The 473,207-nt window shown below is 38.0% G+C and overlaps 2 protein-coding genes, 1 non-coding gene and 1 pseudogene across 12 annotated transcripts; 1 reads left to right on the top strand and 3 right to left on the bottom strand.

Moving 5' to 3' along the window:
* Positions 1-44,576: 44,576 nt before the first annotated feature.
* LOC133066300 (ubiquitin-conjugating enzyme E2 variant 1-like) lies at positions 44,577-45,244 on the bottom strand. The gene has a single exon (XM_061157242.1). The coding sequence runs from the start codon at positions 45,225-45,227 to the stop codon at positions 44,784-44,786; it is 444 nt and encodes a 147-aa protein (XP_061013225.1). The 5' UTR covers positions 45,228-45,244; the 3' UTR covers positions 44,577-44,783.
* A 16,189-nt stretch (positions 45,245-61,433) lies between these two features.
* Positions 61,434-452,396, bottom strand: TCF12 (transcription factor 12). 10 transcript variants are annotated; one of them, XM_061157234.1, is made up of 21 exons: positions 452,069-452,396; positions 450,986-451,082; positions 450,009-450,081; positions 299,725-299,798; positions 256,146-256,248; positions 179,548-179,612; positions 148,990-149,125; positions 144,752-144,804; positions 113,037-113,142; positions 111,852-111,991; positions 111,432-111,576; positions 110,699-110,763; positions 102,173-102,251; positions 94,470-94,543; positions 93,397-93,468; positions 92,433-92,639; positions 83,805-83,919; positions 82,589-82,751; positions 75,469-75,698; positions 68,459-68,612; positions 61,434-65,341 (listed from the first exon to the last, which is right to left on the bottom strand). In XM_061157234.1, exons 2-20 carry the CDS (start codon positions 451,058-451,060, stop codon positions 68,470-68,472), a joined length of 2,118 nt encoding a protein of 705 aa, XP_061013217.1. In that variant the 5' UTR covers positions 451,061-451,082; positions 452,069-452,396; the 3' UTR covers positions 61,434-65,341; positions 68,459-68,469. The 10 variants fall into 10 exon arrangements, with proteins under 10 accessions (XP_061013217.1, XP_061013215.1, XP_061013216.1 ...); XM_061157232.1 differs by having other exon boundaries at positions 75,469-75,701; positions 452,069-452,394; XM_061157233.1 differs by having other exon boundaries at positions 75,469-75,701; positions 92,433-92,636; positions 452,069-452,394.
* On the top strand, positions 96,844-96,951 carry LOC133067497 (U6 spliceosomal RNA). The gene has a single exon (XR_009695289.1). It is a non-coding gene; the product is annotated as a U6 spliceosomal RNA (small nuclear RNA).
* LOC133067516 (U6 spliceosomal RNA) lies at positions 387,510-387,604 on the bottom strand (annotated as a pseudogene).
* Positions 452,397-473,207: the final 20,811 nt, after the last annotated feature.

Raw genomic sequence — 473,207 nt, 5'->3', positions numbered from 1 at the left:
CAGTGATAAACCTGGCTCTCATTATCTATAATGTATTTACTTATCTGTTCAAGGCTTCCCAGGTGGCCTTGTGGTAAAGAATCTGCTTGCCAATGGAGGAGACGCAAATTAGATCCCTGGGTCAGGAAGCTCCTCTGGAGGAGGAAATGGCAACCCACTCCAGTATTCTTGCCAGGAGAATCCCTTGGACAAAGGAGCCTGGTGGGCTACAGTCTGTGTGGTTGCAAAAGAGTTGGACACAACTTACTGAATTAGCACACACAGTCTACACCTAAGGTAGTTTCAGAATTGCTAACTCCTGTGAAAAATAAATCCCAGGTGGCACTAGTGGTAAAGAACCCACTTACCGATGGAGGAGACGTAAGAGACACAGGTGTGATCCCTGGGTGGAGGGATCCCTGGAGGAGGGCCGGCCAACCCACTCCAGTAGTCTTTCCTGGAGAATCCCATGGACAGAGGAGCCTAGCAGGCTACAGTCCATAGAGTCGCAAAGAGTCAGACACGATTGAAACAACTCAGCACATGCGCACAAGGTACAAATACTAGAAATACAGTATTTGCGTGCATTCTTTTTATCTTTAGAGACTTATCTGATGGTAGTAAGTCAAAACCCCTGTTTTCCCAAGGCACTTAGGTTGATCCTTTTCTTCCCTACCCCCTTCAGTGTGGTCACATTATACATCCGTATCATGATCCGGTTCATTTGCAGCAACCTACCTCCTATTCAGGAAAACACACATCATCCCAGTTATTTATTTATTTTTTTAATTTACACACAGTAAAATTCACTCTTTGAGGTTTGCAGTTCTGTGGGTTTTCACAAACATATAGCCTCATATGTCTACCATCACCGCCATGAAACAGTATCATCACCCTCCAAAATTCCCTCATGCTGTCCTTTCATGATCAACCCCTATTCCTGGCAAACACTGATCTGTTTTCCATCCCTATGATTTTGCCTTTTCTATGATGTCATGTAAGTGGATTCATGCACTATGTAGTTTTGGGGAATCTGGCTTCTTTCACTTAGCAAAATACACTCATTTGACTCTAGGGGTCATGATCCACTGTTACCCTTATTTACTTTGTTGCTCAGATTTTGCAGTTCTGGCTGTTGAGAGTCCTTTCAAGTTGGCTCCTGTGATCTTTGGATATGTCATTATGTTCCCAGCACTTCTCTATCTTCTGGCACCACAAGCTAGTCCTGGCTTATCTGTTCTTTCCCTTTCTCAATCCTGAAATCCCAGCCTGTTTCTCTAAGAAGCCTGTGTGCCTGGAGAATCCACACCAGGGGTCAAGACAACCTGTTCTCAGAGAAGAAGGTCTGGGGAGAATCTTAACTCACCCACCGCAGTGCCCAAGAGAGGGCAGAGGAGAGGGCTGTCCTCATGAGAAGGCACTGATGTGGCTGAATCAAGCGGCTAAGCGCAGACGTGGGTTTACTGAATCATGCAGGCTGGTGGAGGGCTCACCCCAATGCTGTCATCATCGTGCGCCTATGGCTTCTCTGATTCCTGGCATCATTTCCAAACAGCACTGTGCACAGAAGGCCATCCAAGGATTTCAAACATGATGCTAAGTCTCAGAGGTTCCCTTCATCACAGGATGCAGTCTTGGTGCATCCTTTACACCGACTGCCCTACTTCTCCCAGCCACTGAAAATCACACCAGAGTGGTTGTTTTCATTGACTGAGCCAACCAGCGGCCTTTTCATCAAATTACTTGAGGTAAGGAACCCCTTGATGTCTACCTAAAAACTGGGTTTAAAACTCATGTCTAAAATATTTGATTCTTTCAAAACCCCTTGCTAAAGCCATCTGTATCAAGGGCAGGCTGTGAGGGTGCCCTGGGGTGGCTATGGGAACTGGTGTCTAGGGATTTCAAGTGACACCTAGTTAGCAGCTGGCTCTTAGTGGCTCTTTGGAAGAAGGGATGTTTCTCTACTCTGAGAATGGAACGTTTCTCTCTTCAGACTGTGAACAGCTAGCTGTGGGGGATTTTACTGAGGAGAGACAGGCCGTTGTGTGACGGGATTCCTGCTCACTGAAGGAGTGAGGGGCACCAGCAGGAACTGGCTCCCACGTGCTCCCTGAGGAGCACACACCAGCAGCTGAGCTTGCATCTCTGCCTGAGGCGGGGAAGCCTCTTAGAGCCTGCCGTGAATGACTGTCACGGGGGTTGGGGGGGCGCTGTGGGTAGCAGTAACCACCTCAGTGCCGCAGCACCCGCTGGGGTCCCCTTCCTGCCCAGGCGCCAGCACTGACCCTTCCCCCTTACACCCTGGGCTGCAGTCCCACCGCCTGTCTCCCCAGCACCCTTTCAGCCATCAACAGTCACTTCAGATGAGTCGCATTTGTTGGCTGACAAGTCAGCCCATTCCCAAGATCCAGGTGTGACCCAGAAGCCCTTGCTCCCAAGAACCTGCCCCTCGAGGGCCTCGCGGGTCCAGGTGAGACCGGTAACCATCAGGCCTCCCGCTCCCGACACACCAGGGATCAGGGCAGGACGTGGACGTCTTGGGGCCACTCTTCTGCCCACCACGCTCCCCAGGAGTTCTGTGACAAACCGCTTGTGGTGGGAGATGGGCGGGGGCTCTGAAAGCTCAGGAACTGAACTAGGTGTCAGCAGAAGAAAACTGCACCCACAGTTCTCCCAGGATGAAGCTTTAGTAGGATCGACGCAGAGAAGGAAGGTTTGAGACTCAGAGGATTTGTGTGCACCTCTCACCTGATCATGCATAGGCTGCATTTCCCAGAAAGTGGAAATGTTATGCAGGGTCAGAGAGGGTAAGTTCTCTCCCAGGGCCTGAGGCACAGTGTCTGGAACGAGCCAGAAGTTTAAAGGCTAACCTGTTACGAAGTCAGCCAAGAGCAGAGAAGGGCAAAGCCTCCCGGCCCTGCCCCCATGGCACACAGGCTTATGTACTCTTCTGAGCTGTGGTGGAGAGGCTCTGCAGATTAGCCGGCAGGTGGGCCTCAGAAAAACGTCAACTTGACAGGACAGATTTGGAATAGGAATAGTCTCCCAGCCAGTCTCCCTGTCTTCCACTATCCCTCCACCTTTCTGCTGCCCTAGGGCTCAGCAGCTCAGTTGTGTCCAACTCTTTTGTGATCCCACAGACTGTAGTCCTTCAGGCTCCTCTGTCTGTGGAATTTTCCAGGCAAGAGTACTAGGGTGAGTTGCCATTTCCTCCTCCAGGGGATCTTCCCGAACCAGGGATCGAACCCGCATCTCTTGCGTCTCCTGCATTGGCAGGTGTGTTCTTTACTAGTGCCAGCTAGGAAGCCCCCTGCTGCCCCAGAGACATTTCCAAAAGCAAACCCGGACACAGGAGTTCAGTTCAAGCCCTCCAGTGGCTTCATGTATCTTTCATAACCCATGTCTGCCCTTCCCTACAAGCAGCTCTCTTTCCTGAAAACGCGACCATCTTTACAGCTTCAAGATCTCAGGGATAAACCCCCCTCCCTCCTCTTTCTGTAAAACTCTAACTTGAGACCAAATATCACTCCCCCCAGAAATTCCCATAGGAGCTTAGTGGCATCTCCCCTCCCTGTTCTCAGCCTGATTCTCCCACTGGGCTGAGCACCTGGGGTACAGAGCATGGTCATTTCCCTGCATTTCCCCAGGACCTACTGAGCAAGGGGCTGGGCATGGTGGGTGCTCTGGAAATGTTTGTCACTTGAAGAAGGGTTACAGAAGGCTGGTGTATTCTGCTTTCCCGGTTCCCTAGGAATTAGGAATTTGGAAGTAGAATCTGAATGTTTCATTAATGTATGAAGTTGGACTAAGTCCACAACTAAAAGAAAAATCATGTTGGCAGTTCTGACAGATTTCTGGCATTCATGGGCACAGTTAATGACCCCCCTGTAGCAATCCCCCTGCCTACTGACTTCATGACTCCTCCCATTAAGAGGCAGAGTGTGCTCTCTCCCCACTGGAATCGGAGCTGACCTTGTGACTTGCTTTGGCCAACAGAATGGAGCAGAAGTGTGATGTGCCATTTCAAGTCCAGGACTCTGGTGATCTTGAATGCTTCTGCTCTTCTCTTAGGACCCTTTGCCTCAGCCATGGGAGCAAGACTGCTACAGGAAGAGAGAATAAGCCCAGCCCGAGTCTGCAGAGGAGAACCGATTCATCCCATCTGAGGCCATGCTGGATCCACCAGCCACCAGCTGCCCCTAGAGTATGCCCAGCTGAGTTCAGACAAGACTGGCATAAGTCATCAGAATCCCCCATTTAACCTACAGACACATGAGCAATAAGAAATGGTTGTTGTTGGAAGCTACTAAAACTGGGAGATTTACACAGCATTACTGTTGCAATAGATAACTGATATGAACAGTCGATTGCTGAGAAACAAATGAGAGATGAGTTCCTAGATGCTATGGGAGTGGAAAGGAGGGAGTCAAGAGAGTCTATCCTCCTTATAAAAGTTTCATGTGAGGGAAAATAAGGACCTTTCCTCCTTTGATTTACACGCACAAAAACTGCTTTTCATTTGTTTCTTACTGGAGTTCACTTGGGGACTAGAAGCAGGAATGGATGGACTCCAGCATAATATTTTCCTGAGTGGAAATAATTAATCCAATGCTTCCTGAAATAAGGAAGCCATCTGAGACCTATTTTTTGAACCTGCTTGATGGATCTGATATTTGTGTTCTGGATGCTAGTTTCAGGAAGAAGTTATGGGCCTGGTGGAAAAGATCACTTGAGGAAGGCTGTATTTGGGACATCATAACAAAAACAAAGATAAGAGCCAATATGACCCTGCAGTTTTGACAGAAGTGGAAGTGAGAGACCAGATCAGGAACTGCAGACTTGAATCGGATGGAGGAGGAGCGTGGGGCCACGATGATCAGCTGGAGGCACCCTGAAGGCGTGGAGGCAGCGCTGTCATTCAGCACATCCTGAGCACATTTCTGTCTGCCTCCGATGGATCTGGCCTCAGTCCTAGCACTTCCTCGTAATCAGGCTTCATCCCTGGGCCTGATTCAGGCTAATACGGGAATTGCCCCAAAGCACACTTCAGAATCATCCTTAACAAAGATGAGGAAGGCAGCTTCCCTGGCCAGTAGTTAAGAATTAACCTTCCAGTGTTGGGGACATTGGTTTGATCCCTGGTCCGGGAAGATTCCATGTGCTGCAGGCCAACTAAACCCATGTGCTACAACTACTGAGCCCACATGCCCTAGAGCCTGTTCTCCACAACTAGAGAAAGCCCCTTGTGCAGCAACGAAGACCCAGCACAACCAAAAATAAATAAATAAATAAATTAATTAAAATAATATGAGGAAGGAGGTCAGAGGGATTGCTCCGCCCCTGAAACGAATCCACCACTCTAAGCCCACCTCAAATCTCACTGCTACCCTGGCTTCCTAACTGGAACGACCCTCTCCCTCCTCTGAATCTCACTCACAGTCCCCGAGGGCTACCGGGCACACATCTTTGCTAGCCTGACATGTAACACAGGCATTCTCTAACTTCCCAAAGCTTGAAAATTGTCTTTGTTACTTCAGGTACAAATGCTCAGCATTTAAACTGGCTGTATAAACTTTCTTTTTTATTTGAAGTCAATTTTCTTCAATAAGGAAAAAATTAATTTTCCTTCAGTTGATAAGATGATTTCATTGAAGTTTCACAAATAACACTCAGATGGAACTCAATAATTGTAACTTCTTTTTGTTAAATAATTGAATGGTTTTTCCTTACAAACTTGCATTCAACATGTGGTAAAGAGGTAACATAAATCCATTTTTCAAGGATAAGTGTTTAGTCTTTCAGATTTCTTGTAATTTTTTAAATTGAAGTATAGTTGATCTAGTGGGGCTTCCCAGGTAGTGCAAGTGCCAAAGAACCTGCCTCCCAATGCAGGAGATATAAGAGACACAGATTTGATCCCTGAGTCAGGAAGACCCCCTGGAGAAGAAAATGGCAACCCACTCCAATATTCTTACCTGGGAAATCCCACGAAGAGAGGGGCCTGTATGGCTGCAGTCCATAGCGTGGCAAAGAATCAGACACAACTGATGCAGCTTAGCATATGCACAGACACACATGCACATGAAGCCATTGTGGTAAGTGCCACAGTGAACGTCAAATTTGCAGTATAGCACCAGGGACACACCCGAGAGTCAGTGGTGTCTTTCAGCTAGATAAGTGTCTAGTCTTTCAGATTTCTTGTCTTTTTCTTATTGAGGTATAATTGATTTATAATAGTATATAAATTTCAGGTGTACAATACAGTGATTCACAATTTCTGGGGGGGACCACACCTTGAGGCATGCAGGATCCCAGTTCCTTGACCAGGGATCGAACCTGTGCCCCCTGCAATGGAAGCACCGAGCCTCAACCACTGGACTGCCAAGAAAGTCCCTAGGGATTCACAATTTTCAAAGATTATATACAATTCTAAAGATTGATGGAGAGCTTAGAAACCCAATATCACAAGCATCATTGCTTCTGTGGGAAATGTGTTCTTCATCCTGAAACAGCCAGCCTGCCACTGATCTTCCACTGAGCCTCCAGCCATTTCTAAAGTGCATATTCGAGCAAAGAAGAAGCATGTCTGCCTGTAGGACTTTTTAATTTTCATAAAGAAATGCACTCAAAGATGGTTTGCATGATTTATCTGTCACTTTAGTTCAATTCATTCCTTAGACCAGAATTTGCCCCAACCTTTGACCCAAAAAGCACTTCTGCCTTCCCTAAACTGCAGTAGGTTCCTGGTCAAGAAGTTTCCTCCCTTTTCTCCTCACACATCTCAACTCTTTGCTTTTGAAAGTGCTCTGATTATGGGAGGGCCACACTGTAAAATCATCGTTCCATAACAGTGGTAGCCTCACGTGGTCGCATGTGCTCATCCTACCTTGGTCCATGGAAGTCCACAGGTCCAGATGGGCATGGCCACTGAGAGAGTTCCCTCCTGGAAAAGGGCCCATGGGGGCAGTGAGGGAGGGAGGGTGGAGACAGACACTTGGGTGCAGTCAGAGACCAGACAAAGCAAGTCTGGCAGTCAGCGGTTGACAAAGGTCTGCCCTGGCACCCCACCTCAACAACTACTTTGTCACAACTTTTCTCTTTCAACTCTTCTTCTTTTCTTCTAAATAATAAACTAACATGGAAATATGGAAAATTTCAAAAAATTTCAAATTTTTTTGAAAAAAATTTCAAAAAGTAGGAACATATAATGAGCACCCATATACTTGTCACCCAGTTTCAATAATTGTCTACTTATGGCCAATCCTATTTTATCAATACCTCCACTTATTTCCCTCCCTCTTAACTATTTGGTAATAAATTCCAAATATCATATCATTTTTAATAAATATCTCAGTAATTCTAAAAGAAAAGGATTCTTTAAAGAAATAAGAACTGACCACACACACAAAACCTAAAATGCTATTGACAAATCTGAAAAGATTTGCTGCAATCTATATCAAAATTCAAATGGCATTTTTTCATAAAAATGTTTAAAAATCCTAAAATTGCATAGAATTATAAAAAACAGAATATCCAAACACTTCTGATCAAGAAGAACAAAGCTAGAAGTACCAAACCTCCTGATTTCAAACTATACTACAAAGCTATATTAATCAGAGCAGTGTGATACTGACATAAAAATAGACACGTAGACCAATGTAACAGAATCAGGAGCCTGGAAATAAACTCACGCACATACAGTCAACTAACATTTGACAAGGCAGCCAGGAATACTCAATGGGGACATGAGAATTTCTTCAATTACAATAGGCTACAGACTTAAATGTAAGACCTGAAACTGTGAAACTTCTAGAAGAAAATGGAGGGAGAAAGCTTCTTGACATGTCTCTTAGCAGCAATTTTTTGTATATAACATCAAAAGTACAAACAGCAAAAACCAACGTCAACATGTGGGATTCCATCAAACTAAAAAGTTCTAACCAGCAAAAGAAACTATCAACAAAATGAAAGGCAGCCTATAGAATGGGAGAAAGTGTTTATAAATCATATATGAGATAATGGATTAATATCCAAAATATACAAAGAACTCACACAACTCAATACCCAAAGAACAATATGATTTTTAAAATTGCAGAGGACTTAAATAGAAATTTTTCCAAAGAAGACATGTAAATACCAACAGGTACATGAAAAGATGCTCAACACTTCTAATTTTTAGAGAAATGCAAATCAAAACCACAGTAAGATATCATCTCATGCTGGTCAGATTGGCTTTTATCAAAAAGACAAGAGCTTAAGTGTTAGAGAAGGTGTGGAAAAAAGATCTTGTGCACTGTTGGTGAGAATGTAAATTGGTGTAGCCACTATGGAAGACAGTATGGAGGATGCTCAAAAGATTAAAAATAGAACCACCATATGATGCAGCAGTCCCACCTCCGGCTTAATGTGCAAAGGGAATGAAAATCTCAGAGATATCTACACTTCCATGTTTGGTATTACTCAGAATTGCTAAGACATGGAAACAACCTAAGTATCTGTTGATGAATGAATAAAGATGTGTTACATTCATACAATGGAATATCGTCTAGCCAAAAGAAGAAGGAAATCTTGCCATTTGGGACAAAAGGGATGAAACGTAAAGCCTTATGCTAAGTGAAGTAAGTCAGACAGAGAAAGAGAAATACTATAGGATTTCTTTTATATGTGGACTCTGAAAAGGCCAAACTTGTAGAAACAGAGTAGAATGGTGGTTACTACGGGATGGAGGAAGTGGGGATGGGGAGGTACTGGTCAAAGAGTAAAAACTTCCAGTTAGAAGGTAAGTTCTGGGGATCTAATGCACCATGTTGTAACTACAGATAACAATACTGTCCTATATACTTGAAAGTTGCTAAGAGAGTAGATCTCGAGAAGAAAAAGAAATGGCAGTCATATGACATGATGGAGGTGTTAGCTAAAAAACTATGGCGGTAATCATAGAGCAACACAATGTTACATGCCAAGGTAAAAACTTATACAATGCTATATGCTAATTATATATCAATAAAGCTGGGGGGGGGAATCTGAAAATAATTAACAATGTTGCATCAATACTATCAAATATCTAGTCAGTCTTCACATTTCCAAAGTGTCAAATGCCCTAATTTTTAAAAATAGGTAATTTGACTCAGAATCAGGTAACTTTCACATACAGCAATTGGTTGTTCTGTCTCTTTTAATCTGTGGGTTCTTTCACATTCTCTTTTTCTTTTTTCCCTTGGAATTTGTTTGTTGAAGTAACTGAGTCATTTTTCCAGTTCAGTTTCCTGAAGTCTGGACTACTTCCCCATGATGTCATTTTACATGTTTCTCTGCCTCTCTATTTTCTGTAAATCTGTGTTGGAGGTATGGGCTTGCCTGGACTCAGGTTCACCTTTTTTTTCCTTTGGCAAAGCTCCTTCATAGGTGATGGAATCTCTTTCTTTCAAAGGAAGCTCATAATAGCTGGTTGTCTCTCTTTTTACCATATTAGACATCATCGCTGCTTAGTGTTTAGATATTTAATCATTAGGGGTGCCTGTTTTTTTTAATTGAGATATAATTCACACACTATAAAATTCACCATTTTAAAGTGTGCAATTCAGTGGGTTTCTAGTATATTCACAAGAGTAAGCAAACATCATCACTATCTAATTTCAGAACATTTTCATCACCTTCCCAAAAAAGTCTATTCCTATTAGCAGTCACTTGCTGTTCTCCCTTCTGCCCAGGTCCTGTCAATCACTCATATATTTTCTATATATCTCTATGGATTTTCCTATTCTGGACATTTGCTATAAATGGACTCATGTGTGGTCTTCCATGACTGCACATTCACTTAGCTCAGGGTTTTCAAGGTCCACCCATGTTATAGTATGTATCAGTACTTCATCTCTTTTTATTCTCAAGTAATAAACTATTGTATGGACAAACCACATTTTGTTTATTCATTCGTCAGCTGATGGGGATATTTGGGTTGTTTCCTGCTTTTTGGCTATTATGAATAATGGTCCTCTGGCATCCATGCACAAGTTTTTGGGTGGATGTGTGTTTTTATTTTTCTTGGGTACAGACCTAGGAGTGGAATTGCTGGATCATACAGTGACTCTATGTCTAACCTTTTGAGGACCTGCCAGACTGTTTCCCACAGCAGCTGCACCATCTTACACTTCCACCAGCAGCATATGAGGGTTCTGCTTTCTCCACATCCTTGAGAATGCTCCTTCCTGTCATCTTTTCGATTATGGCCCTCCTGGTGGGTGTGCAGTACCCGTGGTTCGGAATCACTCCCTACCCAGGTTTGGGTTGCACGCACTCAGCATTAAAGCGCAAACATTCTGTGTTTCTGAGGCAGGCGGGTGGCGCTGGCTCCCGCACGCGCACTCTGACACGCTCCTGTGGTGTGTGCTTCAGGGGGTAAAAACTGAGTGAGCGAAGGCCTGCCCTGAGGCGCTCAAGGTTCAGTCCAGGGCACGTGAGCTAGCTTCTCTGTGGGCAGGAGCAGAGGCCCCTGCAAGTGGACTCCGGTAAGGGGCAGGTTGCTACAAGACCTCCCCGAGGGTCTCACAAAGGAGGACAAGAACTGGTGTCTCTCTCTCTAGTCACCCCCATCCACCCATCCTCCTCTCTCTCCTGCCTCTGCTGACTACCTGTCTCCGTTTGCCCACAGCCTGCACCCCCACCTCCCAATTTTGATTGACGAGTGGCTCCTGACTCCATGCGGCCCCTCCGTGTGGCACCAGCCACGGTCACCTAACGGCTCAGTCTCCATCCTCCAGCTCACATGCTCCGGTGGGCGTGGGTTTCTGCGCCAGGCCACAGAAGGCCATGACGGGTCCCCTGGTCCATCCAGCTGTAGCCAGAGAGAGGAACAGGGGCCTGCAGAGTGAGAGAAAGCCTTCCAGGCCCAGTGGTCAGGGCACACACAGCCACATCAGGGCAGGTAGGCCTTCAATAACTGGGAATTGGAGTCCAGCGGTTAAGACTTCACCTTACAATGCACAGGATGTGGGTTCAATCCCTGGTGGGAGAGCTAAGATCTCATATACCATGCTGCCAAAAAATTTAAAAAACAAACAAACATAAAACAAAAACAATATTGTAACAATTCAATAAAGGCTTTAAAAATGGTCTACATTTAAAAAATCTAAAAAAAAAAAAAAAAAAAAACCTGGGAATTAGAAAGACAGAGAAGAGGGGCCTTTTATTCCAGGCAAAAAGGTGGGAAATGATAAGATGCTCTCAAGCCCCATGGGGTGAATGGGTTGAAGAGAGTGAGGAATGAAGGAAAACAGAGAAGCGCCTTTGTTGCCTGGTTCTGGATCATGACTGTGAAGCTGGAGGGCGTGGGCCTATTGCACAGATGAGTGGTTTCTAACTTATTTTTACCAACAGACACCTTTTGTTGCCACATCAAATATTACCCAGAAGCTTCATGCATGAATTCAAGGAGAAATCCGGGCCGCTCTGGTCAGAGCAGAGGTAGGGAAAACAAAGTGACTTGTCCAGGTCCCCTCTGTCCCCTCATTCTTACCTCAATGTCCCCCCATCAATTTCTGGAGCTCTGCAGAGCAAGGAAAATTCTCAGTGAGAGCTGGGGGGCTATGGGAGGGTTGTCACAGAAGAATGAGAGGGTCATTTGAAAAGGGAATGGATTGAGCAGGCTAAGAAGAAGGGCAGGGAGCCGAGGACCGTGGATGGGGGCAACCAGAGGCAGACAGGCTTTGAGAAGGAAGATGGCTGGCTTCCCTGGTGGTCCAGTGGTTAAGAAACTGCCCTGCAATGCAGGAGACACAGGTTCAATTCCTGGTCTGGGAAGATCTCACATGCCCCGGGGCAACTAAGCCCGTGGACCACAACTAATAAGCCTGCACTCTAGAGGCTGTGCTCTACAACGAAAGAAGCCACCACATCAAGAGGCCCAAGCCCCACAAGGAAGAGTAGCCCCTGCTCACCACTACTAGAGAAAGCCCACGTGCAGCAACCAAGACCCGGTGTAGCCAATAAGTAACTAATAAACAAAATTTTTTTAAAAAAGGAAGCTAGTGCAGGATTTGGTACAGTGTGAGGGAAAAGGAAAAGCCTTGTTAAGGGTGGTTCCAAGTCTGGGATCCTGTGGATGGACGATGTGTGGCAGGGACCCAGGGCAAAAAGAAGGTGACAAGCCTTCAAACATGTTGAGTTGGCAGTAACGGCAAATTAAAAAAAGAAAAACAGGTTACTCCATAAGCTGCTGAGCAAAAGTGGGGTCCCCACTGCTGGCCTGATGGGCAGAACAAGACCAGCCTTCTGAGAGGCCCCACTGTTGTGTGAAACACCTACCCCGAGCCATTTTCCAAGGACTTTCCTGGTTTTAAGGAGGTTTAAGGCCTGACACGAAGTTAATTAAATCATACCAAATTACAGTAAAACCCGATTTCAGTGTTGGTTAATTAAAAATAGTGACTATTTCAAAGCCACTGCTAGTCCCCAACCCCAACCAGACGCCTTTTATTACTGTTTAATGAAAGTGCTGAGATAAGCTGAACCTGGTAAATGCAAAATCCAGTAGGGGATGGAGAATTTTTCTTTTTGTTGTTTGGATTTCAAATTAATATGGTGTTATTGTAGAAAAAGTTCAGGTACCTGTATGCAGCGATGCCAGCGGGACACCGACTGCCAAGCAATAAAGCTCTATAATAATTAATTTTTCTCCTTGGCCTGTCAACCTCATACACCGAGAGCTATCCATTCTGGAGATTTTTCCCCCAGAAAATTTCCTTTGCATGTTAGGAAAATCCAGCCCATCCACACAAAACCAAATTTTGAAAGGCACTATTCAATCCGTCAACTAATTATTTTAAAAACAACCAGCCAGTAGTTAGCTACTGCCTGCAAAACAGAGACTGGCCAGGTGCGGCCACCTGGGCTGGGTTGCCGGCTCCCAGTCCAGTTCTGAGCGGGAGACCTTGGCTGGGACCCAGCACTCCTACCTGGCCAGTGCTTCCTGGCCAGCTTTGGTGGCCGTTCAGGGGTCTCCTGCCCTGCCCCGCTCAGGGGCCTCGCCAAGCTTCCTGCAGCTGGTCTCGGGGCCTGGGAGTCACTCCACCGTCTGGTTGGCCCTGCCGAAGTCCTAGGGATCCCCGTGCCAGCTCCTGACACCTAGCTTAGAGCTCCACAGGGACCTGAGGAATCCGTTCAGTTTTCTTCCCAAACAGGAGCCAGAGCCTCGACCCAGCTCAAGCCTAACTCCTTAGAAGACAGGGGACTTGCTCACGAGGGTGATGTCACTGTCAAACCACATACAGTTACATAGATAAAAATGAACATGTTTGATATTTGAAAATGCGTGGTTTTCTCTTTGGTGAAAATAGCTACTTTAAGAAGACATGTACAGATCACTCTGTGAATAGGACTTTATCACTGAAAGAAGCAGCCTTAGTTTCCTCTACGTTACTGCTCTTCCCTGTTAGTCTGTGTAACTCAGTGTTTTCATTTGCTAGGGCTGTCACAACAAAGGACAACAGACTGGGTGGCTTAAACAACGGAAAGTTATCTTCTCACTGTTCTGGAGACTAGAAGCCCAAGATCAAGGTGTCAGCAGAGCTGGTTTCTCCTGAGGCCTCTTCCCTGGGTTTGCAGATGGCTGTGTTCTCCCTGAGACTTCACATGGTCTTCCCTCTGCGTATTTGTTCAGACTCCCTCGTCTTATAAGGACACCAGTCATATGAGATTGGGGTCTGAGCTACTGACCTCATTTTATCCTACTTACCTCTGGTAAAGAACCCAGAATGGATAAAGAAAATGTGGTATGTGTATATATATATATACACACATATATATATAAGTAGCTCAGATGGTGAAGCATCCGACTGCAATGCAAGAGACCCAGGTTCGATCCCTGGGTCGGGAAGATCCCCTGGAGATGGAAATGGCAACCCACTCCAGTATCCTTGCCTGGAAAATCCCATGGACAGAAGAGCCTAGCAGGCTGCACAGTCCATGGGGTCACAAAGAGTCAGACACGACTGAGCAACTAACACACACACACACACACACACACATGTACACAATGGAATATTACTCAACCATAAAAAGGAACAATATTAGGTCATTTGTAGAGACATGGATGGACATAGCGTCTGTCATACATAGTGAATTAAGTCAGAAAAAACAAAAACCAGATATTAATGCATATGTGTGGAATCTAGAAAAATGGTACAGATGAACCTATCTGTAGGGCAGGAATAGGATGCAGACATAGGGAACAGGCATGTGAATGTGGGGGAGGAGGTGAGATTGGGGTTGACATATGTGTACTGCCATGTATAAAATAGATAGCTAGTGAGAACCCGTTTGGAGAAGGCAGTGGCACCCCACTCCAGTATCCTGCCTGGAGAACCCCATGGACAGAGGAGCCTGGTGGGCTGCAGTCCATGGGGTGGCAAAGAGTCGGGAATGACTGAGCGACTTCACTTTCACTTTTCACTTTCATGCACTGGAGAAGGAAATGGCAACCCACTCCAGTATTCCCGCCTGGAGAATCCCAGGGACAGAGGAGCCTGGTGGGCTGCAGTCCGTGGGGTCGCAGAGTCGGGAATGACTGAGCGACTTCACTTTCACTTTTCACTTTCATGCACTGGAGAAGGAAATGGCAACCCACTCCAGTATTCCCACCTGGAGAATCCCAGGGACAGAGGAGCCTGGTGGGCTGCAGTCCGTGGGGTCGCAGAGTCGGGAATGACTGAGCGACTTCACTTTCACTTTTCACTTTCATGCACTGGAGAAGGAAATGGCAACCCACTCCAGTATTCCCGCCTGGAGAATCCCAGGGACAGAGGAGCCTGGTGGGCTGCAGTCTACGGGGTCGCACAGAGTCGGACACGACTGACTCGACTTAGCAGCAGCAGCAGTAGTGGTGAGAACCTGCTATATAGCACAGGGAGCTCAGTGCGCCTTGATGGCCTAGGGGAGTGGGATGGGGGGTGTGGGACAGAGGTTCAAAAGGGAGGGGAGATATATATATATATACACACATGACTGATTCACCTTTTTTGTACAATAGAAACTAGCACAACAGTGTAAAACAACTATACCCCAATTTAAAAAAAAGTTGGGAAGAAAAAAGAACATATCTCCAAATACAGGCACATTCCAGGGTGCTAGGCACTGAGATTTCAACATATGAATTTTGCGGGGGTGGGGTGGGGGGAAGAACAATTCAACCCTTAATACTTGGAAGATGGCATCACCTCTACACAGACTAGAATTTAGATTTAACAGCCTGAAGGTACTTTGAGTTAGCAATGATATACAAGATACATAAAAATATTTAAAGTTCTTTAAATCCCAATTATTAAGTAAAAACAAGTATTTCTACAGTGCATAGAGGTTATGCTGTATTTCTTAATCTTATTTGTTGATAATTTACTTTTATGTTTTCTTACAGAACAATTGTTTATGACATTTTATGCTTCCACATAAGAGAGGGTACACAGAAGGAAAAATTATCTGAGTTACACAATAAAGATACTTGAATGTAAATTCTGTTATGAACTTCCTTTGTAACTATATTTAAATAAGTGACAGCAATTATTTTTCTATGACATTTTAAAATACTAATTTTCATTCTTCATAGATTTTGTGTAGTAGTTTTACAAATAATTGGACAGAAATGTAAATTGAGGGGGTTTCCCTGATGGTCTAATGTCTAAGACTCTGTGCTCCCAATGCAGGGCCCTGGGTTCCATCCCTGGGCAGGGAACTAGATCCCATATGTTGTAAGATCCCAAAAGTCACAATAAAGATCAAAGATTCCAAGTGTCACAGCTAAGACCCAGCACAGCCACATAAAAAAATACATAATCGTAAAAAAAAAAGGAAAACGCAAATTGATACAACCACTATGCAGAACAAAAAGGAGGTTTCTAAAAAAATTCAAAATAGACCTACTATATGGCCCAACAATCCCACACCTGGGCATATACCTGGAGAAAACCATCATTCAAAAAGATACACACACCCCAATGTTCATCACAGCACTATTTACAATAGCCAGGACATGGAAGCAACTTAAATTTCCATTGACAGAGGAATGGATAAAGATGTGGTACATATAGACAATGGAATATTGTCTTAAAAAGGAACAAAATTGTGCCATTTGCAAAAGACTGTCATTCAAAGTGAAGTCAGAAAGAGAAAAACAAATACCGTATATTGTTGCTTATATGTGAGATCTAAAAAAAATGGTATGTGTGTGTGCTCAGTCGCTCAGTCCTGCCGACTCTTTGCAACTCCATGACTGTAGCCCACCAGGCTCCTCTGTCCATGGAATTTTCCAGGCAGGAACACTGGAGTGAGTTGCCATTTCCTCCTCCAGGAGATCTTCCCGACCCAGGGATCAAACCCACCGCCCCCCCCCCCCCCACCGCCCCCGGCCCCCCCCGCCTCCTGCATTTTAGGTGGATTCTTTACTGCTGAGTCACCTGGGAACCCAAGATGAACTTATTTGCAAGTCAGAAATAGAGATACAGGCATAGAGAACAAACGAATGGGAGGAGGTTGGATGAACCGGGAGTTTGGGATGGACATATACATACTACTATGTATAAAACAGATAATTAATGAGAATCTATGATATAGCATAAGGAACTCCACTCAGGGCTCTGTGGTGATCTAAATGGGAAGGAAATCCTCTCTTTTTTCTCCACAAGAGAAACCACTACAATGAGAAGCCCGTGCACCGCAACTAGAGAGTAGCCCCTGCTTGCCACAACTAGAGAAAGCCCATGCACAGCAAGGAAGATGCAGTGCAGCTAAAGATAAATAAATAAATTTTTTAAAATGCCTGGAGCCTTGGTTTGAGTTCCTGTTTCTCCCTAGTGTCAGGGTCCTGACACTGCCCGTATTTGCAGAGTGTGTGACAGACACTCTTGAAGCCAGGGTGGAGCCAACCTGGAGACTTCCCTGGGCTCCTGCCCACCACACTCTCCTTAGGAATGTCCAAAATCCAAGAACCAGCTTAGCAATGGAGACGATTCTGCCCGTCAACAATGTGAGAAGTTGTTTATTACCCACTTCACCCCGTTCCTCTCTCTCCAATGCCAAAGCTTTCCAAGTCCCTGACCCTTTACAGAGGCCTTGGGTACTGTGCAAAGCTGCCTGCCTGGCCCTCAATCTGGTCAAACCCGGCCTCTGCCCTTGCATGACCTCTGACCCCTTCACCTTCAACCCAGATCCAATACTTCTCCCTACCATCTTCTCAGGCCAAAGGGGAACCTCATTAAAGTTGCTCCCTGGACCTCCAGCCAAAGAAGCATAACCTTTTCAGAAACAGATCAGGTTATGTTAAAGATCTAACACAGTCAGGATATTGCAAATAGCTAAAAGGTACAAAGCATATGTTTGCTAAATAGATGGGTTGGACAGGAGCTGACTGAGTTCCTTATTCGCAGAGCAGCTCTGGACGTCAGGGCAGCATGAGCTATGACGGGCCATGGGCACCGCCTCATTAGACTTCCAGGTCATTCCAGTGACCTTCAATGAAAAGCAGGCCACTGCCCTGGGCTGCATCTTCCGGTTTTGGTGTGTTGAGCCTCTGGGTATGCAGCTGTTGTACAATGGTGCCACCAAGTGGTCCTTTGTGGAATAGCTGCTGTAGGGGCTGCTTTCCCATCATGGAGTTCCTGACAGACAGAAATGTCTGATTGCCTTCCCTGTGGTCTAGGGTTGGCTGGTGTGTCACCACAAACGAAAGGAGCAAACACTGGCATTGCCCTCTTCACTTTTGTCTCTCTGAAAAATGAAATCGCCCAGTTATCTTGACTGATAAATTATGGGAAGAACATGGGACTAAAATTAGGAAATTCACGGACTTCCCTGGTGGTCTAGGGGTTAAGAATCCGCCTGCCAATGCAGTGGACATGTGTTCAATCCCTGATTCAGGAAGATCTTACATGCCTCGGGACAACGAAGCCCATGTGCCACAACTCCTGAACCCGAGTGCTGCAACTACTGAAGCCCGTCTACCTAGAGTCCTTGCTCCGCAACAAGAGAAGCCACTGCAATGAGAAATGCACGCTCTGCAACTAGAGAGTAGCCCCTGCTCGCCACAAGTGGAGAAAGCCCTCATACAGCAATGAAGTCCCAGTGGCCATAAATAAATAAGTAATATATTAAATGGTTTCTTTTTTTTTTTTTAAGTTAGGAGATTCACTCTCACTATCTACTCTGTCAACCTTCTTTCTAACTACAGGACTTGGGAAAGTTACTTAGCATTCTTAGCAAACTTTTCCTCATCGGGAGAAGGAAAGTAATAGTTGGATTCTTGTGGGGGATGATGTGAGATAGCACACATACAACTGAGAGCATGGTGCGTGGTCCAAGAGAGGTGATCGGAATCAAGCACTCCTAAGCTATAGAGTCCTAAGTGGTGATGCGTTCCTGAAGAACACTTAACCTCTGTCTTCAGTGGCTGGAATGTAATCGTCTCTTGGTCATATCCTACCTGCTCACTGGCTGTGGCTAAGGTTGTGACAGAACGTGCATCTCAGCAGTGGGTAATTGCTTGGAGCTCTGCGGTCACAGGTCAGAGCAGTGCCCGCCACCTGACACTGGCCCCACTGACTAGTAAATGGTGGGGCCAGTGTCTCTGCAAACTCTGATGTGAGGCCAAATGGCAGCTGAAGTAACTAACCCCTCTAAGCCTTGGTTTTCTCATCCGTAAAATGAGCTTAATGTAACAAGGTGAGCAATTTAGTAAAACAAACAAAAAAATTGGTCTTTGGGATTTGGTTTTGTTTCAGGGGTGTGGGCAGAGGATGGGACTGTTGTTTGCTAAAGCTTTTGTTCTGAATTCTCAAAGGAAGAATCAAGTGTCTTTCCCTTGCCCCGTCTCCATTCTGGGAAGAAGAGGCCATTTTTGTGTTTACGAAAGGCTGAGCTCTCTCATCTACTCATCCCAGCTCTGCAAGTTAAGAACTATTGTATTAAAAAAAAAAAAAAAAAAGGAACTGTTGTATTTTAGGTCCATGGAGAGAAGGGAGAGAGAGGAATCTGTGTGGTCCCCGAGGGAAGAGGGATGAGATTGGACTCGAGCTGAAGAGGGGAGTCAAGCGTGCCAGAATGATGGGGGAACAGAGGTGGTGGTCTCAGCAAATGGAGAGGAGTTTGGTAGGAGCAGGGTGGCCACGGTTGTTCATAGGGACGGGGCCTGAGGACCCCGGGGCTGAGCCAGGGACAAAATGTCTGAAGAGACAGACTCTTCTGAGCCGTGCCATGGAGACCTGAGTCCCAGGGTTCCACTTTCTTGGACCTGAGGAGCAGAAAATCTCCCCACACACAACAGAAAGGGTTTCCTTCCAAGCCCGGGGGCTAGAAGATGAAAGGAAACCGCTCACTTTCGCACCTGAAGGTCACAGAGCGGATCCATAGCCACTGCCGCCGGGAGGGCCCGGTGCCCCGCAACACGGCCCAGTGACCACGGCTCCTTTCCTGGCCACGACTGGTTCGTGTTACAGACTCTGAACGTGGAGGCCCCACACACAAGAAGACGTGCGCTCAGAGAAGAATTTTTACGATCCACTTAATGAGGCACTGCCAGCAGAAGGCACTTTTTTCAGAATCAAGAAATTCTGGCCCCAGGGCCCACATTTTTGGTGAGAATGTGGCCCGTCAACATGGATCATCTGGACTGCTCTGGACCAGGAGGATTCTCTTTTACAGGGGAGAAAAATGTCCTCTGAGTCAGGGAGAGGAGCTGGAGCCATGTTTGGGGGCTCAGCTCACAACAGGGGTGTCTGTCACTCCACAGGGAAGCCGCCTCCCCCTGACATCAGTCAGAAGGGTCAGTGACACCCGCCCCTCCAGGACTCCAGGGAACCGTGGAGATGGGCCCTGGCTGGCGGGGCTTCGGGGCTTGGCCAGCCCTCCTGCCCTTTTACTCTCAGAGCCTCAGCTACACCCTCCACCCCAGCCCAGAGCTTTCTGAGCCCCTCCACTCTGGAGGAAGTGTGCTGTGGTGTGGGGAGGGGCAATGGCCTCCGCCAGCTCCCCAGCCCCTAATGTCCCCCCCAAGGCCCCAGTGCACCCCACAGTGTCCCAGAAGAAAAGTGAACTCTCTCTCAGAAACACTGAAAAACCACTCAAGAATGTGAACTCACCTTTGTAAGCTGGGAAACAAGCATAGCTCTGTTTCTGCTGCAACACATGTTTCACCACCAGGACCTGAGAACAAAGGATAGTTGTGAGAATCAAGTTAGGAGAAGATCCCTGCTCTCTCCACTTATCTCAGGCAGCCTGGCTTCTTGTCTGTGAACCCCCACGGCCAGGCCAGCCCTTCTTGGGGCTGCTGAACTTGCAGGACCAGACATGGCCTCTCTCCTTGCTCCAGGCCTGACCCTGGAGATCCACAGGCCTCAGTCCCGTGGGGTCCTACAGGCCCTGTGGGGGCTGAGCACCACAAGGAAGGCGTGGACCTGGCAGGGCTCCCCTGGGTCCCTCCCAAACACCATCCCCACCCCACAGGCTGCAGGGTGGGAGGACAGGGGCCAGCCACGCCATTTGCTGGGCCTGTTCTCCCTCCAGTCTGATGCCGGGAGGGTCAGGATCCCAAGCCCTATCCCACAGTGGCCCTACCTGAGGGCTTCTAGCATCGTCCCAGTATCCCATGACTCAGATCACTCTACGTGTGAGACAGACTCTGAAAGAGAGCTCCCTTTTGACAAATGAAGAAACTGAAGAACAGAGAGGTTATGGGATTTGCCTCAAACCACACAGCAAGTTAGTGGCAGAACTGGGGTGGTTCCTCTGCCCCCGGGACGCAGGCCCCGGCACAGGGATTCTCAGCCCCTGCAGCCTGTTAGAATCACCTGCGGGCGCTAAACTTCCCCTGTCTCTGCAAGGCCCTGCCCATGAAATCGGACCATCTGGGGACAGCTGCTGGCGAGTTGGTAGCTGTAAAATTTCCCCTAGAGGTTTCCTGTGCATCCGAATAAGAGACCCCTCTAGATTCAGGCATGGGGCTTCCATCCTGGCTCCAGGTTGTGTAGCTGTGTGATCCTAAGAAAGTAATTTACCTTTCTGAGTCCCATGTGCAAACTACTATAGAATGATGCCCATCTTCCTGATGAAGGGCAAACAGATGGCTCGGGACCCTGGAGCTCCCCTGGAGACCAAAAAACAGGCACTATGAAATGTGATAGAACATGGAAAGATTTTTTACAAGCTTGGTGGACCGTGGTTATTAGATTCAAAAGAATGGTTTTCTGGGACTTCCCTGGTTAAGAATTTGCCTGCCGAAGAGGGGACATGGGTTCAACCCCCTGCTCTAGGAAAATTCCACATGCTGCAGGGCAACTAAGCCTGTGCGCCACAACTACTGAGCCTGTGCTCTAGAGCCTGCAAGCCGCAACCACTGAAGCACATACACCTAGAGCCCGCGTTCCACAACAAGAGAAGCCACTGCAATGAGCAGTCTGCACACCAGAACAGAGAGTAGCCCCCACTTGCTGCAACTAGAGAGAAGTCCACACAGCTATAAAGACCCAGTGGAGCCAAACTTAAATTGAAAAGAATGGCTTTTGTTTGTACAAGGAATCATTTGAAGCAGGGCGGGGGGGGGGGGGGGGGGATGCGGATGGGGAGGGAGGCCGGTGGTCTTTGAACACACCCTGTTAACAGCCATCAGGCCTCCCGTGGAGGGCCACTGAGTACAGGCCAGGTTGGTGAGCACAGCTATGCTCACGGAACTGCAGTCTCTCGGGCCTGCTGCTCCCCGTGGGACAGGGAAGCGTCTCCACGTGCCGGGACGGCCAAGGCAGCACTGACTTTGTGGCTCAGAGAAGGTCAGAGGATCATTTTCTTGGGGAAAAATTATTCATTAAAGCAGGTCTTTCCCTCTTAGCAAAAAATAAACAAGTAATTTCCTCCAGCAGTCTTAGCCAACATTTTTTGGCAAATCGTCCCTGGACAGGGAGACCTGAGGGGCATGAGTGATCACTGCAGCACAGGGTCAGCTGAAGAGCAAAGCAGCGGGCAGTACGGAGTCACTGTGGGCTCCTGAGTAAGGGAGGGGCCTGGTAAACCAGGCAAGAGGGTGGATAGGAGAGCCTGGGAAAGCAGGACCTCAGTAAGCCACTAGGGCCTTGGCTCCCTGATTGTAGGAAATCGCCGAGCCTGTCATCACGTGGGCCTCCGGCCCCTCTGACAGCTCCAAACTTCAACCCCAAGACCCCACCACCCCATTCCCAGTGCCTTGCCTCATGGTTTCTCTTATAGTCAAGTTGCTGAGCATAAGACAATGTGTGCCTACCCAGCCATGGGCTATTTCTCGTGCATCAAGCCTTGGGGCCACCTCCAAGATGAGGCACCTCCCCATCTTCGAAGACCCTGTGAATAGTGGCAATTGTCATCTTCCTAGGAAACCTGTGCTCCCCTCTAGTACTCTACCAGTACTAGAACACTGGTAATAATACAGAAAACCATCGCCCACATGACTCCGAGTCCATCCAGGTCCTCACCCTGACCTCACCTAGGTCACTCTCCCCTTGCTACTCTTTCCTAGTGCACTGGCCTGATGCCGTCCTTGAAATTGAGAGGCAGGTTCCTACCTCAGGACATTTGCACATGCTATTCCAACTCCCTGGGACTCTCCTCCCCTCGGTGTCCTCAGGGCTCCCTCCCTGATTTCATTCAGGTTGCTGATGAAACAGCACCTAGCTCCCACCTGCCCTCTCTTCCTCTTGATTTGTTCACCTGCCACTCCTGACATAGATGTTTCTTTGTCTTTTGTTTATCTCCAGCCACCCCTCTCTCCGCCTTGTTTATGAGCTTGTGGGAGCAGGGACTTGGTTTTGTCACCATTTCCTCTCCAGAGCTTATTGTTAGCTGGACCATCACAGGCATGCAGAGGACCTTCTGTGGAGTGAACACCACCAGAGCAGGCACCAGAGAGTCACCCAGCCCTACATGAGGACCTTGGTATACACTGACCCTCTAAAACCCAGAGGCGGAGGTGGTGACCTTGAGGGTCCTTGCAGGTCCAGGCCTCATGGCTCAGTGGGGAGTCTGTCCAGCCCCCTGGATCTTTGCACGGTAACTCCTTTCTTTAGGACACAGGCCTTGGTACCTCCGCAGTGTGGGAAACGGCTTATTCTCATGGTTATAAGGGCCTTCTGCCTCTCCTTATCTGCTGCTCATGACCCGAGGTTCTGGTCGCCTGGGTCTACCTGCCGGCCCCTCTCAGCACACCACTTGCGTTATTTCTTCTCCAGCACTTTCCTCTCCCCTCAACCACCCCTCTTCTATATTTGTTTACTTGCTGAGAGTCTTTCTATCCATAGCAGAGCTGCTCCTCAGAAACATAATACAAGCCACACACATGAGCCACATAATTGATTTTACATGTTCCAACAGTTACATTAAAAAAAGAAAAAACAGGAAACACTATTTTTGAAAAACATTTTTTCTTTAATCTACTATATCCCCAAAATACATAATCTCAACATGCGATCCATATAAAGTATAGGATATTTTACATTCTTTCTTTCTAAGTCTTGGAAATTCTGTGTGTATTTTACACTCACGGCACATCTCTACTCGGATTAGGCACGCTTCCGGTGCTCAGTGGCACACCAGGGGGCAGGGACTGAGCTCTCCGGCTTGCACTGGGCCCCCAGGCCTAGGGAGGAGCTCACAGGATTCAGAGCAGGTGCTCAGAACATTTCTACAGATGAGGGAAAGTAAACCTCAGTGTGCGGGTCAGTCACTGGGTGTCCCCAGAGCAGGGGCCAGTGGAACAGATGCATCTGTGCGTGTGTGCGTGTGTGTGCGTGTGTGTGACCTGGCTGTGTGAGCCTGTGCCAGAGAGACTCTGCGGCTCTGGGATCAGACCTACCTCAGGTCAATCCCTCCTCCGGCACTTCCTCTGGGCTTTGGCTTTCTTTTCTGTGACAGCGAGAACAGAGGTGTCCTCTTACCACACAGTAGAGTTGGAAGGATTAAACGGATAAAAACGACCTCCCTGGAGGCTCAGTAGTAAAGAATCTGCCTGCCAAGCAGGAGATGCAGGTTCAAGCCCTGATCTGGGGAGATCCCACATGGCGCAGAGCAACCAAGCCCCATGCGCCACAACTATTGAGGCTGCGCTCTAGAACCTGGGAGCCGCAACTACTGAGCCCATGTGCCCTAGCGCTTGTGCTCCGCCACAATAGAAGCCACTGCAATGAGAAGCCCACACAGTTCAGCTAGAGAGTAGCCCCTGATCACCGCAACAAGAGAAAACCTGCACAAAGCAACGAATACCCAGCACAGTCAAAAATAAATAAAAGTATATAAAAAAAGATCAGTAGTGCATGTAAAAGCATAGGCCACTGACCCATCACTTCATGGAAAACAGGTGGGAAAAAATGGAAATAGTGGCAGGTTTTATTTTCTTGGGCTCCAAAATCACTGAGGATGGTGACTGCAGTCATGAAATTAAAAGATGCTTGCTCCTCGAAAAAAAAGCTATGACAAACCTAGGCAGCATATTAAAAGGTAGAGACATCACTTTGCCCACAAAGGTTCATATAGTCAAAGCTATGGTTTTTCTAGTAGTCATGTATGGATGTGACATGAGAGTTGGACTGTAAAGAAGGCTGAGCACCGAAGAACTGACGCTTTCAAACTGTGATGCTGGAGAAGACTCTTGAGAGTCCCTTGGACTGCAAGATCAAGCCAGTCAATCCTAAAGGAAATCAACCTTGAATATTCACTGATGCTAAAGCTGAAGCTCCAATAGTTTGGCCACCTGATATGAAGAACTGACTCATCGGAAACGATCCTGATGCTGGGCAAGATAGAAGGCAGGAGAAGAAGGGGATGGCAGAGGCTGAGATGACTGGATGACATCACCGACTCAATGGACATGAGTTTGATAAAACTCTGGGAGATGGTGAAGGACAGGGAAGCCTGGAGTGCTACAGTCCATGGAGTTGCAAAGAGTCAGACACCACTTAGCAACTGAACAACAACTGACCCGGTAAATAGAAACTTCCTTTTCTTCCTTTCTTTTCCTTCCTTCTTTCCCAGTTCACAGGGCTGTTGTAAAAATCAAATGAGATAATACCCTGATGAAGCACAGAGAACTCCAGTGATGTTTTCTGTGTGATCATCACTCCAGTGATGCCCGCATCACTCAGTCATTGAGTGGTTGCCTCACAGACGTGGGGCCTTAGCACACATTCCCTGCTAAATTGCAGCCCCTAGCATGCCACCTATACTGACTTAACAGGTGCTCAGTGTAAATATTTCATATGAGAATGGATGTATGCTGGGGCGGTTGCAACTTCTGCAGCTTCCAGAAGCCACAGGAAGGCTCCACAGGGAGACCCTGGGCCGTGAGGCTCCACCATCCTGGGGCCCCGGTCTGTGAGCTCCATCCCACCTGTGTCCCCAGACCTGGGCAGTGGTTTGGGGGAGTACAATTGCCAGGGAAGCTCACCCTCCCTGCTTGAAGGGAGGCAGAGCCTGTACTCCATTCTTGGAACATTTCTGAGGGGAGAGAGGCCTTGGGCGTTGGCTGTTTGTCTTTGGAAATGAGTAAAAGGCATCACCCAGATTTGTTTCTAAAATGGGCCTGGAAAATCTTCAGGGGAAGATTTATTTTTGCAAGTGGGTTTCTGCCAGACAGAGATTGTATCTTCTGGGAAAATGTCCTGACTGATGAGAGAAGAGTTGAGAAGCAAGGCTGGGTGTTGAGGTCCAGGCCATGGCTGGACGGGGTTGGGGACCCAGCCTATGGTGGTGGTTTGGGCTGTAAAGGGCTTGGCCTGAGCACTTCCTTCCCGTGGAGGAGCCCCCTCTCACTGCAGGGAATGGGGCCACCCCTGCGGCACCCATAGCTGCCCCCACAGCTCTTCTGCGAAGTCCAGTGGAGCCCAGATCGCAGGGCGCCTGGTCTCAAAACGTCCTAGGAGAGTCTCTGTCAAGAGCCTGTGATCCCTGGTGTCTGAGGCTGAGCTCCGCAATGCCCACAGTCTCCCAGAGGAGCTGGAGGGGGACCGCTAGGCCAGGATGAACCCCTTGGGTAGAGGTTCTTCCTTTTGTGTTAGAGGGGAGCCAGCTACAGAATGGAAGGTGGTACCTAGGGGTTTCAAGTCTCCAAGGGCTCCATCAATACCCACGGGGGTGACCGAATTGAGTTCAGGCACCTCCTAGTAGCCTCAGACAAAAACTACCCGGTGTCAGGCCAGCCCGGGGAGAGGAGCCTGGTAGAGCAGCCAGCAGCCAGCAGCTCCGCCAAATACTCCTTTCCCCTGCCCCACCTCCCTGGGCCTGCCATCTTCCACAGCTCTTCTGGATATTGGGGTGTAGGGGGTGCATGGAGGGGAGAGGCTTTACCCAGGTTCTTGCCCACATCTGGGGAGCCTGATGTGTGTGCCTTTGGCCACGGGCTTCTCATCTGTTCATCAGGATCTGGACCCCATAGTCCATGGACCCTCGGGCTTCACAGAGGCTGCAGAGGCTCCCCAAGCCCCACGCTGCGGTCCTCACTGCCCATGGGCAAACCCTATAACCTCCGCTTCCCTCCCTTCCTCCCAACCATGTGTCCTCCTTGGCTTTACACACGCAGTCCTGCTTCCCACCCACCCTTTGCTCTGGGAAGGCAAGGAGGGGGTCTGTAAGCTATTTTCAAGATTTCAAAAAAGCCCAAAGGAAATCATACATTTACCTCAATGAGGTTCCCAGACTAAATAAAACATTAAGTTTATTTGCTTTGGGCTGGAGTCATATCAACTCAGTGTGGTAACAGTGGTTATCTTGACTGATCAGAAGCACTAATTGGCAGTTATATGTCTTTGATGAATAAAACTCAAAGGAACAAATTATTATTCAATAAATGTAGTTTGTTGGGTAGATAAAAGCTTTCAAAGCACGGAATCCCTTGAGGAAAGAACTAAAAAGGATCTTTCTGGTGAAAGGGGTGAGGACCTCTGATCTACACAAATGTCATATTTTCATTAAAGCAGAGCACACACATTTTTCCACAGGCCTTTGATGCCAGAGTTCTCATTAGTGAAGTTTGACTTCACAGCATTTCTACAAATAATACATTGTTCATGCCAGCTTTTCCCAAAGCATAGTTCCCTAGACCCTGCTAATAGGTATTCCTTGGGAGTTCATAGGAAAGGGTCCATGATCAAAAAGGTTTTGGGAAAAACTAACTAAGCAATGTTAAGCTATTTATTATGGAATTTTTCAGAGTTCTCAATAGGTAGTATGAACTGATAATCTCTGAGAGGGACACAGAGTATGGTGCATTCCTGGTCATTGGCCAGGAATCTGATTTTTTTTAAGATTTCTTTTTTTTATAATTTTAAAAATTTATTGTAATTGGAGGATAATTACTTTACAATATTGTGTTTGCCTCTACCATACATCAACATGAATCAGCCACAAGGCATACATGTGTCCCCTCCCTCCTGAACCCTCCTCCCCACCCCTTCCATCCAGGATGTCACAGAGCACCAACTTTGGGTTCCCTGCGTCATATTTCACCTATGGCAATGTACATGTCTCAACGCTATTCTCTCAAATCATCCCATCTTCTCTTTCCCCCAATGTGTCCAAAATTTTGTTCTTTATGTCTCTGTCTCCTTTGTTGCCCTGCACATAGGATCGTGGGTACCATCTTTCTGGATTCCATATACATGCATTAATAAATGGTATTTTTCTTTTTCTTTCTGACTTCCCTCTTTCTGTATAACAGGCTCTAGGTAGGATCTGCTTTTCTGAGGTATATTCTCAAGTAAGTGTTCCACAGAGCACACTTTGGAACCTATGAGTTTATGATGACAAAGGTGACCAAAGAGCCCCCTGACAGCCATGGGGACAGACAAAAATAAAGAGAAACATGGATGGAGAGACAGTGGAGGTGAACTTGCTTGGTGGTCTAGTGGTTAAGAATCTGCCTTCCAATGCAGGGAACGTGGGTTCAAGCCCTGGTCGAGGAGCTAAGATGCCACATGCCTTATGGCCAAAAAAACCAAAACATAAAACAGAAGCAACACTGTAACAAATTCAATCAAGACTTAAAAAAAAAAAGAGAGAGAGAGAGAGAGACCTCAGGGAAAATAACCGTAAACTAGAGAAAATATCTGGTTTTACCAGTTTATCAAAATAATGCAAATTCTTCGTAGTAAAACAGGGAAGATGCACAGAATTATGAAAGTTTATTTAAAATTTAATTCCTCATACTTCCACCATTGAAAGATGCTCATTACCTTAATATTTTGTTAATTTTCTTTGTAACTTTTTCTTGATATACATGTGTGTATATTATACATTGTGAAGTAGAAGTGAAAGTGTTAGTCACTCAGTCGTGTCCAACTCTTTGCAACCCCGTGGAATGTAGCCCACCAGGCTCCTCTGTCCATGTAATTCTCCAGGCAAGAATACTGGAGTGGGTTGCCATTCCCTTCTACAGGGGATCTTCCTGACCCAGGGACAGAACCCAGGTCTCCTGCATTGCAGGCAGATTCTTGTGTATACATAGAGTGAACATTCTATCTTATAGACACAGCAATAAAAAGAAAAAAAGAGAGAGAGAGGGAGAGTGGAGGGCAGGAGATGGGGAACGGACATCATGGTGGGTGGGATGCAGATGTCAATGGCAGCACTTCTGTGATCATCCCTCTGCTCTCCTCCTGCTCCCTCTGCAGAATGGAGATGGGCGACAAGGACAAAACAGGGGTGGCTGACGGGCCGTGCTACCCCAGGGCCCTGGATTCAAAGGAAGAGCAAAAGTGCCTTGGGAAACCTTTGCTTAGCTTGATTCCCAGCCCCCACCATCTTTCCTCCTGTGAAAGCAGCAGGAAGTGGAGAGTTTACGAGAAGTATGTCAACAGCCTTCAGTGAATGATCCTATCTGACGCCTCATCTCTGCAGGCGCTCAGAGTTCCCTCTTGCTTCCTCTGGACCCACCCCAGCAGCTCCCAGCATAGAACACAAAGCCACCTCTAGGCTTTGGCAGCACACATGATGTGATGCTTAGTGGGCAGTTATAGTGTGGCTGGGTGACACATTCAGACGCAACTGGAAAATTAGGGGCCACATCCAGATATTCCCCCCACCCCACAACTCCAAATGTGAAGATTCTAGAATCACACCGAGAAGGCCAGGGTGGATGGGGAGACTTAGCCTTGTGAAGGCTTCTCCAGGAAAATGCACAGACAGGTGGCTAAATCTGCTTTTTTGCACCTCCTTTGCAAAGACAGTAAACAGAGCACATAATCAGGAGAAAGGAGACAGTGACTTGCAGGCAGCTGAGTGGGGAAGGAATGCGGAAAGAAGGAAAAAGGAAAATAATGCATTTTCAGCTTCTACAATTTGCCAAGTCTGAACTTCCCTGGTGGTCCAGTGAAGTTGGTCACCTGCCAATGCAGGGGACATGGGTTCAATCCCTCGTTCGGGAAGATTCCACATGCCTTGGGGCAACCAGGCCCATGTGCCACAACTACTGAGCCCATGTACCCTCAAGCCTGGAACAAGAGAAGCCACCGCAATGAGAAGCCTGCACACCACAAATAGAGTAACCTCCGCTCGCCACAACTAGAGAAAGCCCACACACAGCCATGAAGACAACACAGCCAAAAATAAATTAAATGCCATGTTCTTTCACCTATGTTCTTTTATTTCATCCTCATGGATTCCTGGTAAAGTAGATTTATTACCTCCATTTTACAAATAAGAAAGCCAAAGCTCAGTAAGGTTGCTGGATAATTAATAAATGATCTGTAGCCCAAAGTCCCACAAGCTGTCCCAGGCTTGGCTGCCTCTAGGAATTCTGGAGACTTGACTTGGTTTAAGGAAAGTGGTTGCCCAGCCAAGAATTCAAAAAGAAGACTCTGGATAACACACTGAGAAACTGTGAGGAAGACAGTTTTAGGAGGAAGTCAAGAGGTTCATCTCTGTTTCTTGCTTCCCCAGTGTCAGGAGCAGAGAGTGTGAGGCAGTGATGAACCAGCAAGAAGGCCAGACCGACCCCCAAGGAGCTGGCCAGAGAAGAGACCATTGGTCATTGGGTTGTAACGTTTGAACCGATACAGGCTCAACAGCAAGAATGTGCTGGATGAATTACTAAATCTGTGGTTGGAAATGACTGAAAAGTTTCATCAGAATATAGAAATGATCTCCATCTGTGCTTTCTGTTTGTGTCGAACTTTGAATTTTTCATGGAAATTTCAAATCTATGTTCTCTTTTTACTCATGTTAACAAGGTAAAAAAGAGTACACTGGAAGGTAAGCAAGTAATTAGTATTTCCATCTGACAGATAAGGAAAGGAGGACTCAGAGAAGTGGAGGGGGGGAAGGCACCCTTTATGCCTGACAACTGGTGAATGCAAACTCCTTACTTTTCTACACCTCTAGATGCAGAACAATGTCTAACCAAGAAACACCTCTAAGATGAGCCATTCAGCGATTTGAACTGCAGTTATTAATAACATCTGCTGTTATTAATGAGCACAAGAACCAGACTTTGAGCCTCCTGGCACCAAGAGTCACATGCGCCCTTCCTTCCATCCCATTTCTAGATTTAACATAAGGAATCACCTTCCACAGATTTCCAAGGTTTTACACACCAAAATGGCACCCTGCCTCTGCAAATACTTTCTGGTGTACTGTGAGGTGGTCACCAAAAGTCACACTGGCCAGGGTGCAGTGACTTCATGGCCAAGCTATCTGCAGCCCAGGCAGTGTCTGGAAATTACCCAGCGGTCTTCTGGAACCAGAAGCAGATAACTATTTAGTAAATGAGCCCCCAGCATTAACGGGAAATTTAACGCCACTCCTTCTTCCCAGTGACCTCATTTGTTGAGTCAGACTTAATTCTATCACAATCCTCTGAGCTTGAGGATCCAAGTCACTGCATGGCGTGCCTCAGAGGCATTCTCAGGCTGGGTACTGCACTTCATCATCTTAAGGGATGGGAAAAAATTCTGTCAGTCAACACCTGCAGGGTTTCAATGATATATCTGTTTGGCTGTGCCTCTCGCCCTTGTTTTTTACACAGCAAATTTAGCCAGGTACTTTGGAATGCAGGCATTAATTCATCATTAATTTTTAGATAATGGAGTCATCAAATGTTGGTAGGGTTGAGTGAAACTGAAATATTCTTCTTAGAAGACCATTCTAAAATCTCTGCTAGGGACAGGAAGCCAATTTTGGGCTGCTGAATTCAGGGGCTCAGTGCTTTCTGCTTGTTATAGACATGGTTTCCATGCCATGGGAACAGAGATGGGCTGATTATAAAGTTCATTATTATGTTCCCTTGGTGACAGAGACAATGGACATTTTGAGACAGGAATAGAGAGTTATAGAGTTATCAAGTCATGGGTTAAGATAAGGAAAAAAAAAAACAAGAGGAGTGTTAAAATAAATATGCCCAGTGGAGCCACATCAGGTAAACAATTCTTTGTAATTAAGGAAGAAATTTAAAGCACGAGAGAAGAGAAAAGGGGCTTAGAGACAATTTCTGTCAGTGTGAGGTATTTTCAGGAAAGAATTAGGACAACCAGGGATTATTATTTTCTTAAGCATTTGATTGAAATCTCGGGACTTTTATCCATCCTGCAGTTAGAAAATCAAGAGACAGGAGGCTCAACCTCCAGAGGGGGAAACCAAACAAAGGCCAAAAATAAGCTGGAGGGACTGAAATTCCAGGGCAAAGTCAATGGGAAGGAGGGGGGCTATTCAGCCTACACAGTGAATGATCCTACTTTCTCCTTCTTAGCTTCATGTCTTGACCACGGGGCACATCAGATATATATATATATTTTTGGCTGCACCTGGTGGCTTGTAGGATCTTAGTTGTCAGACCAGGGATTGACCTCCGGCCCTGGCAGTGAAAGTGCTGAGTGCTAACCCCTGGACTACCAGGCAATATCTGACTTGGTAATTTCTGACATCAGATGATTTCTGGCTCTGCACTTTCCTTCTAGATTGCCCTCTCACAGGGGCCTAAGGCGAGCCTTGGCTCCTGCAGGCATGAGTTTCAGGGACCACTGTCTAAGGACAGGGCACCATCTCTGCATCATAACAGAGTGAATGCCTCAGAGCAAAGCCCATTCTTTGTCTTTACCAACAAATCCATACACAGCGGGTGCCGGTCTAGGCTCTTGAACCATACAGGCAGTTTAGCTCCCTGCCAGGTAAACAGACCTCACTAGAGTCTCCAGCACTGAAAAAACAAACAAACCTCTTTCTATTTTATTGTTGGGAAGAAAAATATCTTGTCTATGTAGGAGTGTTCTCTTATACTCCCATACCACGGAGTATAACATACCATTAAAAAGAAAAAGGTCTTTATTTGCTCATGCAGAGGGAGTTTCATGATGTATTTACTGCTCAGGGAGCCAGACAAGTGGCAGAGAGCTGTATACAGTGTGATGCAACTTTTGTAAAACAAACAGTGACAGAAAAGCAGGCAGCCTTTGTGTGAATATGTTTGAATGTGGCTTCCTAAGTGGCGCTAGTGGTAAAGAACCCGCCTGCCAATGCAGGAGACGTAAGAGACACAGGTTCAATCCCTAGGTCAGGAAGATCCCCTGGAGGAGGGCAGGGAAACCCACTCCAGTATTCTTGCCTGGAGAATCCCATGGACAGAGGAGCCTGCAGGCTACAGTCCATGGGGTCACAGAGAGTCAGAGACAATTGAAGCAATTTAGCACACAGGTACACATGTTTGAATGCACACGGAGAAAAGGGCAGGTTTTCAGACTGTAACCTAGAGTTACAGGTATAGTATAGATAAAGGGACTGAGGGACATAATAAAACATGTTTTGGGGAAAGCGCTAATCAACAAACACACAAAAAGTGTATGTATCAGAGTAGTCATTATGGGTGTTCATACAGGAAGTAAAATGACAAATGAAAACAACTGGAAGTTCAACCTTGGGGTTTCATTTTAGCAGACACACCTACTGTATACAAGATAAACAATAAGGTCTTACTGTATAGCACAGGGAACCATATTAAATATCCTGTGATAAACCATAATGGAAAAGAATATGTATATAGATGTAGAACTGAATCGCTTTGCTGTATACCAAGAACTAACACAATACTGTAAATCAACTATGCTTCAATTAAAAAAAAAAAAAAAGACAAAAAATAGTCATTGTGGTACAAACACACTACAATTCCTCCTGCCCATAGATGCAGTGTGGGGTGGGGATGGGGGGAGACAGGCTTTCTCCTCCCCGCTCTCTTCCTGCCCTCCCCCACCTCTCCCTCTCTCTCCTTTCCCTCCAGGAAACCTGGCCAGGTAGCTCTTTGCCCAGAGTCTGTCGCACTGCTAGAGAGCCGGGGAGCCCTCAGAGAGGGCCGGTCTGAGTCTTCCTCCTGCATCCAGCCCTCCCAGGATCTCATGATCTAAGTGACTTCCCCAAACTCACAAAATCTGTCACCATCTCCCCCCACCCCCAAACAAGCCTCCCACCCAGTTCCCTCAACTCCGACTGCATTAAGTAGCTGGAGGAAATGAATGTGGACAGGTTTTTCAACTGCTCTGCCATCTGTGCAGAGGGAACCTGAGTGAACTGATGGCCATGTCTGTCTGTCTGTCTGATATGAGGGAAGGCGCCTGCCAGCTCCCATCACCCCGTGGACCTGGTTACAGGGAACTCACTGCCTCTTCACTTTCCTGCCTGAAGGTGCCCCCAATCCGGAGGCAGCTAAAGCCTCGCTGACACCCACTCCCAGACTGGGGATCACTTAGTACTATTATTCTTTCCAAATGTGCTGGAACACTGGGCTCTGCCTGGGCTCTGCTAGCCTGAGTGCTACTGGCCTCTAGGCCTCCCTCTTTTCTCCACCCCGCAAGCCTCTCTGACCCACCCCGACTTCTGAGGGCAAGTGCTCCTAGGGGCTGCAGGGGGGCCCAGCTAGGCACAGCCTCCAGCCCTGTGCAGGCGCAGAGTGTGGGGAGATGCCAGCCAGGTTGGGATAGGAGGCTGGTATCAGCAATTCAGTCCCTTGCCCCCCCCACACCCCATCGTTGCCCATGTTCTCATCTCAAAATGCCACCCTTTCCATCTGCTTGCACATGCCAGGAACTCAGGGCTCAATCTTGACACCTCCTCCTTCATCTCCAGGGGAGTCAATGGCCAAACCCTGTCCATTCCACCCCCTGTCCATTCCATCCCCTGTTCACTCCATCCCCTGTCCATTCCATCCCCTGTTCACTCCATCCCCTGTCCATTCCATCCCCTGCCCAAGGTGCCTTCGTCTCCTGGCTGCACCACTGCAGGGTCTCCTACTGGGCGCCTTCTTCCCTTTTGCCTCCTTCCAGAATAACTCAATGGGGATGTCAGGAGGGGAGGCCATGGTGTGGGTCTTTCTCAAGGTTCTCTGTGCTTCCAACACATCTGGGGCTACAAAGCACCACTCCAGGCCACCTTGCGCAGACGCCAAGATAACTGTTCTGAAACACATTTTTGATCTGTCACTCCCCTCTTTAAACCCCTCCTAGGCTTCCCAGATGGTTCCCCTGATCAAGGGGATCACTTAGTACCATTACTTAGTACCATTACTAAGTGATCCCCTTGATCACTTGGATCACTACGGGCTCCCCTTGGCAGCCCTCTAACAGCCAACCCCTGTCCCCTCATGCTCCCCACCCCCACCCCCCCACCCCTGACGTCTCTGGAAGTCCTCCCCTCACCCTGGCCTTCTTCCAGCCCCCTCATCCTTTACACTCCCTTCAGCCAGAATCAGCATGTGGTCTTCCCTCCAGAGAACATCTCCTTCTGCCTCCCACCCTCTCCTCCTCCCAGACATCAGACAAGCTCTCAGGGAACTCTTTCTTCTTCCTCTTCACACCTTTCTGTTTGTGGTTATACACGCCTCAGCTCGATTCTTTGATTAATGTCTCCCTTCCCGCACCATGAAGGCAGAACTATGTCCAAATCTGTCACTGTCAGAGCACATGCTAATCATTCAGGAATATTTGATGGACTGAATGACTAAATAATTACAATATGCACTCAGGTGAAGGCAGTAATGGTGGATACAGACTTGGAAAGATTACGAGGCCAAGCTCAGAATTTTAGGAGAGGTGCCCAAAGAACGAGGCGTCTTAACTGAGAGCTAAAGTACTAGGTGGACTTTTTCCGGCCAGGGTACTGGGGCAGGCGGAGGCGAGCTCTGCATAGAGGGTGCAGACAGGCTGTGAAACAGGTAATCCATAGGAAGTAGCAAGTGGGAGGCCAGACTGGGAAGATGAGCTATGACAGATCACTCAGAGCCTTGAGCTCCAGGCTAAGGGGTGTGGGCTTGATGCTGTGGGCCACGAGTAATCTCTGAACAGAAAGTTTAGTGTGGAGAGGCCCTCACTCGTATTTCCAGCACGGGGGCAGTATACAAGCATGTCATCATGGGAAGGGATCCGAGCTCATTCAAGCTCAGCCCTTTTATTTAGCAGGTGAGAGAGTTGAAGCCCTGGGCTTCCCTGATGGCTCAGATCGTAAAGAATCTGCCTATAATGCAGAGACCTGGGTTCGATCCTTGGGTTGGGAAGATCCCCTGGAGAAGGGAATGGTTACCCACTCCAGTATCCTGGCCTGGAGATCCCATGGGCAGAGGAGCCTGGGGGGCTGCCGTCTGTGGGGTCACAAAGGAGTTGCACACAGCTGAGCAGCTAACAAAGCTGAAACCCAGAAAGGGAAAGCAACCTCCTCAAGATCACACAGCTGACTCCCAGTGGAATGCTTTTTCAAAAAGAAAAGAAGGATTGTCTCCATCACATGTCAGTCTAATTTCAGTTCAGTCACTCAGTCGTATCCGACTCTGTGACCTGATGAACTGCAGCACGCCAGGCCTCCCTGTCCATCACCAACTCCCAGAGCTTACTCAAACTCATGTCCATTGAGTTGGTGATGCTATCCAACCATCTCATCCTCTGTCGTCCCTTTCTCCTCCCGCCTTCAATCTTTCCTAGCACCAAGGTCTTCTTAGACGAGTTAGTTCTTCACATCAGGTGGCCAAAGTATTGGAGTTTCAGCTTTAGCAACAGTCCTTCCAAAGAATATTCAGGACTGATTTCCTTCAGGATGGACTGGTTGGATCTCCTTGCAGTCCAAGGAATTCTCAAGAGTCTTCTCCAACACCACAGTTCAAAAGCATCAATTCTTCAGCACTCAGCTCTCTTTATGGTCCAGCTCTCTCGACTACTGGAAAAGACTGGAAAAGAAAAGACTGAAAAACATCTAATTTCAGCCCCTTATTATTTATTTACATTGCTTCCACCAATCAACCTCCCTTCCTTTGGCAATTATTAGACAATGTGTGTGTTCATAAAAGCATTCCTCCCAGTTCCTGCTCTGCTGGCCACAGCTTAGAAAGCCTGGCTTCCGGGACTAGCTCTGCCACTTACACAGTGGGGCCTTGGGTCATTCCCTCCCCTCTTGTGGACACTTAGTTTCCAGTTTGTGCTGTTAATGGCAGACTTTTCAGAGAGTCAGTACAGGAAAGGTCCTCTGCTGGGCCAGTTAGATGGGGATGAAAGTTCAAAGGCCCTCAAGCTAATAACTTTGCCCAGCCAGCAAGGCCCAAAAATGGCCATGAAGACACTTTCTGAGACCCTGATGGTAACTCCCTGGTGAGCCTAGCTGGGTATTTCTAACATTCTTTTTTAAAATCTGCACTTAGATGTTTCCAAGAGGCAAATGCGGGTGTGGGGCACCAGCTAGAACTCTGTGCAGAATGAGGTTCTCTGAGGGAGTGGCTGGCAGGCCCCGAGCCTGCACAAGTATCCGAGAGGAAAGAGAAAAAGTACACAAACTGAAGCCAGTCATCATTCCTCTTCTAAACCCTGTTACATCATACCTCCCCAAGGACCAACTCTGTTCCTCCTCAAAGAACTTGTGAATCATCCTTTTTTTTCCTGAAAACAGTTCCTCTACAAATGCAGGAATCCCCATAGCAACCATTTTATGTCCTTGGAGCCCTAGGAAGGAAGTAGAGACGAAGCCCTCTGCCTAGGATTTGAGGCCTCTCGTCTATATAAGCCTGAGAGACCAAGAAATTGGCCTAATCTTCAGCCTTCAGCTGAGGTGAAGGCTGAGCAGAGCCTCTGAGAGGAAACAATAATCAGGGCTGTCCAAGTGCAAGCCAGACCCACAGGCATCTGAGGAAATGTGGGAAGCCTGGAGTGGGGCGGGCTGCTATGAGGTCTGCAGGCGGGGGAGCCCAGGCCATCTGCTGTCCTTGGCAGTTGGGCCTTGGCTGCCGCCCAGGCCTTTTCCCCAAACTACGCTGGGGGGACCACCTTCCCTTCTCGTCCCTCCTCCCCACCCTTTCCCCTGTGTCAGAAAGCATCTCCTTTCCTCTGGACAAGATGGGAAAAGAAAGAGAAGAGCCATCTCTGGTCAGACTTGGCCTCTAACACTCCGTTGACACAGGAGAAGCGGGACCAGGCATCCTGGTCCGGTGGGCAGGGATGTGTGGGCACTGGCCCAGGGGGAGTGGAGGGCAAGTGAGGGACCCTGACACGGTGGCGACTGCCTGGAGCTTCCAGCTCTCTGGAGAGCGCTCCCTCCCTTTCTCATACCCCTGTGGCTGTCCCCCTCATCCTTCCTGTCCACAGGGCATTCTGCTGGAATGACCTGGACCCATTTATAGCTGCAGGGACTCCTAAGGCAAGTAGCTGAAGTGGGTGCATCTGACTGGAGACCATCAGCACCTCTCCCCAGGCCCTCCCTGGACCCGCCGCAGAGAGAGACAGGAAAGGCTTGGGGAGTGCAAGGGCTAGGTCTCAACCAGCCAGAGACCCATGGAGCTTCTCCAAGGCTGGGGAGCTCTCTCGCCTTCTGAATCCTGGGACGCTTCTGTCTCTGTCTGTCTGTCTGTCTGTCTGTCTGTCTGTCTCTCTCCTGTTTGGCTCAGAGCCTTCACCTCCATACCACCCACCTCAGCGTCCCATTCGGCCCGCCCTACTCACCATGTCCAGGACTCCAGAACCTTCTCTCTCCTCACTGAGAAGCTCTTTGCTTTAGAGCTTCACGTCAGGCACGCAGTGAAGCAAAACGACCTGGTGACGGGCGGTGTGGACGTGGGCCTCCCCGGCCTCCTCCGCTGGGCTTCCCCGTCGCAGCACGAGGGGCCACCGCCAGGCCGCTTCCCTGTCCGAGAGGCTCACCACAGCCAGGTGGTCTACCCGGGGCGCTGGGTTTGCCCACCCCGGGGGCTCGGGGGAGCAGAGGGGGGAAAAGGCGACCACCCCCAGTTTAGGGATACAGCCAGCGGCTCCCTCGACCTCCTTCCGGCCGGACACCAAGTCTGGGCTGCTGGCCACGCCCAGGCACGCCGGGCGCAGGCCAGGTGGGTTCCGCTAAACGCCAATCAGGTGCCCTTGGGCTTCGGCGTTAGTGTCTCGTGGCACACAGAATTCACTACTCACCGCCCGGAAGAAAAAGGAAAACGAGACACCCTCACTCACCTTTGCCTCCACTTCAAACTCTTGAGATTGCCGCCCTTCCTCCCGATATCTGGATAACTGACGTCTGGAGCCTCGCAGGTGGCTCCGCAGGAGATGCGGGCTCCACCCTGGGGTGGGAAGACCCTTTGGAGGAGGGCATGGCATGCTACTCCAGTATATTTGCCTGAAGAATCCAATGGACAGAAGAGCCTGGTGGGCTACAGTCCATAGGGTCGCGAAAAGTCAGACATGACTGAAGCGACTTAGCAGGCACGCGTGCTATAAATAGTTGTATGTCACCCCAAATTCCACGGAAACGGGGCCCTTCCCTCAGGCTGTGCACAGCTCTCCGGTGGTAGAGTGCCCCCCCCCCCCCACTAAAAGTCACTTGAAAGCACCCTCCCCAGCCCCACCCTTCAGAGCACCTTAGGAGCCCCGGCAAGCCTCCGTGCCTGGCAGGAGGGGGTTCAGGATAGAACCGAGCTGATGGGCCCAGGCAGCTCAGGGGTGGGGGGCAGGGCTGGCCCTGGCAGCACTAGTGGGGGCAATCCCGGCCCTGCCGCTTCCCACCGGGGTCAGCTCTTCCCACCTGGGTCCTGAACTTCCTCACCTGCAGGCCAGGTACTGCCTGCCTCCTGTGATTGCTCTGAGGATCATAGTCTGTGTATATAAAATTAGAACAACAAATGACAGGAGAACAAATCCTTCTCACAAAGTTTTTTCTAGAGAAGGTCTTAGGTATGGAGTTGAATTGTCCAAGGAAGAGATTCTTCAGTCCATGAACATTTTTTTGAGCACCTCTGTGCTAGGTGCTGGGTCACCAATGAGTGCTTGGTGGGGAGGGAACAGGGAACAGTGATGGAGGGGCAGAGACGGAGGTGAACAGAAATGGGTGGGCACAAGCTGGACAGACAGGATCCAGAGGGGTCAGACGAGCATCCAGGGCTGCGGCTACCCAGCCAGCATCTTCCCTGGGCCTGGGCACAAGAGAATCATGGGGAGCAGCATCTTCTCTGCCCTCAGGTGGAGATGGTTGGGGCAGAAGGGCCAAGTGGAGAGTCACCAATGGGCTGAGCCTGGGAGGACGTGAGTTCGGCCCCCATGTCTGCCAGAATGGTGGTTCTGACTTCAAGCCAAGGAGGGTGACTCTGACACTTGAAGGGAAAAGACTTTCTGTCAGCCTTGGGAGATGGAAAGGGGGCCTGAGCCCAGGGCTGGGGCTGGTTCCCTGGAGGAGAGGGGAGTGAGAGCAAGCAGCATGCCCAGAACTGGCTCAGCATGGCCTGAACAATGTAAGACTGGGTTGAGATCACCCTGGCATGGCAGGAGACTGGGGGACACATGTGAAGTGGTGCTGTCAGGCCTAGCAAGGCCAGCAGGCACTGGACTCGCTATGGAGCAGAAACCTCTCCTTGGATGTAAATTCATACTATGTCCCTTCCACACAGCAAGTCCGGGGGGCTTTTTCTGCTTCCAAATGAAATGAGGTCATATCTTTGACAATCAAGAACTTCCACACTGATCCTCAGCTCCCTATATAAAAGATGCTACAATTCAAACATCCACCAGTGGCTGAATGGGTAAATGAAATATGGTATATCCATACAATGGAGTATTATTTGGCCATTAAAAGGAATTTAAAGTACTGACACATGCTGTGACATGGATAAATCTTGAAAATCTTATTCCAAGTAATATAAGTCTGACACAAAAGTTCACATATGATTCCATTTATATGAAATGTCCAGGATAGGTAAAACCATAGGGACAGAAAGCAGATTGGTGCTTGCCCAGGGCTGGTGGCGGGGGAGCTGGTGGGGGGTGGGGGAGGAGGGCAAGGTAATGACTGCTGAATGGGTAGGGGGTTTCATTTGTGGTAACGAAAGTACTTTGGAAAAGACTCTGATGTTGGGGAAGATTGAGGGCAGGAGAAGAAGGGGGTGATAGAAGATGAGATGTTTGGATGGCATCACCGATTTAATGGACATGAATTTGAGCAAACTCCAGGAGATGGTGAAGGACAGGGAAGCCTGGCATGCTGCAGTCCATGGGTCACAGTCAGACATGACTAAGTGACTGAACAACAAGTACTTTGAAACTTGATATAGGTGGTAGTTGTACAACACTGTGAATGTAATAAGTGCCACTGGATTGTACATTTTAAAATGATTCATTTTATGTTTTTGTGGGATGTGAAATTTGCCTCCGTTAAAAAAAAATTGCAGAAGAAAGAAGAGAAATGAAATGCTTCCACGGGTGCTCTGACACAGGCAGGGCCCACTTCAGGAAGCGACATTGACTTACCTCCCCTTCCTGCCTCCTGGGATGCTGTCCATACACAGGCCTGGGTTGTCAGCCCCTCACAGGGCATCCCCACAACACCCCTGCTTCCAGGGGCCACTCTAATGCCAGACTGGCCTGGGGTGTCAAGTTCTGACCCCCTCGGGCCCTGTGGTGCTCTAAGGGGTCACCCAGCTTCAGAGCACCCGAAGGTCTAATGAGATGCACCCCAGCTCGATTCCTCTCTCCACCCACACCTACCCCCTCCTAGATGACATCCCAAGAATCCTCCCTAACACCCCCAGTCATTCCCCTCCAGCACCCACCTCCTTCCTGGGCTGGCTCCCTGGGGACCCATGGTGGTAGACTCCTGTGTGCAAAAGCATTGTGTACCCACGCAAAGCAACCAGGTGACAGTCTAGACCACCTGGGGACCTGGAGCCAGAGTGTCCTCTTTGTGGTCACGTAAGACAGACCGTGGTGGTCTGGGAGCCTCTGGCGTTTTTGTTTTTATCATGAGGAACAGGACTGCAGAGCCAGCCTGTCTTGGCATTTTGGTTTCACAGTTGTGTTGGGACCCCTGCCAGGACAGTGAGAACTTTGGAAAGACATTCACCCAACCACCCTGATCTCCCAGGTGACTTGTTCCCAAGGCTTTTAAAAATAGAAGTGTGAAAATCATGTCATCGCCAGGAAGCTGTGGGGTTCCGCGCTTCTGTGGCCACGGCCGTGTTGGCACACAGCCTCGGGATGCAGGAGGAAAACAAGTGACTCAGACAGCGCAGGCACACGTGGTCGGGTGCCAGGCCACGAGGCTGCACAGGCAGCGGTCACGGCCAAGCCAAGCTTGTGGTGTGATCACACAGGGCGGTGGAGGTGTCGGGCAGCTTCCCGCCGCCCAGGCCTCTCCCTCAAACCCAGGACTGTGAACAGAGGGCATTCTTGCTCAGTAAATGAGGAGATGAACGATGGGGTGTCTGGGAACTCAGGCAGGTCATGAAGTCTCAGCCTTCACATTTCTGCCACTTTTATCTTCAAAAAGAAACATATCAGAACCACCTATTTCCACAGATACAAGCAGTTTTCTTTAAAAAGCATGTTAAGAGCCTGGAATAAGGCAGGATAACATATCAAGAATTTACTTAAATGCAGCAATTTGAAATGTGTGATGTTTTGCAGAATCGGGGCTGATGTTTACTTTGGTGGAAATGGTGAGGGTGGAGTGGGCTGAGCGAACGATGGTGTAAACAAGATATCACTGCAGGCTTTTCCAGAATGAAGAAATCTTCCATTTCCATGCACTAACTGATAAGCTAGCGATAAACCATTTTCCAGTCTTCATTAATGATCCCAATGGAATCTTCCCCCCTGAGATTTAACTTGCCTAAGCTTCTGCATGCTCTTGGAGCAATAAAGCTGTTTAGTTTTAAACTAGATGGAATTCAGTCATTCACTAAGTTGCTGAGACCTCCTCCACTCAAGTGGGGTAGTAAGTAGTTGGTAAAACACTTATTTAAAATATTAAACAATTATTTAAAATATTTATACACTGGTGATTTTGAAAATGATGTAAAATAACATGTGATGCTAATTTAGATAAGGGGTTGGGTCAGTTTTGTGGATGAAATGCAATCCCAACACTAAGGCTCTGTGCCCGTGGTCATTGATTTGGAGGGCCACACTGTGTGATGAGTTACCACTTGCACACACATATATTGTGCCCAGCTCCTTGTCAAGGATAAATTGTAGTGTCTCCCAGGAGGATGGTAGAGACCAAACATGCGGGCTGCCTCCCTGACACCACCTCTCTGGGGTTTTGGACCTGATTTTCTTCTGGGGTTTCAGGAACTATATGTATTTTTGCTCCTTTTTGGAAGCCACTGGGGATATATTTTCTGCACTTGTGACTTAGAAATAACCTTTTTCTTCTTCTCTCCATGGTTCCTACCGGAAGCATCCAGGTCATGCCGACATTTTCACACCTTGATAATGACTTTCCCATTGCCCTATTGTTCTCATTAGGGAAGCAGACTGAGGCTTCTCCTTGGCTTTGAAAAGATGCTTTAAAAGAAAATCCGAAAGCCTCTGATTTGAGGAAACATTGAGAAGTTTTCTTGGCGTGTTCTGGAAAAATAGCCTCTTCCTGGAGAGGAGTGTCAGGACCTGTGACCTGTGCAGCCACGGGGGGCCCAGTGCCCAGAAGGCCCCACACTTGGTGAATACTCAGCTTCACATTGACAAGGCTTGGGGACATTAAGTTCAGTGGAAGAAGGACAAGTACTGCATGATGCCACTTATCCGAGGCATGTAGAAGAGTCAATTCTTTGACAGAAAATAGAATGGTGGCTGCCAGGGGCCGGGAGGACCGGTAATGAGGAGCTATTGTTTAAGGAAAATAGTTTCCATTTGGGAAGATGGAAAAGTTCTGAAGATCTTGGTGGTGGTTTCACGACAGTGTGGATGTACTTTTTTTTTTTTTTTTTAATTAACGCACACTTCTTTTTATTATATTAAAATCAGGCAATGGTCTGACAATAAAAAGGCTGCTTACAGAATACTGTTATGTTAAACTTTACTTACAGGATGTTAAACCCTTAGAACTAAGGTTTCCCCCAGAAAAAAGATTAATGGAAACATCAATTGCTTTTCAGACTTGATAGTTGCTGCTTCAAAAGGTGGTTTTACACAGACACTAAAAAAAAAAAAAAAAAAAAAAACCCTTGGAACACAATGAATTGATTTTATTTCGGTATGCATCCACATCTCAGCATTTAGTGGTCCTGAACAGAAAAGTGGAAAAACGCAGCGATTCGCCAGGAATTTCGGGGATCTGCCGTGCACACCGAGTTCTTTCGTAATCCCTGCTGAGGACCGGGAGAAGCAGCAGCACCAAAACCAAAGTATGCACCGAATTCAAGGTTCTTTTTGTTCCAGTTGTCAGCTTCCAAACTAGACCCGAGTGGACTGAAAGGATGACCCAGTGAGAGCCCTGTTTAAAACTTCTTCGATTTTAAAAAGCCAAAGCCTTTGCAGGAAAAGAGAACAATTCATTCAGAGGGATCGTGTGTGCGCACAAGTGTCTTCTGTGGCCTTTCTCCAAGTTTAACCACCACGGAGGTCGTGAGCTGGCAGGTCTGAGTAACCCCGGTGACTGTTCTTTTCACCTTATTGAAACCTGAGCTAAAGAAACGCATCAGCTGATGGTGACAACAGAGGGTGGCAAGGCTGAGAACCCAATATTCATTTCCCAGGCTGGTGGAGAGTAAATAAACTGTGGTTCCAAGACTAAATGAGGGGAGGTCAGAGACTTTTCAACCTTACCTGATGGCTTCTGGCCAAAGCAAGGAAGCGTCATGGAAGTGCTGGGTGGCGGTGCAGAAAGGGACTTGAGGAGGAGGAAGGAAAAGGCAGCACCCCTCGATTACGGTGGGGGGAGAAGATACGGGGAAGCCCTGAAGTCCTCACCAAAGGCCGATCTCAAAGGGGAGCAGAGGGCTACAATCTATGCCTCGGCCACGGGCGGCAGTGGAGGGTGGGGGGAGGAGGGTTGATGGCTTGGAAGGGGGGCGTCACTTAAGACTCAGAGAGAGAGACCAGGGATGCAGACAGAGCACCCCGCTCACCATCAGTGCCCCCCAGGCTGTGACCTGAAACCTTCACGTCTACTCTAAGAAGCCACCCCTAGCTGGAGGGCTGTTGCAGGGAGGGGGAGGGGAGGGGAGGGGAGGGGGGAGAAGGCAGAGACCCCAGGCCATGGAATCAGCAGCAAGGTGATTGTGTGATGTGTCTTTTCACAGTTGAGTTAGATGTGCCCCACCGGTTAGGATGGGAATCAATTTAAATATAACTTTCTTGATCCCAGAAGTTCAACTATGTGGACAGTGGTTACACTTGACAGGATGATTTGTTATAGCACAACTTATATATTTCAAATGGACAAAAAAATTAGTATCATTTACAGTATCTTAAGATAAACTGCCTTTGAATGGGAGCTTTCTTTCCAGTACTTTGAGGTCTACAAGACGAATCTAGAAAATTTACTACTGTGGAAAATGAAGACTGCTTAAATCGAATCGGGGGCAGGGGAGGGCCTGTGGTTTTTCTTTTTGATTAATTGCTGTAACACTGTCCTTCAGGTGGCTGAGGGAGTTTCATATTTTGTTTAGACATCATTAGGCGCCGAAGCTCTTGCAGGACAACTTTGATGCTATACGAATTCTGCCATTTTGCTAGCACTGATATGGCTCTTGGGTCCACCACTCCATTAGAACTATTAACTCCATTCATATTAATTTTTGTTACAAATCTTACAAAGAGGGGTGCTTCTGGGTATTTAGGTCCACATTCTATTTTAAGGCTGTATATTCGGTTTTCATAAATTGTTCTTGGAGGCCCAATTACCATCCCTGTCCATCTGGTAAGTGTCATGTCTTCGTCATCTTCTAGACCCCAGCTAACTGTGCCATCTCCTACTCCTTTCTGGCCTTCTTCGAGTTCTTCCAACAGTCGGAAATCGCGAGGGACTTTTACTCCCGAGCCCGTGGTGGCTGCCATCTTGCGTCGCTGTCGCTCAAAGTGTGTGTGGATGTACTTAATACCACCAAACTGTACATTCTGAAAGAGCTCACATGGCAACTATTACAGAGATGTTACCACAATAAAAACAGAATTCTGCTGCTGCTGCTGTCTTGAAATGGTTAGTTTTTTAACAAGTCCCCTATTTTTGTTTTGTGTTGGGCCTCAGGAATTATGTAGCCAGAACTGAGCAGTGTTTCTGGACCTGAATGGATACAGGTGTCCTAGGATCAGAAGATACAGGTTCTGAATCACTCTCTGGGGCAAGGCCCAGGAGTCTACATTTCTAACAAGCTCCCAGGTGCTGCCGATGCTGTGGTTCATGGACCACACTTTGTAGCCAAGACATAGACTGGTGAGATCTAGTGCAGGTCTGAGAGAAGTTCCAGGTGTAGTTCCTAAGGAACTGAGTTATTTTGAGGAGGGCATGACTTTCTTGGTCCTCTGGGCAGCTACAGGGTACAAGGAAGTTTGAGCAAAACCTTCTGCCACACACCCCCCACGCCACACACACACACACACACACACACACACACACACACACACACACACGTTAAGCAGCAAACTCACCAAGTCTGCTTGCCCTCTGGGGCTCCCTCTCTAGCTGCGTTAATGGCATCCCCATTGCACTTCCAGCTCAAATCCAGTTCTTTTGTTGCCTCTGGTGAAACAGAACACTGGTCCCAGAGATAAGTCTCAAGGCAGGTTTGCCTAGGCAAACCTGCAGCTCCCTGCATCTTCCGCAGGCCCCCAGCCCTCATAAGCCAGGCCTTCCAAAGCATCCAGAACCCGGAGCTTGGCTGGGACTAGGTGTCTCTTGTCCTGCTCTATGCCCTGCTCCAGCTCTCGGGACATCGAAGCCACTTTCTGGTGTTTTGTTTCCCTAGACCCCTGATTAGCATAGTCCATTGTCTGTGCCCCTCAAACGCTGGGTCAGAGTTGGACTGGCAACTTCGGAGTTTCTTCCTCCTTCGAGATTTCATGACTCATTTGACGTGTATGACTGAGTCCCTTTGCTATGCACCTGAAACTATCACAACATTGTTAATCAGCTAGACTTCAACACGGGCTTCCCCCGTGGCTCAGCGGTAAAGAATCCACCTGCAATGCAGGAGACTAGGTTTGATCCCTGGGTCAGGAAAATTCCCCTGGAGGAGGAAATGGCAACCCACTCCAGTATTCTTGCCTGGAGAATCCCACGGACTGAGGAGCTTGGAGGACTATAGTCCACAGGATCACAAAGAATCAGACATTGCTGAAGCAACTGAGCATGCACTCCAATATAAAATAAAAAGTTAAAAAAAAATGATTTCAAGACTCATTGAAATTGAAAGCATTTGCATGCTAATATAATGGAGGGCACTGGCGGGGGAAGGGCTCAGGGCACTCCATAAGTGATCCCTGCCTCACTCCTGCTGTTGAGACCACAAAGAACCCAGGCCGAGGTTAACTTACCAGTAGGCACGATGGTGAGATCCCTGGACAGAGGGACTTCCAGAGATGGAAGGGTCTCTGGCAGAACTAACTGGGGGGAGCCCCAGATGAGCCTAACCTGGGTTCCAGCATAAGTACGTCTGATGAATCTGTGCAGCCCCTGGGACTCATGCCATTTACCATTTGTGTGAGGAAGGAAGCAAGAAGTATGTTTGGATGAAGGTGCCTGGGAGCAGAGATGGGAGAAGCAGGGAGTAAAAGAACAGTGTGCGAGCTGCTCTGGAACTTAGTCTGAGGTTTTCATGGGGGTCTCTGTGGGGCCCAGAGCACAGTTAGAGGGAAGCTGCCTCTGGGTTCAAACTCCATGTGCAGAGTAGTTTGGGGGATGTTGTTATTCTGCACAAGGGACTCTGGGCTGAGTGGCAATCAGGATGGGATTTAGTGTTCCTCCAAGGCCTGGTCAGCATCTGGAGACGTAAGCAGAGGGCTTTGCTTTGAAGGCGATGACACAGCTGCAACAACTTTCCCCTCCCCCGTCTCCCTGTCTCCCACCGCCAGGAAAAATGTGGTCTGGTGAAGGGAGGCCAGAGAGGATTGCTGCCAAAGTGGGTAAAATTAAAAAGTGATCCTCCAGCTCATTCTTATTTTACTAGCAGGAGAATTGATGGGCTCAGAACAGAGACCGGGAACTGTAATAATTAAGAGGAGCACCAGGCTAGAATACACTGAGCAGCATTTTATCTCAGAAAATAGCAGTTTAATTTGCATTTGGCTTTGGAATACAGGGAATTACCCTCTTTGGAAAAGATTAATCTTCCCCACTGTGCTCCTCTGTGGATGAACTGGACTCCTTGAGCATGCACCAATCAGATGGGTGGGGTCAGAAGTTGTGGGGTGGGGGGATGGGGGGGGGGGTGGGTGCATGATGGGGGAAGCTGGTTGGAAGTTAGCATCTTTCCAGGAATGTTCTACCCAAGTACAGGATAGGTGCAGACTGGGTTCATGCCAAGTTCCCCTAGAAAAAAGAATCCTCTAGGAGGTTCTTCATAAACTCAATTCATGAATTTGGAGATATCACTGTTGAATTACTGGACCAGAAATTCAGACAGTATCAGACTTTTTGGTTAAAAAGACAGATAATGTCTGGACCGAGGCACCATGGACTAGGAAGGCCTAGGGGAGGGGGTACTATTGGTCTTTATGATAAGCCTGGAATAAAGAATACCCACACATTTAGACTAAGAAGCACTAAATCCTTCCCATTTTAATTATTATTGTACGACCATTGAGAGGCAGTCTTCTCCAGGGTTGGCCAAGTGAACACCCTCTTCCCACCGTGGAAAGCCTGCTTCACCCTGATGCACGGTGTTCCCTCTTGGCTCTGATGCTGGCAGGCCTCGGCAGCACTTGGCCTGTTGGCAACCATGCTTCCCATCATCGTGGCCCACAGCCCTCAAAACCGTCTTTCCTGTGACTTCTCAGACTGTCACCCTTCAGTCTGAGACTTCTCAGACTGTCACCCTTCACACACGCATGTTCTGTAGCTCTGGCCACCATTTCTGTGTGTGGACGGAGAGGTGGTGGTGGGTGTCGCAGGCTGAACTGTGGCCCCATAAATCCCCATGTTGAGGTCCAGTCCCTCAGAACGTGACTGTTTGGAGACTGGGCCTTTCAAGAGACAATGAAGCTAAAATGAGGTCATTAGGGCCAGTCCTAATCCAAAGACTGGGCTCCCTCTAAGGAGAGATGAGGTCATAAGGAGAGATGGAAGACCAGGTGAAAACACAGGGGCAGCTTGGCCATCTCCAGGCAGGGAGCAGCGCCTCAGAAGAAATCACCCGCCGGTACCGGTCTGTCAGACTTTGAGCTTCAAGAGCTGCAGAAGAAGGGATTGCTGTGGGTTAGCCGCACGGCCTATGTGCTTTGTTCTGGCAGCCTGGGAGAAATAATGTAATAGATACGGAAGAGGTTTCCAGAACCCCTGAGAGGACACGTAGGAGGGGTGGCCCGTAGGAAGAAGAAAGGCCACTTGGGCGTGGAACTGGGAATCATCGGATGCCCAAGGGCAGATGTGGGAACTGGAGGAGGGCCAGCCTGGAAGACAAAGCCGGGATTCCTGGGCCATCAGTCGAGGGGAGGGGCTGACAGGGGGACCTGCCTGCCCTCTGCCCCCATTGCTGGGGGTTACAAGTGCCTATCCTAAAGGCTTTACACTATGGGGAATAGCTCTACTAAAGAGGACTTCTGGATACATGTTTTATTATTGGGGGGGAGGGGATTGTTATATTTTTAAATGGCCTTTTGATTTTATTTATTTTTATGTCTTGACATTTTATGTCTTGACAGTACCTCACCAGCATCCTGAGGTACTGTCCCTTCGTTCCAAAGGGGCTGGATTATAACTCCCAGGAACATGAGGGAACAGCCAAAAGTACATGAGACCCATTTCCTAAGACATGAAACACAAGCCAAGGTTCTGTTTGTTCTGCGACAATGTAAACATCACACATTTTTATTAAGAGAGAAAATAAAAAGCCAAGAATCCACATGAGGCCCTTTAAAGAGAATCCTGTCACTGCCACGTCCGAGGAATCTGGCCTTCCCCGGCATCAGAACTTGGGATGGGGCCTTTTCATTCTCAAAATAGTATTTGGAGTTATATTTTACGATTGAGTTGGTATAAAGATGAAAATGTTAATATTGTATACCAAAATGTTTTCTTCAACCTAAAAGTTTATTTTTGCCATCTGATTTTACAAGACATGGAAACACTCCCACAGGCTCTTAAGGTATGGAGGGCCTCTTGGGGGTTTCGTGGGTGAGTGGGCCCTGGTCCTGGTGTGAGTAGCCCTGTGTGGCCTTGAGGTCACACAGGCTGGGGACAGGGTTCTGGTCCCTGGAAGGTGGGAAATCTGACTCAGTTCTGAAGCGGGGAAGGGAGCAGGACCAGAATGGGGGGGGTCATCACTGGCCCCTGCTTGGCTGGCCCCTAGGGAAGGAGCGTCTGGGAGGCGGGAGGGCGGGGTCTGCTAGGATGGGACCCTGATGCTGTCTCACTGGCCCTCCTCACTCAGGGGTCTCAGATCTCTCCTCTGCAGTGGCCAGGCTGGTGCAGAGCCTGGGGTCTTGCTGAAAGCTGAGTCAGGTGGCCTGGGGTGGGCCTTCCAGGCAGGAGGTGGGCAGGGTGCAGGCGACACCCCTGGTTGGAGTCCGGCATCCATGGCCCCCGTCTTACCCTGCTTCCTCCACAATCCCCAGCAGCGTGTAGGCCTGCTGATGACCCAGGTTCTTTTCGGCTAACTGTTGGCCACTGCTTGCTGCCCCGTGGGGTGAACCCAAGCAGCCCCTAAATGAACCCTCTGCCCAGTGGTCACAATAATTTGTAGCAGCAGGGGGAGCCCCAGTGCTGGAAGTTAAAGGCTGGCTGGGCCAGGTGTGCGAGCCCCAGGCTGGGCTTGGGTGACCAGGGGAGGGCAGGGACTCCAGGGAAACTGGTCGGGGAGGAAAAGCCTGAGGGCGGGGCAGCTGGACTACACCCCGGCACTAAGGCAGCCCCGACAGAGGCGGCTTAGGGCTAGAAAGAGCCCCGTCTGGGAAGGAGAATCCGGTTCGAAAAGTAAATCAAACACGAAGAATAAGTCCTCAAACGCACCCCAACTCCACCTCTGAAAAGTCCTTTTTTTGTCTCATGATCTTCCTCCCTTGAGGGCAAAGAGATCATCTATGCTTTGGTCTAGGAATACACACGTTCAGGTTATGAGTGACAAACTCCCCTCAGGGCCAAGAGCCCCTTCGATCGCATCTTTGTCTAAAAATAAACACGGAGGAAGTGGGAGGACACGATCGCCGATCGCTGTTCAGAGAGCCTGTGGGGACCCTTTGAGAGTGGGACAGGTCCGCCCCCACCTCAAGGATCTTATTGTAATTAAAACAAACATGGCCCTTTCAGCAGCTGAGGACAAACAGGAGACTAGACCAGTCAGGGCGGATGAAGAGAAACCTAGGAAGCACGTGTGGGACGCGCGGAGCAAAAACAGGCAGAACAGGGACAACAGCCTTTACCGTCCTGCACATGCTGGCAAGCTTCCAACAGTGCCCTGGGTCTTCCACACGTGCCAAGATTTCCACCTCTGCTTTGAAAGCACAGTAAGGAGTCCCACAATTAGGCGGGATCACAGAAAGTGGGCTGACAGAGGAAGAAGAGGGGCTGAGTGCTTTGCTTCTAGCCGGGCCTAGTCCCCATGTCTCCACAATGTCCTCACAATTCACACAGACGGAATATGAAGCCCAGACAAGTTAGGTAACTCACTCAGGGTCACACAGCAAATTGGCAAAAAAAAAAAAAAAAACACAAGCCAAAAAACCTGGACTGAAAGACTCAAGTAACAGGAATCCCAGTCCAGTGTTCTTTGTTTCGTTCCCACTGAGCCATTCAACCGATGACTAATTACTGAGAGCTCACTATGTGTTAGGCTCTACTCTGGTCTCAGTCTCCTGAGTGGTTTCCCAGTTGTTTGGTTCTTACCATATTTTTGACTTCCCTGGTGGCTTAGACAATAAAGTATCCACCTATAATGCAGGAGACCCAGGTTCGATTCCAGGGTCGGGGAGATCCCCTGGAGAAGGGCATGGCAACCCACTCCAGTATTCTTGCCTGGAGAATCCCCTGCACAGAAGAACCAAGGTCGCAAAGAGTCGGACACGACTGAGTGACTAACATTTTCACTTTGACTTACCACATGTTTATCATCTTTCACCAACATCTAATCCACACACCGACCACATCTCTGGTTCTCTCTGACCAGCACCCTCTTGGCCAACAGGGCTGTACCTTCAGTGGCTCTGGGCATCCTGTCTCTGGACCTCCCCTCTCATTTGAGGGGCTCGAAGGAGGAGTAGAAGGCAGCCCAACACCATCCTGGCCCCAACTTGCCCCTTGGAGGGGCCTTCACTGCCCATGTCTGGAGACCAATACTGACAGCTGCACAATGGGCCAAGTTAAATGACTCCTGCAAATAGTTTGATGTGTCTTTGGATCACTCCTGATCATAATATTTACCCTTAATGTGGGAGACCTGGGTTCAATCCCTGGGTTGGGAAGATCCCCTGGAGAAGGGAAAGGCTACCCATGCCAGTATTCTGGCCTGGAGAATTCCATGGACTGTGTAGTCCATGGGGTCACAAGGAGTTGGACGGGACGGAGCGGCTTTCACTTTCACGTTCAGTGCTTACCTTGTAGCTCAGTGGTAAAGAATCCACCTGCCAATGCAGGAGACTATAGGGTTCAATCCATGGATTGGGAAGATCCCCTGGAGTAGGAAATGGCAACCCTCTCCAGTATTCTTGCCTGGGAAATCCTATGGACAAGAGAAGCCTGGTGGGCTACAGTCCATGGGGTGGCAAAAGAGCTGAACATGACTTAGCAACTAAACCCCACATTCCTCCCTGGTGGTCCAGTGATTAAAAATCCACCTTCCGATGCAGGGGACACTGGTTCAATCACTGGTCTGGGAAGATCCCACAGGCCGTGAGGCAACTAAGCCCCTGCGCCACAATTACTGAAGTCTGAGAGCCCTAGAGCTTGTCCTCTACCATGGAGAGGCCATTACAATGAGAAGCCCACACACCACAACTAGAGAGTAGCCCCTACTCACTGCAACTAGAGAAAGTCCACACACAGCAACAAAGACCCAGCACAACCAAAAAATAAATTAAAAAATAACTTTTTTTTTTTTTTAAGTCTAAGGCCGGGATTCGCTCTCTCAGCAGGAAAAGAGAGAGGATGCCTGCGATCTGGAATAGAGAGCTGTCTGTGGACCCCAGATATTTCTGGAGGACTCCCCACTGAAACAATAAATAAAACACTCCTCCCCTGTTCCAGGCCCTCCATTGTTTTCAGCTCCCTCATTTTATCTGACCCACTCAAGTATTCTTGCCTAGAGAATCCCGTGGACAGAGGAGCCTCGTGGGCTGTTGTCCATGGGGTCACACAGAATCGGACACGACTAAAGTACCTTAGCATGCATGCATGCATTGGAGAAGGAAATGGCAACTCACTCCAGTATTCTTGGCTAGAGAATCCCAGGGACAGAGGAGCCTGGTGGGCTGCCATCTATGGGGTCCCACAGAGTCCGACACGACTGAAGCGACTTAGCAGCAGCAGTAGCATTTTATCTGACTTTGCTCACCCTCAATGGAGGAGCACTCACCTTCTCTAGACCCTGGGTTGGCAGTTCTCAGTGACCATGCTCCTTTTCTCAGGGAATCAGCCAGCCAGTGGTTTTCACTAGGCACATTCAAAGATCCTCTCCAACACCTTTCTTGCTTTCTATAGGCCTTTCAGTCTCTGGATAAAGTTGAGACATTAAACATTTTGAAAAATGAATCTATGTGGTAAAAATAGTGTAACATATTTAATTAGTCTAAATAACTAAATCCTTTATTCAATGATTGAGAAAATTTTCTGGCCCCAATCCACATCCCCACCTACCTGAAGCTCTGCCACCAAACTCCAGACAAGGGACTGAGGCACGCATCCTTGTTGCTCTAAAAAGGAGCATGTGAGGGGCTGGTGGGGGGGAGATGGAATTTTTCCCTCCAGGATAGGTAGGATCAGGTTGCCAGGCAGCAAATAGGAGCTGAGAGCCAGGCAAGGAAGCAGCCCAGTTGAAAACCCCACGGGGCCACCAAGTAAAGCCCACCACAGAGGGTTACCTGGTTGTAGGTTCCCTGTGGTTCCTTCCACTGAGATATCCCCAAACTAGCTTAGAGAGACCAGCCTGTCCCAGATGGCTGCCCGGCATTAAGGGAAGACCCGAGAGTGTCTGCTGGGGTCCGGGAACCCCTCCTCTGCCCAGGCCTGGAGAGAGAGGGTGGGACAAGAATTCCTGAGCCACAGAATCACGAGAAACACAATTTCACTTTTAACTGTGGAGTCGCCTGCGGCCTGAGTCACCTGATCCCCAAAGGACTGCCTTCCCTCCTCTCCCCTGAGTCTCACTGAGTTCCTTGGGCTGCCCCCAGTTTTTATAACCAGTGGAGGGGCTGGGGTGTGAACTCCAGACATCCCCATCTCCCCTCAAATAGTCTTTCCTGTCCAGGCACACCCCAAAGCTAGGACAGCGCAGGGGCCTCTAGTTACGCTGTGAAGTCTTGGCTCCTGATCACACCACGGAGATGCACTGTGGGAGGCTTGACTTGGCCGTCTCCCAGACACCTGCCTCCAGGATGTGATGGCCCTTCCCCTCTGTCCACCCACAATGGTCCTGGATGATTGGCCCAGCTCTGGTCGGATACAAGGAGGAGGACACAGGGGAAGAAGAGGAGGCAGGGAAGAGAGTCAGGAAGGAGAAGGGGCAGGGTGCCTGCAACTAGGCTAGCTGCGGAATCATGGAGTCAGCCCCGTAGGTGGAGGTCCCAGGACTCCCAGCATCGCATAGGCAGAGTAGGAGGCAGGGTTACCTCCACACACACCTCGGCCTGCCCTGTGCCATCTGCATGTTGGAGAGGATGTGACTTGAACTAGGAGTAAAGTACTGCACTGTACATTCTCCAGACTCCGTGTGTACTTGGCTGGCTAACACAGTAATATTGTTTAACCTGCAATCCTCTCATCCACTAGAAAGAACTCCTACCCATGAAGATGGAAGGTGTGAACATTCCTCGAACTTGGTGTTAACCTATCTGACACCTCAACTAGACTGGAACCCCCCACCCCCCAAGGATATGGTGACCCCAGCCAGTGCCATGTGGAACAAAGGAACTGCCCAACTGACCCCTGCCTGATTCCCTGACCCACAGTTATAAGAAATTTAAAAAAAAATTATTTGTAACTGAAAAATTATATGAATGGGGGAATGGGAATGAGGTTTGCCCAGGAAACCTGATTTATTTCCAAGAGGACCCAAGGTCAGTGGCTGGACTGAGCTTTTAACTTCCTGCCCGCTTAATGGCACATCTGACTCCTCAATCATGGGTCGATCTGAATGTAGAATTCAGCTCAGGTTAGCAAGTTTAAGAAACGCCACAATATAGTGAATGGGCCTATGCTCTAAACCCCCGTCATGTGAGGCCCATGGCCCCCTAGCAGCCAACATTTGCTGCTGGGGCTGCTATTAGTTTGTCACTGTGGTCCGTCCTCCCTGACATGCTCTCTTGTCTGAGTTAACTTCTCAGATTCCAGAGCCCTGGGTCCACACCCTGGGAGCCCTTACTATCTTATTATTTCTCATTAATGTCTCTGCCTCTCCTGCGGGTCTTCATCATGGTTATCTCTGTGCTTCCCTCAGCATCAAGGGCAGGGCCTGCCGCTTCAGGAGAACCTGAATTTTGTGGGGAGAAAGGGAGGGAGGAGCAGGGAGTCCCATCAACTCAGCTTCAGTCCCAATCGGCACGGAACTAGAGCTACAAGAACCTGAAATGTACTTTTGAAACTTTAACTTTTTCTTATGAAGACTGTCAAATGTATACAAAAGTAGGGGAGAATAAAATAAGAAGCCTTCATCTGGTTTCAAAATTATCAATATTCTGACATTCTTATTTGATCTACTCTGTACTTTTTTTCTGGTTGTTGTTAAATTATCTTAAAACCCAGATATCATTTCACCCAAAAACACTTCAAATGTGAGCTCAAGATGTAGCATCACAGGGGACTTGCCTAGTGGTCCAGTGGTTAAGAATCTGCCTTCCAATGCTGGGATGTGGGTTTGATCTCTGGTCAGGGAACTAAGATCCCACATGCCGCTGGGCAACTATGCTCACTCACTACAAAAGCCCTCACAGCACAAGAAGATCCAGCAAAGCAAAAATTTAAAAAAAAACCTAAAAAGTAGCATCACTGAATTTGGGGCTTAAATGAACCTCAAAAGTCATCCTGTGTTCTAACAAGCCAGCCAGAGCTGGCAGGCTGTGCAGTAGGTACCTGGCCCCTACTGGGTACCCAGGAGGGGCCCAGGAGGATGTAGGGTACTTAGTGGAGACTATAATCAGCTCTCTTCTAGAGTTCTGGTGAAGGTCCCCTGGGGTGACAGCTTTAGTTCTTCTTGTGCTCATCAGAGTTCATCCAAAGGAGCCTTTTCCCTTTCTCCAGCTTCCTTCCTCAACACTGTGCCCTTGTGACTTAAGGGTTACTGTTCCATCTTACAGGCAGTTAATGCTTAGAGAGGCCGAATGGCTTGCCCAGGTTACCCAGTCAGTGGAGGCAGAGGCAGGATTCACCCAGTTCAGCTGAATCCCAGAGCTCCACCAGCTGGGCAGGCCCCCGTCCTTAGTTTATCTTCAAGAAAGAACCGTTTGTGAGCACCCTTTGGTAAACAGCGGAGGTCAGGCTCCTGTGTTTCTCCTCGTTGGTGGTAAACACTGCTTTTGAAAAGGTAGTTTTGGGGGAGGTTTTAGGAAGTGTGTTAACTGAGTGGGAGAAAGCCTTAGTGGTGAGGAGGCTTCAAAGTGATCCTCAAACACACACTATATAGAGCTCTCCTCCTCTACACCCAAGTCTCTGCTCCCAAGTCTCTGCTCTGCCCTGCCCACGCTGCCCATGGGCCTCATTCCCCATTGTGTCTCCCATCCTTTGATGTCGGATAAACCCAATTCATCTCTTTCATATCACTACAAAGGAGCATCCTAATTGCTTTGTTTAGACAGTCTCTTTTCCAAATATTAAACATTTGGTCTTCTCAGGCCGCTCCCACCCAAGCTTTTAACATCATCGAGCTTGTTGCAAAATTCACTTTTCGTCAATTGGCAGAAACATCTCTCCGCATTACCAGCCTCCCCGAGCAGATCTGGACATGTTACCCCGACACATTCTTTCCCCCATGCCAGCTGCTCCGGGACACAGCCCTTCCTTGAGGAAGGGTCATTGCAGTATGCGTCTCAGTCCTGTGGGGACCTCAGGGAAATGGGGATGCTTCGGTCCCCTGAGGGCTCGGGGCGCCTATCTTCCCCAGGCAGGCATGTGGGGGACTCTGCCCCCAATGGTGGCAGGCCCAACACCTAGAACCAGCGCCATCTGTCAGTTGGTGGGAGCGTGGAGGGGTTGGGGTGGGTGGGGGGTGCAGACATCTCCAATTTCCAGACCACGAACTGTTTTGAGTGGCCTGTGTCTCTCCAGATACATCCGCCTGGGGTACAGTTGCCTCTCTTCCTCCTTCAGGACCACTTTAATCCTGGAGCACCCCACCCCAACCTTGCCTGCCCCCGCCCCGCCTTTCTTGAGGCAGGACGTGGACGCCATGGCCTCCTTCTCCACAGCTGTTCGTGTTCTCCCCACTAGTGCGCCTCTTCTGATCCCGTGACCCTTAAGCCCTCAATGTCATGGGCACCACCTGTGCTAGGCTCCACTGTCCACTGTCACCCGGTCCTACTGTCTCCAAGGTCCCCGGAGGGACTTTGCAGCTTGGGGCTGCTCCCTGGATGTCCCTTCTGTCTTCTCAGGGACCTCATTACTCCGGATGAGCAGAAAACACACTCCGTCCCTGCCAGTGTGGGGATCAGGGAAGCTTTTGGAAGGGATACTCGGGCAGGATCTTCTTTCCTCTCCCACTCCCTTCTCCCCTCTTCCTCCCTTTCTCCTCTCTTTCAACTTAAGAGAAATGTCAAACATCTCTACAAAACAAAGAGCATAAAGAACCCCTGTGTTATCTGTCACCCAATTTTAACAGTTACAACGCACAGCCAATCTTTCATCTAAACCCTCTCATCCCATCCCACCCCCCCTGCCTACCTTATAGTTAAGCTAATTCCAGACACCTCATCATTCCCTCTGTAAACATTGCAGTATATGCATCTCTGATGACTCATTAGAAAAGACCCTGATGCTGGGAAAGACTGAAGGCAGGAGGAGAAGGGGACGACAGAGGATGAGATGGTTGGATGGCATCACCGACTCAAAGAACATGAGTTTGAGCGAGCTCCAGGAGACAGTAAAGGACAGGGAAGCCTGGTGTGCTGCAGCCCATGGGGTCACAAAGAATTGGACACGACTTAGTGACTGAAAAACATATGCGTCTCTAAAAGACAAGGACTTTTAGAAAAACAATCACATCTAAAAATATAAACAACTATTTTCTTAACAGTTACATCATTTTCTGATTTGCTGCTCCCTTGGTTTGCTTTTGTTAGGTGGGTTAGAAGTGCCTACTTGCGCCAGGCACATGCACCTCTGAATCCCTCAGTTAATTCTCCTAAAAACATCACATGAGCTGGGATTATAAATTACCCTCATTTTATAGGAGAGGAAACTGAAGCTCTGAGGGGTGAAGTTTCGATAGGCCAAATCCCACAGCTATTCAGTGAAGTCCCTCCTTCTTCCCATTACCCTCCCTACTCTCATTAGTCCTGGCTGGAAAGTTCTAGAAAATGCTAGGTGGGCTTTCCCTGGTGGTCCAGTGGTCAGGGCTTCCCTCATGGCTCATACGGTAAAGAATCTGCCTGCAATGTGGGAGACCTAGGTTTGATTCCTGGGCTGGGAGGATCCCCTGGAGGAAGATATGGTGACCCACTCCAGTATTCTAGCCTGGAGAACTTCCATGGACAGAGGAGCCTGGCCGGCTACAGTCCATGGGGTTGTAGAGTCAGACAGAACTGAGCAACTAAGTACTTCTCAACTAAGTATTGATATACCAGTGGTTAGGACTCTGAGCTTACCCTCCTGCTCTCTGCCCTGGTGCCCCTTCCCCATATGGTCTCTCGCTTTGTCAGCACGTGTGTCTTCTCAGACAATTCACTTCTGAGTGTTAGAGCCCACTTTTGGGCCGGGAAGGGGTCCCCCTTCCTGTAACAACAGAACAAGATGGCTCCTGCTTCACTGCTGCGGAAAATGGTTCCTTTCACTATTTCTACCTGGGTCTCAGGGTGATTTCCATCTCCCTAGTCAACCTTTCTCTCCCAGCCCAATGGAGCTGTTCTCCCCTGCAGCATCCTCAGCTCCTGAAGGCTGAGCAAGCCTAGAGCAGTTATTTCAAAGCGTCTCGTTTGATCGCGCCTTCCTGTGTGTGGTTAGGCAGGGAGCAAAGCAAAGAAGCTAAACACACATTTTCATATGCGATCCTTGCAGGAAGACACCCCCTCCTTAGCACTGTTTGCGCTCTTCTTCGGCTGGGAGTGGGCAGGAGGCACAGGGGTGCTGGGACATGTTTACCTGTTTCTTCCTTGGCTTCCTGCTCCTCCCCCTCCAGCTCTGGACAGAAGAATAGTTCCTTTGTGCTTTCTTTCCTTTCTTCTTGTGCCTAATTAGGGATTATGCTAGGGAATCAGGCTAATTAATCTCTGCCAGTCTGGGGTGAGATCAAGCTCCTCGCACTATCAGGGTTGATCAATACCTCCCTGCCCGAGAAAAGAGTCTGAAAAACAACCCGGCTCCTTTCAGCACAGGCTTTAATGAGGGTGAGGCGGGATGGCCTGGGGGCGCCCTGGAGTGAGTGGGTCTAGTGGTTTAGCCCCACAGGACAGAGGTGTCAGGAGAGGCTCCAGGGGCTGTAGCTTGAGTGTGTGGGGGCCCCACGGGAGGACCTCCCAGTGCCCACAGTCCTGCAAGGGAGGGGCCAGAGCTTCATCACTGTGCTGCTTTGGAACACCATCCAGATTCCCTAGCTCCAAGGGTGGCCACTGGGAATACTCAGACGGAGACTGTATTTCAGGACAAGGTGATACCTCCAGCTTGCAGACCAGACATCCTGTCCTGGACCAGCTCCCAACCCGGGCTACCACCTCAGTCCAACGAGGAAAGCTGAGGCTTGTAGGACAGGGCTGAAGATCAGAGCAATGGGGCGAAGCAAAGAATCTCAAAGGGCTGCATGGGACAGAGGAAGAAAGGCCTCACCGTGGGAGGAAGGGAAGAGTGGTCTGTTTAGAGCTTCTAAAGAACTCAGTGCGCTCTGGGGGTCCTCATGGCCTAGGCATGTTAGATCTTCAGAGGTACACTGGTGGCCCTTGCATCCAGAGGGGAAGACATGGTTGTATGTCTTCCCGAGACTTAAGAAGCCAAAGACAAAAGTATTAAATGAGAGAGACTGGAATTGAAGGAACTGAGGATGTCAGGTCTTCGGAAGGTCTTGAAGTCCTTTCCATCATATTCTTTGCTCAGCCGCTCAGTTTGTGTCTGAGTCTTTGCAACCCTGCAACCCTGAGGACTGTAGCCTGCCAGGCTCCTCTGTACATGGGATTTTACAGGCAAGAATACCAAATATATTAAATGAGCTCAAATCCAACATTAAATAGTTTGCTATAAAAATTTGAAATGATTTTGTAATTGTTTTAAAAAATTTCATTTTTGCAGTTTTTTAAACTTTCAGCTTATTTTTAATCTTTCAGCACTTTATTTTTCAGGTTGCATTTTCGCAGGCTTTAACAGGCTCGGAGACCTTGGTCATTGTGCCTGCAATGCCCAAGGATAAAAACGGTCCAGAGCCTGAAAGAGCACACAGCCAGGCACCCTGTCTAGGGGGGCACCCACTGTCAGGAGTGAGAAAGGAGAAACTGGGAGCATATAGCAGTGCGCCACATCAGTTCTAGGATATTAGCAGTCTAGACCAAAGGGAACAGAAAAGCCTTTTAAGGATGTCTTCTTGAATAACTGGTTAAAGAAGGAAAGAAAAAGAAGACAAGAAATTTCCACTTACACAAACATGCCCCAAGTACAGAGCAGAGATAAGAGTTCCAGGGGCTAGAGGCAGAGTAGGCAAACACCTTAGAACAATGAGGACATTATGGCCTTCCAAACTCAGGTGGTCACAAAGACCCCGTGGACCATCCACTGACCCAGAAGGCAGAAACCATCACAATGTCCAATGAAGAACAGCAGATTAACACAGCAGCTTCAGGGACTCAGACCCAGATTACACCAGTCCACATCATGGCCCATGAAGATAAGAGGAGTGGGATTATCCTTCTTGATGACATGTGTTGGTTTCTTTGACTGCATAATACCAGGGGAGAAAGAACTGCAGTTTTGGAAATTCTGATCAGCTTGTTGAGGTCAGCTGTGGTCCCAACGACTGCAGAAGACCCTCTGGTTTTATTCTGCCATTTCTGTAGGAAGTAGTAATGAAGTCCTGTGGAGACTATGGAGGTTCACCTCTGAGATCTCCTTTTAAGGGATGACCTGTCAGGGGAGGGCAGTTAGCCATCAGCCTCCAGGTGCAGCACCTTTGGAGTGTTCAAACTGAGGCCTGTCTCCCCAGGTTACTCCCAGATGACTGCTCAAATCAGGGACCGTGGAACCATATCACTTCTGTCCAACACAAAACTCGATGGGAAATCTTGCTGGCCCTCAGGACTGCCCAGGACTTTCTCCAGAGCTACAGGCAATCATGGTTCTCCCTACCTAATCTTCCTTCCTCTCTTCTTTCACAGAAGTCAGACCCGCATTATGGTCTGAAGGCCATCCTTAATTACTCCTGATTCTCTCCCCACAGGTCCTACTTCCAATAAATCCCCTGCACTGCTAATTCCATCTTGGTATCTTCTTCCTGAAGACCCAAAGTGACATAGCTGTCAGCCCATGAAGTGTGACCAAGCAAAGCCTACTGGCTCATTCTTTCAAATTGTGAAGTTGTTTTTTTTTAAAGTCCTCATAAAATGTACCCATTGGAGGGCATGGAATATAAATGTTTCATTGAATTGCCCCCAAAGAATGCAGACTCTTGCAAAGATGGGCTGACATCACCTTGCAGTTGATTTTACCATTTACCTTTCTTCACAAGATGGTTGGAGAAGAATCTTCCTGGGAGCTGGTTACAAGGAAAGCTACTATTTATTTTAAAAATATTTATCATTTATTGAGTACTTATGTGACAGGAACCATGGTAAGAGCTTTCCATACATTGTTTCATTCAATACTTACACAATTCTAACAGGCTCTCCGTTTTTCAGATAAGGAAATGGAGCTAATTAGATGTTGAGCTCAGACTGAATTGAAGACTGATGACAAAGCTAATACTCTATAACCTTCAACACACACACACATGCACGCACGCACACACGCACACAATGTGATGTACATTTAAATTTTTTGAGTTTCCATGGAAGGAAAAAGTAAATGAACAAGAAGAGAGAAAAAGAAAGAAAAAATGCAGTAGAGGAAAGACAGTGAAGCTACTGAATAGAACTGGCCTAAAGATCTATAAAGACAAAGAACAGAAAGGCAAGGAGATTTTACAGGACACATTTTAAGTATCTTGGTCTCTTACTAGCTATGTGCTCTTGGAGACATAACACCACCTCTGGGCCTCAGTTTTTAAAAATCTATTAACGAGGAACTGACGAGACAGTTTCAAAATTTAATTTCAGCTCTGACATTCTATATTTTATTCTGAGATGGAGCTTTTTATACTATCAATTTGTATAAAGAGAAATCAGACTAAAACGTTTCTTTTCATTAACTCCCACAGGTGAAATGATCCATTGGGCCTACAATGTGAAGAGCAGATTTTGTAATTCACCAAGAAAAGCAATTTGCCAGGATTCCAAGAAGGTGTGAGGGTGACCCAGGTGTCTCACATACAGACCCCACAAATGTTTGTCCAAAAAAGTTTATCCATTGTTTCTTTTAGGCTCTTGCTTGCCATGAGGTCCTTGTGGATAATCATTATGCATATTTTTGGTGGGGGAGTGTTAGTGGGGGTTTATGTGGAAACTGGAATAAACGCAGAGCTTTTAATCTGAAAGCAGTAAAATACCATCCCCTAATACACAGGCTTTTTGTGAGGAAGGAGATATAAAACCTGAAAGTGCTTCAAAGAATGTTAATTTGAAAAGCTTCATCTGCGTCTTCTTCTATCTTCATTTTTGCTCTAAATCTGTAAATAAGTACATTTTAACTACTAATCACTGTTTGGTCAGCCTTCAGGAAAAGGCTAAATGGCCACTATCAGTAGAGAGAGTAAGAGGAGAAATAAAAATCCCAGAGAAGCTGTAGACTACATTATCAGCTTAGTTCTACAAGCCTGATTCTGTCTTGATGGGTTTTCCAGATAAGGTCACAGACAATGCACACAAGAAAAGCAGCATGGTCCTTAAAAATATTCTTGCCACACACATACACACACAAAAGAACTACATTAAGGTGATGCATATGTTAACTAAACTTACTGTGGTAATTGTTTTGCAATATATACATATAGCAATCATGAAGTTGTACACCTTAAACATTCACAATATCATATGTCAATTATATCTCAAGAAAGGTAGGAGAAAAGAAAAAAAAGCAGTATGAGCATTCCTGGGAACAATGAGATGGTGGGGGAAAAAAAAACCAGAATGCATTACTGTTTGAGAGGAATGTAAAAAACTCACTAGTTTACTATGTTAAAAAAAAGATGGCACATTTATTGCTACATAAATGTTATATACATATTGTGTTTTCTGTTACAGTGACAGAAAAAATTTTGAACTTCTTGCTGCTGGTTGAAAAGTTTTATCAATAATACCTTGAATTTGACACAGGATACAAATCTGCAATAAACCAACAATGGAAACTGGAGAACAAGATGAGAAGCAATTCATCTCGAACAATTAGCTCTTACAATACTCCATAGGTACTACACGGTATGCTAGAATCCTACTATGGTCTTAAAATGCTATTGTAAATTTCTGATATTAATGAACAGGTTATGGTAAATAACCCTACATTTTTACTACCTAATATAATAAAATAAAGTAAGAAACTTTTTACTGAAAACTTTTCGATTTCAAAAATCTAGAAAGAGTAATATTTAGAATTCAAGAAATTTTCTTACAAGATTATTATATAAAAGACTAGCTACAGTGAAAAATAAGCCAAATGTTTTTTTCTTTCTATTTTATGAAGGAAAGCTTCTGGGCATACTGCAGAGTCTAATATAGCGAAAAAGACAACAAGCTCTGAAGAAAAAGGCCAGGCAGTGGCATATGTTCACTCACACATCATAAGCAACAACTTCTGTTTAGCTGATTAACACTGAAATGAAGAACAAGGCCACAGATAGAGTCTGATGTAATCGGAGAATATAGGCAAATTAAAGTAACCAAAATGTCCACTACGTTTACAAAAGAGTGATTTGTTAGGAACCATCCTGATCGGAGGATCTGAAGTTCTGTCTTAATTGTTTTTGTTCTTTCAAATTAACAGAAATCTTTACGTTACATAGTGATTTGGGTCCTTTCTTCCGTGTGCTGATTGCCACTGTCGATATTGGCTATGAGGAATTATTAAGCCAAGACAACCTTGTTCAGCATGTTTTTCTCTCCCAGGGTTGTTGTGGTGGAAGACAGGTTTCATGGAAGTTCATAGTGATTATTATGTCTTAAAAAACAACTCTTAAGGATTAGAGACAGAGGGGTGCCTTAATGCACAGTATAAGATGGACTGACTAGGACTGGTTTGATGCTAATCTGGCTCATCTTCTTGGGACGGGGCAGACGGTTTGCAGTTGATTACATCACCCATCCAATTCCTCCCCACTGACCAGCCATCCAAATGACAGAGAAGTAAGGGTGAGAAGGAGGACACACGCGTGACCATCGCTCTTATATTCCATTAGGTAATTAGCCTCAGAGTGGTGTGTTCATTTATCACACTACCTGCCTTATTGACTACTGGGTTGTTATATTCAACATAATCACAGCCTGAAAAATCTTCTTTGTATTTTAAATCCATTTTGTGCTTTCTTACAGCTAACACTTTACAAGTACTATATGTAGTACTTACTGCTTGGAAAACAAAGCAATTTCTAAAAAGTAAATTCTTCCCTTGTAATTTACACTTCTTGCTATTACAAGCTTTACTATGAAAACCTAGAAGCTTGAAAAGTCTTGGTTATTATTAGAAATAAAGCAAATATTTATTTTGGGGAAAATCTAGGGGACAAAATTTCCCCTTTTAAAATCTTAGCTAGGCTATGGTCACAGATGGTCTCTGCTTATCTTTGTAAGGTAAATATGCAAAGCACATAGAGCTACGTGGAGGACTCTGGACTGTGACCATAATCTATTCAGATTCAGAGACCAAATACAACAGCCACAACAAAAAAATAAAAACGAATGAAAAAATGAACACGAGAGAAATGCTATACCAAGTAATATTTTCCTATTTCATGGAAAACACTATTCATATGGCAAAAGGACAGGAGAGGGCAACAAAAGACTTTTCCCTTCCTTTTTAAGACACTAATAGGTATGCCGGGAATGCTAAGGGCCAATGGTTGTCACTGCTTTGTTCTCTGCACGTGAACAGCTTTAACTAATGCTGGCATCAGCTGAGTGGAGATCAGCTTTCCACATTAACTTTTTCCCTTTATATGTAGACCTTACAGTTCCATAACAATAAATAAAATTTGTAGTTACAATGCATTTGTCAATTCAGTTTAGGCACAAGGCAACTTCCACGGTGAGTGGAGAGATCGAGACAGTCTCTGATTGTGCAGAAGCGACACACTGCTTGCAACAAAATGATCTGTTGCAAACATCTCATGGGGTGACGTTCTATCTGATGAGCTTCCTATCTTCACTTCTGATGGAAGTGTTGACCAGTTGCTTTGATCGTAGGATTACATTTGCATTTCTTGCTTCAAGTGTTTTTTTTCTTCTCCCTCCTATCAGGTTTGTGTCTTCAGATAATCTGAGTTGTCCAAGTCCTTATGAGGAGAGGTCACCTTCTATCTAGCCTATTGATAACTCTGGAACTGCAGCAGGGAGAGCCAAGGGAGAGAAGAGAACCAATTAGGACATCACTGGTAAAAATAAACACCTTCCCAGAAACAAAACAACTTGGTATTCCTCATTTATGCCCAGGTTGACAAAAAATTCACAGTTACATAACTTATAAATGTTCTTCCTTTAAAGGTATAACCAAAATGGTTTTTCTTGATGTATGTGGTAAGATTTCTAAAGGAGCTCATGTAAGTATAGAATCCCAAAATATGGGATGCTATAACAGCTGTGGTAATTATGCAAACCTTAGTTTTGGCAACATGCAGGTTGGCAATACCTGAGCTCTGAGGTTCTGCTAGTCCAGTTCTCAGTGGGGAGACACCGTTAAAACATATATTTATTGCTACATCTAGTACACTGTACTGTGTTAACTGTTTACATCTCTTTCTTCTAAACTGAAAGTTTCTGAGGGTGGGGACGTCAGAAAACGAAAGTTTTGAATAAAAAAACTTTCACTTAGAACTCATTTTCACATTGGTTTCAGTTCCTGGTCCATAGTAGGTCCTCAAATAAATGTTTGTTCAACAAATTTATTAAGAGAATTTTACTCTATTAGTACAAATTTTATGTTTATATTCTTAATATACATAGTAGTAGCTCTGAAATTTCCCATTTCAGCCATTTTGGATGGAAACAGTTTTAGGAAGAATCATACCTTTCACTTTCTTATTAAACAAGGACCACAGAATGGTTTTATATTAGAGTGATGCTCTTAGGGATGGATAACCGCAACAGTCAAAGCTACTTCGCCTTATATTACGTGGTGGCAAATTCTTGCACTTTTTAGCCAGTCATTCTGTGGTCATCCATTTTTATCAACTATTTTGATTCTAGTAGTTGATTATCTTTTGCTGGTTTTAATCTGCTACCCAGTTCTATAAATAACTGAAGGTTATCAGGTGAAACCAGATAAATGATTTCATGAAATTCGCTAACTTTAAAACGTATTTTAATTTCATCAACACTAGGCTTTTGAAATCTTATGGAACAAAATGCATTTACTACATTTCTTATAACCTTGAACAACTCCCACCCACCTCCCTCATACTTTTTAAAAAAGGATTCTTTTTGATAGGTGACAATGCTCAAGACTTACTTTTAACCTAAAGTTGGGGAGTTTCCACATAAAAGAGATAAAAATAGAACTATGAAAGCAGCAGGAGATACAGAAGCAATCAAAGAACAGGAAGTAAACAGTAGGAAAGAAGAGAGATGTGAGGTAGGGAAAGCTGACTGAGAAAGAGCTAGAGAGAGACTAGGAAGAGAATAAGAGGAAATGTGTGCAACAAATGAGAGAGAGACAAGAAAAGAAGACAAAGCCTCTGAGGCAGGCAATGTGACAGCTGAATGGGAAGTGCTCTTCTCACAAGAAGCAGGTTACCTGATAACAGGTAACTGGCTTGTTTTTATTTTAAAGATCTTTAAACATATTTTTGAATAAAAATACTTTTCATGATATTCTATAGTCTCCACAGAATATGAAGCAATCAATGGCTTGGGTTTCAGAGGATCTGTAATTCAACTAGCTCTTCTCTTTGACAAGCATAGTCTGTTATATTGCTGATTTTCTTTTTTTTTTTTGGTGGGAAAGGTGATTGAGAGCTTTTTCCAGGGTGCTAATGTTAGAATTATAGTTGACACCTAAATAATTACATCAAGACTTCCCTTCTTTGTCCCCAAATGAAATCATCCATTTCTGTCTAGTTTGATCCTAAGAAGGATATATGAAGAGGTGGTAGGAAATCAATTTCTTCAAGTAAAATTGGGTTATTAACTAACATTTGTAGTTTACAAAATATTCTATCAAATTCCAAATGAAATGAAATTCAAAATGAGATAGCCACAAAGTTAACAAAATGAAATTGCACTGAATATATTTTTCCTGCTCCAAATCTCACATCCATTTACTTTTACTTATTGCTTTTACTCTGCGGATTAAACTAGGAAAATAACTACACATTGGTGAAGGCAGGTTATAAAAATGAAGTTCCCATTTCTATACCTAATCCATGCTTGCAAGCTGTATTTTGTTATTGATCCAAATATTTAATTATGTTCTATATTAATTTCTGTCACAGCAAACATTAACCTTACAACTTATAGATAAAATGAATGTATATAGTTTAAGAAAAAGACGGTTCACATTATCTAACTACTTGGACAACAACCTGCTACTACTGTTGTCACTTTGTTTAAAAAAAAAAAAAAAAACCCACAAAGAAGCAAACTGTACTTAATTAATAAAGAGGAAGATAAAAAAAAAAAACAGTCTTTTAACAAGTAAATTCCCAAGAGAAGGATGTTCTGGTTCTGTCATACACAACACCTTTACATTCCTGAACAGATTCCAGAAGGTGTAACTGATATTCTTACAGGAGAAGGAATATGAGTATTACAGACTTGCATTAATGATTCAAGTGGAAGAAAGCACTGTTTTATGTATGAAGATCTCATGATAAAGAAGAGGCAGATGGCTAACAAAAAAACTGGTTGATGATGTCACCAAGTACTTCTAGGTAGGGGAATGAGGACCACCAGTGGTAGCAAAAGTATTATTTGACAGATAAATCATAGTATTGGTTTTTTCTTGGATCAGAATAATATTCACGTGAGGGAGTATACATGATGATCTAGAACATAACAGTCCCAAAGTCTTTATAAATCAAAGTATACTTCCCTGGTGGCTCAGATGGTAAGGAATCCGCCTGCAACGCAGGAGACCCCAGTTTGATCCCTGGGTTGGGAAGATCACCTGGAGAAGGGAATGACAACCTACTCCAGTCTTCTTGTCTGGAAAATTCCATGGACAGAGGAGCCTGGCAGGTTACAGCCCATGGGGTTGCAAAGAGTTAGACATGACTGAGCCACTAACACACATACACATAGTATCACATTTTGAAGAGAACAGTAATTTGGTACAAAATGGCATGGGTTCTCTAACTATATAGCAGAAAAATAATCTGTTGGATTCCAAATTATTTATCATGATCAGTGCCACCAGAAAATACAAAGGTCAGAACTCAAAGGTTCTAACTCGACTTTGAGCTGAACCGGGGGACTGCCATGCACTTTCTCACACACACACTTACCTGGCTGCTGTTTACATATGACCCATAGGGTTGGTAGTTTCACTGAGCCCAGGATGGGTTCCTGGCAGTGTAGCTGGTGGCTCTGCCGATACGGCAGAAACTTTTTCTTCTTCCCTTCGCTTAAGGCAGGCTGCTTTGGGGTTAAGGTTCCTCTCTGAAATAAGGAAAAATAATTTTCTCATTAGAGTCACAAGTTATGAATCATGGACTCTTGGGTCTTAAACTGAACAGACTGCTGCTATTTTTTCTTTCTGTGGGGATTACCAATCTCTCTGTAATTTCATTCCCATAATGAATAACACTGCAGAGGCAACAATGATATGCTCACAAAACACCTCAGTGTTAAATGAGCCTTGAAACTTATAATTCTTACTGACCATTTTGTGTGTTCTTATGACTTGGTTTTCCAGGATTTGACTTGATCTACATCAGTATCTAAAAGTCGTTCTTCTACTGTTTCATCCAAACACCTTAGCAAGTGCTGTGATTAGACTACTCAGTCTCCTCAATGTCCTGCAAAGGTGATACTCTGAACTGCTATGAATGCTGACACTCTCTATGTACTGGAGAGGGACATCTGTGCTTTATCCAGAATTCTGCCAGTTCAGAAAATGATAAACTAAGAGACACCCTCAGCCATTCCTCTATAGGAAAGTGTGCCAATTCCTCCAGGAAGAGAGGTAGCCTGAGTATATCTGTTTTTCTTCTTTGATTTATACATAGGATGAGATGACTGAGATGTTCTTTCTACGGTTGGGGTTGTGACTGAGAGGGTTATAAAAACCTTTACCGCTTTGTATATAAATTAGATAGCAGAGAAGACCAAATGGAGCTTCTGATGTGGGCATTTTCAAAGATGCTTAAAGTATGGGATATTACCATATAAAATAAAAGTAAAGAAAATCCACTGAACTAAAGACCCACTGGATGAAAACCTACTTAGGAACAATAGTTCCTTGATAATTTCTTTAAATGAGTTGTAAGTACAAGATATTAAAAAAAAAAAAAAAAAAGATATTTAACTCATGATGCCTCCTGGTGGTTTTTTGTTTCAGTTTATAACATACAGTATAAAAGTTGCTGCATTTATTCTTATAAACTGATTAAAATGTCTTAACAAATATAATATAAAAAGATCACTTAAATTAGTCTGTAATGAAAACAATACTTTGTATAATTTGATTTTTTTTACATATTAGATTTTCTTAAAATGATGGCCTAGCTGAATGCAACATAGCAGAGCTTTTTTTTTTTAAATGCATCTCCTCTTTCAGAGAAAGTGAAAACATATTTGAAAGTGCATGTATCAAGGTACATTTATAGTTCACTTCTGAGTTTAAAAAAGTAGATAAAAGACTTTACTATATGGTAAACTTACTGACTCTATTAACTGTTACTCATACATGATAACACTTCATCATCTAGGCCCCTGCATTTAGGAAAAGACATGAAGCCTATAAAACTCTGGGGAGGCAATGAAAGAAGGAAGGTATACTTTTACCTAATTTATCAGGATAACTTATAGTAGAAATTGGCATGTCCATCATTATGTAAAAATACTAGGAGCTGCTTTCTTAACAAGTGATTGTGCACCTCTGACTAATAAGAAGCTTGTCTTTCATGAGGTGTCACATCCCCTTTACTTTGTAGGCAAGAGTCTCATACGATGACTAGAGACTGAAGAGAGGGCACAAATTAACATGTAAAATCCAAAGAGGATTTGAACATTTCCTAATCGAAACATTCTCATGTTTCTCTTACCATGGAACATCACTCTTAGCTAACTATGACTCTGTGTCACACTTGATCTAGGAGGTATGATTAAGATAGCTGGAAAGGACAAGAACCAAAAACTCAAGTTAGACAAGATATTGTAGACTCCTACAATGAGTGAGACAACACTTAGGACTAGACAACCAAGAGAATATGCTACAGTAAGCTCTACTAGTAGCTCAGACAGTAAAGCATCTGCCTGCAATGCAGGAGACCTGGGTTCAATCCCTGGGTCAGGAAGATCCCCTGGAGAAGGAAATGGCAACCCTCTCCAGTATCCTTGCCTGGAAAATCCCATGGACAGAGCAAAGGGTCGGACATGACTGAGTAACTATACACACAAGATCTACTAAATGTGAAGTAAAGTGAGCTTTGATTCAAAAAAGCAAAAGCTAGTGCTGTTGCTTCATACTTCCTGGTCTGTGTGAGCAGCCCATGGCAAACATGTTATGTAGTCAAGAAGGCCTGATGTAAAGCTAAGAAGACTTTGTGACCCCATGGACTATAGCCTGCCAGACTCCTCTGTCCATGGAATTTTCAGAAGTCAGACATCCCCTGTGGGGCTTGAGAAGTGATTGTTATTCCCACATTTCTATCAGGTGTCTATCTCTTACCCTCTGGTAGATGATTGAGAATTTGCCTCTTTTATAATACCATCTTCTTCTTAATATGTTTATAGCACAGTTTCTGGCTAATTCAATAGTTACTTCTTATAATATCATGATTAGATAAATATGTGTCATTATTTCTATGTGGACATACATATAAGTCAATAATTTTAAGTTGATTGTTTCCTTGTTCGTATGATTGTTTTTCCTGTACTTATAGTTGCTTTGCTTTTCATTTGTTAATAATGCTAATTTTCCCCCTTAAAATGATCTAAATAGATCTAACAAATGCCTCAACATTTCTTCCTAAAATCTCAAACACATCATCATATTATTTATTAATTCTATCTTATTTTCAGGGAAACCTTTCTTCTGACAGTCTTCTATTTTCAGTATGGACTAGTTCTTTTCTAGGCCTAGCAGTTCTTGTTACAGGATTTTCTTCTGCTACTCCTATGTGGTAGATCCTTTCTTTCCCAGGTGCTATGCCCTTGACTTTGCTGATTATGTCCTTACTTGGTTTAAGCATATGTTCCAGATGCTCTCTCAGAAAGTGGCAGAGGCACTTTTAAGGAGGCAAAATTTTAAAGCCTTTGTGTATCTGAAATATATTTATCTTCACATTTTAATAAATGGTTTGGGTAGGTACAGAATACTAGGTTGAATATGATTTTTCCTCAGAATTTTGGAGGTATTGTTCCACTATCTCCTGGAATCCAACACTACTTCAGAACTCTGATGACATTTTGACTCTTGTTCCTTTTTCTGTGAGCTATTTAAATGTTGTCTCTAAAAGCTTTAGGATATTCTTTTGTAACTCTGATGCTCTGAAATTTCGTAATGATATACTTTAGCTTGAGGTAATTTTAAAAGTCATTATTCTTAATAGAAGATTAGATTTTATGAATCTTGAGACATGTAATCTTCAGTACTTATAAATTTCCTGTATTATTACCATGATAATCCCCTTCATTCCTTTCTGCTCTTATACTATAAATCCTATTGGTTAGATGCTAGACTTCTAGATTAATCCTCTCTAATTTTACTAGTTCTTCTCTTCTATCTTTCATCTCTTTCTAGGAGATTTTTTCAGCTTTATCAGCTAACTTGTCTACTATATTTTTTCTGCTATCATATTACCTGAATATTTCTTTTTCATGGCTTCTCTTTTATGCATACCTTTTCTCTTAGAAGATATTTAGTTTTCAAAAAAGTTTCCTAATGCCTTTTGCATGTTTTTGTTTTCTTCTGAGTTTCTCTTTTGTTTGGTTTGATCTCAATTTCTCTTTTTCATGCTGGTTTTTCTTAAATCTTTAGTTGTCTTTTAACATTAGTGTAAGACATCAACTGGTGGGCTCTACTCTATGGTAATCTAAAAGTGAGGCATTATTACTCAGGAATTCCTAAACCTGGAAGTCTTTTCTCTAGAGTATTTTATTTTCTCTGGAAAAGAATTAGCCCATTTCCTTGAGGATAGCATTAATATACTCTGCTGCCAGCATTAGGGAAGCAAGGCAGAATACAGGGCTAGGGGTCCCACTGTTCAGCTTCATGCTTCACCCATTCTCTGTTCTTCATGTTCCAGATTTGCAGTCTTTCAGATTTCACTTTTTACAGAAAATAACTCCCCTGACTTCTATGGTAGAAGGGAAGAGAGGGCAGAAGTAATATGTAGTACAGAGGAGACTTAGGGATCCAGCTTTACACAGCAAGCTCCAATGAATCTTTCTGTTTTGGGGTCTGATGCCTGACTTCTGCTTTTTCCCAATAATTAGTACCTCCAAAGTCCAGTGGCTTTCAGGGGATGGGCTTCTTGTTGGTATTCCTCTCTGCTACACTTAATTTCTTCTAAGTCAGTCAGTTACCACTTCTCTATCTACTATCTTACACATATTTTTTACTCTCTCATCTGCTATTATATCCCCTTTATCCTTTATGCCATTTTTATTCATTTCAGTGGTGTATTATCAATGAATATTTTTGACCATTTATTACTATGTTTGACCATCTCATTGCAACTGAATTAAATCTACTGAGGGTAGGAAATTTGTCTGGGAAAAGGAAAAGCTTCAGGTAATTCTGAGACCAGCGAGATTTGAGAATCACTGTCCCAGTTTATTCATCTTCAGATTCACCAAGAGACTGGGGAGCTAAAATCCTAATAGTTCTACTGTCCTTAAATTATCACAAGAAGAGAAATGAGTTTATCAAGCTGACCTATGAAAGAGTTTGAGGAGGAAGCGTTTGACCACTACTTTAATCTTTAGTAAAACTGAGAGGACAAACTTGAAGGTAATATGTGAAATCTGCTGAGGATTAGTAAAACAGTAATGATAAAATTATAGTCATGATAATGAAGAGGTTTAAACTGCCAACGATAGACCAGATGGGATTCTTATATATATGGGGCACCAAGGCACAAAAAGTGCTCTGGGAAAATCTGAGGCTTGGAAGCCACTTCCTGCTTTTCTTAAGGATGCACTTAGACCCAAGTCTGGCTGCCCTCCTGGTGTTACCACTTGTCTAAGGATGCCAGGATGTGGATAGCTAGATGTGGTCTTGGAACACCACCCCATACCAAAGCAGGTATTCAGAATGCCTAGAGGATTTCCAAAGTAGGTCATGTACATTTTTACAGAAATTGCTGGGTCCAGGAGCCACTGGGTGGGGTCCCTGCAGCGATGAAGAGACTTTAAAAAGTGAACATGTTACCAAAAGAAGTCAAAACTGCTGCAGATAAAGTTCAGGGAAAGAAAGTAATTACACCAAACTCTAAAGTGCTTCTGTAGACAAGGAACAGGGATTATGGGCTACATGAAGGGTTCAAAACACTGTGAGATAGTTAGAAGAGTGTTTTCCAAGGAGTCTTACATGGATCTCATGGTTTTTACATAAACTTGTAAAATAGGGGCTCTGGGTTTTGAAGTCCAGAGTTTAAGGGTAGGAGGAAGATAGGCTTTTATAAATATTAAAGCAGTCCCTAATGAAGTTACAGTTCAGTGTACTTAAGTTTTATTCATTCTAATCGGTCAACGGCTCCTTATATAGAGTTTTCCAGAATAGTGTGAAAAAGTCAGTACCCATAACAAGGACCAGGAAGTTAGCAGGCAGCTGGATTAGTCAAGATATTAGATAGCCTTTGAGACTAAGGTTTTCTACTGTAGGGGCTTGCATGGAATCAAGACAAGGTCAGATCTTACAAATGATTGCATAAAATCAGGTTTCACCAACATCTACACTCTATAGATACTTCAAAAGTCTTAAGACAACAGGAGCAAGCATCTGGTTTTAGTGGTAGGTATGTTACTTATTGATCTTTCTTATTTATTAAAAACACTGGAGGAAAAAAATAGATGAATTAATTACTAGTGTATGTCTTTCTGAAAATGTGTTCAAATTCTCTAACTCTGGTTTCCTTAGAAAGAATATTCCTTCTATGATCAGTGCTGAGGGTTCCTGTTGTAGTTATCAAGCATCTGTCCATTCCTACTCTTTTTTCTTTTCCAACTTCTTTAAATAAAGTATCATATAAATAGCAAATAAATAAGGAAGAAAAGTTGCTTTCAATGAGAGAGGCTAGCGATGGAGTCTGGAACCAAATGCCAAAATCTATAAATTTTTTGCAAAGGAGCCTAGGATGAGGCATTCGTAGCTTCGAATAAGAACATATATAGTTATATGCAAAAAAGCAAGCTTGATGATAGAACTGCTCAAGGGCTGGAAGCTTGTATTAATTGATAACCCATGGTCTAGAACATAGCTGCCTGGGACAGAGGAGATGCGCAATAAACACTTCGTTAAAAAAAAAAGTTTCAAAGCTTCTTTAAGAGTCCATTAAGGGAGTTCCCTGGTGGGTTAGTGGTTAGGGTTCTGGACGTTTCACTGTCATGGCCTGGGCTCAATTTCTGGTTGGGGAACTAAGAACTTAAAAGGCACGCCGTGTGCTGTGGCCGCCCCCGCCCCCCCGCCAAAGATTCCATCAAAATAACAGTTGGGAGAGTTGCCTGAGTCAACAGTGGATAAATCTGTGTAAAGCACACTTTTGTCCTTAGGGACACACAAGCATGCCAGTACACATTCATCCAAGAAGTACATGGCATTCCTGATGAGGGATCAATGAAGCAACTCTTGACACCTTACTGACAAGCATACAAAGTACAGTCATAGGAGGCAAAGCGAAGAGAGGCCATGACCAAACATCCTATTAACCAGCGGGGCCTCACAGATGCCCCAGGGGAAAGCAGGCAAGAAACTGGCTACAGAAAAGTAGGGAAGACAGGAAGGAGCAGGAAGGACACGTGCAGGCAGGTAAATTCAGGAGCATGGGATCCCAGAGTCAATGAGAACAAAGAGGCACGAGACACCAATGCTGAGTGGCAGGCTGGCTGCTCACTGCACTGTTTGATAGCGTTGCTCTCTGCTGGACTGTGGGAAGCACTGAAGCTACAGATATTGACCAACACAGTGAGACATAGGTGAGAGAACCAGGGAAAACCTGATCTAGATGATGCGGTGGCAGGAGGACTAGGAGAACACATAAACAACTTGCCCAAGTGAAGAGCGAGTGGACACACTAATGTCTGCCCATTAGAAGCAGAACAGTTACATGTCTCTGTTGAACCTACTTACCTCTGACTTGCTGTTCTAGACTAAGGATGACTGCCACGGCCTGATGAAGAATAAGGAGTTTTGTTTGGGGTTTTTCACTCTTTAAATGAAGCTGACACATTCGACCAAGCTCCTTGAATGCCTCATTAATATCTCGTACACGTAAGCGTTCTCTGGCATTGTTAGCCATCCGCCTTTCTTTCTCCCTTTCTATCTTCTGTTCTGGGTTCAAATCCTCATCTTCATTAGTACTGCTGGAAAAGAAAGTAATAACAATGTCCATTAGGTTCCCTATAAAGTAAGATATGCTAATTGCACAAAATTATAAAGTATAAAAATTAAAACGACCTATACATTTTATCAAATGATAACAGCTACATTTAAATATTGTGTATTAATTTTCAATCTTTCCTTGATGTAAATATATAACTATATAGTTGAAATTATACCACACACTTAAATGTATTTTCACTGTACATTACTGCATAAAGACTTCTTCAAATTAGCGAAACACTTCATAAATATAATTTGAATGACCACATATTATAGCACCCTGCTTTTCCAAATATGATTAGCAGCATCAGTATTGTTGTTTAAAAACTTTACTTTTTACATACTGTAATAACAGTGTTGCATTACTGTTAAAAATATAGCATCTCAGACTCTACTGAAAACCTACTGAATCAGAAGCTTCATTTTAACAAGATTCATAGGTACATTAACGTCTGAGAAACACTGTCCTATTATAGTAATGTATTATAGTTTATGTTCTTATGTTCTTTTCCCCAGTCCACTGAGGAGGAGGAAGAAAAGCTTAAGATACGGAATGAAAGAAGTATCTCAGAAAAATACTACTTTCTTTTCCAGAAAGAAATATTACCATCAGCGGTGATGATTTTAAAACATGGTTGAACTGGAACATTTTTTTTTGAAGGACAAATTTGCAAAAAAATCCAAAGCCTTGTCTGAGGAGGCCTTACAAATAGCTGTGAAAAGAAGGGAAGCAAAAAGCAAAGGAGAAAAGGAACGATACACACATCTGAATGCAGAGTTCCAAAGAACAGCAAGGAGAGATAAGAAAGCCTTCCTCATCGATCAATTCAAAGAAATAGAGGAAAACAACAGAATGGGAAAGACTAGAGATCTCTTCAAGAAAATCAGAGATACCAAGGGAGCATTTCATGCAAAGATGTACTCAATAAAGGACAGAAAAGGTATGGGCCTAATAGAAGCAGAAGATATTAAGAAGAGGTGGTAAGAATACACAGAAGAACTGTACAAAAAAGATCTTCATGACCCAGATAATCACGATGATGTGATCACTCACCTAGAGCCAGACCTCCTGGAATGTGAAGTCAAGTAGGCCTTAGGAAGCATCACTATGAACAAAGCTAGTGCAGGTGATGGAATTCCAGTTGAGCTATTTCAACTCCTAAAAGATGATGCTGTGAAAGTGCTGCACTCAGTGTGCCAGCAAATATGGAAAACTCAGCAGTGGCCACAGGACTGGAAAAGGTCAGTTTTCATTCCAATCCCAAAGAAAGGCAATGCCAGAGAATGTTCAAACTACCAAACAATTGCACTCATCTCACACGCTAGTAGAGTAATGCTCAAAACTCTCCAAGCCAGGCTTCAGCAATATGTGAACGGTGAACTTCCAAACGTTCAAGCTGGTTTTAGAAAAGGCAGAGGAACCAGAGATCAAGTTGCCAACATCTGCTGGATCATCGAAAAAGCAAGAGAGTTCCAGAAAAACGTCTATTTCTGCTTTACTGACTATGCCAAAGCCTTTGACTGTGTGGATCACAATAAACTGTAGAAAATTCTGAAAGAGATGGGAACACCAGACCACCTGACTTGCCTCTTGAGAAAACTGTATGCAGGTCAGGAAGCAACAGTTAGAACTGGACATGGAGGAAACCAGATCTGAAAGAGACACATGTACCCCAATGTTCATCGCAGCACTGTTTATAATAGGTAGGACATGGAAGCAACCTAGATGCCCATCAGCAGACGAATGGATAAGAAAGCTGTGGTACATATACACAATGGAATATTACCCAGCCATTAAAAAGAATACATCTGAATCAATTCTAATGAGATGGATAAAACTGGAGCCCATTATACAGAGTGAAGTAAGCCAGAAAGATAAATACCAATACAGTATACTAACGCATGTATATGGAATTTAGAAAGATGGTAATGATAACCCTATATGCAAGACAGAAAAAGAGACACAGATGTATAGAACAGACTTTTGGACTCTATGGGAGAAGGCGAGGGTGGGATGAGCTGAGAGAACAGCATCGAAACATGTATATTATCAAGTGTGAAACAGATCGCCAGTTCAGGTTGGATGCATGAGACAAGTGCTTGGGGCTGGTGCACTGGGGTGACCCAGAGGGATGGGATGGGGAGGGAGGTGGGAGAGGGGTTCAGAATGGGGAACACATGTAAATCCATGGCTGATTCATGTCAATGTATGGAAAAACCACTACAATATTATAAAGTAATTAGCCTCCAACTAATAAAAATAAATGGAAAAAAAAAAAAAAGAACTGGACATGGCACAACAGACTGGTTCCAAATAGGAAAAGGAGTACATCAAGGCTATATGTTGTCACCCTGCTTATTTAACTTATAAGTAGAGTACATCATGAGAAACGCTGGGCTGGAAGAAGCACAAGCTGGAATCAAGATTGCCGGGAGAAATATCACTAACCTCAGATATGCAGATAACACCACCCTTATGGCAGAAAGTGAAGAAGAACTAAACGGTCTCTTGATGAAAGTGAAAAAGGAGAGTGAAAAACTTGGCTTAAAGCTCAACATTCAGAAAACTAAGATCAGGGCATCTGGTCCCATCACCTCATGGGAAATAGATGGAGAAACAGTGGAAACAGTGGCTGACTTTAATTTTTTGGGCTCCAAAATCACTGCAGATGGTGATTGCAGCCATGAAACTAAAAGGTGCTTACTCCTTGGAAGGAAAGATATCACCAACCTGGACATCATATTAAGAAGTAGAGACATTACTTTGTCAACAAAGGTCCCTCGAGTCAAGGCTATGATTTTTCCAGTAGTCATGTATGGATATGAGAGTTGGACTGTAAAGAAAGCTGAGCACAGAAGAATTGATCCTTTTGAACTGTGTTGTTGGAGAAGACTCTTGGCAGTCCCTTGGACTGCAAGGAGATCCAGCCAGTTCATCCTAAAGGAGATCAGTCCTGGGTGTTCATTGGAAGGACTGATGTTGAAGCTGAAACTCCAATATTTTGGCCACCTGATGCAAAGAGATGACTCATTTGAAAAGACCCTGACGCTGGGAAGGATTGAGGGCAGGAGGAGAAGGGGACGACAGAGGATGAAATGGTTAGATGGCATCACTGACTCAATGGACATGAGTTCTGGCAAACTCTGGGAGTTGGTGATGGACAGGGGGGCCTGGCGTGCTGTGGATCATGGGGTCACAAAGAGTCAGATAAGACTGAGCGACTGAACTGAACTGAACCGATACAGCCTCTAAAAACCAAGCTGCAGATTTTGCAGCAAAAGACTACATGTACTGTATGATTCCATTTACAGGAGCTTCTAGAAAAGACCTAACGTAAGGGAAAGCAGATCAATGTCTGCCAGAGGATGACAGAAGATGACTGATTATAAATGGGTATGAGGAAACTTTCTGGGCTGGCAGAAATATTCTACATTATTAATATCTAGATATATATTAATATCTATGGTATTTATGTATAACCATATACATTTACCAAAGGACAAAAATTGTATACTTAAAATTGATGTATTTTACTATATTTTGAATTAAACCTCAATAAAGCTACCTAAAAGCAAAAAAAAAAACAAAAAGAAAAAAAGATGTTGCAGAAAATACTCATGGATAGATGAAAAGGTTAAAAATACATTATTAAATTTAAAAAGCTGAAATTATAAAACTTATATCCAGTTTATTTCCTATTTAAACTGTATTTATGGAAAAAAGATATTTCTTGAAAAGTAAACAGCAGTTAATTTGAGTGGTTTTTTTTGTGTTTTCTTGGTGTGCTTTTCTATAATTTTCAAATTTCTGTAATGAAAATGGACTAATTAGTTGGAAAAATATTGAGAAAAATGCTCTGGAATAACTTCTAGAAAATTCTATTTATATTCAACATTTCAGGAATAAATGACTGGGTAGAGTCTCTTAGAATCTGGAAAATCTGTGCACAAAGAATTGATGTTCCACCTCCTCTCTAATACCTTGAGTACTTTAATAAAGAACAAGTAGACAACAGATTTTTACTCCTAATTGTCAAGAAATAGGTAAAAGTATTCTTTTGATAATAGAGAATCACTAGCTCGCTGACTTCAAAGGAACCTTTCCAGATTATCTAACCCAAAGGTTTCCAAACGTGGCCACTCATCAGCATCTTTAGGAGTTCTTCTACAGTCTTCAAAGGTCCCACTGCTGGGGATGCTTGGGCAGTGAGCTTGGGTCAGAAATGCACCTGCATTTCTAAAATGTTACACAAGTCTGCGGTCCAGGGTTGAGAACCACTGCAACATCAGTGACCTCCCTAGTGACTGCTAATTAGTTGTAGAGTGGAGAAAAGAACCCAGGTAGTGCTTCATAAGAAAACCAAGAACACGTATATAAAATTATCATCATCATAAATTATTATAGTATCTTTAGTGATGCTTACAGCATGGGAGATAGTATGAAAAGAGCTTTATATGTATAATTTTCAGTTTATTCCCACAAGAATCCTAAATAGAAAACTTCTTTTAAGATGGAACCAAACCTCAGGAAGTTTTACTAACCTGCCATGGTCATTTGACAAAATGTAGTGAAGCCATGATTCAAATCCAGGTTAGCCTTATTTTGTCCAAAGCCATGTTTTAAATTTACTATATAAACTATCAAGTATAGTTCTTGCTAACCCATTATACTGCATTCTCAATTTCTGATGACCTATAACAGAGCTCAGCAAACTGGCCCGAGAGTCAGCTACCTGTTTTTGTAAATAAAATTTTATTGGAAGAGCCATGCCCATCTGTTATGTATTTGGCTGCTTTCATGCAACAATGGTAATGTTCAATAGTTGCAACAGAGATTGCATGACCCATAAAGACTAAAATATTTACTATCTGGCCCTTCATACAGGAAGTTTGCTGACCTGTATGATGAAAGGATGAATGATGAGGAGAGGTATAAATTATTCCCCTAAAGTTCTATTTGAATCATGAAACTGAAAGAATTGAGATGCCTCAAAGGAGTGGCCTCAGGATTCCCTGACCCAGTTTTGTCTTCTTCATGCCCTTGCACAACTGAATACAATGCATATTAAAAGGATAGAATTATTTTAAAAAATAGGTAGTATTAGGTTGTAAGATTTAATTTTCCCCAAGAGAAACGTTAAAGTATTGAAAATAGTGAGACTGTCAAATATAAAAGGACAACTTTTAAATATATGAATGACAGAAAGGACCATGCTGGTTTTTTGTTTTTTAATTTATTTTTTAATTTTTTTGGCTGTGCTGGGTCTTTGTTGCTGGGCAGGCTTTTCTACAGCTGTGGCAATAAAGGTTACTCTAGTTGCAGTACACGGGCTTCTCATTGCAGTGGCTTTTCTTGGCACATGGGCTTAGTTGTTCCACAGCATGTGGGATCTTCCCAGGTCAGGGATCAAACCCCTGTTTCCGGCATTGAAAGGTGGATTCTTTATGGCTGAGCTACTAGGGAAGCCCTATGCTGGTTCTTTTAGTTAACCTAGCATACTTACTGAAATTTCCTTTGTACCATACTTTAACACAAAGAACAATTAAATTTTTTTACTTCTTTGGCTGTGTCAGGCCTTAGTTGCAGCATGTGGGCTTAGCTGCTTTGCAGCATATGGGATCTTAGTTTCCCAACCAGAGATCAAACCCACATCCCCTGTACTGGAAGGCAGATTCTTAAGCACTGAACCAAGAGGAAAGTCCCAAAGAACAATGTTTTAAATATAAATAGACGTGATATATACCTATTACTGATAAATAGATATATACCACGAAATAGAATGTACCACGTGCATGAGTGCTCAGCTGTGTCTGATTCTTTTGTGACCCCATAGACTGCAGCCCACTAGGTTCTTCTGTCCATGGGATTTCCCAGGCAAGAATACTGGAGTGGGTAGCCATTTCCTCCTCCAGGGAATCTTCTGACCCAGGAACTGAACCTTTGTCTCCTGCATTGGCAGGCGGATTCTTTACCCCTGAGCCACCAGAGGAAAAAAAAAAAAGACTAGGAGGAGGATGTATCACAAATAAATTATCTCTTTTCATGTGGAACTAAAAGAGAAATCTGATAGAAGAATTTAGAAATCATTCAAAACTAATCTCATTATGTGTCAATATCCATATTTCAAAGCAGTCAAGTCCAGTTTCTAGAACTTCTTGCCCAACAACAATGCATGTGGAGTACTTCCTTTTCCATACTCTTTTCAAATTATTGTTTAAAACATGAGTTCACAAGTTTCTTTTATAAAGAGCCTGGCAGTAAATATTTTCAACTTTGTGGGCCATCTCTCAGATCTACTCAAATCTGCCACTACACTATGAGAACAGCCACAGACAATATGTAAATAAATGGTGCATGGCAGTGTTCTAACAAAACTTTATTTATAAAAACAGGCAATAAACTAGATTTGGCCCAGGGGCCACAGTTTGCCAATTGCAGGTTTAAATTCATAGACGAGGTCTTAACTTAAAATAATATACTTACTTAATAATATATAACATAATTTATTATATATTAATAATATACTTAATATACTTAAAATTAATATATTCACATAATTATTGACAGATTGCATCTACCTACACTTGTACAATTTAACTTGTTTTAGCTATTTCGTTCTCTAGTGGTCATACAGACTGTAAGCACTGAGGGGAGAAAAGTAATTCTTTTTTACAGGCAGACCCTAAAATATTGTTGGAAACATGGAAAGCAAACTTAGAATCAAGCTTCACATGTCTCTTGTTTAGGGATGCTGTGAGGATTAAATGAGATGACAGACATAAAAGGCCCAACACAGTTTCTAGAACACAGCTGACACTTTTCACCCATGGCAAGTGAGTGAAATATGACCTGGATGGTAACAAATACCTTGTTCTGCCTCTAGATGAAACTTTGATATCTTTTTGGGAGGATTCATCATCTGATTTCATGTCATCTGATGAAGGAGGTTCATGAAGGTTTTCATCTTTCTCTTTATTTTCAGTCTTGATTTCTGTTGGAACAACAGTTCCAGATTGACTTTGCAAGCCACCTAACAAAGAGGCAAAGAACAAAATAAACATCTAGACTCATCTGTGAATTAGAATTAACACAGTAAAAAGCTTTCTTGATGGCAAATATCCTTAGTTGTTTTAGAGCAATGATGGATATCTGAAGATGTAAAAGAGTAAGCTACTCAGAGTTGCAAAGAGCATGTCCACAAACTTTAGAAAAAAATGCTTTCTAAAGCATCTGTATTAAAACAAACAAACAAACAAGGTTGACTCTGATGGTGAGTCCAATGCTCACTTTCAGGTACCATTTAAAAATTAAACAAGGTATGAGAAACATTATGCATTTTAGAAACTAACTTGTAAGATGCTGCCAAGGTAAAGGAAACAAGCTTTAACATTTTCCTGGACAAACACAATAAAACAGGTATCATGGTTAAATATAATTGGGAAAACTTTACTTTGATCGTCTTTTATTACCTATATATTTGTACTTATTTATAAGGTCTACTATAACATTGGCCGCAGTTTGCTTTTTACAAGAATTATTGGTCTCTCCAACTAAATTATAATCTAAACAACAGCTACTATCATTCAGAACTCTAAATATACCCAGAAATATCTTTCTCACTGCCTCTAGGGACCATGAAGACTCAGCCACGAGGGGAAGTGATTTAAAAAGAGACAGAACAGGGTCTTCCCTGTTGGTGCAGAGGTTAAGACTCTGTGCCTCCACTGCAGGGGGTGTGGGTTCAATCCCTGGTTGGAGAACTAAGATCCCGCACGCCTTGCAGTGCGGCCAAAAAAGGGGACAAAAAAAAAGAACAGAAGCTAAGAGGATGACCAGTAAACACTGAACAACAGTTTGCACAGGGTTCCATCCACCAATAAACATTTATAATTGGATCAGCTAAACCGATCAAAGTACTGAACCCTAAATATCTACCCTGCACATTCATGCAGTAGTACCATTGTTTGGAATTCTCCTAAGATGACTTTTGATTAACAGATGTCAATTTGACCGTGAAAAAGGCGACAGAGCTCCAAATGATACCTCTGTCTGCACTACTGCTGAAAACCAACAATACGGTTACCTCTATAATTTTCCTGTGTTTTATGGTTCAAGTCTGTGCTTGAAGCAGTGACCGTACTAGACAGGACTGAATGATTGCCATTGAGACTGACAGAGTCTTCTCGATGAGTTCCAACCTAAAGTAAACAAACAAACAAAAAAGTTCATGGGGCAGTAACTGTTCAAATTCTTTCACTGGGTTTAAATTTAGCAATTGTTTTTGGATGCTACTTTTCTGGTTTTTGAACTGTAAAAGACAGTAGCAGTATTGTTTCTGAGCAAAAATATTTTTTAAAAAATACTTTAAAAAATTTTAACTTTCAAAGTTTATATTCCACAGAGGGTTGCTATGAGAAGCAAATGAGCTAACAGAGATAAAGCACTCTATACGCTATGTGCTACGCTTAGTCACTCAGTCATGCCCGACTCTTTGAGAGAGCACAGCATATTATAAGCTCTATTCTGTATCAGTCAATCTGAAAACCTATTCTACATATTACTTAAATATGTTAAGCTATCCATGAATTTGTATTTCTTCTCAAAAAAAATTAAAAGAGCAGCAAAAGCAATATAAAATTAAAGTAATTTAGTAAGTTGTACATTTCCAGGAACCAAAATTGCCATTTATTTTTATTCTCAGTTTTAATCAGATTTAGACAAGTCAGAGTTAACTTAAACTGAGAAGGTATGGCATACAATTTTAGCTAATACAGTATTTTTAGAAAAACTGTTACAAATGAAGCTTTTTATTAGAACAATAGCAGATGAGTCAACTAGAAGATTAAGCCTTTACTTAAATAGATTTATTGCCTGGAGTTATACATGAGAACCACTGTTTTTTTCAACAAATCCTTCAATCCCAGTAAAACACCATGCTTTGAATCCCTCTTGAGTAATTAATATAGCTTTTATCTTTCATGACTTTGTATGGATTTTACCCTAATATAAATACCCCTAAGCAAGTTTATCCTCTGGTTTCCTGTGAGCCAAACAAAAGAAACAAAAGTTTCAGGCAATGCAGGCTATTGGTAGTGGATCTGATCAGAACATACCAGGTCTTCCACTTTACTTTTGAAGAAATGTCTGTCCTCTGCCTTTATTCTTGCCTTTAATGTAGTTAAACAACAACAATAATAACAAAAACCATTTAATGTATTCCACAGCTACTTTTAAAATTATTTGAAGATTAGGTGTGTCACTACTCCCCTGGATGATCAAGCATTGACTATATCCTTTTTCTAAACCACACAAATTCATCACTCATTAGAATCATAAAATCTTAAAGCTGGGAAGGGACCACAGAAAACAAAGTAGCCTTCTACACCCTTACCATTTAGGAAATCTTCCCTTATCCCTTAACCTTTACTTCTACACTGAACTTCAACATACCGCCAATAAAAAATCTTGGGAAAAATCTGAAGAACTAAACCTAACAACAAGTGAAGTAGACTGTGAAAATTACTTTCAAGAGAGGAAATTATTTTTTAAAAAGTTTATGATATCCTATATCTAGGGAATCCTAGTCATGTTTATTCTTAACACATAGGTTGCTTTCTTGCATGATTTGAGGGAAATGTTGGTTCAAAATTCCTTTTTATAAAAATAGGCATGATATAAATACAACACATAGCTAAAAATTCTTTGGGAACTTAGGAGCCTCAGCCTATTTTAAAGATAATGTATTACTAGAGTAATTTTTTACTGGCTGAGAAAGTCATTGCAGGATAAAGCAAAAGCTAAAAGACTCTATGTTTGTATTTATAATGTGGACTTAAAACTTCCTATGATCTTTGGTAATATGTGCTAATTTTGCTCTTCTATAGTATTTTGAGCTATTATACCAAGTATTTAAAAAAATAGGCTTTTAAAATTTAAACTTAAGTATATTTACTATGTATTTTATCTGTGAAACCTATTTTAGAGCTTCAGAAGACAATACCACTGAACAAACTGAATTTCACTGAGTGGTAAGTGATGATACATCTGTGAAATTCTTATTTTTTTTACTTTATTAGTATGAATAATTCTTTGATTTTCTGACTCTCAACTAATAAAAATGTTCTATCACCTCCTTTCTGATGAAAGGTTTGGCAGACAAAGGATCATTATCTAAACAATAAACCTTAGGGATTTTGCTTTTCCCTGAAGGAAAATCAGAAAGGTTACTCAATTTGTTTTGGGATATAAAATGCCAGTGAATATCTTTGTCTCTGTGGAATACTACAAACTATTCTCTCACACCAACCTTGAAAAAATTGAACCTTTAAAAAATGGTCTCAGACTAGCAAAAACTTTAAGTCTGGAGTTTTTCATATTAATGAAGTTAGCAGGAACTTTTTGTTTGTTACTTGATCCCCCTTACAAATGGGCCTCATATATTTTCTGGAGAACTTGACTTGCACAGTTCTTACAGTTTTCTTTAACCAATGCTCATCCTGGCTCCCATGTCCTCCCTTTAATCTGCAGCTACGCATTCAAATGGATCTGTCCACACACGCAACAGGTGTATAAACAGTTCTTTGTCTGAGCTCAGAATCTGTGGGGCCAGCCAGAAAGGACCTTGTTTAATTGTTCATCTCGTTAGCATACAGCTGACAGGCTGCTTCTCTTGGGGAACTAGCAGGGGAAGGAAAACTTCTAGGCCTGCTATGCTCTAAATCTCGATTATTATGAAGAGCTCCATTTCAGAATAAAAGGCCCATTCCATTAAATGACATCATCTTACATTCTGAACCTTTACAATTTATGTATGGCCTTATTTTTGTGGGAGCATCCGACAAAGGACTTGTTTTCATTTAATTTGGCCAATGGCTTCAACACCCACAATGGAAAGATGTTAAATCTCATTAGTTGATGAATAAGAGGTCTTGTGAATTAAGGGACAGACTGAAAAATATTCAGCAGGAACTCCTCTCTGATTCTGAATTCTATCCTAATAATTTGTTCAATTTGTACTATTCACTGAATACTAGTGATTTAACTTAAATCACTATCAATCTACGGACTAATTAAAGGATCTCTAAGTACTGTATGTATTTTGTTTTACCTGAAGAGGGTTTTATGCTAAAACTTGGAAGAATTCTTTTTGTTATGGTTCCTTTTGAATAATATTTCCGTAAATATATAAGCTGTCTGATTTTCAAGCTTAAAAGTTGACATTTAAACAATTCTGAGTTTAAAAAAATGGCATCAAAATGCTTTAAAAGCACTATAATGTGTTCTTAATGAAAATAAAAAAAAAATTTAAGTTGCCCATTTAGTAAAGAATTGGTTAGAAAAAGTACAGTTAAAAACCAAACTCTTTTAGTTTAGCTGAAACCTACACAATTTCTACTGTATATAAACCTTTACTACTTAAATTACTGTTCAAACATATGGCTAAAATAGTTTCAAATTTACTCTGATACGTGACAAAAAGTGCTTAAAATCGTGAATAAAAATATTACTCTATTTGTTAGTCTTTAATAACAATCTTAAATCTTTTAAAACTAGGAAAAATATAGTTTAATTGCTTTAGGATTTAGAAATCAGATATGATTTATATTTTAAAATAATTATGTAAGGTAGCTGTAAGTTCTACAGTTGAACATTATTTGCTTTCATACAAGACACACATTTCTAACTACAGCTTAAGCAACAAAAAACTCAAGCAATACAAAAAAAAAAAGACATGCCAGAGTTAAATTTCCTTAGGACTTATAACAAAATCAAAAGACCTCATGGGTGTAATTTCATCTGGTATCATAAATAAGGAACTTTTAAAGATTTGCATCAAGCTTCCATTAATATAAAGCTTCTAATCCAACTTAGTTTGAAGTTGAAATCATGGTCTGAACAATAACTGGGTACTTTGTCTTAAAGATAAAAGAGCTATTACAGAGCTATCTCATTGGGCCTTGGTATTTTAGATATTACAGCCATAAACAGATGTGATGTACAATAACTTTATATTGTTGAAACCTCTTTGCAATGCCTAAATGAAATCAATGAGTCTCATTCCTTTTCAGTTTTCCACTTATTAACATTATTTCTTCCAGTCAGCAGTTTATTCCAAGAGTTCATTCTTACACTAAGTAAATGAGAGCAAAACTATAGTCTGTCCAGTGGTCACATTTCAGTAGTTCTAAAAATCCTGATTTTGTGTTTTAAATGATTCAATCACATTCTAATAACAGTGTCTGATAAAGCCTTAATTTTATATTTGGATTAAGAGGATATGGAGAAACTGTCAAAAATACTGAAAGGGAATAAGAAATTAAGTAAATGAAAATATGAAAATGTTAACCCTATTCAAAAGTAAGAGGAAATGTTAAAAATAGGGCAGACTGGCTATACTAATTATATAAGGAGGAATAGGAATTATCCACTTACTAGTTTTTTTTTTTCTGATATAATAATCTTCAGGAAATTTAATTTTTGTGTATATTGATACTTAAAATATGTTATTTCTGTGGTTGGAATCTCTTTTAATCCTAACCTTTTGTGCTAGTCAAGTTTGTTCATTTAAAAGAAACAAACGATCAGGGGGCTTCTCTGGTGGCTCAGCGGTAAAGAATCCACCTGCCAATGCAGGACACAAGTTTGATCCCTGATCCAGGAAGAACCCACATGCCGTGGAGCAACTAAGGCTGTGTGTCACAAGTACTGCGCTTTGGAGCCTGAGAGCTGCAACTACTAAAGCCCACACACCCTGGAGCCCATACTCTACAAGAGAAGCCACCACAATGGGAAGCCCCTGCACCGCAACTAGTGAGTAGCCCCCACTTCTGGCAACTAATGAAAAAGCCCGAACAGACTTGCTGCAACTAAAGAAAAAGCCCGCACAGCAACGAAGACCCAGTACAGCCATAAATAAATGAACAAATAAATAAACAACAAAGTTAGCTCTTCTGATATTGACTCCTATTAATATTTTTGGCAGGTGGTAGTCTTATCTTTGTGTGAAATAAAAAATAGTAATAAAAATAGTAATTATTTCATCTATGAAAGACAGATGTATTTACAAATCATTACTAAAAGCTGCAGATGATCTTACTGGCATACTTTTGTTATAACTGAAAATAATGTCAGGAAAGGTTCTCAGCAACAAAGCTACTTCTTTGATCAAGGAGACTGTTTGGTTAACCTGCCCATGTAGAATTCATACCACTAGTAATCTTGGAAGCACCTGAAGGTTGAGAGCAGGACTTTCTGTATTACTTTTATCCTGCCACTGAGTCCTCTTCTTCCACTCTCAGTGAATTCTGGCTCACCTCAAATATTCCAACTACTTCACAAAACTCCCAAACTACTGATTGAAATGAAATATAAAAAAAGCTATAGGTGCCAAGAAAAAGAAAAAAACAAACAAAAACCTGCTAATTCTCACTTCCTACATTGGGAAGCTAATTTATGTTCTAAACTAGAGATTGGCAAAGTATGTCTGTGGTCCAAATCTGGTCCTGTTTTTTTTTTTTTTTTAAACTAATAAAGGAGGCCCTTTCTATAAATAAAGCTTTATTAAAGCACAGACAAACCCATTTGTTTCTGTAACACTTATGGATGCTTTCATGTTATTGAATCAGAGTTAAGTAACTGTGATACAGAGCATATATCCTGCAAAGCTGAAAATATTTACTATCTGACCTTTTACAGAAAAAGTTTCTGGCTCTTCTTGTTTATAATGCTAGGCGAGAAAGTAACATATTCAAAACCTGGAATTAAAATGGTGACCTCTAGTAAATGCCTATGAGAACAAAAATCCATTTCATCAGAAATTTTACTTGCATGTTCTATGGAGTTCCTAGAAAGGTTTAGCAGACTAGTTCTACTCTCTACAGAAAAATAAATGGAATGATGAAAATTAAATATTGAGGGAAGTTGACTTTACAGATTCTAAATGGTGATACAGAATTGCTGATAAACTGCTATTTCTGCAGTTACTTTGTAATTGTGGCCATGTAAACCTCCATTTTTAGGGATCTAAGAAATATTAATTTAGGTTAATACAGAGGAAAAGTACCTTTGCGACCCCATGGACTACAGCCCACCAGGCTCCTCTGTCCATGGAATTCTCCAGGCAAGAACACTGGAGTGGGTAGCCATGCCCTTCTTCAGGTAATCTTCCTGACCCAGGGATCGAATCCAGGTCTCTTGCACTACAGGCAGATTCTTAACCGTCTGAGTCACCAGGGAAGCCCCCAAAATACTAATTTATGTTAATACAGAGGAAAAATACATGAACTACCAGAAAGTTAAGCAAGATAAAAAAAGAAGTGTTTCCAGAATGTAAAATTGTGTCATTTCTTAGTCATGAACAGTTAGAATACTTGAAGGTGAGATACATACAGGCAGGAGATTAACTCTTGGAGATGGCTGGGAATAGTTACAACAATATGTCCTCCAAATCACACACTCTCTCAGAACACGAAAAAAGCTGTCAGGCATGTAAACAAGGCTCCTGGTAGTACTGATGGAAGCCCTCAGACATGAATAACAGCCACCAGGATAAATTTTCCTCAACAATATGCCTAACACTTAGCTGGGACAGTCTGACTGACTGTGATTTTAATTTCATTCTATCCTTTGGTCTTTTGCTGAAACTGAGAAATGAGTATTCACAGCTAAAAAGTTCATTTCAGAAGGATGGGAATTTAATACTGACTCACTTGACACTGTCAGATTTTATCAGTTAATAATATTTGAGGGTAAGCCTGGCAGAAACATCTGCATCTCCCTCTCATTAGTGATTACATCTGGATGGGGTGGATATAGCAGATCCTGGCAGATTTTCCCCAGCTCTGTGTCCTCTAAGAAGGTTATAAAAACTGAAAGAAGACCTTGATAGATAAACTAAGCGATAGCTTGGGCTTAGTTGCTGCAGCACTGGTGCTACTTCTCAGACTACGTTAGACTCACCTCATGTTTCAGAACTCTTTTTTTTCTAGATTACCTTAAGTTTTTTTTCCTTTGTAAAGAATATCTCTGGCAACTCTGAAACAGGCAGCATATTCCTAGTGGATATAATGGAAGCTACTTTCTTAATTACAAGTTTCAGGGCAATATATAATGAAACAATTTTTCCCTCTATAAGTCCTTTTAAAGTGTGCTAGGTTTTTATATGGCTTTGGAAGACTGGATTTTGAAAAATTTCTTTTCCAACTTATATCCAAAGTTGATAAAAACAATCTCCCAAAGACAGAAGTTCCATTTCATACAAACTCTACATTCATTTAAGAGGATCCAGAGACATAGCAAATATTGTAGCAGATAAACTGAAGTAGGAGCAGTGAGCTATTAACAATGAAGAATTAAAAATGATTAAGAGGTGAGGACTAAGAATTGCACATATTGCAATTGAGACAAACTTAGGATTCCAAGACACTGATTTGTAAGTCCTTCTTCCAAATAAGGATAGATGGTATTTCAGCGAAGTAATAATTTATATTTACAACAAATGCTATCTTATTATAATATTAAAATTATTTTGCTACTATCACTAGTGGTGATAAAAATACTGCTTAAATTTCTATGAATTCAGTAATTTATAAATGTTTTTGCAATTATTAGTTTATTAACAGCAACAAAAGTTAATTTTAAAAAAGCCTAAATTTTAAGATCTTCTGATATTAGAAAACAAAAACACAGTTGTTAAGACATGCAGGCATCTAATGTCACCCATATTGCTGAAAACATTGTTCTTAGGAAACCAGGCAGCCTTGTTTGATGTTTACTTCAGCAGCTCCAGAATGAATATGAATGGCTCCCTGACATGTGAATGTAAAAATCTGGAACCAATCCTATTTTACAGAACACAAGACTTCAGCATTTGGGGCATCTAATTATTTCAATGATAGCTGAGTTTTAGCCTTGATCACATGGCTTATAGTCAGAAATCTGTTTCATAGAATATTTCACAGCATGCAATGAATCTTAAGAACCATGACATAAACATGCAAACACATGGTTTCAATTAAATAGCAGGTTCAAAAAAAGCTTCATTACTTTAAAACATAATTTATATAAAAAATAATGTAAGACATTCAACACACAATTTTCGATGTGCACGGCTGCAGAATGTTACTTTTCCCTACTTTAAAGAATTACCATGCTTTAAAAAAGATGGGTTGAATGATTTTAGTCTCTTCAGGAGTTAATCTAAAATTGTTTCCTTTCATTGTCACTTAAATTACAGCCATTCTCAAAACTACCTCACATTCTTTTCTTCATTTGGGAATAAAACTTAAATTTGGACCTGTACAAATACTGTTGTGTTCGTTCCATTGAAGGCTAGTTTCAATGATAATAAACAGTTTTTCTGGACCAGAACCCCTGAAAATCAGTCTTGTTTTCTTGCTTTTGCTATTAAGACTTTCTACACATTGTTTCAAGGCAAAAAAATGTTCCATCAATTATTATACATCTGGAAAAAAAATTCAAGTTTAAGCTAATATGATCTCTGTATAAAGTTTCTGCTTTTTGCACATGATCATAGCAGGATTTTAAGGTCAAATGCTCAGCCAATGACCCTGTCCAAAACAGTAAAAGAAATTCTTAAAAACCACTCTACCTTGTTTATAAGAAGACGGGCCCTCTCCCTAAAGATTTCACGAAACACATTTAGGAAAATAGGCTTCAGGGGTTATTTCAAAAAGCATGAGCACTATTTTACCATTGAAGCAGATCGACTGCTTGTAACAAGGCTTGATCCACCGTAGTTTGAATTGAGGCTTCCAATTGGTGCATTATGTGATGGTCCCAATAAACTGTGTATATCACTGTGACCAGCAGGCAAACTGGTAGAAGGTCCCACGGCATGGTTCCTCAGCACATGGATAGCATCATCCAGTCTGTCCAGACGATCCTCCATCCGAGACTGCTGCAGGGATTGAAAGAAGACATGGAGGTTACTGCTTTTACCTGCTGCACGCATTAAACTGCTATGATTTCTACTTTGGGATGTATAGAAGACAGCAAGTGAATATGCAACTTCAAGTAGCTTCAAAAGAAACTACCTGTACTATAAATAAACAATCAAAGAAAGGATATTTGTAAACTATGCTAAATTACCAAAGCTTCAGAAGCAAACCACTGCTTCATAAAAATCTATTTATCAATCTAGCATGAGGTTATTTCTTTTAGTGTCTACAAAAGCTGAAGGCTACTCTACAGTATCTGGCATTCAATTATCACTGATAAAAAAGATAACCTGTCTTTTAACATCAAAAAGAGGGCAACTTGGGGAAGGGTCCTCAAATCCATCATATTTAAGTTGTAATTTTGTTTTAAGTGAATATTTAATACCTATCTGAAATGGTGACCACATCCAAATGTGCTCTTTTCACAAAACTGATGAAATGATATCTGTCTGTGGATATACACATGCCCCATACACAAACATATTAGAATTTAAAAAACCAAAAGCACATGCCAGTAGAGCTCTTTTTAAAAAGAATCATACTCAACAATATATGAGAACAAAGGCCTATTCTTACATATTGTTACAAAAACAAAAATAGTCATTGTTTGGTTTTAAAAGACTCTGGAGTCTGCACAGGCTTGAAGATTTTAAATGGATAATAGGAAGTATAATTAATTGAAACACAAAAAAAGGCACCATCTAAAAGAAATAGTACCTCACAGACATCCTTTAAGAAGGACATTGCATCTTGCAAATGCTCGTGAAGTTGCTGCTCAACTCGATTTTTCTGGCAAAGTCAAGACAGAACAGGAGGCAAAGCACAGGTTAAGATTAACTCCAAAAGAGATGAGGAAATAGCTGATGTGCATGTCAGCATAACATGTTAGTAAAGTTAACGCGGAGACCTGCAAGATCTACTTTGTATTAAGGTATGAGAAGGCTGGGATTTAACAGCAAAGTTATAATGTTAGCATCTAAATAGCACACATTGCTTATATTTGCTTAAATGTGAGAAGAAAACTTTCCTTTAATTTAAAATGTTCTGTTAGTCACAGAAAAAGAACTTTTCTATTTGCAACCTGGAATTATTGAATAGCATGACTTAGCATTCCATCAAGTCATCCTTAGTTTGTTTTTATAATGCTTCGTAATTCTGTGGTAAGCATAGAAAGGCAACAGTAGTTAACATCCTACCACAAATTCTTCATGCTCAATACCTAGACAGGCTCCTTTATTCTACTGCCTTGTTTATCTATGTTTTTGCATATATCAATACAATTTACACATTTTTTTAATAAAAAGAGAACATGGAAAACAATACTCTTCATGACAAAAATAACTGATGTTGCATTTGAAACTTTTAATAGAAATGTAACCAAATATACACAGTATCATATGAGAAAGAGTAAAATACAACCATTTTGCATTGCTGAACTAATTTTCTCTTACTTGGTCTCTGGGTTTTTTCCCCTTTAAATTTTCTTTACATATAAACATAAAATTACAGTAAAATTAAATCCTAGATCTGTCAAAGAAACAAGAATCCCATAACACTATTTTAAAACCAGCTGTCCTAAAACCAATGTCCCAAAGAACAGATGGCAAAAGGCACACCCAATGTGTCTCATATTGTTCAGCTAAACCAGGCCATTTGTCAGCAAAGAATTCGTGTGTAATGCTATCCTACTGTTTTTTCATTGTTACTCAAGATTTTCTGGGGGAAAAAAAACAAAACAACTCCATACTATTAAATGAAATAGATCTTGTATGTTTCTCAGAGGCTCTTACCAGGGAGTGGAGTGAGTTTTCATAGCTTGGGGATGAAGGAGCTTGACCTCCAGGTCTGGGCCACTGACTGGTACCTGTTGAAACAAAACCCCAAAGCACCCACACACCTTGGTTAACTCAGTGATCTTGATAATGTTCTGAAGGAAAGGGCAAAGATACACTATTGCCAGGTGTGTACAAATTTATGTGAAAATTTTTGTTTAGTCTTCAGCATGGTATTGGCTACTGATAAGCCCAACACATTAAAATTTTTTTCGTTATTAAAATAATTGAGGGAGTTGAGGGAAAAAACTACAACATGTAACTACTTTTAAACTTACATGTTCTTCACACTTTGTCTGCATGTACATGAATCTTGAGAAAATATACTTAAAATATATATAATTTAAATTCTGCCCTTCCATCATATTTTATAGTCTTTATGATAATGCTATTAATGACTTACATTAATATTCATCTGATTCTCTACATCATAATTTGCTTAGACATCATTACCTCATTGCTGGACACTTTGGTTACTTTCATTTGGCTATTATGAATAGTAACTGAGTAACACTATATTATGAATGATAAAAAAATACTGTGTTTTCCTTCTGGGGAACATGTCTAAGGATAAATAGCATTTCTAAGTTAAAAGGTATGAACATATTTATGATCCTTAATTTGTAAGGTCAAAACTACTTTCTAAAGGGTTATACTAACTTGTGCCTTTAGTAATGCACAAATGTACCAATTTCAAATGACCGCAAATACATTTAGGTTTATTTGCTAAAAATTTTCCCAACATAAGTTACACCAAAACATATCATTTAAGTTGGAAAATATTATCATGAAAATTTTGTTAAACATTTACTCTTTAACTTTAGAAAAGCAGCAATAGTATTAAAAAAGGATACAAAAAGAAAGGATACAAGTTCAGAACAGAAAGAATAAAAAGAAAAAAACACAAGAAAAAAAAAAAGACTAATTTATGTACTGGGGAGAATGCAGTGCTTTAAAATAGCCTTAAAAAGAAAAAGACAAAACAACTGATCGAAAATCTTTACTATTTCATAACTGCATTTGAAAATAAGTTATTTACAGAAAATAATGAAGACCATTCAATTAAATACATAGTATTGTTTTTAACCAAAGCTTCAGTGACAAACTGAATTATATTAGAAATCTAAAGTTAGAAAAGTTGAATGTTTACTTAATTTGTCTCATTTATAGCTAAATGAAATTTTAAACTATGTTCCACCACAGCTTGTTGTTTTAGGTTAATTTGCCACATTTAGGAAACTAAAAACTTAAGGTAAATTAGAACTATTATAGTTCACTTTAGCTGAACAACCTAGTATTTGTATTTCTATTAATCATTTATATTAAGTTGAAAAGCTGGATACATAAGATTCCTAATAACTTGATTATATTTTATAATTATATGGATATTACTGATTATACAAAAATTTTTAAATACTAAAATTATAAGAAAAATATATGCTATATATACTTCATCGACTAACAATTTTTTTTACTTGGAAGCAAATTACAAATTATTCTGTCCATTAAAGGTGACCTGCTAGACATACAAATATAATCATAATTTAACTACACAAATTATGGAAAATCTAAAATTGCTCATTGAAACAGAAAGCATGTGGGCTAATTTTACACTTAGCAAGTAGAATTTAGCGATCAGAAAAATCCAGTAACTGACTACATGAAGAATTCATATAAAAAGAACCAGGAACTTTCTTGGTGGTCCAGTGGTTAAGAATCCACCTTTTCAGGCTGGGGATGCAGGCTCGATCCCTGGTCAGGGAACTAAGAGCCCACATGCGGCGGGGCAGCTCAGGCCCAACTGCCCCAAGTAGAGAAGGCAGTGCACCCCAACCACTAAGCCTGTATGCTTTAGAGCCTGTGCTCCACAGCAAGAGAAGCCGGAGGGAGCACTACAACTAGAGAAAGTCCTCTTGCCACATCAAAGAGCCAGCGGAGCCAAAGAAAAAGATTTTTTAAATAAAATAACACTTTACCACTGATTTCAGTATATCAGCTCAGTTCAGTTCAGTTACTCAGTTGTGTATGACTGTGACCCCATGGACTGCAGCACGCCAGGCCTCCCTGTCCATTACCAACTTCCAAAGCTTGCTCAAACTCATGTCCATTGAGTTGGTGACGCTTTCCAAAACTAATGTAGGATTGTGAATTTTTACATGGATAAGAGGTTAATCATAATCTATTTTTAAAAAGAACTGAAATTATTTTTAAAAGTTTCCCTTAATGATTACTATATATATATATGTGTGTGTGTGTGTATATATATATATATATATATATATGTATATTTAAGAAGTGACCTCAAGACCTTTTTTTAAAAAAAGATTTATCTGTGCTCGCTTCGGCAGCACATATACTAAAAATTGGAACGATACAGAGAAGATTAGCATGGCCCCTGCGCAAGGATGACACGCAAATTCGTGAAGTGTTCCATATTAAAAAAAAAAAAAAAAAAAGATTTATCTGTTTATTTTTGACTGCACTGGGTCTCTGTTGCTGTGTGCAGGCTTTCTCTAGTTATGGTGAGCAGGAGCTACTCTACATTGTGGTGCACAGGCTTCTCAACATGTGGTTTCTCCTGTTATGGAGCATGGGCTCTGTAGTTGTGACACACGGGCTTACAGCATGTGGGATCTCCCCAGACCAGGGATCAAAACTGTGTCTGCTGCTTTAGCAGGTGGATTCTTAACCACTAGACCACCAGGAAAGCCCTATAATATTTTATTTTCAATCATTTTGCTCCATTTTGCCCAACATCCTTGGGTGATCAGCCTGTGATAGGATATTTAATCTGTGTGGATCATTAATGCAAGTTTTATGTTTAAATACTCAAAACACATTTGCTTTGCAAAACAGGCAATTTTTGTGGTTCTTTGGTACCTTAGTATTGAGGAATGAGATGTGTGCACAGAGTTACTCAGGTAAGAAATCACCTATATTCACTATTTTTTGATAGTGACATGAAGTATCTATGCTATGATCTACTTCAAAATGTAATTTATTAAACTGGAAAAACATACACATACTCAAACCTTTTTTTTAAAATTATTATAGATTAGGCTGCCCCACTTGAGACGAACCTGATTAAAGTAGAATACTAACATGGTTAAATCATCTGTATCTGTTTGAATTTTATACAAATGCTAAGCTGTATTTCATGAACTGAGCTCTTTAAAGCTCAGTCATTTCAAAAATTCATGCTATTGGTCACAAAGGGGATGGCTGGATAGTTAAGATAGGCTGCGTTAGTTCAACAAAGGCCATCCTATGTCTGGTAAAGCAGAGCATGGAAGTTTAATGGATACTGAGAATCAGTGGACCTGCATTCTGGTTGATCTGTACTATCAATTAATTTAGAATACTCACCATAAAATAGGTACTCAGTTTTTTTAAGTTTTTGTTTTTAATCTGCCTTTACAAGACCAATGAGGTCAAAGATACGAACACACAGGCTTTGTGAGTCTAAAAGATCTTTCTGACAATGAAATATTATTACTATTTCTTCCTGATGAAGAAACCAATCATGTAACCAATGATGAAAAAAGACACACAGTCTTTTGTAATTCTGGCCCACTGATGGCTTATTAGTTACAGATAAGAACTGTGGGGTTGTGAAAGGAATTCAAGTTCTAGACAGAGACCATAATGCTACAGAATACTTTTGATACTAGACAGATCTGGATCACTGTCTTTTTTAAAAACTACTGAATGAATAAAATATACAGATCCATTTAGAATATTTTGATATCATTATCTTTAGTTTATAATCACCAGCTATACCACTGTTATACAAATAATGGTAAAACAAATGTGCAAAGGGCAAAAACCTATGGGGTTTCCCAGAGAATAGGTTATTTCCTCCCTTCCTTCCCTGTCACATGATACCTGGTTGTAAACATATGTAGAGATTTTGGGCTTATACATTCTTCTATTAGATAAGGGCAGCTTTCAACTGTTTATATAGTTAACAGATTTTGTAACTGTCCCGGGCTTTGCCCTGAGCTTTATATTAATGACCACCCCCAAAAGTTAGCTGTTATCCAAGGATTATAATAAACTTATTACTTAGCATTGAAATTTACTATTTCCAGAAAACAAGTTAGCTGACAAGGATAAGAGAATCGAATTATCTGGCTAGAAAATCTGGAAAGGTTTTCTTTCTGTGATCACTAAATCTAAAATTCACCTAGTATTCCTGATCTGTTTTTGCTCTAACTGGGATTTAGTAATACACCACCCTAATAGAACTGGTTAATAAATTTAGAGAATAGATAACATCATTTTGTGTGGCTGAGAGAAATTCTTAGGACTATTTACCATGCATTTTCTTATTTTGTTAGTTGTTTCTCTTTGTACTCTCACCCTAAACTCAAACTTTCATGATACACTCCAACCTTAGAAAAGGTTGAATACTCCTCAGTGTAGCACTGAATGTTCTGCTTTCTGCAATCTGGCCCCAGCCAACCTTCCCATTCGAGGGGAAGCTCTTCACATGTGAAGAGCTCATGATCAGTCATCTCAATGACTCTGAATGAACAGGTCATACACTTTCCACATCTTGACCTCTGTCATACTCTTCTTTTAAACTCAGAAAGTTCTTTCTCCTTTACACTCTCTTCATGAAATGTATCTGGAGAACTGTAGTTTAGAGTGAATTCTGATAGTTCAAGAGTAAATTCTGATGGTTCTATTTTCATGTGTTTATCTCTTATTTTCTCAACTAAACTGAAAACTTGAAGTCAGATTAACTGCTTTAACAACAGGCACAATGACAGATGACAAAAATAAACATCTCATTGATGAAATGAGTCCAAACTGAGGAATCTTCCCTATCTCCCCCACATCCTCTTTGCTTTTATTGCGGATGTTCCAAAGACTGCTACTGAGTGCTGCAGTTATTAGACTTTTATTCACTGATATTCCAGAATTAGGTAAAGAACGGTTTTGTCTGCTTTCCAAGTTTCTTTAGTAAACACATTCTCTTAACTGAAATACTCATATCTTTTTTCAAATGACAACTGTATTAGACACAGCCATACTTCTCTTCTACCTTGCTGCTAGAGCAGATTTTGTTCAGAAGGTGGCGGGGTGTCTATCCTTTCCTACTGTGAACCTGCAAAGAGTAATTAATTCTATTCTTAGTTCTTGGGATAAATCCTAACAACTAAGACAAATATGGTGGTCTCATTTCTGTTAAGTAACTGTTAGGCCCAGTCCTGATCAATGAATCATGAGGAAAAACCTGTTGAAGAGGCTTTCAGAAAAAGATTCTGAAAAGACATTTAATAGATGGTCCTTTCTCTTATAGGAGACATGGTTATGTCTACATGTGGTACCTTTAACTGCTGTCTTGCCACCAGCTTGAGAAAGAATTTCAAAGAAATAGAGCAGGAGTCCAGACTGGTCCAGGAACTTGCCCTGCTATGGGCTTTATACAAGATATCCCAAATCTCCTTACTGTGTAATCCACTCCAGACAAGAGTTTGTCTTTCTTTCAGCCTGAAGTATCTTAACTAAAATATTATAATAATCTTAGATGTTTTTTCCTCATAAGCATTTTCTATTATTACTACTACTGAACATGAGGAAGATTTAAACAAGAATGATGAATGCCTTAGAAACTGCCTGTGCTGTAACTATTCTTACATGGTCTGTGTTGAGTTGGACTGATGAACAAGCGTAAGAAACAAGCCTAGTGTAGAGAGCACACGGGGTGGGATGTTTTACTCTCAACAATGGGCCACTGCGACACAAGGTACAGAATAATTTGCACATATTATACAGGAGCTCGGGTTTGCTCTATCTTACTCATTTTTCCTTCAACTGTGAAAACTTTATTACACAGTGCTTTCCCTTTTTCCTCCTCCCTTTCCACATCTGTCCCATCAATCCGGGATATGTGTGTATACGTGGTTATAAGAAGAAAACACTAGATACAGGAGATGAGACAAAGATGCACCTGTATAAAATCAGTCTTTGATTTGCCACTTCAACAGGAATATATAAAAATATTTTTCTCTGAGTATGACAACTGAGTTGAAAAAGAAATCTATTATTACCTTCACTACATAATCCAACAGTTCACAGATTTTCATTTATCAGCTGAATTAAAGGCAGAAAAAGGATACCATTTATTAAACATCAAATAAAAATGAAGGAGGAAATGTGAGATTTTACTTTGGACCATTATTTTTTGAAAAATGTCTAAGTCTCTGATTCCTCATTTTTCTGATATTCCTTCACAGATGCTGAGCATCTCTGCTGCCTGTCTTCCCAACCAATGTTCATGAAAACTAAAGGACATTTCTATAGCTATCTTACTGGGCAGAGGAGAAGAGGCAGTAGGAGCATACAGTAAGGGCCAACATAGCTACCCGAGATGAAAAAGTGGAATGGGCTGTGGCAAAAATGACACTTGATAACTTCAGTAAAACTCTGCCAAGATGGTGAATATGGTTAAAGTTACATCATTGTTCCTGTAATTTCATCCCTCTGTTAAACAACAACTCTAAGTCAATGGGTCTTTCATAGTCCTGTCTATACGGGGAACAGCTGTTCTACTTTTACTAGACAGCTGAAGCCACGGTGTCTGAGAAAGTGGCAGAACCACTAATAGCTGAAAGCAGCTGCCAGCAGTTCATCATTTCCACACTGGAATGCTTCTTAGCAGAGTCACAAGGCTAAATCACAGCGCACAGGTGATAGCCAGAGCCCTGATATATCAATGAGTCCTGAATTTCAGAAATCCTGAACAATGAAAAAAGGCTTGACAGCAACAACAATGTCACATGGCCTGAACTAGTGACCTGATCAGGAATACAGAATTGTTTCTGAGGTCAACTGTTGGAGGAAAATGGCAATTTTTACCCAGTTGTCTAATGTCTTTTCCTTAGAATGAATACATTTCTTCTTCAGCATGGTTTTTCTCCAAACAATGCTCAGGAAAATATATTTCAAGTTTTATAGCTTAATAAATGCAAGCATTTCCCTGTAATTTTATTTCTAATAAATTGAAAAATTCCTATTTACATGAATAACAATTGTATCTCAACAAATTTATACTGTAGGTTACTATCTGGAACTTGTTAAAGCTGCTGTTAAAAAAAAAAGGAAAACACAACACAAGACTGAACATTTATTTAACTCTACTAACAATATTCACCCACATTCACAACGAGTTGTTTCCTTCAGCAAAAAAAAAACAACAAAGAAAAACACTTCCAATATTCCCAAGAATTTATATACATATATAGGAAATACTAACTCAGTGGACTTAAAAATAAGGAAGAAAGAAGTCATATGTACATCTAAATAGATTATTTTATTTTCTATGCTAGCTTATCAAATTTTTAAATTTATCTCCTTCTCTATATTTTACTTTCATCTCAATTGCCTAGCCTTATTTTTAATCCTGTTGCAATAATTTAATTATTGCAAATTATTTTAAGAACCAAAGGAGATACGAACAAATAATTCAAATAGCAAATATTTCAACATTCTCCAAAATGAACTCAGGAGAAGACTCTATTTACATGCTGTCTCAAAACAAATGATTTTTTTTGTGTGTGAGTCTTTACCATATTTTATTGAAAAATAAACTTCAAATATTTTCAAGTAGCCTCACATATGTTATCAAGTAGTTAGATAAAACAAAAGCTTACCTGTGAGAGGTGAGGGTGATCCAACTGGTGTTGATGGATTTGATGGAAAACTACTGCTGGTGTGGTCAGGAGAATAAATCTAACCAGAAAACAAAGACAAACACCTCAATATGTGACAAAAGCAAAAATATAAATCCACTGGCATGGAGATATTTTTGTAGTCTAAGCTGCCACCCTTAAGACTCATGAGTGAGAAACTATTTAATAAATTTTAGGACTACTCCATTACATAGAAACTATAGAAGTCTCAGTTTTAAAACTAGGATTAAAGAGTATCATAAATATTCTAATACAAGAGGCATAAATAGATCATAGCAACTTCTTTATTATCCTAGTTGAAAATAATTTAAATTTCTAACTGCTAGAACAAAAAAGAAGTGACTAGAAATATAAAATCAACAAGTTTGATAAACAATCTTTCTAGAATATACTATCTAAATAAATTTTATGTATTAGAAATAATCTTTGTTGTTGCTGTTTAGTCAGTAAGTAGTATCTGACTCTTTCATGAACCCATGGATTGTAGCCCTCCGGGCTCCTTTGTCCATTGGATTCTCTAGGCAAGAACACTGGAGTGGGTTGCCATTTCCTTCTCCAGGGGATCTTCCCGACCCAGGGATCAAACCTGTGTCTCCTGCACTGACAGGCGAATATTTTACTACTGAGCCACCAGGGAAGCCCCCAAAATAATCTTAGGAAACTTATTTTTTTTGAAGAGAATAGTCCTTGAAAATAGTTTCAAAGGCCAAAGAAAATGATTTTTTAGAAGTTACCCCTTATTTCTCTTAAAAAGTTCTGTTTGGTTAACATTTTTGCTAAATTTAGCTCCTAATGATGTGTATTGTAAAAAAAAAAAAAAAAAAAAAAAATTAAGCTTGCTTTTAAAGGATATTTTGTCACCTTTGATGAAAGTGAAAAAACGCTGGAAGTTCTTCAAAAAATGTTCCCTAAGTAATTTATAGACTTTACCACCTAAGAGTTTAACATATAGGGATGCATAAATTTTTGTACTTTGGCTAAAGGTTTTGTTGCAATACTTTATTTCACATTGCTGAAAAAAAAAAAAATAGTAACAGAAATTCATTCAAGCTACATAACTAGCCATAAACATTTAAAATGCCTCCCTAATCCACACACCAACAATTCCCAAGAGCTCTTCTCTAGGACAGTCCCATTACTATAACAGGTATCATAAATCATCTTCATATCTCAGCACTTAGGGGAGATAAATCAACTTCTTTCTTTGGAGAATTTGTGGTCAAATATTTTAAAAAGGAAAACTACTTGTGGGTGCAAAGTGTCATCCAATAGAAATAATCTTGCTCTGAATAAGTTGAGAGCTCTAATAAATTTAAAGATGCCCAAATTACAGCATATAAGAGGTCTCAGCATTGGTTTTAAAGACAGTGTAATATGTTGAAAAAGCCAGATACTGTGAAAGGCTCATGTAAAACAAAATTCCACGGGTCACAATCATTGAACAGTAACAGCTTTCATTTATTTTTTTTTTTAAAGGTGGCACTAATTAAATTGTTAAGCAGTGATTAGAAATGAATATTTCTCTATCAATTTGCTTGATGTTATTAAATTGTAATTGGAAATCTCTTTACACACCAACTCTTTCTGAAGACCCAGATCTAGAAGTCATATATACAGGTTGGAAAGTAGTTTTATTTTTTGGCCACACCATGCAGCTTGCAGGATCTCAGTTCCCTGACCAGGGGTTGAACCCAAGCCCCCAGCAGTGGAAGTGCCGAGTTCTAACAACTGGACTGCCAGGGAATTCTCAGGTTGCAAAGTCATTTTAGAAAAACACAGTTATCAAGAAGATGTCAAAAGACTTTGTAGGAAGACTTAGTAGTAAGGAAGTGGTATGCTATAAGATCAGTGTTGTTGGTTTTAAGCTGTCAAAGTGGTCACCTTTTAAAAGTTGTTACTTTTCACACATGTGAAAATTAACTAAAAGGTTATACTTTGGTTCCTAATACATACAGTGATTTATTTCAACCGTAAGTAAATTAGGTGAGGTTACCAAACTCCAACAAAAACATCTCAACATATCCCTTTATTTTTGTAAATCATTATTTCCCGTGTTTAAGATGCATATAATTATAACTTTTATGAACAACTGATGCTGACTACTATGAAATATGTCTTGACTATAATATTGGTAAGGGAGGGAAGGATTGATAGCACTAATGGTAGGTGGTTGAGGAGTGAGAGAAGTTCCAGTTCCATGCAAAACTCTGACTATCATAAACTAGACCTACTTGCTGACTTTCAATTTCCTTGTCTATATGAATTAATTGCATGAAAGCACTGGAGAAATAGCATTCCCTCTGTGTCATACCTCCCTGCTTTGTTTTCTTCACACTGCTTACATTAATCCCTAATTGTCTAAACTTGTTTTCTTGTTTATCATCTGTCTCTTTTACACTTTTCCCTAATAAAATGTATGTTCCAGAGAGTAAGGACTTCTCTATCTTATTCAGACAAATGTGAATTACACAGCCTTCTGCATTAGCTTCCGATTCTACAATGGTGCTGGTAAACAAACACTTGCTAAAAGAATGAATGAACTTAAGAAGTTGCCAATTGAGTACCTCTTTTAAACCCCTGGATGTATTTACCTAGGGTCCTTCTTTCTTTTACTCTTGCAGTTCACTTAATGCATGTTTTCTGAGCACTCCAGGCTATTTCCTTTTCTATTTACCTGTGTTTTATCTCTTGGTAATACCATTCTTTTTTTTAATACCATTCTTTATAAAGCATCAACTACGACATCTCTGTGAATGCCTCCAAAGTGAACACCTCTATTCTAGCTGCTATACACCTCCATCTGGGAATATCTTTCTTTCAGCTCAAGCTCAGTATGTCCAAATGCAAACTTTGCATCACTGACGCAAGCTTCCCCAACTTTCCATCTCTACTCTTGTGTTTTCTCTATCTCAGTCAGCACCAGCATTCTCACGGTCACCAAAACCACTCTCACGACCCTCTCCTTTCTCCTGCCCCTCTGCGCTTCACACCACAGACACCGATGCCCACAACTCTCTGTAATGTTTTTGGGATAGGCATAAACATTCTCATCACTGTGACACTAGTTTAAACTTTTACTAGAACTTGTAGCTCTAGTAAAAGAAGTGGCTGAACTATTTAAGTCTTTATATTCTCTTTCCAACCCATACATAATTCACTGAGCTATTGTCCTCAACCAGTTTTGAACAAGTCCCATATAGCAATTCCTGTTGCCAACCACATAAAACAGAATGACATTCATCGTATTCCATAATCTGGTTACAAAAAAGCCTTTCTACCTTATAATTTACATAAAGCATTATATACAAAGTATTTTTTTCATTTTTTGAACACAGTTTTTCCTTTCAAAAGGCCTGTTTCTTAACTTTTCTCTGATGGATTCTAAAACATGTCAAGGGCCCAACTGAACTATAATGTTCCCATTTACACTCACTTTTACCTCCCTCATAATCTTAGAGTAACTTCTTGTTCTTGTTTTAGTCACTAAGTCCTATACAACTCTTTGGCAATCCCATGGACTGCAGCCCACTAGGTTCCTCTGTCCATTGGATTTCCCAGGTCAGAATGCTGGAGTGGATTGCCATTTCCTTCTCCAGGGGATCTTCCTGACCCAGGGATCGAACTGGTGTCTCCTGAATTGCAGGTAGATTCTTCACCACTGAGCTACCAGGGAAGCAATCTGTTACCTCTCTTTGGTCTTTTGCTTCACAATATGCTTTATATTATCATTTTTGTATCTCTCTCCTCAACTACAAGGTCTTTGAAGGCAGGGACCTTACACTGTTCAACACTGAATCCATCACTGTCTGTCACTATCTTGCACAAGTAGGTGCTCAACATTAAAAAAAAAAAAAAAAAACCCAAAAACTTGAGTGATTAAATCGCACTTGAAATTTGTTACAATATTTTTTGATAAAAAGCAGGATTCAGTAAACAGTAGTATTTATCTCAGCATTTATATAGTGGGGTTCAGTAACAGGAATATCTAAGAAGAGAAACAAGTACTATTACAAAGATGAATTCGCTTACATACCAGTTTTATGGTATAAGTTTTGAGAACAACAATACAGTAAGGTTCCAATATTTTGGAGAACTAGTGTTGATGTACTAAGCTGTCCATACCACATCATTAGGCAGGTATGGGCTTTTGAGGGTATAAACAGACTATTAAGCCTTATTTTCCCTGATAACTCTGCTATTACAGCTAAATAATCCCTAAGCATGTGAAGAACTGGTTTCTTCAAAGAAGGAAGTTTATATTTTAGAGTCATTTATCACCATCTTGCAATGACTAAACAAAATGATATTACATATAAAATGGGTGTGAGCTTTTACAAAAATCACTGTGAAAACAGGAGAAGTGGGACCAAAAACATTATCAACATATAATTTCTGGTATTTTTATTAAAAACACCTTCTCCATTTGTATAATAAAAGCCATTTTCTCCACTCACTCATCACACTCCCTGGTTCTACTTTGCCCTAAATTAAAGTGATGACAGACAATTATTATTAATACTTTTCCTGAACTGACGGAGAGCCTGGAAAATTACAGGACTTTTTCTTATCCCTTTTACTTTCATAAAAGGAATGTGTACATGGAAGGGGGAGCAACAATATTAAAATAGCAGAATAACACAAACTTATAGATCAGAGATGATTTCATTAAATTTCACCTCTGTATATTTATTCTATTACCATATCACATACAGACTATACAGATTCCATAGAAACTGTCGTGCTACTTTAAGACATTCTAAACATAGGCTTTACTTGATGAAGAGCATTCTAAATCAGGAATATATTACTTTTTGTACTTTCTGACCTTGAAGAACTCCTACATAGATGTTTCAAAGGAAAAAAAAAGAAAGAAGAAAAAAGTCAGTTCACTTAAAAAAATGGGGATGGGAGTGATTTAGAATCTGGAGCATAAACACAAATAAGAACTCATTCCGCATGCAGTCCATGGTCCTCATACTGTTAAATGACCAATGATGAATAACTCCCAATACCTTCTGCCAGGCTTAAACGGTAATATGCCTCATTTTACTGCAACAAATGAGGCTCCTCCTCCTATCAGTCATGGTCTATTCCAATCAGCAGGGTGCCAATAAGCCAGAGGCTAATGAAAAGGGCCCCAGACAAAAAAGAAACAATGGAGTGCTCCCAAGGCCAACCCTGGAACTGTGAGCCCAATTTTTTAAACACTACAGTGCACATTTCAGTTAATCTTTATTATGCTAATGTTATTGAGTCTAAGGAACAAAGAAACTTATTTCATGAATAACTTTTAAACGTCAACTTCCCTGAATTTTCTTTTCTTTTGTTAGAGACTACTGACCATTTAACTATCCAGATTAAAATACACCCACACATACATACACACACTCTATCTTGTTTCTCTCTCTCTCTCTTTCCTTTGCTCTGAGGTAGAAATCAAAACATAAATTATCACAGAGAAGTCTGATATAATCAACAAAGTTAAACAGTCCTCTTGTTTGATCTCCTCTAAATTAAAGACCAAGTGTTTTGATATGGTATTAGGCACTGAAATAAACCAGATGTTTCTTCCTCTATATAACTCTCCATGGGCACAATCTTAAAGGGTTATTGTCTGGCAAACGTTCAGGGAAACACTGAAATGGCACGAATATCCAGATTTTCCTTCCCTTCTATCTACCCTAGTTTATTATCTAAACTAATGCATAATCCATAGGGCTTTGGGAACTTTGTGTAAATACTTTCATGTACAATTCTCTTTCTAGCTATCCTGAGATTAAGACCACAATTATCCAGGCTTAAACCTAAAATAAAGGAATCTTTGCAAATGTATTATCTGGCCTTCCATGTTTAATCACACAGTATTCTGTGTGCTCTTTAATACCTAAACTGAAGAACAAAGGTTGTACCCTCTGATGTTTCACACATGAAAGACCATCTAAGACATATATCAGACATTCAGGGAGCTAGAAATAACTATTAATGACAATAGCACAGCATTTCTCCATCTAAACCTGGATGCTGTATTTAAAACATCACATTCTAAAGAACTGGAAATTTCAAATACTCATGGTCACCATTTCCAAAGATCTGTAATACCTAACATCAAAAATTCTGATATGAATGTCAGACTCTCAACTGTAATTCTCATAAAATTCCTTCTCCTCATCTCTTTTAATCCTTCCTATCCCTAATGTAATGCTTTTGTTTTTCAGGACATTTTGACAGCACTAAAGTGAATATGAGTTTGCAATGGAAGTTAGGGAAAGAATATGTTGGGGGGAGGTGTCTGGTGTGGAGCAGGGCAGGAGATGGATTGAAGGAAAGGATTTGAAGTGTGCAGACTATGGCATGCAGTGATGGAGCAGATGGAATGCATCACCATCAGCTATGACAGAAATGATTTATGGAATGACCTGGCTGCTCCTGCCTAGTAACAACACAGGATGACAGAGCTGAGTTTCCATGACAACCAAAGCCCACCCACTAACTAGATTAAACATTCTTCCCTAGCTTCCACTTACACTGAATTTAGATTTTCTTTTCCAAATGCCAACTGGTTCAGCTAGTATATTGGTTATAATATGGGAGAATAGTCAAGGACTTCAAGGGTAACTGAAAAGGAGCTTGAAGGACCACTGAGAACATCACAAATTCCTGCCTGCCTATCTGCCAAGGATCCTTTAAAGAAGTTTTCCTTGAATAAAGTGAACAAAAGAATTTTGAGAAAAAAGCCCCTGAAATAAAGCTTATATTTTTTTAAAAGTTGCCTAATATTAAAAGTTCAGATGTCATTTGTCTTTCTACACGTGAAATATTTGCTACTGAATTCATACAAATCAGAGGAAGAAATCAGCAAGTAAATAAAATACCTGAGAGGCACTCATTTAATATTACAGAATAATTTTCTTTCAAAGTAGGTAGTTTTCACCATGTGGGATAAGTTCAGAAAAAGTGAGACAACTTCCTTTAACCTTCATCAACACCTTATAAAATAACAGCCACTGTAGCACTGATCTTTCTGGAAGTACAGAGTAAGTGAAGCTAGTCAGAGCAGATCTAATCTAATACTAGGCCTTACCCGTCCTAGCTTGGTGATCCCCAGAGCAAGTTATTTAATCTTTCTGAGCCAAAGTTACTTAACCTTTTAAACCTTAGTTCCTCATCTGTAACATGGGAATAGTAATGGCAACCTCACAGGGCTTTCTTGAGGATTAAATGAAATGAAGCATGAAAATGCTTAGTATAGTGCTGAGCACCTAGTAAACAAACAAATTACAGATGATATTTTTGTGGGTTTTGTTATTAACATCGTTTTTGTCATATGATGCAAGACTGAATTCAGTGAACATTTACTGAGCTCTATTTTACGTGGGCCACCACTACGTGGGAGATGAATCTGACCTGGCTTCATTTCTCAAGAAAAACCTGTAGTGCTGTGGACAGAGAATATTTACATAAAACCATATACAAAGAGGTTTATCTCCTTAAATGTTCAACAGCTGCTTCCTACTATCCACACATTAGGTTCCCTATGAACAGCAGCAAATATGTTTGACAGAGTTAACTGCATTTCATAGCAGAACATAAGTAAGACAACTCTGAGAAATCTGAGAGCCATATCACTCAGGAGGAAAAACGAAAGAAAACGCCTAAGGAGAAACTTTAGAAAATACAAAGCAGAAATGTCTCTTAAAAACTTAAGATTTGGAATCTTTATGGATTACTATTAAACATTCTCCCAAAAGAATAGATTTCAGTTTAATGTTTTAAGGATCAGACATTAAAACCAATCACTGCCTTTATTAAAGCAAATCACTGCTTTGTTATTAACATTCTGGTTGTGATGTAAACTAGTCACTGAGGAAAATATTATGGGGTTCCTTCAAATCAGTTTTACTCATTTAAGCATGGGCTCCTCAGTCAATCTGTTTTTTTGCTTTTAGGAAAAGCGCGCATCTCCTATGCCTTGAATGAATCAGCAGAAGATTATTTTTTCCTTTTAAAAAATATTAAAATACCTTCCATCTTAGGAAAAAATCCTTATAAAAGCACTTCCTTCTCTGGATCAGAAGAATAACAGCTACGTTTCTTGGCTCCACTTGGCTTATTTTAACGTGCAACTCACAAAGTATATGTTTAAAACTAATAAACAGATTTAACAATTAATCTCAGTAATCCGTCCTTTAGGCTTTAAAATGACTGAGTTTTTAAAATTTTCCCTACATCTGTTCCATTAAGACAAAACAGATATTTAAATTGAAATTAGAAGGACAGTTCTTGTGGGAATCAGGTGGGAGGTGTTCCCATCAGTTATTATAAGGGCAGTACAAATCGATACAAACTGAGAATAGCTCTAAATGAGTAATGAAATGGTCCTGTTATAACTATCCCCTTTAACTATGCCACACACTGCCCACAAAATCAAATCACTGCAATTCAGCAGTGTAGAAATCATTCAGCAAAATACGTAAAATCAATACTTACAGATGCCAAAGCTTTTCCAAGTGCATCACCTGTCTGTGAGCTTCCAGCAGCATTTCCTCTGGTTCCTGAGTATTTCAAATAGGAAAACAAATCAAGAAGTTTAGCAAGTGAGCAGGCATGCTTTTTAGCACTTTGCCATTTTTTCAATGGTGTTCTCCACTGCACATCTGTCACAATAAACCAGCAAATAGTAAACTAAAGGAAAGATGGATTCCTTACCAGTTTCTGCATTAATGAAAATCAGAAACGTTCTTTTCTTCCTTTCTTTCACACTTAAGCTCAATACTAAAAAACATGTTGAGTGAAAAAGGTACAAATTTCCAGTTTTAAGTAAGTACTGGGGATGTAATACACAATGTGATGACTATAACTAACACCGTTGTTTGTTATATAGGAAAGATGTTGAGAGTAAATCCTGAATTATCATCACAAAGAAAAAAAAATTTTTTTAATGGCTTTTATTTTATATCTATGTAAGACGATGAATGCTCACTAAACTTATTGTGATAATCATTTCAAGATGTTTGTAAGTCAAATCATTACACTGTACACCTTAAACTTACACAGTGTTATATGTCAATGATGTATCTTGATAAAGTTGGGAAAAAACATGAAAAGAACAAGTGTGTGTATATATATATATACACACACACACAGATATAAAAAAAAATGGGATTCACTAAAAATGCCCAAGTTCAGTTTTAAGGAGTTTTGCCAACCCAAAAGAGCTCACCTAGAATGCTATCTGATCCATTGATGGGAGGAGTGTGTGAGGCAGCAACGTAAGGTGAACTGCTGGTACTGGCGCGGTGGAAGCTGGACATTGGTGGAAGACTTGTGTTTATGTCTGTTGGTGAAACTGAGTGTGGAGGATAACTCTAAAGAAAGAGGAAAAGAGATATGATCTATTAAATACATTTTCTCAATAATAAGCACATATAACTGGGCAACTACTATAATAGCTTATAAAGAACAACATAAATTAGCAACTGAAGAACTCATTTATTTACTTCTTTCAAAAGGCATGAAGTAAGCCTAGAAGTATTTCAACATTCAGAAGTCTTGGCAGAATCAGATCTTACACTTGTAATCCAAAAAGAAAGACAAGTAAGGACAAAGTGTTGCTGCACCCTAGTCATGTGTTACGGCCTACCAAGCGGTCATGTGAATGAAGGCTGCCATAACTACTGGATTGAGACATGTGGGAAGTGGAGGTCCCCAGAATTCCACCAAAACCAGGCTGGCTCATCCCATTTGATGAACTCCAAAGGTCAGAAGAATTGTGGGTCCCATCTAAGACAAAAAAGAGAAATACAGAACTTTCCTTAGCCAAAATTTTTTTCTTTTATTTTGATGATACAAAAAAATTCAAAGGGTACTCTCTACATATGTCTTTCCTCCTCTTTTCAATCTAGTCTTCCATATAGTTTTCTTTCCTCCAAACTGTACAGCTACTATTTTAAATGAAGGAATAAAGCTTTATAGTTGGGGAGTGGGGGAGAAATCTAAACTGTAGTAGGCAGGTCATTATAAAAATCCTCACAAGATCTGACTTCATATCAGGGAGGGTAATACAAGTCCAAAATCTGGGGAGAAGCTAGATTAAACATTTGCTTAAATGGTATATCCATAAATATACCAAAATGTTCTTCATCTATAACAAGCAACGTATATTTTATCAAACATTCTCAAACTAGAATAAAGAAGTTTCTCTTATAGAGAACCTAAGTGATTGATAATGACTATTATAGTCAGCCTTCAAATGAAGTGTGCTGGCAATGACTTCACTCACCAATATAAAGTCAAGGAACCATTTATGTAGCAATTTATTGCTCTCTATAGTCTAAAATCACAGAAGATCTAATAAAAATGATTTGCTAGACATGAACTAAAAGACGTACAATACTTTTTCTCTCTTAAAAGTCTTAATTCTGTTCTATGATATTCACCTTTTTATTTGCACTGATAATTCTATGAGTGTTATGAATCTGTCATTTAAACAAGAAACTAAAATTGTTAATAGCTTTTATACATTTAAAAATCCTAAAATGAGAAAGAGCAGCTCTACTCACTTTTTTCAACTGAAGTCCTTTTTAAATTCAATTAATACTAGATAAGCATGCCAATGCTTTGCTGAATAATTCAACTACATTGCACTCATCAATAATTAGCAATAGAAAACTTGAAAATTAAATTTTAACTTGCTTCAGCCAAACATATCTATATAAAAATGTCTGAACTTCTATATAGATATTCTCTTTCTTCACAACTTAAAAATATTAGCTAATATATATTAGATAGCCGTTGTAGTATTTGACAACTAGTTGGTAGTACTTACCTTGCATAAAGAAAGTGCTAGCAAACATACTGGTTGGTGGCTTGGGAGATGGATAACTAGGAGATTCACGGTTGAAGTCATCTGAATTTGGGGATGGTGCATATACCTTAAAATTAAACAGGAAATTTAATTAAAATGTAAATTACTCTCACACCACTTATGTAAAATGAGTGCTACACTTCCTGAAGGGCCTAAAAAGGCCTACCTAATATCTAAAAAGACCTACGACAAATCCAAAGAAACTGCTTGAATCCTCATAAATAATCTCTAACTTGGATACTATCTACATGTTTGTTTTTAGCTGGTCACTAGAGGAAAAAGCCATTCTAAATATCCCTGGAATGAATCTTTGTGTAACAATTATACCAAGTGACTGAATAAAGTTTCAAATATTGACTCTGCTTACAAAACATAAATTCATATAGGCTCATGATTCAAACCTAGTGAAACAAAAGTCTTTTGAATATAGCATGAAATAAAATTTGGGTTCATAAAATTCATTCTTTCCACTGCTACAAGATTTATCAAAATCAAAACAAGCTGGATTAAATGTTGTTATTCTTTACTATTATTAAAAGTTAACTGTGAAAAGCACAACATAATTGTTCAGAAACTTCCTGAACTTAGTAGGGTTGGCTGAAGTCTGAGCAGTTTTAATTCTTTAATTTCTAGTAAATTTTCAACTCTGGCACAGCTTTCAGAAAAATCTCATTTAATCTGTCAGAGCAGTATTAATTTCCTTTAGTAAACCTCTGCTTCAGATAAGCAAAGTATAAACATTTTGAATTGGCAAATGGCCAACACTGTCATTTCTCTGAAAAACTAAATGGGCAACCAAATAACTATAATGATCAAAACATGATCAAACCATTCTTATGATGACTACTGAAACCAAGAAGAACAAATATGTAACACTTAAGGTGATGATGATCTGTAAAAGTGAACCAGGAATCCAGAATGGAAAGGAGTCCTATTTTGAGCAGTGGATGAAACATTTCTTTTGTTTAGTCTGATAAGGGTACATCTATTTAATTTTTACTCCCAAATAAAAATTCAAAGTGTTCACTTAATGTGGAAAAAGCAATTAGCTCAGTAAAATTACGGGAGCATGTGTGAAAAAAGCATACACATTTATTTCATTTGTATTCATTTATTCTTTCTCTGAGACATTAACTAACTGCAAAGATTTCTGGCAAATTATCTAACCATCTGAAACTCCATTTCCTCATTTGTAAGACAGTGCTAACAGTACCTGCATTGAGGGTTGGGTTGATGGGAAGATCAGATGAGATAACACATACAAAACGTTTAGTGAATCCCTGGCAGTCCAGTGGTTAGGACTCTGCATACTCACTGCTGAAGGCCCAGGACTGATCTCTGGTCAGGGAATTAAACTCCCGTAAGCCACACAGTATGGCCAAAAAACAAACAAACAAACAAAAAACCCTGCCTGGATTCCTCAAGATAGCTAAGGGACTCAGAAAGCTCTAAAATGTTTAGCAGGTAAGCACTTGCTGAGTATTAGCTAATAATATCATCTTTCTAATTCTTAGAGGCGTAGTTATACTGCTACATATTGTCCCTGTTCAGTACTAAACTATTATTTCTTACAGTTTTTGTCCAATATCACCCTTACATGTACAGTTCACCCTAAATAAAAGGTTGAAAAGTTCATTGTTAGTCTTCTTGCTAGCCATGCTATTACTAGCGCAGGTGTGTCTTTTTAATGAACTGGCATTCAGGTTAGTTTCCTTCTTCTTATATCCCAGAGGGAAAAACACACATCTGTGGTACCTGAGAAGTTGGGGATAAGATATATTCCTAAGAATTACCCATAAAGGATTCTAGATAGGAGATTATACATTACACATATTAAACATTTTTCTATGCTTGATGTGCTACTACATAAAGAGCTATTATGTAAAGACAGAGTTAGGAAGAAAGAATTGGGTATATACAAATGTATTTGCAACGTATGAGGTATGCTGACAGGCATGTTATCAGGAAAGGAATTTTGTACTTTTTTCTTTTAATCCAGTTTCAGCATCTAAATTTAGCTTTAGCTAGATGTCCTCTGTCTCCTTTACATATGGATTTTCCCAAACTAGGCTGAAACCACAAATAACAAAAATAAGAGTATATCCACAGATATAGAAAGAAAATACAAATGAGAGTAAAATTTAGAAGATAGAGTTAGAACATGCATTTTCATAAATGCTTATCTACTATGTATATCATCACTGACATGAAAGTATAAAATATAAAATTTTCTAATTTTATCTAGGCTATAGGTTAAAACAGTATGTAAATCTCATAATGATAACCATGAAAAACTCCAGTTTTGATGTGTCATTTCACAAAAAAAATCTATTCAGTTTGTCAGTTTAAATTTACATATAATCTCTCAATATATATTTATCTTTATTCTTATTTAATTCACTGTATTCATAAAGGTAAACTTACACTTCAAAAAATCTTAAATGTATGCAATTATAAAAGCAAAGAAAGGGATAAACCTGACTTTACTGATTTACAAATCGCTGTAAATAAAGGAGAATATGCTGATGAGATAATAGTTATTGGTAACTATCATGGAAAGCAAAAAAACCAAGAAAAACCACACAATGCAGAAGAGGCTTGCCTACTCACACACAAAACTTTTGAAGCTGTATTGGGAACACAGGGCTCATTTTGGAGTCAAAGTTTTTTTTAATATTGTTATTGTTGCTCAGTTGCTAAGTTTTTAATGTTCGTTTTTATAGACTTCCAAAAAGTAAACAGGCTTTTAAAGAATAGATCTTATAAGTGAAAATGGTAAAGACTCTAAAAATACTATAAGCTTATCATTTATTTACTAACATAAATTCAAAGTTTTTATCATAATAAAGATGTTTTGAAAATCATGGTTCTAAAAGAGGCCCATCTAACAGCATTTCTAACACAGGCCAAAAAACTTTACTTTTGGTATCCTAACTGTGGCTTGCAGAAACATAGATGCAATGTTATGAAGCAGCAGTTGTGCCAGTTTCGATTTTTCAGATCAAAGAGTTCTTGCGGCAAAGCACAACTGATGTGGTCTTAAAGACTTTATTAACTCCAGATGTAGGGAAATAGTCAGCCAATTCCACAAAAAGAGCAAGTCTCTTTCAGTTACAATCAGTACTGGCCGCAAATGAAAACCAGACTGCTTATGTCATCTGATCACCTGCACACAGATGCCAGTTTTTTTCTAGTTAATGATCTAATCATACATTTAAATCTTAAGTATGATTTTGTATCACAACAGACAATCTTAAAATTAAGAAAAAGAAATGTGTGCTTAAGCTGATTAAAAAATCTACCAGGAGTCACACTATTTTAAAGAGAAATAGGAAAAGCATAATTAAGTAATTTTAGATGTTCTATTGAAATGTGGTCATTGGAAATTTTCTTTAAAATTCTAGTCTCCATTGCAGAATGTCAGGCTCAAAGGTGCTACCATGGGAATGTCTTTCTTTCTCAGGTACTTACATATTTTATCCCCTAGGAATGGCAATGAGAGAAATTTTTGAGTCTTGAGTGAATAGAACCGTTAACATTTATCCGGAATTGAATGTAACTGAAAATCTAACAAGATACCTCCCTTTCATTGTTAAGACTGGTTGAAAAGAATAAATTCACGGTAATATCTTTACTGTCCTCATTCCATCAACCCAAATTTACTTTTTAAGAGTGACAGAGTACTTCAAGCATGAATATTTACATTACCGTATACAATGATTACACAATTATCCTTGGAATGTCTTAGCTCAAACAACCAATTGGAGTCAAGTTAGCAAAAACATTCCTTTTTTCCTATTTGGATGATTCAGTTTAGTCATATGGATCATCCCAATTCAGGGCAGTCCACTCTCTATTTAGCTTTAGAGGCTGGAGTTGTGTACTGTGTTCTTACTTCAGAGCATTCTTCTTGTAATTAATATTAGAAACATCACTGCAAGGCAGAAAGGCATCATTTTCTTATAGTTACTCAGAAAAGATGCAAAAGAGTAGAAGTTTTTGCTAAAAAGACAGTTTTTCTTTTTATCTTGTCACATCCAGTGATGAGTTAAAAGATGATGCCATTTCCTATACGTTTAAAAACAGATCCAAAACCTATGTGGTAGCTGGTATCTTCAAATGTTTTAAGTGATGAGGAGACGAATTGGGAATTTTCTTTAGAATGTGAGAATAGCTAGCTATATATGTTAATGAAGATACCCTTCCACAGAAAATGAGAGAAAACCTTTAGACAAGCACTGTTCAGTAAGTTTCAGTGATGATGGAAATGTTCCACATCTGAAAAGATGGTAATGTATCTATGTCTGTACAATACAGTAGCTACTCGTTACATCTGAACATTGAACACTTGAGATGTGGATAGTACAACTGAGGAACTGAATTTTAAATTTTAGTTTAAATAGTCATTGTGGCTACTGGTTACTACTGAACAACACAGGATGAAATCACTTTTCCTTATCCAGCAGTTTAAAATTACATAAACTATTTTGAAAGAAATATTCTAGAAGCCTCATAAACTCCAAAGCCTATGAAAACTCAAATTCTCAAACATTTTGGAAATACCTTTATTTAATTTGGAAAGAAGACAGAGAAGCTTATCAATATTTCTGAACATGCTCTAACACAGAAATTATTACCAATATTTCATTATGTTTAGGCTTCCATTAGCACTTTTGTCAAGATTGTTTTACTAGCAGTTCTCTTTAAGTTTTAATATGTTAAATACCATTAAACACTTTAATGTTAAGATTCAACCTCCAATGTTTTAAAAGTTTATGCTAATAGCAGAAATCATCTCCAGTAAACTCTTTTATCAACTTACCAAAATAGCAAAGCAAAACAAAATTATTTGGCTAACTTACCCTATCATCATAATTTTAAAATTAAAATGTGATATTATATTTAGGAAAACTACACTTAATTTATCTTATGTTTTAATAACTATATTTTGTATTAAGCAATAAAAATTTTACAAGATCTAGCTGAATATCTAAAATCTGAAAACAAACAAAAAAACCAAAACAGTCTAGGTCACTGGGAAAAAAGAAAACCTCAACCCAACTCAAATTCTAGCTTTAAAAACTGTAATTAAACCACTGGGCCATTAATTTAAAAAACTGGGCACATTTAAGGGTCAACACTCAAAAACTAAGAAAGAAAAACTAGGTAAATATTTTAAGAAGTTTTTAGTTATTGTTGATCAACCTATGAAGTCCCACACCCAGTAATACACCCGAAGTTTCCTTCTACTTCTGTATTTTGAGGGGTTTGAATTTAGTAAAAAGAGGTTGTTTTAAAACAAGTAAAATTTTTGCTTTAATAATTGGACTCAATGATAAGTGTGGTAGAAGTTAAGAAAGAAATTTTTTAAAAATGATTTACTATTGATTTTTCTGATCATTTTGGATCCATTGTTTTCTATGCATACTGACCTTATTGTATAAACTCAGACAAAGAGCATATCTTTAACATAAATTTCAAAATCTTAAAGTTCCTGAAATTCAGGTCTTCCCACTTTCTTGGTTCTTTCTTTAATCTAAATTAAAACAAGTATAACCTCAAAGAAAAAGACATTAAAAAAAGTAAGTACAGCAATTTAAGAATTTCCTAAAATCCAAGAATATTTAAACAAATGACAAATCTGATAAATATCTCAATATTTTTAGTATTTTAATATTACATAAAAGTATCAAATTTTGCCATAAAGTCAATCTACTACTTAAGTTTTTATGGTAATAATTCCAAACCTAAGGTGTGGGGAATATATATATATATATATATATATATATATATATATATATATAGTTCCAGTACTAAATACTGTAAGAACTGAAACCAAAAAGCATCATAAAGCAAAATAAAGTAGAAGGACCAACTCAGGGACACATAAGCTATCTATGGAAGATTCTTTTCATCTAATTAGTTAGCCTAATAAAATAACATGAAATTTCTGTAAAAAGCATACATGTTTATATTTTCAAAGTATCATCAATAAAAGGATCAATATCTTTCCAAGAATCAAATTCTTTCCAAGAATTTCCAGAGGATGTTTAGGGGTGAAATACTGTAAAACTTCCTTTCTAACAATAAGAAAAAAAATTCTAGCTTTCAGTACAAACTAGCTTAAAATCAATTACTACTTCCACTGTCTAAAAAGTATAGTTGAGTAACAGTGGTTTTCAAATGTGAGAATTTCTTCTTAGGTAAGTCAAACATATTTTAATTAATCTTAAGTTAACATCACTAGGTTTGTCTCATCAGTTCTTTATTGTAACCAGTATCATTTTTACAACAGGTACAATTTTTTTCCCTAAGAGATAAACCATGAAATTTTTAAGGGACTGGGTTTGAAATTCACATGCTAGGATGATATACTGAACACATCAATGAGTGTGACTTCTTAGCTATCTACATTTAAAAAATATTTATACCTAACAATAAAGCACCTGATCCCTTTCTTTAACATGTTCATGAGCTAGTGGAAAAGGACATAAATTTCTTTAAAACATTAATAAACCTGACCAGTGACAACATACTCTCCTGGCAGGGGTTTTAGTTTTAACTTCCTGTTATTTGTGCTCACTTGAATAAAAAAAAAAAAAAAGACCTTCTTGGATTCATACCTAGAATACAGTCTCAGTTAATCTTGGTAAAGGAAAAAAAAAATCAAAGCAGATGGAAGCTAAACTTGTCATTTAATGTCTCTAAGCATTGTAACTTTAGAGAATTCTTAAATGACTTCATGTTTTCCTCATAAAAATGTAGATTTAACTCTACTGAGTCCACAGATAGCCTGGAAATTTGAATTAATTTAATTAAACTTTCCTCTCTCATGTTAATTAGCAATAAATCCCCAAAAGAACAGAACTGTAGCTCTATATGGTCTCATACTGGTTTCTGTGCTTTTATCAACCAAAAATGTTTATTTGAAAAATAAGTCTTAGAAGTATTCATAAGGCAATTTTAGCTCCATGCTACTCTAATTCTTATGAAAATACAAATTATGTGGAGAGGCAGGTGCCAAAACCATGGCTAAACCAATTTTCAATACTATGAGTTCTATTAGAAGAAACCTGCTAATTTCCTGCATTTAAAATCATATCTAGGATAGTTTTAAGTTCTTCAGTTTAAAAAGAAACCAGTAAAAAGCTGCTTGACAGACTATATCAATTAGCATTCATAAAACTGTAAATCTGATGAAATATGTAAAACAGATTTATTTGTAAGAATAGCCTAGTACTTTTCTCACTGACATTTTCTTTCCAATGTAGTACTTTGATACGACCAATAGTAAGGATTACTGAGATCTGGCTCTCTGCTATGGAGACCAGTTTACTTGTCCTTGGATAATAGAAGAGGAAAAGTTGCTCCTGGGAGAGAGACCTGGGTTCAGGTCTAGCCTCAAAGCTTACTAATGGGGTGGCAGGCGGGTGGGGGAAGAAAGGGGAGGTTATACAAGTTACTTAACTACTCAGCACCTCATTTTCCTTACTTATAAAAGGAGGTTAGTAACAGCTAAATGACAGAGTGGTTGGGAGAATTAAATGAGGTAAACATAAAGTCCCCACAGCAGAGTTCCTAAAACAGAGGAGCCCTTAAGATCATGTTAGTTCCTGTCTCTTCTTCCCCAGATTACATACAAAGAAGCTGAATGTTCAAAATGTGTTTCTAAGCTTTGGTTTTAAAACTTGGATTTCTGTGTTGTCTCTAAAAGATTAAAATAATTCCCTGATATAATGAAAAGAGCATCATGTCTGTACTTGCTGCAATTTTTGTACCTGGAACACTTTGTAGCATCTTCAGTTCAAGGTCTAGAAAATGGAGGCTGATGAGATCAAAGGAAGGCTAAAACTCCAGAATACCAAGGTGAAGAGAGCAGGAATCCTCTCCTCCCCAAACTTTCCTTGCTTTACCTCTACCATTCTCTATCTTTCTGCATAAAGGACACAATTTAGTCATATCTATGAGAAAACTGAGTGCAGGCCAAGTTCTTTGTAAGTAAGGAATCTCAGAAACCCATTATTTTTTCTTGCTATTTTTCAAAGTTCAGAAAACAGATAATATTCAAAGTGATTTTAAGTCCCCTATTTATCATGAACACATATTAATATCTTACAGCATGGTATATAATACTTCTACACAAAAATTATGTATGATACAGAACATTAACCCTTTCTCTTTTCAGTGAGGAAAATAGGGTTAACATTTTTGCCTTTTCTGCACAAAGATGCCCAAGCCTCTTATATTTCCAGCAATACAATATGACCACATAATCTTAAATATACCAAAATATGAAAAGGCTTTTCTCTGATTAATCTAGAATTTTTCCTAGAGTCTGTTCAGTCTATTTATTAAATTATCCCAAGCATCCTTAAATATACGGAATCAGTTTGAAAATGTAAAAATAAAAATCAGAAAAAGAGGAAAATATTTTCCTGAAGCCCAGTATCACTCAGGATTTTTCACTCTATCATCGCAATATCCATAAAAGGATTTTAAAAATGAAATCAATGTGAGTTTACTGGCATTTCAAAATACTAATGTCCTATCATTTTAAAATAAATTGATAAAATGGAGTTATTAAAAGTGGGCTTAAACTTAACTGGCTCATAATGAGAATTATACAAAAAAATTTCATAACTCAAGTGAAGAAATATTATTTCAGACTCCGGCAATATTAATTTAAAGTGCTAGCTTTTATTATAAAGCATTAACGGGTAGACATTTCCCAATATATAAAAAGACGAGATTTTTAACAGTCTTTGGATAATAAATTGTATACTATATGATTTTATTGAAGAATAATAATAGTAATAATAATAATAGATAAATAAATTAGATGTGGTAAAAATAAAATACAGAGAGGAAAACACATAAAAAAGAGTAAGGCCTTATGATAGAGAGGACTAAGAAAATATACCATTCTTTATGCATTTTTTAAGAACATAGAAGTCACCTTTGACCCATATCAAGCACAGGCTATCAACTTTCAGGCTACACTTCTCTAACATACCAGCCATGTCATCCACAGTAAGCCTGGAAATACTTAATACGATCAAAGCTGTTACCCACCCCCGCAATGTAGAACAAAGAGAAATGCTGTAATAGAGTGATCTGTGCTAGCAAAAGAATAAAATCTAAACTCAATTTGAGTTATAGTCTATCTGCTTCAGGGGTCTTGTATAATTAATTTTACTAAACTCACACACACACCATTTTCAAACAGACTATTTTACTTAAAATTGGACACAGAAGAAAAATATTTTCACATTTGAAAGACAGTTGGCAAGGAAATTATATAGACATCAAATTATTTCACCTATACTATGCATCTAAATCTACCTCTTACATTCTTCAAAGCTCTGTTTATATGGGTAGTGTGAACACACACTTTTTAACGAGTTTATGAAATTTTGGCTTGACTGTCATCTGTTAAGAAAGCTTACTCAAAAGTTAAGAACCAAATGCTAACGAAGTCCAAAGAGGCCTTACCAAGCAGTCAGAGAATGAAAAAGTACTTTCTTTAGTTCTCATGTACCATGGTTAAAGCCATATGATACTTTACAACATTTTCAAGTGGTAAAAAGGGAAGGGACAAACATGAATGTGATTAATTTCTTGGTAACTTCAAAGATTAACACCAAAAATGTCTACATTAATGACCAAAAAAAAAAAATCACTAGTCATTTATGTATTTAATAAAACACCTGAGATCAAACATTGTTTTGGAATGACGAAGGAGGAAAAAAACCGAATTCCTGACATAAACTCAAGATTGTTATTCACCAATAACATTTTTATGTTTATCAACTATCTTATAAAGATAACTTCTACTGAATATTTCAGAGAAGTTTACTTTCTTTTTAGGATATACAAAATCCTCTGACTTAAAGATACTGCCTGTGGAAACAGTATACTATGTAATTAATACTGAGAAATTAAAAAGTAGAAAAGTTTTACTTAGCAACACAAAAAGGTATTATTTTAAAACACTGAAGCATGTGCTATAAATTGGCTAGAAATAAATTCTTTGGAAGATGTATAAATGCATTCTTTGAAAAATAGTGATTTATTTTATGAATCTGTACAGGGTCAAAATTCTAGTCTGATTGGAAACAGATGGTATCCGAGTAAAGTCAGGCTCTGGACCCGAAACTCCAAACAGGAAATACGGCCCTCACTAGCTGACTGCTTCCCTAATCATTCCCAGAGCTTCATACTTGTTATTTTTATGAATATCCAAGATGACTTTCATCTTTCCCTTCTATCTACAAAGCATCAAGCAATCTTCCCTCTTTCTCTTTCTCTCTGTTAAATGTGTATTTTACATACAAATTACATGTTTACAACATAAGAAAACGTTGAAACTAATGTAGTTTGAAGCTCACTGCTAGTAGACATCAGGCATTAACAATAAAATAAAAAATAAACTTGAATTTGTCAGATATTATTTTAAAAGTAAAAGTAAGAAACTATTGTAACTGTGTCAAAGACAACTTTCCAACCTTACTTACAAAGAAACACACATTCTTAATGTAGTGTAGAAAATGACAAAACAAAACCTCACAGGTTTTAGTAAAAAGTAATTAATCTACCCTGCTTTCCCTTAAACAAGCCACTAAGAAGCTATCTGAACAAAGAAAAAGACTTACCGTTTTCCCATTGTAGTAATACATCAAAGAACTGCTGCCCATTCCAGGGACAGGATAGGCACAATACATGTTGATTTTGAAAATGTTATTATTTGTAGCTAATACACACAGCTTCTCTCTAACACATACATCCACACAGCCCAACAGAGTTAAGTCTTCAGCACTATGCATCCACACATGGATCTACTCAAAAGGAACTTATGCAAAATAGGACTGAACCAACTCACAGAGCAGAGAGGGAGGGTTTATGCTGTAAGTAACCTCTTTCAATCTCTATCAAGTTCTTGCAAGGGTGGTGGACACTGATAAAACAAATTTTGGAATTTTAAAAAATACAAGTCACAAGTGCTAAATAATAAAAAGCAATATAGTGTCCTGGAGGCATATAGCCCAAGGAATTATTAATATTGTCATATTATGGTATATAAGTCTCTCTCAAAGAAAGGCAAACTGACAGATATGCTAATCTGTTTTTAGTTTTAATTAAATTAGAGCACTTCTAGCAGGGAAACCTAGCTTGCTACACTTCTAAAGATATTACCATCTGGCATGGCCTAAAGTTGCTTCCAACTTTGATAAACTATGATCAAGCAATCAGGATTTGGAAACACTGAATCATGTGTAACAAGGATCTAAACAGTTAAGCCATGTACAAAGTCACTTCCTGGAGAAAGCAGACCTGTCATGTAAGTACCTCTCAACTAGCTAGAACCATGATTTTTTATGTTATAAAAATTGTATGGAAAAAATTTGAGAGAAACACATTTCATGAAAAACTCATTCCAACAATTCAAAAAATTATCTTGAAAATAAATGATCTGTTTTTAAAACATAAATATTTAATACAGGTTTTCAGTTCTAAAGCTCCTTAAATTCCTCACTCATAATACCAAATGAAAGTTTATAATGGATTTCACTGTTCTAGGATATGTACGAAGCAACTGAATAATTAAAAAGAAAAAACAAACAAGGTTTTGTTTTTCCTTACATAAAAAGATGAAAGGCTGGTATGTATAGACAAAATGTTCACTGTTGCTAATAAACTAAAACGGATTTCTCAGAAGTCTTTCCTTCAAGTTTACTATCATTCTTAACTAATATTTAATATATTCAAACTTTTATGCTAATGCTCAAATTTCTCAAAAAGGAAAAATAATCAGTGTGAGAATGTCTCATAGATTTAAAAAATTCATTATACTTAGAAGTCAAAAGGTCTTAGACTTCTTTTTGGTAAATACTTTATTTCTTACACACAAACCTATCTTGTTACTTAAAAAGTTTTCAATTTGTCTTTTGGTGTGCACTCTAACCCAGAAAAACAGAGTAACAACTTTTCTTCCCTCTCATCCCTGCATTGCTGCCCCCAATCCTCTCCATCAAAACCTCTTTGTATTATCTCTTCTCCCTGTGCCTCGGAGGTTCTCCCAGAACTGTGATAATCAGAGGAGGGCTCACAAGCTGCAAAAAGGGGACACATCACTTTTTTTAAAGGCACCTTTCATGAAGCAGAATTCCTCTAAAGGAATATTCCAGAAATATTCTGTGAGGAACTGCCAAACTCTCCATTCTTATGAAAAATATTGATTAAAATATAACAATAAAACCGAGTAAGACAATAAGGCCAGCTAAGTTCATAATGTTTTAAAAGCTGATGGTGTCGGAATAACAATAAAACCTCCCTACACTCTCCAGATATAGAAAAGGCTAAGCAGCAGCTGCAAAAGAACATCACTGTACAACAGACCATTAAAATGCCAGTCTGCAGAGTGGTCTGTAACTTCCTCCCTCCTGAGAGACCACAAAGACTCATTTCAATCCTCAGAGAGCTGTGTAAAAAGCGTTGACTTACAATTAACAATGTCATGCCTTAAAACCATTCAAGTAAATTTTAGTCTTTTATAGACATAGTCTCTCTCTGACGGAGCTTAAAAAAAAAAAAAAAAGGACAATCAACCATCCAAAATAAAATTTCCTTTTTCCCCCTGAATCATTAAAAATGTAAAAAAACCTATTCTTAGCTATAAATGTAGAGAACTGGGGCAAAGGGGGAGCCACAAGGCACTTCAACAGTCTTTTCCTACAACTAGTGCTCCAAACAGAAAACTTATACTGATTTAAAAAAAAAGAAATCCACCTATAGTAGTTAGGCTCACTTCTTTGGGGCTTGCCAGAAAAGAGACAGTACTATGATGTTTGTTAAACAAACAGCATAATAATAAATCCAACTGTGCAATCTTTGCTATTAAAGCACATTGAAAATTTGAGTATTTTATTAACAATTCCTTTATTTTAGAGGCAACTATACGGTATTCTGAAAGCAGAAACAAATATCTAAGTTAAAAAAGATCAGAGTAAAGGCCAGACAGTATCATACTCTTTTGCTGGTCTGAAGCAGTTTATTAAGAACTGGCTAAGATCTGTTGTTAAATCTGAAACCTGAAGGTTGAAACGTAATAGTTTCTAAGCAGAGCTCAGTAATTAATTAAGTTTTTGCTTCCAACTTTTCATTCTTCCTCTCAAAAACACAGATCCAAAATTCATACATATGTTAAATTAACCCCCCCACAACACAATCACTCTTATACACTACTGTCTAAATTGAGAGTGGATGTAGAAACTTGAGAGAAGAGACAAGGTGGGAGTTTACATATACATGGCATTAAATTTATTCCTCAAAAACAGCAAGTCATCAAGAAAACTGGCAGAATTTAAATAAAATGTTCCTGTATTTTACTTGTATGCTATGATAAGGTCTTCTAACTTTGTTACTCCAAAATACTATCTTTTTGAAGTCTGCCTCACCCAAAGGAAACTTAAAACGGGTTGATGGAGACAGTCATTTTTCTTATCACAGTTACAAATTATCTTCCATGATAAAGTCCTTTGTTGCTTCCTTAAAAATATTTCTTGAAAAAAATCTAATTTAATCTATGTAACAGCTGCAGCACAATTTTTTTTCCTAAGCAGAATCATATTACAGGAAAAAATGCATATAGATGGATCAAGTGCTGCTCTAGTCAATGCAGTTGTTTAATCTTTGCCTGTTTTTTTTTGAAGGAACATGTCAAGGGTTAATCCTATGACTCAGTCTGACAAAACGAGTCAGCTGGAGACAGGGCCACTTTTTAAACCTGATTTCAGACAGACGTGCAGTCTGCACAGGAGCTCTGAACTGTCGTGCACTTTTTATCCTGAATTGTTTCCACCCACAATTCTATGTAATCACTTATGTGTTCTTCTAAGATTATGTGATCTAATTCAACATTCATACTACCAAGGCCAACAATCTAAAAAAAAAAAAAAAAAAAATTACCAACTTTCATAGCAAAACAGGCATTACTGTACACACTGGCAACATGATTAATGAAAATGTCAGAGAACCCTGAAAAAATATGACTTGGAGCCATACATCTTTTATTGGCAAACTGATGATTCCTGGTTTGAGGATTACTGCATTTCACTGACTTTTAAATACCCTTCCCCACCCTCTGTAGTTCAGGATGTGATGTTTATTTACCATTCCAACAATCATTAAGCACAGACCTAAACTAGATAAGAAAATGCTATTATGTGTTTTGCCTATGCAATTTACTTCTTTCCTGAAGATTTAGGGAAAAATGTTTCCAAAAAACCTACTAGGTAGAGACTTTCTGATTAAATTCCAGGCCTCCATTTCCTTCTTATTTTTATGTTGACTGGGAAATAAATCTTCCTTGGAGAGCTATGCAAAATCTCCTTGGATTACACATGCAATATTTTAATTTATTAGCTCTTCTTTATCCCTGATATTCCCAATCACTGTAACTCTCAAACCTGTTTGTTAAACTATCCACAACAAGAATGTTTCCAGAGTGACCTAAAATTCTAAAAAGTTTTTAAACAAAAATTTCAATTTAATTTTATTACATATCTTGAATTAACTAATTAATAAGGCTAGTTGGTGGTCAATCTTACTGTACATTTTTCTAATACAAGCAGGCAACATTCCAGTGTAACCAAAGGCCAGAAGATCTGGTGAGAAATATAAATCTAAAACCCACTCACAGAATTCCTCATGAAAAGTCTCAACATTATTTCTAAGGGAATTAATTCCTGGAAAACAAGACTTCCAGAGCAAAAAACAAAGCCAAACAAAGTTTATAAGTGAATAATCCCACAGATGAACTCAATATCTTCCTGCTTTATGAATACTCAGTAAAATACTAATACATTATTGGCTGTAAGGAAGGTGGTGGGGGGGTGAAGACAGGTTTAAAAGGACAATAAATAAGAGAATCTACAAGTGGGCAGATACAAAAGCAAAATACCCTTCCCTAGTGTCTCCTCTTCCTTATTTAGCATGTAGAAAGATGACTGGTGAATGAATGCTCTCTCCTAAATGTGCAGTATTTCAGATGGCCTGCTTAACTAAATCGGATGCCAAATCAGATACCAAAAGAGTCCAGGCTTTTATATCTGAACATTATATTGCAAATTTTTCTAGTATATCCTGTTTTGTAAATAAAATGATTCCCAAGGGTCAGGAAATTGGTCTTCTGTTTTTTTCTAATATCCTCACAATATAGAAAATTTACTTTTGCAAAAAACAAAGAACATAAAACTCTAGCGAAATAATGCATCTCTTTCAGACCAATCCATTGACAATCAGTACCTATTGTTTAAATATAATAATGCTATTTATCTGGAATCATATAATGCCTCTTCTAATTCAATAATATTACTCTCATCTTGCTGGTGCTAATCAATCAGTAAAAAGGCTCCTAAATACTGTCTTTCCACTGTATGAAAAGATTAAACATGAAAGACCTGATTTTGTGATCTTTCCTCAGATGATATTTTCAAACATTTGTTTCAATTATGACTTAATTTTGAGTCAAATCTCAGTCAAACCAATCATCAGAGTTATAGTTACACTACAGATTGGTCTGAATACTGGTACACAGTTTACTTGGATATTGGTTGGATGTGAGGAGCAACTCACACACACACACATACACCAACTTCTCAGAGCAGAGTAAAATTCATGCTACAGTTCACAAATCACATCATCTGTCTCAGACATAGAACATCAGATTTCTGATCATCTCTTTACAAAGATCTCTAACATGAGTATTAGAAATGCGTGATGATTAACAAAATAGAAAACACTTATATGTATAGCCAATGTAAACAGTCAGCTATATAAACTGTGCTTATAGGGCAAAAGAACACTTGTTTAATTCCCCTTTTGACAACCATATGACCAAAATGAGGATCTGTAAAAAGAGCTATACCTCCTGGAAGAGAATATTAAATACAGGTCTTTTTGAGCTAAATAAATAGTATCCCTCTGTCATTAACATGAACAGAACTAACAGATCATACAAAGCTTCTAAAGGCAATCACTAAATACCTTTCAACAAAACAGAACTACAACTAGTGAGAATATGTAAAACCTGAAGCAAACTGCATGTTTCTTTTGATCATGAACTCACTATGACAAAGCAGTTTTCTTTGAAAAATTAAAGTGGGGAGTCCCCCTACCTAGTAATTCCTGCATCTCTTGGCTGTCCATTTCTTTCCCCACAGGAACTGCAGTTTGTCACTTCTCATTTACCAATTGAAATAACATGGTAAGAGAATCATTAACCATGTTGCAACTTGGTAATTTTCCTGCAGATGGCTCTATAATCACAGCACTACCTAATGACGTTTGTGAGGGTTAAAAAAAAAAAAAAAAAAAAAAAATTGAGGAGAGCACCCTGGTTTTAAAATTCTTTAATAAACCAGCACTTCTGAAGCACTTTAAAGACTGGGACAGGGTACTGCAGCACTACTGACTTGTCAGGTAACAACAAAATAAAACTAGGAGCAAATAAAACTATTGTTTTAAACCATAAACAATTTGATCTTGGGTCCAGTTAGCTCTCCATTAAGCAGAGCTACCTCTTTTTTTTTTTTTTTTTTGGTTTCTTCTTCGACCTGTGTAATTTTTTCTTCTGAGCAGGGACGCACCAGTTCCTTTCAATTTATGAGAAATGGAACAGTCCCATGATAGTCTAGTCTATTTTAAATTTATTTTTAAAGAGACCAGAAGTAACATCTGCATCTTAGCCCAGAGCCATTTCAAGAATCTGCAACTGGAAACTTTAAGTAACTTATACATTAAGTTATTTCTGGCTCCTAATCTCTGTTTTGTTCCAATAAAAATTCTTGCTAGTGGTAGTAATTTTTTAATACTTCATACCTCTAATTAGTTAAGTACTGATCACTCTGCCTTATATATTGAATGATTAAGTACAGTTCATTTTGGCTATACTCACTGGAAGAAATCATGCAGACTGTGAATTTATGAAAAGATCTATCCTAAAAATAACAATTTCTTACCACTAAATTCTGGTGACCATTCTCAACAAAAACCAAACAATACTTTAGTTTGAAAATACATCTGAGGAGGGTATAATCAACAGGGGGGGAGATGGGAGATGGTGTCAGTTCAAAGCAAAATGAATTAAAAGTTTCAGTAATGCTTAGTATGCTTCACTGGTAAAGGCAATACACCACCCCAACAAGTGGCCCTTACCAGAAAGATTGAGAACCAGTCACAAAACTGAAAGAAAAAAATGCATTAAGCTACTTGTTCTATGTATCTTTATCACAAGTACTTACAGAAGGGCAGAATAATTCTCCCTATCGTTTATTAGTCCTCTGTAACATGAGACAGGTTGCTCAGGTTTCAGACACTGAGTCATACCATATGATGAAAAAGAGCACTGGACTGGGAGTCAGAAGACAGGGACTTAGGTTTTAGCTCTGCCTCTGAGGAGGCATGAGAGCATAGGCGAGGTCACTGAATGTCTCTAAGTTTCCATTTCTGGAAAACACAGGCATTAAACTAGGCCAAAGATCTCCTAGCCATTTCACCACCAATAAAACCTTTTATTATCTACTCCACCCCAAAGCACTGAATTCTTATTTTGAAAGATTTTTTTCTCCCAAACTTTTTTATTGAGTTATAATATTTTTCCCTGTTAAAAAAACCAAAAAAACAAACATGCAACTTCCATTCAGAACTTCTGATTAAAACGAAGCATTGCCATGCTGGGCTGAAAGAATTTTAGTGAAAGAAATCTGATGTTTTCAACAGCATGGATAATTTATTTCAGTAAGTTACACAATTCGTTAGGTTTCTGAAAGATTTACATCTTCTATTATTAACTTTGAAAACTCAGATTAAGACTCACTGGCATAGATGATACCTAATGTTAACACACCAATTTTATATTGTATTTTTATAATCATACCTTTGAGTGGCACAGTTAAAAGCCTACAGTCTCACATAAAATGAAAGACTGATCAGGAAGGGAATCAAAAAACATAATTATAACTTCTCAATTCTAATCTAAGAATCAAAATGCTTTTTGTCTTCTAACAACATTTATATACTTGCAAATAAATTATCTTTACAAGGGGTTTATATATTTCCATTGTCTAATAATATTTTCATTTAAAACTAACATCTTTTTAAACAGCTCTATAGTGTCTAGGAAAAACTGTAAAAACAAAACAATTAAGAAGAGCTGACATCTTACCAACAGGTAACAACTCCTACCTAACTCTGTCATCTAATCAGCTCAATACAATTTTGATTTCTTAATAATGTGCAGTTTAACCTACAGGTCAGACATTTTATGTTTACTATAGCATCACCATGAAAATTAAAGATTTTTTGGCCATATTCTTCAAATAAACATGTAAGCCTCTACAGAGATGGCTTTGTTATAATTTCATCAGGCAACAAAGAGTTAAGGAGTCAATCTTTAACTCAAGAGAGCCCATCTTAACTAAGCAGGCTGTGGCCTCTGCACTCTTCTGTAATGAAGAACTTGGGCCTGTTGTTTGCTTCTTTGTGCCTTTTGGCTGGAGAACATTGTAGATCATAACAGAGACTGTTCTGTGGGTTATAAACAAAGGTGGCTGTAATGAATATGCAAGGTGGACAGTTTACAGGGTATAACAGGAGAATAGAGAGTGAAAAGCAGGTAGAGGGACCGCAGTGCCTTTACAGCTGTGTGATCTTGAGGAATACTGGACTGCTCTAACACTGATTATTTCAGACTGAAATGACTGATCGATAAAAAAAATTTCAACTGTGTTACTACTACTAAAATTGGAATAAAGGTAATATAAATACAGGATCACAAGTATTAAATGCTAAATGCTTAGACCACACATGAACAACCAAATGCAGGTCTTCCTAGCTATGATGTATCTAACTGAGAGAAAGACTAGGTCTATGTAAATGGGAAGAATTTCAGTGATCTTTGCCACAGAAAAGACTTCCACCTTTCTGATGAAAAACTGGAGCTTATTCTTCCACTACTCCCTGAAAAGCTTTTACAAAGTCTAAGTATGTTAAACATTTTATAGTATATAGCTAAAATATATCTAGTTCTTCTGAAGGATATGTTAATTTCAGATTTTCCAGTATGTTGTTTATACCTCCTAAGTCAAATGAGTATGATCCAGGAAGAAAGAACTATGGCTGTCATCTGAGTTTGTTTATTTATTCAACAAATACTCACTGAGCATCTAGTATGTACCTAGCAGTTGCTGATAAAGCAATAAACAACATAAGTATTCTGATAAAGCAATAAACAATGAAAGTACCAAGATTCTCCTGGGTGAAACAGATAAAGAATAAACAAACTATAGTACATCTCATGGACAGAGGAGCCTGGTGGGCTGCAGTACATGAGGTTGCAAAGAGTCGAGCACGACTGAGCGACTAACACTTAGTACATCAGATGGCAGTAAATGTTTCAGAGAAAAACATAGCAGGAAAGGAAAGAGGGGAATATGGGGCATGTTGCCATTTTATACAAGATGGTCAGGAAAGATTCTCCACTGATAAACTGACAGGTGATCAAAGAGAAAAATATTAAGGAAACTAGCTATATAGGTACTAAGGGTGGGAAGGCTAGAGGGATAAATTAGTTGAAGATGAAGTCTGGGGGGTAGCAGGGAACAGATAACAAGGATCTTGAAAACCATTTTAAGGACTTTGGTTTTACAGTGATAAGAGATGCTACTGGAGAATTTTGAGCAGAAGGGTATCATCTGACTTAAATGTTAAAAGGATTGGCCTATGTTAAAAAAAATGATTTAAGGAAAACTGGGAGGTCAATTGGGAAGTGCGTGTGTGCTTGCTCAGTTGCGTCTGACTCTTTGCGACCCCATGGACTGTAGCCTCCCAGGCTCCTCTGTCCATGGAATTTTCTTTTGCCTCTCTCCAGGTAAGAATACTGGAGTGGGTTTCCATTTCCTCCTCCAGGGGATCTTCCCGACCCAAGGATCAAACACAGGTCTCCTGCATCTCCTACACTCACCACTGAGCTACCTGGGAAGCCCCAGTTGGGAAGATGCTTCCTTAATTCAGCAGAGAGATAAAAGTGATTTGGATAATGAAGATAGCAACAGGTGGTAAGAAATGATCATTCTTGAAGATAATTTTAGTATGGGAAAATAACAACTGTTTTACTTTTATATCAATGAAACTGTAACTTTTTTCCCTTTAAAGAAAGGTTTCCTGTATTACAGTTTTCCATAGTGATCTGCCCTATGAAGATCATGATCATGCATTGTTAATTACATCAGTCCTTGCACACTGCAGAGTTAATAGCTGCATTACTGGTAATTTACCATTTGGAGCACAAATCTATTCCTATTATTGTGTGTAACTAGGAGTACTGCACAACTGAGGGAAAGTAAAAGTGAAAGTCGCTCACTCTGACTCTTTGCGACCCCGTGGACTATACAGTCCATGAAATTCTCCAGACCAGAATACTGGAGTGGGTAGCCTTTCCCTTCTCCAGGGGATCTTCCCAACCCAGGGATCAAGCCCAGGTCTCCTGCATTGCAGGCAGATCCTTTACCAGCTGAGCCACAAGGGAAGCCCAAGAATACTGGAGTGGGTAGCCTATCCCTTCTCCAGGGGATCTTCCCAACTCAGGAACTGAACCGGGGTCTCCGGCTTTGCAGGCGGATTCTTTACCAACTGAGCGATGGGGAAGCCCTAACTGAGGGGGAAAAAATAGGACAAATAGTTCAGTATTTTGTACCAAAAAAGCAAGTTAACTTATTTTTGATGATCTGAACAGTCAGAGTAGGAGGAAGCTGAAAGGTACAGCTTGGAGCAGAAAGTCATTAACAGATGATGTTCCCTGTTATAGATAACATAAAATAATTGCTTCACAGTATTTATTTTTATCCTCTTAATTTAATTCAAAAAGCATGTCCTGGATACTCCACTACATTCCCAGAGGGTAGTAATTTCTCAAATGAAATAAATTTTAAACTTAGCTTATTTCCAAAGATCAAAGTGATCTTTGACTATAAGCATCTTGAAGACAGAGTATGAGGTCCATGGTTTATTGTTACTTAAACATCTAAAGCCTAGAAGAATTTTTAATTCACAATAAGCACTCTATAGTCACTAACTTTAATAGAATGAATTTACCTGAATGAATGAATTTGAATTTGCATGAATTAAACCTCAGTGGAGATTTACTAAACACATTCCACGCTAATAGCAATGAATTTCTAATTCTCATTCAAATGACTGATTTTTAAAATTTACAAGTATCTTTTGATGATGTTGAAAAGATATTGATAGCTTGACTTCAAATAATGTCAATATAATGACATTTAAAAAATTATCAAGTTCAAGTCAGAAAAACTTGAGCTTTATTCAGTTCACTACAGTTGCTCAGTTGTGTCCGACTCTTTGCTACCCCATGGACTGCAGCACACCAGGCTTCCCTGTCCATCACCAACTTCCGGAGATTGCTCAAACTCATGTCCATCAAAAGTCAGTGATGCCACCCAACCATCTCATCCTCTGTGGTCCCCTTCTCCTCCTGCCTTAAGTTTTATTACTTATTAAGTATTATTTCTTATTAACACTAGCCATCAAAAAACTAACAAAATAAGAACCATAAATATTCACTTAAATTTATAGATGTTAACAACAAAAAAGTTAGTTTTCTAGTCATCTGAGTAAAGATTCTCAAGTTCTGAATGTAGCTTTTATGTTTAGAGAGAGACATGTTATGTTTGAATGCAATCTGTTTCACAAGCACACGTGGGTTCAAACTGATTCTCAAGCTACCAGGAACTACCTTTTTAGCTTTGGGTTCTATGAGGAAGTTGAACCAGGGTAGAAAATATGGTGACTGGGGACATGTATATGTTAAGTTCAAGGAAAAAATTATAGTAGAGTTGTTTATATCAAACTTAAATTACTTTTTGAACTCAACTGTTTCAAATAAACATTTAATAATATATCTCTACATGGACTTAGTTTTGATGCCATAAACTATTCTGTATATTATCACCTAAAATGACATTTAAGTTCTAGAAAAATTATGACATCATAGCACCTACTTTATATATGAAGTTCCTTCAACTATCCTAGTCAGGTACATTTTAGGGCAAATAACTGTCCTGGAAAGTCTGTATGTGCCCAGGAACTTAAGCAAATGATGAAGGGACTAATGAGTATCAAGTAATGGATCTAAAAGCAAACAAACAAAAAACATGGTACATGTCTAAAAAAATACTTAATTTTATTTATTTTGTTTCTCTTTGGGTCTGCTTTTCATAGGAAGTAGATTTATGAAGGTAAGAATATATCTACTCTAGGCATATACTTAACTTATGTTCTTTAAGTCTAACGCAGGGGTTCACAAATCATTCAGTTCAGTTCAGTCACTCAGTCGTGTCTGACTCTTTGCGACCCCATGAACTGCAGCACGCCAGGCCTCCCTTGTCCATCACCAACTCCCAGAGTTTACTCAAACTCATGCCCATCGACAGTTGTGGCCAAATATGGTTCACCACCTGATTTTACAAGTTAAGTTTTACTTTCTAAATTTTGGTTGTGCAAATTTCCCAGAAACAACTTCTAGAACCAAATTATTTTTGAAAATTAATAAAATATTGCCATATTACAGATATATTGGGTCATTCAGTTCAGTTCAGTCACTCAGTCATGTCCGATTCTTTGTGACCCCATGGGCTGCAGCACGCCAGGCTTCCCTGTCCAACACCAACTCCTGGAGCTTGCTCAAACTCATGTCCATAGAGTCAGTGATGCCATCCAACCATCTCATCCTCTGTCATCCCCTTCTCCTATATTGGTTTATATATTAAATTAAATGCAGGTAATTAAAAAATTTAAAAAAACCCAAAACTTTGAAGGGCTAACCCTTTAAAATTTGTTTAGGGACTTTCCTGAAGTCCAGTGGTTAAGAATTTGCCTTCCAGTGGGCGGAATGTGGATTCAATCCCTGACTGGGGAACTAAGATCCCACATGTCTTGAGGTAACTAAGCCTGGACTCTGCAATTAAAGAGGTGCCCACATTTAAAAAAAAAAAAAAAGAGGTGCCCACATTGTCCAAGTAAAGACTCAGCACAGTCAAAATTTTAAAAAATATTATTCCATTTAAAATTTGTTCAATGAATACAAACACAGGGCGGCGTGGGTCGGGGGTGGAGAATAAGAAACCATCCTGGAGCTAGAAGTGTTTTTAAAATTCTTAGAGGTCTAACTATGAACTTATCTATACAGTATACATTACATTCCTTGAAATTATTTAAAAAAATTTTTATTCACTTATTCTGCTGTGTTGGGTCTTCGATGCTTTGTGTGGGCTTTACCGGGGGTGGCTTCTCTTATTGCAGAGCACAGGCTCTAAACATGCAAGCGTCAGTTGTTGTGGCACACAGGCTCAGTAGTTGTGGTTCTTGGGTTCTAGTCGTGTGGGTGTCAATAGTTATGGTGCAGGGGCCAGCTGCTCCTCAACATGTGGAATCTTCCCAGACCAGGCGTCAAACCCGTATCCTCTGCATGGGCAGGTAGATCCCTGTCAACTGCACCACCAGGGACGTCCTACAGTCCTTGAAATTATTATAGGAGTGCAGTAAATGACTTTTCAAACTAAAATCATCACTAGTTAAACAAAAGGAATATTAGTGATGGCAAATTTCATGTCATCAAATTACTTAGGATGTAAATATCTTCCCTAACTTGGAATAAAATCTAGAGCCCTAAACATCCCCAGTGGTAAAATTCGGAGCTTCTTAATTTATACCTTCTTTCCTATACTTGAAGAAATAATCCTCTATTTTATTAGATAAAAAACAAAACCAAAAAAACTTTATGGTTTTACTGATGTTGAATGACACATCAGTGGGCTTAAAAATCTAAAAGCATTTATAGAATTCAACCACATATCCTTTATGGGCTTCCCTGGTGGCTCAGACGGTAAAGAAGCTGCCTGCAATACAGGAAACCCAGGTTCGAACACTGGGTCAGGAAGATCCCTTGGAGAAGGAAATGGCAATTCACTACAGTATTCTTGCCTGGAAAATCCCATGGACAGAGGAGCCTGGAGGATTCCAGTTCACAGGGTCACAAAGAGTCAGACACGACTGAGCAACTAATACTTTACACTTTAAAAGCCATACAAATCTCTTTCTCTCTCACACACACACACTGGGTCCTATCTTACATCTGGTTTGTAAAGTCTCAAAGATCTAAAATACAGCAGCTGAGGAGTTCAATAAATTGCAAAAGCTGGTGAAATTCAGCATGTTCTTTCTTCTTTACAAAGAAAGGTCAGAAAATAACCATCACATCAGTACAAACATCAAATATGGGCTGGCTTGTCACAAAAACGAACATCTTAGAAATATGGATTAAAAGCCCGTTATCTACACTGATACAAGTCTGACACTGTTCTGAACAGTAGTTACTGTCAGTATAAACAGTGGCTATTTCTTCTCACTAATGTATGAAGAAAATCTTTCATTCAATAACTAAACTGAGTATAAGTTTGGAATGGACTATGGAACCATTCCTTTTAGATACTAAGATTTTTCTGCTAGAAGGACCTATGAGGTCAGAGAATCAGCCACTTGAAAAATTTTATATAGAGGTAGCCTTCAAATAGAGACAGATTATCTAACAGTCTGAAATAACACTCTTAAGTACCTAGTTGTATATCCTACAGGATTGTCAGCTAAAGGAGCTAAGCAAACAGCTATTCCAACTCGTGTTCAGAAACTGGAGTGTTCACTTTATGAAGTTCAGCTGAAGCTGGTGCTGCCTGTAAATACTATTTATTCTAGAATCACTAGGATTCTTGCTAGTTGGGACTCAATCAACTGTCTATAAAAAGTTACTCTAGCTTCCTAGTGACTTCCAGAGAACATTCTCTTTGAAATTATAGTACTTGCTGCTCATCTCACTATTCTTGTGGATAAACTGGAGGTAAACAATGTCTCTAGAGTTCTCTAATCCTTGATTTTTTCTTACTGGTTCAGATAACCACCAATCTTTTAAGTGGTGATTTTCTAAGTTATTAATTTCTATCAGCTCCAGAGAGTTGTATTTGTTCTCTTTCCTATTAAAAAATCCTCACTTAAAAAAAAAAAAAAAAATCCTCACTTTAGCCACTCTCAGAATTTAATATCCTGACTTTATCTATTTAATGTTTTTACTAATTATATTTAGTATGTACATGAGAATGCTAGATCTTTAGACATGTTTAGTGGTCTCTGTGATTTAGAAACAACTCAAAACATCTCCAGTTCATCTCAAGGGGTGTCCCTAAAATAGGAAATTCAGTATTAAAAATGACAAAATAACCACATTAATTAAAAAAAGCCATTCCTAACAAAATTAATTCCCACAAAAGTTTGGGAGAAAGGAAGCAATCATTTCCTAAACTACATTCAATGACCAATCCAAAAGTTATAGATCTCTATAACTGTCCACAGCAAAGCAAGAAAAAGTGGTGTGTAAGTTACTTTGATTTATCTAAGAAACAATAAAGTTTCTTATGGGCAAAATATCAGAAAAATTTTTTTTCATAATGGCAGGGGAGATAAAATACACTTTGGAGTTTAACTCTCAAAAAAATCAAAGCAAAGCAATTATTTGATAAACTGTTATACCTTTTGTTAAATAATATATACATACTTACAGACAGAGGACAAAGACTAGCCTATTTGACCAAGAAACAAATAGTCATCAGTCTATGCATGGGACTCTAAACCAGGAAGAAATGCAGTATTTCCCGCCAAATCAGTAAACAAGGATGTCACAGACATTGAAGTCCTAAAAATCTCTACCAAATAAAAAATAATTCTTAAATTTTAGGTTTTGACTACTTTTTAAGTCAACATCAGTTACACTGAAAATGAATTAAGATTTGTCATTTTGATGCAGGGCATGACAAGTTGTTCAAAAGATGTTTTCAAATGCTATTGAACAAGATCACAATTTGGGTCTAAAGGCATTCTGAAATTTGACTAGGTGTTTACTTTCTGGTGATAAAAATCTGCAAAGTGTATCATGTCTTTCTTATTTCAGGATTCTGCATTTTCTTTTTTTTTTTTGATTCTGCATTTTCTGCAGCATATTAAAAAAAAAAAAAGGATCTTTGTTTGGAAATACTAACATCAAGTCAAGAAATAAAGAACAAATAAACTTCCCTCTATCTGAAAAATGCTTCAGAGGACCATAAAGATGTTCAACCAATGATAGAATAAAGGGAAGAAGAAAGTACAGACTCTTGATACTTCAGAAAACAAAAAATAATTAGCATGAATTCTAAGCAGGAATTGATTCAACAAATTTCCCCTCCTTTTATGGGTTTCTTTTCTGAAAATAAATGCTTTCTTAACAACAGCAGCTACAATTTACTACTTACAATGTTCCAAGTACATATATTACGTTTTTTAAAATAATCATAATATTTACGTTTTCAAACTTTTCCTTGCTTTTCAACAAAGTATGGTATGGGAATGCCCTGGATGTCCAGTGGTTAGGACTCTCACTTCCGAAGGTTCAATCCCTGGTTGGGGAACTAAAATCCCATGACTCGGTAAAAAGAAAAGGGGGGGAGGGTAACATGAAATGGTAAAAATTCCTTTAAACTTCAGGCTGTAGTGATAGGAACTAGAAAAAAAAAAGGAACATTTACTGAGTATCTATTATATACCAGGCACATGTTAGGCACAAAATGCCCATGTACTAACATTTGAGATAAGCATTACTATCTCCTTTCACAAACAGAAACTTGGTGTTCAGGGAACTTAAAAGCATTCTCTAAGACTACAAAACAAAAAGCAGCTGAGGCCAGACAAAACCCATCTGCTTGACGAGGAAGTATGTGCTAGTTTTCTATATCATCCTTTCAGATGGTGGTAGGTCTTTATATAAGAAAGCAATGAATAAGTTTGATCAAGAAAAACATAACTGACAGAATAAACTGTTTTAAATTTAATATACCAAGGCATATTATGAGTATGCCAAAATTCACAATATGCTTTAACATTCAAATTAAAAAGAAAATGGTCTTTGATATTAAGTTAGGTTGTAATTTTTGGCTGTATGTGTAATCCTGGACAAGTTAATATCTGAGTCTCAATTTCCTCATTTGTAAGAAGAGGGTATTTGTTGTATATTTGCGTGACGAAGTTAAAGATTAAGATGATACAGATAATGGTTAGCACAGAACCCCACACATGTAAGATATGTGTTATTCTAACAAAGTGACATTGAGACTGTAAAGGAAGGTAACAAATACAATGCAAATGTTTCAACTTTGCCCACAAATTACTAGGAAACAAACCACAATTGCCTTCAATCCCTATCCAGTGTTTCAAAATTTCCTCAAATGTTTTATTTCAGTAAAGATCTGATACAGATGAAAAACAGCTTGTGTACATACAAAGAACAAAGACTAAAGTTAGTGGTGAGCGGAGGAGGGGGAGGTTCAGGAGCCCTAAAAAGGAAGGATGACATCCTGCAAAGTCCAAGCACACTCATGCCTCAGGAAGACTCCCAGATGATCCTAACAACTACAAATGCCTCCTATCAGCTATCGGCCAGGAAGCTTCAGGCTTTTATCCAAGCTAGACTCCCGTAACAATTCACCCCTTTTCATATCTGAGTTGGTCTTATGTATTCCTCAATCGTCTCTAGATGGGAGAGTGGGCCTGCCTTATAGGAAATGCATGAAGGCTGTATTGGGTATAGAACTCAGTTAAGGCTGTACTTCTAGATGTGGCTTTTGAATGTGTTTATTTTTTTTCACATGTCTATGCTTTTTATTTGTATCAACTGCTGCTAATCTTGTCAGAGTTCAAACATCAACTCCTGATGCCATTAGTACTTCCCAAGGCAGGGTTAACACTTACTGTTTCCAGAGTACTTGGTACACACTTTTACTTGCCTCACTGAAATATATACAATTAATTCACTAAATGCTTGTTTGTCACACTAGTTCCCTGCAGGCAATGATGGTGTGTGTATGATCAAATTCAATTTCCAGGTATCTATCGCTCTATAGTTGCTGCTACAAAAGTTCACTTTGTTCAATATTTCAACCTGTCTAGAGAAACAAGTGGAAAACTTAACATGTTTAATTTAAGAACACCATTTTTTCACTGGTAATGTTAGGGGAAGCACACTGATTGAAACCGCCCACCCTGGCCAGGCACCATAGTAACCATTTGCATGAGTTGTTTTATGGCAGGAGATCCTGATAAGGAATACAGAACTAATAAGCCACCACCAACCGGAAGAGTTCGGGAAAGGTCAAAAGGAAACACCGCGTGTCTGTCCACTTCCCAGAATCCCTCTTGCTAGCATCCATCTTGGCTGAGTGATGCGTGCGCCACCAGGAAAGACTGAATTAGAATGATTGGCCAAAGACTACCTGGAAATGAATCCCATCACCATAAAACCCAAGACTGCGAGCCATGCGGCAGAGCAGTTCTCCTGGGTTCCCTTACCTACTGCTCTCCACCCAGGTGCCCTTTCCCAATAAAATCTCTTGCTTTGTCAGCATGTGTCTCCTCGGACAATTCATTTCCGAGTGTTAGACAAGAGCCCAGTTTCGGGCCCTGGAAGGGGTCCCCCTAACTGCAACAGTAAGAAGAAAACTATGCCCATTATGCCTTTTGGTTATGTACTGAGCATATTAATTTTAAAATCCTAAGAATGTAACATTTTAGACCTGAAAGGAACTTAGTCCAAACTTCTCAAGGGCTGACAAGTCCAGGGTCATACAACCAATCAATAACTCAGACAGCAGATCTGAACATGCTGTTTTCTTAACCTCACTGACCATACTGCTTTAATAAGGTCAATACACTGCTACCAGACCTTTATCCACAGACAGAAATTATCATTCAGTTGTTCTGCAGAGAGGAACAGAAGAGCTAAGGTTTGTAACTATGACACTTAAATATGTAGCATGGCTTCCAAAAAGAAAAGGCCTCTAGCCAACAATCTGTGGTCAAATTATGTAGTTATCCAAGTTTGGCATGTTAAGTAACCCTGCCTGTTTTTTCCAGAGCTGTGTAAGCGATGCAGTACTAACCTAGCTCTTCTACTTTCTTTGGTAAAAGTAACATGCATTTTATAGATGACTAAAGACTGACTGAACCAGCAGCAAACTGTGATATCTGAAATATTACGGTGAAGTTTCTAGTTTGGGAAGTAAGATCTACAAATGACCATGAAATAAAATATACATAGTCCGTTTTCATTTTTATACCCATTTTTAAACAATACACATTGTAAAAGCCTATGAATTAAATATATTCAGTAAAAGCATCCAAATAGAAAACTGGTATTTTTAATTCCCTTTGTTTTAGACAATGAAAAGGTAAGTAGTGTAGCCATAAGTGTTCTCAGTTTGTTATTTTAGAATCATTTATCAAAGTACTAGTTTTTAGTTTAAAAAAATTATTTTTTTAAAACTTGAGATTTCAACATAGCATTTAATCTAAAATATATTTTCAATTAAAATGCATTTATTATTTATATATTCTTAATAACTTTTAGTATGTTTGAAAAACTATTTTCAGCATGGTTTCAAAGCAGTATGATCATGTTCAATGCTGATGTTAAGTATAGAATTGAAAATAATAATTTCTAATCTTTTTTATAGAAACATATCTAATAAATTCTAAATAAAGCAGCTAGTAATACAATATATATAAGTAGGCTTGACTTGTGAAATTGCCTAGTGGTTCTCAAAGAAATCAAAATTTCATCAAAATTCATTCACTTTCTCTCTCATCTTTAAGACCTGAGACAATATAGAGAACTACCTCTAGGTAATGAATACAGTTATTATTAGGACATAAAGAACACTGGTGACCTCCACTATTCTCTTTCCAGGCTACTCTGTCCTTTTTGCCCTTTCGTTTTCAAAATGAAAGAACTATGAAACAGCAAAAAGATATTGTTTCTTAAAATATTATAAGGCAAAAAAATGAGATGAATTTTTCATCTACTAATTTGTTATTTTTTAAAACCTGTATAGTTTTACCAATATTAATATGTAATTTAACTTGTTACTCTTATAGAATTAATAGTAACAAATCACCAGAAAGATTGCACACTTCCACGTTTTAGCAGTTCTGTCAGATTTAAATATGACTTCTGTTAATCTAGCAGAAATCATGTTCTACTGTGGAACCACCTACCCCTGCAAAGCACACAACTGTTAAAATGTAAATTGCCCAACTATTTTTAGCTGTTGCTGAAAAAAAAATCCTGTCTTGGGGAATAATGATTTGAGGCATTGTGTTCATTTTGTTTATCAAGCAGCTATTCAGCCTCTAGTGGGTCCAAGTGCTTATGCAAGCAAAAGCTTTTAAGAATGCTTGCAGCTGCAATCCAACCTTCCAGGTAGGCTGCAGGTTCCGAGCACAGCTGCCCTAGGCTGCATAAAACTCAGATCCATCTGGAAGTGAATTTCAAAGAGGATTTCAAATTTGAGTTTTCATGTATCATACAGAAGAGAAGGCAGGGGAAGAACACAGGAAAGAAGGAAGGCAAACAACCAAAAAGATGATATCTCTACTTCAGCCTTAATAAAAAATAAAAAGCTCAGACCCATGCTGCTCCTTCTAGATTACTACTTGCCAAGCCGGATATTCCATTCAGTGTATACTTGGATGAGCTGTGACTCACCCAGCAGCACCTGCGCCCATGTGTTAAGTACTGCCAAATAAAAGGCCAACATCTATTTACACAACAAAGAGATGTACCCTACAAGGCATGCGGCCTCAATCCAAAAGCCCCACTCCCCATTTGTTCTATGCAAAGGGAGAGGAAGAAACTCTCCCCTTCTCACACCAGGGACTTTTAAATTGTAGGTGGATTTATGATGTAGGTTCATTTACAAATACTTTTACTCTTTAAGAGAATAAAGTATATTTAACAGCACAAACACCCCTACAGCATCAGATTATCATGGCCATTAATGATTGTTCACCAAACCTTTCCAACCTCTTTATTCTCATGAAGCTCTTTATTCTCAAAGGATACATTTTTGAGCAAAGAGGGATCAACAAACTAGTTGCTCGAAAGCTTTCCTGATGCTAGTCTGAAGTTAGGAAAGGCTTAATGAAGGCTTTAAAATCCACAAGAGATTCACAATGAACATATGACTTGGTGATTTATGCATATTAATAACCTCAGTCCTACTGAGGCAAGCTGAGCCGAACATGTCCGTCGAATCCTAATGTCTTTAGCTCCATTGGGATTATTACAAATGTAAATTTCTAAGATTCTCAGCTATTAATCTCTGTCTGTCTTCCTGTTCAGCAACATAATGACTAATTAAACATCAAAAGACCTGTACAGGAGATCTTCTTTGACAGCTACTGGCCTAGTCCTCTTCCCAAGAGGGGAATTCAAATGACAGGGACACCGAGTAAAAGCGTATGAGTAAGCTACAAATCATTGCAGAGAAATCTAAAAACCTAACACTGAATTCAGATTTAACTCAGTCAATGATTCTGTGAAGCAGAGAACAATTACTATGTGAAGTATGCCTACTGACACCAACTGAATGTATCCTGACCGTCTGCAGATACTGAATACCTGAAATTAATTTGCTTACCACAAAGTAAAAAAAAAAAGAAAAAAAAAAAAAAGAAGTGGTACTTACAGAAGAAGGCAAACCAGGAGGCACCTTTCTGACTTTCTTTGCTTGCAAAGGATCTGTACATGGGAAACAGTATATTTCATCAGTATTTATTTTAGAAAAGTTCAGACTTCAAATGAGCGAGAAAGAATTTCCCTCCTAGTACCTTCCTCGTTTTCCAGGATTTAGGAATAAGGAAGGGAATACAGGGACAGGGGCTCCATTCTTCCTAACCAGTTCTAGTGTAAAACACGTACTCCTAATGAAGTGATGTACTCTGAAAATACATATCCTGTAAGTCTGGGAAGATGACAGTAAACAAAGTAAAACAAGAGAGAAAATAACAAACCAATAAGCATGTTTAAGAAAAGGGAATAATATTTCTTAAGTACCTATTATGTACAGGCTTCATACTAGGCACTTTACATCATTTATCTCAGTTTCATCTGCAGATGGGCATTTGGTGTAACAGGTCAGTTTAATAATATGATTCCTTAAGAGAGACACAAATCTAGTGTTCATATCACACTGAGAATTAGGTTTAAAAGCATATTAAATAGACTAAAAGCTAATGCTATGCTACAAATTATTATGTTAAAAATTTGAAATATATAATAACTGAAAAGTTAAGGTTATACTAATATCTGAGATATGTTACATAAACTATTAAACACAAGCATTGTCATATATGATACATCCTGTAAGTATTCTACTAGAATATTTCCTGTAACAATATGTGGTTAAAACAGAAACTTCAGCACTAATTTCTATACAATTTATTCTTGGATGTTTATATTTATTTCCAAGAAACAAAGTATATTTCTTTCTAAGATACAGATTATTTACTAAAGGATAACATGAATATTTTCATATGCCTACCCAGTCTCATTGGAAAAGACCCTGATGCTGGGAGGGATTGGGGGCAGGAGGAAAAGGGGACGACAGAGGATGAGATGGCTGGACGGCATCTCTGACTTGATGGACATGGGTTTGCATAAACTCTGTGAGTTGGTGATGGACTGGGAGGACTGGCATGCTGCAACTGATGGGGTTGCAAAGAGTCGGACACGACTGAGTGACTGAACTGACTGACCCAGTCTCACTTGGTATTTTAATTTTACTTATTTGTAAAATTTAAAATTTAATACTTGTTTGTTTTATTGTAAAAAATGGTGTTAAATGCAGCCTTCCAATTATACACAAATAATGGATCAAATTCAGGATCTCTCAGATGGGTTCGCTATTAAGAAGAGAAAATACATAAGAAGGCTAACATTAATTACAATGTTTTTGAAAACTATAAAAGTTAGAATGGCAAAAATGCTATTTTCCTGGGTCATAAATAATATGACAGTAAAACATGCAATTGTTCAAGAAAGAGTGAAATTCATTTAAATTTGGGCTGGGATTCTTTATAGTAAATATACCAGGAGGCTGCAAAGCTAAAAAAGCAACTTCATAAGTAGTATGTGGAAAAATTATATACAATAAAGAGAGAGAAAAAACACTCATTAGCATCTGGTCCCTACCAAGAGGCAGCCTATATTTCCTTAAAATAAAAGTGCCAAAGATAAACAACATCTGGCACACACTATATTTATAAAACTTACCAGCAAAATTTTTGTTCTTTGGGAGGCTTTTTCTAAAACCCAACTCTTCACAACTAATACACTATCCCTTGAGCAAAAGACACAGTCCATATATATACAGAGAGTCAATTGAACTGTTCCTAGAAGTCTAAAGCCCATCACTCTACTTTGGGATAACTAGCAGTAGAATACATTGTTCTTTAGATTAGGTCAGTTTTTTCCCTGTCCTGGGAATGGAAATTCTTCTTTTATATTTTTAATCTAATCATCAGCTGCCACTATACAATTACATACATAAATGTTGGATTCAAAATCATGACTTTAGAATACAGAGTTCACTCTTAGGAGGTTTCAAAGTATAATATTTAAGACAGTAAGCTGGTTGGATTCAAATTTAAGCTCCATCATATAGCAGCTGTGTGAGCTTGGGCAAGTTACTTAACTTCTTTGAACTTCAGTTATCTACAATAACTTCCTGGAGCTGTTGCAATAAAGGGAATACAGAAAGATGCTCAGGGCAGTACCTAACAGAAAGTGACACAATAAATTTTAGCCATTATTATTAGGTTTATATTAAAATTTGTGGCAAAACTATTATCAATTGTTAAGTCAGTGTTTTGCAGAATGTTGATTTTCTATGTTGGCTAAGTTGCTTACTTTCCTGCATATTGGTTCCTCATTTGTAACATGTGAAGTGCAAGTCATGTCCACCTCTGTGAAACCTGTGGACTATACAGTCCATGGAATTCTCCCAGCCAGAATACTGCAGTGGGTAGCCTTTCCCTTCTCCAGGGGATCTTCCCTATCCAGGGATTGAACCCAGGTGTCCCACATTGCAGGCAGACTCTACCAGCTTAGCCACAAAGGAAGCCCATGTAACATGAGGTTAATATTATAACTTACTAGAATTTTTATAAAGATACAGTATGTATAACACTGTACCTGGCATAAAAGAGAGAATCCATAGTATCTAACATCATAATCAAAATAAAAATGAACATACAAGCTTTAATTTCTGGGAAGCTTGAGTTTTTATGAAATCAACTCCCTCCCCTCACCCTCAATACTCAGGAGCTCATTCCTCCCTGAACGTTTAGTAATAGTACACTGGTCTACATTAGTGCTTTCTGACACAGCGTGTGCTCACACAGCATTCTAACAAGGTATTTTTCTAGAGTGACACTGACACATCTAGAGTCAAAAGAATGTTTTTACCCTGACTAACTGATTTGGTGAGAAACAAAAGTGGAGATGGAGAAAGGATACTATATCTTACCATTTCCTTAATAAGTATATTGGTCTAAATCACAGGGGCTTTCCCAACAGCACAAATACTCAATCACATATAAGGAGAGGTGGGCACATTTAACTAGAGATCTCTATGACTAATATGAAAATCCATCACTGTGCCCTTTTATACCCTCAAGCATACTGTAGACTCAAAGGCTAGGAATATTTTACCAAATTTTGGGTTTGACAGAGGTGCCTGTGTGCTAAGTTGCTCCAGTTGTGTCCAACTTTTTGCAACACTATGAACTGTAGCCTGCCAGGCTCCTTGTCCATGGGATTCTCCAGGGAAGAATAACAGAGTGGGTTGCCATGCTCTTCTCCAGAAGATCTTCCTGATTGAGGGATTAAACCCATGTCTCTTATGTCTCCTGCACTGGCAGACAGATTCTTTACTAGTGCCACCTGGGAAGCCCTTGACAGAGGTAGATACACAAATTAGAAGCATAACAAGTATTTGTGGACCTATTTTCTTTTGGTCGACTATGTTTATTTTAGAGGTTGGCCTATCCTCAATATAAACATGCTTTACAGTTTCAAGTTTCTCATATAAAGGATTCTTTGTAAGAATAATCCAAAATTCCCACATTTAAACATTGACTGGATATGGTATCAGAGTACACCTGAGGCTTGCTGTAAGCAGCAATATGAAACAGACTGGCCTGGTTAGGCTACACACAAGACACGAAGGAAGAAGTAAGGAAAACGAGAGGTGTATGCTTGATAGTTACTGAGTTGCCTTTTGAGGTGGTTTTTTGGAACTAGATAGAGAAAATGGTTGTACAGCATTGCAAATATACTAAATGTCACTGAATTGTACACTTCAATAAGGATAATTTTATGTTAATTTTACCACAATTTTTAAAAAGTTGAGGAATAGATGCAATGAATACGCAAAGAACATTGGACTTGGAGTCAGAAAGTCTGCATAAACCACCTAATAGGTATACGAATATGTCCTCCTTTGAGCCTCAGTTTTATGTTAAAGTTTGTATTATGCCCACTGACTAGTAGGACTGCTATATGAATGAAATAAGAACGTATATTACAAAACCATTTTGCAGACTGTTTAGCATTGTATCAACTGTAGTCAAGAATAAGGTATTAATATTAGTACATGACATTTTTATTACAAGAGGGAAAACTAGTCCCATTTTTAAAGCTCAATTTTCCACTATTCAGTTCCTCTTAAGGTGATGACGAAATAAAAATATTAAATTGTTTACTAAGTATATACTACTTTATGCAAATAAGCCCTAATATCATCATGACACCCAAGAAATCAAATTTCTTCTAATTAGAAGTGTAGCCAGAAGCATAAACTAATGGGGGTGATGGTGGGGAAGAAACATTTTTAAAATGGGATTTGCTGTGTGATACACTTACCAAGTGCTGCAGAGTCATGAAGTGGTCTTCTCCTGGAACTTGTGGCAGAAAATGAGTAGTAGGGTGTCCCAGGTTTTCCTGAAGAAGAGAGTTGTGCTGGGCTTCCAAGCCCTAGATCTTGTCTCAGGAGACTAGACTATAAAACAAGGCCAAGGAAACGAGTTACCTTCTCATTGATTATGGGCCCTAATCTGAAAACGACATCACTTTCAAATTATTTATGGTAACTTGAACAATGCTTTGAATTTAGGAAATATCTAAGAACTTGTTTGAATTTTATTAGTTTAAACCTGTGTTTTCTGTTTTTGCCCATCCTTGTGTCTTCATGTTGCCTGCTTTTTAGAAATTATGTAGATTCATACAATCTTAGAGTTGAAAGAATATTTTAGTTGCTATGTAGTTCCACTGCTTTTTAAAAATAATTATTTATCTGGCTGTGTTGGGTCTTAGTTGCATCACATGGGATCTTTTGTTGTAGGACACAAGTTCTCCAGCTGTGGCCTAAGAACTCAGTTGCTCAGTGGCATGCGGGAGCTCAGTGACCCCACCCGGGATCGACCCTGCTGTCTCCTGCACTGCAAGGTGGAGCCTTAATCATGGGGCCACCAGGGAAATCCCCTGAGTTCCACTCTAATCATCAAGATCATTTTTGAAAAATGTCCACCCAGTTTTTGCTTGAATGCTTTCATGAGCACACAAGAGAGTCAATTCTCTTCTTTTTTCCATTTGTTTTTTTTTTTCTTTATGGAGAGCTCTCATTGTAAAAGAGTACCAATATTTTCAAGACAAGCCATTCCTGTTTTCATCAACTGTGTCTCATGACATAGTGTGAATGTCCTCCCCACCATCCCTGACACAGACTTCCAGATTTATTTTCCATTTGTCAAAGTCTCTTGGAAAAGGGAATGGAGAACAATGCCCCAGATGTAGTCTTATTAATGCAGAGGAGTTTCTGAGACTACATATAAACAACACATTTGTGCTACATAGCTCATATTGAGAGGTTAAGAGAGATCACACCCTGTTAGTCTTTATTATATAAGTTGCTATTAAGTCACGTCCCTCCAATGGCTTCCTTGTTCAGTTTGTGCTCTTTGGTTCCAAGTGCAAGACTTAACATTTATCTCTAATAAAATTCATCTTGCTATATTTGATCCATAATCATCTGTTCAGGACGACAAGGCTGAGGAGAGAGCTCTAACATAAGCCACAGAGACATCATGAAACTCTATCAAGTCCTGCACTGAAATCTAGAGATTTAGCAGCCCTGACCTGCTAATCATCTGACCCTATCATAAAGTAAATGTAGTCAATGTAGCAGAATTTGTTTTCAAGCTCTCTGGAAGCTGAGGGAAAAAAGAAGACCTCAACTCGAAAGCGTGTTAGATGCACTTGAGAAGAGGTTCTAAAATGAAAACTGTGATTTCACTAACATATTTAGTATTCTCCCACCCCATATTTAATAACCTTTACAGTTATCACCATACTCTGGGTGGCTGTCATTCTGACTACTGAGTATCATAAAGGCGCGGAGAAATAAACCTCAGCTCTGGTGAGAAAGATTCAATAGAACTTTATAACACTAGTCATAGTAGTCCAGGCCCTGCCTCCAGAAAAACTTTCATTTTCAGTTTATCACACTACTTAATAATTTTAAATAATATTTATGTCTCAGCTTAAAACTCTGAAGTGGAATTAACATAAAATTAACCATTATATTTCCAACCAGTGACATTTAGTACATTCTTAATATTGTGCAACCATCACTATCTAGTTCCAGAACACTTCATCACCCCAAAAGGCAATTCCATACCCATTCAACAGTCATTTCCATTCCTCCCTTTTTTCTTGAGCCTCTGACAACAACTAATTTGCTTCTGTCTCTCTGGACTTATTTTAGCATATAATTAACTGTTCACTGTATTCTTTTATAATCCCTTTTATTTTTGTAAGATTAGTAGTAATGCCCCTATTTTCATTTCTGATTTTTTAATTAGACTCTTCCTTTTTTTCATAGTCAATTTAGCTAAACATCTGTCAATTTTGTTGATCTTTTCAGAGAACCAACTTTTGATTTTGTTGGTTCTGTAGTTTTCCTATTCTGTTTTTAAAAATTTCTGCTCTAATCTTTACTGCTTCCTTCCTCCTGCTAGTCCTGGGTTTGGTTTTCTTTTTCTATGTTCTTACAGTATAAGTTAGATTGCTGGTTTAAGATCTTTCTTCTTTTTAAATGTAGGCATTTACAACTATAAACTTTCTTCTGATCACGGCATCTCATGTTTTGCTCTATATTCTCTTTTCACTTTTCAGTTTTGTTTTTTTTTTTTTTTTTTAAAGAAAAAAGCCTATTCAACAATGCTGGGGTACACATGAAGTAATCAGTTTACTAAATGAGCCAAAGATCACTGCATTTTTTCAGAAATGTTTATAGTTAAGAAGACAACTTTCTCAGACTTCTCAAAAGGTAAGTGATTCTTTGAATGGAGTTGGTATCTTCTTTTATAAAAGAGAAAAAGTGAGGAAAGGAGAGTTTCAAACAACAGATAATATGATGTGTATATGAAAAAACTGCATAATATCAATGTAATTACTTGGAATTAATCACACAAATTTCAACAGATACAAGGTTCAACAGATTAGGAAAGAAAGGTGTTGACTAATAGGCATGAAGGAGAAATAGTTCCCCTTAAGATAACTATCTCTAGGAGAAATGATAAAAATGAGGAAATAATAAATATAAATGTAAATAACACATGCATCCTTTCTATTTCTATAACAAACCATTAGAAATGGATCTCCTGATTATGTTATTTGTGTGAGAATAGTGTGACCCAGGAATCAAGTTTCCTGTACGTATTATACTGAAATTTCCATTGTCACATCTGTTTTGTGTTTCTGTTTTTTTTTGCCTGTGCTAGGCACATTTAACATTTCTCAAATAGCAATCAGAATATGGCTAGAATATGCTAGATGGAACATATTATTACCACATGTTTTCGGGCAGGGGTCACGTACCTTGAAATTTTTCTTTAAGAAATCACTAGTCTTTTAATAGGATGTTCTCTGTTCACTACAAAACTGACTTTCATGATACAATGTTTTAAGGTGCCTGATATATTTATTGCTTCATCTGTGTTTTCTAATGCATAAGGTACATACGAAACTGGTTGCTGCATCCACATAAGCAAGTAAATACATGAGAGGAGATGGGTATTCATATGTCACTTAACAATCTTCCTTTCAACATTTCCCTGGCATATAAATTCTAATGGGCATATAAGATGATGATGATTAATACCATGGTCAACAAACCATGGCCTACAGGCCAAATAGGACCTGTTGGAAAATACTTTTATTGGGACACAGTCTCACTCATTCATTTATGTATTTGTTATGGTGTTTTTTGTGCTACAATGGAAGAGTTGAGTAGTTGCAACAGAAAATGTATGGTCTGGAAAGCCTAAATTATTTACTATGTAGCCCTTCTCAGAAAATACTAATAGACCCCTTATGCAATGTATTGGTGGAGAAACAGCAAGAACTGTGTTTGGAGCATGATAAAGAAGTCTGTGTGCTTAAGTTGTAAGATAACAATAGGTACTTACAGGTGAATGAAATGTAGCCAGTGAATTATTTCTTCCAAGAATTCCAGTAACAGTCATAATAAAGACCAAAAGAGGCATAACTTAATCTAAAAGGTGAACAGGAAAATGTATTTCTTATATTTCTAAAAGTAAATGTCTGTAAATACTCTGATGTCCTGGAAGCAGCATGGGCTTTGGAGTTAGAGGTACCTGAGTTCAAATCCTATCTATAAGATCCTGGGCAAATTACCTAACATGAATGCATCTGCTTTGTTTTCAATATATGGTTATATTACTAACTAGTTCAGAGGGTTACTGGAGAAGTAAATAAGGCTTAAGTAAAAGTGAGTGGCATGGTTGTAGCCCCTTGTGAAAAATAAAAACTCAATTTTATTTTTTCTTTCCCCATAGGTTACCATATTCTAAGTATCATAAAAGAATGAAAATACGATGAAGGGCATTTTTTGTTATTTCCTGGGTACAAAGTAAGGAGACCTCATCTGCCCTGAACCCAAGATGGCTGAGTTATAACTCTCAATGGCGAAGGTAAGATAGGATGTTGGAAATCGAAGAGAGAATAAACAGGCCCTCAGAGAAAGGGCTGACAATTACAGCCTAAAACCAAAGAGGAAAGTGACAGATTTAAACTGTATCAACCTAGATCAAGAATAAGCAGAGAAATGCCAACTTATTCTCAGAATGATTCAGCAGAACTTTGTATGTTTATGTGCACAAACCCACATACAGCTTATAGACCAAGAAATACAGGTATATACTCAGTGAAAGAAAAGCAATGTGTGTGCACTAATGTGGTGAAATGTTAAATGATGAAACTTGATTAACAGTACATGGATATTCATTGTACTATTCTGCTATCTTTTCCGTGGGTCTATAATTTTTCAAAATAAAAACTTGGGAGAATATCAGACTAAAATATCAAGGGTACACTAGCATACTATCAAATACACCATCTCAGCTAATATTTACTGGAACCGTATTAAGCATTACATAGAGATATTATACAGAGAACAAGCAGTGGGACCCAATTTGAATCTAGTTCTGTAGAGGCTCTTTCCTCAGTACAACAAAATTTCTACAGCAGCCTAGGAGTCCAATTACCATTTTTAAAGGTAACTTGAAAAAATGTTAAGTGACATATAAATGAATTTGTGAATTACAATCCTAAAATACATACTGTAGATTTTTGTACATATGCATGAGATAAAGGAAGAAAAAAAACAAATATTTTTTTAGGGAAAAAAGTTTACTTGTTACCAATTTTACCAATGATATACTTCTCTCCTTCCTCTCAGACAAATGGAGATGTGGTTAGGAAATACCCTATCTTCTTTTTCTCCAGTTAATATTAATTTCAAGAAAGCCACAGAAGTTGTTCTTCACCCTGCTGTCCTTCACCCAGTTGTCCGAATCACAGAAATAACCAGTTCCCCTGTTTTATCTGTACCATGATAGAAATGATTAGGCAAAGTAAATGTAGGAGAAATTGTTTCTTCTTAAGAACACAAGATAATATTTCATCCTGCCAACTAAAATGAAATGTTTAGTACTGTACGATACGCAAAAGAAGTTTAAGACAAGGTTTTCTCCACAAGGACTTGATACACTAAATGATATATTTTTTTCCTTTATTTGATTCTTTAAACATTTTGGTAAAACTAAAGTGCACATAATAATCTACTGAATTTTTTCCTAAAATAAAATTACATATCAGCTCATACTATTGATTTTTCTGCCTGCCTATAACAAATGAGAAGCATTATTGATCTTGTCCTGGAGGTGTCTCAGGCAAAAAGAATACCCAAGTATCCCAGAGGATATACAACCAGACAAAGCAGCTTTATTCTGCTGTCTTATGCAAGGCAGAATTAGTATTCTGAAATAGCATTGCACTAAATTTCTTAACACATGCTTCAAGAAAAAATCTTTTTCATAGTCATCCAGAAACTCCATCTGTGAAAAATCAATTACCAAGGAATAATTAATAAAGGGTTATTCCTGAAACACTAAGATAGCCTAGATTATTATAACAAAAATCTACAGTAAGTTTCATTTTGAATTACATATGACATACTTTTAGCCTAAATAAAAATTCCCATTTCTTTATATGGAACTTTAGTAGCCTGTGCAGTATTTTTTAAGTTCCCTCTTCCTCTGCATGTGCATGAGAAACTTGGGACTCTAAAATGTGAACCTGAAAAGACTATTTAGTGTTCTTCATAGTGATCAGACAGGAAGTCCGCCTGCAGTGCAGGAGACCTGGGTTGGATCCTTGGGTTGGGAAGACTCCCTGGAGAAGACAATGGCTACCCACTCCAGGATTCCTGCCTGGAGAATTCCATGGACAGAGGAGCCTGGTGGACTACTACAGTCCATGGGGTTGCAAAGAGTTGGACATGACTGACTGACTGACTAACAACAACACACTTCATGGTGATACTGACCAAAAATGTAAAGAAGAGGTATAAAGTAGTGGGCAAGGCCAACATCATTTACTAATACAACTTCTTCGTAATTACATTGGAACATACTGTGAATGTAATTTAATAGGACCACAGGAAAACATAATATATAAAAATGGTACTGATAAATAGCCAGGAGGATTCAAAATCACACTGTAATAATTTGGATACTCTTTACCCTTAAGAAGGAAGAATCTAAAATATTGATAAACACAGACTTCCTTCCTCAAAACTACTTTTTACCATTAAATGGCTTAGTCCAAATGCTGTACTACATATATTTTCACATCTATTCACAATCAGATTAAATAAGCCTCATTTTATGATTAAAAATTTGAAGCCCTAACTTAACAATAATTTGCTTTCTAGAAAAATAAGATGGGGAGTATCTAATGTAGTCACATATGTCAAAAAATTTAAAATATTTAATATGGACTCTTGGAACCTCTGCTCTTTGTTCATTCTATAGTACTCCTTAATTTCATGCCTATATACACCCCTGAAATAGTATGCAGTTTTAATACATTATGTATCAAAAGCAAGCAGCTGTTCCCAAATTCGCCCTTTTGAGAGGGGACATGTTAAAGACACAGAAAGATATAAAACAAAAATCATGATAAAACAGAATATATAAATTGTTGAAATTTCCCAGATGAATTTTTTTTTTGGGCTGTGTTGTGTGGCTTGCCGGATCTTAGTCCCCGACCAGGGATTGAACCTGTGTACTCGGCAGTAAAAGCAAAGAGTCCTAACCACTGGACCTTCACGGAATTCCCTCAGATGACTTTTTTGGACTATACTATGCGCTTTTGTTGGGCTTCCCTGGTGGCTCAGAGGTTAAAGCGTCTGCCTGCAATGTGGGAGACCTGGGTTCAATCCCTGGGTCGGGAAGATCCCCTGGAGAAGGATATGGCAACCCACTCCATTACTCTTGCCTGGAGAATCTCATGGACGGAGGAGCCTGGTGGGCTAGAGTCCACGGGGTCGCAAAGAGTCGGACACGACTGAGAGACTTCACTTTAACTTTATGCGCTTTTGTTACTCAGAAATAAAGAAACAAAACTGTTTTAAAAGCAAAATTAGTACAGTATTGTTATATTTGCAATTGTTTTTTTAATTTAGAAACATCACAGTACAGTTCAGCTGTGAGTCCACTTGAAGTTTCAGAGACAGGACAACTCAAGAGTGACAAAGTAGCATCTCACCTCATGTCATAACCAAATCAAAATCTCAGAAAGTGAAGAGGAACTCAGCAAAATATAAATGGTGGGCTTTAATAATACTTGAATTTGGAAAACACCGACATTTGCAAAATAATTGTATTATGATGCAAATTCATTTACATTGAAATTCCAGGGATTTGTTAGCAATTATCAGCAAGTTGTTAAAGAATTCTATCCTGAGAATCTCATTAGATAGCGATGCAAACTACAGTTGTTATCATTCTGAGAACAAAGGGATCTTGAATGAGTAATCAATAGCAACTGGCAGAAAATGAGACATTAATTATGATCCTCTCTAGTGTTTTGTCTAAGACAAGATTTCATTAAACGCTTTGTGCAACCTGAATAGTTCCAAGTCATTACCAACATTTTGGACAATGTATTAATTGGGGGAGGGAGCAGGAGGGGTGTACAAGGAAACAGAGTAAAAGAAAACCTGAGATGCTTCTATTTCTTTCCTGGGTCAATAAAAACACACCAGTCACCACTCGCCAACTTAACAGTTGCTCATTCTTTTACAAGTCCCAAATCTTATAAACTCAACATGGTCTCTTGAAAATTTAATTATCGTTTTCGATACTTAAAATGTCTTGCAGGTTTGATAGGATAATGACAGTCATCCATCAAATGCATCCTGCCAACACAATCAGCCCAATCTTTCTGCCTTAAAAAGAGAAAAAAGAAGAAGCTACCTATGTACTAATAAGTTACTAAAACATGGCAATCTTAGCAGTTTAAGTTTCTTAAAATCTTCTTTAATTATCAGTAAACAAAAGGAAAATTTACCAATTTAATATTTCATTTTCACTATTTTTTTTTCCTCTGAAGTTTTCTCCTGAATCCTGCATCAGCTGACAGATAACAAAGTAGGAAGATCTGAGAGGTAGACTGATAAAGAAAGACCTACCAGAAATAAAAGAACTATTAAAAAACAAACAGCTAAAATTAAAGCTATTTTAATACATTCAGTATTTAAATAACTGCAAACATGAAATAAGAATGACTTTCTTTTACGATTTTACAGGTTCCCATAAAGCGCCCTCCTCCCTTTCAAAACATGCTATTAGGGATGTCCTCAAGGCAGACTCTCAGGACATTAGTAGTGAGCATACTCTGAGCAAGTCTTCTAAGTGAGCAGCTTTTCTGACTGAATCTAGAAACTTCCTTGATAAACAGGACCCTTTGGAAGACTTCCTATAAAGATACCAGTATGCCTTTGGGCCTTTTCTTTCATGAACACAAAGGAGGCAGCTATGTGAGATGCTAGCTAACAGCAGAACAAGATAGAAGGAAATATCATTACTCTTTTGCTTCTGTGGAAATGGTATGACGTAATCCTAAAATTTTCAGCAGACTTCTAATACTCTGAAGCCACTCTTCTTTCCCTTTAATGTTTCCCTCTTCCCCATCACATGCATTTCCAAGAATACAATTAAGAGTAACACAAAACCAATAAAGCACTAAGCTATTAGTTAGGTATATAATATTTTTCGACCTAAAACATTCTATACTGGACATCTTTTTAAAAATTAAAACGTTCTCTTTTTGAATTTTCAAATATACACAAAAATAGAAGAAAAAAATACAATGAACCATTTTTTATGTATCTTTCACTCAGTTTCAACAACTTTCAGCATTCTGGTGTTTCTGTTTCATTTATTTTACTTCCTCTCAGTTACAACCCTCAAACTGACAACAATCCCTTACTATCATGTAATACCCAGCCTGTGTTTACCTCTTTCTTCACTTTTCCCCCCAGGATAATGTCTAATCTTTAACCATTATTTAACAGAGTCCTTTCTACTGAAATAAGTTTACAAAAGAATAAAATGATTTTTTGAAATAATATTCTGAAATAGCACCATATTCTGAGTAGCACCAAAAATTAGCAAGTTTTATGGTGAGAATAGAAACAAAGAAAATGACGACTTTTCCCTCTGCCAAGTTACCTCTACATAATCTAACTTTCTGTGGCCTTCTAACAGAAGCAGGAAATTAAAACTGCCTACTGTTCATACTTCAGGATAAGATATTCCTCCCACGAAACAGTTTATTTTACCTCTGTTCCAAACAACTCACAAAGCCCAGCTCACCCTGAAGACACCTGATGGCTTTTTACCTTCACCAATATGCTCTTTCCTGGATTACAGGATTTTGATTCAAACATTTTTTGAATGCCTACTGTGCGCCAGCCACTGTGCATGCCCCTTTCACATGCTCCTTCATTAGTGAATCATCTATTGGATAGCTTCAACAGTTCATCCATCAGCCACTTTTATGTCTTAACATTCCTAATTCCAAGAATTCTCCATCACCATCAAATGATCACAGAGCCTAAGAGGAAGAAAGGTTCTTCTCTCCCGACAAGGACTCAGCCAATGAAAAGCCATGAACTCTCGTTTATTTTAGCTGTCCCAATTTCCTTTTCTCCCTCTATAAAAGCATTTTCCTTCCCTGCTGTGGAAGACCTGCATATGGCTAACCATGGTTACTCACCCCGAACTGCAGTTCTTTGCTGATCTCAAATAAACCCATCTTACTTTATTTGTTTTGGGCCAACATTTTGATGGCCCATGGAGGATCAAAAAAGACCTCCAACGACTCTGGGGCTAATAAGCGAACGGGTGTGGTACCCACAACTGAATCCATTGTGATGATTTTCTTGCTGACCCTAAGGTCTGAAGGTATGTCTTTCTCCTGGATCCACATCCTCACAAAGACCTTTGTGTTTGAAGGTCTCCGGGCTTTATCTGGGATCTATTTTAAGGTTTTACCTTTCTGGTTGAGGCTTTGCTCTGTATATGAGTACTTGTTTGGCATTTCAGTCTGATTTTGAAAACAGGCTGATTCAACTAAAGCTGGCTGAGAAGCCATCCACCCAAAGCTTTCATAACAGGAGCTGCTTCACTGAAAGCACATCAGTTCAGCTACTGGCCCCTTCCTATGAGTGCACAATTGCACTCATCTCACATGCTAGTGAAGTAATGCTCAAAATCCTCCAAGCCAGGCTTCAGCAATACGTGAATCGTGAACTTCCACATGTTCAAGCTGGTTTTAGAAATGGCAGAGGAACCAGAGATCAAATTGCCAACATCCGCTGGATCATCGAAAAGTAAAAGAGTTCCAGAAAAACATCTATTTCTGCTTTATGGACTATTCCAAAGCCTTTGACTGTGTGGATCACAATAAACTGTGGAAAATTCTGAAAGAGATGGGAATACCAGACCACCTGACCTGCCTCTTGAGAAACCTGTATGCAGGTCAGGAAGCAACAGTTAGAACTGGACATGGAACAACAGACTGGTTCCAAATAGGAAAAGGAGTACGTCAAGGCTGTATGTTGTCACCCTGCTTATTTAACTTCTATGCAGAGTACATCATGAGAAACACTGGGCTGGAGGAAGCACAAGCTGGAATCAAGACTGCCGGGAGAAATATCAATAACCTCAGATATGCAGATGACACCACCCTTATGGCAGAAAGTGAAGATGAACTAAAGAGCCTCTTGATGAAAGTGAAAGAGGAGAGTGAAAAAGTTGGCTTAAAGCTTAACATTCAGAAAACTAAGATCATGGCATCCGGTCCCATCACTTCATGGCAAACAGATGTGAAAAACAGTGGAAACAGTGGCTGATTTTATTTTTGGGTTCTCCAAAACCACTGCAGATGGTGATTATAGCCATGAAATTAAAAGACGCTTACTCCTCAGAAGGAAAGTTATGACCAACCTAGACAGCATATTAAAAAGCAGAGACACTACTTTGTCAACAAAGGTCCGTCTAGTCAAGGCTATGGTTTTTCCAGTAGTCATGTATGGATGTGAGAGTTGAACTATAAAGAAAGCTGAGCACAGAAGAATTGATGCTTTTGAACTGTGGTGTTGGAGAAGACTCTTGAGAGTTCCTTGGACCACAAGGAGATCCAACCAGTCCATCCTAAAGGAGATCAGTCCTGGGTGTTCATTGGAAGGACTGATGTTGAAGCTGAAACTCCAATACTTTGGCCACCTGATGCGAAGAACTGACTCATTTGAAGAGACCCTGATGCTGGGAAGAATTGAGGGCAGGAGGAGAAGGGGACGACAGAGGATGAGATGGCTGGATAGGATCACTGACTCAATGGACATGAGTTTGGGTAAACTCTGGGATTTGGTGACAGACAGGGAGGCCTGGCGTGCTGCAGTCCATGAGGTCGCAAAGAGTCGGACACGACTGAGCGACTGACTGACTGACTGACTGGCTGGCTGGGATCCTCCAGGACAAAGCTGTTTCCTTAGAACTGGATGATATACATTTGCTTGGCTGTTTGGGCAGTGTGAAAATTATTCTTTTATATTAGAGAAAAATCTGAGGAATGGGATCCTGGTTATTTAAATATTATGATAATATTTAGATTACCACCTCCTCTTATAAGAAATCCAGAGACTTTATCTTTAAAAACCCTCCTCAAGCACATTTTAAACTAAATGGACCAATCTGACCAAATGTAATTGTTATTATGGAAAACATATGAAATCCCCAACTTTAATTTCCTTAAAACTGAATTTGACTACAACAGCTCAAAAATTTTGAGAACTGAGTGGAATACCTATTTTAATTGGTATTCTGAGGCTTCCCAATATGATCAGACAGAAGTCTGAAATTGCCTCTCTGCAAAATAAGATTTTAAGGTAATATTTGTCAAATTTTCCTTTTTCTCAGAAACTCTCCCTACTCCCTTTTCTTCTGAACTTGTCAGAATGTATTCCTTTAAAATTAAGCCTTCTGAGGATCCAGAGGCTAATTTCTTATATTCCCTGAACCAAAGCTGAATTGGGAGCCACCAACCAAATACTTTTCCAAAGTAACTAAAGATCTTCACAGGTTTGCAGAAGAATTTAATATAGTCAATCAAACTTATCAACCTGGTTTCTCTAATTATATCAGCTAGTTTTTATACCTGTCACTGAAGGCCAGACTCAGTACTGAAAACTGTTAATTGGGAAAATCTTAAAAGGTCTCTGGAATTACAACTGGAAGTCCAGGCCACTAACTCATTTATTAAATCATCAGGCTAAGGCAATCTCTAGGTGACTTCATCAAGCAATTCCTGGGGCTTTTCCAAATCCTGTTGATTAGAATAAAATTCAGATTTGTACACAAAAATATGATGAACCTCTTTATGACCATGCAACTGGTTTCAAATTGTTTAAAAAGAAAATTCTGGTTTTCCTTCACATGTTGATTCCACCTAGGGAGCTTTTAACTCTAAAACAGGCTGAACTAGGACCTCTTCCTTCTACTAAAAGAGGCCAGAATAGAATGGGAAAGTATATCCACTCCAGATTTAGATAATCTGATAAACCAGCTCTCTTGCATTCTAGACAAACCACATAAAAGGAAAATCAACAAAATTACTGATCTTCAACTCCAGCAAATCAAAGTTCCTAAATAAAATAAAAGTCCTCCTAGTTTTTGTTATTATTATAAAAAGCAAAGACACTGAAAAAGGCATTAAGTACTTTTAGCACCTTTAGTTTTCTAATAAGCTTTTCCAACATCCTGCCAATTCTCAATGGGAGGAACTACAGGGGCTTTTCCCAATTCTCCCCTCTAATCATCTTGGGAGAAATGTTTCTCAATATTTGGGGGGCTGAATCTCTTCCAGTACTGACACTAGAGCCACTCTCAGTGCTCAACTCTACTATAAACCAGCCCGTGTTTCAGAACACTGAGACAGTTCAAACAGCGAGGCTCTCTAGTGAACCTCAAGAGTTCTTGTCTCTCAACTTATTCCCATTTGTTTAGGCCCAACAGACGGAGTTACATGCTCTTACCTGGCCTTGTAGTTTAGCCAAGGACAGAGTTGCCAATATTTGTAATGATAGCAGACATGCATTCAGAGTAGCTCATGATTTTCAAATGCAGAAGCAACATGGCTTTCTTACTTTCAGCAGAAATAACGTTTAAAATGTCCCCTAGGCTTAGGGATTATTGGATGCAATGCTTTTACCTGCCACTTTAGTTTCATTAAGATTATGGGGCATTCTGACCTGGACTTGCTTGAAGCCGAGGAAAATCACCTTGCTGATACTTCCAAAAGAAATGCTGCCCTCAAAGGCACCAGCAGAAGCCAAATCTCTGTTATGGTCCAAAGGGATAATCCCCCAAATGAGTTAGGAGTTCAGAAAAACCTCAGAAAAATTGGTTAGGAGAACCCAACAATTGGCCTCACAAAAGGAGAAACAAGTTTAGAAATTTAGTAATTGTTAGTTTGATAAAAAGAGAAAGCTCTGATTTGGACCAAAAAACAATCCAGTCCTAGTGGAGAATCTATTAATAAAATTCCCACTCCCTACCACTGTGCAGGCATTAAGTCAGTCTACTGACAAAATGATAGCATTCCTGAATCAATACTGGTAGGGAAATTAGAACATATATTGATATAAAATCATATAGATGAATGTTGGTAGTAATTTCTGGTCTCCAAACTCAGAGGGATCATAAATGCCACTTGGAAAGCTTTTTACTTGTCACTAGAGAGCTCATGGAATTAGAAGAAAATTTTAAAGTCTTTTATTTCAATCAAACAACAGATGCTCTAATCCCTTTAGCTTAAAATTTTCAGTAAAACAAATGTCTAGCTTCTGCTTAAATATAGCCACTGAGAGGCAAGTCATTATTTACCAAGGTTGAATATTCCATTCTCTATGACTGGGTTCTTTGGTAGTTCAGGTGGTCAGGAATCTGCCTGCAATGGAGGAGACCCAAGTTCAGTCCCTGGGTCAGGAAGATCCCCTGGAGAAGTGAATGGCTAACCACTCCAGTATTATTGCCTGGAGAATTCCATAGACAGAGGGGCTTGGTGGGCTACAGTCCATGGGTTCGCAAAGAGTCAGACAGGACTGAGCAAGTTTCATTTCATTTCATTCTAGGAGAACATTCCTTCTCATACTAAGTTAAAATCAGGATTACTTTGTCCAAAGTTTTAACCTTAAAAGTTACAGAACAAGCCAAATTATGCTTCAAATATCTGAAGATGCTTCCCAAATTACTGGTGTCCTCTTTTCTTAAAATTAAATAGCTTTCCGTCCATTCATTCTCTATATGCTACAGTTGCAAGTTACTTTAATATTTGCAAATTCTTCTCTGAATAGGTATGTTTACTTATGCCTATTTAGAAATAATTTGCTCAGAATGGTATACAATATCAACTTCCTTGTTCTAAATATGTTCTAGTAATTTAGCCTAAAGCTAAGGTCCCTATTATTAGGTCTGTTGTTATGCTAAAAAACATTCAACATGCTCTTTGAAACAACTAGCTTTAATTAATCCTCTAGGGGAAACGGTAGGCTTGGCTCTATGTTTGGCTCCATAGGATTGGCTCTATATGAAAACCCTGATTTGCTTCATTGTCAGAAACATACCTTTGATGGAATATTATGCATTATCTGTAGTACGGTCAGTTCAGTTAAGGACCGGATAGAAAACATTTAACTTCTGTGGGCCATATTGTCTCTGTTCTAACTACTCAACTCCACTTTAGAAGCCAAAAAGAAACCATAGCCAATGCATAAATGAATAAACATGGTATGTTCTGATAAAACCATTCACAAAAAAACAAAAATGGTAGAGATATTTGGCTGGAAGCTGTAGTTTGCTGACCCCTGGCCTAGAGCATACCTTTCTAGGTTATCTGACTCTCATTCTATGGGAGCTATTTTACAACTTTCTAAATTGTAGATAACTTGTAGCAAAGAAAAATAATTCTTATATGTATATCTGAAAAAAATTCTGTCCAGTAAAGAAATGAATAACATTTCTCCACCCTCAACAGCTCTACCACCCTCCTCCAAAGGAAAAAAAAAAAAGTTTTTTCTCTATTTGAATATTAATTTCCATAATTTTGGAAATTATCAAATAATTATCACATAAATATCACAAAATTATCACAAATAATTATCACATAATCAATGAATGTGTCTGTTTTTGGATTCTCCTTTGAACTGGTTCTAATACCTTACAGATTTCTTCATTGATGAGATAAAATCTTTATACCTGTTCATTTTTATATCTACACAAAAGTCATGATTTTATTTTTAAAAAATTATCTCTTAACACCTGCAATGTGTAACTAAGATCTATCCAAACTACCTATCCTACTGTTCTTGATATGCAGCCTAGAGTAATATAATTTCAAATAGTTTCCTTGTCGCCATTTTATAAATTCTCTTGTAAATCGTAAACCCACAGCTTAACTTTTCTAAGAAACACCTGTATCTTTTTAATCATGCCATGTGAACAATCCCAAACCCTTAATCTTTGTTTAGGTATTCAAGCATCATCCTTTTAGTTCAAACATCTTACACCTTTTCCCTAAATAAACACTCCATTCAAGCCAAGCTAAAATGCTACTATTCTGAGAAAACACATTCACTTCTTTTTTCATTCCAAATACATTTCAAAAGGTATTCACTGATAGCTTCTTGTTTATCAGGCACAGAGGGAGGACCTGGAAGTAATAAACAAGAAGCCACTGACTGCCTTCACAAAGTGGATAGTTTTTTTGAGAGAAAATCAAGGAAGAAACAATACAATGTGTAGAATACTACTGTCTCTATTTTATAAGTCATATTTTCTCTTTGCCCAAGATGTTCTCCTGTTAATCCTGTTAAATTTTATCTACCCACCAAGATCTTAAGCGTTTTATACTTTCTTTGCAAAATCTTCTCTGTATCAACATCACATTCCTTTCTTTCTCTTCTGAGTTCTAACTTATATCTATGCTACTTGAGATTTAATATGGATCTTTTTAGTTAATTTTGTGTGTACACAGTTGGTCTTCTCAATTAGGATGTAAGCTTCCTAAAGATTAATATCAATTCTTTTATTCTGTTGCCTGGCCAAGTTCCCTTCACATGAAAAAATAAGCAAATACGTATTGATAAGATTCAGTATCTTTTAAGCAAGTTTTGTAATGTGTGAAGTTGTTTTTTTTCTTTTTTTTTTTTTTTTGACATTTTTAACCCAGTAAGAAAGAAGTATGAGAAAAAAAGATGAAGTATTTAAATTGTAAGTGAATTTGGTCTGCATAAAACAGAAGTGGTAATAAATTTCTGTGAACTGGAAATCTATAATTTCTAAGGACACAATAGTTTTTAGAGAATAAGAGGTTATTTTTTATTTCAAAAATAAAAGACAAACACACATTGAAAAAAAAACTGGTCAATAAAATGTTAAAATACAATGAACACATTACTGCTGTGGGATATAGATCTGTGTAATAGGTCCTATTAAATCAGTGAAAACTCCTATTATTTGATTAAAAGCACATTTGAAATAAAGCAAATCATCAAAATACTTAAGGAATTTATCTTAAATTCATAGAAATCTATAAAATAACTACTCCAAACCAAACTATATCTAGAGATTAAACAATTAAGGACACTGAAATAATTTAAAATGCATTAAAAATTCCATCTTAACAACTTAAAAACCTAATTTTAAGAATAAAAGAAAGGAGTTCAGGATTGTCGTAGTTTAGTCACTAAGTCAGGTCTGACTCTTCTGTGACACCATGAACTATAACCACCCAGGCTCCTCTGTCCATGGGATTTCGCAGGCAAGAATACTGGAGTGGCTTGCCATTTCCTTCTTCAGGGGATCTTCCTGACCCAGGGATCAAAACTGTGTCTCCTGCATTGCAGGTGGGTTCTTTACCAATCGGCCACAAGGGAAGCCAGCGTTCAGGATCCAATACCCCAAAATATGGTACTATGACATACTGAGTATTTTAAGCTGAGGAGTTTGGGAAACTGAAGCAGGAAGGTCATTCTGACGCCCTCCATCCTGACCCTAACCTGATTTTCCTGAAACAGTCTCTCCTCATGAGAGGTGTGTACTCCCTACAACCAAAGAAAAGAAGCATCCTTATGTCCAAAAAATAGGGATGTCGAGAAGAACCCTAACAAACAGGCTTTACTAAGTTCCCCCCAGTTTACAATTACCTCACACTCCTTAACATACATCATATTAATCCATAATTGCCTATCCTTCGTCAAACCGAGCATGAAAGAAAGTACATAGGTCTGTTTCTTTTAGTTTTCATTTCCTTATGAAGGCTTCCATTTATGCAAAACTTATATTAAATGAATTTGTAAGCTCTTCTCCTGTTAATCTTTGTCAGTATGCTTTTCAGATCCAATCAGGAACCTTAAGAGGATTGAAAAAAACTTTCCTCCCCTATAGAATTAAGCCTTTAAAAAATACACTTATGGATCTCTTAGGCTAGATAATTACTCCATTGGTATCATTCTTTAGGGATTTTCTATAACTGCACTGCCAGAAAACACCCCATCAAGTAATTGTTCAGTCTCCAAAACTGTCAGTTGTCATGGGCAAAGGAAACCTGTAGTTTAAAAAAAAAAAAAGTTACTGGGGAAGTGAGGGGAGGAAGAAAGAAAATGAAAGAAGTAGCTACAACACAGGTATCTTTTATGTAACAACTTGTAGTCATGTCACCAACTAACATGATCCTATTCTTGAAATTACCATAGAATTATTGATTTAGAAGGGACTAGAAATTTGCTCATCGACTGAAGTTAACCCTGTCATAAAAAGAAAAACTGTAGAAGTCTTGGAAAGCCTTATAGAGTTGTGGGAGTCCTTTTTATACCCTGGATACCCATCCTTTGTTAGATGTACAGTCTTCTTTTTTTAAACCTAGGCTTTTTAAAAAGCAGAAGTCTTTAATTTTGATGAAGTTTATCATTTTCTTTCTTTTGTAGTTTTCTGTGTATTTTATGCAAGAAAGCTTTGCTTACCCCCTAACTGAAGAGAGATTCTCTTATGTTTTTCTCTTAAAGCTTTGTAATTTTAGCTTTCACATTTAGGTCTAGGTTCATCTTGTAAAACTTTTGCTTTTAGTGTAGGAGAAAGACTAACATTCGTAATTATCCATAGGAATATCCATTTGTTAGTGCATCCCTTATTAAAAATGTTTCCTACTCTGGCAAACACTGTTAAAAATCAAATGAACCGCGTTAAGTGTGGTGCACTGCTGGGCCTTACTCTGCGCCAGTGTCACATTTCTCAGTCACAGCAGTATGGTGCTGTTTAATTATGACAGCTTTGTGCTAAGTCTTACGTTAAACAGAGTCCAGCAGCATAAATTCTCCAGCTTCGTTCTTTACTTCTCCACACTCTAGGTCATTTATATTTCCAAACAATTTTAAAATTAGCTTGTAAATACCTATGCAAACACAAAAAATCTTGGTGGGGTTTTCATTTCAGTTCAGTTGCTCAGTTGTGTCCGACTCTTTGCGACCTCATGGACTGCAGCACGCCAGGCCTCCCTGTTCATCACCAACTCCTGGAGTTTACTCATACTCATGTCCATCAAGTAGGTGATGCCATCCAACCATCTCATCCTCTGTCATCCCCTTCTCCTCCTGCCTTCAACCTTTCCCAGCATCAGTGTCTTGTCAAATGAGTCAGTTCTTCGAATCAGGTGGCAAAAGTACTGGAGTTTCAGCTTTATTTGACATCAGTCCTTCCAATGAATATTCAGGACTAATTTCCTTTAGGACTGACTGGTTGGATATCCTTACAGTCCAAAAGACTCCCAAGAGTCTTCTCCAACACCACGGTTCAAAAGCATCAATTCTTCTGCGTTCAGCTTTCTTTATAGTCCAAATCTCACATCCATACATGACTACTGGAAAAACCACAGCCTTGACTAGATGGGACCTTTGTTGGCAAAGTAACGTCTCTGCTTTTTAATATGCTGTCTAGGTTGGTCATAAGTTCTTTTCCAAGGAGCAAGTGTCTTTTAATTTCATGGCTGCAGTCACCATCTGCAGTGATTTTGGGGCCCCCCAAAATAAAGTCAGCTACTGTTTCCACTGTTTTACACATCTATTTGCCATGAAGTGATGGGACCGGATGCCATGATCTTAGTTTTCTGAATGTTGAGCTTTAAGCCAACGTTTTCACTCTCCTCTTTCACTTTCATCAAGAGGCTCTTTAGTTCTTCTTCGCTTTCTGCCATAAACGTGGGGCATCTGCACATCTGAGGTTATTGATATTTCTCCCGGCAATCTTGATTCCAGCTTGTGTTTCATCCAGTCCAGCATTTCTTAAGCAGGGTGACAATATACAGCCTTGACGTACTACTTTCCCTATTTGGAATCAGTCTGTTGTTCCATGTCCAGTTCCAACTGTTGCTTCCTGATCTGCATACAGATTTCTCAAGAGGCAGGTCAGGTGGTCTGGTACTCCCACCTCTTTAAGAATTTTCCAGTTTGTGGTGATCACACAGTCAAAGGCTTTGGCATAGTCAATAAAGCAGAAGTAGATGTTTTAACTGGGATTATATGCAATCTACAGATCTATCTAAGAATTGAGATTTTAAGAATACTGTCTTCCTATTCATGAACATGGTACATTTCTCCATTTGCTGAGGTCTTTAGAAATTTCTCCAAGCAATGTTTAGTAATTTGGCAGTTTTCAGTGGTCTTGTATATCTTTTAACATTTACTCCTAAAGTATTTAAATAAAGTTCCTTAGTTGCTACTGTAAATAACTAGTTTTCATTAAAAAAAAAAAAAAACAAACAAAAACTAAGCTGTTTTTCACATGCAATAAAATGTTCAGATCTTAAGTGTCACTCAATCAGTTCTGATGAATGCATATTAAGATACAAGATGTTTCTATCACCTCAGAAATGTTACCATCACAGTAGAACTTCCAGTGGCAACCATTGATTTGATTTCTTTTTAATCAACACAGGTGTTTTGCCTATTGTTGTTTTTCATATAAATGGAGAGATAGTGTATTTTTAAGATTTCATCTCTTTCACTCAGCATAACATTATGAAATCACTGTCGTTGTGAGTCGCTCAGTTGTGTCCAACTCTAGAACTCCACGGACTGTAGCCCATGAGACTCCTCTGTCCATGGGATTTTCCAGGCAAGAACACTGGAGTGGGCTGCCATTTCCTCCTCCAGGGGATCTTCCTGACCCAGGGATCGAACCCACATCTCCTGTGTGTCCTAAATTGCAGGTGGATTCTTTACTTGCTGAGCCATTGGGGAAGTCTATAAAATCATTAGATCATTCCATTTTTCTGTTGAATAGCATTCAATGTATGAACATAATACAGGTCATTTATCTACTCTCCTGTTGATGAACATCTGTGATGTTTCCAGTTTTAGGTTATAATGAATAAACCGTTATGAATATTTTTTTTAGTTGCATCTTGCAGCACGCTGAGCTTCTCTGACCAAGGATCGAACCTGCACCTGCTGCAGTGGAAACATGGAATCTTAATCATCAGACCATCAGGGAAGCCACTGCTATGAACATTTTTGATGAAAGCTTTTGATGAACAACTTTTTCTTGGAAAAATACCTGGGAACAAAACTGTTGAGTCATGGGGCAGATGCATATTTAACTTTAAGAAACTGTCATATAGGTTTTTAAAGTCATACCATTTTACAGTCCAATTAGCAATTTTAAATTTAGCTTTAAATTTTTTTAGTTATTCTGTACAAGGTCCTAATATATAGCAGAGGGAACTATATTCAATATCCTGTAACAAACCATAATGGAAAACAATATAACAACAATGCAAACATGTCTATAACTGAATCACTTTGTTATCAGAGACTGGCATAACATTGTAAGTCAACTATATATTTCAATAAAAAATTTTAAAAAATAAACTTCAGCTATTCTGGTAATTGTGTATTACCATGTCACTGTGGTTTTAATTTTCATGTGCCTGAAAGCTAGTAATATGGAGCATTTTTTAATGTGCTGATTGCTCATTTGTGTATCTTTTGTAAAGTACCTACTCTGAAAATTAGATTGCTTCTTTCTTATTACTGAGTTATGAGGGATAATTATATAGTCTACACTTAAGTCCTTGTTGCTAATACTTTCTCTCATTCTGTGGCTTCTTTTTTCCCTTTCTTGATGGTGTTCTGGAAGGAACACAAGTTTTAAATTTTAATTAAGTTCAATTCATCAATTTTCTTTCACATTCTATACTTTCTGTATCTTCTGAAAAAAATTTTGTCCTGAAGTGATATATTAATCTATATTTTTCCAGCTTTATTATTTTAGCTCATATTTAAGTCTATCTCAAATTTACATCTATGAAATAAGGCAGGGCTTCCTTGGTGGTTCAGTGGTAAAGAAACCGCCTGTAATGCAGGAGATGTGGGTTCAATCCCTGGGTTGGGAAGATCCCCTGGAGAAGGAAATGGCCAGCCCACTCCAGTATTCTTGCCTAGGAAATCTCATGGTCAGAGGAGCCTGGCAAGCTACAGTCCATGGTGTTGCAAGAGTTGGACATGATTTAGCAACTAAACAATAAAAGCAAATGAAGTAAGTTAAGAATTGAAGGGCTTCCCCGCTCAGTATTGATATACAATGTTCCAGCACAATATATTAAAAAGAGATGCTTCTTTTCTTACTGAATTGCTAGAATGCTCTTCTCAAACATCATTTTCTATATAGGTATGGGTCTCTTTTTGGACTGTGTATTCTGTTCCATGATCTATCTGTCAGTCTTTATATGAAAACTACACTATCCTGATTACTATTGCTTTATAGGAAGTCTTAAAGCCAGGTAAAGTCCTTCCTCCTTTCTTCTTTTCAAAGACTATCCTGGCTCTTCTTAATCCCATGCTTTTTTGAATCAATTTTTGAATAATCTTGTCAATATTTATAAAGAGCCTGCTGGGAGTCTGAATGGGATTGCATTAAATCTATAGACCACTGGAACTAAAATCTAAATGATATTGTCTTCCAATTCATAAACACGGTATACTTATTTATTTAGATCTTTGATTTCTATCAGCAATATTTTATAGTTTTTATTGCTGAAGCCTTATAATCTATTAAATTTATCCCTCAGTATTTTATACTTTTTGATGTGACTATAAATAATATTGTTTTTTCAACTGAAGTATACTTGATTTACAGTGTTATGCCAATCTCCGCTGTGTAACACAGTGACTCAGTTACACACATATACATTCTTTTTCAAATATTCTCTTCCTTTATAGCTTATCACAGGACATTGAATATAGTTCCCTGAGCTATACCTTAGGACCCTGCTGTTTATCTATTCTAAATGTAACAGTTTGCATCTACCAACCCTGTATTTCCAGTCCATCTCTTTCTCCCTGTCTCCTCCCCTTGGCAATCACACTATCCTCTTGTGAGCCTCTTCCTGTTTCACAGATAGGTTGATTTGTGTCATCTTTTAGATTCTCCATATAAGTTATACCATATGGTATTTGTCTTTCTGACTTACTTCACTTAGTATGATAATCTTTAGGTGCATCCATGTTGCTGCAAATGGCATTATTTCATTCTTTTTAATGGTTGAGTAGTATTTCATAAATATGAGGCACTTGCTGCTCTGAATATGGGGGTGCATGTATCTTTCTGAATTATAGCTTGGTCCAAGTATATGCTCACAAGTGGGATTGCCGGATCATATGGTAATTCTATTTTTAGTTTTCTGAGGGACCTCCATACTGTTTTCTGTAGTTGCTATATGGACTTACATTCCTACCAACATTTCCCTTTCCTCCACATCTACTCCAGCAAGTTATTTGTAGACTTTTTAATGATGCTCATTCTGACCAGTGTAAGGTGGTACTTCACTGAAGCTCTCATTTGCATTCCTCTAATAATTAGTGACACTGAACATATTTTCATGTGCCTAGTGGGCATCTGTAAGTCTCTGGAGAATAGTGCATTATGGTCTTCTGCCTATTTTTCATTTGGGGTGTTTTTTTTTCTGTCATTGAGTTGTAAGAGCTGTTTGTATATTTTGGAGATTAAGCCCTTGTGTGTCAGATCATTTGCAAATATTTTTCTCCCAGTCCACAGGTTGTCTTTACATTTTTTCTTATAGCTTCCTTTGATGTGCAAAAGCTTGTAAGTTTGATTAGGTCCCATTTTAAACAATACTGCTTTGATAGTTTCATTTTCTAATTGTTCACTGTTAGTATATAGAAATCTAATTGTTTTTTAGATTGGCTATGTAACCTGTGACCTAGCTAAAAGTACGTATCAGTTTTAGAACTGATGAGCATGATGATTCCTTATGACTTCTTATGTACACAGACATATCATCTGCCAATTCAGCTGAATTTATTCCTTTCTAATTTTTATCCCTTTTCTTATTACACTGACTAGAATACAAAATCCAGGTAGTAAGAATAGAAATTCTTACCTTGTTCCTAACAGGAAGAAAACATTTAGTCTTTCACCTTTAAGCCTGCTGTTATACTTAAAAGCTAGAGATCTTTCATGCAAGTCTTTTTATCAAACTGAGGAAGCATCTATCTGTGCTCAGTTTCCTGAGAGGTTTTATTATGAATATTTGATTTAGTTGAATACTTTTTCTAAATCTCAAAATATTTTTCTCCTTAATTCTGTTAATGTGCTGAACTACAATGACTGATTTTCAGTGTTGATTTTCAACAATTAATCTACTCTTTCACCACTGGTACATATACCATACGCATTCTGAATACCAGGGTGTTGTTCATCTTATAAAATGAGGTGCAAAGTGTTCCCTTGTCATCTATTTTCTAAAACAGTTTATGTATGATTGGTATTAATTTCCCCCCTAAGCATTTGAAAGAATTCACCAATGAAACTATATGACTCTCAAACTTTTTCTGTAAAAAAATTGAGATGAATTCACTTGCATTAATAGATATAGAGCTATTTAAACTCTTGCTTCATCTTGTCCCCTTTCAGTAAGTAATTTTTAAGAAATTTGCTTATTTCACCTAAGTTTCAAATTCATTAACTTATTCCCAACACTTCCTTATTATTCTTTTAATGTATATATGACCCACAGTGATAATCTCTCTGCCACTTCAGATACTGGTAATTGGCTGTTTTGTCCCCACCTCCCCGTCCCCCTTTAATTAGTCTAGCTAGGAGTTATTTGTTTCATGGATCTTACAGATAACCGCATTTGGCTTCGTTAGCTCTTTCTGTTATTTGTGTAACAGTACACCGATTAGTGCTCTCCTTTGTACTGCTCTCCCCTCTTTTTCTGACTGCAAAGGGCAGAGCCTCATGTCACGCACCGTAATCTTGAATACAAGTATTCAGAGCCATACATTTTCTTCAAGGCACTGCTTTAACTGCATTAACAAATTTTGTTATCTTGTTTCATTATAATTTAGTTAGGAATACTTTCTACATTCCCTTCTGATTTCTTTTCAAAATCATGGGTTTTTTAGACATGCCCATGTCTAAATGAAACAACCCATTTACTTCCAAATATTTGGCATTTTTCTAGGTATCTTACTGACTTTTAATTTAATTCTTATGTGGTCATAAAAAATACTTTGTATGATTTTAAACTTTTTCAATTTACTGATATTGATTTAAAGATTAGCATATGGTTCAATCCTGTCAAGTGTAACATCTATCCTTGAAAGGAATTTATATTCGTCAGTTGTTGGGAACAGAATTTTATAAGTATCAAAATTTTATAAGTATCAATTAGGTCAAAGTAGTTTTCAGTGGTTCATTTACTTCTATGTCTTTACTAAGTTTCTGTCTAGTTATTCTGTCAATTGCTGAGACAGAGGTATCCAAATCTTCAACTATGATTATGAATCTCTCTTTAATTATACCAATTTTTGTTTCCTTCATTTTGAAGCTCTGCTATTAGATGTATACACAGTTTATCATTGTTTCTTTATGTATTGACTCATTATTTTATCATAATCAAATGTGGTATACAATGAAATTGACTGTAATGGAAAAAGAAAATGGTAAAGAAGCAAATGGTATGGGTAAATTTCTAAGTAACTGTTAACTGAGTTTTGAAAGTTAATTGCTATTTTTTCAAGGGTAAATATCTTAACTCTGATGAAAATTAAATCTCTTAGGGAAAAAATACAAGACACTGTCTCTTCTAGGCTGAGCCCTTTGAATAAATACTTGTTTAAGAGGAATCAATGACAAATAGTCATAATCATAAAAGGAATCTTTCATTTCATGGGGGCAGTTATTAAAATATTATACCAATGGAGTTCTTCTTGACACTTAACTTTTATAATTAATTTTTATTGGAATATAGTTGGATTTACAATCTTGGGCTAGTTTCAGGTATACAGCAAACTGAATCAGTTATACATTTATCTGCTCTTTTTTACATTCTTTTCCCATATAGGTCATTATATAGTATTCAGTAAAGTTTCCTATGCTATACAGTAGGTCCTTATTAGTTACCTATATATAGTAGTGTGTATATCTCAATCCCAATCTTCCAATTTATTGCCCCCATACCTACTGTTATTAAAGATGTTGGCTTCTATGCTCTGTGTTAAATAAAAAAAAAAAAAAATTCAATTGCAGAATGATCTATCAATGTTTCCAGTAATACTGCAACACCAGTTTCCTTTTAATGGCTCATCAGTTATGCAATTGCCATGAAGGTAATATGAGCAGACTCATTTAGCAACATATTATTACATCATCTTTACATGAAGTAAGGCCCATCAGGCACTATTAAATTAGCCTGAATTTTGTGGTATGTCAGCAGCATTTTAAGTACATTAATAGCAAAATAAATGTTCCTTGGGGATTTTGTTGAGGAAAAATGGTTTTAAAGTGGTGTTTAGATATAACTTTGTAGCCACTATTCATATTTTCCTCCATTATCATTGTGTGGCTAAGATTATTATGTTGCTTGTGAATAGGTAAGACAAAATGGCAGCCAGTTGTTTTCATGTATTTTTTTTTCTTTGACTCATTATAGTAAGTACTGTTTGAAATACAGGGGTTTTTCTGAATGGAAGTGATATCCTTTTTTAAACTCTTGAATTTTCTGAATTTACTACTTAGGTCTCAAATCAGCTGGTACGTATGATCCACGGTAATTTCTCCCAGCAACTGTAGCATAGTCAGAGCTAAGTAACAGTAATAAATAGCAAAGCCATTGTTCCATTCACAGTTAAGGAAACCTTCTACTTAAAGACCTCCAGTCTTCACTGACGTTATTTACTCTTATTGCAGTATTATCCTCTCTACTCTGTGCTCAATTTTGGGCTTTTATTGGGGGTTCAAGCATTGCTTCTGTACATTCTTCAAAAACAAATCTTTTCCTGATTCGAATATCTATAAAACTTCCTGATACAGCAATATCATTATTTTATATTTTATATATTCCCATAACCTTGTTCTCTTTTCCATGGGCCAGCCCGATCTCTCCAACATAGGATAATTATTAAACAATGATCTTGTAGTTCCTTTTTTATTTTCATTTTTTTGTAGTTCCTTTTTTATTACTCCATATATGCTTACCTTTGGGGTATACAGAGGAACTGGGATTCTCAAAGCATAATCCCCAGTTCATGGGAATTAAAATCAACTGAGGCATGTATTAAAAACACAAGTTCTCAGGCCCCTCCTTGACAAAACAAATTAAATGAGAGGGAAGTAAGGAATTCTACAGTATCAAGCATGAGTTTAGAAGGTTTCAGTTAAGTTCAGTTCAGTCGCTTAGTCGTGTCCAACTCTTTCTGACCCCATGAATCACAGCACACTAGGCCTCCCTGTCCATTCACCAACTCCTGGAGTCTACCCAAACTCATGACCATTGAGTCGGTGATGCCATCCAGCCATCTCATCCTCTGTTGTCCCCTTCTCCTCCTGCCCCCAATCATTCCCAGCATCAGGGTCTTTTCCAATGAGTCAACTCTTCGCATGAGGTTGCCAAAGTATTGGAGTTTCAGCTTCAACATCAGTCCTTCCAATGAACACCCAGGACTAATCTCCTTAAGGATGGACTGGTTGGATCTCCTTGCAGTCCAAGGGACTCTTAAGAGTCTTCTCCAACACCACAGTTCAAAAGCATCAATTTTTCGGCACTCAGCCTTCCTCACAGTCCAACTCTCACATCCATACATGACCACTGGAAAAACCACAGCTTTGACTAGACGGACCTTTGTTGACAAACTAATGTCTCTGCTTTTAAATATGCTATCCAGGTTGGTTGTAACTTTCCTTCCAAGGAGTAAGCGTCTTTTAATTTCATGGCTGCAATCACCATCTGCAGTGATTTTGGAGTCCCCCAATATAAAGTCTGACACTGTTTCCACTGTTTCCCCATCTATTTGCCATGAAGTGATGGGACCAGATGCCATGATCTTAGTTTTCTGAATGTTGAGCTTTAAGCCAACTTTTTCACTCTGCTCCTTCACTTTCATCAAGAGGTTTTTCAGTTCCTCTTCACTTTCGGCCATAAGGGTGGTGTCATCTGCCTATCTGAGGTTACTGATATTTTTCCTGGCAATCTTGATTCCAGCCTGTGCTTCTTCTAGCCCAGCATTTCTCATGATGTACTCTGCATATAAGTTAAATAAGCAGGGTGACAATATACAGCCTTGACGTACTCCTTTTCCTATTTGGAACCAGTCTGTTGTTCCATGTCCAGTTCTAACTGTTGCTTTCTGACCTGCATACAGGTTTCTCGAGAGACAGGTCAGATGGTCTGGTATTCCCATCTCTTGAAGAATTTTCCACAGTTTATTGTGATCCACACAGTCAAAGGCTTTGGAATAGTCCATAAAGCAGAAACAGATGTTTTTCTGGAACTCTCTTGCTTTTTTGATGATCCAGCGGATGTTGGCAATTTGATCTCTGGTCCCGCTGCCTTTTCTAAATCCAGCTTGAACATCTGGAAGTTCACGGTTCACGTATTGCTGAAGCCTGGCTTGGAGAATTTTGAGCATTACTTTACTAATATGTGAGATGAGTGCAATTGTGCCGTAGTTCAAGCATTCTTTGGCATTGTCTTTCGTTGGGATTGGAATGAAAACTGACCTTTTCCAGTCCTGTGGCCACTGCTGAATTTTCCAAATTTGCTGGCATTGAGTGTAGCACTTTCATAGCATGATCTTTCAGGATTTGAAATAGCTCAACTGGAATTCCATCACCTCCACTAGCTTTGTTCATAGTGATGCTTTCTAAGGCCCGCTTGACTTCACATTCCAGGATGTCTGGCTCTAGCTGAGTGATCACACCATAGTGACAAGGTTGTGAAGATCTTTTTTGTACAGTTCTGTGTATTCTTGCCACCTCTTCTTAATATCTTCTCCTTCTGTTAGGTCCATACCATTTCTGTCCTTTATCGAGCCCATTTTTACATGAAATGTTCCCTTAGTATCTCTGATTTTCTTGAAGAGATCTCTAGTCTTTCCCATTCTGTTGTTTTCCTCTATTTCTTTGCATTGATCGCTGAGGAAGGCTTTTTTTTTTAATCTCTCCTTGCTATTCTTTGGAACTCTGCATTCAAATGGGTATATCTTTCCTTTTCTCCTTTGCTTTTTGCTTCTCTTCTTTTCACAGCTATTTGTAAGTTCTCCTCAGACAGCCACTTTGCTTTTTTGCATTTCTTTTCCATGGGGATGGTCTTAATCCCTGTCTCCTGTACAGCAGTTTAGCCTTCCGAGACTTATATACGTGGGGGAAAAAATTGCTAATTCTGTTTTCCAAATGAAGAAGTCAATGCAGAGATTCGATTTGAGGTTAAATGACTTGTCTTAGAACCACAGGTCAGTAATCACAGAGATGAGATTTGAAGCTAGGTATTCTGAATGGCACAACTATGGGATAGTTACTAGTTATCAGGAAGATCTCCTGGAGAAGGGAATGGCAAACCACTCCAGTATTCTTGCCTGGAGAATTACAAGGACAGAGGAGCCTGGAGGGCTACAAACCATGGGTCTCCAATAGTTGGACACAACTGAACGACTTGACACTTTCACTTTACTTTTCATTGTCACTGTGACAGTTAAGTGCCCATGTCTAAAGTTAAGGTGGGTCTTATGAAAGGCATGCAGACAGCAGAAAACACTTAAATGTATTCTGCCTTTCCTTTGTATGCTTTTTGGCTTGATTGTGATGGGAATCTGCAAGCAAACTATGTATTTAGGATTCTCAGTATAAAGATGTGGGGAAAAAAGCAGAGGAAATGGCCATTAGTAGAAATGCAACATACTAAGAAATATGAAGAGTTGAAAGAACATTTCCAAGTCAAAGAGACTGGAGGAAACTAAAAATGGTTTCACTGCACATTTGCAAGGAGCTCTTTCCAAGAAACTCCCCTCATCAGGAAACCCTTTGTGTCGTGTCACTTTAGCAAAGCTATATTACAACTACCCTTAAACCAGGTACCTGTCATGCTCTGCTGATCTCTGGCCCAAGCAGTTTTCAAATCTTTTGATCATATAATACCTTGCCTCACCTGCTGTTTCCTTCCATAGATCAATGATGACAAAATGAAGAATAAGTAGCAGATGACCATCAGACCTCCTCCCTAGCTTCCCCTGTAGTAATCTCATGGACAAGCTGTATGCACAAACTTGTGAACAGGATGACATCTAAGGGACTTCCCTGGCAGTAGAGTGGTTAAGACTCCATGCTCCCATCGCAGGGGGCAGGTGTTCAACTCCTGGCCAGGGAATTAATATCTCACATGATGTCCTGTGACCAAAGAAAAAAGACTGCCTCTAAAGAAAGATCACAAGAAGAAGCCAATAAGACTACATGCAGTGGGGAATGGCAATGTCTCTGACTCTTCATCTCAATGATTACCTGAAATTAATTCCCCCCTTTCTCCCCCTTTATAAACCGTCATGGTTGAGCAGCATCTTCAGAATTGGTTTTGGCAGGGGTATTCAAGTCTGCCTTCTCCCCAGATTGTCAACTTTCTGATCAAAAGCAACTTTCCTTTCTACCAACACCTGCTCCTCAGGTATTGATTTGCAAGTAGCAAACAGCCGGACCTGAGTTGAGTAACAGATTATGATGAAATTACTTCCAACATTAGTAAGTTTAACATAAGATAGTCAAGCGTCACAGAGCAATTTCATGTTCTTCTTGAAGTTTACCAGCAACACTGTTCTTTTTATGAGGAAATAAACAGACATCATTTTCAGAAATCAGCATTTTGGAAGATGGTAGGAAGGTAACTGGTACTTTGCCTCCAGTTAAAATGGAGGTGAGTTATGAAATTCTTTTGACGACAGAGAAATAGTTTGGTGAACCACAGAATGGAAACCATTTCAAACAGAGGAGCAGAAAGAAAATGTCTAATTACTAAAACCCCACTACATTTAGTCACAAATTAAATGCACAAAAAGGGTGAAATAAACTGGATAAATTTCCACCTCCTCTGTTAATGTCTTTATTTACATGTTAAGAAATTATTGCACTGATTTTGTATTTATTAACTTACTTGACAGCCTGGTAATCCAGTATCTCTGCTGTACAGGGAAAATGAGCCTCTCTCTGATGTTTTTCCTGTAAAACAAAGAAAGTAACTTTATATAAAAATCTTTATTGACTGACACACAATCAATTAAACTTCTAGACCATTTATGAGAACAAATGATAAACAAGAAAATAAAATCCAATAAACAAAACCTGAATAGCTTACTGCCATTTCAGTCATGTGACAAAACGAAAAAAAATTCAAAAGAATGGATATCTATATAGCCAACAGTATGATTCATATACATACAAGTAAGCATAACGTTTTCCCATACCTGCTTCAGATTCAACATCTTCCCCTTCTCTCTCCAAAATTAAAACAGTATCGATATAGCTCACATCTTACCCCAGACTCAAAGGTAACCACTACCATAAAATTGGTATATGATTCCTATGTATATTTTGAATCTATTAGCATATATTTATGTACTCCAACAAAATACACATAACTATCTGTGTTTAATACATTTAAACAGATGGGATTACATGTTATATAACCTGAGATATACATTAAAGATATGTAGTTCACTCATTTTTGCTGCTATAAAATGAACCAATATACAAATAAAAAGCACAGTTGATCTATTTTCCTACTGAAAAACAGAAAAATAGTTTCTACTTTTTCTGTTGTTATCATGAAGAGTGCTTAAACAAATATCCTTGTATATATTGTTTACACACAGAAGAGTTTCTCAGGATAGACACAAAGAAGTGGAACTGCTGGATTAAAGGATGAACACTTTCAACTATGCATCACCTTTCTCTGCAGTTTTCATTCTGATGTATACCTTTCCCAGAAAAAAATAAGAATTCCTGTTGGGATTATATTTGCAGTTCCAAAGCTGATGGCCAAGTGTCAGGAATGGTATAGGCCAGCTCTAGAGGGAGAGCAGATGTCCCAAAGTGCTGACAACTGACACCAGTGCTAATCTGCTTTTCAATACACAGGAGCTTAGTAGGTTTAGTAAAGTGAATTTTCAATAGCATATAGTTTTAAACTAAATGATCTCTCACAAATAGACACATTACTTAAAAAGATTTCTGCAAGGATCACAATTTGATGTTAATATCAAAGATGGGAATGCAAATAAACAATCATAATGGAAGAGCTAATTCTTTTTCTCTGTTTCAAAGTAAAAAAAAAAAAAAATTAAATCTGACAAGTTACCTAAAATATTTAAAGTTACTGAGGCTATATGAACTTCACCATAACTGTACACTACACAATGAGATATTGGCTTGTGATTATATAAAACTATGCTGCTGCTGCTGCTAAGTCGCTTCAGTTGTGTCTGACTCTGTGCGACCCCATAGCCGGCAGCCCACCAGGTTCCCCTGTCCCTGGGATTCTCCAGGCAAGAACACGAGTGGGTTGCCATTTCCTTCTCCAATGCACGAAAGTGGAAAGTGAAAGTGAAGTCGCTCAGTCCTGTCTGACTTTTAGCAACCCCATGGACTGCAGCCCACCAGGCTCCTCTGTCCATGGGATTTTCCATGTGAGAGTAATAGAGTGGGCTGCCATTGCCTTCTCCATATAAAACTACAGTTTATTAATTAAAAAAAACTCCACACGTAGATGACATGCTCAAAATTGTTTACTGATGTGGTACACGATTAAAAAAAAAAACTTCAGAGATGTATGTATTAATATTTGATCATTTTCACTGATGTATGCATGCTACTGAGATACTCAACTGGCCAACTGATACAGAAACCTTACAACTCTGAACTTGGCATCTACTGAACCTTTAGATACACAAAACAATTCTTGTAATAACAAAGCAAATTATTAGAAAATACTGTAATAATTAAGGATATAATTTCTGAGCCCATTAGAATATGTCTTAAGAAGCACTTACTGTTTACTACTGATGAAGTACCTATTACAGGTAAAGCAATGCCAACATATAAAAATTACGTGATTTATGAAAACAGGTTAAATACTGTGATTTGCCTCATTCTCACCACCAAGTAATATGTTCTATTACTTTTAATTTTAATTGGCAAAATATACATATGAAATAAAAACGAAAACATTTGTAACTCTTTAAATATATCCTTTACAAGTAAGACTGCTTATACAAGTCAAAATAATATCTTGCAGTTTTGGATTCTACATTTCAACTCTTGTAACCTGCTTCACAAAATTCTTAAAGGATTATATATTTTCAAGTCTGACACACACCCTTCCCTGTTGAACAAAGATGATGTCATATACCTAGCAGGACAGAACTGGGAGACAATAACATTTTAAACCAATACCATAAAGTTTAAAAAAAAAAGACTGTTTCAATGACTTGTCATTCATAACAATATACTATCAACTTATTATTAGTTGAAATATTCACTAAGTCCTTTTTACCTTGCAAATTCTTCCTTAAACATTATTTCAAACAAACAGTAAAGACTTAAAACTAAACAACTGTTATACTTTCACTCAACTGTACTAGTAACGACTTTTTTTTTTTAATTGTTGAGGTGGACAAGGAAACAGAATGAGAGATATTAGGTCTTTTTTAAAATAAAGTACAGATTTCAAATGCAATCTTAATATCTGTGTGGAAGCTACCCAATAGATAAAGACGGTTTAAAAAAAAGTCAAGTTTTAAAATTTACTTCCTGTACCTATTTAAATTTCTAAACTTCTTTCACAGAGGATGTTCAAGCCAGAGAGAATGAAAGTCATTTAATATTAGCCCATAACATTTCAAAGTAAAGTTTCCTCTGAAATGGAAAGTTGAGAGCTTGTGTTTAAAATGACACTTATCCTATTCAAATGAGATTAAAAATGTAAATACATTTTTAGTTAACTTTTAACTTGTTAGAACTATTTACCTCTTAGGGACTTTAGAAATCTGGGTACTCCTGAAATATAATAACACATATCATGTCTGAGACTTAAAAGACAATAATCTTTAATTCTTACAAAATTACTTTTCACAAGAACAGTCTTCAACAAGTAAGGTGAATCCTATGTCTTTTTATTTTATTTTAGATGTCTGATACAGAACAAAAACTTCTGACTACAATTTAAGAACTACTAGTAACAACATATATCTCATTTCCTTTGAAACACCTATTAAAAATATTACAAAAATTTTACTGAGATATTCTAGTAGAGGGGTTTTTTTTGCATGTGGGTATGTATGAACCACAGGCCTCTTTGGCAGAACTACTCTTCATTTAAAAAAAAATAACGCCACTCTTCTCACTGGTTTTATTATTTTTTTTCTTACACAGAGTCTGTTTATTATTATTTTTGTTTATTTTTAAAATTTATTTATTTTAATTATAGGCTAATTACTTTACAATATTGCAGTGGTTTTGCCATACATTGCCATGAATCAGCCATGGTGTACATGTGTTCCCCATCCTGAACCTAGAACTACTCTTCAGAATAATGTTTTTAAAAGTACAAAGCAAGATATGTACTATTATAATCTAATAAGTTATTAAAATATTAAACAAATATGCTGCATAGTAATGCCTCATTACTAACACATTAAGTGCAAGATCTAGAAGTAGGCCTATTAACAATGGTAATTTTAAATCACAAATGACAATTTAAGATATCTTTAACAACTATATTATGCTATGAGAATATCTGTCCTATTGGTGACAAAAACCATAAATACTATCAGGTCTGTTTTGCTACCCTCATTCAAGGAAATTCCTCATCAGCGGAAATGCTAAATTTCACTTGGAGACTGGGAAAATAACAATTTTTTTCCTGTCCAAGTTCATTGATTTTGCTTCCATTTTGAGAGTCTATGGACTCACTTTAAGAACCCCAACACTAGTGGAAGAGAAACATATTATTTAAAGATATATTTATATATATATTTGTATATTGAGCCCAACATGTATTTCATAAATATTTTGTGTGCAAAAGCTTTTTATTTAGACTTGCATGGCATATTATACATTAATCAACCCAGTATTTTCTGACCCCAAACAGAAATGTTCAAGACATGACAGAAGATTTTGAATAATTTGGACAGGATTTATAACTATTGTTCAAGAAAAAGCAAATTACTGATTCAAGAAATTATTTTACCCAGGTGTTTGTGAAAGATATATAAACTATTAGAAACAGTCATTACTGTAACAAATTTTCTTGGATTAAAAAAAATAAAATTCTAAGTCATCTTGTTCCCTAGGAATAACATACGTGTTTTAACAGCAAGTTGAAACTCTCCACTGCTTGTCTAAACTCCAGAAACACAAACTAATGTTAATATTAGTCTATAAAGAACTCTTCAGAAGATCGTTTCACCTACATTCTTTTGGCACAGGACATAATCAGCAGTCAAGCTGAGGCTGGGATCCGACAGGCAAGTTTACCTTCCCATTCCTCCCCAACCCAAGCACAAATATGCAGGAGTTGACTAGATAGAAGAATCTGAGTTTGATAACTTCCATCAAACATTTATGGGTTAATCACTCTGAGAGATGGTGGCATTATAAGATGAAGAGCCAAACCTGCGCCCTTAATAGGTGTCAATAAGCAGAAAAGCTTATAGCCTATCTGGATGAAAAACAAGTTTCACAATTAAGGTCAGGTGTCTTGAGGTCCAGATCCAAACACACTGTGGGTGGTTCTTGAGGAATGGACAGAGAATTGTCTGGGGCTGACACAATCCATAAGGCTTACTGAACAAGGAAGGATAGTCATATTCAAACCTGAATGAAGTAAGAGACACCGTCTGGTAATACTCAGGACTTCCCTGACAGCTCAGTAGGTAAAGAGTCCACCTGCAATGCAGGAGACCCCGGTTTGATTCCTGGGTTGGGAAGATCTGCTGGAGAAGGGATAGGCTACCCACTCCAGTACTGGGCTTCCATTGTGGCTCAGCTGGTAAAGAATCTGCCTGCAATGCGGGAGCTAACTGGAGAAGGGCATGGCAACCCAGTCCATTATTCTTGCCAGGAAAATCTCAGGAACAGAGGAGCCCCGAGGGCTACAGCCCACAGGGTCACAAAGAGTCGGACACGGCTGAAGTCATTCAGCATGCATAGTCACACTAGAAGTAGAGATGAAACCACCCACCCATCTTACAGAAGGATCTTCTGAGCACAGAAGGGTCTTCTGAGCAGGTGGCCCAATATGGCCTTTTAGGCAAGTGACTTTCAAACAAAAGGGGTGTCGGGAATAAGCTGTATTTTGCCCTACATAAAGCTTAAGTGTTGTCAGATCGGTTTTCGTTTAGACCTAGCTCACGCTATCCGTGGGCTGTGAGAACAGTCAGTCTCAAGGACAGAAGCAGTACGCGCTGACTGAGACAAGTCGGTCAAACACCTGAGTGAACTAAGGGCTGAGGTGAGCACCTTTTCTTTACTGAAGGGCCAAAGAATGAAAATCCATCCAGTCTTGGGGAGTTTCTAGTGTGCTGAGATTCACTTTCATGCACTGGAGAAGGAAATGGCAACCCACTCCAGTGTTCTTGCCTGGAGAATCCCAGGGACGGGGGAGCCTGGTGGGCTGCCGTCTATGGGGTCGCACGGAGTTGGACACGACTGAAGCGACTTAGCAGCAGCAGCAGCAGTGTGCTGAGAACCAAATATAAACAGAGGACCCCATCTTTCATTGTACAGACAGATAGTCACTGATTTTTTCAAAAGCAATTAAATGCTGTTTCCCCCTGATCAGCAAAAGATTAAAAAAAAAAAAAGGAGTAGAAAGGTACAGACTGAAAACACAAACAGCAAAGAGAAAAGGAAATGTAAGAAGACACAACAGAAGAGAAACAAGGAAATGTGCCTTCCTCTACACCTCTACTGGAATTTAGTTACGTCGTAACTGCAGTCCAGAATACACTGGCTTTTTTTAACAGTCATACTATCTTGTTGGGCACAAAGTAGACTTAAAAAAAGAAAGCTGAAACACTGTTAAACCAAGTCTTCCTATTCTGTACTTATACAGCTGATTTTTCTAGATGTAAATGCAGGATTTCATTTCCTAAAAAAAGTATTTTAAATTTCATCTTTGATTCATCACATTACCTGAACCTATCTAAATTTATGCTAAGTACTTGGAAGCCCCAGAAAAGAGAGGTAGGAAGAACAAGACCAGAAATTTCTAACGCTTACTCCACTTCAAAAATTGAAGGCATGTCCCCTCCCAGAGGAGTGGAGGAAAGAGTTGAAATGACAGGAATCCTCTTGGCAGGTCATTTATGTTGGTGGAATGCGCCACACCCAATTGTGGGAACCCTGGTTTAAAAGGGTTCAGATCTTCAGCAGGGTAAAAGTAAACACCAATTTTGGAAACTCCTTGAAGTGCAGGTGAATTAAAGGACCCCCTATGTCATTTCTCAGTAATTGTGAATACTAAATAAGACCACATGATCTTTCCCAGGATCAGAGATTCATTTTTTCAGTGAGACTTCAGAGGTTACCTACTCCAACTCCTGCCCAAAGCAGTACTTTTTTGAACATAGTGTCATGAAAAAAAGATCCATGATGATTGCTTTCTATTTTGTATCACTCACAGTTTAAGAATAACACTAAAAAGCCAAAGTGGGGGCTGTTGAGGAATAACACTCAGAAAACAGAATTTCCAATAGTGAAATAAAAACTGTGCAGAAAATAATATGACATTCCAGCTTTTCTTATTTGTAAAGAGATGCGTGGAACAATTAGCTCTTTTGTTGCAAATTTGTTTATTAATGCAGAAGACCTAAAAATAGACATTTTTAGCAGTCAAGTTACTACTGGTGAATCACAATGAGTTCATGTTTATTAGACATTCAGGTGTTTTACTGTAAAATGATCATTCACAATTTTGCTCACTTTTTTTCCTACTGGATTGTTTGTCTTGCTGATTTGTATACATATTTCAAACAAGACATTTTACTGTATCTATATATTTTATGTAGCTTGCCTATTTACTCTCGTAATGGTGTGTTTTGACAAACAGAAATTCTTCATTTTAACACAGTCCAATCTGTCCATCTTTCCCTATATGATTAACATTCTTTGGTGTGTGCACTATTTAAGAATCTCTGCTATTCCAAGGTTAGGAATCTGTTTCTCTATGCTTTCTTTTAAAAGCTTAATCTTTCACACACTTAAATCTGACTTTGGTTTTTGTGTATGCTGGTAAAAGGTCAAGGAACAAGTTTTTTCTGTTGGGATATCTAATAGACTTCAGAACTGTTCTACTGAAAAGATGATCCACATCTTTATACTCCACACCCATCATTGTGGCTGCTGTGTGGAGAATAAACTGCTGCTGCTAAGTCACGTCAGTCGTGTCCGACTCTGTGCGACCCCATAGACGGCAGCCCACCAGGCTCCCCCGTTCCTGGGATTCCCCAGGCAAGAACACTGGAGTGGGTTGCCATTTCCTTCTCCAATGCATGAAAGTGAAAAGTGAAAGTGAAGTCGCTCAGTCGTGTCCGACTCTTAGCGACCCCATGGACAGCAGCCTACCAGGCTCCTCTATCCATGGGATTTTCCAGGCAAGAGTCCTGGAGTGGGTTGCCATTGCCTTCTCCAGGAGACTAAACTATGAGGGAACAAGTGTTAAAACAGGAAGACCACTTAGAAGACTACTGAAATAAGCCAGATGAAAGCTAGGGATGGATTTAATTGTTCTGACCCACTGAGGGAGGTACTATTAAATCCCCATTTCACTAATGAGGAAAAATAATTTGCCCAAAGTCAAAGAATTGAAAGATCTACAATGCAGGGTTGTCTTGACACCAAATTCTTAACATTCTTTTATACTGCCCTACTTTCCAGTGGAGGTTTAGGACACAATTCTTACATTCTGATCATATATGCAGACACTTGGCAGGTCCCAAATATATTATTTTTTTCTCTTTTGAGCCCTCCAAGCAGCTTCTACCAATCAACTGATTTAGCACTGGATGTGAAATGTATTCCTAATGAAAAGAGGGACCAACAACAAATCATCCCCCAAATGATTGGCAGCAAAGCCCAACTACTCCCAAGGCTGGCTCTGGATACGATAGCAATGTAGTTATGCTGGTTTAACTCAATTGTTTTTAGTTTTCACAAAGGGCACATGATGATGTTACTCTTGCTTCAAGTGCCTTTTAGAAAAATATTTATTATTTTCACGTCCTTCTGGGCCTCAGTTTCCTAATCTGTAAGAATAAACAAGTTGGACAATATTAGAGGTTGCATAAAAGCATCCTGCAAGATTGTTTTGTGTGGCCAATGAAGGGATTTGTTTGTGTGTATATGTTTTAAACAATTAAAAATCAATTGCTATGCCAGCCAAGAGAACACACCTTGTGGAACACTCCTGTTTTGGGGAATGTAACTAACTCCCTGAAGTCAGGTCCTTCCAGGAACTGCTCCACCTGCTGTGGTCTAGAATTCAGGGCTGCTTCTGCCCTGAGGCCCACTTGCTCCAACACATCTGACAGAGTATGGTGCGAAAAGCAAAGCACACTCCTTCCTGGGAGACAGGGCTTTACTCTTGACCAACGTGGGCTCATGAACTCTCCAGCTGCTTTGCTGAACCTTCTTTAGAGTACGCAGCAGTATAGGACTCTTCCACTTTCTCTTTTTCACTCCCAACATCTTGAGGTTGCTGTCGGAATTTGCTGACCAGCTATTACCTGCAAGGAGGCACTGTGGAAAGGTGCTTTCCTTACACTGCTGGTAGCACTGCTAGTTTTATTTTTCATCTTCCTAGATATTCTGTTAATACCAAGGAGTCACTGAAGGAAGCTGTGAGATATGACAGTAAATTTTCAGGATCTCTCAATCTACAGGTTTCTAGAAACCTGCCCCAGCTGTAAGTGCTCTTTTCCTACCAACGTGTGCTGTATTTGACTCTTTGCGACCCTATGGACTGTAGCTCGTCAGGCTCCTCTCTCTTCTGTCCATGGGATTCTCCAGGCAAGAATGCTGGAATGGGCAGCCATGCCCTCCTCCAGGGGATCTTTCTGACCCAGGAATTGAATCCACACCTCTTTATGTTTCTTGCATTGGCAGGCGGGTTTTGTACCATTAGCACCACATGGGAAACCCAATAATATTTTTATGAGGAAATGACCAGAGAAAGAGATATCATGGAAGATGTAGCTGGCTCAGTATTTATTTCTGTAGCAGTTTAGTGAGTACTTGAAAGCTTCCAAAAAAGTTTAGTAATTTCAATGAATAGACACTATTCAAGAAAGAACTGTTGACTTCACGGGTAACAGCACAAATTAGAACAAATAGTTTCCCTATTTGCCTGAAAGCCAATATTATTTCAAGTTCATTCAGGCCTAATGATTTACATTCAAATTCAAAAATCTATTAAATAAAAAACTCCATAACCATATCTTATTTTTTAAAAAAATCTTTATTTATTTGGCTGTGTCGAGTCTTAGTTGTGGCATGTGGGATCTAGTCCCCTGACTAGGGATTGAACCCAGGCCCCCTGCATCGGGAGCTTGGAGTCTTAACCACTGGACTAACAGCAAAATCCCTATCACTCTATTTTCAACGAGCAGCATTAGACTATTCTTCTTAAAAGACAAAGGCTTAACCTAGAAAAAGAATTCCTGGATATGTCAAAAACTACCCAGATCAACACTGTTGTTCAGTCACCCAGTCGTGTCCAATTCTTTGTGACGCCATGGACTGCAGCATGCTAGGCCTCCCTGTCCCTCACTGTCTCCTGGAGTTTGCCCAAGTTCACGTTCACTGCACTGGTGATTCCGTCCAGCCATCTCATCCTCTGACGCCCTCTTCTCCTTCTGTCCTCAATCTTTCCCAGCATCAGGGACTTTTCCAGTGAGTCATCTATTCACATCAGATGACCAAAAACAGTCCTTTTACTGAATGTTCAGGGTTGATTTCTCTTAGGATTGACTGGTTTGATCTCCTTGCTGTCCAAGGAACTCTCATGAGTCTTCTCTAGGACCACAGTTCAAAGGCATCAATTCTTGGGTGTTCTGCCTTCTTTACAGTCCTGTTCTCACAACCATATATGACCACTGGAAAAACCATAGCTTTGACTATATGGACCTTTCTGGCAGCAGAGTAATGTCTCTGCTTTTCAACACACTGTCTAGGTTTGTCATCGCTTTCCCGCCAAGAAGCAATCGTCTTCTGATTTCATGGCTGCAGTCACCTCCCACAGTGATTTTTGAGCCCAAGAAGAGGAAATCTGTCACTACTTCCACCTTTCCCCCTTCTATTTGCCATGCAGTAATGGGGCCAGATGCCATGATCTTAGTTTTTTTTAATATTTAGTCTTAACTGACTCTTTCACTTTCCTCCTTCACCCTCATCAAGAGGTCATGGTTCTATGAGGAGAATACCCTCCTCCCCCTTGGGTATCTTTGAAAACTCATTAATTACCTAACTCATTTACATATAGAGACGCTTTTCCTCTCTTCTTGTGGACAAAGAGTACCAAAACTGTCATTCAATCTGAATCATACTAACCACCTGGAGAAACATAAAATACTGTCCTAAGAATGGGAAGATCTGTAATGCCTTTGGGTATATCTAAGCAGAGACTCAGGAACTCTGACCACTGGGTTCACATCTTGGCTGTTTCTCTCTCACTTGGTGAATGGGGCAAGTTACAAGTCACTGAACATCAATGGCCCCACCTCACTCTTTCAGTAAAACCAACCAAGAAACATGTACTTCACACAGTCCTGTACAATTTAATTAATGCTTATAAAGTAGTTGGAAATTCTTATCTGAAAGAACCTAGCACAATGCTAAATATTACAATCACAGCCTTCATTTTGGAAGCAACCTCTTTAAACTTACCTGAAGAAAAAAGAGCCTTAAAAGGAACTCAAACTAACAGATTTTTTTTAAAAGGGAAGGAAAGAGAGAGGGGGTTTTTAACATAAATGCTTGCCTATTTTCTTCACAACAATTTGTTTAAGTATTATTGGCTAACATTTGTGCCAAGCACGCTGCTGGCTACATTGAAGATATTTAAATATCTAGTGCCAACAAGCACAGCTGCTGGACTCTCTATGCCCTCCTCTTGTTCACTCTGTGCCAAATTACTCACACAGCAATGAATGATGAGGCAGCAGCATAGGAAAATGCCAAGTGTGAGTGAGATTAGTGATAAACCAAAGGATCCCTACAGAGGTCAGTGATTAGCAAGTTCCCAGTTGTAATCACTTTTCTAACCCAGTCTTTATCTCATCATTTTATTCCACCTTAACTCTGCATCAACTTCTAGTGACAGGCATCAAACTATAAGCATCTTCCCAATTAATCCTGCAGAATTGCTACTGTACCAATAAAGGATCTCATTATCCTTGATAAGAACACACTGTCAGACCTGGGCAATTTGAATAGGCTTCAGAAATGACTTCTTGCGACTAAACCCGAGAGAAAGTAGTCTGAGACACAAACATTCACCAGTCCAGCTGTTCTTCCCATGCTCTCCATCCCTCCTCCTAAAATCAGATTCATAAACTAAACAAATGGCAAGGATGAGAAGGTTTCTTACACAAAACAGTTTGCTTTTCAGTCACTGGAAAGCTGGAAGAGAAAATATTAACAACCTTTCTAACTTGTATCTGAAAATGTATTCATATCTGTATTGCACTGTTGCTTTCCCTTAGATTCAGATTTTAAGTGTGCTTCCTCATTTCTCCAACCTCATGAAGTTTGAAACTTAAGATATAAAGATACTTCATTTTTGTAATAATCCAACAGATTATAGAAACAGGAATTATCTCTTCACCTTTGGCTGCATTTCAGGAGGAAACATGGTAAATATGTATTCTCTAAAAACAATCAAGTAACCATAGTATCCTAATGCCGTTTCTTAATGCCATTTCTTAAATGAAGAAGGATTCAAAATAATTCAATTGATGCTTTGCAACTTTCCAGCCAATTCTACTGAGCTAATCCTTCAATACACCTCAATCTTGTCTACTCCTCTTACTCCAAAAATAAAGGAAAAAAGAGAATCAGGTAAAAAATCACATCACCAAAAAACTGGGCTGGGGGAAGAGAGAATACAGCATGTTATCAAATTATTTTGGTAATCACATATGTAAACTTCTTGCATATAGAATGATAAACAAAACATTAAGCTCATTATTGTTAATTCCTGTGATCTTCTCACATGTTTCTGTATTCTGGCTGTCTAATTTAGACCATGACCTTAACCAGGCAAGGTCAGTGTCTGAGTCTGTTTTTTATGGCACCTAGGGACCAGAAGGCAGATGCCACTTGTTCAGGGAACACTGGTCTGGAATTCAAGACTTGTTTTGTTTGCATGCCAGGAACAGCTTCTACTCCAAGGCTCTATCTATGGCAAACAGCCATGTGGAGGCAGAGAGACAGTTTAAGAGAACCATCCTCTAAAATAGCAGATAATGAATGAATGTTAATTAGCTAGTTTCCCTTGACAGCAAGAAATGGAATAAAAAAAGGAACTAGTCAATGGAACTGCTACCATGTAACAACTATCTAGTAAAAAACAGGGTAGTGAAATGAAACTAGCACAGAAATGAGAGCCAGGAGGGTCCTATCTTTGTGTGAACTAGCAGTGTGACATGCATGAATCATTAAATCTCCCCAGGAATCAGTTTCTTTACCTAAAGAAAGGAGTGAGGTGGGACAAGTTTGGACTGGATGATCTCTATTTCAATAGCCTATGAAACTGACATCCTCATCTACTTTGCTATCAATCAGGCACCCTCTACTGACAGAATGTAAATTTGGGTACTGTTGGCACTAAAAGGAAGACAAGCTGCTAAAAAAATTTAGGGACTTATGTAATAATGATGACATGCAGTTATAAAAATGAAGTATATAGGCAGTTCATCATACCTCTGTTTAGTACACTTTGATGTATTTAAACTGTGAAGTTGGTATTTGACTGTAGGAAACTGAAGTTAATATACTCAGGATTATTAAGACTTCATCCTACTCAGATTAAGAAAAACTAAATGGTAATAAAATTTCTCATTAGGGCTGAACATTCTCCACCTATACACTGCAGGAAGGTAAACACCACAGAAAATGTACAGATATGGAGCAACTGAAAGGAGACTACTTTCTTGAAACAGAGAAAGCCTCAGATAAAGCCTTAAATCCCTTTTACGGTCTGCTAAGATTTAAATAAGGTTCTTGCTACATTTGGGTAACTATGAGGGCAGAGTATGAGACATTTCAGTTTTCAATGAGTGGCCTCTTGTACTGCAATTTACAACCATCCTACCTTTGTCAAAAGTTTGAAAACAGGTAAAGGCTTGCCTCATATTCTCAACAGGATATAATCCAGAGTTCATTTGTGAGTCAAACAACTCAAAATAAGTTTTTTTCAAACACTCTGGCTCATTATAAATGGCTATACAAATCAATTTAAATTACCCACAGTATGTAAAACATTTGTTGAAGGGAGAAACGAAGAAATTAAAGAATAAATGAAGTAAGGAAAATAAGTGGGGCTTCCCTGGTAGCTCAGTTGGTAAAGAATCTGCCTACAGTGCAGGAGACTGACTGCAATGTAGAAGAACTGGGTTTGAACCCTGTGTCAGAAAGGTCCCCTGAAGAAGGAAATAGGAACCCACTCCAGTATTCTTGCCTGTGAAATCTCATGGATGGAGGAGCCTGATGAGCTACAGCCCATAGGGCTGCAAAGAGTTGAACATGACTTAGCAACTAAACCACCAAAAGGAAAAAACGTAATAATGAAGAAGAGTAGGTATGGGAAAGTGGTGAAGAACAGAGACTCTGAATGCAGGATAACTAGGTTACTCCAACTCTTACTAACACTGTTACCTAAACTCTCTATCCCTTAGTTGACTCAATGCTTTAATGGGATAATAAAAATTTTATTGAGTTTTTGTGAGGATAAAATGTATTAACATACAATGTGCTTAGAATAGGAAAAACACAAGCGCTAATTCAGTATTAGCTACTATTTTAAAGAAAAATATATTGAATAAAAGACCCACAATATTTAGGATATTTATATATCCTAATAGCCTATCCTAAATATCAGTGCTTGAGGAAAAAGTCTTAAACAGAGGTGATAAAGAAGGCAGATTCCTGGGAAATAATTTAAATGGAACTAGTAGAAACTTTCAACGGTTTTCAAAATTCTTTATGCCTTTCATTTCATTCAAAGTCATTAAAAGCTAATGGCTTCACTCTTTCCTTAGCATTAACGAATGGGTAATTCTCTAGCACAATTTGCAGACTGGGTCACAATCAAGTTTCTGTTCAACAACTGAATAAAGAGAACGATCTAGCAAAAACAGCATGCAAGACATGAAAAAGGTGATAAAGAGTTTGAAGAGATATGAAAGCATACGAGGACAACCTAAAGTGGATTTTAACAGAATTGTAGATTCTGTAACATAGAGGATACATGGTAGATGTAGTCCTTTACCTGATTATTCCTTTTTTCTCAGGAGTTGGGGAAAATGGTTATGGGAGATTACCTTGGTTCTAAGACACTGGTTGAACAGAGCTTGGTTGCTGTCTGACGCTCATGCAAGACAGAGAAGCAGACCATCTTTATTAGGTAAAAAGGAAGAATCAGCATTGTTGCACTGTAAGGAGGTTTACACAGTGTGTAAACAAATGTGATGTTTACTACAAACTGGATTTTAAAAAGGCAGAGGAACCAGAGATCAACTGACAACATTCGCTGCATCATAGAGAAAGCAAGGGAATTGCAAAAAAACATCTGCTTCCTTTGACTTCATTTAGTCAAAGGCTAAAGTCTTTGACTGTATGGATCACAACAAACTGGAAAAACCTTAAAGAGATGGGAATACCAGACCACCTTACCTGTCTTCTGAGAAACTTGTATGCAGATCTAGAAGCAACAGTTAGAAATGGACATGGAACAATAGATTGGTTCAAAATTGGGAAAAGAATACATCAAGGCTATATATTGTCACCCTGCTTATTTAATTTATATGCAGAGTACATCATGTAAAATGCTGGGCTGGATGAAATACAAGCCGAAATCACGATTTCTGGGAGAAAGTTCAACAACCTCAGATATGCAGATGATACCACTCTAATGGCAGAAAATGAAGAGGAACTAAAGAGCTTCTTGATGAGGGGAAAGAGGACAGTCAAAAAGCTGGCTTGAAACTCAACATTCAAAAAACTAAGATCACGGTGTCCCATCCCATCACTTCATGGCAAATAGATGGGGAAACAATGGGAACAGTGAGAGACTTTATTTTCTTGGGTTCCAAAATCACTGCAGCAGGCATAAAATGAAAAGATGTTTCCTCCTTAGAAGAAAGCTATGACAAACCTAGACAGCATATTAAAAAGCAGAGACATCACTTTGCTGACAAAGGACTGTCTAGGCAAAGCTATGGTTTTTCCAGTAGTTATGTACAGATGTGAGAGCTGGACCACAAAGAAGGCTGAAGGCCAAAGAACTGAAGCTTTTGAATTGTGGTGTTGGAGAGGATTCTTGAGAGTCTCCTGAATGGAAAGGAGAACCAATTAGTCAATCCTAAAGGCCATAAACCCTAAATATTCACTGGAAGGATTGATGTTGAAGCTGAAGCCACAATATTTTTGGTCACCTGATACAAAGAGATGACTCACTGGAAAAGACCCTGAAGCTGGGAAAGATTGAAGGCAGGAGGAGAAGGGATGAGACTGTTGGATAGCATCACCGACTCAATGGACAAGAGTTTGCGCAAAGTCCAGGAGACAATGAAAAACAGGCAGCCTGGCATGCTGCAGTCCATGGGGTGGCAAAGAGTCAGACACAATTTAGCGACTAAACAACAACTACTACTTAAAGATTTTCATGTAGGGAAGAACCTATTCTTTAAAATATGTGAAAAAATACTAGAAATTAGAGAATAAAAAAGTAAAAAACCTTTTTTCCAATCTTTTCTTTCTCTGTGTGCTTTGATTATCTACATTTAATGTGATTATTGACATGGCTGGATTTAAAACTACCATTTTTGTTACTGGATGTTTTCTGTTTGTCTCATCTGTTCCTTTTTTTTTCCAGCCTGCTTTTGTATCAAGTATTCTTTTTCATCTCTATTACTTTTTTTTAAGTGCTCGTTTTCAATTTACAATACATATCTTTTTAAACAAATATTTATTTTTACAATATATAACTGTAGCTAACAATCTACTTTCAAGTAATAATGTAATAGTGTAAGAACCTTGTGGCTTCTCAGGTGACTCACTGGTAAAGAATCTACCTGTCAATGTATGAGGTAAGGGTTCGAACCCTGGTATGGGAAGATTCACTGAAGGAGAACATGGCAACCCACTCCAGAATTCTTGCCTAGGAAATGCCATGGACAGAGGAGCCTGGTGGGCTGGTCCACAGGGTCGCAGAGTTGGATTCAGCTGAGTGACTGAACACGTACACACATACATAAGAACCTTATACAAGTATATTTCCAAAATCCTCCCTCCCATCTTTTGGGTAATTGTTGTTATACCTCTAGCTTTTATATATTTTATATATCCCACATACAATATTACTATTTTTACTTAGACATATAGTTATTTTATAGTGTGATTAAAAATGAGGGAACACATGCCTTTTGTATTTATTTTTACCATTTTTGGAGTCCTGATTTCTTTGTATATATAGGGGATAGCATACTATAAGCCATAAACCAAAGCTGACCTTCCAGTTTTTCTAAATAAAGTTTTACTGGAATACAGCCATCATCTACAGTGGTTGTGTTACAGAGGCAGAGTTGAATAGTTGTGACAGAGACTGTCTGACCTACAAAGCCTAAAATACATGGTATCTGGCCCTTGACAGAAAAAACTGGTGTAGATCTAAGTATCTGCCTGATGTCACATTCTCTATGCCTTAAGAACTTTGTTTAACAGTTATTGCAGCATAAGTCTGCTGGGAATTGATTCTCTCAGCTTTTCATGTATCTGTAAAAGACTTTACCTTGTCCTCACTGGAAAAAAAAAACAAAAATTCAGTGGATATATAATTCTGGGTTGACAGGATTTAACACTACAGCAATGTCTTAATCTTCATGCTTGCAATTTTTCTGATGACAAGTCAACTGTAGATTATTTTCATTGCTCTGTACATACATGGTTTTTCTGCTTCTGATTGCCTTCAAGATTTTCTCTTCATTACTGGTTTTCAGCAGTTGGAATATACTTCTAGAGGTATGTGTCTATGTTGTTTTTTCAAACCCTCTATGATTTTTTTTTCTCTCTCCATCTCCATCCAAGACTTTAGTCATAGACTGACAATGTCCCACAGATCTTTTATCACTTTTTTCTCTTTGTGTTTCAGTTTGGATTTATGTTAACCATACTCAAATGACATATTTCTTTTGCAACTGTGTTATCTATTGACAGTTTTGAAGGAATTCTTCATCTCTGATATCATGCTTTTTATTTCCAGCATTTCAATTTGACTGTTACTACCTCTATCTGCTAAAAATTTTCCATTACTTTGTACATGTTGTGCACCTTTTCCCATTGGATTCTTTAATATGTTAACCAGAGCTACTGTAAAGCCCTTGTCTGATAGTTCCAACAGCTGAGTCATCTTTAAGTCTTGTTCTGTTGATTATTTTACCTCTTGACAGTGTTTTTTTTTTCCTTCCTTTTCTTCTTAATTTTCATGTCTCATAATTTTGACTGAACACAGAATGTCATATGTAGAAGAGTAGAGACTGAGGTAAATAGCATTTAGGCTTGAAAATGTGTGTGCTTATTTCAGAGTAAGGCCTTTAGTGTGAGAAAAACTAGCCAATCTAATCAGAAGGTTAGCTGGGTGTGACAGCTGTTGCCACGGTTACCTTCAGTTAGTTGACCAGAAGTGTCAACTCCCTCCAGCGATGGGCTGCTTCTGTCTAGTACTTGGCATATGGCTGGGCTGCTGTAGGACGTTCCTCAGAGTTAGTTTTTCATTCTCAACTTTGAACAGATCCTATAAATGTGTGCTTCAGAGTGGAAGGATCTCTCCACGCTTCTGCCCCTTTTCCAGTAGTAGACTGCTGCTGTTTTTCTATCCTTCATCCTTTCCTGTCTATAAGATCAAAACTCTGCTTTATACCTAAAGTTAACCTTGGGTTGGAATTTTCATCCCTCCCTGATAGGCAGGAGACTTGTGCTTAGTTTAGTATAGGTTCTTAGGTCTAAGAAGAGATTTTTGTCTTCTCTTGACCACAATGTGTCTCAGCTTATGTCCTTTGGGCAAAAGGCTTTGCTGCCCCACCCAAAGCAGCTAAGTACCTAGGATCTAGGGAAGTTAGCATGCATTTCTTGCCTTGCCCATAATAATAGCTGATCAGCACCCATAAGCCTGGACCATCAATAGGAATCTTCAGTCTCTTGCACTAACCCCAATCTTTCTTGCGAGTACTCAGTGGAGGTTTGAGGGGGAAAAGTTTGAGAGTAAGTGTGAAGTCCCCTTTTGAACTGTTCTTCTGTTAGATGCCCTCAGTTATTTCAAATTCATATGGTGCCAGCCCTTGGCCTTCTGCTAACAACGGGGCTTCTGTTGAACTTTTGCAGATTCCTCTTTCCCGCTTGTATTGTGATACTTTATCCTCCTCTGCTTTGCCACGAGCAATACCAGTTCATGCGCACCATTTCTCCTTGAAACTCAGGTCATACGACTGCCATGTAATTTCAGCTCGCTGATGGACTCAAAAAAAGAGTTCTGTACTTTATTAGGTCTTTCCATTTTTTTCTCATCAGCAACAGGGAAAATGGGGGTTTCCCTGGTTGCTCAATGGCAAAGAATCCACCTGCAAATGCAGGAGAAACAGGTTCAATCCCTGATACAGGAAGATCCCACATGCCATGGAGCAACTAAGCTCATGCACCACAACTATTGAGCCTGTGCTCTAAAGCCCACATGCCGCAACTACTGCAACTGGCAGGCCCTAGAGCCCATGCTCCTCAACAGGAGAAGCCGCCACAACGAGAAGCCTGTGAGCTGCAACCAGAGAGTAGCTCCCGCTAGGCACAACTAGAGAAAACCTTACACACAGCAAAGAAGATCCAGCACAGCCATAAATAAATAAAATTATTTAAAAAAGAAAAAGTGAAAACGGTATGTGCTGCAGCTCTCTGTACCCTAAATAGAAGCTATATATCCTCTAGCTTCATTTTGGATGGTTTCCAAGTGTGTAAATTCATCAATCCTTTCTTTTTCAGTGAATAATCTGTTGTTAATCTCATCCAGTGTATTTTTCATTTCATATATTATATTTTTCATCTCCAGGATTTTCTTTTACTTTTTTATACCACTTGTTTTTACTCTCATTGCATTCGTCTATATTTTTTAATTATGGAGCCTATTTACAACAGCTATTTTAATATCTTTGTTTGCTGATGTTCTATTGTTTATACTGATGAGTTTTACTCCTGATTATAGAATTTAGCTTCCTGCTTCTTCTCAGGCTTAGCAACTTTTGCTTTGATGTCACACATTTATGAAGTTCACATTTTGGGGTGCTAGATTTTGCTGTATTCCTTTAAACAATGTCAGACTTTGTTCTGGTAAGCAGTTAAGACACACAGAATCAGTTTGATTTTTTTCTAGGGCTGCCTTTAAGCTTTGCTAAAGTAGGTCCAGAACAGCCTTTAGCCCAGGGCTATATTAGCCTCACCAACACAATACCCTTCTGAGGACTCTACCCAATGCCGTTTATTAAGAGACCTTTCCACTTTGGTTGGCTGGAAGAACTAATTCCAGCTTTGTGCGACTGTCAGGAATTATTCCGCCTACTCCTTTCGTGATTCCTTCCTGGTTTCAAGTTAAGTTTCCTCTCACACATGCACAGAACAGTATTTAGCCAAAAAACCCGAGGAACTTCTCTGCAGATCTCAAGCTCTTTGTACTCCTTCATTTTGCCCTGCAAATTGGACCTACTTTGGCTTCCAGAATCCTGTTCTTTGTCTCCTCAACTCAGTAGCTCTACTGGATTCTGTTTGATTTCCTCTTCCACCTAATGTGGCCTAGAATCTTCCTCCAGGGAGTAAAATGAGAACTGCAGGACTCACCCTTGATTATTTTCCTTCTCTCAGTCACTGCCTATTGTTCAATGTCTGAAAACTAATGGTTTAATGAGAACTACTATGAAATTTTCTGAGCTTTTTATACACTTCTTGGAAATCTTTCACCAGTCCCTCTTCCCAAACCCAAAAAAGGATAAAAAGAAAAAGCATTTATCCCAAGTCTTTCTCTAGCAGAACTATTTTTATAGATCAGGAAGGTAATAACAGAGCAAAACTTGATTTCCATTAATAATCAACATTCTGACCAAAGAAACTACCCAAAGGAGTTCATATGGTAGAAGATAACATAATAGATTCCAAATTTGTTACAATATTTACATTTTGAATATCCTAAGTTAACTATATCCAGCTCACCTAAACTATACCATAATAGAAACTGGGTTTGATAGACTCTTGGAAAATCTAAACTACTTCTGTTTTTATGACACTGTAAAGAAGTTCTCTAATTTCTAATCTCAGATTTTTTTTCTAAAATACTTTTTTTTAAAAAACTTTTATTTATTCATTTATTTTTATTAGTTGGAGGCTAATTACTTTACAGTATTGTAGTGGTTTTTGCCATACATTGACATGAATCAGCCATGGATTTACATGTGTTCCCCATCCCGAACCCCTGTCCTGCCTCCCTCCCCATCTGATCCCTCTGGGTCTTCCCAGTGCACCAACCCTGAGCACTTGTCTCATGCATCCAACCTGGGCTGGTGATCTGTTTCACCCTTGATAGTATACTTGTTTCAATGCTATTCTCTCAGAACATCCCACTCTCGCCTTCTCCCACAGAGTCCAAAAGTCTGTTCTGTACATCTGTGTCTCTTTTTCTGTTTTGCATATAGGGTTATTGTTACCATCTTTTTAAATTCCATATATATGTGTTAGTATACTGTATTGGTCTTTATCTTTCTGGCTTACTTCACTCTGTATAATGGGCTCCAGTTTCATCCATCTCATTAGAACTGATTCAAATGAATTCTTTTTAACGGCTGAGTAATATTCCATGGTGTATATGTACCACAGCTTCCTTATCCATTCGTCTGCTGATGGGCATCTAGGTTGCTTCCAGGTCCTGGCTATTATAAACAGTGCTGCGATGAACACTGGGGTGCACGTGTCTCTTTCAGATCTGGTTTCCTCGGTGTGTATGCCCAGAAGTGGGATTGCTGGGTCATATGGCAGTTCTATTTCCAGTTTTTTAAGGAATCTCCACACTGTTCTCTATAGTGGCTGTACTAGTTTGCATTCCCACCAACAGTGTAAGAGGGTTCCCTTTTCTCCATACCCTCTCCAGTATTTATTGCTTGTAGACTTTTGGATAGCAGCCATCCTGACTGGCGTGTAATGGTACCTCATTGTGGTTTTGATTTGCATTTCTCTGATAATGAGTGATGTTGAGCATCTTTTCATGTGTTTGTTAGCCATCTGTATGTCTTCTTTGGAGAAATGTCTGTTTAGTTCTTTGGCCCATTTTTTGATTGGGTCATTTATTTTTCTGGAATTGAGCTTCAGGAGTTGCTTGTATATTTTTGAGATTAATCCTTTGTCTGTTGCTTCGTTTGCTATTATTTTCTCCCATTCTGAGGGTTGTCTTTTCACCTTGCTTATAGTTTCGTTTGTTGTGCAAAAGCTTTTAAATTTAATTAGGTCCCATTTGTTTACTTTTGCTTTTATTTCCAATATTCTGGGAGGTGGGTCATAGAGGATCCTGCTGTGATTTATGTCGGAGAGTGTTTTGCCTATGTTCTCCTCTAGGAGTTTTATAGTTTCTGGTCTTACATTTAGATCTTTAATCCATCTTGAGTTTATTTTTGTGTATGGTGTTAGAAGGTGTTCAAGTGCAACGGCCGGGTATGGGCCCAACGCTCCAGCATCATCCATTTTCAGGGCTAGTTGATTTGGCAGGTGAGTTGTTACACACTCCTTAGTGGATTCCAACTTCCATGGCCACCGTCCTGCTTCTAAAATACTTTGAATTCTACCAACTCTTGCTATTTAAATCTGGAACAAACTGCTCTAAGAATATGATCTCCTGTACTAACTACACATACTGTTATTCCTAAAACGTTAAAAAGCTGACAATCCAGTTCTTTCTCATTAGTTCAACTTATGGAATACAATGTCCGGTTCATAGTTTATCCTATATTTTCTTTTGGCGTGTTGACTATTTCTCTAAATTTAGTCTCAGGTATCTTGTTGTATAGGCCTTCAATTTTTTGTCCTATGTATGTACTATGATATATACACACAAACACCACACATACATACACACATGTTCCAGACAGCATACAGGCATTAAATACATTTGTGAAAACTGCTGTTATTAAACTATATTCTGGACCAGCAAAGTAGCACAGAGGGAGCATGCTGGGTCCATAAACTATATTGTTACAGATTGTTTCTTAAACTCTTAAGCTAAATCATATCTATATTTATTTTGATACTTTTCTGAATAGCTCCTTTCCTACATCAGATTATATTCAACAATAAAAAACAGTGATTTTACTGAAATATTTTGAAAACCAATACTAAGTAACGGTAACACTCACACTTAAAATTATTATTTTGAAACAATTCTCTTCTGAGAGATTCCTAAATCCTGGCAACTTGAACTTTGATTTAGGGCTCTAATCCTGGACCTGTCTCATGTTAGAAAATTGGTCATATGTTCTAGTTAATCACATTGTTTTAAAGTCCATTTGACATTGTTTTTCTTTTCAACTTTTCCATAAACTTGTATTTTGTTATTTCCCTTACACAGTCTAAGCTGAATCCTACTGAGAGTTGCTGGACTCACTAGCCTCTCTGCATGAAATGCTTGTGTGCAACAGCACTCAGGCCTCTGCTCAAGGGTCACCTCCTCAGAGAAGCCTTCCCTGACTAGCCTATCTAAAACAGTCCACTCTAACTCTTCTTTCTCTATTTTTAAATTAAGTCATAAGATATGTCTTGTTCTCCCTGAAAAGGTACAATAACTTAGCTGGTAACCGTTACAACTCACATTTTCCCCTTTTCTTAATATAAGTTTAGAAACTGCTTTAATTTACATTGCTAGTTTATCCACATTTTATTATTTCTCAAATATATTTTGCAGCATCATATTTGCTATAATTGAAATTTAAAATTTCTTTGCATTTTCTGTTCCTCTGAGGTCTCTACAACTTTATAAAGTATGTCTAAGGATTTATGAGATCTTCATGTTTTAAAAACAATTTTATACTGTCTGTTTTTCAGGCAATACAAGTATCTAACTATTTCAAGGAAGAGTTTCTCAATCTGAATAAACCACTTTTTTTCCTAGTACAAAATTCTGAATGGACAATTACAGCAGGTAAGTAGAATGAATGGAAAACAAATCATTCATGGATCAGAAATAACTGTTTAATAAGATGTAAGTTTAGAGTTCCTAATAGATATATTAAGATCAAGGAAGAAGTATAAAACAGCTCCTAAAAGGCTGGGTAACTATCATATAGATGTTAAACAAATACTATGCTCCATGGAATTCAGCTTTCTAGCAGCAAATAATAAGCTTAATAAGTAAATATACAGTTAAATTCTTAGTACTGAGAATAGATGTGATCCAGAAACCATAGGATTTATTCCATATTCACTTCTTCAACTTTTCTGGATTACATTCAGCCTACGTCTATTTTAGGAACTGCTTTGGAAGGTCCTTATGTTTTATGCAAGGAACTGCTATTTTCCCAGATGAATAGAATATCCATTCTCTGACTCCAAGTTTCCATGACAATAAAAACAAAACATTCATCAGCACCAACTTGGTATTTGATGGCAAATGCAGCTGCAGCTTGTAACAGTTCAATCTTTATCCCAACTCTTTTCTGTAGAACAGAGACACTATATTTCTCCAAAGGAACTGAATTGTTTTCATAGTGATTTTCCCTCTACCACTAGAGCTAAACACTAACAACCACATGTGCTACACAATCTCCAATCTTAAAATCAACCACCCTTCTCAAACACATGCCAATACAATGAAAAGTTTCTGAATTTTGCTAACAGCACATTTAATTTGTGAATTATGAAAGATTAGTTGGTTTACATATTACAGATTTAGAGGAACATAAAAGTTTAAGCTTTCACTGGGAGAGACAGTCACAGTAAACAAAAAGCTGTTAAATTCAATCACATTATGGTAAAACAGTGCCCCCTTGTGTCTTTGTGTTTCTACCTTGTCTAAATCCAACATTCATTTCCCTACAGTTCTATGGTATGGGTTTATATAATTTTTATATCCCAGAAATAAAAAGGACTTAATAACTAGCAGTTCCCCTAAGACAAAAATTCTAATTGATTATAAATATATTGGCTATTCAATACCAGTGATTTTAACATTATAATCTGCAATATGAAGAAAATGTAATGACTTCAGACTGATTCAGTAGTTATTTTTATTTTAAATTTCATATTTAATTTACTGTTAGAGAGGCTGATGAAGTTTTTAAAGTGAAAAGAAAAACTCACCCCCATTAGTTACATTTTCCTCTGGTAATGGTTCTCCTATGTAACCACTTTATACTAGCATCAGTTACCTTTATTATTATCTTGGGACAACTAGTGAGTTCCAAGCTTTACTCAGGTATCAAACAGTTTTGACTAAATGGAGGAAATACGCAATTTTAAAAAGTATCTGTAATGACAATGTGAGCAATTCTTATATACTTTAGAAATGCAGCATATAGAAAAACATCCATGTTTCATCTTTAATGCACTCAAAATGTAATACGCATGCTAGAAGCTTGGGCGAGAACTTTATTAAGAAATCAAACCTCCGGTCCCATCGTGGATGATCTGAATCTGAACTTGCACTTTAGTGAGATCTCCAAATTTAACATTTGACACAGCTCTCAATTCTCTGCCCTCCTACCCCCAACTACCACAGGAGGGGAGTGAGAGGAGAGGGAAACTGACTGACTGTTTAGGTATGGGAGACAGCTTTTAAGACCAGGTGGATTCTAAAGGAGGAAAAGAACCAGAAATAGCTTTGGGAAGGCAATCCTGAATATATAAGCCAAGCCAGGTTGCCTGCTTTACCGAACTGATCCCTACCTACAACTCTGTTTTTCCACTTTCTCAATTACCCAAAAAACAAACAAACAACTAAAACTCTGATAATTAAGAGTTTAATATGGCCGACAAGAGCTTATAAAAGTGCAAATAATCAGGTCAGAATAAAGTCCATCACTCAATGATGCCTAGTAATTTTTTACATATCACAATCTACATTTACCATACATTATCTCATTTGACACTCACCATAGCTCCAAAAAGCAAGTACTATTACTCCCATTTTATAAATAAGGTGACTAAGAATCACTGACATCAGCTAAATTACCTAAAGGTCACACAACTAGTGAAAAGTGAGCAGACTGCTAAAATACAGGTCCTGAATCCAAGCCTTACGCTCTTTGAATTGTACCATGCTACCACTACTCATTAATAGGAATGAGTTTCTTTATGGGTTTCCCTTGTAGCTCAGTTGGTAAAGAATCTGCCTGCAGTGCAGGAGACCTGGGTTCAATTCCTGGGTCGGAAAGATCCCCTGGAGAAGGAAATGGCAACCCACTCCAGTATTCTTGCCTGGAGAATCCCATGGACAAAGGAGTCTGGCAGGCTACAGCCCATGGGGTTGCAAGAGTTGGACACAACTTAGTGACTAAACCACCACCACCTCTTAACAGTAGCTGAGGTCAGTATATTGGGATCTGGTAAAACACTGGAGAAAAAAGACAATTCTAGACAGCACTCTGGGGAAGACTCTCACAATTGAAGACTAAAGTTATTGTTCAGTTGCTAAGTTGTGTCCCACTCTTTGAAACACCATGGACTGTAGCACGCCAAGCTTCCCTGTCCTTCTGGGAAAGACATCTTCCAGAGTTTGCTCAAACTCATGTCTATTGAGTTGGTGGTGCTATCTAATCATCTCGTCTGCCACCCACTTCTCCTCCTGCCCTCAATCTTTCCCACCATTAGGGTCTTTTCCAGTGAGTCAGTTCCTCGCATCAGGTGGCCAAAGTATTGGAGCTTCAGCATCAATCTTTACAGTGAAAATTCAAGGTTTGTTTTCTTTAGGACTGACTGGTTTGATTTCTCTGTGGTCCACAGGACTCTCAAGAATCTTCTCTAGCACCACAAAAGCATCAATTCTTCAGCCCTCAGCCTTCTTTATGGTCCAGCTCTCACATGCGTACATGACTACTAGAAAAACCATAGCTTTGACTATGTAAGACCTTTGTTGGGAAGGTGATATCTCTGTTTTTTCATACACTGTCCAGATCTGTCATGGTTTGCCTTCCAAGGAGCAAGTGTCTTGTAATTTCATGGCTGCAGTCACCATCCACAGTGATTTTGTAGCCCCCCAAAATAAAATCTGTCACTGCTCCACTTTTCACCTTCTGATTGCCATGAAGTGATGGAACTGGATGCCAGGATCTTAGTTTTTTGAACGCTGCATTTCAAGCCAGCTTTTTCCACTCTCCTCTTTCACCCTCATCAAGAGGCTCTTTAGTTCCTCTTTACCTTCTGCCGTTAGAGTGGTATCATCTGATTATCTAAGGCTGTTGATATTTTCCCAGGAAATCTCGATTCCAGCTTGTGATTCATCCAGCCCAGGGTTTCCCATGAGGTACTCCGTATAGAATTTAAATAAGCAGGGCGATAATATACAAACAGCCTTGTCACACTCTTTTTCCTATTTGGAACCAGTCAGTTATTCCATGTTCAGTTCTAACTGTTGCTTCTTGACCAGAATTTGATCTTACTAGTATTAAGTATCATCTGTTTATTTTTCTGTTCATTTTAAGAGTGAACAAATTCCAAATTTTTTAAGATGTGCCTCATATCCATCACTTTCTTTCCACCCTCCTCAAGCGCTACCATCTCATTTCAGGCTTCTGCAGATGAACAACTAAGCAACTGACACCAACAACTCCCAACTGATACTTCTGCTTTTGTCTCTCTTTGCTCTCATCTATCTACACACTGTTGATAAACTCATATTTCAAGAGCAATTTCATCATTACATCCCAATATATGGAATACAAAATCCATTTCTAAAAATTTTGACATTCCAAGTTCTCCACATTCCAATCTAAACTTTTTTGTTGTTTTAATTTTGGAAAAAGTCCAAAGCTTACAAAAAGCTGCAAGTCCAGTAAAAGGAATTTTTCTCCCCTTGAACCATTCTGACAATAAGTCACACACATGCTGCCCCACCATCCCCCAATACTATAGGATGTCCTACTGTGTACTGTGCAAGTAGCCACAATACAACCATCAAAATAATGAAATTAATATTTATACACAGACATGAAATAACAGACTGGTTCCAAATTGGGGAAGGAGTATGTCAAGGCTGTATATTGTCATCCAGCTTATTTAACTTATATGCAGAGTGCATCACAAGAAACGCTGGGCTGGATGAAGCACAGGATGGAATCAAGATTGCTGGGAGAAACATCAATAACCTCAGAAATGCAGATGACACCATCCTTATGGCAGAAAGTGAAGAAGAACTAAAGAGCCTCTTGATGAAAGTGAAAGAGGAGTATGAAAAAGTTCACTTAAAACTCAACATTCAGGAAACTAAGACGATGGCATCCAGTCCCATCACTTCATGGCAAACAGATGGGGAAACAATGGCAACAGTGAAAGACTTTATTTCTGGGGGCTTCAAAATCACTGCAGATGGTGACTGCAGTCATGAAATTAAAAGACGCTTACTTCTTGGAAGAAAAGCTATGACCAACCGAGACAGCATATTAAAAATCAGAGATATTACTTTGTCAACAAAGGTCCGTCTAGTCAAGGCTAGGTTTTTCCAGTAGTCATGTGTGTATGTGAGAGTTGGACTATAAGGAAAGCTGAGCGCCGAAGAATTGATGCTTCTGAACTGTGGTGTTGGAGAAGACTCTTGAGAGTCCCTTGGACTGTAAGGAGATCCGACCAGTCCATCCTAAAGGAAATCAGTCCTGAATATTCACCGGAAGGACTGATGTTGAAGCTGAAACTCCAATACTTTGGCCACCTGATGCGAAGAACTAACTCACTGGAAAAGACCCTGATGCTGGGAAAGATTGAAGGAGGGAGGAGAAGGGGACGACAGAGGATGAGATGGTTGGATGGCATCACCAACTCAATGGACATGAGTTTGAGTATGCTCAGGGAGTTGGTGATGGAAGCCTGGCTTGCTACAGTCCATGGGGTCGCAAAGAGTCAAATACGACTGAGCGACTGAACTGAACTGAAAGATCTGAATAACACCTTAGCAAAAGGATCAAGTTCAGAATCATGACTGCCTTTAGTTGTCTTAGCTGTCTTAACTTTCACTTTCATGTTCCTGATATTACAGGCCAGAATGTCCCTCATTCTGAATTAGTTTTGCCTGATGTTTCCTCAAGATGAGATTCATTTTTGTCAGGAATATCATAGACGTGATGCTGTGTTCTTCCCAATGCATCTTGTTAGGTGAAATTTGAATTGAACTATCCTGTTACTGATCTTCATTTTGTTTCATTAAGGTGATGTCTACTAAGGTTTCTCAACTAAAAATCTACTTTTTCCCATTGTAATTAATAAGTTTTTGTGGGCTGGCAACCCACTCCAGTATCCCTGCCTGGAAAATCTCATGGACAGAGGAGCCTGGTGGGCTACAGTCCATGGGGTTGCAAAGAGTCGGGCATGATTGAGCGACTAACACTTACTTACTTAAAAACTATGTAAAAATGGTGTTCTTTGCAAACCTTCAAGTTTTTTTATCAGCACAAACTTATGGTTTTCAATTTTATTCAATGACTTATAATCCATTACTATCATTATTTATTTTGTTGTTCAAAATGTCCAGGTTTGGCCAGAGGGGGCTCTTGGAGCTGGCTTCTGTGCCCCTCTGCAAGTCCCCATCGTTCCTTCCAGCGCAACAAGACGCTCCAGGCTCATCCTGTGCTCTCCCTGCTCTATCCCTATGATCAAATGTTTCTCTGAGAAGCCCTGGTTTCTTTGATCGAGAACAGCATCCTGAAACCAAGTTCTAGACACATGGGATATTCATTGCTTCCAGGGTTTTGCTACTTCTAGACTAAGTGGAGAGAGCTGAGGGAATATATTTATACACACACACACACATATACAACACATATTTCTATTTTTCTACCTCTTATGACATATAATTATATGAGCTCACACCGACATCTCCAAATCCCATCTAATACCCGTATTTAATCAATTTCCAGTTGCTGCTGCAGCATCCTCTACCCTTTTGTATGAATGCCCTCCTGCACATGTAAGTTCTTAACCATTCTTCCTCTTATTTGCCGTGACCTCTGGCTTCCAAAGTGGCCAGTGCCCTCAACCAAGCAGGGTCACGCCTGTGTCCTCCCTCTTTCAAGGTGTTAAATACCCCAACTACTCTCCTCGTTTTTGCCTCTTTCCTTTATGATTTTCAACCAAGAGTTTCTAAATCTTTTTCTGCAACCTACCAATCTTCTTATTCCAATGTAGATGTATCTACATTGATTAATTTCTGATACTTAAATGTATAATTATATGTCCCTGTAGTATAAGAAGAAAGGTGGTTCTTTCCTGGGTTGTAAATATTTCAGATAAATAAACAACTGTGCTTCTAATAAAACAGCTATTAAATAAATGACAGTCTCTAAGAAACAGGAGTGAGATGGGTAGTTAATCCCTGCCTTTACCACTTTAGGTGAAGAGTGTTCTCTTTTCTCTACATCCAGAGAAAACAAAGCAATTTCTGAGTTCACAGGAAAAAAAAAACACAACAAAACAAAACTGCAAGCAATCTGAAACTTGTCCACAGCAGTCACTGGGACAGTAAAGACATCTGAAATCATGGGATTTCAGTGGAGAAGAATTTGTGGAGTAAAAGAGGTGATTTTTTTTTTTCTTTTTTAATGTATATTTTGTGCTAGTCACTCAGTCACGTCCCACTCTTTAAGACCCCACGGACTACAGCCCACCAGGCTCCTCTGTCCATGGAATTCTCCAGGCAAGAATACTGGAGTGGGTAGCCATTTCCTTTTTCAGGGAATCTTCCTGACCCAGGGATCAAATCCAAGTCTCCTGCATTGCAGGCACACTCTTTACAGTCTGAGACACCAGGAAATCCCATAGAAAAGGTGAACGTTTGCTTTAAATATCCGAAGGGCTGCCACAGTTTGTGTGATCTCAAGAACATATCTAAGGCCCAAATAAAAATTCCAGGGAGACAGGTTTTGTTTTTTAGTCATGTCATAAACCAGTCAGTTCTTTCTATTAGCTATCCAAAGATTAGAGAGCTACCCTGGTGGTGGGTAAGTACTACATTATTGAAGGCAGTCAACACACAGGCTGAGCAACATCTTGATGTATATGTCAGGCACACAAAAGAGTAAAAGGGGGGTACTGGACTTGGAGTCAGAAGACACAGTACGCTGGTTAAAAGCACTAGGGAGTCAAACAGACCTGGGTTTTCAATGTAAGGTGTTAATCCTGGGCAACTTAATTACATCAGTTTTCTTACATGTAAAATGAAAACAATGTTGTTTATCAAAAAGAAATGTTGTGTGAACTCAGTACACTAATATACACAAAAGGCTTAGCTTAGTGTGTCAAAAATGAATGCTTAACAAATGTTTTCTTTTATAATTAGGTATACTTTGTAGTCAACGAACCCTAAGTTATGGAAGGCTTTATGACTAGGCATTAACTCTATGAACGCAGCGACTTTATCAGTCTTGTTCCTTTTGTTTCCCCAGTCTTTAGCACAATGCCTGGCATTGTGCACATGATCTATAAATATTTGTTGACAAAAGGAGATTAAAATACTAATGGATTGTTGGATAAAGAACCTTTGAAAGTTCCTTCCAATGTTGATACTCTATGACCCAGCAATGTGATATTAGTAAAAGAATATCCTTACATTAATATTTATAATCCTTGGCAACCTTCTCTTTTGTCTCTCTAGAATGATCAACAAAACAATTCAGTGAATACCATTTATCAGCCAAACACATTTACCTACAACCTAGTTGATCAAAGAAGACAAACATATTGCAAAATATGTTTAACACTGGACTATATGCTTCATGAAACAGGGCCACAGAGTTTTGCTCACTTCTATTTTTTCACAGGACTCAGTACTGTTGATTGAATTAATTTCAAAAAAGGAATTGTAAAAGAAAGCTGGGTAGATGAGGCCTGTTACACAATGTATCAGAGAACGGGTAGAAAAAGAACTGGGAAGAGTAGAAAAGAAGAGGGGGCAAGAGGAGGAAAGTGATGTATGTATAAGGGAGACTCGTGAGACCAATTACAAAAGAGGAAATAAACTGTGTCTAAGTGGCTTTGCCTATTTAAAAGAAAGACAAAATGCTAGGATCTAGTGAAAAAGAGCATTGCATATATTCAACAAACATCCACTGAGGACTCAATACATATATCTCAGGCACTGGGTTCTCTCTAATATCTGTGTTTAGGGAGAAAATGATGAACAATTTTATGTGAATCAGATGTATCAACAGCACGTGTATCTGAAAATCATTCAAAACACTCATACTTTTGGAACAAGCAATTTCTTAATATTAAAAATTTAGACTAAGGAAATAACCAAGTTAGGACAAAATTTTACAAATAAAAGATGTTCAATACAAAATTGTTATCAACAATTTAAATGGCTCCAAACAGTGAGAAATGGAGAAAGTTATACCACATGATATACTACATAGTAGATTATCAGAGAATCCTTCAAAATCATGTTTATGTGAAGTGCTTATCATATAATATTAAGTGAAAAAGCCCAATACAAGATTGAATTAGCTAAATTCTCCTCTCTGAAAAAGTATGCCAAGGAAAAAGACCAGAAAGAAATAAATTGGATAAATAAACTCTCAAGATTAACCAATGCCCTTATACTCTCTCTAGAATACATAGTGATTGATCTCTACAGCATACTGAATGTCATGGTTGACAGGCTGTTCTCTTAATACCCTCACGTTTCTACTCTCACCAGTTGAATTTTACGCTTACCAAGAGCTAGTTTTAAGTCTTCTCCAAAATTCTCCAAGCCAGGCTTCAGCAATACGTGAACCGTGAACTTCCAAATGTTCAAGCTGGTTTTAGAAAAGGCAGAGGAACCAGAGATCAAATTGCCAACATCCGATGGATCATCGCAAAAGCCAGAGAATTCCAGAAAAACATCTGTTTCTGCTTTATTGACTATGCCAAAGCCTTTCACTGTGTGGATCACAATAGAGTGTGGAAAATTCTGAAAGAGATGGGAATACCAGACCACCTGACCTGCCTCTTGAGAAACCTGTATGCAGGTCAGGAAGCAACAGTTAGAACTGGACATGGAACAACAGACTCGTTCCAGATAGGAAAAGGAGTACGTCAAGGCTGTATATTGTCACCCTGCTTATTTAACTTCTATGCAGAGTACATCATGAGAAACACTGGGCTGGAGGAAGCACAAGCTGGAATCAAGATTGCCGGGAGAAATATCAATAACCTCAGATACGCAGATGACATCACCCTTATGGCAAAAAGTGAAGACGAACTAAAGAGTCTCTTGATGAAAGTGAAAAACTTGGCTTAAAGCTTAACATTCAGAAAACTAAGATCATGGCATCCAGTCCCGTTACATCATGGCAAATAGATGGGGAAACAGTGGAAACAGTGGCTGACTTTATTTTTGGGGGCTCCAAAATCACTGGAAATGGTGATTGCAGCCATGAAACTAAAAGATGCTTACTCCTCAGAAGGAAAGTTATGACCAACCTGGATAGCATATTTAAAAGCAGAGACATTACTTTGTCAACAAAGGTCTGTCTAGTCAAGGCTATGATTTTTCCAGTAGTCATGTATGTATGTGAGAGTTGGACTATAAGGAAAGCTGAGCGCCGAAGAGTTGATGCTTTTGAACTGTGATGTTGGAGAAGACTCTTGAGAGTCCCTTGGACTGCAAGGAGATCCAGCCAGTCCATCCTAAAGGAGATCAGTTCTGGGTGTTCATTGGAAGGACTGATGTTGAAGCTGAAACTCCAATACTTTGGCCACCTGATGCAAAGAGCTGACTCATTTGAAAAGACCCTGATATTGGGAAGAATTGAGGGCAGGAGGAGAAGGGGACAACAGAGGATGAGATGGCTGGATGGCATCACTGACTCAATGGACATGGGTTTCGGTGTACTCTAGGAGTTGGTGATGGACATGGAGGCCTGGCATGCTGCGGTTCACGGAGTCGCAGAGTTGGACACGACTGACTGAACTGAAACTTTTTTTTATTAGAATCGTACTTTCTTGGAGAAGGAAATGGAAACCCACTCCAGTATTCTTGCCTGGAGAATCCCAAGGATGGAGGAGCCTGGTGGGCTGCCATCTATGGGGTCACACAGAGTCGGACGACTGAAGCAACTTAGCTGTAGCAGCAGCAGTGCCACAAAGTGAAAATATAGGTCACTAATTACAAACCACGAAAGGGTTCCATTTCCACTTAAACCAAGGTCATATACGTTATGTCTGAACTTTTTTTATTTTTGTCTTCATTCATATCTTGGAAGTTTTCCTTGCTTTCCAATAAAGTTTTTCTATGAGGATTATTATAAAAAAAAATAAAATAAAAGTAAAATCGTACTTTTTGTTGTAATTCTATAACTACATGAAATCTATAAACTGACAAAATGAAAATGCAAAAAGAAAGGTAGTTATTTCTGTCAAAATGTGGTCAATGTGTGAGGAGGTTCAATGTGTGAGGAAGCTGCCCCTAAATCATCATCCAATGATTTGCAGTAGCTAGACAACTGCAAAAGATGGGAGTGGTGACCATAAAAATCTAAAGCAATACACACAACTGCTCCAAAAATATTTGATTTTTACCATAACTTTGTACATTATTTCTCCTGCTAAAAGTATATTTGCAATTCACCACCTATGATTTTCATTTGGTGAACTACAGGAGGGTTTTAAACAAAAAAAGTAATCTAAAACCCAATCAAATTGTCCCATCCATTAAAGACAGACCTCGTTATTACTTCAGAAAACTGGTGACTGAATGTACATTGATATAGTTCATCCCTGTTTCATTAAAATGTTTGAGTGTTTTCACTTGTGGTAAAATATATACAACATAATATTTATCATCTTAACAATTTTATGTGTACAGTTGAGTAGTGTTAAGTATATTTACACTGTACAACTATTATCCAAAATTCTTTTCATTTTATAAAACTAAAATTCCATAAGCATTAAGTAATTCTCCATTCTCTCCTCCTCTCAGCCCCTAGTAACAATCATTCTATTTTCTATCTCTCTGAATTTCACTACTCAAGATACATCATATAAGTGGAATTACACAGTAGTTTGTCTTTTGTCTTTTAACTTCACTTAGCATAATATCCCCAAGGTTCATCAATTGGGCATGTGTCAGAATTTCGTTTCTTTTTGAGGCTGGATAATGTATCATTGTATGTTTATATCACATTTTGTAATCTGCTGACGGGCACATGAATTGCTTCCACCTTGTGACTATTTTGACTAATACATCTATGAACATGGGTGTACAAATATCTGAGATTCTTTTAATTTGGGAGGAGTGTATATCAAGAAGTGGGGCTACTGGCTTGTTTTTAATTTTTTGAGAAATAAATTTTTAGTTAAAAAGAATAACTTTCAAATTCCTATGGGAAAGAGAATTTCTACTATACTCCAAGTGTTAATGTTAACACTGAATGAATGATGGGATTATGAGTGAATGAAGTTTACTGTCTTCCTTTTAGCTTATTATAATTTCCAAATTTTCTAAAGTGAGCATTGTTACAGTACTCATCTAACTCTCAAGGTGATGGTATAAGGAGGGGGAGCTTTGGGAGGTGATTGGGTCATGAGAGCAGAGTTCTCATAAATGAGATCAGTGCCCTTATAAAGAGGCTTGACATGTGAGGATACAATGAGAAGTCTGTAACCCAGAAGTGGGCCCTCACAGACCAAACTGGGACTTTCATATCCCAGCCTCTGCAGCTGGGAGAAACAAATGTTTGTTGTTCACAAGGCACCTACTCTGTGGTAATTTGTTACAGCAGCTCAAGTGGACTAAGACAGTAAGTGTACCTTTCTCTATGAGCATGGCCAAAGCTGTAACTTACTTCTTTAGAATCTACTTTTCAGTCACTACTAACACCCTAAAACTATGTGGGGGCATATTAAAGACAGATAGTTGCAAGCATGTTACTTATTAAGATTTCAAAAAACATCCATATGATAGGATATGAGGACTTTACTTTTGAAATTTAGTGCATGTAAGTAACTAAAACCCATAAATGGTTTATCAAAGATCATCATTTCATGTGGTACATAAGAATAAGAAATCTGAGAGCAGAAAGGAAGTAAATACCAAAGGAAAGAGAATACCAAAACAAGAGAAAAAACTACTGGGAGAGAGGGATAGCTAGAGAGCAATGGGGAGAGGAGAGAAATAGAAAGACAGATTGAAATGTGGAGAAAGAAACTAATTTGAGTTTGGGTGATCAAAACACAATCTAAGCTAAAGGACCTCTCAAGGTCTTTTCAAAAATTATAAATTAAATTTGAACTCAGGCTTTCAATTAAAATGAGTTAAATGACTTCAGCTGTGAGTTAATATAATCATAAATTCACTTACTCAAATCTTCAGAATTTCAGAAATATTAGAATACTCTAAATAGAAAACTTTGATCATTTAATAATGGAACAATTCTCAGTAATGTAATGTATCAACTGGTAATGTGCACCTGAAAAAGAAACTATTTTAACAACTTCCAATTTGTTTATGTATAGAGGCACATTTCATTTTACTTTGCTTTACTTTATTGCACTTTGTAGATATTGTACTTTTTTACAAATTGAAGGTTTGCTATGATGCTGTGTTGAGCAAGTCTAAGGGCACCATTTTTCCAACACCATTTGCTCACTTCATGTCTCTATGCTGCATTTTGGTAATTCTTGCAATATTTCAAACTTTTTCATTATTATTCTATTTGTTAGGGTGATCTGTGAACTTTGATGCTACTCACTGTGACTGTTACAGGGCACCATGAACTGTGCCCATGTAAGACAACATCTATAAACACTATGCATTTATTGACCTGCCATTCTCCATCTCTCTCCTTCTCCTTGGGCCTTCCTACTCCCTACCCCCTGAGACACAAAAATGCTGAAATTAGGCCAGCTGCTGAGTCTACAATGGCTTCTAAGTGTTCAAGTGAATGAAAGAGCTGCAAGTCTCTCACTTTAAATCAAAAGCTAGAAATGATTTAAGCTGTGATGAAGGTATGCTAAAAGCTGAGATAGGTTGAAAGGTAGGCCTCTTGTGCCAAACAGTTAGCCAAGTTCTGAAAGCAAAAGAAAAGTTCTTGAAGAAAATTAAAAGTGCTACTCCAGTGAACACACAAATGATAAGCTAAATAGCCTTACTGCCGATATGGAGAAAGTTTTAATGGTCTGGGGAGAAGATCAAACCAGCCACAATATTCCCTTAAGCCAAAGCCAAATCCAGAGCAAGGCTCTAACTATCTTCACCTGTATGAAGGTTGGGATAGAGAGAGGTAAAGAAGCTCCAGAAGAAAAGTTTGAAGCTACTAGCAGAGGCTGGATCATGAGGTTTCAGGAAGTGCTGATGTAAAAGCTGTAGCAAGTTATCCAGAAGATCATTAATAAAGACAAACTACACTAAATGGATTTTCAATGTAGCACTTTCACGGCTAGAGAGGAGAAGTCAATGGCTAGTTTCAAAGCTTTGAAGGACAGTCTGACCCTCTTATCAGGGGTTAATGTAGTTGGCAATTCGAAGCTGAAGTCAGTGGTCACTGAGCAGTTGCCCAATCCTAGGACACTTAAGAATTTATACTGCCTGTACTCTATGTGCTCCCTTGGTACTCTATAAACGAAACAACAAAGCCTGGATAAGCTCACTGCTGAGACCTGCTGCTCAGAAAATAATTCCTTTCAAAGTATTACTGCTCACTGACAATGTACCCATGGTCATCCAAGAGTTTTAATGGAGATATACAAGATTCACATCATATACAAGTTTAACGGAGATTCACATGCCTGCTAATAACATAACATCCATTCGGCAACTCATGAATCAAGGAGAAAATTGGACTTCTGAGTCTTCTTTAAGAAATACATTTTTATAAGATTACAGTTGCCATATATAGTGATTTAGCTGCTGGATCTAGGCAAAGTAAATTGAAAACTTTCTGGAAAGGATTAAAAACAATTGTGATTCATAGGAAGAGGTCAAAATATGAACAAAACCAAGAGTTTGGAAGAAGTTGATTCCAACATTCATGGATGACTTGGAGGAATTAAAGACTTCCGTGGATGAAGTAACTGCAGAGATGGCAGAAAAAGCAAGAGAACGAGAATTAGAAGTGGAGCCTGAAGATGCATCTGAATTGCTACAATTTCATGGAGAAAAAAAAACTTGAATGGATGATGAAAAAAGTGGTTTCTTGAAATGGAACCTATTCCTGGTGAAGATGCTGTGAAAGAGTGGTGAAATGACAACAAGGAGCTTTAGAATAATCTTAGTTGAAAAAGCAGCAGCAGGGTTTTAGAGGACTGACTCCAATGTTGAAAGAAGTTCTACTGTGGGTAAAATACTATCAAACAGCACTGGATGTGACAGAGAGATTGTTCATGAGAGGAAGAGTCAAACAAAGCAACAAACTTCACTGCTATTTTAACAATCTGCCACAGCCACCCAACCTTCAGCAGCTACCACCCTGGATCAGTAAGCGGCCATCAAGACTGAGGTAAGGCTTTCTACCAGGAGAAAGATTATAACTAGCTGAAAGGTCAGATAATAAGTAGCATTTTAAAGAAGTACAGTATTTCTAATTATAATATGTACATCTTTAAAAACAGACATAACAATGTTGTACACATAATGGACAGTGAAAAGGTAACTTTTATATGCACAAGGAAACTGAAAAATTCATGTCACCTGCTTTGCTGTAGTGGTCTGGAACCAAAACCACAGTATCTCCAAGGTATGCCTACAGCAACAATACTTTGTCACCTGCTTTTATCTTTTAATCTAATTAAATGTGATTAGGCCTCTTCTAACCCCAACTCTTTTTGCCTATATCCATGTTTCAATCCTAATGAATTCCTTTGATGATGTCACTTCTGAAATAAACCTTTTTCTTTTCTCTTAGAACTAACTGCTAGAATGGCTTAAAAGGTGATGCACAAGAGTAACACCCATAAAAGCTGCATCATTTGGGGATGTTTTAGATACAAAATAGATTTGGTTATTTGTATTGTACAGTTACCTGAACCTCCACTGGAGGCAGCAAACTCTCCAAGCTATCCTAAGTGCATTGACTTTCCAAAGACTTTTGTAAGCCAGGAATGGTTTAATAACACAGAATAAAACAAAGGGCTTAAGCTAAGGCCAATTCCAAGCTTAGGGGAAAACTCTCCAAAACCTGATTCAAGCAATGAAAGTCAGTTCCAACTGCAGAGAAACTGTGTTAGAGCCAAAAAACAGAAATCCTCAGAAAGTGCTGAACTATTAATTTAGACGTGAGCATCAAGGTCCAATATTTAGTCATCCACTGATGCTAACAGGTAAAAAGAAAACTGGAATTCTTTTTCCTTTCTCTAGAGAACTGGCTTAAGGATAGCCTGCTAAAAGAGAAGAAAAAGTAGAATTGATGGTGGGTAGCCTATCCCTTTTCCAGGGGATCTTCCCGACCAAGGAATCAAACTGGGGCCTCCTGCATTGCAGGTGGATTCTTTACCATCTGAGCTATCAGGGAAGTGAACTGATGGCAATATTCTTGAGATCAAATCTTCTTTATAATGAACACTTCACTGAAGAAAAAGCACAGTACCTCAAACTGTAACTTCTCCCATATTAAAAAACTTTTATAAAATTATCATACTCTATAAACAAATTTAGATAGTAGTTACAGCACCACTGTATTATAGAAGCAATGTCATCACCACTATCAATGGATGGTGCAAAAATTCTTGTTTCAATGTTCTAAGTTAATCCAAAAATATTTTTTAAAATAGTATATTTAGACATATAATTTAGACTAGCAACTTTCAAAAGTATTTTCTTTGAATACTGTATACCATTTTTGAAAATAATACAATAAAAGCCCTTCATATCATTAGTGTCAAACTTTTACCAAATTAGAAAAAAGAACAGGGTTTTATTATATCACATAGCCTTTATAAATTACCAAATCTTTTTACTATTAGAAAACATGTGTTTTATTTGTAAGCACATGCTAAGTAACACATAATTTAAGAAGCCCTCAAATTTAAAATAAATGATTTTGATGTTCCTCAAAATTCTACTGTTTTTAAAGGGAAAATTCACTTTTTTTTTTTCCTCTATGCAGGTTACCAATGTAAGATAATACATGGGAAATTGAAATCCATTTTTTTATACTTTGGAATACAGATATAGGAAATACCTACAGATCTATTAAAAAGATGTGACATAACTATAGCATGAGGATATTACTGTTTTATGTTTAAATCCTCAACCCACTGTTCTAAAAGACCAGTGTGAGGTTGTAAGACGCATGAAGAAAAGATGTTTCCCCAGAGCAAAAACAAAAGGAAACAAAACAAAACCCAGCATGGTGTTCCATATGGCTAATCTTCCTTCAGATTTCTAGTGTTTTCTGAGAGCAAAGATGATTAAAAAGCTCAGCTTTCGACTCCTCTGTATGTCTCAAATACTCAAAATAAATTTTCAAAATGTTAGTAATTTGAGAGTTAGAGTTTAGAGGGTGCAGGAACCACATTTCTTTACCCCCTGTGCTCAGCTCAGGGAGGGCACATTACCTAATATATCAAAAGATTCTAGCTCAAAATCATGGATCAGTAATTTTATTTAGGCAGAAAAATGTAGGACTCTGCATGATTTAATTGATGATATCAGTTCTACATTTCACCTAAATACAGGGGAAAATTTTAAAAAGATCTGAATGATGTAAAAAGAAACTGAAAATAAGCAAGTAAGTTTCTTAACTCAAGAAACTGTTTTCATGAAAAAAATGTTCTAAATTTTTTCCTTCTGAGCTAAAACACATCAGTTCTTAATAACAATGTACTTGAGCATTTATTCTATAGGTAACTTACCTTTGGTTACACTGATCATTCTGCCAAAGTGGTTTTAGTTCTCCTATTCTCAAAAGATAAAGTATACAAAATCAAGAAGCTACAGTTACATATTTTGTTTTATTACTGTTTAACAAAAAAACACAAAATTCATCCTTTACTATCTATAAGATATTTCAGTTACAAGACTGGATACACTTGTAAAAAGGTTTTTCTGTCTTAAATCTAACAAGTTCAATTCATTTCATGGAGGGCTGCTGTTTAAGCAATACCAAATTTCAGAAATGACACTGCTTGCTCCTTTGGGTCTACAAACCTGAAACACTAGACTGTAAGAAGGTTGATACAGACAATTCTCTAATCCTATAAAAGGAAAATTCATTTTAGACATTTCTTTAAAAAGAATAAATAATACAAGCTAATGTAAACCATGACTTTAAAGCAATGTGCTATGTATACACAGAAATCGTCTCTTTCATAGCATAGTACAAAAGACTGCACAGAATCCATTTTTCTTTTTTGAACAATCTTCCTTCTTTGTTTACTTCTTTATATTTTGCTTCTTTAAAAAAAATGTTCTTTTTCCAATTACAGAGAGGAAATAAAAAGAAATGCAACTCTTTTATGTAAAGTAAATCCATCTGGATGTTTGCTGCATCCCATACTATAAACCTGTGATCCCCAACCAGAATGAGTTATAGTAAAGCTGCAGGCAAAATTGTCTCCATATACCACAATCCATTATCCCTGTCAAGTTAATGTTCCATGTTGAGCCATATGGCACGGGTACACATTCAACAAAGGAAATTCCTTAAACTTGTTATAATCAGCACTTGCAGTCATCCAAAAAACTGACATAAACAGCTTTATTGTGTTTAGTGCATTTCAGTTAATATCCATGACAAAAACAGGAAACAGTACAGGAAAAGGAGGAGGAATGTGGGAGACCAGAGTTATTAAAAAAAATTGTACATTTTATAATTAGATTTTTTTTCCCAAGCAAGTGATTTTCAATTACAGTATGCTTCAACCCCTTGACCATGATCCACTGGGCCATATTTAAGAAAAAACAAAATTTAATGACATCAATTTTCCATGGTATGAACAAACCTAAATCTTAGTCTTACAGTATCTGATTCATATAAAGCATCTTTGGAAAAATAATGAATGAGTTAAAATTTCATGTTTGTTTTCTTTCTGCAATTGTTCCATAATTGCTAAAATCTAACAGTGCCTCATTAAAAAAATAAGGCAATTTAAATAAAGTGTCTTTATATGCATTAAGTGTAGGTCACAGATGAATCAAGGGCTCCCAGAAGCCTTTAGTACCTGGCATAGCCCAGCACATCAAACTCCAGTCAAGGTATAAGTAGAGCAGAACTTCATTTCAGCCCCCGCAGTGACAACAATAAAACGCTGAGAAAACACACTATCAAATACTGAACTCAGCATCAATTTCTGTTAATTACAGCCTTGTCAGCAACGTGATTATTCAAACAACTCATGCAAATGTTAATGAGGCCTTATTTGCATATTTATTTTTTCCTTTGTTGAAATGTCATTGATTATTACATTCTACTATGATGAATGTGGCTGATGATGTGCTCTGATATGTAATTAGTCATTAGGTGGAATGAATAGATCAATTATGAAAAAGGACTAAGATTAAGAAATATCAAACAAGACCGCCCAATATAACCATAGAATCTTTTTTAAAAAGAACGTAATAAATAATTTCTTGACATTTAAACTGCAACATCAGTAGTTTTCAATAAATAAACCACTACTTTTGTGAGGTTAAATGAAGGCTTAAAAATACATCAGTACTTTGATAATCCAATTATGATCATAGAAACCATCTTTTTAAAAATTGCAAACCACCTCAAGTGGCATGTCAAAATAACAAACAGCAAAAAAGAGCAGATTTTGTTTTAGATTTGCACAAATTAGAAATATACAAAGTACACTTAAATCTAGTATGAAGGGTAGAGGTGAAAACAGGTCAAAGAAAAAGGAGTATAACATCCTAGAGAGAAGTGGTAGGAACCTGACAGAGAATGACTACCTTCATAAAAACAAGGCAAGCAAAAACATACTCCTTCAAATCCCAATTTGTTCTTAGAGGAAAAGGATTATTTAGCCTCTGAAACTGTTTGCTGTAACTATCCAGCCAGCACTTGCTCTTCACAGATGAAAAAAAAAAAAAACCACATTACTGCAGACCAGATGGGAACATTCCACATGACCAAACCAATCAATCACCTCGGTGGGGCGCAGGTGCAACACAGCCGTGTAGCAACACACCATTTCACAGTCTATCGGGCACAAACACATGGCCACCAATCAATGGCCCCCCGAGGACCTCAGAGGGGGCAGGCTCTCTGGAGTCTTACTGGTCCATGCCTGATGACTTCATAATCACACATCATTTCATTCACTAGAGGATACAAACTAGCATTCTAATAACCTTCTACTGAAAATGGTCATGTTGTGCATATTAATACAGTGCTGTCTGGAGTGAAGCAACTGACTTTACACGGCAGGCTAGGCAAGGCATGCAGGGCTGAAACAACCTGAAGCTAGAAACTTCTTCCTATTAGAAGATGGCTGATCTGTTCAGACAGATCAATGGCAACATGATCCATTCTCTCACATCAAAGTTGGCATGTAAGTCTCCTATCTTACACAAAGCAACTGTTAAACAATAGTAAGCCTGAAGAGATAAAGGAGAATGAAAATAAAAAGGGAAGTTGCTTATCTTGTATGAAGGATAAAAAGGCACTCCATCTTTCTAAACTAACCTAACTAAAACTCAAATGCAAATAAAAATTAGGTGACCATGAATAAAACTTACATGTATTTCATTGGCTTTATTTTCCTCACGTTTTCCCAGGGCTTGAGGGGTGTCTCTGTACAGTGCATAATTATAGGAGAAGATAAATAGAACAATTTCCAGCAAACACTGCTAGAATGCCACCAAGGCACAGTGCCATGCTCTGTTAGGTAGCATTCACAGAGCTCCTGTTGGCTCATTTTTCAGAGGTTGTAGGCTAGGATATCCTTGAAAACTGAGTATTGTGCATAACTGATTAACCACATACCATGCAGACAGGATCTAATTAAAAAAAAAAAAAAAGGAAAAATATGTTTTGTTTTAAAAAGGAAACCAGTCAACTCAAATCCTTATTGGAACAAGGCTGGGTGTAAATCTGTTTTTAAAAAGCAGCTTTATTTGATAATTCACTGGGCAGCTGGGGACCTTATAGATCCTTACATCCCATTAGGAACATCAATCACTAGAGCCAGGGTTCACAGGGAAACCAGTGCAAGGCAACTCAGAGAGTCTAAACTGACCTCTGATAACACTAAAAGTTGGTTTGGGTAATTAATTTTTGATGCTAATATTATCATTTTGTCTCTCATAAAAAAACATACAGAAGACTACATTTCATACTTGGATTCTGGATACATGGGTGTTTACTTACTTACAAACATGAGTATCATGCTTTGCCCACATGAGGCTAAAAGTGATTATATCTTCTACAGTCTAAAAGAATGAATACACATTTTACAAAAATACACTTACTAGAACAGAGGTCAGTTCCTTTGGAATAAATCTCGTGATTAGTCAAAGGAATTATTACTCCACAGAGGTAACTGGCAAGATAATCTCACTGATAGCTTATCACATACAATTCACTTTAGAAAGCAAGTCTGACTTCTTTCTAAATGAAGATATCTTAGACTAGAACAAGACACAAGATTCAAGTCAGAGACTAGAATTCGAGTTCAAATTCTTACTAATTAGTTGTGTAGTCTACATCAGGTCAGATAACGCCAGTTACTTCCATTTACTAATTTGAAGATTGGCTAGATTACAGAGGACCTTGAAGTTTCTCCTAATTTATGACTCCCTCTGTGGCCTGACAAAGTCTCTACCTAGTAGTTTTCAGAGTACCAGAAAAGGGTGAACAGAGATCAGGTGTCCTAGTTCCCAAAATCTAGCAGATAAGCCCAATAAAACATGCTTATTGTTTAAATGAACAAGTAGTCATTTTAAATGGATGATGTGAAGTCACTCTTATGAAAATACAAAAGACAATTATTCCTTTGGCTTATAGAAGTATGAGTAAAAATAATCAATATTTGAATTGAAGTTATCTTGTTCCCTAACAGAATAACAATGTCAAAACTGTTATTTTGATGATCATGATATATAGGAAAAAACCCACAAAGGTAAGAGTGGTGACATCTCAGCAAATGAGGAGGGACTGAATGGCATTCAAAGTTGCTGCCACCAGACATACCTTGGGTGGCCAAGAAAACACATTTTCTCTCCTTCTTGATTCCAAAGTTCAATCCTAAATGAAAGCATCTATGTTTGAACCTTTCCCCCTAAGTCAGGAAACATATTACTAAAAACATTCCTAAAAATGCTTTGAAAATCAAAGTAGCAAGCTGCACTTTCACTAACTACTATGAATACAAAGCTATATTTAAAGGCATTAAAGAAAAAGGTTCAGAGAGCAGTTTTGGAATCAGACAGTATTTGGTTTAAATGCCAGTTCCATGACATTAATTTTGTGACTTTAGGATGAATTACCTAAACTCGCTAAACCTCAATTTCTTGATTTGAAAAAGATGACTAATAATACAGAGGCAATACCTACACCTTAGAGGTTGTTGTGAAAATTTAATGAGTTAATGCATGTAATGCTTATCAGCAACAAGCTTAACAGAGCAAGCAGTCTGTTTTTCTGCTACTACTTAATAACTAATAATAAAAAAAACCAACCAGAAAATATCAATATCAGGAAAAAGTTAATCTCTTTAATGGTCTAGTCTTATTCATAAACAGTAGTGATCTAAATTCTGTTTGTTTAAAAGATAATAATTCATAAGAAAATGGAAGGTTCCCTTATGATAACCATCAACTGCAGATACTGATCGATGTATTTCTCAAATGGCCCCCTAATAATACATCCTAGAGAACCTGAATCAAGAAAATCTACCCCAAAGAGTAAAGGTTTATGCTTCTGTCTAGAAATATTTCTCCCCTTTCTCTGGATTTGTGCAAAATTTTTTAAAAAATTAAAAAAAAAGATCGTCTTTTGCATACAACTGATTGATGTTTCTCTAGAGTCCACAAAAAACCAAAATGGTCAATAAAATGTCAGCTGTCCTGCTTACTGTAAACTACATTTAAAAACAAGCTAGCTTTAAGGTAGCACCATCATCCAGAATGGCTTCCCAGGCAGCACAGTGGTAAAGAGTCCTCCTGCCAGTGCAGGAGACACAAGAGACAAAGGTTTGCTCCCCAGGTCAGGAAGTTTCCTTGGAATAGTAAATGGCAACCTGCTCCAGCATTCTTGCCTGGAAAATTCCACTGACAGCCTGGCAGGCCAGAGTCCATGGGGTCGCAAAGAGTCAGACACGACTGAGCGCAGCACAGCACATCATCTGGAAACCAGAGCTCCTCAACTGTTTTAGTTGAAATATCATTTGGTGGTCACACATCCACATTCTTGCAAAATTGAGCCTTTCATCTACTAGAGACATTTTATACTAGAGAGGCGAAAGTGTATGAGTCTTGTATTTACTTGACTTCTATTATCTTGTATTAAATGATCCAAAGAACTTAATTGAGCAGTCAATTAAATTCCTTGAAAAGTTTAAAAATCAACTACATTTGTTTTTATAGCAAAGATGTAAAGTACAATATCATGTAACTAAGTTTGCTGACTCATAGTAGCCATTTCATAGTCCAGGAGGTTTTTCAGCAAAGGCAAAAAGGAGAAACTCTTGCAAGGAATACATGAATCTACTAGGACTCAATGTTAGATTTGAAACTAGTATTTGCCAAGTAAGTATCAAATGAACTCTGGAGGATTACTTGATCTTGTGGCTCGATCAGTCACATGCTTGCTCTCTTTCCCTCTCTCCCCTCTTCTCTAAGCCCCAGTTTCTTCATCCGTGGAATTGGAGATAAAATGGGAAAGAAGAAATGAACATTTAATAAATGTCTTTTAAGGATCAAACCCTGTGATGGACATTAGATACATCCTTCCATTACATCATCCTTAAGGACAGAGCAAGGCCAGAATTAGTACCTCCATTTCAGAGATTAAACTATGGAATCTGAAACACATTTCTCCAAAGAAGATATACAAGTAGCCAAGAAGCACAAGAAATGATGCTTAATATTATGAGTCATTAGAGAAATGAAAATCAAAACCTCAGTGAGGTTTTCTCACCCACAAGGGTGGCTATAAAGTAAAAAGGACAGATTAATGTTGGCAAGGATGTGAAGAAATTGAAATTCTCATAAATTGCTAGTCAGATTGTAAAATGGTGCAGAGTCACTTCAGAAAATAGTCTGGCAGTTCACCAAATGGTTAAACATAGAGCTGTATTACTCAGCAATTCTACCCTTACGTATAAACTTAAGAAAACTGAAAACACGTCCATACAAAAACCTGTATACCAATGTTCACAGCAATATTATTCACAGTAGCAAGAGTAGAAACAATTCAACTATCAATTGATGAATGGATAAATAAATGTGGTACATCCATCCAAAGGAATATTATTCAGCACAAAAAGAGATGAAATACTGACACATGCTAAACATAGATGAATCTTGAAAATATACTAATTGGAAAAAAAGTCCAAAGACCACATATTGGATGATTCTATTTATATACAATGTCCACAATGGACAAATCCATACTGACAGAAAGTAGATGAGTGGTTGCTAGGGGGCAGGTTGAGGGGAGAATGAGAACTGACTTCTAATAGGTACTGGGTTTGTTCAAGGAGTGATAAAAATGCTCTAAATTAGTGGTGATGGCTGTACAACTCTAAGAATACACTAAAAAACATTAAACTGTATACTTTAAAAGAGTGAATTTTATAGTATCGGGATACTATCTCAACAAAGCTGTTATTAAACACACTGAGTATCAAAGATTTAAAAATAACAACAAAAGCACTTCCAAGGGCTTATGAATATTAAATGAACTAATAAGTTAAAGCACTCTGCATGATTTCTCAGACACACTGAAGGTTCTTAATGAAACATGACCTCCTTTTTGTCAAATGCAGAAACAATAGAAGTTAAATATGATTTTGATTTTAACCTGATAGCTTAATGAAGCTACTCAAATCTTGTCATCTGACTAGCACAGAAGGAGCAAAAATACATGTTTACTGGTATACAGTTACAGTCAAGAAAATTAGATTATACATATCTATCATTAGTTTGAAAGAAAAAGGACTTATTTACTGGCCTACATCTGAAGCTAAACTAAATATAATGACAATCTACTGCAGACAACCTAATTAGTTATACACAACTGTAAAGAATCCCTCTGAAGTCTATCAGCAATCATCTCATGAACAATGAAACTATAGCCATGAACATCACTTCCTTTCTAAAAAATAATACTTTGTTCAAATCAATTTATCAGAATTAGATATTCTAATATTCAGGAAAGTACTTATTTTTTAAATCTCTAAACAAACAAAAATTGGTGTTTCAGATGGCTCTTCTGAGTAATGGCAATAGTGATCAAAACAATACAATAGGCACATTCTTATAAGCCTATTCATTTATCACCCTTGGTGACAGTGAAGAATAGACAGGGAGACCTCCCCCTATGGGGCACCGCCAGGAAGAGTCCTCTGTATTTATTCTTATACCTTCACTGGGGGTGACCAAAGAACTATTTTATTACTGATTAGTCTATTCTCACATTCATTCAATCAGCATTTCACAAATACTTCTCAAACTTGGTAGGAGTTCCCTACTTTGTTTACATCAGTGTGGGAAGCCCTGTGAAGAGAGCCCAAAACCTAAGTGAACCAAAAATTTCTATAGTGATTCACAATTTTTAAAGCTCATACTCCATTTATAGTTATTATAAAGCATTGGCCACATTCTCTGTAATATAATATATCCTCGAAGTTTCTCATACACAATAGTTTGTCCCCCAACTCCCTATTTTATAATGTCCCTCCCCATTTCTCTTCCCCACTGGTAACCACTAGTCTGTTCTCTATTGTGACTCTATTTCTTTTTTGTTATGGTCATTATAATTTGTTCAGTACACACCTATGGGCCAGATGTTATAAAAAATGTTTACATTGATCCTTTCATTCATTACTTACAGCAGCGCTATTTTATGAGTAAAGGAACAAACTTGAGAAGTCTATCTAGCAAACCTGCCTGAACAAAGTTTTTAGATTCCACACATAAGTTATATCATACAGTATTTATCTTTCTCTGACTTATTTCAACTGACATAATATCCTCCAAGTCCATCCAAGTATGCTATTCTTTTTTATGGCTGATTAGTATTCCCGTGAGATATATACATATCAGTTCAGTCGCTGAGTTGTGTCCGACTCTTTGAGACCCCATGAACCGCAGCACACCAGGCCTCCCTGTCCATCACCAGCTCTCGGAGTCCATCAATTCTCTGGCACTCAGCTTTCTTTACAGTCCAACTCTCACATCCATACATGACCACTGGAAAAACCATAGCCTTGACTAGACAGATCTTGTTGACAAAGTAATGTCTCTGCTTTTTAATATGCTGTCTAGGTTGGTCAAAACTTTCCTTCCAAGGAGTAAGTGTCTTTTAATTTCATGGCTACAATCACCATCTGCAGTGATTCTGGAACCCAGAAAAATAAAGTCAGCCTGTTTCCACTGTTACCCCATCTGTTAGCCAAAAAGTGATGGGACCGGATGCCATGATCTTTGTTTTCTGAATGCTGAGCTTTAAGCCAACTTTTTCACTCTTCTCTTTCACTTGCATCAAGAGGCTCTTTAGTTCGTCTTCACTTTCTGCCATAAGGGTGGTGTCATCTGCATATCTGAGGTTATACATATACATATCTATATATATACATGTACACACACACATATCATAGCTTCTTTATCCTTTCATCTGTTGACGGATACAGAAATTGCTTCTGTATCTGTAACTGTAAATAACCCTGCTATGAACATAAAGACAACCTACTGAATGGGAGAAAATATTTGCATAATATTTGATAAATAACAGGTTAATATCCAAGATACATAAACAGCTCATATAAGTAACAACAAAGAAAAACCAAACAACCTGATTTAAAAATGGACAGAAGAACTGAAGAGACATTTTCCCAAAGAGGATATGTAGATAGACAACAGGCCCATGAAAAGATGGCTCAATACCATTAGGGAAACAAATAAAAATCACAATGAGGTATCACTTCACACATGTCAAAAGGTGACCTGATACTTCATCAAAAAGCATACAAAAAAAGTTGGTGAGGATGTGAAAAAAACCGAACTTACATATATTGTTGGTGGGAATGTAAACTGGTTACAGCCACTGCAGAAACAGTATGAAGGTTTCTCAAAAAACTAAAAATAAAACTACCACATGACCCAGCAATTCCACTCCTGGGTACATACCCCCCCGTCCCCAAAAAAAACCCAAACCACCAAACACCAATTCTCTTCCTTTAAAAGGCGAACTCAAGAGTTAGAGAATCAGTAGAAATGTTAGTAGCAAATAAGAGACTGTCTACCTAATCAGAAGAAATGAAAAAAATTTTAAAAGGATTGAAAAGGAATCTCAACTTGGGATTCAAAGTTATTTAACTCTGTAACAATATCCCAAATAATTAATTTCAGGAAATTAAAAAAAATCTTTTCAGCAGTCTCTAGCAGTGGTTTCAGTTTCAAAGTAAAGTTCATTATTAAAAATTATGCTAACTAAAAGACACTCCTTGGAAGAAAAGCTATGACAAACCTAGACAGTGTATTAAAAAGCAGAGACATCACTTTGCCTACAAAGGTCCGTATAGTCAAAGCTATGGTTTTTGTTTAGTAGTCACATACGGGTGTGAGACTTGAACTATAAAGAAGGCTGAGCGTTGAAGAACTGATGCTTTTGAACTGTGATGCTGGAGAAGACTCTTGAGAGTCCCTTGGACTGCAAGGAGATCAAACCAGTCAGTCCTAAACGAAATCAACCCTGAATATTCACTGGAAGGACTGATGCTGAAGCTGAAGCTCCAATACTTTGGCCACCTGATGCAAAAAGGTGACTCAGTGGAAAAGACCCTCATGCTGGGAAAGACTGAGGGCAGAAAAAGGGGTGACACACGATGAGGCGGGTGGACAGCACCACCGACTCAAAGGACAAGAGTATGAGCAAACTCTGGGAGATGGTGAAGGACAAGGAAGCCTGGCATGCTACAGTCCCTGGGGTCACAAAGAATAGGACATGACTCAGTGACTGAATAATAACATGATAACTGTATACTTTACTACAAAGGCCTCTGGCTTTCATTCACTTAAGAAGTCCTTTCATTCATATTCAACCACTTCATTTATATAGCCAAAGCAATGTAACTCAAAGTAGCAAAGAAATAAGTCTAAATTTAACAGAAAAAAATGCACAGAAAAGCAGGTTTTAGCAATGAGTTTCATCTTTCATATTATAAACGTGAATCGTTTTTTGTTTTAATATTAGTCATTATTTTAGTATTTAGCTTGTGCTTCATTTTCTCATCCATTCAACCTCACCTCCACAATAATTTTTCTTTCCATTAAATCATTTAAAACAGTAATTTTTAGTAAGTCTGTCCTGCTTGATTTACACAACAATATAACATAACTATTGCTGTTCTTCACCTAGAAATTCTTCCCAAAAAACCCATTAGTAGACAGAATAAATCTCTCTAAAATCCCTAGCGTTTTTTTTCCCCCTACAGCTAATGAACACACATTCAAATTTTAAGCCTTGGTTTCACAAGGTTTAATTTATAAGGGGGTTTACTGACTATACATTTTCTGAAAACTGCATTTCAAATTTAATTTTATTTAAATGATACATTTCAATGACCCTAATGAAAATGAAATGGAAAGAAAATAATAAGGTGAACTGATAGGTTCTTTGGGTGGTTCTATCTGAAGTTGAGAAATTCTAGCAGCAGTATAACATTACATTTTAAGAGTACAGACTCTGGCATCAGAGACAGCTGAATTCTACTTCTCAATTCATTTCCTCTTAGTTGCTGAGGCAGGTTTGCTGGTTGACTTCCAAGTTTGTTTTTTAACCCATGAAACAACGCTGCTGTAACTAACAAACGAAATTATTAATATAAACACTTCTCATAATGTCTGGCCCAGAGGTATGCAATGAACAAATTGTAGTTGTTATATAACTATCATTATGAGAAGTACAGACTTTTCCCCCCGCCTTGGTTTTGACAAAAGTGTAATAAAAGCTCTGTGATAGTGTTTCAGAAAAATCAAAAGGAATCCCTCTACTAAAATGGCTTGAAGTCTGATGAAGGGGACTTGAAACTAAATGGAAATTTCACATTTTCTTGAAGATGCTATGGAAAAGATAAAAATGAGGGAAAAATCAAGTAAAGGCTTTTTAAAGGAAGTGACATTTGACTCTTGCCTTGCAGGCGGATACAGAAGGGAATGGCTACCCAGTTCAGCATTCTTGCCTGGAGAATTTCATGGTCAGAGGAGCCTGGTGGGCTACAGTCCGTAGGGTTTCAAAGAGTTGGATCAACTGAGTGACTAAAAATAAAATTGAAGCATGAATAGTTTTCGGCAGAAGGAGACAGGAAGATAAGTACAAAAAATGAAAACATCTTAGAATGAATAACATACAGAAGACAAAAAATGTTAACAAATTAAGAATATATGGATAAAACTATTTTATTCTGATTTCACACATGGACATACTGCATTCATCATAATGCGAATATACTGATGACAACCAAATTAGTTATCAACAATTTCACAAAATTTCACAGAATCCCTCACAAATCATTCCAGGAACAGAGGAGTTGTATCCATGAACATTTCCCTTTTAAAGAAAAACATGTTTCAAATGAATTTGGTAAGGTTTTTGGAAATGCTCTAATTTCAGAATAAAATGAATTCATAGTGACTACAATTACCAGAAATGTGTTCTGTAAGTAGCGGCAAAGTCTGGCTTACCCATCAATGAAGTTAAGCTTCATTTCAAGTAACCTCATGGATCATCATTTATACATTCTCTGAACATCATTTCAGCTCTAGACCATGCCTTAAAGTATGCCACTTCTTCCAGTTTCAAAACTGTCCTTCATAAAAATTCCTGTTCCAGATTATTTTTCGGTATCAGTTCATTTGCAGAGCAGAGCTATCAGGCATCTTGTGTCCTCTGAACAAATAAGCTCTTTCAGTCTCTCATTAAAGAAACTACCTGTTTGTCTGGGCACTACCCTGACATCTCACTCAGGTAGCTCACATAGGAGTCATCATTTAGCAAACACATTCGTAAGAAAAGGGTCACTCACAGCTGCCATGAGTAGGAATTAAGTTATGGTGGGGCCTACCAATTTAAATCTGACAGCATTATATTCTTTAAGAAGCTGGGAATTTAGTGGGAAAGATGGATATGCGTGCAATCATAACAAGTCAAAACATACACAATTACAAGTCATAAGAATTCACCAACAGGCAAGAATCATTTTAACTACAGTTTAAAAGTAACTCAACAAACAAATACAGAGCATCTGCTATTATCTATCAGGTGTTGAAAAGAGCACAGGGCGGCGCGGGGAATGAAACAAGATATCCTACCCTCAAGAAACGTCCATCTAAAGCAAGTGCACACACAGGGAGCTCTAGTTAGTGCTCTGTGGTGGCTTATGTGGGGAAAGAATCTAAAAGAAGAGTGGATGTATATGTGTATGTAGTTGATTCACTTTTCTGTGCATCTGAACCTAACATAACATTGCAAATCAACTATAGTCCAATAGAAATTTTTTTAAATGTCCAACTAGAAAGAAACATAAAGTGCACGCACACAAGGGGTGAGGTCCAGTGTCGCCTCACAGGACGCCAAGCGCAGAGTGCAGGCACACCGGGCTCATGCTGGGAGTTCAGGCGAGACTTCTGAGAGAGACTAAAACAGGCACTGAGAATTCCAGGAGGCCAGGGCCATGACGGCTTCCTGTATCAATGAATATCCAAGAAACTAACACAGTAACTGACAAAGGATAGAAACTCGGCAAGTTCTGAAATGAAGTGGTAGAATTATGAGAACAAGTGTATGTATGCACTTCTACTTACCACATCACTGTACTTAACCCACCAAATTATATGTAATTATTTCATATTGTTAGGTTAATCATGTTTCCATTATGGCTTGCAATTGTAATTATCTTTTATATTTTGCCTGGCTATTGATTATTAAAACTGATAAACATCTTTTACTATTGTGATTATGTAACTATTATTCACTTAATACCATTTTATCATGATTGGGCTAGAGAAAATAATAGAATTCTGTATCACTAAAACTACCATTTAAGAGAAAAACTTGTAATCACTTCTTAAAATCCAAAGGCGTAACAGAATTATCTTGGAATTTTTTGAAAAATACAAATGCCCAGGTATTGCTATTCTTCTCCAAAGTTTCAGATGTGTTTCTCATGAGCCCCTATGGGAAAAACTAGAACATATGATCTTTCACTTTTATCGAACTTGTTTCACTTTCTCTACTTCATTTCAGTGATCCCATTTCATTTACTTTATGATTTTCAATTTCTCTCTTTTTTGTTGTTTATCTTTCTCAAGCATTTATTAAGTGTAGTAAAAAAGTTTTTGCATACATATATAATGTACAATAAAATATATATTTTAGAAAATTTATGAATTTCTGCCTAGCTAAAAACATTTATGACATTTTGATTCCACTTGTTTGACTTAGTATTAATAGAATGCTAGATATCTAATTTATATTTGCTCAGAACTTTGATATATATAGTTCCATGTATTTTGGCATCTAGTATTACTGCTAAAAGTCTAGAAAATTTATTATCTTAGTCATCTTAAAAAATTTTTGAATGAGGCTTGAAACTTCTAATCCAATTCTGAAACTATAAAGAAATACTATGCTGTTTAAAAAAACAACAACAGGAAATTAGCAAGCAATACAGTATTATTAACTAAAGTACATATTTTGTTCAAGTTTCACAGAATTTTATGCTAGTGTCCATTATTTGTTCTCATACCTTAATCAAAGTTTCACATTGTATTTTACTGCATTGAACAGCTTCAGTTGCATGCAACAAATTCTGGTAAATTCTCTGCTCATTTTTATAAGAAATATTATCTAACTTTCCTTGTTATAACTTCTTAGACACACCCATCATTTAAAAGTGGACATTTGATTTCCAAATATATGGGATTTTGTTTAAAGTATCTTTAGTATTAATTTCTCATTTAAATGCTTTCTTCTCTGAAATCAACCTCTGTGTTTTCTTTTCAGTGTAACTTTATTGAGGCTTTTGATGGCTAAGTCAAAGATCTCTCCTGGTAAATGTCACACTGCACTTGAAAAAAGGGTTATTTTTTTTTTTAATTTTTATTATTATCTTTTTTTTTTTTTTTTATTAGTTGGAGGCTAATTACTTCACAACGTTTCAGTGGGTTTTGTCACACATTGATATGAATCAGCCATAGATTTACACGTATTCCCCATCCCGATCCCCGCTCCCACCTCCCTCTCCACCCGATTCCTCTGGGTCTTCCCAGTGCACCAGGCCCGAGCCCTTGTCTCATGCATCCCACCTGGGCTGGTGATCTGTTTCACCATAGATAGTATACATGCTGTTCTTTTGAAACATCCCACCCTCACCTTCTCCCACAGAGTTCAAAAGTCTGTTCTGTATTTCTGTGTCTCTTTTTCTGTTTTGCATATAGGGTTATCGTTACCATCTTTCTAAATTCCATATGTATGTGTTAGTATGCTGTAATGTTCTTTATCTTTCTGGCTTACTTCACTCTGTATAAGGGGCTCCAGTTTCATCCATCTCATTAGGACTGGTTCAAATGAATTCTTTTTAATGGCTGAGTAATATTCCATGGTGTATATGTACCAGAGCTTCCTTATCCATTCATCTGCTGATGGGCATCTAGGTTGCTTCCATGTCCTGGCTATTATAAACAGTGCTGCGATGAACATTGGGGTGCAAGTGTCTCTTTCAGATCTGGTTTCCTCAGTGTGTATGCCCAGGAGTGGGACTGTTGGGTCATATGGCAGTTCTATTTCCAGTGAAAAAAGGGTTATTTTTAAGTATCTTTTGATATTGATTTCTAACATAATTACACAGTGATAAGAGAACAGACTCTATGATTTCAATACCTCAAGATCATGAAATTTTTGCACCTTGTTTTATATCCCTGGATATGTTCCAGAATCTCCTAGCTTACCGTCTATGGGAACTTGAATAGAATTTATATGCTACTGTTGTGTAAAAACTGTATAAATCTTAATTATGTTGAATTGGTTCACAGTGCTTTTCAGGTCTACTATATCCTTCTACTTCTCTGTATATTCATACTATCGATTTCTGAGAGTTTGATATTGAAAATCCAACTAAAATACTTAATTTATCTGCTTATAAAATAATATATAGTAGAACTATACACAACTTTGTTGTGTATATTCCAAGTCTCCTATAAACATGTTACCATACTTTCATAATTTAAAAAAAAAAAAGAGAGGTGTGGAGTGCATTTTAGTTAAAAGAAGGAGTGTGAGAAAAAGCATGCAAACATGAAACTGTCTGAACTAAGCAGGTAACTATAAGCAAGTAAACAGTGTTAGGACCTAAGACTCAGGGAAGAGGTGATTGGAAATAAAGAAGAGATATGTGAATGCCCCGGATTTCACTGATGATCTGAAACAGAAACCGGTGGTCAAAAAATGTCCAATGTAGTAATGTAAACAACTGACTTTATTCTACAAGAGATACAAAGCACTATGGAAAAGAAGAGGAAGAGATTAATTCCAATTTATTACTGCCAAAGGAACACATAATATTTATTAATATGATGCTAAATCAATGATATTGTAATCATACTGCCCACTTCATTATGAGTTACAATATTTCAAAATCAAAAGAATAAAGTGTCCATATGGAGTGAGGGCTGCTGGATAAAGTGGGAGGAAGAAAAGATAGTCTAGCTCTTGATTTTGTGTCCAAATAATACAAATAAGTAACAAATTATGCTAGCTGGTTTACAATTTTTTGAAAAAGTTGTCCCAAAAATAACATAGTATAGAGTCCGGCATGCAGAAGATACTAAAAAAATTCTGTGAAGTTACACATGAAATAAATAGTTCCTCATTGACTGCAAATTCATGATTAACCCATCACAAGACAGAATAAACATGAGTTATTTTGGGAAAGTGGTGGGTAGGTAATAAAATCAAACCTAGTTTTAAAAAAAAGGTAAAGAAAGGAAAAAATTGCTAGCTTTGAAAACCTGAAGAGTTTCTTTTAAGTGTATCTTATGGAAAGTACAAAATATTTTCAGGTATCTATTATGTAAATACACAGATATGCAAGTTCCAGTTTTGGCTAAAGAAGCATTTAAAATGAATTTTAAGAATGATAACAACTTATAAAACAGGATGATTCTGCACTAGTTAGGCAAGAGAAGAAAAACTGGAAAGAAAATAGAAAACAAACATCTGAAAATACATTGGCTGCTTGGCTATCTGCCTCACAAGGCTGTTGAGGTAGAATGACTAGTGATTTGATCCGGACAGGTGGGTCTGAGAAAGTAACACACACATGAACAATACAACTACTCACTGAAATATCTAAAATTAAAGAATTTCTCCACAGATATGAAGTTCAGAATGTTTCTGACAACTGCTCTGTAAATTAAGGTAAATATCAGTCTAAAGCTGATCAAATTGGCTAGATGTCAAAGTACAATTGAAAAAAAAAAAAAAGATATTTCAAAAGAATAGCACATATCCCAAATTCAAAAGCACCCACTAAAGGGAAGAGAGGCCGTTCATCTTTTTCAACTCAATATGATTGACTTTCCAGTTCAATCATACTCAAAGACTCAAGAGGCAGTGATTTTTTTAACATGGGTTAACAGGGACGGGAGCCTGGTGGGCTGCCGTCTATGGGGTCACACAGAGTTGGACACAACTGACCTGACTTAGCAGCAGCAGCAACAGGAGTAAGAGTTAATTTACTCAGACAAAATTCTTTTCTAAGGAATCGCTGCCCTTCAGTTAGCTCTTTTATTTTAACATTTACAAAGGTTGATATTGACGTTTACTGTATATCACTGCCAGGGGACCAAGTTGCATCTGTACTTAGAAATAACACAATGGAGATGAGGCGGAATCATAATCAACATTGAAGCTAGCCTTCCTCACACTGCCAAATACATCCTGGCCTGGCAGCCTCATCCTAAATACTGCAGAGCCAATTAAATTGATCACAGTACTGAATAAAAGATAACCCTGCTGCATTGAAAGAATTGATAGAACAAAGATAGACAAAAATGATTCAATAAAAATGATCAACAACAAAACTTTATTTAATATGCCTCCCTGCTATTTTTCAGTGGACAGGTTATGTAGTTGAACATGATCTTTTCACAAAATAAAACAATTTTTTTTAAGTATCTCTAAACTTTCCTAACTCTTTTGCGATCCATAAAACTGCTTTTGAAATTATACAACTATTTTAACAACAGTTCTCATATTAAGAGTTATAGGATCCAAATGGAAATAAAGTGACATTATCCAAACTTGGGAAATGTTATTACAAATTTTAATTTATCAATAACAGAGAATGTTTACTAAATATTAGCAATGTACCAGGTACTATATTAAGCTCTTTGCACTGAGTACCACCCTTTAATTCTCAAACCAATTCCTCCATTTATAAATAAAGACTAAAAAAATAAACAGAGTCAGAAATTGAACTGATGTAGTCTAACATCAGACTTGCTGCAGGAAAGTAGCTCTTATCTACATAATGAAGTAGTTTTGTTCATTCAAAGCAGATTTTAAAATTATACTAAAGTAAGAGGTCTTTTTCTATCAAAGTCATTAATATCTAATTATAGACACGATTTTTACTATAAAGAAGAAATTAGTATGCTTTTTTTTTTTTTTTGCCTGTCTCATATTTTATTGGGTTTTTGGGAAGCTGGAAGTTGAATTTCAACATAAAGCATGTTTTTCTACTTGTTCTGTTTTTCCTCATAAATAAAACGTCATTAAAAGAATAAACTTACATATTTAGCAGTCTGATACTCAGGGCCAAAAAATGCTAACACATTCTCTGGCCAGTGGAAACTTTGAAATTTGGAAACTTAAATACTCAAATCAACTCACACTCAGAAAAAGGAGTCAATAAAAGTTATTAATAAATCCCTTTATCGTTCTGTCCCCAGACTTCTCAGTTACTCTATTACAACTAAACAAAATATAAAATGTGCCTCCCCACCATGAAATTATGTAGGAAAAAGTAAAATAAAGCTGCAGTAAAAATAAAATGAGAATAGTAATTCAGTTTAGATCAGTTCAGTCACTCAGTCGTGTCTGACTCTTTGTGACCCCATGAACCGCAACACGCCAGGCCTCCCTGTCCATCACCAACTCCCGGAGTCCACCCAAACCCATATCCATTGAGTCGGTGATGCCATTAAACATTTCATCCTCTGTCGTCCCCTTCTCCTCCTGCCCTCAATCTTTCTCAACATCAGGGTCTTTCCAAATGCGTCAGGTCTTCGCATCAGGTAGCCAAAGTATTGGAGTTTCAGCTTCAACATCACTCCTTCCAATGAACACCCAGGACTGATCTCCTTTAGGATGGACTAGTTGGATCTCCTTGCAGTCCAAGAGTCTTCTCCAACACCACATTTCAAAAGCATCAATTCTTCGGCACTGAGCTTTCCTTATAGTCCAACTCTCACATCCATACATGACCACTGGAAAAATCATAGCCTTGACTAGACGGACCTTTGTTGACAAAGTAATGTCTCTGCTTTTAAATATGCTGTCCAGGTTGGTCATAACTTTCCTTCTGAGGAGTAAGCATCTTTTAGTTTCATGGCTGCAATCACCATTTCCAGTGATTTTGGAGCCCCCAAAAATAAAGTCAGCCACTGTTTCCACTGTTTCCCCATCTATTTGCCATGAAGTGATGGGACCGGATGCCATGATCTTAGTTTTCTGAATGCTGAGCTTTAAGCCAACTTTTTCACTCTTCTCTTTCACTTTCATCAACAGGCTCTTTAGTTTGTCTTCACTTTCTGTCATAAGTTTGGTGTCATCTGCATATCTGAGGTTATTGATATTTCTCCCGGCAATCTTGATTCCAGCTTGTGCTTCTTCCAGCCCAGTGTTTCTCATGATGTACTCTGCATATAAGTTAAATAAGCAGGGTGACAATATACAGCCTTGATGTACTCCTTTTCCTATTTGGAACTGTTGCTTCCTAACCTGCATACAGGTTTCTCAAGAGGCAGGTCAGGTGGTCTGGTATTCCCATCTCTTTCAGAATTTTCCACAGTTTATTGTGATCCACACAATCAAAGGCTTTGGCATAGTCAATAAAGGAGAAATAGATGTTTTCCTGGAACTCTCTTGCTTTTTCTATGATCCAGCGGATGTTGGCAATTTGATCTCTGGTTTCTCTGCCTTTTCTAAAACCAGCCTGACAACATCTGGAAGTTCACGGTTCACATATTGCTAAAGCCTGGCTTGGAGAATTTTGAGCATTACTTTACTAGCATGTGAGATGAGTGCAATTGTGAGGCAGTGTGAGCATTCTTTGGCATTGCCTTACTTTGGGGTTGGATGAAAACTAACCTTTTCCAGTCCTGTGGCCACTGCTGAGTAATAGTAATTACCGTATTTTAAATTTTATATTTTAAACTATAGTTTGCTATTAATAAACTAAACTATAATCTCTCAGAGGACAAGATCTTACAGTTTTATATATCATGTAGAGTAAGTTCTTATCATGTAAAATAAGAACTACTAGAAGAAAATCATATGTGAAGAATATGCAACATTATTTATGGGGGGGGATATATTTATATATATACAATTTATGGGTTACCAAGGCCCATAATCTTGTTTACTGACTATCTATATTAAGTACCTGGAATTTATCTGTATATGAGAAAATGTGTCTATGTGGAACCCAGGGTTAGTAAAGTGTGATGGTTTAAAAGGACAGGCTTTGAGGTTGAGGAACGAACATCTTCCTATCAATGGTACTTAAACTTACTGTGCCTCAGTCTCCTTATCTGTAAAATGAACATAACAATCTCACATGTTTTTCCTGAGGATTAAATGAGACATTGTTAATCCTCATCTACAAAACAGAATCCAACATAGTAAGGTCCTATGTAAATCACAGTCTGGAAACTAAACAGGAAATAAGAAAAATGGCATTTTCTTCCTTATCTGAGTACAGGTGGGAAACAGGCGTATCTTTTTCTTCTTAGATCTCACTATATAATCCTCTGCTCCTCCCTAGCATCCCCCTGCTCTCCTTGTGCCCAGGGTACTCAACTCTTCACTACAGATCTCTGCAGTGATTTGTCATCCACGGTATATCACATTCCAGAATGATTGAATTCCCTCCTCTCTCAATTAGAATTGTCTGATAGGAATTAAGCAATCCAACTTGACCAAGTTTCAATAATACATTAACATTCTGACAGATTATGCTTATTAACCCAAATCAATTGCTGGTACAATATAAGGCACTGAGACAAAATTAAAATTTAGGCAAAAATAGACCAGTCTTTCCTAAGAATTTGTCTATAGACTTGCTCCTTTGAGTCATTTTTGTTAGTCATACCTTCACCCGATATAATCCAATGTCCACCAGGTTCTGAGTATTCTCAAAACAGGTCCTGAAGGTAGTGCACAAAGGATAATGTTGTGGAAAGATCTATAACAGCTTCTTGTCATGAAAATGAGAAATTTACAACTAAAAACTTAAAAAAAAAATTCAAAGTGAAAATTATATTTAAGTAAATTAATCTGATTTTTTATTTTCTTTTCCCAATTAAAGCAAATGAACTATGTTCTCCCAGCTTGATCTTGAGCTTAATGTCGAGACAATATTCTATTTTATATGTATCAAGTGAAAAGTGAGAAGTGGCTCAGTTGTGTCCGACTCTTTGTGACCCCATGGACTGTAGCGTGCCAGGCTCCTATGTCCACGGGATGCTCCAGGCAAGAATACTGGAGTGGGTTGCCATCCCCTTTTCCAGGGGATCTTCCCAACCCAGGGATTGAACCCAGGTCTCCTGCATTGCAGGCAGATTCTTTACTGTTTGAGCCACCAGGGCAGACCCACCATATGCATCATTAACTTGTTAAATACAAAGTCTGAGTCCAGAATAGTTCTTTTGCACATAATGCTGTCTTTTTCATCATGGTATTTCCCACAGTCAGAAGCACAGTGTTTAACACATAGAAGGCAGTCAACAAAATATATACATGTGGTATATTAAAACTCTTATGGGGATACAATCAGAATTTGTGCTGTACCAAACCAGTTTTACTAAAATGAACTGCCTGCCCATTGGTTTTCCACAGAAAATCAAGGCCACCTAGGTCTTACTGAAAGGGTGGCAACTCAACTGATACATTTCCAAAAGAACAATAAAGCTGCTTTACAGAGGCTCCTCTGAATCTGAACAGTTGTTGAGATCAAGTTGCAGCCTGGCCAGGCACAATCACTCAGTTGGCGAGAGCTCCTTAAGGGCATTCCAAGTGAATTACTTCCCACCTCCAATTAATCTGCCAAAACAGTGATCTACCTTCAGGCACAGCTAACCCAGGGCCAATCCCTGAAAAAGCTACTTGAGGCTTGGCTCCTTTGCACTCTGGTGTCAGGTCACTAAAAATTCAGATCACCTGGAAATTCAAGTGGAATCAGGTCATAGGGCCAGTTTGGCATGGAAGATAGTCCCAGAGCTAGGGTTTCCTCAAACTGAGGGAGCTAGAACCTTCAGCTGTGAGCAGGCTCATGCTTCGGAACTAAAAAATTCCCAGAGCAACTCTCAATTCCACCTTCCCAAGATTTAAGAAGGAGCAGAGGATATTCCTTCCTCTGAATCACATTATAGAAAATATAAATATAAACCATACCCTCCAGAAATATTCCTGTGATCAACCGGAAGGTTTTAAATTCTTTTTTTTTTTTCAATGCTATCTAAAAGGAGATGAGTTAGCTTCTTGTTCCTATGCTGCTTTTGGTAACCCCTCTCTTTTGGCCCTCTCCCCACTTATAAGGACTTCCATGGCGGCTCAGACAGTAAAGAATCTGCCTGCAATACAGGAGACCTGGGTTTGATTGCTGGGTTGGGTTGGGAAGATCCCCTGGAAAAGGGGATGGCAACCCACTCCAGTATTCTTGCCTGGAAAATCCCATGGACAGAGGAGACTGGTGGGCTACAGTCCATGGGGTAACAAAGAGTCAGATAAGACTGAGCGACTAATACTTTCACTTTCTACTTACAAAGTGTTTTATCTTTTCAAGATACATAAAGCAAACCTAAAAATTCCTCTATGCCATACAGGCAAACTATGAAATCTTATCAAGGTCTGCTAATGAAGTCTCTCTGTGTCGTCTTCACCCAGTCCCAGTATACCAAGGGCCTCAGTTTGAATTACTCTCTCTTTAGGTCTTAGGGAGGATAGGCAAGTGCCACTATCCCTAATGAATCCAAAATTTATTTTTTATGCCTGCAACAAATCTCTAAGAAAAGTTGTGGGTAATATGATTTAATAGAATTTGGCCTGAAACTCCCTGGGATTCAGCTGTTCCATGCCTCTGTTCAGGGAGACATAACAAGACACTGCACCAAGAAGCCAACCAGAGGTAAACTCAATTCAGGCCCAGCCAGCTCTGCCACAGGTGAGCTCCATCTTTAAAAAAAAAAAAAAAAAAAAGGAGAACAGGATCATAACAAGCCAGAAAAGGGAAGATATTCAAATATGCCTTCACCTTAATGTCCTACGCATGGGACTAACACCAAACATACAGCATCTGGGACAGGATATTAATGTGTTTTCAATCACTGAAACTCTACATTTCTGTCTACAATTTTTAAGCCTAGTACCCCACATGCTGCCATCTGAATCTCCTTTTATCACAATCAACTTTTTTTCCTTTTCACTTAACAACTCAATAAATGTTAATATTCTGAAGGCGAGGCTTCCAAGTACCCTAATATTAAACATCTCAGTTTTTTCACTTTTTGACATGAATCAGGTCCATTTTTAGCTTTCAACAGCCAATGCATTCATTCAATCTGGCCCAGCCCAAATAGCCTATAAACACAGACTAGGCCTCTCAAACAATTTGTAGAACTGGAAAGAAAGTAGCTGACTACATTACTACGCTTGCATTTTTTTTCTTTCTTGTAATCAAAAGTCTCATTTTCCCCAATTAAAAATAAACAAACTTTCAAGCAAATTCCTAAGAGCCTAGTCAAAGAGTAAATAAGCAATGGGCACTATAGAAAGATGGCTCCAGTTTCTCAAGTGTATAAGCACTTGCTTAGATTCTGTATTAAAAGCAAAAATGTCATACACATCAGATGAGAGGCTGTTAGCACAAGCCAAAATTCAGTGTCTTATAGTTTCACACTATTTGTGATGTTACTCTATTCTGCCAGGGCTTTCAAAGGCTAAAGCATGGTTGTTTCTCCTGACTATGGTACTCTTAAAATGTTTTATAACAGAATTCTTCAAAATAAAATCTAAACAATCAGATGAACACAAAGTCTCAAGTTTCTTTGAATCTTGATTGATAATGTTAATTAAATCTTTCCTATCACATGCTTTATTGACCCTTAGAATCATTATCTTTCAAGGCTACCCATTATATGCTGTTGTGTTGCCTTGAGTATGCAGGCTGAGAAAGCTACAGCTTTACAATTTGCTGGGTAATTTAGGAATCATTTTGACTTTTCCCCAAATTTCCTCAGTCAGGTCTCCTATGACACTAAATTATCTCCATTTTTTTCTCATTACAAATACCAGGACCATGTGGATCCTGAATCAAACTATTATTTAATCCATTACATACAGCTTGGTGGCTATTAACAACTTCTCTAATTATGTTCCTTCACAAAGTAAAGCTTTCTAGACACCTTACATGTAAACTTGCTTTGAGTTGGGATTCCTAATGATTGACTTCAGTACAAGTGTGATGTCAATAACATACAATAACATGTAAAATTAAAAACACTATATATGACATTGTTGCTGCTAAGTCACTTCAGTCGTGTCCGACTTTGTGCAACGCCATAGATGGTAGCCCACCAGGCTCCCCCATCCCTGGGATTCTCCAGGCAAGAACACTGGAGTGGGTTGCCACTTCCTTCTCCAATGGGTGAAAGTGAAAAATGAAAGTGAAGTCGCTCAGTCATGGTCTGACTCTTAGCGACCCCATGGACTGCAGCCTGCCAGGCTCCTCCATCCATGGGATTTTCCAGGCAAGAGTACTGGAGTGGGGTGCCATTGCCTTCTCCGATATTATGACATTAGGTTAAAGTAAATAATATGAACTAGTTTAATTAGCAGTTAACCTAGGCCATAGGTTCAGATTAACTAAATATAAGTTAAAATAATTGATGTTAACACGAGATAAAAATTCTAATATTCTTACAGAAAAGCCTAAGTTAACTACAAATAATTACAGAATTATCCTTTAAATAGCAAAGGACTTAATGGACTATCCTGTTTACACTATTAACAAACATCACTACTGTATATACTTCCAATTGCTTCACAGGAAATAAGAAATATATTTTTTAAAAGATCAGATGTCCCATTCCCTTCCTAAGAAAGGATCTTAGTACCTTTACAATAGCTGACATCTTAGCCCTTCTAGCTTTCCCCATCTGACCCTACACACTGAAGCACAGATACAAATGCCCGAAGAAAGAAGACCCACTGGGGAAAATTGCACTCTGCTCAGTTTTGCATGCATCAGTGGACTTCACAGTAGATAAATACAACCCAGAGCAAGATTAACTGACACAATGAAGCAAAAAAGGGAAATTTGAGATTTAGCTACTTCATCTTAAGTCTCTTTTTAAGTAAGGGTGGTTTGTTTCTACTTGAGCATTCACATATACAAAAAAAAATATGCCTTCAAGGACTCAACCACATTTTTAATACTAATCATTTTTTAAATGATTATTTTAATCATTTTTTAAAAAAAATCTTGATGTATAGTGCACCATATTTTATTATGATTTTAAAAGATCCACAATTATAGCCTTTGTTTTTCACAAATGACACAAATTTTGACAACCCAGGTGAGTTTTGGAAAATTTATTATTGGCTCTTTGTACAAATATTTAAAACAAGAGTTCTATAAAAGCTTAGAAAACAATTTGACAAATTATGTAGAAGCTTTAAAAATCCAAGGGGAAGTTAGAATTAGCCTACTAGTTCTAATTTTTTTTTTTTTAATCAACTTCATTTCTAAGAACCCTCCCCAGTTCTCTCCTACATTTACCACAAGAGACTCTAGGCCGGAACTCCCTCCAAGGAGTTGTTTGTCTAAAATATCTAACCCCAGGGATCACCAGATTCTCAAATTCTTCCTGTGGAGCCAGCTTCCTGTGACTAGTGAAAAAGTGAAAACTGCAGAAGAGTTTCCCAAGTAGGATTAGCATTTTAGAAGAGAGGAGGGAGTTTTTCACATCTAATTGAGATTATAAAAGGCACTCAATCCTCGAACCTCATTTCTGACTAATGTAAAAAGTGAGGACAACTCCAGTCACAAAACCTGTTGTTGCATCTTTCTACTTTGCCTCTTGTGGAAAGAAAGGTGTCAAGGATCTGCTCTGGGTGAAGTTTATCACTAATAAATTACCTTTATGACTTTCTAATATTTTTCTTCTATGGATACTACCTTCCCTCACCCTAAGCCCTTTTGTTAATATTTTTCCAAGTAAATATACAATTCTAAGATACAGATTACCTTGTTTCCTAAATATTCCCAAGTTGCTGACATCCTCAAGAACACACACAAGACTTCTGGCCTTTGATGTTTCCCACTCCCTCTTATTCAAAGGTACAAAAGTGCCGTGCACACAAAGTGAAGAACAAATGTTGATGAAAAGATGATTCTCCTTACTTGCTAGTGTCATCTAGTAGAGCTGTACAGTTTCCTAAAAATAAAAGTTCAAGAGACATTCCAGCCTTAGAAATACATTGATTTTCAGTGATAGGCCACAAGGGTGACTGTTTTGGTCTAAATTTCCATTGTAAATGTTTCAGAAAAATAATCTCTGCACATCCCTGACCATTCTCTTCCCTCCTGTATTTCCTAATGTACTCTCCTATAATTTTTAATTTCCTTCAATTAATTTATTTATATATTCAGCTATCTATTTGTATACTTACTTTTTAAAAAGATTTCTTGAATGTGGACCAATTTTTTTAAAGTTTACTGAATTGTTACAGTATTGCTTCTGCTGTTTGTTTGAAGTGAAGGGTTAGTTGCTCAGTCATGTTGGACTCTGTGACTCCATGGACTATAGCCCATCAGGCTCCTCTGTCAATAGAGTTCTCCAGGCAAGAACACTGGAGTGGGTAGTCATTCCCTTCCACAGGGGATCTTTATGTTTTGTTTTTTTGGCCCTGAGGCATGTGAGATCTTAGCTCCCTGACTAGGGATCGAACCTGCACCCTCTGCACTGGAAGGTGAAATCTTAACCACTGGACCACCAGGGAAATCCCAAACAGTAAAGTTAAAACTTTTCTTTTGAGGTAACTATAGCTTTACACGCAGGTGTAAGAAATAATGGAGAAATCTTGGGTACCTTTTACATATTTTCCTTCATCTTTTAGTATCACAACCAGGATACAAACATTGCTACAATCTACTGATCTTGTTCAGATTTCCCTAATTTTTAAAAAAATCTATGTGCACACACAAATGTGGTTGGTTCTATATAATACCACCACAGATGAAGGCTCAGATACACATCACCGTATCATGATACAAAACAGTTCCATCAGCACAAAGATCCCTCCTGATGCCCTTTATAATCACATCTTCCTGTCTCCCTAACCTCTGGTAACCAACAATTTGTTCTTAATTCTGTAAGTCTGCCATTTCAAGTGCAGTATCACCAACTCAATGGATATGAGTTTCAGTAAACAACGGGAGCTGGTGATGGATAGGGAGGCATGCTGCAGTCCATGGGGTCGTAAGTCAGACACGACTGAATTGAACTGAACTGATATAGAAGGTGAAATCTTTGATATAGATAGAATCAAACAGTATGTGATCTTTTGAGAGTGGCTTTTTTTCACTCAGCCTAATTCACTCAAGATCAATCTCAATTATTATACCGATTAAGAATTCATTCCTTATTATTGCTGAATAGTATTCCATGGTACGAGCATACCACAGTTTGCTTAACCATCTACTGAGTGAGAGACATTTGGACTGTTTCCAGTTTTGGCTATTATGAATGAAAGTGCTATGGACTTTCATGTTCAAATTTTTGTGGGAACAGAAATTTTCATTGCTCTGGGATGAGTGCAACTGCTGAGTTATATGGTAATTGCATTTTAGTTATATGATGAATTAACTGTCAAAGAGTCTTCTAGAATGGCTGTATCATTTTAAATTCCCAATGGACATTTTTCTTTACGTTCTTAGGTTAAATTCCTTACTGGTGGAGATATGTAGAGCCACAACGTATTTTTTAATAAAAATTCATTTTCCTAAGTATATTTGGGGATACTGTTTTCTTTCTAAGTGATCATGGTAAACTGGAAAGTTAAAAGCACACTGTATGAAGAAAACAGCTGGGAAGTTCAGATGAGCTGCAATGTCCTAAAACTGTTCACTATAGCACATGTGACCAAAGAGGTCAGAGACAGATTTTTTAAAAAGATGTAAACAGAAACAGAGGATACACATAATGACATTGAAATTAGGAGTGTATATATACATATACCCCTCCAATAACACGAGGGAAAAGTAAATTACAAGCAGAGACCTGCCACTATGCCTGTACTTGAAGATGTTTTCTAGTAACTTTGTAAAACACCTAAAGATAATACTTACAATATTTTTTAGAAGACACCTGATTGAAACCTTAATGTAAAATAATTAAAACAAAAGTTTATGTTTAATGTGCTTCTATCTATCTTGTCTAAATATCCAGATGTGGATGTATGCATGCATGCCTGTACGTGCACACGTACACAAAGGTAAAAACACTCTGCACTTAATCTTGCCATTAAAGGACTGCACAATTTAAATTCCTTGAAACCATTAGTATGTATGAAAGAGAAATAAAAAGTAGATGAGATTCATTGGTTGTAACCATATTTCATGTCATGTAAACCTGAGAAACATTTATAAACATGACCACATAAATAGAACACTACATTTTCTTAAATCTTTCAAGAGAGCTTTAAATTGAAGATGAATAGGATATCAAGTCAGAAATCTTCTCAAACACAAAACATTAAGGCCTGTATATGAAAAATTTTAAATATATATTCTATGTTGTCATGTTAGTCACTCCGTTGTGTCCAACTCTTTGCAACCCCACGGATGGTAGGCCGCCAGGCTCCTCTGTCCATGGAATTCTCCAGGCAAGAGTAGATTGCCATTTCCTTCTCCAGGGGATCTTCCCGACCCAGGGATCAAACCTTTTTATATATGTATCTTATGTGTTCTATAAACTGTAACAAGAATCCATAATTTACACTTATTTTACAAAAAATGTTAAGATACAAGCTAGAGAATGTGGTGATATTTTTATTGCATACATCTTTGGGGATGTCCTCCAGTTGGGAGTGCAGATTCTCACTAAGGCAACAGTACTATTCTGATGCCTGTGCCATTCTCACCTTATTCTCTCATAATGGATTCTTTCTACAGACCTTTCTCTACAGCAATTCTCTGAAGATTTCTCTCTGAAGAGCAGCCTCACTGCCACATCACCAAACTGCCTAATTTTTCCTTTTTCCTCTCCTAATGTGGTAGGTTCAATTCACTACAGCTACAGTTTCATACTACTATTTTAAGAAACAGATTCTTTTTAACTTCCAGAAGTATAGAAAAGTAAGGGAAAAACAGGTTTTCAGATAAGGAAATCTGACATTTGCCTTAAAAAGCAAATTTTAATATCACATTTGAAGACAAAACAACAGGAAAACAACTCACCTAATGAGTAACTTACCATTCTGTATCGAGGCAATGAAGCCCTGGAATTTTACAAATAATTTACCACCACCACAACCACCAATCACCATGTTTGGATATTAAAAAACAAAAACAAACAAAAAACCCCAAACACAGTCCTGGTTCATTCCACACAATTTCAAGTATATGATTTATTATCTTGTCAAAAAATTAACAGTGTTGCTGTTTAATTTTTTTTTTCGGTTAATTTATCTAGAACAAGATTGGCAAACTACAGCCAGCAGAGAAAATCCAAGCCACCAACTGTTATTTTTGCAGCTCATGAGCTAAAAATACTTTTTCACATTTTTAAATGATTATATAAGTACCTACATAGTATCACTGATTTTGCCTTCTGGGCTGTAAACACTAAACTATTTACTATCTGGCTTCTTGCCAAAAAAAAAAAAGTTTGCTAACCCCTGATCTCAGGGATCAGTATAGAAAAATATGTAATAGAAATTAATAACATTTATAACTATAAATAAAACTAATTGATTTAATTTGCTATGAAGTGGCCTTGAACTCCACTCCCATTTAATTGTGACTCCCTAGAAATTTCATATAATCTGGGGAGTCTGACAACTCTCCAGAGGTATTCTCAAAGTGAAAAACAAGTAAGCAACTTAAGAATGATTGTTACATACTTCACCACACTACACCATGCATATGCCACTAGCCAAAAAATATTTTTAAGAGGACAGTATTTACTGAAAATATAGTAATATATACAAGAAAGCTCCCCCATACAGGTAGAACAGCAACTACGGCTACTCTTAAAAACCTAAAATTCCAAGTAACACCACCACCAAAACAAATTCAACCCAGAAGTCACAGAAAACGTGACCTGAATTTGATCTGAAGCAAAATCTGAATCTTTTAAGAAAAAAAGAAATAACCTGAGATGTGAAGGTGATAAAAAAAAAAATAGTGGACACTAAGCAAGTTTTTTGAGGGACTTTAATTAAAATGTGAGGTTTACTAAGTAGCAATAACACAGTACAAAAACTAGTCAACTGAAAGATAACAACCATGAATACCTCAAGCAATAACATGTCTATAACTGAAACCAAAGCAATTCAGGATATGCTTTCAAATTTTTTTAAAATTTACTTTCATTTGGTAGCTAATTAAAACTTTCATAAAACACTGCAACCACTAACCAACCTAGGACTAAACCTTCACTTTGAAAATTACCAGAATTTTCAAGGTATAATGAGTACCAGGCACACCTCTTCCCTACTCCCAGTCCTTATGACAATCACATACCTTTCAACACTCCCAACTGAGAACCACTGAGCTAGATCCATTCCAGAGCAAATATTCTATGAGAATTTTACTTAATACTTAATTAGCATTTATTTTTAACAAAATACTCAGAAAACCTATAGTAAATGATATAGATATTATTATAACCATAAGCAGTAAATCTGAAGCATTACCACATCGAAGACACAGTCTGATGACGCTGCTCTAGGACTTTTCCTAATCAAAACAGTGTCGCAAATACTCATGTGTGCCATGGTGTGGTTCTGAGATTATACACATCAGGGAAAACTGTCAGGTTTACAAAAGTTCCTTAATAAAAAAGTATAATGCTTTTGTTCTCCAGTAACCAAGCAGCTACAGCCTTTGTCACCCACCCGACTAAAAGCAGAACTCAGAATATCCTCAGAATTCAGACTCACTTGTTGAGAATCAGACACAAACAACAGGAAGATTCAAGGAAGAATCATTTAACTGATCTATGCCACTGATCCATTATGAAATTGTGCAGATCACTGAAGATTACTATTGATCACAGAGCATACATACACAAGTGATGATGAACAAATGAACTGGGTAAATAAATAAAAATAAAGGTGATCATCTTTACATAAGTCAGTGGAGATATCATTTAGCAAGGTTGCAGAGTTAAGCCAACCTTGTGGCCTGATGAAAATATTCACTAAGGACCAGATAACTTATAAAAAAATATCAGTGAGATATGAGTCAATGGCATTGCTGGTCAATCTTTTGCTAAATAACCCATGAAAAGTGAAAGTGAAAGTGTTTGTTGCTCAGCAGTGTCCAACTCTGAGAACCCATAGACTGTATATCCTTCCAGGCTCCTCTGTCCATGGGATTCTCAAAGGCAAGAATACTGGAATGGGTTGCCATGCCCTCCCCCAGGGGATCTTCCTGACCCAGAGATACAAAGCAAATACAAAAGAAATTCACTGAAAGCGGAATACCATGCAAAAGACTGAAAATTCCATCAAGTGTGACTCCATGGACTGTATTGTCCAGGGAATTCTCCAGGCCAGAATACTGGAATGAGTAGCCTTTCCCTTCTCCAGGGGATCTTTCCAACCCAGGGATGGAACCCAGATCTCCCATATTGCAGGAGGATTCTTTACCAGCTGAGCCACAAGGGAAGCCCAAAGAATCCTTTAAATAAACACAAAAGTCACTGATGGATTAGGACCTAAATGAATTAAGAGTCAGTTAATAATTGAAAAGAAAATTAACAAGGTTCAAATGTGAAGTAAAAGACATTTTCTGTATTACCATAAATTTTTTCTGAAGAAAAAAAATACACTAAAAACTTCAACAATTAATTCTTTGCTCACTTAAAATATAGTGGACAATATACATTTTGCTTTATTAATATTACTTTCTAATTGAAGTTTTTGTTTTCAAAATAAAGCCCTAATATTTTCCCCTCTATCTTCTGAAATCTTGGCACCCCTTTTCAGCAATTATTTATTTCTCTTATATACATCACTCCAGGACTAATCACTCATAGATAAAAGGGACCTAGGTCTACACAGGAGTACCCTTGAAACTCTGAAACCTTTTTCAATGTCAGGTACTAGTTTGGTCTCTCCTTGACTGGGCAAAAAGGATACCATTAGCTCATCTCAGGTTACAGGAATGGTTTCAGAAAGAACTGCTATCAAGTCATTTTAACTATGAAAAGAGGCTGCTTTTCAGAGCGAGGATACAGGGTAGGGGCATGGAAAGAAATTATTTCTGGAAAAGAGTAGTACAAATAAAGTGCATGCATGCACTGAAATAAAACATCCCCAAACCACTAAGGATAAGGTAACCTGCAACAGGGCTTCCCTGGTGACTCAGACAGTGAAGAATCTGCCTGCAAGGCAGGAGACCTGGGTTCAATCCCTGGGTCGGGAAGATCCTCTGGAGAAAGGAACGGCTACCCACTGCAGTAGTGCTCAGTCATGTCCAACTCTTTGTGACCCCATGGACTGTAGTCCACTAGGCCCCTATGTCCGTCAGATTTTCCAGGCAAAGATATTGGAGTGGGTTACCATTTCCTTTTCCAGGGGATCTTCCCGACCCAGGAATTGAACCCACATCTACTGCATTATCAGAAAAGGCAACCCATCCCAATATTCTTGCCAGGATAATCACATGGACAGAGGAGGCTGGCAGGCTACAGTCCATGCGGTCGAAGAGTCAGACACAACTGTGCATGCATGCACACCCACCTCTAACACAAGCTACAGGTATGTCCCAGAGTGTGCTCCATGGAAAACAAGCTCCCCACAGGATAATGATGCTTTTTTATTTTAAAAGACTTCTGTGCATCATCTGAATCTGGAATATGATGGGCTGAACATAAATAAGCTACCCCGGTTTTCCCCAGTGTCTTTAATATTTCAAAGTAAGCTACCCCGGTTTTCCCCAGTGTCTTTAATATTTCAAAGTACAATCTGAATCTCTAAGAGGGGACATGTGATATATTGCTTCCCAAAGTTATGTCACTATGGAACTTTTCTTCATTATTACCTCTCAAAAGCTGTGTCTCCATACTTTAAGAAAATATTGAGCTAGTAAAACCCTGAAGGCATTACATAGAAAGAACCAATACTTTATATGCCTAATGTGCCTAGTGGAAGTAAGAGGACATGGGTTTTATTTTGCCATTTACTGACTCTATGTCCTCAGGAAAAAAAACAATTTTCTTGCACCTTAGTTTTATCATTTGCACAAAACCAATTATAATTCTAGTTGTAGCCTTTTCCAGGGTTGAATAAAAGATATTACATAAGTTATAGAAATAATAAAATTCTAGAGCTACAGAAACTTTTTAGACTATCCAGCAAAACCTTATCTGAAAGATAAAGGTTATTTTTCAAGATCTGAATTACAATCCAGATCTTTTAACTCTCAGCCCTATAGTTTTTCTATACTACCATATGTTGTTTCCAGTTTTTAAGAGATAAAAATACTAACCAAACATCTCTAGAGGCTAAAGAGGCCTCAGAAAGGAACACAAAAGGTGTCAGAAAAAAGAAAAACAGAGGGTATTATCTTAAGTTTACCACTGACAACACATGTGCATTAAGCTTTAATAGACATGGGGGATAGACAGGTAACAGCAGTTAACAATAACTTGGAAACCTAAGGGAGGCAATTCTATAAAGTAATTTGTCTCTATGTCCAATTAATAAAACAGTCCTACCATCACCAAAAATACATCTAATCAACAATAGGTAAAGGGAAGCAAACATTACTGAAATCAATGAAGGGCCCAAGGGTAGAAAAACGGACCAAAGTTGGAAGAGGCTAGAAGTAAATAAGACAATTTGGTGGTACTACTGCAATTCACTGCTCTGCAGTTTTACTATAATACAGAAATGCTTGATGCTAATTACTTAGTGATATGCCAAAAGGATGTACTTATTTCACTTGAAACATAAGAAAGAAACACTTTTCCATATTGACAAATCAACAGGATAATTCTGGAATTCATTAAAAAGAAACACTAACTGATCCAACATAATAGCTTTCCTTCCTGTGTAAAATGCTTCAAAATATCTAAATGAATATAGAAGTGCATGTTTCTATGGCAAATTGTTCATTATTGAATCATTATCAACCCTTGTTAGAAAAAATTTCTCATTTTTGCAATGTACAAAATCATTAAAGTGTTTGAGAGCTCCATCATGAAAGATAGTAGCACTTTACAATCCACTATTTCTTCAGGCAAATGTGCTTATTATGGCTGAACATAATACGAAAAACAACATTCCCTAGATGTACAATTTCACTGCCCCCCACCCCCACTTAAATGGTGTTTTTACATGTTGACAGCAATGATGAAATATGTTACTGCTTTCCAGTTAGTTGTAACTGTTTCTCAGCACTCATCATTCACAGAATCACTCTGAAGGTTTTACCTATTATGATGATTAGGTATCAACAGTTCTAAATGCTGCTAATACTGTCATGTACATCTCAGTCCTGCTTTAATACTGCAGATTTTCAGCCTGAAAACTCCCCTAAAATTATCAAATGGCTAACAAAGTGAATCTATCCACTCTAACTCTACCGAGTGAGACAGACCCACCTTCTAGGGTATTAGTTCAGTTCAACTCACACCAAGTGGGATTAATTGCTGCCGTTTGGAGCTGCTCCGCAATTTAAAGGACATTCATTTCCCAAAGCTAGCTATTGTCATGCAGATTGCTTAGACTCAACAGTTAGATATCGCATTTGATCATTTTTACTAAAAATAAAAGAAAGGAAGTGTAGTAAATCAGATATTGCCTAGCTCACTGCAATTCTTTTGAACCTATCTGTCTAATCTTTTCAAGGTCATTCCCCCTTTCTTAAAAGTAAATTAACATTTTTAAGATTAGATAGTTAAAACGTACAATGAAAATGTACCCTCACAATTTTAAGTCACCTTTGCTCAAAGCTACACTAACGATGCAATTCTTCTAAAGAGTCAGCTCTGTAAGCTAAAAATGAAAGTAAGAACATTAATATAAAATATAAAAAAGGGCAATTTCTGAGTTTTCACAATTCAGTTATACACTTAATTAAGAAAGCTTAGTGCAATGTAAAATTACAAATACACTGCCTATAGTTTGGTCTACCACCCTTACTATAAATTAAACACTACCTGGGGAAAAGATATACTACAAAAGGAAACTATTTGGAGTATTACATCTATTTTACTTTGATAGCAAGTTCAATAAAAAATTTAAAGATAGATTAGAAAGTTTTCCTTAGCCTAATGCAAGGATAATTATTTTGTTCTGTATTTAATTCTGATTTTTACCTAGATGATAATATATTTAATACCAGGATTCTCAATTTCATCTAAGGTTGAAACAAATTGTCATTCTAAATACAATTTTTATCACTGATTTTAGTCTTGTGTCATACTCAATGACTCTGGCTTTAAAATGGTAACTGCCTTAGGCAAAATCCACATCAGAATCTGTCTCCACCATACTTTATGGAGGATAAGGGAAATAAACAAAGACTGTGCAAAATAAAACCATTTATAAAGAAATTGCCGACCACCAGGATTTTGGATTTGGGTAATCCACTTAGATTACCATGGCTATGTCTTAAAAGGACAATTCTAAGATCACAATATAGGTCATGTCCTTAAGAAATAGAATAAGTAATGAAATCAATGTCAATTACACAAAACTTCCATATTAACATGACGCCACTGACAACCAGTAAGACAGATTAAATAAAGCTTCTGTAATGTGCTTAGCCCCAGCATAAACAAGATGGAAAAAATAATGTCGTAAAACAGATTCTTTTGAATCAGGTTCTGCAGAAAGGTAAAAGTATCACTTAAAAAAAGAGTGGCATCCAAACTCAGGGGAAAAAATTGAGGGCTTCTCATTTCAGACTGAATAGTTATAAACTTTGATACAAGAAAGAGAGAGCGGAGGGAGTGAGAGGAAGGGAGGGCAGGTTTGCAGGGAGTAGGGGGAAATACAGAGAATGGTTAACCTTAAAGGTTATGCCAAAAATAATCAGTTTTAGGCGGTGAGTAATGTTCAAAATGCAAACTTACTACAGAAAAAATTTTTTAAATCCCCAATATGAACCAAAGTGCTTAAAACAAATGCTGCAATATTTAAATGTACTATTAAGTTTTTATCAAACTGTCTAAAGAAATACTGTCCAACATGAATAAAATTTGCCTAAAATCACTGCTCTGTCATATTTTTATTTACCACATACATGTAACTGTTAAGACAAATAGTAAATTAAAAACAAATGTCTTTGAAATGCTTCTCTGCCCAGAAGGTAGAAAACATATAAAGCTTGGTGTCACAGACACTGCCAACACGGACAGTTAAAACGCTGCTGCTCCCTTTATTGATAGCAATGACAATAAAGCTCTAAGAGAAGGACCCACATTTCTGAACGCTTGCCCCCCAAACTTGGCTGAACAAAGAAAGCCCAGATGCTCCTAGATACTGAGGAAGTTTCTTTTAGATACTTATGTATCCTTCCTGGACAAGGAGATAAAAAAATGTCTCTGATCCAAGAGGCTTTATGAAGACTACTTGCAGAGAATTACCAACTTACCCATTAGATTTGAGTTCATGAAAGGTGTTGGGGACAAGCCTTCGTGGGCCCCTAAACGACTGTCATTCAAGTGATCACTGTAATGAGGGCTGTCTGTAAAACCCTAGAGGGGAAAAAAAAAAAAAAAAAAAGACCGGAGTATTAAAAAGATTATTTGGCAGTCCTGCTAATTGAGCATAATGACACTCATCTAATTAATATACAGACTTACAAATGGTCATTCCTAACCGAGTTTCTGGTTCATTACTTGAAAAACTAAACGGAAGTGCTGCTTTTATTCTTTTTAAGATTTTAAAGTCAAAAAGTTTCTTTATACATTTTAAAGAAAATTAGCCCTATGATCTCTTTATATCCCAAAAAGTAAAATTCTAAATGGACGAACTAAGAACGTATACTTATGAGTTATAATAAACTTAAAAACATTTATCCTCCTTTCTCTGCCTCCATACCCTATCAATAAAGGGTTGGGCAATTATAAGATTTACTTAAGATGTTAAAAGTAATCGAAAATCAATATACTAGAAATGAATCCTTTCCTAAATGGCAAAGAAATGTTTAGTAAAAGAAGACCTGCTTATATTCCTTTTAATACTAGTATAATAACTACATATACTGAGCCATGCATACTCTTATACAAACTGAGACATGTAAAATAGAAAACACAAAGATAGTTAATTTAAATTCTTAAGAATCTAAAAAATGAAACTGCAAACACCATGAAAACAATAAAGTTAGTGCTATTATTTCACAATGGTTGTTACTAAATTTATCCTAATAACTTAAAACATGCTTTTTAAAAGCAAAGGAGCCTAAAAGATACCAAAGTTTACAAATAAAGTAAGTGTTACAAAAGCTCAGTGGATTAAATAACTGTTCTGGTTCTCAGATTCTTATACATACTAAGTACAGCATCACCTCCAAAATCATACTTTCTATAGAGGTTTTGAACCCTACTTAAAGTGTAGGTGGTACCTATCCTACCCTTTTGTCAACTTAAAGTGATTTTAGTAAAGATAAGAAAATCTTACAAGAGGCCCAAACAAGAACAAAAACTCACTGCCTTGGCTCACAGAAGCCACCCAGAATCCCCTGGAACTATAAAATCATCAATCACTGAACATTTATCATTACCCAGACTGCAGGCTAACATTTAAGAAGACATTAATGGGGCTGAAACAGGCCTCACTATCTTTGCAGGGATGCTGTCAGTTCAACCAAAGGGCTAGGAATTGAGGATTAAATAACTGTCAAATCATTACAATTGCTTATGGATGCATGTCACAACTCCTTCTGCTATTCTGTTTAAAACTAATCTGCTGGGAGTGCTAACTCCCAAATGAATCTTTGTTTGATTTTTATCTACTTTAGAATCACTGATACACATGTGACAGACATTCAAAAAGAATACTGGTGACATTTACAACTTGGTTATGACTACAAAGGTGTCCTCTGGTAACCACAACCAGAGTCCTGTCTGTCATAGTCACATGCAGCAGGAGCTACATACAAAACAGAAGGCTCCTGGCTAAGGCCACTCCTTGGAGTTTACTTCTGTTGCTTAAAATTAAACACTCTTGAAGTGCTAAGTGACATCCTACTACCTCACATTTATCTCAGTGTTTTCCTCTGCCACTCCCTCCCACTGTCATTCTTAGGTATAGAGTCAAATAAGACAATGAAGCTTACAAAAAACTCACTGAAATGTTGCTTATCATCATTAAATAACTATTACTCTTGAAAAATGCCAAAAGAAATGCACTTGTAGGTCATCCATGCTGCTCACACTTCATTTCAACGTTAAAGGATACTAAAAGATTAATTTTGTATATTCTCAGTTTTCATTCTTGAAGTATAATAAAAAGAACTTTTCCCCTTCTTGACTATAAAAATAAAAACATTTAAAAATTTTAAAACTCTAAAGTACAAGGATATAAATAATCTAAGTTTCAGGGTATCATCAAATGACTGTATACACATTAACTTTATACATCACATATAATGCAGTTAAGCAAAGACCCTAAGCCCCTATTAATATATGTTCAGAAAACACAACACTTATTTTTCTATCAACCATAAACAAATAACAGTAAGTACTATCTATTATCCAAGTGCACCCACATATAGCAGGGAACAGTACAGAAGTTACACAAGATTATATCTTAGCCCACTAATAAAATCTGAGATTGTCATATTATACCCACAGAGGATCTATAAACCTGTGTCATCACATACAAACAAGATTCGAATATGGGCCCTCAGTATCTGCTTACTCATAAACATACACTATTAACCACAGTGTTAATAGTGTAAATAGTGAAATGTGATGTAAGTCATTTCAAATTTCAGTAAGTCATAATTTCATTCATATAAGATAAAAATTTGATAGAAATTTGAGTATTCTTTTTTTACACCTCAAAGGTTCATCTTAGTGCATAAAATTTTTGAAAAGCCACAGCCTACAAGAAAGGAATCTTCATCCGTAGATGCAAAGTGATGATGGAAGATGGAACAATGGAACTGGACTTTAAATGTTTGTCAGTTTTAGATCTATGTATGCCAAATGATAGCCACTCACTTGTGTTAGACTCTGCAACCTCATGGACTACAGCCTGCCAGGCTCCTCTGTCCATGGAATTCTGGAGGCAAGAACACTGGAGTGGGTTGCCATTTCCTCCTCCAGGAATGTATGCCAGGACCTTACTTAAAAAACTGGGACTGGCTACTGTTTGAGACTATTCTTATCATTGCTTCCTCATAGTGGAAGTGATACCCATCCAGAAAATAACTTTTAGGAAACCAGGATGAAAAGTTACAATTTACAAACACTTAAATAAGATCAGTTCCAGAAAATGAACATAGGTATTTCTCAGTCAGCATGTTAACTGTGTCAACTAGCTGGGTAATACCTATAACAGTGCTTTGCAAACCTCAATGTCCATATCCACCGACTAGTTCAGTTCATTTCAGTTGCTCAGCTGTGTCCAACTCTTTGCAACCCGATGGACTGCAGCACACCAGGCTTCCTTGTCCATTGCCAACTCTTGGAGCTTGCTCAACCTCATGTCCATAGAGTTGGTGATGCCATCCAACCATTTCATCCTCTGTCAGCCCCTTCTCCTCTTGCCTTCAATCTTTTCCAGCATCAGGGTTTTTTCCAATGAGTCAATTCTTCACATCAGGTGGCCAAAGTATTCGAGTTTCAGCTTCAGCATCAGTCCTTCCAAAGAATATTCAGAACTGATTTCCTTTAGGATGGACTGGCTGAATCCCCTTGCAGTCCAAGGGACTCTCAAGAGTTCTCCAACACCACAGTTCAAAAGCATCAGTTCTTCAGTGCTCAGCTTTCTTTATGGTCCAACTCTTACATGCATACATGACTACTGGAAAAATCATAGCTTTGACTAGATGGACCTTTGTCGGCAAAGTAATGTCTCTGCTTTTTAATATACTGTCTAGGCTTGTCATAGTTTTTCTTCCAAGGAGCAAGTGTCTTTTTAATTTCATGGCTGCAGTCACCATCTGCAGTGATTCTGGAGCCCAAGAAAATAAAGTCTGTCACTGTTTCCACTGTTTCTGCCACTATCTGCCATGAAGTGATGGGACCAGATGCCATGATCTTCTTTTTTTGAATGTTGAATTTTAAGCCAATTTTTCACTCTTCCAATTTGATTCTGCATTTATAACCAATTGGTGATGGTTATGCTTACTTATCCATGCACCACACTTCTAGCAGCAAAAATCTAGACAATCTAGAAATAAAGATCTTTATCATATATAGAAAGGAAAAATTCAAGTCTACAAAGGTGATAGCTGAGTTCCCCCTACCCCAACCCCACCAATCAGAACTACATTAAAACACCGTAAGTTTCCAGGTAAGTAAAAATTAGGGGGAAATATCAAAGTTAACTACCACACAAACTAACTACTAACTACTACTACTTAGTACTACTTAGTACCTACTAAGTACTAACTACTGCTCAAACTACTGCACAATTGCACTCATCTCACACGCTAGTAAAGTAATGCTCAAAATTCTCCAAGCTAGGCTTCAGCAATACATGAACTGTGAACTTCCAAATTTTCACGCTGGTTTTAGAAAAGGCAGAGGAACCCGAGACCAAATTGCCAACATCCGTTGAATCATCGAAAAAGCAAGAGAGTTCCAGAAAAACATCTATTTCTGCTTTATTGACTATGCCAACACCTTTGACTGTGTGGATCATAACAAACTGTGGACAATTCTGAAAGAGATGGGAATACCAGACCACCTGACCCAGCTCTTGAGAAACCTATATGCAGGTCAGGAAGCAACAGTTAGAACTGGACATGGAACAACTGACTGGTTCCAAATAGGAAAAGGAGTACGTCAAGCCTGTATATTGTCACCCTGCTTATTTAACTTATATGCAGAGTACATCATGAGAAATGCTGGGCTGGAAGAAGCACAAGCTGGAATCAAGATTGCCAGGAGAAATATCAATAACCTCAGATATGCAGATGACACCACCCTTATGGCAGAAAGTGAAGAGGAATTAAAAAGCCTCTTGAAGAAAGTGAAAGAGGAGAGTGAGAAAGTTGGCTTAAAGCTCAACATTCAGAAAACTAAGATCATGGCATCTGGTCCCATCACTTCATAGGAAATAGATGGGGAAACAGTGGAAACAGTGGCTGACTTTATTTTTTGGGGCTCCAAAATCACTGCAGATGGTGATTATAGCCATGAAATTAAAAGATGCTTACTCCTTGGAAGGAAAGTTATGACGAACCTAGACAGCATATTAAAAAGCAGAGATATTACTTTGCCAACAAAAGCCCGCCTAGTCAAGGCTATGGTTTTTCCAGTGGTCATGTATGGATGTGAGAGTTGGACTGTAAAGAAAGCTGAGCACTGAAAAATTGATGCTTTTGAACTGTGGTGTTGGAGAAGACTCTTGAGAGTCCCTTGGACTGCAAGGAGATCCAGCCAGTCCATCCTAAAGGAGATCAGTCCCGGGTGTTCATTGGAAAGACTGATGGTGAAGCTGAAACTCCAATATTTTGGCCACCTGATGTGAAGAGTTGACTCATTGGAAAAGACCCTGATCCTGGGAGGGATTGGGGGCAGAAGGAGAAGCGGACAGCAGAGGATGAGATGGCTGGATGGCATCACCGACTTGATTGACATGAGTTTGAGTAAACTCTGGGAGTTGGTGATGGACAGGGAGGCCTGGCGTGCTGCAATTCATGGGGTCGCAAAGATTCGGACACGACTGAGTGACTGAACTGACTGATCAAAGTTAACATAAAAATCTAAAGCAATTAGAGTAGCATAATATTTTTATACATGTAGTTAAGTACTCATCCATTTAGTTTTCAGTAGAAGACAGATGTCAAATTGAGCTTTAATGAAAGAAATGAGCTGGTTGACCAAGAGTTTAAACAGCAGACCCCTTAAGTACCACATATAGTTAAGCAAAAAGAATGGATGTCTATTAGGAGGAAGGGCAAGAGGTATAATGCTGAATGGAGTTGATAGAAAAGCAAGGAAGGAAGTAGAAGAGCCAGAACATCAAAGGGCAGGAGAAAATGAGCAGAAAGTGATTGCCCAGCAGGAAAGGAAAGGTTGGAGTAACAAGAAAGGAACAAAAGCTAAACAAGGAACTGTTAAAATGGAGTCCAGGGAGATCAGTCAAGTGGTACTGAACAATGAATGCTTTTTCAATTTCGGAATATAAAGTAAACCAGTAAGATCATTAAATACAGAACTTTCATGATGCAAATTTTTAACTGACAGAGCATCACTGTGGTAATAAAAGAGGGCCATACCTGATCACCTGGAGCTCCTAATTATGATCCTAAATTCTGGGAAATGGTTTTACCATGAAAACAAATAACAATCTCATTAATAAAAATGAGATTTTCATACATCAGATGATAAACACTACATTATGGAGGACCAAGCAGAACTATCAGATTCATCTATCATAGTAGCTCTTTAGCCAAAGAATGCTACTAACCACATAAATATTTCCCAACACACCCTTAAAAAACTGTTTCTGCCTTACAATAAAAATGGAAAGCACTCAAAAGATAAATCACTGATAAAATCGGTTGATACAGTTTACAAAAACTGTTCATTCTGTATTTAATATCTAAATACAATTTAATTTTCAGTTTTTAAATATTCCCATCTATGAATGCATAACACTTCATAAAAGGTTTAATATTATGAAGTATATCCTACAAAATATTGCACACTTTTCTCTATGTTCATTTTATGGTACAGAACTCAGAAACTTTAATCCTTGCCACAATACGACAACAATCAATTAAAGCTGCTATCCTTTTTAAACTAATTTAAACAGCACATAAACAAACCAATCTTTTGTTCTATCAGAAACAAAACAGGGCTTCCCTGCTGACTCAGTAGGGAAGAATCCACCAGCTAATGCAGCAGACATGGGTTCAACCCCCAATCCGGGAAGATCCCACATGCCACAGAGCAAAGTAAGCCCATGTGCCACAACTATTGAGCCTGTGCTCTAGAGCCCAGGAGCTACAACTAGTGAGCCCATGCGCCACCACTACTGAAGCCCATGAACCCCAGAGCCTATGCTCTGCAACAAGAGAAGCTACCACAATAAGAAGTCCAAGCATCACAACTAGAGAGTAGGCCCTGCATGCCACAACTAGAGAAAAGCCCACACGGCAACAAAGACCCAGCACAGCCATAAATAAATGAACAAAATAATTAAAAAACAAAGCAGCTAGTGCTATTTACACAATACTGATCTCCTCTCCTCTGTCTCCTCAAAAATACAAGAACTTTTTTTGCTGCCTAATGTTTTAAATAGCTCTTTTAAAAATTTTATTTCACTCAACCAGTAAATATGGCATATTCACCAGGGAACTCTCCCAAGAAAGGTTTTTTCTAAACCATGTGGCTATTTCTTTGTATGAAAACCACTGTCTAATTCCCTTTTAAAATATTATTTTCAATAGATAAAAAGGGATCGGGAGAAAGGTTCTTTCAATAAAGACTGACTTTCTCAGAAAAGCTTTTCCTGACCCTAACCAAACTGGACGAACTCATTTTCGGCTCCCAAAGCGGCAAGCATTTCCATCATATCACTGCTTACACTTACTGAATTTATCTATTTAATCATCCATTTAAATTATACCATAAATATGTTATAATTGCACAGTATAGGTATAGTGGATAAACATGGAATTCTTGGAGCCAGACTAACAGGCCTGCATTTCATCTTTGCCACATACCAGCTGTGTGACTTGAAACAAAGTAACATTTCTTGCCTCAGCTTCTTTATCTGTAAAATAGGGATAATAATAATATATTTATCTCACAGGTTATTATAAAGATTAAATGAGTTTTTCTACGTGCAACACAATATATGCTAGCCATTGTTATCACCATCTCAGTTAGAGACGGTTATGTCTCACAGATTCTGAAAGGGCAGGCACCATGTCTCTTTTTCTCACAATTACACCCCAGAACAATGTCTGTCACATACACAGCAAGTGCTCAATAATGACAGATGGATGAGAGGGTTCAGTTGCTAAATCTTTAAAATGCTGCAGGGCTTCAGATGTCATAAAGGTTCAATTAGTTTTTCCATAGAACACCCAATAACTAGCAGAAAGAAAGTTGATAAGGTGCTAGCTTATCTAACTGGACTGAACAAATAACCACAGATTTTTGGTATTCAAAGAGCCACAAGATTTCATACCAAGTATTGAAATCCTATAGCTCTAAGTGGCCAAAACTAGTATAGTCTGCCAAAAGTCATAAGACACCAGAGAAAGCTCAGGATGAGGCGATATAAATGAGTGGTCACACTCCAAAGAAATGTAAAAGCAGAAATAAAAATAAGAACATATGAAATATAAAAGAGAAAAAAAGTGTACTTATTGTATTTCTTGACTTACTCCTATGACAGACAAGGAAATAAATGTTTACGTATATAAAGTTATAGTTTTTAAACAAATCCTTTAAAGTGTCTCTTTCAGTTAAATGTATCTATGAAAAACACAAGTGAGTTGATCTGATCACAATTGTTTGTTACCTGAAAGTAGGAACTGTTTCTATATCACTTATTATCCTATCACTAGTGACAGGGACATTAACAAACACGTAGTATGTGACTAATGAAATCTGTTCATTTAATCAATGAAGGAAAAATGAACAATGCTCTCAGTTAATCAATCAGATCTACCTCTGAAAAAGCTACGTAATAATCAATACATTAAGGTTCTACTATTCTTAAATAAATCAGGTGTTAATAATAAAATTTCTTGATAGATTTGGGTTTTGTCATCCAGATCCATGAGTTCCTAAAAGCCAACAAAGTTTTATTCCTTTTTATCACTGCAAAAGAGACCAGCACAGAACTTCACATGCAAACTAAGAGCTTAAGGTTTTCCTGGAGGATGAATAATCTGTCCAGGTAACTTTTTCTTTATGAATGCTAAGAAGTGGTTTCACAGAATAACCAAAACCTCAGACTGAAGAGCAAGTCTTGAACTATCACGGGTGGGAGGATAAGAAGAACCAAAATCTTACAGAGGTGGAAAGGATCCTCAGAAAATATGATGAATACATGAAATACTGCTTAAAAACAATGACATAAAAATACTTCTGAAGATAAGATCACAAAGGATGACTGAAAAAAGTTCACTCAAGTTCCGTTCTAAGTTAAGCCATTCATGTTCACAAATTTATCCAAGTAACTGCTAATGTTATGTTAGAAACAATCGGACTTAATCCTGGCAGACTATTTCTGTATTCTAGATCTCCATTTCTAGATTGTTGAATTCTATATTATCTTTATGTTTCAATAAAAACTTACAAGCAGAGTATGTCTTTGGAATTCTCTATCATCTCCCCTTATAGGTTTTGAATGTCAATTCCTCAAACAATGACTACATCAGAATCAGAAATTCATTGACATATAATACATAAAAAGTGAAAACATTCTTCTACTACAAGTACAAAAAGAAGTAAAATAAACTATTTTATTTAAAAAATATTAGCCCATTTACGCTACTTTAGTTTGTAAGTTTATAAATAAGCAGTGCCAGAAGAACTGATGCTTGTAAGAACACAGAAAACAACACTTAATTAAAAAAAATAAAATTTAGCACCAAGTATTATCTGGTTCTCCCCAAAACTACAGACACAGTTCAGACAAGAAATAAAATTCTTGTTTATAATAGCCAGGACATGGAAGCAACCTAGATGCCCATCAGCAGACGAATGGATAAGGAAGCTGTGGTACATATACACCATGGAATATTACTCAGCCGTTAAAAAGAATTCATTTGAATCAGTTCTAATGAGATGGATGAAACTGGAGCCCATTATACAGAGTGAAGTAAGCCAGAAAGATTAAGAACATTACAGCATACTAACACATATATATGGAATTTAGAAAGATGGTAACAATAATCCTATATTGCAGGACAGAAAAAGAGATACAGATGTACAGAATAGAATTTTGGACTCTGTGGGAGAAGGCGAGGGTGTGATATTTCAAGAGAACAGCATCAAAACATGTATAATATCTAGGGTGAAACAGATCACCAGCCCAGGCTGGATGCATGAGACAAGTGCTCGGGCCTGTTGCACTGGGAAGACCCAGAGGAATCGGGTGGAGAGGGAGGTGGGAGGGGGGATCGGGACAGGGGATACATGTAAATCCATGGCTGATTCATGTCAATGTATGACAAAAACCACTACAATATTGTAAATTAATTAGCCTCCAACTAATAAAAATAAATGGGAAAAAAAAATTCTGTTGATTGTTTCTAATGTCTAGATTTTTGCCTTCTTCCCATTAACTGGCAAAACTTACTAAGGCTAGTAAGTTCTAGTTTAGGAACTGATGTTCCACTAAGCAAAAAATTTTAAATAGTGAAAAGAAAAGTGAAATCGATTAGAAAATTATCTTAAAAAATTATACTATGAAATATAGTGCATCATACATAAAATTTTGAGGAAATCTTATGAGTTCAGTTTATTCCTAAACAAACATACTGACTTTATACTTGGCTGCAAAAGCTTTATTAATAGATCATATTCATATTATACATAGATTTTTTTAAAATTTCATGTATTTTTAAAGGAGAAAAATAAGTAATGAGGCAAAAGAAAAAAACTGCTTTCCCATGTAACTTAAAACCTGTATGCAATTAAAATTTTTCACTCTAATGTTTTTATAAGTCTTCTAATTAGAATTCATAGGAGTGGTTACAAAACAATACTGAACGTGTTTTAAATCACATTATTTAAAATCACACGGATTCTTTAACAACTCCTTCCTTTCTAATAAATTTCTGATCGTCTCTGACAGTCCTTCTCAAAGCATAGTCTGTGAACTGATGCTGGATCAAGAATGGTGTGTTAACAATCAACAAAAAGGCAAGAAGAGAGAAGAAGCTTTTGACAATGGTTTAAAGTAATCTGGCAGAGCAATTTTGTTTGCTGTATATAATAATAAAAACCTAAATATATTTTATGAAATTAACTACCTTAAAAATTAAACTATAAAATATAATGCAGCATACATAAAATGTTTAAGAAAATCTGTTAGATAATTCCTTAACTAACATCCTAACTTTACACATATAAAGGTTTACTAAATTGACTCAAAATGGATTAAAGACTTGAACATAAGAACCGAGACCATAAAACTCTTGGATGAAAGCAGAGGTGGTAAGTTCCTTGACATTGGTTTTGGTGATAGTTTGGGGGGTTTGATACTAAAAGCAAAGGCAACAAAAGTAAAAATAGACAAGTAGAACTACATTAAACTAAAAAATTTCTGCATACAGCAAAGAAAACTGTTAACAAAATGAAAAAGCAACCTATAAAGTGGGGGAAAATATCTGCACATTATGTATCTTCTAATATGAGGTTAATACAAGGAGTTCATACAACAGTAAAAACATAAAGACAAAAAACAAGCAATCCAATGAAAAGCGGGCAGAGAATCTGAAAGAATACAGATGGCTAACAGGTACATGAAAAGGTGCTCAATATCAGTAATTGCTGGGGAAATACAAACCAAAAGAGGTATCATCTTACACCAGTTAGAATGGCAGTTAAGAAAAAGACAAGAAATAACAAGTGTTGGCAAGGATGTGGGAAAAACCCTGTGCACTTGTGGTGGGTCTGTAAACTGGTGTAGCCACTATAGAAAACAGCATGGAGGTTCCTCAAAACCCTTAAAATTAACATGAAAAAGAATGAAAATGTTAGCTGCTCAGTCTGCGATCCCACAGACTAGCTCACCAGGTCACTCTACCTGTGAGGGGACAGAGGATTCTCTGGGCAAGAATCCACTTGCCCAGAGAATGGACACTGGAGCGGGTTGCCATGCCCTTCTCCTAGGGGTCTTACAGACCTAGGGATCAAACCTGGCTCTCCTACACTGCAGGGAGATTTACCACGTGAGCCACCAGCAAAGTAGCAAACCTAACATGATCCTACAATTCCACTTCAGGGTATCTATCTGAAGGAAATCAAAACACTAATGTGAAAAGATACATGCATCCCCATATTCACTGCAGCATGATACAGAATAGCCAAGATACAGAGGAAATCTAAGTGTCCATGGATCGATGGATAAAGAAAATGTACATATATACAATGGAATACTATTCAGTCATAAATAGGAACGAAATCTTGCCATTTCCCACAATACAGATGGATCTTGAGGGCATTATGCTAACTGAAGTAAGAGAAAGACAAATATCTAATGATTTCACTGATAAGTGGAATTTTAAACAAACAACTGGAACTCATAGGTACAGAGAAAAGACTGGTGGTTCCAAGAAGCAGGTGGACAAAACTGGTGAAACCTTTCAGTTTAGCTTCAGTTCAGTTCAGTCACTCAGTTGTGTGACTCTTTGTGATTCCATGAGTAGCAGCACGCCAGGCCTCCCTGTCCATCACCAACTCCCAGAGTTTACTCAAACTCACGTCCATCGAGTCGGTGAAGCCATTCAGCCATCTCATCCTCTGTCGTCCCCTTCTCCTCCTGCTCCCAGTCTCTCCCAGGATCAGGGTCTTTCCCAATGAGTCAACTCTTCGCATCAGATGGCCAAAGTATTAGAGTTTCAGCTTCACCATCAGTCCTTCCAATGAACACCCAGGACTGATCTCCTTTAGGATGGACTGGTTGGCTCTCCTTGCAGTCCAAGGAACTCTCAAGAGTCTTCTCCAATACCACAGTTCAAAAGCATCAATTTTTCGGCGCTCAGCTTTTTGATAGTCCAACTCTCACATCCATACATGACCACCGGAAAAACCATAGCCTTCACTAGACGGGCTTCTGTTGGCAAAGTAACGTCTCTGCTTTTTAATATGCTGTCTAGGTTGGTCATAACCTTCCTTCCAAGGACTAAGCATCTTTTAATTTCATGGCTGCAATCACCATCTGCAGTGGTTTTGGAGAACCCAAAAAAATAAAAGTCAGCCACTGTGTCCCCATCTATTTCCCATGAGGTGATGGGACCAGATGCCATGATCTTAGTTTTCTGAATGTTGAGCTTTAAGCCAACTTTCTCACTCCTCTTTCACTTTCATCAAGAGGCTTTTTAATTCCTCTTCACTTTCTGCCATAAGGGTGGTGTCATCTGCATATCTGAAGTTATTGATATTTCTCCTGGCAATCTTGATTCCAGCTTGTGCTTCTTCCAGCCCAGCATTTCTCATGATGTACTCTGCATATAAGTTAAATAAGCAGGGTGACAACATACAGGCTTGACATACTCCTTTTCCTATTTGGAACCAGTCTGTTGTTCCATGTCCAGTTCTAACTGTTGCTTCCTGACCTGCATATAGGTTTCTCAAGAGGCAGGTCAGGTGGCCTGGTATACCCATCTCCTTTAGAATTTTCCACAGTTTACTGTGATCCACACAGTCAAAGTCTTTGGCATAGTCAATAAAGCAGAAATAGATTACTCATAGACAAACATACTGATTTTACACTTGTCTGAGTGTATCCTAGACCTAAAAAATGAGAACATGTACTTTGAGATCTTTAGGAGATTCATATGCAAATTAATATGAAAATTAAAGTCAGAGAAGAACTAGTTTATATTATCTTGTAAGTCATAGGGATTAGTACATAGTAAAATCCTCTACACCAGAAGCACCTCATTCAGTCTGGGAGAGCTCAGATTTTTAAACAATAATTCCTCCACCCCATCCACAAGCTACATAACCAGGGAAAATTAGATAATAGAAAGAAAAAATGACGTTCAGATGCAAAAAATTCTCATAATTTACATATTTTAAACTTTTTACCTTTTGCTATTGCATGTCAAAGACTGAACACATAACTTGTCAATAAATATGTAAAAATACTTGCTGATGTTCATGAAATCAATTCAAATATATCAAACCTAGGAATAAAGTAAATTTATTAAAATTCATGCATTAAGAAACAACAACTAACTGTAGAAAAGGCATCACACCAGTCATTGAGCAACACAATGTTCTTATATTCAATACAATAGCCTATTTTAAAATAATTTCTAAACCACCTGTCCTATATGTTAAAAATTTATTTTAAAATATCAGGTGGAAAAAATAACAACAAAAGTTAAATGACATATAGTATAGTAATATACTATTGGGCTTCCCTGGCCGCTTGGCTGGTAAAGAATCTACCTACCAAAACAGGAGACCTTGGTTTGATTCCTGGGCTGGGAAGATTCCCTGGAGAAGGGAAAGGCAACCGACTCCATATTCTGGCCTGGAGAAATCAGGGTCTCTTAGAAGAAATGGAGTAGCCATCAGAGTAAGCAAAGGAGTTCAAAATGTAGTACTTGGATGTAATATCAAAAACAACAGAATGATCTCTGTTCGTGTCCAAGGCAAACCATTCAATATCACAGTAATCCAAGGCTATGCCCCGACCAGTAATGCTGAAGAAGCTGAAGTTCAACGGTCCTATTAAGACCTACAAGACCTAGAACTAACACTCAAGAAAGATGTCCTTTTCATTATAGGGACTTGAATGCAAAAGTCGGAAGTCAAGAAACACCTGGAGTAACAGGCAAATTTGGTCTTGGGAGTACAGAATGAAGCAGGGCAAAGGCTAACAGAGTTTTGCCAAGAGAATGCAATGGTCATAGCAAACACCCTCTTCTAACAACACAATAGAAGACCCTACACATGAACACCACCAGATGGCCAACACCGAAATCAGACTGATTATATTCTTTGCAGCCAAAGATGGAGAAGTTCTACAGAGTCAGCAAAAACAAGAGGGAGCTGACTGTGGCTCAGATCATGAACTCCTTATTTCCAAATTCAGACTGAAATTGAAGAAAGTAGAGAAAGCCACTAGACCATTCAGGTATGACTTAAATCAAATCCCTTATGATTATACAGTGGAAGCGACAAATAGAATTAAGGGACTAGATCTGATAGACAGAGTGCCTGACAAACTATGGACGGAGGTTTGAGACACTGTACAGCAGACAGGGAGCAAGACCATCTCCAAGAAAAAGACATGCAAAAAAGCAAAATGGCTGTCTGAGGAGGACTTACAAACAGCTGTGAAAAGAAGAGAAGTGAAAAGCAAAGGAGAAAAGGAAAGAGAATCTCATCTGAATGCAGAGTTCTAAAGAATAGCAAGCAAAGATAAGAAATCCTTCCTCAGAGATCACTGCAAAGAAAGAGAGGAAAACAATAGAATGGGAAAGACTAGAGATCTCTTCAAGAAAATTAGAGATACCAAGGGAACATTTCATGCAAAGATGGGCTCAATAAAGGACAGAAATGGTATGGACCTAAGAGTGGCAGAAGATATTAAGAAGAGGTGGTAAGAAAACACAGGAGAACTGTACAAAATAGATCTTCACAACCCAGATAATCATGATAGTGTGATCACTCAGCTAGAGCCAGACATCCTGGAATGTGAAGTCAAGTCGGCCTTAGGAAGCATCACTACAAACAAAGCTAGTGGAGGTGATGGAATTCCAGTTTCAAATCCTGAGATGATGCTGTGAAAGTGCTGCACTCAATATGCCAGCATATTTGGAAAACTCAGCAGTGGCCATAGGACTGGAAAAGGTCAGTTTTCATTCCAATCCCAAAGAAAGGCAATGCCAAAGAACGCTCAAACTACCACACAATTGCACTCATCTCACACGCTAGCAAAGTAATGCTCAAAATTCTCTTAAGCCAGGCTTCAACAGTATGTGAACCATTAATTTCCAGATGTTTAAGCTGGATTTAGAAAAGGCAGAGGAACCAGAGATGAAACTATCAACATCCGTTGGATCATCGAAAAAGCAAGAGAGTTCCAGAAAAACATCTATTTCTGCTTTACTGACTATACCGAAGCCTTTGACTGTGTGGATCACCACAAACTGTAGAAAATTCCAAAAGAGATGGAAAATACCAGACCACCTGACCTGCCTCTTGAGAAATTTGTATGCAGGTCAGGAAGCAACAGTTAGAACTGGACATGAACAACAGACTGGTTCCAAATAGGAAAAGGATTACATCATGGCTGTATGTTGTCACCCTGCTTATTTAACTTACATGCAGAGTACATCATGAGAAACGCTGGGCTGGAAGAAGAAAAGCTGGAATCAAGATTTCTGGGAGAAATATCAATAACCTCAGATATGCAGATGACACCACCCTGATGGCAGAAAGTGAAGAAGAACTAAAGAGTCTCTTTAAAAGTGAAAGAGGAAAGTGAACAAGTTGGCTTAAAGCTCAACATTCAGAAAACTAAGATCATGGCATCCGGTCCCATCACTTCATGCCAAATAGATGGGGAAAACAGTGGGAACAGTGGCTGACTTTATATTTTTCGGCTCCAAAATCACTGGAGATATTGAGTGCAGCCATGAAATTAAAAGACGCTTGCTCCTTGAAAGGAAGGTTATGACCAACCTAGACAGCATATTAAAAAGCAGAGACATTACTTTGCCAACAAAGGTCCATCTAGTTAAGGCTATGGTTTTTCCAGTAGTCATGTATGGATGTGAGAGTTGGAGTATCAAGAAAGCTGAGCGCTGAAGAATTGATGCTTTTGAACTGTGGTGTTGGAGAAGCCCCTTGGACTACAAGGAGATCCAATCAGTCTTTCCTAAAGGGGATCAGTCCAGAATATTCATTGGAAGGACTAATGCTCATGCTGAAACTCTAATACTTTGGCCACCTGATGTGAAGAGCTGACTCATTTGAAAAGACCCTGATGCTGGGAAAGATTGAAGGCGGGAGGAGAAGGGGCCGACAGAGGATGAGATGGTTAGATGGCATCACCGATTCAATGGACTTTGGTTTGGGTAAACTCCGGGAGTTGGTGATGGACAGGGAGGCCTAGCATGCTGCAGTCCATGGGGTTGCAAAAAGTCGGACACCACTGAGCTACTGAACTGAACTGATAATATATTACTGGTATATGTACAACAATATTAACTTCTTTGTAAGAAAAAAAAACTAGAAAACTATAATGTAATCTTACTTGCCTATTATTTTCTAAGATTTGCATGAAATTCATTTATTTTTCCTAAAAATATAGCTTCTTTTTTAATGACTGAAATAAGATACTCTCATTATAAAAAAATGAAAATGTAAACAAACAGCATCCACTAAGAAGAAGAAAAGAGACTCCCTTTTTACCTAGAGTGAAATGCCAACAACATTTTGACACATTTTCTTCCAATTTTTAAATGTTTCTAAAATAGTTCAAACATAGAGAGGTGTATGTAATACATAGTCATGTATGTATCCACAACTCAAGAAATAAAACTGTCATTATTTAAAACTCTATGTAATTCTTCCAAATTCTCAGAAGTAAACACTATACCTGTTCTTTTAAAAATCATTCTCATGCATTAGTTAATACTTTTGTTAAATACGCATGTTCCCGGAGCACCACTTCCCATGTTTTAAAATGTATCCAAATGGTATACTTTTTCCTATACTTATTTAACAGTCAATATGTAAGACTGATATGTTGGAAAAGTGTAGCACTGGTATACACATTTTGAAAGCCAAAGTCTCTCAGGCGTGTCCGATTCTCTGCAACCCCATGGACTATACAGTTCATGGAATTCTCCAGGTCAGAATACTGGAGTGGGTAGCCTTTCCCTTCTCCAGGGGATCTTCCCAACCCAGGGATTGAACCCAGGTCTCCTGCTCTGCAGGCAGATTCTTTACCAGCTCACAAGCTAGTAAAGGGAAGCCACAGGGGAAGCCCTAATATATTAATATCCTATTTATAAAATTACCACAATTTATCTATCCAGGCCCCCTTTGATAACATTTAATTTGCTTCCCATTTTCCACTATTAACAAGCAAGGCTGCTATAAACATTTTAGTAATATGTCTATACAAGGATGGGGCTTCCTGGGGGTCTCAGACCGTAAAGAATCTGCCTGCAATGTAGGAGACCTGGGTTCAGTTCCTGAGACCAGAAGATCCCCTGGAGAACGGAAAGGCACAACCCCACTCCAGTGAGCCAATCTGCAATTATCAGTTACAGCAACTTTGCTAGTCATATGCACCGTTTGACCTCTTTTTCTTCATTTATCCCTATCTAATCCTCTTTCCAAATAAATCCAATTTTTTTTCATAGTTTTCTCTATTCCCTGGTGGCTCAAATGGTAGAATCTGCCTGCAATGCAGGGGACTGAGGTTGATCCCTGGGTTGGGAAGATCCTCTGGAGGAGGGCATGGCGACCCACTCCAGTGTTCTTGCCTGGAGAACCCGATGCGATAGAGGAGTCTGGCGGGCTACAGTCCATGGGATCACAAAGAGTTGGACACAACTGAATGATTCACACACATACACACACACAGAAGTAGGAGAACTTATGTGAAATTTTTTAGGGGTTAAAACCTAGGAATAAGATTATTGGGTTACAGAGTATGTACAACTTTAAATTTACTAGATATTACCAAACTATTATCTAGAAAACAAATGTACTGTTGTTTAGGGGGAAATGTTTCCTATTACAGTATCACAAAGTTCTCCATAGACAGCCCCAAACTTCTGAAAGAAAGCTTCCAAAATTCACTTATAAACTGTATCTAATTTGTGATGTACTTTCCAGGTGGCAAAAGGCAAAGTAAAGACCACTACATTTCCTTATTAGTTCGCTTAACCCTTACGTAGCTACATTCTTATCTGAAATAGTCTGACCTGGGTACAAAGGCAGTCTTTTACCTCGATAAATGTTCAAGACATATTTGTTAAATGAATTAATCTGCATTAGGTTCTTTAGTTCATGTGAAGTTTCTATAAAACTATATCCAGGTGTTGATACAGCAAATTTGACAGAAGTAAGATATTTTAGTTGCCAGTATCATGTCTTGATGCCCAGCTTTGTGTAGGCTCTTACTGCCATGACAACGGTGCTAGCTGATGCTGATTTTTAGAATCTGACTCACAGACATAATAATTCATAGTTCATGATTAAATCAATACTGCATATCCTAGTAGAATACTTAGGACAATACTTTTGGATTATGTAATGATCCATGGTGATATGGACCATGTGTCATGTACACTACCTCTTCCCACTCCTGTGACTAAAGCCACTCATTTTTTTGTTTTTAATTAGCAGAAAACTGCTTTACAATTTTGCGATGGTTTCTGCCATAACAAGGCTAATCAGTCCTTACTATATATCTATATCTATCTATCTATCTACATATATCCCCCTTCCCTTTTGAGCCTACCTCCCCTTCCCCATTCCGCCCTTCTAGGTCATCAGAGAGCACTAGGTTGGGCTCCCTGTATTATTTAGCAACTTCCCACTATCTATCTGCTTTCCACATGATAATGTATATATGTCAATGTTACTTTCTCAATTTATCCCACCCTCACCTTTTCCTACTGTGTCCACAAGTCCATTTTCCACTAGGTTCATCAGAACCATTTTTCTAGATTCCAAATATATGTGTTAATATACAATACTTTTCTTTCTCTTTCTGACTGACTTCACTCCATAGGGTCTAGGTTCATCCAACTCTCAAGAACTGATACAAATTCGTTCCTTTTCATGGCTGAGTAATATTCCATTATATAAACATACAACTTCTTTATCCACTCATCTGTTGGTGGACAGATGAATGGACATCTAGGTTGCTTCCATGTCCTGGCTACTGTAAGTGTTTCTGCAATGAACACTGGGGTAAATGTGTCTTTTAGAATTGTGGCTTTCTCAGAGTATATCAGAGAAGGCAATGGCAACCAATTCCAGTTCTCTTGCCTGGAAAATCCCATGGATGGAGGAGCCTGGTAGGCTGCAGTCCATGGGGTCACAAAGAGTCAGACACGACTGAGTGACTTCACTTTCACTGTTCACTTTCATGCACTGGAGAAGGAAATGGCAACCCACTCCAGTGTTTTTACCTGGAGAATCCCAGGGACGGAGGAGCCTGGTAGGCTGCCGTCTGTGGGGTCACACCGAGTCGGACATGACTGAAGCGACTTAGTAGCAGCAGTAGAGTATATGCCCGGTAGTGGGATTGCTGGGTCATATGACAGATTTATTCCTAGGTTTTTTAAGGAATCTCCATTCTCTTTTCCACAAAGGCTGTATCAATTTACATTCCCACCAACAATACAGGAGGGTTCCCTTTTTTTACATCCTTTCCAGCAATTCCTGTTTGTAGATTTTTTGATGACAGCCATTCTGTCATTCTGAACCTAATACATTTAAGTCTTTAATCCATTCTGAGTTTATTTTTGTGTATGGTGTTAGGAAGTAATCTAATTTCATTCTTTACATATATATAATAGCTGTCCAGTTTTCCCAACAACACTTATTGAAGAGGTTTTTCTCCACTGTATATTCTTGCCTCCTTTGTCAAAGATAAGGTGCCTACATGCGCGTGGATTTATTTCTGAGTAAAGTCACTCATTTTTAAGAGGAAGTCCGGATTAAAAGTATAACAGTGAAACAATGTTTTTTGTTTCCTGCCCTTTTGCTGTGTGGCATGCTGGATCTTATTAGTTCCCTGACCAGGGCTTGTTCCCATACCTCCTGCAGTGGAAGCTCAGAGTCTTAACCACTGGAAGTCCCAAAATAATGTAATTCTTTGCTAATTGGTTCATATGGGTGCTGAACCACTGACCTAGATTTATTTCCTTAAAGGTGAAAGTAAATAAGCCATAGCTGAAGGATCAGTGAATGATTCCTTCTAGGAATAATCAATTCTTCATTCAATTTATAATTTAAGGTTTCTATGCCAGCATTAATAATAGCATCAGCATACATTTAATGATCCTATATGCCAAAACTTGAGTTACAGGCTTTACTAAATATACTTACAACCTATGAACTATTATTCCCAAGCCATACATAAGGAAAAAGGCACTGAAAATTTAACATTTCACCTGATATACAACAGCAAGTAGCAGGTAAGGAATTTAAATCCAGGCAGTCTGACTCCAGAAACCACCATGCAATGCTGTCTCTCTAGAAATAACTGTTCCTTGCTGTCTCTCTAGAAATAACTGTTCCTCTCTGGAACTGTGACTTGAGTAGCTCAATGATAAGCTGAAGCCATGCAAAACAAAGAGTGTATTTATCTGAATAATAATTCATAGGTGATAAAGGAATATAGCCAGGAAAATGGAAAAACAAACAAAAAAATTCCTAATCACTCAATTTGGTTAGTGGTGCTCAAAATAATGGAGGCAGTCATAAAAGCTTTTGAGAACTTTTTAAACATACGGATTGTGATAGGGGAAAAAGCAAACAAAATAGAAAAGAGAAGGTCCTTTAGTAAGTGAATATCAAATACAGGCATTCATTCCTCCTGCAGAACATTCCACTTGCCCAAGGTGGTAATAAACTGCAGCAATCTATTGTAATGTTAACTCAATTCCTACAAAGAATGAGAATAGAGACCCCAACAAATCTAGTAGCAAATTGTTATACCATTAGGACCAGTAGTTGAGTGTCCTCCTGTAAGATGGAGTTTATGATAATAACTTGTCAATTACAGTTAAGAATTATTATTCATTGTAACAAAATGGGTAGAAAAAAATCTAGAGAAAAACTGTGTAACTCCATTCCAGTAAACTAAAGAGGGCATCTGAATGGCCTGGGTGCAAGACTGAAAATACTAAAAACAATAAAATCATTTCCCCAGAGATAAAAATCTTTAGGGTGACAGCCTGAAATCCAACTTCAACCTGAGGTTCAACCAGAGAAAAAGTATCAGAGGCAGCATTAAGTCTTATTTAGAGAATCTGTGATTTGTTCTGCAGCAATGAAGCTACCCAGAATTAGAAACTGAATATAAAAGTATTAGTTATAAACAAACCCATCACCCCCTTCTTCAGTTCCTAGATCCTCAAAGCCCATGGTGGTTACAGGGCTAGAGGACCAGAGGTACCATTTAATATTCCAACAAAGAAATGGCAAAATAAGAAATTTTTATTTCTACATAATACCAACGGACAATAAGGCCCCTGTTTTCTGACCTATCCAGTTTTTCTTGCAGTGTTTTCAGCAGCTGAAATGTCAGGACTTCCTTTGAAAAACAGAAAGGCATCACCATCAGATATAGAGGTAGGTATAACTACTCTGAATATATTTGATAAAGAAAAACTAACTTTCAGACATGACTTTTTAACGATAAATGGGCTTCTGAAAACTAAGCATGGTTCTCTTAACAAAGATTTCAATATTAAATGACTAGCTTAGAGAAAGAACACAGCAAGTTTTCCTTGGATTCTGAATGATCCCCCAGTTTTAACTTTAGAAATTTTTAGTTGACGAAGAATTTAAAATATTTCTGACAAAGCCAACCAACTCTTTCTTAGTTTAAGAAAGAATTTTAAAAATTGTATCTGTCTATAAATATCCCACAACTGCAGCTTTAGAATCACTATATTTTCCATCCATATGTTAACATTTCAAAGATGTATTTAAAGAAACTTTTCTAGATTAGCCTTTACTACTATGAAGATCAGAGGAATTTAATTCTAAATACATTACCCTCCCTTCTCATGGCACTTTTATAAAAAGACCCATTACTCATTTTTGCATGTCTGTCAATCTCCTTGCTTTTAACAATCAGTAAGTAAAGCTATCTACTCCTTCATCGGGTGCCTAACTAGCAAGGCCTCTGAGTAATTCCAATATACTGCTAAGGAATGATCCCTGAGGGAGCACTCATTCATCAGTTCGCAGAACATGTACAAAGGCAAAGCAACTTTTTTAAATAACTAAAAGCAGGATTTTTAAAGCTTCTCACACGTCTAGATATCATAATTTACTCAAATCGTACATATATTTTCTAACCAAATTATGTGAACTCATAAAAAAGAAAGCAGAAACCCTTCTTTCACTCTACTAAAAAAAAGCATGCACCCTAAAGTGAGTATGAGGGGTGAACCGACTGTTCAGTTAGTATGAGTTCTGAATGCTTCTAAGTGGAAGCATCTCACTCCATGACCATGATGCTACTGCGTAAGGTTATTCTTCATGCAATATGGTAATAACACACAAAACAGCAACTTCATCAAGTACACAATCAAATTGTTATGAGATCTATTATCAGAGAAAACCTTTTCTCTGATGTGTGTATGTGTATTCTAAACCTGGTATTAAATGAAGGGCTTCCCTGGTAGCTCAGCTGGTAAAGAATCCACTTGCAATGTGGACCCTGGTTCGATTCCTGGGTTGGGAAGATCCCCTGGAGAAGGGATAGTCTACCCACTCCAGTATTCCTGGGCGTCCCTGTTGGCTTAGATGGTAAAGAATCCGCCTGCAATGTGGGAGACCTGGGTTCGATCCCTGGGTTGAGAAATCCCTGAGGACATGGTAACTTACTCCAGTATTCTTGCCTGGAGAATTCCCATGGACAGAGGAACATGGAAGGCAGCAGTCCATGGGGGTTGGACACAATGCAGTGACTAAGCACAGCACAATTAAATGAAAATGACAAGGAAATTTCAGTCACTTCAGTCGCTCAGTTGTGTCCGACTCTTTGCGACCCCATGAATCGCAGCACGCCAGGCCTCCCTGTCCATCACCAGCTCCCGGACTTTACTCAAACCCATGTCCATCGAGTCAGTGATGCCATCCAGCCATCTCATCCTCTGTTGTCCCCTTCTCCTCCTGCCCCCAATCCCTCCCCCAATCAAGGTCTTTTCCAAAGAGTACCTCTTTGCATGAGGTGGCCAAAATATTGGAGTTTCAGCTTCAGCATCAGTCCTTCCAATGAACACCCAGGACTGATCTCCTTTAGGATGGACTGGTTCGATTTCCTTGCAGTCCAAGGGACTCTCAAGAGTCCTCTCCAACACAATAGTTCAAAAGCATCAATTTTTCGGTGCTCGGCTTTCTTTACAGTCCAACATGACCACTGGAAAAACCATAGCTTTGACTAGACGGACCTTTGTTGGCAAAGTAATGTCTCTGCTTTAATATGCTAGGTTGGTCATAACTTTCCTTCCAAGGAGTAAACATCTTTTAATTTCATGGCTGCAATCACCATCTGCAGTTATTTTGGAGCCCCCAAAAATAAAGTCTGACACTGTTTGCACTGTTTCCCCATCTATTTCCTATGAAGTGATGGGACCAGATGCCATGATCTTAGTTTTCTGAATGTTGAGCTTTAAGCCAACTTTTTCACTCTCCTCTTTCCCTTTCATCAAGAGGATTTTTAATTCCTCTTCACTTTCTGCCATAAGGGTGGTGTCATCAGCATATCTGAGGTTATTGATATTTCTCCTGGCAATTTTGATTCCAGCTTGTGCTTCTTCCAGCCCAGCATTTCTCATGATGTACTCTGCATATAAGTTAAATAAGTAGGGTGACAATATACAGCCTTGACATACTCCTTTTCCTATTTGGAACCAGTCTGTTGTTCCATGTCCAGTTCTAACTCTTGCTTCCTGACCTGCATACAGGTTTCTCAAGAGGCAGATTAGGTGGTCTGGTATTCCCATCTCCTTCAGAATTTTCCACAGTTTATTGTGATCCACACAGTCAAAGGTGTTGGCATAGTCAATAAAGCAGAAATAGATGTTTTTCTGGAACTCTCTTCTTTTTTTGATGATCCAGAGGATGTTGGCAATTTGATCTCTGGTTCCTCTGCCTCTTCTAAAGCCAGCTTGAACATCTGGAAGTTCACGGTTCACGTATTGCTGAAGCCTGGCTTGGAGAATTTTGAGTATTACTTTACTAGTGTGTGAGATGAGTACAACTGTGTGGTAATCTGAGCACTCTTTGGCATTGCCTTTCTGTGGGATTGGAATGAAAACCGACCTTTTCCAGTCCTGTGGCCACTGCTGAGTTTTCCAAATTTGCTGGCATATTGAGTGCAGCACTTTCACAGCGTCATCTTTCAGGATTTGAAACAGCTCCACTGGGATGCCATCACCTCCACTAGCTTTGTTTGTGGTGATTCTTTCTAAAGCCCACTTGACTTCACATTCCAGGATGTCTGGCTCTAGCTGAGTGATCACACCATCGTGATTATCTGGGTCGTGAAGGTCTTTTTTGTACAGTTCTTCTGTGTATTCTTGCCACCGCTTCTTAACATCTTCTGATTCTGTTAGGTCCATACCATTTCTGTCCTTTATCGAACCCATCTTTGCATGAAATGTTCCCTTGGTATCTCTAATTTTCTTGAAGAGATCTCTAGTCTTTCCCATTCTGTTGTTTTCCTCTATTTCTTTGCATTGATCGCTGAGGAAGGCTTTCTTATCTCTCCTTGCTATTCTTTGGAACTCTGCATTCAAATAGGAATATCTTTCCTTTTCTCCTTTGCTTTTGGCTTCTCTTCACAGCTATTTAAAGGCCTCCTCAGACAACCATTTTGCCTTTTTGCATTTCTTTTCCATGGGGATGGTCTTGATCCCTGTCTCCTGTACAGTGTCTCGAACCTCCGTCCATAGTTTGTCAGGCACTCTATCAGATCTAGTCCCATAAATCTATTTCTTATTTCCACTGTATAACCATAAGGGATTTGATTTAGGTCATACCTGAATGGTCTAGAGGTTTCCCCTACTTTCTTCAATTTAAGTCTGAATTTGGCAATAAATAGTTCACGATCTGAGCCACAGTCAGCTCCTGGTCTTGTTTTTGCTCACTGTATAGAGCTTCTCTATCTTTGGCTGCAAAGAATATAATCAATCTGATTTTGGTGTTTAAATGGTACTAATTCATTAGAATACTTACAGCTAATATACCTAATTAAAAGTAAGAATAACAAGATAGTTATTTCCTTAAGAATAAAATTACACTGTAATTCAGACATTTAGTCTAATTTGATACTGTTTTACTATATTTTCACCCAGTACAAATTTTTCAAATACTTAAAAAACACAAGATTAGTTAAGTATATCATGCTAAATTTTCAGATAATGAGCAACATCGGAGACTGGCTTTCCTTTACTAGTTCACAATAACACCAGTCTTTTTTTTTTTCCAATATATATATGCCTCCTAAGAGAGATTGGGAGACGTGCCACTTCGATACTAAGGCTAATAGTGGCAGTAACTGACTTATCACCTTATTGATCATATCTGCCAATTTCATTCATAGTAATGACTAAATTGATTTTCTCTCGTTTGCCTGTCTGCTTCAACTTCTTATGTTTTCAGTGTATACTATTAAATTCTACTATAGATGCCACCAGGTGGGTTTATCAACACTTCTGAGAAGGGATCTTCTTGTCTCTACTCCTTCTGACTTCCCTCTGGCTTTCTTCTTTCCTCTAACCATTTCTATTTTCTTTTACCTGTCTTCTCATATCATTTTAATCTAGTTATTTACAAAATTAAAGAGGCAAAAATGTGTGAATGAAAGCATGACAATGCATATGTATATATAAGTATTACTGCCAAATAATATCAAGCACTGTGCTAAGTGCTAGGATACAAGGATGAATAAAACAGTATTTGCTTTCAAGGAGTTCAGTTTGGAAGAAGAAAGAGACGGTATCTGAAAATATTTTAATAAACATTTGTGAGGTCTGAGCCTCAGATGTTTCACATTACAGCTTGCAAATGTTTGATAGTAATATTAGACTCCTTATTAGTTTAAGGGACAAGTTGGCATGGTCAGTGATATTTTGAAAGAAGCCGAAGACAGCCTGGCAACCTCCAAGTTAAGCTTCCTGGGTTGAGTATAGTTTAGAAAATGGCAATATACCAGCACAGCTTCAAAGAAGAATAAGCAGTGACAGGCAGGCAGAGAAAAATGAAACAGTGATAATCAGATAACAAAAATATCAATAAGCTTGCCTCCAGTGGCATCATAAGCATCACAGCTAGCTTTCACTGAGTGACTACTATATGCTATCGAGGGCTGTCACGCATTCTATCAGTTAATTTAAACTATGTATAGAAACCATATTTTCTCCATCTCCTAGATGAGGAAATTTTCTCCTAGAGAATTTAAATAACTTTCCCAAGGTCAGAATTTATTTAAGGTACAGAATTTATTTAAACTTGGGAATCATGACAGCAGAAGAGTTACTGTTAGCCACTAATTTTTTTTTTCCCCATCTCCAGCACTAAGAAACCTGGTAACAGAATATGTACTTAAACAGAGAATAATTTCTATTAGGCCATCCATTTTCACAGTCTCAGAATCCCTTGGTCTCGGGACCTCTTGTATAAAAAACATTTTCTCTTAAAAGACAAAGAAGCCCAAAGGCTTCTGTTTATATGGGACATCAGTCCGTTCAGTTGCTCGCTTGGTTGTGTCTGACTCTTTGTACCCCCATGGACTGCCACCCTCCAGCTTCCTCTGTCCATGGAATTTTCCAGGCAAGAATACTGGATCTGGTTTCCATTTTCTACTTCAGGGGATTTTCCCGACCCAGGGATCAAATCCGCGTCTCCTGCACTGCAGGCAGGTTTTTCACCACTGAGGCACAGGCAAAGTGGGACATATTCACTGATAATTACACATGAGAAATTAAACTTAAGGAATTTTAAAAACACAAGAACTGTCAGAGCTGACATCATCATATAACATGTAGCATTTAGAAACTCCACATCAAACAAAGGAAAGAATAATACTGAAATGGCAAAGTTTTAGTAGTATCAAGAAAATAGTTTTAACCTTTCAACACTCTACAGGAGTCCCAGGGACACCAAGAGGTCCCTAAAACACACTAAGTATACTACTGGATGCAACTATTTACTGTATTTTAAAATAAATCACGAATCCCTCACTACCACTATCTTTTCAGAATCCGGAAACCTTGGTTGAAAATAATTTATTTAAGAGAGAGGACTTATTTCAGAGATGAGGAAAGATTCAGGAAAGTCAAGGGCAGGCCTAAGATCACACAGTTAGTAGCAGATATCTAATCTTATTATACTAATAGAACATTATTTTTGGTTTCTGATTACAAAGTATCGCTAGACAAATATTTTGGGAGATAGCTGGTAGTAAGGAAAGCAATTATACAGTAGTGAATAGAGTATTAAAATTCCAAAGATCTCTTGAATAAGCCAGTATTTTCAGTGTTGTGCAGAAAAAGCTAACAGGGCTGGTTTCACTTCTCCATTCATTTATAATGTGCTGCTCACAGGGCTCCTATTGATGAACCAAATCCATGGTCCCTATCAGATTAGCCTAATTAAAAAACTATATTTTCACTTACACTTTCAGACAAGACAGAGTTCAAATTAACAGAGACCAGATTAACCCTCACACTTAATACCAAAAAAAAAAAAAAAACCCTAAATGAAATATGTTAAGCAATACTTTTGAGACACTGGACGTGGGCAGTAAAGGACTGTAACCCCTGAGACAGAGGAAACAAGGGGGATCCTAGTATTATTGGGGAGAGGGAAAGGGCAGGGAACAGGGAGAGGAGGAGGAAAAGGAAGAAAGGAAGAAGGAAAAGAAAAAAGAGACCATAACTTAGAACTCTATACATTTTGTAAAAAAATATTAAGAATATTTCTTGTTTCACATGGAACAAGAAAAACTTATCAGCACCAGACCTACACGATGGGGAATGTTAAAGGAAGTTCTTCAATCAAAAAGGAAATAATACCAGTTTAGAAATACGAATTTATACAAAGAACTAAAGCATGTACTCTGGCTACAACGGAATGAAATTAAATATTAATGATAAAAACACCTGCAGATAATCTCCAAATATTACAAATTTAAACATATACTTCTAAATAACCCAAGGGTCAAGGAAGAAATCAATAGGAAAACTGGAACAGAGCAGAACCCTGTACCCCACCTCAAGTACAAAACTGAGAAGTTAATGATTAGAACCAACACAGAATTGTTTTATAGATACTATAACTGCCACTGCAGGAAAAAAGTTAAGTGCATGATAACCAGACTGTAGCCATGACATAGGCTGTTTCATTTTGAGCAGTACTGAATTTATGGCTCGCAAAATTCCAAGAACTGGCCTCAAGAGAATGGGATTAACATTATTGCTCATAATCAATCATCTTTATCTTTTTGAGCATCAAAATAATTGTAATTCACTCTGCCCATATATTTAAGTGGACAACCAAAATTGTCAGCAAAACAGACCCACATTGATACCTTCCACTCTGAGAATACAGCACCTATGTCAGCATGAAGTTACAGAAAATAGACCTTCACCCCTAATTCCATAGAGATGGAATGATGTTCTGACCAGTGGGAATCTGCAAGTGGTCCTTTGCAGGAAACCACCCTCAGCCCCTTTTCTTGTCACTTTAGCAAAGCTGTATTATAACAAACTTTACCAGGCACTCCCCCATGCTCTACTAATCTCCAGTCCAAGCACACCTTTCAAAGCTTTTAGTCACATAATACCTTGCCTAACTTGTGGGTTCTTCCCATAGATTAAAGAAGTAGAAATGAAGAATAAGCAATTAACAGATGACCAGATCGCTTCCCTAGCTTTCCCTTCAGTAATCTCCTGAACAAACTGTGTGAACAAGGTAACATCTAGAGGAAGATCACAAGAAGTCAGTGAGTCTGTAGGCAGTGTGGGGGATGACAATAACTTTGACCTCCTATCTCAATGATTAACTGAGATTACTTCCCTCCTTCTTCTTTAAAGTTTCACAGCCAAGCAGAACCTTGAGTTGGTTTTTGGGGGATGCTGAGTCTACCATCTATACAGATGGCTGGCATTCTAATTAAAGCCATCTTTCATTTCTTCCATTGTTGAGTATGTAATTGATTTTGTAAATGGAGAATGATGGGACCCTAGTCATTTGGTAACAAAATTATAAAGTATTTTTAACTGAATGAAATGAAAATACAAAATGGGAAAAACTGAGGGATACAGGTAACATCATGATCAGAGGAAAATTTATAGTACTAAATGCCTGTTAGAAATCAATGACCGCAACTCCCACCTTGGTAAACTAAAAAACAAAAAGCAAACTAAACTCAAAGTAGAGGTAGAGTAGAAGTCAAACATAGTGAAAAGAGAAAAACAATTGAGAAAACCAATGAAACAAAAACAAATTCTTTGATAAAGTCAGTAAAAGAGATACACCTCTAGGCATACTGATCAGGAAAAAAAAGAAACAGTTCACCAAAATCAGAAATGAGGTAGGGATTTTAACTACAGATTCTACAAACACTGTGCCAAGTGGACTCTAAGATGCCCCCCAATATCTGCCTTCTGGTATTCATACCCTTATATAAGCCATTCTTCTTGAGTGTGACTTAACCTATTGACTTGCTTCTAATCAACAGAACATTGCAAAGTGATAGGATGTCATTTCCATAATTAGGCTTCATAATACTGTGCATTCTATCTTGCTAGCAGACCCCTCTGCCCTTGACAGCTTTGATGAAGTAAGCTGCCATGATGGAAAGGCCCAGCTGGCAAGATACTGAGGGCAGCTTCTAGCCAAAATGGAACATTCGTCTTCAACAAACTAAAAGGAACTGAGTCTTACCCAATAATAGATAATCTCAGAAGGAGACCCTTCCCCAATCAATCTTTCAGATGAGACCCTAGTTCTGGTGAATACTTTGTTTACAGCCTTATAAAAGAGCTTGAAGCAAAGAATCAAGCTAAGCTATACCAATTCATCACCCACAGAAACCATGAATCCATAGAAGTGTACTATTTCAAGCCACTAAGATTGCAGTAATTTGATATTATAGCAAGAGATAAACTAATATTAATGTATTAAAAAAATAAAGAAAATTATTACCTTTATGCCATTAATTCAATTTAGAGGAAATGGACAAATAGATATATTTCTTAAAATACACAAACTAACAAAGTTCACTCAAGAAAAAAATTGAACAGCTCTTATCAATTAATGAAGTTAAAATTAAAAACAATCCTCCAAAGAAAACTCCAGGCCCACGTATCTTCACTGGTAAATTCTGAAAAATATTTGAAGAGGAAATAAGAGCAGTACTACATAAATTCTTTCAAAGAATTAAAATGCAAGTAATATTTCTCAACGCATTCTTTGAGGTATCATTGTGATGCCAAATTCTGGCAGGCAAGACAAGAAAAAAATACTACAGATCAGTATTACTCAAATATAAAAATTCTTATATTTATATTCATTTCAGCAAATTGAATTTAACAATACATAACAGAACAACAATAATAACCTAGAGCTATTTTTCTCAGAATTGCAAGGTTGGCTTAAAATTAAAAATAGTAATCATATAATTTTACACATTAATAAAGAAAATTCATATGATCACCTTAATAGAGGAACAAAAATTTTAAATAAAGTCCAACATCCATTTTTTATAAATATTCTCAACAAATTAAGAAAAGGAATCTTCCTCAATCTAATAAATCATATGAACAAAATCTATAACTAATATCAAGTTTAATGGTAAAAGACTGATTGTTATCCCAATATATATGGACAGGGCAAAGAAATCACAATCAATTCAAAAAATGGGAAAAATTCAGGTTGGAAAAGAAAAAGTTAAATTCTCATATACAAACAGAAAATCCTTCAGGATGTACAAAAAAAGGTACGACAGCCACTGAGTTTAGCAAACTGCAGGATACAAGGTCAATATGCCAAACCTATTATAGCTTTATGTAAGATATGAAAAACTAGAAATTGAAACTTATAACATCAAAAATATTTATTTAGAATTAACTAAAAAAATATATATATATTTATTTAGAATTAACTAAATGAAAAATGTACAATATGTGTTCATTGAAAACTATAAACATTACTGAAAGAAATTAGAGCAAGAGAGTTATAACAATAGTCATTGATCAGAAGATTCCACATTGTTAATCAATTCCCGTTAAACTGATGAGAGTCCTTGCAATCCTACCAAAAATCCCAGAAGATTTTTGTAGAAACTGATATGCTGGTTTCAAACTTTTCATTGTCTATGCAATGTATCTAAAATAGGAAAAACAATTTTGAAACAGAGTAAGTAAGACTGCATGACTTACACTACTTGATATTCATCTGTATTTTAAAGGTACAGTAATCAAGATAATATAGTATTGATGCTAAGGTTAAAAAAAAATCAATGGAACAGAGAGTCTGGAAATTGATCCTCCCTTACATGGCTAATTGATTTTCAACAGAGATAACAGCGGAATTCAATGGGGAAAAGGACAATCTTTTCATTGAACACTACCAATAAAAATAAGTTAAGTATATATGTTGTCAAATTTACTATTTATTGAGACTGTTACTATCAAACAATTCATTGGTAACAGGATGCGACAGTAGAAAAAAAAGAAGTACTATATTCTATCCCTTTCTTAAAGATTTATAATTTATAATAAATTCTGAGACACTTAATACCAACAAGGAAATCTAATTTTCCTTTAACTCAATAATATATAAATATATTGGATCATGGAGCTCTGTATTTACATACTGTTCATTAATAAACTAAGCCCAGTTCAAGAAACTCTGATCTTGTTCAAAAATTTTTGTTTTACATCTTAGGAATTAAGTCCAGAATAAGTAACTCATTTGACCAAGTTTACTCATCAAATGGGAGAAGTCTCTAGATTGAAGATCTCTATTCTTGTATTACAAACCATTTTTGTCATTTGATATGCTCTGGAGGTTTTATAACCAAGTATTGCTTCTATTTTTGTGCTTCTACTCTCCCTTGGCCTTCATGATTATAACTTCTATCATTCTATGGTATCATTCTCTGCTTTCATGTGAAAATGAATGCTCCTTTTGCCCAAGAAACATGGACTGAGCATTTTTGTTTTACCCAACTAATGCCAGTGAAATCTCAATAAATCTTTCATAAATGAAAAAAAGTGGAAGAAAAAATGTTTTAGCCCACAAACTAAAATTTGGACACCCAAGAGAAGACTATAAAATCCCAAACTGGGAAGAAAGACACTGAGGAAAAGTGTTATCTACAAGAGCAAGGTAGGGTTCTTAGGGGAAAAAAAATTCAAGAAAATTTTTACAGAGTAAGGACTCAGAAAAATAAACTTAATGAGATTTCATAGTATCACCAATGCAGAAAAGATATTTGGTTCAGGACAGCTGATGGTTCATTGGTTAATCACTAAGTAATTTCCTAAACACTAAGAATATGAACTACTCCATGCAAAATGCTACAGACTGCTTCTGACATGAAACCACATGAAATAGTTACTTCACTTGACAGCAAAAAGGATTAAGTATCTATTCAATATGTCAGAGGATATCAGTCCAAACTTGTTATTCTCAAAATAAAAATGTTAGCATATACAACAAAAATGTATCACACGAGGAACTGATATTAACTGATCATGCTAAATCTTTGACTTTTCTGGAGTCCAAAGACAAGTGGGCCTCAGGTAGTATTACTATGAACAAAGCTAGTAGAGATGATGGAATTCCAGCTGAATTATTTCAAGTCCTTAAAAGATGATGCTGTTGAAGTGCTGCACTCAATATGCCAGCAAATTTGGAAAACTCAGCAGGTGGCCACAGGACTGGAAAAGGTCAGTTTTCATCCCAATCCTAAAGAAAGGCAATGCCAAAGAATGCCCAGACAACTGCACAATTACACTCATCTCACACACTAGCAAAGTAATGTTCAAAATTCTCCAAGCAAAGCTTCAACAGTACATGAACCAATAACTTCCAGATGTTCAAGCTGGATTTAGAAAAGGCAGAGGAACCAGAGATCAAATTGCCAACATCTGTTGAATCATCAAAAAAGCAAGAGAGTTCCAGAAAAACATCTACCTCTGCTTTGTTGACTATGCCAAAGCCTTTGACTGTGTGGAGCACAACAAACTCTGGAAAATTGTTAGAGATGGGACTACCAGACCACCTTACCTGCCTTCTGAGAAATCTGTGTGCAGTTAGAACCGGATATGGAACGACAGACTGGTTCCAAATTGGGAAAGGAGTATATTAAGGCTGTATATTGTCACCCTGCTTATTTAACTTATATTCAGAGAACATCATGTGAAATGCCAGGCTGGATGAAGCACAAGCTGGAATCAAGACTCCTGGGAGAAATATCAATAACCTCAGATATGCAGATGACACCACCCTTAAGGCAGAAAGCAGAGAGGAACTGAAAAACCTCTTGATGAAAGTCAAAGAGGAGAGGGAAAAAGCTGGCTTAAAACTCAACATTCAAAAAACCAAGATCATGGCATCCGGCCCCATCACTTCATGGCAAACAGACGGGGAAAGAATGGAAACAGTGACAGACTTTATTTTCTTGGGCTTCAAAATCTCTGCAGATGGTGACTACAGCCATGAAATTAAAAAAACACTTGCTCTTGGAAGAAAAGCTATGACCAACCTAGACAGTATATTAAAAACCAGAGACATTATTCTGCTGACAAAAGTCCATCTACTCAAAGCTATGCTTTTTTCAGCAGTCATCTATGGATGTGAGAGTTGGACTATAAAGAAAGCTGAGCACCATAGAATTGATGCTTTTGAACTGTGGTGTTGGTTGGAGAAGACTCTCGAGAGTCCCTTGGACTGCAAGGAGAGCCAACCAGTCAATCCTAAAGGAAATCAGTCCAAATATTCATTGGAAGGACTGATGCTGAAGCTGAAGCTCCAATACTTTGGCCACCTGACGTGAAGAGCTGACTCATTTGAGAAGACCCTGATTCTGGGAAAGTTTGAAGGCAGGAAAAGAAGGTGCCAACGGAGGATGAGATGGTTGGATGGCATCACCGACTCAATGGACATGAGTTTGAGCAAGCTCCTGGAGTTGGTGATGGACAGGGAAGCCTGGCGTGCTGCAGTCCATGGGGTCATGAACAGTTGGACGCAACTGAACTGAAGCCTGTGACATACATAAGCTCACTGAAGTCTCATCACTACCTTGTGAGGTAGATAACTTTCAAACAGATTTGAGGAATCATCTGAGGCCTCTTTTAGAATTTACATTCTGTCTGTAAGAATGTAGACTAATAAGAATCTACTTTCAAAGAATCTGGGTTGCCCAATTTTATTTCTCCTAATAATCTCCAAATCCCAAGATGGGTTTTTATGAGACTGAATGTAAAACGAGGAACACTTACAGACTTTTTAATAAATTACAGACATGTGCCGAATGTTATTCTTTCATTTAATTTTCACACACTTCTTATCCAACAAATCTCACTGCAGATGAGAAATCTGAGATGAGAAATTAAGTTATCTTATCTTTTCCAAGGTCAAATACAGTAGTGATACCGGGAAACAAACTTATCTGACTCATTCCATGGCTTATATTTTTTATGCCTAAAATGTAAATAATATTTTTTCAATAAATAATGATAGTAACCATCATCTTACAGCATCTACTATGTGTCCAAGTCCCAGATAAGTAGAAATAACAACTATTTTGCGGTTTCCCTGGTGGTTCAGACAGTAAAGAACCTGCCTGCAACGCAGGAGACCCAGGTTTGATCCCTGGGTCAGGAAGATCCTCTGTTGAAGGGAATGGAATACCCATACTCCAGTATTCTTGCCTGGAGAATTCCGTGGACAGAGGAACCTTGCAGACCACAGTCCATGGTTCGCAAAGAGTTGGACACGACTGAGTGGCTTTCACTTTTCACTTTGGGGTCTCTTTTAAACTATTATAGCCAGTGTGATATGGTCCAAAGGGACAGTAATTTAAAATCATACTACCTAGCTACTAGTCCTGGGTGCTTAGTATTTGGTTAGCTATCTACCTTCTCTGACCCCCAGTTTCTTCACCTCTAAAATGATGACTTTTCAAATGGTTTCTTGATGAGCTGGTATGAAGCTTACAAAAGGTAATATGTGAAAGGTTTTAAGCCATACAGTGACAAATGGTAGTTGTAAATATTGTTATTAATTAAAACAGGCTAAGCAGACCTAAAGATGTATCCTGCCAGAATCTACCCTCCACTATTTTTTCATGAATAAGAAACATCTAAATTTACAGAAAATAATTAAAAATCTGTCCAAAAAATTACAAAAAGGGACAAAGAAGAGATTCAAAGATTAACTTGTTTTGACTCTCACTTGTTAACTTTAAAGACAACACTGAGATAAAAAAAGAGAGATAATTTTAAAGATCAAACCTGATAAAGATGCTATTTCATAGACAAACAAAGTTAAATGAAACCCACAGTGAGATGAGAAACTGATCTGCTAGCCCAAAAGATCTTTGGTAGAACATCTCAACAGATACTGTCCCTGGAAGAATGGCTAAACTGAAAAAACAGAAGGTCTGACTAGCTTAAAAATGGAAAAGTAGAAAATCTGATAGCTATGTGATTTCTTTCACTTTAAATATCCACTAGCAAGAAATTTAAAGGAGTGTATGTCATCTTAATCCAATTTTTTTTCTTAACCGAAAACATTAAGATCATAATTTACAGGCAGGTATTGTTTTGAATAAGACCGCGAGTAACAAACAAAATTTTCTCTCATGGGTTTATCTGAACCTAACTTTAAGACACACCTTTTTCTCACCCATAGTTTTCTTCATATTCAGAACATTTAGAAGGAGCAGTTACATAACAAAACAAATTAATGGGAACATAGATGCAATATATAGAAAACACTTACTTTAATTCTCTGTCCCTCCTGTCTTGCTTTGCTATTTAACTGCTTCATCTCGTGTTTTGTACCTGAGATCAAGAGGCATAAAATACTATTTCAAAATTTGTGTGTCCTTTCTAATTATTGCATTTGATCTCATAGTATCTATAAAACCTATACCATTTTCCCATTCAAAAATAAAAACAATTGCAAACAGAAAACAATCTAGAAAAAATATGTGTTCTAAGGGAGAGAACTTCATTACCCATCAATACTGACAAATGGGGGACAATGAGAAAAAACTTTTTTTTTATTCACACAACTAGATTTTTCCATTTATAAGAGAAGCTATTTATCAAAATCAATCTGGTAGTGGTATAACACAACCACAGCTAACTTGTCAAAACCTAAATAAAACACATGGCGTTTAATTCAGGAGTCGTCATTCTCTGGGGGGAGTGAGGCTACATGATTTTATATCTTTCTCAGTCGCTAACTCTGCCAGTTTCTTTTTCCTTTGTGACATCTCTTCTCTTTCAATTATTTTGTGATCCTAATCTTATTATCTCAACTTAAGTCTTATTTCATTACAAGTGAGCCTGTAATAACATCGAATCAGATCATCCAATCTCATGTCACTTTTTCACTTTGAATCCATCCTTCATACCCAATGTATTGATCTTCATAAAACCCTTTGTGCCATTCCGTGTCAAAGTCTATATTTAATTGGCTCTCTATTCCCCAAAGGATAGACTTTATTTCTTCTACAGAAAGGTTATCTGCCCTATCATACTAATCCCCTAAAAAGCAAGGGGTTATTTGGTATTTACTGCATTTGTGATTTTGGTGCCTCTGTAACTTGTGGTGCCATCATTCTATATTTCCGAAAAGTTTTCTTCCTTTCCACCTTATTTGCACAAGTACTGTTTGTCCTACAATATTCTATTCAAACATTTCCTATTCTAATAAGTCTTTCCTGACCACCCAAAGTAACTTCTCCCTCTCCTGTAATCTCATGGTAATCAATGAAATTACCTTGGTAATTAGTTATTCGTTGCCTAATTAAAGCTTCTCACTGAGGCCTGAAAGAGTTAAAGTTCTATAGTTTACTTAAAATAAATATTACTTGTATTACTAATCATATTTCCTGAACTCTAAGATACACATCTATTCACTTAGGACATTAAAAAAAAACTGAGTGCATCCACAAATCTCAGCATGGTAACACTGGGGAACCACAGTAAATGCAAGTTCCAAAAAAGCAGACAACACTGTCATCCTTATTTACAAGGGTAACTCTTACACCACTGTGCTCTAGCGGGAGAAGAAAACAACACGTTCTCTCTACTCCTAGATATTCCCAAGGCCTCTACTGTCAAATGTAAATTAAGTACACACCAAGTTCTCTCAAAACTGCATCCAGTATAACCCTTTCTGGGGTCAGAATTACCTCTATTTTTTGTTTTTTTTTCAATAGACAGCATATGAGGGGAGCTATGCTTCTGTTGTGCCATCTCTAACTTGCTACCCATCAAACTTCGGAGTGGTTCTTAGCCAAGCTATTCCATATCTATGAAGGAACAGATATTGAATACCTGCTAAGAATGGAGCGAGCACTAAGGAAAATTAAGATCCCTTTAGCCACATCTGGCACAGTCCAGAAGTTGTTAGAGAAGTAACACCAAACGAATACAGATAACCTTACGGACTCATTTTAGCATCCACAGAATCTGAAAGCTCTATGTTTATTCTAGCTGAATTTTTAGTTATTTTTGCTTCCCTTAACCCAAGTACCCAATCAATGGATTTGTGTATGATGCTCAGAAGTCTAGAACAACCTCTGAATCTTTGTACCCTAATATTTTCATTTTCTATTAATAGCTGATCTGATCAGTCAAGCTGCCATCCATGTATTTTCCTAACAAGTGATCTGAGAAATGACCACTGATGGTGCTTTTCAAATAAGCTGAACCCTCATATCCCTTCACTGCAACAGGTAGGTAGCACAAGCCACAATACATATTACAGTGAAAGATCTCAAAACATACCAACTATTTATCCCTCAACAGAAAGTTCCTGACATTAATTTGCGCTGAGTCATACACAGCAGCTAAACTAAGTATTTTAAAGCCAACTCATCACCACATAACTGGTTTTCCCCTTCTCCACTAATAGGTTTAAGTCCGGAACTGCAGTAAGGTAGTTATTATTAGTATCCACCCCACCCCATCCCCCCAGCAATGAAAAAAAGAAGAAAAGGTTCGAGGCGGAGAGAAGTAACATGTCTAGAGTCATACAGCTAACAAACAGGAGTGCCAGAAACAAAGCCCAGACATCTTGATTTCAACATTCAAGCTCTTAAACTCTACACTATTCTGTCTTACAAAACACTATACTTGCTAGGCAAATTTTTTTTTAAACAAATCAAATCAGGTCCAATGTCTTCTTTAGAGATATCAGTTGCAGATCTCTTCTTTTTTCACCTTTGTCCTCTCTCTTCTCCCATTCCTTTAGTATACGGTGGAAAATTTTAGATAATTCTTTGAGTTGGGAATACTAAGGGGGTCAAAAGTACTAGCACAGAATTTAGAATATGTGAGTTCTAGGCCAGAATCTGTCATTAACTAGGCAATGTTTCTAGCCAAATCTCATGTGTATTTTGTATCAGCAGCACACATCTCAACCTAGCCAAATCTCAAATTCTGTTAGTTTCCTCATTTAGGAAACAAAAAGACTGGATATAAATAACGAACACACTTTCCAGTTCTGAAAATTCTATGATATTGCAAAATGGGGAGGGAAAAAAAAAAGCAACACACACAACTATTTCATTCTGCAAACCACATTATAAAGAGAAGGTAAACCATGGTGGAAATTAAGCAATTAGAAAAAAATAAGCACACAAATTCTACTCAGTTGAATGATGTTTCTTTTCCAAAACAACCACCATGATGGATTATATGTAATTTGAAAATACTCATGATTAAACAGCCAGCTCTTGGTCACTGATGGTATCTATAAATATAACTTCTATTAGTAGTGACCTATCAGTGAATGCAAACTCTATATCTTAGGAAAGAGTATCAACAAAAAGACTTCTCTTTCTTATGAGCTCTCTCATAACCCCTAGACAGGATATAAACTCCAATGGTACAATAGCATTCTGAGATCAGTCTAGGTTGGGTAGCAGAGCTTAAGATGGCAGAAAAACCAACAGGACATGGTCTCTTGGAATTTCCATAAATTAAAATGATCAAACATTTTGAAATAGAATTTGTACATGAGGAAATATAAGCACAAAAACACATAATGAAATATTAGATATCTGGAGAAAATAATAATGCTGATAATAATAGCAGCTTTCATTTATTGTATCAATAAACGAAGTACTTCATAGGTATTACTGCATTCCATCTCTTCCGAAATCCTACAAAGTATGTGTAAGATTACCATAATTACAGACATTAAAGACCTGAACCACAAAGAGGTTATGTAATTTGCCCAGAGTCATGGAGTACAACTCTTTAGAGGCTGTGACCTTAAATAAAATACTTCACTAAGTAGTGTCATCAATTAGGGCAATAATTTGTAAGCACAGAAGAAAAGTCTATTACCATTAATTAATACAACCCCGTACTTCAAGCTTTGCCACCTTAGATCAATTTTGGTTCTTTCCCCTCCAAGGGGGAAGATCTTCAAACACCATCATTAGTATATCTAATGATTCTTCTTCAATTTGATTATGTTCAGCAAACATATAGAGCATTCATTAGGTATAAAGCATTAGGAAGACTAAAACTTTTATATCAAAGCTTGACAGAAGATTTCTGCTTTCTCAAGAAAGAAATTGAAAGGGAAAGGAAATCAATTTTATATCCTTTACAAATCTAAAAGAAAAGTAATTAAGCATGACTGAATCAGAAAACAATTCTTATTCATTACACTTATAATACAGCATATTGCAAATGTATTCACTCATTTAAATGTTTGTTACAAATAGATCTAGTTGATAAATTTTGACATATATGAGGTTAGAGTCAACACTTACAGAACACTCACTATGTACCAGACACTGATCTAAGCACTTCTTGCTGTACGTGTATCTCTTTTGATTCTCACAACAATTACATTATAAATTAATTATTATTATTATTCTTTCACAGATGAGTAAACTGAGGTACAGTGAATTTAAGTAACTTGCCCAGAATCACACATGTAGTAAGTGGCAGAGCTGGGACTCATACCCAGGCAGTCTGGCTCCAGAGTACGTGCTCTTAATCACTGCCTTCAAAGAAGAGGGGAAAAATCTGAAACTAGAATAAATCATTAACACTGTAGAAAATAAGAAAAATCATAATATTCTCTGGCCTTAATACCTGGTTAGAAATGTCAAATATAGAAAACAGTCATTTGCAGGAAAGGATAAAAAATAAGGGAGGGAGCGGACAAACTCATTAATTATACCTCTGCCCATGTCTAAGTTATATGAGATTAATCACTCCTTCCAGTCTCTGGTGCTTTAAATTCAATCACCCCTTCACAAATTTTTGAAACTAGAAGTGCTATTCAATCATCATTATGCTTTTATCTGTTCACGTGCGTGTTTTTGTTCTGCACAGGTTGGGAGGAGGTCAACAGTGCAGAAACCAGAACGCTAATAAAGACAGAGGAGGCTGAGAGAGATACCACAAATAATGTGTTACTTCCCTTCAAGTGTCTCAAACATGTTCTGTCCCATCTTCACATTTCCTAAGACATGTCTACCATTTCCTCCATAACCATTATTAGGCATGGTGTTTATTTCTGTGTCTGCGTAACAAAAACTCTGCAGTGAATGATGTGCAGTGGGTAGTTTTGATAACCAGAAACTCAACTAATCACTTGTACACTATGAGGCTACTTTTCTGGTGGATTTAGCATAAAACAGGGCAGACACACCAAAAAGAGCTTTACTGCAGTGACCTTTCTAAATTCTGAAAGAATAGGCAGAAGGCTAACACACAGATAAGAAGCTTGTGGCCTCTTAACCATACAATGCCAGTGGAACTCATGCATCAAGTTTACTGGAGCAGAATGGTATCTTCATTAGAATTAAAGTCAGGATCTATTAGGCAAAAAGTACAAACTGCAAAAATTCTCCTTGGAAAGTTGTTAAATAAATATTGAGCTCAACCTTCATGATTTTGCATAGCCAATCTTCTAGCCTAAAATGCATAGTAATACAGTATTAATAGCTTTCAGGTGCCAAATGCTGTTTTACAGTACTGCAAAAAAATTATTCTTTCTTCCTTATAGTTTTGAGTGGGGGAGGGAGGAAAACAGCAACTCAGATAGTTGAATCCATCTAAATTAAAAGTATATGCTTCCCAACTCCACCAAACTACTCATTCTGCCATTTTTACAAACCTTTTTATCACAATTTATCACAAAAAGTAAAATTAAAATTTTTTTCCATCAGCAATGTAAAATCAAATTGTTTTTTTAAATGATGTAACTTTTTATGAAGGAAAGTGTTACTTTTACAATTTGGTAAAGTCTAAAAAATCTCATTTATATAATTTCTACAAAGGTACCTAATATTTCACAAAAGTTTAAACTGACTTGCTAATTTTACTCACAATGTGTCAAAACTAGCTTTCAGCCAAAGTCATTATTTATTTCTAAATTTTAAAAACTCAACCTATTAAAACACTCAGTAAGTATTTTGTTCAACTGAAATTTCTATTAACAAACTTATATTCATCTATACTTATGATTAATAAAAACATGGTCAAGATGGTGGAAGATATTTAATAGTAAAACTCAAAAAGTTGAAAATACTCTTAAAAAGAAGTGTTGAAGGCAGATGCAAAGATAACCATAAATGTCTCTCCCTGGTGAGAAGAGTTCAGGAGAAACATAAACGTTTTGAAATTATAAATAAAATTCAACATCTTGACTAACTCAGAATCATGACTAGGATAAATAGAAGAAAGTTACTGGAAGAGTAGATTTTACCAGGAACAAAAAGAAAGAAGGGGAGTAAATCCCTGCTCTATCTGATCACTCAGCAGATCAGTAGGGAAAAAAATGTGTGTGTGTAATATGTGTGTATGTGTGGTTGAATGGGGTATCTTGAGATTAATCTGGATTTCTATAATAGAAAACTACTAAAAAATCAATTTAACTTTTCACTGTACATAATATACAGTGGAAAAAAATTAAGAGTAAAAAACAGCATTTCAATTTGACCTACAGATCAAATAGCAAAAAGAAAAGCAATCTCTAAAGGAAAACTTAATTTCAGGATGATAAAATACATAAATGTTTGGATATATTATTAAGGTCTCTTCTAGAAAGCTTGAAAGTGAAGTAAGGTACAAAGCCACCATTTAATGTATTTTAAGAAATAACATTTTATCACACAGCAACTCAAGGCTTAGAAAGAAAATAATCCAATATTAATTAATAAGTAGCATTGTGTCCTCCAATATATAAAATTCCTACTCAAAATCAAAATAGGAAACTTATATTTCAAATTCACAGTATTACTCAAAAAATAAAAAACTTTTAAGGGTGGAAGGAAATTTGGACACCAGCCAGTTTATCCACAGATAAAATACCACGCCTAAGATTAAGCAGCAAGTTCAAAGCAGGTCAGTAGGAGATCCTATAATACCCAAGACAGTGCTGTTTACACCACAACCCAGCTTTCGCAGCACTGATACCAGAAAAGGAAACACTAAAACCCATGTTCAACAGTCTCTCTCTCTCTCTCTAGTTATTTGAATTCCACTTGGATATTCCAGTTCTTCTCCAAAGTATTTAAAATAAATTAAACACTTACAGCCAAACAAAACAGTAAAACCACATACTTTAATAAGTATTTTCATCCAGCCTTTTTCAATGCAAAACAGGGTAACCCATATGGAGACTATGAATTCCAATCACATTATTCAGGTTATCTTCCACTTATAGCAGTCTACTTCTGGAGTTAAGTACCCATAAATTTTGTGCTTGTCTATTTTCTCTGGGTTAATTCTGAGGGAAATAAACAGTTCATCATTTTTCAAAGTATGACTTTTTAGAAAAGGCATCTCTTCACCTCAGCCATTTACTACAGAATCTGGAAGCACAGCACTTAATTTTACTGTCAACTCTTTGGTCTACTTTTCACTCTCAGTCTCATCTTTTAAAGTTCTGGGGTTTTTTGTTTTTTTTGTTTGTTTGTTTTTTTAATTGTTGGAAAAGGCGCTAACCTTTTCCCCTTTCATTGTGTAGAATGTTAATTTGGTTGCCAAGTTGGTACTTAGAGCTCTCAAAACAAATAAATACAAGAAGAAAAATGACGATGTTTGGAGAATACTTAGTGAGGCATTCCAAGCTCTTCCAACTTTAGTAAAAGGTAATTATAAGTAGTTAAGGTGTAGAAATAATACCAAAAATAATTCTTTTTTTGTAGGAGACAAAATAAACTCCCAAAGTGTGACAGTTAATGGAAAGAAGTAAAGCTACTGTGAAGGTACTGGGTATTCTAATATACTCCCATAAAATAAGATAATCTTCACTTCTCTTAAAATATAGAATTCATATATGAAGGAACTTACTTATTCTGCCAAATTATCTTTATAGTTTTAATCAAGGGTTAATGAGCAAACTTACTCTAGATGAGTCATAAGAAGGACTTGGTTGACCACTTGTTCCCCAAGATGTCGTACCTCCTCGTTCATCCATACCTAAGGAGAGGAGAAAGTACACAACATAAATCCAAGAGGATACTATGATAGGTTTTGTTTGGTACAGCAGAGACTACAATTCAATGAGTGGTACCTGCATTTGATTGGAACTGTATGTGTATCAATCTTTGTCTCAGAAATCTGCAGAAATAAGTCATTTAGGAGTATCTTTATCACTGCTGTATACAATGCTCTAGAGATTCCCTGGTGGCTCAAATGGTAAAGAATCCACTTGCAATGCAAGAGACCCAAGTTCAATCCCTGGGTCGGGAAGATCTCCTGGAGAAGGGAATGGCAATTCACTCCAGTATTCTTGCCTGGAGAATCCTATGGACAGAGGAGCCTAGAGGGCTACTGTCCATGAGGTAGCAGAGTTGGACACGACTGAGTGACTAAGCATGCATGCACATACACACTCACAGCTCTATATACACTGCAGAATTTTAGATCCAATATAGGTCTTTGGACACTTTCAAACAAAGCATATCCGTCTCTCCACCTGTGTCTGCATCCATTCTAACAGTAGATGAAATCTCACTTTCAAAGTTTAGCACTGCCTCCATGAAAATATGAAGTCAATAAAGGTTATAAAATGAAGCAAGTTAAACAATTGCTCAAGTTAATAAACTGGTTTCTATCAAAGCACTGAGTATTCTTAACTGAAGACATCAAACTAAATCAAACTATATCAAACCATATCATATCAACATTAAAGATATTAAAATGATGTGACAACTTGTCCTAAAAAAATCTCCCCAAAATCTGATCCTAAATGAGTAGATCCACTCTTAGTAAAAGTACAAAGGAAAACTCTATGTGAGAAGGATAAGTTACCATGAACAACAGAACAATTCACTGTTCTCCTTAATAGACCTTCTGAAGTTTTGGTGCCATTATTTTCATCTTCCAACCAATCTCCAGAAAAAGCCAAAAGAGCTGGAGATCTCTCAATCTAGCCATTTATCCCTTTTCTGTTTTGAGAACAGTCTTTCTTATCCTCGACACTTTCCCAATCCTTTCTGACCTTCTTTCTATGGTGAAATACAAATGCTTGGCTTTTTTTGCTTCATTCTTGCATGAGAAACTCTAGATGTTACAAAGACAGCTTTTTATTAAGTTTAGAACCTCTTTTTCTTAAAAAAAAAAAAAAAAAAAAAATCCTTGATGTCTTCTGTGATTTAGAGGCGAAGTAGTCTGAACTAAGTTAAATAGTACAAATCCTCCCATAACTAGCCCCAAGCCCCAAGGCTCTTTCATACGGACAAAAGTCACTTAAGTACTAGGTGACAACAGGAAGGAAAGGAAGTCAGTACCCAAAGTGGAATACACTACTAATTCAGGTAATAGGACCCTAATTTATTGTTTTTATGATTCTGTACTTCATCAAAAGCAGTATAGAGAAAAGATGGGTACTACTACAAATAGCATACCAGACATAATTTCAAATGAAAAAGCAGCTCTGAAAACATACAGACTACATGTAGGAAAAAAAAAAGGGGGGGGTCCTGTTCATTCTTGGAGAATTCTCATTAAAATTCTAGATTTAAAAAAGATTCTACAACTTCATGTAAAGAATATCAAGAATATTCTTTATATGAGAATAAAGAATACAAGAATATCATGTAAAAACACACTCTGTTACCATCTTTTCAGTATCCGTTTATCTGTGATCTATTTTCCAAACATTTAAGATACGATTCCAATCAGACTCAATCTAAGACAAAGACTACTACTGATCTATAAAATTCATTAATATAAAACTACTTATGAAATTGCATATAACTTTAGGAAAAGTTTTATTTTAAAAGATCATACTTTCTATTTGTAACTTTTTTCTGTATGTGTTACAATTTTTAAAATATCATATAGCCAAAGTAAAATGTGAAAGTAAATTAGTTTCTAAAAACAGGTTCTCAAATATTTGTACACCCATAACTCATAGGAGCATTATTTACAATAGCCAAAATGTGGAAGCAAGTTCAACATCATTGACAGATGTATGGATAAACAAAATAAAAAAGAAGGGAAATCCTTACATATGCTATAACCTGAGGACACTGTGTTAAGTGAAATAAGCCAATCACAAAAGGACAAATATGGTTTGGTTTCACTTACATAAGATACCTAGAGCAAACAAATCAATAGAAACAGAAAACAGACTGGTGGGCCTGGAGGTGGGATGATTTCCACTGAACATTTAGAACATATAACACAAACTTATTTTGATGATCCTATTCTAATGAAAATAATTCATTTTATGATTCTGAACTGTCTTTTATCAAATAATTAAATATGAGGGCTATGTTATTTTCAATACACTTATTTTTAAACATAGGAAAAATAGGTGCCTGCTATTGAAAACATCTTAGACAAAATGTTAAAGTGATAAGTAAGATTTTGAGAAAACACATACTTAATTTTCATTACGTGACACTAACTACTTACTCAACATGTAAGAAGAGCAAAGATTAAACTTAAAAATGGTAATTAGTTAAGCCACGAACTAAAGAGTACTACATACCAGTGATACTAAGCATGTAGGGGACTCAAAAGATGCTATAGAATTTAAAGGATTGGGTAGGGTTTAAACTTAGAGCTCTATAGCTTTATTGTTAAATGTATCCAGACTCTGAGTAGAAGAAGGTCGTGGCTGGCACTGACAAAGCAAGAGTCATCCTTTAGCACAATGACTCCTTTCTGCTGAAGACAATGGCTGTACAAACTGAAATATGACAGGAATAATAAACTTTCCAAAGCATCAGCCATAAGACCAAGGTAACCAGGAACAAAGAAATTAAACACAGAAAACAAACAATAGAGAAATTGATCAAAATCTGAAAAATTATTTATCAACAAGAAAATATACCATAGTTGCAATACAGTAGTTAGAAGGGAAACATTTCTATTAAGATATGCCTGAACCACCACTGCCATATATTTTTCTTTCCTTCCTATTTCTAGCCTACGCATGCCAATTCAACAATGTTGATATACTAGTGCCTCAACTGACAGATTAAAATGGTAGATGCAACAGAAAATTTAGCAATAATTAAGTAGAAATACTTCTTGAGTTTTGCTTAACTTTTTAATTAACTTATTCTATTTCTATTCAACAAAACTAAAAAGATTAACCAATAATTTAACTAATGTAGAGATTTAAATGCCACTTTTCTTTTTTTATCTTTTATATACAGAATCTAAGTACCTGCTTTTCTGTATGGAACCAATTAAAATCCAATATATTAAAAATAAATAAATAAATAAAAAATAAATAAAAATAAAATCCAATATATATTTTGACTCCATGTGTCTCATTATAAAAGGCACACTATTTTATTTAATATTTTCCAGTAAAGAGAAAACATTAAATTTAGACCCTGTATCTAAAAATACTGGTTTGTGAATTAAATGAAACAAACTGCTTCCTTCTTTTGTAAAACATTCAACACGAAAAGTAATTGAAAGCAAATCATAAATTACTATACATACAGGCACTTCCCTAAGAAGTGGGCCTGGGCCTTCTGGCCTGGGAACCTGAAGAAGGAATAAAAGGTGTAACCAAGGTTTTGAGATGTCAGAGAGCAACACTCATAAGGAGAAAGTAACACATCTAGCATTAATTTCGTTTCTATGAAGGACTCAGATACTAGTCTGCTTCCTTCTTCTCCACTCCACCACCATTTTCGACTGAAAGTATTCCCTTTCTTGAGTCAATATAAGTTTATGTCACAGCTTCTATCCCACTCCTTTCATTTTCCTAGCGCAGAGTATTAGAGACTTCTCTAGGTTTTTAACAATGAGCAAAAACCAGAAACGAGTTTTTTTTAATTAGTGACTTATTTTATATACTCTATATGCCTGTTTCCCATCTCACCACCCCATCTGGGCCCCCAGAGGCTCAAACAGTACATAGTTTGTACATAAAGTATTATTCAGGGCTTAGTGAGTCTCAGACAAGAACTGCCTGGAGGTAAAAGAGGTGAATGACAAGTAGAGCTGCTGACCAGCTCCTTCTCTCCCACCTGCCACCACCAGACCTATCACCAGAGACTCTGCCACCCTAGACTACAAGGAGGGTAAAGGGAGAAACAGGTCTAGATGTGGAAAATATTTCAGGTACTGGTGGGGAGTCTAGCGCGCAGAGGAGGACTGAAAGGGAAAGGAGTGCAATACAAAGAATATCCTTGCAGCAAAGCTATAAGAAGTCAACACAGCCACTTTGCCTGGTATTATGTCAGAGCTCATCCTTGTGGAAAAGGGACATATATAAAGTAGGGAGGAAGGGCACAGGGGATGATCGTATACTTTTCTGTCTCAGTCACACATACACAGAGCCTTTAATAGCACTGAAATCAAGTTTTTATTCTAGCAAATAAAACATACTTCAAAAATACCAAATCCAAACACTGTTATAAATAAGGAAAAGATAATATACTTTTGTAGGATTGCCATCTGCTATAGGGTGATTCAATAGATGATTTGATAAAAGAAACCTGATTAGAGATAGCTATGTCAGATAACCAAAGCCATGGATGTATCTGTTCAGTAGTTTCTTCACTCAATTTTATATGCAGAGTAATGATATTCCTTTAGATCAGACTCAAAGGCTGCAATCAATTCTAAAATAATATACACCTAAAAACCTACCATCATTTTTTATTATATTTTTTCAAATTTTAGATACTTGTGAAGTGAATCTACTGATATGTTTGTCCAGAAACTCACTGTGAAACAGAATCAACTAGACTATAAAAGCAAATCCTTTGATTTTATGCTACACATGCATGAAAAACAAATAAGACAGAAAAGCTATGGAAATGCAGAAATTATAAGGATATTTAGAGAAGACCTTCTGCTTCATAGGCATACACATGGCTTACAGAAGCTTTTATTTTACTAATAAAAACTTGAGCTTCTGTACAATGAATTGTCAAATTAGAAAGTTTGATTCTTTTTAAAGTATGCAAGAGGGCTTCCCTGGTGGCTCAGTGGTAAAAAATTCACCCGCCAATGCAGGAGACATGGGTTTGATCCCTGGTCCAGGAAGATCCCATAGGCCAAGGAGCAGCTAAGCCCATAAGCCACAACTATTGAGCCCGTGCTCCACGCTGTGCTGGAGAGCTCAGAACCTTCCTGCGCTCCAGAGCTCAGGACTTGCAACTGCTGAGTCCCTGCGCCCCAACTGCTGAAGCCTGCGTGCTCCAGAGCCTGTGCTCCACGGTAAGAGACGCCACTGCAGTGAGAAGCCAGGGCACTACAGTTAGAGCAGCCTCTACTCACTGGAACTAGAGAAAAGCCCATGCAGCAACGAAGACCCAAGCACAGCCAAAAACTAATAAAACATGCAGGAAAATAAGATCAGTAAAAAGATTTGAAGGAATGATCTTTTTAGGTCATCTTTAGAATTTAATCACAATTTCTGTTTGGTATTGATGAGAACAAAGATTTACAAGTAGGGATATTCTAGTGCCAAAGTATACTAGAATAAGATAATTAAGCATGACTGATTTCAGTAAAATGACTTATTTTGAAAATAACTTCCAAATAGTGATTTTTGCTATGCTATTTTTATTAGCCACATCATTCTATATAAATGTCCCATAAATATACAATTAAAGAGGACATTAACAGCTATTTAATCAATGACGTAAGAGTAGAAGATCAAAAGGCAGGTCTATCTGTATAGGAAAAATAAACAACTGCCTAATGCCCAGAGGTTGAAAGAAACTAAGTTTTCAGAGGGCAAGCAAGTATTTTGTACCAACTTTAGAACTATCTAGTGACCTGATAGACTGAGGATTTGCTCTGATGGTCTAAAGAGCCATTCTAACCCTGACAAAGATCTTGAGCCATCTCCAAACCGCCTCTAAACTAGCTGGCTGTCAAATTTCTGGAAACAAGGCCCTCTCAGTGCATCTGAGAAGCAACTGTGGTAACTCCTCTGTAGTCTCAACAATGAAGCCCTGCACCTAAACAACAATAACAGATATTTTCTTCCATAGAGGCACAACAGAAGTCTACTCAAAAAAGGCCCAATGCCTCTTTTCCAACTCTGGATAAGTCTCAGCCAAAAATGTCCCTATTCAGTTCCTCAATGATACAATCCCATTAGATTTACCTTGTAAACAATTCCAAAATCTGACTCACTGTTTTTAACACAATCATCTTAGTCTAAGTCACCATTATCTCTACCTGTATCACAGTAACTGCATCTTGAAAAGTCTCCCTGTTTCTTGGCCCTGCAACAGTCTATATTCTCTACATAGGAACTAGAACAACCTTTTCAAAACAACTCAAATTCTGTCAATCCTATATTCAAAACTGACTCATCTCATTCAGTATTAAATCCACTGGTCAACAATGTTTCATGGTTTCCATCTCCCACCTCTCTGACTTCATCTCCTACTATTCATTCTCTCAGATCATTCTTTTTCTTCAACAACATGGATCCCTATTTTTGCAAACACATCAAGCATGCTCTCTCCTTAGCGCCTTGCCACTTGCTCTTTCCTCTTTATAAAATGCTTCCCCAGATATCTGAATGGTCTGTTCCCCGAAATTTCCTTCAGGTCTCTCTGTTCAAATGTCATTACTATGGAGGGACATTACAGTCTGGGTTTTCCCCCCAGGACACTGAAAGCTCCATGAAAACAAAGGACTAGTCTATTTTATTCAGTGTTTCATGTTTGGTGCCTGGAACAATGCCTGACACACAGTAAAAGTGAAGTCACTCAGTCGTGTCCAACTCTTTGCAACCCCATGGACTATAGCCTACCAGGTTCCTCCGTCCATGGGACTTAACAGGCAAGAATACTGGAGTAGGTTGCCATTTCCTTCTCCAGGAGATCTTCCCAACCCTGGGATTGAATCTGGGTCTCCCGCATTGTAGGCAGATGCTTTACCGTCTGAGCCACCAGGGAAGTTCGACACACAGTAATCACTAACAAACATTTGTGGAAGAAATAAATGTACCAAGTAGAATAATCAGTTTAATAAAAGTGGGGGTGAAACTGGTTCCCTATTTGTTAGCTTATCATTCTTAATTAGACAATAATCAAAACCAATATTCTAAATATTTACATTGAACAGTAGTTTGAAAATAACAGTAAGAAGCAATTAGGCTATAAATGACTCTATGAACTAGACAGTTAACTAACCCCAAAGAACAAAAATTATTTTAAAAGTTATAGAGAAACCTAAATCTTTATTAGGCTTGGTAGCTAAACAACACACAGACATTAAATATCACAGCTTTGAAATGAACTCATCATATGTCCTTTGAAAAATCATTTTGTATTCACGATAGTACTGACTAAAGTATATTGTTACAAAAGGAAGTCTAAATAAAAACTATTCCCAGAAGTTTCATAGTCAGCATGATGATGAGACATTTACAAATGTGGTTAGAAATGTAGTGATTCTCTTAAACTTGCTAACACATCTTTCATATTCCCTTAACCAGTTACTCACTGTATTAATTTCTACCTCGGCAATATTTTAAGTAACTATCCCTTGTTCTCACGTATACAGTGCGCTGGTTCAGATCCTATATACTGCCTATTCTCCTAGTATGTTCTGTTCCAATCCAGTTAACATTGCCAGCACACTTACCTTGCCATAAACATAAGCTGGATCACATCCATTCACTTTTCAAATATGATCCTCTGTTGCCTCAGAAATAACACTCACACTCCTGAGTATGGCATGCTTCAAAGTGGCCTCAATTCACTTTTTCAGCTTCAATACATACTGTATCCCTCAGAAAACTCAATGCTTCAGCCTCACCAAGACATTAATCCTCCCCAAATGTAGAGTAACTTGTCACACATTCATTTTCTACTCCTATTGTTTCCAAGTCCTAGAATACTCTCCCTTACCTTTTCTCTCACTTACTGAATTTCTAATTCTAAATCAGTCTAAGATCAAATGTCCCCTCCTCTGTGAAGTGTTCTTCATCAACTAAGTCAAAATTAATCACACTTCTTCAGAAAACAATTTGTACTTATTTTGTCTTCAACATTGATAGCCGTTTTTCATGAATATCCTACTAATAAAACTTTGTAACAGGAACATACCTTGCTCATCTCTATGTACTTCTGGTACTTTGCAGAAGTGTGGCAATTTGCATTCAAATGTCTACTAACTGATTAAGGAATATATAAAATCAGAGTATTCACATGACAGTCTGTCATTAAGAATCCAGTAACTAAAGATGGGTTAAAAAAATTTCAATATAGAAGAGGGATGTGTAACAATCTAAGTAGCTCTTCAAGAATTAGTAAAATAATATTATTTTAAAAGTATTATTTTTTAAAGCAGACTGCACATATGCTAGAAGAAATCTCAAAACTGAACTAGTGAGTTCAGCTTCCAACATGATACACTAAGCTCTGACAGACAGCTACTATAAATTCCCAGAAAAAATATAAAAATTAAACAAAATACCTAAAGGCTCCACCTTAAGAGGAAACCTAACAGGTCTACCAAGAGAATGAACAAAACTTGGCTGATTTTGGATGGAAATGAGACTCAATTTTTCCTTTTAACAGCTTTTATATGAGTTTCCCTAAAACTCAGTACAGGTGAGTTTCCCATTTTAAAGCTTTATCCTGCAGGCAAGCAGCAGACACAACATGCAGAAACTAAAATTTCAATAGAAAACTCACTGTCTTTGTGAATAGAAGGAAAGGAGGACAGAATAGGACAACCATAATCACCAGGAAATAAGGAAAGACTCCCAGAAAAGATGAGGCCCAAATCTTGGGCATGTCTCTACTCAAGTCTTTGGCTGAGTCCTCATGTACACATTCATAGGGTAGTTTGCAGCTGAGGCTAAAAGAATCAAATTAAACTGAGATTTAAGCAGCTGCCAATCTCAGACAAGACAAAGAGTTTTCACTATGAGAGTCTAATCCAATTAATGGCTCACTAAAACAAAGAAATCAAAACTCTTTGGAGGAGCATGAAAGAAACCAACATTTCCACAAATAACATTCATAATATCTATAATACAAGCCAAAATTCCTTGACAATGACATTTGACTCAATCTCAAAGAAAAAGATAATCAACAGAGGCCAACTTCAAGATGACCCAGATAGTGAAATTTTCAGACAAGGAAATTAAATCAAATACCTTAACTATACCCAGTAAAATAAAGGACATATGCTCTTAATGAATGAACAGACTGGAAATCTCAGAAAACACATACACAAAAAATCAAAAGTTTAGAAATAAAGAATACAATATCTGAAATCTTTAAAAACAATTTTTGGATGAGTTTAACAAAGGAATGGACAGAGTAAAGCATGAATGGATCTGATGACAGATCAATAAAAATAATTCAATTTGACAAAAAGAGAAAAAATTAAAAGAAAATAAAACTGGGCCTTAGAGACCTAAAGGAAGATATTAAAAAGTCTGACACAGGTGTAATGAGAGAACAAAGAGAAAAGAGTAGAAAACATTTTGAAGAAATAATGGCCAAAAAATCCACAAATGTGGTAGAAAGTGAAAGTTGCTCAGTCATGTCTGACTCTTTGCGACCCCGTGGACTATACAGTCCATGGAATTCTCCAGGCCAGAATACTGGAGTGGGTAGCCTTTTCCTTCTCCAGGGGATCTTCCCAACCCAGGGATCGAACCCAGGTCTTCTGCATTGTAGGTGGACTCTTTACCTCCTAGAGAAAAGGGTAGAAAATATTTTAAAGAAATAAGGGCCAAAAAATCCACAAATGTATTAAGAGACACATATTTATCAATTAATGATAATGAATATCCTTAGTAAACCCACACAGGATAAATATTAAGAAAAGCATATGCAGGCATACCACAGTCAAATTTTTGACAAACAAAAGTACAGAGAAAACCTTTAAAGTGGACAGGAAAAAACACACACATTACATATACAAGAACAACAATTCAAATATGGCAGACTTGTTTTTAGAAACTATGAATGTCAGCACGTGTGGAAACACATCTTGAAAGTAGTGAAGCATAGAGATCTCAGCCAGAATAAAAATATCATTCAAGGGCTATCATTAAAAAATCTACAGACAATAAATGCTGGAGAGGATGTGGAGAAAACGGAACCCTCTTGCACTGTTGGTGGGAATGTAAACTTACACAGCCACTGTGGAAAACAGTATGTAGATTCTTAAAAAAACTAGGAATAAAACTACCGTATGACCCAACAATCCCAATCCTGGGCATATATCCTAAGAAAACCATGACTGAAAGAGACACGTGTATCCCGGTGTTCACTGTAGCACTTTTACAATAGCTAGATAGGGAAGGAACCTAGATGTCCATGGACAGACGAATGGATACAGATACTGTGGCACATATATACAATGGAGTATTACTCAGCTATAAAAAAGCACACATTTGAGTCACTCTTAATGAGGTAGATGAACCTAGAACCTACTGTACAGAGCGAAGTCAGAAAGAGAAAGACAAATATTGTATATTAATGCATGTGTATGGAATCTAGAAAGATGGTACTGATGAACCTATCTGCAGGGCAGCAATGGAGACACAGACACAGAGAACAGGCTTGTGGACACAGTGTGGGAGGGCGGGGCTGAGGCAGACTGAGAGGGTAGCATGGAAACATATACAGTACCATGTGTAAATAGACAGCCAGTGGGAATTTGCTATGTGACACAGGGAGCTCAATCCAGTGCTCTATGACAACCTAGAGGAATGGGGTGGGGTGGGGGATGGGAAGGAGGCTCAAGACGGAGGGGACATATCAACCTTTGGTTGATTTGCGTTGATGTATGACAGAAACCAACACAATATCATAAAGCAATTATACTCCAATAAAAAAAATTTTTAAATATCATTCAAAAATAAATATGGGGACTTCCCTGGTGGTCCAGTGGAGAAGGCAATGGCACCCCACTCCAGTACTCTTGCCTGGAAAATCCCGTGGATGGAGGAGCCTGGTGGGCTGCAGTCCATGGGGTCGCTGGGAGTCGGACACAACTGAGCGACTTCACTTTCACGCACTGGAGAAGGAAATGGCAACCCACTCCAGTGTTCTTGCCTGGAGAATCCCAGGGATGGCGGAGCCTGGTGGGCTGCCGTTTATGGGGTCGCAGAGTCGGAAACGACTGAAGCGACTTAGCAGCAGCAGCTGCTGGTAGTCCAGTGACTAAGACCCTATGCTCCCAATGCAGGGGATCCAGGTTCAGTCCCTGGTCAGGGAACTAGATCTTACATGCCACAACTAAAGACTTGCATCTACAGCTAAGACACAATACAGTCAAATAAATAGAAGTAATACTACAAAAAAGAATAGAGATGAAAAACATTTTCAAATAAATTAAAGAATTTGTTACCAGCAAAATTTCAGTATAATAAATACTGAAACAAGTTCTTCAAAGGGGAAGGAAAAAAGTACATCAAAAATACTAAATATAAGACAACTTCTTCTTCTAACTATTTTAAAAGTTGTTTATATAAAAATGGCAATATTCTCTCAAAGGAGTTACAATGTATTTAGCTGTTAACACATATGACAAATATAGCATTAAAAAAGGCAGGACTGGGGGTACCTATAAAGTTATAAGATTTCTACATTTTTTGTGAAGTGGTATAATATTAACTCTAAATAGACTGAGAAAAGTCAATGACATATACAACCTGAGAGAAAATACCAAATGGAGGGCTGGGGAGGAAGCAGAGGCATCACTAAAAAGCCAACCAATAAATTAAAATGGAGTCTTAAGAAATAGTCAAATCCAAAGAAAGAAATACAGTTGAATAAAATACAGGAAGAAAAAAATCACAAACAAATAAATTAGGAGACCTTAATCTAAGCATACAATAAACCCTTACATTTTTGTCTGAGGGAAAAGACTGAGAGGCAATCCAACAGATACTACCCCTTTCAAGGAGAACACACCTCCTTGCTCTCTGAGCTCATAAAGTTCACACTGTTGCTCTTCTTCAACAAGACAATTATATTTGGGTTTCGTGTGGGAAAAGAAAGATGAAAATATTACACTGCCCTTGCACATTAAACAAAAAATACACAGTACCACACTACTGCGAAAACTGCATTCAGAGGGTTTTTTTGTTTTTACAGTACCCATCAGGATCATAAGTCAGTACCAATAAAGTAGCTTCTGCATAACTATCAAGTACATTTTGGTGGATTTTTGCTGATTATATAACATAATTTGCTATTTAAAAACAGCTGTGTGAGCAATTACTATTCTTAACTTAATTCCACAAACAATTCTATTCATTTCCTGTAATGAAGCCTGTGGACTCCCTGCATTCAAGTTTTAGACCATTAATTCCTGTAATGGTAACACATTCTGCCTCTCTCAAAGGAACGCTATAAGAATATTTCCAGAGCATTTTCCTCATATTTTAAAATCTCTTTCTCATATACTGGTCAAACTACCACTCACTTCTTTCTAAACTCACAAAACAAATATTTATATTGACTACCTTCACTCCTTGTAATTTATGTACTTATTAACGAATCTCTTGCTAAAGAGATTCTTCATAAACCAGACAAGCAAAACCCAATGCCAGTCACAAAGAAAGCTCTCAGTAAACATTTGTTTACAGGATAAAATGGAACTCCTTCATGTCATCAAAAGTTATTCTAATTATAAAGCTTATAAAGGCCCCTTCTTGGTCATTTCTTAGATCTCTATTGCAGACGTCCTATAAATTGCCAGACACTAAATATTTTACATCTGTGGGTCATACACTCGATTTACCAACTATTCAACTCTACTACTGTAGCAGAGAAAAGGCCAGGAGATATGCAAATAAATGAAGAGTAACTGTATTCCAATAAAACTTTATTTACAAAAGCACATGATGAACCATGGGCCATATTTTGTCTACTCTATGGCATCCAATCCTTTTAACCACCTTGCTCTCTGGGATTTACTGACATTAACCTTTGGGCCCCTTGTCTGTATGTTAACACTTCCCTTTCTGTGTGAAAAACTGAAAGTACCTGCTCATCATTCCAAATCTTATTTTATGCTCTATCCCTTCAACTGTTCATTCAGCTTAATGATTTTTGACTCTTCTATCTGAATGACCATTTTCCAAACATACACTTTGAGCTTTAAGCTCATTTCTGCATTTTGCGTCTTGAATCATCAAATTCCTTACATGCCTCTTGATGCTAATTATTAGTATTTCTAATACTACAGGTAGTACTATAATAGTGCAGGTCAACTAGACTTGTAAACTGGCACCATCTTTGATTCTCGCTTCTCTCTCCACTATTCTATCCAAACACTGAGTATTCCTTATGAATGTCTCCTGAAGCAGCTCTTCCATTCCTACTAACACCTTTTCATTTTATGAAAATTTTATGAAAAGGTTTTTCATAATATCCTATTATTTTTCATGATATCCTATTTAGAGGTTTTTGCTAGAATCTCTCTGAATCCCCCTAAAACACTACTTCAAAGTATTTAACCTGCTTATAACAGCTTTCCAGTGTAATCTTCCTGAAGTTATCCTTCAAAACACATTACCCTCAGATTCAAAACGTAAATACTTCCAGTGCCCTACCACCAACAGAATAAATCCCAAATTCTTTAACCTGAAACTGAGCACTTATTCCTCTATTCCCCAAACGCCCAGGTTTTGTGCTAGGTTTTATTCCCTCCTATGTTTAGAGCATTTGAAAACAGTTACAATTACCTTACCACTTTCAACCCTAATAATCAAAAACACTAATTCATTCAGTTCTCATTCTGTTTCACCTACAGTGCTAAATACACAGGAGACAATGAAAAACTTTTTGTATGCAAACTGACACTGCTAATTAAATATATGGACAGGTTTTCTAGCAGCAGCTACAGCTGTTTATTTACCTACTTACTTTTCCCAGTCCCACTGATGAACAGTATGAATTTACAAAAGGGCATTCATAAATGATACAACTGATGACCAAAGCACAGAACAAAACTAACCATATCAAGAAGACACTCAAATGAAGCAGCTGAAATGAGCTCAGTGCTCTAAGGGAATGAACTAAAACTCTCTTGTTCATATTCACATGTATTTATTACAGTAACATGTAAGTAAAAATTAGTGCCATGTAAAGATTTCTAAATTTCAAACTCTCATAACTAGTGTCCAGCAATTAAAAAACTGAATTTAAGTATTCTAAAAACATTTACAACTTACAAGGATAAATAATCACATCAAAACACTCCCCCACTCTTTAACTTTTAGGGCTAATAAACTAGTTGAAAAAGTTGAATGTTGCCTATGTAAATAAACCATAACACTCTTCTTAAATTGAAGCAGAGCTGACTTACAATACTGTGTCAGTCTCAGGTGGACAGCCAAGTGATTGTTATACATATGCATTTTTCAGATTATTTTCCATTATAGGTTATTGCAAGATACTAAATATAGTTCCCTGGGCTATAAGTAAATCCTGTTGTTGATCTATTTAATATGTAGTGGTATGTATCTATTAATCCCATACCCCTAATTTATCCTTCCTCCCATCCTTTCCCTTTTAGTAACCATGTTTTCTATGTCTGTGAGTCTATTTCTGTTTTGTAAATAAGTTTATTTATATTATTTTTTAGATTCCATATATAAGTGATATCATGTAGTAGTTGTCTTTCTCTGCGTGACTTCACTTAGCATAATAATCTCCAAGGCCATCCATATTGTTGCAAATGGCAATAAGTCTTTTTCTATGGTTGAGTAATGTTCTATTTTATATTCGGTTGCCCATCAGGGACACAGGACTTAATTATATCTCAAGTTCCCCCCCACCCCCTGCCCCGCCACCGCCCTGCCACCAGTCATTCTTTATGTCTTTGTTGTAGAAAATCTTTTCTGGTAAGTTCTATTCTTTTTAATTGATGATTTTTCTGCAGACATTTGTGATTTTGGTATGTCTGTGAGTGGAGGTAAGCTCACGGTCTTTCCACTCCGCCATCTTGGCCCTGCCGCCGTATCAGTCTTGAAGTCTCTAATTCAGAGTACTTTTAGTTTAAAAATAGAGAACTACTTATTAAAATTATTTCTCAGAAATTTAAAATATACACTAAAAAAATCTCAGTTATATAACAATATAATCTGGACAGGAAATAAGATCTGCACCCTAAATTTTACATATTGCCTGAGGGCATGGAAAAAGATACAAAACTGTATCTTTAAATACAAAACTTTGCAAAACTGGAAGTTTCTTAAAAGGTAAACATATACGTATCTTTTGACACAACAATACTACTCCTAGGTACTTATCCAAGATAAGGTGAGAAAAAAGTACAGTGTTTTACATGAATATTAAGGACGATACTTAGAAGAGCTAAAACTGGAAATAATCCAGGTGACAATCAATAAAAAAGATGAACAAACTGCAATTTATTGTTCAAGGCAGTACCACTCAGCAACACACACACAAAAATAGACTAGTAGTACATGCATGACATGCATAAATTTTTAAAACATTGTGCCTAACAAAAGATATCAGATATAAAAGACTGATTTATTTATATATTTACTTACAGCAGAAAAAACAAAATCACAGTCATAAAAATAAAGACTGTGTCTGCTTCTCAGCTAGAGAGTTGACAAGAAAGGATGATGAAAAGGGATATTAATGGGGTGAGGAAAATGTTTTATAAAGCAACATTTTCCTAGGTTTATTCAACTGAAAATATCAATCATAAACTGTGGACCACATTTTTTAAAACAACTATTTGAAGAAAGAATAAACAAAAAAGGAGGCAGAAACTGAAAAGGATTTGATCAGTGAAAAAACAAAAGCAGACTCACTAGGTAAGATCCAAATCTTTTATGATTTGTCTGATAAGGGCCCTTCCCAGTCAGCAAGGCATGTGGTGGATAGACAAGCAGAAAGCCACATCTTCTTTGCTTAAGGAACCAAAAAATAGAATTTGGGAATACCAGTGTGGCTGGAAATTAAGGAGGGAAAAAAAGAAAGGAGAAAGTCACAGTTGGGTTTCCGCTACTGGGTACCAGAGAGGAAAGTAATTAGAGAGCTTGAAAAATAATTTGAGCTTTCTACAGACCGGCCTTAACAAAGCATAAAATAAAGACTCAAGATAATTGATCAAAGATTTTAACTACTTACAAATAATTTGTAAGTTTGTTTTGCATGGCAAAACCAAAATTGTACAGATGAAGAGAAACTAAAACCTCTAAAACACATCCGCACAGACATACCTCAAGATGACACAGATGTTAGAATAAGCAGGAAAGGATTTTAAAGCAGTTATTATAAGTATTTAAAGACATCAAGAAAAAAATGGTCAAAATGAATGCACAGATGGAAACTCAGTACAGAAAAGTCTTTAAAACTGGAAATCCTAGAATTTAAAATTATAATTTCTGAAATAAAAAAATCTGCTGAACAACTTAACAATGAACTGAACAAGAAGAAATGTTAAGTGAAACTGAAGTGAAGAAATATTGGAAAGAAAGAGTAGAGCTTTAGCTTCAGGGGGGGTCCCCAATCTCCAGCTCTAGTGCCAGATGATCTGCAGTGGAACTGATGTAATAACAGAAATAAAGTGCACAGTAAGTGTAATGCTTTCAATCATACTGAAGTCATTCCTCCCACCTCAGTCTGTGGAAAAACTGTCTTCCATGAAATGAGTCCCTGGTGCCAAAAATGTTGGAGATTGCCATGTTTGACCATATTAAATGGTCTAAAATACATGTAATTTGAGTATTAGAAGGAGTTGAAAGAGAAAACGCGGTGGAATATATAGTTGGAAAAAAATTAGCAATAATTTCCCCAAATCTAAAAGGTTTTTCATTTAAAAACAAGTGCAAAACAAAGTGTTACCTTTTCATTATCTTTCAAAGATTACCTATTCCTATAATCAGTATCTCTTTTTCCAGTTTTGGGACTGGCAGTATGGAATAAAATGAATGATCAATACCAATGCAAACAACACAATGCTATCAGATATTTAAAATTACAATGTTGTGAAAAACTGTACAGCGAACAAAAGGAAAGATTGTTCAGATGATTAATCCTTTCAGGGGTTCCTGAGAAATTAATGCATTAAAAACTACATTGTAAAAAGCAAAACACTTTTTAGAGCAGTATAAAATAAAAAGTGAATCTTACAATATTATGAGCATATTTGGTTCTGTGTATATAAAACTAAATCTGCGAGTCCCTAAAGAAGAGGGGTACAGATATAAGTAACAGCAGCAAATTCTGCCCATCAACAGTGTTGGGCTGTGTGTGCACCTGTGTGCATGCTCAATTGCTCAGTCTTGTTCGACTCTGTGACCCCAATGACTGTGGCCCGCCAGGCTCCTCTGACCACAAAATTTTTCAGACAAGAAATACCCTGGATTGGGTTGTCATTTTTTTCTCCAGGGCTCTTCCCAACCCAGGTATCAAACCCACACTGGCAGACAGATCCTTTACCACTGTGACACCTGGGAAGGAACGTTGCTGCTGCTGCTGCTAAGTCACGTCAGTCATGTTCGACTCTGTGTGACCCCATAGACGGCAGCCCAATAGGCTCCTCCGTCCCTGGGATTCTCCAGGCAAAAACACTGGAGTAGGTTGCCATTTCCTTCTCCAAAGTGTGAAAGTGAAAAGTGAAAGTGAAGTCGCTCAGTCGTGTCTGACTCTTAGCGACCCCATGGACCGCAGCCTACCAGGCTCCTCCATCCATGGGATTTTCCAGGCAAGAGTACTGGTTGGTACAAACCAAAATGATATAATGAAAAAACTACCCAAATAATAGAGAGTCCAAATAATAGAGAGTGTATGCCTTTTGCAAAACAGGAAAGAAATCTTGGTCTTTCACCATGGTATTAACTTGAGTGGAAGATTATGAGCGGCAGTTTAAGGTTGGTAAATTCATCCAATTACACCATGGAGATAAACTAAATCTAAAGGGTGAGAAAGTAAATACTGCTATTTTTGAAAATTTAATGCAAGTCAAAAGTCGAAAACTTTAAGTTGTTAATATGTGATTTATATCCAGAGTTTAAAAGGAAATGTTTTTTTTTTCCAGCTGAGGGTAAATTCTGTCAGTTTTCAGAAATATTTGCTTTCCCTCGCAATCCAAATAAAGTGAAAGAGGGTAAGCCCCGAATAATTCTGTAATATTTTTACACTACTGCAATAAGATACTACTGTCTAACACAAACTTATCTTCAATTTCTGCTCAAGGTGAAGCTCTCCATAATACAATCAACTTGTGACCATTTACCAGCATTATAATTTCTTACATTAAGACCTCTATCAACATACTAAAATTATTTTCAATAGTCTTAAGTGTATGAAATCATTACCTTGCTCAATCTTCCTGAAAATAAGATGGTAACTGATGTACAAATGAATAGAAAAGAGTGGTTTATAGACCTGTTTCTTTGCTAATGTTCAAACACAAGTGAAGAGGTAAAAATCTCACAGTTTTGCTCTATAAATATCTATGATAAAATAACCTATTTGTACCGCTGAGTATAACTTAAAATGTTTTACTTTAAAAGTATCATTCAGAATGCCTTTCAAGAATTTAAAGCTATATGGAAAAAAGTGATGCTAGTGCTAAAATGCTACAAAAATACTTTGACAGTATTTCTGAAGTCAGAATCAGCTCATTCTGACTGTGCTCTGTGGCCTTTGGCTGAGTTAGCCATTATCTGTCCCTTAAAACCTTAAACCCAAAGAAGTTGTAAAGATAAAATTCATCATTTAAATGGATTTCTCCCTATTAGCATGTAACTAGACTTAGCTTTGTGACCTTCTCAATTATGTCATTGACAAAATAGGGGAAAGGATAGGTAAAATATGAGGAGTATATAAATTGTTTGGAACTGTTTTAAGAGAGAAGAGGAAGAGAAAATAAATATACTTCAATTTCACGGTGATCAAAAAACAGATCTGTGTCTTCCATCAACCTGTCAAACACACACTCAATTCTATGTAAGATATCCCGTTGTTTTATACATCCCTTTTCAATCTCAAAGGTTTGAAATGCACTGATTATCTGTACGTGATGCCTTTCTCTATAAAATGGGGTTTAATAAAAGTATATAATTCACAGACTGAGAATGAGAATTAAATAAGATGATACTTATTAGGTTACAGTGCCTAACACACAGTAAAGATTCAATAAATACAAGCTGTTTGAAACTTCAGAGACAGTCTTTTCATTCTCATTGTTAGAAAACCTATTTGGCAATCTAGCTACATGAGAAAACCGTGGAAGGTGAGTATCTATTGTTTAATGAAGTGACTGGGTCTAGATTGTACTTTACATGTGTGGTATTGTCTTTTCCAGTATCATTTCCTCTCTGAAGGGAATAATGATAGCCTGCTGGAGCAAAAATCTATATTTAAAATTCCTCAGCATGAATGATTATTCATAGTAAATGACGTCATCACACAAAGTCTGAACACAGAGTAGAACACGGACACAACATGGAGCCCGTCATGTACTCATGCTGCAAAGACATTCACATTTACGTCAAACCAATGTCATTTTTGAGACAAAAATCTAGAAAGTAAAGAAGAAATGGTACAATCAGTTCTCTGTATCTGCAGGCTTTGCATCTGCAAAATCAACAAACCACAGATGGAAAATAGTTGAGGAAAAAAATTCCAGAAAGTTCCAAAAAGCAAACTTCAATTTGTTGTGCACTAGCAACTACTTAAATAGCATTTACACTGTATTAGGTATTATACATAATCTAGAGAGGATTTAAAGTTTATGGGAGGATGTGCATAGATTATAGACAAATACTACTCCATTAAATATAAGGGACTCAAGAATCCACAGATGATGGTATTACAGGACAAACCTAGAATCAATCCCCTGCAGATACCGAAAGATGATGGTATCTTCATAGAATGGGGGAATAGAGGAAGGATTCAAGGTAATAGGCCAAACAATTCAAGTTGTATGACTTAAATGTCACATCTTTTTCTTTGCCTCAGTTTACTCATTTGTGAAAATCAAGTAACCATGGTTCTGCCTACTTCAATGAAACGTTTGTAGCATATGAACTGTTTGCAAAGTATCTTATATGTAGTAGTTTCTAATGATCTACCCAGGAGGAAATGGGAAACCACTCCAGTGTTCTTGACTGGAGAATTCCATGGACAGAGGAGCCTCGTGGGCTACAGTCCATAGAGGCGCAGTGAGTCGGCACAGTGGAGTGACGACCACACGCACATTCTCCAACAACTGCTTCCCTGCAATATTTCAGTGCATTACCTTCAGCTACCTTAAAAGATAAAGGCAACATAAGATAGAAAACATTAAGTCACTCTTTTGTACAGCTACCTAGTTATAACTGTTTCCATAATTTAATAATTTCTATTCAACAAGCATTTACTGAAGATCTACTATGGGTTAGTAACCATACTTTGTGTCATTCACTCCCTCACTGTAAATTCATTAGCAGTTCCTGGGGCCAAATGCATTTTTGATGTTGCAAGTTGTCTCCATTGCTTTACGACCCATTTTGAATTTGAATAAAAAAGAAATAGCTCAAATTCACTTTTTGTCAAACATCATCTCCATAGTCCAAAATAAATATAAAATAAATAGCAAGTAGTAAGTCAGCAAAAAACATAAAGTGAGAAATGTTCATTAAAAATGATGTATAACTTAACCATATTTATTAAGAATGTATTCCAATATCAAACAGCAAATTTCAACAATGGAAGAACCACAATAATGTTTGCACCAACCCAATGATATTACAGGTACATAAGAAGCTACTTTTCTTTTTTCTTAACTTTATTTTTGGCTGTGCTGGATCCTCGTTGCCACACAGGCTTTTCTCTAGTTGTGGCAAGTGGAGGCTACTCTCCAGTTGTGGTGTGCAGGCTTCTCATTGCAGTGGCTTCTCTTGTTGAGGTTCATGGGCTCTAAGGCAGAAGGGCTTCAGAAGTTTGGGCACAAATTTCTCTTATTTGCTTTTTATGTCTTCCATGCAATAGGCCATCAGCCCCACATATGACAAACTAAGCTAAAGTTGTTAAAACAGATGAAGTCCTTCCCCCATTAAATTCTTTTACCTTTTTAAAAATAATTTTATTTATTTAATCATTTCTGGCTGTGCTGGGTCTTTGTTGCTGTGTGGGCTTTTCTCTAGTTGTGGTGTGTGGGGCGACTCACTAGTTGCAGTGCACAAGCTTCTCACTGCAGCGGCTTGTCTTGTCGCTGAGCACAGGCTATAGGGCTCCCTGGCTCGAGAGGACAGGCTCAATAGTCATCATACATGGGCTTAGCTGCTCCGTGGCACGGGGGATCTTTCCAGAACAAGGATCGAACCTGTTGTCCTCTACACTGGTAGACGGATTCTTTATCATGGAGTCACCAGGGAAGACATCCTTTACATTTTTATATTTACTGACTTCCAGGCATATATTTATGTGGAAAACATAACAAATTTATCGACCTTTTCAAGCACATAATACCAAAGGAAAAACATACCGAACTCTTTTCAAGCATAAGATGTTGCCTCAAAAATGATCACAGAAGAAATTAACCTGAAAATCACTTGTGACTGAGAGAATGAAAAGCTTTAATTCTAACAAAGTAAAGTTAAGAATGTATTTAATTCTGGCCACAAAAATGTGTTAAAAGCAAGACTAATTTTTAAAACTTTTTAGAATAGTTTTAGAAAAGAAGAAAAATTAACAACGAGAATCAGTCGCAAATTTTTAACACTCTGAGCATGATTCATTCAACAAGTAAAAGGTATGCCTTGGAAGACCTTCCCGAATGAACAAAAAGTTCATTAAAATGCATATAATTAAGCAATGTATAAGAAGTGTTAAACTGTATTTTTAAATCCACAGATAAATTCTTACACAATAAAACATATAAAGCCTAGTAGAATCACGTGGCTTATTACTGAATGTTGTTCAGTCACTAAGTTGTGTCCTACGCTTTGTGACCCCATGGACTACAGCGTGCCAGGGTCCTCTGTCCTCCATAAACTCCCAGACTTTGCTCAAATTCATGTCCATCGAATCAGTGTTGCTATCTAACCATCTCATCCTCTGCTGCTCTCTTCTCCTTTCGTCTTCAATCTTTCCCAGCATAAGAGTCTGACAGATTATGTAGATTTAAAATAATGTGTTCTTACTCACCACTATGTCACATAAATGCAATAATGCAACAGTTATTTCCCACGCTCTCCTCCTAGCAACTATCATCTCTGCCTTTTCACTTTCCCCATCTAGTTTAAAAGGTTTTTTTTTTTTTTTAATTTAAACTTTTCCAAATTGAAACTGTCCATTCTGAATGTAGAAAACTATTCTACCTTATTTTTCTCTTTTATCCATTAATATTATTATCCAATAATAAAAATTTTCTTTCCATTACAGTCTGAGTTAGAAAGCAAGATACAAATTGCATGTTTACTACAATAACTCCATAAAAATAATGCTTAAGGGGGAAAAAAACTAGAGGAAAATACAGAAAATACTAAAAGTTTCATTTGGAAAGCTGGATTATTTTCTTCTTTTTTACTGTTTTTCTCTTTCTCTGAAATAAGCATATATTATTTGAAAGTCTTTAAATGAGTTTATATAATTTGAAAATAAAGATTTTTAAAAAAACTTATGAAACAGAAATACTCATAGGCATAGAAAACAAACATCATTACCAAAGAAGAAAGGAGAGGAAGGATGATTCAGTAGTTTGGGATTAAAATATACACAATACTACATAGAAAATAGACAACCAATAAGGACCTACTGTATAGCACATGGAACAATAGCAAATATTGTATAATAATCCCAAATGGAAGAGAATGTAAAAAAGAATACATATTTTTACATGTATGTGTAACTGAATTTATGCTGTAAACTTGAAACTAATATAACAGTGTAAATCAACCATAATTTAATAAAAAAATTTTTTAAAGAATGCCTTTTCAAATGGAACTGTATTCAATATCCTGCAATAAATCATAATGAAAAATATAACAAGAAAAAGAGTATGTATACATATATAATTGAATCACTTTGCTACATACCTGAAACTAACAGAACATTGTAAACCAACTCTATGTCAATAAAATTAAAAAAAATAAAAACAAGTTTTTAAAAAAAATCTTAAACCAAAAGCAATCACAAGGCAAATAGAGAACTTCTTCCAGTCTAACATACATTATTGTTTAAACATGTATATGTTTAAATATTTTTCTTAATTATATACAATTTAAGTGGAATCACAACGATATCAAGAAATTAAGTATCTTTAACTTCATTGAAATTTCATTTACTTAAATATTTCTTTGAATGAATTGAGAACACATACAAATGGCCAACAAATGTATGAAAAGGCTGTAAAGATCATTAATCATCAAGGAAATGCAAATCAAAACCACAACTAGATATTACTTCACACCTGTTAGGACAGCCATTACAGAAAACAAAAACAAAAAGACAGAAAATAAGTACCAGAAAGGAAGTGAAGAAATTGGAACCATGTATAATGTTGGTGGTGATATAAGAATAAGGAAGAAAACAGAACAAAGGTTTGTCAAAAAATTTAAATAGAACTATCATTCAATTCAGTTCAGTCGCTCAGTCGTGTCCAATCTTTGAGACCCCATGGACTGCAGCACGCCTGGCCTCCCTGTCCACCATCAACTCCCAGAGTTTACCCAAACTCATGTCCATTGAGTCAGTGATGCCATCCAACCATCTCATCCTCTGTCATCCCCTTCTCATGCCTTCAATCTTTCCCAGCATCAGGGTCTTTTCAAATGAGTAGGTTCTTCACATCAGGTGGCCAAAGTATTGGAGTTTCAGCTTCAGCATCAGTCTTTCCAAATAATATTCAGGACTGATTCCCTTTAGGATGGACTGGTTGGATATCCTTGCTGTCCAAGGGACTCTCAAGAGTCTTCCCCAACATCACAGTTCAAAAGCATCAATTCTTCAGTACTCAGCTTTCTTTATAGTCCAACTCTCACAACCATGTATGACTGCTAGAAAAACCACAGCTTTGACTAGACGGACCATTGTTCGCAAAGTAATGTCTCTGTTTTTTAATATGCTGTCTAGGTTGGTCGTAACTTTTCTCCCAAGGAGTAAGTGTCTTTTAATTTCATGGCTGCAGTCACCATCTGCAGTGATTTTGGAGCCCAAAAATATAAAGTCTGTCACTGTTTCCATTGTTTCCCCATCTATTTCCCATGAGGTGATGGGACCACATGCCATGATCTTGGTTTTCTGGATGTTGAGTTTTAAGCCAACTTTTTCACTCTCCTCTTTCACTTTCACCAAGAGGCTCTTTAGTTCTTCTTCGCCTTCTGCCATAAGGGTGGTGTCATCTGCTTATCTGAGGTTATTGATATTTCTCCCCGCAATCTTGATTCCAGCTTGTGCTTCATCCAACCCGGCATTTCGCATGATGTACTCTGCATATAAGTTAAATAAGCAGGGTGACAACATACAGCCTTGACGTACTCCTTTCCCGATTTGGAACCAGTCTGTTGTTCCATGTCCAGTTTCAACTTGCTTCCTGACCTGCATGCAGATTTCTCAAGAGGCAGGTCAAGTGGTCTGGTATGCCCATCTCTTTAAGAATTTTTCAATTTGTTGTGATCCACAGTCAAAGGCTTTGGGCTAGTCAGTAAAGCAGAAACAGATGTTTTTTCTGGAACTCTCTTGTTTTTCTGATGATCCAGTGGATGTTGGCAATTTCATCTCTGGTTCCTCTGCCTTTTCTAAATCCAGCTTGAACATCTGGAAGTTCACGGTTCACATACTGTTGAAGCCTGGCTTAAGAGAATTTTGAGCATTACTTTGCTAGCATATGAGATGAGTACAATTGTGCGGTAGTTTGAGCATTCTTTGGCATTGTCTTTCTTTGGGATTGGAATGAAATCCAAAACAATCGGAACTATCATTATTATCCAGCAATCCTGTATTTCTGCATATTTATACAAAAGAATTGAAGACAAAATCTCAGATATCTGCACTTTCAAGTTGACTGCAGCATTATTCACAATAGCCAAGAGGTGTAAACAACATATACATCCATCCATGAATGAACGGATAAAGGAAATGCAGTATATTTGACAGTGGAATACTATTCATCCTTTAAAAAAAGGAAATCCTGTCATACACTACAACACAGACCTTGGGAACATTTTGTTAAGTGAAATAAGGCAGTCACAGAAGGACAAAATCTGCATGACTCCACTTATATGAGGTATCTAAACAGGAAGGTAGAATGATGGTTGCCAGTAGCTAGTGTAAGGGAGAAAGAAGGTACTGTTAAATGGATACAGTTTCAGTCATGCAAGACGAAAATGTTCTAGAAATCTGGTGTGCCACAATCTGCATAGTTAACAATATTTAACAATACTGTACCTAACACTTAACATTTTAGGAGGGCATATTAATGTGTTTTTACAACATTTAAAACACCTAATATTTCCTAAGAGAGACATTTTATATGTAATATCATATAATATGTAATATAATATGTAATATCATCCAATGAAGATGGGGAAATCACTGTTTTTTAAACACATGGAGAAGTGATGCTGTTTTTTTTAATCTTATCTCTGTACTTAACTTTATCCTCAAAGAAAGCTTCCTACCTTTGTTTCTGTTTAACCATGGCCATCTGATAAGCCACAACTGAGTCAGACCCACAGCTAGCTAGGCATTCATTTTATTCCCTGCCATAAAATTTTCATTCATAAAATAAGGTAAAAAGCATTTCTATAATTATATCCAATAAATGCCACATAGGCAAAGGCTAGAAAATGACAATTATATTCACAATATAAAGTATGCGGCAAACATACCAAAAGATTCTAATTATAGGTCCCAATCCAAGACTTTTTTTCAAAAATGTGTTCAGTAAACTTTTGATGTAATGGTCATGTCTTCTTATGTCCCCGAAATAACTTTCACGAATATGAAAAAGGACAGTATACTAGTAATGAGATTAAATAAACAATAAATGCATTTTAACAAAAGAAAGGCAGCATTCTTCACACAAACTAAATGGTTACTATAAATTTCGAAAGACCATTTTCTTAAAAAAAAAAAAAAACACTCAATTACTTTTGCTTTAGTGTAAGTGATGTCTTTTGTATTTTAACTCCAGTGGTTGCCAAAATAAGCCCATTTACATGTGATGCCTGTCAACTAGCAAATTCACATTTGGATTTTGTTGGCTTTGGACCCTGCATTCTGTTCTCTTCTTTGTGCCATTGTTGTTTTTAGGTCTGGCAGTAGCTCTAGATCTTTGTTTAACTTAGTTCCTTTGTCTAACTTCTGCAGTATATATACACATTATAAAATTAGCATGAAACAACATTTTAGCTTTCATCTCCACAATTAATTCCCACTGTGGCAAAGGCTTGCAATGTATGTTTATGTGGACCCAAAAGAAAAACACAGAGAACACAGCACCTAATTTTTCTATCTGATGATTTAAATAGTAGTTAAGAGAAAGAATTATTTGGTTCAATCGTATGCACCAAAGATTGATCATGAAGATCTTATCCAATTTTAATGTACTAAAAGCTGAGTAATCAGAGATGACCCCAGCAGTCACAGTTAAGTTTGTTTGGCTGCCAAAATTCCCATCTTTGTTTTCAACTGTATGTCCTTCCAATGTATTTTTAGTTTTATCTAATACTTGATGTCAGGTAGAGTCTCCTGCCTCAAATTCTTCACCTAACTGTGAAAATGACAGTTTAATTAGTTAAAGTTAAGACCTGAGAGCCTCATTATAGACTCACATGAGTTGACCATGCAATGGATCAGTAATTTTAAAGGGATTTATACAGTATTATAACTTTGAACTTCAGCATTCATGGTGAAACTTAAAAATGTGCATGGGTACCCTACATGGACATAAAGCACAAAATGCGACTATAGTAACTTTCACAATTCTCATTTTTAAAATCATAAATAAACTCAACTGCCTTCATATTCATATTATGAGTAAGCCAATCACACTACATGCAATTTTTCATCCTAATCAAGACAGCAATGTTACTAGAAAAAATCAGAAGAATTTTACTGGCTTTGAGCTATGTTTTTTTCGTCTTGATATTTACATCTGATCCTGAGATATCCTCAATGTTCTGAGAACTCACAGTCCTTCAAAAATAAATAAATCATAAGGCTAGGACTTTATTTGAAGGGCTTTTATCTCTTCCTACTAAACAGCATCCTAAAAACAGCTGCTCCTTCATGTGAAGGTTGAGTTCTTCATATACTCTTGGTGGAAAGCAAAGCCAGTAAAGCTATCCCCCCACACCCTTCCCCCACCCCAGAAAGTCAAACTCCTACTATTCAGCCAATTCTTGTGGAACTCCTTTCCATCTGTTCCCTGACATTTCAGTCAGGTTATGCACTTGCCAAAGAACTTTCTTTGGATACTGAATCCATTGGTGAAGACAAACGGGAAAAGAATCAATTTACTTGTTACTAAATAACACTAATTAAAAAGATGAACAGCCATCATGTATAAATGTCAAGATAGGCCTACAATCAAATATACAGTCCATTTTACAAACACAGTCAGGAATCTAGAATGAACAAGAAATTAATGGTTCAGAGTATTTATGCTACTTCATTGCATTAAAATTTTATTATATGAGGGGAAACCAGTAAGAACCAGTACAATCATGTTCTCAAGAAGAGAATAAAGCTTCTTAAAAGAAAATCATACCACTGGAAAGGAGTTTGGAAATTATTTTGCAAGTAAACAGTATTTTAGCAATAAAAGTTATAATTTAGGGAATAAAGTGAAAATAAATACTCATAAATTTCATGATACAGTATTTATTGGAGAAACTGATTAAGAATGATATAAATTCTGAAGCAGAAGTTTAAAATACTAGATCAAAGAGTAATAAAGATAACTGATACTAGAAAGTCTAAGTTTAGATAACAACCAACCATGACTTCTGACAATCTGAAAAAAATGGGATTGCTAAGTGATTAGACTACTGTGTCAGATGGTATAAGATTAACTAACTCTACCTGTTCTTAAGGAAGTCTAGAAGAAAGCTTAACTGTACAGAGAAATTGGTCTCATGATGCTTAAAGAGCTGGTCTGAAAAAAAAAATAGAAGGTCCACTGACTCAGTCCCACAAAGAGTTTGGGAACAAAGCTACTGAGGTTGGGATGGGAGAGGATGGAGAGTGACATAAGACTAGTCTCTCTTCTGTTAGACTTCCTCCTGAGACAATGTGGAAGTATAATGTCAAAAGCAACATTCGGGTATAATTTTTTTTCTTTTTCTTTTCAAGTGCAAGTGAGTTTATTTAGAAAGATACCATAGGCAGAAAGTGGTCCATCTCAGAAGGTATAATTTATTTAGTTTAAAAAGACTTTGTAATATGGCCTATTAAACCAACAGCAAAAACAAATCCCTAAGTTAGATGGAATAAAGGATATGTTTTTGTCCTCCTTAAAGGTTTCACAGAAAAACAAAACCAAGAGTAGCAGATGAGTTTCAATATGGGCAAAAAAACAACCCAAGCCCTGTTTACGCAGCATTACTCATTAGCGAATTCTCAATTAAATCATTAGTTACCCAGAGAAGTGAAATGAATAGATCCTCACTCAACCCTAAGATATTAGAAGTAGAAGACACTCTACAACGTACTTTGGGACATACTGATTAAAATAAAAGATAAGAAAGTACTGGAAGACTTCAGATAAATTTTTGTGAATAAAAGATTCAGAATGAAAAAAAGAATAAAAAAATAAATTAAAAAAAGATCCAGAATGCATAGGAGCATGCCAAAGCAGTCTGGTCCAAATACTTAAGTTAGATATGTGTGTGTCAGGAGCACAGGAGTTGTAGGAGAGGGAATCACTTGGCAAGAAAGAGCTAGGCAAAGTACTCAACCACAGAAATAATGGTACTTTTCCCCTTTCCTCATTTACACATTAAAAAAAAACATGCCAGAAAGGCTAAATCATCTATCTAACCTCCCAAGTTTCAACCAGTTACAGTACACAGGACATGCATACCCTTGCATATGCCCAGGGAACCACTGTACTTCAACATAATTCCAAGTTTTACCCTATACTGTCAATATACTTGAATAACGACTAGCTAAATATTTCTAATCTTCCTTTCCCCTGTTCCTAAAACTGATGTTTTCTGTTAAAGACAGCAAAAAAATTTTTTAAGTATTTTAGATAAACTCCATGGCTTCTCTTTTTATTTCCATGCAAATTATATTTTAATTGTCCTTTCCTGATTAAAGGAAAGACATGCTTCTCCAAGAATGAAGACATAAGAATAGATTTTCTTTTTTGTTGTTGTTTTTTTTTATAAGAATAGATTTTCATGCAAGTTTATTCACCTCTGGAAACCTGAAAGAGTAGATTTCAAAAATTCAACCTGTGAGTAGTACAAAAGAGTGTATAGACACTTTTCTATTATTGACAACTTTCCCTAACTCAACTTCCTAGTCAGACATTGAGTTAATAGCTATTTTATTTAACCTCTTTCCAACAAAACTGAAAGAGAAAATTTTTACTAAATTTTGATTTTGCTCAAATACATAATATTAGTTCAAAGACTTTTATTTTGTATTTAAAATTCCATTCCTCTAGAAATCTATCCAGCTGTTTTAAATATGGCTTGTATCATATTACAGTGTTGACTGTGATATACCATTTAATTTGGCTCAGTAATACACACATTTAACACTAGAGAGAAAGTCTTTCCTGAACAAGAAATAATGATTTTGTGTTATGTCTAATTAAAGAGTGTGCGTGTATATACGATCAATTACATATTCATAACAATGGGGGGTGGGGCAGAAATCAGGACTAAAATGGATTCTACATTTCAGTTAATTTGTCCATTAAAAGCAAGGATACTTCTTATAACATTAGAGAATCAGACAAATGAAACACATATAACTAAGAAAACAAACAATCTTCACGGTAGCCAAAATTGCTACCAGGACTCATGATTATAAGAAAATGTCAGCCAGCACTGCTTCTTTTTCTCTGTCTCATCTGCTCTCTATCTTCTGGACCCCTTGACCCAACTTCTATGCCCACCCAGCTCATCTTACAGTTTGGGAACTTGTATTATTTTTTTAAATCTGCAGAGGAACTAATTTCCCAAACTACCATGGTTTTATTACTCTATATTTTATTACTTCACAACCATCAATTTAAGGAAATGATCATTTTTTAAATTTTTATTTCTTCATCTAGGAAAAAAACAACTGACCTCTCCTTTTAATTAACTGACCTCCGCACCACAACTGAATAAGCACATCATCCCAGCATGCTAGTTACTTGCAGCTGCCCAAATCTTAGGACACTGTAAGCCTCAAAAAATCCCTTTACACAAGGGACAACAATATAGGGCTTGCTTCTTTCCTGACTCTGCTCCATTTAAAAGTCTCTCAAACATGACACCAAGAATACAAGCAATAAAAGAAAAAGTAGGTAAACTGGACATCATGAAAATTGAAAGAAAATGAAAAGACGACAGAATCGTATGTCTAATAAAGGGCTTGTATTAAGAATATATGAAGAACTATGACAATGTAGTCATAAAAAATGTCAAACAATTTGAACAGTTCTCTAAAGAAAATACATAAATAGCCAATAAGCAACTGAAAAGATGTTCAAAATCATTATGAGTCATCAGGTAAATGCAAAGAGAGACCAAACTAAGATATCACCTCACAACTACCAGGATGGCTATAATGAAAGACAGATAATCCCAATTGTTGCCCAGGATTTGTAGAAATTAGAACCCTCAGACACTGCTGGTGAGAATGTGAAATGGTGAAGTCATTTGGAAAGCAGTTTGTCAGGTTCGCAAAATATTAAACAAGCAATCACACCATATGACCCAGCAATTCCACTACCAGGTAATGCCCGGATGAAGTAAACGTCAAATTACAAAATACAATCTGCTGCTGCTGCTAAGTCACTTCGGTTGCGTCCGATTCTGTGCGACCCCATAGACGGCAGCCCACCAGGCTCCCCCGTCCCTGGGATTCCCCAGGCAAGAACACTGGAGTGGGTTGCCATTTCCTTCTCCAATGCATGAAAGTGAAAAGTGAAAGTGAAGTCTCTCAGTTGTGTCCGACTCTTTGCGACCCCATGGACTGCAGCCCACCAGTCTCCTCTATCCATGGGATTTGCCAGGCAAGAGTACTGGAGTGGGGTGCCATTGCCTTCTCCAAAATACAGTCTAGCTGCCCTTTAAAACAGATTCTCTCCAACTATTTTATTCCATTACTATTATTTCTCTAATCCAGACCTTTATCTACATGAAGATGCCCTCATTACCCTCCATCACTGGTATTCTTATCAATCTAGTCCACATTACACTTAGAAAAACTTTGCCAAATAACACTTCAAAATCTTTCAAGGATCTTTCAAAGCCCCAAACCACTGAGTTTGTCAGTCAAGGCTTCTCACAATCCAATCCCGAGCCACATGTCTAATAATATTCCATGAGATTCCACTAATAAGTCTTCTAATCATGTCAGGTCAAGATCATCAGTGTCTTCTTTTTTGTCCAGAATATAAACAAAAAATAAAATTAATGGAAATTTAACTTATCTAAGCCACCCTTCAGAGTCCATCAAAACCAACTGTAATGACATGACTGCAAACACTTTTCACACTATTATTTGAATAAAATTATTCTTCCAGGAAACACTGTATCATTTTAAAAAATCAAATTTCTATATGCACTGTATATATAACCCTGTATTAATACAAATCACACAGATATCAAACTCTGGTTTCTTCATCTGGTAAGTAAGGAAAATTACTATCTCATGGAGAGGGTTGTAAGGATAAAACATAATTTCCTAATTTGAAAATAATTCATATTAAGTACACACAGAAAGCACTCAGAGGGTAATTAGCATGATTATCATTATTTCCTAACACATGTGCAGAGGTCTGGGAACTTACACACTGATGGAAATATTTCATGTGTTAATATTGTTTTTCCTAAGGTACCCACACTATGGGGTATCGTATGTCCCCTAAAAACACTAGAAATTACAGCAAATAGAATTTGAGGTGACAATATCCCTTTTTCAAATAGTAACTTAAAGATTCTCACTACGGTTTAAAAAGTATTACTACTGTAAATGAAATAACAGTGGTGAGAGTCAACGCTCTAGATCCATGTCCAAGTTACAATCCTACTGTTTACTAACTGTATGGTTTTGGGAAAGTCATCTGAATTCTCTGTCTTGGATTCTTATATGTAAAACAAAACAGCAAGACTAAATTGACTCTACTGTTGTATGAAGTAAAAAATAAAAATATGACAAAATCTTTTGTGAACTATTTACATATCCTTATAAATCATACATATATAAGCTTATTCAAAGTCCTCTGTTTACATTAAATTAGTTTTTCATAATTTATGAAGTCAGTCACAGTCATAAGGAACTCCTGTGTGACCTTAATTAAAGCCACTCAATTATCAATTCCACTTCTGCCTATCCACATTACAATCCCTTTCACAAGGGGCAACATTTTATTGAGTTGAACTCCAAAACCTCTTCCTGTTCACCTAGAAATGGTCAACCGTAGTGACAAAACATAGAGCAAAAGAAGAAAAAAAGGCAATAGATAAGGATAGCCTGTAAACTAACTTGTTTATCTTGAATTTCAGTAGCTCATAGTTCAAGTCCGCTAATCATTTCATAGCTAGCAATCAATTAACAAGAAAAGCAGAATATTAAATATGTTTATATATATTAATGGAAGTAAATAAAACTTCCACGCACAGTATAATCAACAGCAACAACAAAAAATAGCATTGGAGACTCAAGCAAAATCTAAAACTCTGATCAATTTCAATACATATCACTTAGCCAAGCACACCCCGGAAAAAGAGTAGTCATTTGTTTAAAGAACTGGTGAAAAATGAAACTGAAAGAACTGGTAATTGTGTCCAAATTCAAATGGGAGTTACCAAAATTAACATGATGATCAATGATGCAACGTAGATCATTAATAAAACAAACTGAAATACACATTATTTACTCCTCAATGTCATCATCACCAGGATACTAAAGAACAATGAAGAATGAATAGCTTAGTTAAGCATTCTTTTGGAGGGCAAAGAACATTTATATGGATTCTTATGTGTCAAATCATGGCATCCAATTCTGAACCATTTACATTTCTTTTCCCTTCTTGTAGATAACCTGGTGCTTCCTTCTGAACCTGTACAATCCCTTCCAAATGAGTAACAGAGCTGTGAAGTTAGAGGTATTTAGTTAATGGCACATTTTTAGAATTAAATAAGCAAAGCGCTCTGTTTTTACTAACATTTCACAAAATTCTATATGCAGAAAAATAAGACTCTACTTTCTATCTTTCTCAGGGTTGTTCACATCTTTTGAATTTCTTATAAGTAGGAAATTTCTATAGTTTAGAAAAAAGACAGAAGCCAAATTATCATATACACTAAGACTTGCTCAAAAAAGAAGGGAAAAAAAAAAAAAAAACTAAACATCTTGCCACCACTACTCATATCAAATTATTAAATCACTTCAGATAATAAGGCAGAAAAGGAAGGAAAAAGACTAAAACTGTCCCCCATCACCAACTGTGAAATCAGTTAATTCTTAAGGTCAAGAGTCCAGGAATTACCACTGCTAAATAAAAATTCCAGATTATCACAATATAATACCACCTACTTTCAAATTTATTTTAAATTCTCACAAAATAAAATTGACTTTTGGTTTACAGTTCTATGAATTTTAACACAATTATAATTTTCAGCCAGTACTTCTGCAAATATGTTTTCTGCATCACACTATTTCTCCTCTCCTTCTGGGACTCGTGATACCAATGTTGACCCTTATGTTACTGGCCCACTGTTCTCCAGAACTGATAATCTTTTCTATCATTTTTTCTGTACTGTTCAGCTTTGAAACTTTCTATTCCCTATGAATTCAGTGACTCTCCCCTTTCCTCTCCATTCTGCCACAGAATCTACCCAGTTGAGTTTGTTTTATTGTAATTATCATTTTTTCAGTTTGAAAATTATATTTGATTCCTCTCTATATCATTTATTTCCTTGATGATACTTGAAGCTTAACACTTGTTAAAGGGGTATTTGCGATGGTTTATTCATACATTTGTACAGTGGTTAAAGTCTCTGTCAAATGATTCCAACATCTACACTGTCTTGTCACAAGGGTCTGTTACTGCCTTTTCCACAAGGGTCTGTTACTGCCTTTTCCAACATGAGTTGAGGTAGGTTCTTTGCATATTGATCCCTGAAATTTTAAATAATACGCTATATAACTTGGATTCTTCCTCATTCCTATGGAATACATTAATAATTTTATTTACACAATTTATTGACCTGGTTAGGTTCAAGCTGCAAGTTCCAATAGGCTTTCTGAAGGTTGTGGTTCCAATGCCCAGTTTTCAAAGCCTTTACAATGTTATTTGGATTCCATGGATATGCCACCCAGTGGTCAGTCTGCAGCCTGGCTGGAGTTGTATACATTCAGTTTTCAAAGTCTTTAAAATGCTAATTAGGATTTGATCCCTATATTTGCACAGACTGACAGTGAGTCATGGAACTAGTGGAAAAGAACCCACCTGTCAATGCAGGAGATACAAGAGACGCAGGTTCAATCCCTAGGTCAGGAAGATCCTCTGGCAAAGGAAATGGCTACCCACTCCAGTACTCTTGCCAGGAGAGTGGCATGATTCTGAGAGCGCCTGGTGGGCCCTAGTTCATAGGTTGAAAAGAGTTGGACGTGACTGAAGCAACTTGGCAGCAGCAACAGCAGACAGTGAGGCCCAATTTTATGGGTCTCCTTCCCAAGGTCTTTTCTTTTCTCCATATGTGTGTGTGTGTGAGTGCTAAGTCACTTCAGTTGTGTCCAACTCTGTGTGACACTTACGGACTTCTCCATATGTCACTTTCCAATTTCCTGAGAATACCCTTTTCTGTCCTCCGGCCAGAAGAAGTCTACTTCTATGATCATTACCTGCCTGGAGTGAAACACTGGGAGGACATCCTAAAAACAATGGGGATTGCCTCTGCTCTCTTGGAACCACAGCATCAAAAAGACTAAGTTTCCCTTCTCTCAGGGTTCCAGCTCCTGCAGACACCAGTTGTAAACTGTTATCATTAGCATCTGACTGCTTGCAACTGGAAAAACTGGAAGAATGTGAACAACCCTGAGAAAGAAAGTAGACTTCTATCTTTCTACACATAGAATTCTGTGGAATGTTATTAAAAAGAAAAAGAAAAAAACAAAAATATAACAACACTAACTCTAAGCTGCTCACCCTGTCTCACTCCTCACACCAGAACTAGAAAGCTTTTAGATCACATTCTGCCTAAGCACCTATATCATGGTGCTTAATTTCAGGTTTTTGGGTGCTCACATCAGGAATTCCGAGAAGTTTGGTGGTATTCAAAAATTGATGTTTTTCTGCAATCTGCCTGTTGCTATTTACCGTGTATTCTGTCCAAGTTTTACAGTTCTATTCGGCTGTAAAGAGAGGGTGGTATATGTTTACTCCTTATTATCCAGAACCAGAGGATATACCCTTTTTCAAATAAGTCAAGGAACCCTTTTCAAACTGTTCATGGGGTTCTCAAGGCAAGAATACTGAAGTGGTTTACCATTCCCTTCTCCAGTGGACCATGTTTTGTCAGAACTCTCCACCATGACCCGGCCATGTTGGGTGGCCCTACAAGGCATGACTTACAGTTTCGTTGAGTTAGACAAGGCTGTGATCCATGGGATCAGTTTGGTTAGTTTTCTGTGATTGTGGTTTTTGTTCTGTCTGCCTTCTAATGGATAAGGATAAGAAGTATATGGAAGCTTCCTGATGGGAGAGACTGACTGTGGGGGAATATGGGTCTTGTTAGGCAAGGCCGTGCTCAGTAAATCTTTAATCCAATTTTCTGTTGATGTGCAGGGTTGTATTCCCTCCTTGTTGTTTCACCTGAGGCCAAACTATGGTAGGGGTTATGGCCACTTAACAGAAGCAGAAGATATTAAGAAGAGGTGGCAAGAATACACAGAAGAATTATACAAAAAAGATCTTCATGACCCAGATAACCACAATGGGATCACTAACCTAGAGCCATAAATCCTGGAATGTGAAGTCAAGTGGGCCTTTGCAGGCATCACTACAAACAAAGCTACTGGAGGTGATGGAATTCCAGTTGACCTATTAATCCTAAAAGATGATGCTCTGAAAGTGCTGTACTCAATATGCCAGCAAATCTGGAAAACTCAGCAGTGGCCACAGGACTGGAAAATGTCAGTTTTCTTTCCAATCCGTAAGAAAAGCAATGCCAAAGAATAATCAAACTACTGTACAATAGCACTCATCTCACATGCTAGTAAAGTAATGCTCAAAATTCTCCAAGCGAGGCTTCAACAGTACAAGAACTGTGAACTTCCGGATGTTCAAGCTGGATTTAGAAAAGGCAGAGGAAACAGAGATCAAATTGCCAACATCCGCTGGATCATTGAAAAAGCAAGAGAATTCCAGAAAAACATCTATTTCTTCTTTATTGACTATGCCAAAACCTTTGACTGTGTGGCTCACAATAAACTGTGGAAAATTCTGAAAGAGATGGGAATACCAGACCACCTGACCTGCCTCTTGAGACACCTGTATGCAGGTCAGGAAGCAAGAGTTAGAACTGGACATGGAACAACAGACTGGTTCCAAATAGGAAAAGGAGTATATCAAGGCTGTATATTGTCACCCTCCTTATTTAACTTCTATGCAGAGTACATTATGAGAAACGCTGGGCTGGAAAAAGCACAAGCTGGAATCAAGATTGCCTGGAGAAATATCAATAACCTCAGATATGCAGATGACACCACCCTGATGGCAGAAAGTGAAGAAGAACTAAAGAGTCTCTTTAAAAGTGAAAGAGGAAAGTGAACAAGTTGGCTTAAAGCTCAACATTCAGAAAACTAAGATCATGGCATCCGGTCCCATCACATCATGCCAAATAGATGGGGAAAACAGTGGGAACAGTGGCTGACTTTATTTTTCTGGGCTCCAAAATCACTGCAGGTGGTGACTGCAGCCATGAAATTAAAAGACACTTACTCCTTGGAAGGAAAGTTATGACCAACCTAGACAGCATATTAAAAAGCAGAGACATTAACTTTGTCGACAATGGCCCGTCTAGTCAAGGCTATGGTTTTTCCAGTAGTCATGCATGGATTTGAGAGTTGGACTATAAGGAAAGCTGAGCACCGAAGAATTGATGCTTTTGAACTGTGGTGTTGGAGAAGACACTGAGAGTCTCTTGGACTGCAAGGAGATCCAACCAGTCCATCAGAAAGGAAATCAGTCCTGGATGTTCATTGGAAGGACTGATGTTGAAGCTGAAACTCCAAATACTTTGGCCACCTGATGCAAAGAACTGCCTCATTTGAAAAGACCCTGCTGCTGGGAAAGCTTGAAGGCGGGAGGAGAAGGGGACGACAGAGGATGAGATGGTTGGATGGCATCACCGACTCAATGGACTTGAGTTTTAGTAAACTCTAGGAGTTGGTGATGGACAAGAAGAACTGTGGTTGCAGTGGATGGGGTCGCAAAGAGTCTGACACAACTGAGCAACTGCACTGCACTGCACTGAATGGCAACCTCCTTCAAAAGGAATCATGCAGGCACTGTTGTATTCAGTGCCCCCGACGCTGCAGCAGGCCACTGTCAACCCACGCCTCCGCTGGAGACTCCTCAACATTCATAGACAACTCTGGCTCAGTCTCTTGTGGGGATACTGCTCCTTTCTCCTGGCCCCTGGAGTGCATAAGGTTTTGTTTGTGCCCTCCAAGTGTCTGTTTCCCCAATTCTGTGGAAGTTCTGTAATCAAAATCCCACTGGCTTTCAAAGTCAAATTTCCTGGGGCTTCTCAGTTCCTTAGATGGATCCCCAGGTTGGGAAATCTGTTGTGGATCCTAGAACTATCTTAACAGTGCAAGAATTTCTTTGGTATAATTGTTCTGCAGTCTGCGGGTCGTCTGCTCAGCGGCTGTATGGAGGGGTAATGGCAACCTCCTCCAAGAGGACTTATACCACAAACTGTTTGTCCCAAGTCTGCCGTGGCCAGAGGCCCTGTCGCCACGCAGGCCACTGCTGACTGTGTCTCTGCTGGAGACACTCAAAACTCAAAGGCAGGCCTGGCTCACTCTCTGTGGGGTATCTGGGTCCTGGTGCACACAAGATTTTGATTTAGCCCTCCGAGCATCTCTAGCAGGTATGGGGTTTGATTCTAAACATGATTTTGTCCCTCCAACTGTCTTGCTGGGGCTTCTCCTTTGCTCTTGGATGTGGGTTATCTTTTCTTGGTAGGATCCAACATTCTCCTGTCAGTGTTTGTTCAGCAGTGAGTTGCAATTTTTGAGGTCTCACACGAGATGAACACACATCCTTCTATTCTGCCATCTTGTGATGGAAACCATATAGAAAGCTGGGGGCCGAAGAATCGATGCTTTTGAACTGTGGTGTTGGAGAAGACTCTCGAGAGTCCCTTAGACTGCAACGAGATCCAACCAGTCCATCCTAAAGGAAATCAGTCCTGAATATTCACTGGAAGGACTGATACTGAAGCTCCAATACTTTGGCTACCCAATGTGAAGAACTGACTCACTGGAAAAGACCCTGATGCTGGGAAAGATTGAAGGCAGGAAGAGAAGGGGATGAGAGATGATGAGAAGCTCCAATACTCTGGCTACCTGATGCGAAGAACTGACTCATTGGAAAAGACACTGATGCTGGGAAAGATTGAAGGCAGGAAGAGAAGGGGATGAGAGAGGATGAGATGACTGGATGAGGTGAGCTGGCATCACCAATTTGACTAGCATGACTTTGAACAGGCTCTGGGAGTTGGTGATGGACATGGAACCCTAGCGTCCATGGGATCACAAAGAGTCAGACACAACGGAGCAACTGAACTGAACTGAAAGGAACCTTACTTTTCCTGATTTCTAAATTCTGAATTACAGAATCTGTTAGCTTAATAATATTCTCTAATATCCAACTATGGTGAAAAAAGAGGTCAAGAGAGACTCCTAAGATGGATTTAACCTCCAAACCTCAAGCCAAACAATCTTTTCAGTCAAACTTTCAGCAACAAGGGTGACAGAAACATGACTGACAAGCACTTTAGCAAAATGCAAAGAAGGCAGTATTTATCTGAATTCCACAAGGCCACATCAAAGCTTTAGCAATCACTTGATAAGAGTCAACATTCTGAAAAACGGAGTAGCCTGTAGCATGTAAAAGTAAAAAGTAGAAAAACATGGAACTAGCAGCACATGGATTCTGAGATTTCATAGAAACATTTCCATTTTGTTTGCTTTATACAATTCCCTTATTACATTTAGAGGAAAAGTCTACTCTACTCCAGAAATAATCACTCCCATAATGAACAATGGCACATAGGTAGCAGTCTTAACATTCTACTCAGTCTGAGTTGCAAGCCTATTGGCTGAAATCAAACACACTACCCCAAGATCAGGCAATTGGTTGGAGTCCGTAGTCATGCAAAGAGTAAAATGTGATGAATAAAGAAAGGCTGGTGAGTCTAAAATATATAACAATAGCCAGCTATAAGCTAAAATGAACTGGAATGGGTGAACTTAACTCAGATGACCATTATACCTACTACTGTGGGCAAGAATCCATTAGAAGAAACGGAATAGCCATCACAGTCAACAAAAGAGTCCAAAATGCAGTACTTGGATGCAATCTCAAAAACTACAGAATGATCTCTCTTTGCTTCCAAGGCAAACCATTCAAATCACATTAATCCAAGTCTATGCTCCGATCAGTAATGCTGAAGAAGCAGTTGAAGTTGAATGGTTCTATGAAGACCTACAAGACCTTCTAGAACTAACACCCCAAAAAGATGTCGTTTTCATTATAGCAGATTAGAATGCAAAAGTAGGTAGTCAAGAAACACCTGGAGTAACAGGCAAATTTGGCCTTGGAGTACAGACTGAAGCAGGGCAAACAAAGGCTAATAGAGTTTTGCCAAGAGAACACACTGGTCATAGCAAGCACCCTGTTCCAAGAACACAAGAGACAACTCTACACATGGACATCACCAGATGGTCAACACCAAAATCAGACTGCTTATATTCTTTGCAGCCAAAGATGGAGAAGCTCTACAGAGTCAGCAAAAACAAGACCGGGAGCTGACTGTGGCTCAGATCATGAATTCCTTATTGCCAAATTCAGACTGAAATTGAAGAAAGTAGGGAAAACCACTAGACCATTCAGGTATGACTTAAATCAAATCCCTTATGACTATACAGTGGAAGTAAGAAATAGATTTAAGGGACTAGATCTGATAGACAAGAGTGCCTGATAAACTATGGACAGAGGTTTGTGACATTGTACAGGAGACAGGGATCAAGACCACCCCCAAGAAAAAGAAATGCAAAACAAAATGGCTGTCTGAGGAGGCCTTACAAATAGCTGTGAAAAGAAGAGAAATAAAAGGCAAAGGAGAAAAGGAAAGATATTCCCATCTGAATGCAGAGTTCCAAAGAACAGCAAGGAGAGATAAGAAAGCCTTCCTCAGTGATCAGTGCAAAGAAATGGAGGACAACAACAGAATGGGAAAGACTAGAGATCTCTTCAAAAAAATTAGAGATACCAAGGGAACATTTCATGCAAAGGTGGGCACAATAAAGGACAGAAATGGCACAGACCTAACAGAAGCAGAAGATATTGAGAGGAGGTGGCAAGAATACACAGAAGAACTGTACAAAAAAGATCTTCATGACCCAGATAACCACGATGGTGTGATCTCCAACCTACTGTCAGAGATCCTCGAATGCAAAGTCAAATGGGTCTTAGGAAGTATCACTATGAACAAAGCTAGTGGAGGTGATGGAAGTCTAGTTGAGCTATTTCAAATCCTAAAAGATGATGCAGTGAAAGTGCTTCACTCAATATGACAGCAAATTTAGAAAACTCAGCAGTGGCCACAGGACTGGAAAAGGTCAGTTTTCATTCCAATCCGTAAGAAAGGCAATGCCAAAGAATGCTCAAACTACTGCCCAATTGCACTCATCTCACACACTAGCGAAGTAATACTCAAAATTCTCCAAGCCACACTTCAACAATACGTGAACCATGAACTTCCAGATGTTCAACCTGAATTTAGAAAAGGCAGAGGAACCAGAGATCAAATTGCCAACATCCGTTGGATCATCAAAAATGCAAGAGAGTTTCGGAAAAACATCTACTTATGCCTTATTGGGGAGCTTCCCTGGTGGCTCAGACAGTAAAGAGTCTGCCTACAATGCGGGAGACCCGGGTTTGATCCCTGGGTCAGGAAGATCCCCTGGAGAAGGAAACAGCAACCCACTGTTGTAGCCTTGCCTGGAAAATCCCATCGATAGAGGAGCCTGGCAGGCTACCGTCCATGGGAACGCAGAGTTGGACATGACTGAGCGACTTCACTTCACTTCTTTACTTCTGCTTTATTGACTATGCCAAAGCCTCTGATTGTGTGGATCAGAACAAATTGTACAAAATTCTTCAAGAGATGGGAATACCAGACCACCTGGCCTGCCTCTTGAGAAATCTCAAGAGTATGCAGGTCAGGAAGCAACAGTTAGAACTAGACAAGGAACAACAGACTGGTTTCAAATCAGGAAAGGAGTATGTTGAGGCTGTATACTGTCACCCTGCTTATTTAACTTATATGCAGAGTACATCAAGAGAAATGCTGGACTGTATGAATCACAAGCTGGAATCAAGATTCCTCGGAGAAATATTAATAACTTCACATATGCAGATGACACCAAATTTATGGCAGAAAGCAAAGAGGAACTCAAGAGCCTCTTGATGAAAGTGAAAGAGGAGAGTGAAAAAGTTGGCTTGAAACTCCACATTCAGACCCATGGCTGATTTACATCAATGTATGGCAAAAAGCACTATAATATTGGAAAGTAAATAGCCTCCAATTAAAACAAGTAAATTAATGAAAAAAAAACTCAACATTCAGAAAACAAAGATAATAGCATCTGGTCCATCTACTCCACTCCTTTGGCCACCTGATGCAAAGAACTGACTCAGTTGAAAAGACCCTGATGCTGGGAAAGATTCAAGGCGGGAGGAGAAGGGGACGACAGAGGATGAGATGGTTGGATGGCATCACCGACTCAACAGACATGAGTTTGAGTAAGCTCCAGGAGTTGGTGGTGACGGACAGGGAGGCCTGGTGTGCTGCAGTCCATCAGGTCGCAGGGAGTCGGACACGGCTGAGCGACTACACTGAGCAGCAGAGCCTGCTCTACTGCCTACAGTCTCACCACAGCAACTCCCTCTACATAAACATGTTACCGGAGTTACGCACATGCCTGAGACTACGCCATATGCTAAGTACAAAACTACCAACTAGTGAGTCTTATGTAAATAATACAAGAGAAAGAAAATGGATAGTAAATTATTTTTCAGTATGATTAATGTTAGATAAAGACAAGATGAAGAGAAACAAGGGAAAAGAGGAGGAGGGGGAGAGGAGGAAGGTAAGGAGGTAAGGAGGAAGCAGCTGAGGAAGGGAGGGGAAGATGAAGAAAGAGGAAGAACAAAAAGAAACACATTGAAATTTTTACTGTGTTTGGGTTTCAGGAGAGACACCGTGAACAGTATTCCCAGTTTTACTTTCTGTCCCCACTTTCAAAAATCACTCTAATGAATATAATTATTAAATAAGAAACCTTCATTCAAAATAAACCAAGGTGCACACAATTAGTATATGACCCAGAAGTTCCCCTCCTGGGGAAATGATAACCTTAATCACAGAAAAACAGGCATAAAAATGTTCACAGCCATTCTAATCATATTCTTCAAAATCCATAAACTATATACATGTAGTTTAAAATGTATGAAGAAACTATGGTATATCCACATAGTATAATACTACTACTCAGGAACAAGAAGGAACAAACTACTCACAGATTCAACTACATAAGTGAATCTCAATGATAACATGCCTAGTGAAAGAAGGCAGTCTCAAAATGTTATGTACTGTATTATTACAATCATAAGAACTTAAGAAGAGAGGAAAAGGGAAAGGAACAGCATGAAATAATTTGGGGGGATAATAAAATTATTTTGTATTTTATGGTCAGACCACATGAATCTACACATGTTAAAATTCATGAAACCAAACACCAAAAGAAAACATTTTTCCTATATGTTAATTTAAAAAATAAAATATAAAACAGCTCTACTGAACAATCGATATAGAATGCTATTAAATACATTTTTCTTCAAACAAGAATTGCAGAGTAACAAAAAATAAAGCAAACACAGAATCAATAATTCTAATAAAATTTCCAGCAAGCTTACTTGAAATAATGTATACAGAAATGCAAAGGTCCAAAATAAGCTAAATAACTTTTAGTAACAGAATCAAAGTTGGACTGATTTACGTAAGTATCCAATTTCATATTTATCATAACCCTACAATAATCAAGAGGGGAATTGATGTTTTTGAACTGTGTTGCTGAAAAAGACTCTTGAGAGTCCCTTGGACAGCAAGGAGATCAAACCAGTCAATTGTACAGGAAGTCAACCCTGAATATTCATTGGAAGGACTAATGCTGAAGATCCAACAGTTTGGCCACCTGATGCAAAGAGCAGACTAATGGAAAAGACCCTGATCTGGGAAAGACTAAAGGCAAAAGGAGAAGGGGGAAGTGGAGGATGAGATAGTCATACAGCACACCAACACAATGCACATGAATGTCAGTAAACTCCGGGAGATACTGGACGATAGGGAAGCTTGGTGTGCTCTAGTCCATGGGTTGCAAAGAATCTGACACCATTTAGCGACTGAACAACAACAACAATAAATCAAGATATGAGATGGGCATAAATTACAATGGATATATTGATTAATGGAAGAAAATGGAGTCCAGAGAGATAAACAAATATGGTCAAATGATTTTCCACCAAAATTCAATGAAAAAAGGACAGTCTCAAACAAATGGTGCTAGAACAACTGAGTACCATATGGGGCGGGGAGGGGAACAACTCAATTCTTATCTCACACACCACACAAAAATTTTAAATAGTTCAGAAACGTAAATGTAAAATCTAAACCTATAAAACTTTTGAGGAAAACACAGGGGAAAAATACTTGCAATTCTGGATCAGGCAAGATTTTTTTAAGAAAGGACAGAAAAAGCTTTAATCCCCAAAAGATAATCTGATATGATTTCAGCAAAATTAAAAACCTAATGCCCTTCAGAAGACTGTTAAGAAAATGAAAAGGCAAGACTCGAAGTGGGAGAAAATATTCATAATACAACTGACCCTTGAACAACAAGGGGGATTAAATTCAGTATAACTTATAGTCAGTCTTCTGTATCCGTGGATTCAATGAACTACAGACCGTGTTGTTGTTCTTCAGTTGCTTAGTCATGTCCGATGCTTTGCGATCCCACGGACTGCAGCACGCCAGGCTTCCCTGTCCTTCACCATTTCCCGGAGTTTGCTCAAACTCACATCCATTGAGTCAGTGATGCCTTCAAATTATCCAACAGACCGTGTAGTACTGTAGTATTTACTACTGAAAAATATCCACATTTCAGTGGACCCATGCAGTTCAATGGACATGAACTTGGGCAAACTTTGGAAGATGGTGAGGGACAGAGAGGCCTGGTATGCTGTAGTCCATGAGGTCACCAAGAGTCAGACACAACTGGATAACTGAACAATAACAACATGCAGTTCAAACCCTCCATGTTCAAAGGTCAACTATACATATAACCTGACAAATCTTACATACAAAACTATAAGTTCGAAGCTTTCAATAAAAAGTTCACAACTCAACTTTAAAACGGGCAAGGAAGATACCTGGATGAATAATAATAACATAAAAACAGGCAACACCATTAGTCATTGGGGAAACACAAACTAACCCATAATGAGATACAACAACATACCCACATGCATAGCTAACGAAGAGACTGACAACAGCAGTCTCTTATAGAGGATGTTAAGAACTGAATACTCATGTGCTGCTGGTGGGAATGTCAAAGCTCTAAAAAGCACTTTCACAGAATCTTAACCATACTCTTACAACCAGAGCCAGAAACTCTACTCCTACGTATTTACTCAAAAATAAAGAGAATAAAAAAAAAAAAAGAATAAAGAGAATAAAACAAATGTCCTTAAAAAGCCCTGTATAGTAACATCAAAAAAGTTTTATTTATAACAGCCAAAAAAACTATAAACAATCCAAATACAATCAACAGATGAATGAATGAATGAACACTGGTATATGGAAAACTAGTATTCAGCGAATGAAACAACTAATTTCTGATACATGCAACAAACTGAATGCATCTCAAGAACATTGCTTTGAGTCAAAGAAGCCAGATACAAGAGTTTACTCTGTATAATTCAATTATTTTGACGTTATTTGTAGAAAAGGCTAAAACTAATTGACAGTAATGGAAATCAAATGAGTGGTTCCAATGGACAAGCAGTGAACAACACTGGCTACAAAAGGAAGTACAGCAACTTTCTGGGATGATGGACATCTTCTACACATCTGTCAAATGAATCTCAAAGTATTTAATTATATACTTTAAATGTGTGTATTCTACTGTATATATGCTTATATACAGTACTTACTATGTTTACAATAAAATATATATTTTATTTATGGCAAATAGATGAGGAAACAGTGGCAGAATTTATTTTTGGGGGCTCCAAAATCACTGCAGATGGTGGCTGCAGCCATGAAATTAAAAGACACTTATTACTCCTTGGAAGGAAAGTTATGACCAACCTAGACAGCATATTAAAAAGCAGAGACATTGCTTTGCCAACAAAGGTCCGTCTAGTCAAAGCTATGGTTTTTCCAGTAGTCATGTATGAATGTGACTACAGAGAAAGGTGAGCGCTGAAGAATCGATGCTTTTGAACTGTGGTGTTGGAGAAGACTCTTTGAGAGGCCCTTGGACTGCAAGGAGATCCAACCAGTCCATCCTAAAGGAAATCAGTCCTGGGTGTTTATTGGAAGAACTGATGCTGAAGCTGAAACTCCAATACTCTGGCCACCTGATGTGAAAAACTGACTCATTTGAAAAGACTCTGATGCTGGGAAAGACTGAAGGCAGGAGGAGAAGAGGATGACAGAGGATGAGATGGTTGGATGGCAGCACCGACTACACAGACACGAGTTTGAGTAAGCTCTGGGAGTTGGTGATGGACAGAGAGACCTGGCGTGCTGCAGTCCATGGGGTCGCAGGGAGTCTAACATGACTGAGTGACAACTGAACTGAATAAAATGCATACATACAATACATACATATATTAAATAACATAATGAATCACATTCAATAAAATGAAATTCACCAAACTCTTATGAAGCAAAGCTTAATACAGACTGATTTCTGGTCTAAATTTTTTCCCATTAAATTTTAACTATTCAAATAACTGGCTTCCCAGGTGGTAAAGAATCTGCCTGCCGACACAAGAGCCACAGAAGACGCAGGTTTGATCCCTAGGTTGGGGAAGAGCTCACAGAGTAGGTATTGGGCAATTTGCTCCAATATTCTTGCCTGGAAAATTCCACGAACAGAGGAGCCTGGCAGGCTAAAGTCTATATGGTGTCACAAGGAGTCAGATAAAGAGCAATCAAAGAGTAACTGAGCGAGCGCGCGCGCACACACACACACACACACACACACACACACACACACATGACTAAATCAAAGAACTTTTAGAAACACATGGAAAACTGATGGAGAAAATCTGGGATAAGTCTTGGATTCATGTAGTCTATCTTCCTATTGAGTGTCAAGTCCTACCAATAGCATACTAAGCTGATGGCTGTAATACATCACTAACCGGAAACTCAGACTTCTGGAGACAGTCTTTTCCACTGGTGAAACACAGAATCTCTTGCAAAATTCTCTCCTAAATTAAAAAGAAAACTGTGCTCCTCTGGAGTAGCAGTTGTCGTGCAGGTGAAATCTAGTCCACTGTCTGTTTTTACAAATAAGTTTTATTGGAATACAGCCATACCCAGTCGTTTACCACAAACTGTTTATTGTTGCTTTCATGTTACAACAGCTGATTTGAATGGCTACAACATAAAATATTTCTCTGGTCCTTTACAGTTTTCCTACCAGTGTACCAGAGGAATACCACAGAAGTCTGCACTCTCTTCTACATGACAGTAGCCAAAAACCTTAAGCACATTAGTCCCATTTGTGTTTAGTCTTTCCACCATTTATTGGCTACTACTCCTATGTCACTCACAGTAGCTCAACTCCTCAACAAGCCCTTTGAGACACTACAGTTGATAAGTATCCTTCTTACAAGTGTAAAAATGAATTCATCACCTTATCAAAAATGACAATGGAACCATTAGCATCTATGATTTTGATACTACATTCCTATTAATTCAGTTTAAGATTTATTTTACTTCCTTTTATGCTCCATCACATATTTCACAGTAACAATTTTTTTAAAAAAACAATGCACATATATTACTTTTGAAACAAAAACACTTTATGAGGATGTAACCACAAGTTTTTTCAACATAATTTGTCTGTATCTGGAAGACCAGACAGTATTTCAGATAGTTAAAGCTCAAGGTGACTATTTCTTTTCTCTTCACTTATAGTTGACTACAATTTTATTCTATTATGCTTATTTTATAAAAGCTTTTCAGTTAGAGGACTGTTTTCTTGAATGAAACAAAATAGGCTCTGCAGTCAAAGTCTCAGGGGGAAAATTTAAGAAACCAGTGCATAAATAAAGATAGAAAATAGGAAGCAAGAGGGTGCCCACAAGAAGCCTCAACAAGTATGACTTAGTGAAAATAACCAAAGGCTTATTAAGCAGAGAGAACTAGGCTTGATTTAGATTCTGTTCCTTTTTAGCTATATAATATACAACAATAATTTCAAAGGCAGATTAAAGTGAAGTTATAATCAATAAGCCAAGTACTGCCTTAAACACTTTTTAAACACTAAGACATAACCCAGTATTTTAATACTAGCCTCAAGCCTCTTTCTGGAAAAATCCCCTTCCCTCCCTAAACTATTCCAAGGAAGATTGAGTTCCTGACTAGTGTGCACAGTTCTTGAACATGTGTGGCTAATATTATACAAAGCTGCTAATACCAGTGATTGGCACTATTTTTCCAATCAGGTCTTGGAATGGTATAATGCAGAAATTCTGGGTATTTTCTTGCAGCGTTGGCAAGCCCATCTGGCAGCAGCGCTCTAAACCCATGAACTCTAATAGTTGTATCATTAATAAAACTGACATTTTAATCTTCATATGCTACTCTCTTGTGTCCTATTTTTCATTTCGTTCTGAACTCAGGATCAGTACTCTCTTTTTTGAGAGTTCCATATTGCCCTTCTTGCATAAAGTCATATTCCTAGTGCATTCTCCACAGTGTTCAGAGCATGCTTCTTTACAGTAAAAACTAAAGCATTTGCAAAGAAATAAATTCAGAAGCTTTCAGAATTTTTCTCTAATTTACATTCAGTAACAAGTATTTTATAGCTCCTTGTTCATTCTAAGTATTCAACTCAGCTTTCATAAAATAGCCTTCTTTATGAATTCACTGGTTTAATTTTTAGTAAGTAATTTTTCAGGTTTGGGAACAAACAAAACTGATTTCCTGGTAAGGATGCAACTCATGTGGCTGGAGCAAAAGTACAGAAGGTACCAGAATATAATCGCTTAGACACACATGCTAATGGAGCCACTGTCATCAGGCAGTGTATTTTCCAGGGGGAATAAAAGGATCCATTCATTAATCTGGTTGGTAAAAGACAGCATCAATACCCTCAGCTTTAGAATAGGGATACCACTATCTTTCTTTTAAGGTTCCCATGTATATTAAATAAAGTATTAAGTAAAAGTACCTAGGACAGTATCTGGCACATACCAGGTGCTCAATAAATACATACAATAAATAAATAAATGAAGACAGCACTGAATGGATCCAAGCTCCATGTCAATACAGCATCTCTATAACACAAGTCAATCTTATCTGAATAATCTCAGGCAAAAACTTGAAATGCTGTTGGAGATTATTTCTCATAATTTCAACTAACCTTCGGCATGGAAACCAAAACAAATTTTTTAAATTCCTTAAGAGCATAAATGACGGTTAATATCTCTATATATCAACAGAGAGAGGAAAAGTATTAATATCCTAAAAGACAAGGAAAACTAGCTGGTGCTATGAAGATTATTTACTCCTCTTCCACTTGTGTGAGCCACCAACAGTAACCTGTTCTTTCAGTTCAGAAATCCCATAAAATCAGGGTATTACTATTTCCATCTAGCAGTCCCATAGCCTGACAAAAGAGGACCAGCACACACACACACAACAAAAAAACACCAGGGTCTAAGACTATTAACAGAACGAAGGAAATTTAAAACTACTCATAATCGCACTTCCTTATCATGATAGGTCAGTACACCAAAATATAGTACACTAAAAATGAGTTCATATCTGCTAGGTTTCAGCCACTGAAGTAAGATATATAAGGGCCAAACTCACTTCTTTACCTGACTCCAATCCTACATAAAAACATTTTTCTGTTACTACGGATTTTGAGCGATGGATCTCATCCTGGACAGCACTCTCAATTTTTTTTCTTAAGACACAGTTGATGCCAGTGCTTCCTCTCCCACCACTAGTCTAACCAGCTACACTCAGGAGCAGGTACACTGCTACACTCTGTCTTCCAATTTCAGATGACACTCTGACCTCAGCCTGCCCCTCAGAGCTAAAAATACTTGAAAGGTTTTGCCCAGCTCTTGGTCCCAAGTCTTCTCTTTACTTACATTCTGCTCAATAGCTAACAAAATGTTTGAAACTTTTCATATTTGATATCTCAAATTTTAAAAAATTTTGTTCTATGTGGGGCAAAAAAAAGGCAGCAGAAAAATAATTCCCACCCTCAAAATACTCAATCTGATTAGAGAAAACATGGAAAGGAGTAAACATAAATCAGTGTAATACTACTTCAAGTCTAGAAAAATATAATCCATCTACCTCATATAACACAAAACGTAAAGCTTGTTATCCTTAATCTGAAAAATCATAAATTGTTCCTCTTGATTTTGAAGCTCTTCACAAGATAGCCATATCACCCTCAGCATCTTATCCACACTTATTCATCCTCTTTCATGAAGTCTTCCCTGATTAACTACAAGAAGGCTCAGCATTGTTCCACCTACACAGTCCCAAAATTCTTCCATGTCTGCCACCTGAAATAACATGCTTTCCTAACTGCCCATATAGAAAATAAACCACCTAAACAATCTATTTACTTAATTGAGTACATTTCCCAAGTGATCTTATTCAGCTAGTTGGCTTGTATTAGCTTTGAGTAAGACGTGATGATTCTCTATATTGCTTGCCTACCTGAGTTGCTTGTGTATTTAGAAATGTAATGTGTTAGGGCAAAATAAAAAATATATATATTAGGCAACAAGTTAAATAATAAGTCTTCCCCTCACTACTTCTACATTTTTTCAAAAGGAGAAGAAAGCACCTTTTTGAAAAGACAGCCTTACCAATGAGTCAAACATTGCATGTAAGACATTTCATACTTGAAGAAATACAAACACAAGGTTCACAACATATTGAATTCTTTGCAAAAGGACCTCAAAATGCACTCAATATATTTGCCTCAGCTCCTCCCTCAATTATAGACTGCTTCATCACTTATCTCCTGACCACGATCTATAATGCTGGGCTACACACATATGTCACACATCTCCTAGATTCGCAAGGAAAATCCCTCTCATATACCCTTTCTTCCAATGAGGATATCAAATGTACAATTAAGCATGACTGAATTTTTCTAAGTTTTTAAGACTGTGAATAAAAATAATTTTAATTTCTTTGTCTAACCAAAGGAATTAAATAATACTAATCTGCTGTTCAAAACATTTGGTTACTACACATTTATAGCTAAAGGGCAGTGAAAAAATACAACTCCTTTAGAGGCATTGAGCAAAATATTTTTGAAACATCTTCAATATTGGTCACTAAAAAACTACATTTTGGCCAATGCTGGCCACCACATATTAGAACTTTGCCTTTTTTTCTCCTTATACAGATTCTTAAATTTAAGTTCCTACTAGACTATCAACACGTTCCCTTCTTAACAGGCTACCAAATTCCAAAAACCGTTTGGTCTTCTTACCTACTAAAACCTCATTTAAAAAGTCAATTTAATTATCTCTGAAACCTCAGTCAGTACAGGCCTTCCCCTCATTTAAGGTTCCTATCCTCACACCCGAGCACACACAGAGTTCCTCCACCACCCCCCACCACCCCTCAACGGAAAAGAATCAGTACTTAGTGTGCCTTGCCAACATCAAAAACAATACCTTTGTTGTTGTTCATGTTTTTCCAATCTGTTTTGTTTGGTTTTTATTTTGTTTTACTTTATTTTTCCCAATGTCTACCTTTTGAAGGGTTTGCAAAGATTTTTGGACTAAAATAAACAGCAACACCATAGCCTCTTACTGGGTGTTCTTTGCACTCCCTGGAGCTTACTATATGCAGAGGCTTGCCAAATCAATCTGGTGTCCCTTGCCTTCTCTCCTGGATTGCGTTATCTGACAAACTCTTATTCCGGGTGATAAAGAAAACTACATGAAGAAGAAAACTGCATTTCATGTATACTGAAGTTCCAGTATGTAATGCAGTGCCTCAGACTCACTGGGAAGAGTTCAGTCAAAAGGATGATTTCTGAAAATCTATAGGACAAGTCAATGTTCAGGCAATAAATCTAGACCACATAATATCTGAAGCTATCAGTTTTTAACTTTTTTTTTAAACAATCATAAACAACCCTGCAGTATCTTTGTACATCTATCTTGACACATTTTTGCAAGTGTATTTAAAGGAATTAATGTTGGGCTAGAGTGCTAGAGCAAGGCTCTATAAACTGTATTTTTTTAAGGGACAGATTATTTTTTACTTCATGGGCCACATGGTTTCTGTTGCAACTACCCAACTCTGCCTTCCAGTGCAAAAGTAATCATAAACAACACCAATATAGATGAGTGTGGCTTCAGTACAATAAAACTTTATCTGCAAAAAACCGGCAGTGAGCCAGATTTGCTCCAAGGGCTAGGGCAGTAGCTGTGATGCTGTACATTTAAATGGCATTGATAGGCTGAAAGTTATATGCTTTTGACCTTTTGCTGCTTCTCTTTGTTGTTGAGTCACTAAGTAGTGTCTGACTCTTTGCGACCCCATGGACTGACTATATCACGCCAGATTCCTTTGTCCTTCACTATCCCATGGAGTTTGCTCAAATTCCTGTCCAGTGAACTGGTGATGTTATCTAACCATCTCACCCTCTGCTGTCCCCTTTTCCTTTTGCCTTCAATCTTTCCCAATGAGTCTGCTCTTCGCATCAGGTAGACAAAGTACTGGAGCTTCGGCTTCAGCATCAGTCCTTGCAATGAATTTCAGGGTTCTCCTTGCAGTCGAAGGGACACTCAAGAATCTTCTCCAGCACCACACTTTGAAAGCATCAATTCTTCGGCACTTAGACTTCTTTATGGTAAAAATTCTCACACCTGTACATGACTGCTGGAAAAACTATAGCACTGACTATACAACAGAAGATGTCTGCTTTTTAATATGCTGTCTAGGTGTGTCATAGCTTTCCTTCCAAGGAGCAAGTGTCGTTTAATTTGATCTTTACTGATATTCAAATAGAGATATGGGACCCTCAAATGGACATTCCAGAGAGAGCATTCATGATTTCTTTGTCAAGAATTGTGACATGTCTGAGATTCTGCCCTATTTGTAAACTAACAAGGTAGACTGTCAAGATTTCATGGATGAAGACAGAAAACATGAGGTTCCCAAGTCAGAGATGAACTACTTTATGAGACATGTCCCAGCAAGCACACTGAGCAACAGCATATGTGCATTAATCTCCCTCTCCCCCAATATCCCACTGCAGCGATGTGGATGAACCCAAATGGGTTTCTACACACAGTGAGTCTAAAGGAGAGGAAGTCTGAGTTGAGGAAGCCCAGTCTTTTACGGTATGCATTGAATACATCTGATCTTAGCTCTGAAGAGAGATGTTATCTTTATTATACTGAACAGTAAACGTACTTGCCCTTTGCTCCAGAGAGGCACTCTATTTTCCAAGGCTGTTTACCATATAGCATCCTTCAAAGTATAGTCTAAAACAAAGGCAGTCAGTGCCTCTGCTTGCAAAACATGAGGAAATGTAAGAGGCCCTTAGAAAATTACCTCCAACACTATGTATTTGTTGTCCTACACTGTCTTGGACTCTGGAAAATTTTTCCAAAGCATTCCACTCTATCAACCAAGATGATTAATCTGAAGGACAAAGGAAGGCTCAAATTTATTTATCTTACGCATTGTGTAACTAAGGATAGATACTATAAACAGGACTCAAGCAGCAAGCTGAGGCCAACCTATAGTACTGAACTCTATGAGGTCCTCAAGGGTCCTGGGCTAAATTAGGATCATAAACAGTCAAGATCAATCTTAAGAAATTCAGACAGCTTTCTCTTTTACGTGTCTAAAATGACCTTTTCACTCAGACCATTAATCCAGGAATAGGATTATATACTAGCAACTACAGAGATTCTTCCTTGTAGCCTGTCTGGCTCACAAGAAAATCTAAGGCAATTCTATCATCCATGACAACCCTAGCCAGGGACCTGAGGCTGAAGTGAATACCTTCTAGAGATGATCTGGTATCACTGATCACTTCAGCTAAAGTCAGGGACCCACTTCATAACACTTACCCTAACTCCATCCTAGTGATAACTGCCTGCAGAGTGTGTGAAGTAATGAATTAGCTGTCCCTCCAAGAAGTTCCCCTAACTAATCAGGATTAGCCTAATACTAGAGAGAACTCTATAATCATTTGAAAATTATATAATGTTTCATTAAACACCTGATGGTCTCTTAACAATTCTCCGTATGATGCAAATCACTATAAGGAGGCAAGCTAATGTCTGGCTTCCAGGCAAGAACAATGCCGGGAGCACTTGGGGTATCCCTGGAAGTAGTTGTTTACAACTGGTGAAGGTCCACAAGAGAGATCTAAATCAGTCAAGGGGCAAAGGTTGACAGTACATCAAATGTGGTGTTTTAACAGGCTGGTATGCTTTAGAGTTTAGTTTGAATAACTGAGTGTAGTCCTTAGTTTTTGCATACTGCCTAAGAAAAGTACTGTTTGTTCAAACATTAGCCAGATGACATTCAGCCACTTCACAGCATGACTGAGCCCTGGCTACTAGAATGGGGCAGGGAAGGCACCTGGAGGTGCTGACAGGTGCTGTGTGTGGGATGTGCTGGAGTCGGGCCCTCCCCTGCCGTTTCCTATAGAACTCTCTGTAAGGTAAAGAGCAAAGTATTATTTGCTCAGTTGTATCTGACTCCTTGGGACTCCATGAACTGTAGCCACCAGGTTCCTCTGTCTATGGAATTCTCCAGCAAGAATACTGGAGTGGCTTGTCATTTCTTTCTCCAGGGGATCTTAACCCAGAGTCGAACCCAGGTCTCTTGCATTACCAGCTAATTCTTGATCATCTGAGCTACCAGAGAAGCCCCATGGTAAGAGGAATGGCGATCAAATCATGGTCAGAGCCACCTGGATATGAATGGCAGACTCAGCACACAGTTAAATTTAAGGTATTTGCAACAGTTTGGGAAAGCTGCACTGGAAGTTTCTGTGGGCAGTTCTGAAAGATAAAGATCACTAATAACCCCACTCCACCCTGGCTTACTTCCCATGGTCTAACATATTCCCCACCTAGGAGTCAGGAAAAAACTAGTCCTCCGATTTCAGTAGCTATAAATTCAGCTTTTATCTAGTAATTTCCTCCTCAGATCCAGACTCATCATCTGAAACGTCAGATGCAAGAGAAACAAGCATTTATTAAAAATATTAAAATTCCAGAGAATAATTATATGTCCTCTCATTTTGACCCGCATAAGCCATCATAGTGGGACTTAATAATCCATTTTATTTGACCAAATGGTCATTATCCTTATAATCTAGGGCACTAGAATCTGACAAAAGAATCTAGGTGGCTGAAGGAGAATTAAGTTTGAATCACCCAAGACTCATTTAGATAGACTACCACCTCAAGAGAATACCAACGAGGCTGTCCTCAGAAAACTTTTAGGTTATTTTTTTTTTAAAAACCCACCATACCCAGGAATTGTCAAGATGGGGCTGAGTAACTCCCTTCCCCTTTTAACCTGATCATTTTCCAGAAAGCAGGCAAAAGAAGATGATCCATTTCTGAGGATACCCCTATCCAGTGACAATACCACTTTCTAAGATGTGTGACCGGGAGGAAGTGAGAGACTGTCAAAAATGTTTTTTGAGTCTTTTTTTTTTTTTTTAAACCATTCCAACAATCAACAATACTGGATAATACCATGGATGATTGGGAATATGGAAGATCCACTGGATACTTTGACTATCAGCCAACTGTTGAATGGCTCTGCAGATTAAAGGCAAACCATCGTCAAGATGCACATGGTCTGATAAGCTGAACACAATAGAGTAGTTTCAAGGGCCACAATGGTGTGGTCAGACTTGGCTGATCAGACTGGAATGACAATACTGTAACCTGAAAATGTGTCAACAGCACTGAGACACTACAATGGCTTCAAAAGGGAGTCAAAGGTGTAACACCAACCTGTCAGAAGCAGGCAGGGATAGCACTGGACATGGAACAAGAGACTGGTTCCATATAGGGAAAGGAGTATCTCAAGGCTGCATATTGTCACCCTGCTTATTTAACTTATGCAGAGTACAGCATGAGAAATGCTGGGCTGGATGAAGCACCAGCTGGAATCAAGATTGCTGGGAGAAATATCAATAACCTCAGATATGCAGAGGACTCTACCCTTTCGGCAGAAAGCGAAGAAGAACTGAAAGTGAAGGTGAAAGAAGAGAGTGAAAAAGTTGGCTTAAAATTCAACATTAAGAAAATTAAGATCATGATATCTGGGCCCATCACTTCATAGGAAATAGATGGGGAAACAGTGACAGACTTTATATATTTTTGGGCTCCAAAATCACTGCAGATGGTGACTGCAGCCATGAAATTAAAAGACGCTTGCTCTTTGGAAGAAAAGTTATGACCAACCTAGACAGCATATTAAAAAGCAGACACATTACTTTGCTAACAAAGGCCTATCTAGTCAAAGCTATGGTTTTTCTAGTAGTCATGTATGGATGTGAGAGTTGGAAGAAAGCTGAGCGCAGAAGAATTGATGCTTTCGAACTGTGGTGCTGGAGAAGATTCTTGAGAGTCCCTCGAACTGCAAGGAGATCCAACCAGTCCATCCTAAAGGAAATTAGTCCTGACTGTTCACTGAAAGGACTGATGCTGAAGCTGAAACTCCAATACTTTGGCCACCTGATGTGAAGAGCTGACTCACTGGAAAAGACCCTAATGCTGGGAAAGATTGAAGGCAGGAGGAGAAGCAGATGACAGAGGATAAGACGGCTGGATGGCATCACTGACTTCATGGACACAAGTTTTAGTAAACTCCAGGAGTTGGTGATGGACAAGGAGGCCTGGCGTGCAAAGGGTCGCAAAGAGTCAGACACGACTGAGCAACTGAACTGAATTGAACATATAAGTTTAGCATATTAAGCATCAGGTTATAATCATAATCTATGTGATTTTCATATTTTAATTCTAACCATAATACAAATTCCCAATGTACAGTATTCTATTTTCTGTAAGAAAATTAAAATTCAGAAAACTATTCCTCCTGCTTAAGAGGAAGGAAATACTCTCCTGAAATATTACAGCAGAATGCAAACATTTGGAAATAATTTAGATACCACAGGATCATTCATATAATCTCCTGCTAAGAAGCAAAGTTGAAACATTTTGTAATTTGCATTAATCACATGAAGAAAAATAGAAAAACACTTTCTATGTCTCTATGTCCACTTTCATAGCTGGCTTTGAAAACACAATCAATTCTCTTAGAAGTCCTGAAATCATAAAATTCTTTAAAAATCTGATAGAAAGCCTTCATATTCTTTGTAAATATCTGAAATAAAAATTAATTTTTGCCCACACAAGAAATAAGGAAATAAGGATGATGAGGAGAAAAACATTCTTCAGTAAAACACAGTTGGTTTTCTCTTTTCTTTAACATATAATCATTTCCAAAATTTAAAATGACTACCAAGATGAACAAAAATTTTGTTGAAATATTTTATACAACATCTATATTGATGGTATCAAGCTGAGTCCAGCAGAAAGGAAGCACAAACTCAAAGGCCATCCTCCTTTACTTTAGGAAGGATCTTAGGCATTTTCCGATTCCTAAATCTTTAAAAAGAACCAGCTCATGGCTCTACCTGCCCAGCTCTCAGATTCAAAGCAATATGACAAAGTAAAAATGAAGACACAAAAACTGCCAGCAATTCTATTGTAGGAAATACAACATCAAGAATATCTGAGGACTTACTACCCAGAAGGACACTTGTTAAATATCCTCTAAAATTAAAAAGGTCTCCAAACATCTTCTAGAACTAGACTAACCACATCAGCCCTCTCTATACACCCCAGTATCCTGGTGGTTGTCACTGTTTTTAGATAATCAGTAAATTAGACAATAAGTATTCTCCTTAAGAGAAGGAAAAAGATTTCCTTTATAAAAGAAATCAGCTTTGACCAACTGAATCAAATGAAAGTGAACTGATTTTACTGTATCTCTCCTTCCTCCTATTCATTTATCCTGTCAGTGGTAAGGTAGACTGTTGTTTTTTTTTTTTTTTTTTTTGCTTTTTACAAAGAATTTTTGTTTTTATGAAGAATTCACTGCAGAATTTTCATTTTTAAAAACTAAGTTATGTATTTTGTATTTAAGCCTCAGAGTTTAGCAAGTAAGCTGTCTTCATTACCCTCCTCTGCTTCCCCACAAGCAAATAAAATGAATATTATTAATGTTCTCTACTTGGGTCCAGTCCAAGTTTTAGATTTTGCACCTTCCCTGGCCTTCACTAATTGTCAAAGAGTTTACAAAAAGTGGAGTGGGGTGGGGCGGGTGGGGGGAGGGGAGGGAGTAGGAAGAACAATAATGTAAAATCTATTGCATGCAAAAGGAAATAAAATCATATATACAAAGGAAAGAGTCATAACTTGCTAATATATTTATGCCAAATATACAAACCCACATCAGGTAAAGAAACCATTACCTCTAAACCTGAGTGCCAACTGACAAAGTTCCTATGATTTATTCCCAACAGACTACTTATTAATATATCTACCTTCCAATATACATGTATAAGAAGCTCATTTCATCAAAAAATGTCCCAAATACCAAAACCAAAAACTGATTTTACATACAGACACATGGGGTTCATTTTACTTTCAAACTGTATATGGAAAACTCTATGGAAGTGTTTACTTTCAACTTGGGCTAAGTATATGAGCCAGGCAGCATGATAAGGACATCTCCTTTGGGAGCATGAACTTCACAGAGCACAGAATAAATCCGAGTTGAGAAATTCAGCAATGTCCCACATGAGCTTAATCTTTTGCTGTATAGCCCTAACATATTTATCAGTGTTTCTTCTGTTCTCTCTCTCTCTGCAAAGCAATCAAGCTTAACTAATATGAGCTCCCCTGGTTGCTCAGTGGTAAAGAATCCAGGTGCCATTGCAGACAGTGGCAGGAGTCGCACATTCGATTCCTGGTCTGGGAAGATCCCCTGGAGGGCATGGCAACCCACTCCAGTATTCTTGCATGGCAAATCCCATGGACAAAGGAGCCTAGCAGGCTACAGTCCATGGAGTCGCAGAGTAGGACACAAGTTAGCAACTGAACAACAAGTCCTGAAATATTTATCATTGTTTCTTCTGCTCTCTCTTCTCTCTACACATCAACTTACTTAATACACTTATTAACACCCAACAAGCAAAAAGAGATATTCAATAAATGCTTTGTAATAGTGATATCAAGAAAAGTGCTGCATACTAGAAAACCTATCCTTCTCATCGCTGGTTATAAATCTACAGACTTCTCAGTACCCAAAGATAACTGGTGCTCAATTAAAAAAAAAAATCCATCTAATCAACCCATGGAAAAACAGGACCAAATTTTCACAGTAAACAAGCAAAAAAAGGCTTTAAGACTTAAATTAAAAATTACTTTTTAAATAATTTATTTCATTTAACAAGATTCAGGTTATCATAGGTGAAGGTGAAGTCGCTCAGTCGTGTTCGACTCTTTGCGACCCCGTGGACTACAGTCCACCAGGCTCCTCCATCCATGGGATTTTCCAGGCAAGAATACTGGAGTGGGTTGCCATTTCCTTCTCCAGGAGATCTTCCCGACCCAGGGATTGAACCCGGGTCTCCCATACTGTAGCAGACTCTACCGTCTGAGCCACCAGCGAAGTCTAGGTTATCATAAGCATGTGCTAAATCTGAGGAGAATGAACAAAAATGAGAGGGAGGTAATAATTTAACTGACACTGTACAATAAACAACATCCTTTACTTCCCAGTGACTTTCAAAACACTGACAAAACAAAGTTAATTTTTCCACAAAGGTTTCTCTTAAATCTTTGATATCTAAACCACTCCCTATTAAAAAAGCTATTGAGTCATTCTCTTGGCAACTCTCTCGCCTACAACTGTTAACTAACTTAATTCTGTCAGAAACTCACCTAAATATGTCTCTGCACATACCTGGAACTGTTCTCCAGTGATCCTTTCACGAACTTCATTAAATATTGCACTTTTTGCATTGTCTACAATTTTTCTCTATGCTCAGTTTGTACAGCACTTTCAATAGAAAGTAACCAATAAGGATTCTGACCCAATGACCATGGCTAGACAGTCAAGCTGGGGAATATGTCTGCAAGGAAATGGCAACCCACTTCAGTATTCTAGGCTGGAAAACCCCATAGACTGAGGATCCTGGTAGGCTACAGTCCATGGGGTCGCAAAGAGTAGGACAAGACTGAGCGACTTCACTTCACTTCAATATCCTTGGCCACAAAAACTTTCACTTCTTTTTGCAATCTCTATCTGTGGAGATTTAGGATTATGAATACTTATATAACAAGTACTTCAACACAACTGACAAATGAGGGATTCAAGACAACTAAAAAAAACAGTAACCTTTCATTAATCAAGAAGAATAAGTTGATTAGTAAAAGTAGTGAATGTGACAACACATATACTGTAAATAATATAATAAAACACAATAAAATACATTCAAAATATTTTAAAAAGAGTATTATTTCAGTTACATCGTTTTCTTCAATAATTCAAAAGATACATCTCAAGTCTGTCAGTACCTTAAACTTATTTTTATGTTAGTTGGTTACCATTATATATAAAACCACAAAATTTTAGAGCTCGAAAAGACGTTGGGGATAACCTAATACTGCCTCCTCATTTTACAAAGCAAACAACCTATTTCTAGAAAGGTAAAGAGACATGTAGAATATTAACAGTTAAAGGTAGAGCAACAGATCATCATTCATCCTCTTAGTGTATCATTCTTCCTGTTATTACAAAGTGGAGAATACTCAGTGTACTTGAGAAAACTCTCTTGAATAAATCTCTCAATTCACATTTTTACTGACTTTACTGTTTCCTTCAAAAGAGTAGAATATGCTGGTGGGGACAATAACTCACATGTCAAATGGAAGGCATGACCTCAGTTTGCTAAGAATGCCTTCCTACAAATAACTGTGGAGAAAGGCTGAAAATACTGACCTATACTTAATTTTCTGAATGGATTTTAATGTTGGAAGATCATTAAAAAGTAGCTTTATTTTGACCTATAAGTTTACTGTTTCTTGCAGAAAAATATTTAGTTATGTGCCAGATACTTAATTTTCTTAAAAAAAAAAAAATTCAGATGTGATGCTTAACACAATTATATGATGTAACTACCTATCCTTTGCAGAAAACAATGTCTAGACTCTAAAAGAAAAGCTAAACTCTGAAAGAGATTTCATTAACCTCGTAATGACACACCACTATGGAGCAATTACCAAAAGTATTTACCTAGAAAAAAATCTAATGAACATGACACTAAATATGCCTCCTCCAGCTTGTTAATTGCCAAAATCTCATTTTTATTTCTTGTGGCTTTTTTCTCAAGCATTTTAAATAGCAATCTTAAATCAAGTACTGGCAAAACCATAATTTTTGACATAGAGTTATTTTTTAATTACAGTAAAAACCCTATCTGTTCTCACCACAAAATGCCGAACATCTAATATATCACTGATTCCCTTGGACTTATTGTGGAGACAGAATAATATAATTAAAATGACAAAAAGATTCATTCCAATTTGCAAAGTATTAACTAAGTGCACAGTACATGCACAGTACTGTGCTAAACACTGCAACCAATATAAAGGGGTGGGCATTCCTAGTCACTTTAATCTCTAGTCTAATAAAGGTGACACCAGTATGTCCAATAAAATAATCATAGGTTTGATAAGAGGTCTAGAAATAACAGTATCAGTAAGAATCCAAGGAGAGAGGCATTTCACCTGTAAAATAAAAAGCTTATAGAGTGACAGCTTCTTTAAAATACTCAAAGGGCTATTATATATAGAAGAGGAAATAAATTCATTTTGTTTTGCTGCAAGAGCAGAAATGAGATCTACAGGAGGGAGTTGTACAGAGACTTATCAAAGCCAAGCTACCCCTCAAGCTACCTCTTAGAAAGGATTCCATGTTCCTATAAATTTAGTAGACATATGCAGGATATATACATAGCATCTGTAATATTAGAGTTCCTCTGGGAGATAAAAATGTACATGAATACTAAAAAGTCCTATACTAAGAAAGATTATTTAACTTTGCATAATTAAGTGTTCTTCAAATATTTCATCATGAGTTCTGCTCTTGCTGTGGGGCTTCCCTAGTGGCTCAGACGGTACAGAATCTGCCTGCAATGCAGGAGGCCCAGGTTAGATTCCTGGATCGGGAAGATCCCCTGGTGAAAGGAATGGCAACCCATTACAGTATTCTTGCCTGGAGATATCCACGGACAGAGGATCTTGGCAGGCTACAGTCCATGGAAACACAAAGAGTTGGACACGACTGAGCGACTAACACTTTGCTATTACTGTACCTATTTTTGTTTCCCAAAATATTGAGAAGTGTTAATAGAATAATGCTTTTCTAAGGATGTCATACTGATCATAAATCTAGAAAAGAAGAATTTCCAGAAAAACAGTAGAGTGACAGTGATTTTATATTATGCAGCTGTTATCTATCTCCTAGGTACAAAAATAAGCATAAAACAGAAGAAAAATAGTCCTCTAAAATAACACATGGCATAGCTAATACTTTTAGGATTAAAATGAATTTCTAAATTTTGCTGAAAAGTTAAGAGAACGGAGTATAAACTCACAATGTGAAACTTAAAAAAAATGAACAAGTGAGTTTGGGAAAAATAAATAAATGTTAAGTCTTATGTTTAGATTTTGGTTGGATTTTTAATTATTAATATTCTGAGGAGAGAATGGAAAAAACTATGTAACTGTTTATATAAAGTCAGAATTCTAGCTTATTATAAATTGAAGTGAGAGTCAATCCTTAAAGGAATTTCATCACCAATATCATAAGCTATTTTCCTCAAGAAAGGTAAACAGCCCATCAAGCCCTTAAGAGTGAAGGCAGATTGATATATTACCACATGAGCAGCCTGAGTCAAGAAGCCTTTATCAAATGGAAACTCATGAAAAGTTCTATTCAAATCTAAGTTTGCTTGTAAGACCAACCAAGTAAGGAGAAATGAAGACGCTGAAAGCATAGAAGAAAAGTAACATATTTCTCTGCATAGGCACCCAAGGATCATTAGATTCTGTTATTCTCATTATTCATGGATTCTGTATCTACAAATTTGCCTACTTACTTATTTGTATTTTGGCTGGTCTTTCCAGTCATTCATGGACATGTGCAAAGAAGCAAAAATAGGGAATACCCAACATGCACATTCCCAACTGAGGCCAAACAAGGCCTTCCTATTTAAGGTCTCATATTATAAACAAGTATCCTTCTTGCAGACTATTTAAGTGCAATGTTTATTGGATTTTTGTCCTTTTTTATTGGTGATTTCACTGGTAAAAATGGCTCTCAAGCCATCAAGTGCTGTCTAGTGTTTCAAAGCACAAGAAATTTGTGATGTGCTTAATGGAAAAAATATGTGTGTTAGATATGCCTACTTTCAGGCATGAGATAGTGTTGTTGACCAAGAGTTCAATGTTAATTAATCAACAGAATATACTAAATAAGGAGTCTTTAAGCACAAGCATACATAAAACAAAGTTATACACGATCAGTTAATAAATGTGACAAGAGGTTTGCAAGAACCTAATCCTATACTTCTTCTAGGAACAATGGGTTCAGTATTTGTTAATTCAGTATCCATGATGACTTCCTAGAACTTAACTACCTCGAATGAGAATGATCATAGTTATCCATTACCCTATAACACACTATCTTCAGGTTACATCAACCCATAAAGTTGGGGTTTGCTGAAAAGTTTTCACAAATGAATGAATGTTGGTTAAATTTCTCATATAAGAGCCCTCATGAAATAATCATGTTCCTCTTGTAGAAGAATGGATATTTCTAAGTTTGCTATTAACTAAGAAGTGGTAAACTCTGGGAAAAGGACATTACTTTTAAATGGTAAATTCTCAGCTTACCAATCCAATTCATTGTCTTCAAAATTGATCCTCTTTTCTCAGATGCAGAGTTCGTGCTCTCTTGATTTCCCAGGTGTGAACACGATAAAAGATTAATTTGAATCAATCGATATCCACAGAGTGCTAAGTATTATGTATAAGTAGTACAGCATGAAAAGATCCATAGACCATGCTTGCTTTACTTTATCTGTTCAAACTTGAAGCTTTTAGAGAGACTTACTGAATGGAAATCGTGTTTCCCTTTAGACTGACAGTTTGTCAGTCAAAAGAAAAGCTTTTAGGAACTTATCTCAAATCAGTTAGTTTTCTTTTCAGATGGGGACATATGTGTAGGACTTCAGAAATGACACGCTTGACTGTCTTTTGCTAGTCAAGATGACAGAGTCGATTAACTGAAGCCAATCAATACTGGTAGCTGTCTTCATGTAAAGCAATACTGGGTTTATAAATACAAAATATATAGATGTTAGGTGGCTTATTGGAGAAGGAAATGGCAGCCCACTCCAGTACTCTTGCCTGGAGAATTCCATGGACAGAGGAGCCTGGCAAGCTATGGTCCACAGGGTTGCAAAGAGCTGGACACAACTGAGTGGCTAACACTTTCACTTTTCAGGTGGACTGTATTTTTGTTTTAATAGACTTGACAAGTTAAGTAATCTAAAACTTAATTGTGATCGAATACAGCTTTAAGGGTGATCACCTAGAGAGGAAAAAGAGAATGTTATTTCTTTGAAGGCATATTTGGTTACTCCTCTATATGCTCAGTTTTCTGGAGAGTGAAAAGTGGAAGAAGTACTGGTCTCTCCAGTGGGTCATGAGGAACACTCACCCACCCATCTCCCGCACAGTACCATAACCACCATGTCTTTGCCTACAGAGTTAGCTCTCAGTTTTTCTCTTCTGGAGAAAGACTCACCTTGAAAGGTGACACCTCAAGAATGTCACCCTGAACTCCAGGACTGACTTCTGAATGCAGACAAAGAAAATACTGTACACAAGAAATGGAGAAAGAGACCTTACTTTTCAAACTCAAAATAACCACATTCCAAATTCATGACTCACTAGTCCCTCTCTTTTATAAAGTCCAGATGGTAACACTAGAGATGTTATAAAACTTTCTATACCTGTACCCACTCTTTTCCTCTTGTGACTCTCAAGGGACAACAGCATTCCTTTCCTTCTATCTTTCCTGTTGAAACCTTACAAGACAGACAACTCTCAGGACAAACTATGTGAACAGTTCAAATTAAGAACCACTCATTCAATAGAATACGCCTCCTGATGTTATATATAACATCATTTACAAAGTTTTACTGTCAAAAAATGTTTCATGAATGTTTCAGGAAAGATGGGAGATAGTGGAACAGATTAAATGACACATCAAGGAAAATCAGACAAGTCCAGAATGTGAGTTATTCTACTAGAAAGCCACTCCACTAGGAAGGTGTCTTCTTTAAAAGGTCAATTGTAAAGAAAACTGTTTTAAATCTTTTGGGACAATTTAAGAAAAATAGGAGCAGTATTAGAGTAATCGCTATTAATTTTCTTTGTCATGGAAATTATGATGCAACTAAACAGGAGCAGGACCTTTTTCATAAAATGCTTACTGAAGAATAGCAGGCTGATGTTTAAAACTGACATGAAGCCTATAAAAACCAATAAAACTTGTGGGATTTCTGGACACTGAAATATGAATTACTGCATGAGAAGAATTTCAGGAAAAAAAGTAAAACTTAAGGCTAGAAAAAATATGGCTACAGTCACATATTAAATGTATATCTGCAAAATAAAGCACTAAGGTAGAAATGCAGTGGTAAAAGACAAAAAAGAAGAAACAGAAGTCAAGCCCTGGTCAGGGCAAATGTTACAGTAGGGATAATAATCAGGCTTAATGTGCAGAATTAGAAATCATTAATAAAAAGATATAGATAATAAAAACAAAAGACTCTGAAAAGTGGTTCTGGAAAAGCATCAGGTTCAGCAGTCTTTATTTTGTCTTTTCAAAGAAACAGCTTTTGGTTTTCTTGATTTTTCTCTATTGACTTCCTATTTTCAAATTCATAGATTTATTTCTGCTATAATTTTTATTATTTCTTTTCTTCTACTTACTTTGAACTTAATCTGCTTTTCTTTTTCTAGTTTCCTGAGGTAGAAGCTTCTACTACTGATTGTAGATACTTCTTCTAATATATGCTTTCAATGCTCTAAATTTCTGAGCACTATTTTCACTGAATCCCACAAATTTTTATAAATTGTTTTCTCTTTCATTAAGCTCAAAATAATTTAAAATTTCTCTTGAGATTTCTTCTTTGATTCATACATTATTTAGACATGTATTATTATTTACTAAAAAAAATAAAGACCCAAGAAGTAAGATAGCTTATAAAGGTCAAATGAACATTGGTCATAGATTTTACATACATAAGTTTTTTCTTTCAAATTTTACTACACAGGTGAATAAACATTCTAAATTAAAAAGAAAATTAGGAAGTTTAGTAAAACATTATGAAATGAAACAGTGTTAAAAATGTTTTTTAAAATAATAACTTGTAACTGACTTTACTATGTAGAAAACAGTATCCTTAAAACCAGCACTTTATCTTCAGTGAGAAACAAATTCCTGAATTTTGTGCAATTCTGGTCCATATCAGTATGTTCCTTGCCCATTTTCCCTAACTTCTATTTTTAATTCTTTTAAAAATTATATTTGGTAAATTATTATATAGTAAAATTAATTTTTTATATTGATTTGCATGAGTTATATTGAAACACAAAGACCCCAAATAGCCAAAACAATCTGGAGACGGAAAAGCAGAGCTGGAGGAATCAGACTTCATGACTTCAGATGATGCTACAAAGCTACAGTCATCAAAGTGTCACAGTACAGGCACAAAAACAGAAATATGAATCAATGTCACAGGATAGAAAGCCAGAAATAAACCCACACACATATGGTCAATTACTCTATCACAAAGGTGGCAAGAATATACATGGATAAAAGACAATCTCTTCAATCAGTGGTGCTGGGAACACTGGAGAGCTACACATAAAAGAATGAAATTAGACCATTTTTTAACACCATACACAGAAACAAACTCAAAATGGATTAAAGACTTAAAGGTAAGACTGGATATTATAAAACTCCGAGAGGAAAACACAAGTAGGACACTCACATAAACTGGAGCAATATTTTTTTGGATCCATCTTCTAGAGTAATGGAAATAAAAATACAAATGAAACCTAATTAAGCTTAAAACCTTTTGTACATCAAAGGAAACCATAACAAGACAAAAGGGCAGCCTATAGAACATAAGAAAATATTTGCAAACAATGCAACCAACAAGGGATTAATCTCCAAAATATAAAAACAACTCATACAGCTCAATATAAAATAAAACAAACAACCCAATCAAAAAATGGGCAGAAGATCTCAATAGATATTTCTCCAAAGAAGACATACAGATGGCCAAAAGGCACATGAAAAGATGTTTAATGTTGCTAATTATTAGTGATTTAATTACTTACACACACACACACACACACACACACTTTGCTGAACACCTGAAACGAACACACTGTAAATAAGCCATACTTCAATTAAAAAACTGCTTTGATAAAATCTAATTTTAAAAAATTTAGATACAATAAATCACTTCTGCTTTACATCACTTCATTCACAGAAGACCTACATTATTAGTACGTGTTTTCACTAACCAAAAAAAAAAAAAAAAAAAAACAAAATACAACTCTGAAGAGTATTTTAGCTTTTATTTTAAAAAGGTAATTGCTTCTTTGATTTAGGCCATTTCTCCTACAAGAGGTTTCACAACACAGCCTACTTTTGCATAAGAAGGAAACCTGTAATATCATTTCTTCTGTAAGTATTGGCAAGAACTCACCAGAAAAACCACCTGGGTCTAGACATTTCTTTTTTGAAAAGTTTTAAACTATGAATTAAATTTCTTTAACAGTTTTAAGACTAGTTACAATAATCTTTTTCTTCTTGGGTGAGTTTATGTACTCTGCTAAGGAATTAATCTATTTCAAAGAATTGGTCCACTTCACCTAATTTGACAAATTTATGTCCACATAGTTACTCTTAGTATTTCTACTATCCCTTGGATTCTTGTGGGGTCTGTAGTGATAGTCTTTCATTTGGCACTGGTTCTATATGTCTTCTCTTTTCTTTTTGTCAATTTTGCTAGAAACTACCAATTGTGTTATCAATCTTTGGTTTTACTGACTTTTGTTGTCTTCCTGCATTGAATTTCATTCATTTCTCCTCTTATTTGGGATTTATTTTGTTCTCATCTGGCTAGTTTTTGAGACAGAAACACAAAGATTTGCACACTTTCTTTTTTTTCCTAATGAAAGCACTAAATACAGTAAGTTTTCTTGTAAACACTGACTGTACAGCATATATTCTGACATGATATATATTTTCAGTTTTGTTCAGTTCAAAGTATTTTTTAATTTCCTCTGAGGCTTCTTCTTTTAGCCAACAGATCACTCAGAAGTCTGCTATTTAATTATCTTGGAGCTTGGAGATTTTCCTTTTATCTCTGTTATTAATTTCCAGTTCATTTCCACCATAGTCTGAGAACATACTTTGCGTTCAATTCTTTTAAATTTAAGATTTTTATTATGACCAAGGTACATTTTATCTTGATAATATCCACGTGTACTTGAAAAGAGTGTACATTCTGCTGTTGTTGGGGTAAAGTATTCTTGTAATATCAATCAGATCTAGTTGGTGGATAGTGTTGTTTAGTCACTCTGCACCCTTATGATGCTGTCTGCTACTCTGATCTATTCCTAGGAAATCATGTTGAAGTCTTCAACTGTAATTGTTAAGCTCTCTATTTCTCCTTTAAGTTCTGTTAGATTTTGCTTCATGTATTTTTAAAGTTCTGTTGTTAGGTATGCACACATTTAAGATTGGTAAATTAATCCTTTTGTCAATGTATATCCCATTCTTTATCCTAGGTTGTTTCAAAGTTTATTTTGATTGCTTAATATAACCACTGGTTTTCTTTGGATTAGTGTTTGCAGAATATATCTTTTCCTTTCATTTCACTTTTAACCTACCTATATTATTTAATTTGAAGTAAGTTTCTAAAGCAAATAATGGGGTCATTTTTTAATGGACTGTAATGATCTCTTTTAATTGATATGTTTAAAGCATTTAAAATTTTAAAGTAATTACTGACAGGTAAAAATTTACATCTACCATTTCATTGTTTGTTTTCTACTAGTTCCCTTTTGTATTTAGCATTTTTTAAGTTCCACTTTACTTTATCCATTGTGATTCTAAATCGTATTTTGTAAACAGTGGTTGCAGAGACAACAATATACATATTAATACTGAACCTTTCAGAATCTACTTAGAATCAGTATTTTACCACTTAATAGATGTATTACACTATATTCACTGAAAAACACATCAATGTTGTAATTCTTAACTATCAAATATATTTTTAAAAACTCAATCTATGATATCTACACAGATATTTACCATTCCTGTTGATCTTCTTTTATTTCTGATGTCCAAGTTTCCTCCTGGTATCATTTTCCCTTCTGTCTTAAGGACATTCTTTAGTAAATTTTAGATCTGATCTTCTGGCAATGAATACTTTCATCTTTCCTTCATCTGAATATGTCCTTATATCACTCTCATCCTTAAAAAATATTTTTGCTGGCTATGGACAGTTCTTTTCTTTAAGCACTTTAAGAAATTTTGCCTTTTCTTCTCGGCTCCATGGTTTCTGATGAGAATTCCTTAATCACTGTTCTCCCAGAGGTAATATGTCATTTTTCTCTGGTTGCTTTCAAGATTTTTTTCCTGTTTTTTCTTTTTCCCCACAAGGCTCTGTTGAATTTTTAAAATTTCTTCCCGTCTGCTACTGAGTCATCCAGTGGGTTTTCCCCTCTTACTGCAGTTTTCATTTCTAACAATGCCTTATCCTTTTTATATATTCTCTTTCCCTGCAGAGACTTTCTGCTTTTCCACTTATTTGAACGGCATCCACAATAGCTCACTGGAAAATTCATAAAATAGTTTCAATAAAGTCTCTGTCATATAATTCCAATATCTATATCATGATGGTATATGTTGATCTCTTCTTCACATGTCAACTGAAGTTTTCCTGGTTCTTCATATGTTAGATAATTTTGGATTATAATCTGGACATCTTAAATACACTATATAATTGTGGTTCTTGTTTAAATTCAGTGGTTAATGTTAATATTTTTGTTTTAATAGATGATTAGGTTCATAATGCAAGTTTTAACATGGTTTCTATGGGTATGGTTCCATTATCAGTTCAATTTTCAAAGCCTTTGCTATGCTTTTGAATCTGTGTCACTCTGTATTATCCAATAATCAGTCTAGGACTTGTGCAGTAGTCTGTTACTTCCACGTATATACAGCTGGGGCACAAGCCCGTTAATCCATAAAAAACTTACAATGGAATTACAATGGAATTGTTTTCCCAAATTTCTCCCTCTACATAATCTTGGTACTTTCAAATTCCGCTAGGCATCTCTTTCCATTTCTTCAGTCAGAACCTGGGGCTTCAGTTAGTCTGCTTGCCCACACAGTTATGTTATTATACTTGCCCTAGGGACTAATCAGCAGACGGACAGAAAAAGCAGGGGTTGGGGGGCAGGACCACCACCACTAACAAACTGGGTTTGTTAGTATGAGAGGAAGATTCTCAGCCCTCAATGTCATGGTTGCAGGCTGCTGCCATCACTGCAGGGTTACTGAGGACTTCAAAATGACAACAGAGAAAAAGGGAGAAAGAAAGACAGAATTTCCGCATTCACACTAAGTATTGTTATCTTTCCCACACCCTGAGCCAGAACTAGGGGGCTCTTTTTTGGAGCTCTCGTCCATACCTAAGTGCTCACTTGTAGCCTGCAGACTGTGAATTCAGCTTCAGGAATATCAGAGGGAAAAACAAAGGTAAACTAAGCGCCAGTTTGATGATATTTTCCATTCTAGTCTTCTTTCCCAATCTAACATGTTATTATTTATTCTTCAGAGTCCTCAAAATAGCTGCTTCACCCATTCTGTCTGGGTTTTATAAATGAATTCAAAAGGAGAAATAGGTATGCATGCTTAATATATCATATACGAAAATGAAACTAACCTCTAACTTCTATTCTCAATACTCAATTCTAACACATGGACTCTACAAATATCCTTATCAGAAGATATCAGTAATCTAAAATTTAAAAAATAGTCCTGTGAGTTCTCCTTCCATTTAAAAAAAAAATCACTAATTCACACAATAAGTAATTAATGAAAAAATAGTCATAACACTACTAAAAAGTTTTTATGATTATAGACTATCTCTGCAAGCTTCAAAACTTTATAGAGCACTATCAGAAAAGAAGGACTCCACTTAAGACACAAATAATTGAGAAGAAATCCTATATTCATGGATCGAAAGAATTAATATTGATAAAATGTCCTTACGACCCAAAGCCGTCTACAGATTCAATGCAATTCCTATCAAGATTCCAATGGTATATTTTTTTTTACAGAAACAGCAAAAACAATCCTTAAACTTATGCAAAGCACATATCTGATAAGGCATTAATATCAAAATATATAAAGAACTTGTATACTTTCCAAAAAATCCAATTAAAACTGGGGAAGGACCTGAACAGAGAGTTTTTCAAAGACGATACCAAAACAGCCAACAGGTACATGAAAAGTGCTCAACATCACTAATCAGTCAGTTCAGCTGCTCAGTCATATCTGACTCTGCAACCCCATGGACCGCAGCACACTACACTTCCCTGTCCATCACCAACTCCCGGAGCTTGTTCAAACTCATGTCCATTGAGTCAGTGATGCCATCCAAGCATTTCATCCTCTGTCGTCCCCTCTCCTCCTGTCTTCAATCTCTCCCCGCATCAGGGTTTTTTCAAATGAGTCAGGCTTCACATCCGGTAGCCAAAGTACTGTAGCTTCAGCATCAGACCTTCCAATGAATATTCAGGACGGATTTCCTTTAGGATTAACTGGTTGGATCTCCTTGAAGTCCAAGGGACTCTCAAGAGTCTTCTCCAACACCACAGTTCAAAATTCTTCAGCGTTCAGCTTTCTTTATGGTCCAACTCTCACATCTATAGGTAACTACTGGAAAAAACATAGCTTTGACTAGACAGACCTTTGTTGGCAAAGTAATGTTTCTGCTTTTTAATATGCTGTCTAGGTTGGTAATAGCTTTTCTTCCAAGGAGCAAGCAAATTCATAGAAAAAGAGATTAGATTTGTGGCTACCAGAGGTGGGAGGAGATAGAATGAAGGTGGTCAAAAAGTACAAAATTAGGTAGACAAATAAGCACTGGAGATGTGATGTACAGCATGATGACTACAGTTAACATTGCTTATGTTATATCTTAAAGTTGCTTAGAGTGTAATCCTAAAAGTTCTCATCACAAGGAAAAAAACATTTTTTCCTTTTATTTTGTATCTTCATGAAAAATGGATTTTAATTAAATTTACTGTGGTAATCATTCACATTATATGCCAGTCATTATGCTGTATGATGACATGAAATGTCAATAATATCTCTATAAAACTGAAAGAAAAAGATTTTAATAAAAATGTTTAAATGTTATGGTATCTGTAATATTATTAAATATAATTATAAAACAATTAAGATGATAAAAGCATAAAGTGATATTTATAATTAAATCTAAGAGATGCGGCTTATCCAACTTTGTATCTTCCTGTGTTCTTTCCCTCAGGAGTATTGTTTCAAAATTAAATATTTTAAAATATAAAAAAGGACTTTGCTTCCTTGCTCTTTATATAAACTGCAATAATATGATGGGGACATCACCAGGTATTTATGTGGGTGATCCACTTACAGCTGACTAGTTAAGAGTCATCATTCAATGAAATGTTAAATAACTTTCAGTAGTAGACTCAAATTAAAATCATTAAGGACATATTTTCTTTCAAAAAATGATCTTTAAACTCTTCCAAACTGGTTCCTGACTGAGAAATAAAAAGTTTTAAAATTTAGTTCTAAAAAACAACAAAAAAGGTCAAAAGCAGAAAGAATATGTCAATAAAATTTAAATGGTCTTGGATTTGAAGCAAGACTTAAAAGTTTAAGGAGGTCGATATTTTTTTTTAAATGAAGGGAATCATCAACAAAGGTGTCTGTCTCTATAATACTCTAAAAACTTCTCTGCGGACCTGTTTCAAACAACTTCTTTCTCTCCACTCTGTTATGACCGTTAACTATTGTACATGAATTAGTCAATGACCATAAATTTAAAAAGAGAACTATAATACAAGTATTTATTTATATGAGATTCAACTTTGTGGTTCTGGCAAAAGAATTTCCAACGAACTGAGGTATACAAGAATTAGTACTGTTCTTCATTTCTTTAAAAAATATTAAATGTTTTGCCATAAAAACTTATTAACCCTAAATGTGTCTTAAATGTTTAGACCATCATCATTTTAAGTAGTAGGCAGGTCTCTGTATCCACAGACTAAAGAAGACATTTTTCATAATGCATACTATTGAGATCTTACTTCTTACAAACTTTATTTAAATCAGCCCATACTATTGTTAACCAATTAAAATTTTTAATTCAATAAGTTAATAAAGTATAATATAGCAATTACAATCACATGGAAGATAACATAAGGTCGCAAATTTAATACATTTCTATGCAAGTTTAATATTCAGCTTTTTCCTACGCCCCTAGATATGAACAACCATTTAATTTTGCCCAGCGTGAAGACACATTCACTGGATGGGAAGGGAGAACTGATGAGGGCGGAAGAGAGAAAAAAAGGCAAAGGAATCAGGGAAAGATGGACATATAAGTCAGTTCAAATCTTTTACCATTAGTGGAAGAACAATTTAGTGAGTGAGGCAATGGATCAGGAATATCCTATTTCATTCCATGATCTAGTCCCATATAAGGGACCTGGAAAATCAAAGCAAATGCCTGAGAATTTAGTAAACAAATCTCAAGAGTAATGAGAAATTTTTAATTTAGGTGTTCTGGTCAAAGTTATTAATAAATTCTTAAAAGTTCGGCAGTATTCCAAAAGGCACTCCAAGAAGAACACATTGGCCCACTGAGAAACACATACTACTATGTTGCAAATTCTGCAGGAAGGATACTATAGGCCAAGAGAGATGCAGACCAGTATTAAAAACAGCAAATCTCTCCATGTTAAAAACTAATTATAACCTTTTTTCTTATTAAAATAAGTACTTACAGTAATACAGGCAACACAAGCTATGAAATTCAATCTAGAATTTACCACTCAAATGTGTGGATTCAATATTTTTAAACTGCTGGTTAGAAGGGCAAATAAAAACACAAGCATCCTGTCCCTCTAAATGTTCCTGCCAAATACAAACATAATAAAGAAAAATCATCTTAATACAAAGCTTGCTTTGAATAAGCTTCATTTATAATTGCCTGTGAGTCTATAAGTAAGTTTGTGAATATGTCCCAAAAATGGAGGCACAACACAGGCTTTTGCAGCCTATCATTAGGGATACAGCTTGACATAACAGCATGCAATCTTCCTTTAAATCTACTGTTCTGTTCCAAACACATTTTCTTTCACTGAAGGTACCATAAATAATGACAAGAGTTAACTGGAAAAGCTTTCCACATAAAATGAAAACAGAAACTATAATATTTACACAAATGCACAAAAACTAAGCTTAACAATAAACAGTACCATTGCAATACCAACAGCAGTCTTTCCCTCCTGGATATATTTTAAGATTCATCGTTATCTTAGGATAAGACAAGAAAAAGTACTTTCTTGACATTTGCTTTAGCTTATTTTTTTCTATCTTTTTCATCTTTATCCTTTCACATTCATATGTAACTTAATAATATAACATTCATATAATATAATAATGTTCATATAAAATAATTTAGCTCTGTCTCTGAAGTTAGAAAAATGGATACTAGAAAGGGAACACAGCCAGGTCAAGGAAAACTAGATTTGGGAGGGCAGCCTTAATATTTTAAGGCTAAATAACACCTTCAGGTAGATCCAACATCTCCTACACAATATCCTCATCTAGCATCAGACCCAAGTTTAACATTTTCCTATTTCCTGTAAAGGCTAAATAATGCTCACTTCTAAGTTCAGCCAGTTCTCCTACTCCGGAGACAACAAGTACTATATTTTACTAAATCAGGGTCAGCACTCCCTCTGGAAACCAACAAACTGATTCCTGCAGCAGTAAGACTACCATTCTAATCTGGCTCCTTGGGTTTTTAATAGAGGCTGGCTCTGTGCCCTTTAGGTAGTAATGTCAAGAACTCTTAAAGACACACACACACACAGATATATAAATAAAATACAGGAAAATAGTCTTCTAAAGCACAATGTATTAATCTATTAACACATCTGATGGGCCAAATCCAGACAGCTATCTTTTTTTAAGTCTCACAAGTTAAGGATGGTTTCTACATGTTTTAAACGGTTAGAGTCCAAACGGTTATGAGAAAATCTACACTCTTATCTTGAATTTTGCTTTTGCCCTGCAAAATCTAAAATATTTTACTATCTGGCCCTTTCAGGAAAACTTTGCCAACTTCTTTTCTAAAGCAAAAGCTATGTTTCCCTATAAAATCTAGCTACAGCATGTAAATACGACTATAAAGAACCAATATTTCCAATGTTAAAATCTAACACCATTTAAGAAGCAGCATGATCTCCATTTATATGCTGGTATCAACATGTATAATATATTACATATACACATGAAAAACAGCAGGAAGAAAATCAACATCAAAATGTCAAAATGTAGTTAACTTATCTTGGTAAATGGTATTTTCAATTTTTCTGTACTTTTCAAATCTTCTAAAAGTGACTGTATCTTTGTTACAACCAGCAAATAGTTTTAAAAGATTACAGTATACTTTTATAAGAACTTACAGAACAAAAATATCAGTGACCTGAACTGTAGTCATGTGGTTACTTACATACAGGTTCAGTAACAGTTTGGTATTCACCAATATCTATACAGCAAACTGTTAAGAAATAAAATGATGTTTTTACATCTTTCAACACACTAAAAAAGAGAAGTTCCTCTGTTTTGCTTATCACAAGTCAGAGGCATTGATCTGAATTCAGTCACTACTTTGTAATTAAAATTCAGGCACACTACAATATCTTTAATACAATTTAAAGTCCAATTCAAATATATTAACGTTAGCTTTAATGTATCTTTCAAAACATTTTTAAAATAATGATTAAAACTCCAAGTACATTCTATGCATATTCTATACCCTCTTTACAGCTACAACATTAACATTTAAAGTCATACTGATTCGTATAATTTCTTGTTAACAGTTCAAACAAAAGTATATTTTTACTGATGGAAAATGAAATGTTACTATTAAAATATTCTGCTAACCCTAAGGTACAATGAATCAATCTTGACTGTATTCATGAACAGTGTTTTAATTTCCTTCTTCAATAATTATGGCTTACATGTTTTAGCTATTATTTTGAAGCACATTATTAACTTTATAAACATGATCTGACATACTAATATATATAATATATGGTATGTCATTATGACCAATTTAATTTTGACTTGATAAATGAAAGGTTTACTTTGAAAGGTTAGAAGACACTTTAAAAGTTAAATCTTCAATGCATTCGGAAATAAAAATTAATCTTCACTTTATGGTTTATTTCCTGGGTTTTTCTTGAAAATGCACGTAAATCTTACTTCTAAATGATGTCAAAGTCCAAATCTAATTCTCTCAAAGCATAAATTTAAATTACAGTACCACATTATCAGACTACCAACAACAGCTTTTCTTTCCAAGTGCTACTCACTTTCTATTCTCTTTAAGTGAAAGTGTTAGTCACTCAGTTGTGTCCAACTCTGAGATCCATGGACTGTAACCCGCCAGGCTCCTCTGTCCATGGAATTCTCCATGCAAGATTACTGGAGTAGATTGCTACTTCCTTCTCCAGGAGATGTTCCCAACCCAGGGATCAAACCCAAGTCTCCTGCATTGCAGGCAGAATTGTTCACCCTTTGAACCACCAGGAAAGCCCATTCCCTTTACAATACAATATTCATTGGTTTAAAAAAAAAAAAAAAACTAATCTCATTAAAATGTAAAAATACCAGCTTTTGAAAGTAAAAATTATTGATCATGCCATGCACCAAAACTATAGATTTCACAGCTACTTAACACAAAACTAGAGCCTTAACTTCATATAAAACAGCAGCTATATGAGTTGCCTTCCTCTTCCTCTTCTCTTGATGACAGAAGCAAGCACTGAGCAAGAAACTTAAAACATTTTTTCAGAAAACAAAAACCACACTCTGCAGCCTCTGTTAGAATAATTTGAAGGCAAAGACTTAATTTCAATATTGAATTACTGCACTTATAAGCTGACATCAAAATTCAATTATCCTCAAAAACTTATCTTACATAGATAGACTAATATTACAAATCCCGATCCTTTTGTTATCAAGGAGAACCAAATACCATCAAAAATTCCAAAAATAAGTTTACTCATTTAAGAGAAAACAGATATTTTAAGACTTTTTGTTTCATCCAAAATAAGTCTATCCTGCTAAGTTTTACATATAAACAAGTTTTGTCAGAATTGTATTTAATTAGTTTGTTAGATTAACAACATCTCTCACATAACAACATCTCTATACTAAATAGAAAATTTTGTCATTTACTCTAGGCTATGGCTTACTTTTTTGAAAAAACTGCAGACATGTATTTGGTAGCTCAAGTAAAAAGGACGCCTCATGTAGAAAGGTAAGTCAATTCTACAGTCAACAACCTTGTTTAAAACTTTCAAAACTAACTTATTCTAAGATATGGAGAAATTTAACAGATTACAAAATTGTTGTTAGATTTCTATTTTTGGTGTCTGCCATAATAAAAACTAAGGGTTTAAGCTGAGCTGCTTCTTTTACTTAAAAAAATTTTCCACAGTCAGCAACTTACAACAGGACATACTGTAACACCAAAATGGAAACTACTTAATCAACATTTCCTCATGGAAACACAGATCATACATAACAGTCTATAAGGGTAAAGTTTTATTTTTAAAAGCAGTACTTAATTTTATTTAGCAACACAGGTTCAAATTTTTTTCTGTGGTTCTGTCAACACACCCGGTTACTTTTAGTCAACATTGAAAATACACACATCAAAAAACTGAAGTATAAGCAGTAAAATAAAGCATATAAGGCAATTTTTTATAATGTTGAATAAAACTGTACTTTCATCTTTTTAGAACATAGGTCACTATTTTTCAAGTCCTATGGAATAAATATTACCCTGTCCTCTTGCTATGTGTCTGTAAAACTGTTTCTATGAAGAATTTAAGCCATGTGGAAAATCCAACAGTATGTGAATCATCCAATCCACAAATCTTTCACATTTCCCAGTTTCAAATTACAGTCATCTACAGCATCACAAAAAGCTGACAAAAGATTGAAAACTGTAGGGCATAATTTCAAAATGTTCCTCCTCCCTTTCTGCCCACTCTTCAAACCACACAGTTTAATAAACAACAAAAACCTCATAACTAAAATTCCCTCAACCTCGTAGTTGGTCTAGTTAGTTTTACCACATAATAATTTCTAAATTCTCTCATTTAAAAAAGCACTACAAGAAATAACTTCTTTGGTCACTGAGCTCCTCATTTAAATAGGAAAACTAATCAGAATTAAATAGGTTATAGTACAATTCATAAGGCTTTGTATCCCACAAGGAATTAAAAAGTAAAAAAGTAGATTTCAATTAATTAGACATCATGGGATAAATAAAGATACACTAACTATAAGGTCAACCTTCCTTCACTAAGTGCCATCTATTTTGTAACCCTAAATTACATGGGTTTTTTTTAGCACATTTTTCCTGAAAATAAGAACTATAGTTACAAGCGTATGTATTTAGCTTTGGACTATGAGAAAAGAGACACTTTGATAATCCGTATTTGCTACCATCCACATATCTAGATAAACAAACCAGGAAAGCCAAAATAAATCACAATATACATATGAAGACTGGGGAGACCCAAGGGAAGTAATATTAATTTGGTGTCTGACTCACACTTTTAATAATCCCTTGCAATACTTCTCATTCAATTGCCTCATTCTTTGTGCTTCCTCTTCACAACTAAGCTCACTTCCTAAGAGTTTTCATTTTGCAGAAATCAGCATTTATTGACCTCACAAAGTACATACAACTGCTGTTGTCAGCAAAGAACACAGGGATTGGAGAAAAAGCATCATAGAAGTACTGGAAGGATATGAAAGTTTACCTTCTCATACAGTAATGTTTAAAAAGGTTCAGGGTCTTAAATTTAAGAAATACTAAAGATTTTTATATTTAAAAAGAAACAGCATTCTAACCTAAGAGTTTATTTCATCTGACTGATTCAGGGTCTAAAATTATTTGTTTTACAACTGAGTAGAAAAGTAATTTCTATCACATTTACTGATAAGCAATATTATAGTTTCAGTATTTCTCAAAGTGTCTTAGAACAATCTTACAAAGGTCCTTACAAACAAAACTACAAGTCTCCTGAGGTCATCTAACATCTCATGAGACTTTTCATAATGGGATGGTGTTAATACCCAATGACCTGGTCTATTTCCCATTTGGATCATTAGTTTCTGCTTAACTAAATTACTACTACCACTACAACTGGCTCAGCCATTCTTCACTTCCTGTGTTCAACCTTAGTCCAAACAGTAATTATTAAAGAAGCAAAGTGAAACCGCTTCTTTGGGTAACTATATAGCACCAAAAACATTTCATACTCCTTTAGGATTAGTAAAAGAGTTTAAGACATGGTCTGTTTTGATTGATTTTTTTTTTTTTTTTTTTACTATTATTTTGTATGGCACACACAATGTTCTGGTTTTAATTTTACACAGAAATTTTAGGTAAATCTCTTGCAAGAGAATTTGTTAGTGATAAGCTTAAGTGCTAACAAAGCTGTGAAACTGCAATTAAGGTTTTATTTCACACCATGTTAGCAATCAAACCTGAGCTAACACAAGGATGAAACAGATACACCAATCCACATAGCCACTCCCTGTCTCCCCATCTCCACTCACTGTCTCCCCATCCCTACCATCCACAAACATACACTTCTCTCCCCCTTTTCCCCATCCCACCTTCTCTCTCTCCACCTCTGACACACACACAAACACAACAGGCACATGCTTCCCTAAATTTTTATATATGTACACATATGTATACTGTATATATTTTTTATATATACACATCATCTCAGACATATATACGGTTCATAAAAATTAAAACACATGGATCTTCCTCTCTGCATAGGAAAATGTTCTACAGATCTGTGGGAACACTAAAACAAAGAGGAAGAGGTCCATTATCCCTGATCGAAAAATTCTAAAACTCAAAATTCAGACTGAAATTGAAGAAAGTGGGGAAAACCATTAGACCATTCAGGTATGACCTAAATCAAATCCCTTATGACTATACAGTAAAAGTGAGAAATAGATTTAAGGGACTAGATCTGATAGACAAGAGTGCCTGATGAACTATGGACAGAGGTTCGTGACACTGTACAGGAGACAGGAATTAAGACCATCCCCATGGAAAAGAAATGCAAAAAAGCAAAATGGTTGTATGAGGAGACCTTACAAATAGCTGTGAAAAGAAGAAAAGCAAAAAGCAAAGGAGAAAAGGAAAGATATTGCCATCTGAATGCAGAGTTACAAAGAATAGCAAGGAGAGATAAGAAAGCCTTCCTCAGAGACCAGTGCAAAGAAATAGAGGAAAACAACAGAATGGGAAAGACTAGAGATCTATTCACGAAAATTAGAGATAACAAGGGAACATTTCATGCAAAGATGGGCACAATAAAGGACAGAAATGGTATGGACTTAACAGAAGCAGAAGATATTAAGAAGAGGTGGCAAGAATACACAGAAGAACTGTACAAAAAAGATCTTCACGACCCAGATAATCATGATGGTGTGATCACTCACACTCACCTAGAGCCAGACATCCTGGAATGTGAAGTCAAGTGGGCCTTAGGAAGCATCACTATGAACAAAGCTAGTGGAGGTGATAGAATTCCAGTTGAGCTATTCCAAATCCTGAAAGATCATGCTGTGAAGTGCTGTACTCAATATACCAGCAAATTTGGAAAACTCAGCAGTGGCCACAGGACTGGAAAAGGTCAGTTTTCATTCCAATCCCAAAGAAAGGCAATGCTAAAGAATGCTCAAACTACCGCACAATTGCACTCATCTCACACGGCAGCAAAGTAATGCTCAAAATTCTGCAAGCCAGGCTTCAGCAATACGTGAACCATGAACTTCCAGATGTTAAAGCTGGTTTTACAAAAGGCAGAGGAACCAGAGATCAAACTGCCAACATCCGCTGGATCATCAAGAAAGCAAGAGAGTTTCAGAAAAACATCTATTTCTGCTTTATTGACTATGCCAAGACCTTTGACTGTGTGGATCACAACAAACTGTGGAAAATTCTGAAGGAGATGGGAATACCAGACCACATGATCCGCCTCTGGAGAAACTTGTATGCAGCTCAGGAGCAACAGTTAGAACTGGACATGGAACAACAGACTGGTTCCAAATAGAAAAAGGAGTACGTCAAGACTATATATTGTCACCCTGCTTATTTAACTTATATGCAGAGTACATCATGAGGAATGCTGGGCTGGAGGGAGCACAAGCTGGAATCAAGATTGCCGGGAGAAATATCAATAACCTCAGATATGCAGATGACACCACCCTGATGGCAGGAAGTGAAGAGGAACTAAAAAGCCTCTTGATGAAAGTGAAAGAGGAGAGTGAGAAAGTTGGCTTAAAGCTCAACATTCAGAAAACTAAGATCATGGCATCCGGTCCCATCACTTCATGGGAAATAGATGGGGAAACGGTGAAAACAGTATTTTTCTGAGCTCCAAAATCACTGCAGATGGTGACTGCAGCCATGAAATTAAGACACTTGCTCCTTGGAAGTAAAGTTATGACCAACCTAGACAGCATATTAAAAGGCAGAGACATTACTTTGTCAACAAATGTCCGTCTGGTCAAGGCTATGGTTTTTGCAGTGGTCATGTATGGATGTGAGAGTTGGACTATAAAGAAAGCTGAGCGCAGAAGAATTGATGCTGTTGAACTGTGGTGTTGGAGAAGACTCTTGAGAGTCCCTTGGACTGCAAGGAGAGCCAACCAGTCCATCCTAAAGGAGATCAGTCCTGGGTGTTCACTGGAAGGACTGATGCTGAAGCTGAAACTTCAATACTTTGGCCACCTGATGGAAGAGCTGACTCATTTGAAAAGACCCTGATGCTGGGAAAGATTGAGGGCAGGAGGAGAAGGGGACGACAGAGTATGAGATGGTTGGATGGCATCATTCACTCAATGGACATGGGTTTGGGAGGACTCTGGGAGTTGGTGATGGACAGGGAGGCCTGGCATGCTATGGTTCATGGGGTCACAAAGAGTCGGACACAACTGAGCGACTGAACTGAACTGAATCATGATGAAAAAGCAGGAAGTTATGTCCAGATAAAGGGACAAGATAAAATTCCAGAAAAACAACTAAATGAAGTGGAGACAGGCAATCTTCCAAGAAAAGAATTCAGAATAATGATGGTGAAGATGACCCAGGTTGTCAGAAAAAGAACGAAAGCAAAGATTGAGAAGCTGCAAGAAATGTTTACCGAAGAACTAAAGAACAAACAGAGATAAGTAACACACTAGAAGCAATCAGTAGCAGAATAACTGAGGCAGAAAAATTGATAAATGACCTGGGGACAGAATGGTGGAAATCACTGCCACAGAACAGAATATATGAAAAAGAGTGAAAAGAAATGAAGACAGCCTGAGAGACCTCTGGGACAAAATTAAAGGTACCAAAATTTGCATTAGAGGGGTCCCAGAAGAAGAGAGAAAGTACCTGAAAAAACATTTGAAGAGATAATAGCTGAAAACCGTCTGAACATGAGAAAGAAAATTGTCAACCAAGTCTAGGAAGCACAGAGAGCCCCAGGAAGAATAAACCCAAGGAAGAACACACCAAGACACATAGTAATCAAACTGACAAAAATTAAAGACAGAGATAAAATATTAGAAGCAGCAAGGGAAAAATGACAAGTAACATACAAGTGAACTCCCATCAGGCTATCAGCTGATTTCTCAACAGGAACTCTACTAGTGAGAAGGGAATGGTATGGTATATTTAAAGTGATGATAGGGAAGAACCTATAACCAAGAATACACTACTCAGCAAGACTCTCCTTCAGATTTGATGGAGAAATCAAAAGCTCCAGACAAGAAAACGTTAAGAAAATTCAGCACCAGCAAACCAGCTTTACGACAAATGCTAAAGGAACTTCTCTAGGCAGGAAACACAGAGAAGGAAAAGAAAATAAACCCCAAACAATTAAGAAACGGTAATAGAATTATACATATCAATAATTACCTTAAATGTAAATGGATTAAATGCACCAACCAAAAGACATAGACTGACTGGGTGGATGAAAACATGTGCATGTATGCACTTCCACTTACCACATCACTCTGCCTGAACCCCCCCAAATTTTATGTAATTATTTTATATTGTTAAGTTAATTGTGTTCCCATTACGGCTTGCAATTGTAATTGTCTTTTATTTTTTTGTCTGGCTACTGATTGTGAAAACTGATAAACATCTTTTATTATTGTGATATGTAACTATTACTCACTTAATACCACTCTATCATGATTGGTTAACAGAAAAACAATAGACCTCTTTATGACCAAACCTGTGATCACTTTTTAAAATCCAGATACATATCAGAATTATCTTGAGATTTTTTGAAAAATACAAATGCCCGGTATTGCTTTTTTTCTCCAGAACTTCAGATATGTTTCTAACAAGCAGTCGTGTTTAAAAACAACTGGACTATACAATGATCTTTTTACTTTTATCTAGCTTGTTTCACTTTTTCTATTTCATATTCAGTGCTCCCATTTCATTTAGCTTCTGTTCTCCAATTTCTCCATCTCTTCTTTTTTTCTTTATGTTCTTTCTCAAGCCTTTATCAAGTGTTGCAGAAAAGCTTTTCTACATATATGTATATACATTTTAGAAAACTTATGAATTTTTGCCTAAAAAAATTATGACATTTTGATTCTACTTGTTTGACTAAATATGAATAGAATACTAGATTTCTAATTAAAAAATAGATACACAACAAGCAACAAAGGTTAACTGTATAGCATAGGGAACTACAGTCAGTATCTTGTAATAACTTATGATGGAAAATAATTTCAAAAATAATATGTGTATTTGTATAACTGAATCACCTTGCTGTGCACCTGAAACATTGTATAAGTCAACTATACTTCAATAAAATATGTATTAAAAAAAATATGGGTAGGGAAAAAGCACTTGATGAGCTTTAGTAGTAAAAGGAACTATTCTTTCTATGACTGAAGGATAAATGCACAATTGAAAAGCTGATTATATTTAAAACACTGGGTAGCAGTCCATGAATATACCTTAGTATTTAAAAAAGAAACAGCCTGAGGTAAACATGTGTTAAGAATATATGTGAAATAATACACAGTACTTCGGGTTTCCCTGGTGGCTCAGACGGTAAATTTCTGCCTACAATGTGGGAGACCTAGGTTCGATCCCTGGGTCAGGAAGATCCCCTGGAGAAGGAAATGGCAACCCATTCCAGTACTCTTGCCTGGAAAATCCCATGGACAGAGAGCCTGGTGTCTCTCCCTGCAGTCCATGGGGTCGCAAAGAGTCGGACACGACTGAGCGACTTCACTTTTTTCTTTTCACTTTCAATACACAGTACTATAAATATTAAAAGTATGAAATTAAGGATATTTCCCACATGAGGAATAAAATGAACTTATTTATTAAAAAGCTTTGATTATATATACCTTGCTTTCAGAAATAAAAATATTCCTGGAAGCTGCCTATAAAGTGATTTTAATTGAAAAAGCAATTCTCATTAATTCTTAATACCAATTTTTAAATATTACAAGACAGGATTAAAAGAGAACGCAAATAATAAAATATTACAAACATTACAAAGTATTTCTAATGATTATCTAGGCTTGTAATCTTGGTGTGTATTGCAAGAATTTCATAGTAATCCTTTCATTTTACTGAGCATTACAACCAAAGTCATTCTTTTAAAAAAAAATCAAGCTTTTATTTTTGAGGACAGTTTATTTCAACTGATTATTTACACCATAACTCTGTCTATGGCTGGCTGAACTTGAAGTCTGATTTCCTTTGTCTTTGTTGTTTTGTTATCATTTGAAAACTCTTACAGAAATGAGGGCCCATTATTACCTGGGTAAAGAGAAAGTACCCTCAAAGAAGGATTATATAATTCACATAATAGCATAACCATGAGGTTCTGAAAATACAGCTACAAGTAGTGTCCCCACCAGTATATTTCCACTCGATTTACACCATGATCTATATGTGAAAGGAGTATCTTACAAGTAAATAAAACTGACCTGGGACTATTCAGCTAGCTTTTCTTTTCCCTTTTCATTTTCCAGTAAGCCAGACTGTTGTATAACTATCTCAAAAGCCATAAAGTCTGTTTTTCTTTGAGTTGCCATCTCATGAACACTAGAAGCTTTGATTTTCTTTCAGACCTATATTATAGCATGTATAATACCTGACTTTAAATGCATGAAGCAACTTTTATTTTTACTAAAATAATAATCCTCTGATCCCTCTACATTATTACTTCTGAGACTTCAACAAGCCCCAGTGTGTTTGACTTCAATGGTGGCTAGAATCAAAGACAGAGAAAACAGCTTGATACTGAAAATTGGACCACGAGTTCTATACTTCATCATGGAATCATGAGTTGCAACCAACAGCTGTTCTACTCATCAGCTATTTTAAACCATTTAATATGATCTGTAGCAAGACTAATTCTTTTCTAAATAAGCATGTCAACACTTAAACCAAAACTATGCTGTTCTTCAAAACTGTCTTCTTGAAAAGTTTAATAATTTATGTATGCTGCTGCTTTACAAATAATTTCAGAACTTTCTTTTCAGAAATCTCCATCATAGAAAATTTACTAATCATATAAAGATATCACTCTCCTTACTGTGTAAACATTGGATTAATACTCCCGGCCTGGCTTTTCCAGCTTTCCTTCCCACTAGCCCCTCTAGTCCCACATTCCCTTAAATCTGACCCCTGTCTTTTTCTTTCTTCTGGTTTTTTAAATCAACACACTGAGATTTTAAAGAGTGGGAATGAACCTTGAAGCAACCCAGGATAATGGACAGTGAAACAAAAGAAATAGATCTGGAAGTCAATGATCATAGATTCTTGCTTGTGTCTATCATGGGAAATAATTTGCTAATGGCCATAAATGAGTTGGGGGTTTTTTTGTTGTTTTTTTTTTTTTTAATGATATCTGTATTTTCTCTTGAAAGAAGTGTCTTCTAAGCCAACAGTTTTCAAGTTAACATTTGGGGGTTTAAAAGAGGTATGTTTCAAAATATTAACTGAAGTTCAAGCATTCTGAGTTCTGCCCACCTGGGGGTGACTTAGACCTTCCCTCCTTCCCTCCAACACTCCACAGTCACTCTCATCCTTGCCCATCACGCCCTGTGATAAGGCTAACCTCCTCCACAACAGTCAGTACTTGAACTTGAGGCCAACCCAAACCATCAAGAGTGCTCACATACAAATGAACGATGCTCAGCAATTACTTCCTGAACTGAACTTGGGTGGAAGGGCTAGGAAACAGCATGAATTCTTGGTAGACGAAGCAACCTCAGTTATCAGGAGAGATGCCCTTCTTACCCTCTACTTTCTAAAATGATAGCATATTCTAAGGATCTTAGGGGTCAATAACCAGAGTAGATGACGGTGATTTGGCCCAATACTGAGCAATGTAACTGATTTTTCAACTAAATAATGGTTATGAAGGAAAATCTACGTTTCTTAAGAAAACAGCTAAAAGATCATTTAAAACAAACAAAAAGTAACTGCTTAAGATTAAATTGGATTGGAGAAATTTTCCTTTTGTCTCTGTAATGCTACTTTTGTAACCTGATAAATCAAGGTCACCTTCTATATACTGATATATTACTGTGTTACATGTAAACTTATACACATTCTTTCCAAACCATAAACTCTCCTTACCAGCTAATGGGCCACTAATTAACTGAATACATGCAGATTCACTTCTGATTGCATTTGCCTCAACTAAGAGATTCAAACTCAACTATTCAAGTGAGGTATATTTAGAAAACAAGGTATCTAAAGATTGTTTATATATATGTATGTGTCTTGTACATATGTATATATACATATATGACAAGAAGTATGACCAAGCAGGTGTAGAGGCTTTTGTAATTAAAGCACAGGAAAGAAAATTAAAACTAGGTATTAGAAACAGGACTCCTATGTCTGATGTGGAAGAGAATTTAAATTAGGAAAGGATACCCTGATCCAAGTCAGAGAGCTCAGCCTTGCTCATGCCTTAGGTTTTAAAGAGCACAGCAAAGGATCAGACATAATTACTAAATAAGGGAAGATTTTCCAAAGCTTTTCCCTTGCTCACACATCCACACCTGTCTCTGGTCCATAATGAGAAATGAGCAGGCATCCATTAGTCTTAAGTGATAAAATCAGAAAAGTAGTAAGCACATGAAGAAAGAAGACATAAAGTACTCAATTTGGATAAAAGAAGAATTAATAAAACCACTCCATTGAAACTTTTTGGGAAGGGGTACAATGTTTTCAGTAATTAGGGTTAATAAACAGAAATTCACTGCATAATGCTCATCTAATTTGAAATATGTAAAATCTTCATAAATTTCTAATGCATTTTTTAAATTGAAGGATAATTTCTTTACAGAATGTTGTTGTTTTCTGTCAAACCCCCCAAAATATGAAACACTTCACAAATTTGTGTGTCATCCTTGCATAGCGGCCATGCTAATCTTCTCTGTGTCGTTCCAATTTGCTGCCGAAGCAAGCACTATAAATCATTTCTGTTTAAAGTTTATTTTACTCTCCTGGGTTAATAGATATAAAAATGTTAGGACTCATCTTCGTTTGCAGTTTGAATCCCTACACCTATATTTTCAAAAATCAAAATTCACAACTGTAAAATCACCAATGAGATTTTCAGAAATATGTTTTAAGGTTCATACTTTCTGTTTTATATTTTTAGATACATCTATTAATATTTCCACGTTTCAGTAGCCTACGGATTTTAAGATTTGGTATGACAGAATCTATTAGCACTTTCCCAATTATTAATACAAAGTAAGAAGCAGTGAAATTCAAGTAAGTAATATACGGAAATGTCAAATCTCTCAGGAATCCACTTTCTTAAGTAATCATTAAAACATTTTGTACTCCACAATATGCGTTTCCCAAAATTGAAACATGTAGTGATCTAAATTTTAAGAACTGACCTTGTAATTAAGACTTTCTAATTTGATCAATAATGTTCCTATCAATACAAGGTAAGGTATGCAAATAGTTCAGCAATGCACCTGCTTCACATTTTCCTTTTTAAAGAAAACATTATTTTACATGTTTTATTAAGTATTTTTAAAGAAAACCCTAGAGATAACTTGAATTTATACTCAAGTTTTAGATTATCACAGGCTATAGATAATAATGGCTTCCCAGGTGGTGCTCATGGTAAAGAATCCACCTGCCAATGCAAGAGATCTAAGAGACGGGTTCGATCCCGGGGTCGGGAAGATCCCCTGGAGAAAGGCTTGGCAACCCACTCCTGTAATCTTGCCTGGAGAATCCCATGGACAGAGGAGCCTGAAGAGCTCCAGTCCATAGAGTCACAAGGAGTTGGACAGACTAGCACACTGATAATAATATTTGTGGACCTAAGTGAATCTAGATTTCTTTTTTATTAACATACCATAATTAAAGAAATGTGTACATAGGTAATTCATGAAAACTCTTCTAGTCTTTGAACAAAAAGGAAGATGAGGACAAAAATCATTCAATATTTGTAGTTACCATACTGATCTGGTTAAAAGATTATTGAGAAGAAGAGTTTATATTGTAGCTAAATTTAAAATTATGAGCTTACTTAAAATACAAGATATAGAGAGCTGAAAAAAAAAAAAGATACAGAGGAATAATCTAAACAACACCAACAGGACACAACTAAACATGCCACCTCACCTGCCCACCCGCCCCCAACAAAAGAGACATGCACAACAAAAGGTAATGGCTAATCAAAAAGTCAGTGCCAAGAAAAAGGTGTGTGTGTGGTGGCAGGGGGCAGTGCTGTGCTAGATTTAAAAGACTTGAATAGTTATTCTGGATTGGACCTGTCTTGAACAGATCAACTGCAAATAACAGTTTAGAATAAACTGAAAAAATGTGAGCATGGATAGGTAAGATAAAAATTTGATGATACGGAAAAGCAGAAATTAACATAAAAAAGCATATGTTAAAATAACATGTACAAAATAATATATTACCAGTAAAGAAATACAAGTATACATATACACACACAGAAAAATATCTAGAAGAACACTAAAGTATTAACTATGTCATCTCTAGGTGATGGGAATATGGTATTCTTAATTTTCTTATTTTTGCTTATTTATATTTTTTCACTTTCTGTATGTACATGTGTGTATAATTACTTTACAAATGACATTTTCAGTACTGCAAAAGAAAAATTTATATGCTTTTTTCATATCACCGAGTGCCACTGTTTAAATTCTAGACCCCATAACTATACTGTATCATTCATTACACAAGACACATGTAGTAAATAAATAACATATATTTATCAGTCACCTTTTTGAAGAGCTAATTTTGCTGATAGCTGTCAATGTAAAATGCCAATTATCCACTACAGTAACCATCCAATGTAAGGGACCACTTTTTTTAATAATACAAGACCTACAATCAAGGGTTCCCAGGTGGCGCTAGTGGTAAATGTCTGCCAATGCAGGAGATGTAAGAGATGTAGGTTCAATTCCTGGGTCAGAAGATCCCCTGGAAAAGGGAATGGCAACCCACTCCAGTATTCTTGCCTGGAGAATCCCAAGGACAGAGAAGCCTGGTGGGCTACAATCAACAGGGTCAAAAAGAAGCCGACATGACTGAAACGACTTAGCACGCACACACACACGACTTCCAATCAGTAGCATGTATCTGCCTCAAATGAAAACCAAAATAATCGTTTCCATATTTCCCAACAGAATAAACTACAGAAAGCAATGTAACTTGAAAGCATAAAAATATCTTATTTCTAAAATATAAAACCTGTAGTTGAGTTGGGAGGAAAAATACACAGATTCGCAAGTGACAGATGCCTTTACTTCTGATTAATTAATTAATAATGATACATCAATATAAACCTGAGCTAATACAAAACAAAAGCAACAATATTGATTTTAAAAATAAAGCAACTTAGTAGAAATACTATACACAAAGAATACTTATGTATAAAAGTAGAGCTTCAAGTATTTGTATCAAAAATAAATGTTAAATTCAAAGAGAAAAGTAAAAATACAGAAAAGCAAAAAAATGTACAAGCAAAGAGCCTGACAAAATAGCAAAGTACCTATCAGAAGAACTAAGAGATCAGCAAGTAATATGGAAAGGGCAATACATTAAAATTCACAACAAAATTTACTTCCACATGAAAAAGAAAGCAAAAGTCAAGTCTCAAAAAGGTGACATATCCTCTAAGGTTACAGCAGTAGAAAAAAAAAAGATTAGTCTTTCAAAACTTACTAGATTACACTAAAACCGAAAGCAATGAAATAGTTCAATAAAACAATTATAACATTTTTGTTACACTTCACACTTTCACGTACATTATTCTGGGGTGACACAATGAAATTGTGCGTCACTCTCTTTTTAAAGACTGGTACTTTGATATTTTAAGAAACTTACTCAAGGTCATACTGTTTATTGCAGGGACAGAAATCCAACTCTACATCCTTACTTGATATGACTATCAAGTAGTCTACTTGTATCAGTTACCTACTTATTATCACTGTATTACATCATTTTTATTGTTTATGTGTCACTCCCATTCCCTTAGTTCCACCAGGACTATAACTCCTTGGGGGCAAGGATTATACCTGCCTCTAGTCATCTTTGTAGTACCATCACCTGTCACTGTATATTGTTATAAGTGTTTAAAAAATATGTTAATGAACATACCTAAAGGTAATCAAAGAAACCTAACATATGGAGAATTCATTTAATTACTTGTGTAGTGTTACATCACAAATTCTACTCAGTTAAATGTGCAGCGTAGGCAGCCATACCAGTCAACAATCACATTCCCTAATCCCAACTAGACGAGACAGGGGTGATTAATCTGAGACTAGTCAATCCATTGGCTTATTAATAATCAAATGTTCTCTCTTGTGAACTGGACCCAAAAGTCAGATATAAAGGCAATGCTTAAGTTACAGATCTTGTGAATTTGGGCAAAGTGATAAATAAGTAAAGGAAGCTGGTCTGTAAAAGGAATAAGAGCAAAAAGCAGACATCCATCTGGGGAATCTGATCAAGGATGCTATCGGCTTCAAACGGACAGAGAAAACAGATTCACTTCTAAGCACTTCATGACAGGTTTCAGATATTTGAATAACACCTATTACTATAATAAGCTTTCAGCCAAGGATGAAGAACAAAGCTGGAACATGAGGACTAAACTGTAATATTAAATAGGTAAAACCAATAACCATTATTAGGACAGAGAAGTTTCATACAGAAAGAATCAGTATGTAGTGTTTTACTTCAACTGGCTTAATGATTTCGAGATATAATCATGTACATGCTTATCAATACTTTGTTTCTTTTGATTGCTGAGTACTTTTCCTTTATGTAGATCTGAGTTATCTGTATTGTGGTATTATTTTTTAAATCTGTTCACCAGTTGATAAATATTTGGGTCATTTCCCATTTGGTATTATTATGAATAAGTCCTCTATGATGATTCTCAAAAAAAAAAATAATGTATATACATGTTTTATATCTCTTGGATGATTCCAGGGAGTGGGAATGTTGGGTTATATGGTAAGTGTATGCTAAATTTGTAAGAAAGTGTCAAGCTGCTTTCCTAAAGTGTCTAGAATATTTTTCATTTCCATTTGACATGAGAATTGCAGTTGCTCCACAGACACAGCCATATTTGGTATTATGATTTATTCTTGGTGTTTTCATTTAGTCATTCTAATTGATTATAGAGTGACTCACTGTGGTTTTTATTTGCATTTCTCTGATATCAATGTTAATAACACTGAACATGTTTACAAGTACTGTTAGCCATTCATGTATCTTCTTTGTATAGTGTATTTTTAGATAATTTTGCCTTATTTTTTTAAAAAATTGAGTTGTCAGATATTTGGTTATAAGTTCTTTCTATATTACTAGTCCTTTGGTGAATTAAAAAATCTCATTTATACAGTAACAGGAACTCTTAAGAATTTTGATGTACAATCTCCATTACCATCAAGTGACAAAATAATGAAACAAAAATATATAAACATTTTTGTTTGGTCTCTTCCCGGTCATATACTATCTTATTCTCATTCCTCCACTATATGACCATCCAGTGTTTCTCTCAAGCACACTGTGCTTTCTTTCTAAAAATACTACCAAATATGCTCACATCATAAGTCAGAGTTTATTTCCTCTATCATTCCCCAATTCTCAAGAATGCATGGTTCATAATATCTGCTGAATGACTCAAGTTACAAAATAAAAAGAATTTTGTTTGGAGCTCAGAAAAGTCAATGGATTAATGTTTTAAGTAGAAATCAACAGAATATCAAGTCATAAAATTCTAACATTAAAAATAACAACCTATGAAAATTTCAAAACTCATTATAATTAATAAAATACTATGTTTTCAATAAACTTTAGTCCAGGAGCTACTGATCCTGAAGACTCAATTTTTGGAATATAAGGTACAAGAGAAATAAATCAAACTGCTACCAATCAACGTAAGAAGCATGAGTCAAAGCACACAAGATAATATACAAATTTCAGTGACTGAAGCAAAATGTCAGCAAACCAAACACTGAATATTCAATAGGAGAATTATTAACAGATTATTAAATCAAGGGCTAAACCATGTTCTAAACTGTCTGTTGTAATAGTATGGTAGAAATCAGTCACATGTGCCTATTTAAATATAAATTTCAAATAATTAAATTTTAAAGCACTGCCTCAACTGCACTAACCACATTTCAAGCACTTATTAGGCACATTTAACAAAGATTTTTAAAATTTTCATCACTGCAGAAGTTCTAACATACAGTGTCAGCCTAGGGTATTTGGCAGGCCCAACTAAGAGTCTAAGGGAGTCTTAACTCTTCTCAAGATTTTTTTTTCCTATTTTTTTCCTATTTGAAGGAAATAGAGCATTTTACTTTAGGATTTAATTACTCTTACTGAATATTATTTTTTAAATGTATTTACACCATATAAATAAAGTAATAAATGCAAACAATGGAGTATAAATACTCTTCCCTTGGGAGGTAACTACAATATTGAAATTAGCTTTATCATTCCCTTGCTTTTTAAAATAACTTTACCAAATATATTTCCCTAAAAATGTAGTGTTTTGCTTTGCTTGCTTAATTTTACATTAGTAGAATCATACTTTTTCTTTATATCACTTGTTCTTCTCACTATTTCCACTCTGAAGTCATTCTCATTCACCTAAATAACACGTCAACTCAATAATCTACAAAAAGCTCAGTTTTGCAGACTTGTGGCTGTCAAGGGGGACAGGGTTGGGGGAAGGATGAAGTGGGAGGTTGGGGTTAGCAGATGTAAGCTATTATATATAGAACGGATAAACAAGATCCTACTTTATAGCACAGAGGACTATATTCAATATCCTATGATAAACCATAATGGAGAAGAATATTTTAAAAAATAATGTGTGTATATGTATACATATACATACATCTGAATCACTTTGCTGCACAGCAGAAATTAACACAACATTGTATTAATAAATCAACTATACTTCAAAAAAATTTTAAAAGCTCAGTATTGTTCAAAAAAGTTAAGCCTAAATCAATGAAACCATCACCTACATACCAAAGCTATACAAGTTACAAAGCTTAAGGCTCCAAATGATTCTCTTAAAAAAAAAAAGGGGAATGTTTTTCATATACTGTATGTTCATTCAACTGATCATAACACCTTGTGCATCAAAGACAATATTATAAGATACTGAATACAATCCTCTGTATATAGTTGCTATATACAAATATCTTTTTTTCCTTACCTTCTCTTTTCTCGTCACTGTAAGGCAGCAATTAGTAAAGTGTGGCCCTCAAAATCAGCAGCATCAGCTCACAGGGGAACATTTTAAAAATAGAAATCCTTTGCCCCATCCCTAACCCAGTGAATCAAAATCTCTGGGGATGAGGTCAAGAGTCATGTTATAGAACAAGCCCTCTAGGAGACTATGATATGTGCTAAAGTTTAAGAACCTCTAGAGAAGTATTTCAACAATCAGTATACACAAGATGTTAAACATGAACAGAAATTTCTGTTGACCAACAAACTCAATAATGAAAAATAGATTATATATCCTTTCTTCACTTGTTAAATTTTAGAAACTTCAGCTTACCCTAAAATATTACTTTCAAAACAATCTGATTGGCCAAAATATACACAAAAAACAGCAAAGCTACAAATTTAACTTTCTCCATATACATACATAGTTCTCCTCCCTCTCCATATATAGTGGTGAGAGATTTTATATTTACATATATATTTTTTAAATCTTAATGGTGTCTATTTTTTAATTAACTTTTCTCCTTATGGTCTCTCTCTTTTTTCCCATATGCAAGTTGCCCAACTGCCTTTATTGGCAAATAGTGTATGTGTCCTTTTCTAATTTTTCTAACAGGGAGATTTTTTTTTTTTCTTCTTGGAAATTTATAAAGGATGTGTATATATTAAGGCTCTCAAACTGCTGTTATATATTATAAATTCTTTCTCAAATGTTTACTTTGCCCTTACACATTTTAACTTACATTTATAACATGTGAGTTTGGCTTTTTTTAATTAAAAATATTTCAGCATATAGATAAATACAAAATAATGTAAGATTCATGTTTCCAACAGTCAGATTTAACAAATGTTATCTTTTTACCAGTCATTTCATACCTCAGAGATAAAATATCACAAATAGAACTTTTTCTAGAATGAAATATTTACATACTTTCCTTTGTTTCTCTTTTTTTAAGACATAGCTCTTTTTTGCTCTCAAATCAGAGAAACACGCAACTATTATTTTTCAGAAAATTTAACATATTATGGGACATTTCAAACATATACAAAAAAAGAGACAGCTTTTACTATTATCAATTCATTGTCTACCTCTTTTGAACTATACCAGGAAGGAGTCCACAAACTTTTAAGTAAAATGTCACGCAGTACATGTTTTCAGTTTTCCAAGGCCCACGGGTCTCTTTTCAAATTACTCAGTTCTGCCTTCATAGCACAAAAGTAGCCATAGGCCATATGTACTTGAATCGGCATAGCTTTGTTCCAATAGAACCTTATTTACAAAAACAGTCTGTAAGCTACCTGGGTTGTAGCTTGCAGCCCCTGATCCATAACCTATTCATTTCCTCATTCCTGCATTATTTTGAAAAATTTCCAATATATCATTTCATCTCAACTGTAAATATTGCTCTACTTCTAAACAATAAAAGTTCTTTCTTTAAAAAGGATTAAACACTATTACTACCCATAAAAGAGCTAACAAAATTTAATATAGATATTCATTATCCAAATGCACGATCATTTCATAATGTTTATACAGTTTTTTGAAGTGACATTTTCCCCCCTTTGCCACACCACATAGCATGAAGGATCTTAGTTCCCAGACCAGGGATTGAACCTATGACTCCAGCAGTGGAAGAATGGTATCCTAACTTCTGGACTGCCAGGGAATTCCCTCATTTCATAATTCTTAATTTTATAACGTTTCCTTGTATCAGAATCCAAAGAGTCCAAACACTCCAATTGTTCGATATGTCTCAAGTCCCTTTTAATGTTTAGTAGCCCTGTCGTAGTAGGTTAAAATTCTGTCTCTTAAAAAAAATTATGTTCAAATCCTAAAACCCAGTATCTGCAAATATGACCTTATTTGGAAATAGGGTCTTTGAAGAAGTAATTAAGGATCTCAAGAACATCCTAGATTTAAGAGTAGGCTCTAAATCCAATGACTGGTATCCTTAAAAGAGTAACGGTAAATATGCTGCCACAAACCAAAAACATCAGAATGCCATCACAAGCTGGAAGAGGCAAAGAAGGATAAGCCCCTAGAAACTTCAGAGGGTGTACAGCCATACTAACACCTTAATTTTGAACTTCAGGCCTCCAGAACTGTCAGAGAATAAATTTCTGTAATTTTAGCCACCCAGATTGTGGTAAATTATTTGGAAGCCCTAGGAAATTAATACAACTATCCAACAGAACTTTCCACAAAGATGGAAATTTTCCATCCCTGCCGTGTCTGATATGGTAGCCATGAGTCACATATGGCTGGTTAAGCACCTGAAATATGGCTAAAGAAAACTGAGGATCTGAGTTTTTAATTTTATTTAACTTTAATTTTTAAATGTGTCCCCTCCTGTTTGTTCTTTGAGATCTGGGACGAGAGGAAAAAAATTTTTGGTTATTTTGTAGCTTTCTACGGGCTGGATTTTTCTGACTATATCCAGCAAAGAATTGCTATTAGTATTTAACATTTTCTTCTTCTGTATTTTCCATAAATTAGTAGCTGAATTTAGATGCTTGATCAGATTGAAGTTCAATTCTTCTTTCTGGCAGAGGCAAGAGTTTTTCATGGTTAGTATTTTGTTTTACATCATGAGGCAAATGTTCTGGCTGCTTTTCTCTGGTAGTGTTAAAATCCATGATATTCAATGCTTAAATTCATTAACTTACCAAGGTTTACAAAGTGATGATATTCTAATTTTATAATTCCTTTCCCATTTCTCAGCTAGAATAGTTCTGTAAAAATAAATTTCCCCCTCATCATCTATGTAGTTGCCCAAGGGTACAGTTCTCAAAGGAGAGACAGGATAAGTAATTCTTTCAACTTTTAAAACAATGACTGGTTCAACAGTATCCCCAACAGTATGACTAGTTATTTTTTAAAGAGTCATTATGAATCCTGTATTTAAACATATATGTTGTGTCTCAAACCACTGTAGAAATTATTAAAGCTCAAACTGTTCCATTTTCAGCCCATGGAAGTCTTTTGGAAAAGATTCCAGTAGTCTTTAACCTTCCTTATTACCTGGTATAACAAGATGTTCCAGGTTTATTTTGTGCATTTCCTGCTTCAAGTACAAAACCAGCCATTTTTTCCAAGTATCTCTGACTATTTTTAGTGAGAAACAATATGTACAAGCTACAATTTAGATGCAAAGAGAATTATTTTTAAAAAACCTAATTCTAAATTTTTATCAAAATTGCTACTTGTAATTAGTTATGTGTCAGCTGTCTGCCATAAATGCCTAGAACTGCCTTAAATTATATAGCAGTAAACAAAAAATTAGTTTGGGGTTTTAATTTCTTTTTTAATATATTCACACCAGCTATAGAGCAAGATATACTTTATTATGTAATTTGATTTTTTCAGGATGAGATTCTAATAATTTGAAACCAACAAAAGAAAATTCAATTATTGCATAATGAATAATCATTAAGGTACCTAAGACTCACACATATTTTCTTCCTCAAAGTATAGGAGTATGGTTATAAACAAAGTATAAGGTTCTGATTATATATAATAATTACACAATGGTAATTATATACTTTAAATGTGGTGTTCAGTAGCAAATCCAATGACTCCAATACAGTTTTAATTCTTTAGCCTACATTTTGTCAACCATAGATAAAAACATGTTGATTACTAATATATTAGTATTACCATATCCTAACTATTATAGGATCATGCCATGAGCTACATGTTAGTTCAGTTCAGTTCAGTCGCGTCCGACTTGTTGCGACCCCATGAACCACAGCACGCCAGGACTCCCTGTCCATCACCAACTCCCGGAGGCCACCCAAACCCATGTCCATCGAGTTGGTGATGCCATCCAACCATCTCATCCTCTGTCGTCCCCTTCTCCTCCTGCCTTCAATCTTTCCCAGCATCAGGGTCTTTTCAAATGAGTCAGCTCTTCACATCAGGTGGCCGAAGTATTGGAATTTCAGCTTCAACATCAGTCCTTCCAATGAATACCCAGGACTGATCTCCTTTAGGATGGACTGGTTGGCTCTCCTTGCAGTCCAAGGGACTCTCAAGAGTCTTCTCCAACACCACAGTTCAAAAGCATCAATTCTTCTGCGCTCAGCTTTCTTTATAGTCCAACTCTCACATCCATACATGACCACTGGAAACACTATAGCCTTGACTAGATGGACCTTTGTTGACAAAGTAATGTCTCTGCTTTTTAATATGCTATCTAGATTGGTCATAACTTTCCTTCCAAGGAGTAATAAGCGTCTTTTAATTTCATGGCTGCAATCACCATGTGCAGTGATTTTGGAGCCCCAAAAAATAAAGTCTGACACTGCTTCCACTGTCTCCCAATCTATTTCCAATGAGGTGATGGGATCAGATGTCATGATCTTAGTTTTCTGAATGTTGAGCTTTAAGCCAACTTTTTCACTCTCCTCTTTCACTTTCATCAAGAGGCTTTTTAGTTCCTCTTCACTTCCTGCCATCAGGGTGGTGTCATCTGCATATCTGAGGTTATTGATATTTCTCCCGGCAATCTTGATTCCAGCTTGTGCTTTTTCCAGCCCAGCGTTTCTCATGATGTACTCTGCATATAAGTTAAATAAGCAGGGTGACAATATACAGCCTTGACGTGCTCATTTTCCTATTTGGAACCAGTCTGTTGTTCCATGTCCAGTTCTAACTCTTGCTTCCTGACCTGCATATAGGTTTCTCCAGAGGCAGGTCAGGTGGTCTGGTATTCCCATCTCCTTCAGAATTTTCCACAGTTTGTTGTGACCCACACAGTCAAAGGTCTTGGCATAGTCAATAAAGCAGAAATAGATGTTTTTCTGAAACTCTCTTGCTTTCTTGATGATCCAGCGGATGTTGGCAATTTGATCTCTGGTTCCTCTGCCTTTTCTAAAACCAGCTTGAACCTCTGGAAATTCATGGTTCACGTATTGCTGAAGCCTGGCTTGGAGAATTTTGAGCATTACTTTGCTGCCGTGTGAGATGAGTGCAATTGTGCGGTAGTTTGAGCATTCTTGGGCATTGCCTTTCTTTGGGACTGGAATGAAAACTGACCTTTTCCAGTCCTGTGGCCACTGTTGAGTTTTCCAAATTTGCTGGCATATTGAGTACAGCACTTTAACAGCATGATCTTTCAGGATCTGAAATAGCTCAACTGGAATTCCATCACCACCACTAGCTTTGTTCGTAGTGATGCTTCCGAAGGCCCACTTCACATTCCAGGATGTCTGGCTCTAGGTGAGTGTGAGTGATCACACCATCATGATTATCTGGGTTGTGAAGATCTTTTTTATATAGTTCTCTTATGTATTCTTGCCACCTCTTCTTAATATCTTCTCCTTCTGTTCAGTTCAGTTCAGTCACTCAGTCATGTCCGACTCTTTGCGACCCCATGAATCGCAGCACGCCAGGCCTCTCTGTCCATCACCAACTACCGGAGTCTACCCAAACCCATGTCCATCAAATTGGTGATGCCATCCAGCCATCTCATCCTCTGTTGTCCCCTTCTCCTCCTGACCCCAATCCTACCCAGCATTAGGGTACTTTCCAATAAGTCAACTCTTCACATGAGGTGGTCAAAGTACTGGAGTTTCAGCTTCAACATCAGTCCTTCTAATGAACACTCAGGACTGATCTCCTTTAAGATGGACCGGTTGGATCTCCCTGCAGTCCAAGGGACTCTCAACAGTCGTCTCCAACACCACAGTTCAAAAGGATCAATTCTGTGGTGCTCAGCTTTCTTCACAGTCCAACTCTCACATCCATACATGACCACTGCAAAAACCACAGCCTTGATTGACTAGATAGACCTTTGTTGACAAAGCAATGTCTCTGCTTTTAAATATGCTATCCAGGTTGGTCATAACTTTTCTTCCAAGGAGTAAGCATCTTTTAAATTCATGGCTGCAATTACCATCTGTAGTGATTTTGGAGCCCCCAAAAATAAAGTTAGCCACTGTTTCCACTGTTTCCCCATCTATTTCCTATGAAGTGATGGGACCAGATGCCATGATCTTAGTTTTCTGAATGTTGAGCTTTAAGCCAACTTTTTCACTCTCCTCTTTCACTTTCATCAAGAGGCTTTTTAGTTCCTCTTCACTTTCTGCAATCAGGGTGGTGTCATCTGCATATCTGAGGTTATTGATATTTCTCCCAGCAATCGTGATTCCAGCTTGTGCTTCTTCCAACCCAGCGTTTCTCATAATGTACTCTGCATATAAGTTAAATAAGTTAAATATACAAGCCTTGACATACCCCTTTTCCTATTTGGAACCAGTCTGTTGTTCCATGTTCAGTTTTCACTGTTGCTTCCCAACCTGCATACAGTTAGGCCCCTACTATTTCTGTCCTTTATTGAGCCCATCTTTGCATGAAATGTTCCCTTGGTATCTCTAATTTTCTTGAAGAGATATCTAGTCTTTCCCATTCTATTGTTTTCCTCTATTTCTTTGCATTGATCGCTGAGGAAGGCTTTCTTATCTCTCCTTACTACATGCTAGTATATAAATCCAAATGTTGAAATGAATTTAATCTATTAATCAGTCAAGACTGCTAAACATGTTATTTCCTATTTGTACATACTAGAGATGTTTATTATGGGCGGTTCTTTACTAACATTTTATTAACATTGCAAACATTTTCCTTAAAGGAAAATTTAGGGGGATATTTACAAAGTTAAACTAAATATATTTCAAGAAGGTCCCTACAAATCACAATTAAACAGCTAGAAATCTAATGTTTTTAGCAAATGTATTTAACAAATACATTCTGTAAATACCAAACTTCAAAAACAAAGAGAGCATCTAAATGAATTTTTTTGTAATATTCTACCTACCAAGTTTAATCAATGATAAAATTACTGACTAAAATCATCTAGGAAGCAGATTCATACAAAGGGTTGATATAGAAGAGTATGAATTAAATTAATATATATACATATACACAGATATTCATAGACATACATTTACTCATACACACACAACCCTGTCGCATCTGTAATTATTTTTATAGATGGACAGATGGATGGATGGATGGAAGAAAGAAAGATGAGTTTATCTGTACTTCAAGCTCCAGTCAAACACCATGAGGTTCTTTCCTTCTAGCCTTCTTCCTTAGCATATTTAAAACTACCTCCTTCAACAATAAGAAATGTGGCTTCTATTACTCACAAACTATTTATTTACCATGTACTCCACATATACAAAGAAAGTAGTTATATACAAAGAAAGTATACAAAGTATACAGAGAAAGTATACAAAGTATACAAAGAAAGTATACAAAGAAAGTAGTTTTAGATTTGCTAACCCATAGCTCTGCATGAAAAAGGAAAGCCTATAAACTGGGTATTTTTTAAGAGGTCTCTTGGTCTTCAGCCTTTAGGCCATACAGTCCAAACACTGTGTTCAAAAGTTTTGTTAGTTTGCCCCCACACCAAACCACAAATAATTACGTAATTCTTTTGAAATTCAGTTGAGTTCATTTGTTTCTGTTTTAGCCCATTTTTGTTTTCACTTTTTTTTCCTCTAACTTTATAAATTTTTTTACAAACATGTGAAACACTGACAGTTCCAAAACTTCAGACCATACAAAAAAGTGCACTCAGTAATGTCACAACCTCCTCCATTCCTTTAATTCCACTCAGTTCAGTTCAATTCAGTTCAGTTGCTCAGTCGTGTCCGACTCTTTGCGACCCCATAAATTGCAGCACGCCAGGCCTCCCTGTCCATCACCAACTCCCGGAGCTTACTCAAACTCATGCCCATCGAGTCAGTGATGCCATCCAGCCATCTCATCCTCTGTCGTCCCCTTCTCCTCCTGCCCCCAACCCCTCCCAGCACCAGGGTCTTTTCCAATGAGTCAGCTCTTTGCATGAGGTGGCCAAAGTACTGGAGTTTCAGCTTCAGCATCAGTCCTTCCAACTACCATTCCTCATTTTTTCCACCCTGTTCCTATTCACTGTGTCTGCAGTTTCTGGCTTATCATTCCTGTATTTCATTTGCAGATAAGTGTAATTTCCTATGCTGCCTTCTTTCTTATATAAGGTAATATAATAGAGATGCTAATTTGTACTTTGCTTGTGGCACTTAACCATATAATCCTAAAAATCACTCTGTATCCATTATAGAGGTTTCCTTGTTCTTTTATGCATAGGCATTTTGTTTTCACTATTTTATGATTATAAATAATGCTACAATGAATATTCTTGTCCACATGCACTCTTGTATTGCTGGAAGCAAATCTTCGGGGTCGATTTCCAGAAGTGGAATTGCTGGGTCAAAATGTAAATAGGTAAGCAGTTTAGTTAGATACTGCCAAAGTCTCTTTCAAAAGAGTTGTGCCAATTTGCATTCTCACCAGCAATGTATATAGGAATAGGTCACACACATTTTAGTGATGCGGAAAAAAACTTCTTAGTTACTAAGTATAGATAATTCACTTCTTTCCTAACAACTTTACTAAGATATAACTCACATACTTCACAATTCACTTTTAAAGTTTACAATTCAAAAGTTTTCAGTATATTCACAGCTGTGCAACCATCAAATCACCACTGTAATTTTTAAAACATTTTTGCCACACAAGACCCTCAAGAAACCAAATCCATTAGTAGTTGGTCCCCTTCCTCCCTCAAACTACTCCTGCCACTCCTCATGACCTAGGTAACTACTAATCTATTTTCTATCTTTACAGAGTTGTCTATTCTAGACATTTCACAGAAATGGAATCATAGGTGATCTTTTATAACTGGTTTCTTTCATTTATCATGTTTTCCAGGTTCAGCCATGTTGTACCATATATCATTACTTCATTTTTATGGCTGATTAATTCTCCATTATATGGTATACAATACCTACATTCACTAGTGAACAGACATTTGGCTTATCTTTTCTTTTTGACTACTATAAACAATGCTTATACAAACACTTCTACAAGGTTCTGAGTGGACATGTTTTCAACTCTCTTGGGTATGCACTTAGGAGCAGAACTGTTGGGTCATATGGTAACTCTAGGATTAATATTTTGAGGAATGGCCACGCTGATTTTCAAGGCAGCTTGTACCATTTTATATTCTCACCAACAGGATAACTCATTTTTAAATTTGACTTATTATTGGGCTTCCCAGGTGGTCTGAGTGGTTAAGAATCTGCCACCAATGGAGAAGATGAAAGAGACAGGGGTTCAGTCCTTGGGCTGGGAAGATCCCCTGGAGTAGGAAATGGCAACCCACTCCAGTATTCTTACCTGGGAAATTTCATGGGCAGAGGAGCCTGGTGGGCTACAGTCCGTGGGGTCACAAAGAGTCAGACACGACTGAGCACCATGTTATTATCAATTGCCACATCACCTTCTATTCCAGTTCTAATAACTGTGTGTGTGCTCAGTCTCTCAGCTGTGTCCAACTTTCTGTGACCCTATGGACTGTAGCTCACCAGGCTCCTCTGTCCATGGAATTTTCCAGGCAAGAATACTAGAGTGGGTTGCCATTTCCTCCTTCACGGGATCTTCCTGACCCAGGGATGAAACCAACGTTTCTTGGGTCTCCTGCACTGAGAGGCAGATTCTTTACCACTGTGCTGCCAGAGAAAAATCCTCCAATAGCTAGCACAAACAAAATAATTCTAAATGTGATGACATTTAATATATGACATCTGATACATATATATAATACATGGCTTATGGCAATGACAGCTAATGAGGATTATTAAGTTAACAAAATAATTTTGGCCTTTCCAATTACCTGACCTTTGCTTTCACATGCCTGATGAATCCATTTACTGAAAGAGCCCCATTACTTGCTACCAAAGAACAGAACAGTTAGTGAATATTCACTCCCCTACAATCAAAAACATTTCCCATGTTGTAGTCCCACTACTATCTCGGGAAAGGATAATTTTTGTCCTTTAACTTGTCTTTAGCATCTCAAAAGCCAGTCTTGGTGAGAGAGATCATAGAGTTTTGAGGCCCAAAAGGGAAGGGGACCACAATTCCCACCTCCTTCTGACTTCAGGGATTTGTGGGAAGAAGAGTAAAAGGGATCTAGTTAAGTGGTTAGATGTATGTCCTGAAGTGCCTTAGATAACGGACTCCTCTTCCCTCACTCTCTTGCTCTGCAAGGAAGCCAGTTCTTGAGTCACCCTATACTAACTGGGGGTTCAGTGGTATCAAAATACCAGTTGTAATAGCCAGGACATGGAAGCAACCTAGATGCCCATCAGCAGATGAATGGATAAGGAAGCTCTGGTACATATACACCATGGAATATTACTCAGCCGTTAAAAAGAATTCATTTGAATCAGTTCTAATGAGATGGATGAAACTGGAGCCCCTTATACAGAGTGAAGTAAGCCAGAAAGATAAAGAACATTACAGAATACTAACACATATATATGGAATTTAGAAAGATGGTAACGATAACCCTATATGCAAAACAGAAAGAGAGACACAGAAGTACAGAACAGACTTTTGAACTCTGTGGGAGAAGGTGAGGGTGGGATGTTTCTAAAGAAAAGCATGTATATTATCTATGGTGAAACAGATCACCAGCCCAGGTGGGATGCATGAGACAAGTGCTCGGGCCTGGTGCACTGGGAAGACCCAGAGGAATCGGGTGGAGAGGGAGGTGGGAGGGGGGATCGGGATGGGGAATGCATGTAACTCTATGGCTGATTCATATCAATGTGTGACAAAACCCACTGAAATGTTGTGAAGTAATTAGCCTCCAACTAATAAAAAAAAAAAAAAAATCAGTAAAAAAAAATAAATAAATAAATAAATAAAACCCAAGCCCCCCCCCCCAAAAAAACCAAAATACCAGTTGTATTACCATCAACAAAGTATGAAAATACCCCTTTCCTCACAGCTAAGAGTGTTTGTACTTTTAAATTTCTGTCCATCTCACAGGTGAAAACTGGTATCTCAGTGCAGTTTTACTCAGATTTCTATTATAAGTGAGAGTGATTACCTCATCAAATGTTTAAGGGAAATTTTTATAGCTTTCTGTGAGAACTATCTGTCCATGTCTTTTACCTGTTTTCTATTTGATCTTCTTCTATTTTATCTTTACATGAGGTATATTAGCTTTTTATCTATGATATATAATCCATATTTTCTCCAAGTTTTGTATTTTTTTGGCTTTGTGGGTTAGTGGGGGTCTTCTGCTGTGCAAAAGTCTTACTTAAAATTTTTATAAATTCAAGTTTACCAATTTTTCCTTTTCTTGCTCCTGGATTTTGAGTCACAGAAAACCTTCTTTTTACCCAGGTTACAGAAGAATCCATCCATGTTTCCTTTTTGTATTCATATAGTTTCATCATTTACATTAAGATCTTTGGTTCATTTGCAATTTATTTTTCTGTATGATGTGAGGTATGAATTTAATTTTATCTTTTTCCAAATGATTAATCATTTCTTAAAAAATCCACTTTTACCTCTATGAAATGTCAAGTTTATCATGTACTAAATTTCCGTATGTCTTGGGTCTATTATCTCAATTTTCCTATTCAATTTCACTCTTCTGTCTACAGGACATTAAACAAAAATTGAATCTGCAAACGAGATGTAGCTTAAGATTCCTTCCATTCTAACAGTATGGAGGTTTTTCAAAGAAACTAAAAACATAAATGTCCCATGATTCAGAAATCCCATCCCAGGTATATATCCAGACAAAACTATTAACTCAAAAAGATACATGCTCCCTATGTTCACAGCAGCACTAATCCCAACAGCCAAGATATGAGAACAACCTAAATGTCCATCGACAGATGAATGGATAAAGAAATTGTGGTATATGTGTGTGTTTGTATATGTACATATATGTATAGTGGATATTACTGAGCCATAAAAAAAAAACAGATTAAATAATTCCATTTGCAGCTACATGGATAGACCCAGAGATTATCATACTAAGTGAAGGTAAGACAGAAAGAGAAAGACACATACCATGATATCACTCATGTGTGGAATCTAAAATATGACACAAATGAACTTTATCTATGAAACAGAAAAAGACTCACAGACATAGAGAATAGACTTGGGGTTGCCAGAGGAAGGGTGGGCAGAGGAGGGTTGTATTGGGAGTCTAGGACTAGCAGATATAACTATTATATATATAATGGATAAACAACAAGGTCCTACGATATAGCACAGGGAACTATATTCAATGTCCTATAATAAACCATAATGGAAAAGAATATGAAAAATACACATATTCATTTGAATCACTAAATCACTTTGCTGTACACCAGAGACTAACACAACATTGTAAATCATTACTTCAATTAAAAAAAAAATTCCTTCCATTCTCTATCCAACACTTTAAAAACAAACCTATACCACATCCACAGTCACTATTAAGTGAACATGATAAAATTTATTGGCCTAATAATATACAGCTGACTGATTATTTGGATTTGCTGATTTACAAATATTACCTTAAAACTTTTGTCCCATCAATTGATAGTTAACAAAACCACCAGACAGATACTGGCTTAGTTTGAAGAGCAAAATTATTTGATTAAACGTATCTGGACAGTTTTCCTAACACTAAGCATAAACATTTCATAGCTCCTCCCCACCTTTCAATATTAATTTTAACCACGACAGTCACAGATTTATTACTAGATTTAATAAAAGTCATATAGAGAAAATTAGTAAAATAAAGACCATGACAGTATTTCACCCATATATTTCTAAAATAGGAGTCATACTAATAACCTAACATATGTCATTTTCTCTCCTTTTCCTATGAGCTGTCCTTGCTTAGCTGTAAATCCATTTCCTCTACCTGTAAACTTGATCCATCTTCCTTTGACCTACTAAAACAATTCTCCCTCTCCTTATATCATCAGTTCCTTTTTCTTCCTAGTGACTCATTCTCATGATCATATAACATGCTGTTAATGCAATCCTAAAAAAGATTAAAAACGTAAAATTGCTTTTAATCCACTTACCTCTCCCCAACATCACACAGCTATACCCCTTTTCTATCCTTCCTACAAGAGCAAAATTCATCGGTAAAGAACCTATACTTGCTGTCTTTACTTTATTCCCCTTTCCCATATCCCCTCCCACTAGACTTTTGTCCCCTCCACCCACTCTACCACAACTGCTTCTTTGGAAGTTGTAAATCAAGTGGTCAACTCTCAATCCTCATCTTAACCGATTCATCAGAATCATTTAATACTGTTAGTACCCCCTCTTCCTTGAAAGGCTCTCTTCATTTGCCTTCCATGATTCCAAACTTGTCTGGTTTCCTCCTATATTTCTGGACATGCATTCTCAAGTCTCTCTTGCTCATCACCCTAACTTCTAAATGCTTTAGTACATACACAGTCTTTTGATCTCTTCTTCATCTACGTTCACTCTGATCCCATGGCTTTTTAATTCCATTTATACTCAGATGTGTACAATTCAATAGTTTTTAGTATAACCACATCTGTGCAACCATCAAATCACCATTTTAGAACACTTTCATCAAGCCGCCATCCCCCCCCAAGAAATCCATATCCTATTAGCAGTCAGTCCTCTTCTCCCCACAATCTATCAGCCCAAAGCTCAGTCTAGATAACCACTAATCTATTTTTCTATCTTCATAAATTTGCCTATTTTGAACACTTCATCTATGAATTGTACACCTTAAATGTGTGAACTGCATGGTATGTGAATTATATTTCAATGAAGTTGTTATAAAAGAAGTTAATTACCTATACTTGGTGACTAACAATCATTTTTCCCATCACTTAAAATATCTGTGACCATTATTAAATATCATTGGGAAGAATGCAAGTTAGGGGCTCAACTCTTTTGGAAGAGACTTTGGCAATATCTAACAAAACTATGTATGTATTTGCTTTTTGACCCAGAGGTTCTACTTCAGGAAATACACCTCTAAGATGTGCATCCAGCAATACAAGAGTACATATGAACCAGATTATTCACTGCAGCATTATTTGTAACTGCAAAATGTAGAAACAATATAAATGTCAATACAGAAAAAAGTGACTTCCAAGTTGGGATCGCCAGCTCATACCTCTAATGAGTATCTCAGAATAGAATATTCAATTACCTATTAGCATCTCCACCTGGATGTCTAACAGCCATCGATGTGGATTCCCAATATTATTTCTAAAAAAAAAAAAAGGAAGGAAGGAAGAAGAAAATGGATGTGTTCCTCCTTCAGTCCTCTCACTCCCAATTAACAGTAATTATTCCTTCTGTTGTTGATGCCTAACATCTATCAGTCCTACTTTCAACCTACATTTAAAATTTACTCATGTGTTCTACAGTCTCTTAATTGGCTTCTTCTTTCTTTATTTTTCTCTATACAGCAGCCAAGGAGATACTGTTAAAGCATTAAGTCAGATGTCATTCCCTCCCATAGCAACCCATTTCATTCAGTAAGTCAAACCACATTACTACACTTTCAAATAGCTCCTATTTGTTCAAATTAACTGAAAAGCAATCTATCAATAATTCATCTTAGGTTAGTGTTCTAGAAGTAATATTATATGAATAGATCAAAAAAGAAAATAATGGGAGCCACCTTTTTCAAATGCTTCTAAATAAGCTCAAGCCAAAGAAATAGGGATCAAAATTATATTCTTGCTTAGTAACCAGTAAGTAGCTCAAATATTGATATATATTTTCATCTAGAAAAGATAACTTCTAAATATACAGAACTTAAAAGAGAAGTTCCTCAATTAATTAGCTTAATATGAAACAACACACACTTCTTGGCAATTCCACTATGGTTACTGTGTTCAAGTTTCCTCAGATAAGAAGAGCTCCAATGGTGAGATTACCTGCCCTGATATGATCTCCATTTTTCACCCTGGTGAGGCTGAACTGAAAAAGCTGGGGCAGTACCCCTATTCAATCCTCAATAATGAACATCCTCTCTCCCTTCATGAATCTTTTTTGAACCCAGAATAAATCCTAATCAGTTGGCTCCCCACTTCCTATCCTCTGAGTTTAGCCAAATCCCTTATAAGTACCGGTCAACAAAAAGCCAAGAGAACTGCAGTGAGGGAAGAGACACATCTGGTCCTTGGCAGACAGCTCTGCCTGTCCTCCTCACTCAATGAACTATACAGATTCACAAACACAAAAGATAGAGAGAAAGGTAGAGTTAAAGAAAGGCTCAAGCAAGAACCAAGAGTTTCAGAAACTATACAGAACTCTACAAATTACGAAACTAATTATGTTCCATCCAATACCAAAGAATGTTCCTGACAAGAATTTCTCACCAACACAGTCCTCACTCTCAATAATCAAAAGGCACGATTTAAATTGTTTTTTCCTCTTTCATTTACAGAAAAAGGCTTCTTCACATCCAGACTGACTAGAATGTATTCAAAAGGATGTTTCTTATCACAGCATATTCGAGTTTTTTAATGAAACAGTATCATTACCAATAATTATAAATTCAGTCAACTTCATCCATTCTATGCCTGAACATTTATATTATTTAATAAGCACCTGATATACCTTTAATTCACAATTGGCTGGCTTTAAAGTTCATGTTCAAACACATTTAATAGGTATAAACCATTTACTTTGATATTTTCTTAAATATATGTTGCTACCATGTGAGAAAAATATGTTTAAAAATTTTAATATCAAAGTCGCCTAAAGGAGAAATGACAAGAGCCCTTATATTTCAAATTCATATATCAAGTGACTGCAATCAACTATACCCAGAGACAAAGAGAAAATAATCCAGAAAAAGCTTAAACAGAGGGGTGAAAACCACTCTCAGGTCTATTTTCAAATAGTAACACAGTCTCTGATTTTAACAATATTTACCTACCTCATTAACCATAGATCAGTTTTTAACAGGTTAGGTTCACAGAACTGAATAAAGATTTCACAACATTAAAAAAGTCAAAAATTGGTTAGTCCTGCTAAAAATTCACAAATAAAAAATTAAAATGCCACATGTAAGTGTACAGTAATCAGGAAAAGATTCACAATAGAATCAAACAACCCTATCAGCCTTCATTGTAAAACAATACACTGTCACTCTACTGGAGCAAAGTACAACAAATATCCGTGACCACAATAAAGATAGATATTTGGTAAGGTTTAAGAAAATAAAATTTGCAATACATTTTATAAAGATTTTAATAAAAACTATTAAACAAAATATTACTCATTCAAGAAAATTCATCTAAATATAACTTATGCTATCAGAAACAATGAACAACTATATGTAAATCATTAACCATCAAATGATTAACTACAAAAGCTTCTTTAATCCACCCGCATTAAGGAACTAATAACTATCCTGTCAGTGGTGAATATCCCTTTAGACTTTCATCAGGCCCAAAGGATGCTGGCACTCCCCCTAAGGCGCTAGGCATTTCCCCTTAGACTTTCTCAGTAAACAAAAACAGAGCTAAACGCAAAGTATTAATTTAATTAGGTACTTCAGATATTTCCTCAATTAACAATTACTTTTAAAAATAAAAGATGAAATTTAACATTTCTAGGTATAAAATGTAAGCAAATAACTAATGAATAATTCTTCAGATAGAAAATAAAATAATCCTAAAATACTTGATTCAATAGATAGCACTTTACTCCCTCTTCAGTCACAGATTAGAGGGAGAAAATATTTTAAGAGTTTTTACAATATCAAAAATTACCCTATTTTACATTAGTCTAGTCTAAAAGTGGGAACTGTAATTTTGCATCTGCAGACAACAGTGCTGCTTAAAACTGGGCTATCATTTCAATAGCTTTTAATAAACCAAAACAGCAAACCTTTCATCTGGTTCCTGGTTCCTTTCATCTGGTTCCTTGAAAGTTTTATCAGCATTTATTTCTTCAAAATGAAAAGGACAAAAAACTCAACATATAGAAAGATTCAAGCCAGTCATTCCTACATGAGGAAACTGAGTGTAATACAGAAATGACATATGTCCCATTCTAAACTGTCATTCCACATAAAAATTAAGTCTTAGTACCCAAGTCATTCACTGAATTACTAAATTCGCTTGTTTCCTAGGCATCAAGAATGATACCAACTATGTATCATTCTTTAAAAAGACCTGAGAAGTCATTCAAATCGTTTTCTGGGTTCTTCAGTTTGGATGAATAATTGTGGTTGGAAAAAGATCTATATAATTAGTCCTGGGAACAAGCATTAGAAATAACACAGTATCCTCAAGATAGTATACACTGTTTATGACAACTATATATACAACCTAATAAAAAGCTAAAGTCTATTATTTGAATGTAATTTCTGATCATTAATAGTTCAAATTAAAACCACTAATGAATTAGTTTTCACTAAGTACTAACCTGCAAGGAGACCCAACCAGTCCATCCGAAAGGAGATCAGTCCTGGGTAGTCATTGGAAGGATTGATGCTGAAGCTGAAACTCCAATACTTTGGTCACCTCATGCAAAGAGTTGACTCATTGGAAAAGACCCTGATGCTGGGAGGGATTGGGGACAGGAGGAGAAGGGGACGACAGAGGATGAGATGGTTGGATGGCATCACCGACTCGTTGGACATGAGTTTGGGTAAACTCCAGGAGTTGGTGATGGACAGGGAGGCCTGGCGTGCTGCAATTCATGGGGTCGCAAAGAGCTGGACACGACTGAGCAACTGAACTGAACTGAAGTACTAACCATGTGTCTGGTCCTTTATTATAAAACACAGAATAGAGAGCACAATTCCTGACCACAAAAGGCTAATTACTAAGAACATTAGTCCAATCCACAACACAAAACACAAAAACAAAAAAAATGAGTAAAATCATATTAAGCTATAAATGATTCAACGTGTTAAATTATAATCAAGAGTCTGGGAAGGAAAAGATTCCTGGAAGTTACAGTGGTCGGTGAAAGCTTAATTTAAAAAAAAAGAAATCTGAGAAGGAAATTATGAGAAATGAAAAGGCACTTTATTTAGAAAGAAAGAAAAATGAGTGTTTAGAAAGAAAAATGAGAAAGCACGCCTCACAGGAATGATGGCTCAGAAGTAGGTCTGAATATCCACAAGAGCAAAACCATGATGAAGGTTGAGATAAATAGAAAACAGGGAAAGTTGGTTAGATAAGGATCTTGAAAAGAGCAGGCAGATCATGGAGTTTGAGGGGTTTTTTTTCGTTAGTTTTTAAATATCAAATTCTGAACTGCATACTTGGTTTTACACTGACTTTCATCTACTCTACTTTTAATATCAGAACCTATTAATATTAGAACGCATTACACCACAATGATCCAAAAATTGAGAAAATTTTAGGCCAGCCAAAACATCACAAGCACATGCTTGGAAACTCAGGTTCCTGAAACAGCATACATGTGATAAGAAAACCTCATGTAAATATTTGTTCTGAAGGAAGATTAGCATTGAGGGCAAAACAAAACGTATTTGCCCTCAATTTAAGCTAAAAGTGAAATGCTTATTTTCCTTGACTGCTGGCTGACAGTGGTGCGCTTACTGCTGCCTGGATCCTTTCCTATCAAAACACCCAGCACTTCAAAAGACCCAACCACTCTGCCAAGACTTCTGCCTTCAAAGAGCTTTTGTTGCCATGGCAATCACATGTTCTCCAGGAACACAGGTAGTGGCATCCTACCATACATACATGAACAATATTCAAACTCTGATTTCTCCTTGATACACAGGGTATATCCCCTTTCACAACTGTACCAATGTTCACTTGCTCCAATACAAGGAATCAACAGTACGTGACAGTCCATATAGAACCAGAATTAATTCAAAATAAACAGCTACATCCAGAAAGAGGGAGGGCAGGTTGAGGATGGGAACTCTCTTGCATATTATAAGGCAGATGTGCTAAAGCATGAAGGCCAATGAAATAAAACACTGAGTCCAACTCAAACGTGATCAAAGATTTCTCCCTTTTCAAATCTATCAAAACATTTTTCCTAAAAAAAATTAAAGCAAAGATAAAAAACAGTATAGGCATAATACTGCGGTTGAGAATGTCTCCTACCCTGACTGAAGATTTAACACCTTATTAAAACAAAGCTAAATTCAGCCTAGAATTAAAGCTTTCCTTAATTAGAAAGAGCAGAGGCTCTAAAACTATTTCCATAGTACACTCTGTCAAAGTTTCACAAAAAAATACATTTGCCAATAAATGACACATGTGGAAAAACCACAGCTAGAGTTCAAGAGTATGTTTCTAGATGTAAAATACTTCTGACCTAAAGAAACTGTTTTTCCATCTCTATTCAACTTATACCACTCCACATTTCCAAACAGAGTAAGCTGACTTCTATACCCAAGTAGTCCTCAAGTTTGGCTCAGATGGTAAAGAATTCACTTGTGATGTGGCAGACCCAGGTTCAATCCCTGAGTCAGAAATAGCCTCTGGAGTAGGAAACTGCAACCTACTATAGCATTCTTGCCTGGGAAATTCCATGGACAGAGGAGCGTGGCAGGGTATAGTCCATGAGGTCACAAGGAGTTGGACATGACCAAGCACCTAACACAGTTCTCAAGATAACAGCAAAGACCGTGAGAACAATACCCAAAAATCAAGGAGGGTAAAAAAGCAATAAAGGCAATGACCTGTTAAGGATTCTGAAAATAACCTCATTCTAAGAACTATATGTGTTCCTAGAAATTAAAAGTTAGAGTAAAGGGAACTTAAATGCTGAATTATCTTTTGAAATTGATTTTCATTGCCATTTCAGAAAATGATCCTACAGAGGGCTAAAAAAAAGGTTAGCCTCAGTACATCATTACAAATTAAAATGTTGTAATATTTTTTCCAATATGCAGGCTAAGAGCATTTAACTTTCCTATATAAACTTTATCAAACAGTATAGACTCTCTACTATTAATGCACATGTGTAATATTAATGCACACACATTAACAAACACAACTCACTTTTCACTTCATTAGGAGTTCTGAATTCCTGAAAGTCAAAAGCTGTTTATATTATCTTTCCAAATATTTGTAGAATTCCAGAGCTGAAACACAGTTAAAGATGTCTCAAGTGTTCCAAATTTATATCAGAAAGTAACCTGAGCAATTTACTGACAGTAACAACCTCCTCTTTCTTTTCAAAATGAGGGGTCCAGGGAGGTTACATCAGTAACTGGAAGAACCTTCACCTTTTTGATGTTGTGGTTTTTGCTTTTGTTTTTATATAATTATATTCAAGTTTCTCTCTTTACATTTCTGAGATATTAAGGATTAATGTGGATTAAAATGTCTATGGGTTTCCCTGGTGGCTCAGATGGTAAAGAATTTGCCTGCAATGTAGGAGACCCAGCTTCGATCCCTGGGTGGGGAAGATCCCCTGGAGAAAGGAATGGCTACTCACAACAGTATTCTTGCCTGGAGAATTCCATGAAAAGAGGAGCCTGGTGGGCTACAGTCCATGGGGGTCACAAAGAGTCAGACACGACAGAGCAACCAACACTTAAGCTGCCTTTTTCTCTTTAAAGACAGCAGTCTGTCATGAGTAAAAGGTCCTACTCTCTGTGATCCTGTGAACTCTAGTCACCAGGAATTCCATGGAATTCTACCAATGGAATTCTCCAGGCAAGAATACTGAAGTGGGTTTCCATTTCCTCCTCCAGGGGATCTTCCCTAGCCAGGGATAGAACCTGGGTCTCTTGCATCTCCTGCATTGCACTGCCTGCACTGCAGGCAAATTTTTTATTGTCTGAGCCCCCAGGAAAGCCCAAGTTAAAGGTCAGTGACCCAAAAGATCAAAAGTATTTGCAAAACAACAAAAAAGTTGTAAGAGATCTTTCATCAAATACAGCAAAACCTGTCAGTATCTCTAGCATTTTGCAAAGCAGCATTAACAAAGACCAAACCCATCACGTCAGATATGCAAATCCAATCATTTTCACACCTTGCAAAATAGTAAAGAGAAACTGGCACTTTGAAAACTTTTAACTACTAAAGCTGCGGCTTTCAATTTTTTAAAAACCACAATCCACTGTTAAATACATTTTATATCACCATCTAGTGTACACAAACGTCTATTTAAATAACAAACCAAAATTTCATAAAAAACAATCCTCTAAGTACAAATTACATTGTCATGGCTTCTGTTCCATTTCTTTATCATGCTGTGTAAGATGGACTAAAGTGCCTTCTTAACCCACTACAAAGGTAATGGTCTGCAGTTTGAAAAGTTTAAGTTAGTTACTGATACACAGCCTCACGAACAGTTCTCAGAGGCATTCATTCCCCCACATATCTATTAGCACTATATGCACAACACTATCTGTTTAACTATACTCTGCTAGACACTGAACCATAAGATTTAGAGACCACTTATACAAGATTAACTACAGAGTCTTTTCAGTGGCTTTTATTTTAACAATAAGGTTAGATACATAAGGAGGAAAAGACAGACATGTTAACTCATTTACTCATGAAGAGAGTTTTCATAGGCTTTTTTCCTAAAACATGTTTACAAAGACCCAAAAATGTTTATATTTCTATTACAATTATTAGCATAGTACACATATTCTCTCTTGATTAGATATATGGAGCTACACTGACCATATTCAAAACATCTTTACTATCCTCAAAGTACTTTGCACAGTGCCAAACATACAGTAAACACTTACTGAACTAATGGTTTTATCTAATCTCAAAGATTAATTTGTATCGCACAGAATTAGGATAAGGCACAATAAAACAGCTTTGTGTTAACAAAAGTACTTTGGATATAGCTATCAAAATACCTCAAATATCAAAGCAAATCTCTGAAAGTCTACATTTTGCTCCATTCATTTGTTAAGACCTCTGAAATTACTTAATATAGAACTTACTGCAAAACTGACTCAAACAGAATTCCACAGTATTAGTGCTAACATAGATGGAGAAACAATGGAAACAGTGACAGACTTTATTTTCTTGGGCTTCAAAATCACTGCAGATGGTGACAGCAGCCATGAAATTAAAAGACGCTTGCTCCTTGGAAGAAAAGCTATGACCAACCTAGACAGCATATTAAAAAGCAGAGACATTACTTTGCTGACAAAGGTCCCTCTAGTCAAAGTTATGGTTTTTCCAGTAGTCACGCATGGATGTGAGAGTTGGACTATAAAGAAAACTGAGCACCGAAGAATTGATGCTTTTGAACTGTGGTGTTGGAGAAGACTCTTGAGAGCCCCTTGGACTGCAAGGAGATCCAACCAGTCAATCCTAAAGGAGATCAGTCCTGACTATTCACTGGAAGGACAGATGATGAAGCTGGAACTGCAGTACTTTGGCCACCTGATGTGAAGAACTGACTCATTGGAAAAGACCTAATAAATTAGGTCTAATAAAAATACTAGCCATACAAAGACACAAAAAGGTACAAAACATATATAATGGGGAAAAAATCAATTAACTCCAGCCAAATTGACTAAGATGTAAGAACAAACAGAGCAGGGCATTAAATCAGTTACTATAATCGATCCCATATGTTCTGAAAGTTTAGAGATGTGGAAGATATTAGAAGACATAAATCAAGCTTCTAGAGATGAAAACTATAATGCAGGAAATGAAAACTACACTGAAGAGAATTGATGGAAGACTGTCAGACTAAACACTGCAGAAGTAAAGGCAGCAGACCTGAAGACAACAAAGAAACCGTCCAATGTGAAACACAAAGAGAAAAGAGAACCTTTTTTAATGAAGTCAGCTGTGGCACAAGTCCATGTCCTTCCTTCCATATAACTGGAATTTCTGAAGGTGAAGGGCACAGTAAATTATCTGAAGAAATAAGTTTCCAAAATTGCCCAAATTTTATGAAAATTATAAACCCACAGATCAAAGAAGTTCAACAAATATAAAGCAAAAGAAACATGAAGACATGCATATACAAAGTCATGTCATAATCAAATTGCTCAAAGCCAGTAATTTTTTAATCTTAAGAGCAAATAAAGAAAAAAAAACTCATTACATAGACAGAAAGAAAAATAAGAATGACATTAGATTCCTCATCGGAAACTATAAAAGCAAGAAAACAGTGGATTAAATCTTTAAAATACTGAAAGAAAAAGGTGCCCATCTAGGTACAGAATTCTATACCTAGCAAAAATACATTCTTAAAAACAAAGTAAAAAAGGCAAGAATTTTTGAGGTATGCAAAAGCTGAAAGGAATTCAATACCAACAGATCAGCGCTACAAGAAATATTAAAGTTCTTCAAGCACAAGGAAAACAATGCCAGATGGAAATGCAGATCTACCCTAAGAGCAACAGGACTGGTAACTTCAATAAGGAACGTATATGGGCTATTCTTATTATTTAAATTTCTTTAAAAGATGATGGACTAAATAAACATAACAAGTGTTGAGTTTCAGTGATAAGTTTATTACACATGCAAAAGGAAAATGTATGGCAACTATAACACAAAAGTTGGGAGAACTGGATGTACATTACAGTAAGGTACTTGAACAGTAATCATGAAATGACATAATATTACCTAAGGTACACCAAGATAAGTTAAAAATGTATACTATAAATTCTAACACAACCACTAAATTAACAACATAAAAGTTATTGCTAATAAGGTGACAAAGAATACAAAATAGAATCATAAAAATATTCAATTTATCCTAAAGAAGGCAGAAAAAGAAGGAACAAAGAATGTACTAGATAAACAGAAAATAGAAAGATGACAAATTTAACCATATCGAACACCACATTAAAATTTCCAGTTTAAAACCAAAGATTTCAGGCTGGATAAAAATGCAAAACCTAACTACATGCTGCCTACAATAGAGGGACTTTAAATAGAACAAAGTGAAAAGTAAAAATAAGGAAAGGGGGTACAACACTAAAACATCAAAAGAAAGCTGAAATATATTTATTAATATTATGTAAAGTTATGAGCAAAGAATATTACCAAGGATAAAGGAGGCCATTTCATTAATCAAGAGGATATAACAATCCTAAACATTAAATCATGTAACAGAGCTTCAAAATATATGAATACAACCTAATAAAACTGCAAGGATAAGTTAAAAATTCATAATTCTTGTCAGATATTTCAATTTCCCTCTCTTAATAATTGGTAAATCAACCTGACAGAAAGTAAGAAAGGATATAAATGACCTAAAAGAAAAGAATACAAAATAGAATCCAAGAGCAGAACACCGGCCAAATCAAGTCATATTCCAGACCATAAAATAAGACTCAATACATTTAAAAGGGCTCAATTCATACAAAATATGTTCTCTGACCATAATGCAATTAAAATAGAAATTAGTAACAGAAATATTCCTAAAATGAATATTCTCCCTGAACATTTGTAACCTGAATAACAATCTCTTCTAAATAATTTGTGGGTGAAAGAAGAAATCAAAAACAAATCAGACAACATTTTAAGCTAAATAAAAGTAACTACTCAACATATCAAAATCTGTGAAGTGTTACTAAAAAGGAGTACTTGAGGAGGCAGGAATTTATAGCACTAACAGCCTATATTAGAAAATAAGTCTCAAATTAATGACTGTGTAATCTATCTAAAACCAAAAAAGAAAAAAATACACCTGAAGTAAACAAGAGAAAGCAAATAATAAGGTCACAATAGAAATCAAGGAAATGAGGAGAAATAAAACCACTGAATCCAAGAGCTGGTTCTTTGAGAAAGTCATAAAACCACTTTTAGTCAGAGTGATCAAAGGACAAAAGAAAGAAGAAACAAAATAGCAATATCAAGAATAAGAGCAGGGACATTATTACAAGTTCTACAGATATTAAAAAGATAATAAGCAAATATTATGGAACAACTCTATTTAATACATTCAACAACTTAAATGACATAAATTCTTTGAGAAACACAAAAGTCAATCATTTAAATAGCTGAATCTGTAGTTTAAAACCTTTCAACAAAAACAACCTCCAGACCCACATGGTTTCACTGGTGAGTAACAACAAATATTTAAGAGAGAAAGAGAATTAATTATATAGAAGCTCTTCTAGAAAATTTAAAACAGAAGGAAAACTTCTTAATTCATTCTATGAATCTAGAATTAACCAGGGGTCAAAATCAGACAAACTAGAAGAAAAAAAACTACGTATTTTCATCAACATATGTGAAGAAATTTTAACAAATAAATGCCAACAATATACAAAAAGAAAAATTCGTGACCATATGTGGTTTTTCTGAGAAATGTAACTTGATTTAACAATAAAAAAATCAAACACTGTAACTCCACATACAGTAACAAATTAGGAAGAAAAGCCATGTATTCATCACAATAGATTTAAAAAAAAGCATATGGCAAAACCCAGTATCCACTCCTGGAAAAATCTACTAGAAGTTTTAACAGAAGGAAACTTCCTCAGTGTAATAAACGGCACTACATTAAAGCTTACAGCTACCATCACATTTAATGGTAAAAGACTAAATACTTTTCCTCTGCGATCCAAAACAAGACAAGTTTGTCTGTTCTCACCAGTTCCATTCAAAACTGTAGTAGTTTCAGAAAGTACAATCCCAGAAAAGAAAAAATAATAAGGTATCCAGATTAGAAACCAGGAAGTAAAACTGCGATCACTCACAGATTACATGATCATCAACAGAGTATCTCATGGAACGGAATCCACAAAAAAAGTATTAGATTTAATGAGTTTTGAAAATTTGTGCAGGTGACTTCTCTGGTGATCCAGTGTTTAAGAATCCACCTTGCAATGCAATGATCCCTGAGTCAGGAATATCCCCTGGAGAAGGGAATGGCAACCCATTCCAGTATTCTTACCTGAAAAATTCCTTGAAGAGCCTGTAGCCCATGGGTCGCAAAGAGTTGGACACAACTGAGTGACTGACACTTTCACTTTTCATGTATAAAATTATATTATTGTGTAAAAAGAGTTTGGTATATTAAGCTTATAGACAGCTACCATATAAATATCCCACAAATACTTGTTTAGGCATAGTTATAAGAGCTTTTTTTTTAAATAACAAAAAATTGGAAATACCCCAAGTATCCATCAGTAGAAGGGATACACAAACTAAACTATGGCACAGGAATTATCATTAAAGCAATTAAAAAGAATAAACTTATTGAAACATGGATAAATCTCAAAATAATTATGCTGAAAGAAACCAGACAAAAAAAAAAACATTCTATATGGTTTTATTTATTTTAAAACTTCAGAAAATGAAAACTAATCTACAGTAACAAAAAGCAGATCAGTAGTTACCTGAGGTGGAAAGGAGCTGGAGGCAGAAAGGACATACAAACAGGCATGAGAAAATTTTTTGAAAAAGATATATATGTTCATTATCTTGACTATGGTCATAGTTTCATATTAAATTTTGTACTTTGAATATCTGCTATTTATTGTAACTAGCTGCTAGCAATTTAAATAGTCACATGTTGCTAGTGGCTACTGTAAAGTACATCTAAAACCTTTGTCTTTCTCAGTCTTCCCCACGCACCACACTTTCACCTAGAACACTAGCAAAAGATGCACCACCTTTCCAGACAGAAGTAGTTGTTTTAACCTCTGCAGGCTTATGACACTTGAATCAGTTCTATTAAAGCACTTTCCAGGTTATATGTTATTTACCTGTTCACATGATTGTCTTCATGGAAAATAGATGGACAAACAACAGAAACAGTGACAGACTTCATTTTCTTGGGCTCCAAAATCACTACAGATGGTGCCTGCAGCCATGAAATTACAAGACGCAAGCTCCTTGGAAGAAAAGCAATGACCAACCTAGACAGCGTGTTAAAAAGCAGAGACATTACTTTGCCAACAAAGTCCGTCTAGTCAAAGCTATCGTTTTTCCAGTAGTCATGTATGGATGTGAGAGTTGGACCATAAAGAAAGCTGAGTGCTGAAGAACTGATGCTTTTGAACTGTGGTACTGGAAAAGACTCTTCAGAATCCCTTGAACTGCAAGATCAAACCAGTCAATCCTAAAGGAAATCAACTGAAATTGACTGAGCGACTGAACTGAACTGACTGTGATGACTGTCTTCCCCAACAAATTATAAGCTCTTCCAGGAGGAGAACCATACACATGTCATCTTTATACCCCAGATACCAAGCACAGAGCCTGGCACAAAGTATATGCTGAATAAATGTTGGTTGACTGTGTGGATCACAATAAACTGTGAAAAATTCTTAAAGAATTGGACTATAAAGAAAGCTGAGAGCAGAAGAATTGATGCTTCTGAACTGTGGTGTTGGAGAAGACTCTTGAGAGTCCCTTGGACTGCAAGGAGATCCAACCAGTCCTTCTTAAAGGAGATTAGTCCTGGGTGTTCACTGGAAGGACTGATGTTGAAGCTGAAAGTCCCAATACTTTGGCCACCTGATGCAAAGAGCTGACTCATTGGAAAAGACCCTGACGCTGGGAAAGATTGAGGGCAGGAGGAGAAGGGGACGACAGAGGATGAGATGGTTGGATGGCATCACCAACTCGATGGACATGGGTTTGGGTGGACTCTGGGAGTTGGTGATGGACAGGGAGGCCTGGTGTGCTGCGGTTCATGGGGTCGCAAAGAGTCGGACACGACTGAGAGACTGAACTGAACTGAAATAAAGCACACAGCTCAAATGTTTCATAAATGTTTTTCATAACTTTTCTTATATTGTTTTCTATACAAAGAAACATTACAACAATAACACGTGTATGTGATAAGGAAATTGTCAAATTATCCTTGCCTTACAGAAATGCTTTTAACTGACACCTGACTGAATTTTAAAGCAACTTTTTTTTGTAGACTGAGTTTTACATCTATAATTTTTCATCCAATAAAATGACCTGAATTCTATTATGTAACTGACAACATTGTATTTACTTAGAATAAATTACAGAATAAAACAAAGTAAAACAAAAAGAACTTCACATTCTGATGAAATAATTAGAAGAGTGAAATTACAATGCTTTTTTTGCAGATACTTTTCAAAAATTATCGAGATAAAAAAACTGTATATTAATAAGCAGTCACAATAATATTAACATATATAGAAATACATAAATTATGTTTAATTAGGGTAACATATAATGCACCAATGAGATAGGTAGCCAAAGTGAAACAAGTGAAAATCACCCAGTCATGTCCAACTCTTTGCAATCCCATGGACTACACAGTTCATGGAATTCTCCAGGCCAGAATCCTGGAGTGGCTAGCCTTTCCCTTCTCCAGGGGATCTTCTCAACCGAGGGATCAAACCCAGGTCTCCTGCATTGAGGCCGATTCTTTACCAGCTAAGACACAAGGGAAGCCCAAGAATAATGGATTGGGTAGCCTATCCCCTCTCCAGGGGATCTTCCTGACCCAGGAATTGAACCAGCGTCTACTGCATTGCAGGCAGATTCTTTACCAACTAAGCTATCAGGGAAGCATGAGATAAGCAGCCAAGAACACCTAAAAACATAAACATCTAAAATAACTGAATAGAATGAATAAAGATAAAATCAAGGATTTCAACTATGTTTTAAAAAATTAACAACTGTTTGCCTTTTCAGAGGGCTGTAAAAATGACCTTTTCAGAAGTCACAAAATAGAACATTTTTCTTTCATACACTGTAACCAACAAAATCTGTCTGGAATCAAGAGAAATCTCACAGAGAAAATCAGCTGACTTAAAAGCAATTTGTATTTGGGCCTTGTTATCCCATTTCTTATAGATGCTGGTTTCACTGGCGCAAAAGCAGGGCTTTTCATCCCAGTTTCCATGTCCTTATCATGGAAAAGTATAAGCCTTCTTTTCCCTCTAATGATACAGAAAGATGAGGGCAAGAGGAATATGTAGGAAGGTAAGTGAGGTGGTAATGTTTGTGATAACAGAACATGTTAATATTCTATAGAGGCCTCAGAGACTGATGCTCCTTTTGCACTTTTGGCTATTACCTCTGAGTTGATTCTATCATACTGAGGTGACTGCTTCATTAAGAACATTATATCTTCTCAACTTACAAAACAATGTTTATTACTACAACAGTATTCACTCCAGCTTATGTCTCTTCTGAAGTAAAGGGATTTTTAAAAAGAGATGTCCCATACAAACTTCCCTGAGGCTAAGAAACTCTCATATATTAAATTTTTCAGAAAGAGGAAGAAAACTGCTCTTTGTATGTGAATTCTGATATTTTGGAGCTATAGTAACGTTTTCAGGACTATGACACTAGAGAATCATGCAGGCTTTTCTGTAGGGATTCAGAAGATAAGACTTCAGCAATAAGCAACACTTCCATTTATATACTGCTTTGTCACTTAGAAAGCACTTTCATATGCATATTTAAGCCTCACAAAATCCTTGTGAATAAGGCTTTTCACCTCCATAATGATAAATAAATCATATGAAATAGAACTTTGACATCTCCAATGGACCACTTCACCTCACACTACAAATACAGTTAAGAGGTCCTAAAAAAAAAAAAAAGAAAGAAAGTAGGGAAAACCACTAGACCATTCAGGTATGACCTAAATCAAATCCCTTATGACTATACAGTGGAAGTGAGAAATAGATTTAAGAGACTAGATCTGATAGAGTGCCTGATGAACTATGGACGGAGGTTCATGACATTGTACAGGAGACAGGGATTAAGACCATCCCCATGGAAAAGAAATGCAAAAAGGCAAAATGGCTGTCTGAGGAGGCCTTACAAATAGCTGTGAAAAGAAGAAAAGCAAAAAGCAAAGGAGAAAAGGAAAGATATTGCCATCTGAATGCAGAGTTCCAAAGAATAACAAGGAGAGATAAGAAAGCCTTCCTCAGAGATCAGTGCAAAGAAATAGAGGAAAACAATAGAATGGGAAAGACTAGAGATCTCTTCAAGAAAATGACAGATACCAAAGGAACATTTCATGCAAAGAGGGGTTCGATAAAGAACAGAAATGGCAGGGACCTAACAGAAGCAGAAGATATTAAGAAGAGGTGGCAAGAATACACAGAAGAACTGTACAAAAAAGATCTTTACGACCCAGATAATCACGATGGTGTGATCACTCACCTAGAGCTAGACATCCTGGAATGTGAAGTCAAGTGGGCCTTAGGAACCATCACGACGAACAAAGCTAGTGGACATGATGGAATTCCTGTGGAGCTATTTCAAATCCTGAAAGATGATGTTGTGAAAGTGCTGCACTCAATATGCCAGCAAATTTGGAAAACTCAACAGTGGCCACAGGACTGGAAAAGGTCAGTTTTCATTCCAATTCCAAAGAAAGGCAATGCCAAAGAATGCTCAAACTACCGCACAACTGCACTCATCTCACACGCTAGTAAAGTAATGCTCAAAATTCTCCAAGCCAGGCTTCAGCAATATGTGAACTGTGAACTTCCAGATGTTCAAGCTGGTTTTAGAAAAGGCAGAGGAACCAGAGATCAAATTGCCAACATCCGCTGGATCATCAAAAAAGCAAGAGAGTTCCAGAAAAACATCTATTTCTGCTTTATTGACAATGCCAAAGCCTTTGGCTGTGTGGGTCACAATAAACTGTGGAAAATTCTGAAGGAGATGGGAATCCCAGACCACATGATCTGCCTCTTGAGAAACCTATATGCAGGTCAGGAAGCAAGAGTTAGAACTGGACATGGAAAAAAAAAAAAAAACTGGACATGGAACAACAGACTGGTTCCAAATAGGAAAATGAGTATGTCAAGACTATATATTGTCACCCTGCTTATATGCAGAGTACATCATGAGAAACACTGGGCTGGAAAAAGCACAAGCTGGAATCAAGATTGCCAGACCTCAGATATGCAGATGATGCCACCCTTATGGCAGAAAGTGAAGAGGAACTAAAAAGTCTCTTGATGAAAGTGAAAGAGGAGAGGGAAAAACTTGGCTTAAAGCTCAACACTCAGAAAACTAAGATCATGGCATCTGGTCCCATCACTTCATGGGAAATAGAAGGGAAAACAGTGGAAACAGTGTCAGACTTTTATTTTTTTGGGCTCCAAAATCACTGCAGATGGTGACTGCAGCCATGAAATTAAAAGACACTTACTCCTTGGAAGAAAAGTTATGACCAATCTAGACAGCATATTAAAAAGCAGAGACATTACTTTGCCAACAAAGGTTCGTCTAGTCAAGGCTATGGTTTTTGCAGTGGTCATGTATCGATGTGAGAGTTGGACTGTGAAGAAAGCTGAGCGCCGAAAAATTGACGCTTTTGAACTGTGGTGTTGGAGAAGACTCTTGAGAGTCCCTTGGACTGCAAGGAGATCCAACCAGTCCATCCTGAAGGAGATCAGTCCTGGGTGTTCATTGGAAGGACTGATGCTGAAGGTGAAACTCCAATACTTTGGCCACCTCATGCGAAGAGCTGACTCATTGGAAAAGACCCTGATGCGGGAGGGATTGGGGGCAGGAGGAGAAGGGGACGACAGAGAATGAGATGGTTGGATGGCATCACCAACTCAATGGACATGAGTTTGAGTAAACTGGGAGGTGGTGATAGACAGGGAGGCCTGGCGTGCTGCAATTCATGGGGTTGCAAAGAGTCGGACACGACTGAGCGACTGAACTGAACTGAAAAAAACAAAAAACAAAAAAACAGAAGAGGTCCAATCTCAAAAGACTAACCAGTGAAGATTTTTAAAATTAATTTTCCACTTTTGAATGTCCCCAAATTGGGATGGATTCAGAGATTACCTCCACTGATTTTCTTTTATTATTTTTTTCTATGAACAACTACTGAAAAAAAAAATTTTTTTTTTTTAAAGAAGAGGGCCTATCAATTCCAAAACTGCATGCTCTCACTTGTATCCTCACTTAGCCCTGCTACATGCAAAGTTGTCATTTAAGCAGTGCACCACCCATCTTCAGGAGCATCACTCACAATGCAATGTAACACTTGACCAGACATATGTGGCTGTCCTGACAATCTGCTCTCACTCAAGAACCCTGCCTCCATTCTCTCTATTAAGCATTCTCTATTAGCCATATGTACCTTCCTAAGAAGTAAAGGGGACTTCTGATTTTATCCATGGCATAGTAACTGCAACTGGATTTAACCTCCCATTGCAAACAACTAGAAAATTGAAAAATACACGCCAATATCTGCTCCCAGATACTGGAAAACTAACAATGTAAGACTACAATCCCTGAGAAAAGGAAAACAAACTACATGAATTCTATTAATACCATCATCCTAGTTTCCTGTGTAGAGTCAATATGCAGATCACTGTGCAGGGAGGGGATCTCAAGCAGAGTAGAGTGGTATCACTGAAAAGAAGGAAGGCAATGGCAGGGAATCTGTCAGGCAGAGATCCAGAGGAGGAAACTACATGGAAAAAGAGCTCCAGAAATCATGAGGCCCCCTTGAGTATGTTACTAATAGGAAATTACACAAGACTACGGTACAACTCCACAAAGGCATGCAAAAATGACCACGGAGTTTTAAGGTCAACAATTCCCAGAGCTCAAACAGGACTGAGAGATGTTTTAAAAGCTGGAAGCAGTCAGAGTGGAACATAAACACTGAAAACTCAAGGCATTCAATAAATACCTCTCTACAGTTACAACTTAGTAAAAACTATTCTCGGCATAAAAGTTACTCTATACCCACTCTAACAAAGCTTAAAAACAAGATTTAAAGTGATTGCATTGACCTCCAGTAACTCAATCCCCTGACATAACAAAGTCCTATATTATTTAAGGCTTTCCTGGTGGCTCAGTGGTAAAGAATACTCCTGCCAATGCAGGAGACATAGGTTCAATCCCTGGGTTATGAAGATCCCCAAGAGAAGGAAATGCCAACCCACTTCAGTATTCTCACCTGGGAAACCCAATAAAGAAAAGCCTGGCAGGCTACATACAGTCCATGAAGTCACAACAGAGTAGGACATGACTTAGCAATTAAACAACAAATATCATTTAAAAGAAGACAACAAAATCTACTCAATAATGTAAGATTCAAAATGTCCAGAATTTAATAAAAAATTTGCTAGACATGTGCAGACACCAAAAAAAAAAAAAAAAGACCCACAATCAGAAGAAAAAAATCTCTCAATACAAACTAGCCTAGCATAAAAACATGATGATACTAGCAAACAAAGACTTGGAAACAGCTATTACAAATTATTCAATGACAAAGAAAATCAGAAACACTGTGAAGAGATGCAAAACAAAACAAAACAAAAAAAAAAAAAAAAAAACATGATTTCTAGAAATAAAACACAGTATCTGAGAAATTTACTGGATAGGATGAACAGATCAAATACTGGATAGGATGAAAAGATTAGACACTGCAAAAAAAAAAAAGATCAGTAGCTTGAAGACACAATAACAGAAGTTATTAAAAGTGAATCATAAGAGGAAAAAAGCTGAAAAAAATGATAGAACCACAGTAACCTGTGAAATGAATATCAAGAGAATCCACATTAGTATAGAGTCCTAAAAGAAGAAACATTTAAAGATACAATGTCTAAAACATTTTAACTATAAACATACATATCAAACACACACATACATACACAGAAACATTACAGCCAAATTACTAAAACAAGGAACTCTTAAAATCAACAAAATGGGGGAAAAAAAAACAAAACAAAACTATTACACAGAAAGGAACAAAGAAGAATCAGTGCAAACGTGTCATGAGAAACAATGAAAGCCAGAAAGTATAATGAAGAGACATCTTTAAATTGTCAAAAAAAAGTCAAGATAATTCTATATCCAGCAAAAGTACCCTTCAAAAATAAAGGCAAAAAAAAAAAAAACTTTTTAGAGCAGCAAAATATGAACAGAATTCACTGTCTTCAGTTCTGTACTACAGAACTGTATATTTCTGTACTACATGAAATATAAAAGAAATTTTTCAGGCAGAAGGAAAATGAGACAAGATAGAAAACTAGATATACACAAAGCAAGGAAGAACAATGGAAACAGAAAATATATGAATAAATACAAACTCTCTTAAGACTGACTAAGAAAAAAAGAGAGAAGACAAAATTATCAATATCAAGAGAGAAAGATGAAACATGACTACATATCCAACAGGATAAAAGGCTAACAGTATTATAAATAGTGTTAGACCAATAAATTCAACAACAAATGAAATGGACAAATTCCTTGAAAGACACAAATTATAAAAACTGATTTAAGAAGAAACAGAAAACTTGAATTGCCTTAAATCAACTAAACAAATTAAATTCACAATTTAAAATCTTCTTATACAGAAAATACTAAACCTAGCTCTCATTGGTGAATTCTGTTATATATCTAAAGGAGACATAACACCATTTCTACAAACTCTCAGATAACAGAAAAGGAGGGGACTTTCCTGGTGGTCTAATGGTTAAGACTCCACACTTCTCACGCAGGGGGTGTGGGTTCAATCCCTGGCTGGGGAACTAAAATCCCATATGCCTTGTGGCCAAAAATAAAAATAAAATAGAAGAGGAACAAGGGAGCCCAGCATGACTCTGATGACAAAACCAAGACACCGTACCCCAAAAAAGAAAGGAGTCTGCAGCTCAATATCCATCATGAATACAGATATAAAAATCCTTAACAAAATATTAACTAATTCAGTAAAGTGAAAACAATATATTATGACTAGGCAGAATTTATTTCAGAATGCAAACGATTTAGCATCGAAAAACCAATCAATATTATTTATTACATGAACAGAACAAAGGAGAACATTCATCTGATGATTACAATGGATTGAGAGAAGCCATTTAACAAAATTTCAACCCATTCATGATTTAAAAAAAAAAAAAAAATATGGAATTTAGAAAGATGGTAATGACAACCCTATATGCAAAACAGAAAGAGAGACACAGAAGTACAGAACAGACTTTTGAACTCTGTGGGAGAAGGTGAGGGTGGGATGTTTCGAAAGAACAGCATGTATATTATCTATGGTGAAACGGATCACCAGCCCAGGTGGGATGCATGAGACAAGTACTCGGGCCTGGTGCACTGGGAAGACCCAGAGGAATCGGGTGGAGAGGGAGGTGGGAGGGGGGATCGGGATGGGGAATACATGTAAATCTATGGCTGATTCATGTCAATGTATGACAAAACCCACTGAAAAAATAAAAATTAAAAAAAAAAAAAAACCACTCAGCAAACTGGGATTAGAAGGGTATTTCACCAGGATCCAGGTGGGCATTTGTTAAAAAAGGCCCCAGGTGATGCTAAAACACTTGAGTTTAGATTCACGAAGAGCCAATCCCTCCACCAAACACATTATAACAATGATGACTTCACCAAATTTTGGTATTAAATCACTATGGTATTTGATAACAGGATAACAGACAACTTGTTCATGAGACTAGTTTTTCTTTAAGTAATCTGAATAACTAGCTGCCATTGCATAAATGTATAGATCACTTTTGAAATCTGATTCTGCCACTTAGTAGCTGTTACTCAACCACCTGAAGCCTGTTTCCTCATCTGCAAAAAAAGGAAGTAAAAGTAAATCTGCCTCAAAGAATTATTACAAAGATTACACTAAATAATTCATGTAAAAGTGTGCCCTGTGCACAAGGTCTGGTGCATAAGAAACTAATATCTTATTGAATGCCTTGTATTACAATAAAATTGTTTGTTTTCTAAAGGGGAGAAGTTATTTAAGTTGTTGGAACTGAAATCTTAAGACTTTCAACAAACATTAACATTTTTAGGACTTCTGGCTTCATTAAGTCACATGTACTGTACAATTATGTCACTTTCTATATCAGGTCAAATCATTACACATATTTTAGAAAACCAAATATTCTAGTAAAATCAATATGGGCTCAAGAATACCCTTTACATAGTGATCTCCTATCCACCTTCTCTTGTTGAGTGAAAAGGTTAAGTTGCAGAACTGTCATTCCCTACAATGTAAAAAAACAAGAGCTATGTATCACTAGCAAATGCATGAAAAACTTTGAGAAGAAAGTGAAGAGTAAATCTCTGCCAAGGGAGTAGACATCTGGAACAGGAAGGAATAACCAGAAGAACTTTTGTTTTTCACCATGTATCTTTCTATGCTATTTAGATTTTTTTTTAGCTTTGACTTGTATTTTTATAATTTTTAAAAAAATAGTTAATAAAAGAAAATATTTTCAGCACTCACTTACATATAGGCTTCAAAATTAATTTAAAATTTAACACTCCCGCTTCTCCCAGTGTCACCTAGGATGTTAGTGAAAACCACTACAAATAGAAAACTACACTTCCTCTGGAAACAGTACTTCCATACCAGTACAGAAAACTTCATTCAAAGGTCAACAAGCCTTTAAAAGAAGAAATTGGAGTGGAATATAAAATTAACCAGTTCATTTTACAATCTCGGAAGACTCAACTCTGTATTTTCCTAAACACTTTTACACTGCTTATTTATACCTAAACCAGCTGAGCCATACCAAAACACTTCTGTGTTACTTGTCCAATACCACGGCAACTTGCTCGTCTTATATCAGAGTACTAAAAAATTCTTTCCTAGAGTTTCCCAAGATGATTCTTACACTGAAATACACTGCTTATGATACATTCTTCTAAACCAAGACTATAGCTGAAAAATCCAACTTAGTATAGGAGTACTGGATACCAAAAAAGTTTTTTCCTACCACAACCCAGTCTCAGGATTATTTGCAATACAAAAAGTTCTAAAAATCAGGTACTCTTTAATCAGTGAAACAGTCAATGAAAACAGTTAGATTATTATTAAATGTTAACAAAAGCTCCCTTTTTTCTGAACTTTCTTGCTATTCAGTGAACATCTTCACCAAAGTGTCATTTATATTTTTGAAATGTGTTTACAAACACAGCTTTGTTTCACAAAATTCAAAAATACAAAGCCTCCATTCAAATCATAAAAATACCAATTGCCTCATCTTAGACTCACTGAATAAATGCAAACCTGCTCCTTTCACAGGGAGCAAATGGGCACTTTCAGAGACCTAAAAATCAATCTCAAGGCTGTAAAAGTGGCATCTCAAAAATTTGCAGATTTCACAAGCAATGACAGTTTCTTTTCGAAATAGACTAAAACAAGGCAATATACTCTATTCATTTCAGAGTTAAGCTAAATGAGAGCTGAGAATCTCACAGCCACTATCTCATTATCTCAGATAAAGTGGTCTGAAGTCAGTGAGAAGCTTACAGTGGACAGTATTTGTTCTGAGGTGGATTAATGCAATGAGAATTTTTACCATCTTTATCACAGAGATCACATCTCCAATTTGATATAGCCCTAGATCTCTTCTGGCAAAACTCCTTCACTTTCTATTGATATTTCCCTCAAAACAAGATTCTCCCAAATTCCACATACAAGGGTAACATTTTAGCTCCAAATTACATTAGACTGGCCAACTCAATTCTCCTGGGTTAAGAAAAAAAAAAGATAAAAAATACAATTTCCAAAGACTTCATGTTGAAGTTTGCAGTCTAATTTCAAAACACAAAGACAACATATTTTCTACAGTTGACAAAAACAGCTTTTGGCCCAAAAATCTGGGGATGATTTTAGAAGCATTAAATAAAAGGTGATGGCTCACCCTTCCACTACAAATTAAGCAGGCGAATAGACTCAGTTCTATTAAGATTACCTTTTTTCTGCTCTTATAGGTGTTTCCCCACATTTATTTTAATGCTAGGTCATATAACCTCTCTTCTGTGGTTCAATTCAATTGGCAAAACTCTGGGTTACTGCAGGAAAAGTATCCCTTCCAAGGTTCTGGCCACCTAGTGGTTTCCAGATTGTGATAGAATGGTTCCTATGGGCCCTCATACAACAGAGCTCCTCTACCCAATCAAGGCTAGTATCAGAGAAGCCATCCTTCCCACAAAATGAAGTTACTGAAGAACAAAAATGACACATGCCTTTAGAAAAGAAAACACTATGAAAGTATCACTTCTCTTTGCTCTTCAGAGCTAGGGCTGGTTGTGGTTCAGTAGAGACAGCTGTACTCACATACAACCTCAATGGCTTTACCACTTGGCCACTTCCTGCTCATCCTTGATGTTTAAATATGGGGTTGTGGATGAGCTAAGATATTCTCAGAAGAAATAAGAGAACAGGTGAAACATACTAATAAATGAACACCACAGGTCTCTGGCCAGCTAATCCACACAAATTCAGTGCTCCCTTAAAACTTCCCCATGAAGCTAATACTAACAAAAAATGCAACTCAGGGCATCTAATCTAAGAAATTTAATTTAGGGGATTTAATCTTTCCACCAATCTATCACATATCCCCAAACCTAAAAATAGTCAATCACCAGGTACTTGACCTAAAAGCAGGATATTTTGCAGAAATACAAAAGTAAAACACTATTTTTGCTCTCAGAAAGCATATAACCTAATATATATTCTAAAACAGAAATCTTTGTTCAATACTCACAAAAAGCAGTCTTCAGTCTTCTCTTAAATTTACAGGGCTAACCCATTAGCTGTCTAGCTACAGTAACTGGCTGGAATCAAAGATCTACTGGTCATAACCGCCTTAATGGCTTTAGCTTTGCCTTCAGGAGCAAAAAAGAACAAGTATTTTCCTTTACCCAAATGTCCTTTAAATATCTGGAAGCCGTATTTTTTGAAAATTATGACCCAAAATGGCTGGAAAAGATTTCATGAAGGAAAGGAGGTTAAAAAGACATAAAAACAGCAAGTAAATATTCCAGTTAATAAGGGAAAAAAAAAAAAAAACACTAGAGGCAGGAAGTCAGGTAAAAGACCAGTGCAACTGAACTATACAATTCAGACTGGGAAGTATTGAGTGTAAAACTGGCTAAAGTAACTTTCTATCATATTATTAAAGAACTTAAATGCCAAGGTGGAGCTACTGTTTGTTTCCCCAATTGGGAACAAATGTAGACTCTGTGACAAGCCATAGGAGAAAGATGTTTTAAAGATATAAGGACTGTGTTTTGGACTAAACGTTTGCATCTCCCTCCCATAAATTCATCGACTGAAGCCAGTATTTGGAATGAGGCCTCTGACAGGTAATTAGGATGAAATGAGGTCATGAGGCTGGGGCCTCTGCAATGGCATTAGTGCCCTTTTAAGACAACACTGGGCTTCCCAGGCTGCACTAGTGGTAAAGAACCTGCCTGCCAACGCAGGAGACACAATGAGATGCAGGACTGACCCATGGGTCAGGAAGATCCCCTGGAGAAGGAAATGGCAACCCACTCCACAGTATTCTTGCCTGGAGAATCCCATGGACAGAGGAGTCTGGCAGCCTACAATCCATAGCGTCACAAAGTCAGACACTACTGAAGCGACTTAGCACACACCCATGAAAATGACACCAGACAACTTTCTCTCCCTCCTCTCCTGTCATGCACACACTGAGGAAAGGCTATGTGAGAACACAGCAAAAAGAAAGCCTGTAAGCCAGGAAGAGTTCACATCAGAACCTGACAATGTCATTACCCTGATCTCAGACTTCCAGTTTCCAGAATTGTTGGAAAATGAATTGCTGTTGTTTAAATCACTCAGCCTGTATTATTCTGTTATGGCAGCCTGAGCAGAATAAAACAGAGCAAATGGCAGCAAGGAGGCCAAGTAAAGAGACGACTATGACATCCAGTAGTGAAGTAACAGATCACAGTGGTAGCAACAAGAATGCAAAAGCCATCAAATACCTATGAAAGAAAAGTAAGCTACTTCACCTGGCCCCAGGGTTCTTAGAAATTGTATTCAGAAACCTAATTATCCATTCCCAAGGTCCACAGTTTTTCTGTTTCACCTGTCATCTACTCTCACATCATTGCAATTTAACACAGATCTTTCAAGATGGAATAGGAACTATTACAACCAGAAAGCCCCAAAGTTTTCCTGACACCAGTCAAATGACTGTTAAATCATCCTATAACCCCTCTCATCTAAACCCAGCCACTGTCTTCTCCTAAAGAAAAATTAGCAAATAGCTCCAATAAAGTTCACCAGTACAGAGCCTCCATCAAAACCACCCCAACAGCCACACTGGCTCTGGGTTCCTGAATTTGCTGATTTCTTTCTTTAAAATAAAGTGAAAATTTCTAAACAATATAATCCCATTAACACATACATACATAGAGTAAGTAAAAATCTCACTATTTCCCAGTAAAAAGTGACCTAAGTGTTTTGTATGTCCAGACAAGCACACCAATTGGAAAGGGACAGCACAGGACCTGGGGAAGCCCTCATCTTTCCTAATCACAAAGAACATGGAAACAGCAGCACCAGCACACAGTCCCAAGTCCTGATTCCTGGTCCTTTGTGAGTAAGACTAAGTTAACCCTTCCTGCTTCAAGCACAGGCATACAGATGAGAGTTCCACTTGTATTTCCCAATTTCACCCTTGCATCCTCTCATCCTCACTCAGGAGTATACAAAGGCCACCACATCCAGTACTTTAAAATCTTCAAAAGGTTAACCCTTACTGACACTAAAATTTTGTTCAGATAACTGCTCATCAAACAAAGCAAAAACTTTCCTAAGAACTATTTAGCTGCCACCCTGCTTAAGCCTAGGGTTAACACTGTCACTACAACAGACTGTCAACAAGCATTTAAAAGTAAGTTGAAAATACAAGACTCAAAATTACTAACTTGGAGGCTCTACAGTTTGAGATCTAACAGAGTTTACTTTATTGCTTTAACTTCCCTCATCTAACCAAACAGAGAAAGAACTCATCTGAAGAATTCTGAGATTCTGAGGGTTCCCTACTTTAAGAGGGTTCCTTAGATTATCATCCTTCGCAATCACCTGAGCTAAACTGACTGTCAGAAATGAAGTTTTGCATGAATAGTCCCTCATTGCCCATAAACTTGTGAGCTTGGAAACCCTTCAAGAGTTGCTATGCCACCTAACGTAAGACAACTAATGTTAGTAAGGATGATGGTTGTAGTACACTAGTACAGAGACAGTTCGATAGCATCACCAATTCAATGGACACGAACCTGGGCAAACTTGGGCAAATGTGAACAAAATGGACATGAACTTGGGCAAACTCTGGGAAATGGTGAGGGACAGGGAGGCCTGGCGTGCTGCAGTCCATGGGGTCACAAAAAGTCAGACAGGATGCAGCCACTAAACAACAACAAAAATTAGTACAGAATCACAAACCTCCACATTTTAGAAATAATTTCCCTAAAAATTATCTGATTTGATCACTATCACAACTTGTTAGGCAGTATTTTTGTTCTCCTCATTTTAGACATAAAACAAACAGAGAAGTTAACATACTGTTGTAGGATCACAAATCTGGTAAATGATAAAGCCAACAACGAACCAAGCGTTGTGACTTCAAACCCCTCCTCTTTGCAGCATACCACAAAGTAACTGTCTCTGTTCACCACCACCTTAAAGTGAAGAAACCATTCTACATAGACCAATAAAAAACAGCACATTAACGCATTCTCTCCTATGCCTACCGAGTGCTTCAACAAAATGAAAGCCTAGTCTACTTTAAATAAATAAAAATACAAAATTCACTAGATTGGCACCCTCTCAAATATATCTTTTCATTTTAATGCTTTGAAAAGTCTGTTGCCAAAATTAAATTTTAACAACTTCCATTAAAACCTCTTCTACATGTTTAATAATATTTTTAAACTACCCTTGGAATAACTATTTTCCATCTGCTTTTACTTGCCTTTATAACTAAATAAACACTAAACCTTTGAAAAGGGGGAAGTGAAAATAAAGAATTTTCTACACTATGAAACAACCATTCTTTTCTACGGCCTCAACTAAATAATATCTGTGAATATTCCAGTATCTTATAACTATCAAATTTATCTTCTTCCCAAGGCACAAAGGCTGACAACAGCTGAACAATAAGAGAGGACCACACACAAAAAGAAGAAACTCTCCTAAAGACATTTCAGACTGTAGTTGTTTATATTTAATATTGTGTAATACTAACAAGAAGAGCTTCATTTTATGGAGGCTTTTGATTATCATTTTCTTAACAATAAATAAATCCTGAAGCACTTTCTTTTGAAGATTATCAACATGGCACCATTTAAGCCTCCAGTTATAAGAACAAATTTTAATGATTTCTAGAGATATTAAATTCCTCCTGACAAACCGTACTCTGGTGTAGATTGGTATCAGTGCAGGTGCAACTACAACTGATCAGTTTGCTACTTCTGAGGGGCAATAAGAAACCACAGGCAAATGTATATCACTGTTGATTTCTCTATTTCCTCTGTAAAATGAACAGTTACCAACTTCCTACAAGAATTATGCAGTAAATAGTGAATGGGTAAATATTTATGAAGTGCGTTTATCATTATTGATTTTCTTTTAAATAAGACTCTTCTCATTCCCCGAATCATTCAATGGGCAAAGTCCCATTGCTACACAACTTGTTCAGCAAGCGTCAGTCTCAGTCTGGCAATACTCTGTTCACTCTGGCAACACACTGAGGTTTGACAAGAGAGGTTAAATAAATATGAAGGCAAGACAGACCTGAGCTGTATAGCCTGTTCTGTGTTCCCAATGTGGGGTATCTCAAACCTCTACAAACTTTATGTCAATTTAATTATTTAATATTATATAAGGATTCTTCAGACAGTAACACTGGTGATGCTACAGGAAACAGGTTTGCAAGGAAACCAGAAAAGTCAGAATAGCCAACTGACCTGACTCTCAAAACAACAGATACACAAAGACTAGTTTATTACACACTTCCTTCATTGCTACTTTCATAGCTACATTAAACAATAATAGCACTGAGCCAATGACAGGCTCCTGAGGAAAACTTCATCCACTCATTAGAATCACAATTGTGTTTTAATGAAGATGGCCTTTAACGAGTACACTGCAGGAATAAACATCATGCTATAAACCCTTTAACCAATATAAAAGGAAAGAATAAAACTACCCAAGACTGGTTTTGTTGTCTGTCCTCTATGAAACCAAATCTTAGCACCTCCTTTCCTTCGTGCATACGGCTTGGTGGGATTTTCTGGTTTGCTCTCACACTGTTAAACTTGGATATGGGCCAGGGCTCAGGCTTTCTCTTGCACACAATCACAGGCAGCTAGTTTTATATACACATCTATATATACGTAACTATTTCTTACCTGGTTTTATATATATAAGAACATTTCTATTAGTACACTGAAAATTTCCATGCAAAATGACCAGGGAAGTATCACTACACTCCTTGGCCCAAAAGATAAAAAGCTTATCCCTACTCAAAATAAAAACTGATTTCCTAAAACAATATATAAGGCAAACATCTCAAAGCACAAAGCTCAGTCCAAAAAGGCTGTATTACAAGAAGAATTTCCTTTTATATTAACAAGTCCACTACAATTTTTTTCTGTATTTCAAATAATTCAGTCTCTAGTCTATAGAGTTTTAGTCCAAAAAAGAAATTTTTGAGTTGAAAACAGTGAAGAAGGGAGGGAGGTTAATTCTCACTCCCACAGACACACCCCTGCACCCACTCACTCCCACATCCACACACACACAAAGGGAGGTCTATAGTACCTTTTCAGAAATCCATGGAGCCAGGTGAGTTTTAGAATTCCGTTTTTCACATTTTAGAAGAGAAAGAGTATATATGCTGTATGTCACATCATCCCCAGAACCTGGTAATTATACAATAACTAGGAAAACTGTTGTCATTTATTAGTTGCTAAGTCGTGTCCAACTCTTTTGTGATCCCATGGACTGTAGCCCGCCAGCCAGGCTCCTAAGTCCATGGGGTTTTCCAGGCAAGAATACTGGAGTGGGCTGCCACTTCCTTCTCCAGGGGATCGTCCCTACCCAAGGATCAAACCGGTGTCTTCTGCATTGGCAGGCAGATTCTTTACCACTGAGCCAGCAGGGAAGCTCCAACTAGAAAAATAGGGAATGTCAATGACCTCCCTTCAGAAAAGATAATATTCTGCCATTACAATAGTTTATGCTGAATTTAAAGGGAAAATTTTGACTCAGATCTTTTTGGATGTCATAATGGCAGATCAGTGACTGTGAACCTTTGGCAGATGAAAGGTGGTCTTGATATATAATAAACAAACTACGCTATCACCTAGAATAAAAAGAACTAGTTGATGGTTAAGTAAGAGACATTTAGGATATTTAATAAAGTCTTTAAATGAATCTATTACTTGCCTAGTTGGAAAAGCATAATCAATTCAAGTTGTCTGTAAGTTGTGACCAAGAGATTCAACATGCAACAACCAACCTCCCCTTTTAACTTTATTCTAAATCAGAACCAACACTGAAAAACATTTTCCAAAGCCTAAGTAGGTCAAAGTCAGTTGCATACAGTAGGGTTTCCAAATAGCAAAAACCGAAGAGGACCTCCTCACTCAGGAGAACTAAACAATGTTCATTCATTGTTTACGAATGCCCATATAGCTCAGATTCTCTAACCTGTGACCAAATTATGCTTCTGCCATAAATCCAAAGTGAGCCACAGCAAACCTTTCGTTTATTCCCAACAATCTCAAAACACACACCTCAGGACCAAGAGGCTGATGACTATAATTCCCTCTAAGCAAGGTTCCCTGTGGTACCCTACCACTAACTCACAACTCTTGCTGAGAACAGCAGTACAGCTGCTCATTGACTGGAGTTGTGTGATCATATTAAGTTCAATCTGCGTTCTCTACATGAACCACCAATGAAGCGGTGGGAGAGTCATCATGAGGTAATACTGCTCATTTTAAAGCCTCACCAGCAATACCACCAGAAGAAAACAAATCAACAACTTCTGAGGGAGGCTACTTCCAAAAAGACTTCCTTTGGAGTACTGGAATAATCTCCCAAATTCAGAGTATTCCCTCAGTTCAAATTCATGCACTTTCTTTATATCTGAAACAGATCTGAGAAAATGACATCTTGAGCCAGTTTTTTTCATTTGTAATAGCCAAAGATAAGGTATGGTAGTGTTTGTTTTGTTTCTTAAGAAAGGTAGTGTTTCTGTCCTGTGCCTTATCTCAAAATGTTATTTTATTTTAAAGATTTTATCCCTGAATCACTATTCAATGCAATAAAAATTAGTAACCAATCCCTAATCCGTTTTCATTTCTGTTCGATCTTTAAGTCCCCAATCAGCTTACAGTAGCTTGGATGACTCACCATAGTCTTTATGAGGCACATTTTTAACCTGGAACACTGTGAGAGCACATTTTAAACATGGATTAAAAAACCAAAGCTCTGTCTGTAAAAACATACATTTTCTTCTCAAGTCAAGGGTATGCGAAAAAATTACAGGATGATCTGGCTAGAAAAAGAAAATAGAGGTTCAAATGACAGTTACATATATTACAACAAATCTCTCTGTGCTCTGCTTATGGAATAACAATTTCCTCCCTACCAAAACCACCCCCAACCAGTGTAACAATCCTTTTTCAGAGATTTCTGTGGCAACCAGAAAAGATCCAGGACCAATGATAGCCAAAGAAGAAACTCTTAAGGCTGGCCTTCTCACAAAAGAAAGGATAGCACAGGACTGCATCCCATTCCACTCTGGCCACTACCCCTAAAGATACAAAGGAAGACAGGAGGAAGGTGATGTCATAAGCTATACTCAATGAATCTTCCTACAACTTCAGTTTTAGTCAATGACTAATTAAAACAGTTACATTACAACAAATATGTCTGTGCCAGGCAATACAAAGTAAAATGCACATGAAGATTTTTAAGATTTCTTCTGCTCATGTAAAATGTGCTGCTTGAGGCTATCAGGGAAGTTTATGCTCCTTCTCTGCCATTAAGAAAAAAGTGAAGGAGCTCTATCCCATAGACTCTTAACATTCTATCCAACCTGTCTCCCAGCTATTCTATCCTCTCAGGTCACATCATTTTTAATTTATTAATTTATTTAGACTACACTTCACTCCAGAAAATTTTCAAGCAGCTAGAGACAGAATATAGAGAAAACACTTTAACCAAGTGGTGATATTAACACGGAAAAGGGTTTCAATAAGTATACACATTTCTGTTAACCATTCTGCATTATACAATATGTAGTCCATAAAATAATAGTACTAAGAAGAAATCAGCTAAAAAAAATAAAGGTAATTTTACTAGGCACCTAATGATAGAGTGAGAATGAGTGTAAGAATTACTCTGAAATTTTCTTTTCTAGAGTGAAGTGTAGTCTAAATAAATTAATAAATTAAAAATGATGTGACCTGAGAGGACAGAATAGCTGGGAGACAGGTTGGAACCTAGCTAGCATATTAAAAAGCAGAGACATTACTTTGTCAACAAAGGTCCGTCTGGTCAAGGTTATGGTTTCTCCAGTGGTCATGTATGGATGTGCGAGTTGGACTGTGAAGAAAGCTGAGCACCGAAAAATTAATGCTTTTGAACTGTGGTGTTGGAGATGACTCTTGAGAGTCCCTTGGACTGCAAGGAGATCCAACCAGTCCATCCTAAAGGAGATCAGTCCTGGGTATTCATTGGAAGGATTGATGCTGAAGCTGAAACTCCAGTACTTTGGCCCCCTCATGCGAAGAGTTGACTCACTGGAAAAGACCCTGATGCTGGGAGGGATTGGGGGCAGGAGGAGAAGGGGACGACAGAGGATGAGATGGCTGGATGGCATCACTGACTCGATGGACATGAGTTTGAGTAAATTCCGGGAGTTGGTGATGGACAGGGAGGCCCGGCGTGCTGCGATTCACGGGGTCGCAGAGAGTCGGACACGACTGAGCGACTGAACTGAACTGACTGAATGACAGAGTGCCTGAAGAGCACTTCGCATTGTACAGGAATGCAAAGTCAAATGGGCCTTAGGAGGGCATCACTACAACAAAGCTAGTGTAGGTGATAGAATTCCAGTTGCACTATTTCAAATCCTAAAAGATGATGCTATGAAAGTGCTGCATTCAATACGGCAGCAAACTTGGAAAACTCAGCAGTGGCCATGGCTACAGGACTGGAAAAGGTCAGTTTTCGTTCCAATCCCAAAGAAGGGCAATGCCAAAGAATGTTCAAACTACCACACAATACAATTGCACTCATCTCACACACTAGGAAAGTAATGCTCAAAATTCTCCAAGCCAGGCTTCAGCAATATGTGAGCTGTGAATTTCCAGATGTTCAAGCTGGATTTTGAAAAGGGAGAAGAACCAGATATCAAATAGCCAACATCTGCTGGATCATCAAAAAAGCAAGAGAATTTCAGAAAAACATCTACTTCTGCTTTATTGATTACACCAAAGCTTTTGACTGTGTAGATCACAACAACTTCTGAAAATTTCTTCAAGAGATGGGAATACCAGACCACCTGATCTGCCTCCTGAGAAATCTATATGCAAGTCAAGAAGCAACAGTTAGAACTGGACATGGAACAATGACTGGCTCCAAATCGGGAATGGAATACCTCAAGGCTGCATACTGTCACCCTACTTATTTAACTTATATGCAGAGTACATCATGCGAAATGCCAGGCTGGATAAGCACAGCTGGAATCAAGTTTGCCAGGAGAAACATCAATTACCTTCAGATATGCAGATGACACCAGCCTTATGGCAGAAAGTGAAGAGGAACTCAAGAGCCTCTTGATGAAAGTGAAAAAGGAGAGTGAAAAAGCTGGCTTAAAATTCAACATGCAAAAAACTAAGATCGTGGCATCCAGTCCCATCACTTCATGATAAATAGATGGGGAAACAATGGAAACAGTGACAGACTTTATTTTCTTGGGCTCCAAAATCACTGCAGCCATGAAATTAAAGACGCTTGCTCCTTGGAAGAAAAGCTATGACCAACCTAGATAGCTTACTAAAAATCAGCACATCACTTTGCTGACAAAGGTCCGTCTAGTCAAAGCTGTGGTTTTTCCAGTGGTCATGAATGGATGGGAGAGTTGGACCATAAAGAAAGCTGAGAGCCAAAGAATCAATGCTTTTGAACTGCAGTGTTGGAGAAGACTCTTGAGAGTTCCTTGGACTGCAAGGAGATCCAACCAGTCCATCCTAAAGGAAATCAGTCCTGAATATTCATTGGAAGGACTGATGCTGAAGCTGAAACTCCAATACTTTGGCCACCTGATGCAAAGAACTGACTCACTGGAAAAGACCCTGAAGCTGGGAAAGACCAAAGGCGGAAGACAGGGACGACAGAGGATGAGATGGTTGGATGGCATCACCAACTCGATGGACATGAGTTTCAGCAAGTTGGTGACCGACAAGGAAGCCTGACATGCTGCAGTCCATGGGGTCACAAAGAGTCAGACCCGACTAAGTGACTGAACTGAAATGAATGACCTTTCAAAACTCTTCTTCTGCCTGATATTTTCTTAGAATTTTAACAACATGCACCATTTTATGGCACTAAAAAGCAACTCTGATATGCTGTTCTTGATGGGCATTTCTTCACCCTATCTACTATCATAAATATCACATTTTACCCAAATCAAAATGAGATAATGCCTATAAACAGTTTAGCACAGTACCTAGCATATGATAACAGCTCCATCAACACTGGCTATACAACTGGTTATAATTATTACTATTAATAATTAATATTACATTAGTATTACTTAAGAGGGTACCATAAAAATGGCAGCTACCATTTTTGAAGCTGCACAGTGTAGTAAGCAATATACAGAGATCTTATTGGATCCTCATATGGATTCTGAAGGTAAGCATTATCATTCACTCTTCACAAAGGAAAAAAGTATGCTCAGATCATTTAAATGACTTTCCCAGGGCCCAGCTATTAAGTTCCAATCCAGTCATCTGGCTCCTGATACCAATTCTTCCCACTACACTACACTGCCTCTCTTATAAAACACCAAGAATTCAAGGACTCTCTCACATTTTCTACATTAAATAGAATCATGCCGACTCACTCCACTCCCTTCACCATCAGAGGAAAAAAGTGAAGAACTTCACACAACTTGAAAGATGGAATGCAGAGAGTAACACTCGGATGCTTTTGTACCCCAAAGTAACAAAAAACAGAGAACAAACAGTAGACGTATCAGAAATGTATAGAATCCAACTAGATTCCACTCTATTTCAACAAGCACAGCTCAAAGAATGCGAAGAATTCCCTCCAGTCACCACACAATCAAATCATATACAAATACAAATCTGCACCCAATGTCATCAAACACTCCATCTATTAAGTAATAAATAATCAACCAAAGTAACTGTTTTATATATTTAACTCCACCATTAACATCAATCCTTGACCTTTCCCTAGGGTATACATTCACTCACTTAGCTTTAATTATAACTTGTAAGAACAAAACCCAAAATCTCCACCTCTTAGCCAAAGGAAACCAAAGGAAGTGTGGATAAAAATGTATGGATGTACAAAAAGGTATTCACTATCATATTTTTTATAATACCAAGAAGCAAATCAACAGACTCTCGAAGCATCAAGCAGTAAGAGAAATTATTTGATAAAAGTTACACTGTATCCATCCCATGTAATAATACAACAATTTTTAAGGGAGTTTATGAAGAATCTTTTTTGATGCTTTTGAACTGTGGTATTGGAGAAGACTCTTGCAAGTCCCTTGGACTGCAAGAAGATCAATCCAGTCAATCCTAAATGAAATCAGTTCTGAATATTCATTGGAAGGACTGATGCTGAAGTTGAAGCTCCAATACTTTGGCCACCTGATGTGAAGAGCTGACTCATTGGAAAAGACGCTGATGCTGAGAAAGACTGAGGGCAGGAGGAGAAGGGGACGACAGAGGGTGAGATGGTTGGATGACATCACCAACTCGATGGACATGAGTTTGAGCTAGCTCCAGGAGTTGGTGATGCATGGGGAAGCCTGATGTGCTGCAGTCCATGGGGTCACAAGAGCTCAGCAACCAAACTAAATGAAGAATCTTTAAGAATATGAGATAATGTTCATAACATCATGTGAAATAAAACAGCAGGTCAAGAAATGAAACCATCAGTAAGCTCACAATGTTGCAAACATACAACAGGGGAAAAAAAAATTAGAAGGAAATAAATCAAACTATAAAATCTACTCGATAGTAAAATAATGAATGTCTTTCCCCACCTATTGCTTTTTGTTCTGACTTTTCTCAATGATGATTATGTATTAATTTTATAGGCAGAAAATAGCTTTTTTTAAACCAAAATCTTTAACTCATCCTGCAGCACTCTTTTCTCATAAATCCCTAAATTAGCAAGAGTCCCAGGCCATGTGAAAATCAAAATGCTCGAAACATATCTTTTTTTTTTTCTCCAGCACAACAATCTTCCAGTTTTACCAGAACTGCAAAAGTCATTTCTCTTACCTATAGAAATCCAATCCTTCAAATTCTGTCAATCCTTTCCTTTTTTCTGGTATTTTTCCTTCCTACTTCCTATACTAACACCAGGTCCAAATTTACACCAGAGATTAGCACAATAGCCTCCTGAGTAAGTAAATGCTTTCCTTATTTTATTGCCTCACCACTAACAATTCACTTCACCACAGTTCACTATGTGCCAGATACTGTTCCTAGAGCTTTACTTCTATCAATTCAGTTAACACTTGTAACAACTCATGAGGCTTTTACAGGGTAAGAAACAGAAGCATAAAAAGGGTAAGAAACGTACCCAAGATCACCAGCTCATAAACAGCAATGGTTAGATTTGAACCCATGCAGTATATAAACATGAGCTCCTCTAGGAGTACAGGAGTTGTCATCAATAAAAATCAGTTTCTCTTTCCCTGAATTGTGTATACACAGGCCCTTGAAGCAAGCCTCCCATTTCCAGGTCTCTGTTAATGAAAAGGAGGACATTTGGGAGGACAGTTCTTCTCTTCTCGAATTCATTTTTTGTATCTCCTTTAAAGTCAACTCTAAATTCAACACTTCTGATTTATCTTTAAACCAGTCCCCTCACTCCTCAGCACATCCTTATTCTTATGGACTCAATATAACCTACACTGATGCACAACTGTTGACATTTTTTGTTACAGATATTTATCTACCTCATATTTTTACATCTTATCTATCTAGATAATGAGATGCCTCCCCTTTTTCTCTATATCCTTCTCCATTTGCCACCTTCCCAAAAGCTAGGAGGATACCAAGATGTGCAAATACTAAATAAATGTGTTTAATTGATAAATCTAAGATAAATATGGCTCAACTATTTAAAAAAGCAGAAAGTGTTTCTAACTGATATATTTAAATGTTCATCTTCTTTTCATTTTATTCTATAAGCACAAAAGCATTAGATCAGTAATTTCAACATCCCTTTCCAAAAAACCATATTCAAGCAATACACAAAAGCAGTCCTATTATATGATTTTTTTTTTTTTTAATTATCCCACACACTGTCCAAAAACTACTTTTTTTTCCAGGAGACTTTTTCTAATAGTGTTATTTTACTCTTTTGTGGAAAGTTATTCCAGCCTTTGACAACACTAGGCAGACAATGACATTCCACACATGATTATCAATTGTTCAAGAACAAAAAAGACTATTTGGCTTTAATAAGAAATTACTGGGATTTCCCTGATGGTCCAGTAGTTAAGAATCTGCCTTGCAATGCAGAGGACCCGGGTTCAATCCCTTGTCTGGGAACTAGCCAGAGAGCAGCTAAGCCTGTGAGCCACAGCTACTGAGCCGGAGTGCTCTGAAGCCCATGCACCACAACTAGAGTCCATGCACCACAACAAAGGAAGAGCCTACTTGCTGCAACTGTTAAGACCCAATGCCCAAATAAATAAATACTTTAAAAAATGATTTAAAAAATAAAAAGAATATACATATAAAAAAAGAAATTACTGTATATAGCCCCATTAAATCTAAAATGTGAAAATGAAAACAACTGTGTTTATATTTAAAGTTGAGTATCTTCACCTTTGGGCTTCCCTGGCGACTCAGAGGTAAAAAATCTGCCTGCTAATGCAGAAGACATGGGTTTGCTCCCCGGGTTTGCTCCCTGGGTTGGGAAGATTCCCTGGAGAAGGAAATGGCAACCCACTCCAGTATTCTTGCCTGGGAAAGCACATGGATAGAGGAGCCTGGTAGGCTACAGTCCATGGGGTCGCAAAAGAGTCAGACACAACTTAGTGACTAAATAAAAACAGAAATCTTCATCTTTTTTATCTTCCTATCCAAGAGAATGATTTTAAAACTCAAATAAAAAGACAACATAAAAGACAGAAAGTTGAATCTGTATTTAAACTGTTAATGAAAACAGAAATAATAATTAATCAAAGGTACGGCTCACTGTAAAACCAACCCTCTAAAATACTGTGACCTAATCAAACTGCTTTTCAAATCCATTATAAGCCATGACTACTTAAAATAACTATAGGAACTACTCCTAAAAACACACAATACCCATGGTTATAATCTCGTATCTAATTTTTCTGTTTTCTAAGATTATATTTTCATATACAGATTCTCTAAAAATACTCCTTTACTATTTAACTTTTACTTTAAATAAGCAACTTAACAATAGACTATATTTATCCTAAAATATTGTATTTTTCTTCATATGCCTGTTGACTCTGCAGTTACTTCCTGATCACTACAGCTTGCCAGAAGCAAATGTCTAACATGGCTCAGTTATCCAAGTAGCAGTATTAAATTTGAGTAAGTCTGTATTATTACACACTGTAGTCAACGAATTTCAATACTGATAGGTACACAAAATGAAACATACCCTACTCATAAGTTTATAATACCTTAAGTGAAAAACCCAAACCTAGTTTTGCCTTTATAAAATTACCACTCCTACTTATACTTACAATTCAGTTAAAAAATACATTGGTAAAACTTTGGTATTCTCTTTTTTGATATTTTGAATAACACTGTGGCAATCTGTGAGTAAGTATTGACTAATTTTTCCCTTTTTTTCTTTTCAAATTACTTTAAAAATAGATAAAGCTACATTAGGGAAACATCAGGACATCAGGAATCTTCATGATGATGAAACTGCTCTTGTACCTTGACTTTATCGCTGTCAGAAACCTAGCTGTGATACTGTACCATAGTTTTACAAGTATGCTTGTGAGAAGCATGGTGAAGTGCAAGTGAGATCTCTGTATTGTTTCTTACAACTGCCTATGAATCTACAATTATCTCAAAACAAAAAGTTTAATTTAAAAAACTGAGGATAAATTTAATGAGAATTCATTTTTCTGCCCCATATCAATATTTTCAAAAAGTCTATATGTACATATGAAAATACCACCCAAAAAATGAAAACCTGCATTCCTTTTAGAAATTAAGAGCTAGAAAAATAGTTCTTGTAATTCTTTCCAAAAATCTTCGGCAAGAAATTTATAGTGTTACAAAAGTCTGATTTGAACAAAGAAAAGTGAAAGCTTTACTTGGTAGCTAAAATAACTTTCTAGATAGAAATATAAGAGACAGACTCAATACGTATAGGTTGCTTACAAAACAAATATATCCCACTTCCTTTGGACACCTCTTATGACTTGGATTCAAAAACTAACAAAGAAAATCTTTCAGCTATCATGTAAATATTTAAACTACTAAAATCTAAGCCAAATATCACAATTTAGTTCTACACACTCAAGACCTAAAGTTGGAGGGGAGAGTGGATTTAAACACCGAACTATTTCCACTCTGTCAATCCTTTCAACAAGCTTTCCTCTAATAGGACAGTGTTGTCCCATAAAGTGCCTCACCTTTGACTCCTACAGAAAGAAGCCCCCCTCTCAAGGTCACAATAAGAATACCTCAGAGATTCTATCCTATCAAGTAGACAAGTTCAGTCTTATTATAATGCAAAGAAAATTAACACCCTCGCTGAAAAAATAAAAATTATGACTAATTTTTATTGCCTTATTTTTTGACATATTACTTATTGTCAAGACAAATAAGTAATAGAAAATATACATTAACCTTTTCCATGGTGACTTTTGATAAAGTGTCAGCTATCATGTAAGTTATATTTTCCATTCAGAGTAAGATTTTAAAATAACATCACATACTATAACACTTACAGTGAAATTAAGTCAGCATCAAAAAGGACAATCAATAAGGGAAATTATACTACACACAGTTTTCATGAGGCAAAGCCTTGGGACTTTACAAATGTTATTTCAAAAACAGGGTAATTAGTCTTTAAGTCATGTCTTCAAAAGCAAAGTCAGATCTTTAGCTCCTTCCTTATATACTGCAAATAATCAGTCATTAGGATGTATTACATATCCTTTGACATCAGGACAGAAGATTATTAAAGTGTCAATAAAATACATAAGTAAAACAATACTGTCATACCAATTTCTTTTAAACGTTTCCTTTAAGATAAGAAATGGCTATAAGGCCATATCTACCAGTATACTTTCACATAAAATAATTGCTTTGCAATTTCCCCTTCCCCCAAAGCTAAATCCATTCAGAATTACTAAAGGTCACAGCTTTTTTTAACTACAATTTTTTCCTGAAATTTAAAAAAAAACCGCACAGAAAAATATTTAAGTTCGTTTTCATTGGATACAAAACCTAACAGTTTTAAAACTTAAAATTTCCTGCTCCAAAGAAACAGATACTATGAACACTTCTACAGTGTAGAAAAATAATTTTTTATCTGCATAATGCATGCTACAAAAAGGACCCACAACTGCCCCAGTGCCATGCTAGTAATAATACACATCAAGTTCACCATACTTTTTAATTTTAAAAAGTAAAAAAAAACACACAGTTGACATTATTCCAAAAACAGAAAAGTATTTCTAATAGCAAATTTCTAAGCTCATGTCCCTGATATCAATGTCTGTTACATATATTTTCTACAATTCAAGCCAATCTGAAACAGCAATATCATTGCTCATTTAATGAAATATACTAAGCATCTACTATGTAGTCAACAAAGTAAGTTTTAAAGTTCTTGAGTATATCAACTGCAAAATTTGACAGGTACTCAAAACAGTAGTAAAGAAAGAGAAGACAGCCTTCTTCTATATTAACAAATAACCTTCTCTCCCCAACCCAAAAAAGCAATGACTTTCCAAACAATTACCAATAAACAGACAGAAGTGGGAGAAGAGCTGAGGTTTGGCTGACATTTTATGATAGTCTTTTGATTAAGAATAATACTAGGCTTTAGAATATTTAAAATCCAAAACATTTTTATTTTACTTATTTGAGATATAAAACATGCTAAAAAAAAAAAATGCTATATTTTCCCTTTAAGCTGTAATTTCATAATTAAAAATGAATTTTAGTAAATTCAAGTAGTGTATGATTTTTAAATAGAAACTTTTTTAATGTAAAGTGGTATAAAGGGTTAAACTGGTTATGAAATTAACCATTTCTGATGTTTTGCTTTCACACTTAAGAAATCAGCTATCATTTTATTAGGGGAAAGAAAAAAGCAACAGTCAAAAAGAAATACATTGAGTTTCAGCCTAGAGATTTGACAGCTGGTTTTCTTAGGATGATGCTGTCTTGGCTTTCATTATTTTTTTCTCATCTCTGAGCACTAAGGAATAATCTCAGTTAAACAGAAAATTATAGCTTTTCTACACTAGAATGAACCTAGCTTCTGAAACATTTATTTTTTTAAATCATGAGTATAAAGGAAAAAGTGTATTCTTAAGAAATATGGGATAAATATTCATAATGGAGCAAAGTAGTTATAAATATACAGGAGGTAAATCAAAAGAGCAAAGCACTACCGTAGGAGGAGGAATTTAACTTATTCTAAGGGTTATTCTACTGTAATGTGAATGTAGGACAGAATTCAGTCATCTGTGTTATTTGAAAGTAAATCTAACTTGCTATTCATTTATTTGCAACATTTTAAATAACTGTCTACAAAATTGTTAATTTCCTGCAGACTTCCAAAGGAATAGCCATCTTTTAAAATAAGCCTTACTAATTATTGCTTGACTCAATTTCAGTTTTCATATGCCTATTTTAAGTAATATTATTTTACCAAGTCTTTTTTTCCAAAGGTTTAATAATGCTAATGGGCTAAAATTTAGAAAAAATTTTAAAATACACACATGTATATATAAACAAAAAAACAACACACATACACCAAAGAGCATTTTCTTCTTGTACTTTTCAAAATACAGAAGCATGACACAATCACCTGTACTCAAACAAGATGACTTTCAAATTAAAAATTCAGAGAAGAGAAAATTTTTTAAATTCACATTGAAATTCTCAAAGAAATGTCAATGGATCCTTAGAGCTACAGCCCACATTTGGGGCTTGTTGTTTTTGTTGATGGTTTTAACTAGACGCTAAAGAATGGCATTAAAAAAACATACTAAAACACTTCATATTTTTCTACATAAACATATCATAACACCAACATAAGAGTTTCTGATTTTAGACATGATCTTACCTGATCCGCTGAACTGACTGCTTCCCAGTGTCGTTGGTCTGGTTTTCCCACTATTAACAGGTGGGGAAAACATCTACAAAATAACCCAAACGTTTCTATTAGTCCTGAAATTCTGCTAGACTCCTTGCAAACAGAGTTCATCAAGAGTTATCAACTAGCTACTGTATTTTAGAGAGAAGTTAAAATGGAGATAGATATACATTCAGATCCAGAGAGGCAAACACACTTGGTAATACTATTTCCTCACACTATTTGGAAATACTGGCTATTTTCTGTTCTGAAAATCCCGTCACTTGTATGAGAAATTCTAAGATTATTAAGTTTAAATGGTAAGTTTTGGTCAATGATCTTCATTTTGTAAAAGCAGTTAATAAACAAATTCAACCCATTAGGAATAAAGGCAATGGGCTCTTTGATTTCAGGTGATATTTTTCCCTGTGTTAAAAAAATTTCAAACATATATACACACATACACTTCTCATAATATGTATACATTTACACACACATACACGTGTGAAGTCCATATACATTTATCTTAAGAGGGTTCAACCCAAAAGGCAGGAAATTTTAGCCCTTCACTAGCTTCATAGTTCAGGTACCATAAACTATACCACATCTTGGGAAAGGAAATGGTTAGGAGTACTGAAGAAAAAAACAATTTTCTTTTTTCATATGAAGTTCAAAATCCCTAATAACCATCAGGGTCAGAGGGTGACTAAATCAAAGCTCAAGACTAAGTTGTTCTCCTTTTCACTGGTTAAATCAAGTGACCCCTCTGGCATTAAAGTTTTAAATCTGCAAGTCTAGACATTACATCAAAGTTCAGGTGTCCAACTTGGGGGAGCTGGACTCCAGCCCTGAGAACTACTGCTCAAAGCAGATGGAGTTCACGCTGCTTAGTCTCCATGTCGCTCTCCCCCTTTTCTTTTTCTGTAAACCTCAGCAGAACCCCAAGATGCCGTGGAGAGCTCTCATACCGCACTGAAGTCCAGCAGGTCGCTCAGCTCCTTGTCGGTCCCTATAGCGGCCATGCGCTGCTGCTGGGGATTCATCTTCGGCCACTTTTAACAGGTCCTGAGGCAGAGAAAAGAGGCTCAGCTAGAGACCAGCCAGAGACCGCCAAGGCCCAAAGTGTGTTCGGGGATGGAGAGGGGCGTAGAGGAAGAGGAAAAGCGCCAGGCTGACTTCCAATACCCTCCTCGTTCCCCACCGCCGCGCGGGCAGGGGGCAGGAGAGCCCGGCGCCCGCACGGGGCCGTGAATCCACGCGTTTCCCGGCCCGGCCCGGGAGCGAGGCGGGGGCTCCCGCAACTCGTCACCTCTCCCGCAAGTTTCCGAGCCCGTCCTGCCCCCTCCCCGGCGCCCCCTACCCCGCGCCGCCGCCGCCGGGTGCCCGACGCGCGGGGCCCGGCCGGGGCGGGGGTCTCCAGGGGCGGGGTGAGGGACGATTGGGCATCCAGCGAGCGGAACGGCGGCGAGGGGAGTAGCGAAGTGACTCACTGGCTCTGCAACAATAGAACTGACAAGTTGCAGGGAACGCGCCGCTCGCAGGCCCGCGTCTCTTGCCGCCGCCGCCCGGACGTCCCCCGCGGGCCCCGGGGGTCGGAAAGCATCCCCCGCGCGTCCCAGAGACGTTTTTAAAAAGAAAACAGAAACACGGACAACTAGTCCCGCTCTCGCCCGGCGTCCTCCTCCCCCGGTTCGGCCTCCTCCCACTTTTGCTGCCCTGCCTGCGGACGGCCGACCCCGGAGCTGCTTAACAATGAGCCTGGCTCGGTAGCCGAAGAGCCCGCTCTCCCGCGCGCCCGGGAGCCCCTGCCGAGCGCTGAGCCGGGCGCGCAGGCCGAGCGCGCCGCCCGCGGGCCTGGCCGTCCGCGACTCTCACCTCCACCCCCACTCCGCTCCCCAACTTGGAGGGGACCCCGGGTTCGCTTCTGTACAAAGGGGTGCGGAGTTGGGGCGCGGGCCGGGGGCGCCTCTGCTCCGGCCGGGACACGGCGGCGCTCCGCACCTCCCAGCCCCGCCACGGCGTCCCCCTCCCGCTCACCGGCCCGCAATTACCTGCCGCCCCGTCTCCGCATCCAACCACCTCGATTAAAGTTCACTTCGGCCGGGAGAGCGGGCTCGGGCTTCCCCTTGCACCGCCCGGCGGTTCGGCTCACTTTGCCCCGCGCGAGCTCTCGGATCCGGGCCGGGGAGGCGGCTTTCGGGCCTGGCCGCCCCTTCCTCCCGGGGCGGGCTGGCGGTCCCCCCGAATAGAACTTGTGGGTCTCCTCAGGCGGACATTTTTTTCGCTGAGGCAGCCTCAGCACCGCGCTCGGCTCGGCTCCGGATCCCTCCGCGCCGGGAAGAGCCCCGGGTTAACCCCTTCGTCCCCGGTCCGCTCCGGCCGCCTGCGCCGAGGAAGTGGGGCCAGCGGAGGGGGCGGGGAGGAGCCGACGGGAACGGGGAGGGGCCGCCGCGCGGCTGGCGGACAAAGCCGGCGGTGGGGTGAGGCGGACCGGAGCCGGTGGGGAGGGGCGGGAGGCACGCGCAGGCACCCCGTGAGGCAGGGCCGGGCCGCCTGCGAGGAAGCCCGGTCGGGCCCTCGGGAGATGGGCGGCAGTCGCCGTGGCGCCTCCCCCAGCCCGCTCTGCTCTGGCCTCTCTTCCCGAAGCGGAGCGGCGGAGACGCAACAGCGGGCGCATCTGGATCCGCTGCCCAGGCCACCTAGCCCGAGGCCGCAAGAATCCTGAAAGGCTTTCCGGAGCAAGCCGCGCTGGACGCCGGACGCCGGACGCCAGGCTTGGCTTGGTCTGGAGGCTTCGGCCCCAGGAGGCTACGCATGGCTCGGCGCGGAAGATGAGTGCGTGGGGAAGGGGGACCGGCCACCTTGGTGGGCTCTTGGAGTAGGTACGGATGGTCAAATTCGTTGGTGGGCGGAATGCAGAAGAGGCAAGACCTCCCTCAAACCACACAAAGCAACGTGGGCTTCAGGTTCCCAAACACTCCACTCACTCAAGCTTCCACGTCTGCAGCCCTCTCGTCCTGTCCGATTTCCAATCAAGACTACCGGATCGCACCGCAAGGAGAGTTTTTGTAAATGGATCAAGCCAGTCCCTTCGTTTTAGAGATGGCCCAGGTAGGTTCTGTCGCACAGCCGCAGTCTTGGCGCAAGTACTGAACTTGGCCTGAAGAACCCCAAACGGAGTAGAAAGACGACAAAATAATTAAACCTCGATTTTTTTCCATTCGGATATCAAAGTAAGGTTTTCTCCAATATCAGCCAGGGTTTGACTCTTTGGGGTTAGTGAATGCAGTAAGGACCAGTAAGGCCCCGGCAGAAGAAACAGTGAGGAAAGAAGACAGATCCAGAGTAACACTGAAAAATGCAGCCAACACCATGAAGGCAAGAAAGAGCCTTTGGAGGCCTGATCTGCATGAAAACAAGCTCAGTTGCAGATATGCAATTACTATACTTTATTACAAATAGAGCTGTCCAGCGGAAGAAGGCAGTTGTAGCTTGAGGGTAAGGGTTTCCATGACGTTGTCATCTGCCACATTCTGTATTTGTGCCAGATTCTGTAGCCTCCCCTGTATCTACTCCCCCTTATCTGGGTAAACAACCACCCTGCTGCTTGGCGTCACATCCCTGGCCTAGCTGTCTACTAGAGAATGTGGCTCCAGTGTAAGCAAATTAGCAAAATTCCAACCTAAATAACTTAGCATAGTTCTATTCCCTGCGGCAGTTACTGGTTGGCAATGTGCATGACACAATTTGGGCCGACGCTGGGGGCTTCGGGGAGAGTTTTTGTTTGTTTCATACTCCAAGAGAGCTTCAAAGGCAACCTCCTGTTTCTGCATGTGCTCAAGAAATCCAGGAGCATTTAAAAGCAACCCAAAAATGTGAAGGAATATCAGCAGCATATTTTATGGGGGGAAAAAAATCAAGAAACTCCTGGACTTTGAACCGCCATCTTCCAACCTTCCAGCAGGTCCTGCCAGGTGAAAATAAAGTAGACATGGAGAAAGCATAAACAGAAAAAGATATTCTTCGGTGATGTTTTTGAGTCTCTGATCACAGTTTCTGAACCCAGGTCTACCGTCCCTGATGGAACCGACAGGGTTAGAGTACTCTGCTGTTTGTAATCTAACGTGTTCTAAGCGATATAAGGCCCAATGGCTATTTTTTGTAGCAAAGACCTAAACGTCAAGAAGAGAAGTTTAATTAGAACTGTTAGGCCTCATTCCATCAGAAATAGTCTCAGTGGTAAAACTGAAATGAGATCTTTAGGAGAGGAGAAAGCATGTAATCCCATTCAAGGATTTATGCTATTTTCAAGAGAAAAGAAGAGCCAGTTTCTTCTCATCCTTCTCATATGACTAATTTAGAAGAAGAAATCACTGCTCAAACCCTCAGTCATGGAGGCTCCCTCACTCCTTTGAGGGACTGACTGGTCAAGTTTTTCGTATCTATTATGACCCATATTATTATATAGTTTATTTTCCTCAGTAGATTAAACACTCCTTAGAGGATGGGGCTGCCATACATCTGTCTGTAGTGTGCACCTAGCAGAGTGCCAGGTGTATAGTACACACTCAAGAAAGGGAGGCTGGAATTAAATCTGTCAGTTATTTGACATTAAACATGAATTTATTCTTCATCCTGTAGTACAGTCTTTTCATGTATCATTTTTATAAGGGAATGTGTTTCCCACAAACAGATTTTCTATTAATCTACAATATATATATATATATATGGAAGACAAAAAACAGTTTTAAAAACTGGAGTTTTGTTACTTGTAAGTCATTTCTGAGCTTTTGCTGACCTTGCCAGATAGAGCCAGAAGACTTTATTTAAAAGCTGAGAGAGGGATTTCCTTGATGGCCCAGTGGCTAAGACTCCATGCTCCCAATGCTGAGGGGCCCAGGTTCAATCCCTGTCAGGGAACTAGATCCCACATGCCACAACTAAAGATCCTATGAGCTGCAACTAAATAAGTATTAAATAAATATATAAATATTTTAAAAATAATAATAAATAAAAGCTGAGAGAAACAGCCAGTAACCCAAATTCAGTGGTAATTAATAGTACTGTTTCTATAGTGTAAGCTAATCAGCCTCAATAAATAAACAATGAAATATATTTAATGAACACTTCTTACATGCATGGCATGGTACTAAGTGCTGTTTCGGAACAGAAAGTATCAAACCCCCCTGTCCTCAAGAAGGATATAATCTCACAATAAGTTTACTGCTCATTCACCTTAACTGGCAGACACAGGAATTCTTGTCAGCATAGTTTCAGTCTCTTCTTTCTAATAGCACCCCCAAATCTACACTCATACACCCAATTTTATCAGGAGATCTTTATTGCCCAAAGAAACTTTTCAGTCAAAAGGAAAAGCATCGGAAACAATGGGCTTTGCTCCCTTGGGAGAAAGACTTGACCTTGGCCTCTTATTCAGAGGGCAAGAATTCTAGAAAGCTCAGACAAGGAGGAGAGAGAATAGCGCCAATCAAGTCAAGTGGCAAGTTGCTATCTAGATGGAATGACTGGCCTGCTAACGTTTTCCCCTTAGAACCAAGGGTGATGACCAGTAGACTCCCTTGTAGCTGCCCGCACTGCGGAAGAGCGGCCAGGAGTTGGTGCTTTCTTTTCCACAGCTGTCTCCTTGGGACTAAAAGAAACAACGTCATGTAACAATTAGTTTAATAAGAAGTATTACCTTCAGTTCATGGCACTCCCATCAAAGATGAATTAAAACCCAAGATTTTCCATTTTTAGCCTAAGCCAGATTCTACACTACAGATTCTACACAATCCACTCTCATTCTCTTCTATCAGCCAGCAAAAATCCCTCAGCTTTGAGGAATTCCCTAGTACAGATTTCACCTTTCCTCTCTGGTCATAGCTAAAAGGAGTTCTCTACTCCTTGATAGTGTCATTTATTATTTAAGTGATTAAATGCCTGTACTGAAAACTTATTCTCTGCAGAAGGTGAAACTGGAGATCTCTAGAGGCAAGGGGGATTAAGTGAACATTTGGATATTAGATTCTGAGGCTTGCAAATGTTTTTACCAACTCAGTTCCCTGATTCCAGCAGCCAGACCTTCAGCTTCCATGGAAGAGATTAGAAGGTCTATCTGTGTGGAACCTGATTAACCTCTTTCTAAGAGGAAAGACCTGAAGATATTGACATGGGAGGTTCCCACCTATTAGCCCAAACAAATCACACTATAGGAAACTATAGCTTACAACCTCTCACCCAGTCATTCAGAGTTTCCAATCAGCATTTTATTGTCCTGTTCTTAAATATTAGCAGACAACCAAGGATTATCAGACATTTGAGGGAAGGCTCTATCATGTGAGACATTTAGAGCATTTAGAATTGAAAACCATAGAGAATAAGTGGGGGAAAAAATTGATAAAAGCTTTGGAAGAGAAAAATCAAGGAAATTTCTTAGAAAGTAGAGAGAACCAGTCCAAAATCCCAATAATAATGGCTCCAAAAACAGAGATAAGAGGGGAAAATGATGAAAGTCATCAGTGAAATAATCTAAGAAAACTCCCGAGAACTGAAGTACATGAGTTACCAAATTATATGAGTTCACCAAGTGACCACCAAAATGGATAAAAATAGATCTATACCGAAGCATGTCATCAGGAGATTTGAGCATGTAGCAGACAAAGATAAGACCTTCAAGCTTCCAAAGAGAACACAAAACAGGGCATCCGTCAGTCAATAACACTAGAAGTTAGAGAGCACTGGATCAAAGCCTTCAAACATTCTGAAGAGAAAAACACTAAATGAAGTAATGATTTGGAAGTATTTTTTTAAATAACTGTATATGCAATATTTAAAAGCAAATATTTTCTCTGGTCAGTGTGACTTTATCAAGGTGACTAATTGCATATGACTTACGGATAGAGATACACCCAACTGAGGCCCAGATAGAACACACAGTGGCATCACCTGCAAATACACATACAGTTCTTGTTCTCTATTTTCTCAGCATCGCCAAAGAATTTTTAAAATATTATTAAATTTTGGCAAGAAAAGAATCCTCTTATTTAGTTATTATATTCTCTTTTGACTAGTCAAATTTAACATCATATTTCTTCTAGTTCAATCTCAATTATTCACTGCAATGAGGTATGCATTTTGGTTTTGTTTATTTTGGCCACAACACATGCTTTCAGGATCCTAGTTCCCCAACTAGGGATCAAACCTGGGTCTTCTGCAGTGGAATCGCAGAGTCCTAACCACTGGACTGCCAGGGAATTCCCAGTATTTTTTAATATATCGAAATTGAAAATTTTTTTTACCAGATTTTAAAGTATCTTTGTCATGTATTTTGAAGAGACAGGTGCCTAGGAACTGAACCAACTAATAGAACCATCGTGTAAAAGCTGACAAACAGCTTTTCAGACTACTGATTCTGCTTCATCCATTTAATCTGTCCTTTATTACTAGGAAATTGATACAAAGCCTATGCCCCACCGTTTCTAACTCAGAAATATTCCTCTTTTTCCATTCTTCTCACCGATGTCCTATTTCAGGTCCTCATATCCCTTGCCTGGATTACAGTCTCCCAATGGTCCATGTGCCTTTCTGCTCTTCCACCACCCTGCCTGTTTATGCATATGTGTGTGTGTGTGTACAGTCGCTCAGTTTTGTCTGATTTTGCGACCCCATGGACTGTAGCCTGCCAGGCTCCTCTGTATTTGGAATTTCCCAAGCAAGAATACTGGAGTGGGTTGCATTTACTCTTGCAGGGGATCTTCCCCACCCAGGGATCGAACCCACATCTCCAGTGTCTCCTGTATTGGCAGGTAGATTCTTTACCACTGAGCTACCTGGGAAGCTGTACTATACAGTAGGTTCTTATTAATCATCTATTTTACATAGAGTATTGTGTATATGTCAATCCCAGTCTCCCAATTTATCCCTCCTCCCCCTCTTCCCCTTCGTAACCATAAATTTGTTTTCCACATCTGTGACTCTATTTCTGTTTTGTAAATAGGTTCATTTGTACCATTTCTTAGATTCCACATGTAAGTGATATTGTATGTTTTATCTTTCTCTGCCTGACTTAATTCAATCAGTATGACAATATCTAGATCCATCCCTTATTCTGTCTTTTATCTTGTTATCTATTTTGGAAATAATTAATCCTTAATCTGTGAGTGTAGTCATACATCTCTCTAAATAGATAAGCTGACTTCTATTATACCATTATGAGCATGTGTGTCAGGAGCTACCTACCTTAAAAAGACACTCAGTATCAGAAGCCTCCAGAAAGGAAGAAATTGGGCTTAAATATATGAACAGACAGAGGCAGGTCTGAGATTTTCATAGGAGTAAGAAAACTTTCTTGATTTCCTCAACTTGACCTCTCTTACTTACTTCTGAGAAGTAGATAGATATCACTCAGAAAAGTGTTCTTAAAGTGTCGTCCTTGGGCCAGTAGTATGACTATCACCTGGTAACCAATTAGAAATCCAAATTCTTAGACTGCATCCTCAACCTACTCTGGGTGCAGCTCCATTTCAGAAACTCTGAGGGTGGGGCTTATTGGTGGTTTGTCACTAAGTCATGTCCAACTCTTTTGTGACTCCGTGGACTTAATACACCAGGTTCCTCTGTCCATGGGATTTCTCAGGCAAGAATACTGGAGTGGGTTGCCATTTCCTTCTCCAGGGGATCTTCCCAACCCAGGGATCAAACCCGAATCTCCTGCATTGGCAGGCAGATTCTTTATCACTGAGTCACCTGAAAGCCCAAGGGTGGGGCTGCTGCTGCTGCTGCTAAGTCACGTCAGTCGTGTCCGACTCTGTGCGACCCCATAGACAGCAGCCCACCAGGCTCCCCCGTCCCAGGGATTCTCCAGGCAAGAACACTGGAGTGGGTTGCCATTTCCTTCTCCAATGCATGAAAGTGAAAAGTGAAAGTGAAGTCGCTCAGTCGTGTGGACTCTTAGCGACCCCATGGACTGCAGCCCACCAGGCCCCTCTGTCCATGGGATTTTTCCAGGCAAGAGTACTGGGTGGGGCTAGCAGCCTAATTTTTAACAAGTCCTTCCTGCCTGTGATTCTGATGCATAATAAAGTGTGAGAAACAGTACCTTAGTAGGATGTCCCTATGGGACCATAATGCCTCAGAATAATAAAATTGAACATGAAATGGGCTGCTAGAGTATAGTTACCTTGAATAGATAATGACCACTGGAGAAATGTAGTGAATAAGGTAAAGCAATGCTGAGAGGAATAAAGTACATATAAATTAACATTTTTAAATGGTTGCTAAAAGCAAAAGTTTCTCCTGGTAAAAAGTCCAGGACCGTTTGATGCTAAGTGACACCTAGTTCAGCTCTCATCATGTGTGGATCTTATAAGTCTTTTCTTAGAATCATTTGTATCTTTGACCATTTCAACCTATTACAATTTATTGTTTAACATTTATGAAAAATCAGGAGACTACATGGTCAATATTCAAGTTCTTAGGTGCATATTCTCAGTTTCAGCTAGGAGCTCTTCAGGAGTAAAGGGTGTATTTTCTCTTTTTTTTCCTTTTTTTTTCATATTTATTTTTATTTATCTATTTGACTGCACCAGGTCTTAGTTGCAGCGCCTGGGATCTTCAAATCTTTAGTTGCAGCATGCGGGATCTCGTTCCCTGATCAGAGATCTATCCCTGGCCCCCTGCATTGTAAGCACAGTCTTAGCCACTGGACTACTAGGGAAATCCCCTGCATTTTATTTTTCTTATTAATATCTGTATCTTTTCTGTAACCCCAATAATCCCTCAGTAACTATTTAATTAATTAAATGAGAAATTGTGTTTTCAGTGAAAGTTGCTTTGTCTTGAGTTCATTCCCCTGGGTGATTTGATAAAATGAACTGACTTGGATGGGATGGTTTAGATTGCACTGAATTATCCACACTTTCACTTGAGAGGAGTTAGGAAACAATTGTTCTCATATACTGTGGAAATATTTTATTTGGGGACCATCTGTTGAATTTCTAATTTCACTGCACCAGCATTTTTATGTAATTACACATTAAGTTTTGGTGATTGGCACATTCTTCTCTAAATCCAAAATATCTTACTAAACAGTTTTCCCTGTTTCAATTGCATTAAAAGCCTACAGAACTTTTCTTTATTGTTTCCAATCTTTAAACATATCACCTTAAGATTTGAAATTATATTCAGTAACCTGATAAAAGGATGCCACTGAATATTTTAAGTATCGCTTTCTTCTGGAATTGCGAATGAAACCTAAGGAAAATACTAGCTGGGACTGACTGACTCATCGTTTTCCATGTCTTCGGCTGCCCTCTTCTATTCTGTTTCTGATGGTCTGATGGTGTTCCATTTTAATTTTACTCTATTGTTTATGAAGTGTGCTTGGTGGGATTAAAACTGTTAAAGATAAAAATTTGTTGCTTTTTGAATCTGTAAGGTTGCATTTAGGCTGTGGCTATGAGTTGATCTAGGATTAAAGAAAGTGAAACTGAAAGCGTTAATAATCATCTAGAATATACTCTGGTTTCCTTCACTAACTTTTTTTTTATTTGAACAAGTAATTTAGACTTTTATTTCTCTTCTAGTCCAAGAATGCAGTTTTCTTAGAAATACAGCTTCATTTTACTCATTTGTTGAATCAAAAGTACTCTGATTTGTTTTACTGATGAGCTCTGTAAGAATGGAAGCACTAATCTGTAAGGAAAAAAAAAAAATCTCTAACTTGGCTCTCCCAAAGTGCTCCTGTATTGACTTGTGTGACTGTCAGTCACAGCTGAATGAAGCTCAGAATACTAATGAGATCAAAATCATAGTCTTATCCCCAAAGGATCCGTTAACTTCTCTCAGAGAAGCAGGGGTCTCTTCACTACAGATCAGTCTTCTATTCCTGATTGTCTCAAAAGTATTGGTCCCTGAAGGACAGAGCACAAGAATGCAACTGGCCCATCAATAATGCCATCTGTGTGTTGCCTTTTTGTTTGTTTGTTTGCTCCGTGTATGGAATTGAACTGATTTAGTGATAGGTACGCATAGAAATTAAAGAAAACTATTTAAAACATTAAGGTGACTGAGTAATTGGTAAGAGTGTAGGGATTGGGGAAAGACAGAATTAGTGGGAACTAATTCTCTGCACTTACATTACAAATTTAAAATCAAGATTATACCCCCAAAATAATTTTAATACCTAATTATTTATTACAAACACATACAAAAGTAGAAAGAATGGTATAATGAATGCCCTTGAACCCATCACCTAGCTTCAGCAATTATTCAAGCATCCTTACCTCCATACTAATTTGAAGCAAACATCAAATTATTTCATCCACAAATATTTCAGCACTTATATCTAAATAGGCTGATTCTAGAAATTATGACACTATCATTATCACATCTACAATGTTTATAAAAGTGTTTTAATATCACATATTTAGAAAGTAACTGAATATAGATGCATACTGGAATAACACTGCAATTAACATGGGGATGTAGATATCTCTTGAGGACAGTGATTTCAAATCAGATTTCCCCAAGTTGTTTCATGGATGTTTTTTCATTACAATTGATTTGTTTAAATTGGGATCCAAAAAAATCCACACAGTGAATTGTCTGATATGTAAGTCTGTTAATCCATAGTTTCTCCCTCCTCTTCCAATTGATTTGTTGAAGCAAAGCTGTGTTCTTTGTCCTGTAGGATTTCCCATAGTCTGGGGTTTCTGATTGTAACTCTCCTGGTGTCATTTAATATGCTCCTTATCTATTTTCTGTAAATTATTGTTTATATATATGTGTGTGTGTATACACATACATATATGTATATATATGTGTGATACATATATCTATATGTGTATATACATATGTGTGTATATACATGTATATATGTGTATATATGCATATATATGTATGTGTGTATATACATATATGTATATACATATGTATATGTGTGTATACATATACACACACATATATTGATCAAATTAATTGATCAATTTGGATTGATCAAATTCTAGTTTGATTTTTGGCAAGAATGTTCCGTATGTGATGTTATATACAGAAGGTGAGTAATTTCTGCTTGTCTTTTTGTTAGCCATCATTGATAATCATTTTCTAGTTGCATCATTTCATTATGGTCTACAACATGATGATATTCTATCATATCTTCACCTATTACTAGCTGGAATGCTCTGTAAAGAGTAGCTTCTTCTTATCAACTATTAGGGTAAAATCTGTGTATGAGAAGTGACATAGGTGCTTGATTTATTCTCTTTATTTATCAGTTTTCAAAATGAGTTGGTTCCTTAGCATTTTCCAAGGGCACCAATAGAGTTTTTTTCTAGAATATCAATCTGAACTAATAGACTGAAACCCATATCATTATAGTTATCTTGATTCATATTCAGATGGTCTCTTCTTTGACCAATGGGAGCATCTGCAAGTTGACTCCTGAGTCCTTTTTGACATGACCCAGTAATATCTGACACTTACCTTTGACAAGATGACAAGATGTTCCAGGATCACCATGTAATTTCCTGTTCCAGTCCCAACTTCAGCCCTTTTTCCAAGGAGCCCTGGAAAAGATTTGTAATGGCTGTATCCTATGCATATACCATTATTTATTTAACCAGTCCACTATTGGGGAGGAAGAGGCTTTAAGTAGTTTCTAACTATTCTCTATTATAAATTAACTACTTACCCGTTTTGTACTTAAATAATTTTTTCTATTTTTAAATTTACGAAAGGTTAGTCAGTTGGCACATTTATGGCCTGGCATGTAAACAAGGGTATATCATTCACCTATTAAAATCATCTGTAATAGGGGATGGCTTATGAATTGTTAATTAAAAGGTGACAGCAAGATAACACCTCTGGTGGGAGGGAGACTATGGATATTTATTTAGTCTCTAACACTCATCAGCCCTTAAGGATATTACCTTGGAACTGAAGTCCTTCTCCTAGACCTTAGACATTTCACTACCAGCCAAGAGGATAAGACTTTGTTGGGTATGATAAATGGAAGATTTTTTACTGATAAACTGTATTGCAAGTGGCCCACTGATAACTATACAAAAGGTTTTGGAATGAAATTTACAATCTCTCAACCACCCAAAATTCCTCAGTTGGCTGACTGGAAATATTTAGATAGACTAAATGTTAAAGTGAATTAAACTATCTTCCAAATAGATGCAGTTGGTATCTGCAATGCAGGAGATCCAGGTTCGATCCCTAGGTCAGGAAGATTCCCCTGGACAAGGGAATGGCTACCCATTCCAGTATTCTTTCCTGGAGAATCCCACAGATAGAGCAGAGAATCCCTTTCCTACAATCCATGGGGTCACAAAGAGTTGGACACAGGTGAGCAACTAACACACAAAAGTAAAGTTTCCTTTACTTTTTGAATGTGATACAACCTGCCTTTTTCCCAAACGGAATTTTTTAAGGCTTTATTTACTTATTTATTACGTTTGGTTGTGGTGGGTTGCTGCACGGGCTTTTCTCTAGTTGTGATGCACAGGCTTCTTACGGTGATGACTTCTCTTGTTGCGGAGCACTGACTCTAAAGCATGGGGGCTTCAGTAGTTGTGGCACAACGGCTTAGTTGCTCTGCAGGATGTGGGATCTCCCCAGACCAGGGATCAAACAGGTGTCCCTTGTATTGCCAGGAGGATTCTTAACCATCAAGCCACAAGGGAAGCCCCCCAAACTGAATATTTGAAAGCTACTTTTCTAAAACTCCTGGGTATAGGCTGCAACCTTTTCTTTAGGAAGAAAATTTAAGTAGCTATGTCCAGAGGGAGGCTGACGGTGACTATTGTCGCTTATTTCCTGTTTACTTAGTTCATGTGGTCAGGTTCTATGGGACAAAGGTGATATTGGTCAAAATTCATTAAATTAGTTAGTTCAAAGGTATATTTAAAAATTAACTCATCCTACAGAATAGTTTTCATTTAGGATTAACAGAATCTTCACCCTTCATTTTATTAGGGGACCTCAGGCATTTAATACTTTTTGGACTTAAACTGTATAGAGTTTCCATGTTCTGATTTCAACACTTAAAATCTACCATGTAAAATAGAAAACTGGTGTGAATGCTTTCCTGTAGACTGTTTTTGTTCATTTCCATTTATTGTGGAGAGAGAATTTTTGGGTGAGTATGATTGCCAGATAAAATACTGCATACCCCATTAAATTTGAATTTCAGATTCACAAGTAATAATTTTTAGTATAAGTATGTCCCAAATATTTCATGGGACATATTCATTCTAAAAACGACTTGTTCTTGATCTAAAATTCAAATTTCATTGGGCATCCTGCATTAAATCTGGCAACCCTATAGATTAATAAAGCCTAATTGTCACTGATCTTTGAAAATTAAAAAGAACAACATGTTGTATAATGTAAAGCAACACTTCTAAAACTTTGAAGTTCATACAGATTACCTCAGCGACTTATTAGAAAGCAGATCTTGATTCTGAAGATCTGGAATAAGAGCTGAAATTCCGTATTTTTAAACTCCTTCTTGGTGCTGATACTGCTTCTCCATAAGCCACCATGTGTTCAAGGTTGTGATGGACATGTATTTGTTTGTTTTTGTTGGGTTGGTTGGATTTTTGTCTTGTCTACCCACGGCCATGCAGGTGCTTCTCATTGGCTGAGGGCAGCCTGTGAACCTGAATCTAGGGTGGAAGGGAGGACAGTAAAATATTTGACAACTTCTACCAGTTTACTAGTAACACAAAGAAGGAGCTTCCCTGGTGGTTCAGTGGTAAAGAATCCGCCTGCCAATGTAGGAGACGTGGGTTCCATCCCTGGGTTGGGAAGAACCCCTAGAAATGGAAACAACAGCTCATTCCAGTATTCTTGCCTGGGAAATCCCATGAACAGTGGAGCTTGATGGGCTGTAGTCCATGGGATCGCAAAAGAGCTGGAAACAACTGAGCACCTAACCAACCACGACACAAAGAAGCAAGGACAGCAGCCAGTTCTCCCTCTTGCAGCATTACCATTGCCAAGTTCAGTTCCCAGGGCAGTGATGGTGGCAGAGAAAGGGGGCAGAGTCCAGCATGCTGAGCAGCATAAGTAATAGCTATCTTCTCCCTGGGGTGTTTCTGCAGTATGATTTAGGGCAGTTCTGGGCTTGCTTTTCAACCCTCATAATGATTTCATGAGTTGTGTACTTTTCTATTGAATCATTTGATTTTTGTTGCTTGAAACTGAGAACCCTGATGAAGCCAAGGCGTCCACCAGAAGCTAGCTGGCACAACCCATCACCTGGCAGTACGTGTATGGATGTCACCTAGGTCGACACTCAGGAGGATCTCTGCTTCACAGGGTGAGGACAATTCTGAGACAGGTATAACCTCTATTCAGTGGAAGGATGTCTGTTTTCTGGTGTGCATCTCTGTGCCTCCTCTGTCAATGAGTTTTCTGACACGGACCAATCTTGGCTTGATAGGACTAGATTTGTACGTTAACCCTGTTTAACTAGTTATATGACTTTGGGCTAATCATTGTGTCTGTGAACTCCATTTAGACTACATGTTTATTATTATATTTGTTTATGTTATATTATTTGGATAAATATTTATGATAGATAAATGGATGTTTCATAAAAATTAGAATCACACATCCATAATTATTTGTCATAGTTTTTTTCTGCTATATAGTGAGTTTCTAAGAGGCCTATATCTAATTGAACTGTTTGTTTACAATGGTAGCACAGTGCTTCTACATAGTAACTGCTCAAGATAATAAGATAAACACTGGTACACATCTTATATTGTTGTTGAAAGGATTAAATGAATCCATCAGACTCTTGCTCCTCCAAGTGTGATCTCAGCATCACCTGGAAGCTGGTTAGAAATGCAGCCGTGGGCCCCATCTCAGATTTAGAATCTGCAATTTCATAAGATCCTTGGGTGATTAATTTTTTTCATTTAAGGATGAGAAATACTGCTGTAGACTGTACATTCAGTGAGGACAGAGATATGTGTGGCATACAGTAAGTACTCAAGTCTGAGAAACACTAATGTAGAATGTACGTTCAATGAAGACAGAGATATGTGTGGCATATAGTAATTAAGCAATACTATTTTTTGTATGAGTAAATGAAAGGTGATACATATGAAAGCTTTTTGTAAATGGTTTTAAGCTCTATATCACAGGATTGCCAAAGAACAAAAGTATGTTTTTTTGGCTTCACTAAAATCTTCTAGAGAAATAGTTTGAACTGACACTTTCTAATGCCAGTTTATATACTGAAGCAAGTATATTTATTTTTCATACAGTTGAGTGACAATTCCATGAAGAAACCCAGTTTTAGATAAAAAAAATAATAGTCCCTTAACTGAAATGGACTTTATAGTGAGTTTATTACCATGACAGCTAATTATAGAACTTCTTCTGAAGATTGACAAAGAAAATTTATTGCAGTTCTATTTCCTATGAGATAACACCTTGATCAAGAGCTAAGATGCTAACGTCAGACTTTAAGAGACAGGGTTGGTAGATGTACAGTTAGCATCAACCTCTAACAAAGAAAACTCATCTAGTTTCTCACTTAACGTCTATATGAAATGCTTTATTCATTTAATCATTCTTCAAATCATCAAACATTTATCAAATCTGTCACTATTTGACAAGTGCTGTGCAAGGACTTTCTGATGGATTACCAGGTACAATATTCTGAAGGAGTTCCATATCAATACAATGACGATAACTTTTTAACTACATAGGCTAACAAAAGACTTTTGTGATTTATGAATTCATGAGCATTAAAGTCTTAAACTGCTCTAGAAATGAAATCACATTAGTTTCATATTTAACAAATTTATTGGAAAGGGTAAAATTATTTTCCAGGTAACTCCAGCATATAGCCTGCTGTATGGTTATGACATATTGAATTGTTTTTAATTAGGGTTTCTCTAAAGAATATAATAGGGATGTCCTGGTTATTTTTCATTTGCTTCTCCAGATCCATTTTTCCATTTTTCATCCTATTTGCTTTGCTTTATATCAGAGGCTGACCTCTATAGATTCTACTATCCAAGCCCTCTAGCTTCTGGTTGAGTTTGGCCAATGCGAAAGGTTGGAAAAAAGAGGACAAGTGCTTTATTTCCCATTCCTTTGCTGGGCCACACTTGGCAGTGGCTGCATTTCTCTATTTATAGTCACAGCTTTTATCAGGCATCTCCTTCCAAACTATGGCTCTTACTGGGTTCCATTAAAAAGCTGCCTTCCCCGCTCCTTCAGGCTTAAGTCTTCTCATTGTTACCAGTCTTTAATTGCTTTACCATTATTACTTGGTTCTCTTAACCCTTTCTACTATATGATTACCTCTGTAAATTGTCCCTTTATTAAGCTCTTTTTACCCTTTGAGTATGCCATCTTCAGTGTTAGGAGAGGAGGCAATCAGTCAGCCAGTATCTATCTAAGGTCTGCCTGCTGGGTTGGCACTGTTAAGACATATAATACACGATCCTGCTCCCAAGGCACTTACAGCCCAGTGAAGGAGATAAAACCAACACATGTGAAGCAATTAGGAAACACTACACATTGGTATCCGAGAGACATTTGGTTTTTTGCCACTCAGCATCAGTTCACTCTTCTGATAACCACACCCTGATTTTCCTCCTCTGTCACTCTCAGCCAGGGTCTTCCAGGTGGGGTGGACTCCACTTTCAACAACGTGAGTAATCATTCCTCTGGCCACATGTCCTAATCAAAGCCAATAAAATATAAGGAGATTATTGCTTGCGCTTCTGGGAAAGAGGTATGCACTCTTCCACTGAGATTGCTAACAGTAAGGATTATGTGAACTGGAGCTGCCAGGAACCACCATATGGAGCCTGAGAAAGAAGCCAACACAGAATGCAGAGCCAAGAGATGAAGCGGAATAGAATTCTAATGACATTGCTTAAGCCCTTGGATCAAGCTATGCCTTAAGCTAAATATATCACTACTTCTTTAGTTATATGAGCCAATAGCCAAAATATTCTCTCTCTCTTTTTTCTTGCATAAGTCAGTTTGAGTTGTATTTTTTTATTTTGTCACCTGCAACTAAAATAGTACTAACAATTCATAAATTGGTACTGGGAGTGGAAATTAGTAACAGAAAGATCTTAAACTGTTGAGTCAGTTGATTCAGAGGAGGCTCCATCTATCCTGGGCTGGGAATTCAAGAGCAAAGTAGTAGGTTAAACTGGCACCTGTTGTATACTAGGATTCAGAAAATGTGCCTATCAAGTATGAAACACAAAAGGACCAGATACTAGAGTATATCAACTCTTATGTGCTGGCTTTTAGTTAGATCCTATGAGAAAGACTCAAGTTTAAAGTTGAGCTTTATTTATCTAAAGCAGAGAGGAAACAATACTGTTTTGTTATATATATATATATATATATATTTTTTTTTTTTTTTTGGCTGTACCACACAGTATCCAGGATCTTAGCTTCCCGACTGTAGCTTGCCAAGCTCCTCTGTCCATGGGATTCTCCAGGCAAGAATACTTGCCTGGAGAGTGGGTTGCCATGCCCTCCTCCAGGGGATCTTCCCATCCCAGGGATCAAACCCATGTCTCCTACGTCTCCTGCATTGGCAGGTGTTTCTTTACCACTAACACCACCTGCGAAGCCTTCCCAATCCCTCGCTGCGAGGGGAGTCCCTAAATGATCATTTCTGCTTATAGGCTGCAATCAAATATGATGGAAACTTCAGTAATCTGGAGCCATTAAGGGTAGGAAAAGCCCCCAAAGACTGTTAATACCATTGAAAGCAAGAAATGGAAAAGACTGGAACTTGGGAGAAATCTGAACACTCCCTGGCTTCTCTCAAGCAATTCCTAGGAACATAATAATTATCACTCTGTTCCTCTACCATCACCATGCCATTCCACCCTTACATCCGCTTTCCCTCCTCCAGCCCCTTTGCAAAACCAGTGGCTATTGTTTCAAACTGTTCTCAGGGAGAAACCAAAATGGGAGAATACCAAGGCCTATTACCAAAAGATAAAAATAACCATATCAAAATCTAGATGCAAAGACTACAGTTTTAAATGATCTCTGACTTTGGAGTTTTTTTCTGCCATGGGATTGGCCACATACAAATAGACTGGAAGATTACTAAGAAGGAAAGGAAATTGCATTGTGAAAGAAACTTAAATCTAGAGAACAAAACCCAGGTTACTTATTGCTGTAAAGGTAAACATAAGCCTGAGTAGCTTAACACAATAGATATTTATTTTGCACTTTTGTAGACTGCAATATCAGTATTCCTGATTAACAAGTGGTTTTCTACAAGATCATTCAGCTACCCAGATTCCTTCCATCTCGTGGCTCTCTTATGTATTCTTCAGGGTCTTAGAGTTCTTTCAGTGCAGTCTTAGGAGGATAAAGAGACCAGCGAAGGCTTACCTGGTTCTGAACCACATTGTTAAGTGATTCGGATCACTTCTACTCATAGTCCAATGAGACAGACATGAGACTTTACCAAGATTAACAGGGAAGCTGGGAAGTGTAGTCTCTGGGTAAGAAGCTACTTTTAGCAACAACTCTACTTAAAAGAAGAGCATCCGAGCTATTTGATGGTGAAAGCTAGTAATCTCTACCATAGCAAGTGATTTTTCACTCCTCACTGTAGCAAGAAGCTGGATGCTAGAGGCATGGCCCCTAGAAGGATTATCCTCCCCATTGTCTATTACAGTTATGGCATGGAAGAATAAAGGATGAGAGATTCTCCAAGAGCAGAACATATGGCAGCCAGATGGGTTGATCAAAGAACTTTCTCTTCTCTCATGGTAGGAAGCCTTAGCTATTCCTGTCCAGCTAGATACGATATAGGCTATGAATTGGAGACCACAGTGTATTTGCCATAGCCCTTTTTCTAAATATGAGTTTTCATTGCAGGTGTTCGTTTCTTTTCTTGTCCTTACAAATTAAGTATTTTGTAGCTGATTTTATCATGTAGCCTTAGGTTGCTAGACCATGAAGAACTGTATGGCTACAAGCTGGAGAAATGCTTTATCCTGCTATTTTGGACTCGAAGTTTTCATCAGTTAAGTAGATGATCTTTAGATCATTTCTCTTTGTGGAGGAAGTGAGTACATTTGTGGTGGTAAAAAAAAATATTGTTGAATTGAGTGGGCATAAACATTTTAAAAGGCATATGTAGAAGAGGAATAAACTGTGGAAAATTCTTAAAGAGATGGGAATACCAGACCACCTGACCTGCCTCCTGAGAAATCTGTATGCAGGTCAGGAAGCAACAGTTAGAACTGGACATGGAACAATAGACTTGTTCCAAATAGGAAAAGGAGTACGTTAAGGCTGTATGTTGTCACCCTGCTTATTTACCTTATATGCAGAGTACATCATGAGAAACGCTGGGCTGGAAGAAGCACAAGCTGGAATCAAGATTGCCGGGAGAAATATCAATAACCTCAGATATGCAGATGACACCAGCCTGATGGCAGAAAGTGAAGAAGAACTAAAGAGCCTTGTGATGAAAGTGAAAGAGGAGAGTGAAAAAGTTGGCTTAAAACTCAACATTCAGAAAACTAAGATCATGGCATCTGGTCCCATCACTTCATGACAAATAGATGGGGAAACAGTGGCTGACTTTATTTTTCTGGGCTCCAAAATAACTGCAGATGGTGACTGCAGCCATGAAATTAAAAGTCGCTTACTCCTTGGAAGGAAAGTTATGACCAACCTAGACAGCATATTAAAAAGCAGAGATGTTACTTTGCCAACAACGGTCCGTCTAGTCAAGGCTATGGTTCTTCCAGTGATCATGTATGGATGTGAGATTTGGACTATAAAGAAAGCTGAGAGCAGAAGAATTGATGCTTTTGAACTGTGGTGTTGGAGAAGACTCTTGAGAGTTCCTTGGACTGCAAGGAGATCCAACCAGTCCATCCTAAAGGAGGTCAGTCCTGGGTGTTCATTGGAAGGACTGATGTTGAAGCTGAAACTCCAATACTTTGGCCACCTGATGTGAAGAGCTGACTCACTGGAAAAGACGCTGATGCTGGGAGGGATTGGGGGCAGGAGGAGAAGGGGACGACAGAGGATGAGATGGTTGGATGACATCACCAACTCAATGGACATGGGTTTGGGTGGACTCCGGTAGTTGGTGATGGACAGGGAGGCCTGGCGTGCTGCAGTTCATGGGATCGCAGAGTTAGACACGACTGAGCAACTGAACTGAAGAAGAGGAATGCTTGGGGACATCAACAGAAGAACAGGGATAAGTTGTATGTCTGCTATTTCCATTACCCAGGACATACCGAGCCTTCCTCTGATAACCATACTCCCATTTTCCAAAGTGGAATCACCTTCTTGTGCTATTCATGTGTTATTAATAGGCTGAACTTCTGGTATGGGCTTCTGATTCAGACCAGGACAATCTGTGTATCTTTTTCTCTGGGCAACAGTGGCTGGTTTAGGAATGGACACAACGTTCACTGGTAGTGAGGACAGTGTGAGCCTAGAGCTGCAGGCTGCTGATTTGTGGAGCTTGAGAATGAAGCCAATGACAGAGGAAATAGCCAACATTTCAGGGAGAATCCCAATATTGATGATGTAATTTGAATTCTTAATCCACGCCATGTTTAACAAAACCATCTTGAACTTTCAGTTAAGTGAACCAATAAATTTTCTTCCCTATTTAAGTCAATTTGAGTTGGACTTTGTCACTTGCAACCACAGATCCTTACTGAATTAACACCAAGTTGTCTGAGGGTAGATACACACACACACACACACACACACACACACACACACACACAGACATATATTGGGTTGGCCAAAAAAGTCCACTTGTGTTTTTCCATAAGATCTCTTTGGCCAACCCAAAACAAAGGAATAAGTGAATATGAATATACTTGAGGGGCAGATCCAACTAAAATTGAAGGGGTAAGATTGAGGAGTGGTTTATAGCATAAGAGGGAACTAGACGGGGACAGAAAAAATCAGTCAGAACAGTAAATTTAATGTACTAGAAAAATACAGCCATGAAATTATTGAAGCATAAAGAGATATGCCAAAAGTAAAGATTTAGAATGATTATTCTGGCATGTGATTGATGCAGAGCTGGAAGGAAATCAGAAATACCATCTCAACTGTTCTTTCTGCTCTCTGCACAGTCCTCACACTAGTAACTCAAAACTCACCCACTGTCCTGCCTCTGCATTTCTGCACTTGCTTTTGTCTCTGCGTGGAAAATTCTTCCCCAAGACTTTTGCTTGGCTTTCTCCCTCATTTCATTCAGGGCCCTATTTAAACATGACTTCATCAAAGAGGTCCTTTTAGATCAACTTCGCTAAAATATAAACTCACTACTTCCGCCTGCATCCGTCTCAGTCCTTTGTCTTCACAGCACTGATCACTACACGACATTATATTATATATCTGTGTTTGTAAATATACTGTCTCCCCACTGGAGGAACTATAATAAGATTCCCGCGCAGGTACTTGTTTTATTCACTGATGTATCCTTGGTAAGCACAAAGAGTCTGGCACATAGAAAGTCCCCAATGAAAGATTGTTTGATGATGAGCGAATGAATGAAAAGCAGTAAAATGAGATGGGGGAAAAAAATCACAAGAGGGCTGCGCTACTCTCTCAAATTCCTAGAACATTCCTATCATTTCAGCCAAAAATTCTGCTTAAAGTTCGCACTTTTGCTCCACCTCAGCAAGGGAAAGGGAATTAGGGAAGTTTACGACTGCTAAAGCGAGGGCTTAAGATAGTTTTCTTTCCCAGAGGATTCTGGTAAGAATGTTGCTTTCTCCAGAGCTACTGCTAAGTTAAGAAGACATATCTCCAGTCCCAGACTGGATGGGGTTCTTTCATCATCTCAGCTCCAAGGAGAGCTCTGAGAGAAACCCGAAGTGGTGGTGGCTGAAAGTCTCAAAGCTTCCGAAATAGTTTCTCTTCCCAGGGATCGGCATCCAGGTGAATTTCAGAATGATGGTCTCTAGGAGAGGGCGGGAGTCCCATGCCAGGCGGAAAACCGGATGGGGGACGGGGGGGGGTGGAGGGTGGGGGCGGACAATCTTCATTGATGCTTCGTTACCACTCAGCTTTCTGGCGCGGCCTGCACAGAACCAGGAACGCCGACACTTCAAGGAAAAGTGGTGTTTTCAGCAACTTTCCCTCCCCGGCGGCTTCTACCCACCCGCCCCTCCCACCGCAGGC

Source organism: Dama dama, chromosome 12 (assembly GCF_033118175.1).
Source record: "Dama dama isolate Ldn47 chromosome 12, ASM3311817v1, whole genome shotgun sequence".
NCBI classification, from domain to species: domain Eukaryota; kingdom Metazoa; phylum Chordata; class Mammalia; order Artiodactyla; family Cervidae; genus Dama; species Dama dama.
This window is presented reverse-complemented; position numbering and strand designations above follow the sequence as displayed.

Bases quoted from the DNA above. Each gene is read 5' to 3' on its own strand.
- TCF12 (XM_061157232.1), bottom strand. From the start codon at position 451,060: ATGAATCCCCAGCAGCAGCGCATGGCCGCTATAGGGACCGACAAGGAG. The intron at 102,252-110,698 runs GTAAGTATTGAT...TTTTCTGGTTAG, and splicing joins TTGGAAAAGCTTTGGCATCT to ATTTATTCTCCTGACCACAC. The intron at 75,702-82,588 runs GTATTTGTTACC...TTTCTTTTCCAG, and splicing joins TCATCTAGAGGCAGAACAAG to CAGTACTAATGAAGATGAGG.
- LOC133066300 (XM_061157242.1), bottom strand. From the start codon at position 45,227: ATGGCAGCCACCACGGGCTCGGGAGTAAAAGTCCCTCGCGATTTCCGA.